The following is a 479,801-nucleotide window of genomic DNA, read 5'->3' on the forward strand; positions in this document are numbered from 1 at the left end:
TGATAGTACGCATGGAGGAGTGGTGTGGGAAATGGGGCTTTTCGGTGTCTGTGGAAAAAAGTGTGAGTATGGTGTTTTCGAGGAGAAGAGTGCAGCAGGAGTTGAACTTAGTTTTGAAAGGCGTGAGGGTGAAGAGTGTGAAGGAGTTCCGGTACTTGGGGGTGATTCTGGATAGAAAGTTGAATTGGAACATGCAAGTGAATGGAGTGATGGACAAGTGTAAACGCAGGTTGAATTTGTTGCGGGCGGTGACTGGGAAAGAATGGGGTGCGCAGCAGAAGTGTTTACGAATGTTATATAAGGGATTGATTTTGAGTGTGCTAGATTACGGATGTCAGGTGGCAGTGGGTTTCACAAAGAGTCAGAAGTTGCGGTTGGATAGGATGCAGGCGAGAGCGTTGAGAGTGTGTTCGGGTGTGATGAGATCCTCTCCAATGAATGCGGTTCAGGTACTTGTGGGGGAGATGCCATTGGGATTGAGAAGGGATGTGTTGAATATGAGGTGGTGGATGAAGTGTAGTGCGAAGAGTGTGGCTCATCCGGTACGTGAATGTTTGCGGTATAATTGGAGGTTTGACTATTATGGGGATCGGTGGAGGAAGAAAGGGGGCACTTTGGGGTTTCACATGTGGGAGAAGAGGGTGCAGTGGGGTGTGGGCGAGTTGATGGTTGTGACAGATATGGATCTAGTGAGGTGTCCGATGTGGATGATGAGGTCTCCTAAGGTGTGCTTGAAGTTGACGAGTGTGGTGTCAAAGAAGCGGGGATTGCGGGGTGAGATCAAAGATTTGGGTCAGGCATATGTGGCAGAGAAAGAAGGGTGCAGGGTGTTCACGGATGGTTCAAAGGATCCGGTATCTGGAAGAGTGGGAATGGCGTATTATCTAGAAAGCACGGGGGAGTATAAAGTGGGGCGTCTGACTGATGATGTGTCAATTTGTACGGCTGAGTTGGTGGCGATAGCAATGGCGATTGAAAGGGTATGCGAGTTGAGGTTTGAGAAAGTAGTGGTATTTTCATATTCATTGAGTGGGTTGCAGGCGATTGTGGCAGGGGATGGTGATAGGAAGGATGTGATTTTGGATATCAGGAGAAAGATTGATCGGTGTGTGCGTGGAGGGATGGATCTGGAGTTGGCGTGGGTCCCCAGTCATAGCGGCATTCTGGGAAATGAGTTAGTGGATCTGGCGGCGGGTGAGGGTATGAGAAGGGAAGCGGTTGATGTAAGATTACCTTTGAGTGTGGATGAGACGAAGGCAGTGATGGTGAGGCGGGTCATGGATGAGTGGCAGGAGAAGTGGGTGAGTGGGGTGAAAGGTAGGTGGATGTTTGGTATTCGTGAGAAAGTGTCAGTAAAGGTGAATTCGGGAAGTCTAGAATGGAGGAGGGGGGAGGAGGTGATGCTGAATCGATTGAGAATAGGGCATGTGGGACTGAATGAATATCTGTTTAGAGTAGGGAAGCGAGAATCGAGGGATTGTGCGGTGTGTGGAGTGCCTGAGACTGTGGAACATTTTCTGTTTAGGTGTGAGAGACATGCTGTAGAGAGAGAATTGATGAGGGTTCGATTGACTGCGCAGGGTGTGGCTGAGTTGAGTGGGAAGGCTTTGTTGGGAGGTGATGGGGTGAGTGGCAGAAGGAGGAGTAGTGTGATGTTGGATTTTGTGAGGCAGACAGGACGGTGGGAGGAATTGTGAGTTTTACGTGGGTTGAATGCTGAATGGTGGATAGGTGCACATCATCCAATTGGATGGGGAAGCGCCTGCGTGGGTCCGTCCACGCCTACTCTAATTTAAAGAAAGAAGAAAGAAAGATACCTCGGCCATCCCCAGTCACCCCGGGAGGCTCTGCTCCTCGGACGGGAACTAGACGCTGCCGTGTGAGAGGGGGCGCTGCAGGTCACGTCCTCAGGCAGGGGAGAGAGTAGGCGGGCCTCCAGTCCCTCTGGGAGCCGAGGAGGCCCGAGTCTGCAGAGGAGGGAGCACTTCCTGGAAGAAGGGTGAGGTGCATGTTGGCAAAAGTGTCGTGCTTTGTTGCTAGAGGGTCTGTGTGTGCCTGGTGTTGGGGAGGGTGAGAATGAAACGGTAGTTGGTGGTTGGTACGTGCGTGGTGGTGGTGGTTGGTACGTGCGTGGTGGTGGTGGTTGGTACGTGCGTGGTGGTGGTGGTTGGTACGTGCGTGGTGGTGGTTGGTGCGTGCGTGGTGGTGGTTGGTGCGTGGTGGTGGTTGGTGCGTGCGTGGTGGTGGTTGGTGCGTGCGTGGTGGTGGTTGGTGCGTGGTGGTGGTTGGTACGTGCGTGGTGGTGGTGGTTGGTACGTGCGTGGTGGTGGTTGGTACGTGCGTGGTGGTGGTTGATACGTGCGTGGTGGTGGTGGTTGGTACGTGCGTGGTGGTGGTGGTTGGTACGTGCGTGGTGGTGGTGGTTGGTACGTGCGTGGTGGTTGGTGCGTGCGTGGTGGTGGTTGGTGCGTGCGTGGTGGTGGTTGGTGCGTGCGTGGTGGTGGTTGGTACGTGCGTGGTGGTGGTTGGTACGTGCGTGGTGGTCGGTGGTTGGTACGTGCGTGGTGGTGGTGGTTGGTGCGTGCGTGGTGGTGGTTGGTACGTGCGTGGTGCTGGTGGTCGGTACGTGCGTGGTGCTGGTGGTCGGTACGTGCGTGGTGGTGGTGGTCGGTACGTGCGTGGTGGTTGGTGCGTCGTGGTGGTCGGTGCGTCGTGGTGGTCGGTGCGTCGTGGTGGTCGGTGCGTCGTGGTGGTTGGTACGTGCATGCGTCGTGGTGGTTGGTACGTGCATGCGTTGTGGTGGTTGGTACATGCGTCGTGGTGGTTGGTACGTGCATGCGTCGTGGTGGTTGGTACGTGCATGCGTCGTGGTGGTTGGTACATGCATGCGTCGTGGTGGTTGGTACATGCGTCGTGGTGGTTGGTACGTGCGTCGTGGTGGTTGGTACGTGCGTCGTGGTGGTTGGTATGTGCGTCGTGGTGGTGGTCGGAACGTGCGTCGTGGTGGTGGTCGGAACGTGCGTCGTGGTGGTGGTCGGTACGTGCGTCGTGGTGGTGGTCGGTACGTGCGTGGTGGTGGTAAGTACGTGCATGGTGGTGGTTGGTATGTGCGTGGTGGTTGGTGTGTGCGTGCTGGGTGACCCTGCCCGCCGTTATGAGTGGGCAGGGAATACTCTGGAGACAGCGGCTGCGGGCGGTGGTATGGGGGGACAATATGGCAGGGCAATATGGCGTATGTCCTGCTTCCTGCGCCTAGGAAGAGTGATACATTGAGCAGTAACGGGACCCATGGGTCTACAGGGATTGGTGGTGGTGCAACTGATAAGGGCTCCCTTATGAATGCTGGATGGGAAGGTGGGAAGAAGAATGGAAAGGGTGGTTAGTGGGAAAGGAAGTTGGGTACAGGTGGTGGTCACCAGTCTCTGGCGTAGGGTTTGGAAGTTGTTGATGTTGGGAGGAGGAAGTTGGGGTCTCTTGGGGATGATGGTGGGGAACTGCCCACTGCTGTCCCCTGTGGATCGGAGGGTGCAGGGCAGTGGGGGTCTGGTGGTGGACAGCAGTATTTGAGAAGGAATGAAGCTGCAGTTGAATCCATGGAGGCAAAGTCAGGTTGGCAGGTGGTCATAAAGTTGGCAAAGCCTGATCTAGATCTTAGTGGTGTTAACCCTTTTGTGGTTTCTGAGTGAGTCCGGAAAGGAATTGGTGCTGTGCAGTCTTTTCAGGTAATTAGTGGGGGGAATTTGTTGGTTAAGGGTGTGGGTGAGGTGCCCAGGAACAAGTGTTGGATATGGGATGTCTTAGTAGACATCGGGCTTCATTATGACTTTGGAGGTAGCCATGCCCTTATTAAGGGCATGGCTGCCTCCAAAATCGTGTCCGGGTTCCCTGAATGGGGAAATACTGGGCCATTCCGAGTATGGAGGGCCCGGTATTTCCTCCTTCAGGGAACCCGGGCCCAGGCCTTCCCCATTCCCATTCGACCACCTCATAGGGCTCAATGGGAATGGGGAGGGAGCTAACAACGGGCCCATTTTGAATGGGCTCGTTGTTAGCTCCCTGGTCCCCTCGCGGGTTCCGCTATGGTCATCTGGATAAACGGGACGTCCATAGCGGGTCCCGCGAGGGGACCTCGTAATAGTGCGGAGTGGGTTTAACGGTGCTGGCACCATTACCAGCGCCATTAAACCCATTCCGCACAAGTTGTAATGAGGCCCATCCTGTTACTGTGTCAGGGTGGTGTGGTATGTACGGGAGTGATTTATGGACTATGGACTACCTCTTTGTGTGCATGATAGGGATATGGTGAGTTCCTTGCAGAAGATGGGGGTTTTGGAGGTATGGAGGTTGGGGAGGAAAGATCCTGATGGCTGTGTAATTTCTACGACTGTGACTATTCGATTTAGGGGGAGTGAGGTGCCGGAGCATGTGTTTTTGGGGTTTCAGTGTTTTCGGGTGAAGCCATATGTCCCAGCCCCCCTTAGGTGCTATAAGTGTCAGGAGTATGGTCACATAGCACAGTCTTGTAGGAGGGAGAGGAGGTGGGGGAAGTGTGGTGGGCCCCATGATATTAAGGAGTGTGTGTCAGATTGTACACCGAAGTGTTGCAATTGTGGTGGGGATCATGTTGCTTTTTTTAGAGGGTGTGTTGCTCAGGTGGAGGCCTGTAAGGTTGTGAGCACTAAGGTGAGTCAAAACATCAGTTATGCAACACCAGTTCAGAAGGTATGGGAGGAGCAGGTGGTGGTGGGTATTCCTGCTGCAGTGGTGAAACAGGTGGAGGTAGGGGAGGTTCAGTCTTTGGGGGTTGAGGGAGTGATTGGAGGGGGTGTTACTATAAGAATGGCAGATTTGTTGTGTTTTATTATTGCAACTATTAATATGACAGCTGGTTGTCAGTCGAAATTGGACAGGTTACAGGCGGTGGTGAAGGCAGCAAAGATGTATTTAAGGATTGGAAATCTCACAGATAAGGATGTACATAAGATGAGTGGTGGTGATGTTCCCCATTAGGGTTCAGGGGTCTGAGGTTGTGGCAATGGAATGCGAGGAGTTTGTTGGCGAATGGGCAGGAGTTGAAGAAAGAGTTGGTGAAAGTGGGTGATGTTGATGTCGTATGTGTTCAGGAGACATGGTTAAGAGAGGGTATTCATTTTCGTTTTCCGGGATATGTGTTGTTTAGGAAAGATAGAGTGGCGGGTTGTGGGGGAGGAGTATGCATTTTGGTGAAGATTGGTATTCAATGTTCTGTCCTTGAGTTTGGAGGGGAATTGGAGTTGATTAGAGTGAGGTTATTTATGGGTTCTGATGTGTTGGTGATTTCAAATTTCTATAATCTGTGTAGACCTCTTGACTTGGGGGCTTTACAGCAGCCCTTGAGGCAGCATGACAAATATATTCTTTGTGGGGATTTTAACTGTCATAATACGTTGTGGAATAGTGCTGTGACAGATGTTAATCGGGCTAATTTGGAGGTGCTGGCTGATGAGTGTGGACTTGTTTTATTGAACTCGCCAGGGCATACTAGGACTGACATTCATACCGGAATGAGATCTTGTTTGGATTTGACATGGGTATCGGCATCTATGGTTTCTAAGTGTGTTTGGAAACTGAGGATGGATGGGGAGATGGGGAGTGATCACGGGTCTATATCGGTAGAGGTAGGAGTCAGGGTGGTGAAGTCGGCAGGTCCTGCCCCGAGGGGGGGGAACTTCCGTAATTTGGATTGGGCGATGTTTGGAGAGGGGTGTAGCAGGTTGATGGGTATGATGGGTTTCAGTGATGCTCAGGGGGTGGGGGTGCATACCACTGTGGATGCAATGGATTTGGCTCTGCAAGATATCTTTCGGAGTGTTGTGGCAGAATTGGCCCCGGCTCGAGGTAAGATCTTCCGGAAACCTGAGGTCCCGTGGTGGTTGTCAGAATGTACAGCGGTAGTTCAGGATGGAAAAGGAAGCGGCGGAAGGCCATGTATACTAAAGCGGTGGCGGACATTGTTGCATATAAAAAGGCTAGGGCACTGGTGCAGAGGGTGATTCGATGTCATAAGCGCATGTACTGGAGGAATTTTTGTAGTACTCTCTCTAGTGATACATGTTTATCAAAGGTGTGGGCAAGGTTTCGGCATATGTCCAGGCAGGCGAGAGGCGGCACTCGGATTTCAGTGATTACAGATGCGGGGTGTGACATGGTGGATGATGGTGGTAAAGCAAAGGCATTTGGAAAGTATTTTGCGGGTGTGCACAGCACGGAAAATTATTCCCTGGTGTCCAGACGGAAAATGGCAGAGTGAGTTGCGGGCTGTGGTAAGGGCTGATGGGATTCAAGTCCGGGGGAGGATGGGGTACAGTATATTTATTTGCAGCATTTGCCGGATGTTTGCTTGCTGGAGGTGTTGCGGCTGTTTAATGTTGTGTGGGATCATGGTACATTGCCTAGTGGGTGGAAGAGGGGTGTCATCCTTCCAATTCTGAAATTGGGGAAGCCAGCTGGTTTGTGCGGGTCCTATCGTCCCATTGCTCTGACATCTGTGTTGTGCAAGGTGATGGAAAAAAATGGTGTGTGGCCGTCTGGTGCACTTTCTGGAGTCGGAGCAGTGTGTATCAGCATGGGTTTTGTAAATCTAGATCTGTGATGGATGTGGTTGTGGGATTGGCAACAGATGTGGAGGAGGCATTGTCCTGTCGGGAAATGGTGGGGCAATCTTTGTTGATATGGAGAAGGCGTATGATATGGTGTGGAGGGATGGGTTGCTATTTGTGTTGCGAAAGAATGGTGTTGAGGGGAAGATGTTTTCCTGGATTAAGGATTTTCTGATGAATAGGGCGTTTCGAGTGCGTGTTGGGGACGCATTGTCCCGAGAGTTTTTGATGGAAAATGGGACGCCTCAGGGTAGTGTTATCAGCTCTATTTTGTTTCTTGTAGCGGTGGATGACCTTATAGAGAGAGTTCGGGAATGTGGTTGTCAGGTGGGATTCTATGCAGATGATGGAGTGATTTGGGTTAGGGATAAGGTGGGAGGAGTGATTAAAGGAAAGTTGCAAGAGGCTTTGGAGGTAATGGAAAGGTGGTGTCAGGATTGGGGATTTAAGGTGTCCTCCTCTAAAACGGTGTGTATGTTGTTCAACAGACAGCGTAGTGGTGTCAGTTTGGAACTCAAGTACAGCGGGGATGAGTTGGTTCGGGTGACGGAATTTCGGTATCTTGGTGTGCTCTTGGATCCGTGCCTGTCATGGAAGTTGCAAGTGGAAAAGACGGTGGCAAAGTGTAAATAGCGTCTTAATTTGTACAAGGCGGTGTCGGGTCAGGAGTGGGGTGGATGGCAGAGAAGTATGAGGAATGTTGTATGTGGGGTTGGTCAGGAGTGTGCTGAAGTTCGGAGTTCAGCTGTAGTGCAGTTATAGTAGGACTCAGCTTAATGTGTTGGATGGTGTCCAGGCAAGGGCAATGATAATTGTGACTGGGACTGTTCGGTCATCCCCCGCAGAGGCCGTGCAAGTGTTGGCAGGGATGTTGCCAATGGATTTGAGACGGGAGAAGCTGAGTGCTAGGTATTGGCTGCGTTGTAAATCCCTCAGTGTGTGGCATCCTGTGAAGAAGTGTCTGCAGGTTAATTGGATGCATGCTTATAAGAGTGGGAGTTGGGAGAGGAAAGGGGGACTTTTGGATTCCATGCAGACAGGCTGGTGAAACGATTGGGGGTGGAGGGGTTGTGTATGGTTGAAGATGTGGATAGGGTTGTTGGACCGATTTGGATGCAGTATGATCCAATTGTCTGTTTGGATCTGGGCAAGGTGGTGATAGAGGCATGATTAAGAGATTGGCGGTGCAGTATGTGGAGGGGAAAGTTGGCGCTCAAGTAAATACGGATGGTTCCAGGGATCCGGAGAGGAACAGGGTTGGTATGGCTTGCTAGTTTCATGCGGATGAGGAGCTTTGGGTGGCTAGGTTGTCGGATGATGTATCGGCTGAGTTAATGGCTATTAATATGGCGGTGCTTCGGATTATAGGGAAACAGTTGTCTAGGGTGGTGGTGTTTGTGGATTCGAGTGCGTTGTTGGCTATCAAGGAGGGGAATTGTGATAGGAGGGACATAGTTGTGCTCATTAGACAGCGATTAGAGGAGTGTGTTGCAGGGGGTACCGTGGTGGAGTTGGCTTAGGTTCCCAGTCGTCGTGGGGTCTTGGGTAATGAGATGGTGGATCGGGCTGCGGATGGGGATGTGGATGTGAAAGTTCCATTGAATGTTGCTGAGATACAGGGGATGGTGCGTGGAAAAATTAAGGATATGTGGTAGGATCAATGGGATATGAGTTCAAAGGGACGGCAGTTCTATGCAGTATGCAGGGAAGTGCGGGTTCGGGCGTTTGAGGGGGGGGTAGAGTTGACACGAAGAGAGGAAACTATTTTGAATCGCCTTACTGTGGGTCATGCGGGGTTGGCGGGATGGAAGTGTTTGCTGGGTAGAGTTACTTCAGCAGCACGTGAGGCTTGAGGGTGCCCAGAGACGGTGCCTCATTATATGTTGGACTGTGTGAGGTTTGATGTGCAGCGGGAATTACTCAGAGTCCGGATGAGTGGCAGTGGGGTGGTTGTACAGGGGTTATCTGATCTGTTCAGTTGGAAAAGAGGGGTGGTGAATGAACAGTGTAGGTTCCTGCTTCAGTTTGTGTGGGAGACTGGGAAGTGGGATGAGATCTAGTGGAGGTTGATGGCTGATTGGTGCTCTTTTTGGTGAACATCATCTTAATAGATGGAAATCGCGAGCTTCAGATTTCTGGAGTCATCCTAACAAGAAGAAGAAGAAGAAGTCACTCTGCGAGGCTCTGAGAGGTGGGTGTGTTCATGGCCCCCCAGTCCTCCCCTCTTCCTCAGCTCAGGATCTAGGGTGAAAACGCTGCACCAATGAGGAAGCAGTGATTATGCAGATACATGGCGGGAGGCCAGTCTTCACCCCTGGGGTGAGAAGAGTCCATAGGAGGCATCTTGCCTTGCCTCTGCTTTCCCTTCTCAAGCCTTTCGCCTGTCTGTGCTATGGGGGGGAGGAGTAGTCTACACCCCTGGGGTGAGAAGAGTCTATAGGAGGCATCTAGCCTTGCCTCTGCTTTCCCTTCTCAAGCCTTTCGCTGTCTGTGCGATGGGGGGGAGGAGTAGTCTACACCCCTGGGGTGAGAAGAGTCTACAGGAGGCATCTTGCCTTGTCTCTGTTTTCCCTTCTCAGGGCTTTCTCCTCTCTGTGCTATACGGTGGGTTTGGGGAGAGGGGGTGATGAGTCTGTGGTGAGAAGAGTCTATAGGAGGCATCTTGCCTTGTCTGTTTTCCCTTCTGAAGCCTTTCTTCTGTATGTGCTATGGGGGGTAGTCTACACCCCTGGGGTGAGAAGAGTCTATAGGAGGCATATCGCCTTGTCTCTGCTTTCCCTTCTCAGGCCTTTCTCCTGTCTGTGCTATGGGGGGGGTAGTCTACGCCCCTGGTGTGAGAAGTGTCTATAGGAGGCATCCTGCCTTGCCTCTGCTTTCCCTTCTCAAGCCGTTCTCCTGTCTGTGCTCTGGGGGCGGGGGGTAGTCTACACCCCTGTGGTGAGAAGGGTCTATAGGAGGCCTCTTGCCTTGCCTCTGCTTTCCCTTCTCAAGCCTTTCTCCTGTCTGTGCTATGGGGGAGGGGAGTGGGGGGAGTCTACCCTCCTGTGGTGAGAAGAGTCTATAGGAGGCATCTTGCCTTGCCTCTGCTTTCTAAAGGGGGAGGCCGGAGGGGGCTGGGGGTGCTATACTGGGAGGAATGGGGGTGATATACTGAGAGGAAGGGGTGATATAGGCAGCATTTGGATATATGGAAATGCTTGTAGTATTTACTTGAGATCATTCTTATTGTAGATGAATTAATCATATGATAATGTTTGCTTTCTCCAGACCTGAAAACTCTCTTTGTGTGACCTTGTATTCATCAATAAGTAAGAAGCACAGACTACAAAAGGTAAATAACTACTGTCTCTCTGCACACATTGTGCTTTGCTTATGAAGCAGATGCCCCCCCCCTTCCATATTCCATTTCTCTATTCTTTTTCCTCCCCTCGGACCAAGTGCTGAACCAGAAGTGGCCCTGGAGAATGTTTTCAAAGTGGCCCCATGTTGCACTGAGGAGAGAAGCATAACAAGCAACCCCAGCCCTCAACAGAGAGTTTGAATGGGGCAAAAGTGTGCATTTCAATGCACATTATCTCGAAAAGCTTTTTATTTTAGAGCTGATGCAGACAAAGTGCCTTTCCACCCAAACCAAAAACCTATAGATATCCAATAATCTCTGTTCCCCGCCACCTTTGCCCCTTTCATAGCATTGGCAGCGATCAAAACCAGCTCTGTTGAAGTCCGCCTCCCCCATCCATGCTGGACACAATAATGAATAGATGTCTTTTCAAGGGCAACATCGGCATTCCACAGTGATGGCATTTGTGTTCCAGCATAGACTCAAGGCCTGATCTGATAATAGCAGGCACAAGGCTGGTTTACTATCTTTATTATAGATGCAGGACACGGGGCAGGTACATCTACCCCATAATAGGCTCAAGGCCTGATCTAATAATAGCAGGCACGAGGCTGGCTTACTACCTTTATTATAGGTGCAGGACACAGAGCAGGTACATCTACCCCAGCATAGGCTCAAGGCCTGATCTAATAATAACAGGCACGAGGCTGGCTTACTACCTTTAGTATAGATGCAGGACACAGGGCAGGTACATCTACCAGAGCATAGGCTCAAGGCCTGATCTAATAATAGCAGGCATGAGGCTAGTTTACTACCTGCAGTATAGATGCATGACTCGGAGCAGGTACATCTACCCCAGCATAGGCTCAAGGCCTGATCTAATAATAGCAGGCATGTGGCTGGTTTTCTACCTTTTAGTACAGATGTAGGACACAGAGCAGGTACATCTAGCCCAGCATAGGCTCAAGGCCTGATCTAATAATAGCAGGCACGAGGCTGGTTTACTACCTTTATTATAGATGCAGGGCACAGAGCAGGTACATCTACCCCATGATAGGCTCAAGGCCTGATCTAATAATAGCAGGCACGAGGCTGGTTTACTACCTGTAGCATAGATGCAGGACTCAGAGCAGGTACATCTGCCCCAGCATAGGCTCAAGGCCTGATCTAATAATAGCAGGCACGAGGCTGGCTTACTACCTTATTATAGATGCAGGACTCAGAGCAGGTACATCTACCCCAGCATAGGCTCAAGGCCTGATCTAATAATACCAGGCACGAGGCTGGTTTACTACCTTATTATAGATGCAGGACACAGAGCAGGTACGTCTACCCCAGCATAAGCTCAAGGCCTGATCTAATAATAGCAGGCACGAGGCTGGTTTACTACCTTTAGTATAGATACAGGACACCGAGCAGGTACATCTAGCCCAGCATAGGCTCAAGGCCTGATCTAATAATAGCAGGCGCAAGGCTGGTTTACTACCTTTATTATAGATGCAGGACACAGAGCAGGTTAATCTACCCTAGCATAGGCTCAAGGCCTGATCTAATAATAGCAGGCATGAGGCTGGCTTACTACCTTTAGTATAGATGCATGACACAGAGCAGGTACATCTACCCCAGCATAGGCTCAAGGTCTGATCTAATAATAGCAGGCACGAGGCTGGTTTACTTCCTTTTATTATAGATGCAGGACACAGAGCAGGTTAATCTACCCCAGCATAAGCTCAAGGCCTGATCTAATAATAGCAGGCACGAGGCTGGTTTACTACCTTTAGTATAGATACAGGACACCGAGCAGGTACATCTAGCCCAGCATAGGCTCAAGGCCTGATCTAATAATAGCAGGCGCAAGGCTGGTTTACTACCTTTATTATAGATGCAGGACACAGAGCAGGTTAATCTACCCTAGCATAGGCTCAAGGCCTGATCTAATAATAGCAGGCATGAGGCTGGCTTACTACCTTTAGTATAGATGCATGACACAGAGCAGGTACATCTACCCCAGCATAGGCTCAAGGTCTGATCTAATAATAGCAGGCACGAGGCTGGTTTACTTCCTTTTATTATAGATGCAGGACACAGAGCAGGTTAATCTACCCCAGCATAGGCTCAGGGACTGATCTAATAATAGCAGGCACGAGGCTGGCTTACTACCTTATTATAGATGCAGGTCTCAGAGAAGGTACATCTACCCCAGCATAGGCTCAAGGCCTGATCTAATAATAGCAGGCACGAGGCTGGTTTACTGCCTTTAGTCAAGATGTAGGACACAGGGCAGGTACATCTACCCCAGCATAGGCTCAAGGCCTGATCTAAAAATAGCAGGCACGAGGCTGGTTTACTACCTTTTTTATAGATGCAGGACACAGGGCAGGTACATCTACCCCAGCAAAGGCTCAATGCCTGATCTAATTGTAGCAGGCACAAGGATGGCTTACTACCTTTAGTATAGATGTAGGACACAGAGCAGGTACATCTACCCCAGCATAGGCTCAAGGCCTGATCTAATAATAGCAGGCACGAGGATGGCTTACTACCTTTAGTATAGATGCAGGACACAGGGCAGGTACATCTACCCCAGCATAGGCTCAAGGCCTGATATAATAATAGCAGGCACAAGGCTGGTTTACTACCTTTAGTATAGATGCAGGACACAGGGCAGGTACATCTACCCCAGCATAGGCTCAAGGCCTGATCTAATAATAGCAGGCACAAGACTGGCTTACTACCTTTAGTATAGATGCAGTACACAGGGCAGGTACATCTACCCCAGCATATGCTCAAGGCCTGATCTAATAATAGCAGACACGAGGCTGGTTTACTACCTTTATTATAGATGCAGTACACAGGGCAGGTACATCTACCCCAGCATATGCTCAAGGCCTGATCTAATAATAGCAGACACGAGGCTGGTTTACTACCTTTATTATAGATGCAGGACACAGGGCAGGTACATCTGCCCCAGCATAGGCTCAAGGCGTGATCTAATAATAGCAGGCACGAGGCTGGCTTACCACCTTTAGTATAGATGCATGACACAGAGCAGGTACATCTACCCCAGCATAGGCTCAAGGCCTGATCTAATAATAGCAGGCACAAGCCTGGTTTACCTCCTTTAGTATGGATGCAGGACACAGGGCAGGTACATCTACCCCATCATAGGCTCAAGGCCTGATCTAATAATAGCAGGCACAAGGCTGGTTTACCTCCTTTAGTATAGATGCAGGACACAGGGCAGGTACATCTACCCCATCATAGGCTCAAGGCCTGATCTAATAATAGCAAGCACAAGGCTGGTTTACTACCTTTATTATAGATGCAGGACACAGAGCAGGTACATCTACCCCAGCATAGGCTCAAAGCCTGATCTAATAAAAGCAGGCACGAGGCTGGCTTACTACCTTTATTATAGATGCAGGACACAGAGCAGGTACATCTACCCCAGCATAGGCTCAAGGCCTGATCTAATAATAGCAGGCACGAGGCTGGTTTTCTACCTTTTAGTACAGATGTAGAACACAGAGCAGATACATCTAGCCCAGCATCGGCTCAGGGCCTGATCTAGTAATAGCAGGCACGAGGCTGGCTTACTACCTTTAGCATAGATGCAGGACACAGAGTAGGTACATGTACCCCAGCATAGGCTCAATGCCTGATCTAATAGTAGCAGGCACGAGGATGGCTTACTACCTTTAGTATAGATGTTGGACACAGAGCATGTACATCTACCCTGCATAGGCTCAAGGCCTGATCTAATAATAGCAGACACGAGGCTGGTTTACTACCTTTATTATAGATGCAGGACACAGGGCAGGTACATCTGCCCCAGCATAGGCTCAAGGCCTGATCTAATAATAGCAGGCACGAGGCTGGCTTACCACCTTTAGTATAGATGCATGACACAGAGCAGGTACATCTACCCCAGCATAGGCTCAAGGCCTGATCTAATAATAGCAGGCACAAGGCTGGTTTACCTCCTTTAGTATAGATGCAGGACACAGGGCAGGTACATCTACCCCATCATAGGCTCAAGGCCTGATCTAATCATAGCAGGCACAAGGCTGGTTTACCTCCTTTAGTATAGATGCAGGACACAGGGCAGGTACATCTACCCCAGCATAGGCTCAAGGCCTGATCTAATAATAGCAGGCACGAGGCTGGCTTACTACCTTTAGTATAGATGCAGGACACAGAGCAGGTACATCTACCAGAGCATAGGCTCAAGGCCTGATCTAATAATAGCAGGCATGAGGCTAGTTTACTACCTGCAGTATAGATGCATGACTCAGAGCAGGTACATCTACCCCAGCATAGGCTCAAGGCCTGATCTAATAATAGCAGGCACGTGGCTGGTTTTCTACCTTTTAGTACAGATGTAGGACACAGAGCAGGTACATCTAGCCCAGCATAGGCTCAAGGACTGATCTAATAATAGCAGGCACAAGGCTGGTTTACTACCTTTATTATAGATGCAGGACTCAGAGCAGGTACATCTACCCCATGATAGGCTCAAGGCCTGATCTAATAATAGCAGGCACGAGGCTGGTTTACTACCTGTAGTATAGATGCAGGACTCAGAGCAGGTACATCTGCCCCAGCATAGGCTCAAGGCCTGATCTAATAATAGCAGGCACGAGGCTGGTTTTCTACCTTTTAGTACAGATGTAGGACACAGAGCAGGTACATCTAGCCCAGCATAGGCTCAAGGCCTGATCTAATAATAGCAGGCACGAGGCTGGCTTACTACCTTATTATAGATGCAGGACACAGAGCAGGTACGTCTACCCCAGCATAAGCTCAAGGCCTGATCTAATAATAGCAGGCACGAGGCTGGTTTACTACATTTAGTATAGATACAGGACACCGAGCAGGTACATCTAGCCCAGCATAGGCTCAAGACCTGATCTAATAATAGCAGGCACAAGGCTGGTTTACTACCTTTAGTATAGATGCAGGACACCGAGCAGGTACATCTACCCCAGCATAGGCTCAAGGCCTGATCTAATAATAGCAGGCACAAGGCTGGTTTACTACCTTTAGTATAGATGCATGACACAGAGCAGGTACATCTACCCTAGCATAGGCTCAAGGCCTGATCTAATAATAGCAGGCACGAGGCTGGCTTACTACCTTTAGTATAGATGCATGACACAGAGCAGGTACATCTACCCCAGCATAGGCTCAATGCCTGATCTAATAGCAGGCACAAGGCTGGTTTACTACCTTATTATAGATGCATGACACAGAGCAGGTACATCTACCCCAGCATAGGCTTATAGCCTGATCTAATAATAGCAGGCACGAGGCTGGTTTACTGCCTTTAGTCAAGATGTAGGACACAGGGCAGGTACATCTACCCCAGCATAGGCTCAAGGCCTGATCTAAAAATAGCAGGCACGAGACTGGTTTACTACCTTTTTTATAGATGCAGGACACAGGGCAGGTACATCTACCCCAGCAAAGGCTCAATGCCTGATCTAATAGTAGCAGGCACGAGGATGGCTTACTACCTTTATTATAGATGCAGGACACAGGGCAGGTGCATCTGCCCCAGCATAGGCTCAAGGCGTGATCTAATAATAGCAGGCACGAGGCTGGCTTACCACCTTTAGTATAGATGCATGACACAGAGCAGGTACATCTACCCCATCATAGGCTCAAGGCCTGATCTAATAATAGCAAGCACAAGGCTGGTTTACTACCTTTATTATAGATGCAGGACACAGAGCAGGTACATCTACCCCAGCATAGGCTCAAAGCCTGATCTAATAAAAGCAGGCACGAGGCTGGCTTACTACCTTTATTATAGATGCAGGACACAGAGCAGGTACATCTACCCCAGCATAGGCTCAAGGCCTGATCTAATAATAGCAGGCACGAGGCTGGTTTTCTACCTTTTAGTACAGATGTAGAACACAGAGCAGATACATCTAGCCCAGCATCGGCTCAGGGCCTGATCTAGTAATAGCAGGCACGAGGCTGGCTTACTACCTTTAGCATAGATGCAGGACACAGAGTAGGTACATGTACCCCAGCATAGGCTCAATGCCTGATCTAATAGTAGCAGGCACGAGGATGGCTTACTACCTTTAGTATAGATGTTGGACACAGAGCATGTACATCTACCCTGCATAGGCTCAAGGCCTGATCTAATAATAGCAGGCACGAGGCTGGCTTACTACCTTTATTATAGATGCAGGACACAGAGCAGGTACATCTACCCCAGCATAGGCTCAAGGCCTGATCTAATAATAGCAGGCACAAGGCTGGCTTACTGCCTTTAGTATAGATGTAGTACGCAGAGCAGGTACATCTACCCCAGCATAGGCTCAAGGCCTGATCTAATAATAGCAGGCACGAGGCTGGCTTACTGCCTTTTAGTATAGATGCAGGACACAGGGCAGGTACATCTACCCCAGCATATGCTCAAGGCCTGATCTAATAACAGCAGACACGAGGCTGGTTTACTACCTTTATTATAGATGCAGGACACAGGGCAGGTACATCTGCCCCAGCATAGGCTCAAGGCCTGATCTAATAATAGCAGGCACGAGGCTGGCTTACCACCTTTAGTATAGATGCATGACACAGAGCAGGTACATCTACCCCAGCATAGGCTCAAGGCCTGATCTAATAATAGCAGGCACAAGGCTGGTTTACCTCCTTTAGTATAGATGCAGGACACAGGGCAGGTACATCTACCCCAGCATAGGCTCAAGGCCTGATCTAATAATAGCAGGCACGAGGCTGGCTTACCACCTTTAGTATAGATGCATGACACAGGGCAGGTACATCTACCAGAGCATAGGCTCAAGGCCTGATCTAATAATAGCAGGCACAAGGCTGGTTTACTACCTTTAGTATAGATGCAGGACACCGAGCAGGTACATCTACCCCAGCATAAGCTCAAGGCCTGATCTAATAATAGCAGGCACGAGGCTGGCTTACTACCTTTAGTATAGATGCAGTACTCAGAGCAGGTACATCTACCCCAGCATAGGCTCAAGGCCTGATCTAATAATAGCAGGCACGAGGCTGGTTTACTGCCTTTAGTCAAGATGTAGGACACAGGGCAGGTACATCTACCCCAGCAAAGGCTCAAGGCCTGATCTAAAAATAGCAGGCACGAGGCTGGTTTACTACCTTTTTTTATAGATGCAGGACACAGGGCAGGTACATCTACCCCAGCAAAGGCTCAATGCCTGATCTAATAGTAGCAGGCACGAGGATGGCTTACTACCTTTAGTATAGATGCATGACACAGAGCAGGTACATCTACCCTAGCATAGGCTCAAGGCCTGATCTAATAATAGCAGGCACAAGGCTGGTTTACTACCTTATTATAGATGCAGGTCTCAGAGAAGGTACATCTACCCCAGCATAAGCTCAAGGCCTGATCTAATAATAGCAGGCACGAGGCTGGTTTACTACTTTTAGTATAGATGCAGGACACAGAGCAGGAACATCTACCCCAGCATAGGCTCAAGGCCTGATCTAATAATAGCAGGCACGAGGCTGGTTTACTTCCTTTTATTATAGATGCAGGACACAGGGCAGGTACATCTACCCCAGCATAAGCTCAAGGCCTGATCTAATAATAGCGGGCACAAGGCTGGTTTACTACCTTTAGTATAGATGCATGACACAGAGCAGGTACATCTACCCCAGCATAGGCTCAAGGCCTGATCTAATAATAGCAGGCACAAGGCTGGCTTACTACCTTATTATAGATGCAGGTCTCAGAGAAGGTACATCTACCCCAGCATAGGCTCAAGGCCTGATCTAATAATAGCAGGCACGAGGCTGGTTTACTGCCTTTAGTCAAGATGTAGGACACAGGGCAGGTACATCTACCCCAGCATAGGCTCAAGGCCTGATCTAAAAATAGCAGGCACGAGACTGGTTTACTACCTTTTTTATAGATGCAGGACACAGGGCAGGTACATCTACCCCAGCAAAGGCTCAATGCCTGATCTAATAGTAGCAGGCACGAGGATGGCTTACTACCTTTAGTATAGATGTAGGACACAGAGCAGGTGCATCTACCCTGCATAGGCTCAAGGCCTGATCTAATAATAGCAGGCACGAGGATGGCTTACTACCTTTAGTATAGATGTAGGACACAGAGCAGGTGCATCTACCCTGCATAGGCTCAAGGCCTGATCTAATAATAGCAGGCACAAGGCTGGCTTACTGCCTTTTAGTATAGATGCAGGACACAGGGCAGGTACATCTACCCCAGCATATGCTCAAGGCCTGATCTAATAATAGCAGACACAAGGCTGGTTTACTACCTTTATTATAGATGCAGGACACAGGGCAGGTGCATCTGCCCCAGCATAGGCTCAAGGCGTGATCTAATAATAGCAGGCACGAGGCTGGCTTACCACCTTTAGTATAGATGCATGACACAGAGCAGGTACATCTACCCCAGCATAGGCTCAAGGCCTGATCTAATAATAGCAGGCACGAGGCTGGCTTACTACCTTTAGTATAGATGCATGACACAGAGCAGGTACATCTACCCCAGCATAGGCTCAAGGCCTGATCTAATAATAGCAGGCACAAGGCTGGTTTACTACCTTATTATAGATGCAGGTCTCAGAGAAGGTACATCTACCCCAGCATAGGCTCAAGGCCTGATCTAATAGCAGGCACGAGACTGGTTTACTGCCTTTAGTCAAGATGTAGGACACAGGGCAGGTATATCTACCCCAGCATAGGCTCAAGGCCTGATCTAAAAATAGCAGGCACGAGGCTGGTTTACTACCTTTTTTATAGATGCAGGACACAGGGCAGGTACATCTACCCCAGCAAAGGCTCAATGCCTGATCTAATAGTAGCAGGCACGAGGATGGCTTACTGCCTTTAGTATAGATGCAGGACACAGGGCAGGTGCATCTGCCCCAGCATAGGCTGAAGGCGTGTTCTAATAATAGCAGGCACGAGGCTGGCTTACCACCTTTAGTATAGATGCATGACACAGAGCAGGTACATCTACCCCAGCATAGGCTCAAAGCCTCATCTAATAATAGCAGGCACGAGGCTGGCTTACTGCCTTTTAGTATAGATGCAGGACACAGGGCAGGTACATCTACCCCAGCATATGCTCAAGGCCTGATCTAATAACAGCAGACACGAGGCTGGTTTACTACCTTTATTATAGATGCAGGACACAGGGCAGGTACATCTGCCCCAGCATAGGCTCAAGGCCTGATCTAATAATAGCAGGCACGAGGCTGGCTTACCACCTTTAGTATAGATGCATGACACAGAGCAGGTACATCTACCCCAGCATAGGCTCAAGGCCTGATCTAATAATAGCAGGCACAAGGCTGGTTTACCTCCTTTAGTATAGATGCAGGACACAGGGCAGGTACATCTACCCCAGCATAGGCTCAAGGCCTGATCTAATAATAGCAGGCACGAGGCTGGCTTACCACCTTTAGTATAGATGCATGACACAGGGCAGGTACATCTACCAGAGCATAGGCTCAAGGCCTGATCTAATAATAGCAGGCACAAGGCTGGTTTACTACCTTTAGTATAGATGCAGGACACCGAGCAGGTACATCTACCCCAGCATAAGCTCAAGGCCTGATCTAATAATAGCAGGCACAAGGCTGGTTTACTACCTTTATTATAGATGCAGGTCTCAGAGAAGGTACATCTACCCCAGCATAGGCTCAAGGCCTGATCTAATAATAGCAGGCACGAGGCTGGTTTACTGCCTTTAGTCAAGATGTAGGACACAGGGCAGGTACATCTACCCCAGCAAAGGCTCAAGGCCTGATCTAAAAATAGCAGGCACGAGGCTGGTTTACTACCTTTTTTATAGATGCAGGACACAGGGCAGGTACATCTACCCCAGCAAAGGCTCAATGCCTGATCTAATAGTAGCAGGCACGAGGATGGCTTACTACCTTTAGTATAGATGCATGACACAGAGCAGGTACATCTACCCTAGCATAGGCTCAAGGCCTGATCTAATAATAGCAGGCACAAGGCTGGCTTACTACCTTTAGTATAGATGCATGACACAGAGCAGGTACATCTACCCCAGCATAGGCTCAAGGCCTGATCTAATAATAGCAGGCACGAGGCTGGTTTACTACCTTTTTTATAGATGCAGGACACAGGGCAGGTACATCTACCCCAGCAAAGGCTCAATGCCTGATCTAATAGTAGCAGGCACGAGGATGGCTTACTACCTTTAGTATAGATGCATGACACAGAGCAGGTACATCTACCCTAGCATAGGCTCAAGGCCTGATCTAATAATAGCAGGCACAAGGCTGGCTTACTACCTTTAGTATAGATGCATGACACAGAGCAGGTACATCTACCCCAGCATAGGCTCAAGGCCTGATCTAATAATAGCAGGCACGAGGCTGGCTTACTACCTTTATTATAGATGCAGGACACAGGGCATGTACATCTGCCCCAGCATAGGCTCAAGGCCTGATCTAATAATGGCAGGCACGAGGCTGGCTTACTACCTTTAGTATAGATGCAGGACACAGAGCAGGTACATCTACCCCAGCATAGGCTCAAGGCCTGATCTAATAATAGCAGGCACGAGGCTGGTTTACTACCTTATTATAGATGCAGGACACAGAGCAGGTACATCTACCCCAGCATAAGCTCAAGGCCTGATCTAATAATAGCAGGCACGAGGCTGGTTTACTGCCTTTAGTCAAGATGTAGGACACAGGGCAGGTACATCTACCCCAGCATAGGCTCAAGGCCTGATCTAAAAATAGCAGGCACGAGACTGGTTTACTACATTTTTTATAGATGCAGGACACAGGGCAGGTACATCTACCCCAGCAAAGGCTCAATGCCTGATCTAATAGTAGCAGGCACGAGGATGGCTTACTACCTTTAGTATAGATGTAGGACACAGAGCAGGTGCATCTACCCTGCATAGGCTCAAGGCCTGATCTAATAATAGCAGGCACGAGGATGGCTTACTACCTTTAGTATAGATGTAGGACACAGAGCAGGTGCATCTACCCTGCATAGGCTCAAGGCCTGATCTAATAATAGCAGGAACAAAGCTGGCTTACTGCCTTTTAGTATAGATGCAGGACACAGGGCAGGTACATCTACCCCAGCATATGCTCAAGGCCTGATCTAATAATAGCAGACACAAGGCTGGTTTACTACCTTTATTATAGATGCAGGACACAGGGCAGGTGCATCTGCCCCAGCATAGGCTCAAGGCGTGATCTAATAATAGCAGGCACGAGGCTGGCTTACCACCTTTAGTATAGATGCATGACACAGAGCAGGTACATCTACCCCAGCATAGGCTCAAGGCCTGATCTAATAATAGCAGGCACGAGGCTGGCTTACTACCTTTAGTATAGATGCATGACACAGAGCAGGTACATCTACCCCAGCATAGGCTCAAGGTTTGATCTAATAATAGCAGGCACGAGGCTGGTTTACTACCTTATTATAGATGCAGGTCTCAGAGAAGGTACATCTACCCCAGCATAGGCTCAAGGCCTGATCTAATAGCAGGCACGAGACTGGTTTACTGCCTTTAGTCAAGATGTAGGACACAGGGCAGGTATATCTACCCCAGCATAGGCTCAAGGCCTGATCTAAAAATAGCAGGCACGAGGCTGGTTTACTACCTTTTTTATAGATGCAGGACACAGGGCAGGTACATCTACCCCAGCAAAGGCTCAATGCCTGATCTAATAGTAGCAGGCACGAGGATGGCTTACTGCCTTTAGTATAGATGCAGGACACAGGGCAGGTGCATCTGCCCCAGCATAGGCTGAAGGCGTGTTCTAATAATAGCAGGCACGAGGCTGGCTTACCACCTTTAGTATAGATGCATGACACAGAGCAGGTACATCTACCCCAGCATAGGCTCAAAGCCTCATCTAATAATAGCAGGCACGAGGCTGGTTTTCTACCTTTTAGTACAGATGTAGAACACAGAGCAGATACATCTAGCCCAGCATCGGCTCAGGGCCTGATCTAGTAATAGCAGGCACGAGGCTGGCTTACTACCTTTAGCATAGATGCAGGACACAGAGTAGGTACATGTACCCCAGCATAGGCTCAAGGCCTGATATAATAATAGCAGGCACAAGGCTGGTTTACTACCTTTAGTATAGATGCAGGTACATCTACCCCAGCATAGGCTCAAGGCCTGATCTAATAATAGCAGGCACAAGACTGGCTTACTGCCTTTTAGTATAGATGCAGGACACACGGCAGGTACATCTACCCCAGCATATGCTCAAGGCCTGATCTAATAATAGCACGCACGAGGCTGGTTTACTACCTTTATTATAGATGCAGGACACAGGGCAGGTGCATCTGCCCCAGCATAGGCTCAAGGCGTGATCTAATAATAGCAGGCACGAGGCTGGCTTACCACCTTTAGTATAGATGCATGACACAGAGCAGGTACATCTACCCCAGCATAGGCTCAAGGCCTGATCTAATAATAGCAGGCACAAGGCTGGTTTACCTCCTTTAGTATAGATGCAGGACACAGGGCAGGTACATCTACCCCATCATAGGCTCAAGGCCTGATCTAATAATAGCAGGCACAAGGCTGGTTTACTACCTTTATTACAGATGCAGGACACAGAGCAGGTACATCTACCCCAGCATAGGCTCAAAGCCTGATCTAATAAAAGCAGGCACGAGGCTGGCTTACTACCTTTATTATAGATGCAGGACACAGAGCAGGTACATCTACCCCAGCATAGGCTCAAGGCCTGATCTAATAATAGCAGGCACAAGGCTGGCTTACTGCCTTTTAGTATAGATGCAGGACACAGGGCAGGTACATCTGCCCCAGCATAGGCTCAAGGCCTGATCTAATAATAGCAGGCACGAGGCTGGCTTACCACCTTTAGTATAGATGCATGACACAGAGCAGGTACATCTACCCCAGCATAGGCTCAAGGCCTGATCTAATACTAGCAGGCACAAGGCTGGTTTACCTCCTTTAGTATAGATGCAGGACACAGGGCAGGTACATCTACCCCGTCATAGGCTCAAGGCCTGATCTAATAATAGCAGGCACAAGGCTGGTTTACCTCCTTTAGTATAGATGCAGGACACAGGGCAGGTACATCTACCCCATCATAGGCTCAAGGCCTGATCTAATAATAGCAGGCACGAGGCTGGCTTACTACCTTTATTATAGATGCAGGACACAGAGCAGGTACATCTACCCCAGCATAGGCTCAAGGCCTGATCTAATAATAGCAGGCACGAGGCTGGTTTTCTACCTTTTAGTACAGATGTAGAACACAGAGCAGATACATCTAGCCCAGCATAGGCTCAGGGCCTGATCTAGTAATAGCAGGCATAAGGCTGGCTGACTACCTTTATCATAGATGCAGGACACAGAGTAGGTACATGTACCCCAGCATAGGCTCAATGCCTTATCTAATAGTAGCAGGCACGAGGATGGCTTACTACCTTTAGTATAGATGTAGGACACAGAGCATGTACATCTACCCTGCATAGGCTCAAGGCCTGATCTAATAATAGCAGGCACGAGGCTGGCTTACTACCTTTATTATAGATGCAGGACACAGAGCAGGTACATCTACCAGAGCATAGGCTCAAGGCCTGATCTAATAATAGCAGGCACGAGGCTGGTTTACTATCTTATTATAGATGCAGGACACAGAGCAGGTACATCTACTCCAGCATAGGCTCAAGGCCTGATCTGATAATAGCAGGCACGAGGCTGGTTTACTACCTTTAGTATAGATACAGGACACAGGGCAGGTACATCTACCCCAGCATAGGCTCAAGGCTTGATCTAATAATGGCAGGCATCAAGGCTGGTTTACTTTCTTTATTAGAGATGTAGGACACAGAGCAGGTACATCTACCCCAGGATAGGCACAGGGCCTGTTCTCAGCACTGAGTATGTCTGTTTACCAGCCCTGTAGTCCGGCTTTGCTGGTGAAGATGCAGCTCGGGTATCCTCAGTCACTCTGCGAAGTTCTGAGCAGTGGTTTTATTCCTGAGGCTTCTTGCCCTCTCTCTTGCTCATTTACATCTCAAATGCTGTATGGTGAAAACGAAGCAGTATGGCTATTCCACACCCTTGTAGTGCAAAGGGAGTTTTTTTTAGGAGAAATGTTGACTTGTCTCTGCTTTTCCTACGCAAACCTTCTATTAAGCATTTCTCCTGTGTATGTGGTAGAGGGTGGGTTATGAGGGTGGAGGATGAGATACGCAGCTCTTTCTTTGGACATTTTGATTATATATTTTCTCCATCATATAAATGCTTGCAGTATGAAGATGAATTAATTGTATAATGTTTGCTTTCCACAGGGTTGAATACATTATTGGTGTGTCATCGTGTTTAGCAAAAGTAAGAAGCACAGACCATAAAAGGTAAACAGGTGCTGTGATATATGTATGTCCCTCTAAATAACTGCTGCAATATATGTATGTCTCTCTGTACACACTGCTATTTGTTTATTAGGCATCATGTCTCCTGCCCTGCCTGCCCGTGCCCTCCCTGTTGCCTCTTCCATTTCTCTACTCTTCTTCCTCCCCTCGTGCCATGCGCTCGACTACGAACCATAAGTAGCCCTGGAAAAGGTTCTCAAAGTGGCCCCATGTCACAACGAATATAGAAGCATAAGAAGCAATCCCAGCCCCTTAACAAGACTTTAAATGTGGGTAAAAATGTGTATTTCAAAGCACATTATCCATATACATTGATTAAAATGTAATTTTGAAAAAAATCATTTTTTAGGGGTTGGTACAGACAAATGTGCCTTACCATCCAGGCCAAATATAGCTATCCCAGAATCTCTGCCCCCCCCCCTTCGCCTCTGACACAACCCATAGCTTGACAAACTGATCTGGTTGCAATAAAAAAAACAGCTTTCTCTGTGTCCCCCTCATCTATGCTGGACACAGAATAATGAACAGATGGCTTTTCAAGCGCAACATAAGCATTCCACAATGAGAGTATTTGTGTTCTAGCATAGGTACAGGATCTGTGCTACTGATAGGTACGCAGCAGGTGTACGGGTTGTAGTATAGATGTAGGACTCAGAGCAGATACATCTACCCCAGCATAGATACATAACTCAGATTAGTAGCCTCATGGTGTAGCATGGCTTGTTCGCCGACTTGAGGCACTGGCGCAAATCAAAAACTGCATCTAATCACTCTTCCTATTTCTCCTACCACACTCTCTACGACAATTGTCCAATCTCTGCAAAGCGTGCCTACTTTTATGATCTTCTTCACACCCAATCTACCCACCCCAGGCATCTTTTTCAAACTCTTACACGGTTGCACTCCCCTCACTCTCCTGATCACTCTCTTAACTCGACCCTGTCTGCCTTTGATTTTGCTAACTTTTCTTCAAAAGTTCTTTCTCTTCGTCAAGACATTGAAGCCTCTCTTCCCCCAACCACTTTACCTCCTTCTCCCCCACCCCTTCTGTTTTCATTTCTAGCTTTGCCCCTGTTTCCAACAGAGATGTACTTCTCTTGTTAGCCAAAGCCCATCCCACTGCCACTCCTATCGATCCAATTCCATCTGCTCTTATACCTAAGGTTTACCCTCTTCTTATACCTTACCTTGTTTCTTCTCTTTCTACCTCTGTTTTTCCTATGTTCTTTAAGCACGCAACTATTATTCCTATCTTGAAAAACCCCACAGCTAATCCTCTCATTGTTTCTAAAATCCGTCCTAACCCCTTCTACCCTATCTCTCTACTAGAGCATCATGTGTACTCTCAGATTTCATCCTTGGTCACTGATCCTTTTCTTCCTCGTTTTCAGTCTGGCTTCCGTCCCCTTCATTCTACCGTTAGGCAAGATTGTATGCAGTACCCTTTGGGTGCACTACCATAACCTTGACCTCCTGGCAATAGCGGCCCAACCTTTGGTATAAGTCTGAACTACACAGGTTGGTAGTGTGGCCGAACCGCCAGGCTTATCTCAAGAGGGGTCAATTTGAACAGTAAGTTTGTAATAGAGTTTCACAGTAGCAGGTATTCAAATAAACACTTACACTTAAGGTTTCTTGATTAAATAATTATTAATTTAACAGATGGGCCTCATTATGAGTCCGGCGGTAGCCATGACGGTAAAAATGGCACGGCTGCCGCCGGAGTCATTTCTGTTCTGGCGCCCGGCAATGGGGACTCACTGAGGCATAACAGCCCCGACAGTCCCGGTAATTCCCCATTGCAGGGTGCCAGAATAAATTATTCCCCATTCCCATTCCAGTCCCATTGGACTCAATGGGAATGTGGAGGACGGATGCACCGTTACCATTCGGGATTGGTGCCGATGCAACCGTCAAGTTCTGCGAGCGGGTGCCGTTCTGCCCGCCAGGTCAGACCTGGCAGGCTGAACGGCACCCGCTCGCAGTAGCTTACCAGCACCGTTGTTACCGGACCAGCAGACTCATAATGAGGCCCGGTTATATAAGCCTTCTCCAGAAGGAAGCAAATCACATGTAACTTTTAAGTATACTTCAAAACACACTTTCAGTTGATTTAAATCAGTTGATAACCATTGGGGATAGCACACAGACACTTCCTACACCCTGAGGTGACTTAAATAGCTAGGACACTGTGGAGATTGATTTATCACTGGTACATTTAGAGCAATACTGTTTTGTGCAAAGGTTAGATATAGGAAGAAAACATAGGTTAACACAACATTCCATAAACTGGTAAGTACTTTTAAAACCCTCCAATGCAAAGTGAATTAACCCTTTCCTGGGGAAAGGTAAATGCAGCTAGTTGGAGGTAGAAGAGTCTTTCAGGGAATCAGGCAATCTACTGTTAATTGTGCAAAGTCTAGAGAAGTTGAAGATCTTCGGATAGGTGAGTAAATGTCTTGCACACATTTTCAAAAGAGTTTGTGGAAATAAAGAGCACTTGAAAGGCCACAAGCTGTTTAGACTTGTTTAAGGCACAGATGCAAGCAACTCTGCAAGGCAACCAAGACAATTCCCAACTGAGAACAAGCAAGGCTGCACAACAAGAGGTACGTCCTCTTAGGTTTACAGTACCTTTAGAATGGAGAAAACCCACTCCTGGGTTTGAGTCTTAGGGGTGGCCCAGTCTTGTAAAGCTTGTACCTTGCTAGACAATGGCCTTATTTCACCTCCTCCTCCCTCATGTCGAAGGTAGACCACTTTACTCTGACCAATCTGATATTTGCTAGCCTTTATGGTCAGTTGGGCCTGTTCAAGAGCCTGCAAAACATATGGTCAAGATGTTCTTCCCAAGTAGGGCTGAACACTGCAATGTCATCCAAGTATGCCATGCAGAAGTCCTCCATCCCATTCAGAACACGATTCACCATCCTTTGGAATGTAGCAGGTGCATTTTATAGTCCAAAAGGCATAACCTCCTCCTGGGGTTGAAAACGCAATTTTCTCGTTGGCATGGTCTGTCCAAGCTATTTGCCAATAGCCTGATGTTGGGTCAAATGTGCTGAGGTACTTGGCTGAACCAAGTTTGTCCACCAGCACATCTGTCCTTGGTAAAGGATGGGTATCAGTCGTGGTGACTGCATTAAGAGCTCTATAATCCATGATCCTACCTTTGGCACTAGTGCAACTGCACTAGCCCATGGACTTGTAGCTGGCTCTATTACCCCGAGATCCAGCATCTTCTTGACCTCTTCCTTTATCTGAGTTCTTACATGGTCTGATACTCTGTAACCCCTGCTTTTCTTTTTAAATTGTTTTTATTGCATTGTTTAAAACAGAAACAGTGGGACTACAACATTGTCCCTTCCCCTTCCATCCCTTATCCCCCCCACCCACTCTCACTTCACCGGTGGTAATTGTATATCTTTTAGAGGGTATGTCCTTCGGGTCTTGTCTCCTCATGTAAACATGTCTAAAATTCTAATTTTGTGTGGGCACCATTCTAGCATGTAATCACTTTGTAGATATTCTAGGACCAGCCCCCAGTGTGATAGTTTTGCCGGGCCCCTTAAATGTTATAGGTTATGTGCTCCATTACTATGAATAGCCAAACTCTATGTAGCCAATCTATCGTGGATGGCGGTGATTTCTGTTTCCTTCTTTGGGCTATTGTTAGCCAGGCGGCGGTAAGGAGACCCATGAAGTTTCTCTTCTGAGTCTTTGTCATCGACTTATCTCGGGGATCCCACATGCCGCACATCCATACCTCTTCTTTTAGGTTTTCCGCTCCTTTAAACATCCCTTGCATTTGGGTTTTTATTTCCGTCCAGAAATTTTGTAGTTTCGGGCAGTCCCACCAGATGTGCCTCCATGCGCCCTCTGCGTCGCCATCCCGCCAGCATTTATTTTGTTTAGTGTTGTACATTCTGTGTAATCTTTCTGGTGTATAATGCCTTTGGATCATTATCTTTGTCCATGCTTCTCTGGTCTGGATCGCCCAAGTCCATTTGGGGATTATTTGCCAGACATAAACCCACTGTTCTCTCGAGATCTCTCTCCTCGGTGTTGTTTCCCACCTCTTCATTTAAAGCCATTTTGTGTCTTCTGCCTGGGCGTTTATTAATTTGTACACTGTTGAGACACATTTATTGTCTCCTGGGTGTGACATAATATATGTCTCGAATGGAGTGAGATGTCTTGTTGCCGCCTGACTTATCCTTGGGGTAGAAAGCCAGTGGTGTAGTTGTTCATATTTGTATCTATCTTTTTCCGTGGGATCGAGAAGTGCACAGCATTCCGTGAATGTTCTAATCTGTTTATCTTCGTACATGTTCCCCACTTTTGTGCATTCCGATTCTATCCATTTCTGGAATGTCCCTTTCTCTGTGCCCGGTTGAAATTCCGGGTTTTCAAACATTGGCATGAAGGGGGCTGGATTTATGATCAGTGTTTCTTTGTCGCCCTGTTCCATATTTCCAGCGAAGCACTCATGATCTCACTTATGCTATCCATAACAGATGCTGTAGGGTTTTCCTTGCCACCGCCCTGTCTTGTGCTACCCATGTCTTCTCGGATTTGTTGGGGATCCATTCTTTTAAGACCCACATCTGTGCTGCCTCATAGTATTTTCGAAAATGTGGAAGTGCCATGCCCCCCATGTACTTTGTGGTTGTTAGTGCTATGTTGGAGAGTCTCTGGGTTTTGTTCTGCCATATGTATTTGTTTATCATTTTGGTTAGCGTTTTAAAGAACGTGGGAGGGATTTTCATGGGGATTGCCTGGAAATGGTATAATAGCCTGGGCAGGATTGTCATTTTTATAACTGTAATTCTGCCCCCCATGTGATAGAGAGTGGATTCCATCTTTCCAGATCTTTTCTCAGCTTGTCTATAAGGGTCGGGTAATTCCTTGCATATAGGCCTTTGATTGTATTGGTGAGCGTGACCCCAAGGTATCTTACCCCTTCTTCTGCCACCCCCAGTTGCATCTCCCCTGCTCTCTTATGGATTTCCTGTTCGTCTCCCGCCAGTACCATTAGCTCTGACTTTTGCTTGTTTATCGTTAGGCCCGAAACAAATCCGTAGTCATCGATCGCTTGTATGAGAGGGGTTAGTGTAACTGCCGGTTCCGCCAGGACTATTGTCATGTCGTCCGCATTGGCTGCTGTTTTGTGGATTATTCTTCCCATTGTAATGCCTTTGTTTTCGGGTTTATTTCTTATTTTCATCAGCATCGGCTCCAGGAATATAGCGTATAGGAGTGGGGTTAGGGGACATCCCTGCTTTTGTGCCTCTTTCTATTCTTATTGTGTCTGAAAGCTCCCCGTTCACCGCGATTCTGGCTTTGGGTGAGTTATAGTTGGCTCATATCATTTTGATGAATGTTTCGCCGAAGCCGAGTTTCCCCAAGATATGCAAGAGTATGGACCACACCACTCGGTCAAACGCTTTTTCCGCGTCTATCGCCACTAAGGCAGCAGGGGTGTTTGTGATCCCCACCTTCATGGTCAGATGGGCCATTCTTCTTATATTGTCGTGAGTTGTTCTGTTGGAGATGAACCCTGACTGATCCTGGTGTATCAGTTTGGGAAGCAGCAGTATAAGTCTGTTAGCTAATATTTTGGTATATAGTTTGGCATCTAGGTTTATTAGAGGTATGGGTCGATATGAGCCTGGTGTCTCTGGGTTTTTCCCTTTCTTGTGGAAGACCAGGATTTTTGACTCATTCATTGAGCTTGTGATGTTGGACGTGTCCTTAAATGTGTTGAAGAGCTCTGTGAGGACTCGGATAAGGGAGCCCGCATAGGTTTTATAGAAGATGGCTGTGTAGCCGTCCGGTCCCGGGGCTTTGTTTTTAAGGTAGGTCTCTTATCATCTTTGTTACTTCCTCTGCCGTAATTGTTTCGTTGAGTCGTGAATTCTCCTCTGGTGTAATGATTGGGAGATTCATGTCATTTAGGTAGTTTATCTGGTCTATCGCCTTAGCTTTGTCTGATGTATATAGTTTTTGGTAGTAGTCTCTAAAGATTTCTGTTATGGCCTTCGTTTGTGTTCTCAATTGGTCGTCGTTATCTCTCAGAGCCTTCACTGTTTGCCTTTGTTGCTTTCCTTTCAGTTGTCTCGCCAGGGGTTTATCCGCTCTATTTGCTTTCATTGCATACCAGTGCTTCAAGTGCAGCAATTGGTTCTCTGCTCTTTTGGTTCGGATGGCTTCCAACTGACCCTGTATATGTCTGTAGGCTCTCGTTAGTTTCAAGGTGTGATTATTTGTCATTTCCTCTCTTATCTTCGCTAGGTTGTTTTCTAGTTCTTATTCCCATTTGCAGGATTGTCTGTCCCTCTGTGCTTTGAGTGCAATCAAATGTCCCCTCATTACCGCTTTGAAAGCTTCTCATATCGTGACTTTCGCCACTTCTGGGGTGTTGTTTTGTTTGAAATAATCTACTATGTGTCCTCTGATTGTCTCCTGCATAACGGGATCTTGTATGACTTCTCTTGGTAGAGTCCATCGCCATAGGCCCGATTGTGTGCGGAGGGCTGGGAGTGAAATCCATATGGGGCATGGTCTGATATCGATATGGGGCCCGTCTCAACTTCTTGTATCTTTCCTAGAAGACTCACGGATGCCCAGATATAGTTGATTCTGGAGCTTGTGCCGTGCACGTGGGAATGATATGTGAACCCCGGTGACGAGCCTCTGATTTTTTGCCAGGCGTCTTCAAGTGCTTTTTTTTGCATTGTGTTCTTTAGCGATTGTGATGGAGATCCCTGGTGTGAGAGATTGGGGTTCGATCGATCTTCTCTGGCGTTCCAGGCCAAATTGAAATCCCCGGCCAAAATCATCTCTTCTTGTGAGAAATGTTCTAGTTTATTCAACGTGTCTTTCATGTAGCCGTCCTGGCCCATGTTTGGGGCGTATACTGTTGCGAGAGTCAGAGGTCGGTTCTCGATTTGAATTTTCGCTGCTAAGAATCTTCCTTGCTTGTCTTCTAGGGTTTCTCGAATTTGGACATTGAGAGAGTCGGTGAATGCTATCAGCAATCCTTTTTTTCTTTTCCCCATCGTTTGCTTGAATTGTTCTGCTGTATCTTTTCAGGCTGTTTTTCCCTTTATTCTTTTTCTGTATATGCGTCTCTTGTAGCATATGTCGTATTTTCCCTTCTGTAGCTGGTGTTCTACTTTTTTTCTTTTGACTGGGGAGTTTAGTCCTCTGATGTTATGTGTCAGGATTTTCAGCCCCATCCTGTTGTTTTTCTTTTTATGATTCTATGGGCCTCATTACACGGACGGCGGTAAGGGTTAACGGTCACCGTTAATGGTACCGGTGACCGTTAACCCTTACTGCCTTACTACGAGGTCCCTTTGCGGGTTGGAGAATTTAACGCCTGCTTTTTGCAGGCGTTAAAAACCAACCCGCAAAGGGACCAGGGAGCTAATTACGGTACCGCAATTTGCGGTGCCGTAATTAGCACCTTCCCCATTCCCATTATGCCCTATGGGGCAAAAATGGGAATGGGGAAGGGCAATGGGGGAAGGGGGAATTACTGCCCCACCAACCTTGGAATAGGGCGATAATTCCCCTTTCCACCAAGGCGGTGCCGGTATTTTACCGGCATGGACCAAGGTGCTAAAAGCACCTTGGTCCACCGCCGTCCGTGTAATGAGGCCCTATGTCTCCTTTAGTTTGGTCTATCGTGGAGTCTTTGATGTGTGCCGGTGGGTTCCCTTACCCCCCTCTGGGATTGCTCCTTGTCCTCCTCCTTTGTTCTTCCACTCCCCCCTTTGTGTTCCCCAACTCCCCCCCCCTCATCCCTTCCCCTTGTAACTTCCCTGAGGAGGGCTCTGGGCCCTATGATCGCTTGGGCGTGGAGCCCTTTGCGCCATGCCCTCTCGAACTCGGGAGTAACAGTGGCGTGAGGAGTCCTAAACCTCATTAAAAGTCTCTTGGGATTCCTGTATGGTCCCAGCTCGCCGCTGCTGTGTGTCTGCCAGTGGTCGCCTCTTAGATTCTGGGCCTCATTACGACCAAGGCGGTAAGTTACCGCCTGGGCCGTGACTTTACCACCATGGCGTAAACTACGTTTACGCCATGGTGGTTGGCGGACTTACCGCCCCATTCCGACCTTGGCGGGGCGGTAAGTCCCCAATCCCCATTTACCCTTCCCCATTCCCATTTTTGCCCCATAGGGCATAATGGGAGTGGGGAAGGCGTTAATTACGCCACCGTAAATTACGGTGGCGTAATTAACTCCATGGTCCCTTAGCGCCATGGATTTTAACACCTGCTAAAAGCAGGTGTTAAAAGCGCCATGGCGCTAAGGGACCTCGTACTCAGGCGGTAAGGGTCGGCGCTGTTAACGCTGCCGTAAACCCCTTACCGCCTGGGTCGTAATGAGGCCCTCTGTGTTTCCTGTTGGAGTTCTGGTGGTCATTTTGTTCTTGTTTTGTGCTTGAGGTTTCCGTCCGTTATTTGTGTCTTGGTGTCTCTGTGGGGCGTCTAGATTTTGTGCTCATAGAGGTCCAACCTCTTGGAGCTCTTTTTCCTTGCATATGTTCCCTGCCGTTGTTTTGGGACCCCTCCTGCTCATGTAGATTCATGATCCGTTCTCCTTCCTCACACGTGGTGATCCTATGTTGTTTCCCCTCCCATGTGATTAGAAGGCCGAAGGGGAACGTCCATTTATATCGATTTGTCTCGCTGTCAGTTCTTTTGTTATTTGGGACATCTCCCTGCATTTTTGGACAGTGGTCTGTGCCAGATCTTGGAAGAGTTGTATTTCTGTCCCATTCATCCTTATGTGATCCAACGTCCGAGCTTTCCGCAGGATCTGTTCTTTTTGTGGGTACGACACCATTGTGATCAGGACATCTCTGGGGTGAGCACCGGGTTCTCCCAAGCGGCGTGGGGCCACTCTATGTATCCTATCAATTTGGATTACTGCTTCTTCCTGCTCCTCTAAAATGTCTCTGAAGACCTGTTGCACTGCCTGTTTGAGGGCTTTGGGCCTCATTACACGGAAGGCGGTAAGGTTTAACGGTCACCGGTAATGGTACCGGTGACCGTTAACCCTTACCGCCTGATTTCGAGGTCCCTTTGCGGGTTGGTACTTTAATGCCTGCTTTTTAGCAGGCGTTAAAAACCGACCTGCAAAGGGACCAGGGTGCTAAATACGGTACCGCAATTTGCGGTACCGTAATTAGCACCTTCCCCATTCCCATTATGCCCTATTGGGCAAAAATGGGAATGGGAAGGGCAATGGAGGAAGGGGGAATTACCGCCCCGCCAACCTTGGAATAGGGCGGTAATTCCCCTTTCCTCCAAGGCAGTGCCGGTATTTTACCGGCATGGACCAAGGCGCTAATAGCACCTTGGTCCACCGCCTACCGTGTAATGAGGCCCTTTGTCTTAGATAATCTATGCCATATTTTTTATTCGTATGTTGGATCTGCAGGATCGATTTTTCTAGTTCCTCGCATTGGATTTCCAGATAGTGGAAAGTCTTGCCAGCCTCTCCTGTACTTCTGCGTGCTGTTGTGTTTCTTCATCCAAATTCTGCACCGTTTTCTCCATGATGTCTGTACGTTCCTCCAGATTACCTATGTCTATTTTCAGCTCCTGCACCGCCTGCTTCATTTCTCCCTTCATCGTCTCAAATTGGGTGTGCATGGAGGCCATGAATTGTTCTTGAAATTCTTTAAACCATTCCTTCATGTCTTATTTGGTGGTCATGTCGGTGTTCTCGTCCTCCACCTGGTTTCTTTCGCCTTTTTCTATTTGAGCAGTGTTCTTCTGGCTTATCGACACGTTTGTTCCCCAGAGACGCTCCAAATTCTGGTCTTGTTTCTGCTTGGTGACCGAGGGTTGTGCTTGCCTGCCCCTGGATTTGGACATGTGTGCTAATCTGGTATGTTCGTGGTCCGTTGGCTTTGGTTTTTTCTCTGAGTTTCTATTGTGGGCTTCTCCCTATTTTGTGGTAGCTATGACATCCCCCCTGCTCCTAGAGTCCCCTCAGGGGGGTATGGTTGTAGTTTCGCCTTTCCAGGGAAGTTTGGTTCTGAGTGGGGTTTGCTGCGGCTGGCTTTGTGATTCTTGATTTATGGGGGGCGGGGGTCTGCTGCTTGCCCCCGCTCCTTTTCCCCCAGCGCAGGCTTTTTGTGTGTTAGCTAGTGGTAGCCTCTTGTCCCTGGCGGCGGCCTCTCTTGGTTATCCTTGACTTCCGGTCCAGGGGCTCCGCTTGTCTTGTTTTGTCCTGGAGGGGGGGGCGTTAGTCGATGGGGATGTCTGCTGTTTGTCCCTGCTCCTTTGCCCCCGACTAGGGCATCTGGGCATAGATTAATGGTGCCCTCTTGTCCCCAGCAAGGGCTTTTCTTATTTGTCCCTGCTTCCCGCTGCGGGTTTCCCGCTTGCCTTGTTTAGTGTTGGGAGGGGGGGTACCTCCTTTTCTTATTTGGGACTCTCTGTGGGTTATGCTGTGTGTATTATTCGTCCTCCTTGTAGGGCCTCCCGTGCCTCCTCCTCACCTCACCGGTGGTTTTTGTCGGAGTCGTGTGGAGGCCTCTGGCAGGCCCTGCCTTTCCGATTACGGCGTGGTGCTTCCTTCTCCCTGCTGGACTCTCTACTGGGCCCTCGAGTGCGATTGTCACTTTGCGCCTTAGACCGCTTTGTTGGCGAGGGGGCTGCCTTCTTACTGTTACGTGGTCTGATCCCACCGGACTCGGGAATCGCGCGGTGGATTCCTCTCTATTACTTCGGTCACTGGATGGGTGGCTTTTGCGGTTATGCTGCTGCTCCCTTGCCCCCGACAAGTGCCTCTGGGTGTGGGTTTGTGGTGCCCTCTTGTCCCCGGCGTAGGCCTCTCTTGTTTGTCCCTGCTTCCCGCTCCAGGGGTCTTGTTTTGTGCTGGGAGGGGGGAGCCTCCTTCCTTATTAGGAACCCACCGCGGGTAATGCCGGGGCTGTTGTATGTATAATTCATCCCCTTTGTGTGCCCCTCCCGTGCCTCCTTCTCACCTCACCGGCTTCTTTATGTGGTTTCTCGTAGGAGTCATGTACAGGCCTCTGGCTGGTGCTTCCTCTCTCTGAATCTGGCTTGATTGTTCCTTCTCCCCGGTGGATTCTCTGCTGGGGCCTCAGGTGCAATTGCCGCCTTGTGCCTTATACCGCTTTGTTATCTGCAGCTGAAGTTGTATGGGCGTGGAGCCTGGTCTCTGGTTTGCCACCTTCTCTTTTTGGGCTCTCTCCGGGTGACCCTGCTTTCATGGGCTGGGCCGTCTCTCTCCCGGGACCTCTGTATGCCGCTGGGCATGGTGCGCGACCTGGATGGCGTCCCCTCCTCTCTCCGACTGCGTTTCTCCCCGGGTATTCTTGCTTCATCCTGGGGGTCCTGTCTCTGCACAGAGCTAGTCTGCCCGTTGGGCTCCTCGGCGGCTCTGCTGGGCTCCGCTTTCGTTCCGGCCTCAGTCCATCCTGACGGGTGGCGCTGATGGGACGCTGGATCTCCTGACAAGTGGCGGTTCTGGATAGCTCTCGTTGCTGGTGAGGGGGCCGCCTTCTTACTGTTGCACGGTCTGATCCCGCCGGACTCGGGAAGCGTGCGGTGGATTCCTCTCAATTACTTTGGTCGCTGGATAGGCGGGAATCGCTAATATGATGCTGCTTCTTTCCTGGGACAGTTCACTGCATGTGTTGATTCCTCCAGCTGTTGTTCACCAGGTTCCGAGCTCCCCTGGGACCATGGCTCTGCTTTTTGTCGTTCTTTTTTGTTGCGGCCTCGAGCAGGCAGATGGAGCTCCGGTCAAGCACGTCTGCTCAGGTCGGCCGCCATTTTGGAATCTCATAACCCCTACTTTTAACAGGGAGACGGTCACCAGTGAGTATATCAGGCTGACCTAAGGGGTCAAGCCTTGTGTTAGTGAAAACAGGAAGGCAAACTGCTTCAACAGAATTTAGCACTCTTCCTGTTCGTGCAGAGTCAGATCCGAAGAGAGATTAACTCCATCTATTTTTCCATCTAAAGGTTGTCCCCTGAGAAGGGCAAGCAGAGGTTCACTCGCCTCCTGATCAGATTCTAAATGCAAAGCTCCTAGTTCTGGTCTGGAAACATAGGCCTTTAGTCGGTTAGTGTGATAGACTCTAGGGTCCACTAAATAAATGACCTCTCCAAGTTTGCCCACAACCTTGAAGGGTCCAATCCATTTGTCCTGTAAGGCCATATGCCTTGTAGGTACCATAACTAGAACTAGCTGGTCTGGAGTAAGCTCCACCATGTTGGCCTTCTGGTCATGCCAATGCTTCACCAGAGCCTGACCTGCTTTCAAGTTATCTGAATCTTCTGTCATCATTTGTGCCATTCTGCTTCGGAGACCTAACACAAAGTCAGTGATTCTCGCTGGCTTGAGGGAGGGAGCACTCTCCAACCCTTCCTTGATAAGGGCCAATGGACCGCAAACCAAATGATTATAATCAATAGGGCTCCTGGTTACGGCCCTGTTCTACCCAGGTAGGTAAACATTATAGCACACAAATGAACAGGGTCAAGGAATCAAACAACACACACACCCCTTTAGTGAATGCACACCTTTTTAGCAATGGTTACTACCAGCAAACAATTTCATTGTCATCACAATATGATGAATTTTCAAATCAAATACAATCACAGGGAAACTTGATTTACAACAGAGAGAAAGGTCATGAAATGATGGAGGTGACGCTCAACCAAGGACAATCCCGTGGGCAAGTATTTAGACAATAAGTGCAAGCGCTGACACCATAGAAGGAACACATGGGCACTATAACAAACAGTACATAGTGCTATCGAGCACGACAATTGCAAAGTGGATAGGTTCAAACACCGACGATAAAAAGTCAACACAACTGTGTTTCGGCTATAAACGGCTGCAGTAATATCCAATCTTTACAGGCCTTCATCAGGATGGAGTAGTGGAGAGAGGGGGGTTTCCTGTGATTTCTGTCACAGAAATGGGACAGCGACACAAGTCAGGGAAAGTGTGTGGGGGTTCCAAAAAGAGATTCACTTATTTTAAATCACAATTAATGCGTAATTACAAAAGGGATATCACCCAGGGGAGAACCAAAGCAACACTTACCGTGTCCAAATGGAACCACAGACAGGAGTTGCAGGACCGTCCGGTGTTAAATCAGCAGATCACGTGGAATTACTGGGCCATTCCGAGTTCGGAGGGCCCGGTAATTCCTCCCTCCAGGAACCTGGGCCCGGACCTTCCCCATTTTAGCCCCCATAGAGCTGAATGGGAATTGGAGAGGGAGCAAACAACGGGCCGATTACGAGTGACCCGTTATTTGCTCCCTCTTCCCATCGCAGGACCCGGTAACAACGCCTGGTTTTGTTTGTTTTATTTGTATTTATATAACAGCCCGATGACATTGTGGCACTTGTTACAGTACAAAGCTTAGTTACTTAGTTACATGGTCATTAGCTATATATATATATATATATATATATATATATATATATATACACACACACACACACACACACGCGCCCTCCCCGGGTGTCCTTACGGGATCCCGCGAGGAGACCTCGGAATGTGGCGGAACGGGTTTAACGGGTCCGCCTCCTTTAGCGGGTCCCGTTAACCCGTTCCGCCAGGGTTGTAATGAGGCCCCTTGTCAGTTTTTCCCACTTAGCAAGATCGGCATGAACCCGTAGGAGAAAAGGGGGAAAATTGGCCTTGTAGAGTTTGTTGATATCCCTTGTGACCTGTATGCCCAGATATTTAAGCTTAACATTTTCCACCATGAGGCCTAACTGGGGAAGTCTATCCACATCTGCCTGTGTAGTTTCATGCACGGGAAACAAAATTGACTTGGCCTATAGAGGATGTGGGATTCAGGATGTGTAGAAGTAGGTCATCTGCATACAGAGCTACCTTGTATTCAATTTCTCCTAGTCACAGTCCCTCCACCCAATGATCGTTCCTTAATTTCTGGGCTAAGGGTTCTAAAGAGAGCACAGATAGTATGGCTGAGAGAGGGCATCCGTGTCGTGTTCCCCTACCTAGCTCAAACCAGCTGGAGTATTCCCCATTCACAAAGACAGAGGCTTTAGGGGATGTATACACTGCCTGAATCCCTCCCCTGAATTTCGAGCCTATCCCTTCTTTGCAGAGGACCGCCATCAAAAAGCCCCATTCAACCCTGTCTAATGCCTTCTCCGCGTCAACCGACAGAAGGGCAGGGTCGCTGATCATATTTTGGGATGCGTTAATCAAGTGTAGGGTCTTCCTCATAGTGTCGGCTCCCTGTCTACCCAGTATAAAACCAACCTGATCCACATGTATTGGGCGTGGCATACATTTCTTCAGTCGGGCCGCAAGGAGTCTAGTGTATATCTTGGCGTCCACGTTTAACAGTGATATGTGACGGTATGATCCACATTGCTTAGGGTCCCTTCCCTCTTTGGGGATTACTGAGACAGGAGCTCAAACCAAGGAGTCCGGGGCTCTCCCAGTATCAAGGATCTGTAGCCATCCTTCCCTGGAGCCTTGCCCAGTGACAGCTTCTTAATCGCGTTTTTAACTTCGTCCTCAGTTATCAGGCTTTCAAAGCTGAGGGATTCGTCATATGAGAGTTTTGGCATTTCAACAGAGTATGAGTAATCATCAGTCCCGGTTAAGCCAGGTTGAACCTCCGATCTATATAACGCCTCATAGAATGTGGCGAAGGCTTCGCGAATCTCTACATTTGTTGCAGCGTGAGAGTCCCCTCTGTTCTCTATTTCCAAAACCCTCCGCTCAGCTCGTTGGTCACGCAATCTGGCTGCCAACAGTGCTTCAGCCTTATCTCCTTTCTCATAGAAACTCTGTCTCAGAAGCTGTAGCTTATGGACTGTCTGTCTGTGTAATTCTATCAGTCTGATACACACTTGATCATTCTGTGAATTATGGGGGAGATTGATTTGTTTGGAGTTTATTTGGGTTTAAAGTCAATGGGGGTCATTCCGAGTTTGTAGGTAGCCATGGTGCTACCAGCACCATGGCTGCCTTCAAACCTGGGTCCGGGTCACGTATCTCTGAATGGGGATTTACCGAGTCATTCGAACCTTGGAGGACCCGTTAAGTCCCCATTCAGAAAACCATTCCCATTCCCATTTGACCCCCGATAGGGGTCAATGGAAATGGGGAAGGAGCTAATAACGGGCCCGCAAATTGCGGGCCCGTTATTAGCTTCATGGTCCCTTAATGGGTCGCGCTAAGGACGGCTGGTCAGACCTTGGAATGTGGCAGTAGTGGGTCAAAGGCAGCAGCATCCTTACCTGTGCCGTTAACCCCCTACTGACAGGGTCGGAATGACCCCCAATGTTTAAATGTGCTGCTATCTCACTGTTGGAAGAGACTGGTGTTTGTTCTTTAAATCTCAATTCAGCCCTTTTATTCTTCAATAGTGCTGTTGGTTATACATTTGTGTTCGGTGCAATATACATTTGCCACAAAGGTTACGAGGAGGTCATCACTAATGACATAATAGACTGGTCAAGCGAGGTGCCTGATTGGTGGTAAAACTGCTCACCTAGTGTCTGCTCACCCAGTGTCAGCTCACCTGCCCTTATTGTTTGTATCGGGAAATTGCGAGATTTCATGTACATTACTGACAACATAAAATGGTAGAAAAATATATGCATTGTCCTGATGATTAAAATATCCACATGAAATGTATTCTTCACCCAGGCTGTATGATTTGTTTTTCTACATGTTTTTGGCTACTGAACGGTCCTGTATGAAAATGAATCACATATCACCTCTATTACATTTTATCATTCGAGAGCCACTACTCCGACAGCTATGAGGGGGGCCTATATCCATTAGATGGCACTTCACAGTCTTAATAGTTACTATGTGAGTAATTAAGTAATGCACATCACTAATACTGAGGGGCAGGCATTGATAAGTGTGGGTGTACCCCCCCTTTTACAAGCTGACATAAGAATGTCCTTTCCATTTGTAACATACATGGCCTTCTTTGAAGCCAAAATTGTGGCGACACACATGTCAAGGATTATTGAGGATAAGAACTTTTGAAAAACAAACTTAAAGAGGATGAGGATTATTAAAGACTAGACCAAAAAGAAAGACACATTTTTCTTATGAAAAAAAGATGTAAGAAGGACCAATTGTGGATTGAGCAATAAGCAAAGTTGACGCATTTGAAAGCAAGAGGATGACTGTGAACATTGAATTTGATGTAAGCACTGCAATATTTGGAAATTGAAACCATTGAATAAACAGTGGCAATGACAACTGAACAGCTGAAATCTACTGTTATTAAAACAAAAAGCAATATTTACACTAGAATACCCACGCTTATCAATGCCTAAATCACTAATTGGAAATAAGAGCAGCTTATTAATAGTGGATTGCTAAGCAGAAAAAGGCTAAAACAGGAAGCTAATAATGTTATATTTGAGACCCAGTTGGCCTGTTAGTGATGCCTGCGACTGTGAACATGCTGAAACTAATAATGTGTTTCTCCTTTTACTTCAATAGGTGATTGATGTCCCAAAAACATAACAAGATTGATTGTTAAATTGTCTGGACTAATGCAGTGCCAACCTTCATTGATACAATGTGCAATTTCCTAACATCTTAGGAGCAGACACGTTTGTGGTCCAAATTTCTTTTTAGATTATTCATGAGTTGAGATTGAGAAGCCTATAGAATACTTGCTGGGTTTCATTCATTCAACACACGTGTGGTAGCATCCAGCAACACAGCTACAATACATATCCAGCATTTCAGAGCAATAATAGCAACATTGCTTGATGTGCAGTAAGACAAGACTGTTTCTTGTGCCTATTCCTGAGAGAACACAAACGAGTGCTATTTTATAGACGTTCTGAATTTGAGATTAGTTTGAGATTTTGCGAAACACCTGTAAATGGTCAAACAGTATCCATGCACCGAGTATTTTAAAATCTTCGGCCAGAAGAAACATCTCTCTGTCACCAGAAAAGTCCTACACATGGGAAAGCTCATCTGCCCGTTGAATCTGGGAAAAGGTTCAGTGGAATTAATCAACCTGACAAAATAATCTGGCAAAATATGGGTGAAAAACCTTACCAGCGCACTGAATTTGGGAATAAAGATATGCTTATTTCCCCCCAGAGGACACATTCAGGTGAGAAACCTCATGAGTGCACTGAATGTGAGGAAGGGTGTTCTGAGAAGGGGCAATTTACCTGCCACCAGAGAACACATACAGGTGACAAATATCTTGAGTGCACTGAACGTGGGAAAGGATTTGCTCAGAAGGGACAGCTTGCTCTGCACCACAGGACACATACAGGTGAGTGCACTGAATGTGGGAAAGGATTTGCTAGGAAAGGGCAGCTTGCTCTGCACCAGCGAAAACATACAGGTGAGAAACCACATGACTGCACCATATGTGGGAAAGGATTTGCTACCAAGCAACAGCTTACCTGCCCCCAGAGAACGCATACAGGTGGGCAACCTTATAAGTGCACTGAATGTGGGAAAGGATTTGCTAGCAAGGGAAAGCTTACTATCCACCAGAGAACACATACAGGTGAGAAACCTCACAAGTGCACTGAATGCGAAAAGAGATTAATTACGAAGACAGATCTTATTCGACACCAGAGAACACATACAGGCGAGAAACCTCATAAGTGCACTGAATGTGGTAAGAATTTTATTATGAAGGGGGATCTTATTCGTCACCAAAGAACTCATACAGGTGAGAAACCTCATGAGTGCACTGAATGTGGGAAAAGGTTTGCTCGGAAGGGGTATCTTACTCTGCACCAGAGAACGCATACAGGTGAGAAACCTTATCATTGCACTGAATGTGGGAAAAGGTTTGCTCAGAAGCCACTGCTTACTCGACACCAGAGAGCACATACAGGTGAGAAACCTCATGAGTGCACTGAATGTGGGAAAGCTTTCAGTCACAAGGGAGATCTTATTTATCATCAGTTCTCACATACAGGAGAAAAACCTCATCAGTGTATGGAATGCGGGAAATGCTTTATTCAGAAGGGAAGTCTTATTTTTCACCAGAGAACACATACAGGAGAGAAACCTCATCAGTGTACTGAATGTGGGAAATGCTTTATTCAGAAGGGAGATCTTATTTGCCACCAGAGAACTCATACAGGTGAGAAACCTCATGAGTGCACAGAATGTGGGGAAATGTTCTGTCGACAGGAAGGTCTCATTTACCACCAGTTCTCACATACAGGCGAGAAACCTCATAAGTGCACTGAATGTGGTAAGAGTTTCATTTTGAACAGGGATCTTATTCGTCACCAGAGAACACATACAGGGGAGAAACCTCATGAGTGTACTGAATGTGGGAAAAGGTTCAGTCGGCAGGAAGGTCTCATTTACCATCAGTTCTCACATACAGGCGAGAAACCTCATAAGTGCACTGAATGTGGTAAGAGTTTCATTCTGAACAGGGATCTTATTCGTCACCTAAGAACACATACAGGTGGGAAACCTCATCAGTAAGATAAATAACCTAAATGGGCACCAGACAAAACATGCATGCGAGGGTCCATTTCAGGATAGGGAATGTGGGAAATACTAAACTACGCAGCATGTCCTTATCTGCCATGAGAGAGCACATGCTTGCGAGGGTCCATTTCAGGGTAGGGAATGTGGGAAATACTACACTACGCAGCATGTCCTTATCTGCCATGAGAGAGCACATGCTTGCGAGGGTCCATTTCAGGGTAGGGAATGTGGGAAATACTACACTACGCAGCATGTCCTTATCTGCCATGAGAGAGCACATGCTTGCGAGGGTCCATTTCAGGGTAGGGAATGTGGGAAATACTACACTACGCAGCATGTCCTTATCTGCCATGAGAGAGCACATGCTTGCGAGGGTCCATTTCAGGGTAGGGAATGTGGGAAATACTACACTACGCAGCATGTCCTTATCTGCCATGAGAGAGCACATGCTTGCGAGGGTCCATTTCAGGGTAGGGAATGTGGGAAATACTACACTACGCAGCATGTCCTTATCTGCCATGAGAGAGCACATGCTTGCGAGGGTCCATTTCAGGGTAGGGAATGTGGGAAATACTACACTACGCAGCATGTCCTTATCTGCCATGAGAGAGCACATGCTTGAGAGGGTCCATTTCAGGGTAGGGAATGTGGGAAATACTACACTACGCAGCATGTCCTTATCTGCCATGAGAGAGCACATGCTTGCGAGGGTCCATTTCAGGGTAGGGAATGTGGGAAATACTACACTACGCAGCATGTCCTTATCTGCCATGAGAGAGCACATGCTTGCGAGGGTCCATTTCAGGGTAGGGAATGTGGGAAATACTACACTACGCAGCATGTCCTTATCTGCCATGAGAGAGCACATGCTTGCGAGGGTCCATTTCGGGGTAGGGAATTTGGGAAATACTTGCTACGCAGGATGTTCTTATCTGCCATGAGAGTGGACATGCCTGTGGCGAAATCTCTGTTGCATTTGAAGCTTCAGAGTGGAGAGAACACTTCAATGATGCTGAGGTTAGCATGTCTGTTGATTAAAACTGTGGAGATCTTGTCACCAAAGCTGTTCAGTTTCCTTTGGCACACAAATAGTGGCTGATTATGATTGGTTGAATCATTTGTTTCAAACGCATCCCTTCTGGAATATTCTGAAGGGAGACTGCACCCTCTGTGTTGAGATACGCATTCGATGGAACACTTTGCCTGAGAACCTGAGGCAACTATAGGCCCTCATTGGATATACGAGGGAACTGTTCTGCAAATTCATTACCAGAGGCTGCCTAGCACTAGATTATTATTGTATACTCGGTGCTACAGAACATATACACATGAGAAACCGCATCAGTGAATGTGGCAATTTTTTAGTATTCGCTTGGAATTATCAGGTGCCCTGGACACCATTACCCATCAGATCAGGGATGCCTGCATCAGAGACTCCACCTACTCCTTTTACAATCACACCAGGCTAATGGACCATAAGCATCTATGACACCTCATTTGATATCACAGTCTCTGCTTAAAAGATGTGGCATTACCAGGGTTCTGCTGGTTATGGCTAGGGGTTCTTAACCCCTAGTCTTAACATTATGGGCCTCATTACAACCCTGGCGGAACGGGTTAAACGGCGCCGTAAAAGGTGACGGCGCCGTTCAACCCGTTCCGCCACAGTACCAGGAACTTCCGCCGGCAGGCGGAATAGCCGGTGGCCACCCCAAGGCCACTATAAGGCCAAGCTGTCCTGTTAGCCCACATTAGAATCCATCCGGCGAGCGGGCAGGAGCCCCCATCTTTACTCCCTCGGAGCGGGCAGGAGCCCCCACCTCTACTCCCTCGGAGCGGGCAGGAGCCCCCACCTCTACTCCCTCGGAGCGGGCAGGAGCCCCCACCTCTACTCCCTCGGAGCGGGTAGGAGTTCATACCCCTCCTGGGTCCTTCCTGCCACCATTGCAGGGCCCCATTTTGCAGGCCCACCACCTTCTTTGTCTCACAACCCGCTCGCGCCAACATTACGAAAAACAAAATGTCGGGCGCGATGCGGGATGAAAGCGAGGCTCGGCCTCGTCCTCGTTGCTAGGCAACGCGTCCCTGCTCCACAGTACCAGGAACTTCCGCCGGCAGGCGGAATAGCCGGCGGCCACCCCAAGGCCACTATAAGGCCAAGCTGCCCTGTTAGCCCCTGTTCGCCGCTGGCAGGCGCAAGGCGCTCGCCCCTACCGAACCCTGCCACTGAACTTGCTTCCATCATAGACATCCAACTGCTGCACCTGTTGCCACCCTTCTCCACAAAAGTACCATTGGTCCAGGTCTCATAAAGTGCTGAGTGCCAGGTCCCATGCTCCTTCTGAAACCTACCTACAACATCCTGATTATGCCGGCACCTATTCAGGGTAAGAAGCTCACTACCAGCATACATCCCCAACCATCATTGCAACCGTGTTGCACTATTAGTGTATGGCTGTGTGGCCTGAGTATACTCGCCATTTCTAAACTGTGTTGTGCCTTATGGTCGCTTTCTGACCACTCTTAAATTGTGCCTTATGGTCGCTTTCAGGCTACCTTTAAATTGTGTTGTGCCCTATGGTCGCTTTCAGACCACTCTTAAACTGTGTTGTGCCCTATGGTCGCTTTCAGATCACTCTTAAATTGTGCCTTATGGTCGCTTTCAGACCACTTTTAAATTGTGTTGTGCCCTATGGTCGCTTTCAGACCACTTTTAAATTGTGTTGTACCCTATGGTCGCTTTCAGATCACTCTTAAATTGTGCCTTATGGTCGCTTTCAGACCACTTTTAAATTGTGTTGTGCCCTATGGTCGCTTTCAGACCACTCTTAAATTGTGTTGTACCTTAGGGTCGCTTTCAGATCACTCTTAAATTGTGCCTTATGGTCGCTTTCAGACCACTTTTAAATTGTGTTGTGCCCTATGGTCGCTTTCAGACCACTCTTAAACTGTGTTGTGCCCTATGGTCGCTTTCAGATCACTCCTAAATTGTGCCTTATGGTCGCTTTCAGACCACTTTTAAATTGTGTTGTGCCCTATGGTCGCTTTCAGACCACTCTTAAATTGTGTTGTACCTTAGGGTCGCTTTCAGATCACTCTTAAATTGTGCCTTATGGTCGCTTTCAGACCACTTTTAAATTGTGTTGTGCCCTATGGTCGCTTTCAGACCACTTTAAACTGTGTTGTGCCCTATGGTCGCTTTCAGACCACTTTAAACTGTGTTGTGCCCTATGGTCGCTTTCAGACCACCCTTAAATTGTGCTGTGTCACATGGTCAATTTTAGCCCACTTTAAACTGTGTTGTGCCTCATGCCTTTGTCAATTTCTAAGTGCCATGGCCCACTATACTGGCATTACTAGCCACGATTAGGACTTCCCAAGCCTGAACCCTTGCTGTAGCATATCCGCCTTACAGATACTAACAGGATCTTCCAACCTAGACTGATAGTACATTTGCACCCCTATCCCCTCCGAACTCACCAAATACAAGCATTATCTTGTCGCTCTCACAATATGTACACTACTACCTGCCTCTCACACTCACGTGGGACCATAGCCTGGACTCTCCTAACCATCACCATCATAATGGCCCTTACCAACTCTACACCTTGCAACTTGCAAGAGAGAAACCTGCGACTTAGAGCTAGGCTCCCACGACTTTATGACATCAAAAATAAGATAACCAACCCACCAGTACCCACGCGCACCTCCACCACCATCAATCATAACCTCCTAGACCCTGCGACGATAAATCGTCCTCAACCACTTGATTACCCATACTACAAACAGAGGAGACCCAACCACCCCAATCCCAGAACTACCAAAGATAACAAGATAAATCCAACACTATCAGGAGCCCTCATCAATGCTAGGTCCATTATAGCACACAACACCGAAATAGCAGATATACTGTCTTCGGACAATTTAGATATCCTTGCTGTCACTGAAACCTGGCTCCATGATGCAGCTGGCCCTGCCCTCTCGACGGCCATACCAGATAACTTCAATATCCTTAGAGTCGACCGACCCAACACTAGAGGAGGTGGCCTAGCCATCATAACCAAAACACATCTAGCTGCCAGACTCCCCTCACACCCAGCTCTCACATCGTGCGAACTTCTCTCAGCCAAAATACCTATCTCAAACAACAGCACACTAACTATACTTCTTGTGTACAGACCACCAGGCCCACTAGGCAATTTTGAGGAAGACCTATCTAGCCTCCTCATTGACAGCATTAAAGACTCCACTCAGCTCCTTCTACTAGGCGACTTTAACCTAGGCTTTAATGACGCCGAAGACAAACAAGCACAAGCAATCCAATCTATTCTAGCCAATCACGACATTACCCAAAATGTCCTAGCTCCTACACATACAAAAGGCCGCACGCTAGACTGAATAGCCAACCACAACTGCAACATCACCATCTCCAGTATCCTACCTCAAATATGGACTGACCATCATCTTATATACTTCACAGCCAACATCGAACCTCCCAAACCCAATAAGAATAAAATAACACCCCCCCATGTTATCAAGAAGTAAAAAAGAAATCACAGCTGAAAAACTACTCCCACTTCTCCTACCAACTCTCATAGCTAGTCCTAACGATTCCAACCCTAGTGAGTTAGTTGAATCCTTTAACAACGCCATGACCAAAGCGTTAGACTTGATTGCCCCTACCAAACTTCACAAAAGTAAACGTGAAACTCACCTTAACTCTTGGTTCACCCCCCATCTCAAAGAAATGTGTATCCAAAAACGTAAACTCCAAGCTATTTGGAGGCATACTCCCTCTGCCGACAATAAAACCACACTTGCTAACTTTGCCAAAAAATACAAAAAGGAAATTATTCAAACGAAAAAAGACTCATTCAATCATAGAATTAGTAAAGCCAATTCTAATTCCAAAGAGCTCTTCACTATTCTTCGTGAATTGGAAAACCCTATTGCCCCCACAGACAATGTCCCTAAGGACGAATCCTGGTGCACTAGCATCCAAAATGCTCTTGCAAATAAAATCACAACCCTTCAATCTAAAATTGCTGAGAAAAAAGCCTCCTTGCACCCTCACGGTACTCACACCACCCCATTGAAGGAGTTACCCAGCACACCCCCACAAAACAACGATAAACCCTTCAGGTTCACCAATATCTCTATATTGGAAACTGAAAAGGTCATTCTGTCCCTTAAACCATCAAACTGCCAAGGCGAAAGTTGCCCTGCGCAAATCATCAAGGATGCAGCCAGAGATCTAGCACCTTTCATCTCGAAACTTATCAATGCCTCCTTTAACACGAGCACTGTACCTACCAACCTTAAATGATCCTGGGTTCTCCCCCTTCTCAAAAAACAGACACTTGACCCAGCTATCCCCACTAACTACAGGCCTATTACTACGGTCCCATTCCTCCTTAAAATCATTGATAGAGTAGCCTACCTCCAAATCCAAAACCATTTGGAGACGCACCAACTGTTAGGTACACGGCAATCTGGCTTCAGACCACTGCACGGTACCGAAACAGCCCTCATTGACCTCAAGACACAAATTGACGAGCTGAAGGACAAAGGTAATACAGCTATGCTCCTCCTCCTTGACCTGTCAGCGACCTTTGACCTTGTGGATCACGCAGTATTATGCAACCATCTAGCGTCTGCCGCTGTAGCAGCAGCGGACCCAATCCAGATCACTTGTGGTGTCCCACAAGGCTCATGTGTCTCCCCGACTATGTACAATATCTTTTCTAAGCCTCTCTTCGACAAACTTGACAAATTAGGGGTAACCTACACGAATTATGCGGACGATACTCAGATTCTCATACCTCTATCAGGCAACTTTGTCGAAGATACAGCTCTAGTAAACAAAATCTACCTCCTCATTCAGGCATGGATGGCCTCCCACGGCCTCTGCCTAAATGACGACAAAACTGAGATACTAATACTGGGTTCCGACTCCAACCTAAAAAAACTGAGCCCCAACTATCGTAATTTTAACATAGATGGCAACACAATCAAGGTGGCTACCGAAGTAAAAACCCTGGGCTTTTACCTCGATTCCACTCTATCCCTCAAAAAAACAAGTCAACACCCTGGCATCCTCTACAGCGTACACCTGCAAACTAATCAGGACCAGTAGACCTTACCTCTCTAAAACCAACTGCATCATGCTTGCCAATGCGTTAGTCATGTCCAAACTGGACTATTGCAATGCCCTCTATGCAGGTGCCAGCAAATCCATCATAAATAAAATGCAAATCCTTCAAAACAACGCTCTTAGAGCAGCCCTTGATATACCCCGCAAAGCACATATCTCAAACGTTAGGAAAGACCACCACTGGCTCAAAATCAGCGACAGAGTCCTGCTCAAGACACTATCGCTTACCCATAAAGGGCTCAACAACACTGCTCCCCCCTACATCTCAGCCAGACTGACTAGAAAATCATCCAGGCACCATACCAGGGCTACTAACCACTACCTGCTCAAAACCCCTAGATTCAGACGCTCCAAAGCGGGCGGAGCAAGCTTCCCTGTCAAAGCTGCCCAGGCCTGGAACGCACTGCCCACTGCACTAAGAGCCAACTTACCCTACTCCAATTTTAGATGCAAGGTAAAAAACTGGCTCTGGACAAACGACAACTAACTCTTGAGGCACCCAATGACCATGATACCGTTGTCCAAAATGATTCTGTTCTCATACCTATACCTGTACACTCCCTCATATGCTAGTTTTTTTCTTCTTCCACACGGCGTGTATTGATATGTCTTACTGTACTGTTATGTTGTTTCTCGCCTATACTCTGTATGTAACCCAAGCTTAAGTAACCTTGTACCTGCTGCGCCCGGTTACCCCTGGGTTTTGTGCGCATTATCAAATAAACAATACAATACAATTAAGAGGTCCCCTCGCGGGACACGGTAAGTACGCCTGGGAAAACCAGGCGTGCTTACCGGGTCCCGCGAGGGGAAGAGGGAGCAAACAACGGGCCATTTCGTTATGGCCCGTTGTTTGCTCCCTCTCCCATTCCCATTCAGCCCTATGGGGGCTGAAATGGGAATGGGGAAGGACTGTGTCCGGGTCCTTGAGGGAGGAATTACCGGGCCATCCGAACTCGGAATGGCCCGGTAAGTCCTCATTCCGAGGACCCGGACACGGATGCGATTTCGGCGGCAGCCATGCCGCCAATAGCGGCATGGCTACCGGCCGAACTCGTAATGAGGGCCTATATGTTTTACCCCATGGCACCAGACTAATTTACTCCTTCAGATTCTACTGTCACAACGCTATTATCCTCTGAGGGATAATCTGGAGATCAGCAAATGCTTCACTAAATGTTCAGAGCTGTCATTCAGCCATGAACACGTGAATATGATCTCACTGGCTAATCTCAACCCAGAAAACACTGGGATATTAGTTGTTTGGGTTGCACTTGAAATTCTTCCCTGAACCCCTTCTGGGTTAGGTGCTCTAGCCAGCTACCTGGGTGTCAATATTGACTGAGCACTCGCGTGTCCTCAAAAAGAGTGAATGACAGTTTATTTTAAGTTCTGCATCTCTTGTTTCAGCAGGTAGCCAAGTGGAATTGCCTTTTTGATTTTCACTCCATATATCTGGAATGCCCTTGGTGCAAAATTGTAAGCTACCACAGATCCTGTGACCGTTAGATGCTTGCTGAAGGCCCACCCATTTTTGATAGCCGTTGCTTCATTTTTGCTCTATTCTCTTTATGTTTTAATGTTCGCTTGCTGTCCAAACCCATAAACCTCAGGGTGAACAAGTGCCATAGGAAATGATTATTGATTTTATACAAAAGAAGGCAGCTGATAATACCTTCTTTCCAGGCAAGTGGTGTAATGGGACATTTATTCTCCAAGAATGTGCAAATACTCCCAACAAATAGGTAGCAATACTCTCAACTATAAACGTGGAAACAATGGGCATACAGGTGCCAGTCTTCCTGCTTTCACCCACTCTGCACCATTGATATGTTCAGCCCAGTGATACCAGCCATGCAGTACCTCTGGAAGGGTTATACAGGTATTACTGCCTGATCTGTAGAGAAACTGTAAAGTAAAAATTCATATTTAACTTTACATGAATTGCAATGTGCAAAGAAGTGTGAATTACAAATAGGACTGTTTTAGTTGCAGTCCATTTCTATTTAAGTAAGAAAATGGGAGTGGGATACATTTTTGCATGCTCGCAAAGTAGTTTTAATGTCAACTTCAAAACATATGGGGTAACATTTTCCAAATTCAAATTATGTGGACCCTCTTTAATTCAATTGGAGAAAGATGTATTCTCACGTGGCTGATTGTCTGTTTGTTTATTCATTTGTTAGGCGCACCAGACTCGTAAGTAAAAGGGCGCAGCAGTATGGAAATGCAAAGCTTACAAAGTTGCAACATAAGCATAGAATACAATAATTACATACTTACAAGATAAACACAGTGTACAAAAATAGTGGCAACGAATAAAATATCCTACAATTACAGAAATAAGCACTCAGCAATGTACAGAACATTTATATTACAAAATAAGGCTCTTCATATTCCACTTCAGTTCACTTGTAGTCTAGGAAGCGCACAGGAGGACTAGAGAGCACGTTATCTTTGGAGGGTGGCGCTGAGTACACAGTTAGTGCAAGGTATAAGGTCTCTACAGAGAACGGTCAGTTCGCAAAAGGTACAGGGAGCTAAGGATCTGTGCGATGATGTATTTTATAACATTTTTTCTGAAGTGCGTGTAGGGTTGGTCAGCTCTCAACTCTTGAGGCAAGGAATTCCAGAATTTGGCAGCCTTTACAGTAAAGCTGTTACCACCGATGGTAGTGAGCTTATATTTGGGAATGGTCAGACAGTTAGCATTCCCCGTTCTGGTAGGTCTGAGGGAGGTTCTTCTTTGAAGTTTATCGATAAGGTAGCTGGGGGCTGCGTTATTGAGGGCTTTGTGGGTCAAGGAGAGGGTTTTTAACTGTATTTCATTGGATGTGGATAACCATTTATGCTGACGTCTCACAGAGGAGATGTGAGTTTTTTTATTTATGCCTAGGGCTGCTCTTAGGGCATTGTTCTGTAGTGTTTGGAGCTTTAGGATAGTGGATTTATTAGCACCACTATAAAGGGCATTACAGTAGTCAATTCTAGAAAGTATTAAGGCTCTGGCTAAAATCAAACAGCTATTGTCAGAGAGGAAGGGCTTACCAGCTCTGAGTAGCTTGCAAGTGTAAGCAGTGGAGGAAGTAAGGGATTTGACCTGTTTATCAAAGGATAATGTGGAATCCAGGTAGAAACCAAGGGTGTTTACATCCTTCGAGACTTGAATGGAGTTCCCATCAATATTAAAAGAGGAAAAATCTTGGCCTAGTTTTTTTATGTTGGCCTGTGAGCCCAGAATTATTAGCTCAGTCTTATCATCGTTCAAGCACAGGCCAAGAGTAGCCATCCATGCTTGGATGATAATGTAAACTTTGTTCACTAATCCAGTGTCTGTAGTGTAATCCCCAGAAAGTGGTAGGAGAATCTGAGTGTCATCTGCGTAATTAGTGTAGATGACACCCAGATGGTCCAGATCGTCAAACAGTGGCTTAGTGAAGATATTGTAAAGGGTTGGCGAGACGCAAGGGCCTTGAGGGACACCGCATAGGATGGGTGTTGGATCAGCGGCTGCCGACGGGGAGAAAACTCTCATAGTTCTCTCGCTCAGGAAGGACTCAATCCATTTGATGGCTCCTGGGGAGAAGTGGGCCGCAGAGTCAAGGTGTCGACAAAGGACCTTATGATTGACCAAATCGAATGCAGCAGAAAGATCAAGTAGGAGCAAGAGTACTGTCCTTCCTTTGTCTCTCTGCTCATCTATCTGTGACTTTAGGTCAATTAGTGCTGTCTCTGCACTGTGTAATGGCCGGAATGATTGAACTAAGCTTGGCACAATACATGTGGAAAGGCAATGCTCATCAAGGGAAAAAGCTGGAATCTCCAACATTACTCCGGACGTCAGAATCTGCAAGACATGCATGCCCCACCTGGAATGCCCTTCTAGCGGAACACTGCCTGGAATCTCCAACATTACTCCGGAATTCAGAATGCACAAGAAATGCATGCCCCAATTGGATGCCCTTCTAACTGAACAGTGCCTGGAATCTACAACATTATTCCAGAAGTCAGAATGTGCAAGACATGCCTGCTCCACCTGGATGCCCTTCTAGCAGAACACTGCCTGGAATCTCCAACATTACCCCGGAAGTCAGAATGTACAAGGCATGCAAGCTCCACCTGGATGCCCTTCTAGCGGAACACTGCCTGGAATCTCCAACATTACCCCGGAAGTCAGAATGTACAAGGCATGCAAGCTCCACCTGGATGGCCTTCTAGTGGAACACTGCCTGGAATCTCCAACATTACTCCAGAAGTCAGAATGTGCAAGGCATGCATGCCCACCTGGCATGCCCTTCTAGCTGAACACTGCCTGGAATCTCCAACATAACTCCAGAAGTCAGAATGTGCAAGACATGCATGCCCCACCTGGAGCGCCCTTCTAGCGGAACACTGCCTGGAATCTACAACATTATTCCAGAAGTCAGAATGTGCAAGACATGCCTGCTCCACCTGGATGCCCTTCTAGCGGAACACTGCCTGGATTCTCCAACATTACCCCGGAAGTCAGAATGTGCAAGACATGCATGCTCCACCTGGATGCCCTTCTAGCGGAACACTGCCTGGAATCTCCAACATTACCCCGGAAGTCAGAATGTACAAGGCATGCAAGCCCCACCTGGATGCCCGTCTAGCGGAACACTGCCTGGAATCTCCAACATTACTCCAGAAGTCAGAATGTGCAAGACATGCAAGCCCCACCTGGATGCCCGTCTAGCGGAACACTGCCTGGAATCTCCAACATTACTCCAGAAGTCAGAATGTGCAAGACATGCATGCCCACCTGGAATGCTCTTCTAGCCGAACACGGCAGTGTTTCTCCTTTTGCAGCAAATTGCAGGGTCCCCACTAGTGTCCAAAACTATTGCCTGTCTTCATTGCAGCGCTTATGATATTATACGTCCATGTGCTGACCCGAGGTCATGGAACTATTTCATAAGGGAGGATATATGTCCACTTTTAAAGCACTATTTTTTATTAAATTGTTTTGGTGTGAAGGGCGTGGAGAAGATGTCAAGTGTTGCATTAAATGATATGGAAAATAATTTTAATCTTCACTGAGCCGTGAGGCAATGTAACGTTAGTACATTTGAAAATGAAATGGTACATTTCTGCCTTAATTGAAAGGGTTTTAGACGTAATGATATCCTAGCCGTTCTCTCTAAATTCCAAGAAGGAATAATGTACATAGATGTTTACCAAATTAAATTGATCCAAGATAAACTGGCACGTCGAAATTAAACTCTACCAACCTAATTTCATAAACTGAATGAAAAGCTGATTATAAGAATATTGAACTTCAGATAAAATGTATTAAAGTTATAAATAAATGGCTAGTCCCTCCATTTGTATGTTCAATCACTTTCTTTTTCCTGGCTTCACATTTGTGTAGACTGCTTCCTGGATCAGAGGTGATTCATTTATTTGAATTAGTGGGAAGACTGTCTCCATTTCCTTTTTTATATTTATTTTATATATTATTTATAAAAACTTTATACAAACATACACACACTAATATATTATGTTCCCAGTTCTTGACATTTACGTCACATAAAATCACATTGGAACAAGAAAAAACCTTATATACATTAAAAAAGCAATGCTAAAATCTCCTCACTATCACATTAGAACCCTTAAGCGGGCTCCATCTCCCCAACAGCTTCAAAATTCACAAATAAAACTTACCCAAAAGGCCATTCTCCCCATTCCTCATACATTTGTTTAATCAAGTCCACTAGTCTAGTGCAATAACCAATTTTTGGTAATTGCTCATTACCAACCATTTCCAAAATTCTTTTGACATCAAAGATTCTACCACCATCGCTAGGACATATTCTATAACAAAATCTGAGAAAAATGTATAAACCAAATGCGCTCAAATAATTGTTTTTACAAGAAACCGGGCTAAGGAAAAAGCCCCTATTTGATGGTTGTATGATCAATGCCAAAAATGAAAAAAACACGGTCTCCAAGGGCGTCCGGTCGGAGGCCTGATAATGCCTGTAAGATCTCGGAACTCATAAACAATCCAATATGTAAAAACCTGCTACAATGGTTTACTGGTAACCAGCATGATGGATAAGATTGATGGTTAAGTATCTACTACCCTTATAGTAAATATCTATTTTAATTCCCTTGGAGGAGATTTTGTGAATATAAGGAAAGTGACTGAAAACATCTTAATAAATTAGCAAAAGCTGCTGGTCCGAATCTCCAAACTTCGACGACAGGGAAGATCTGCAAGGAATCTTCTCCCCTTGAGTTGGTGGGACCAACCAGTTCACCAAAATGCAAGCCAGGCCTCCCTCCTCTGGTCAAATTTGCTGTGCACAGCTACAGTGAACCGGATAGCCAGAAGGACCGGACCCTGCTTAGGTTTTAAGGAGCGCACCTTTTATTTGTTGCTTTGCTCTGCTGCTGGTTTCTTCCCTGGGCAGTGCAGGACCCTCCAGTCTTCCTCCTTTGTGTCAGTCCGACAGTCGCTTCAGGAACCGTGAGCCTGCAGGACCTGCCAGGAACGTCTGCCTCAGCTACAGCCTTCTTCTTCATTTAAGGTACTGGTCTAACCCGGTTGTTCGTTCCGTCTGACCGCAGTGAAAGTGTTTGAAATCTTTCGCCAATTCGAGGGCTTGTTCTTATCTATTCTTTAAAGTAACTTTTCTTCTGACCAACTTGTTCCGAACTCTTGGCAAAGACTTAACCGCAACCTACTCTGAACTGTGTGATCCTCTGCAAAGACTCTGAACCACTAACATTGGCCCAGGCCTATTGATTTGAATCCTCATTGTAGGAAGCCTTTTCTAGATTGCCCTGCTTACTTACTTGTTGGTGCTGCTTGATTTTGAATAACCTTGTCTTCTTTCCCTCCCTTTTAAATTGCTGGTGTGCCATTTTGCTCACACTTCATTTTGAGCTTAACTCAAGAATCTATTGGGTGGTGTGTAGTATATTAAGAGTGTGATTTTTCTACTGCTTTACTTTAGTGAATTGTTTTACAACTGATGTGCAAATAAATGTATATTCTTTTACTCAGAAACCTTGAGTCAGTGTTTGTTTGAACCACAGTAATTGCTGTCCTTTGTGTAACTATTGATACTCCTCACTTTGCTCTTGAGATAAGTCTGGCTGCGCAGCCATCGCTACTACTTTACTGTGTAGTACAGGCTTGTACCAAAGGTGAATTTATACTGTCACTTGTAGTCTTAATTGTGTGTGGTGTTCCCAAAGGGCACTGCATATGATTCTGCCTAACACCCTGTCTCTCTAGCTTTCCCAAAGGCAAGGTAGGTCAACGTTGTCGAATGCTGCAGATAGATCGATGGTTGCAACATACACATTTTTCAGTTCTTTGCCATCAATTTCGGAGAGGCAGGCATGGAGTATCATGCCACTCTGAATTGTACCTACACCCCTCCTAAAACCAGTTTGAAGTGGATGCAACCCGTTTGACACTCCTGCCCAGTTTCTTAGTTCTCACAGTGGGCCTCATTACAAATGAGGCGGTCCAGAAATAATGGTGGCGGTAAACCCGCCGCCACCGTTGTTTCCGGACTGCCTGATCCCGACTCCTGTAGGCGGGAGGTGATGTTCCCGCCAGGTTTGACCTGGCGGGTTTAACACCGACCGCCTGCAGGCGGACGAGGAAACACCGGCAGCATTACGAGATTCTGCTGGTGTTTCCATGATCCCCATTCCCATTGAGTCCCATAGGACTCAATGGGAATGGCGATTAACACCATTCCACCTCCATGATTCCCGGGAAACCGGTGTTGTAATGCCCCGGTAATTCCGGGAATCACGGAGGCGGAATGGTAATACGAGTCCAGTGGTAACCAGGCGGTTTTACTGCCTCGGTTACCGCTGGACTTGTAATGAGGCCCAGTATCAAGGTGACAAACACCTTTGATGTAGTGTCGACTAATGAGATTGGGCGGTAGTTCTTTGGTAGTCCTCTATCTCCCATTTTTTATATTGGGATTATGATTGCATTATGGCATGACTCAGGACAAATACCGGTTTTAGCAATTTGATCGAAAAGGTTACGCAGTATCTCAGTCCATCTGGTCCACGAGCTCGAGAATTGTTAAGATTCCTAATCAATGACTCTACATCCTAAATGTCAAAGCGGTAGTCCCACAATTCCTGTTTTCCCTCTCGTCTTTGACATCCCTTCACCTCTGCTAAATTTAGCCTGACAACAGTTAACTCAGTCCTGTTCCGATACCCCAAATACTTGTGCAGGGTTTATAGTCATTGCATCGAAACGATGCATGGAAATGCCAATGCATCCAAAATAAAAGCATCGACATTCTATAGTTTACATTATAAGTAAATATCTATCGAAACTTTTCCAACGAATGGATATGTACTTTTTAATGTAAAAGATAGCATTTTGATGCTTTTATTTTCTACATTAAGAAAGGAAATTCAATTAATAATTTTCGAAGGTATGGTATTAATGTTATGGCTTTCGATAGAAAGACCAGATACCTTTGTGCAGGTATCTGTCCTCTACTCTTATTTATAGTCCACCAGGTGGCCCTCGAATACTTTTCAATTATGTTAGACATCAGATCTTGATTTAATTTGTTTATATTTCTGTACCTTACGATGTCTCATCCATGATCTGTACTTTTGCATTAGGGATTTTAAATCTGCCCCCTTCAGGTCTTCACTTTTTTTATTATTCTTCTTCACCTACCTAATTTCTGCTCTCGACAATCCTCTTCTAACAACCTCTCTCTCATAAATAGGGTGTTTACCATCCAGCCATGATTTTGAAAGTGATTGACAAACTTCCTTTCTTTCATTACCCAATTTTTCTAGTAAGACCGGAAATGAGTCTGGGGCAGCAACCCCTCTTCTTTCTCCCATGGATAAGGCATACCACCACTTTGCCAGTCTGATTTATTTTTTTCAACATTGCGACTAAGCTGTACCAATCTTCCTTTTTCTTCTAACCTTACCAAATCTCTACTGCCCATGGAATCCGATCTTACCCATGAGGTTCCTGTGACAAGGGCCGACAGAAGGATTGAGTGGTCACTTAGATTATTTTTCACAATTTTTAGCTCTTTTACCCTTCCAGTTTCAATATTTTTTGTGAAAATATAAACAACGGTTGAAGACGTCATGGCATTGGCCCAGGTTAGCACATCGTTTAAACCATGATCGCCCAGCAAATTAGTCTGTAGAAACCCCCATCTAGACAAGAATTGCGACCACTCTCACCCACTGTTTGCCCTTCTCGAGGTAAACATCCTCACCACATCCAATACATACCCTTCCAGATCTTGGTAACGGACTTGCGACTAGCAAGCCCGTTATTAGCGCCCTGGTCCCGTAAGGGATGTGTGGTCAGACCACACATTCCTTGCGGTTCCTGCTAAGGGACCTCGGAATTGGGCGGTAAGGGATTACCAGCACAGGTCTCCTTACCGGTCCCCGGTATCCCTTACCGCCCAACTCGGAATGAGGCCCACAGTTCTGTGTGGAGACCACCCCCCACCTGGGCAACCTGTAAAATAAAGATATCTACAAGCCCACTCCATACATTGTTCACAAGAGCCTTCCCAATAGTTCAGCAAACCCAAAGTAACTGGTGTTGTAGAGTTCCTCGTCAGGAAATCAACAGCCCTTCTTGAGTGCAGTCCCTTTAAGGCAGGTGCCACGGGTCGTCGAACGTCCGGCAATGAAAAGGGTGAATTACGGCCGTGAAGTGGCAGCTTCGTTCCTAGCGGTGCTCGATGACGATGGAGCATAGACGTCTTGCAAGGAAGAGGCGTGCGAGGTACCTCGGCGACGATAGTTCTGGACCGCAAAGAGTTTGAAGAACTTTGGCCCAGAAAGGGCGTTGGGTCGCTGGCATCTCTGTGGTCTTCAGGTGGCGGGAAACCCACTGGTGGATGCTCCTCAGTGCAAATTGTGGTACCGTACTTAGCACCAATGTCCCTTTGTGGGTCCCTACTTTAACAGTTGGTGTAGACCAGCCGTTAAGGTCAGGTCCCGCAAAGGGACCTCGTAATCAGGCGCTAATGGGTTAACGGCTCCACAGCCTTTTACGGCGCCTTTAACCCATTAGCGCCAGGGTCGTAATGAGGCCCACAGTGACTGGGAAAGCTCCAGCCAGTCTGGCCTGGACTTCACTACAATACCATATATGGAACTTCCACCCAACAGCCAGTCAGGGGGAAGGGGCAGAGTCAGGGCTTCCCAGGACTTTGGGAAAACCAAGGTAACAGGTGATGGAAGGCAAGTGGCCACGGGGGCCATTTTGTCTCCATCAGGAATCCACGTACTCCAATGACAGGGCCTGGGCATCCCAAAATGGAGGATGCTCTGGGCACATGTCAATTCAGCAGAGAGCTGCCACCAGCCCGTACCCTACTCTGTGGGCCACACACAGGTGCCCAAAAACATACACTAGGGGCACAGGGTTGTACCCCCACCCATGGGTGCCATAAGGGTATCCCATGGATCTGTACACAAAACCAAAAGAGAAAGCTGCACCACCAGGAGTCCCACATTGACTCCTGTGCAGAAAACACGACAGAACACACGATAAAAGCAGTAAAGGACAACGATACGGAGGCCCTGTCCCTCTGATGCATTTCAGCATCACAGTCCCCCCCCCCCAGACTGAGGTTAGGGTGTCTAATCTCCCAAGAGATAGACACCCTCATCCAAACGGTCAACATACCTTCTGGAAAGGCCATCTGCATTATCATGACTCTTCCCTGGTCTATGCTCTATGGTGAAGTCTAGCCCTTGCAGGATAATGGACCACCTGAGTAGTTTCTTGTTCTCACCCTTCATCTGCATAAGCCACTTCAGGGGCTTATGATCTGTTTGGACCTTGAAGGTAGACCCGGTAAGGTAGGGCCTAAAACGCCTAAGGCTCCAAACTATATTAAAACATTCCTTTTCAACAGTAGCCCACCTAAGTTCTCTACCCTTGAGTTGTCTACTGACGAATATGATCTGATGTTCTCTTCCTTTGTCATCTAACTGGGACAAGACAGCTCTCATTCCGGTGTCGCCGGCGGCGGTTTGAACGATAAAGGGCTTGCTGTAATCAGGTGCTCTACACAGACTTTCTTTCAAGCCATCAAAGGCCCTCTGACAGTCTTCAGTCCATTTAACCTTTCTAGGTTGTTTGGGTGAAGTCAGAGCTGTCAGAGGGGCAGCTATGGTCCCATAGTCTGCCATAAAATTATGATAATACCCAGTGAGGTCCAAAATGGCTCTCACCTGAGTTTGAGTAGTGGGAGTCTCCCTGTCATGTACATCCTGTAATTTACTGGGGAGAGGTTGGATTTGACCCCCCCTCCTACCTCATGACCAAGATACGTGACTTTCCCCTGAGCTATTTGGCACTTGGTGGCCTTGATAGTGAGTTTATCCATTTTCAAGGCCTGCAACACCTTATCCAGATGTGTCAAATGCTCTTCCCAGGTGGAACTGTAGACGGCAATGTCATCTATGTAAGCCACACAAAAGGCCTCCAGCCCACTGAGCGCATGATTGACCAATCTCTGGAAGGTGGCAGGGGCATTCTTCGACCCAAAGGGCATGACCCTAAACTGGTAGAGTCCCTCAGGTGTTGAGAACACCGTCTTTTCCTTGGCATGGTTTGTCATAGCTATTTGCCAATAGCCTGAGGTAAGGTCAAAAGTGCTCACAAATTTGGCAGCACCTATGGTGTCCACGAACTCATCAGCCCTGGGAAATGGGTGCGCGTCAGTTTTGGTGACGGCATTGACTCCTCGGTAGTCCACACAGAACCTCCAATCCTTGGTACCTGCCTGGGAACTTGCCTTGTGGACAAGGACCACAGGACTGGACCAGGGACTGGTTCAGGGTTCAATAACACCCAGATCCAACATCTTGACCTCAGCCTGGATGTGGTTCTTAACTGTATCTGACATACGGTAGCACCTGCTTTTGACTGGCATAATGTTACCAGTGTCACTCTCGTGCCTACACCACAGTGTAAGGCCTGGTGTCAATGAAAACAGAGAGGCATACTGCTCGGGCAAGCCCTGCAGACCCTCTGCTGCTCTGTCATCAGATCTGGAGAGAGATGTACTCCCTTCACTGAGCCATCCTGAGGGCTACTATGCAGCAAATCAGGAAGGGGCTCACTCTCGTCCTCTTCCTGCTCGGAAGCAAGGAGGAGACACAAGACTTCTACTCGCCTGTGGAAAGGCTTGAGCCTGTTGACATGGAATACCTGAGGGACTACCCCAGCGACTCCCAAGTCAACCAGATAATTTACCTTGCCCATCTTGGAGATTATCCTGAAGGGTCCAGTCCATTTGTCTGCCAAAGCTCGAGGCTTGGCAGGCTCCATCACAAGGACCTCCTGTCCTGGAGTTCAATCCACTTGCGATGCTTTAAGGTCATGCCAGTACTTGTTCAATTCCTGGCTGGCCTTGAGATTTGCTGTTGCCTGACCCATCATCTGTGTCATCCTCCGTCTGAGGCCTAACACATAGTCCCCCACTTGCTTGGCAGGACCTGGAGGGGTGGGTTCCAAACCTTATCTGATCAAGGCAAGGGGCCCCCACACGGGATGTCCAAAGAGTAACTCAAAGGGGCTGAAACCAACACCCTCTTGAGGTACCTCTCTGTAAACGAACAGCAGTCATAGCAGGAGGAGATCCCATTTCCTCCTTAGGGGCTCTTCCAAAGCACCTAGAATGCCCTTGAGAGTTTTGTTAAATCTCTCGAATAGACCATTGGTCTAGAGGTGGTAAGAAGTGGAGAACTTGTAGGTTATGTTATGTTATTTTGCATTTATGTAGCGCCTTATATACCCTTGGTATGGTCTGAAGGCGCTGGTAGGTTGAACGCCCTCGGGAACTGAAGTTCAGATCAGTAGAGGGAGTAGGGAGAGTCAAAGGTGCGTGTGGGCACCAGGTATGTGTGCAGCTTGTGCGTGTAATAGCTGCTTCTTAGCGATAGGTGTGGTGATTGAGGGGTCAGGAATATGTGTTAGTTCTGGCAGGATTTATCCAGACCGGATGTGACTGCGTTAGGCCTGAGGAATACGTCTGGCTGGGGGTGTGAAACCAGCAGTGTTTACATAGAGTGATGTGGAGTATGTGGCGGTTGTTGGTATGAGAACAGTTATACCGAATGGTGTCATAAGATCTCTGTGTTCTAGTTGAGTGATGGTGAAGGAGAGAGTATGCATATGGTGGTTTATGTGGTCATTCAAACGTTTCTGCATACCAAACTATACTATGTACTTTACAACATCCGTTCTATGCACTCCTATCCACTCCATGCACCCAGTCTGTTCCCTACATTCCGGTCCGCTCCACGCACTCATGGTTTCCAGTTCCAGTCCGTCCCGCGCGCTCCAGTCTGTCCCACGTGCACGAGTCTGAACCACGCATGCTCTACGTCATCATCCGTTCTACACAACTCGTCTGCTCTACGCAGCACGTCTGTTTGTTCCAGGCACTCCTTTGCTCCTGGCACGGCACTCCTTCGCTCCAGGCACTCCTTTGCTCCAGGCACTCCTTCGCAATATGCCCTTATACGCACTACGCACTCATCCCTTCTACGCACTCATCCCTTCTACGCACTCATCGCCTCTGCGCACCCATCCCCTCTGCGCGCTCATCCCCTCTGCGCGCCCATCCCCTCTGCGCGCCCATCCCCTCTGCGCGCCCATCCCCTCTGCGCGCCCATCCCCTTTGCGCGCCCATCCCCTTTGCGCACCCATCCCCTCTGCGCACCCATCCCCTCTGCGCACCCATCCCGTCTGCGCACCCATCCCCTCTACGCACCCATCCCCTCTACGCACCCATCCCCTCTACGCACCCATCCCCTCTACGCACCAATCACCTCTGCGTACTCATCCCCTCTGCGCACCCATACCCTCTACCCACCCATCCCCCACTTTCTTTCCACATGGTTTTCATGTAACTAGAAATGAAGTTGGATCCTCTGTCAGAGACAACCGCCTTAGGGAATCCAACCCGGGTGAAAATGCCCAGGAGAGCCCTGGCAACCACCTGCCAGTAATTACCGAAGGGGTATAGCCTCAGGGTACCTGGTGGTATGATCAACCAAGACCAGGATGAACCGATGTCCACCTGAAGTGGGAGGGTCAAGGAGTGGGAGGGTCAAGGGGACCGACAATGTCGATGCCCACTCTCTCAAACTGAGTGCCAACCACTGGCAATGGCTGAAGTGGGGCAATGACACTGCCTCCAATCTTGCCAGACAACTGACAAGTTGGGCAGGTCCTGCAGTGGAACTCCCCTTCTACTCCCATCCGAGGCCAGTAGAAATGGGCAGAGAGTGTCTGCTTAGTTTTCTTGGTACCAAGATGACCAGCTGGTGTACCACCAAACTCTTGAGGGCACCAGGTTCATGCTCTGTGGGCTCACTAACAAGCAGCTCACCCTCCCAATAAATCTGGAATGTCCTATGCACTCCTCCTTGTGCCTGGGACTGGGCCTGTTTTCTCAGAACCTCGAGAGTGGCACTCTCTCTGGCCCTTACAGAAGGCCGCCCGGGAAGGTCCCCCTTCACCTAACAAGCATTGAAGGTCGGGGTGGTCCTCCGGGTTGAGAACCTCTCCCACAGTAAAGTCTTCTGGCTCTTCTCTCCCAGGAGTTACGACTGAGTTCACCACTGGACTCAGCCCATCCGGAGCATGAGTCCCAGCGGATGCTGCAGCAGCAGCAGAAAGAGGAGTCCCCTCCACAGAGGTGGCCTTCTTACCTTTCCGTTTCCTTTGTGCCTTGGGTTTCCCCATCAGTGAGTGTTCCGGGCTCGCAGCCGGACCCTGTGTGACCTGCGATCGGGTGACTGCCACAGCAGCCATTGGTAGACCATCCGCGATCATCCCCAACTTGACCAAATCATTGCCTAACATCTGAACCAGGACAGGAAGCTTTGCTGTCTTGTCTCCAATCGTGAGGGTGACCAAGGTTACAGGTGATAATTTGGGAGGCCCACCAGCTAACCTGGTGGTTCTCAGAGGAGCACCTACATAGTCCTCTGGCTGGAGCAGGGTCCTGTCCACCACTGTCATGCTTTCCCCAGTGTCTCTCAAGCCAGTAGAAGGCTGGTCATTCAAGAGGACACTTCTCAAAAACCTACGGGTGTTCTATGGGATAGTTGCCAGTACTTCTGCGTACTGGTCCCAGGCCCCAAGGGACGCTAGGGAAATCTCTACAGGGGCACCAAATGTGACCCCGATAGAGATGGGGAGGACAGTGGCCTCCACCTTAGGTACGGAGTAGCGGTAGGTCAGGCTGACAGCCTGGACTCCAAGTGCCTTACCCTTACACTTGGACCACCCCTTTTGTGATCCAGAGCCCCACAATCCCAACAGTGTTGGGGGTGCGGGGTACGCGACTGGAACCAATGTGACCCTGCTTGGCAGCAGGTGGAGCACTACTCTTACTCCCACCCACAACAGACTTATCCCCACTAGGTTTTTGAGTCTTAATAGAAGAAGGTTTGGGTTTACCCGACTGTGATTGGTTTTGGGACTCCTCAGCTTTCTGAGAGGGCCCTTTTATTTGTCCTTGTCCTTCCCACTGGTGTGCTTAGGGGACACCCAGTGGGAGACCCACTTGTCAGCCAGCCTGGCCAGCTTGAAGGAATATGAAATATTCTGGTCAGCAACATACTGACCCAGCTCTGGTGAACAGGCTCCCGAAAAATGCTCAAAAAACAAGAGGTGGGATAATTCAACAAACGTCTTCACTTTGTATCCCTCAATCCACCCCATCATGTTCACGTGCGCAGCACTCATCCAAGACACATTCTCTCTTTTCTTAAAATCCATGAACCTTCTAAGGTATTTTGGTAGGTGTCTTGCCAAACTTGGCAATCAAAGCAGACTTCATACACTCAGTTTCAGAATACATTCATATCCAGTCTGAGGCACTCTGCTTAACAAACACTTAGCCCAATCTCTCTTATCAACATCATGAATTGTACAAGCCATTTCAAACGCTTCAATCCATTGGAGGATATCAGAACCCTCTGCATACACACCCACCAAATCTTTCATAACCTTGTTGGCTGGGGACCTGACACTCTCAGCTGGTTTCGCTGAAGTCTCCACTCTAGCTCTCTCCGGCTGAATTTTCTGGTGCTCAGTGTCCCTATCCTTGAGTACCACCTGCTGTGCCAACTCCTCTTTCTTTAACTCAACTTCTGTTTCCCACTTTTTGAATTGAAAGTCTAACTGTTCCTGTTGTAGCTCCAATTTTAAAAGTTCAATCTTCAGGGCTTTCCCCTGAAGAGCAGTGCTGGGGATCGGAACAGCGGCAGCAGAAATAGCGGCATTCCCAGAATCAGATTAAGTAACAACCCCAGGGGCAGAGTCCTCATTGGTTGCATTCCCTCCTTCAAGAGCTTCACAGTCCGTCTGCTAGTCCACCAGGACAGCTATCAGCTCAGCCCTAGACTTATCCTCAGAGTCTAACTCCCTGGCTTCACAAGCACTCTGGAGAGCCTCTAAGCTCACCCAAGTCAACTTACCATTTGCAATAGATTCCATTGCTTGTAATACAGTTATCTTGTACACAACTAAACCTCAATTTAACAAAGTGCAGATATTTTGTAACTAAGTGGCATGGTTATACACTGATTCTTAAAACCATAAGCATCCCACCGCTGCCACCAGTGTAAAGCAACCAGACGGGGTGCCTGTACTCCTGCTCTCTATACGGCAGAGGAGAGGCACAGAGGACCCCAGCCAAGATTCTCTATTGTGGTAGCAATGGATGAGCAATCAGCGCCTAGCTTCTCAGAAGGTGATGCGGGCTGGTTCTTAAGTACAGTGTAGTCGCCAAGCACCCAGAAAGGAATATCCACACACTGTATTAGTTAAAGCACAGACTTTATATAATTAAGGTTCACGATTATATACACTATCACGATAACTCACTTTGTACTCGGTTAATCTACAATAGCAAATATTTACAGTTCTACGTGGTACCACAATTACTATTAGATCTCATTAAAGTGCATCAACTGTACTGTTAAATGTCACACAAATCAGTTCATAAAGGTAACCAACAATAGATGTAGGAGGAAAGCAGTTGGTTAAAACAATAGGCAGAATACTGACCCTGTATACCTAGACACAGTTCTGTGTGGAGATCCCCTCACCTGGGCAACCTGTAAGATAAAGATATTCTACAAGCGCAGTCCATACATTGTTTAAAAGAGCCTTCCCAATAGGTCAGCAACACCAAAGTACCTGCTGTTAAAGAGTTCCTCATCAGGAAATTGACGGCTCTTCTTGAGTGCTCTCCCTTTAAGGCAGGAGCCACAGGTCATCGAACGTCCGGCGATGAAAAGGGTGAACTACGGCGGTGAAGTGGCAGCTTCGTTCCTAGTGGTGCTCATCGACGATGAAGCGTAGACGTCCTGCAAGGAAGAGGCGTGCGGGGTACCTCGCAATGATAGTTCCGGACCACAAAGAGTTTGAAGAACTTTGGCCCAGCAAGGGCGTTGGGTCGTCGGCGTCTCTGTAGTCTTCAGGTGGCGGGAAAACCCACCGGTGGATACTGCTCGGTGCGTCGACGGCCTCGACTTTCTCCTGCGGGACAAAGTGGTCGACGAGGTGGACGAGAGCGTCCTTGGATCAAATGTTCTTAGGCAACGGTATCGCTGCGGCTCCCTCGACGGGGATGGAAAACAGTCCGGCCGCTTCTCCTTGGGATTCCGCGGCAGTCCATGTCTCCGGTCGGCAGCCTTTCGTAGGTCTGTCTACCAGGGAGCTTTGGCAAAGATCAGCTGGTACACGATGGTCCCTCGTAGCTCTGGGAGAGGTCTCCTTATCAGGTCCTCCCTTGGATCAGTTCTTGGAGATGAAACAGCTTTTAGATCGGTGAAGTAGAGCAACAGCAATTCTTCTCTTCAAGCAGGGCTTCAAGGTCAAGCTCCAGTTTCAACTCCAGTTTCTCTTCAGCTTCTGAACGAATTCTAGCCCCCAGATATACTGTTGATCTCCCATTCATTCTGCTGGGTCACACTCAGGCAACCAATCACTCAGAAGGGCATTCAGGCAGTCAGTCAGACAATCAGGCACACAGTGCATTCAGGCCATACTCCTCCCTCTCAGACACACACAACAAGGAATGTGTATTGGGACAAGTACCGAGCCATTCAACACTCCAGACTGCATTCATACCAGTTTCGGGCAGGGTTGTCTCAGTCATTGTGTCAAACACCAGATACTAGACATCCACAACACAGAATACGTTTTCGTCACACACTCCATTCACCCAGGTCCCACCCACAGGGTGTACCCACAACATACAGTCACTGGGAAGGCTCCAGCCAGTCTGGCCTGGACTTCACTACAATACCATGGGCCTCATTACGACCCTGGCGCTAAGTGTTTAACGGTGCCGTAAAAGGCTGCGGCGCCGTTAAATACTTAGCGCCTTACTACGAGGTCCCTTTGCGGGACCCGACCTTAACGGCTGGTCTACACCAGCCGTTAAAGTAGGGACCCGCAAAGAGACTTAGGAGCTAAGCACGATACCGCAATTTGCGGTACCGTACTTAGCGCCTTCCCCATTCCCATAGAGCCCTATGGGCGAAAATGGGAATGGGGAAGGGCCATGGTTCAATGGGGAATTACTGCCCCGCCAACCTTGGAATGGGGTGGTAATTCCCCATTGAACCATGGCGGACCCGTTACAACACCAGCACCAACCATGGTGCTAATAGCGCCATGGTTTAGCGCCGGTGTTGTAATGAGGGCCCATATATGGCACTTCCACCCAACAGCCAGTCAACATGCATGCCCCACCTGGATGTCCTTCTAGCCGAACACTGCCTGGAATCTCCAACATTACTCCTGAAGTCAGAACGTGCAAAACATGCATGCCCCACCTGGATGTCCTTCTAGCCGAACACTGCCTGGAATCTCCAACATTACTCCAGAAATCAGAATTTGCAAGACATGCACGCTCAATCTGGAATGCCCTTCTAGCCGAACACTGCCTGTAATCTCCACCATTACTCCGGAAGTCAGAATGTGCAAGACATGCACGCTCCACCTGGAATGCCCTTCTAGCCGAACACTGCCTGTAATCTCCACCATTACTCCGGAAGTCAGAATGTGCAAGACATGCACACTCCACCTGGAATGCCCTTCTAGCCGAACACTGCCTGTAATCTCCACCATTACTCCGGAAGTCAGAATGTGCAAGACATGCATGCCCCACCTGGATGCCCTTCTAGTGGAACACTGCCTGGAATCTCCAACATTATTCCGGAAGTCAGAATGTGCAAGACATGCATGCCCCACCTGGATGCCCCTCCTGGAATGCTCTTCTAGCCGAACACTGCAGTGTTTCTCCTTTTGCAGAAAATTGCAGGGTCCTCACTAGAGTCCAAAACTATTGCCTGTCTTTATTGCAGCGCTTACGATATTGTACCTCCATGTGCTGACCCGAGGCAAGAGGACTATTTCATAAAGGAAGATGTATGTCCACTTTCAAGGCACTACTTTTTAAGAAATTGGCTTGGTGTGAAGGGTGCATGGAGAGGATGTGAAGTTTTGCATTAAATGACATGGAAATCATTTTTAAAAGTGACCTTTGTGTATAGAGTAGTAAGGGCAAATGAAATAGAAATCTTCACTGGGCTGTGAGGCAATATAACATGTGTACATTTGAAAATGAAGTGGCCCATTTCTGCCTTAAATGAAAGGGTTTTAGACATAATCGGCCTCATTACGGGTTGCCGCCGGACTAACAATGGTTCCGGCTTCTGATATCCCAGTACCACCGGGCCATTACAAGTCCTGGTGGGCCGGGGGTCAGGTGGCGAAATATGACTCTTTCCACTAAAGATAAGTTCGCCTCAGCAGCCTCCACCTACAAATCCGCCATCTTAAATGCTAAAAAAGAGATCTATAACATGAGAATACAAAATGCCAAATCTGGCACCAAAGAACTATTCTCTATACTAAGGGAACTCGAATCACCCCTGCCTCCTTCAGAGGACTGCATTAAAGACAAGGCCTGGTGCAATAATATCCAGCTGCCCCTCGCTAATAAAATTGCCCTCCTACAAACTAAGATAGAAGTATTTTATTCTGCAGTGTCACTTGCCTAGTACATACGAGTGATAATGACTGCAGCCCCAACTCCAAGTGAATGACCCCCATTGGGGTACACTCGGTGAGGCCCAGTAAACCCTTCCAAAAGAGACCTTCCAAAATATTGAGATCCTTATTATTTGGTGTATCTACTCTCTCTGTCCCACAGAGTAAGGAGGGTTACACTTTTTGTTTGCCTATAAAATTATACCAATGGAATCAGGGTGAATTTGCAAAACTTATACTTGACTTTTTTCACTTCAGCCAATAATGGGATAAGCTTTGTAAGAAGACATTTTGCAACCTCACTTTTATTGCCCTACGTATGTCATATAGTGTCAAGTCGCAAATGTAATATTGTCAATATGCCAATTATACCCCACACTTATCTTCCCCTTTTTAAGAGACAAGATGGCTGTTTTGCCCATATTTCTGTAGTATCCAAAAGGATTGTTATTTGTGAAAACGGGGAAGCTGAAATGTGTGTGCCCAATTTTAAGGGGAATACTCTAATTTCCTCCACCCCTTCAACCAAATATAAATTAAATGGACAGGGGGCTAAAACACAGCCCTGCCTTAACCCACATTTAGTGTTGATTTTTTTTGTTATCAATTCCCTTCCATGTTCAATCATATCTGCATTCCTGTGTCAGAATGAAGAAGAATTATCGTTTTCAAGAGACCCTCTGGGATTCCCCACCTAAATAATTTATTCCACAGCAAACATCTATTGGTGTTATCAGAAGTAGCATGAATATCTATGAAAAGATGCATGAAGAGGAATCCCCTGCTGATAGACTGTTTTCGTAATAATTTCAGTAAAAATCAATTCAAATCTGTGCCCTTTCCTTTTTTTGAACCCTATTGGGTGCAGCGAGACTCAGCCTGAACTGAAAACCCATGACTGCATATGCTTTCAAACCAATCAAGCAAAAATCTTGCTTGTGGAATCTAATAATGACATGGGTCTGTAATTCTTGGGTGAGTCTCTGTCCTATTTGTTCTTATAAATAAGAACCATATAGCTCTGATACCCTGAGTCAGTGAGTCTATTTTATATACCTTAATCTGCTTCAAAAGTGATTTCAGTAGTATAGACCAGAGGGAGGGGTTTCCCTTCGACATAAAATCGGTCAACCCATCCAGACCACTAGCTCTAGAATGCTTGCATAACCTCATACTCCTTTGAACCTCTTCAATAGAGACACAACTGTCCCAATTTGAAAGGTCCCCTAGTTTAAAAGTAGGTTTTGGACCTGGCATAAGTCCTAATTTCACCTTTTAAAAATGCGATCCTAACCCAGTTTTCAAAATCCATTTCAATCATGCACAGTCATCGTTTCTAGATTGGAACAACTCTAACGACTCTACCCCCCTCACAAATACATGCGAGATGCAGGTAGAATCTATAAAAGATCTATGAATTCCCACTCTCCAAGTTGGGCAAGCTTTAATGCCCCCCTTTACCTGGCCATTTAAGATAGGAATGCCCCAGTATTGCATCTGTCTGCCCCATCTAAGACCCCTGCCTCTGTATCTCTTCCCATAGCTTCTTTGGTTCCAAAATTCCTGTGTGCATTCACACTATGTAGGGTGGTTTCCCAAAACCCGAACAAATAAAAACAACTCAATTACATAACAATGCTCGGGGCACCAGATACAAGGAAAACAAAGCTTTATTACATGCAAAAAGACTCACATGTTTCCCGCAGAACCGACTGGCACGGAGCTCCTCGAGATCAAAGTGTTTTACATCTGTTATGGAGAGAAAAGCTCTGAACATAATAAAGGTTACACCGTCGTCCCACCACGCTCATTGGCTATCACCTATATACAATGCTAATGTTCCCCTATATTCCATGGCCCTATTGTTCAGGCATTATCTAAACACATCCCCTTACACATGTGACTTGTTATAGCATGAGTAGCTCATGCTGTGATTGGTTATTGCATAACTTATTAAATAGGATATACATTAAATTCTCTATGTTGTCATGTGATAAGAACCTGCCCGATTCAGCATGATCAAAGTGAGGATAATGAGGCCAACCCTGCTTGATCTTGATATAATGAACCTTCTCTTCATACCGCACACTCTGGCACCCACAGATGGCCTCCTAGACCTTCGTATTAAAGTATTGGCATCACCCTTTAGCTCGTCCCGTCCCAATTCACGGCACCATCCTGGTGAACTCCCCGTCCATTTCTGTCTGAGAACCCAGGTGCCTATGCAGGATGCGATTGGGGCACCATTCGTGCATCTGAATTTCTTATATTTATTTTTTCTCAGGGCAGCAGCCTGCAGTTCAAATGAGATGGCCACACCACGGGGAGGGCAGCAGTGCTCCTAAATCCCTGTATGGCCATTGACCCAACAGAACCTTGTACCCCTTGTCGTCTTAATTACAATCTTCAAAGGGCACATCCCTACTCCTATCTTCCAAACTCACATTCCGTTCCCAGCTTGGCTAGGCCTTGCATCTGGGACTAATTGAAGTTATCTCACCCGGCTGCTACCTTTGTCCTTGGCTGCATAACTTCGCTCTGGGCTCCTCAGAGGGATGGGGGATTTGCTCTGGGACTAAATAAACACTTCTGGGCTTTTCCAGCTCGGTCCTGTTTTTCACACTTGCAGAAACCCTTTGATTACCATGACTTCAGCTTCCAACATGGTAGAACTCCTGCTCATTGGGCCTATAGTCCACCTTTTTACCTCATCACATTCTCTTCCCTTCAATGAATTTCAGCCCACCTATGTCCAATGTGTCACTATCGTCAGGCACTTATGCATCCTACTTCATGTTATCCTATTTTGGACCTCTGCATCTGCAACATATATACATTGTTGGCCTTTTGGTATAGCTATATTTATGCTCTAATATGTGTCAAATGGAACTACATCAAATGCATGTGCTTTCTACTGCTTGAATCTAAAGTAAGCATTGCTCCTCTCATTCTAACAGGTTTTTTGCACCCTAAGTCTGTTCACTTGCGCGGGACGTGGAACCTGCATCCTGGCCTCCTCCCCAACACTACCCCCTTTTATTTTTATTTTTTAGATTGATATTTTATTTCTATCGTGCTCGTACACAAGTGTTTCAGAGCGCAGCAAGGCAAGGGAGGGGAACAGGGGAGAACAAAACAGCGATCTTACTAGGCCCAGTGACATTGAGAACGCGCAAGTGCATGGAAGAGGGGGAGCGGAAAAGTGGAAAGTGCGAAGCAGAGGCGACCCAGATAAATAACCATAAATAAACAGTGGTAATGCAGCCAGCAATTTTCAAGTGCTAGGTTTAAGGCAGAAGACAGGGTAGGTCTGATAAGTGCAGGAAGAATGTATGGGCACATATACAGACCCCAGTGCAAGGGGTAGCCCGCAGGCAGTGCGGGAGGGTGGCAGGGTGAGTAGGTACCTGGGCCCAAAAGACAGAGGGTGGCCAGGTGCACGGTGCCAAGAGAGAACAGAACAGCAGGGGAGGGGGAGAGCGAAGGCAGAAGAAAAGAGGAAGGTCTTGAGGTGCTTCCTGAACCGGAGATGGTTCTCCTCAAGTTATAGAGTGGCAGGGAAGATGTTCCAGAGGGAGGCCCCAGCCGAAGACAGAGCTTCTCCAGTAGCTCACCCTGCAGCTTTTATTCTCCTGCAATCATAAGTCTTGGGCACCCATACCTTACACACGTGGTGCAAGCTTTGTCTCATCTGTGCATATTCGTTGGGTGTGCAGTTCATAAAGCATCATTCCCCTTCCGGAAGATCCACACAGTGCTCCAAAGTAGTTGTCAAGATGCAGTGGAGGATATGACAGTGTTCCCGGTGGAACCACAGGCCTTTCTATCCTTACCATTCTTGGTACCTGTAACGCTCACCTGACTCCCACGGAGGTGCTGGCCTGGTTTGGATTGCTGTGGCCTTTTCTAGGGTGATGCGCAGGACTCGGAAGATGGAATGGACCGGACCCCCAAATCTGGCTTGTCTGGCTCGTAGAAATATCCTTCTGTGTGTGAAAAGGGAGTATTAACAATCTGCGGGATAATGCGTAGGCCTCCCACTCCCCTTCTCACCCTCCACGAACCCCTTCTGCGATTCCCCGTGACGTCTCACCTTAGGGTCTGAAAGGACGAGCTCTCCATCCTGCTTCTGATGCAGGGGCGCGTTGTTATCCAGTTACTTCACTGGATCTCGGATTGGTGAGAGTTCAGGTTCGCTTGACTTTTCCGGCAAGGTATCGTAAGAATTCTGTTGCAAGTTCAAGCTTTAAATAACCATTGTCTGTTTTCTCTATTTCAGGTGCTGAATGAAGATTCCGAGTTAGGGAATGGAACCGTCGAAGGAAAATTCTCATGAGTTTTTGATGAGTGGTTCCTCTAGTGTTCTGGCATTAATGCACTAATGCTTGTGTCTTTTTCCCCTTAGGGGACGGGGTTCGGAAATGCCGAAGATGCGGTGCCGACCCGAAGTGAGAAGAGATGTCCCAATAAATATCAGGTAAGTCTTTGATGAGCGTTCCGCTAATGTCCTTGCATTCGCTCACTAATGCTAATGTCTTTTTCCCCTTAGGGGCTGGGGTTCGGAAATGCTGAAGAAACGGCGCCGACCCGAAGTGAAGAGGGATTGACCCAACAGGTAAGTCTTATGGTGGAAATTAAGCCTTTCTTATTCTCTTCCCTAGCTCACCTTTGTTCTTGTCTTTTTCTCCTTTAGGCGCTGAAATGTGGCGGAAGATCCAGATGGTCGCTGATGGGCAAGAAGGCGCCTAGTAAAGGTGAGTGGAATGCTGCGCTGCAGCGAGCTATGCGATGTGCTTTTAAAAATGAATGTCTTCCCTTTAGGATCGTCGGCGAGATGACTCTGGAATGCGGATTAAGCAGGTAATGTCTCTTCTTTCTCCTGTTCTCCTCTCGTCTCCCTTTACAGGTGTTCCAGGATGCTGTCAGGCGTGGTTGGAGTCCGGATGCAGGAGCAGAAACGGTGAGCGTCCAGCTGCTAGGTGCAGAACAATGCGAAGCGTGAGTTGCTGCTTGGGCGTGGCTTAAATAGCCTTCAAAGTAGTTCCAGGTATGTATTCTTCCTCTAAGGTATGTATTCTTCCTCCGGCCACACCTGTGTGGTAAAGTAGTCCCATAGGTAAAATAGTCCCATTTAGGCCTCTAGGTGGCCTGGATGTTGCAGCACGGTCTGCATCAGGTAAGTTCACACCAAGCACTTCTTAACACAGTCATCCTTTTTGAGCCTGGCGCCTATGGCGCCTGGACTGTTGTCCAACATGAGCTGAGTCCAAAGGGCCCCTACCTGGGGCCGCTGGGACTTCCCTCGGGAACATGATGTCTGCCTCTGGGGTTGCTGGGCCCGGTCTGGCTCCTTGGGGGTAGGCATCATGACAGTACCTCCTTCCTATCTCACTTCTCTGTCTGTGTGCATTCTTTGCGAGTGCAGGAGCCTTACTGGTTGTGATAGAGACCATCATTTTTGCCCCTTTAGGTATAGACTTGGATCAACCCTGCAAAATCATCTGGCACAAACAAAATATCACCAGAAGAAAAACAATGATGGGAATCAGCAGCTTTACAGCTATTTCTAACCACGTAAGGGCCCAGGAAAACATCAAATCGAACCAGTTGTCTACCTTTACACCTGCTTCTTTCTCCATCATGATGCATATGTTGTGGAGGGCCCCAACAGCATGCGACAAGGATCCATGTCCAAGCCATTTGGAGGGGTGTATGTGCAACAGGACAGTCCAATGTTCGTGTACACTGCCCCGTCCATAGCCATTAGCAAATCCAGAACATATCTGTTCTGGATAGTCATAAGACGCATTGCTCGTAATTCAGTCTTGCTGGAATTTAACCCGTCCTCTGTCTGGTTCACTATCTGAATCATCTCTCACCTGGTTATTTGCAGCCATCTTGCATTGGATGCAGTCTGGATGCCAGATACAAGAAAGGGAGGTAAAACATGTTTTTGTGAAAAGTTGATATTGATCTGGCACCGCTTTGAGCCTGTCAGAGGAATCTTGGGATAGGAAGTTGCATCTTCTGTGGCAGAAAACTACTAGCAAATGACAGGACCACTTAAGAAGTGGGAGTTTGGTAGTTACTGAGGGTGACAGGTTGACCACAGACAGGTGAGCATTGGGCACAATCAAAATGGCTATGAGCGGGGTCACGAGTTAGCATAGGACTCTCCATGATGGTGGCTATACGCGTATTGCCCACAGAACCAATATAAGTCTATCGAGGCAGCAGTGCCCCAAGTAAAATCTCAGATTAAAACAGTCTTGGTTCAATGCAAGTAAGTTTTCCCCTAGGGATATAGTGCCATTTATTCTGAAACAAAACTAGAACTGGGTCTGTAACTAAACCGTACCTGGTTTTTCATTTGTTTTAATCCAGGGGATTTTTGAAACATGCATTGCCCAAATGTTTGACAACCCTTGCCACTATGTCTTCCAGGAACCCCAGTAAACTCCCTGCTGTACAGCTGACTACCCATGGCAATCCTATCTGGTTGGTGTACAGTGCACCTTCCATCATCAGCAGCGGCCTTATTTGACATTGAGCCTGTTCTTTATTTTCGGCACACTTACTTTCATCGCTGCTGATTATGGTCACCTGGACAGTGTCCTTGAAACAAGCACTTTTCTCTTCACAAGGCTAGGTATACTAGACTTTGGGCAATAAAGGATGACATTTCTTGTGGAATAAAGAACTTGGGCGCCCCAGAGGCATGGGGTATCAGAGTAAACAAGGCAGCTCTCATTTGACTTTGCTTTCCCCACCTCACGCCGGTGAATGTACCAAATATTTTCCAACACTGGGTGGTGCATGTCCGCTACAGTTTCTAAAATGACCCCCTTTTATGTATCATGTGCTAGGTCTGCTTCAGTTTCCCTCCTACTCTCTATCACTCCCTTATGTGTTCACTATCTTCATTGATGTATGATGTATGTGTACACCCCCTTTATATACACAAAATATATTACATGTCCTACATAAGGAGATAAAAACACACAATAACAAACCACACAAAATATACTACACTACATTTGCATCTTGACACCTGTGGGAAAAGAGAAAACAATATGTCCTTATGGCCTAGTGCCTGCCAGATGCTTTATTCCAGTGTATCCAACGCACAGTCTTTATTCACTCTACTCTAAGGAATCAGGGGGAGACGAAGCAGAATCGTCGTTATTGGGTGCTTTGTGAACATCAGACAAGTGCACCCAGTAGTTCAGCTCCTTCACCTGCACCGCAAATGCCATAAAATATACTACAGTAATCAGGCCTTGATATTCTCTTTCGTACAAAATCCTCACAAAGGATCTAACATAGATCTTATCTCCTGGGGAAAGTTGCAGAGTCGGCAGAGAAGGTGGTTCGATTGTGGGCATGGTAGCTGTCCCTTCTCTTCTAGAAGAAAGCTGTTTAAAGATTCGGGAAATGCATTTTGTCAACCTATTCAAATATTCTTGAAATCCCCCTCCAAAATGTCTGATGCTCTATGAGTGTCTAATTAAGTGTGTGCAGTATGTGCAACCATCTCCCCCTCGCGCTTTTGTGCGGGGAGAGGTGTTGGTCCCTGCTCGGCTGATTCCTCAAGCTAAACAAAGCCAACGGAAGGCAGTGGAGCCAACTCTTCCCCAAAGTATGTCACAATTTAAGTCGTTTCTACTTTTAGAGTCAGTTTAGGTGCTCAGCTATGCCTTTGGCTTGAGGATGGTATATCAAGCATAACATATGCTTGATCCCTAGGAAGGATCCAATTTCCTTAACTAACTTGTTGAAAAAATGGGGCCTGTTATCTGATTTCAAAACCTCACACACACCCATCGAGGAAATATCTCACACACTAAGAATTTAGCTGCTGACTTAGCATCTGGTTGTGTGCATGGTCCAGCCTCAACCAACAGAAAAAGGACACACAACAATGAGATAATGATAATTACTGCACCTGTTAACAAAATCCACACAGTCGTGTGAAGCTTCTTGTTAGGGAGAATTCTCAAAAATGTGCTAATACCCTCCACCCTAGAGACCCCCAGCAACTTTGCAGGATATTGAGGACTTGATTTTTTTTAACCTGGAGAGAGTGTGACCCTTTTGCCCACTCATGTATTTTTGTGTGAATGTTACCTCTGTTTTTCTTTTGGTTATGGATTCTGACAAACTCCATAGGCATCATCTTTTACATTTGTGTCACACAGCACCTTTAGAGCAGTGAGACAGGTAAGTCTTTTAGATTTCCCAAGGTTTAAACACCTTCTCTGGGATAAACTGTTTCCCAGAGCAGTAAAGTGAAATTGACTTTACTTGGCATTGTACTTGCTAGACCCAGCCCACCCTATCTTACAATAGAGTGCTGGAGGGGCTACTTATTATCCCCTGTGTCTAAATGCTCATGTAACATTTTTATGTTACCCTTTCCTCACTGAATGGCTGGTGGCAGTGGTTTCGTTCTGAACTGCCATGGTTTGCATTTACCGCGGCTGTTCGCAGCTCCGGTAACGCTAACCGCGGGAACCATCTTTTCCAAAATGGCGCATAGCCATCTTTGACAAAATGGTCCCCGGTCTTCTTTTTTTGCCATATGTTTGTGGAAAGGTCCTTCTAGAGCGTTTCTCTGTGTGCCAAACCAGGTTTCGTCTCTTTGTTCATTTCGCCTTTGGCGTGCTTCAGGAGGGAAACCCGCCTCTGGCTCCAGAGTGTCTGGGGTAGGCAGGAAGTAAGGGAGGTGCCCGGAACTCCCTGTGCTTAGTCTCCCAGGAGACCCAAATGCACTCTGTGGGGATTGGCTGGCTAATTGTCCGGCAAGGACAGCCACCCTGCTGGGTGAGTGACAACTAGGCTGGAATGAATGGGAGAGAACAGAATAAAAGGCAAGTCTTTTGGCTTGGAAGGCAGAGTCGACCACTGGAGGAAGGAACCGAAGAAGAGCTTGAAGAGTACGCCTGCTGCAACTCCTCGACCGTTGGTTTGCCCAGCGAAGCCCTGCTGCAGTGCCAAAACGCCAAGTTCGTATCAACAGAGAAGCCCCTGCAAGGACGACTTCTCCCTTTGAGTTGGTGGGACCAATCAACTCCAAAGTAAGCCACCTGAACACCCATTTTGGAGCTGGTTGAATTTCCTCAGAGTTGATGCAGGAAACCATGTAGCCAGGGTGAGGGACACCAGATTGTGTGTGTTACTTTTAAGCTGGCCTAAAGCTTTAGGAAGATCCTCCGGACTCCCACGAAGCAGGACTGACCAAGCCTGAGCTGAGTGCAGGACCCCAGAAGCAAGGACAGTCCACCTTGACAGCCAGGAACTGCGTTGTTGTTATTTGCGATAGCTGAAATGCGCCCTTGGGCTCCCTGGGTGTCTGAATGTTTGAAAAACTTAGATGGTTGGGTTAAGGTTTACATAGTGAACTCTTTTGAAGGAATGAGAAATCTGTTTTGTTGGAATCTATTTTTGATGCCTGCTCTCCTGAGCTGAGACAGCACTTGGCTGACTCTAAAGAGATTGATCCCAAGAAGCTAGCAAAAGCTGCTGACTTGTGGGTTGCCAACAGGGCTACTCACAAGGATTCTGGGGCTACTCATAAAAAGGATGAGGGGAAGCAGCACAAGAAAAATGACAGAGAATTCTAAAATCCCCAATCCAAAAGAGGGCCTCAAACATAAGAAGGGTAAGCCACATGAGAAACCAGGTTAGTCTAGTGAAACCTCTAGTGCCAGCAAACGCCCCCCATTTGTCAAAACATTTGAAAATGTTATGCTTGTGGGTCTACTGACCATGTGAAAGGAGATCACAGATGCAAGGGTAAACCTTCATGGGTCCACACTGCCTCCTTAGCCTTCATCCCGGATGGAGAAGTACATATGGCAAGTGGAAACTTTCAACTATTGGCTGAAGACCCCATTGGAGTCTCTGCCAGTGTTTCAATAGTGTTCCTGGGTCTGTGGGAACAGCAGAATGTAGATATGTATAACTCTATACCAGATAACACAAAAGAATACTACAAGGACAGTGTACATGTAAATGGTCAGGAGACCCCTACCATTAGAGACACTGCGGCACACATCACAGTGGTGGATGAAACCTTTTTCAAACCTGAGGATGTTACTAAGGCACCCAAAGGTCCCACTAAGCTTGCTGGAGGCCCTATCCAGATGGTTCCAATACTACCAGCACTCATCCAGTGCAACAACATGACTGTAAGAATACCTGTTAGTGTACAAAGTGAGGTGCCTGGGAGAGTCCTGTTGGGGAATGACTTAAAAACCCTTGGAGTTGTCTCAAGCACCCCCAGGCCTCCCAGTAAACGGAAGCAGGAGCAGACAAGGAGGGCCAGAGAGCTCACTTTAAATGACTCTCAGTGGGTTGTTACAGAAGAACCTAGAAATCCCAGTCCACTGGAAGAGCCAACTTCTATTTCCAGGAGGAAAGCGACAAAGGGGAAACCCAAGGTCTCAGGAAACAAGAAAGATAGCACTCCTGTGCATCAAACCAGGACATCCCCGAGAGGACAGTCCAAAGTCACACCTGAGGCTACTCCACCAGCTGAGGCTGAGGCTGAGTGTGAGATCCAACTAGGAGAGTTTGAGTCAGCTACTGAGGACTCAGAGCTGGAAGAAGACCTTCCGCCTGTTGGAGATCTGGATCCTAAAGACCATCCTGAGCTGCAGTCTTTACTGGCAGAAGGTGGCCCCTGTAGGGCAGACCTCAGCAGAGGTCAAAGAGAGTGTCCTACTCTTGAAGGACTTTGCCAACAGGCAGCTTCCCAGCTGGAAAGGCAAGAGCCAGGGAAGCACAGGTTATACTGGGAGGATGGCCTCTTCTACAGTGAACCTACTGAGTCTACCCCAGGAGACTACAGGAGACTTGTAGTGCCCCAGGAGGTGAGACATCAGTTTATACAGTTAGCCCATGAGATTCCTTTAGCTGGTAACTGTTAGGAAGAATTCTCATAAATGGCTGATTTCCCTTACCTAATGAGTCCCTCAGCAGCTTTGCTGGAATTCTAGGATTTATTTTTTTTCACCTGGTAAGTGTGAGAGCCTTTTTCCCACTCTTACATATGTTTTGCTGTGTGTGTTTTCACTTTTTGTGTGATCTTGAGCACTGGAGCCTTACCTACTACAGGGCCTCATATTTTTCAAGTGTGTCACACAGCACCTTCAGTGCAGTAACACAGGGTTGTCTTTGAGACTTCCCACTGACTCCATTTTCTGGGGCTGACTACTGTCCCCCCAGAAAAGGTAAGGTTGCCATTAACTTTATTTTAGTCACTTTAAACCACAGACCCAGTACACCCCATCTTACATGGAGTATTGGAAAGGGTTCATTCTTATCCCTTTTTGTCTGTGGGCCTCATTACGAGTTTGGAGGTAGCCATGGTGCTATTAGCGCCATGGCTGCCTCCAAACTCGTATCAGAGTCTGGGTTCTCTGAATGGGGACTTACCGGCTCATTCTAACCTTGGAGGACCAGGTAAGTCCCCATTCACAAAACCCTTCCCCATTTCCATTTGAGCCCTCATAGGGCTCAATCGGAATGGGGAGGGAGCTAATAATGGGCCCACAAATAGCGGGCCCGTTATTAGCTCTCTGGTCCCTTAGCGGCTCCTGCTAAGAACGGCTGGTTTTACCAGTCGGCCTTAGTGGGACCCGCTAAGGGACCTCAGAATGCAGCAGTAAGGAGTTAACGGCACCGGCATCCTTACCGGTGCCGTTAACCCCTTACCGCTGCACTCGTAATGAGTCCCTGTGTCTCTTGGAGCCTTGTTTCGCTCCCTTTACATCAAGACTTGGCTGGTGGCAGTGGTAACTACCCTAACCTTTCTACTGCGGTTATCTTATATAAACTTGGTAATGTTTTAGGCTATTATATTAGCCTCAAACATAAACCCGCTTGACCAAATACATTTTATTTTGGCTCCAGCTGGGTTTATTCGCCAAATACTGGCACCGCCTTGGTGGAAAGGTGAATTACCGCCCTATTCCAAGGTTGGTGGGGCTGTAATTCCCCCTTCCCCCATTGCCCTTCCCCATTCCCATTTTTGCCCCATAGGGCATAATGGGAATGGGGAAGGTGCCAATTACGGCTCTGCAAATTGCGGTACCGTAATTAGCTCCCTGGTCCCTTTGTGGGTTGGTTTTTAACGCCTGCAAAAAGCAGGCGTTAAATTCCCCAACCCGCAAAGGGAACTCGTAGTAAGGCGGTAAGGTTTTACCGGAACCGGTAAAATACCGGTACCGGTAAACCCTTACCGCCGTCCGTGTAATGAGGCCCATTGTCTAGCAAAGTGCAGGCTGTACAAGACTGGGCCACCCATACTACTCAACCCCAAGTGAGAGCCTTTCTATGTCTCACAGGTTACTATAGGAACTTCATTGTGAATTATGGAACCATAGCTTCTCCCTTGAATGTGATCTCCTCACACAAAATCCCCAAGAAGGTCAGGTGGAATGAGGAATGCACTAAGGCATTTGAAGGACTTAAGCAAGCCCTTTGTCAAGCTCCAGTCTTGATAGCTCATGACTACAGATGGATGCTTCCAATACAGGTATAGGTGCAGTTCTGAGTCAATTGGATGAGAAAGCCAGGGAACACCCCATCTGCTTCATCAGTAGAAAACTGAAGGAACCTGTGACAAGGTGGGCAACCATAGAATGTGAATGTTTTGCCATTGATCTCTGAAGAAGTTTAGACCATACATGTATGGTTCTACTTTTGTCATTCAAACAGACCACCAACCCTTCAGATGGTTAATGCAGATGAAGGGGGAACATCCTAAATTGTTAAGAAGGTCAATCAGCCTACAGGGGTTTGATTTTACCATTGAACAAAGGTCAGCGTGTAATCACCAAAATGCTGATGGTCTCTCCAGAAAGTATGACTGACTGGAATAAGGAGATTCATCCAGGGGTGCATTAAATCCACCTGTCCCTTGGTCTGGGGGGACGAGTGTTAGGGAGAATTCTCAAAAATGTGCTAATTCCCCCACCTTAGAGACCCCCAGCAACTTTGCTGGATTTTGAGGACTTAATTTTTTAACCTGGAGAGAGTGCAACCCTTTTTCTCACTCTCTCGTATTTTTGTGTGAATTTTACCTCTGTGTTTCTTTTGGTTATGGAGTCTGACAAACTCCATAGGCATCATCTTTTACAATTGTGTCACACAGCACCTTTAGTGCAGTGACACAGGGAAGTATTTTAGATTTCCCAAGGTTTAAACACCTTCTCTGGGATAAACTACTGTTTCCCAGAGCAGTAAAGTGAAATTGACTTTGCTTAGCATTGTACTTGCTAGACCCAGCACACCCTGGCCCTCATTACAACCCTGGCGTTAAGGGGTTAACAGCGCCGTAAAAGGTGGTGGCGCCGTTAACCTCTTAATGCATGAGTACGAGGTCCCTTTGCGGGTTGGAGATTTTAACGCCTTCTTTTTGCAGGCGTTAAAAACCAACCCGCAAAGGGACCTTGGTGCTAAGTACGGTGCCGCAATTTGCGGCACCGTACTTAGCACCTTCCCCATTCCCATTGAGCCCTATGGGGCAAAAATGGGAATGGGGAAGGGCCATGGCGGCATGGGGAATTACCGCATCGCCAACCTCGGAATGGGGCGGTAATTCCCCATTCCGCCATGGCGGAGTCGGTAAGTTACCGGCAAGGAACGCCAGGGTCGTAATGAGGGCCCCTATCTTACAATAGAGTGCTGGAGGGGTTACTTAGTATCCCCTGTGTCTAAATGCTGGTGTTAATTCAATTTTGGAACCCTTGTCCAAATTTGCAGACTTTTATCTAAGACCATCTGTTTTGAAAATGAAAAGTTATTTGAGAGACACCACTGATGCTATTAACAAAATAGAAAGCATAGAGTTTATTCCGGGCCATTCTCTACTGATAGGCTTAGATATTCAATCTTTGTACACTGTGATACCCCAAAGAGCCACACTAGAGGTGGTTGAAGAAGTGTTGATGAATAGAGAGGATGGTCATCCTGTGAGCAATGCATTTATTTTGTGGTGTACGGAGTTTGCCTTGACCCAAAACTTTTTTCAATTTCAAGGTACTTTTTTTCAACAGATTGAGGGTACTGCTATGGGTGCTGCCATGGCTCCTAATTTAGCTAATCTCTACGTCGAGTATTTTGAAAAAACAGTGATATACCCAGCCACCAACCCCTTTATCCATCATTTGAGGAAGTGGCTGAGGTATATAGATGATATACTGATTGTATGGGATGGCTCAAGAGAAGAGGCTGATAGTTTTGTGACATGGCTCAACCAACAAAACCGGTTTTTGAAATTTACTGGGTCTATATGTGATTTGGAGACCCATTTTTTAGACATTACCATTTTTCATCACAATGGTTTTTTGAAAGTGAAGCCCTACAATAAGACCACTGATAGGAACTCTTTATTACACTTCAACAGCCATCATGCCAAACATTTAAAGAATAATTTGCCATTCGGACAATTTTTGAGGCTGAAGCGTAACAGTAGTCTAAAAGATGATTTTGCTCAAAGTGCGGATGTATTGACCAACAAACTGTTGGCCAAGGGTTATCCGTCTAGAGTAATAAGAAATGCTTCAAAAAGAGCCTACAATAACAATCGCGAGGCATTGCTGGAGAAAAGTAACAAGACTACTAAAAAGATTGGCACTGTTTTTGTTAACACTTTTTCGAATTTGTCCTGTAAAATCAAAACCATTGTGATGAAAACTTGGAAGAAAGTCTATTGTGGTAAAGAAGTGTTGCCTCCTTTAGTGGCGTTTAGAAAAAGTCAGAATCTACGGAATATTCTAATCAGAAATGATGTGACAGAAATGCGAACTCCACAGGTTAGACAAACTAGACTGTGGGGTATGCCTGAAGTGAAAGGACATTTTCCATGTGGGAATTGCAGCATGTGTGGACAAACAAAAGAAACTAGAGTATTGCAAATTCTACCTGATGTAAAGTGGGTCTTCAGTGAAATGACAAATTGTAACACAGCCAATGTTGTATATTTAATCACTTGCCCGTGTGGCCTACATTATGTGGGAAAAACGAATAGGCAATGTAAAGTTCGAATGGTGGAACATCGCAGCTGTCTCAAAAACCAGGTGATTACTGCTCCCCTTGTCAAACACTTTATTGAAAAGAAACATGGTTTTAATGATTTCACATGGCTGATTTTGAAAAAGGTGCATGGACATACCAAAATTGAAACGGATCGAAAATTATTGAATGTAGAGCAAAAAATTATTTTTAAATTACAGAGTAATGTGCTAGGTCTCAACGAAAGCATTGATTGGCATTTGGTCAGCCAAGTATGATTTATGACAGTGTGAGATGCATATACCATATTGTGTTGGTGCCAGCATATCATTGTTTTAAAAAACTCCTGTTTAGTGCTCGTGGTGTCCACTAATCTGTTCTACACCAGTAGGCTTCAGGTCCGTTCCAATATGGCCCTTCCCTTTGATGGACTTTTTTTCCAACACTGAGTAGTGTAGTCCTTTTTCTATGTTGCCGGGTCCGTTCCAACATGGCCCTTCCTTTTGATGGACTTTCCTTCCTACACTGAGTAGTGTAGTCCTTTCTTTGTGTTGCCGCACGACCATAGACGTACTGTTAGTGTGCAGCAGTTTTTGGTTTCACTGAATTCAGTGTTGGCTGTGTGCGTTTGGAAGCTGCCATTAGAGTGATTTAATCCCTCTGAGTGTACAGGTGAGTCATTAGCATTGTGGTTCTGTGTGTGATAATTTTCCCACTGCCGTTACATTCCCTTCCTGTACGCGTGGGGTAGTTTGGTTATCTTTTGCCATGGGTTCCCCACGTTGTGTAGGATGGACAGCATGGAAGTTTTTTCTGCATTCTATATATTGTACGGGCACTTAGTCTTAATCACGAGGGTGAAATAAAAGCACTCCCATCGGTACATGTTGAAGGGTGATGCCAGACATATGGTGTTCATTGCCATGCATCCATTGTTTTCCAGATTGATACTTTACGGCTTGACTGTGTGGATTTCTCCTTTGCAAACACGTTGATTGCTGCTTTGCTTGTTACAGTCTTGATCCCTACATCTGTGAAGGTAATTTATTTTATGATATTTGGAGCCCTGTTTTCATGTGTAATTGCATTTTGAAGCCCCTTTCTGGATATAACAGAGCATGTGGTCTCTGTGTATTGGTTCTGTCTCATTTAGGTGTGGCGATACTTTAGCGGACTATGACGCTTTTGTGAAGTAGTGGTCTCTCATTTGGCGAGAAACCAGCGAATTTGTCATCCTGTGACGCCCTTTGAAGTTTCACCATTTAAAGGTAAATTTGTGGGTGCCCTGTTGGGACCCGTGTGAGTGTGGCATAACCTCTATGCCATGTTCTTTTTCTACATTTTGTAGTACTTCCTTTCCCTCTTTTTGGAACTCATTAGTTTTTCCTTTTACTCTTACAGGCTCGGAGGTTCTTTCCTTCCTTTGCCTGTATAGAAGTTTGAATTTACCCTTTCAGCACGGTGTTGAAGAGATTAGTGGATGCTTTTTAAAAAAAAATTTCCCCTGAAGAATGTTCGCCCGAACTGGGCAGTGAAGAACAGAAACATGTTGGGATGGTTGTTGTTTTAGAGACACATTGAGATTTTTTTGTGTTATGTTATGTGCTATCTTTTGTGTCATGCAAATAAGTGAACTTTGTATTTCATGTTTTAGTAACTGTTTTTTAGTGTTTAGTACACTGTGTTAGGTGAGGGTAGTGTTTTATGTTTAAATTCAGTTCGAATTATTTGAATAAAAATTTGTTATACACATTTTTTAATCAATCATAGCAGACGGTCCATTTTGTCAGGACTAGTGATGCCGGAAAACCTTATAGAGTTCCTGTGTAAAGGGGGTTGGATGTAAGTAAAACAAGACGTGTTATCTTACTCTTTATTGTATTATACATATTGATATCCCTGTCAGTAGAGTAGGATGTTATTATAGGGACTGTTTATACCTATTTGAACATACTACATATAGAGGCTCCTGGTGGTCTCGTAGGTTGTTAATATAAAAGTATTGTACGACACTGAGACAATTCAGTACAGTATCCAGAACCACATTATGGCGACGGCCGCAGACAAGTGTTTGGCGTACAGTGAGGATCACATTAAGAAACTGCTAGACTCACTTTCTGTTCTAGCAGGGACAGGTGAAAATGAGATTAATGTTAATAACAACGACCAATGGGACGAATCAGTCCAATTAAGGAAACGCCTTATACGTACTCAATTACATGGAGCTATTATGCTTGAGTACTTGAAGAACCAGGCCCTTCCTCAAGGCCTCATAGTAAGAAATGAGCCACGTCTATTTTTAGACAACAAGGAGTTTAAATTGAAATGGAGTTATATATCTAATAAGTGTGGGAGAGATTGGCTAGTTCTTATTATTGATACTGCGACAGAGGTTTCTAAACAAATAGAAATAGACATTACTAAACTTGAAGAAGAAATTAAAAAAGAGCTTGATTTAGACTCTTTCAAAGTAAAACTTGAACAACATTTAAAAGGACTAGTTGACTTTAAAAATGATACCACTTTAGAAAGGGTAAAAAGATTGAAGAAAGATCTTACCAATTTCTCTCACGAGAAATCTTTTCCATTTGTTACAGAGGGTTACAAATTTGGCAATACATCTCAAACTCCGAGAAATAATAGACGGGTACACTTTCGAGATACTTCCTACAGTTCGAGTGAAGAAAGCATGACAGGAGATAATGATCCTGGAGCACAGGCAAGTGTGAGTAGAGGAAGAGGAAAGGGTCCCAGAGGGGGCAATAGACAAAGACAAAGGATGCCTTTTTTAGGACAAGGCCCGAATCGGGGAGACTGGGACAACCAGGTCAGGACAAGGGCCCTCATTACGACCCAGGCGGAATCCGCGGTGCTAAATGCACCGCGGAGCATGGCGGAAAGCCGCCGATAGCGCCATGGGGGTTGGCGGATTTACCACCCCATGCCGACCTTGGCGGAGCGGTAAATCCCCAATCCCCATTTTACCCTTCCCCATTCCCATTCTTGCCCCATAGGGTATAATGGGAGTGGGGAAGGAGTTAATTACGCCGCCGAAAAGTACGGCGGCGTAATTAACAACGAGGTCCCTTAGCGCCATGGTTTTCTCCGCCCGGTAAAACCAGGCGGAGAAAACCTCCATGGCGCTAAGGGAACTCGTAGTACGGCGGACGGGTCCGCCGCGATTAGCGCTGGCGGAAACCCACTCCGCCAGGGTCCTAATGAGGGCCAAGGAGTCGTGCAAGGAATCAATGGTGATACATTTGTCTTCTCATGTCCTCTCCTCGGAAGAGGAAAGTACCCTTAATAAGGGTCTGAGCTTTGTCATTACTAAATCACATGATCCTTTTGAATTTAGAACGGAGTTTTTTGCGTTTATGCGCAAAGTACGTCTGAACGAATACTTCAGTGAACATGAAGGATATGTCAGCAACAATTTCAGTGGGTTGCGTAATGCATCTACGTTCTGTGCTCCTAGTCATTCCCATACCGCCGAATCCATTGTCTTTGAAAGACAGGTTTTGGCAGAGGTTCTCAAGTTAGAATCCAGTGAAAAGTCTCGCAACTCTAACTTTAGTAGGCTACAAAAAGCATCGGCACTAAAGTTAGCAAAAGATAATAACTTGATTATCAGACAAGCGGATAAGGGAGGAGCTATTGTGTTGATGAATCGTAGTGATTATGTAAGAGAATGTGAAAGACTACTATCAGATAATGTGAGCTATTTGAGACTTGCTAATGACCCCTCTGCTAAACTTATGAATATTATCAAAGAAAAGGTGACTTCAGCGTTTGACGCTGAAATGATCAGTAAGCAGGAATGTGAATTTCTAATTAGGGATCACGGAAGGGTACCTGTTTTTTACATCTTGCCCAAAGTACATAAGAGACTTGTTGATCCCCCTGGCAGACCCATAGTATCTGGTGTTAATTCAATTTTGGAACCCTTGTCCAAATTTGCAGACTTTTATCTAAGACCATCTGTTTTGAAAATGAAAAGTTATTTGAGAGACACCACTGATGCTATTAACAAAATAGAAAGCATAGAGTTTATTCCGGGCCATTCTCTACTGATAGGCTTAGATATTCAATCTTTGTACACTGTGATACCCCAAAGAGCCACACTAGAGGTGGTTGAAGAAGTGTTGATGAATAGAGAGGATGGTCATCCTGTGAGCAATGCATCTATTTTGTGGTGTACGGAGTTTGCCTTGACCCAAAACTTTTTTCAATTTCAAGGTACTTTTTTTCAACAGATTGAGGGTACTGCTATGGGTGCTGCCATGGCTCCTAATTTAGCTAATCTCTACGTCGAGTATTTTGAAAAAACAGTGATATACCCAGCCACCAACCCCTTTATCCATCATTTGAGGAAGTGGCTGAGGTATATAGATGATATACTGATTGTATGGGATGGCTCAAGAGAAGAGGCTGATAGTTTTGTGACATGGCTCAACCAACAAAACCGGTTTTTGAAATTTACTGGGTCTATATGTGATTTGGAGACCCATTTTTTAGACATTACCATTTTTCATCACAATGGTTTTTTGAAAGTGAAGCCCTACAATAAGACCACTGATAGGAACTCTTTATTACACTTCAACAGCCATCATGCCAAACATTTAAAGAATAATTTGCCATTCGGACAATTTTTGAGGCTGAAGCGTAACAGTAGTCTAAAAGATGATTTTGCTCAAAGTGCGGATGTATTGACCAACAAACTGTTGGCCAAGGGTTATCCGTCTAGAGTAATAAGAAATGCTTCAAAAAGAGCCTACAATAACAATCGCGAGGCATTGCTGGAGAAAAGTAACAAGACTACTAAAAAGATTGGCACTGTTTTTGTTAACACTTTTTCGAATTTGTCCTGTAAAATCAAAACCATTGTGATGAAAACTTGGAAGAAAGTCTATTGTGGTAAAGAAGTGTTGCCTCCTTTAGTGGCGTTTAGAAAAAGTCAGAATCTACGGAATATTCTAATCAGAAATTATGTGACAGAAATGCGAACTCCACAGGTTAGACAAACTAGACTGTGGGGTATGCCTGAAGTGAAAGGACATTTTCCATGTGGGAATTGCAGCATGTGTGGACAAACAAAAGAAACTAGAGTATTGCAAATTCTACCTGATGTAAAGTGGGTCTTCAGTGAAATGACAAATTGTAACACAGCCAATGTTGTATATTTAATCACTTGCCCGTGTGGCCTACATTATGTGGGAAAAACGAATAGGCAATGTAAAGTTCGAATGGTGGCACATCGCAGCTGTCTCAAAAACCAGGTGATTACTGCTCCCCTTGTCAAACACTTTATTGAAAAGAAACATGGTTTTAATGATTTCACATGGCTGATTTTGAAAAAGGTGCATGGACATACCAAAATTGAAACGGATCGAAAATTATTGAATGTAGAGCAAAAAATTATTTTTAAATTACAGAGTAATGTGCTAGGTCTCAACGAAAGCATTGATTGGCATTTGGTCAGCCAAGTATGATTTTTGACAGTGTGAGATGCATATACCATATTGTGTTGGTGCCAGCATATCACTGTTTTAAAAAACTCCTGTTTAGTGCTCGTGGTGTCCACTAATCTGTTCTACACCAGTAGGCTTCAGGTCCGTTCCAATATGGCCCTTCCCTTTGATGGACTTTTTTTCCAACACTGAGTAGTGTAGTCCTTTTTCTATGTTGCCGGGTCCGTTCCAACATGGCCCTTCCTTTTGATGGACTTTCCTTCCTACACTGAGTAGTGTAGTCCTTTCTTTGTGTTGCCGCACGACCATAGACGTACTGTTAGTGTGCAGCAGTTTTTGGTTTCACTGAATTCAGTGTTGGCTGTGTGCGTTTGGAAGCTGCCATTAGAGTGATTTAATCCCTCTGAGTGTACAGGTGAGTCATTAGCATTGTGGTTCTGTGTGTGATAATTTTCCCACTGCCGTTACATTCCCTTCCTGTACGCGTGGGGTAGTTTGGTTATCTTTTGCCATGGGTTCCCCACGTTGTGTAGGATGGACAGCATGGAAGTTTTTTCTGCATTCTATATATTGTACGGGCACTTAGTCTTAATCACGAGGGTGAAATAAAAGCACTCCCATCGGTACATGTTGAAGGGTGATGCCAGACATATGGTGTTCATTGCCATGCATCCATTGTTTTCCAGATTGATACTTTACGGCTTGACTGTGTGGATTTCTCCTTTGCAAACACGTTGATTGCTGCTTTGCTTGTTACAGTCTTGATCCCTACATCTGTGAAGGTAATTTATTTTATGATATTTGGAGCCCTGTTTTCATGTGAAATTGCATTTTGAAGCCCCTTTCTGGATATAACAGAGCATGTGGTCTCTGTGTATTGGTTCTGTCTCATTTAGGTGTGGCGATACTTTAGCGGACTATGACGCTTTTGTGAAGTAGTGGTCTCTCATTTGGCGAGAAACCAGCGAATTTGTCATCCTGTGACGCGCTTTGAAGTTTCACCATTTAAAGGTAAATTTGTGGGTGCCCTGTTGGGACCCGTGTGAGTGTGGCATAACCTCTATGCCATGTTCTTTTTCTACATTTTGTAGTACTTCCTTTCCCTCTTTTTGGAACTCATTAGTTTTTCCTTTTACTCTTACAGGCTCGGAGGTTCTTTCCTTCCTTTGCCTGTATAGAAGTTTGAATCTACCCTTTCAGCACGGTGTTGAAGAGATTAGTGGATGCTTTTTAAAAAAAAATTTCCCCTGAAGAATGTTCGCCCGAACTGGGCAGTGAAGAACAGAAACATGTTGGGATGGTTGTTGTTTTAGAGACACATTGAGATTTTTTTGTGTTATGTTATGTGCTATCTTTTGTGTCATGCAAATAAGTGAACTTTGTATTTCATGTTTTAGTAACTGTTTTTTAGTGTTTAGTACACTGTGTTAGGTGAGGGTAGTGTTTTATGTTTAAATTCAGTTCGAATTATTTGAATAAAAATTTGTTATACACATTTTTTAATCAATCATAGCAGACGGTCCATTTTGTCAGGACTAGTGATGCCGGAAAACCTTATAGAGTTCCTGTGTAAAGGGGGTTGGATGTAAGTAAAACAAGACGTGTTATCTTACTCTTTATTGTATTATACATATTGATATCCCTGTCAGTAGAGTAGGATGTTATTATAGGGACTGTTTATACCTATTTGAACATACTACATATAGAGGCTCCTGGTGGTCTCGTAGGTTGTTAATATAAAAGTATTGTACGACACTGAGACAATTCAGTACAGTATCCAGAACCACATTATGGCGACGGCCGCAGACAAGTGTTTGGCGTACAGTGAGGATCACATTAAGAAACTGCTAGACTCACTTTCTGTTCTAGCAGGGACAGGTGAAAATGAGATTAATGTTAATAACAACGACCAATGGGACGAATCAGTCCAATTAAGGAAACGCCTTATACGTACTCAATTACATGGAGCTATTATGCTTGAGTACTTGAAGAACCAGGCCCTTCCTCAAGGCCTCATAGTAAGAAATGAGCCACGTCTATTTTTAGACAACAAGGAGTTTAAATTGAAATGGAGTTATATATCTAATAAGTGTGGGAGAGATTGGCTAGTTCTTATTATTGATACTGCGACAGAGGTTTCTAAACAAATAGAAATAGACATTACTAAACTTGAAGAAGAAATTAAAAAAGAGCTTGATTTAGACTCTTTCAAAGTAAAACTTGAACAACATTTAAAAGGACTAGTTGACTTTAAAAATGATACCACTTTAGAAAGGGTAAAAAGATTGAAGAAAGATCTTACCAATTTCTCTCACGAGAAATCTTTTCCATTTGTTACAGAGGGTTACAAATTTGGCAATACATCTCAAACTCCGAGAAATAATAGACGGGTACACTTTCGAGATACTTCCTACAGTTCGAGTGAAGAAAGCATGACAGGAGATAATGATCCTGGAGCACAGGCAAGTGTGAGTAGAGGAAGAGGAAAGGGTCCCAGAGGGGGCAATAGACAAAGACAAAGGATGCCTTTTTTAGGACAAGGCCCGAATCGGGGAGACTGGGACAACCAGGTCAGGACAAGGAGTCGTGCAAGGAATCAATGGTGATAAATTTGTCTTCTCATGTCCTCTCCTCGGAAGAGGAAAGTACCCTTAATAAGGGTCTGAGCTTTGTCATTACTAAATCACATGATCCTTTTGAATTTAGAACGGAGTTTTTTGCGTTTATGCGCAAAGTACGTCTGAACGAATACTTCAGTGAACATGAAGGATATGTCAGCAACAATTTCAGTGGGTTGCGTAATGCATCTACGTTCTGTGCTCCTAGTCATTCCCATACCGCCGAATCCATTGTCTTTGAAAGACAGGTTTTGGCAGAGGTTCTCAAGTTAGAATCCAGTGAAAAGTCTCGCAACTCTAACTTTAGTAGGCTACAAAAAGCATCGGCACTAAAGTTAGCAAAAGATAATAACTTGATTATCAGACAAGCGGATAAGGGAGGAGCTATTGTGTTGATGAATCGTAGTGATTATGTAAGAGAATGTGAAAGACTACTATCAGATAATGTGAGCTATTTGAGACTTGCTAATGACCCCTCTGCTAAACTTATGAATATTATCAAAGAAAAGGTGACTTCAGCGTTTGACGCTGAAATGATCAGTAAGCAGGAATGTGAATTTCTAATTAGGGATCACGGAAGGGTACCTGTTTTTTACATCTTGCCCAAAGTACATAAGAGACTTGTTGATCCCCCTGGCAGACCCATAGTATCTGGTGTTAATTCAATTTTGGAACCCTTGTCCAAATTTGCAGACTTTTATCTAAGACCATCTGTTTTGAAAATGAAAAGTTATTTGAGAGACACCACTGATGCTATTAACAAAATAGAAAGCATAGAGTTTATTCCGGGCCATTCTCTACTGATAGGCTTAGATATTCAATCTTTGTACACTGTGATACCCCAAAGAGCCACACTAGAGGTGGTTGAAGAAGTGTTGATGAATAGAGAGGATGGTCATCCTGTGAGCAATGCATCTATTTTGTGGTGTACGGAGTTTGCCTTGACCCAAAACTTTTTTCAATTTCAAGGTACTTTTTTTCAACAGATTGAGGGTACTGCTATGGGTGCTGCCATGGCTCCTAATTTAGCTAATCTCTACGTCGAGTATTTTGAAAAAACAGTGATATACCCAGCCACCAACCCCTTTATCCATCATTTGAGGAAGTGGCTGAGGTATATAGATGATATACTGATTGTATGGGATGGCTCAAGAGAAGAGGCTGATAGTTTTGTGACATGGCTCAACCAACAAAACCGGTTTTTGAAATTTACTGGGTCTATATGTGATTTGGAGACCCATTTTTTAGACATTACCATTTTTCATCACAATGGTTTTTTGAAAGTGAAGCCCTACAATAAGACCACTGATAGGAACTCTTTATTACACTTCAACAGCCATCATGCCAAACATTTAAAGAATAATTTGCCATTCGGACAATTTTTGAGGCTGAAGCGTAACAGTAGTCTAAAAGATGATTTTGCTCAAAGTGCGGATGTATTGACCAACAAACTGTTGGCCAAGGGTTATCCGTCTAGAGTAATAAGAAATGCTTCAAAAAGAGCCTACAATAACAATCGCGAGGCGTTGCTGGAGAAAAGTAACAAGACTACTAAAAAGATTGGCACTGTTTTTGTTAACACTTTTTCGAATTTGTCCTGTAAAATCAAAACCATTGTGATGAAAACTTGGAAGAAAGTCTATTGTGGTAAAGAAGTGTTGCCTCCTTTAGTGGCGTTTAGAAAAAGTCAGAATCTACGGAATATTCTAATCAGAAATGATGTGACAGAAATGCGAACTCCACAGGTTAGACAAACTAGACTGTGGGGTATGCCTGAATTGAAAGGACATTTTCCATGTGGGAATTGCAGCATGTGTGGACAAACAAAAGAAACTAGAGTATTGCAAATTCTACCTGATGTAAAGTGGGTCTTCAGTGAAATGACAAATTGTAACACAGCCAATGTTGTATATTTAATCACTTGCCCGTGTGGCCTACATTATGTGGGAAAAACAAATAGGCAATGTAAAGTTCGAATGGTGGAACATCGCAGCTGTCTCAAAAACCAGGTGATTACTGCTCCCCTTGTCAAACACTTTATTGAAAAGAAACATGGTTTTAATGATTTCACATGGCTGATTTTGAAAAAGGTGCATGGACATACCAAAATTGAAACGGATCGAAAATTATTGAATGTAGAGCAAAAAATTATTTTTAAATTACAGAGTAATGTGCTAGGTCTCAACGAAAGCATTGATTGGCATTTGGTCAGCCAAGTATGATTTTTGACAGTGTGAGATGCATATACCATATTGTGTTGGTGCCAGCATATCATTGTTTTAAAAAACTCCTGTTTAGTGCTCGTGGTGTCCACTAATCTGTTCTACACCAGTAGGCTTCAGGTCTGTTCCAATATGGCCCTTCCCTTTGATGGACTTTTTTTCCAACACTGAGTAGTGTAGTCCTTTTTCTATGTTGCCGGGTCCGTTCCAACATGGCCCTTCCTTTTGATGGACTTTCCTTCCTACACTGAGTAGTGTAGTCCTTTCTTTGTGTTGCCGCACGACCATAGACGTACTGTTAGTGTGCAGCAGTTTTTGGTTTCACTGAATTCAGTGTTGGCTGTGTGCGTTTGGAAGCTGCCATTAGAGTGATTTAATCCCTCTGAGTGTACAGGTGAGTCATTAGCATTGTGGTTCTGTGTGTGATAATTTTCCCACTGCCGTTACATTCCCTTCCTGTACGCGTGGGGTAGTTTGGTTATCTTTTGCCATGGGTTCCCCACGTTGTGTAGGATGGACAGCATGGAAGTTTTTTCTGCATTCTATATATTGTACGGGCACTTAGTCTTAATCACGAGGGTGAAATAAAAGCACTCCCATCGGTACATGTTGAAGGGTGATGCCAGACATATGGTGTTCATTGCCATGCATCCATTGTTTTCCAGATTGATACTTTACGGCTTGACTGTGTGGATTTCTCCTTTGCAAACACGTTGATTGCTGCTTTGCTTGTTACAGTCTTGATCCCTACAACTGTGAAGGTAATTTATTTTATGATATTTGGAGCCCTGTTTTCATGTGTAATTGCATTTTGAAGCCCCTTTCTGGATATAACAGAGCATGTGGTCTCTGTGTATTGGTTCTGTCTCATTTAGGTGTGGCGATACTTTAGCGGACTATGACGCTTTTGTGAAGTAGTGGTCTCTCATTTGGCGAGAAACCAGCGAATTTGTCATCCTGTGACGCGCTTTGAAGTTTCACCATTTAAAGGTAAATTTGTGGGTGCCCTGTTGGGACCCGTGTGAGTGTGGCATAACCTCTATGCCATGTTCTTTTTCTACATTTTGTAGTACTTCCTTTCCCTCTTTTTGGAACTCATTAGTTTTTCCTTTTACTCTTACAGGCTCGGAGGTTCTTTCCTTCCTTTGCCTGTATAGAAGTTTGAATCTACCCTTTCAGCACGGTGTTGAAGAGATTAGTGGATGCTTTTTTAAAAAAAAATTTCCCCTGAAGAATGTTCGCCCGAACTGGGCAGTGAAGAACAGAAACATGTTGGGATGGTTGTTGTTTTAGAGACACATTGAGATTTTTTTGTGTTATGTTATGTGCTATCTTTTGTGTCATGCAAATAAGTGAACTTTGTATTTCATGTTTTAGTAACTGTTTTTTAGTGTTTAGTACACTGTGTTAGGTGAGGGTAGTGTTTTATGTTTAAATTCAGTTCGAATTATTTGAATAAAAATTTGTTATACACATTTTTTAATCAATCATAGCAGACGGTCCATTTTGTCAGGACTAGTGATGCCGGAAAACCTTATAGAGTTCCTGTGTAAAGGGGGTTGGATGTAAGTAAAACAAGACGTGTTATCTTACTCTTTATTGTATTATACATATTGATATCCCTGTCAGTAGAGTAGGATGTTATTATAGGGACTGTTTATACCTATTTGAACATACTCTAAATGCTCATTAACATTTTTATGTTACCCTTTCCTCACAGAATGGCTGGTGGCAGTGGTTTTGTTCCAAACTACCATGGTTTGCATTTACTGCAGCTGTTCGCAGCACCGGTAATGCTAACCAGGGGAGCCGTCTTTTTCAAAATGGCGCAGAGGCATCTGTGCCAAAATGGTCCCCTGTCTTCTTTTTTGCCATGTCTTTGTGGAAAGGTCCTTCTAGAGAGTTTCTCTGCGCACCAAACCAGGTTTGGTCTCTTTGTTCATTTTGCCTTTGGCGGGCTTCAGGAGTGAAACCTGCCTCTGGCTCCAGAGTGTCTGGGGTAGACAGGAAGTGAGGGAGGTGCCCGAAACTCACTGCGCTTAGTCTCCTAGGAGACCCAAATGCACTCTGTGGGGTTTGGCTGGCTGACTGTCCGGCAAGGACAGCCACCCTGCTGGGTGAGTGACAGCTAGTCTGAAACGAATGGGAGAGAACTGAATAAAAGGCGAGTCTTTTGGCTTGGAAGGCAGAGTTAACCACTGGATGGAGGAACCGAAGAAGTGCTTGAAGAGGATGCCTGCTGCAACTCCTGGACCTTTGGTTTGCCCAGTGAAGCCCTGCTGCAGTGCCCAAACGGCATGTTCGCATCGACAGAGAAGCCCCTGCAAGGACGACTTCTCCCTTTGAGTTGGTGTGACCAATCAACTCCAAAGTAAGCCACCTGGGCACCCATCTCGGAGCTGGTTGAATTTCCTCAGATTTGATGCAGGAAACCGTAAAGCCAGGGAGAGGGACACGGTTACGTTTAAGCTGGCCTAAAGCTTTTGAAAGATCCTCTGGACTCCCACGAAGCAGGACTGACCAAGCCTGAGTCCCCTGAGCAGAGTGCAGGACCCCAGAAGCAAGGACAGTCCACCTTGACAGCCAGGAACCTCGTTGTTGCTATTTGCGGTCGATGAAACGCGAAACAGCCACTGAAAGTGATGTTTGCTGGTTGCAGTTTTGGCAGTCCCAGTGCATTGCAGGAGTCCCCTAACGTCCTCCCTCTTTTCCCCACGACTGAGGCCCAGGAACAGTGAGATCTGCAGAGCTGCACAGGAACCGAAGTCATCAGCTGCATCTTTTCTTCTTTACCAAGGTACTGTAAAACAAGTCTAAGAGAACTTACCTCTTACTGTAGACGTGCTTGTAACTTCCAAAACTCACAAGTCTAATCAGCTTGTGGCCCTACATTTGATTCTGCTTTTCATCAAAGACTCCTAGGAACTTGTGCAAACACTTTTCCATTGACTTACCAGAAGTGCTTTATCCTATCCAAGACTTTTGGCCATTGACTTTGGCTTAGCCTATTGAATTGAATGACTCTTCTAGTGAACTCTAAAAGTATCTGCACTGCTTAAGAATATTTGTGGTCTCTTGTGTTCTAATAACCTTTGCCTTTTACAAACTTTTTAGAGTATTCTGAATGCCAACAGTAAGATATTAATGTCCCCAGCACCCTTGTTACTGAAGTAACCTGTGGGTGTAGGTTGTGTCTGTGGGCCATCCCAAAAGGGTCTTTTCTGATTCAGAAACTCAAAGTGTACCGTACTGAAGTATATTTGTGTGTTACTTTTCTATTGCTCCTTTCTGAAGAAAGCTTTATAACTGACTGATAAATAAATTAATAATTGTTATCACGCTACCAAAACTGCGTAGTACAAGCTTATACCAAAGGTTGTGTTGCCTATACCTGTAGTCATAGTTGTTATTAGTGTTTCCAGAGGCTACTGTATTCAAACTTTGCCTAACACTCCTGCAACGTTCCGATCGTACCGGGCAATGTGCCACGCAACATCCTGAATGTGTGTCCTGTGCTGTAAAGATGACACATTGTCCAATTTGCTACAAACTTCTTGACACATTGTAAATTGGGGACAAACCAGTTCTCCTGAATATCAGCACCACATACTGTTTAGATGTCTGTCGCAGAGCAGGAACATCCCCATTTTACCCACAAGTCCTTGTCCTCCTGAGGTGCTTGGCCTTGTAAATCAATTATTTGTGTGAGAGTCACTGCTGTGTAAGGGACTGCTAACTGAAAATGTTGGGCTGCTACTTCGGGATAGGCACTTACCTCTGGATGTCCTAAATATGATGCTTATTTGCCGGCCTGGTCCACTACTGTATTAAATCTGTGTTACCACATTTGAACACTGTCACCACTGATGGGCGGGACAAGCCATGTATTAATCTTTCCAACAAGGCCGCATGCTATACTGCGATTCCATCAGATCTCCTGAACCCTCTCCTACTCCATCTGGACGACCCTAAGTGTACCGTCGATGTGATGTATGAGAAGTCTGAATAGATAGTTACTAAATCATTTAGTCATTTCCAGGCTTGCAAAAACAGCATTCTCTATATACAAAGTTAATGAGGCCCCCCATGGTAATTGTGAACGACTTCTCAATTTCAAAGGCAGCTGCAGCCAATGCCTGCTCACATGGGAACTGGTCTTGCATCACTGAATCAAGAATCCCACTGTAATATGCCAAAGGCTTAGGGCCAACCATGTCTTTTGAGTTAGCACTGCTGTCATTACCTCACCATTAGAGTGGGAAAACAGGAAAATGTGCGTTACTGATGGCATTCTTAAGTTTTTGAAAACAGGTGATTATTTCTCCAGTCCATGTAAGAGACCCTTTTGCCCTCTGTGCTTCTCTGAAGTCTTATAACAAGGGATTAGTGTAACTAGAGTACTCACAAATCCATGACCAACAGTAGTTAAATATGCCCAAAAACTGCTGCATCTCCTCCACCGTAGTCAGCTGAGGGGTCTTTTGTACTGCTGCTACCCTTTCTTAGGTGACCTTTTTACCTGTAACTGATATAACATGTCCTAAATACACCACTTTTATTTGACAATACTGCATGTTTTCCTTGGCTACCTTGTTCTCCTTCTCTGCTAACAAGGTCAAAAGAGTAATATAATCTTTTCTACACTGTTGTTCCATGATGCTACAGACCAGGAGCTCATCCACATATTGAATGATGGTGCACTGAACGTTTTTTTTTACCTGGATCCATGGGTAATACTAAGTTAAAATAAAGTAGGGAACCCACAGTACCTTTGAGGAAGTCTAGTGTGTTGAAATCCCTTCCCCAGATAGGTAAACACAGTAAAATACTGCGAAACAGGATGTAACCAAATTGAAAAGAAGCATTATTTTAGGTTGATCACAGTGAAGTGGGTAGTTTGTATGGCTATATTACACAGAATTGTAGCTGGGTTTGTACATCCAGAAATTCCACCTGCACTATGCTATTCAAAGGGCAGAGATCCTGGATCATACTCCAACTTGAATCCTTGGCCTTTTTAATAGTGTATATAGCACGTTGCAAGGGAATTGAGAGGGTACAATTACGCCTTGTTGCCACAGCGCTGCTATGGTATCAGAAATCCCCTCATCTACTTATTTAGTCAGTGGGTACTGCCTCACTCTGGGTAACACTGTCCCTAGCTTTAGTGTTATCTGGACTGCCCCTATACTCTTCAGGTGGCCTACATCATGGAGGTGGCTTGTCCATTGAGCTTTGGGTACTTTGGCCATGACTTGGAACTGGCCTGGTGACTGGTGAGATGCACAGCACTTCTCTGTGCTGAATCATTACCTGGCAGGGGATACAGATCTTGAAGATAATCTCACCCTCACTGTCCATGTCCTCAAACAATTGCTCATCGGCCCCCCTCCCTCAGGGGTAAGGTGGGGTCAATACATAACACTGTCTGACATTCTCCCCCTTCCTCATCAGTTTCCAACAATATCACTTTATCCTTTAACAATCACTGCTTCCAAATCCAAGATGAGAATAATACCTGGCCCATGTTCCTGTAAACTGGCAGACCTGGACATAAATTCTGCTGTTACTCTTCATGCCTTTGCTGCTATCCCCGGTACCCATCCTATCAACATCATTGCTCCATACAAAAACAAATCAGGATGCACTGGTATTCTCTGGACTGTGCTGTCACTGTACAGCGCGTGCCCTATAGCTACAGCTCTAGCATGATAGATTCCTGGTGTTGGACACACTACAGCATCTTCGGTAAAGGCAATAGTCATATTCAATTTACTGAGAAGATCTCTTCCTAACAGATGTACTGGTGAGTCTTTTGAGAATAACAATTGGGCCACTATTTATTTTGTACCTCCAAACAAAATGTCATAGTCAGTCTTCAAAACTTCTTGCATTTGTAAGTGAATGAAAGTTAGCATCAAGTTAGACACCATGCTTACTTCATCTACAACCGGTATACAGTGTCAATAACGAAAAATTCATAACGACAAACATTTTCAGTGAAACCCAAAATAATGCACAAAAAGAAAATGTTTTAGTTTTTTGTTTCAGAGATTTGTATTAATAATAATTTGGCACTTATATAGCGCTACGAACACAGTGTGTGGTGCTCATTTATCGACCTCGGAAGGATGAAAGGCTGAGTTTGGCCCTGCCGGGATTCGAACCTGCGTTAGCAGGCTCTGCACGGATGTCAAAGCGAGCGCTCTACTCGCTGTGCCACTTAATAAGTATTGTTACCAATAACCATATAATGCATAAACAGAATTACAATAGAGTGCGGCAACTGATTGGAACACATGAGTTAACAATGAAAAATCTAAAATGATCAGTTGAGATAAGTAAGAGATTTGCATGGATATAGGACTGAAAGGGGTAATATGCCCAAAGTATTTTGATTTGTGGGTGGTAGGGGATAGAAACATAGATCACAAACAAGACAGGACAAAACCAAACGTATACAAAAGGATGGGTGGTATCAACAAAGAAGGAAAGGGTGGATGCAGATCATGTGCAAAGATTGGACTAAATGGATGTATGTTAATCAGAGGTGGCACTAGTCAAAAATTCTATAAATGTTTTCCATTTTACTTTGTGCTTTAGTAGTATTGAGGGGGCATAAGCATTACATTTTTCTAACCTATGTATATTACATATTGAATTCCACCATATCTTGAGATGAAGTTTGTCCACTTTTTCCAGGCGGATGTTATCGTTTTGATGGCGATCAACATGAAAAGATTAAACAAGTTCACATTACTCTTGTGCAAGGTGGGTGTGAGTGCAGAAAAAGCATTAAAGAGTACTTGGGGACACAAATCACATTGCAGATTAAATATTTTCTAGAGCACCCCCACACACTGAGCCAGAAAGGTTTAAAATATTTGCATTCAAATATCATATGTTTAAAGGTTCCAGAAGGTTGAAGGCAACTCCAACAGTATGTCATCTAGTGAGACACCACACTTGAAGAGTAACGATGGAGTGATGAAAGATCTACCATGAAGGAAAGATAAGGTTTGTAAGAGGCTTGCTGATGTAGTAACTCTCGATATGTGCTTCCATACTGGAGGCCATTGTAGTTGATCATCTTGTAGAGCACAATCTTGCTGCCAAGCCTGAAAACAGTTTTGCATGGTGACTATTGAAGGGGTTCCTAAAAGAGTTTTATAAAATAGTGAAGCAGTCATGATAGAGCTATGAACTGATTGTAGTCTCTCGACATCCGCAGCTATATTATCACATATGAGCAAATCATAATTTTATGATGAGGTATGATGAGATATATTTGGAAGAGTTTGTAGTATGTGGGAACAGATATATTCTAAGGTAACACAATGACAAAATAGTACTTGTGCAGTTAATACATCGGTTTTTTGTTAATAAGATAGCAGTGTTCCAGATTAAGAGGGGATGCCGTAGCTGTCATGATCTCTGCTTCCAAAAGATCAGGACTTGCCCGACTCCCTTGGAAGCAGACCCATAACCCCGGTTCCGAGTGCCAGCCAGTCCCAATTGGGACCTTTTGGACCCTGTCCTGGCGCCAGTGGCACCAGGCTCATAAAGATGCCCAGTCCCAGCGCTGGAAGCGCCGGGCTCATAATGCTTGGGTGGACTTACCTGCAGCAGACCATGCTGCTTACTTACCTGCCAGTTGAACCCCTGATCCTCTTCTGTTTGGGACTACTTTTCCTGTTGGGTGGGGCAGGAGCCACTCCCTAGGTTCAGAACACTGGAACTCTTCTGGAAAGCAGGAACTCTTTTCTTACCTAGGCGTGGCTGTGGAAGGAGACACCTAAGCACTACAGGAGGCTATTTAAACCACACCCGATGGATGAATCTTGCTTTGCGTTATTCTGCATTCTCTGCAGCAGAACGCTCATCGTGTCTTCTGCTTCTGATCCTGGGCCTAAGGGAACAAAGGCTTACCATCCTGGAATCCAGTCTTCAGCAGCACCTGTAAAGACAAAGAAAGAACAGGTTAGCACTACGGTCTTCAGTGGCAGCGCATCTCTTACCTGGTCCATCGGCTGTCACCAACGCCTCGCGCTGCATTCCGGCATCTGAAAGACAAAGGCTTACCTACTCTTCGCATGCTCCGGAGGTCTTCGCACTGCATTCCGGCATCTGAAAGACAAAAGCTTACCAGCTCTTCGCACGCTCCGGAGGCCTTCGGCGCTGCATCCCGCATCTGAAAGACAAAAGAAGGTGCGTTTAAAGACATTGGGCAACTTTATTACTCACGTGCCATTACTCCTTCCCACGCCGAATCCAGTGGGTATTCCAGCACCCTTCAGCTTCTCTAAAGCTCCGAACTTGTACCTGCAAGATAAAAGGGACAGTTAGTGCGCATCGTGAAGCAGGCTACAAGCGCTTACTTACGTGCTTCCAGGCGCTTCTATTCCTCACGCGGGTTCGATCCTCAACTCTCATCAGCCCGCCATCCGCCATCGCCGGAACCCTGCAAAACAAGAGATATCATTACAAAAGACTTTTAAGACATTTGAAGTGCCCAGAACTTACCGTTCGTGCAGTTAACGACGGACAGCAGTCCTCTGAGGTCAAGAGGCCTGCACCCTTATCCAGTGAAGAAACTGGTTACGGCACCCTGCCCCGAGGCAGATGGAGAGCTCGGCGTTCACTTACCTAAGGTGAGGGCGTTAACCTTTGGGGTTCTACAAGAGAAGAGAAAGGGAAGAGGAGAGAGGCACCCAATAACCCCAGTTCATTAATCCCATATTTTCTATCTGCAGACATCTTACTCTTCGAGTCAGACATACAGTGCACAGAGGTCCAGCCCAAAGAGCCAACCGTGTGTTACACATCACCTTTGAAGATACGGCATTCACCCAGTCAAGACCGGCGCCTCTGCGGGAATCAGGTGAGCATTACAGAACGCAAAGCCTACCGCAAAACTCCCACCCAGGCGCTATGGAAACCTCGGATACCGACCAGCTAGCCCAGTTACTTGGGGAACTAAGAGCAGAAGTGCATGCAGCCCGTCAGGAAACGAATGCTCTAAGAAGGGAACTGATTATTTCCAAGGAGCGAACAGACGATCTCGCTAGACAATTGCTACAGTCACAAGCCGGACAAACTCCGTTACCCGCATCAGGGGCAAATCTTCCTTCAACATCCTCTACGAACCCAGTGCAGATCAACCTACCTGGGAATGTACCTCTGGCTCCGCCCGAATGATTTTCTGGTGACCCAAAGAGGTTTGCAGTATTTATTAATCAGTGCCGGTTGCACTTCTTATGCCGGCCAACAGCCTTTCCAACTGATCAAGCTAAGGTAGCTTTCGTGCTTTCGTACCTTAGTGGCAATGCGGCAGACTGGTCGATCCCTCTAGTTAATCAAGATGATCCGGTTCTCCATGATTTTCAAGCTTTTCAGCTCAGTATGGAAAAACTGTTTGCAAGACATTCACAGGGGCAGGCCTTGGACAATGAGCTCCTTTCATTGCGACAGGGTAATCAAGACCTTTTGGCTTATATTGCGTCTTTCAACAGACTGATAGTGGAAACTCGATGGCCTGAGGACAAAAGGATTACGCTGTTTTATAGAGGTCTACGTGGAGAGCTCAAAGATGTGTTAGCCCAAGTAGTGAATCCCCCGCAAGACTGTTCGGACTATATTGACTTAGTCGTTCAAACTGACCACAGACTGCAGAACAGGAAGGCCGATCGTTCCAAGTTTGATGCTCGAGTATTTTCCAAACCACCAACTCCTACCAAAGGAGTAGACTCCGGGGAACCCATGCAAATAGGGGGCCTGAAAGGACCACTAACACAAAAGGAGCGGGAAAGGAGAAAACAGCTGCAATTGTGCCTCTATTGCGGAAACTCGGGGCACTTTCTTCGAGACTGTCCGGTGAAACCAGCCAAGAAGGCAGTAGGAGCTGCAGTTACCAGGGTCACAAACTCTGAGCAGGGAAACGACCTCGCCCGACAAGAATAGAGGTCCTCTTGCCGAGCGTTAAAACCAGTTCCGTGACCTCGCATTTCGTGATACCTATGGTCCTCATTAGCCCTGAACATCCGGATCGATTACATGCGATTGAAGCTTACGTCGACAGCGGTGCCATCGGCAATTATGTGGATCATGAAATGGTTTGGAGGATGAATCTGACTCTTTGTCCAAAGGCTGTAAAGGACGTCATTACTACGGTGGATGGTACGGAGATAGCCTCCGGACCAGTAACGCATACCACCCAAGAAGTGACGCTAGTAAGTCAAGATGGACACCATGAGAAGATCGTGTTCGATGTGATCAAGGCCCCTCAGTTCCAGATTATTCTAGGAATTCCTTGGTTAGAGAAGCACAATCCTCAGATCGATTGGCGAGCAAGAACGGTTCAGTTTACAGAATGTGTCTCTACTTGTCACCCTCGACCTGGTGTTGCACTGGCAGCAATTTCCTCGGAGGCTCCCCAGTTACCTCCTGAATACCTAGAATTCCAAGATGTTTTCCGGAAGGATCAGGCTAACTCTCTACCTCCTCATAGGTCTTATGACTGCCAGATAGACCTGATACCTGGATCTACTCCTCCTTGTAGTAGAATTTATGCCCTCACCGAGCCTGAGAATCTTCACCTCCGACAATACCTGGATCAATACCTAGCGAATGGGTTTATTCGTCCTTCCAAGTCCCCTGCTTCCTCAGCTTTGTTCTTCGTTCCAAAAAAAGAAGGGGACCTTAGAACTTGTATAGATTATCGCGCCCTGAACCAGATCACCGTTAAGAATAGATATCCGTTACCTTTGATCCCTGAACTCCTGGACCAAGTCAGAAAAGCATGCATATATACAAAGCTGGATCTTAGAGGAGCCTACCACTTGGTACGAGTAAAAGAGGGCGATGAATGGAAGACGGCCTTCCGCACCAAGTATGGGCTATTTGAATATCAGGTCATGCCCTTCGGACTTTGCAATGCCCCGGCCGCCTTTCAATATTTTATGAACGATGTCCTCAGAGAGCTCATAGATGTGTGTGTTGTTGTTTACATTGACGACATCCTTGTTTATTCTTCATCGGAAACTGAACATCGGAAACACGTGAAAATGGTCCTCGAGAGATTGCGTCAACACAAACTTTTCGCTAAGTTGGAAAAATGTGTTTTCAACGTGACTGAAGTTGAATTCTTGGGATTCATATTATCACCTAGCGGAGTGCGTATGGATTCAAAGAAGGTCGATGCAATTCTCAAATGGCCATCGCCATCCTCCGTAAAAGGTGTTCAAAGCATGTTAGGCTTCGCTAACTTTTACCGCAGGTTTATCCCCGAATTCTCTCGAATAGTCCAGCCCATCACCGCCTTGTTAAAGAAAAACAAACGTTTTGAATGGTCTACCGAGGCGGAACAAGCTTTCCAGAATTTGAAGACTAGATTTATCTCTGCACCGATCTTAAAACATCCTCGCCCGGAACTCCCCTACATCGTTGAAACTGATGCTTCGAGCCTTGCCATGGGGGCAGTTCTATCACAAAAGGACCCAGTAACCAATCAGTTGCATCCCGTGGCATTTTGGTCCCGCAAATTCTCGCCTCCTGAAATCAATTACACTATTACTGATAAGGAACTTCTAGCTATCAAGTCCACCTTTAAGGCTTGGTGGCATTATCTTCTGGGGGCCCGACACACCGTTACTGTGATTACAGATCACCGAAACCTGCAATATTTGAAAACCGCAAAAGCTCAATCCTCTAGGCAACTCCGTTGGGCACTATTCTTTGCCGAGTTTGACTTCATAATTACCTATCGACCTGGTACAAAAAACGGTAAAGCTGATGCCCTTTCTCGGATGGGAGTGGAAGAACATTTGATCAATCCTAAACCTGTACCTATCATTCCCGAACAAAGAATTCTAAGTGTAATCGCCACACAATCCATAGAGGAAGTTAAGGATAAAGCCAGGCTACTGGTAACTCCAGCAGACATACAGAATTGGCATCTGCAGGCAAAGGACTTTACGGTGAAGGACAACCTATTATATTTCCAAGAACGGTTATACCTGCCCAGCACAGATTTACAGAAAAAGGTAATCTCTTGTTATCACGATTCTTTAATGGAAGGACATCCCGGTATGACCAAGACCTCGGAAAAGATCAAGCGCTACTTCTGGTGGCCGTCTTGGAAAAAAGATATCAGAGACTTTATAATGTCCTGTGGAGTATGCGCCCAAAACAAGAGTCAAAAGGAAAAACCAGCCGGCCTCTTACGCCCTATTGACATCCCGCCTCGCCCTTGGCATACGCTTTCTATGGACTTCATCACCGATCTACCTCCATGCTCCGGATACAATACGATCCTAGTAATCGTGGACCTATTCTCCAAGATGGCGCATTTCATTCCACTCAAAGGCTTACCAACAGCAGCAACTCTGGCCCGAGAATTTCTCGAAAACATCGTCCGACTGCACGGTTTTCCTTCAGTTCTAATTTCGGATCGAGGTAGTCAATTTATTTCTCATTTTTGGCGAAGTTGCTCTCGGTCGGCTCAAATTGATGTGAGGCTTTCGACCAGCCACCACCCTCAAACCGACGGACAAACCAAGAGGACCAATCAAACTCTGGAACAGTATTTGCGCTGCATGCTACAACAAACTGAAAAAACTTGGAAAGATATCCTTTGGATAGCCGAATATGCCTACAATAACTCTGTCCACTCGGGAACTGGGAAGACCCCGTTTTTTCTTTTATACGGTAGTCACCCTCGAACCTCGGAGTTGGATCCACTCCAAGATCTTGGAACACCAGCAGTAGACCACCTGCATTCTACAATCACCCAAGCCTTTAAGGAAGCCGTTTCTCACCTTCAAAGGGCTAAAGAACAATACAAGAAAGGAGCAGACCAACATCGGAAGGAAGCCCCCCAATATCAAGTAGGAGATCAAGCCTGGTTATCCACCAAATGTCTACCTCTAAAAGGACCACGCACATTCAACCCAAGATACCTTGGTCCCTATTCCATCACTACCATAGTAAATCCAGTAGCGGTCAAGTTGGACTTGCCCCCTCACATGAAGATACATCCGGTCTTCCACGTCTCTCTATTAAAACCCGTGCAACCTCAAACCTGACTAACTACATCTCCAAAACCTATTCTAGTTGATGGAGAACTCGAGTTTGAAGTCAAAAGCATCCTGGATTCCAAGATCTCCAAATCTAAACTATTTTACCTGATTGACTGGAAAGGCTACGGTCCCCAAGAAAGATCCTGGGAACCTGCAGAATATGTCCACGCGCCTCGTCTAATCAAAAGATTTCATCGAACATTTCCTAACAAGCCCAAACCCCCGGAGAAGCCCGGTTTGGGAGGGGCCTTGAGGGGGGGTGCTGTCATGATCTCTGCTTCCAAAAGATCAGGACTTGCCCGACTCCCTTGGAAGCAGACCCATAACCCCGGTTCCGAGTGCCAGCCAGTCCCAATTGGGACCTTTTGGACCCTGTCCTGGCGCCAGTGGCACCAGGCTCATAAAGATGCCCAGTCCCAGTGCTGGAAGCGCCGGGCTCATAATGCTTGGGTGGACTTACCTGCAGCAGACCATGCTGCTTACTTACCTGCCAGTTGAACCCCTGATCCTCTTCTGTTTGGGACTACTTTTCCTGTTGGGTGGGGCAGGAGCCACTCCCTAGGTTCAGAACACTGGAACTCTTCTGGAAAGCAGGAACTCTTTTCTTACCTAGGCGTGGCTGTGGAAGGAGACACCTAAGCACTACAGGAGGCTATTTAAACCACACCCGATGGATGAATCTTGCTTTGCGTTATTCTGCATTCTCTGCAGCAGAACGCTCATCGTGTCTTCTGCTTCTGATCCTGGGCCTAAGGGAACAAAGACTTACCATCCTGGAATCCAGTCTTCAGCAGCACCTGTAAAGACAAAGAAAGAACAGGTTAGCACTACCGTCTTCAGTGGCAGCGCATCTCTTACCTGGTCCATCGGCTGTCACCAACGCCTCGCGCTGCATTCCGGCATCTGAAAGACAAAGGCTTACCTACTCTTCGCATGCTCCGGAGGTCTTCGCACTGCATTCCGGCATCTGAAAGACAAAAGCTTACCAGCTCTTCGCACGCTCCGGAGGCCTTTGCGCTGCATCCCGCATCTGAAAGACAAAAGAAGGTGCGTTTAAAGACATTGGGCAACTTTATTACTCACGTGCCATTACTCCTTCCCACGCCGAATCCAGTGGGTATTCCAGCACCCTTCAGCTTCTCTAAAGCTCCGAACTTGTACCTGCAAGATAAAAGGGACAGTTAGTGCGCATCGTGAAGCAGGCTACAAGCGCTTACTTACGTGCTTCCAGGCGCTTCTATTCTTCACGCGGGTTCGATCCTCAACTCTCATCAGCCCGCCATCTGCCATCGCCGGAACCCTGCAAAACAAGAGATATCATTACAAAAGACTTTTAAGACATTTGAAGTGCCCAGAACTTACCGTTCGTGCAGTTAACGACGGACAGCAGTCCTCTGAGGTCAAGAGGCCCGCACCCTTATCCAGTGAAGAAACTGGTTACGGCACCCTGCCCCGAGGCAGATGGAGAGCTCGGCGTTCACTTACCTAAGGTGAGGGCGTTAACCTTTGGGGTTCTACAGGAGAAGAGAAAGGGAAGAGGAGAGAGGCACCCAATAACCCCAGTTCATTAATCCCATATTTTCTATCTGCAGACATCTTACTCTTCGAGTCAGACATACAGTGCACAGAGGTCCAGCCCAAAGAGCCAACCGTGTGTTACACATCACCTTTGAAGATACGGCATTCACCCAGTCAAGACCGGCGCCTCTGCGGGAATCAGGTGAGCTTTACAGTAGCTCTCTCCAGGCATAGCCACCGAGGTACATCAATAGATTGGTCATGTGCTTCAAGACAAAGGCCATGTGGTATTTTCCACTCCCCCAGATGCTCATGGATATTTAATCTTACACACAGATATTCTATGTTTCTTAGTTCCCCAGAGAAATGTTGTCAGACATGAGTCTAAGGATTGGAAAAATGAGGATGGACGAGATAATGGTAGCATGTATAACAAGAACATAATAATAGGAGATGACATCATTTTGATAGACTCCAATCTACCCCACCAGGGCAAAAATGGGGGAGACGAGGAATTAGTGAGTTCTTTGTTTCTTGACATTATAGATGTGGTATTAAGTTTGATGATCTCCTTAATAGAGTTGGAAATGTGAATACCTAGATATTTCAAACCATTTGGGGACCATCTCGTGCCCGATGTGAGGGTATGATGTTTAGTACAAAGTACGTTTAGGGGTAGAATTTCTGATTTGGCTGCATTCAATTTGTATCCTGAAGCTAAGGAGAATAGTGAAATCTTATCAAAAGATGTGGTATAGAGAGATATGGGTTTCTTAATAGTAGCAAGATAGCATCAGCATAGGCTGCTGTTTTAATCTGTAGGTTGTCACACAGTCTTCCTGTTATGTTTTCATTTTGTCTAATACTTGCCAGCAATGATTTTAAAGCTAAAATAAATAGGAGTGGGGAAAGTGGACCACCTTGACGTGTGTGCCTCTAAATAGAGGAAAGTCCCGGGACATTTGCCCATTGATGAAAATGGTGGTTCTGGGATTGGAATAGAGTATTCCTATAAGGGAGATAAAGTTGGAATCAAAACCATGCCACTTGAGGGCTTCACATATATAATTTCACTCTACCTGATCAAATGCTTTCTCTGGATCAAAGGAAACCGCAGCAAATGAGTCTTTGTATCTCTGCATATGGTCTAGTGTATTCAAGAAAAGTCTAATGTTTCAGGAAGAATGCCTGCCGTAAATATAGGCCACTTGGTCATGTTTAACTAGCTTAGGAGATAGGGGGAGACGTCTGTTCACTAAAATTATTGCAGAAATCTGTATTGATGAAGGATATTGGTCTGTACCTCTGAGGTAATTCCGGGTCTTTATTAGGTTTTGGAAAGACTATTAGCATAGCTTCCAAAAAGGAGCATTGTGCTTTATTATTTAGAATGAAATGAGAGAAAAGCTCATCAAGTTTGTGCACTAAGAGTTGGTTAAAGTGCGCAAAGAATTCAGTAGGGAAGCCATCTGGCCCTGGTGTTTTTCCTTTCTTGAGATCTTTTATAGCTTTACCAATTTCATCAAGGGATATTCTTTGGGTAAGTGGTGCGAGGTATGCGCTGAAGAAATCCCTAAATGTGAGTGTCATTGGGAGGCGCTTCTGATTTTTACAACTTCTGACAGAATTCAGTGAAGACTTTGATGATTTCTTTGTCCGAAAAGGCCCTATTACTGGCTTATTCTTTAATTACAGTGATTCTGGCTTTCTCTTTTATAAGTTTAAGGTATGATGCTAGAGACTTACTAGACCTTTTCGAAAATTGATATATTTTCGCTTTGTATTTTAGTAGATTTGCACAAGAATACTGTGTGGCGATTTTGTTGTATTGTACTCGAAGTTTAATAATATTGTTTAGAATAGATCTGAGTTGGTACATGCAAATAAAGATACCTGATTTTTAGTTCTTTAAGGATATTATCTGATTCTTGTTTAAGTAACCTTTTCTTATTTGCAGCAAATGTAGCAATCCCAATTGTTAGTTACGGAAGTATCTTGGCTTCTGTTCTCAGCAAAGAATTGATTGTGTGGTTGGGTTATATAGGGTGTGAATGAGTCGTCCATCAAAAGGGACATGTTGAACTTCCATCTATTAGATTTACATGGAGTTTGCGGTGAGGTGAGTTGAATATTTACAGGTGCATGATCGGAGAGCATAATGCACTCAATAAAATGTAATAGGGAGCTAGTCATAGATTTCAATATAAATATATTATCTAGTCTAGAGAAAGTTTAATGAGGGTTAGAGAAAAAAGTGCACTCTAAATCCGAGGGATGAGTGATTTGCCAGGTGTCAATAATGCCCAATTCAGATATAAAGTTAGTAAATTGTGAGTGGGATTTGGTACTTTTGATGCACACATTAGATTTCCTATCAAGAAATGGATCAACAATTTCGTTACAGTCTCCACCACAAATAATTAAGTTGTATGGGTTAGAGCAGAGAACATGATTTCTAAGGTGTGTCCAACATTGGGGATCTAGCGATGTAGGACTGTATACATTCAGAATTGTATATTCAACAGATTCAATAAGCAATTCGACAAACACCCATCTTCCATGATCATCCAATTCATTAGCTATAACCTTGCACTTAAACCTCTTATTTACAAGAGTTATTACTCCATTCTTCTTACCATCGGCTGCTCTAGAAAAAACGTGCCCAACCCAATACCGTTTAAGTTTGGCAGCTTCAGGCTTGTGATAAATGGGTTTCTTGAATACAGGCTATTGACGGATTAGTTCTAATAAGATGTGACAATTTTTCTGTCTCTTAATAGGAGTGTGACATCCTTTGACATTCCAAGATCTTATATTAAGAGTCATAACTTAGAACAGAGTAATATAAATATAACAGTATTATATCATAGTACGAATTATTATTGTAGTAACAACAGTCAAAGCAGCAACAAATGGAATAATTATTAGTAGACCATCCATAAATAGAGATTGATAGAACTGCGCGTAGGGTAAGATACATGAGGGGTATGGGGAGACAAACAAAGTCAACATGGATAAAAATTAAATATACCAAGGAAACCTTGAAAAAATGTGTGGCAAACCAAAAACAGCCACACCAAACCATGTTGAAAAATGGCAAAAAAATGGGGGGTTAGAGGGCCACAGACGTGACATCCTCCCGCGCACCCCACTCCGATGGAGTAATAATGTGATAACTTATAATCATTGTGGTCTTATCAGTTGAAAAAAGGTTCTGTTGAGGTGTCCGTCTCATCCTTTTTATAATTTTGTACAAAGTGCCTCAAGTCAATTGGATGTCATGGTCATGAAGTCAGGGGCACAGGCATGCTGGGGTCGCATGCACAGGAGACCTGGGTGGACACAGTCCTGGTGCCTTTGGCGCCAGGCTCATGAACAAAAGTAAAGAAGAACATCCATTTAACACCAAAAGACTTTTATTATAGACGTAGCACTTCAGATGCATTCACTTTGAACATTCCATCCATTAAGCAGGATGCATTAACCTTGAACAAGTGTATTCTTGGGTGTGGCTGCTAATGGATTGCCTTCGAACGTGCTCACTCACTAGTACTGGCAGGGTGTGGCTGGTAAGTCGGCCCTAATGGGCGTGCCCATGATCTCAGCTATATAAGCTGCCCCGATCCTCAAGACAGTTGCTTCGCGTTATTCTGCACTTGCAAGCAGCGTAACGCTCACTGTCACCTGAGGTCAGACTTACCTTTGACGATCCTGCTTCCTGGACATTATGCTTCCTGCCAGCATACTTACCAACTGGGGGAAGCTGTTCTTACCTGTACATCTCTTCGGCGAACCAAGTATTTATCTTTACACTTTCCGGAACGCTGAAATCTTCACTTGGCGCCGCAGCACGACAAACTCCATCGTCGACAGCAGAGCCTGCAAGGAAAAACCGAAGACAAGGTTAGACATCGAAAAGACAGTCAGTTTAAAGTTGCGCTTCGCCATACTTCATGCTTTCTCTTAAACCATCACTTAACTGCTGTCGAGCATTGGGGTAGCATCCATCTTCCATCCGGCCGCGTCTCATGTCTCACAGCTGCATTGAGGCCGCATTTCCATCTAAGGGAAGAAATCATAAGAGAGACATTATTGCGGGCATATATAGGAGCAATATATACAGACATTAAAGAGAATGAACAACATCACAAGAGCTCAAGAAAGACTTACCAATCATAAGGAGAAGCATAGTCGCCTCTGGACTGGACTAATCCTTATCAGGGATCAGTGAAGGAACTAGATTCCATTCGACGCGCCCCTGACAGGAGTAGCAGGACAGAGAGCTTATCTTCCATAATTCACAGGTGAGCTTTATGTGCCGGCATATGCTCAAAGAAACCATACTTTGGGGTGAAGGGTTCGAGAGGTACAACAATCACAGATTGGTGCACTCACACACTCTTATCTCCACGCAGGAGCAGTATTACCACATACCACCGCTCACAGCTTTTCTACTGGGGCAGAGGCCTGAAGGGGGTCATTCAAGTTCAGGGAGGGCTGCAACCATGCCCCAACGCCTCCGCAGAGACCAGGTGAGTATAACATTGGATTTTGAAAATTGGATGTACGGCCATTTAGGGTAACTTTAAGAGTAGTTGGATGTAGGATGACATATCTGGCATTTAGTTGTTTTAATGCTGGTCTAAAGGCAAGTAGTTATTTCCTCTTAGCATCTGTAGCATTTGAAACATCCTGGGAGATGAATATCTTTCTGACATTCCAAAAACCTTGCTTTAATAGCTTAACTTTCTCCATTATGAGTGTTACATGTGTGTAATCCTGTAGTACAAAAATAAGAGTTCTTGGGGGATTGTTGGAGGGCTGTATGCTGTTGACAGGGTCAATCCGATGAGCTCTTTGCATATTCAGTTCTGTCGATGTTGGTAGATCCAGGAGTTTGATGAGCATTGTATTTAGAAATACACTTGTATTATCTCCTTCAGGGCCTTCCAAAAGGCCGACAATTCGAAGATTGTTCCTGCTATTGTGGTTTTCAAGATTTTGGGGGTCATTACGAGTATGGCGGTAGGGGCTTAACGGCCCCGTTAAGGATGGCGGTGCCGTTAAGCCCCTACCGCCATATTCCGAAGTCCCTTAGCGGGCCCGCTATTAGCGGGCCCGTTATTTGCTCCTTCCCCATTCCCATAGAGCCCTATGCGGGCTCAAATGGGAATGGGGAATAGTTTACTGAATGGGGACTTACCGGGTCCTCCAAGGTTGGAATGACCCGGCAAGTCCCCATTCAGTGAGACCGGACCCGGGTTTGGAGGCAGCCATGGCACTAATAGCGCCATGGCTACCTCCAAACTCGTAATGACCCCCTTTCTGTCTGTTTTTGCAAAAGCTTGACAGAGATTTCCAACATATGAGGTATACAGGCCACAACAAGAATTTGTGGTAGTGAAGTTAGGCCTGCCCTATCTGCCCCCAATACAGGGTGTGTAACACTATATCCAACAATTAATAATGAATTTTGGATAATTATTTTAAGGTTAATCTATGTAAAAGTTCCTCAGTTTCTGTGAAAGTTGTATAAATAAAAGTCTTCTGGTGTAAGAGGAGCAGAAGTTGAATTTATTTTGAGTTCCAGCGCTGAAAACCTCAAAAAAATAAGCTTCCAGGATAGCATATGGTATAATAATTCCATAAGTGTGTGTTTAAAAGTACATTTTCAATGAAAAACATGTGTTGTGACAGAAACGTGTTACCGGCGAGTCAGCGCCTCCCTCGCAGTACCTCTTCCGACCAGCTGACCGGAGACGTCAGGTAAACCCATCATGGGATTCCGCCATTACAGGCCTCGCCCACGGAAGTCTACGCTGGAGAGAGACGAACCAGCTCCGCATTTCACAAAGACGCCACGGACTACCAGGACATGTACAATGGTGACACAACCTTATTAAAGGTTAGTCATGTAAACTTTAAGTATTTAAATATTACAAAAAAGTCACCGGAGTGGGAGCGCACGGGTCAGGCTGCCATTTGCATGGGCACTCAATGCCCCAAAAGTAGACATTTTTTATAAAAGTATGTGTAGGGGGGTGGGTTAAGGGATAATAAAGGGTGGGCAATATGGGGGGGTAGTAAAGCGGGATGAAACAGGGGAAACGGGGGGGGGTTTAGAAAGGGGACCCCAAATAAAAATAAAAAAATGTGATATTTATTCCTCATTTAAGTGTCACTAAAAATGTTTGTCATCATGGATCCCTACAATCAAGGGATTTCATGTTCTTAGAACTTTTCCTACTTCTTGTGCTGCACTTGATACAAGTATTCAATACTCTAGTGTATTGTCATGCTCCACTGGTAGCATCAACAATCGATGTAAAGTAACATCTGCTATGTTGAATGCTGCTAAGCCTGTTGGAGCGGTTACAATACATGACAGAGAGCAATTGATGATGTTTTGTATCATTGCTCTCAATGCATGAATTAAAAAGGATTTCCCTGTTCTCACTTGTCCACTAACATACATCAATAAAGGTTTGTATTGGACACAAGAACATTCATGCTTGTCATGTTCTAAACCCTTTAAGAACCTATCTTTTGATTTTAGAATGTCTTCCTTCTGCTCTACATTAAGTTTACTTACTAATGAATCATACTTTGCATCTGCAACGTTAGTTTGCTGCATTGCACTTTCTACTTCTTCCATGGCGAGCTCAACATCATTTAGAATAATTGGCTTGCCTAAGACAATTTTACTTCGACTGCACAATCTTGACTGCTCTCTGGCATCTCTTTTGCCAATTCAGCTACCAAAAGTCCCTTTTCAGTAACTATAAGTACTTGTCAAATTTTGGATATTTAGTTAAATCTTTTTTTGCAAAACTTGATTGTTCCAAAGTTTCAAAACCTCCAAGCAAATCATTTTTTTCATGCCACGGGGAGAATAACTGCAAAAGGCAAAAATAAAATGATTCATTTTTCTCTGCAGTTTGGTAAAACAGTTTCATGTGGTTGATGAGACTCGACTTTTCATGTCTCAGTAGACAACCAGTACATCCATGTACTTTACAATGTCCTCTGTCATTGTTTGCATTAATATTTCAATATCCGTAATGTGCTGCTACCTCATATAAACAAAGTTGCACCAACTCTTCAGATCTATTTGGATAATAGGTATCAATCATGTTGGTTTTGAGAATCTCTGTACTATCTGGTACCCTTTCAGCTAACTACTGAATTTGACTCAAACGCTTCAGTACCCGATTTCTAGTAGTAGCTGAGTCAAGACTTAACCATAGTACATTAATGCTACGTCCATACAGAGGCAAACTAGCAGCTGATCTGCAGCTTCATAGCTTCCACACTCTCTATGAGAGAGCATCATGAGTCCAAAGCTCAGAAGTTTCTGACTAAGGGCCTCATCACGAGTCTGGCGGTAACCCTTAAATGCGGCGGTAGCACTATTACCACTGCATTTAAGGGTCCACCAGATCATGGCTTTGGCAGATTTGCCCCCAGCTCTGAGCTGGGGGCAAATCTGCTGAAAATCCGATTATATTTTGCGCTATTAACGCCGGCGGGAAATCCGCCGGCGGTAATAGCGTAGAAATTCACCATTGGGCCTAAAATGGGCCCAATTGGGAATGGGAAATAACCGCTCTGCCAAACCAGTGATCTGGCGCTAATAGCGCCGGGGAGTTTGGTGGTAGCGCTAATAGCCCCGGCGTTAATAGTGCCGGGACTACCACCCAACGCGTGATGAGGCACTTAGACTTTTGCCTGCTGATAAGTCTGCCAATACTTCAGCTGCATTGTTCTTTTCAGCTTTTGTCATGTATGCTGTAAAATAATAAGTATCAGCTGTTGTATCATGAGCAATGTACTATACATGAGTATTTGCATTACAAAGCTGAGCAATGACAGGATTGTAATCATAATGAATTGGCATTCCTTATCTCTTTTTAAATAAGTCTTCCTCAGTGACTTAACAGTAACATGGTGTCGAACAGATGACAGACTATTTGCTCAACCAACTGGTGTCACAGGCTTTGGAAAGCCAAATCTGCACTGAGTGTAATACTTGTCTTTACTTTTATATTTTCTCTGACAGTACTTCCCACATGAGTGTCTTTGACACCTTTGCACCTTGTTCTGTAGATCAGTATTCACATGCTGAGCAGGGATGGAGCAAGCAACATCTTTTTCTATAGGCTCAATTTTTATGTATTTATTGGGTATTTATAATGCACAACAAGTCAAGAAGGTGGAGGAACAAGGAGGACAAAACAAAAACGATCCTATTAGGTCTTGTGACATTCGGCTCACGTAATTACAGTAAGAGAAGTGCAGAGGATGGGGGTGGGTGGGAGTGATGGTCAGGGCGCAAGGACCATTGAGAAAAAGCCTGGGGAGGTCAGGTGGACAGAGCCAGGTGAAACAGAGAGCGCAGGGGTAGTAAGGTCCACAGACTGGACTAGAGGGACTTAATGCCCTGTAGAACTCGGAAGGAACCAGGCAGACAATCAAGACTGGGACATTAGCAGGGGAGGGGGAGAGGGAAGGAAGAAGAGAAAAGGAAGGTCTTGAGAAGCTTCCAGAACTTAAGGAAATCCGGCTCAAATCTGAGAGGAGCAGGTAGGCCATTCCAGATGGAGGCACATGCGGAGGAGAGAGATCGAACCACTACTCTCTTCTTGGAAAAGCGTCTGATCTGCAGAGAGTTAGATCTAGATGCCTGAATGGCTCCAGCAGGGAGGTATTTTGGGGAGACAGAGTTGGATGTAGCAGGGTTCCAGGCCCCAGAAAGCCTTGTGGATTATGCAGAGGGTATTGAACTTGATCCTCACAGGAACCAGGAGCCAGTGGAGAGATTTTAAGGCTGGAGAGATGCTGTCCCTGTACTTGAGGCCAAGGATACATCTTGCAGTCCTGTTATGGATTAGTTGAACGGGGCAAAGGGCGGAGTTAGGCATATTTAGGAATATGTCTATCGTTATATTGGGTTCCTGTGGAATGTCTTCCTTCTCCAGGTGTCTTGTTTCTACACAACCAAGGGGAACTACTCCCTTCCCCTGGTTTGGGTATCCCAGGAGAATGTCGCCCTTCTCCTGGTACCCCAGCTCCACAGTTCATGCAGCCAGGAGGAATGACTCCCTTACCCTTGCTTCTTTCTTAATGGCTTGCCCAGCTTCACAACAGGGGAAATGACTCCCTTCCCCTGGCCTGGCTTCTAATTTGGGTCCCCAGTTCAGATTGGTTTACACAGTTCAACACTACCAGTGGGAAAGACTCCCTTCCCCTAGCCTAGCTTTCCTCTTGGCTTCTCAGTTCAAATTTCTTTACACAGATCAACACTGCCAGAGGGAATGACTCCCTTCTCCTGGCCTGGTTCGTACTTTGGTTTTCCAGTTCTGTGGGTGTGGGTTCCAGATCCGGATAATTCTCTTCTCTCCACTAGGCAGACCTGGTTCTCTATTCTGCCAGCTAATGCTACTAAGAAGAAGGCTTAGGTTCCTCTTCTTAAATGGGTGCAGGTCGATGAACTGAGTCTCTTTCCTGTTTAGTTTAGGTAGACCTGGTTCACTTACCTACCAGGTACTGCTACAAAGAAGATGACTTACACAGGCCTGTGTTTCTTTACTTCTTAAATCTCTAGTAGCCCATTCAACCGTCCCGCCAAACCCTGGTACTGTTGGGGGGCGGGGGCTTGCCAACACTCTCCAGTTGGTTTTGGGCTGTTCTGCCCATGTTCCTCGCAGATTCTCCTGCTTCTCCGGTTACTGCGGCGGCTCAGCAGTGTTTGTTTGTCATTGGGTTGCACGTTTTCGTTAAGCCGTGTGTTCCAGCTTCCTTGCACACGTGGATACCAGCAGCTCCTTTTTTCTGGTTGGTCCATCCTCGGCGGACCGGATGGGACATCTCTGCTAGCAGGTCTACGGCCCATGGATATTCTTTTAAATTTTTACCAGCTGGATGTACGGAGCAAAGCAAAACCATTGTTCTAAAAGAAAACTCTTCGACCTACGAGTCGCGACCAAAAGGCCCGCCATTGGGCGGCCTGCAGAAGGGATTCTAGAGGGTATCGAAATAACATCAACTCCATCCCAGACTAGAGAGGTAGTTAACCAGGTTTCTTGTATAGCCAGTATATCAAATTCGTGTAAATTACTAGTCTGGGAATTTAGGGCCTCATTACACGGACAGCGGTGGACCAAGGGGCTATTAGCACCTTGGTCCATGCCAGTAAAATACTGGCACCGCCTTGGTGGAAAGGGGAATTACCGCCCTATTCCAAGGTTGGTTGGGCGGTAATTCCCCCTTTCCCCATTGCCCTTCCCTTTCCCATTTTTGCCCCATAGGGCATAATGGGAATGGGGAAGGTGCTAATTACGGCACCGCAAATTGCGGTACCGTAATTAGCTCCCTGGTCCCTTTGCGGGTTGGTTTTTAACGCCTGCAAAAAGCAGGCGTTAAATTCTCCAACCCACAAAGGGACCTCGTAGTAAGGCGGTAAGGGTTAACGGTCACCGGTACCATTAACGGTGACCGTTAACCCTTACTGCCGTCCATGTAATGAGGCCTTAGTAAATTCCAAAACCCTCTAGAATTCCAAGATAGTAGCCGGATTGATTCTTTCTCTTGAGTTGGTTATATTTGCAGATAGCATCTATTATCAGTTTGATTAAGTTCTAATGATCTTTATTTTCTTTGTTCTTGACCATAGTATCTTAATTTGTTAGTAGAGAGTTCTAAGTTTGAAACTTCCTTCAACAAATCTTGTATTAAGAGAAAACCCATTTGGTAGAACTCAAGTCTTGTTTTCCATGAGTTACAGGCAACCGTTAACTCATATTCATGAACAAACTATACAACCTCAATGTGACTTGATGTTATGTCTTCCAGACAAACAATCTCTGAGAAGACATTAAGTATACTCGTTCGGTTCATGACATACTGTTCAAGTGGTGGTTCCATGCAACAAATTATTAAGTGATGATGTTTTTTGTCCTGGCAAGAATTATCTTTTTTTATAGCTGTCCCATTGGGCTGTATGGTCTTCATCTGAGATTCCTGTTTGCAGTTATATTGCACCTTATAAGAGTAGTTGCACTCTTCTAAGAAGTAGTTGTAATCTGCGGGCCCTGTAAATCTGGTTGATACGAGGGTATCAGCGGAGGCTTTTGATTTCAATAATACCCTTATTGTGAATAATGTAGGCCTCCATCGATCTTTGTATTTCAGATCTTATGTCTTCCATTATAGGGATAGAGGATTGGACCTGTGTATTTATAAGTCTGTCTTTATTGACCGAATGACATATCATTAGCTTGTTTCCTCTGACGTGCTCTTCGTGAATTTTCACATTCGTTAGAATTAGAGATTCCTGTGGAGCTGCCTTCTGGATTATCAAAGTCGTCTCATCTATTTCTGATTGTTGAATCATAGGTTTAATGATAAAAGGTGGCTCATTCCGTCGTTCTTCACTATTCATTGAGGTGGCAACAAGATAATCCAAGGGTTGGTATTTTTATCTATCTGTACCAATCCTTGATTGATTGTGCATTTTACGCAACTGTTAAGGAATTTTTCTGCACTGCTAATTTAGAATTAACAACTTGCCTTATTGGCGTTGTTCAGTTGTTAATAAATCGCTTAGATCGAATCTGATGTCGATTCGCTGTTTGATTTTTCATTGTTTTTACCATTGGTGCTTTTGCAAGCTTCTTCTTTCTTTTCTGCACACCTGAAAAAATAGTATAGGAAGAAACTTCATCAGAAGTCTTGAGCGGAGCTTGACATATATCATCACTTACATTGCTCCCCATAGTAGTTTTTAGCTGAGCCTGCGTTTGTGTTGATAAATCAATCGTCTTGGGAGGATAGCTCAGTGGCAACATGCTCGCCTTGAAAGCAAGACGAGACAGAGCAACACAGGTTCGATCCCCAGGTCCGTGCTTAGAAACCTCTGGGTATTAAACACGTTTATAAATAACCTATCATATCAATTATTTGCATTAAGTGCCTATCGTAAACATCTTGCATGACTGGTGATGATATCATGCTTTGTTCTTCATTCTGTATTACACGTGTTTGGGCATGAATCGTTGCTGTCGATTTCTCTCTTGCTTTATATGAGGAAATCCTGTTTGTTATTTATATCTAAATCTGACAGCATAGCAGATTTCCCAATCAACTGCATGATTAAATCAGACTGGTACATTATTTTTTGGTCTAAGGTTTCATACAGCTTTGCAATTGTTAATAAAGTGATGTTCATCGCTGTAAGGGTGTTTACCACTGTGGCGCTGCCTTATGACTGGGCACGCACGCGGCGGCGAGTCGTTGCATGCCGCCGCATGCAACATAAATAAACGTGGCGTTCCCGGCCGCAACCGGGAAGCCCGAACCGAGAGGACATCTCCGGCTGAGTCCTTCGGGGGTTGGGGACTTACGGAAGGCGCTGGGGGGTCCCGACCAACCCCCAACTTTGGCGACGAGTGGGGGGAACAATGCCTGGGCCCGGCGGTCACTTGACCGGCAATTTTTGTGTATTTGCAGCGAGGTCGCCTTGAGACTTTGCTCCGGCCCGCAGGCCGTGCATTACCCACGCGGCTGGCGGGCATTTTGTGAAACAGGCCGTGAAACTTCTCCGAGCTCCGGTTTGAGCTGAGAAGTGCATCCAGGCCTAATTTTTGGAAATCCTGCTAGCAGGCAGTGATACCTGCATGTGACTTTGCCCAGTTGGTGATTTTACATTTTCCTGGGTCTCCTACGTCGAGTGCAAGCAAGAAGGAGGGCTACAATGGCTGGGCCCGCATAGCCCATATTTCTTTCTTGTCCTAATTTGTGGAACAGCTGGAAGCTGAGGCTTTTCTTCATCTTCTTCATCATCAGACTGGTGGCCCCACTGATCTTCATCCTCTTCATCATCACAGAGGTGTGGTGCAGCAGCTGTTCTTCTCCAATGGTGCTGGATGGAGGCATTTGGACTTGGTGTTTGAGTTGCGGCCCCTGTCCTTCACGCTGGGGGTGCCTGTGCGCTCGAACGAATGAGTGATACTGAGGACCAGGACGGAGCAGCTGCATCCACGTGCGCCGGCAGCACCTCAAGGTTTGCTGCCTCCAGTGCAGCCGGCACAGCAGCCTCCAGGTGGTCGGGCAGGCCCTCAAGGTCCTCTACTTCCAGCGCAGCCTGTGGCAGCACCCGTTGTTCAGCAGATTCTCCCCGTTATGGCTCAGGTACGTGCACAGGCGGCTCTGCAGCCCATCCCGGAGTTTGATGTATCGGGCCCACCTTCCAGCTGGGGGCCCAGATGGAGGAGGTGGGTGGGCCGCCTGGACATGTACTTTCGGGCTGCCCAGGTGGTAGATGATACCCGGCTGGCAACCATGCTGTACTCGGCAGGTCCATCTGTCCAAGAGACTTTTGAATCGCTCCCGCCAGGGGGTGGATCCTATGATCAGGCGAAGGCCGCTCTGCAGGCCTACTTCCTGCCTCTCGCCAATTTTCTATGGGCGCCTAAGGCGTCTCTCGCTGGCGTGTGCTTGGGGTGATGCGGAGGACATGATCAGGACGATGCTGATCCAGGCTTGCTCATCAGGCAAATTAAGGTGCCAGGTGCTAAGGGAGCCTGGAATTACACTTCAGCGCATCCTTGAACTGGGGAGGTGCCATGAGGTGTCGGAGGCGAGGGCTGCTAGAATGGAGGCCGGGTCGCGCCCCATCAAGACCGAAGAGGTATGTGCGATGTGGCAAGGTGGCAGGGGCACCCGAAGACCTGCGGCAGTCCCTTGGATCGAGCCGGTAGGGCAGGAGAAATCTGCCAAAAATGTGGGTATGACATGCCCCACCCTGCTGAGTGCCCTGCGGCTGGATGCCGGATCATTTCTCGAGGGTGTGCAAAGCCGCAATGCCAGTATTGGTACCGAGGGGGCCCGGGACGGTCCAGTCTCAATCGCCAGGGTCGAACATCCAACGTCGCTCAGGTGGATCAGACTGAGGGGGATGCCCAGGTGGAGGAGGCTGAAGAAGCGGAGGAATAGAATATCTTCTTTGTCTCGAGTGTGGGGATCCTGAGAAGTAAGAACAGGAGACAGCCAAGGTGCATGGTTGAGGTGAACCGATCTCCAGTCCCCGTCCTTGTGGACACTGGGGGGTCAGTGAATGTAATGGCCCGTGGACACTATGATACCATGAACCAGCCCCCCAAACTGGCTGCTCCCAGGGCCCGCATTTTTGCCTTTGGTGGTGTTGACCCCATCCCTCTGGACGGTGTGTTTGTGGCAAAAGTAGAACATGAGGGCTCCCAAATCACAGCACAATTCTACGTGACACCGGTGAGCACCAACACGCTGCTCAGTTGTGCTGCAGCAGAAGCCCTTGGCATCGTCAGCTTCGCATACTCTGTCTATTTGGAGGACATTAATGACTTGCTCGAAAAGTATACCGCGCTGTTCAAGGGGATCGGGCAGATGGCCGGTGACCCAGTGAGGTTACACATTGATGAGTCGGTGCAGCCCACTGCCCTGAAACATCGAAGGGTACCGTTCCACCTCCGTGAACTTGTCGACAAGGAACTGGACAATTTGGTCAATCTTGACATTATAGAAAAGGTGGAAGGCCCGACACCCTGGGTGTCCCCGATAGTGGTGGCACGGAAGCCTAAACAACCCGATGCTGTTAGAATCTGCGTCAACATAAGGCTCCCGAACAAGGCCATTAAGAGAGAGAGGCACCTCACCTCGACGATTGACGACATCATTGCGAGGTACAGGGCGCTCGTTTCTTCTCGAAACAGGACCTTCGAGCGGGCTATCACCAGGTTGTCCTCCACCCCGAGTCGAGGGACATTACCACCTTCACGACACACCGAGGGCTAAACCGCTACAAGAAACTAAGCTTTGGTGTGTCCTCGGCGGCGGAGGTGTTCCAGAACATTATTCGGGGCGCCCTGGCTGATCTACAGGGCATTTTGAACATAAGCGACGACATCCTGGTGTTTGCCAGAACGGAGGTAGACCATCTGAGGCGGTTGGCGAAGACGTTCGGAAGACTGCAGTTCTTGGGACTCACCCTCCACAAAGAGAAGTGTGAATTTCTCCAACCATCAATAGAATTCTTTGGTTTTGTATTCAAAGAAGGGGGGTGTCTCCTGATCCCCGGAAGGTGCAGGACATAAAGAAGGCGCACCCTCCGGAGTCCGTATCCGAGGTGCAAAGCTTCCTAGGCATGGTCACATACTGTCGACGATTCATTAGAAATCTGGCCTCCAGATCGGAACCGCTCAGGACACTGACCAGGAAGGATGTCATCTGGAACTGGGGCCCGCTAGAACAGGCGGCTTTTGATGACATAAAGGGTGCGCTGGTGGCTGAAGACACCATGTCCTTCTTCGATCCCGCGCTGCCTTCAGAGATCATCGTCGACGCCAGCCTATTCGGCCTGGGCGCTCTGCTAACACAAATTGACAGTGGTGGGGGTGTCCGCCCGCTGGCATATGCCAGCAAGGCCCTGTCCGATGCGGAGCAGCGATACTGACAGATCGAGCGTGAGGCGCTGGCAGTACTGTGGGGATGCCGGCACTTCCGGCTCTACGTCCTTGGATGCCCGGTGACGGTGGTGACAGACCACAAGCCGCTGCTTCCCATCCTAGCAGGGTCGTCATCCAAGCCACCAGCACGCATTGAGCGGTGGATGCTCACCCTTTTGGAGTATGGAGTCACCTTGGTATACCGGCCAGGGGCGAACAACGCTGCAGACTATCTCTCCAGACACCCTGGGGCGTACGCAGGCGAAGTCCAGGACGCCTGTGCAGAAGAAGCAGAAGAGCACGTCCGGGTGGTGGTAGAGGCAGCCACGCCAAACGCTATGCCTCTCCAGGAGCTGGAGGCAGCTGCAGCGCAAGATGAGTGCTTCCAGATCCTAAGACACTCGATGCAACAGGGCTCCTGGAAGTCGGTGCTGGAGGCTCTGGCGGGGTGCACCCAGGACGCCAGGACCGGACTTGAGCAACTATGGAAAGTCTGGGAGGAGTTATCGTTCTCGACACCTGGCCTTCTGCTCCGCAGAGATCGGATTGTGGTGCCCCAGTCGAAGGTGGACGAGGTGATCGCTTTGGCTCACCGGGGTCTTCGGGGTGCCGCCAAGACCAAGGCACGCCTACGGCTGAAGGTGTGGTTCCCCGAGCTAGAACGCAAGGTGGATGACTTCGTGGCGGCCTGTGTTTGGTGCCAGGCGGCATCACCCCTGCAGCGGGAACCTGCAATAGAGACAATGCCGAGGGGGACGCGCCCTTGGGAAATCGTTCATGCGGACTTTGGATCCACCACCATGGACACCCATTTCCTAGTTCTGGTTGACGAGTACTCTAGATACCCCGAGGTGGAGTTTGTGGACTTTGTGGCGTTTGAGCACGTCGTGGTGGCCGTGGAAAAGGTGTTCGCGGCCCATGGTTTCCCACGCACGCTTTGCTCAGACAACGGGGCGCCATTCCAGAGCGAACGCTTCTCAGAGCTGATGGAGAGCTATGGGGTGGTGCACAGGAAAATCATGCCTCTCTGGCCCCGGGCCAATGGCGAAGAGGAACGGCTCATGAGGAATCTAAATAAGACCTTTAGAATTGCTCAGGGGCAGGGGCAGTCACTCCAGAGAGCCCTGTACCAGTTTCTGAGGGTGTACCGCACCACGCCACATGCATCCACTGGAGTGGCCCCGGCTGAGGCATTTTTCAAGCGGTGTACTCGGGGTTTGCTACCGGAGGTAGGAGAGAAAGAACCTGGGGTGATCAATGACCAACAGGTCGAGATGGACCGGCAGCTGAGGATCGAGCAAGAGAACGCTCGGAGAGGGCTTCGCCCGCAGCGGCTGGAGCCTGGCGATGAGGTCCTCATTCGGAATAGGCATCCCCATGGGAAGCTCTCCCTATCGTATGAACCGGAACTGCTGGATGTCGTCGCGGTCCGGGGATCCATGGTGACTGCATCGGACAGACGGTCAGCGGTAACTCGCAATGTGAGTTTCTTCAAGAAACTGCGGGATCCAAGAACTGATCCACCTCCTGATCCAGACCCAGGAGAGATCCCTGAGGACGAAAGGGAAACACCCTGTCTGCCTGAGTCCCTGGCCCGGGGCATGCTCCTGGACAGATCACCCATGCCGGAGGTGAGCAGGAGGTACCCCCAGAGGGCTGGACGAGGGAAGCCTGCTCACCTCAGCGATTACGTGTTGGGTCACCTGGCTGTTTGTCCTGAGGATGAGGACTGTTAAGTAAGGGGACCCGGGTGGATGTCAATAAAGGGGTGCTTTGAACATGGGGTTTTCGTAAAGTGTTAAGGATTCATTTTGGTTTGTTTTGCAGTGTTTAGTATTAGTATTGTTATTGTTCTCCTGGAAAAAGGAGGAGTGTGGCGCTGCCTGATGACTGGGTGCGCATGCGGCGGTGTGACGTTGCATGCCGCCGCATGCAACATAAATAAACGTGGCGTTCCCGGCCGCAACAGAGCGACCGGGAAGCCCAAACCGAGAGGACATCTCCTGCTGAGTCCTTCGGGGTTGGGGGCTTACAGAAGGCGCTGGGGGGTCCCGACCAACCCCCAACAACCACTGTGTCATTAGGCCTCATTACACGGACGGCAGTAAGGGTTACCGGTGACCGTTAACCCTTACCGCCTTACTACGAGGTCCCTTTGCGGGTTGGAGAATTTAACGCCTGCTTTTTGCAGGCGTTAAAAACCAACCCGCAAAGGGACCAGGGAGCTAATTACAGTACCGCAGTGCCGTAATTAGCACCGTTCCCATTCCCATTATGCCCTATGGGGCAAAAATGGGAATGGGGAAGGGCAATGGGGGAAGGGGGAATTACCGCCCCACCAACCTTGGAATAGGGCGGTAATTCCCCTTTCCACCAAGGCGGTGCCGGTATTTTACCAGCATGGACCAAGGTGCTAATAGCACCTTGGTCCACCGCCGTCCGTGTAATGAGGCCCTCTGACTGTGTAATAACTCCTATACAAATAAACACCCAGCAAGAGATTTGTCACAGTCACCTGCTATGTTTGTTCCCTCGACTAATCACTCTTATGTTCTATCCTTATCGTATGTAAACCCAACCCCTAGACGGGCTAAACCATGTACGGATGCATTATTGCAATTGCCTCCGATATATAAAACACAATGGTCCTCATTACACGGACGGCGGTGGACCAAGGTGCTCTTGGCACCTTGGTCCATGCCGGTAAAATACCGGCACCGCCTTGGTGGAAAGGGGAATTACCGCCCTATTCCAAGGTTGGTGGGGCGATAATTGCCCCTTCCCCCATTGCTCTTCCCCATTCCCATTTTTGCCCCAAAGGGCATAATGGGAATGGGGAAGGTGCTAATTACGGCACCTCGGTACCGTAATTAGCTCCCTGGTCCCTTTGCGGGTTGGTTTTTAACGCCTGCAAAAAGCAGGCGTTAAATTCTCCAAACCGCAAAGGGACCTCGTAGTAAGGTGGTAAGGGTTAACGGTCACTGGTACCATTAACGGTGACCGTTAACCCTTACCGCCTAACGTGTAATGAGGCCCAGAGTCTCTCTCCACCTCCCCCATCGTACTAGAATATTTTTTTCATCGTCCATATCGGAATGTACAAGAGTCACATTCAAGTTCCGCTTAATAAAGTATCAAGACAGACACCTGTATGTCAATCATCGTGCACAGTTACTATGCCTGTTGTTTCAGAGGGGCCTATATTTGAAGTCTTCATTATGGCTTGTTTCGCTGTTTCTTCTTCAGATTGTAAGAGCACTTTATGACTCATTTCTTTCTAGGAAATCATGACTTTCATCAAGAGATACGACCTCTGGAACCAAATCCACTACTTGCATCGTCGAATCACTGATGGAATCTGTCGTGAAATCAATCAGCGATGTTTGGGCAGCCTGAGCTGATTTCAAAGGCAGCTGTACTTCATTAATTAGTACAGATGGCACGGAAACAACCGTGTTCGATCGACAAAAAGATCTTATGTCAATCCCCATAGCAGAGAATCCCACTGGGGGCTTTAGACAACGCTGCTCAGCTGTGCCAATCACAGCGGTCTTTCTCAGAGGTGCTTTAATCACAGCCGGTGCCTCATGCTCTAGAGGGGCAGGTGGCGGCATTCCAGATTTTAAATTATGAACCCCAACAGACATAGATCTGCCTCTGGCAAATGTAAGCAGATATACGTAACACTTACAATATAACTATTAAGACGTTAAGCCGACAAGAGGAAGGTCTGTTGTTTTTCTTTTTACACGTGCAGCGGTTCGTAATGATCATGTCTTGCCTACCTGGAGACTAAAGTTGAACCACACTAAGCAGATGCAAATTGCAGCATTCAGTGGAGAAGGGTTGTTAAAGTACTATTTGATAGAATAAAAATATGCAGTGAAAAAACACCACTAGCAGTGCCCGAATCCTGGGTATTCCAGGCGGGGCTTGGGGTCTTTTAAATAATTCCACCCAGGAAACAACGCCTACGATGAAGAGAAAGTTCCTATTAGTCACTATTAGTTACTGGTACATGAGTCTATTCCAGTGGAGATTTCCACGTCAGTAGCAAGTTCATACCATTGGGTTCTCAGGAGATTCGCTCGGCAGACCTCTCGTGCTGCAGTAACTGCTCTTCCAAAAATGCGCGCCAGCGTCCATCACTGCTCCGGCCACACACCATTTTTCAATCACCTTACACAAAACAGAAGTCAAAGGACCTCATTACACGGATGGCGGTAAGGGTTTACCGGTACCGGTAAATCCTTACCGCCTTACTACGAGGTCCCTTTGCGGGTTGGGGAATTTAACGCCTGCTTTTTGCAGGCGTTAAAAACCAACCCGCAAAGGGACCCACGGAGTTAATTACGGTACCGCAATTTGCGGTACCTTAATTAGCGCCTTCCCCATTCCCATTATGCCCTATGGGGCAAAAATGGGAATGGGGAAGGGCAATGGTGGAAGGGGGAATTACCACCCCGCCAACATTAGAATGGGGCGGTAATTCCCCTTTCCGCCAAGGCGGTGCCGGTATTTTACTGGCATGAACCATGGCGCTAATAGCACCATGGTTCTCCGCCATCCGTGTAATGAGGCCCAAAGTAATGGGGCGATAGGACCCACACAAGCCAGCCGGCTACCCCAGTTTCAGAATCGGCAGGATGACTGTCCTCTCCCACCCACTAGGCAATGTGCCGCTACCCCACACTACATTAAACAGCCGCAACACCTCCAGCAAATAAACATATGGCAAATGCTGCAAATAAACATAACGCACCCCATCCTCACCTGGACTAGAATCCCGTCGCCCCCTCAGCGCAGGCCGCAACTCACTCAATGTGAAGGACATATCCATACAGGGCATCTGTCCATGGCATTCTGCACACCCTGATTAACAGCCACAAACTCGGACATCATCCGTCTGGACACCAGAGAATAATTTTCTGTGCTGTGCACACCCGCAAAATACTCACCCAGTGCCTCTGCTTTACCACCATCATCCACCGTATCACACCCCATAACAGTAATCACTGTAATCCGAGATCCACCACTTGCCTGTCCGGACATATGCCGAAACCTCACCCACACCCGCGTCAAACAAGTGTCACCAGAGAGAGTACCACAGACATTCCCCAATACACCAGCTTATGATACCGAATCACCCCCTGCACCAGTGCCTTAGCCTTTTTACACGCTATAATGTCAGCTGCCCCTTTAGAATGCATGGCCTTGTGCAGATTCCTCTTCCTATCCTGAACAGCCACTGTACAGTCCGATGACCACCACGGGACCCCAGGCTTCCGGAAGAGCTTACATTCTTAAGCGAATCTGGCCGCGGCTTAAGAAAGTAAGTGCAACCTCCCGTGGGAGCCTAAGTAAGTGCAGTAATGGAGACAGTGGCTGGGATGAGAGATGTGGGGGGTCAGGGCACCGAGAATACATAAGGGCCCAGCACATCAGTCACGCTGCTGTATGATTAGCAGAGAAGAGAGGAGAAGAAGGAAGAGGTAAAGAGAAAGGTCTTGAGGCTTTTTCGGAATTTAAGGAGGTCCTGCTCAAGTTGCAGAGGGAGAGGGAGGGTTCCACAGCTGAGGAAAGTGATTGACCACCAGCTCTCTGTTCACACATTGGGAGTTGGTGCCAGAGGAACGCAGTAGTCTAGAAGGTAAGTATTTGGTCAGGAAGCGTTGAAGAGAGAGTGGTCCCCGGCCCCAGATAGCCTTGTGGATGATACAGAGGGATTTGAATTTAATCCGTGCTGAGACCGGGAGCCAGTGAAGGCTTTGTAGGGCAGGAGAGATGCGGTCCCTGGACTTGAGGCCAAATAAGTCTCAAGACCTTTCTCTTTACCTCTTCCTTCTACTCCTCTCTTCCCTGCTTATCATACTGTAGCGTGACTGATGTGCAGGGCCCTTATGTATCCTCAGGGCCCTGACCCCCCCACACATCTCTCATCCCAGCCGCTGTCTCTTTTACTGCACTTACTTAGGCTCCCACGTTAGGTTGCACTTACGTTCTTTTCTTCTTAAGCACTTCACCCTGAGCAGCACTATTCCATGAGCACCACAGCTCCTATCCCTTACCCATCCCTTCCCTATGCACTTGCACGTTCTGAACACTCACAAGGCATAACCGGTTTGTCTCTCCTCCCTGTTATTCTGATTCTTTGTACTATTAATTCAATTATTTATCTTTGTTGCAATTCATGTCTACCTTCCCCTTTCCCCACCCTGTTGCTCATAACTGCCTAACCTCCGGTTTTAACCCAGAGACTCGGGGTTTTCACGCTCTTCTCTGGGCCTCCGTGGAAGAGCTTGGAGTCTCCGGGTCCCAGAGTTGCTGCTTCTGAGGCTAGGAAGATCTGGAGCAGTCAGCATTGAAGCAGCTATGGCGGCACTTGCTGCACCTGCATCCCCGAAAAGGGTGTTTTTTAAATTATGCATGATTTTCTAATTCAGGGTTACTTTTATTTGTTCCTGCCAGAGAAGCACCGATTAAGGTCTTGCTAAAATGTTAAAGAGGTGTCTCAGAAGGATTATACAGGCTGCAGGCATTTTCCCCTCATTCTTTTTGTTTCTTTTAAGTAACCCGCTTTGCACGTCTTACTGCAGGCATTAGCAAACAAGTGTGTGGGAATGGCCCATTTCTTTATCAAGCCACAGCTCACTGGGATGTGCTGTTTAGCATTTAAAAGCCCCATAATCTGCGTCTATGCTAAAGTACATACCAGACTAACAATGCACACTAATCTGTGCCATGTCTGTTTGGTTGATATGAAAACAATGCATTTACCCTTCATGAGGTATTGCACATTTTATTTACGTCCTGCATAACAAGATGCATGCCAGTGTGAAATGACTGAACTGCATTCTGGGACTCATAGTCGTGTAGTTATAACGGGGAAACCTGGAGTATATTCCTAGAATCAACTTAAAGATGCTGGAAGGCCGTCTCCTAATGGAATGATGTGTGGGTGCGCATTTCATATCAAAATGATGTTTGGAGGCCCCCTTGCCTGCGGCTGAGAAGGCCTGCCTGCACATGTTGGCAAAAATGCCTTTATCTGGATTAGTGTAATGCTTCCAAATGCAAATGGGCCCTGTAAAAATTGTAAAGGTGTTTTTTGAGGGCACAGTTAAATTTGATGCAGTTTTGTGCACTTAGCCGATCACACATTTAATATGGTTTACCTTTTTGACATATGGGCGGAGCCTTGTGCCACTGGGCGAAGTCTTGTATGGCTATGGGCGGGCTTAATTCTCAGGTTTTTTTTTATTTAGAAATGAAGGAAGGTATGCTATTGCCCCATGTTTGCTATGAAACAGTTTTTGCTAATTATATAAGCGCCTAACAAATGACCAATAAATAAATAAATATCTAGTATGGTATCACAATACAAAACATCAAGACTGTAACCCATACAGAAAACTATAGCTAAAAATATGCACAAAATGTTAAACTACCTAAATAATATTGAAGAAATTGCTCTCTTTAGTTTGGCAGTGTGATGTCTACTGCCGCCGGTGATGCAGGCGGCAGCTGGAAGGTGAGGTGGGCCTCGGCGGAGGCCTACTCGGGCGCGCAGTACGCAGGCGCGGCGCTGCAATTAGACACGCGACTACACGTTGGGTTGCATAAACCCGGACTGGCGTGGGACCGCCAGTTCCGGTGATTCCTTTATTTTCTCCTCCCCTTCCTGTGTCACGTGACCTTCTACGTCAGGGCACGTGACACCACATTCCTCCCCAACTTGGAAGTAATTTCACAGATGTCAATAGAACACATATTAACTTGGATTACCGTCTTCTTGCGCCAGCTCTTGGACGGTATACTCCGTCTACGACATATCCCTGGAGTCGAGATGACGGCTTGGGCTTCTCCCTCAGGCTGTAGCGGGTGTTTCTTTCTCTGGGCGGGCCTTCCATGGTAGTCTCTGCACCTGTCTCCGCCTCTTTGGGTGCGGATTGTCCGGTTCTTCCGGCACATCTCCGCTGATCGGTGGCACACGTCTTTGGGGCGCGTTGGTTGGCTTTTCTCTCGGAGATGGTGGGTGTTCTTCCCACATTTCCGGGGGTACCTTCCTGAAATGGGATACGTTCCTGGTCACAGTCTCTCCTCCTCGGGTGGCAGTGGCCATGCTATGGTTTGCGGTCTGGACTGTCCACGGGCGAACTTCGAAGTTGAGGGCCATCTTCTTCGGCGGTGCTCGGTTCCTGACGAGGACTGTGTCTCCCGGGTTTAGTTCTTGATGGCACGCTCGTCTGGCGATGCTTTCTTGCTCGTTGTGCTTCCTCCGCCTTGCATCCATTTCTTGGACGTCTGGCTCTGGTGCAACCCAGTGGGGATGTAGAGGGAGCTCTGCCTGTATTGGTACTCCGAACATAAGAGCGGCTAGGCTGATCCCCGTGGCTGAGTGTGGGGTTTGCCGGTGCGTTCTTAGAAACCGATATACTGCCTTCAGCCAGGGGTGTCCTTGCTCCTTGGCAATTCTGATTATTTTGTTTAGCGACCCCATGAAGCGTTCTGCGTCCCCATTTGCTTGAGGCCATCTTGGGGTAATGCGCTGATGCTTTACGTTTACTTCTTTGAAGAATTCCCGCAGCTCCTGACTGGTGAATGATGGTCCATTGTCACTTTTCACTTTCCTCGGGATGCCATGTGTGGCAAACATCTTCTCTAGAGTGAGGATGGTGGTTTCGGCGTTGGTGGATGCCACGTGCTCTACTTCTGGGTATCTGCTAAATTCGTCTATCACTACGAGCAGGTATCCTTTGCCCGCAATGGTGCAGTGGTCCATGCTGACTGCGTCCCATCGTTTGCAGCTTCGTGGGACACTGCTGATCGGTTCAGGGTTCTCTGGTCTCCTGGACGCCTGGCAGGCTGCGCACGACTCTACTATCTCCGTTATTCTTTGGTGCATGTTTGGCATCCACATTCGGGATTTGAGGTATGCCGTGGACTTGACAATCCCTTGATGTCCACTGTGGGCTAATTTGAGTGCCCTTTCCTCGAGGGACTCTGGCAGTATAATACGGTGGCCTTTCAGAAGTACTCCTTCTGGTGCTATCGAGAGTTCGTGTCTGATCCCAAACAGGGCTCTGAGTTTGGTTTGAGCAGACGCTGTGCGGTGGGTCATTGACATGAGATAGTTTTTCCAGCTTCCTGACTGAATAGCAGAGACTGTGTATTGCAGGATGATGTCCTCTTTCGTCTCTTGCACTATTTCCTCCAGTGTCAGGGCTTGCGGCCGGGTGCAGGCCACCACGTGACAGACATGCTCGTCCGTTTCTCTCGCGTGGTGTTGTTCGCTGTCGGTAGCCGGCCGCCAATGGCGGGACAGGTAGTCTGCTGGGTTGTCCGATCCTGGCCGATACTCCACCTCAATGTTGTACGGCTGCAGCTGCAGCATCCACTTTTCTATGCGGGCCGGAGGGTGCGGGGCGGAACCCCGGAATATCGGGATCAGGGGCTTGTGGTCGGAGAAGACTTTTGCCTGCTTACCTAATAGGTATACTTTGACGTGGCGGCACCCCCACAGTATGGCCAGGGCTTCCTTTTCTATGTGGGCGTAGTTCTGTTCGGGTTTCGTGAGGGCCCTGCTGGCGAACGCGATGGGGAATACTCTGCCTTCTCTGTCGGTTTGGGTCAGCACTGCACCTAGGCCCACTGGGCTGGCATCAACGAGGAGTTCCGTCTGCTGCTCCACGTCGAAGAATGCCATGGTCGTGGTGGCAGACAGGGCGTCTTTGATCTGTTGGAATGCCCGTTGGTGTGCTTCGGTCCACTCCCATCTTTGGTCCTTCTTGGTTAGCTCCCTGAGAGGGCTCGCAATGCTGGCGAGATCGGGGATGAAGCGTGCGCAGTAGGTTGCCATCCCCATGAAGCTTCTCACTTCCGAGGCAGACTGGGGTGGTTTAAAGTCCTTTATGTCACGTACTTTGGATGGGTCTGGGGATACTCCTGCTGCGCTGAAGATGTAGCTGAAGAAACATAGTTCATCTTTGTTGAACTCGCATTTTTCCGCATTGAGTGTCAAACCTGCTTCTTCAAGTCTTTTCAGGACTGCTGTTAGACGTCGGTGGTGTTCGCAAGGATGTCATCACTGATATTGGTGGTACCCGCCAGCCCCGTGATTACTTTGCGGATCTCATGCTGGAAAACCTCCGCGGCCGACGATATCCCAAAGTTTAGTCGCTTATACCTCATGAGGCCGAGGTGGGATGAAAATGTGGTGATGTATCGTGATTCTTTGGACAGTCTTAGCTGGTGATACCCAGAGCGGAGGTCGAGTTTGCTGAATACCTTCGCTCCCGTGAGATCTACAATGAGCTCGTCAATGGTGGGGGTTACATGGCGTTCTCGGCCGATGGCTACGTTGGGAAGCCTCATGTCAATGCATATTCTTACAGCATTCGGCTGTTTCGGTTTCTGGGCTACCACCATTGGCGAGACCCACGGGGTCGGGCCTGATGTCCTCTCTATGATCCCTGCCTCTTCAAGTTTTGCCAGTTCATCCTCCACTGCGCCTCTCAGGTGAAATGGGATTTGTCTGTGACGTACTGCCTTGGGTTCAACGGTGGGGTCTATGTGGAGTTTGATGGTTCTCCCTTTTAGGCACCCGATGCCTTGAAACAGCTTTTTGTGTCGACCTAGGAGGTTGTTTAATTCGTCTTGTTGAACGCTGAATGCGAAGTGTATCAGCTTCAGTTTCTCTGCTGTTCTGCAGCTTAATAAAGTCTCGCAGCCGGCATCTACGACGTAGATCCGTGCACGGCAGTTGGTATTATTGTGCGCGAAGTATGACTTGAACGACCCCCTCACTGGGAGGGGTTCCTTGGACCCATAGGCATACAGCCTGACCTTCTTCTTGTGGAGTTCTGGTTTTGGGTGAAGTCTGTTGAATGCCGTCACTGGCATGACGTTAACTGTTGCGCCGGTGTCAATTACTACTTTGAGCGGGTCTCCGTTGGAAAGAACTGTGCACGATGGTCTCTTCTTCTGGCGTGATCGGCCTGATTTGACTGCTGATATTAGGTGAACTCGGTGCACTTGTCCTTTCCCCTTTTTCTTCCTTCCTTTGTTCCGCCTTTCCGGGGATGAGCTGCTGTCGCTGTCGTCGCTGTCACTCGTGCTCGGGGATCTCTGGGACTCATTGACTGCTCTAGCTTTACCTTTCCTCGCTTGTTGGCAGGAAGATTCTCTGGGCGCGAACTTTCTCTGTTGTTCCTGTGCTGGGCGTGGGCCTGAGTCTTTGTCATTCCTGTTCGGCGGATTCAGGCAGACGGCTGCATAATGGTTAAGGCGATTGCATTTTCTGCATGTGGATCCCCAGGCGGGGCAGGATTCACCTTTATGCCAGGGGCCTCCGCACCACTTGCAAGCTTGATCTCGGCCTTGTGACGGGTGAGGCCTCTGGTTCTGTTTTGGGCGCGTGCTTTGTTGCTTGGAGATGGCTGCTATGTCTTCTGCGGGTCCGGGGCTGTCTACCGGCAGTCTCTGGATAGCCGCTTCCATTACTGCCACTTGATCTTCTGTCTGTTCGCAGAGACGCGCTGTCTCGAGAATGCGTGATAACCGCATGTTTCTCTCTGATAGAATCGCCCTTCTCAGCTTTTCCGAGGAAATCCCATTGATGATTTGGAGACGAATGGCAAATTCTTCGTCTGGGAATTCGCAGCCTACGGCCATTTCGCGAAGGCGAGCGTGAAATTTGTCTACTGTCTCTCTCTCGCGTTGCCTAGCCATGCAGAAATGGAACCGCTCATAGTCTGGATTGAGGTCCGGCTTAAACATGTTGGTGAGCGCGGTTCTCGCTGCTGCGTAGTCGATGTCGCCCCCACGGTTTGGTAGAGTGTTGAATAATTAGTGTCTCTTTTCTTCGTACTTTTCTGAGTCTGGCGAGTGGATGAGCAATGCGCATGCGCTTTTTAATATCCCCCGCTGCTGCGCATGCGCCAATGATAAGTTTCCGCAGTGCGCATGCTCGGTCTAGTAGTGCTTGACTTTCTCTGCAATGTGCGTTCCTTGTTCTGTATCTCCACAGTGCGCAGGCTCTCCTCATTAGTGTTTTTATGCTGCGTCTGCTCTCTTCTGTCCCTCCTTTCCACGTCTCCTCAAGTAATTTTGTGCTGCCGTGTATTATCTCCGCTCTACGTACGCTCTAGACATCTGTATGTAATGCGCATGCTAATTTGATCAGTATCTGTGCACGGCGTACGCTCGAGTGATCAGTTTATTCGCACTGCGCACGCTCATTCGATGGAATCTCCGCACTGCGCATGTCCAAATGACCGTATCTCTGCACTGCGCATGTTGTATCTCTGCACTAGGCATGTCCGATTGATCAGTATCTCGGCAACGCGCATGCTCGTATGATCAGTATTTCCGCAATGCGCATGCCCATTTGATCAGTATCTCTGCAACGCGCATGCCCGTATGATCGCATCTCTGCACTGCGCATGTTAGTGGCTTTGCTGCTGAAGGCGATACCTCGGCCATCCCCAGTCACCCCGGGAGGCTCTGCTCCTCGGACGGGAACTAGACGCTGCCGTGTGAGAGGGGGCGCTGCAGGTCACGTCCTCATGCAGGGGAGAGAATAGGCGGGCCTCCAGTCCCTCTGGGAGCCGAGGAGGCTCGAGTCTGCAGAGGAGGGAGCACTTCCTGGAAGAAGGGTGAGGTGCATGTTGGCAAAAGTGTCGTGCTTTGTTGCTAGAGGGTCTGTGTGTGCCTGGTGTTGGGGAGGGTGAGAATGAAACGATAGTTGGTGGTTGGTACGTGCGTGGTGGTGGTGGTTGGTACGTGCGTGGTGGTGGTGGTTGGTACGTGCGTGGTGGTGGTGGTTGGTACGTGCGTGGTGGTGGTGGTTGCTACGTGCGTGGTGGTGGTGGTTGGTGCGTGCGTGGTGGTGGTTGGTGCGTGCGTGGTGGTGGTTGGTGCATGTGTGGTGGTTGGTGCGTGCGTGGTGGTTGGTGCGTGCGTGGTGGTGGTCGGTACGTGCGTGGTGGTGGTCGGTACGTGCGTGGTGGTTGGTGCGTGCGTCGTGGTGGTCGGTGCGTCGTGGTGGTTGGTACGTGCGTGCGTTGTGGTGGTTGGTACGTGCGTTGTGGTGGTTGGTACGTGCGTCGTGGTGGTTGGTACGTGCATCGTGGTGGTTGGTACGTGCGTCGTGGTGGTCGTTACGTGCGTCGTGGTGGTGGTCGTTACGTGCGTCGTGGTGGTGGTCGTTACGTGCGTCGTGGTGGTTGGTACGTGCGTCGTGGTGGTTGGTACGTGCATCGTGGTGGTCGGTACGTGCGTCGTGGTGGTCGGTACGTGCGTCGTGGTGGTGGTCGTTACGTGCGTCGTGGTGGTGGTCGTTACGTGCGTCGTGGTGGTGGTTGGTACGTGCGTCGTGGTGGTGGTTGGTACGTGCGTCGTGGTGGTGGTTGGTACATGCGTCGTGGTGGTGGTTGGTACGTGCGTGGTGGTTGGTATGTGCGTGCTGGGTGACCCTGCCCGCCGTTATGAGTGGGCAGGGAATACTCTGGAGACAGTGGTATGGGGGGGCAATATGGCAGGGCAATATGGCGTATGTCCTGCTTCCTGCGCTTGGGAAGAGTGATACATTGAACAGTAACGGGACCCATGGGTCTACAGGGATTGGTGGTGGTGCAACTGATAAGGGCTCCCTTATGAATGCTGGATGGGAAGGTGGGAAGAAGAATGGAAAGGGTGGTTGGTGGGAAAAGGAAGTTGGGTACAGGTGGTGGTCACCAGTCTCTGGCGTAGGGTTTGGCAGTTGTTGATGTTGGGAGGAGGAAGTTGGGGTCTCTTGGGGATGATGGTGGAGCACTGCTTCGGAGTAGCTCCCCTGTGGATCGGAGGGTGCAGGGCAGTGGGGGTCTGGTGGTGGACAGCAGTATTTGAGAAGGAATGAAGCTGCAGTTGAATCCATGGAGGCAAAGTCAGGTTGGCAGGTGGTCATAAAGTTGGCAAAGCCTGATCTAGATCTTAGTGGTGTTAACACTTTTGTGGTTTCTGAGTGAGTCCGGAAAGGAATTGGTGCTGTGCAGTCTTTTCAGGTAATTAGTGGGGGGAATTTGTTGGTTAAGGGTGTGGGTGAGGTGACCAGGAACAAGGCGTTGGATATGGGATGTCTTAGTAGACATCGGGCTTCATTATGACTTTGGAGGTAGCCATGCCCTTAATAAAGGCATGGTTGCCTCCAAAATCGTGTCCGGGTTCCCTGAATGGGGAAATACTGGGCCATTCCGAGTATGGAGGGCCCGGTATTTTCTCCTTCAGGGAACCCGGCCCCGGGCCTTCCCCATTCCCATTCGACCACCTCATAGGGCTCAATGGGAATGGGGAGGGAGCTAACAATGGGCCCATTTTGAATGGGCTCGTTGTTAGCTCCCTGGTCCCCTCGCGGGACCCGCTATGGTCATCTGGATAAACCAGACGTCCATAGCGGGTCCCGCGAGGGGACCTCGTAATAGTGCGCAGTGGGTTTAACGGTGCCGGCACCATTACCAGCGCCATTAAACCCATTCCGCACAAGTTGTAATGAGGCCCATCCTGTTACTGTGTCAGGGTGGTGTGGTATGTACGGGAGTGATTTATGGACTATGGACTACCTCTTTGTGTGCATGATAGGGATATGGTGAGTTCCTTGCAGAAGATGGGGGTTTTGGAGGTATGGAGGTTGGGGAGGAAAGATCCTGATGGCTGTGTAATTTCTACGACTGTGACTATTCGGTTTAGGGGGAGTGAGGTGCCGGAGCATGTGTTTTTGGGGTTTCAGTGTTTTCGGGTGAAGCCATATGTCCCAGCCCCCCTTAGGTGCTATAAGTGTCAGGAGTATGGTCACATAGCACGGTCTTGTAGGAGGGAGAGGAGGTGGGGGAAGTGTGGTGGGCCCCATGATATTAAGGAGTGTGTGTCAGATTGTACACCGAAGTGTTGCAATTGTGGTGGGGATCATGTTGCTTTTTTTAGAGGGTGTGTTGCTCAGGTGGAGGCCTGTAAGGTTGTGAGCACTAAGGTGAGTCAAAACATCAGTTATGCAACACCAGTTCAGAAGGTATGGGAGGAGCAGGTGGTGGTGGGTATTCCTGCTGCAGTGGTGAAACAGGTGGAGGTAGGGGAGGTTCAGTCTTTGGGGGTTGAGGGAGTGATTGGAGGGGGTGTTACTATAAGAATGGCGGATTTGTTGTGTTTTATTATTGCAACTATTAATATGACAGCTGGTTGTCAGTCGAAATTGGACAGGTTACAGGCGGTGGTGAAGGCAGCAAAGATGTATTTAAGGATTAGAAATCTCACAGATAAGGATGTACATAAGATGAGTGGTGGTGATGTTCCCCATTAGGGTTCAGGGGTCTGAGGTTGTGGCAATGGAATGCGAGGAGTTTGTTGGCGAATGGGCAGGAGTTGAAGAAAGAGTTGGTGAAAGTGGGTGATGTTGATGTCGTATGGGTTCAGGAGACATGGTTAAGAGAGGGTATTCATTTTCGTTTTCCGGGATATGTGTTGTTTAAGAAAGATAGAGTGGCGGGTTGTGGGGGAGGAGTATGCATTTTGGTGAAGATTGGTATTCAATGTTCTGTCCTTGAGTTTGGAGGGGAATTGGAGTTGATTAGAGTGAGGTTATTTACGGGTTTTGACGTGTTGGTGATTTCAAATTTCTATAATCTGTGTAGACCTCTTGACTTGGTGGCTTTACAGCAGCCCTTGTGGCAGCATGACAAATATATTCTTTGTGGGGATTTTAACTGTCATAATACGTTGTGGAATAGTGCTGTGACAGATGTTAATGGGGCTAATTTGGAGGTGCTGGCTGATGAGTGTGGACTTGTTTTATTGAACTCGCCAGGGCATACTAGGACTGACATTCATACCGGAATGAGATCTTGTTTGGATTTGACATGGGTATCGGCATCTATGGTTTCTAAGTGTGTTTTGAAACTGAGGATGGATGGGGAGATGGGGAGTGATCACGGGTCTATATCCGTAGAGGTAGGTGTCAGGGTGGTGAAGTCGGCAGGTCCTGCCCCGAGGGGGGGGAACTTCCGTAATTTGGATTGGGCGATGTTTGGAGAGGGGTGTAGCAGGTTGATGGGTATGATGGGTTTCAGTGATGCTCAGGGGGTGGGGGTGCATACCACTGTGGATGCAATGGATTTGGCTCTGCAAGATATCTTTCGGAGTGTTGTGGCAGAATTGGCCCCGGCTCGAGGTAAGATCTTCCGGAAACCTGAGGTCCCGTGGTGGTTGTCAGAATGTACAGCGGTAGTTCAGGATGGAAAAGGAAGCGGCGGAAGGCCATGTATACTAAAGCGGTGGCGGACATTGTTGCATATAAAAAGGCTAGGGCACTGGTGCAGAGGGTGATTCGATGTCATAAGCGCATGTATTGGAGGAATTTTTGTAGTACTCTCTCTAGTGATACATGTTTATCAAAGGTGTGGGCAAGGTTTCGGCATATGTCCAGGCAGGCGAGAGGCGGCACTCGGATTTCAGTGATTACAGATGCGGGGTGTGACATGGTGGATGATGGTGGTAAAGCAAAGGCATTTGGAAAGTATTTTGCGGGTGTGCACAGCACGGAAAATTATTCCCTGGTGTCCAGACGGAAAATGGCAGAGTGAGTTGCGGGCTGTGGTAAGGGCTGATGGGATTCAAGTCCGGGGGAGGATGGGGTACAGTATATTTATTTGCAGCATTTGCCGGATGTTTGCTTGCTGGAGGTGTTGCGGCTGTTTAATGTTGTGTGGGATCATGGTACATTGCCTAGTGGGTGGAAGAGGGGTGTCATCCTTCCAATTCTGAAATTGGGGAAGCCAGCTGGTTTGTGCGGGTCCTATCGTCCCATTGCTCTGACATCTGTGTTGTGCAAGGTGATGGAAAAAAATGGTGTGTGGCCGTCTGGTGCACTTTCTGGAGTCGGAGCAGTGTGTATCAGCATGGGTTTTGTAAATCTAGATCTGTGATGGATGCAGTTGTGGCATTGGCAACAGATGTGGAGAAGGCATTGTCCTGTCGGGAAATGGTGGGGCAATCTTTGTTGATATGGAGAAGGCGTATGATATGGTGTGGAGGGATGGGTTGCTATTTGTGTTGCGAAAGAATGGTGTTGAGGGGAAGATGTTTTCCTGGATTAAGGATTTTCTGATGAATAGGGCGTTTCGAGTGCGTGTTGGGGACGCATTGTCCCGAGAGTTTTTGATGGAAAATGGGACGCCTCAGGGTAGTGTTATCAGCTCTATTTTGTTTCTTGTAGCGGTGGATGACCTTATAGAGAGAGTTCGGGAATGTGGTTGTCAGGTGGGATTCTATGCAGATGATGGAGTGATTTGGGTTAGGGATAAGGTGGGAGGAGTGATTAAAGGAAAGTTGCAAGAGGCTTTGGAGGTAATGGAAAGGTGGTGTCAGGATTGGGGATTTAAGGTGTCCTCCTCTAAAACGGTGTGTATGTTGTTCAACAGACAGCGTAGTGGTGTCAGTTTGGAACTCAAGTACAGCGGGGATGAGTTGGTTCGGGTGACGGAATTTCGGTATCTTGGTGTGCTCTTGGATCCGTGCCTGTCATGGAAGTTGCAAGTGGAAAAGACGGTGGCAAAGTGTAAATAGCGTCTTAATTTGTACAAGGCGGTGTCGGGTCAGGAGTGGGGTGGATGGCAGAGAAGTATGAGGAATGTTGTATGTGGGGTTGGTCAGGAGTGTGCTGAAGTTCGGAGTTCAGCTGTAGTGCAGTTATAGTAGGACTCAGCTTAATGTGTTGGATGGTGTCCAGGCAAGGGCAATGATAATTGTGACTGGGACTGTTCGGTCATCCCCCGCAGAGGCCGTGCAAGTGTTGGCAGGGATGTTGCCAATGGATTTGAGACGGGAGAAGCTGAGTGCTAGGTATTGGCTGCGTTGTAAATCCCTCAGTGTGTGGCATCCTGTGAAGAAGTGTCTGCAGGTTAATTGGATGCATGCTTATAAGAGTGGGAGTTGGGAGAGGAAAGGGGGACTTTTGGATTCCATGCAGACAGGCTGGTGAAACGATTGGGGGTGGAGGGGTTGTGTATGGTTGAAGATGTGGATAGGGTTGTTGGACCGATTTGGATGCAGTATGATCCAATTGTCTGTTTGGATCTGGGCAAGGTGGTGATAGAGGCATGATTAAGAGATTGGCGGTGCAGTATGTGGAGGGGAAAGTTGGCGCTCAAGTAAATACGGATGGTTCCAGGGATCCGGAGAGGAACAGGGTTGGTATGGCTTGCTAGTTTCATGCGGATGAGGAGCTTTGGGTGGCTAGGTTGTCGGATGATGTATCGGCTGAGTTAATGGCTATTAATATGGCGGTGCTTCGGATTATAGGGAAACAGTTGTCTAGGGTGGTGGTGTTTGTGGATTCGAGTGCGTTGTTGGCTATCAAGGAGGGGAATTGTGATAGGAGGGACATAGTTGTGCTCATTAGACAGCGATTAGAGGAGTGTGTTGCAGGGGGTACCGTGGTGGAGTTGGCTTAGGTTCCCAGTCGTCGTGGGGTCTTGGGTAATGAGATGGTGGATCGGGCTGCGTATGGGGATGTGGATGTGAAAGTTCCATTGAGTGTGGCTGAGATACAGGTGATGGTGCGTGGAAAAATTAAGGATATGTGGTAGGATCAATGGGATATGAGTTCAAAGGGACGGCAGTTCTATGCAGTATGCAGGGAAGTGCGGGTTCGGGCGTTTGAGGGGGGGTAGAGTTGACACGAAGAGAGGAAACTATTTTGAATCGCCTTACTCTGGGTCATGCGGGGTTGGCGGGATGGAAGTGTTTGCTGGGTAGAGTTACTTCAGCAGCACGTGAGGCTTGAGGGGGCCCAGAGACTGTGTCTCATTATATGTTGGACTGTGTGAGGTTTGATGTGCAGCGGGAATTACTCAGAGTCCTGATGAGTGGCAGTGGGGTGGTTGTACAGGGGTTATCTGATCTGTTCAGTTGGAAAAGAGGGGTGGTGGATGAGCAGTGTAGGTTCCTGCTTCAGTTTGTGTGGGAGACTGGGAAGTGGGATGAGATCTAGTGGAGGTCGATGGCTGATTGGTGCTCTTTTTGGTGAACATCATCTTAATAGATGGAAATCGCGAGCTTCAGATTTCTGGAGTCATCCTAACAAGAAGAAGAAGAAGTCACTCTGCGAGGCTCTGAGAGGAGGGTGTGTTCATGGCCCCCCAGTCCTCCCCTCTTCCTCAGCTCAGGATCTAGGGTGAAAACGCTGCACCAATGAGGAAGCAGTGATTATGCAGATACGTGGCGGGAGGCCAGTGTTCACCCCTGGGGTGAGAAGAGTCCATAGGAGGCATCTTGCCTTGCCTCTGCTTTCCCTTCTCAAGCCTTTCGCTGTCTGTGCTATGGGGGGGAGGAGTAGTCTACACCCCTGGGGTGAGAAGAGTCTATAGGAGGCATCTAGCCTTGCCTCTGCTTTCCCTTCTCAAGCCTTTCGCTGTCTGTGCTATGGGGGGAGGAGTAGTCTACACCCCTGGGGTGAGAAGAGTCTACAGGAGGCATCTTGCCTTGTCTCTGTTTTCCCTTCTCAGGGCTTTCTCCTCTCTGTGCTATGCGGTGGGTTTGGGGAGAGGGGGTGATGAGTCTGTGGTGAGAAGAGTCTATAGGAGGCATCTTGCCTTGCCTCTGCTGTCCCTTCTCAAGCCTTTGTCCTGTCTGTGCCATGGGGGGGTAGTCAACACCCCTGGGGTGAGAAGAGTCTTTATAGGAAACGTCTTGCCTTGTCTCCCCTTGCCTTGCTTTCCCTTCTCAAGCCTTTCTACTGTATGTGCTATGGGGAGGTAGTCTACACCCCTGGGATGAGAAGAGTCTATAGGAGGCATCTTGCCTTGTCTGTTTTCCCTTCTCAAGCCTTTCTTCTGTATGTGCTATGGGGGTAGTCTACACCCCTGGGGTGAGAAGAGTCTATAGGAGGCATATCGCCTTGTCTCTGCTTTCCCTTCTCAGGCCTTTCTCCTGTCTGTGCTATGGGGGGGGGGGGGGTAGTCTACGCCCCTGGTGTGAGAAGTGTCTATAGGAGGCATCCTGCCTTGCCTCTGCTTTCCCTTCTCAAGCCGTTCTCCTGTCTGTGCTATGGGGGGGGGGGTAGGCTACAACCCTGTGGTGAGAAGGGTCTATAGGAGGCCTCTTGCCTTGCCTCTGCTTTCCCTTCTCAAGCCTTTCTCCTGTCTGTGCTATGGGGGAGGGGAGTGGGGGGAGTCTACCCTCCTGTGGTGAGAAGTGTCTATAGGAGGCATCTTGCCTTGCCTCTGCTTTCTAATGGGGGAGGACGGAGGGGGCTGGGGGTGCTATACTGGGAGGAAGGGGTGATATAGTCAGCATTTGGATATATGGAAATGCTTGTAGTATTTACTTGAGATCATTCTTATTGTAGATGAATTAATCATATGATAATGTTTGCTTTCTCCAGACCTGAAAACTCTCTTGGTATGACCTTGTATTCATCAATAAGTAAGAAGCACAGACTACAAAAGGTAAATAAATAGTGTCTCTCTACACAAATTGTGCTTTGCTTATGAGGCAGCTTGCCTCCTGCCCTGCCTACCTGTGCCCCCGCCCTCTTACTTCTTCAATTTTTCCTACTCTTCTTCCTCCCCTCGGACCAAGTGCTGAACCAGAAGTGGCCCTGGAGAATGTTTTCAAAGTGGCCCCATGTTGCACTGAGGAGAGAAGCATAACAAGCAACCCCAGCCCTCAACAGAGAGTTTGAATGGGGGCAAAAGTGTGCATTTCAATGCACATTATCTCGAAAAGCTTTTTATTTTAGAGCTGATGCAGACAAAGTGCCTTTCCACCCAAACCAAAAACCTATAGATATCCAATAATCTCTGTTCCCCGCCACCTTTGCCCCTTTCATAGCATTGGCAGCGATCAAAACCAGCTCTGTTGAAGTCCGCCTCCCCCATCCATGCTGGACACAATAATGAATAGATGTCTTTTCAAGGGCAACATCGGCATTCCACAGTGATGGCATTTGTGTTCCAGCAAAGGCTCAAGGCCTGATCTAATAATATCAGGCACCAGGCTGGTTTACTACCTTTATTATAGATGCAGGACACTGAGCAGGTACATCTACCCCAGCATAGACTCAAGGCCTGATCTGATAATAGCAGGCACGAGGCTGGCTTACTGCCTTTATTATAGATGCAGGACACAGAGCAGGTACATCTACCCCAGCATAGGCTCAAGGCCTGATCTAATAATAGCAGGCACGAGGCTGGCTTACTACCTTTAGTATAGATGCAGGACACAGAGCAGGTACATCTACCCCAGCATAGGCACAAGGCCTGATCTAATAATAGCAGGCACGTGGCTGGTTTTCTACCTTTTAGTACAGATGTAGGACACAGAGCAGGTACATCTAGCCCAGCATAGGCTCAAGGCCTGATCTAATAAAGTAGGCACGAGGCTGGCTTACTACCTTTATTATAGATGCAGGACACAGGGCAGGTACATCTAGCCCAGCATACGCTCAATGCCTGATCTAATAATAGCAGGCACGAGGCTGGTTTACTACCTTTATTATAGATGCAGGACACAGAGCAGGTACATCTACCCAAGCATACGCTCAATGCCTGATCTAATAATAGCAGGCACGAGGCTGGTTTACTACCTTTAGTATAGATGTAGGATACAGGGCAGGTACATCTACCCCAGCATAGGCTCAAGGCCTGATCTAATAATAGCAGGCACGTGGCTGGTTTTCTACCTTTTAGTACAGATGTAGGACACAGAGCAGGTACATCTAGCCCAGCATAGGCTCAAGGCCTGATCTAATAATAGCAGGCACGAGGCTGGCTTACTACCTTATTATAGATGCAGGACTCAGAGCAGGTACATCTACCCCAGCATAGGCTCAAGGCCTGATCTAATAATACCAGGCACGAGGCTGGTTTACTACCTTATTATAGATGCAGGACACAGAGCAGGTACGTCTACCCCAGCATAAGCTCAAGGCCTGATCTAATAATAGCAGGCACGAGGCTGGTTTACTACCTTTAGTATAGATACAGGACACTGAGAAATTACATCTACCCCAGCATAGGCTCAAGGCCTGATCTAATAATAGCAGGCACGAGGCTGGCTTACTACCTTTAGTATAGATGCAGTACTCAGAGCAGGTACATCTACCCCAGCATAGGCTCAAGGCCTGATCTAATAATATCAGGCACGAGGCTGGTTTTCTACCTTTTAGTACAGATGTAGGACACAGAGCAGGTACATCTACCCCAGCATAAGCTCAAGGCCTGATCTAATAATAGCAGGCACGAGGCTGGTTTACTGCCTTTAGTCAAGATGTAGGACACAGGGCAGGTACATCTACCCCAGCATAGGCTCAAGGCCTGATCTAAAAATAGCAGGCACGAGGCTGGTTTACTACCTTTTTTATAGATGCAGGACACAGGGCAGGTACATCTACCCTAGCAAAGGCTCAATGCCTGATCTAATAGTAGCAGGCACGAGGATGGCTTACTACCTTTAGTATAGATGTAGGACACAGAGCAGGTACATCTACCCCAGCATAGGCTCAAGGCCTGATCTAATAATAGCAGGCACAAGGCTGGTTTACTACCTTTATTATAGATGCAGGACACAGAGCAGGTACATCTACCCCAGCATAGGCTTATAGCCTGATCTAATAATAGCAGGCACGAGGCTGGTTTTCTACCTTTTAGTACAGATGTAGAACACAGAGCAGATACATCTAGCCCAGCATAGGCTCAGGGCCTGATCTAGTAATAGCAGGCACGAGGCTGGCTTACTACCTTTAGCATAGATGCAGGACACAGAGTAGGTACATGTACCCCAGCATAGGCTCAATGCCTGATCTAATAGTAGCAGGCACGAGGATGGCTTACTACCTTTAGTATAGATGTAGGACACAGAGCATGTACATCTACCCTGCATAGGCTCAAGGCCTGATCTAATAATAGCAGGCACGAGGCTGGCTTACTACCTTTATTATAGATGCAGGACACAGAGTAGGTACATGTACCCCAGCATAGGCTCAATGCCTGATCTAATAGTAGCAGGCACGAGGATGGCTTACTACCTTTAGTATAGATGTAGGACACAGAGCAGGTACATCTACCAGAGCATAGGCTCAAGGCCTGATCTAATAATAGCAGGCACGAGGCTGGTTTACTACCTTTAGTATAGATGTAGGATACAGGGCAGGTGCAGATACCCTAGCATAGGCTCAAGGCCTGATCTAATAATAGCAGGCACGAGGCTGGTTTACTATCTTATTATAGATGCAGGACACAGAGCAGGTACATCTACCAGAGCATAGGCTCAAGGCCTGATCTAATAATAGCAGGCACGAGGCTGGTTTACTACCTTTATTATAGATGTAGGACACAGAGCAGGTACATCTACTCCAGCATAGGCTCAAGGCCTGATCTAATAGTAGCAGGCACGAGGCTGGTTTACTACCTTTATTATAGATGTAGGACACAGAGCAGGTACATCTACCCCAGGATAGGCACAGGGCCTGTTCTCAGCACTGAGTATGTCTGTTTACCAGCTCTGTAGTCCGGCTTTGCTGGTGAAGATGCAGCTCGGGTATCCTCAGTCACTCTGCGAAGTTCTGAGGAGTGGTTTTATTCCTGAGGCTTCTTACCCTCTCTCTGGCTCATTTACTTCTCAAATGCTGTATGGTGAAAACGAAGCAGTATGGCTATTCCACACCCTTGTAGTGCAAAGGGAGTTTTTTTTAGGAGAAATGTTGACTTGTCTCTGCTTTTCCTACGCAAACCTTCTATTAAGCATTTCTCCTGTGTATGTGGTAGAGGGTGGGTTATGAGGGTGGAGGATGACATACGCAGCTCTTTCTTTGGACATTTTGATTATATATTTTCTCCATCATATAAATGCTTGCAGTATGTAGATGAATTAATCATATGATAATGTTTGCTCTCCACAGGGTTGAATACATTATTGGTGTGTCGTCGTGTTTAGCAAAAGTAAGAATCACAGACCATAAAAGGTAAACAGGTGCTGTGATATATGTATGTCCCTCTAAATAACTGCTGCAATACATGTATGTCTCTCTGTACACACTGCTCTTTGTTTATTAGGCATCAGCTAAGATAGTGGACCTCCACGCCTCTGCTGATCTGGTGGGCCCCACTGTTTCTGCTAAATTGCTTGTCTGGGGTAACCACCCATCAGCCTCCCTTGTCTTACCTCTCCCATGGATGGCCCTTCTCTGCTCCTGTGCAGAGGCTTGCCTCCCCTCTTTGTGAGCGCCTTCACATTCTGCATGAGTCCATGCATCCATTCCTTTAAGCTCTGCATCTGTAAAGTCATCAGTTGATTCTCAAACATTTCTTTCTTCTATTCCCGACACTGCAATGATTTGCAACTGCCACTAACTCTGCTAAAGGTTTAGTCTTCCACCCAATGCACACATTTTTAGGTAACAAAACAATTAGCTACATCTTTCTGTGCCGTCTCATATGGTTTGGCGATACTCGAATGCTGGGTGAATACCACTTCCAACCTATCCAAATAGTTGGCCATGGATACTTCTTATATTGTCTACAATTTTCTATTTAAGCCTAATCTATTTACTGTGGACATATCTCTGGGATCGCAGTAATTCTCTAGCCTGAGCCAATGGGCCCCCTGTCTCCAGATCCTGAGTAGGCCACGTGGTGCATTCTTCAAGCCTCTGCCCATCTTCAGGTGGCATAATTATCCTCATGAGCTGATGTATATTTGCTAAGAGTGGTTCTGTTCGAGTAGATTTCTTGCTTGTGTAAAATATCCACTCTCTGTGAGTCCCCCAGCCCTTTTTCATGGACACCTGGATTTCTTATGCTAATTCTCCTAATTGGGTGGGTATCTTTTTCTCCACTTTTGCTCTGGTGTGGGGATCCTTTTGGACCTCTTTTTGGGATTTCTACTTGGAGTTATGCTTTCCTCCAAGTTTATAGCATCTACCTTTCCCTAAATCAACACACATCACCTTCTGTGCAGTGTTCACAGAAGCTCCTAGAGCTTCTCCATCACATGTTTTTTCTTTCCCTGACTATCTCTTGCAGTTACCAGGGCAGAGGGATAAATGTTATCCCTATGTGTTTTATAATGAATAAAAACCATTCAACTGAGGCAGTACAAGACTCCACTCTTAGTATAAGGCTGTACCACCTGAGTTCATGGTAGTGTAGACTGAACAACCAGGCCTAACTTAGGAGGGAGAGAATGCTGTAGAATCAGTACAAATGAAATTGTAACACAAATGGTCCAAACAAACACTGAAACACTATGAATTGTCAAAAATAAATGGTTTATTTCAATACGAGTAGGCCCAGAAAAATCTTGGGGGAAATAAGTACTATCACATTATATGAAATCACAATTATAAAAACACAAAACTGTGCTTGACGGTTCACAGACCAAAGGTTATACCTTATTTGAAACACCTAACAATAGTTTGTGGGATGTCAAACCTTTTCATACACAGTCAGTATAGGTCACACCTATTCTTGGGGAGTAAAAACCAATGGTTACATTCAGATTACATTAAGTAATTCAAGAGTAATAGACCCTACCAGTTGTACCGTCACGCTCAGTAATAAATCACAATCAGTCAACTGGACAATATATGTTCTGTGAATAGTGCAACACTTATTCTAGGTACAGTAAAAACCTACAACTACTTTTGTGATAACACACAGTTATACTAGGTGAGTAAAACCTAAGGATGTGATATTCAAGTACAGGTGATTTTGAGATCAGTGAAACACAGATTGAGATAAGCAGTAACTCTAACTTATTTTTGGATGGCACACAGATAACTCAAGGTAAGTAAACCCCATGTACCCTTTCAAGAATAACCCTTTCAGTTATTCTAGGTAGGTAAACTTAATGCAGACTTATTCTGGACAGGCTAACAGCAATTCAAGGCAAGCAAGACCCAGTTGGGTAACTCTCATACAATTATCCTAACAGGAATAAGGAAGTGAAACCAACAGCATTACTTTTTGAAAGAGGCACAACCAAATCACAGGTGAGTAATATACCCTTACATCTACTTTCTGTTAGAATGGCAAAACGGTTTCTAAGGACAGAAAAGATGTTACATATACTTTTGAGAATAGTGCAACACACATTCAAGGTAAGAAAGAACTTTTGTAACTGTTCACTCTCAGCTACCTACCATCTCTTTTACAAGTAAGTAACTTTTAAACACTTGTTCTCTTTTCTAGGCAAAAGGCCCAATCCCTTAAAAGTCTTTTCCTTATTCTTGGAGCATGAGTTGTTCTCAGTAGCAGAAGGGGGTGGGTGGGTCACTAGGGTCTAGTTTCCAACAGGCAGTGTCAGGATAGGTTCTTAAGTAGCAAAAGTCAGAGTTCCCCAGGAAGACTGTTCAAACAGGTGAGTATTTTACTTGAGTTAGTTGCGGGTTCCAGTAGTGGGACTGGGTGAACTGGACGAGAGGCCTCCCAATCAGAGAAAACACCTTACAACTACACAGGAATCACAAGAGACTTAAAATAAGTACATACGCAAGCCAACACAGTACCTCAGCATTGAAAAAGATTTTGCAGCAGGAGGACTTCAGAATCTGCAGCCAAAAACCCAGTCGGTGGATTCCTTGTCGTGGTGACTGAAAACAGGACCCTGGAAGGGACTTTGCACCAGGGATCAATAGGGAAGGCTCTAGGTAAGATTTTTCTCACAGCTGGATGCAGCTCTGTGGATTTGGCCCCTTTTACAAGAGCACAGAAGAAGACAGAATATCGCTGGTCGGATGCTCGTCGTTACAAAGGTCCAGCATTCGTGTTTCTGGAGATCTAGCAGGATGCCCATGAAGTTTCAGCGAGATTCAGAATTCGGAAGACCTTGCACCGCACAATGGCTCGGGGGTCCCAGAGTATTGGTGTATTGCAGCCCTGCAAGGTTTCAGCGCGGCATTGGATGGCCCAAAATACAGGTCTTCTTGAGTATAGTGAGTCTCACCAGGTTCTGGGTTGGGATCGTCATTTTCGGAGTCCCCAGGTCGATTGGAAGGAAGGGCTACAGCAGGCTCAGGTTACACAGCAGGCTCCCCGGTCGCTGAAAATTGTCTCAGCCGCTTTTCCGTCATCATCCTCTTTGGTTTTGGTTCCAGTGGTTGACTTTTCTTCAGCTTCCAGGTTCGGAGTATTTAACAGACATGACAGCATAACCTCTGCATTCTCTCCCTGCATTGGACAACCAGACCGCCCCTTGTTGTCAAATCGGGACAGCCAGCCCCCCACTGCGATATGTCCCCATTCAGGCAAGGAGGAAGACAAAGGGATGTGGAGTTTTGGATGCCTCCCTCGCTTCCTACCTTCACAGACAGACTGGAGCCTGGGCGGTGAGTCCAGGGGACTCCTGCCAACAAGATAAAAATCAAACACAGGAATTTTTCACCCTGGATGTCAGGAATGGAAGAAGGAAGGACAAGGACCACTTCCGTGGCGGAGTTGGGATAAATTGCTCTGTGCTGTCTGCAGCTGTCCGCGGTGGGAACGAGGCCTATGGCCCAGCAGCTATGCCATCGTGCACCCTTATTCCTTTCCCAGTGCACCTGGGTAAATCGCCTTCCGGCATCAGGATTTCCATCAAGGTACTGCTTTCAATACTCATGACTTTAACAATATCCAATTTCTTATCTCCTGAAAGCCTCATTCAGACACCAGGTTTACTAACACCAGTGTCAAATCCAAACTCATCTATTCCTTGACTACTAATATAACTCCTGGTATTGACCCGTGTCTTGGGAACGCCAGGTCATTATGCAATAAAACCACTGCAGTCCTGGACTTTTTCTAAGATTAAACTTCCCTTTCTTATGTATCACTGACACTTGTATTTTACCACACAACACAACTGCTGCTGCCTCCTTAACTTCTTCCCTGTCTTCTTTTGCTCATGTCCCCCGAGCCAGCAGTCGCGGAGGGGGCACTGGCATACTCTATCGTTCCTGTTATTCCTCTGTTGCCCCCATCTGTTGCTACACCATCCTATTCTTCTTTTGAATTCATGTATAAAATCTTTACTGCACCTCATGCCATTTCATTTATTATTGTTTATCGTCCTCCATGGTCTCTCGGCTCTTTCTGTGACGATATCGACCACCTTTTGTCCCATATCCTGCCTAGTCCAACTCCTCTTGTATTACTAGGGGACGTCAATCTTCTCCTTTCTTCAGTACATTCTACCACTCCTTTTCTTTCCATTCTCGACTCCCACTTTCTTTCACCCCTTCTGACTCCTCCCACACACATTTTCGGGTTCCTCACTTGATTTAATCTTTCTCTCCACTTTTAGTGCCTCTTCAGTACTAGCCCAACCTGTTTACTTATCAGATCTCTCCAGGACTGAAATCTCTGCACTGGCTCCCAGTGGCTGCGAGGATTAAGTTCAAACCCCTCTGCATTGATCTTCCTACTCAAGCTCTTCGCTCATCCGCCTCCAACTCTCTCAGGGTCAGCCACTTCTCCAAGCAACAAGTTGGTGGTAGATCTTTCTTCTGCTGGGGCCTCCCTCTGGAACAGCCTCCCTGCCTCCCTGAAACTTGAGGAGAACCATCTCCGGTTCCGGAAGCACCTCAAAACCTTCCTCGGCTTTTTCTCCTCCTCTCCCCTGCTGAACTCCTGGCTGAAACTGAAACTGCACTGGTCACCTGGCCACCCTCTGATCTAGGGTCCAGGTCCCTTCCCCCGCCAGTTGCAAACCTGCACTGCCTTCCTGGCAACCCCCGCACTTGGGGACTCTTTTCTGTATCCCTACAGTCCCCTACCAGCCTTTGACACCTGATGTCTGCACTTATCCTTGCACTTTCCACCAGCTGGCCGCACTTTTTACTTATTGCTTTTATTTATTCTATTTTCTTTTACTGTGATTCCATGCACTGCACTGCTCCCTCCCCTCCCCCATACATCTTTCCCCTTCCCCCTTCCCCTGAACTTGCGTGATCTCAATGTCACCTGGCCTAGTAAGATCGTTGTCTCTGTCTTCCCTCGGTTCTCCCTACCTTGCCTGGTCACACCTTGAAACACAGTTTTTTAACTTTTTCACAACACTTGTACTGCTATCCTTCCCTCTTCTTTAAGTTTCTGTGCTCTTAATGCTGATGAGGCAGCATCTGCTCTTTCCTCATCTCTTTCTCTTAGTCTTGATCAACTCTATCTTTTGTCTGCTTTTCACCCCACTCGCAAACCTTCTCAACCCTGGCTTTCCCCTCATCTCTGCTCTATGCTGTGGCTTCTTCGCCGACTTGAGGCACTGGCGCAGATCAAAATCTGCATCTAATCACTCTTCCTATTTCTTCTACCACACTCTCTACGACAATTGTCTAATCTCTGCAAAGATTGCCTACTTTTCTGATCTTCACACCCAATCTACCCACCCCAGGCGTCTTTTTCAAACTCTTACACGGTTGCACTCCGCGCCCTCTCCTGATCACTCTCTTAACTCTACCCTGTCTGCCTTTGCTAACTTTTCTTCAAAAGTTCTTTCTCTTCATCAAGACATTGAAGCCTCTCTTCCCCCAACCACTTTACCTCCTTCTCCCCCACCCCTTCTGTTTTCATTTCTAGCTTTGCCCCTGTTTCCAACAGAGATGTACTTCTCTTGTTAGCCAAAGCCCATCCCACTGCCACTCCTATCGATCCAATTCCATCTGCTCTTATACCTAAGGTTTACCCTCTTCTTATACCTTACCTTGTTTCTTCTCTTTCTACCTCTGTTTTTCCTATGTTCTTTAAACACGCAACTATTATTCCTATCTTGAAAAACCCCACAGCTAATCCTCTCATTGTTTCTAAAATCCGTCCTAACCCCTTCTACCCTATCTCTCTACTAGAGCATCATGTGTACTCTCAGATTTCATCCTTGGTCACTGATCCTTTTCTTCCTCGTTTTCAGTCTGGCTTCCGTCCCCTTCATTCTACCGTTAGGCAAGATTGTATGCAGTACCCTTTGGGTGCACTACCATAACCTTGACCTCCTGGCAATAGCGGCCCAACCTTTGGTATAAGTCTGAACTACACAGGTTGGTAGTGTGGCCGAACCGCCAGGCTTATCTCAAGAGGGGTCAATGTGAACTGTAAATTTGTAACAGATTTTCACAGTAGCAGGTATTCAAATAAACAGTTACACTCAAGGTTTCTTGATTAAATAATTATTAATTTAACCGATGGGCCTCAATATGAGTCTGGCGTTAGCTGTGCCGGTAAAAATGGCACGGCTGCCGCTGGAGTCATTTCTTTTCTGGCGCCCGGCAATGGGGCCTCACTGGGGCATTACAGCCCCGGCGGTCCCGGTAATTCCCCATTGCAGGGCGCCGGAAAAACTTACTCCCCATTCCCATTCCAGTCCCATTGGACTCAATGGGAATGTGGAGGATGGATGCACCGTTACCATTCGGGATTGGTGCCGATGCAACCGTCAAGTTCTGCGAGCGGGTGCCGTTCTGCCCGCCAGGTCAGACCTGGCAGGCTGAACGGCACCCGCTCGCAGTAGCTTACCAGCACCGTTGTTACCGGACCAGCAGACTCATAATGAGGCCCGGTTATATAAGCCTTCTCCAGAAGGAAGCAAATCACATGTAACTTTTAAGTATACTTCAAAACACACTTTCAGTTGATTTAAATCAGTTGATAACCATTGGGGATAGCACACAGACACTTCCTACACCCTGAGGTGACTTAAATAGCTAGGACACTGTGGAGATTGATTTATCACTGGTACATTTAGAGCAATACTGTTTTGTGCAAAGGTTAGATATAGGAAGAAAACATAGGTTAACACAACATTCCATAAACTTGTAAGTACTTTTAAAACCCTCCAATGCAAAGTGAATTAACCCTTTCCTGGGGAAAGGTAAATGCAGCTAGTTGGAGGTAGAAGAGTCTTTCAGGGAATCAGGCAATCTACTGTTAATTGTGCAAAGTCTAGAGAAGTTGAAGATCTTCGGATAGGTGAGTAAATGTCTTGCACACATTTTCAAAAGAGTTTGTGGAAATAAAGAGCACTTGAAAGGCCACAAGCTGTTTAGACTTGTTTAAGGCACAGATGCAAGCAACTCTGCAAGGCAACCAAGACAATTCCCAACTGAGAACAAGCAAGGCTGCACAACAAGAGGTACGTCCTCTTAGGTTTACAGTACCTTTAGAATGGAGAAAACCCACTCCTGGGTTTGAGTCTTAGGGGTGGCCCAGTCTTGTAAAGCTTGTACCTTGCTAGACAATGGCCTTATTTCACCTCCTCCTCCCTCATGTCGAAGGTAGGCCACTTTACTCTGACCAATCTGATATTTGCTAGCCTTTATGGTCAGTTGGGCCTGTTCAAGAGCCTGCAAAACATATGGTCAAGATGTTCTTCCCAAGTAGGGTTGAACACTGCAATGTCATCCAAGTATGCCATGCAGAAGTCCTCCATCCCATTCAGAACACGATTCACCATCTTTTGGAATGTAGCAGGTGCATTTTATAGTCCAAAAGGCATAACCTCCTCCTGGGGTTGAAAACGCAATTTTCTCGTTGGCATGGTCTGTCCAAGCTATTTGCCAATAGCCTGATGTTGGGTCAAATGTGCTGAGGTACTTGGCTGAACCAAGTTTGTCCACCAGCACATCTGTCCTTGGTAAAGGATGGGTATCAGTCGTGGTGACTGCATTAAGAGCTCTATAATCCATGATCCTACCTTTGGCACTAGTGCAACTGCACTAGCCCATGGACTTGTAGCTGGCTCTATTACCCCGAGATCCAGCATCTTTTTGACCTCTTCCTTTATCTGAGTTCTTACATGGTCTGATACTCTGTAACCCCTGCTTTTCTTTTTAAATTGTTTTTATTGCATTGTTTAAAACAGAAACAGTGGGACTACAACATTGTCCCTTCCCCTTCCATCCCTTATCCCCCCCACCCACTCTCACTTCACCGGTGGTAATTGTATATCTTTTAGAGGGTATGTCCTTCGGGTCTTGTCTCCTCATGTAAACATGTCTAAAATTCTAATTTTGTGTGGGCACCATTCTAGCATGTAATCACTTTGTAGATATTCTAGGACCAGCCCCCAGTGTGATAGTTTTGCCGGGCCCCTTAAATGTTATAGGTTATGTGCTCCATTACTATGAATAGCCAAACTCTATGTAGCCAATCTATCGTGGATGGCGGTGATTTCTGTTTCCTTCTTTGGGCTATTGTTAGCCAGGCGGCGGTAAGGAGACCCATGAAGTTTCTCTTCTGAGTCTTTGTCATCGACTTATCTCGGGGATCCCACATGCCGCACATCCATACCTCTTCTTTTAGGTTTTCCGCTCCTTTAAACATCCCTTGCATTTGGGTTTTTATTTCCGTCCAGAAATTTTGTAGTTTCGGGCAGTCCCACCAGATGTGCCTCCATGCGCCCTCTGCGTCGCCATCCCGCCAGCATTTATTTTGTTTAGTGTTGTACATTCTGTGTAATCTTTCTGGTGTATAATGCCTTTGGATCATTATCTTTGTCCATGCTTCTCTGGTCTGGATCGCCCAAGTCCATTTGGGGATTATTTGCCAGACATAAACCCACTGTTCTCTCGAGATCTCTCTCCTCGGTGTTGTTTCCCACCTCTTCATTTAAAGCCATTTTGTGTCTTCTGCCTGGGCGTTTATTAATTTGTACACTGTTGAGACACATTTATTGTCTCCTGGGTGTGACATAATATATGTCTCGAATGGAGTGAGATGTCTTGTTGCCGCCTGACTTATCCTTGGGGTAGAAAGCCAGTGGTGTAGTTGTTCATATTTGTATCTATCTTTTTCCGTGGGATCGAGAAGTGCACAGCATTCCGTGAATGTTCTAATCTGTTTATCTTCGTACATGTTCCCCACTTTTGTGCATTCCGATTCTATCCATTTCTGGAATGTCCCTTTCTCTGTGCCCGGTTGAAATTCCGGGTTTTCAAACATTGGCATGAAGGGGGCTGGATTTATGATCAGTGTTTCTTTGTCGCCCTGTTCCATATTTCCAGCGAAGCACTCATGATCTCACTTATGCTATCCATAACAGATGCTGTAGGGTTTTCCTTGCCACCGCCCTGTCTTGTGCTACCCATGTCTTCTCGGATTTGTTGGGGATCCATTCTTTTAAGACCCACATCTGTGCTGCCTCATAGTATTTTCGAAAATGGGGAAGTGCCATGCCCCCCATGTACTTTGTGGTTGTTAGTGCTATGTTGGAGAGTCTCTGGGTTTTGTTCTGCCATATGTATTTGTTTATCATTTTGGTTAGCGTTTTAAAGAACGTGGGAGGGATTTTCATGGGGATTGCCTGGAAATGGTATAATAGCCTGGGCAGGATTGTCATTTTTATAACTGTAATTCTGCCCCCCATGTGATAGAGAGTGGATTCCATCTTTCCAGATCTTTTCTCAGCTTGTCTATAAGGGTCGGGTAATTCCTTGCATATAGGCCTTTGGTTGTATTGGTGAGCGTGACCCCAAGGTATCTTACCCCTTCTTCTGCCACCCCCAGTTGCATCTCCCCTGCTCTCTTATGGATTTCCTGTTCGTCTCCCGCCAGTACCATTAGCTCTGACTTTTGCTTGTTTATCGTTAGGCCCGAAACAAATCCGTAGTCATCGATCGCTTGTATGAGAGGGGTTAGTGTAACTGCCGGTTCCGCCAGGACTATTGTCATGTCGTCCGCATTGGCTGCTGTTTTGTGGATTATTCTTCCCATTGTAATGCCTTTGTTTTCGGGTTTATTTCTTATTTTCATCAGCATCGGCTCCAGGAATATAGCGTATAGGAGTGGGGTTAGGGGACATCCCTGCTTTTGTGCCTCTTTCTATTCTTATTGTGTCTGAAAGCTCCCCGTTCACCGCGATTCTGGCTTTGGGTGAGTTATAGTTGGCTCATATCATTTTGATGAATGTTTCGCCGAAGCCGAGTTTCCCCAAGATATGCAAGAGTATGGACCACACCACTCGGTCAAACGCTTTTTCCGCGTCTATCGCCACTAAGGCAGCAGGGGTGTTTGTGATCCCCACCTTCATGGTCAGATGGGCCATTCTTCTTATATTGTCGTGAGTTGTTCTGTTGGAGATGAACCCTGACTGATCCTGGTGTATCAGTTTGGGAAGCAGCAGTATAAGTCTGTTAGCTAATATTTTGGTATATAGTTTGGCATCTAGGTTTATTAGAGGTATGGGTCGATATGAGCCTGGTGTCTCTGGGTTTTTCCCTTTCTTGTGGAAGACCAGGATTTTTGACTCATTCATTGAGCTTGTGATGTTGGACGTGTCCTTAAATGTGTTGAAGAGCTCTGTGAGGACTCGGATAAGGGAGCCCGCATAGGTTTTATAGAAGATGGCTGTATAGCCGTCCGGTCCCGGGGCTTTGTTTTTAAGGTAGGTCTCTTATCATCTTTGTTACTTCCTCTGCCGTAATTGTTTCGTTGAGTCGTGAATTCTCCTCTGGTGTAATGATTGGGAGATTCATGTCATTTAGGTAGTTTATCTGGTCTATCGCCTTAGCTTTGTCTGATGTATATAGTTTTTGGTAGTAGTCTCTAAAGATTTCTGTTATGGCCTTCGTTTGTGTTCTCAATTGGTCGTCGTTATCTCTCAGAGCCTTCACTGTTTGCCTTTGTTGCTTTCCTTTCAGTTGTCTCGCCAGGGGTTTATCCGCTCTATTTGCTTTCATTGCATACCAGTGCTTCAAGTGCAGCAATTGGTTCTCTGCTCTTTTGGTTCGGATGGCTTCCAACTGACCCTGTATATGTCTGTAGGCTCTCGTTAGTTTCAAGGTGTGATTATTTGTCATTTCCTCTCTTATCTTCGCTAGGTTGTTTTCTAGTTCTTATTCCCATTTGCAGGATTGTCTGTCCCTCTGTGCTTTGAGTGCAATCAAATGTCCCCTCATTACCGCTTTGAAAGCTTCTCATATCGTGACTTTCGCCACTTCTGGGGTGTTGTTTTGTTTGAAATAATCTACTATGTGTCCTCTGATTGTCTCCTGCATAACGGGATCTTGTATGACTTCTCTTGGTAGAGTCCATCGCCATAGGCCCGATTGTGTGCGGAGGGCTGGGAGTGAAATCCATATGGGGCATGGTCTGATATCGATATGGGGCCCGTCTCAACTTCTTGTATCTTTCCTAGAAGACTCACGGATGCCCAGATATAGTTGATTCTGGAGCTTGTGCCGTGCACGTGGGAATGATATGTGAACCCCGGTGACGAGCCTCTGATTTTTTGCCAGGCGTCTTCAAGTGCTTTTTTTTGCATTGTGTTCTTTAGCGATTGTGATGGAGATCCCTGGTGTGAGAGATTGGGGTTCGATCGATCTTCTCTGGCGTTCCAGGCCAAATTGAAATCCCCGGCCAAAATCATCTCTTCTTGTGAGAAATGTTCTAGTTTATTCAACGTGTCTTTCATGTAGCCGTCCTGGCCCATGTTTGGGGCGTATACTGTTGCGAGAGTCAGAGGTCGGTTCTCGATTTGAATTTTCGCTGCTAAGAATCTTCCTTGCTTGTCTTCTAGGGTTTCTCGAATTTGGACATTGAGAGAGTCGGTGAATGCTATCAGCAATCCTTTTTTTCTTTTCCCCATCGTTTGCTTGAATTGTTCTGCTGTATCTTTTCAGGCTGTTTTTCCCTTTATTCTTTTTCTGTATATGCGTCTCTTGTAGCATATGTCGTATTTTCCCTTCTGTAGCTGGTGTTCTACTTTTTTTCTTTTGACTGGGGAGTTTAGTCCTCTGATGTTATGTGTCAGGATTTTCAGCCCCATCCTGTTGTTTTTCTTTTATGATTCTATGGGCCTCATTACACGGACGGCGGTAAGGGTTAACGGTCACCGTTAATGGTACCGGTGACCGTTAACCCTTACTGCCTTACTACGAGGTCCCTTTGCGGGTTGGAGAATTTAACGCCTGCTTTTTGCAGGCGTTAAAAACCAACCCGCAAAGGGACCAGGGAGCTAATTACGGTACCGCAATTTGCGGTGCCGTAATTAGCACCTTCCCCATTCCCATTATGCCCTATGGGGCAAAAATGGGAATGGGGAAGGGCAATGGGGGAAGGGGGAATTACTGCCCCACCAACCTTGGAATAGGGCGATAATTCCCCTTTCCACCAAGGCGGTGCCGGTATTTTACCGGCATGGACCAAGGTGCTAAAAGCACCTTGGTCCACCGCCGTCCGTGTAATGAGGCCCTATGTCTCCTTTAGTTTGGTCTATCGTGGAGTCTTTGATGTGTGCCGGTGGGTTCCCTTACCCCCCTCTGGGATTGCTCCTTGTCCTCCTCCTTTGTTCTTCCACTCCCCCCTTTGTGTTCCCCAACTCCCCCCCCCTCATCCCTTCCCCTTGTAACTTCCCTGAGGAGGGCTCTGGGCCCTATGATCGCTTGGGCGTGGAGCCCTTTGCGCCATGCCCTCTCGAACTCGGGAGTAACAGTGGCGTGAGGAGTCCTAAACCTCATTAAAAGTCTCTTGGGATTCCTGTATGGTCCCAGCTCGCCGCTGCTGTGTGTCTGCCAGTGGTCGCCTCTTAGATTCTGGGCCTCATTACGACCAAGGCGGTAAGTTACCGCCTGGGCCGTGACTTTACCACCATGGCGTAAACTACGTTTACGCCATGGTGGTTGGCGGACTTACCGCCCCATTCCGACCTTGGCGGGGCGGTAAGTCCCCAATCCCCATTTACCCTTCCCCATTCCCATTTTTGCCCCATAGGGCATAATGGGAGTGGGGAAGGCGTTAATTACGCCACCGTAAATTACAGTGGCGTAATTAACTCCATGGTCCCTTAGCGCCATGGATTTTAACACCTGCTAAAAGCAGGTGTTAAAAGCGCCATGGCGCTAAGGGACCTCGTACTCAGGCGGTAAGGGTCGGCGCTGTTAACGCTGCCGTAAACCCCTTACCGCCTGGGTCGTAATGAGGCCCTCTGTGTTTCCTGTTGGAGTTCTGGTGGTCATTTTGTTCTTGTTTTGTGCTTGAGGTTTCCGTCCGTTATTTGTGTCTTTGTGTCTCTGTGGGGCGTCTAGATTTTGTGCTCATAGAGGTCCAACCTCTTGGAGCTCTTTTTCCTTGCATATGTTCCCTGCCGTTGTTTTGGGACCCCTCCTGCTCATGTAGATTCATGATCCGTTCTCCTTCCTCACACGTGGTGATCCTATGTTGTTTCCCCTCCCATGTGATTAGAAGGCCGAAGGGGAACGTCCATTTATATCGATTTGTCTCGCTGTCAGTTCTTTTGTCATTTGGGACATCTCCCTGCATTTTTGGACAGTGGTCTGTGCCAGATCTTGGAAGAGTTGTATTTCTGTCCCATTCATCCTTATGTGATCCAACGTCCGAGCTTTCCGCAGGATCTGTTCTTTTTGTGGGTACGACACCATTGTGATCAGGACATCTCTGGGGTGAGCACCGGGTTCTCCCAAGCGGCGTGGGGCCACTCTATGTATCCTATCAATTTGGATTACTGCTTCTTCCTGCTCCTCTAAAATGTCTCTGAAGACCTGTTGCACTGCCTGTTTGAGGGCTTTGGGCCTCATTACACGGAAGGCGGTAAGGTTTAACGGTCACCGGTAATGGTACCGGTGACCGTTAACCCTTACCGCCTGATTTCGAGGTCCCTTTGCGGGTTGGTACTTTAATGCCTGCTTTTTAGCAGGCGTTAAAAACCGACCTGCAAAGGGACCAGGGTGCTAAATACGGTACCGCAATTTGCACCTTCCCCATTCCCACTATTGGGCAAAAATGGGAATGGGAAGGGCAATGGAGGAAGGGGGAATTACCGCCCCGCCAACCTTGGAATAGGGCGGTAATTCCCCTTTCCTCCATAGCACCTTGGTCCACCGCCTACCGTGTAATGAGGCCCTTTGTCTTAGATAATCTATGCCATATTTTTTATTCGTATGTTGGATCTGCAGGATCGATTTTTCTAGTTCCTCGCATTGGATTTCCAGATAGTGGAAAGTCTTGCCAGCCTCTCCTGTACTTCTGCGTGCTGTTGTGTTTCTTCATCCAAATTCTGCACCGTTTTCTCCATGATGTCTGTACGTTCCTCCAGATTACCTATGTCTATTTTCAGCTCCTGCACCGCCTGCTTCATTTCTCCCTTCATCGTCTCAAATTGGGTGTGCATGGAGGCCATGAATTGTTCTTGAAATTCTTTAAACCATTCCTTCATGTCTTATTTGGTGGTCATGTCGGTGTTCTCGTCCTCCACCTGGTTTCTTTCGCCTTTTTCTATTTGAGCAGTGTTCTTCTGGCTTATCGACACGTTTGTTCCCCAGAGACGCTCCAAATTCTGGTCTTGTTTCTGCTTGGTGACCGAGGGTTGTGCTTGCCTGCCCCTGGATTTGGACATGTGTGCTAATCTGGTATGTTCGTGGTCCGTTGGCTTTGGTTTTTTCTCTGAGTTTCTATTGTGGGCTTCTCCCTATTTTGTGGTAGCTATGACATCCCCCCTGCTCCTAGAGTCCCCTCAGGGGGGTATGGTTGTAGTTTCGCCTTTCCAGGGAAGTTTGGTTCTGAGTGGGGTTTGCTGCGGCTGGCTTTGTGATTCTTGATTTATGGGGGGCGGGGGTCTGCTGCTTGCCCCCGCTCCTTTTCCCCCAGCGCAGGCTTTTTGTGTGTTAGCTAGTGGTAGCCTCTTGTCCCTGGCGGCGGCCTCTCTTGGTTATCCTTGACTTCCGGTCCAGGGGCTCCGCTTGTCTTGTTTTGTCCTGGAGGGGGGGGCGTTAGTCGATGGGGATGTCTGCTGTTTGTCCCTGCTCCTTTGCCCCCGACTAGGGCATCTGGGCATAGATTAATGGTGCCCTCTTGTCCCCAGCGAGGGCTTTTCTTATTTGTCCCTGCTTCCCGCTGCGGGTTTCCCGCTTGCCTTGTTTAGTGTTGGGAGGGGGGGGGTACCTCCTTTTCTTATTTGGGACTCTCTGTGGGTTATGCTGTGTGTATTATTCGTCCTCCTTGTAGGGCCTCCCGTGCCTCCTCCTCACCTCACCGGTGGTTTTTGTCGGAGTCGTGTGGAGGCCTCTGGCAGGCCCTGCCTTTCCGATTCCGGCGTGGTGCTTCCTTCTCCCTGCTGGACTCTCTACTGGGCCCTCGAGTGCGATTGTCACTTTGCGCCTTAGACCGCTTTGTTGGCGAGGGGGCTGCCTTCTTACTGTTACGTGGTCTGATCCCACCGGACTCGGGAATCGCGCGGTGGATTCCTCTCTATTACTTCGGTCACTGGATGGGTGGGTTTTGCGGTTATGCTGCTGCTCCCTTGCCCCCGACAAGTGCCTCTGGGTGTGGGTTTGTGGTGCCCTCTTGTCCCCGGCGTAGGCCTCTCTTGTTTGTCCCTGCTTCCCGCTCCAGGGGTCTTGTTTTGTGCTGGGAGGGGGGAGCCTCCTTCCTTATTAGGAACCCACCGCGGGTAATGCCGGGGCTGTTGTATGTATAATTCATCCCCTTTGTGTGCCCCTCCCGTGCCTCCTTCTCACCTCACCGGCTTCTTTATGTGGTTTCTCGTAGGAGTCATGTACAGGCCTCTGGCTGGTGCTTCCTCTCTCTGAATCTGGCTTGATTGTTCCTTCTCCCCGGTGGATTCTCTGCTGGGGCCTCAGGTGCAATTGCCGCCTTGTGCCTTATACCGCTTTGTTATCTGCAGCTGAAGTTGTATGGGCGTGGAGCCTGGTCTCTGGTTTGCCACCTTCTCTTTTTGGGCTCTCTCCGGGTGACCCTGCTTTCATGGGCTGGGCCGTCTCTCTCCCGGGACCTCTGTATGCCGCTGGGCATGGTGCGCGACCTGGATGGCGTCCCCTCCTCTCTCCGACTGCGTTTCTCCCCGGGTATTCTTGCTTCATCCTGGGGGTCCTGTCTCTGCACAGAGCTAGTCTGCCCGTTGGGCTCCTCGGCGGCTCTGCTGGGCTCCGCTTTCGTTCCGGCCGCAGTCCATCCTGACGGGTGGCGCTGATGGGACGCTGGATCTCCTGACAAGTGGCGGTTCTGGATAGCTCTCGTTGCTGGTGAGGGGGCCGCCTTCTTACTGTTGCACGGTCTGATCCCGCCGGACTCGGGAAGCGTGCGGTGGATTCCTCTCAATTACTTTGGTCGCTGGATAGGCGGGAATCGCTAATATGATGCTGCTTCTTTCCTGGGACAGTTCACTGCATGTGTTGATTCCTCCAGCTGTTGTTCACCAGGTTCCGAGCTCCCCTGGGACCATGGCTCTGCTTTTTGTCGTTCTTTTTTGTTGCAGCCTCGAGCAGGCAGATGGAGCTCCGGTCAAGCACGTCTGCTCAGGTCGGCCGCCATTTTGGAATCTCATAACCCCTACTTTTAACAGGGAGACGGTCACCAGTGAGTATATCAGGCTGACCTAAGGGGTCAAGCCTTGTGTTAGTGAAAACAGGAAGGCAAACTGCTTCAACAGAATTTAGCACTCTTCCTGTTCGTGCAGAGTCAGATCCGAAGAGAGATTAACTCCATCTATTTTTCCATCTAAAGGTTGTCCCCTGAGAAGGGCAAGCAGAGGTTCACTCGCCTCCTGATCAGATTCTAAATGCAAAGCTCCTAGTTCTGGTCTGGAAACATAGGCCTTTAGTCGGTTAGTGTGATAGACTCTAGGGTCCACTAAATAAATGACCTCTCCAAGTTTGCCCACAACCTTGAAGGGTCCAATCCATTTGTCCTGTAAGGCCATATGCCTTGTAGGTACCATAACTAGAACTAGCTGGTCTGGAGTAAGCTCCACCATGTTGGCCTTCTGGTCATGCCAATGCTTCACCAGAGCCTGACCTGCTTTCAAGTTATCTGAATCTTCTGTCATCATTTGTGCCATTCTGCTTCGGAGACCTAACACAAAGTCAGTGATTCTCGCTGGCTTGAGGGAGGGAGCACTCTCCAACCCTTCCTTGATAAGGGCCAATGGACCGCAAACCAAATGATTATAATCAATAGGGCTCCTGGTTACGGCCCTGTTCTACCCAGGTAGGTAAACATTATAGCACACAAATGAACAGGGTCAAGGAATCAAACAACACACACACCCCTTTAGTGAATGCACACCTTTTTAGCAATGGTTACTACCAGCAAACAATTTCATTGTCATCACAATATGATGAATTTTCAAATCAAATACAATCACAGGGAAACTTGATTTACAACAGAGAGAAAGGTCATGAAATGATGGAGGTGACGCTCAACCAAGGACAATCCCATGGGCAAGTATTTAGACAATACGACCCTGGCGGTAAGTTACCGCCAGGGCCGTGACTTTACCGCCATGGTGCTAACTACGTTAACGCCATGGCGGTAAGGGGATTTACCGCCCCATTCCGACCTTGGCGGGGCGGTAAATCCCCAATCCCCATTTACCCTTCCCCATTCCCATTTTTGCCCCATAGGGCATAATGGGAGTGGGGAAGGCGTTAATTACGCCACCGTAAATTACGGTGGCGTAATTAACACCAAGTTCCCTTACCGCCATGGTTTTTTACACCCGCTAAAAGCAGGTGTAAAAACCGCCATGGCGGAAAGGGAACTCGTAATTGGCGGTAAGGGGTCGGCGCAGCTAACGCTGGCGCTAACCCCTTACCGCCAGGGTCGTAATGAGGCCCAATAAGTGCAAGCGCTGACACCATAGAAGGAACACATGGGCACTATAACAAACAGTACATAGTGCTATCGAGCACGACAATTGCAAAGTGGATAGGTTCAAACACCGACGATAAAAAGTCAACACAACTGTGTTTCGGCTATAAACGGCTGCAGTAATATCCAATCTTTACAGGCCTTCATCAGGATGGAGTAGTGGAGAGAGGGGGGTTTCCTGTGATTTCTGTCACAGAAATGGGACAGCGACACAAGTCAGGGAAAGTGTGTGGGGTTCCAAAAAGAGATTCACTTATTTTAAATCACAATTAATGCGTAATTACAAAAGGGATATCACCCAGGGGAGAACCAAAGCAACACTTACCGTGTCCAAATGGAACCACAGACAGGAGTTGCAGGACCGTCCGGTGTTAAATCAGCAGATCACGTGGAATTACTGGGCCATTCCGAGTTCGGAGGGCCCGGTAATTCCTCCCTCCAGGAACCTGGGCCCGGACCTTCCCCATAGAGCTGAATGGGAATTGGAGAGGGAGCAAACAACGGGCCGATTACGAGTGACCCGTTATTTGCTCCCTCTTCCCATCGCAGGACCCGGTAACAACGCCTGGTTTTGTTTGTTTTATTTGTATTTATATAACAGCCCGATGACATTGTGGCACTTGTTACAGTACAAAGCTTAGTTACTTAGTTACATGGTCATTAGCTATATATATATATATATATATATATATATATATATATACACACACACACACACACCCCCCCCCCTCCCCCCCCCCCCCCCCCCCCGCTCCCCCCCGGGTGTCCTTACGGGATCCCGCGAGGAGACCTCGGAATGTGGCGGAACGGGTTTAACGGGTCCGCCTCCTTTAGCGGGTCCCGTTAACCCGTTCCGCCAGGGTTGTAATGAGGCCCCTTGTCAGTTTTTCCCACTTAGCAAGATCGGCATGAACCCGTAGGAGAAAAGGGGGAAAATTGGCCTTGTAGAGTTTGTTGATATCCCTTGTGACCTGTATGCCCAGATATTTAAGCTTAACATTTTCCACCATGAGGCCTAACTGGGGAAGTCTATCCACATCTGCCTGTGTAGTTTCATGCACGGGAAACAAAATTGACTTGGCCTATAGAGGATGTGGGATTCAGGATGTGTAGAAGTAGGTCATCTGCATACAGAGCTACCTTGTATTCAATTTCTCCTAGTCACAGTCCCTCCACCCAATGATCGTTCCTTAATTTCTGGGCTAAGGGTTCTAAAGAGAGCACAGATAGTATGGCTGAGAGAGGGCATCCGTGTCGTGTTCCCCTACCTAGCTCAAACCAGCTGGAGTATTCCCCATTCACAAAGACAGAGGCTTTAGGGGATGTATACACTGCCTGAATCCCTCCCCTGAATTTCGAGCCTATCCCTTCTTTGCAGAGGACCACCATCAAAAAGCCCCATTCAACCCTGTCTAATGCCTTCTCCGCGTCAACCGACAGAAGGGCAGGGTCGCTGATCATATTTTGGGATGCGTTAATCAAGTGTAGGGTCTTCCTCATAGTGTCGGCTCCCTGTCTACCCAGTATAAAACCAACCTGATCCACATGTATTGGGCGTGGCATACATTTCTTCAGTCGGGCCGCAAGGAGTCTAGTGTATATCTTGGCGTCCACGTTTAACAGTGATATGTGACGGTATGATCCACATTGCTTAGGGTCCCTTCCCTCTTTGGGGATTACTGAGACAGGAGCTCAAACCAAGGAGTCCGGGGCTCTCCCAGTATCAAGGATCTGTAGCCATCCTTCCCTGGAGCCTTGCCCAGTGACAGCTTCTTAATCGCGTTTTTAACTTCGTCCTCAGTTATCAGGCTTTCAAAGCTGAGGGATTCGTCATATGAGAGTTTTGGCATTTCAACAGAGTATGAGTAATCATCAGTCCCGGTTAAGCCAGGTTGAACCTCCGATCTATATAACGCCTCATAGAATGTGGCGAAGGCTTCGCGAATCTCTACATTTGTTGCAGCGTGAGAGTCCCCTCTGTTCTCTATTTCCAAAACCCTCCGCTCAGCTCGTTGGTCACGCAATCTGGCTGCCAACAGTGCTTCAGCCTTATCTCCTTTCTCATAGAAACTCTGTCTCAGAAGCTGTAGCTTATGGACTGTCTGTCTGTGTAATTCTATCAGTCTGATACACACTTGATCATTCTGTGAATTATGGGGGAGATTGATTTGTTTGGAGTTTATTTGGGTTTAAAGTCAATGGGGGTCATTCCGAGTTTGTAGGTAGCCATGGTGCTACCAGCACCATGGCTGCCTTCAAACCTGGGTCCGGGTCACGTATCTCTGAATGGGGATTTACCGAGTCATTCGAACCTTGGAGGACCCGTTAAGTCCCCATTCAGAAAACCATTCCCATTCCCATTTGACCCCCGATAGGGGTCAATGGAAATGGGGAAGGAGCTAATAACGGGCCCGCAAATTGCGGGCCCGTTATTAGCTTCATGGTCCCTTAATGGGTCGCGCTAAGGACGGCTGGTCAGACCTTGGAATGTGGCAGTAGTGGGTCAAAGGCAGCAGCATCCTTACCTGTGCCGTTAACCCCCTACTGACAGGGTCGGAATGACCCCCAATGTTTAAATGTGCTGCTATCTCACTGTTGGAAGAGACTGGTGTTTGTTCTTTAAATCTCAATTCAGCCCTTTTATTCTTCAATAGTGCTGTTGGTTATACATTTGTGTTCGGTGCAATATACATTTGCCACAAAGGTTACGAGGAGGTCATCACTAATGACATAATAGACTGGTCAAGCGAGGTGCCTGATTGGTGGTAAAACTGCTCACCTAGTGTCTGCTCACCCAGTGTCAGCTCACCTGCCCTTATTGTTTGTATCGGGAAATTGCGAGATTTCATGTACATTACTGACGACATAAAATGGTAGAAAAATATATGCATTGTCCTGATGATTAAAATATCCACATGAAATGTATTCTTCACCCAGGCTGTATGATTTGTTTTTCTACATGTTTTTGGCTACTGAACGGTCCTGTATGAAAATGAATCACATATCACCTCTATTACATTTTATCATTCGAGAGCCACTACTCCGACAGCTATGAGGGGGGCCTATATCCATTAGATGGCACTTCACAGTCTTAATAGTTACTATGTGAGTAATTAAGTAATGCACATCACTAATACTGAGGGGCAGGCATTGATAAGTGTGGGTGTACTCCCCCTTTTACAAGCTGACATAAGAATGTCCTTTCCATTTGTAACATACATGGCCTTCTTTGAAGCCAAAATTGTGGCGACACACATGTCAAGGATTATTGAGGATAAGAACTTTTGAAAAACAAACTTAAAGAGGATGAGGATTATTAAAGACTAGACCAAAAAGAAAGACACATTTTTCTTATGAAAAAAAGATGTAAGAAGGACCAATTGTGGATTGAGCAATAAGCAAAGTTGACGCATTTGAAAGCAAGAGGATGACTGTGAACATTGAATTTGATGTAAGCACTGCAATATTTGGAAATTGAAACCATTGAATAAACAGTGGCAATGACAACTGAACAGCTGAAATCTACTGTTATTAAAACAAAAAGCAATATTTACACTAGAATACCCACGCTTATCAATGCCTAAATCACTAATTGGAAATAAGAGCAGCTTATTAATAGTGGATTGCTAAGCAGAAAAAGGCTAAAACAGGAAGCTAATAATGTTATATTTGAGACCCAGTTGGCCTGTTAGTGATGCCTGCGACTGTGAACATGCTGAAACTAATAATGTGTTTCTCCTTTTACTTCAATAGGTGATTGATGTCCCAAAAACATAACAAGATTGATTGTTAAATTGTCTGGACTAATGCAGTGCCAACCTTCATTGATACAATGTGCAATTTCCTAACATCTTAGGAGCAGACACGTTTGTGGTCCAAATTTCTTTTTAGATTATTCATGAATTGAGATTGAGAAGCCTATAGAATACTTGCTGGGTTTCATTCATTCAACACACGTGTGGTAGCATCCAGCAACACAGCTACAATACATATCCAGCATTTCAGAGCAATAATAGCAACATTGCTTGATGTGCAGTAAGACAAGACTGTTTCTTGTGCCTATTCCTGAGAGAACACAAACGAGTGCTATTTTATAGACGTTCTGAAATTGAGATTAGTTTGAGATTTTGCGAAACACCTGTAAATGGTCAAACAGTATCCATGCACCGAGTATTTTAAAATTTTCGGCCAGAAGAAACATCTCTCTGTCACCAGAAAAGTCCTACACATGGGAAAGCTCATCTGCCCGTTGAATCTGGGAAAAGGTTCAGTGGAATTAATCAACCTGACAAAATAATCTGGCAAAATATGGGTGAAAAACCTTACCAGCGCACTGAATTTGGGAATAAAGATATGCTTATTTCCCCCCAGAGGACACATTCAGGTGAGAAACCTCATGAGTGCACTGAATGTGAGGAAGGGTGTTCTGAGAAGGGGCAATTTACCTGCCACCAGAGAACACATACAGGTGACAAATATCTTGAGTGCACTGAACGTGGGAAAGGATTTGCTCAGAAGGGACAGCTTGCTCTGCACCACAGGACACATACAGGTGAGTGCACTGAATGTGGGAAAGGATTTGCTAGGAAAGGGCAGCTTGCTCTGCACCAGCGAAAACATACAGGTGAGAAACCACATGACTGCACCATATGTGGGAAAGGATTTGCTACCAAGCAACAGCTTACCTGCCCCCAGAGAACGCATACAGGTGGGCAACCTTATAAGTGCACTGAATGTGGGAAAGGATTTGCTAGCAAGGGAAAGCTTACTATCCACCAGAGAACACATACAGGTGAGAAACCTCACAAATGCACTGAATGCGAAAAGAGATTAATTACGAAGACAGATCTTATTCGACACCAGAGAACACATACAGGCGAGAAACCTCATAAGTGCACTGAATGTGGTAAGAATTTTATTATGAAGGGGGATCTTATTCGTCACCAAAGAACTCATACAGGTGAGAAACCTCATGAGTGCACTGAATGTGGGAAAAGGTTTGCTCGGAAGGGGTATCTTACTCTGCACCAGAGAACGCATACAGGTGAGAAACCTTATCATTGCACTGAATGTGGGAAAAGGTTTGCTCAGAAGCCACTGCTTACTCGACACCAGAGAGCACATACAGGTGAGAAACCTCATGAGTGCACTGAATGTGGGAAAGCTTTCAGTCACAAGGGAGATCTTATTTATCATCAGTTCTCACATACAGGAGAAAAACCTCATCAGTGTATGGAATGCGGGAAATGCTTTATTCAGAAGGGAAGTCTTATTTTTCACCAGAGAACACATACAGGAGAGAAACCTCATCAGTGTACTGAATGTGGGAAATGCTTTATTCAGAAGGGAGATCTTATTTGTCACCAGAGAACTTATACAGGTGAGAAACCTCATGAGTGCACAGAATGTGGGGAAATGTTCTGTCGACAGGAAGGTCTCATTTACCACCAGTTCTCACATACAGGCGAGAAACCTCATAAGTGCACTGAATGTGGTAAGAGTTTCATTTTGAACAGGGATCTTATTCGTCACCAGAGAACACATACAGGGGAGAAACCTCATGAGTGTACTGAATGTGGGAAAAGGTTCAGTCGGCAGGAAGGTCTCATTTACCATCAGTTCTCACATACAGGCGAGAAACCTCATAAGTGCACTGAATGTGGTAAGAGTTTCATTCTGAACAGGGATCTTATTCGTCACCTAAGAACACATACAGGTGGGAAACCTCATCAGTAAGATAAATAACCTAAATGGGCACCAGACAAAACATGCATGCGAGGGTCCATTTCAGGATAGGGAATGTGGGAAATACTAAACTACGCAGCATGTCCTTATCTGCCATGAGAGAGCACATGCTTGCGAGGGTCCATTTCAGGGTAGGGAATGTGGGAAATACTACACTACGCAGCATGTCCTTATCTGCCATGAGAGAGCACATGCTTGCGAGGGTCCATTTCAGGGTAGGGAATGTGGGAAATACTACACTACGCAGCATGTCCTTATCTGCCATGAGAGAGCACATGCTTGCGAGGGTCCATTTCAGGGTAGGGAATGTGGGAAATACTACACTACGCAGCATGTCCTTATCTGCCATGAGAGAGCACATGCTTGCGAGGGTCCATTTCAGGGTAGGGAATGTGGGAAATACTACACTACGCAGCATGTCCTTATCTGCCATGAGAGAGCACATGCTTGCGAGGGTCCATTTCAGGGTAGGGAATGTGGGAAATACTACACTACGCAGCATGTCCTTATCTGCCATGAGAGAGCACATGCTTGCGAGGGTCCATTTCAGGGTAGGGAATGTGGGAAATACTACACTACGCAGCATGTCCTTATCTGCCATGAGAGAGCACATGCTTGAGAGGGTCCATTTCAGGGTAGGGAATGTGGGAAATACTACACTACGCAGCATGTCCTTATCTGCCATGAGAGAGCACATGCTTGCGAGGGTCCATTTCGGGGTAGGGAATTTGGGAAATACTTGCTACGCAGGATGTTCTTATCTGCCATGAGAGTGGACATGCCTGTGGCGAAATCTCTGTTGCATTTGAAGCTTCAGAGTGGAGAGAACACTTCAATGATGCTGAGGTTAGCATGTCTGTTGATTAAAACTGTGGAGATCTTGTCACCAAAGCTCTTAACAGTTTCCTTTGGCACACAAATAGTGGCTGATTATGATTGGTTGAATCATTTGTTTCAAACGCATCCCTTCTGGAATATTCTGAAGGGAGACTGCACCCTCTGTGTTGAGATACGCATTCGATGGAACACTTTGCCTGAGAACCTGAGGCAACTATAGGCCCTCATTGGATATACGAGGGAACTGTTCTGCAAATTCATTACCAGAGGCTGCCTAGCACTAGATTATTATTGTATACTCGGTGCTACAGAACATATACACATGAGAAACCGCATCAGTGAATGTGGCAATTTTTTAGTATTCGCTTGGAATTATCAGGTGCCCTGGACACCATTACCCATCAGATCAGGGATGCCTGCATCAGAGACTCCACCTACTCCTTTTACAATCACACCAGGCTAATGGACCATAAGCATCTATGACACCTCATTTGATATCACAGTCTCTGCTTAAAAGATGTGGCATTACCAGGGTTCTGCTGGTTATGGCTAGGGGTTCTTAACCCCTAGTCTTAACATTATGGGCCTCATTACAACCCTGGCGGAACGGGTTAAACGGCGCCGTAAAAGGTGACGGCGCCGTTCAACCCGTTCCGCCACAGTACCAGGAACTTCCGCCGGCAGGCGGAATAGCCGGTGGCCACCCCAAGGCCACTATAAGGCCAAGCTGTCCTGTTAGCCCACATTAGAATCCATCCGGCGAGCGGGCAGGAGCCCCCATCTCTACTCCCTCGGAGCGGGCAGGAGCCCCCACCTCTACTCCCTCGGAGCGGGCAGGAGCCCCCACCTCTACTCCCTCGGAGCGGGCAGGAGCCCCCACCTCTACTCCCTCGGAGCGGGTAGGAGTTCGTACCCCTCCTGGGTCCTTCCTGCCACCATTGCAGGGCCCCATTTTGCAGGCCCACCACCTTCTTTGTCTCACAACCCGCTCGCGCCAACATTACGAAAAACAAAATGTCGGGCGCGATGCGGGATGAAAGCGAGGCTCGGCCTCGTCCTCGTTGCTAGGCAACGCGTCCCTGCTCCACAGTACCAGGAACTTCCGCCGGCAGGCGGAATAGCCGGCGGCCACCCCAAGGCCACTATAAGGCCAAGCTGCCCTGTTAGCCCCTGTTCGCCGCTGGCAGGCGCAAGGCGCTCGCCCCTACCGAACCCTGCCACTGAACTTGCTTCCATCATAGACATCCAACTGCTGCACCTGTTGCCACCCTTCTCCACAAAAGTACCATTGGTCCAGGTCTCATAAAGTGCTGAGTGCCAGGTCCCATGCTCCTTCTGAAACCTACCTACAACATCCTGATTATGCCGGCACCTATTCAGGGTAAGAAGCTCACTACCAGCATACATCCCCAACCATCATTGCAACCGTGTTGCACTATTAGTGTATGGCTGTGTGGCCTGAGTATACTCGCCATTTCTAAACTGTGTTGTGCCTTATGGTCGCTTTCTGACCACTCTTAAATTGTGCCTTATGGTCGCTTTCAGGCTACCTTTAAATTGTGTTGTGCCCTATGGTCGCTTTCAGACCACTCTTAAACTGTGTTGTGCCCTATGGTCGCTTTCAGATCACTCTTAAATTGTGCCTTATGGTCGCTTTCAGACCACTTTTAAATTGTGTTGTGCCCTATGGTCGCTTTCAGACCACTTTTAAATTGTGTTGTACCCTATGGTCGCTTTCAGATCACTCTTAAATTGTGCCTTATGGTCGCTTTCAGACCACTTTTAAATTGTGTTGTGCCCTATGGTCGCTTTCAGACCACTCTTAAATTGTGTTGTACCTTAGGGTCGCTTTCAGATCACTCTTAAATTGTACCTTATGGTCGCTTTCAGACCACTTTTAAATTGTGTTGTGCCCTATGGTCGCTTTCAGACCACTCTTAAACTGTGTTGTGCCCTATGGTCGCTTTCAGATCACTCCTAAATTGTGCCTTATGGTCGCTTTCAGACCACTTTTAAATTGTGTTGTGCCCTATGGTCGCTTTCAGACCACTCTTAAATTGTGTTGTACCTTAGGGTCGCTTTCAGATCACTCTTAAATTGTGCCTTATGGTCGCTTTCAGACCACTTTTAAATTGTGTTGTGCCCTATGGTCGCTTTCAGACCACTTTAAACTGTGTTGTGCCCTATGGTCGCTTTCAGACCACTTTAAACTGTGTTGTGCCCTATGGTCGCTTTCAGACCACCCTTAAATTGTGCTGTGTCACATGGTCAATTTTAGCCCACTTTAAACTGTGTTGTGCCTCATGCCTTTGTCAATTTCTAAGTGCCATGGCCCACTATACTGGCATTACTAGCCACGATTAGGACTTCCCAAGCCTGAACCCTTGCTGTAGCATATCCGCCTTACAGATACTAACAGGATCTTCCAACCTAGACTGATAGTACATTTGCACCCCTATCCCCTCCGAACTCACCAAATACAAGCATTATCTTGTCGCTCTCACAATATGTACACTACTACCTGCCTCTCACACTCACGTGGGACCATAGCCTGGACTCTCCTAACCATCACCATCATAATGGCCCTTACCAACTCTACACCTTGCAACTTGCAAGAGAGAAACCTGCGACTTAGAGCTAGGCTCCCACGACTTTATGACATCAAAAATAAGATAACCAACCCACCAGTACCCACGCGCACCTCCACCACCATCAATCATAACCTCCTAGACCCTGCGACGATAAATCGTCCTCAACCACTTGATTACCCATACTACAAACAGAGGAGACCCAACCACCCCAATCCCAGAACTACCAAAGATAACAAGATAAATCCAACACTATCAGGAGCCCTCATCAATGCTAGGTCCATTATAGCACACAACACCGAAATAGCAGATATACTGTCTTCGGACAATTTAGATATCCTTGCTGTCACTGAAACCTGGCTCCATGATGCAGCTGGCCCTGCCCTCTCGACGGCCATACCAGATAACTTCAATATCCTTAGAGTCGACCGACCCAACACTAGAGGAGGTGGCCTAGCCATCATAACCAAAACACAGCTAGCTGCCAGACTCCCCTCACACCCAGCTCTCACATCGTGCGAACTTCTCTCAGCCAAAATACCTATCTCAAACAACAGCACACTAACTATACTTCTTGTGTACAGACCACCAGGCCCACTAGGCAATTTTGAGGAAGACCTATCTAGTCTCCTCATTGACAGCATTAAAGACTCCACTCAGCTCCTTCTACTAGGCGACTTTAACCTAGGCTTTAATGACGCCGAAGACAAACAAGCACAAGCAATCCAATCTATTCTAGCCAATCACGACATTACCCAAAATGTCCTAGCTCCTACACATACAAAAGGCCGCACGCTAGACTGAATAGCCAACCACAACTGCAACATCACCATCTCCAGTATCCTACCTCAAATATGGACTGACCATCATCTTATATACTTCACAGCCAACATCGAACCTCCCAAACCCAATAAGAATAAAATAACACCCCCCCCATGTTATCAAGAAGTAAAAAAGAAATCACAGCTGAAAAACTACTCCCACTTCTCCTACCAACTCTCATAGCTAGTCCTAACGATTCCAACCCTAGTGAGTTAGTTGAATCCTTTAACAACGCCATGACCAAAGCGTTAGACTTGATTGCCCCTACCAAACTTCACAAAAGTAAACGTGAAACTCACCTTAACTCTTGGTTCACCCCCCATCTCAAAGAAATGTGTATCCAAAAACGTAAACTCCAAGCTATTTGGAGGCATACTCCCTCTGCCGACAATAAAACCACACTTGCTAACTTTGCCAAAAAATACAAAAAGGAAATTATTCAAACGAAAAAAGACTCATTCAATCATAGAATTAGTAAAGCCAATTCTAATTCCAAAGAGCTCTTCACTATTCTTCGTGAATTGGAAAACCCTATTGCCCCCACAGACAATGTCCCTAAGGACGAATCCTGGTGCACTAGCATCCAAAATGCTCTTGCAAATAAAATCACAACCCTTCAATCTAAAATTGCTGAGAAAAAAGCCTCCTTGCACCCTCACGGTACTCACACCACCCCATTGAAGGAGTTACCCAGCACACCCCCACAAAACAACGATAAACCCTTCAGGTTCACCAATATCTCTATATTGGAAACTGAAAAGGTCATTCTGTCCCTTAAACCATCAAACTGCCAAGGCGACAGTTGCCCTGCGCAAATCATCAAGGATGCAGCCAGAGATCTAGCACCTTTCATCTCGAAACTTATCAATGCCTCCTTTAACACGAGCACTGTACCTACCAACCTTAAATGATCCTGGGTTCTCCCCCTTCTCAAAAAACAGACACTTGACCCAGCTATCCCCACTAACTACAGGCCTATTACTACGGTCCCATTCCTCCTTAAAATCATTGATAGAGTAGCCTACCTCCAAATCCAAAACCATTTGGAGACGCACCAACTGTTAGGTACACGGCAATCTGGCTTCAGACCACTGCACGGTACCGAAACAGCCCTCATTGACCTCAAGACACAAATTGACGAGCTGAAGGACAAAGGTAATACAGCTATGCTCCTCCTCCTTGACCTGTCAGCGACCTTTGACCTTGTGGATCACGCAGTATTATGCAACCATCTAGCGTCTGCCGCTGTAGCAGCAGCGGACCCAATCCAGATCACTTGTGGTGTCCCACAAGGCTCATGTGTCTCCCCGACTATGTACAATATCTTTTCTAAGCCTCTCTTCGACAAACTTGACAAATTAGGGGTAACCTACACGAATTATGCGGACGATACTCAGATTCTCATACCTCTATCAGGCAACTTTGTCGAAGATACAGCTCTAGTAAACAAAATCTACCTCCTCATTCAGGCATGGATGGCCTCCCACGGCCTCTGCCTAAATGACGACAAAACTGAGATACTAATACTGGGTTCCGACTCCAACCTAAAAAAACTGAGCCCCAACTATCGTAATTTTAACATAGATGGCAACACAATCAAGGTGGCTACCGAAGTAAAAACCCTGGGCTTTTACCTCGATTCCACTCTATCCCTCAAAAAACAAGTCAACACCCTGGCATCCTCTACAGCGTACACCTGCAAACTAATCAGGACCAGTAGACCTTACCTCTCTAAAACCAACTGCATCATGCTTGCCAATGCGTTAGTCATGTCCAAACTGGACTATTGCAATGCCCTCTATGCAGGTGCCAGCAAATCCATCATAAATAAAATGCAAATCCTTCAAAACAACGCTCTTAGAGCAGCCCTTGATATACCCCGCAAAGCACATATCTCAAACGTTAGGAAAGACCACCACTGGCTCAAAATCAGCGACAGAGTCCTGCTCAAGACACTATTGCTTACCCATAAAGGGCTCAACAACACTGCTCCCCCCTACATCTCAGCCAGACTGACTAGAAAATCATCCAGGCACCATACCAGGGCTACTAACCACTACCTGCTCAAAACCCCTAGATTCAGACGCTCCAAAGCGGGCGGAGCAAGCTTCCCTGTCAAAGCTGCCCAGGCCTGGAACGCACTGCCCACTGCACTAAGAGCCAACTTACCCTACTCCAATTTTAGATGCAAGGTAAAAAACTGGCTCTGGACAAACGACAACTAACTCTTGAGGCACCCAATGACCATGATACCGTTGTCCAAAATGATTCTGTTCTCATACCTATACCTGTACACTCCCTCATATGCTAGTTTTTTTCTTCTTCCACACGGCGTGTATTGATATGTCTTACTGTACTGTTATGTTGTTTCTCGCCTATACTCTGTATGTAACCCAAGCTTAAGTAACCTTGTACCTGCTGCGCCCGGTTACCCCTGGGTTTTGTGCGCATTATCAAATAAACAATACAATACAATTAAGAGGTCCCCTCGCGGGACACGGTAAGTACGCCTGGGAAAACCAGGCGTGCTTACCGGGTCCCGCGAGGGGAAGAGGGAGCAAACAACGGGCCATTTCGTTATGGCCCGTTGTTTGCTCCCTCTCCCATTCCCATTCAGCCCTATGGGGGCTGAAATGGGAATGGGGAAGGACTGTGTCCGGGTCCTTGAGGGAGGAATTACCGGGCCATCCGAACTCGGAATGGCCCGGTAAGTCCTCATTCCGAGGACCCGGACACGGATGCGATTTCGGCGGCAGCCATGCCGCCAATAGCGGCATGGCTACCGGCCGAACTCGTAATGAGGGCCTATATGTTTTACCCCATGGCACCAGACTAATTTACTCCTTCAGATTCTACTGTCACAACGCTATTATCCTCTGAGGCATAATCTGGAGATCAGCAAATGCTTCACTAAATGTTCAGAGCTGTCATTCAGCCATGAACACGTGAATATGATCTCACTGGCTAATCTCAACCCAGAAAACACTGGGATATTAGTTGTTTGGGTTGCACTTGAAATTCTTCCCTGAACCCCTTCTGGGTTAGGTGCTCTAGCCAGCTACCTGGGTGTCAATATTGACTGAGCACTCGCGTGTCCTCAAAAAGAGTGAATGACAGTTTATGCTAAGTTCTGCATCTCTTGTTTCAGCAGGTAGCCAAGTGGAATTGCCTTTTTGATTTTCACTCCATATATCTGGAATGCCCTTGGTGCAAAATTGTAAGCTACCACAGATCCTGTGACCGTTAGATGCTTGCTGAAGGCCCACCCATTTTTGATAGCCGTTGCTTCATTTTTGCTCTATTCTCTTTATGTTTTAATGTTCGCTTGCTGTCCAAACCCATAAACCTCAGGGTGAACAAGTGCCATAGGAAATGATTATTGATTTTATACAAAAGAAGGCAGCTGATAATACCTTCTTTCCAGGCAAGTGGTGTAATGGGACATTTATTCTCCAAGAATGTGCAAATACTCCCAACAAATAGGTAGCAATACTCTCAACTATAAACGTGGAAACAATGGGCATACAGGTGCCAGTCTTCCTGCTTTCACCCACTCTGCACCATTGATATGTTCAGCCCAGTGATACCAGCCATGCAGTACCTCTGGAAGGGTTATACAGGTATTACTGCCTGATCTGTAGAGAAACTGTAAAGTAAAAATTCATATTTAACTTTACATGAATTGCAATGTGCAAAGAAGTGTGAATTACAAATAGGACTGTTTTAGTTGCAGTCCATTTCTATTTAAGTAAGAAAATGGGAGTGGGATACATTTTTGCATGCTCGCAAAGTAGTTTTAATGTCAACTTCAAAACATATGGGGTAACATTTTCCAAATTCAAATTATGTGGACCCTCTTTAATTCAATTGGAGAAAGATGTATTCTCACGTGGCTGATTGTCTGTTTGTTTATTCATTTGTTAGGCGCACCAGACTCGTAAGTAAAAGGGCGCAGCAGTATGGAAATGCAAAGCTTACAAAGTTGCAACATAAGCATAGAATACAATAATTACATACTTACAAGATAAACACAGTGTACAAAAATAGTGGCAACGAATAAAATATCCTACAATTACAGAAATAAGCACTCAGCAATGTACAGAACATTTATATTACAAAATAAGGCTCTTCATATTCCACTTCAGTTCACTTGTAGTCTAGGAAGCGCACAGGAGGACTAGAGAGCACGTTATCTTTGGAGGGTGGCGCTGAGTACACAGTTAGTGCAAGGTATAAGGTCTCTACAGTGAACGGTCAGTTCGCAAAAGGTACAGGGAGCTAAGGATCTGTGCGATGATGTATTTTATAACATTTTTTCTGAAGTGCGTGTAGGGTTGGTCAGCTCTCAACTCTTGAGGCAAGGAATTCCAGAATTTGGCAGCCTTTACAGTAAAGCTGTTACCACCGATGGTAGTGAGCTTATATTTGGGAATGGTCAGACAGTTAGCATTCCCCGTTCTGGTAGGTCTGAGGGAGGTTCTTCTTTGAAGTTTATCGATAAGGTAGCTGGGGGCTGCGTTATTGAGGGCTTTGTGGGTCAAGGAGAGGGTTTTTAACTGTATTTCATTGGATGTGGATAACCATTTATGCTGACGTCTCACAGAGGAGATGTGAGTTTTTTTATTTATGCCTAGGGCTGCTCTTAGGGCATTGTTCTGTAGTGTTTGGAGCTTTAGGATAGTGGATTTATTAGCACCACTATAAAGGGCATTACAGTAGTCAATTCTAGAAAGTATTAAGGCTCTGGCTAAAATCAAACAGCTATTGTCAGAGAGGAAGGGCTTACCAGCTCTGAGTAGCTTGCAAGTGTAAGCAGTGGAGGAAGTAAGGGATTTGACCTGTTTATCAAAGGATAATGTGGAATCCAGGTAGAAACCAAGGGTGTTTACATCCTTCGAGACTTGAATGGAGTTCCCATCAATATTAAAAGAGGAAAAATCTTGGCCTAGTTTTTTTATGTTGGCCTGTGAGCCCAGAATTATTAGCTCAGTCTTATCATCGTTCAAGCACAGGCCAAGAGTAGCCATCCATGCTTGGATGATAATGTAAACTTTGTTCACTAATCCAGTGTCTGTAGTGTAATCCCCAGAAAGTGGTAGGAGAATCTGAGTGTCATCTGCGTAATTAGTGTAGATGACACCCAGATGGTCCAGATCGTCAAACAGTGGCTTAGTGAAGATATTGTAAAGGGTTGGCGAGACGCAAGGGCCTTGAGGGACACCGCATAGGATGGGTGTTGGATCAGCGGCTGCCGACGGGGAGAAAACTCTCATAGTTCTCTCGCTCAGGAAGGACTCAATCCATTTGATGGCTCCTGGGGAGAAGTGGGCCGCAGAGTCAAGGTGTCGACAAAGGACCTTATGATTGACCAAATCGAATGCAGCAGAAAGATCAAGTAGGAGCAAGAGTACTGTCCTTCCTTTGTCTCTCTGCTCATCTATCTGTGACTTTAGGTCAATTAGTGCTGTCTCTGCACTGTGTAATGGCCGGAATGATTGAACTAAGCTTGGCACAATACATGTGGAAAGGCAATGCTCATCAAGGGAAAAAGCTGGAATCTCCAACATTACTCCGGACGTCAGAATCTGCAAGACATGCATGCCCCACCTGGAATGCCCTTCTAGCGGAACACTGCCTGGAATCTCCAACATTACTCCGGAATTCAGAATGCACAAGAAATGCATGCCCCAATTGGATGCCCTTCTAACTGAACAGTGCCTGGAATCTACAACATTATTCCAGAAGTCAGAATGTGCAAGACATGCCTGCTCCACCTGGATGCCCTTCTAGCAGAACACTGCCTGGAATCTCCAACATTACCCCGGAAGTCAGAATGTACAAGGCATGCAAGCTCCACCTGGATGCCCTTCTAGCGGAACACTGCCTGGAATCTCCAACATTACCCCGGAAGTCAGAATGTACAAGGCATGCAAGCTCCACCTGGATGGTCTTCTAGTGGAACACTGCCTGGAATCTCCAACATTACTCCAGAAGTCAGAATGTGCAAGGCATGCATGCCCACCTGGCATGCCCTTCTAGCTGAACACTGCCTGGAATCTCCAACATAACTCCAGAAGTCAGAATGTGCAAGGCATGCATGCCCCACCTGGAGCGCCCTTCTAGCGGAACACTGCCTGGAATCTACAACATTATTCCAGAAGTCAGAATGTGCAAGACATGCCTGCTCCACCTGGATGCCCTTCTAGCGGAACACTGCCTGGATTCTCCAACATTACCCCGGAAGTCAGAATGTGCAAGACATGCATGCTCCACCTGGATGCCCTTCTAGCGGAACACTGCCTGGAATCTGCAACATTACCCCGGAAGTCAGAATGTGCAAGACATGCATGCTCCACCTGGATGCCCTTCTAGCGGAACACTGCCTGGAATCTCCAACATTACCCCGGAAGTCAGAATGTACAAGGCATGCATGCCCCACCTGGATGCCCGTCTAGCGGAACACTGCCTGGAATCTCCAACATTACTCCAGAAGTCAGAATGTGCAAGACATGCATGCCCACCTGGAATGCTCTTCTAGCCGAACACGGCAGTGTTTCTCCTTTTGCAGCAAATTGCAGGGTCCCCACTAGTGTCCAAAACTATTGCCTGTCTTCATTGCAGCGCTTATGATATTATACGTCCATGTGCTGACCCGAGGTCATGGAACTATTTCATAAGGGAGGATATATGTCCACTTTTAAAGCACTATTTTTTATTAAATTGTTTTGGTGTGAAGGGCGTGGAGAAGATGTCAAGTGTTGCATTAAATGATATGGAAAATAATTTTAATCTTCACTGAGCCGTGAGGCAATGTAACGTTAGTACATTTGAAAATGAAATGGTACATTTCTGCCTTAATTGAAAGGGTTTTAGACGTAATGATATCCTAGCCGTTCTCTCTAAATTCCAAGAAGGAATAATGTACATAGATATTTACCAAATTAAATTGATCCAAGATAAACTGGCATGTCGAAATTAAACTCTACCAACCTAATTTCATAAACTGAATGAAAAGCTGATTATAAGAATATTGAACTTCAGATAAAATGTATTAAAGTTATAAATAAATGGCTAGTCCCTCCATTTGTATGTTAAATCATTTTCTTTTCCCTGGCTTCACTTTTGTGTAGACTGCTTCCTGGATCAGAGGTGATTCATTTATTTTAATTAGTGGGAAGACTGTCTCCATTTCCTTTTTTATATTTATTTTATATGTTATTTATAAAAACTTGCAAACATACACACACTATATATTATGTTCCAGTCCTTGACATTTACGTCACATAAAATCACATTGGAACAAGAAAAAACCTTATATACATTAAAATAGCAATGCTAAAATCTCTTCACTATCACATTAGAACCCTTAAGCGGGCTCCATCTCCCCAACAGCTTCAAAATTCACAAATAAAACTTACCCAAAAGGCCATTCTCCCCATTCCTCATACATTTGTTTAATCAGGTCCACTAGTCTAGTGCAATAACCAATTTTTGGTAATTGCTCATTACCAACCATTTCCAAAATTCTTTTGACATCAAAGATTCTACCACCATCGCTAGGACATATTCTATAACAAAATCTGAGAAAAATGTATAAACCAAATGCGCTCAAATAATTGTTTTTACAAGAAACCGGGCTAAGGAAAAAGCCCCTATTTGATGGTTGTATGATCAATGCCAAAAATGAAAAAAACACGGTCTCCAAGGGCGTCCGGTCGGAGGCCTGATAATGCCTGTAAGATCTCGGAACTCATAAACAATCCAATATGTAAAAACCTGCTACAATGGTTTACTGGTAACCAGCATGATGGATAAGATTGATGGTTAAGTATCTACTACCCTTATAGTAAATATCTATTTTAATTCCCTTGGAGGAGATTTTGTGAATATAAGGAAAGTGACAGAAAACATCTTAATAAATTAGCAAAAGCTGCTGGTCCGAATCTCCAAACTTCGACGACAGGGAAGATCTGCAAGGAATCTTCTCCCCTTGAGTTGGTGGGACCAACCAGTTCACCAAAATGCAAGCCAGGCCTCCCTCCTCTGGTCAAATTTGCTGTGCACAGCTACAGTGAACCGGATAGCCAGAAGGACCGGACCCTGCTTAGGTTTTAAGGAGCGCACCTTTTATTTGTTGCTTTGCTCTGCTGCTGGTTTCTTCCCTGGGCAGTGCAGGACCCTCCAGTCTTCCTCCTTTGTGTCAGTCCGACAGTCGCTTCAGGAACCGTGAGCCTGCAGGACCTGCCAGGAACGTCTGCCTCAGCTACAGCCTTCTTCTTCATTTAAGGTACTGGTCTAACCCGGTTGTTCGTTCCGTCTGACCGCAGTGAAAGTGTTTGAAATCTTTCGCCAATTCGAGGGCTTGTTCGTATCTATTCTTTAAAGTAACTTTTCTTCTGACCAACTTGTTCCGAACTCTTGGCAAAGACTTAACCGCAACCTACTCTGAACTGTGTGATCCTCTGCAAAGACTCTGAACCACTAACATTGGCCCAGGCCTATTGATTTGAATCCTCATTGTAGGAAGCCTTTTCTAGATTGCCCTGCTTACTTACTTGTTGGTGCTGCTTGATTTTGAATAACCTTGTCTTCTTTCCCTCCCTTTTAAATTGCTGGTGTGCCATTTTGCTCACACTTCATTTTGAGCTTAACTCAAGAATCTATTGGGTGATGTGTAGTATATTAAGAGTGTGATTTTTCTACTGCTTTACTTTAGTGAATTGTTTTACAACTGATGTGCAAATAAATGTATATTCTTTTACTCAGAAACCTTGAGTCAGTGTTTGTTTGAACCACAGTAATTGCTGTCCTTTGTGTAACTATTGATACTCCTCACTTTGCTCTTGAGATAAGTCTGGCTGCGCAGCCATCGCTACTACTTTACTGTGTAGTACAGGCTTGTACCAAAGGTGAATTTATACTGTCACTTGTAGTCTTAATTGTGTGTGGTGTTCCCAAAGGGCACTGCATATGATTCTGCCTAACACCCTGTCTCTCTAGCTTTCCCAAAGGCAAGGTAGGTCAACGTTGTCGAATGCTGCAGATAGATCGATGGTTGCAACATACACATTTTTCAGTTCTTTGCCATCAATTTCGGAGAGGCAGGCATGGAGTATCATGCCACTCTGAATTGTACCTACACCCCTCCTAAAACCAGTTTGAAGTGGATGCAACCCGTTTGACACTCCTGCCCAGTTTCTTAGTTCTCACAGTGGGCCTCATTACAAATGAGGCGATCCAGAAATAATGGTGGCGGTAAACCCGCCGCCACCGTTGTTTCCGGACTGCCTGATCCCGACTCCTGTAGGCGGGAGGTGATGTTCCCGCCAGGTTTGACCTGGCGGGTTTAACACCGACCGCCTGCAGGCGGACGAGGAAACACCGGCAGCATTACGAGATTCTGCTGGTGTTTCCATGATCCCCATTCCCATTGAGTCCCATAGGACTCAATGGGAATGGCGATTAACACCATTCCACCTCCATGATTCCCGGGAAACCGGTGTTGTAATGCCCCGGTAATTCCGGGAATCACGGAGGCGGAATGGTAATACGAGTCCAGTGGTAACCAGGCGGTTTTACTGCCTCGGTTACCGCTGGACTTGTAATGAGGCCCAGTATCAAGGTGACAAACACCTTTGATGTAGTGTCGACTAATGAGATTGGGCGGTAGTTCTTTGGTAGTCCTCTATCTCCCATTTTTTATATTGGGATTATGATTGCATTATGGCATGACTCAGGACAAATACCGGTTTTAGCAATTTGATCGAAAAGGTTACGCAGTATCTCAGTCCATCTGGTCCACGAGCTCGAGAATTGTTAAGATTCCTAATCAATGACTCTACATCCTAAATGTCAAAGCGGTAGTCCCACAATTCCTGTTTTCCCTCTCGTCTTTGACATCCCTTCACCTCTGCTAAATTTAGCCTGACAACAGTTAACTCAGTCCTGTTCCGATACCCCAAATACTTGTGCAGGGTTTATAGTCATTGCATCGAAACGATGCATGGAAATGCCAATGCATCCAAAATAAAAGCATCGACATTCTATAGTTTACATTATAAGTAAATATCTATCGAAACTTTTCCAACAAATGGATATGTACTTTTTAATGTAAAAGATAGCATTTTGATGCTTTTATTTTCTACATTAAGAAAGGAAATTCAATTAATAATTTTCGAAGGTATGGTATTAATGTTATGGCTTTCGATGGAAAGACCAGATACCTTTGTGCAGGTATCTGTCCTCTACTCTTATTTATAGTCCACCAGATGGCCCTCGAATACTTTTCAATTATGTTAGACATCAGATCTTGATTTAATTTGTTTATATTTCTGTACCTTACGATGTCTCATCCATGATCTGTACTTTTGCATTAGGGATTTTAAATCTGCCCCCTTCAGGTCTTCACTTTTTTTATTATTCTTCTTCACCTACCTAATTTCTGCTCTCGACAATCCTCTTCTAACAACCTCTCTCTCATAAATAGGGTGTTTACCATCCAGCCATGATTTTGAAAGTGATTGACAAACTTCCTTTCTTTCATTACCCAATTTTTCTAGTAAGACCGGAAATGAGTCTGGGGCAGCAACCCCTCTTCTTTCTCCCATGGATAAGGCATACCACCACTTTGCCAGTCTGATTTATTTTTTTCAACATTGCGACTAAGCTGTACCAATCTTCCTTTTTCTTCTAACCTTACCAAATCTCTACTGCCCATGGAATCCGATCTTACCCATGAGGTTCCTGTGACAAGGGCCGACAGAAGGATTGAGTGGTCACTTAGATTATTTTTCACAATTTTTAGCTCTTTTACCCTTCCAGTTTCAATATTTTTTGTGAAAATATAAACAACGGTTGAAGACGTCATGGCATTGGCCCAGGTTAGCACATCGTTTAAACCATGATCGCCCAGCAAATTAGTCTGTAGAAACCCCCATCTAGACAAGAATTGCGACCACTCTCACCCACTGTTTGCCCTTCTCGAGGTAAACATCCTCACCACATCCAATACATACCCTTCCAGATCTTGGTAACGGACTTGCGACTAGCAAGCCCGTTATTAGCGCCCTGGTCCCGTAAGGGATGTGTGGTCAGACCACACATTCCTTGCGGTTCCTGCTAAGGGACCTCGGAATTGGGCGGTAAGGGATTACCAGCACAGGTCTCCTTACCGGTCCCCGGTATCCCTTACCGCCCAACTCGGAATGAGGCCCACAGTTCTGTGTGGAGACCACCCCCCACCTGGGCAACCTGTAAAATAAAGATATCTACAAGCCCACTCCATACATTGTTCACAAGAGCCTTCCCAATAGTTCAGCAAACCCAAAGTAACTGGTGTTGTAGAGTTCCTCGTCAGGAAATCAACAGCCCTTCTTGAGTGCAGTCCCTTTAAGGCAGGTGCCACGGGTCGTCGAACGTCCGGCAATGAAAAGGGTGAATTACGGCCGTGAAGTGGCAGCTTCGTTCCTAGCGGTGCTCGATGACGATGGAGCATAGACGTCTTGCAAGGAAGAGGCGTGCGAGGTACCTCGGCGACGATAGTTCTGGACCGCAAAGAGTTTGAAGAACTTTGGCCCAGAAAGGGCGTTGGGTCGCTGGCATCTCTGTGGTCTTCAGGTGGCGGGAAACCCACTGGTGGATGCTCCTCAGTGCAAATTGTGGTACCGTACTTAGCACCAATGTCCCTTTGTGGGTCCCTACTTTAACAGTTGGTGTAGACCAGCCGTTAAGGTCAGGTCCCGCAAAGGGACCTCGTAATCAGGCGCTAATGGGTTAACGGCTCCACAGCCTTTTACGCGCCTTTAACCCATTAGCGCCAGGGTCGTAATGAGGCCCACAGTCACTGGGAACGCTCCAGCCAGTCTGGCCTGGACTTCACTACAATACCATATATGGAACTTCCACCCAACAGCCAGTCAGGGGGAAGGGGCAGAGTCAGGGCTTCCCAGGACTTTGGGAAAACCAAGGTAACAGGTGATGGAAGGCAAGTGGCCACGGGGGCCATTTTGTCTCCATCAGGAATCCACGTACTCCAATGACAGGGCCTGGGCATCCCAAAATGGAGGATGCTCTGGGCACATGTCAATTCAGCAGAGAGCTGCCACCAGCCCGTACCCTACTCTGTGGGCCACACACAGGTGCCCAAAAACATACACTAGGGGCACAGGGTTGTACCCCCACCCATGGGTGCCATAAGGGTATCCCATGGATCTGTACACAAAACCAAAAGAGAAAGCTGCACCACCAGGAGTCCCACATTGACTCCTGTGCAGAAAACACGACAGAACACACGATAAAAGCAGTAAAGGACAACGATACGGAGGCCCTGTCCCTCTGATGCATTTCAGCATCACAGTCGCCCCCCCCCAGACTGAGGTTAGGGTGTCTAATCTCCCAAGAGATAGACACCCTCATCCAAACGGTCAACATACCTTCTGGAAAGGCCATCTGCATTATCATGACTCTTCCCTGGTCTATGCTCTATGGTGAAGTCTAGCCCTTGCAGGATAATGGACCACCTGAGTAGTTTCTTGTTCTCACCCTTCATCTGCATAAGCCACTTCAGGGGCTTATGATCTGTTTGGACCTTGAAGGTAGACCCGGTAAGGTAGGGCCTAAAACGCCTAAGGCTCCAAACTATATTAAAACATTCCTTTTCAACAGTAGCCCACCTAAGTTCTCTACCCTTGAGTTGTCTACTGACGAATATGATCTGATGTTCTCTTCCTTTGTCATCTAACTGGGACAAGACAGCTCTCATTCCGGTGTCGCCGGCGGCGGTTTGAACGATAAAGGGCTTGCTGTAATCAGGTGCTCTACACAGACTTTCTTTCAAGCCATCAAAGGCCCTCTGACAGTCTTCAGTCCATTTAACCTTTCTAGGTTGTTTGGGTGAAGTCAGAGCTGTCAGAGGGGCAGCTATGGTCCCATAGTCTGCCATAAAATTATGATAATACCCAGTGAGGTCCAAAATGGCTCTCACCTGAGTTTGAGTAGTGGGAGTCTCCCTGTCATGTACATCCTGTAATTTACTGGGGAGAGGTTGGATTTGACCCCCCCTCCTACCTCATGACCAAGATACGTGACTTTCCCCTGAGCTATTTGGCACTTGGTGGCCTTGATAGTGAGTTTATCCATTTTCAAGGCCTGCAACACCTTATCCAGATGTGTCAAATGCTCTTCCCAGGTGGAACTGTAGACGGCAATGTCATCTATGTAAGCCACACAAAAGGCCTCCAGCCCACTGAGCGCATGATTGACCAATCTCTGGAAGGTGGCAGGGGCATTCTTCGACCCAAAGGGCATGACCCTAAACTGGTAGAGTCCCTCAGGTGTTGAGAACACCGTCTTTTCCTTGGCATGGTTTGTCATAGCTATTTGCCAATAGCCTGAGGTAAGGTCAAAAGTGCTCACAAATTTGGCAGCACCTATGGTGTCCACGAACTCATCAGCCCTGGGAAATGGGTGCGCGTCAGTTTTGGTGACGGCATTGACTCCTCGGTAGTCCACACAGAACCTCCAATCCTTGGTACCTGCCTGGGAACTTGCCTTGTGGACAAGGACCACAGGACTGGACCAGGGACTGGTTCAGGGTTCAATAACACCCAGATCCAACATCTTGACCTCAGCCTGGATGTGGTTCTTAACTGTATCTGACATACGGTAGCACCTGCTTTTGACTGGCATAATGTTACCAGTGTCACTCTCGTGCCTACACCACAGTGTAAGGCCTGGTGTCAATGAAAACAGAGAGGCATACTGCTCGGGCAAGCCCTGCAGACCCTCTGCTGCTCTGTCATCAGATCTGGAGAGAGATGTACTCCCTTCACTGAGCCATCCTGAGGGCTGCTATGCAGCAAATCAGGAAGGGGCTCACTCTCGTCCTCTTCCTGCTCGGAAGCAAGGAGGAGACACAAGACTTCTACTCGCCTGTGGAAAGTCTTGAGCCTGTTGACATGGAATACCTGAGGGACTACCCCAGCGACTCCCAAGTCAACCAGATAATTTACCTTGCCCATCTTGGAGATTATCCTGAAGGGTCCAGTCCATTTGTCTGCCAAAGCTCGAGGCTTGGCAGGCTCCATCACAAGGACCTCCTGTCCTGGAGTTCAATCCACTTGCGATGCTTTAAGGTCATGCCAGTACTTGTTCAATTCCTGGCTGGCCTTGAGATTTGCTGTTGCCTGACCCATCATCTGTGTCATCCTCCGTCTGAGGCCTAACACATAGTCCCCCACTTGCTTGGCAGGACCTGGAGGGGTGGGTTCCAAACCTTATCTGATCAAGGCAAGGGGCCCCCACACGGGATGTCCAAAGAGTAACTCAAAGGGGCTGAAATCAACACCCTCTTGAGGTACCTCTCTGTAAACGAACAGCAGTCATAGCAGGAGGAGATCCCATTTCCTCCTTAGGGGCTCTTCCAAAGCACCTAGAATGCCCTTGAGAGTTTTGTTAAATCTCTCGAATAGACCATTGGTCTAGGGTGGTAAGAAGTGGAGAACTTGTAGGTTATGTTATGTTATTTTGCATTTATGTAGCGCCTTATATACCCTTGGTATGGTCTGAAGGCGCTGGTAGGTTGAACGCCCTCGGGAACTGAAGTTCAGATCAGTAGAGGGAGTAGGGAGAGTCAAAGGTGCGTGTGGGCACCAGGTATGTGTGCAGCTTGTGCGTGTAATAGCTGCTTCTTAGCGATAGGTGTGGTGATTGAGGGGTCAGGAATATGTGTTAGTTCTGGCAGGATTTATCCAGACCGGATGTGACTGCGTTAGGCCTGAGGAATACGTCTGGCTGGGGGTGTGAAACCAGCAGTGTTTACATAGAGTGATGTGGAGTATGTGGCGGTTGTTGGTATGAGAACAGTTATACCGAATGGTGTCATAAGATCTCTGTGTTCTAGTTGAGTGATGGTGAAGGAGAGAGTATGCATATGGTGGTTTATGTGGTCATTCAAACGTTTCTGCATACCAAACTATACTATGTACTTTACAACATCCGTTCTATGCACTCCTATCCACTCCATGCACCCAGTCTGTTCCCTACATTCCGGTCCGCTCCACGCACTCATGGTTTCCAGTTCCAGTCCGTCCCGCGCGCTCCAGTCTGTCCCACGTGCACGAGTCTGAACCACGCATGCTCTACGTCATCATCCGTTCTACACAACTCGTCTGCTCTACGCAGCACGTCTGTTTGTTCCAGGCACTCCTTTGCTCCTGGCACGGCACTCCTTCGCTCCAGGCACTCCTTTGCTCCAGGCACTCCTTCGCAATATGCCCTTATACGCACTACGCACTCATCCCTTCTACGCACTCATCCCTTCTACGCACTCATCGCCTCTGCGCACCCATCCCCTCTGCGCGCCCATCCCCTCTGCGCGCCCATCCCCTCTGCGCGCCCATCCCCTCTGCGCGCCCATCCCCTCTGCGCGCCCATCCCCTCTGCGCGCCCATCCCCTCTGCGCGCCCATCCCCTCTGCGCGCCCATCCCCTCTGCGCACCCATCCTGTCTGCGCACCCATCCCCTCTGCGCACCCATCCCCTCTGCGCACCCATCCCCTCTACGCACCCATCTCCTCTACGCACCCATCTCCTCTACGCACCAATCACCTCTGCGTACTCATCCCCTCTGCGCACCCATACCCTCTACCCACCCATCCCCCACTTTCTTTCCACATGGTTTTCATGTAACTAGAAATGAAGTTGGATCCTCTGTCAGAGACAACCGCCTTAGGGAATCCAACCCGGGTGAAAATGCCCAGGAGAGCCCTGGCAACCACCTGCCAGTAATTACCGAAGGGGTATAGCCTATGGGTACCTGGTGGTATGATCAACCAAGACCAGGATGAACCGATGTCCACCTGAAGTGGGAGGGTCAAGGAGTGGGAGGGTCAAGGGGACCGACAATGTCGATGCCCACTCTCTCAAACTGAGTGCCAACCACTGGCAATGGCTGAAGTGGGGCAATGACACTGCCTCCAATCTTGCCAGACAACTGACAAGTTGGGCAGGTCCTGCAGTGGAACTCCCCTTCTACTCCCATCCGAGGCCAGTAGAAATGGGCAGAGAGTGTCTGCTTAGTTTTCTTGGTACCAAGATGACCAGCTGGTGTACCACCAAACTCTTGAGGGCACCAGGTTCATGCTCTGTGGGCTCACTAACAAGCAGCTCACCCTCCCAATAAATCTGGAATGTCCTATGCACTCCTCCTTGTGCCTGGGACTGGGCCTGTTTTCTCAGAACCTCGAGAGTGGCACTCTCTCTGGCCCTTACAGAAGGCCGCCCGGGAAGGTCCCCCTTCACCTAACAAGCATTGAAGGTCGGGGTGGTCCTCCGGGTTGAGAACCTCTCCCACAGTAAAGTCTTCTGGCTCTTCTCTCCCAGGAGTTACGACTGAGTTCACCACTGGACTCAGCCCATCCGGAGCATGAGTCCCAGCGGATGCTGCAGCAGCAGCAGAAAGAGGAGTCCCCTCCACAGAGGTGGCCTTCTTACCTTTCCGTTTCCTTTGTGCCTTGGGTTTCCCCATCAGTGAGTGTTCCGGGCTCGCAGCCGGACCCTGTGTGACCTGCGATCGGGTGACTGCCACAGCAGCCATTGGTAGACCATCCGCGATCATCCCCAACTTGACCAAATCATTGCCTAACATCTGAACCAGGACAGGAAGCTTTGCTGTCTTGTCTCCAATCGTGAGGGTGACCAAGGTTACAGGTGATAATTTGGGAGGCCCACCAGCTAACCTGGTGGTTCTCAGAGGAGCACCTACATAGTCCTCTGGCTGGAGCAGGGTCCTGTCCACCACTGTCATGCTTTCCCCAGTGTCTCTCAAGCCAGTAGAAGGCTGGTCATTCAAGAGGACACTTCTCAAAAACCTACGGGTGTTCTATGGGATAGTTGCCAGTACTTCTGCGTACTGGTCCCAGGCCCCAAGGGACGCTAGGGAAATCTCTACAGGGGCACCAAATGTGACCCCGATAGAGATGGGGAGGACAGTGGCCTCCACCTCAGGTACGGAGTAGCGGTAGGTCAGGCTGACAGCCTGGACTCCAAGTGCCTTACCCTTACACTTGGACCACCCCTTTTGTGATCCAGAGCCCCACAATCCCAACAGTGTTGGGGGTGCGGGGTACGCGACTGGAACCAATGTGACCCTGCTTGGCAGCAGGTGGAGCACTACTCTTACTCCCACCCACAACAGACTTATCCCCACTAGGTTTTTGAGTCTTAATAGAAGAAGGTTTGGGTTTACCCGACTGTGATTGGTTTTGGGACTCCTCAGCTTTCTGAGAGGTCCCTTTTATTTGTCCTTGTCCTTCCCACTGGTGTGCTTAGGGGACACCCAGTGGGAGACCCACTTGTCAGCCAGCCTGGCCAGCTTGAAGGGATATGAAATATTCTGGTCAGCAACATACTGACCCAGCTCTGGTGAACAGGCTCCCGAAAAATGCTCAAAAAACAAGAGGTGGGATAATTCAACAAACGTCTTCACTTTGTATCCCTCAATCCACCCCATCATGTTCACGTGCGCAGCACTCACCCAGTCAATCCAAGACACATTCTCTCTTTTCTTAAAATCCATGAACCTTCTAAGGTATTTTGGTAGGTGTCTTGCCAAACTTGGCAATCAAAGCAGACTTCATACACTCAGTTTCAGAATACATTCATATCCAGTCTGAGGCACTCTGCTTAACAAACACTTAGCCCAATCTCTCTTATCAACATCATGAATTGTACAAGCCATTTCAAACGCTTCAATCCATTGGAGGATATCAGAACCCTCTGCATACACACCCACCAAATCTTTCATAACCTTGTTAGCTGGGGACCTGACACTCTCAGCTGGTTTCGCTGAAGTCTCCACTCTAGCTCTCTCCGGCTGAATTTTCTGGTGCTCAGTGTCCCTATCCTTGAGTACCACCTGCTGTGCCAACTCCTCTTTCTTTAACTCAACTTCTGTTTCCCACTTTTTGAATTGAAAGTCTAACTGTTCCTGTTGTAGCTCCAATTTTAAAAGTTCAATCTTCAGGGCTTTCCCCTGAAGAGCAGTGCTGGGGATCGGAACAGCGGCAGCAGAAATAGCGGCATTCCCAGAATCAGATTAAGTAACAACCCCAGGGGCAGAGTCCTCATTGGTTGCATTCCCTCCTTCAAGAGCTTCACAGTCCGTCTGCTAGTCCGCCAGGACAGCTATCAGCTCAGCCCTAGACTTATCCTCAGAGTCTAACTCCCTGGCTTCACAAGCACTCTGGAGAGCCTCTAAGCTCACCCAAGTCAACTTACCATTTGCAATAGATTCCATTGCTTGTAATACAGTTATCTTGTACACAACTAAACCTCAATTTAACAAAGTGCAGATATTTTGTAACTAAGTGGCATGGTTATACACTGATTCTTAAAACCATAAGCATCCCACCGCTGCCACCAGTGTAAAGCAACCAGATGGGGTGCCTGTACTCCTGCTCTCTATACGGCAGAGGAGAGGCACAGAGGACCCCAGCCAAGATTCTCTATTGTGGTAGCAATGGATGAGCAATCAGCGCCTAGCTTCTCAGAAGGTGATGCGGGCTGGTTCTTAAGTACAGTGTAGTCGCCAAGCACCCAGAAAGGAATATCCACACACTGTATTAGTTAAAGCACAGACTTTATATAATTAAGGTTCACGATTATATACACTATCACGATAACTCACTTTGTACTCGGTTAATCTACAATAGCAAATATTTACAGTTCTACGTGGTACCACAATTACTATTAGATCTCATTAAAGTGCATCAACTGTACTGTTAAATGTCACACAAATCAGTTCATAAAGGTAACCAACAATAGATGTAGGAGGAAAGCAGTTGGTTAAAACAATAGGCAGAATACTGACCCTGTATACCTAGACACAGTTCTGTGTGGAGATCCCCTCACCTGGGCAACCTGTAAAATAAAGATATTCTACAAGCGCAGTCCATACATTGTTTAAAAGAGCCTTCCCAATAGGTCAGCAACACCAAAGTACCTGCTGTTAAAGAGTTCCTCATCAGGAAATTGACGGCTCTTCTTGAGTGCTCTCCCTTTAAGGCAGGAGCCACAGGTCATCGAACGTCCGGCGATGAAAAGGGTGAACTACGGCGGTGAAGTGGCAGCTTCGTTCCTAGTGGTGCTCATCGACGATGAAGCGTAGACGTCCTGCAAGGAAGAGGCGTGCGGGGTACCTCGCAATGATAGTTCCGGACCACAAAGAGTTTGAAGAACTTTGGCCCAGCAAGGGCGTTGGGTCGTCGGCGTCTCTGTAGTCTTCAGGTGGCGGGAAAACCCACCGGTGGATACTGCTCGGTGCGTCGACGGCCTCGACTTTCTCCTGCGGGACAAAGTGGTCGACGAGGTGGACGAGAGCGTCCTTGGATCAAATGTTCTTAGGCAACGGGATCGCTGCGGCTCCCTCGACGGGGATGGAAAACAGTCCGGCCGCTTCTCCTTGGGATTCCGCGGCAGTCCATGTCTCCGGTCGGCAGCCTTTCGTAGGTCTGTCTACCAGGGAGCTTTGGCAAAGATCAGCTGGTACACGATGGTCCCTCGTAGCTCTGGGAGAGGTCTCCTTATCAGGTCCTCCCTTGGATCAGTTCTTGGAGATGAAACAGCTTTTAGATCGGTGAAGTAGAGCAACAGCAATTCTTCTCTTCAAGCAGGGCTTCAAGGTCAAGCTCCAGTTTCAACTCCAGTTTCTCTTCAGCTTCTGAACGAATTCTAGCCCCCAGATATACTGTTGATCTCCCATTCATTCTGCTGGGTCACACTCAGGCAACCAATCACTCAGAAGGGCATTCAGGCAGTCAGTCAGACAATCAGGCACACAGTGCATTCAGGCCATACTCCTCCCTCTCAGACACACACAACAAGGAATGTGTATTGGGACAAGTACCGAGCCATTCAACACTCCAGACTGCATTCATACCAGTTTCGGGCAGGGTTGTCTCAGTCATTGTGTCAAACACCAGATACTAGACATCCACAACACAGAATACGTTTTCGTCACACACTCCATTCACCCAGGTCCCACCCACAGGGTGTACCCACAACATACAGTCACTGGGAAGGCTCCAGCCAGTCTGGCCTGGACTTCACTACAATACCATGGGCCTCATTACGACCCTGGCGCTAAGTGTTTAACGGTGCCGTAAAAGGCTGCAGCGCCGTTAAATACTTAGCGCCTTACTACGAGGTCCCTTTGCGGGACCCGACCTTAACGGCTGGTCTACACCAGCCGTTAAAGTAGGGACCCGCAAAGAGACTTAGGAGCTAAGCACGATACCGCAATTTGCGGTACCGTACTTAGCGCCTTCCCCATTCCCATAGAGCCCTATGGGCGAAAATGGGAATGGGGAAGGGCCATGGTTCAATGGGGAATTACTGCCCCGCCAACCTTGGAATGGGGTGGTAATTCCCCATTGAACCATGGCGGACCCGTTACAACACCAGCACCAACCATGGTGCTAATAGCGCCATGGTTTAGCGCTGGTGTTGTAATGAGGGCCCATATATGGCACTTCCACCCAACAGCCAGTCAACATGCATGCCCCACCTGGATGTCCTTCTAGCCGAACACTGCCTGGAATCTCCAACATTACTCCTGAAGTCAGAACGTGCAAAACATGCATGCCCCACCTGGATGTCCTTCTAGCCGAACACTGCCTGGAATCTCCAACATTACTCCAGAAATCAGAATTTGCAAGACATGCACGCTCAATCTGGAATGCCCTTCTAGCCGAACACTGCCTGTAATCTCCACCATTACTCCGGAAGTCAGAATGTGCAAGACATGCACGCTCCACCTGGAATGCCCTTCTAGCCGAACACTGCCTGTAATCTCCACCATTACTCCGGAAGTCAGAATGTGCAAGACATGCACACTCCACCTGGAATGCCCTTCTAGCCGAACACTGCCTGTAATCTCCACCATTACTCCGGAAGTCAGAATGTGCAAGACATGCATGCCCCACCTGGATGCCATTCTAGTGGAACACTGCCTGGAATCTCCAACATTATTCCGGAAGTCAGAATGTGCAAGACATGCATGCCCCACCTGGATGCCCCTCCTGGAATGCTCTTCTAGCCGAACACTGCAGTGTTTCTCCTTTTGCAGAAAATTGCAGGGTCCTCACTAGAGTCCAAAACTATTGCCTGTCTTTATTGCAGCGCTTACGATATTGTACCTCCATGTGCTGACCCGAGGCAAGAGGACTATTTCATAAAGGAAGATGTATGTCCACTATCAAGGCACTACTTTTTAAGAAATTGGCTTGGTGTGAAGGGTGCATGGAGAGGATGTGAAATTTTGCATTAAATGACATGGAAATCATTTTTAAAAGTGACCTTTGTGTATAGAGTAGTAAGGGCAAATGAAATAGAAATCTTCACTGGGCTGTGAGGCAATATAACATGTGTACATTTGAAAATGAAGTGGCCCATTTCTGCCTTAAATGAAAGGGTTTTAGACATAATCGGCCTCATTACGGGTTGCCGCCGGACTAACAATGGTTCCGGCTTCTGATATCCCAGTACCACCGGGCCATTACAAGTCCTGGTGGGCCGGGGGTCAGGTGGCGAAATATGACTCTTTCCACTAAAGATAAGTTCGCCTCAGCAGCCTCCACCTACAAATCCGCCATCTTAAATGCTAAAAAAGAGATCTATAACATGAGAATACAAAATGCCAAATCTGGCACCAAAGAACTATTCTCTATACTAAGGGAACTCGAATCACCCCTGCCTCCTTCAGAGGACTGCATTAAAGACAAGGCCTGGTGCAATAATATCCAGCTGCCCCTCGCTAATAAAATTGCCCTCCTACAAACTAAGATAGAAGTATTTTATTCTGCAGTGTCACTTGCCTAGTACATACGAGTGATAATGACTGCAGCCCCAACTCCAAGTGAATGACCCCCATTGGGGTACACTCGGTGAGGCCCAGTAAACCCTTCCAAAAGAGACCTTCCAAAATATTGAGATCCTTATTATTTGGTGTATCTACTCTCTCTGTCCCACAGAGTAAGGAGGGTAACACTTTTTGTTTGCCTATAAAATTATACCAATGGAATCAGGGTGAATTTGCAAAACTTATACTTGACTTTTTTCACTTCAGCCAATAATGGGATAAGCTTTGTAAGAAGACATTTTGCAACCTCACTTTTATTGCCCTACGTATGTCATATAGTGTCAAGTCGCAAATGTAATATTGTCAATATGCCAATTATACCCCACACTTATCTTCCCCTTTTTAAGAGACAAGATGGCTGTTTTGCCCATATTTCTGTAGTATCCAAAAGGATTGTTATTTGTGAAAACGGGGAAGCTGAAATGTGTGTGCCCAATTTTAAGGGGAATACTCTAATTTCCTCCACCCCTTCAACCAAATATAAATTAAATGGACAGGGGGCTAAAACACAGCCCTGCCTTAACCCACATTTAGTGTTGATTTTTTTTGTTATCAATTCCCTTCCATGTTCAATCATATCTGCATTCCTGTGTCAGAATGAAGAAGAATTATCGTTTTCAAGAGACCCTCTGGGATTCCCCACCTAAATAATTTATTCCACAGCAAACATCTATTGGTGTTATCAGAAGTAGCATGAATATCTATGAAAAGATGCATGAAGAGGAATCCCCTGCTGATAGACTGTTTTCGTAATAATTTCAGTAAAAATCAATTCAAATCTGTGCCCTTTCCTTTTTTTGAACCCTATTGGGTGCAGCGAGACTCAGCCTGAACAGAAAACCCATGACTGCATATGCTTTCAAACCAATCAAGCAAAAATCTTGCTTGTGGAATCTAATAATGACATGGACAAACAAATGTTACCCTTATGTTAAACTCATGCGCCCACGTTGTTTTTGCTCCATACAGATGGAGAAAGAAATAGGGTTCCACACAAGATTTATATTATGATTCACAATTTATATTTATGTAGAAATCTGTTGCCCTCTGGTGATGACACGTGTTTCAACGTAACCAACGTCTTTTTCAAATCAGGGCTTAATCAAAAATGACAAATAATATCAAAAACAATACATGATAAAGATACATTAGATTTAAATAAACACCAATGCAATTCACAAAAATTGTTAAAACATACATAAATTGGATACAGAACAAATGAAAAAATAATAATAAAATGGCCATGTTTGGGGGGGGGGGAAAGGAAGGAGGTTTATGGGAAAGCGAAAAAAGAAAGAAAAATAAATAAAAAACATAATTGTTAAACATTTTGTAAATAATATTATTCCTGTTTCTTAATGAATACACTATTACGTTTGGAATGATTCGATGTATACTAATGTTTGTTGTATTTCTTACCCAATATAACAATCCTCTCAATATTCTCAACAGCTCAAATCTTCCAGTCATGGGTTTAATCCCGTGTCTCTGTAGGGAAATCATTTACATATGCTCATTTAAATACCTTTTAATATCGACACAGATTGTGTCTCTATAAAAAAGTTTGTCTTGATGATGTGTTCATGCTTTAAATACGTGCACACAGAATTGCATTAATGATTGAGGTCTGTGAATTTCATTGGGAGTTAAGACAGTATTCGTCTCGTTGTACACACCGGAAAGTAAGATGGTATTGACTTTTTTCTATTTAGAGCGTGATTACTGTGCTGCTTTAAACATGTTGGGTTGCATCAAAATACTATGGGAGGGAGGTTACTTGTTAAATGTTGAACCTGCGGTGATAATAGCACGCAGGTCCACATGTCCGTGAACCATGTTCCTTTCCCACCTAGCATGCTCTCCTGCTTACCTTTGTATCCTCCAAGTCGTCCCTTTCAGTCCTTATGTGATTGTGTCTCCCGATCCCGTCTTTTGTTTGATCACGTTACTGGGTTGCCTATGTCCTACTTCTATTTCTATAATGGCCGCCATATTTTGGGCTGAAACCCTGTATCGGCATTGTGTTTATGTGTTTGTTTAGGTGCACGTTCACGTGAACCAGAATAATTGCGTTAATTTAAAGAAAAAAATAAATAAATAAATGTTGTTGCGTGATGTGACGGGGTACGTCTTAATTAACCTTGTAATTTTATATAACACAATGTATCATGCCTTCAGATGCCATTTTGTTCATCTGGTCAATATTGACTCTTCTGCCTAAGTGCATCTAAGTATAGGTATTAAGGGAAATGTGTACCTTTTCATTTGTTAATACCTCTAAAGGTGGTAATTTTTACCCGAACCCCACAAAACAGGATACAACATCCGTAATATTTTCAGAGGAAAGAGTACATCTCATTGTCAGAGTTTAAACCTTTTTCAACAGTTCTAAATTTACAAATCATTCTGGCTTCTTCTTGTCGTAATTTCAGCTCCAAATTCCCTCCTCTTGGTCCTAAGGTTATTCTTTTTAGGCCCAAAAATTTTAAAAGTCTTTTTTCCCCGCACTGATGCTCTTTTTGCCAATGCTGTGCCAATGGTGAGTTAGAATTTGGATTCCCTATTCCTGAAAAATGTTCTCTTATTCTAATCCTTAATTCTCTTGTCGTGCTTCCTATGTACAATCTATGACATAAACAAATGATGGCATATATAACATATTTAGTTCTGCAATTAATATGTTCCAATATGTTCTGCTTGATGCCATGTTTATCCTCAAAACTTGTGATATTGTCACTAGTGTGTTTGCACATTGTGCAGGTTCCACACCTTCTGAAACCTTGCGTTTGTTTAGGTAGCCATGTATTCGGTCTCCCTGTTTCTAGTATTGGGAGCAAGGATGGACTTAATATGTTCTTTATGGTTTTGGCTCGTTTGAAAATTATTGTCGGGCTGTCCTTGATGTGGTTCCTGACGTGTGGGTCCAATTGTAGCAAATGCGAATTCCTTTTTAGGATCTTCCTCAAAATCCCATTATTTTTGCAATAAGTCGTAATGAAAGTAACTTCCTCTACTTGATTGTTGATTCTAGTTTTCGTAGTTAAGGTGTCTGCTCTGTTAAGAGCTTTGGCTTTCCTTTGTGCTTTAGAAATAATCTCAGTTCCATATCCTCTGGCCTTAAATCTTCTTGAAAGCAGTTGACATTCTTGCTCAAAAATATCTTGTTCCGAACAGTTACGCCGAGCTCTGATGTATTCTCCACTAGGGATGTTCCTTACGACTGAAGAGTGATGGCAACTGGTTGCGAATAGGGTTGAATTCGCCTCTGTAGGCTTCCTGAAAGTCCTAGTCATCAGTTGATTATTTTTCACATAAATACTTAGATCCAGAAAATCTATTTTCTCTTTACTGAAATTCCCAGTAAATTCAATCCCCATGAGGTTATTGTTGGCTCTGGTCTTAAATTGTTCTAACTCTTCTTCTTCTCCTTTCCAGATGAGTAACACATCGTCAATATAACGGGTCCAAAAAATCACATGATCCTGATATATTTCATCTCCATAGATATGTTTGTCCTCATACATTGCCATTGTGAGGTTCGCAAGTGCGGGGGCAAATTTCACTCCCATCGCCACCCCTCTTGTTTGCTGATAGAATTCTCCATTGAAAGTGAACACGTTATTTTGCAAAGTTAAAAGTATCATTTCCTTAAGCATGTTGACTGATTGAAATTTTGATGCAGTTCGTTTTGAAAATATATAATCTATTGTCTCAATTGCCGTGTCATATCTAATGGATGTGTATAATGCGTTTACATCCCATGTGGCTAATATGTAATCAGATTCCCATTTAATGGATGCCAGTTTGTTAATTACAGAAGTTGTGTCCTTCAGAAATGCTTTGGTCTCAGTAACCAGGGGGCTAAGTATGTGGTCAATATACTGCGCCATGTTCTTTGTTGCCCAATCAATCCCACTTAGGATAGGTCTTCCTTCTGGTACTTTTTCAAAGGCCTTGTGAATTTTTGGCAAAAAATATATCGTGGGTAATGTTGGCTGTTGCATATCTAAAAATGATCTTTCCTCATCTGTGATTAGGCCCTTTCTATGCCAATTTGTTATGGATTCCCGCAACTCATTTAGAATATTCTGTTTTGGATTCCTTTCAAGTTTCTTGTAACAAAAAGGAGTGTTAAGATGATTCTCAGCCATTGTTATATAGTCTTCCCTGTTCATGACCACAATTTTTCCTCCTTTGTCAGCAGCTTTTATGGTCAAATTGTGATTCTGTTTCAATTCCAACAGGGCCATTCTTTCTCCTTTGGTCAAATTATCATATTCTTGTTTGGTGTGTTTTTTCTGTTTCTTTTGGTCTATGTTGTCGTTCAGTTCTTTGGTTACTGCTTTGTAGAAGGTGTCGACCAGGTTGTCCGTAGTTAGTGGTGGAGTAAACTTAGATTTCAATTTTAGATCCCTCGTTTGGAGACTTGTTTGTTGTATCTTAAGATTCTGTATAGTTTCATGGATGGGTCGATCTAGAGTATCTTGTAGTGAACTCAAAAGGTGAATATTCCTTATGTCTTTGATGGTATAGTCACTATCCTCAATGTCGGGCTCTTTGGCATGAAACATCGAAACTTGTGTTGCGAAAAATTTCTTGAGTTTCAATTTTCTAACAAATTTGTACAAGTCTATGTGCACATTTATTTCGTCAAAGTTAGTGGATGGAGCAAAAGAGAAACCTTTGTTTAGAAGTGCAATGTCTTCTGTTTTTAAATGATACTCAGACAAGTTCAAAATTAAGGTGTCTGTTTGTTCTTCTTTGCTGCTTCTCTTGCTCCTGCTCTTGTTAAACGCCTGAAATCTTCTAGAGCGTCTGGGTGGTCTGTGTCCACTACCGCCCCTCTTGCCCCTCCTCCTGTGTTCTGTATTTTTGCATTGGTCTGCTGGGGTAATAAAAAACGGACCTGTTTTTGTAAGTTGATTTTGTTACTTTCTTGTATCTTCTTATCTGATTGAGAAATCCTTGTCCTTCAAGTGTTTTATCTTCTGATGTTTCTGTTGTTTCTGTTTCCTTGGTATTTTCTCCTTCTGATTCTGCATCTGAACTGCCCGGGGATGTATTTGGAGTGCTTAATCAAAGCTCCAACACTATGTTGGAAATCTTAATAGAACATGCATCAAGGGAACATAAGAGAATCACCGAGCAAATAGATATAATTAAGAAAGATATTTCAGAAGCTAAAGCCTTGGAAGCAACAAAAGAAAAAAACTACCAGAAAATGTTTGAAATTTTGAAAGACTACCAAGACGAAATCAAACTAAGAAAAATGCGGAAATTCTATCGTGATAATAGGGACTATCAGGATGATAAAGTATATACTTTTCAAGAGAAATATAGACAAATTAATAAACCAACATCAAGAGAGAGCACTCCAAATACATCCCCGGGCAGTTCAGATGCAGAATCAGAAGGATTTCAGGCGTTTAACAAGAGCAGGAGCAAGAGAAGCAGCAAAGAAGAACAAACAGACACCTTAATTTTGAACTTGTCTGAGTATCATTTAAAAACAGAAGACATTGCACTTCTAAACAAAGGTTTCTCTTTTGCTCCATCCACTAACTTTGACGAAATAAATGTGCACATAGACTTGTACAAATTTGTTAGAAAATTGAAACTCAAGAAATTTTTCGCAACACAAGTTTCGATGTTTCATACCAAAGAGCCCGACATTGAGGATAGTGACTATACCATCAAAGACATAAGGAATATTCACCTTTTGAGTTCACTACAAGATACTCTAGATCGACCCATCCATGAAACTATACAGAATCTTAAGATACAACAAACAAGTCTCCAAACGAGGGATCTAAAATTGAAATCTAAGTTTACTCCACCACTAACTACGGACAACCTGGTCGACACCTTCTACAAAGCAGTAACCAAAGAACTGAACGACAACATAGACCAAAAGAAACAGAAAAAAAACACCAAACAAGAATATGATAATTTGACCAAAGGAGAAAGAATGGCCCTGTTGGAATTGAAACAGAATCACAATTTGACCATAAAAGCTGCTGACAAAGGAGGAAAAATTGTGGTCATGAACAGGGAAGACTATATAACAATGGCTGAGAATCATCTTAACACTCCTTTTTGTTACAAGAAACTTGAAAGGAATCCAAAACAGAATATTCTAAATGAGTTGCGGGAATCCATAACAAATTGGCATAGAAAGGGCCTAATCACAGATGAGGAAAGATCATTTTTAGATATGCAACAGCCAACATTACCCACGATATATTTTTTGCCAAAAATTCACAAGGCCTTTGAAAAAGTACCAGAAGGAAGACCTATCCTAAGTGGGATTGATTGGGCAACAATGAACATGGCGCAGTATATTGACCACATACTTAGCCCCCTGGTTACTGAGACCAAAGCATTTCTGAAGGACACAACTTCTGTAATTAACAAACTGGCATCCATTAAATGGGAATCTGATTACATATTAGCCACATGGGATGTAAAAGCATTATACACATCCATTAGATATGACACGGCAATTGAGACAATAGATTATATATTTTCAAAACGAACTGCATCAAAATTTCAATCAGTCAACATGCTTAAGGAAATGATACTTTTAACTTTGCAAAATAACGTGTTCACTTTCAATGGAGAATTCTATCAGCAAACAAGAGGGGTGGCGATGGGAGTGAAATTTGCCCCCGCACTTGCGAACCTCACAATGGCAATGTATGAGGACAAACATATCTATGGAGATGAAATATATCAGGATCATGTGATTTTTTGTACCCGTTATATTGACGATGTGTTACTCATCTGGAAAGGAGAAGAAGAAGAGTTAGAACAATTTAAGACCAGAGCCAACAATAACCTCATGGGGATTGAATTTACTGGGAATTTCAGTAAAGAGAAAATAGATTTTCTGGATCTAAGTATTTATGTGAAAAATAATCAACTGATGACTAGGACTTTCAGGAAGCCTACAGAGGCGAATTCAACCCTATTCGCAACCAGTTGCCATCACTCTTCAGTCGTAAGGAACATCCCTAGTGGAGAATACATCAGAGCTCGGCGTAACTGTTCGCAACAAGATATTTTTGAGCAAGAATGTCAACTGCTTTCAAGAAGATTTAAGGCCAGAGGATATGGAACTGAGATTATTTCTAAAGCACAAAGGAAAGCCAAAGCCCTTAACAGAGCAGACACCTTAACTACGAAAACTAGAATCAACAATCAAGTAGAGGAAGTTACTTTCATTACGACTTATTGCAAAAATAATGGGATTTTGAGGAAGATCCTAAAAAGGAATTCGCATTTGCTACAATTGGACCCACACGTCAGGAACCACATCAAGGACAGCCCGACAATAATTTTCAAACGAGCCAAAACCATAAAGAACATATTAAGTCCATCCTTGCTCCCAATACTAGAAACAGGGAGACCGAATACATGGCTACCTAAACAAACGCAAGGTTTCAGAAGGTGTGGAACCTGCACAATGTGCAAACACACTAGTGACAATATCACAAGTTTTGAGGATAAACATGGCATCAAGCAGAACATATTGGAACATATTAATTGCAGAACTAAATATGTTATATATGCCATCATTTGTTTATGTCATAGATTGTACATAGGAAGCACGACAAGAGAATTAAGGATTAGAATAAGAGAACATTTTTCAGGAATAGGGAATCCAAATTCTAACTCACCATTGGCACAGCATTGGCAAAAAGAGCATCAGTGCGGGGAAAAAAGACTTTTAAAATTTTTGGGCCTAAAAAGAATAACCTTAGGACCAAGAGGAGGGAATTTGGAGCTGAAATTACGACAAGAAGAAGCCAGAATGATTTGTAAATTTAGAACTGTTGAAAAAGGTTTAAACTCTGACAATGAGATGTACTCTTTTCTCTGAAAATATTACGGATGTTGTATCCTGTTTTGTGGGGGTTCGGGTAAAAATTACCACCTTTAGAGGTATTAACAAATGAAAAGGTACACATTTCCCTTAATACCTATACTTAGATGCACTTAGGCAGAAGAGTCAATATTGACCAGATGAACAAAATGGCATCTGAAGGCATGATACATTGTGTTATATAAAATTACAAGGTTAATTAAGACGTACCCCGTCACATCACGCAACAACATTTATTTATTTATTTTTTTCTTTAAATTAACGCAATTATTCTGGTTCACGTGAACGTGCACCTAAACAAACACATAAACACAATGCCGATACAGGGTTTCAGCCCAAAATATGGCGGCCATTATAGAAATAGAAGTAGGACATAGGCAACCCAGTAACGTGATCAAACAAAAGACGGGATCGGGAGACACAATCACATAAGGACTGAAAGGGACGACTTGGAGGATACAAAGGTAAGCAGGAGAGCACGCTAGGTGGGAAAGGAACATGGTTCACGGACATGTGGACCTGCGTGCTATTATCACCGCAGGTTCAACATTTAACAAGTAACCTCCCTCCCATAGTATTTTGATGCAACCCAACATGTTTAAAGCAGCACAGTATTCACGCTCTAAATAGAAAAAAGTCAATACCATCTTACTTTCCGGTGTGTACAACGAGACGAATACTGTCTTAACTCCCAATGAAATTCACAGACCTCAATCATTAATGCAATTCTGTGTGCACGTATTTAAAGCATGAACACATCATCAAGACAAACTTTTTTATAGAGACACAATCTGTGTCGATATTAAAAGGTATTTAAATGAGCATATGTAAATGATTTCCCTACAGAGACACGGGATTAAACCCATGACTGGAAGATTTGAGCTGTTGAGAATATTGAGAGGATTGTTATATTGGGTAAGAAATACAACAAACATTAGTATACATCGAATCATTCCAAACGTAATAGTGTATTCATTAAGAAACAGGAATAATATTATTTACAAAATGTTTAACAATTATGTTTTTTATTTATTTTTCTTTCTTTTTTCGCTTTCCCATAAACCTCCTTCCTTTCCCCCCCCCCCAAACATGGCCATTTTATTATTATTTTTTCATTTGTTCTGTATCCAATTTATGTATGTTTTAACAATTTTTGTGAATTGCATTGGTGTTTATTTAAATCTAATGTATCTTTATCATGTATTGTTTTTGATATTATTTGTCATTTTTGATTAAGCCCTGATTTGAAAAAGACGTTGGTTACGTTGAAACACGTGTCATCACCAGAGGGCAACAGATTTCTACATAAATATAAATTGTGAATCATAATATAAATCTTGTGTGGAACCCTATTTCTTTCTCCATCTGTATGGAGCAAAAACAACGTGGGCGCATGAGTTTAACATAAGGGTAACATTTGTTTGTTACTGTCTCTTCCTAGTGGAGTAGAGGAATCACAGGACTCCACGGTTACCCCTTTTACACATGCGACCTCAACTGTATGAACATAAAAATAATAAAAAAAAGGGCGCAGAGTTCTACGATATTAGTACCAAAAATTAGATTCCTCACCATTTTGCTGTAATAATGACATGGGTCTGTAATTCTTGGGTGAGTCTCTGTCCTATTTGTTCTTATAAATAAGAACCATATAGCTCTGATACCCTGAGTCAGTGAGTCTATTTTATATACCTTAATCTGCTTCAAAAGTGATTTCAGTAGTATAGTTCAGAGGGAGGGGTTTCCCTTCGACATAAAATCGGTCAACCCATCCAGACCACTAGCTCTAGAATGCTTGCATAACCTCATACTCCTTTGAACCTCTTCAATAGAGACACAACTGTCCCAATTTGAAAGGTCCCCTAGTTTAAAAGTAGGTTTTGGACCTGGCATAAGTCCTAATTTCACCTTTTAAAAATGCGATCCTAACCCAGTTTTCAAAATCCATTTCAATCATGCACAGTCATCGTTTCTAGATTGGAACAACTCTAACGACTCTACCCCCCTCACAAATACATGCGAGGTGCAGGTAGAATCTATAAAAGATCTATGAATTCCCACTCTCCAAGTTGGGCAAGCTTTAATGCCCCCCTTTACCTGGCCATTTAAGATAGGAATGCCCCAGTATTGCATCTGTCTGCCCCATCTAAGACCCCTGCCTCTGTATCTCTTCCCATAGCTTCTTTGGTTCCAAAATTCCTGTGTGCATTCACACTATGTAGGGTGGTTTCCCAAAACCCGAACAAATAAAAACAACTCAATTACATAACAATGCTCGGGGCACCAGATACAAGGAAAACAAAGCTTTATTACATGCAAAAAGACTCACATGTTTCCCGCAGAACCGACTGGCACGGAGCTCCTCGAGATCAAAGTGTTTTACATCTGTTATGGAGAGAAAAGCTCTGAACATAATAAAGGTTACACCGTCGTCCCACCACGCTCATTGGCTATCACCTATATACAATGCTAATGTTCCCCTATATTCCATGGCCCTATTGTTCAGGCATTATCTAAACACATCCCCTTACACATGTGACTTGTTATAGCATGAGTAGCTCATGCTGTGATTGGTTATTGCATAACTTATTAAATAGGATATACATTAAATTCTCTATGTTGTCATGTGATAAGAACCTGCCCGATTCAGCATGATCAAAGTGAGGATAATGAGGCCAACCCTGCTTGATCTTGATATAATGAACCTTCTCTTCATACCGCACACTCTGGCACCCACAGATGGCCTCCTAGACCTTCGTATTAAAGTATTGGCATCACCCTTTAGCTCGTCCCGTCCCAATTCACGGCACCATCCTGGTGAACTCCCCGTCCATTTCTGTCTGAGAACCCAGGTGCCTATGCAGGATGCGATTGGGGCACCATTCGTGCATCTGAATTTCTTATATTTATTTTTTCTCAGGGCAGCAGCCTGCAGTTCAAATGAGATGGCCACACCACGGGGAGGGCAGCAGTGCTCCTAAATCCCTGTATGGCCATTGACCCAACAGAACCTTGTACCCCTTGTCGTCTTAATTACAATCTTCAAAGGGCACATCCCTACTCCTATCTTCCAAACTCACATTCCGTTCCCAGCTTGGCTAGGCCTTGCATCTGGGACTAATTGAAGTTATCTCACCCGGCTGCTACCTTTGTCCTTGGCTGCATAACTTCGCTCTGGGCTTCTCAGAGGGATGGGGGATTTGCTCTGGGACTAAATAAACACTTCTGGGCTTTTCCAGCTCGGTCCTGTTTTTCACACTTGCAGAAACCCTTTGATTACCATGACTTCAGCTTCCAACATGGTAGAACTCCTGCTCATTGGGCCTATAGTCCACCTTTTTACCTCATCACATTCTCTTCCCTTCAATGAATTTCAGCCCACCTATGTCCAATGTGTCACTATCGTCAGGCACTTATGCATCCTACTTCATGTTATCCTATTTTGGACCTCTGCATCTGCAACATATATACATTGTTGGCCTTTTGGTATAGCTATATTTATGCTCTAATATGTGTCAAATGGAACTACATCAAATGCATGTGCTTTCTACTGCTTGAATCTAAAGTAAGCATTGCTCCTCTCATTCTAACAGGTTTTTTGCACCCTAAGTCTGTTCACTTGCGCGGGACGTGGAACCTGCATCCTGGCCTCCTCCCCAACACTACCCCCTTTTATTTTTATTTTTTAGATTGATATTTTATTTCTATCGTGCTCGTACACAAGTGTTTCAGAGCGCAGCAAGGCAAGGGAGGGGAACAGGGGAGAACAAAACAGCGATCTTACTAGGCCCAGTGACATTGAGAACGCGCAAGTGCATGGAAGAGGGGGAGCGGAAAAGTGGAAAGTGCGAAGCAGAGGCGACCCAGATAAATAACCATAAATAAACAGTGGTAATGCAGCCAGCAATTTTCAAGTGCTAGGTTTAAGGCAGAAGACAGGGTAGGTCTGATAAGTGCAGGAAGAATGTATGGGCACATATACAGACCCCAGTGCAAGGGGTAGCCCGCAGGCAGTGCGGGAGGGTGGCAGGGTGAGTAGGTACCTGGGCCCAAAAGACAGAGGGTGGCCAGGTGCACGGTGCCAAGAGAGAACAGAACAGCAGGGGAGGGGGAGAGCGAAGGCAGAAGAAAAGAGGAAGGTCTTGAGGTGCTTCCTGAACCGGAGATGGTTCTCCTCAAGTTATAGAGTGGCAGGGAAGATGTTCCAGAGGGAGGCCCCAGCCGAAGACAGAGCTTCTCCAGTAGCTCACCCTGCAGCTTTTATTCTCCTGCAATCATAAGTCTTGGGCACCCATACCTTACACACGTGGTGCAAGCTTTGTCTCATCTGTGCATATTCGTTGGGTGTGCAGTTCATAAAGCATCATTCCCCTTCCGGAAGATCCACACAGTGCTCCAAAGTAGTTGTCAAGATGCAGTGGAGGATATGACAGTGTTCCCGGTGGAACCACAGGCCTTTCTATCCTTACCATTCTTGGTACCTGTAACGCTCACCTGACTCCCACGGAGGTGCTGGCCTGGTTTGGATTGCTGTGGCCTCTTCTAGGGTGATGCGCAGGACTCGGAAGATGGAATGGACCGGACCCCCAAATCTGGCTTGTCTGGCTCGTAGAAATATCCTTCTGTGTGTGAAAAGGGAGTATTAACAATCTGCGGGATAATGCGTAGGCCTCCCACTCCCCTTCTCACCCTCCACGAACCCCTTCTGCGATTCCCCGTGACGTCTCACCTTAGGGTCTGAAAGGACGAGCTCTCCATCCTGCTTCTGATGCAGGGGCGCGTTGTTATCCAGTTACTTCACTGGATCTCGGATTGGTGAGAGTTCAGGTTCGCTTGACTTTTCCGGCAAGGTATCGTAAGAATTCTGTTGCAAGTTCAAGCTTTAAATAACCATTGTCTGTTTTCTCTATTTCAGGTGCTGAATGAAGATTCCGAGTTAGGGAATGGAACCGTCGAAGGAAAATTCTCATGAGTTTTTGATGAGTGGTTCCTCTAGTGTTCTGGCATTAATGCACTAATGCTTGTGTCTTTTTCCCCTTAGGGGACGGGGTTCGGAAATGCCGAAGATGCGGTGCCGACCCGAAGTGAGAAGAGATGTCCCAATAAATATCAGGTAAGTCTTTGATGAGCGTTCCGCTAATGTCCTTGCATTTGCTCACTAATGCTAATGTCTTTTTCCCCTTAGGGGCTGGGGTTCGGAAATGCTGAAGAAACGGCGCCGACCCGAAGTGAAGAGGGATTGACCCAACAGGTAAGTCTTATGGTGGAAATTAAGCCTTTCTTATTCTCTTCCCTAGCTCACCTTTGTTCTTGTCTTTTTCTCCTTTAGGCGCTGAAATGTGGCGGAAGATCCAGATGGTCGCTGATGGGCAAGAAGGCGCCTAGTAAAGGTGAGTGGAATGCTGCGCTGCAGCGAGCTATGCGATGTGCTTTTAAAAATGAATGTCTTCCCTTTAGGATCGTCGGCGAGATGACTCTGGAATGCGGATTAAGCAGGTAATGTCTCTTCTTTCTCCTGTTCTCCTCTCGTCTCCCTTTACAGGTGTTCCAGGATGCTGTCAGGCGTGGCTGGAGTCCGGATGCAGGAGCAGAAACGGTGAGCGTCCAGCTGCTAGGTGCAGAACAATGCGAAGCGTGAGTTGCTGCTTGGGCGTGGCTTAAATAGCCTTCAAAGTAGTTCCAGGTATGTATTCTTCCTCTAAGGTATGTATTCTTCCTCCGGCCACACCTGTGTGGTAAAGTAGTCCCATAGGTAAAATAGTCCCATTTAGGCCTCTAGGTGGCCTGGATGTTGCAGCACGGTCTGCATCAGGTAAGTTCACACCAAGCACTTCTTAACACAGTCATCCTTTTTGAGCCTGGCGCCTATGGCGCCTGGACTGTTGTCCAACATGAGCTGAGTCCAAAGGGCCCCTACCTGGGGCCGCTGGGACTTCCCTCTGGAACATGATGTCTGCCTCTGGGGTTGCTGGGCCCGGTCTGGCTCCTTGGGGGTAGGCATCATGACAGTACCTCCTTCCTATCTCACTTCTCTGTCTGTGTGCATTCTTTGCGAGTGCAGGAGCCTTACTGGTTGTGATAGAGACCATCATTTTTGCCCCTTTAGGTATAGACTTGGATCAACCCTGCAAAATCATCTGGCACAAACAAAATATCACCAGAAGAAAAACAATGATGGGAATCAGCAGCTTTACAGCTATTTCTAACCACGTAAGGGCCCAGGAAAACATCAAATCGAACCAGTTGTCTACCTTTACACCTGCTTCTTTCTCCATCATGATGCATATGTTGTGGAGGGCCCCAACAGCATGCGACAAGGATCCATGTCCAAGCCATTTGGAGGGGTGTATGTGCAACAGGACAGTCCAATGTTCGTGTACACTGCCCCGTCCATAGCCATTAGCAAATCCAGAACATATCTGTTCTGGATAGTCATAAGACGCATTGCTCGTAATTCAGTCTTGCTGGAATTTAACCCGTCCTCTGTCTGGTTCACTATCTGAATCATCTCTCACCTGGTTATTTGCAGCCATCTTGCATTGGATGCAGTCTGGATGCCAGATACAAGAAAGGGAGGTAAAACATGTTTTTGTGAAAAGTTGATATTGATCTGGCACCGCTTTGAGCCTGTCAGAGGAATCTTGGGATAGGAAGTTGCATCTTCTGTGGCAGAAAACTACTAGCAAATGACAGGACCACTTAAGAAGTGGGAGTTTGGTAGTTACTGAGGGTGACAGGTTGACCACATACAGGTGAGCATTGGGCACAATCAAAATGGCTATGAGCGGGGTCACGAGTTAGCATAGGACTCTCCATGATGGTGGCTATACGCGTATTGCCCACAGAACCAATATAAGTCTATCGAGGCAGCAGTGCCCCAAGTAAAATCTCAGATTAAAACAGTCTTGGTTCAATGCAAGTAAGTTTTCCCCTAGGGATATAGTGCCATTTATTCTGAAACAAAACTAGAACTGGGTCTGTAACTAAACCGTACCTGGTTTTTCATTTGTTTTAATCCAGGGGATTTTTGAAACATGCATTGCCCAAATGTTTGACAACCCTTGCCACTATGTCTTCCAGGAACCCCAGTAAACTCCCTGCTGTACAGCTGACTACCCATGGCAATCTTATCTGGTTGGTGTACAGTGCACCTTCCATCATCAGCAGCGGCCTTATTTGACATTGAGCCTGTTCTTTATTTTCGGCACACTTACTTTCATCGCTGCTGATTATGGTCACCTGGACAGTGTCCTTGAAACAAGCACTTTTCTCTTCACAAGGCTAGGTATACTAGACTTTGGGCAATAAAGGATGACATTTCTTGTGGAATAAAGAACTTGGGCGCCCCAGAGGCATGGGGTATCAGAGTAAACAAGGCAGCTCTCATTTGACTTTGCTTTCCCCACCTCACGCCGGTGAATGTACCAAATATTTTCCAACACTGGGTGGTGCATGTCCGCTACAGTTTCTAAAATGACCCCCTTTTATGTATCATGTGCTAGGTCTGCTTCAGTTTCCCTCCTACTCTCTATCACTCCCTTATGTGTTCACTATCTTCATTGATGTATGATGTATGTGTACACCCCCTTTATATACACAAAATATATTACATGTCCTACATAAGGAGATAAAAACACACAATAACAAACCACACAAAATATACTACACTACATTTGCATCTTGACACCTGTGGGAAAAGAGAAAACAATATGTCCTTATGGCCTAGTGCCTGCCAGATGCTTTATTCCAGTGTATCCAACGCACAGTCTTTATTCACTCTACTCTAAGGAATCAGGGGGAGACGAAGCAGAATCGTCGTTATTGGGTGCTTTGTGAACATCAGACAAGTGCACCCAGTAGTTCAGCTCCTTCACCTGCACCGCAAATGCCATAAAATATACTACAGTAATCAGGCCTTGATATTCTCTTTCGTACAAAATCCTCACAAAGGATCTAACATAGATCTTATCTCCTGGGGAAAGTTGCAGAGTCGGCAGAGAAGGTGGTTCGATTGTGGGCATGGTAGCTGTCCCTTCTCTTCTAGAAGAAAGCTGTTTAAAGATTCGGGAAATGCATTTTGTCAATCTATTCAAATATTCTTGAAATCCCCCTCCAAAATGTCTGATGCTCTATGAGTGTCTAATTAAGTGTGTGCAGTATGTGCAACCATCTCCCCCTCGCGCTTTTGTGCGGGGAGAGGTGTTGGTCCCTGCTCGGCTGATTCCTCAAGCTAAACAAAGCCAACGGAAGGCAGTGGAGCCAACTCTTCCCCAAAGTATGTCACAATTTAAGTCGTTTCTACTTTTAGAGTCAGTTTAGGTGCTCAGCTATGCCTTTGGCTTGAGGATGGTATATCAAGCATAACATATGCTTGATCCCTAGGAAGGATCCAATTTCCTTAACTAACTTGTTGAAAAAATGGGGCCTGTTATCTGATTTCAAAACCTCACACACACCCATCGAGGAAATATCTCACACACTAAGAATTTAGCTGCTGACTTAGCATCTGGTTGTGTGCATGGTCCAGCCTCAACCAACAGAAAAAGGACACACAACAATGAGATAATGATAATTACTGCACCTGTTAACAAAATCCACACAGTCGTGTGAAGCTTCTTGTTAGGGAGAATTCTCAAAAATGTGCTAATACCCTCCACCCTAGAGACCCCCAGCAACTTTGCAGGATATTGAGGACTTGATTCTTTTTAACCTGGAGAGAGTGTGACCCTTTTGCCCACTCATGTATTTTTGTGTGAATGTTACCTCTGTTTTTCTTTTGGTTATGGATTCTGACAAACTCCATAGGCATCATCTTTTACATTTGTGTCACACAGCACCTTTAGAGCAGTGAGACAGGTAAGTCTTTTAGATTTCCCAAGGTTTAAACACCTTCTCTGGGATAAACTGTTTCCCAGAGCAGTAAAGTGAAATTGACTTTACTTGGCATTGTACTTGCTAGACCCAGCCCACCCTATCTTACAATAGAGTGCTGGAGGGGCTACTTATTATCCCCTGTGTCTAAATGCTCATGTAACATTTTTATGTTACCCTTTCCTCACTGAATGGCTGGTGGCAGTGGTTTCGTTCTGAACTGCCATGGTTTGCATTTACCGCGGCTGTTCGCAGCTCCGGTAACGCTAACCGCGGGAACCATCTTTTCCAAAATGGCGCATAGCCATCTTTGACAAAATGGTCCCCGGTCTTCTTTTTTTGCCATATGTTTGTGGAAAGGTCCTTCTAGAGCGTTTCTCTGTGTGCCAAACCAGGTTTCGTCTCTTTGTTCATTTCGCCTTTGGCGTGCTTCAGGAGGGAAACCCGCCTCTGGCTCCAGAGTGTCTGGGGTAGGCAGGAAGTAAGGGAGGTGCCCGGAACTCCCTGTGCTTAGTCTCCCAGGAGACCCAAATGCACTCTGTGGGGATTGGCTGGCTAATTGTCCGGCAAGGACAGCCACCCTGCTGGGTGAGTGACAACTAGGCTGGAATGAATGGGAGAGAACAGAATAAAAGGCAAGTCTTTTGGCTTGGAAGGCAGAGTCGACCACTGGAGGAAGGAACCGAAGAAGAGCTTGAAGAGTACGCCTGCTGCAACTCCTCGACCGTTGGTTTGCCCAGCGAAGCCCTGCTGCAGTGCCAAAACGCCAAGTTCGTATCAACAGAGAAGCCCCTGCAAGGACGACTTCTCCCTTTGAGTTGGTGGGACCAATCAACTCCAAAGTAAGCCACCTGAACACCCATTTTGCAGCTGGTTGAATTTCCTCAGAGTTGATGCAGGAAACCATATAGCCAGGGTGAGGGACACCAGATTGTGTGTGTTACTTTTAAGCTGGCCTAAAGCTTTAGGAAGATCCTCCGGACTCCCACGAAGCAGGACTGACCAAGCCTGAGCTGAGTGCAGGACCCCAGAAGCAAGGACAGTCCACCTTGACAGCCAGGAACTGCGTTGTTGTTATTTGCGATAGCTGAAATGCGCCCTTGGGCTCCCTGGGTGTCTGAATGTTTGAAAAACTTAGATGGTTGGGTTAAGGTTTACATAGTGAACTCTTTTGAAGGAATGAGAAATCTGTTTTGTTGGAATCTATTTTTGATGCCTGCTCTCCTGAGCTGAGACAGCACTTGGCTGACTCTAAAGAGATTGATCCCAAGAAGCTAGCAAAAGCTGCTGACTTGTGGGTTGCCAACAGGGCTACTCACAAGGATTCTGGGGCTACTCATAAAAAGGATGAGGGGAAGCAGCACAAGAAAAATGACAGAGAATTCTAAAATCCCCAATCCAAAAGAGGGCCTCAAACATAAGAAGGGTAAGCCACATGAGAAACCAGGTTAGTCTAGTGAAACCTCTAGTGCCAGCAAACACCCCCCATTTGTCAAAACATTTGAAAATGTTATGCTTGTGGGTCTACTGACCATGTGAAAGGAGATCACAGATGCAAGGGTAAACCTTCATGGGTCCACACTGCCTCCTTAGCCTTCATCCCGGATGGAGAAGTACATATGGCAAGTGGAAACTTTCAACTATTGGCTGAAGACCCCATTGGAGTCTCTGCCAGTGTTTCAATAGTGTTCCTGGGTCTGTGGGAACAGCAGAATGTAGATATGTATAACTCTATACCAGATAACACAAAAGAATACTACAAGGACAGTGTACATGTAAATGGTCAGGAGACCCCTACCATTAGAGACACTGCGGCACACATCACAGTGGTGGATGAAACCTTTTTCAAACCTGAGGATGTTACTAAGGCACCCAAAGGTCCCACTAAGCTTGCTGGAGGCCCTATCCAGATGGTTCCAATACTACCAGCACTCATCCAGTGCAACAACATGACTGTAAGAATACCTGTTAGTGTACAAAGTGAGGTGCCTGGGAGAGTCCTGTTGGGGAATGACTTAAAAACCCTTGGAGTTGTCTCAAGCACCCCCAGGCCTCCCAGTAAACGGAAGCAGGAGCAGACAAGGAGGGCCAGAGAGCTCACTTTAAATGACTCTCAGTGGGTTGTTACAGAAGAACCTAGAAATCCCAGTCCACTGGAAGAGCCAACTTCTATTTCCAGGAGGAAAGCGACAAAGGGGAAACCCAAGGTCTCAGGAAACAAGAAAGATAGCACTCCTGTGCATCAAACCAGGACATCCCCAAGAGGACAGTCCAAAGTCACACCTGAGGCTACTCCACCAGCTGAGGCTGAGGCTGAGTGTGAGATCCAAGTAGGAGAGTTTGAGTCAGCTACTGAGGACTCAGAGCTGGAAGAAGACCTTCCCCCTGTTGGAGATCTGGATCCTAAAGACCATCCTGAGCTGCAGTCTTTACTGGCAGAAGGTGGCCCCTGTAGGGCAGACCTCAGCAGAGGTCAAAGAGAGTGTCCTACTCTTGAAGGACTTTGCCAACAGGCAGCTTCCCAGCTGGAAAGGCAAGAGCCAGGGAAGCACAGGTTATACTGGGAGGATGGCCTCTTCTACAGTGAACCTACTGAGTCTACCCCAGGAGACTACAGGAGACTTGTAGTGCCCCAGGAGGTGAGACATCAGTTTATACAGTTAGCCCATGAGATTCCTTTAGCTGGTAACTGTTAGGAAGAATTCTCTTAAATGGCTGATTTCCCTTACCTAATGAGTCCCTCAGCAGCTTTGCTGGAATTCTAGGATTTATTTTTTTTCACCTGGTAAGTGTGAGAGCCTTTTTCCCACTCTTACATATGTTTTGCTGTGTGTGTTTTCACTTTTTGTGTGATCTTGAGCACTGGAGCCTTACCTACTACAGGGCCTCATATTTTTCAAGTGTGTCACACAGCACCTTCAGTGCAGTAACACAGGGTTGTCTTTGAGACTTCCCACTGACTCAATTTTCTGGGGCTGACTACTGTCCCCCCAGAAAAGGTAAGGTTGCCATTAACTTTATTTTAGTCACTTTAAACCACAGACCCAGTACACCCCATCTTACATGGAGTATTGGAAAGGGTTCATTCTTATCCCTTTTTGTCTGTGGGCCTCATTACGAGTTTGGAGGTAGCCATGGTGCTATTAGCGCCATGGCTGCCTCCAAACTCGTATCAGAGTCTGGGTTCTCTGAATGGGGACTTACCGGCTCATTCTAACCTTGGAGGACCAGGTAAGTCCCCATTCACAAAACCCTTCCCCATTTCCATTTGAGCCCTCATAGGGCTCAATCGGAATGGGGAGGGAGCTAATAATGGGCCCACAAATAGCGGGCCCGTTATTAGCTCTCTGGTCCCTTAGCGGCTCCTGCTAAGAACGGCTGGTTTTACCAGTCGGCCTTAGTGGGACCCGCTAAGGGACCTCAGAATGCAGCAGTAAGGAGTTAACGGCACCGGCATCCTTACCGGTGCCGTTAACCCCTTACCGCTGCACTCGTAATGAGTCCCTGTGTCTCTTGGAGCCTTGTTTCGCTCCCTTTACATCAAGACTTGGCTGGTGGCAGTGGTAACTACCCTAACCTTTCTACTGCGGTTATCTTATATAAACTTGGTAATGTTTTAGGCTATTATATTAGCCTCAAACATAAACCCGCTTGACCAAATACATTTTATTTTGGCTCCAGCTGGGTTTATTCGCCAAATACTGGCACCGCCTTGGTGGAAAGGTGAATTACCGCCCTATTCCAAGGTTGGTGGGGCTGTAATTCCCCCTTCCCCCATTGCCCTTCCCCATTCCCATTTTTGCCCCATAGGGCATAATGGGAATGGGGAAGGTGCCAATTACGGCTCTGCAAATTGCGGTACCGTAATTAGCTCCCTGGTCCCTTTGTGGGTTGGTTTTTAACGCCTGCAAAAAGCAGGCGTTAAATTCCCCAACCCGCAAAGGGAACTCGTAGTAAGGCGGTAAGGTTTTACCGGAACCGGTAAAATACCGGTACCGGTAAACCCTTACCGCCGTCCGTGTAATGAGGCCCATTGTCTAGCAAAGTGCAGGCTGTACAAGACTGGGCCACCCATACTACTCAACCCCAAGTGAGAGCCTTTCTATGTCTCACAGGTTACTATAGGAACTTCATTGTGAATTATGGAACCATAGCTTCTCCCTTGAATGTGATCTCCTCACACAAAATCCCCAAGAAGGTCAGGTGGAATGAGGAATGCACTAAGGCATTTGAAGGACTTAAGCAAGCCCTTTGTCAAGCTCCAGTCTTGATAGCTCATGACTACAGATGGATGCTTCCAATACAGGTATAGGTGCAGTTCTGAGTCAATTGGATGAGAAAGCCAGGGAACACCCCATCTGCTTCATCAGTAGAAAACTGAAGGAACCTGTGACAAGGTGGGCAACCATAGAATGTGAATGTTTTGCCATTGATCTCTGAAGAAGTTTAGACCATACATGTATGGTTCTACTTTTGTCATTCAAACAGACCACCAACCCTTCAGATGGTTAATGCAGATGAAGGGGGAATATCCTAAATTGTTAAGAAGGTCAATCAGCCTACAGGGGTTTGATTTTACCATTGAACAAAGGTCAGCGTGTAATCACCAAAATGCTGATGGTCTCTCCAGAAAGTATGACTGACTGGAGTAAGGAGATTCATCCAGGGGTGCATTAAATCCACCTGTCCCTTGGTCTGGGGGGACGAGTGTTAGGGAGAATTCCCAAAAATGTGCTAATTCCCTCACCTTAGAGACCCCCAGCAACTTTGCTGGATTTTGAGGACTTAATTTTTTAACCTGGAGAGAGTGCAACCCTTTTTCTCACTCTCTCGTATTTTTGTGTGAATTTTACCTCTGTGTTTCTTTTGGTTATGGAGTCTGACAAACTCCATAGGCATCATCTTTTACAATTGTGTCACACAGCACCTTTAGTGCAGTGACACAGGGAAGTATTTTAGATTTCCCAAGGTTTAAACACCTTCTCTGGGATAAACTACTGTTTCCCAGAGCAGTAAAGTGAAATTGACTTTGCTTAGCATTGTACTTGCTAGACCCAGCACACCCTGGCCCTCATTACAACCCTGGCGTTAAGGGGTTAACAGCGCCGTAAAAGGTGGTGGCGCCGTTAACCTCTTAATGCATGAGTACGAGGTCCCTTTGCGGGTTGGAGATTTTAACGCCTTCTTTTTGCAGGCGTTAAAAACCAACCCGCAAAGGGACCTTGGTGCTAAGTACGGTGCCGCAATTTGCGGCACCGTACTTAGCACCTTCCCCATTCCCATTGAGCCCTATGGGGCAAAAATGGGAATGGGGAAGGGCCATGGCGGCATGGGGAATTACCGTATCGCCAACCTCGGAATGGGGCGGTAATTCCCCATTCCGCCATGGCGGAGTCGGTAAGTTACCGGCAAGGAACGCCAGGGTCGTAATGAGGGCCCCTATCTTACAATAGAGTGCTGGAGGGGTTACTTAGTATCCCCTGTGTCTAAATGCTGGTGTTAATTCAATTTTGGAACCCTTGTCCAAATTTGCAGACTTTTATCTAAGACCATCTGTTTTGAAAATGAAAAGTTATTTGAGAGACACCACTGATGCTATTAACAAAATAGAAAGCATAGAGTTTATTCCGGGCCATTCTCTACTGATAGGCTTAGATATTCAATCTTTGTACACTGTGATACCCCAAAGAGCCACACTAGAGGTGGTTGAAGAAGTGTTGATGAATAGAGAGGATGGTCATCCTGTGAGCAATGCATCTATTTTGTGGTGTACGGAGTTTGCCTTGACCCAAAACTTTTTTCAATTTCAAGGTACTTTTTTTCAACAGATTGAGGGTACTGCTATGGGTGCTGCCATGGCTCCTAATTTAGCTAATCTCTACATCGAGTATTTTGAAAAAACAGTGATATACCCAGCCACCAACCCCTTTATCCATCATTTGAGGAAGTGGCTGAGGTATATAGATGATATACTGATTGTATGGGATGGCTCAAGAGAAGAGGCTGATAGTTTTGTGACATGGCTCAACCAACAAAACCGGTTTTTGAAATTTACTGGGTCTATATGTGATTTGGAGACCCATTTTTTAGACATTACCATTTTTCATCACAATGGTTTTTTGAAAGTGAAGCCCTACAATAAGACCACTGATAGGAACTCTTTATTACACTTCAACAGCCATCATGCCAAACATTTAAAGAATAATTTGCCATTCGGACAATTTTTGAGGCTGAAGCGTAACAGTAGTCTAAAAGATGATTTTGCTCAAAGTGCGGATGTATTGACCAACAAACTGTTGGCCAAGGGTTATCCGTCTAGAGTAATAAGAAATGCTTCAAAAAGAGCCTACAATAACAATCGCGAGGCATTGCTGGAGAAAAGTAACAAGACTACTAAAAAGATTGGCACTGTTTTTGTTAACACTTTTTCGAATTTGTCCTGTAAAATCAAAACCATTGTGATGAAAACTTGGAAGAAAGTCTATTGTGGTAAAGAAGTGTTGCCTCCTTTAGTGGCGTTTAGAAAAAGTCAGAATCTACGGAATATTCTAATCAGAAATGATGTGACAGAAATGCGAACTCCACAGGTTAGACAAACTAGACTGTGGGGTATGCCTGAAGTGAAAGGACATTTTCCATGTGGGAATTGCAGCATGTGTGGACAAACAAAAGAAACTAGAGTATTGCAAATTCTACCTGATGTAAAGTGGGTCTTCAGTGAAATGACAAATTGTAACACAGCCAATGTTGTATATTTAATCACTTGCCCGTGTGGCCTACATTATGTGGGAAAAACGAATAGGCAATGTAAAGTTCGAATGGTGGAACATCGCAGCTGTCTCAAAAACCAGGTGATTACTGCTCCCCTTGTCAAACACTTTATTGAAAAGAAACATGGTTTTAATGATTTCACATGGCTGATTTTGAAAAAGGTGCATGGACATACCAAAATTGAAACGGATCGAAAATTATTGAATGTAGAGCAAAAAATTATTTTTAAATTACAGAGTAATGTGCTAGGTCTCAACAAAAGCATTGATTGGCATTTGGTCAGCCAAGTATGATTTTTGACAGTGTGAGATGCATATACCATATTGTGTTGGTGCCAGCATATCATTGTTTTAAAAAACTCCTGTTTAGTGCTCGTGGTGTCCACTAATCCGTTCTACACCAGTAGGCTTCAGGTCCGTTCCAATATGGCCCTTCCCTTTGATGGACTTTTTTTCCAACACTGAGTAGTGTAGTCCTTTTTCTATGTTGCCGGGTCCGTTCCAACATGGCCCTTCCTTTTGATGGACTTTCCTTCCTACACTGAGTAGTGTAGTCCTTTCTTTGTGTTGCCGCACGACCATAGACGTACTGTTAGTGTGCAGCAGTTTTTGGTTTCACTGAATTCAGTGTTGGCTGTGTGCGTTTGGAAGCTGCCATTAGAGTGATTTAATCCCTCTGAGTGTACAGGTGAGTCATTAGCATTGTGGTTCTGTGTGTGATAATTTTCCCACTGCCGTTACATTCCCTTCCTGTACGCGTGGGGTAGTTTGGTTATCTTTTGCCATGGGTTCCCCACGTTGTGTAGGATGGACAGCATGGAAGTTTTTTCTGCATTCTATATATTGTACGGGCACTTAGTCTTAATCATGAGGGTGAAATAAAAGCACTCCCATCGGTACATGTTGAAGGGTGATGCCAGACATATGGTGTTCATTGCCATGCATCCATTGTTTTCCAGATTGATACTTTACGGCTTGACTGTGTGGATTTCTCCTTTGCAAACACGTTGATTGCTGCTTTGCTTGTTACAGTCTTGATCCCTACATCTGTGAAGGTAATTTATTTTATGATATTTGGAGCCCTGTTTTCATGTGTAATTGCATTTTGAAGCCCCTTTCTGGATATAACAGAGCATGTGGTCTCTGTGTATTGGTTCTGTCTCATTTAGGTGTGGCGATACTTTAGCGGACTATGACGCTTTTGTGAAGTAGTGGTCTCTCATTTGGCGAGAAACCAGCGAATTTGTCATCCTGTGACGCGCTTTGAAGTTTCACCATTTAAAGGTAAATTTGTGGGTGCCCTGTTGGGACCCGTGTGAGTGTGGCATAACCTCTATGCCATGTTCTTTTTCTACATTTTGTAGTACTTCCTTTCCCTCTTTTTGGAACTCATTAGTTTTTCCTTTTACTCTTACAGGCTCGGAGGTTCTTTCCTTCCTTTGCCTGTATAGAAGTTTGAATCTACCCTTTCAGCACGGTGTTGAAGAGATTAGTGGATGCTTTTTTAAAAAAAATTTCCCCTGAAGAATGTTCGCCCGAACTGGGCAGTGAAGAACAGAAACATGTTGGGATGGTTGTTGTTTTAGAGACACATTGAGATTTTTTTGTGTTATGTTATGTGCTATCTTTTGTGTCATGCAAATAAGTGAACTTTGTATTTCATGTTTTAGTAACTGTTTTTTAGTGTTTAGTACACTGTGTTAGGTGAGGGTAGTGTTTTATGTTTAAATTCAGTTCGAATTATTTGATTAAAAATTTGTTATACACATTTTTTAATCAATCATAGCAGACGGTCCATTTTGTCAGGACTAGTGATGCCGGAAAACCTTATAGAGTTCCTGTGTAAAGGGGGTTGGATGTAAGTAAAACAAGACGTGTTATCTTACTCTTTATTGTATTATACATATTGATATCCCTGTCAGTAGAGTAGGATGTTATTATAGGGACTGTTTATACCTATTTGAACATACTACATATAGAGGCTCCTGGTGGTCTCGTAGGTTGTTAATATAAAAGTATTGTACGACACTGAGACAATTCAGTACAGTATCCAGAACCACATTATGGCGACGGCCGCAGACAAGTGTTTGGCGTACAGTGAGGATCACATTAAGAAACTGCTAGACTCACTTTCTGTTCTAGCAGGGACAGGTGAAAATGAGATTAATGTTAATAACAACGACCAATGGGACGAATCAGTCCAATTAAGGAAACGCCTTATACGTACTCAATTACATGGAGCTATTATGCTTGAGTACTTGAAGAACCAGGCCCTTCCTCAAGGCCTCATAGTAAGAAATGAGCCACGTCTATTTTTAGACAACAAGGAGTTTAAATTGAAATGGAGTTATATATCTAATAAGTGTGGGAGAGATTGGCTAGTTCTTATTATTGATACTGCGACAGAGGTTTCTAAACAAATAGAAATAGACATTACTAAACTTGAAGAAGAAATTAAAAAAGAGCTTGATTTAGACTCTTTCAAAGTAAAACTTGAACAACATTTAAAAGGACTAGTTGACTTTAAAAATGATACCACTTTAGAAAGGGTAAAAAGATTGAAGAAAGATCTTACCAATTTCTCTCACGAGAAATCTTTTCCATTTGTTACAGAGGGTTACAAATTTGGCAATACATCTCAAACTCCGAGAAATAATAGACGGGTACACTTTCGAGATACTTCCTACAGTTCGAGTGAAGAAAGCATGACAGGAGATAATGATCCTGGAGCACAGGCAAGTGTGAGTAGAGGAAGAGGAAAGGGTCCCAGAGGGGGCAATAGACAAAGACAAAGGATGCCTTTTTTAGGACAAGGCCCGAATCGGGGAGACTGGGACAACCAGGTCAGGACAAGGAGTCGTGCAAGGAATCAATGGTGATAAATTTGTCTTCTCATGTCCTCTCCTCGGAAGAGGAAAGTACCCTTAATAAGGGTCTGAGCTTTGTCATTACTAAATCACATGATCCTTTTGAATTTAGAACGGAGTTTTTTGCGTTTATGCGCAAAGTACGTCTGAACGAATACTTCAGTGAACATGAAGGATATGTCAGCAACAATTTCAGTGGGTTGCGTAATGCATCTACGTTCTGTGCTCCTAGTCATTCCCATACCGCCGAATCCATTGTCTTTGAAAGACAGGTTTTGGCAGAGGTTCTCAAGTTAGAATCCAGTGAAAAGTCTCGCAACTCTAACTTTAGTAGGCTACAAAAAGCATCGGCACTAAAGTTAGCAAAAGATAATAACTTGATTATCAGACAAGCGGATAAGGGAGGAGCTATTGTGTTGATGAATCGTAGTGATTATGTAAGAGAATGTGAAAGACTACTATCAGATAATGTGAGCTATTTGAGACTTGCTAATGACCCCTCTGCTAAACTTATGAATATTATCAAAGAAAAGGTGACTTCAGCGTTTGACGCTGAAATGATCAGTAAGCAGGAATGTGAATTTCTAATTAGGGATCACGGAAGGGTACCTGTTTTTTACATCTTGCCCAAAGTACATAAGAGACTTGTTGATCCCCCAGGCAGACCCATAGTATCTGGTGTTAATTCAATTTTGGAACCCTTGTCCAAATTTGCAGACTTTTATCTAAGACCATCTGTTTTGAAAATGAAAAGTTATTTGAGAGACACCACTGATGCTATTAACAAAATAGAAAGCATAGAGTTTATTCCGGGCCATTCTCTACTGATAGGCTTAGATATTCAATCTTTGTACACTGTGATACCCCAAAGAGCCACACTAGAGGTGGTTGAAGAAGTGTTGATGAATAGAGAGGATGGTCATCCTGTGAGCAATGCATCTATTTTGTGGTGTACGGAGTTTGCCTTGACCCAAAACTTTTTTCAATTTCAAGGTACTTTTTTTCAACAGATTGAGGGTACTGCTATGGGTGCTGCCATGGCTCCTAATTTAGCTAATCTCTACGTCGAGTATTTTGAAAAAACAGTGATATACCCAGCCACCAACCCCTTTATCCATCATTTGAGGAAGTGGCTGAGGTATATAGATGATATACTGATTGTATGGGATGGCTCAAGAGAAGAGGCTGATAGTTTTGTGACATGGCTCAACCAACAAAACCGGTTTTTGAAATTTACTGGGTCTATATGTGATTTGGAGACCCATTTTTTAGACATTACCATTTTTCATCACAATAGTTTTTTGAAAGTGAAGCCCTACAATAAGACCACTGATAGGAACTCTTTATTACACTTCAACAGCCATCATGCCAAACATTTAAAGAATAATTTGCCATTCGGACAATTTTTGAGGCTGAAGCGTAACAGTAGTCTAAAAGATGATTTTGCTCAAAGTGCGGATGTATTGACCAACAAACTGTTGGCCAAGGGTTATCCGTCTAGAGTAATAAGAAATGCTTCAAAAAGAGCCTACAATAACAATCGCGAGGCATTGCTGGAGAAAAGTAACAAGACTACTAAAAAGATTGGCACTGTTTTTGTTAACACTTTTTCGAATTTGTCCTGTAAAATCAAAACCATTGTGATGAAAACTTGGAAGAAAGTCTATTGTGGTAAAGAAGTGTTGCCTCCTTTAGTGGCATTTAGAAAAAGTCAGAATCTACGGAATATTCTAATCAGAAATTATGTGACAGAAATGCGAACTCCACAGGTTAGACAAACTAGACTGTGGGGTATGCCTGAAGTGAAAGGACATTTTCCATGTGGGAATTGCAGCATGTGTGGACAAACAAAAGAAACTAGAGTATTGCAAATTCTACCTGATGTAAAGTGGGTCTTCAGTGAAATGACAAATTGTAACACAGCCAATGTTGTATATTTAATCACTTGCCCGTGTGGCCTACATTATGTGGGAAAAACGAATAGGCAATGTAAAGTTCGAATGGTGGCACATCGCAGCTGTCTCAAAAACCAGGTGATTACTGCTCCCCTTGTCAAACACTTTATTGAAAAGAAACATGGTTTTAATGATTTCACATGGCTGATTTTGAAAAAGGTGCATGGACATACCAAAATTGAAACGGATCGAAAATTATTGAATGTAGAGCAAAAAATTATTTTTAAATTACAGAGTAATGTGCTAGGTCTCAACGAAAGCATTGATTGGCATTTGGTCAGCCAAGTATGATTTTTGACAGTGTGAGATGCATATACCATATTGTGTTGGTGCCAGCATATCATTGTTTTAAAAAACTCCTGTTTAGTGCTCGTGGTGTCCACTAATCTGTTCTACACCAGTAGGCTTCAGGTCCGTTCCAATATGGCCCTTCCCTTTGATGGACTTTTTTTCCAACACTGAGTAGTGTAGTCCTTTTTCTATGTTGCCGGGTCCGTTCCAACATGGCCCTTCCTTTTGATGGACTTTCCTTCCTACACTGAGTAGTGTAGTCCTTTCTTTGTGTTGCCGCACGACCATAGACGTACTGTTAGTGTGCAGCAGTTTTTGGTTTCACTGAATTCAGTGTTGGCTGTGTGCGTTTGGAAGCTGCCATTAGAGTGATTTAATCCCTCTGAGTGTACAGGTGAGTCATTAGCATTGTGGTTCTGTGTGTGATAATTTTCCCACTGCCGTTACATTCCCTTCCTGTACGCGTGGGGTAGTTTGGTTATCTTTTGCCATGGGTTCCCCACGTTGTGTAGGATGGACAGCATGGAAGTTTTTTCTGCATTCTATATATTGTACGGGCACTTAGTCTTAATCACGAGGGTGAAATAAAAGCACTCCCATCGGTACATGTTGAAGGGTGATGCCAGACATATGGTGTTCATTGCCATGCATCCATTGTTTTCCAGATTGATACTTTACGGATTTCTCCTTTGCAAACACGTTGATTGCTGCTTTGCTTGTTACAGTCTTGATCCCTACATCTGTGAAGGTAATTTATTTTATGATATTTGGAGCCCTGTTTTCATGTGTAATTGCATTTTGAAGCCCCTTTCTGGATATAACAGAGCATGTGGTCTCTGTGTATTGGTTCTGTCTCATTTAGGTGTGGCGATACTTTAGCGGACTATGACGCTTTTGTGAAGTAGTGGTCTCTCATTTGGCGAGAAACCAGCGAATTTGTCATCCTGTGACGCGCTTTGAAGTTTCACCATTTAAAGGTAAATTTGTGGGTGCCCTGTTGGGACCCGTGTGAGTGTGGCATAACCTCTATGCCATGTTCTTTTTCTACATTTTGTAGTACTTCCTTTCCCTCTTTTTGGAACTCATTAGTTTTTCCTTTTACTCTTACAGGCTCGGAGGTTCTTTCCTTCCTTTGCCTGTATAGAAGTTTGAATCTACCCTTTCAGCACGGTGTTGAAGAGATTAGTGGATGCTTTTTAAAAAAAAATTTCCCCTGAAGAATGTTCGCCCGAACTGGGCAGTGAAGAACAGAAACATGTTGGGATGGTTGTTGTTTTAGAGACACATTGAGATTTTTTTGTGTTATGTTAAGTGCTATCTTTTGTGTCATGCAAATAAGTGAACTTTGTATTTCATGTTTTAGTAACTGTTTTTTAGTGTTTAGTACACTGTGTTAGGTGAGGGTAGTGTTTTATGTTTAAATTCAGTTCGAATTATTTGAATAAAAATTTGTTATACACATTTTTTAATCAATCATAGCAGACGGTCCATTTTGTCAGGACTAGTGATGCCGGAAAACCTTATAGAGTTCCTGTGTAAAGGGGGTTGGATGTAAGTAAAACAAGACGTGTTATCTTACTCTTTATTGTATTATACATATTGATATCCCTGTCAGTAGAGTAGGATGTTATTATAGGGACTGTTTATACCTATTTGAACATACTACATATAGAGGCTCCTGGTGGTCTCGTAGGTTGTTAATATAAAAGTATTGTACGACACTGAGACAATTCAGTACAGTATCCAGAACCACATTATGGCGACGGCCGCAGACAAGTGTTTGGCGTACAGTGAGGATCACATTAAGAAACTGCTAGACTCACTTTCTGTTCTAGCAGGGACAGGTGAAAATGAGATTAATGTTAATAACAACGACCAATGGGACGAATCAGTCCAATTAAGGAAACGCCTTATACGTACTCAATTACATGGAGCTATTATGCTTGAGTACTTGAAGAACCAGGCCCTTCCTCAAGGCCTCATAGTAAGAAATGAGCCACGTCTATTTTTAGACAACAAGGAGTTTAAATTGAAATGGAGTTATATATCTAATAAGTGTGGGAGAGATTGGCTAGTTCTTATTATTGATACTGCGACAGAGGTTTCTAAACAAATAGAAATAGACATTACTAAACTTGAAGAAGAAATTAAAAAAGAGCTTGATTTAGACTCTTTCAAAGTAAAACTTGAACAACATTTAAAAGGACTAGTTGACTTTAAAAATGATACCACTTTAGAAAGGGTAAAAAGATTGAAGAAAGATCTTACCAATTTCTCTCACGAGAAATCTTTTCCATTTGTTACAGAGGGTTACAAATTTGGCAATACATCTCAAACTCCGAGAAATAATAGACGGGTACACTTTCGAGATACTTCCTACAGTTCGAGTGTAGAAAGCATGACAGGAGATAATGATCCTGGAGCACAGGCAAGTGTGAGTAGAGGAAGAGGAAAGGGTCCCAGAGGGGGCAATAGACAAAGACAAAGGATGCCTTTTTTAGGACAAGGCCCGAATCGGGGAGACTGGGACAACCAGGTCAGGACAAGGAGTCGTGCAAGGAATCAATGGTGATAAATTTGTCTTCTCATGTCCTCTCCTCGGAAGAGGAAAGTACCCTTAATAAGGGTCTGAGCTTTGTCATTACTAAATCACATGATCCTTTTGAATTTAGAACGGAGTTTTTTGCGTTTATGCGCAAAGTACGTCTGAACGAATACTTCAGTGAACATGAAGGATATGTCAGCAACAATTTCAGTGGGTTGCGTAATGCATCTACGTTCTGTGCTCCTAGTCATTCCCATACCGCCGAATCCATTGTCTTTGAAAGACAGGTTTTGGCAGAGGTTCTCAAGTTAGAATCCAGTGAAAAGTCTCGCAACTCTAACTTTAGTAGGCTACAAAAAGCATCGGCACTAAAGTTAGCAAAAGATAATAACTTGATTATCAGACAAGCGGATAAGGGAGGAGCTATTGTGTTGATGAATCGTAGTGATTATGTAAGAGAATGTGAAAGACTACTATCAGATAATGTGAGCTATTTGAGACTTGCTAATGACCCCTCTGCTAAACTTATGAATATTATCAAAGAAAAGGTGACTTCAGCGTTTGACGCTGAAATGATCAGTAAGCAGGAATGTGAATTTCTAATTAGGGATCACGGAAGGGTACCTGTTTTTTACATCTTGCCCAAAGTACATAAGAGACTTGTTGATCCCCCTGGCAGACCCATAGTATCTGGTGTTAATTCAATTTTGGAACCCTTGTCCAAATTTGCAGACTTTTATCTAAGACCATCTGTTTTGAAAATGAAAAGTTATTTGAGAGACACCACTGATGCTATTAACAAAATAGAAAGCATAGAGTTTATTCCGGGCCATTCTCTACTGATAGGCTTAGATATTCAATCTTTGTACACTGTGATACCCCAAAGAGCCACACTAGAGGTGGTTGAAGAAGTGTTGATGAATAGAGAGGATGGTCATCCTGTGAGCAATGCATCTATTTTGTGGTGTACGGAGTTTGCCTTGACCCAAAACTTTTTTCAATTTCAAGGTACTTTTTTTCAACAGATTGAGGGTACTGCTATGGGTGCTGCCATGGCTCCTAATTTAGCTAATCTCTACGTCGAGTATTTTGAAAAAACAGTGATATACCCAGCCACCAACCCCTTTATCCATCATTTGAGGAAGTCGCTGAGGTATATAGATGATATACTGATTGTATGGGATGGCTCAAGAGAAGAGGCTGATAGTTTTGTGACATGGCTCAACCAACAAAACCGGTTTTTGAAATTTACTGGGTCTATATGTGATTTGGAGACCCATTTTTTAGACATTACCATTTTTCATCACAATGGTTTTTTGAAAGTGAAGCCCTACAATAAGACCACTGATAGGAACTCTTTATTACACTTCAACAGCCATCATGCCAAACATTTAAAGAATAATTTGCCATTCGGACAATTTTTGAGGCTGAAGCGTAACAGTAGTCTAAAAGATGATTTTGCTCAAAGTGCGGATGTATTGACCAACAAACTGTTGGCCAAGGGTTATCCGTCTAGAGTAATAAGAAATGCTTCAAAAAGAGCCTACAATAACAATCGCGAGGCATTGCTGGAGAAAAGTAACAAGACTACTAAAAAGATTGGCACTGTTTTTGTTAACACTTTTTCGAATTTGTCCTGTAAACTCAAAACCATTGTGATGAAAACTTGGAAGAAAGTCTATTGTGGTAAAGAAGTGTTGCCTCCTTTAGTGGCGTTTAGAAAAAGTCAGAATCTACGGAATATTCTAATCAGAAATGATGTGACAGAAATGCGAACTCCACAGGTTAGACAAACTAGACTGTGGGGTATGCCTGAAGTGAAAGGACATTTTCCATGTGGGAATTGCAGCATGTGTGGACAAACAAAAGAAACTAGAGTATTGCAAATTCTACCTGATGTAAAGTGGGTCTTCAGTGAAATGACAAATTGTAACACAGCCAATGTTGTATATTTAATCACTTGCCCGTGTGGCCTACATTATGTGGGAAAAACGAATAGGCAATGTAAAGTTCGAATGGTGGAACATCGCAGCTGTCTCAAAAACCAGGTGATTACTGCTCCCCTTGTCAAACACTTTATTGAAAAGAAACATGGTTTTAATGATTTCACATGGCTGATTTTGAAAAAGGTGCATGGACATACCAAAATTGAAACGGATCGAAAATTATTGAATGTAGAGCAAAAAATTATTTTTAAATTACAGAGTAATGTGCTAGGTCTCAACGAAAGCATTGATTGGCATTTGGTCAGCCAAGTATGATTTTTGACAGTGTGAGATGCATATACCATATTGTGTTGGTGCCAGCATATCATTGTTTTAAAAAACTCCTGTTTAGTGCTCGTGGTGTCCACTAATCTGTTCTACACCAGTAGGCTTCAGGTCTGTTCCAATATGGCCCTTCCCTTTGATGGACTTTTTTTCCAACACTGAGTAGTGTAGTCCTTTTTCTATGTTGCCGGGTCCGTTCCAACATGGCCCTTCCTTTTGATGGACTTACCTTCCTACACTGAGTAGTGTAGTCCTTTCTTTGTGTTGCCGCACGACCATAGACGTACTGTTAGTGTGCAGCAGTTTTTGGTTTCACTGAATTCAGTGTTGGCTGTGTGCGTTTGGAAGCTGCCATTAGAGTGATTTAATCCCTCTGAGTGTACAGGTGAGTCATTAGCATTGTGGTTCTGTGTGTGATAATTTTCCCACTGCCGTTACATTCCCTTCCTGTTCGCGTGGGGTAGTTTGGTTATCTTTTGCCATGGGTTCCCCACGTTGTGTAGGATGGACAGCATGGAAGTTTTTTCTGCATTCTATATATTGTACGGGCACTTAGTCTTAATCACGAGGGTGAAATAAAAGCACTCCCATCGGTACATGTTGAAGGGTGATGCCAGACATATGGTGTTCATTGCCATGCATCCATTGTTTTCCAGATTGATACTTTACGGCTTGACTGTGTGGATTTCTCCTTTGCAAACACGTTGATTGCTGCTTTGCTTGTTACAGTCTTGATCCCTACATCTGTGAAGGTAATTTATTTTATGATATTTGGAGCCCTGTTTTCATGTGTAATTGCATTTTGAAGCCCCTTTCTGGATATAACAGAGCATGTGGTCTCTGTGTATTGGTTCTGTCTCATTTAGGTGTGGCGATACTTTAGCGGACTATGACGCTTTTGTGAAGTAGTGGTCTCTCATTTGGCGAGAAACCAGCGAATTTGTCATCCTGTGACGCGCTTTGAAGTTTCACCATTGAAAGGTAAATTTGTGGGTGCCCTGTTGGGACCCGTGTGAGTGTGGCATAACCTCTATGCCATGTTCTTTTTCTACATTTTGTAGTACTTCCTTTCCCTCTTTTTGGAACTCATTAGTTTTTCCTTTTACTCTTACAGGCTCGGAGGTTCTTTCCTTCCTTTGCCTGTATAGAAGTTTGAATCTACCCTTTCAGCACGGTGTTGAAGAGATTAGTGGATGCTTTTTTAAAAAAAAATTTCCCCTGAAGAATGTTCGCCCGAACTGGGCAGTGAAGAACAGAAACATGTTGGGATGGTTGTTGTTTTAGAGACACATTGAGATTTTTTTGTGTTATGTTATGTGCTATCTTTTGTGTCATGCAAATAAGTGAACTTTGTATTTCATGTTTTAGAAACTGTTTTTTAGTGTTTAGTACACTGTGTTAGGTGAGGGTAGTGTTTTATGTTTAAATTCAGTTCGAATTATTTGAATAAAAATTTGTTATACACATTTTTTAATCAATCATAGCAGACGGTCCATTTTGTCAGGACTAGTGATGCCGGAAAACCTTATAGAGTTCCTGTGTAAAGGGGGTTGGATGTAAGTAAAACAAGACGTGTTATCTTACTCTTTATTGTATTATACATATTGATATCCCTGTCAGTAGAGTAGGATGTTATTATAGGGACTGTTTATACCTATTTGAACATACTCTAAATGCTCATTAACATTTTTATGTTACCCTTTCCTCACAGAATGGCTGGTGGCAGTGGTTTTGTTCCAAACTACCATGGTTTGCATTTACTGCAGCTGTTCGCAGCACCGGTAATGCTAACCAGGGGAGCCGTCTTTTTCAAAATGGCGCAGAGGCATCTGTGCCAAAATGGTCCCCTGTCTTCTTTTTTGCCATGTCTTTGTGGAAAGGTCCTTCTAGAGAGTTTCTCTGCGCACCAAACCAGGTTTGGTCTCTTTGTTCATTTTGCCTTTGGCGGGCTTCAGGAGTGAAACCTGCCTCTGGCTCCAGAGTGTCTGGGGTAGACAGGAAGTGAGGGAGGTGCCCGAAACTCACTGCGCTTAGTCTCCTAGGAGACCCAAATGCACTCTGTGGGGTTTGGCTGGCTGACTGTCCGGCAAGGACAGCCACCCTGCTGGGTGAGTGACAGCTAGTCTGAAACGAATGGGAGAGAACTGAATAAAAGGCGAGTCTTTTGGCTTGGAAGGCAGAGTTAACCACTGGATGGAGGAACCGAAGAAGTGCTTGAAGAGGATGCCTGCTGCAACTCCTGGACCTTTGGTTTGCCCAGTGAAGCCCTGCTGCAGTGCCCAAACGGCATGTTCGCATCGACAGAGAAGCCCCTGCAAGGACGACTTCTCCCTTTGAGTTGGTGTGACCAATCAACTCCAAAGTAAGCCACCTGGGCACCCATCTCGGAGCTGGTTGAATTTCCTCAGATTTGATGCAGGAAACCGTAAAGCCAGGGAGAGGGACATGGTTACGTTTAAGCTGGCCTAAAGCTTTTGAAAGATCCTCTGGACTCCCACGAAGCAGGACTGACCAAGCCTGAGTCCCCTGAGCAGAGTGCAGGACCCCAGAAGCAAGGACAGTCCACCTTGACAGCCAGGAACCTCGTTGTTGCTATTTGCGGTCGATGAAACGCGAAACAGCCACTGAAAGTGATGTTTGCTGGTTGCAGTTTTGGCAGTCCCAGTGCATTGCAGGAGTCCCCTAACGTCCTCCCTCTTTTCCCCACGACTGAGGCCCAGGAACAGTGAGATCTGCAGAGCTGCACAGGAACCGAAGTCATCAGCTGCATCTTTTCTTCTTTACCAAGGTACTGTAAAACAAGTCTAAGAGAACTTACCTCTTACTGTAGACGTGCTTGTAACTTCCAAAACTCACAAGTCTAATCAGCTTGTGGCCCTACATTTGATTCTTCTTTTCATCAAAGACTCCTAGGAACTTGTGCAAACACTTTTCCATTGACTTACCAGAAGTGCTTTATCCTATCCAAGACTTTTGGCCATTGACTTTGGCTTAGCCTATTGAATTGAATGACTCTTCTAGTGAACTGTAAAAGTATCTGCACTGCTTAAGAATATTTGTGGTCTCTTGTGTTCTAATAACCTTTGCCTTTTACAAACTTTTTAGAGTATTCTGAATGCCAACAGTAAGATATTAATGTCCCCAGCACCCTTGTTACTGAAGTAACCTGTGGGTGTAGGTTGTGTCTGTGGGCCATCCCAAAAGGGTCTTTTCTGATTCAGAAACTCAAAGTGTACCGTACTGAAGTATATTTGTGTGTTACTTTTCTATTGCTCCTTTCTGAAGAAAGCTTTATAACTGACTGATAAATAAATTAATAATTGTTATCACACTACCAAAACTGCGTAGTACAAGCTTATACCAAAGGTTGTGTTGCCTATACCTGTAGTCATAGTTGTTATTAGTGTTTCCAGAGGCTACTGTATTCAAACTTTGCCTAACACTCCTGCAACGTTCCGATCGTACCGGGCAATGTGCCACGCAACATCCTGAATGTGTGTCCTGTGCTGTAAAGATGACACATTGTCCAATTTGCTACAAACTTCTTGACACATTGTAAATTGGGGACAAACCAGTTCTCCTGAATATCAGCACCACATACTGTTTAGATGTCTGTCGCAGAGCAGGAACATCCCCATTTTACCCACAAGTCCTTGTCCTCCTGAGGTGCTTGGCCTTGTAAATCAATTATTTGTGTGAGAGTCACTGCTGTGTAAGGGACTGCTAACTGAAAATGTTGGGCTGCTACTTCGGGATAGGCACTTACCTCTGGATGTCCTAAATATGATGCTTATTTGCCGGCCTGGTCCACTACTGTATTAAATCTGTGCTACCACATTTAAACACTGTCACCACTGATGGGCGGGACAAGCCATGTATTAATCTTTCCAACAAGGCCGCATGCTATACTGCGATTCCATCAGATCTCCTGAACCCTCTCCTACTCCATCTGGACGACCCTAAGTGTACCGTCGGTGTGATGTATGAGAAGTCTGAATAGATAGTTACTAAATCCTCCTTTGCTGCTTTCAGCCCCTCAATCAATGCCACTAGTTCTGCAGCATGCGCCGAATAGTGTATCAGCAGCCTCTTTTTTATGAGTACATCATGCTCCATCCATGAGGCATTCCACTACTGCTCCAGTGTATCTGTCCTGTCTCCTGATCTATGATTGATGACCCATGAACAAATAACACTTCTCCCTCACCTGGTGCATCCTCTCTTACACGGATCTGGGCCTCCTCATGTCCCTCATAAGTCACACAATCATGCACCTAACCCCCCTTCTGCACTGTGATTGCAATACAAGTAGCTGGATTGACTGTGTAGCATCACACAATGTGGATCGAGGGGGTGGATAATATGACCTTGTATCCTGATGCCCTCTGGGTCTTAAGAGTAGATTTAGTCATTTCCAGGCTTGCAAAAACAGCATTCTCTATATACAAAGTTAATGAGGCCCCCCATGGTAATTGTGGACGACTTCTCAATTTCAAAGGCAGCTGCAGCCAATGCCTGCTCACATGGGAACTGGTCTTGCATCACTGAATCAAGAATCCCACTGTAATATGCCAAAGGCTTAGGGCCAACCATGTCTTTTGAGTTAGCACTGCTGTCATTACCTCACCATTAGAGTGGGAAAACAGGAAAATGTGCGTTACTGATGGCATTCTTAAGTTTTTGAAAAGAGGTGATTATTTCTCCAGTCCATGTAAGAGACCCTTTTGCCCTCTGTGCTTCTCTGAAGCCTTATAACAAGGGATTAGTGTAACTAGAGTACTCACAAATCCATGACCAACAGTAGTTAAATATGCCCAAAAACTGCTGCATCTCCTCCACCGTAGTCAGCTGAGGGGTCTTTTGTACTGCTGCTACCCTTTCTTAGGTGACCTTTTTACCTGTAACTGATATAACATGTCCTAAATACACCACTTTTATTTGACAATACTGCATGTTTTCCTTGGCTACCTTGTTCCCCTTCTCTGCTAACAAGGTCAAAAGAGTAATATAATCTTTTCTACACTGTTGTTCCATGATGCTACAGACCAGGAGCTCATCCACATATTGAATGATGGTGCACTGAACGTTTTTCTTTTACCTGGATCCATGGGTAATACTCAGTTAAAAAAAAGTAGGGAACCCACAGTACCTTTGAGGAAGTCAAGTGTGTTGAAATCCCTTCCCAAGATAGGTAAACACAGTAAAATACTGCGAAACAGGATGTAACCAAATTGAAAAGAAGCATTATTTTAGGTTGATCACAGTGAAGTAGGTAGTTTGTATGGCTATATTACACAGAATTGTAGCTGGGTTTGTACATCCAGAAATTCCACCTGCACTATGCTATTCAAAGGGCAGAGATCCTGGATCATACTCCAACTTGAATCCTTGGCCTTTTTAATAGTGTATATAGCACGTTGCAAGGGAATTGAGAGGGTACAATTACGCCTTGTTGCCACAGCGCTGCTATGGTATCAGAAATCCCCTCATCTACTTATTTAGTCAGTGGGTACTGCCTCACTCTGGGTAACACTGTCCCTAGCTTTAGTGTTATCTGGACTGCCCCTTGCATCTGTAAGTGAATGAAAGTTAGCATCAAGTTAGACACCATGCTTACTTCATCTACAACCGGTATACAGTGTCAATAACGAAAAATTCATAACGACAAACATTTTCAGTGAAACCCAAAATAATGCACAAAAAGAAAATGTTTTAGTTTTTTGTTTCAGAGATTTGTATTAATAATAATTTGGCACTTATATAGCGCTACGAACACAGTGTGTGGTGCTCATTTATCGACCTCGGAAGGATGAAAGGCTGAGTTTGGCCCTGCCGGGATTCGAACCTGCGTTAGTAGGCTCTGCACGGATGTCAAAGCGAGAGCTCTACTCGCTGTGCCACTTAATAAGTATTGTTACCAATAACCATATAATGCATAAACAGAATTACAATAGAGTGCGGAAACTGATTGGAACATATGAGTTAACAATGAAAAATCTAAAATGATCAGTTGAGATAAGTAAGAGATTTGCATGGATATAGGACTGAAAGGGGTAATATGCCCAAAGTATTTTGATTTGTGGGTATTAGGGGATAGAAACATAGATCACAAACAAGACAGGACAAAACCAAACGTATACAAAAGGATGGGTGGTATCAACAAAGAAGGAAAGGGTGGATGCAGATCATGTGCAAAGATTGGACTAAATGGATGTATGTTAATCAGAGGTGGCACTAGTCAAAAATTCTATAAATGTTTTCCATTTTACTTTGTGCTTTAGTAGTATTGAGGGGGCATAAGCATTACATTTTTCTAACCTATGTATATTACATATTGAATTCCACCATATTTTGAGATGAAGTTTGTCCAATTTTTCCAGGCAGATGTTATCGTTTTGATGGCGATCAACATGAAAAGATTAAACAAGTTCACATTACTCTTGTGCAAGGTGGGTGTGAGTGCAGAAAAAGCATTAAAGAGTACTTGGGGACACAAATCACATTGCAGATTAAATATTTTCTAGAGCACCCCCACACACTGAGCCAGAAAGGTTTAAAATATTTGCATTCAAATATCATATGTTTAAAGGTTCCAGAAGGTTGAAGGCAATTCCACCAGTATGGGCCTCATTACGACCCAGGCGGTAAGGGGTTTACGGCAGCGTTAACAGCGCCGACCCTTACCGCCTGAGTACGAGGTCCCTTAGCGCCATGGCGCTTTTAACACCTGCTTTTAGCAGGTGTTAAAATCCATTTCGCTAAGGGACCATGGAGTTAATTACGCCACCGTAATTTACGGTGGCGTAATTAACGCCTTCCCCACTCCCATTATGCCCTATGGGGCAAGAATGGGAATGGGGAAGGGTAAATGGGGATTGGGGACTTACCGCCCCGCCAAGGTCGGAATGGGGCGGTAAGTCCGCCAACCACCATGGCGGAAACGTGGTTGGCGGACTTACCGGCATTGTAGTTGATCATCTTGTAGAGCACAATCTTGCTGCCAAGCCTGAAAACAGTTTTGCATGGTGACTATTGAAGGGGTTCCTAAAAGAGTTTTATAAAATAGTGAAGCAGTCATGATAGAGCTATGAACTGATTGTAGTCTCTCGACATCCGCAGCTATATTATCACATATGAGCAAATCATAATTTTATGATGAAGTATGATGAGATATATTTGGAAGAGTTTGTAGTATGTGGGAACCGATATATTCTAAGGTAACACAATGACAAAATAGTACTTGTGCAGTTAATACATCGGTTTTTTGTTAATAAGATAACAGTCTTCCAGATTAAGAGGGGATGCCGTAGCTCTCTCCAGGCATAGCCACCGAGGTACATCAATAGATTGGTCATGTGCTTCAAGACAAAGGCCATGTGGTATTTTCCACTCCCCCAGATGCTCATGGATATTTAATCTTACACACAGATATTCTATGTTTCTTAGTTCCCCAGAGAAATGTTGTCAGACATGAGTCTAAGGATTGGAAAAATGAGGATGGACGAGATAATGGTAGCATGTATAACAGGAACATAATAATAGGAGATGACATCATTTTGATAGACTCCAATCTACCCCACCAGGGCAAAAATCAGGGAGACCAGGAATTAGTGAGTTCTTTGTTTCTTGACATTATAGATGTGGTATTAAGTTTGATGATCTCCTTAATAGAGTTGGAAATGTGAATACCTAGATATTACAAACCATTTGGGGACCATCTCGTGCCCGATGTGAGGGTATGATGTTTAGTACAACGTACGTTTAGGGGTAGAATTTCTGATTTGGCTGCATTCAATTTGTATCCTGAAGCTAAGGAGAATAGTGAAATGTTATCAAAAGATGTGGTATATAGAGATATGGGTTTCTTAATAGTAGCAAGATAGCATCAGCATAGGCTGCTGTTTTAATCTGTAGGTTGTCACACAGTCTTCCTGTTATGTTTTCATTTTGTCTAATACTTTCCAGCAATGGTTTTAAAGCTAAAATAAATAGGAGTGGGGAAAGTGGACCACCTTGACGTGTGTGCCTCTAAATAGAGGAAAGTCCCGGGACATTTGCCCATTGATGAAAATGGTGGTTCTGGGATTGGAATAGAGTATTCCTATAAGGGAGATAAAGTTGGAATTAAAACCATGCCACTTGAGGGCTTCACATATATAATTTCACTCTACCTGATCAAATGCTTTCTCTGGATCAAGGGAAACCGCAGCAAATGAGTCTTTGTATCTCTGCATATGGTCTAGTGTATTCAAGAAAAGTCTAATGTTTCAGAAAGAATGCCTGCCGTAAATATAGGCCACTTGGTCATGTTTAACTAGCTTAGGTGATAGGGGGAGAAGTCTGTTCACTAAAATTATTGCAGAAATCTGTATTGATGAAGGATATTGGTCTGTAGCTCTGAGGTAATTCCGGGTCTTTATTAGGTTTTGGAAAGACTATTAGCATAGCTTCCAAAAAGGAGCATTGTGCTTTATTATTGAGAATGAAATGAGAGAAAAGCTCATCAAGCTTGTGCACTAAGAGTTGGTTAAAGTGCGCAAAGAATTCAGTAGGGAAGCCATCTGGCCCTGGTGTTTTTCCTTTCTTGAGATCTTTTATAGCTTTACCAATTTCATCAAGGGATATTCTTTGGGTAAGTGGTGCGATGTATGCGCTGAAGAAATCCCTCAAGGTGAGTGTCATTGGGAGGCGCTTCTGATGTGTACAACTTCTGACAGAATTCAGTGAAGACTTTGATGATTTCTTTGTCCGAAAAGGCCCTATTACTGGCTTATTCTTTAATTACAGTGATTCTGGCTTTCTCTTTTATAAGTTTAAGGTATGATGCAAGAGACTTACTAGACCTTTTCGAAAATTGATATATTTTCGCTTTGTATTTTAGTAGATTAGCACAAGAATACTGTGTGGTGATTTTGTTGTATTGTACTTGAAGTTTAATAATATTGTTTAGAATAGATCTGAGTTGGTACATGCAAATAAAGATACCTGATTTTTAGTTGTTTAAGGATATTATCTGATTCTTGTTTAAGTAACCTTTTCTTATTTGCAGAAAATGTAGCAATCCCAATTGTTAGTTACGGATGTATCTTGGCTTCTGTTCTCAGCAAAGAATTGATTGTGTGGTTGGGTTATATAGGGTGTGAATGATTCGTCCATCAAAAGGGACATGTTGAACTTCCATCTATTAGATTTACATGGAGTTTGCGGTGAGGTGAGTTGAATATTTACAGGTGCATGATCGGAGAGCATAATGCACTCAATAAAATGTAATAGGGAGCTAGTCATAGATTTCGATATAAATATATAATCTAGTCTAGAGAAAGTTTACTGAGGGTTAGAGAAAAAAGTGCACTCTAAATCCGAGGGATGAGTGATTTGCCAGGTGTCAATAATGCCCAACTCAGATATAAAGTTAGTAAATTGTGAGTGGGATTTGGTATTTTTGATACACACATTGGATTTCCTATCAAGAAATGGATCAACAATTTCGTTACAGTCTCCACCACAAATAATTAAGTTGTACGGGTTAGAGCAGACAACATGATTTCTAAAGTGTGTCCAACATTGGGGATCTAGCGATGTAGGACTGTATACATTCAGAATTGTATATTCAACAGATTCAATAAGCAATTCGACAAACACCCATCTTCCATGATCATCCAATTCATTAGCTATAACCTTGCACTTAAACCTCTTATTTACAAGAGTTATTACTCCATTCTTCTTACCATCGGCTGCTCTAGAAAGAAAGTGCCCGACCCAATACCGTTTAAGTTTGGCAGCTTCAGGCTTGTGATAAATGGGTTTCTTGAATACAGGCTATTGACGGATTAGTTCTAATAATTCTTCTGTCTCTTAATAGGAGTGTGACATCCTTTGACATTCCAAGATGTTATATTAAGAGTCATAACTTAGAACAGAGTAATATAAATATAACAGTATTATATCATAGTACGAATTATTATTGTAGTAACAACAGTCAAAGCAGCAACAACTGGAATAATTATTAGTAGACCATCCATAAACAGAGATTGATAGAACTGCGCGTAGGGTAAGATACATGAGGGGTATGGGGAGACAAACAAAGTCAACATGGATAAAAATTAAGTATACCAAGGAAACCTTGAAAAAATGTGTGGCAAACCAAAAACAGCCACACCAAACCATGTTGAAAATGGGGGGTTAGAGGGCCACAGACGTGACATCCTCCCGCACACCCCACTCCGATGGAGTAATAATGTGATAAGTTATAATCATTGTGGTCTTATCAGTTGAAGAAAGGTGCTGTTGAGGTGTCCGTCTCATCCTTTTTATAATTTTGTACAAAGTGCCTCAAGTCAATTGGATGTCATGGTCATGAAGTCAGGGGCACAGGCATGCAGGGGTCGCATGCACAGGAGACCTCGGTGGACACAGTCCTGGTGCCTTCGGTGCCAGGCTCATGAACAAAAGTAAAGAAGAACATCCATTTAATACCAAAAGACTTTTATTATAGACACAGCCCTATGCGGGCTCAAATGGGAATGGGGAATAGTTTACTGAATGGGGACTTACCGGGTCCTCCAAGGTTGGAATGACCCGGCAAGTCCCCATTCAGTGAGACCGGACCCGGACCCGGGTTTGGAGGCAGCCATGGCACTAATAGCGCCATGGCTACCTCCAAACTCGTAATGACCCCCTTTCTGTCTGTTTTTGCAAAAGCTTGACAGAGATTTCCAACATATGAACTTTTCTGGCAACATCCTGTGCGTCACCAACACGTATCTCAACCTCTGTGATTCTAGAATCAAAGGCAGACCATTTATCATTGAGTTGCTGTAATTTAATATTTGTGTCTTCCATGAAAGGTTTCAACACCCTGATTTCACTGAGAATAGCTTGCATTCCTGGGTCTGGGTTTCTTCTTTAGGTGGTGGTGAGTCACTCTTCTGCCTCTTAAGAGTGCTAGAGGGGGGTGCTGGTATGTCTTTCTGCTGGCCCTTTTTAGATGCCCTTATAAGTTGGGTGCACAGTGATGATTAGCATTAACTGAATGAGGTATACAGGCCACAACAAGAATTTGTGGTAGTGAAGTTAGGCCAAACCTATCTGCCCCCAATACAGGGTGTGTAACACTATGGGCCTCATTACGACCCAGGCGGTAAGTTACCGACCTTGGCGGGGCGGTAAGTCCCCAATCCCCATTTACCCTTCCCCATTCCCATTTTTGCCCCATAGGGCATAACGGGAGTGGGGAAGGCGTTAATTACGCCACCGTAAATTACGGTGGCGTAATTAACTCCATGGTCCCTTAGCGCCATGGATTTTAACACCTGCTAAAAGCAGGTGTTAAATCCGCCATGGCGCTAAGGGACCTCGTACTCAGGCGGTAAGGGTCGGCGCTGTTAACGCCGTCATAAAACCCTTACCGCCTGAGTCGTAATGAGGCCCTATATCCAACAATTATAATGAATTTTGGATAATTATTTTAAGGTTAATCTATGTAAAAGTTCCTCAGTTTCTGTGAAAGTTTTATAAATAAAAGTCTTCTGGTGTAAGAGGAGCAGAAGTTGAATTTATTTTGAGTTCCAGCGCTGAAAACCTCAAAAAAATAAGCTTCCAGGATAGCATATGGTATAATAATTCCATAAGTGTGTGTTTAAAATTACATTTTCAATGAAAAACATGTGTTGTGACAGAAACATGTTACCGGCGAGTCAGCGCCTCCCTCGCAGTACCTCTTCCGACCAGCTGACCGGAGACGTCAGGTAAACCCATCATGGGATTCCGCCATTACAGGCCTCGCCCACGGAAGTCTACGCTGGAGAGAGACGAACCAGCTCCGCATTTCACAAAGACGCCACGGACTACCAGGACATGTACAATGGTGACACAACCTTATTAAAGGTTAGTCATGTAAACTTTAAGTATTTAAGTATTACAAAAAAGTCACCGGAGTGGGAGCACACGGGTCAGGCTGCCATTTGCATGGGCACTCAATGCCCCAAAAGTAGACATTTTTTATAAAAGTATGTGTAGGGGGGTGGGTTAAGGGATAATAAAGGGTAGGCAATATGGGGGGGTAGTAAAGCGGGATGAAACAGGGGAAACGGGAGGGTTTGGAAAGGGGACCCCCAAATAAAAATAAAAAATGTGATATTTATTCCTCATTTAAGTGTCACTAAAAATGTTTGTCATCATGGATCCCTACAATCAAGGGATTTCATGTTCTTAGAACTTTTCCTACTTCTTGTGCTGCACTTGATACAAGTATTCAATACTCTAGTGTATTGTCATGCTCCACTGGTAGCATCAACAATCGATGTAAAGTAACATCTGCTATGTTGAATGCTGCTAAGCCTGTTGGAGTGGTTACAATACATGACAGAGAGCAATCAATGATGTTTTGTTTCATTGCTCTCAATGCATGAATTAAAAAGGATTTCCCTGTTCTCACTTGTCCACTAACATACATCAATAAAGGTTTGTATTGGACACAAGAACATTCATGCTTGTCATGTTCTAAACCCTTTAAGAACCTATCTTTTGATTTTAGAATGTCTTCCTTCTGCTCTACATTAAGTTTACTTATTAATGAATCATACTTTGCATCTGCAACGTTAGTTTGCTGCATTGCACTTTCTACTTCTTCCATGGCGAGCTCAACATTTAGAATAATTGGCTTGCCTAAGACAATTTTACTTCGACTGCACAATCTTGACTGCTCTCTGGCATCTCTTTTGCCAATTCAGCTCCCAAAAGTCCCTGTTCAGTAACTATAAGTACTTGTCAAATTTTGGATATTTAGTTAAATCTTTTTTTCCAAAACTTGATTGTTCCAAAGTTTCAAAACCTCCAAGCAAATCATTCTCTTCACGCCACGGGGAGAATAACTGCAAAAGGCAAAAATAAAATGATTCATTTTTCTCTGCAGTTTGGTAAAACAGTTTCATGTGGTTGATGAGACTCGACTTTTCATGTCTCAGTAGACAACCAGTACATCCATGTACTTTACACCGTCCTCTGTCATTGTTTGCATTAATATTTCAATATCCGTAATGTGCTGCTACCTCATATAAACAAAGTTCCACCAACTCTTCAGATCTATTTGGATAATAGGTATCAATCATGTTGGTTTTGAGAATCTCTGTACTACCTGGTACCCGTTCAGCTAACTGCTGAATTTGACTCAAACGCTTCAGTACCCGATGTCTAGTAGTAGCTGAGTCAAGACTTAACCATAGTACATTAATGCTACGTCCATACAGAGGCAAACTAGCAGCTGATCTGCAGCTTCAGTGATTCCACACTCTCTATGAGAGAGCATCATGAGTCCAAAGCTCAGAGGTTTCTGACTAAGGGCCTCATCACGAGTCTGGCGGTAACCCTTAAATGCGGCGGTAGCACTATTACTACCACATTTAAGGGTCCACCAGATCATGGCTTTGGCAGATTTCCCCCAGCTCTGAGCTGGGGGCAAATCTGCTGAAAACCCGATTATATTTTGCGCTATTAACGCCGGCGGGAAATCCGCCGGCGGTAATAGCGTAAAAATTCACCATTGGGCCTAAAAAGGGCCCAATTGGGAATGGGAAATAACCACTCTGCCAAACCAGTGATCTGGCGCTAATAGCGCCGGGGAGTTTGGTGGTAGCGCTAATAGCCCCGGCATTAATAGTGCCGGGACTACCACCCAACGCGTGATGAGGCACTTAGACTTTTGCCTGCTGATAAGTCTGCCAATACTTCAGCTGCATTGTTCTTTTCAGCTTTTGTCATGTATGCTGTAGGATAATGAGCAACAGATGTTGTATCATGAGCAATGTACTATACATGAGTATTTGCATTACAAAGCTGAGCAATGACAGGATTGTAATCATAATGAATTGGCATTCCTTATCTCTTTTTAAATAAGTCTTCCTCAGTGACTTACCAGTAACATGGTGTCGAACAGATGACAGACTATTTGCTCAACCAACTGGTGTCACAGGCTTTGGAAAGCCAAATCTGCACTGAGTGTAATACTTGTCTTTACTTTTATATTTTCACTGACAGTACTTCCCACATGAGTGTCTTTGACACCTTTGCACCTTGTTCTGTAGATCAGTATTCACATGCTGAGCAGGGATGGAGCAAGCAACATCTTTTTCTATAGGCTCAATTTATATGTATTTATTGGGTTTTTATAATGCACAACAAGTCAAGAACGTGGAGGAACAAGGAGGACAAAACAAAAACGATCCTATTAGGTCTTGTGACATTCGGCTCACGTAATTACAGTAAGAGAAGTGCAGAGGATGGGGGTGGGTGGGAGTGATGGTCAGGGCGCAAGGACCATTGAGAAAAAGCCTGGGGAGGTCAGGTGGACAGAGCCAGGTGAAGCAGAGAGCGCAGGGGTAGTAAGGTCCACAGACTGGACTAGAGGGACTTAATGCCCTGTAGAACTCGGAAGGAACCAGGCAGACAATCAAGACTGGGACATTAGCAGGGGAGGGGGAGAGGGAAGGAAGAAGAGAAAAGGAAGGTCTTGAGAAGCTTCCGGAACTTAAGGAAATCCGGCTCAAATCTGAGAGGAGCAGGTAGGCCATTCCAGATGGAGGCACATGCGGAGGAGAGAGATCGAACCACTGCTCTCTTCTTGGAAAAGCGTCTGATCTGCAGAGAGTTAGATCTAGATGACTAAATGGCTCCAGCAGGGAGGTATTTTGGGGAGACAGAGTTGGATGTAGCAGGGCTCCAGGCCCCAGAAAGCCTTGTGGATTATGCAGAGGATATTGAACTTGATCCTCACAGGAACCAGGAGCCAGTGGAGAGGTTTTAAGGCTGGAGAGATGCTGTCCCTGGACTTGAGGCCAAGGATACGTCTTGCAGTCCTGTTATGGATTAGTTGAACGGGGCGAAGGGCGGAGCTAGGCATATTTAGGAATATGCCTATTGTTATATTGGGTTCCTGTGGAATGTCTTCCTTCTCCAGGTGTCTTGTTTCTACACAACCAAGGAGAATTACTCCCTTCCCCTGGTTTGGGTATCCCAGGAGAATGTCGCCCTTCTCCTGGTACCCCAGCTCCACAGTTCATGCAGCCAGGCGGAATGACTCCCTTACCCTTGCTTCTTTCTTAATGGCTTGCCCAGCTTCACAACAGGGAAAATGACTCCCTTCCCCTGGCCTGGCTTCTAATTTGGGTCCCCAGTTCAACACTACCAGTGGGAAAGACTCCCTTCCCCTAGCCTGGCTTTCCTCTTGGCTTCTCAGTTCAAATTCCTTTACACAGATCAACACTGCCAGAGGGAATGACTCCCTTCTCCTGGCCTGGTTCGTACTTTGATTTTCCAGTTCTGTGGGTGTGGGTTCCAGATCCGGATAATTCTCTTCTCTCCACTAGGCAGGCCTGGTTCTCTATTCTGCCAGCTAATGCTACTAAGAAGAAGGCTTAGGTTCCTCTTCTTAAATGGGTGCAGGTCGATGACCTGAGTCTCTTTCCTGTTTAGTTTAGGTAGACCTGGTTCACTTACCTGCCAGGTACTGCTACAAAGAAGAATACTTACAATGATCTATGTTAGTGGGTGGAGGTCACAGGCTTGTGTTTCTTTACTTCTTAAATCTCTAGTAGCCCATTCAACCGTCCCGCCAAACCCTGGTACTGTTGGGGGGCGGGGGCTTGCCAACACTCTCCAGTTGGTTTTGGGCTGTTCTGCCCATGTTCCTCGCAGATTCTCCTGTTTCTCTGGTTACTGCGGCGGCTCAGCAGTGTTTGTTTGTCATTGGGTTGCACGTTTTCGTTAAGCCGTGTGTTCCAGCTTCCTTGCACACGTGGATACCAGCAGCTCCTTTTTTCTGGTTGGTCCATCCTCGGCGGACCGGATGGTACATCTCTGCTAGCAGGTCTACGGCCCATGGATATTCTTTTTAATATTTACCAGCCGGATGTACGAAGCAAAGCAAAACCATTGTTCTAAAAGAAAACTCTTCGACCTACGAGTCGCGACCAAAAGGCCCGCCATTGGACGGCCTGCAGAAGGGATTGTAGAAGGTATCGAAATAACATCAACTACATCCCAGACTAGAGAGGTAGTTAACCAGGTTTCTTGTATAGCCAGTATATCAAATTCGTATGAATTACTAGTCTGGGAATTTAGGGCCTCATTACACGGACGGCGGTGGACCAAGGTGCTATTAGCACCTTGGTCCATGCCAGTAAAATACCGGCACCGCCTTGGTGGAAAGGGGAATTACCGCCCTATTCCAAGGTTGGTTGGCCGGTAATTCCCCCTTTCCCCATTGCCCTTCCCATTCCCATTTTTGCCCCATAGGGCATAATGGGAATGGGGAGGGTGCTAATTACGGCACCGCAAATTGAAGTACCGTAATTAGCTCCATGGTCCCTTTGCGGGTTGGTTTTTAACACCTGCAAAAAGCAGGCGTTAAATTCTCCAACCCACAAAGGGACCTCCTAGTAAGGCGGTAAGGGTTAACGGTCACCGGTACCATTAACGGTAACCGTTAACCCTTACCGCCGTCCGTGTAATGAGGCCCTAGTAAGTTCCAAAAGCCTCTAGAATTCCAAGATAGTAGCCGGATTGATTCTTTCTCTTTAGTTGGTTATATTTGCGGATATCATCTATTATCAGTTTGATTCAGTTCTAATGATCTTTATTTTCTTTGTTCTTGACCATAGTATCTTAATTTGTTAGTAGAGAGTTCTAAGTTTGAAACTTCCTTCAACAAATCTTGTATTAAGAGAAAACCCATTTGGTAGAACTCAAGTCTTGTTTTCCATGAGTTACAGGCAACCGTTAACTCATATTCATGAACAAACTATACAACCTCAATGTGACTTGATGTTATGTCTTCCAGACAAACAATCTCTGAGAAGACATTAAGTATACTCGTTCGGTTCATGACATACTGTTCAAGTGGTGGTTCCATGCAACAAATTATTAAGTGATGATGTTTTTTGTCCTGGCGGGAATTATCTTTTTTTATAGCTGTCCCATTGGGCTGTATGGTCTTCATCTGAGATTCCTGTTTGCAGTTATATTGCACCTTATAAGAGTAGTTGCACTCTTCTAAGAAGTAGTTGTAATCTGTGGGCCCCGTAAATCTGGTTGATACGAGGGTATCAGCGGAGGCTTTTGATTTCAATAATACCCTTATTGTGAATAATGTAGGCCTCCATCTATCTTTGTATTTCAGATCTTATGTCTTCCATTATAGGGATAGAGGATTGGACCTGTGTATTTATAAGTCTGTCTTTATTGACCGAATGACATATCATTAGCTTGTTTCCTCTGACGTGCTCTTCATGAATTTTCACATTCGTTAGAATTAGAGATTCCTGTGGAGTTGCCTTCTGGATTATGAAAGTCGTCTCATCTATTTCTGATTGTTGAATCATAGGTTTAATGATAAAAGGTGGCTCATTCCCTCGTTCTTCACTATTCATTGAGGTGGCAACAAGATAATCCAAGGGTTGGTATTTTTATCTATCTGTACCAATCCTTGATTGATTGTGCATTTTACGCAACTGTTAAGGAATTTTTCTGCACTGCTAATTTAGAATTTACAACTTGCCTTATTGGCGTTGTTCAGTTGTTAATAAATCGCTTAGATCGAATCTGATGTCGATTCGCTGTTTGATTTTTCATTGTTTTTACCATTGGTGCTTTTGCAAGCTTCTTCTTTCTTTTCTGCACACCTGAAAAAATAGTATAGGAAGAAACTTCATCAGAAGTCTTGAGCAGAGCTTGACATATATCATCACTTACATTGCTCCCCATAGTAGTTTTTAGCTGAGCCTGTGTTTGTGTTGATAAATCAATCATCTTGGGAGGATAGCTCAGTGGCAACATGCTCGCCTTGGAAGCAAGACGACACAGAGCAACACAGGTTCAATCCCCCAGGTCCGTGCATAGAAACCTCTGGGTATTAAACACGTTTATAAATAACCTATCATATCAATTATTTGCATTAAGTGCCTATCGTAAACATCTTGCATGACTGGTGGTGATATCATGCTTTGTTCTTCATTCTGTATTACACCTGTTTGAGCATGAATTGTTGCTGTCAATTTCTCTTTTGCTTTATATGAGGAAATCCTCAGTTTGTTATTTATGTCTAAATCTGACAGCATAGCAGATTTCCCAATCAACTGCATGATTAAATCAGACTGGTACATTATTTTTTGGTTTAAGGTTTCATACAGCTTTGCAATTGTTAATAAAGTGATGTTCATCGCTGTAAGGGTGTTTACCACTGTGGCGCTGCCTGATGACTGGGCAAGCACGCGGCGGCGAGTCGTTGCATGCCGCTGCATGCAACATAAATAAACGGGGCGTTCCCGTTCGCGACCGGGAAGCCCGAACCGAGAGGACATCTCCGGCTGAGTCCTTCGGGGGTTGGGGGCTTACGGAAGGCGCTGGGGGGGTTTCAACCAACTCCCAACATTGGCGACGAGTGGGGGAACAATGCCTGGCCCCGGCGGTGACTTGACCGGCAATTTTTGTGTATTTGCAGCGAGGTCGCCTTGAGACTTCGCTCCGGCTCGCAGGCCGTGCATTACCCACGCGGCTGGCGGACATTTTGTGAAACAGGCCATGAAACTTCTCCGAGCTCCGGTTTGAGCTGAGAAGTGCATCCAGGCCTAATTTTTGGAAATCCTGCTAGCAGGCAGTGATACCTGCATGTGAATTTGCCCAGTTGGTGATTTTACATTTTCCTGGGTCTCCTACGTCGAGTGCAAGCAAGAAGGAGGGCTACAATGGCTGGGCCCGCATAGCCCATATTTCTTTCTGGTCCTAATTTGTGGAACAGCTGGAAGCTGAGGCTTTTCTTCATCTTCTTCATCATCAGACTGGTGGCCCCACTGATCTTCATCCTCTTCATCATCACAGAGGTGTGGTGCAGCAGCTGTTCTTCTCCAATGGTGCTGGCTGGAGGCATTTGGACTTGGTGTTTGAGTTGCGGCCCCTGTCCTTCACGCTGGGGGTGCCTGTGTACTCGAACGAATGAGTGATACTGAGGACCAGGACGGAGCAGCTGCATCCACGTGCGCCAGCAGCACCTCAAGGTTTGCTGCCTCCAGTGCAGCCGGCACAGCAGCCTACAGGTGGTTGGGCAGGCCCTCAAGGTCCTCTACTTCCAGCGCAGCCTGTGCCAGCACCCGTTGTTCAGCAGATTCTCCCCGTTATGGCTCAGGTACGTGCACAGGCGGCTCTGCAGCCCATCCCGGAGTTTGATGTATCGGGCCCACCTTCCAGCTGGGGGCCCAGATGGAGGAGGTGGGTGGACCGTCTGGACATGTACTTTCGGGCTGCCCAGGTGGTAGATGATACCCGGCTGGCAACCATGCTGTACTCGGCAGGTCCATCTGTTCAAGAGACTTTTGAATCACTCCCGCCAGGGGGTGGATCCTATGATCAGGCGAAGGCCGCTCTGCAGGCCTACTTCCTGCCTCTCGCCAATTTTCTATGGGCGCCTAAGGCGTCTCTCGCTGGCCTGTGCTTGGGGTGATGCGGAGGACATGATCAGGACGATGCTGATCCAGGCTTGCTCATCAGGCAAATTAAGGTGCCAGGTGCTAAGGGAGCCTGGAATTACACTTCAGCGCCTCCTTGAACTGGGGAGGTGCCATGAGGTGTCGGAGGCGAGGGCTGCTAGAATGGAGGCCGGGTTGCGCCCCATCCAGACCGAAGAGGTATGTGCGATGTGGTGAGGTGGCAGGGGCACCCGAAGACCTGGCGGCAGTCCCTGGGATCGAGCCGGTAGGGCAGGAGAAATCTGCCAAAAATGTGGGTATGATCTGCCCACCCTGCTGAGTGTCCTGCGTCTGGAAAGACCTGTGGACGGTGTGGGATGCCGGATCATTTCTCGAGGGTGTGCAAAGCCGCAATGCCATTATTAGTACCGAGGGGGCCCGGGACGGTCCAGTCTCAATCGCCAGGGTCGAACATCCAACGTCGCTCAGGTGGATCAGACTGAGGGGGATGCCCAGGTGGAGGAGGCTGAAGAAGCGGAGGAATAGAATATCTTCTTTGTCTCGAGTGTGGGGATCCTGAGAAGTAAGAACAGGAGACAGCCAAGGTGCATGGTTGAGGTGAACCGATCTCCAGTCCCCGTCGTTGTGGACACTGGGGCGTCAGTGAATGTAATGGCCCGTGGACACTATGATACCATGAACCAGCCCCCCAAACTGGCTGCTCCCAGGGCCCGCATTTTTGCCTTTGGTGGTATTGACCCAATCCCTCTGGACGGTGTGTTTGTGGCAAAAGTAGAACATGAGGGCTCCCACATCACAGCACAATTCTACGTGACACCGGTGAGCACCAACACGCTGCTCAGTTGTGCTGCAGCAGAGGCCATCGGCATCGTCAGCTTCGCATACTCTGTCTATTTGGAGGACATTAATGACTTGCTCGAAAAGTATGCCGCGCTGTTCAAGGGGATCAGGCAGATGGCCAGTGACCCAGTGAGGTTACACATTGATGAGTCGGTGCAGCCCACTGCCCTGAAACATCAAAGGGTGCCGTTCCCCCTCCGTGAACTTGTCGACAAGGAACTGGACAATTTTGTCAATCTTGACATTATAGAAAAGGTGGAAGGCCCGACACCCTGGGTGTCCCCGATAGTGGTGGCACGGAAGCCTAAACAACCCGATGCTGTTAGAATCTGTGTCGACATAAGGCTCCCGAACAAGGCCATTAAGAGAGAGAGGCACCTCACCTCGACGATTGACGACATCATTGCGGAGGTACAGGGCGCTCGTTTCTTTTCGAAACTGGACCTTCGAGCGGGCTATCACCAGGTTGTCCTCCACCCCGAGTCGAGGGACATTACCACCTTCACGACACACTGAGTGCTATACCGCTACAAGAGACTAAGCTTTGGTGTGTCCTCGGCGGCGGAGGTGTTCCAGAACATTATTCGGGGCGCCCTGGCTGATCTACAGGGCATTTTGAACATAAGCGACGACATCCTGGTGTTTGCCAGAACGGAGGTAGACCATCTGAGGTGGTTGGCGAATACGTTCGGAAGACTGCAGTCCTTGGGACTCACCCTCCACAAAGAGAAGTGTGAATTTCTCTGACCATCGATAGAATTCTTTGGTTTTGTATTCAAAGAAGGGGGGTGTCTCCTGATCCCCGGAAGGTGTAGGACATAAAGAAGACGCAGCCTCCGGAGTCCGTATCCGAGGTGCGAAGCTTCCTAGGCATGGTCACATACTGTCGACGATTCATTAGAAATCTGGCCTCCAGATCGGAACCGCTCAGGGCACTGACCAGGAAGGTTGTCATCTGGAACTGGGGCCCGCTAGAACAGGCGGCTTTTGATGACATAAAGGGTGCGCTGGTGGCTGAAGACACCATGTCCTTCTTCGATCCCGCGCTGCCTTCAGAGATCATCGTCGACGCCAGCCCATTCGGCCTGGGAGCTGTGCTAACACAAATTGACAGTGGTGGGGGTGTCCGCCCGGTGGCATATGCCAGCAAGGCCCTGTCCGATGCGGAGCAGCGATACTCACAGATCGAGCGTGAGGCACTGGCAGTACTGTGGGGATGCCGGCATTTCCGGCTCTACGTCCTTGGACGCCCGGTGACGGTGGTGACAGACCACAAGCCGCTGCTTCCCATCCTAGCAGGGTCGTCATCCAAGCCACCAGCACGTGTTGAGCGGTGGATGCTCGCCCTTTTGGAGTATGGAGTCACCTTGGTATACCGGCCAGGGGCGAACAACGCTGCAGACTATCTCTCCAGACACCCTGGGGCGTACGCAGGCGAAGTCAAGGACGCCTGTGCAGAAGAAGCAGAAGAGCACGTCCGGGTGGTGCTGTAGGCAGCCACGCCAAACGCTATGCCTCTCCAGGAGCTGGAGGCAGCTGCAGCGCAAAATGAGTGCTTCCAGATCCTAAGACACTCGATGCAACAGGGCTCCTGGAAGTCGGTGCTGGAGGCTCTGGCGGGGTGCACCCAGGACGCTAGGACCGGACTTGAGCAACTATGGAAAGTCCGGGAGGAGTTATCGTTCTCGACACCTGGCCTTCTGCTCCGCGGAGATCGGATTGTGGTGCCCCAGTCGAAGGTGGACGAGGTGATCGCTTTGGCTCACCGGGGTCATCGCGGTGCCGCCAAGACCAAGGCACGCCTACGGCTGAAGGTGTGGTTCCCCGAGCTAGAACGCAAGGTGGATGACTTCGTGGCGGCCTGTGTTTGGTGCCAGGCGGCATCTCCCCTGCAGTGGGAACCTGCAATAGAGACAATGCCGAGGGGGACGCGCCCTTGGGAAATCATTCATGCGGACTTTGGATCCACCACCATGGGCACCCATTTCCTAGTTCTGGTTGACGAGTACTCTAGATACCCCGAGGTGGAGTTTGTGGACTCTGTGGAGTTTGAGCACGTCGTGGTGGCCTTGGAAAAGGTGTTCGCGGCCCATGGTTTCCCACGCACGCTTTGCTCAGACAACGGGGCGCCATTCCAGAGCGAACGCTTCTCAGAGCTGACTGAGAGCTATGGGGTGGTGCACAGGAAAATCATGCCTCTCTGGCCCCGGGCCAATGCATCCACTGGAGTGGCCCCGGCTGAGGCATTTTTCAAGCAGTGTACTCGGCGTTTGCTACCGGAGGTAGGAGAGAAAGAACCTGGTGTGATCAATGACCAACAGGTCGAGATGGATCGGCAGCTGAGGATCGAGCAAGAGAACGCTCGGAGAGGGCTTCGCCCGCAGCGGCTGGAGCCTGGCGATGAGGTCCTCATTCGGAATAGGCATCCCCATGGGAAGCTCTCCCTATCGTATGAACCGGAACTGCTGGATGTCGTCGCGGTCCGGGGATCCATGGTGACTGCATCGGACAGACGGTCAGCGGTAACTCGCAATGTGAGTTTCTTCAAGAAACTGCAGGATCCAAGAACTGATCCACCTCCTGATCCAGACCCAGGAGAGATCCCTGAGAACGAAAGGGAAACACCCTGTCTGCCTGAGTCCCTGGCCCGGGGCATGCTCCTGGACAGATCACCCGTGCCGGAGGTGAGCAGGAGGTACCCCCAGAGGGCTGGGCGAGGGAAGCCTGCTCACCTCAGCGATTACGTGTTGGGTCATCTGGCTGTTTGTCCTGAGGATGAGGACTGTTAAGTAAGGGGACCCGGGTGGATGTCAATAAAGGGGTGCTTTGAACATGGTAAAATACCGGCACGGCCTTGGTGGAAAGGGGAATTACCGCCCTATTCCAAGGTTGGTGGGGCGGTAATTCCCCCTTCCCCCATTGCTCTTCCCCATTCCCATTTTTGCCCCAAAGGGCATAATGGGAATGGGGAAGGTGCTAATTACGGCACCGCAGCACTGTAATTAGCTCCCTGGTCCCTTTGCGGGTTGGTTTTTAACGCCTGCAAAAAGCAGGCGTTAAATTCTCCAACCCGCAAAGGGACCGCGTATTAAGGCGGTAAGGGTTAACGGTCACCGGTACCATTAACGGTGACCGTTAACCCTTACCGCCTAACGTGTAATGAGGCCCAGAGTCTCTCTCCACCTCCCCCATCGTACTAGAATATTTTTTTCATCGTCCATATCGGAATGTACAAGAGTCACATTCAAGTTCTGCTTAATAAAGTATCAAGACAGACATCTGTATGTCAATCATCGTGCACAGTTACTATGCCTGTTGTTTCAGAGGGGCCTATATTTGAAGTCTTCATTATGGCTTGTTTCGCTGTTTCTTCTTCAGATTGTAAGAGCACTTTATGACTCATTTCTTTCTAGAAAATCATGACTTTCATGAAGAGATACGACCTCTGGAACCAAATCCACTACTTGCATCGTCGAATCACTGATGGAATCTGTCGTGAAATCAATCAGCGATGTTTGGGCAGCCTGAGCTGATTTCAAAGGCAGCTGTACTTCATTAATTAGTACAGATGGCACGGAAACAACCGTGTTCGATCGACAAAAAGATCTTATGTCAATCCCCATAGCAGAGAATCCCCCTGGGGGCTTTAGACAACCCTGCTCAGCTGTGCCAATCACAGCGGTCTTTCTCAGGGGTGCTTTAATCACAGCCGGTGCCTCATGCTCTATAGGGGCAGGTGGCAGCATTCCCGATTTTAAATTATAAACCCCAACAGACATAGATCTGCCTCTGGCAAATGTAAGCAGGTATAGGTAACACTTACAATATAACTATTAAGACGTTAAGCCGACAAGAGGAAGGTCTGTTGTTTTTCTTTTTACACGTACAGCGGTTCGTAATGATCAGGTCTTGCCTACCTCGAGACGAAAGTTGAACCACACTAAGCAGATGCAAATTGCAGCATTCAGTGGAGAAGGGTTGTTAAAGTACTATTTGATAGAATAAAAATATGCAGTGAAAAAACACCACTAGCAGTGCCCGAATCCTGGGTATTCCAGGCGGGGTTTAGGGTCTTTTAAATAATTCCACCCAGGAAACAACGCCTACGATGAAGAGAAAGTCCCTATTAGTCACTATTAGTTACTGGTACATGAGTCTATTCCAGTGGAGATTTCCACGTCAGTAGCAAGTTCATACCATTGGGTTCTCAGGAGATTCGCTCGGCAGACCTCTCGTGCTGCAGTAACTGCTCTTCCAAAAATGCGCGCCAGCGTCCATCACTGCTCCGGCCACACACCATTTTTCAATCACCTTACACAAAACAGAAGTCAAAGGACCTCATTACACGGATGGCGGTAAGGGTTTACCGGTACCGGTAAATCCTTACCGCCTTACTACGAGGTCCCTTTGCGGGTTGGGGAATTTAACGCCTGCTTTTTGCAGGCGTTAAAAACCAACCCGCAAAGGGACCCACGGAGCTAATTACGGTACCGCAATTTGCGCCTTCCCCATTCCCATTATGCCCTATGGGGCAAAAATGGGAATGGGGAAGGGCAATGGTGGAAGGGGCAATTACCGCCCCGCCAACATTAGAATGGGGCGGTAATTCCCCTTTCCGCCAAGGCGGTGCCGGTATTTTACCGGCATGAACCATGGCGCTAATAGCGCCATGGTTCTCCGCCATCCGTGTAATGAGGCCCAAAGTAATGGGGCGATAGGACCCACACAAGCCAGCCGGCTACCCCAGTTTCAGAATCGGCAGGATGACTGTCCTCTCCCACACACTAGGCAATGTACCGCTACCCCACACTACATTAAACAGCCGCAACACTTCCAGCAAATGAACATATGGCAAATGCTGCAAATAAACATAACGCACCCCATCCTCACCTGGACTAGAATCCCGTCGCCCCCTCAGCGCAGGCCGCAACTCACTCAATGTGAACGACATATCCATACAGGGCGTCTGTCAATGGCATTCTGCACACCCTGATTAACAGCCACAAACTCGGACATCATCCGTCTGGACATCAGAGAATAATTTTCTGTGCTGTGCACACCCGCAAAATACTCACCCAGTGCCTCTCCTTTACCACCATCATCCACCGTATCACACCACATAACAGTAATCGCTGTAATCCGAGATCCACCGCTTGCCTGTCCGGACATATGCCGAAACCTCACCCACACCCGCGTCAAACAAGTGTCACCAGAGAGAGTACCATAGACATTCCCCAATACACCAGCTTATGATACCGAATCACCCCCTGCACCAGTGCCTTAGCCTTTTTACACGCTATAATGTCAGCTGCCCCTTTAGAATGCATGGCCTTGTGTCGATTCCTCTTCCTATCCTGAACAGCCACTGTACAGTCCGATGACCACCACGGGACCCCAGGCTTCCGGAAGAGCTTACATTCTTAAGCGGATCTGGCCGCGGCTTAAGAAAGTAAGTGAAACCTCCCGTGGGAGCCTAAGTAAGTGCAGTAATGGAGACAGTGGCTGGGATGAGAGATCTGGGGGGTCAGGGCACCGAGAATACATAAGGGCCCGGCACATCAGTCACGCTGCTGTATGATTAGTAGAGAAGAGAGGAGAAGAAGGAAGAGGTAAAGAGAAAGGTCTTGAGGCTTTTTCGGAAATTAAGGAGGTCCTGCTCAAGTTGAAGAGGGAGAGGGAGGCTGTTCCACAGCTGAGGAAAGTGATTGTCCACCAGCTCTCTGTTCACACACAGGGAGTTGGTGCCAGAGGAACGCAGTAGTCTAGAAGGGGAGTAATTGGTCAGGAAGCGTTTAAGAGAGAGTGGTCCCCGGCCCCAGATAGCCTTGTGGATGATACAAAGGTATTTGAATTTAATCTGTGCTGAGACTAGTAGCCAGTGAAGGCTTTGTAGGGCAGGAGGGATGCGGTCCTTGGGCTTGAGGCCAAAGATAAGTCTTGCTGCCATATTCTGTGTTAGCTGTAGGGGTTGCAGGGTGGACGGAGAAAGATGAAGGAAGAATCTATTGCAATAGTCTAGGCTAGAGAGGACCAGCGCATGGGTAACAATGAGTCTCTGGGGGGAGGTGAGGTGAGGAAGGGTAGAGTTCCTTGCAGAAATAAAAGCTGAAAGTGGGACTTCTTGATGACGTCCTTAATATGAGGGATGAAGGAAAGGGAGGAATCGAAGATGACTTTGAGATTCCTGGTTTCAGAGGAGGGGATAGGGAGAGCCCATGGAGGAAGGTCAGAGTGAAGGGAAGAAGTTGGGTGCAGGGGACCCAATAGGGAGAATCTCTGTTATGCTGGCATTCAGGCAGAGGCCATCAGCAGTGCACCAGGCCTGGATGGCAGAGAGGCAGTCAGGGATGAAGGCATGTGCATGGGCGTTAGTAGGAAGTTTGAAGAAGAGTTGGGTGTTGTAAGCATAGCACTGAAATCTGGGGGAGAAGGAGGAAATGAGGCGTGCCATCAGAAAAATGTATATGTTAAAGAGCTGGGGCAAAAGAATGGAGCCCTAGGGGACGCCACAGGTGGAGGTGGAAGTAGCGGACGAAAAAGAGCCCAGAATGATTTTGGAGGAACGGTCAGTTAGGAAGGAGTTAAGCCAGTCCAGTGCCCGCTCCGAGATACCAAGATTATCATGGAGCCCTTTTATGAGGATGGAATAGTTCACTGTGTCAAATGCAGAACAGAGATCAAGGAGGATGAGGACAGCACGGGAGTTGGAATCCAGGGATGTGAGCAGTTCTTCATGGGTGTTCAGACGCGCAGTTTCTGCGCCTCTGGATGATCGAAATCCAGACTGGTGGTCGTGTAGACCTCCAACAAGTTTGGTATGAGAGTTGAGTTGAGTGGAGTGGAGGGCCAACTTCTCGACCAGTTTCCCCAGGAAGGGGATGATGAAAATGGGGTGGTAGTTGGCTGGGCAGGAGGGGTTTTTGAGGAGGGGGAACACAAGGGAGTGCTTGAGGGAGGATGTTAAAGAACCAGTAGCAAAGGAGTGGTTGCAGAGATCAGCAAGAGCAGGGGGAAAAGAGGAGATGACTTTCGATGGTTCTGCAAGAGCATGGGGCAACCTGTTTGGCAGAGACCTTCATGGAGTTGACAACTCTGGTGGCTTCTTCAGGGGAGACAGGAGCTAAGGAGGAGAAGGAGGAAAGAGCAGGGGGCAGAAGCGGAAGGTTGAGTTGGAGGAGTGCGTGACCAGGCTGTTCAGTATGTCCTGTTGTTTTTTAATGAAGTGAGAGGCGATTGCATTGCAAAGGTCCTGGGAAGGAGTATGGTCAGAAGATACTGCAGAGGTTTGGCAAGTTCCCTGCATATTTCTAAGAGGTCAGCCGCATTGTTAGACGCATTGGACACTCGTGCCTGAATGTGGGGTCTTTTTCTGGCATGGCTGGAGAGTCTGTAGTGTCTCTGGATCAGGCGTCAGGCCAGTTTGTCAGAGGGTGAGCCTGAAGTGTGCCACTTTCTTTCAGCAGCCCTGCACTTATGCTTTTGGTCTGCATGTTCCGAGTCGTACCAGGTGTTACGCTTGGAGGAAGGTTTCAGGAGGATCCTCATGAATGGGGCAAGGATGTCAAGGGTGTTGGTAATGGACAGGTAGAGGTTGCTGAGTGCAGAATCAGTGGTAGAGTTGGGGTTGGGTGGGCAAGGGGGAATGAAGGTGGAAGAGTAGGTAGCAGCTGACACTCGTTTCATCGGACAGGTGTTCATGAACGAGGTTGGCAGAGCTTTATTAGGAGTTGTCACAGGTCCATAGGGACCCAGATGAGACGTGAGGAGGGAGTGGTCAGACCAGTGGTGGTGACAAGGGGAGAAGAGAGAATGAGGGTGGAGTGGATGATGGCATCTAGTGTTTGTCAATTCAGTCACTGCTGCCTGACAGATTTGATCTAGTAGAATTTACCGTTTCTGTTCATTGTCCAGCTTTGGCCAGCTTTTGAACTTCTTTTTAAGGTTTCCAAGAGAGGGCTGTGTCTTGTGTTGATGCCTTGTGTATTGGAAGCACACCGCTCAACTCACCAATCTCGGTGGTAGTCGCACGCCCAGCCCTTGCACACCCATATAAGTCAATGGGCTTTTACAAAAAATCGGGTGTTAACTTTTCACACATGTAGAGGAAAATATAAAGGGATGATTAAAAAAAATGAAGCGTGTCAAATGCAGTTAAAGGAACAGCTTTATTAACGCCGGGAGAAACAGGTCGCTCAGGGAAATTAAGCTCTCAAAATATGCCCACCTTTGCATGATTTTGGAAAGGAAACATTCATTAAAATCTTTGGTTACTGGTTCGCTAGTCATTATCAGTGGAATCCGTACAAATATTTGAGAAAAATGAAACGAAAGTGAGAACACGCCAAAAACAGCATGAAAAAAAAATGAATGGAAAAAATGTCAATCAAGCGAGTGGGAGGTTGCGGGGGTGTCCCCTGCTCCCCTTTTACCAATATTCTGGGCCTTGGGGATTGCAGGGCATGTACCCCACTTCCATAAAAAGGAAAGTGAGGGACAAGCAAAAAAAGGTGACATTTTCAACTAGGACGTCTATGTACATTGAGGCCTGGAGAGGTCCCGGTTTGCGGACATAGGCTTGTTGGAGTTGAGCCTGAAGAGACACTATCGATAGAGTGGGAAGTTGTCTTTTACTGTAGTGACAGCGTTGACTAACTTGATGCTGGTGGGGGCTGTATGGGTTCGGAGCTGGGGGTTGAAAGTGACACAGCAGTTGGTTGTCGGTACGTGCGTGGTGGTTGTCCTTGCCCGCCGCTATGAGTGGGAAGGGGAATGCTCTGGAGAAGGCAGCTGTGGACTGTGGTATGGGGGTGAGGCTGCCAGACGGTGTTAGGCCAGCTCCTGGGCGGGGTGATGCTTTGAGCAGCAAGGGTACCCTTGGGGATGCAGTGGTTGGTGGTGGTGTGCCTAACAAAGGGGCCCTTAGGACTGGAGGGGGGAGAAGTGGGAAGAAAGGTCATAAGGGTGATGGTGGGAGAGGGAAATTGGGTGCGGGTGGTTGTTACCAGTCTCTGGCAGAGGGTTTGGTAGGCGATGGTGTTGATGGTGCGGGGAGGAAGGGGCTTGCATGGTGATGACATTGTGTGGGTGGGTGTGAGTCTGGGGTTGAGCCCCTGGAGGCAGAGTTGAGTTGGCAGGTGGTTATAAAGTCAGCAAAGCCGGATCAAGATCTTGGTGGAGTTAGCCCTTTTGTGGTGTCAGAGTGGGTCCGGAAAGGGATTTTAGCTGTGCAGTCTCCCCAGGTGATCAGTGGGGGGCGATTGTTGGTTAAAGTTGTGGATGATGTGACCAGGAACGAGGCACGGGATTTGGTTAGTCTTTGGGAGACACCCTGTTTCTGTGTCAGAACAGGGTGGTGCTGTGTTTAAGAAGGTGATTGATGGGGTATCTCTCTGTGCCTAACAAGGATATTGTCAGTTCCTTGCAGGAGTTGTGGGTTTTGGTGGTGTGGCGGTTGCTTAGGAAAGGCCCTGTTATGCTCACCTGGTCTCTGCAGAGGCGTTGGGGCACGGTTGCAGCCCTCCCTGGACTTGAATCACCCCCCCCTTCAGGCCTCTCCCTCAGTAGAAAAGCTGTGAGCGGTGGTACACGGTGATACTGCTCCTGTGTGGAGATAAGAGTGTGTGAGTGTGCCAATCTGTGATTGTTGTACCTCTCGAACCCTTCGGTTTCTGTGAGCATAACCCGGCCCATAAAGCTCACCTGTGAATTATGGAAGGTAAGGTATCCGTCCAGCTACTTTTGGCAGGGGCATGTTGAATAGGATCCAGTTACTACACTGATCCCTGATAAGGATTAGTGCAGTCCAGCTGCGACTATGCTTCTCCCTATGATTGGTAAGTGTCTCTTGAGCTCTTGTGATTCTGTTCGTTCTGTTTAATGTCTTTATATGTTGCTCCTTATGCCTGCAATAATGTCTCTCTTCTGTTTTCTTCCCTTAAATGGAAATGCGGCCTCAATGCAGCTGTGAGACTCGAAACGCGGCCGGATGGAAGATTGATGCTACCGCAACGTTCGACAGCAGGTAAGTGATGGTTTAAGGAAAAGCGCGAAGTATGGCGAAGCACGACCTTAAACTGACTGTTTTTTCAATGTCTAACCTTGTCTTCTGTTTTTCCTTGCAGGCGCTGCTGTCGACGATGGAGCATGTCATGCTGCGGTGCCAAGAATAAGATTTTGGCATTACGGAAAGTGTAAAGATGAATGCTCGGTTCGCCGAAGAGATGTACAGGCAAGAACAGCTTCCCCCAGTTGGTAAGTATGCTGGCAGGAAGCAGGCTGTCCAGGAAGGGTCCTCAAAGGTAATCAGGTCTGACCTCAGATGACGGTGAGCCTTACGCTGCTGGTAAGTGCAGAAAAACAGGAAGCGTCTGTCTTGAGGATCAGGGCAGCTTATATAGCTGTGAATCCATTAGCAGCCACCCCCAAGAATACACTTAGGGCTGCTTAATGGATGGAATGTTCAAAGTTAATGCATCTGAACTGCTTAATGGATGGAATGTTCAAGGTTAATGCATCTGCGTGCTTAATGGATGGAATGTTCAAGGTTAATGCATCTTAAGTGCTATGTCCATAATAAAAGCTTTTTGGTGTTATATGGATGTTCTTTTTTACTTTTGTTCATGAGCTTGGCGCCGACAGTGTCCAGCCAGGTCTCCTGTGCATGCAAGCTCTGCATGCCCATGCTCCTGACTTCATGACCATGACAGCACTCCCCCCAAGGCCCCTCTCAAGGGTGGTTCTCCTCCCGGTCCTGGTTTGGTGGGATTATTGCGATGGAACTGTCTGATTAAAGACGGAGCATGGACATCTTCACTGGGTTCCCATGTTCGGTCTAGAGGTCCGTAACCTTTCCAGTCAATTAGGTAATACAATTTTGAGTCCAGGATGGATTTAACTTCATATTCTGGTTCGCCATCTATTACTTCGGCCTCTGGCAGAGAACTAAGCCATGTATTGGATATCATTGGTTTGAGGAGAGAGACATGAAATACAGGGTGAATTTTCATGTGAGATGGTAACTCCAATTCTATGGCGACAGGATTGATTATGGACTTTATTGTATAGGGGCCCATGTATCTTGGGCGGAAAGCTCTTGGCCCCTTCAGGGGAATCTATTTGGATGTTAACCACACCTTTTCTCCAAACTGGTAAGCGGGAGCTTCCTTCCGATGCCGATCAGCAAACAGTTTTTGTCTTTCCTTAGCCTTAGTCAGATGCTCTGTCACCGCCTTAAGTGATGGTTTTATGCAAGTTTTTTATGGCTGGCATTTCCAGGGTATCGGGTGGATCAAATAGTGATGTCCTCGATGTCTTCCGTGCACAGTATAGAATGGAGTTTGCCTGTGCTTGTGTGAACTGAGTTGTTGTATGCATACTCAGCTATCGAGAGAATATTTTTCCAAGAATCCTCAGACTGTTGCAACATACACCTGGGATATTGCTCTAAAGTTTGGTTGGTTCGTTCAGTTTGCCCATCAGTTTGAGGGTGATGGCTTGTGGACAACCAGAGGTCGATTTTGGCAATCGTACAACACTTTCTCCAAAAGGCAGAAACAAATTGAGTTCTGCGATCAGATACTAATATTGATGGAAATACGGTAGATTGTCTTTGATGGTATACTGGTCACCTTTTAACAGCCATTCCTGTTGTGTTGCTTGATCCATCAGGGATTGCAAACTGGTTCTTTGGTCATCTACACACGTGGTGGCAGCTATTCTGGTTTGAATCCTTTCCTCAGGAATTATGGCCATGGGGTTGGATGCTGTAAAAGCCTCTTTTTCTTCACTCATGCATGATAGAGCGTCTGCCTTCCCATTGCGTACTCCAGGTCTATAAGTGATAATGAAATCGTATTCAGCGAAAAAGAGGGCCCAAAGAAGTTGACACGAGGATTGTGCTTTGGCGGTTTTCAAGTATTGCAAGTTACGGTGGTCCGTGATGACAGTGACCGTATGTCTCGCCCCAAGAAGGTAATGGGCCTCATTACACGGATGGAGGTGGACCAAGGTGCTATTAGCACCTTGGTCCATGCCGGTAAAATACCAGCACCGCCTTGGTGGAAAGGGGAATTACCGCCCTATTCCAAGGTTGGCGGGGCGGTAATTCCCCTTTCCCCCATTGCCCTTCCCCATTCCCATTTTTGCCCCATAGGGCTCTATGGGAATGGGAATGGCGCTAATTACGGTGCCGCAAATTGCGGTACCGTAATTAGCTCCCTGGTCCCTTTGCGGGTTGGTTTTTAACGCCTGTAAAAAGCAGGCGTTAAATTCTCCAATCCGCAAAGGGATCTCGTAGTAAGGCGGTAAGGGTTTACCGGTACCGGTAGAATTCCGGTACCGGTAAACCCTTACCGCCTACCGTGTAATGAGGCCCAATGTCTCCAGGCCTTGAATACTGCTTTAATCGCCATTAATTCCTTATCTGTGATTGCTTAATTCAACTCAGGGGCTGAAAATTTGCAGGACCAGAATGCGACGGGGTGTAATTGTCCTGTTTCAGGGTCTCGTTGTGACAATACTTCTCCTATGGCTATTTTTGAAGCATCTGTTCCAACTATGGGGGGTCATTCTGAGTATGGTGGTAGCCATGGAGCAATTAGCTCCATGGCTGCCTCCCATACCGGTACAGAATCTGGTTTGGTACAATGGGGACTTACCGGTCCATTCCGACCCCGGAGGAACCGGTAAGTCCCCATTGACCAAACCATTCCCCATTCCCATTTGAGCCCCCATAGGGCTCAATGTGAATGGGGAGGGCGCAAATAACGGGCTCGCTAATAGCAAGCCCGTTATTTGCACCCTGGTCCTCTAACGGGACCGGTAAGGTACGTTTGGTCCGGCCAAACGTCCCTTACGGTTCATGTTAGGGGACCTCGGTATCGGGCGGTAGGGGATTACCGGCACCGGTCTCCTTACCGGTGCCCAGTATCCTCTACCGCCCGACTCGGAATGACCCTCTATGTAAGGTAGGTCTGGTCGTGGGTGTCGAAAGACTGGTGCTGTAGTGAATGCTAGTTTCTACTTCTGGAAGGCTTCTTCAGCTTTTGTTGACCGATGGAACTTTTGATTTTTCTTTAACAAGGAGGTAATTGGATGTACAATTTGTGAAAACCCAGGTATAAACCGACGGTAAAAGTTGGCAAATCCAAGTATGCTTTGAACTCCTTTCGTGGAGGTTGGTGAGTGCCATTGGAGGATTGTAACCACCTTTCGTGTGTCCATATGTACGCCTTGTGGTGCGAGCATGAAACCGAGAAACTCGACCTCGGTTACATGGAAAAACATTTTTTCCAAGTTGGCATATAATTGGGGCTATCGAAGCTTCTCTAAGACTGCCCGGATATGGCCTACATGTTCTTCCATGGAATTTGAGTAGAAAAGAATGTCGTCAATCTAAACAAGAGCGCAAACGTCCAATAGTTCACGGAGTACATCATTCATAAAAATTGGAATGCTGCAGGGGCATTACATAGCCCGAAGGGCATGACCTGGTATTCAAAGAGGCCGTACTTCGTGTGGAAGGCAGTTTTCCACTCGTCTCCTTCTTTTACTCTTACAAGATGGTACACTCCTCTTAAATCCAGTTTGTGTATATTTGAGCATGTTTCACTTGATCTAGGAGCTCTGGTATAAGTGGTAAGTTCTTAAGTATCCCTTCTTTTTAGGCACGAATAATAAGGGCGAGGAGACAGGTGACTTGGACGGGCAAATGAAACCGTTCGCCAGGAACTGATCCAGATAAGTTCTAAGATGCCGGTTTCCCTGTTCTTTTAGAGCGTAAATTCGGCTGCAAGGGACCGGGCTCCGGGTATAAGATCTATTTGACAATCGTAGGATCTGTGCGGGGGCAGAACGTTGGCTTGCTCTTTTTTCAAGACATCCTGGTAATCTTGGTATTCAAGCGGTAAGGAGCTGATGAGGCCCAACACGATTCCTTTCTTTGGTTTCAGATTGGTGTTATCTTTCTTGTAACGTGTCGGCACAATCATGAGGAAATGTCAGAACTCGTTTCCGCCAGTCGATCCTAGGATTGTGGGTCTCCAGCCAGGGCATTCCCAATATCATCTGGAACTGGGAAGCACCGATGAAATCAGAAGTAATGTCCTCTTGATGCCCATCCTGACACAGAGGGCCTCATTACACGGAAGGCGGTAATGGTTAACGGCCACCGTTAATGGTAACGGTGGCCGTTAACCATTACCGCCTTACTACGAGGTCCCTTAGCGGGTTGGTGTTTTAACGCCTGCTTTTTGCAGGCGTTAAAAACCAACCCGCTAAGGGACCTCGGAGCTAATTACGGCACCGCCAAATTGCGGTGCCGTAATTAGCGCCTTCCCCATTCCCATAGAGCCCTATGGGGCAGAAATGGGAATGGGGAAGGGCAATGGCGGAAGGGGGATTTACCGCCCCACCAACCTTGGAATGGGGCGATAAATCCCCTTTCCGCCAAGGCGGTGCCGGTATTTTACCGGCATGAGCCATGGCGCTAATAGCGCCATGGCTCACCGCCTTCCGTGTAATGAGGCCCAGAAGCTTTACTTTCTCAGTGTATTGTGTCACTGGGCGGGATGATAGCCGAGAACCATCAACGGCAGGGACATTTTCCGATTTCTGCTTCTGTCGGAGAACAAGGCCTATTCGGAGAGCCAAATCTTGGTCAATGTAGTTACCCACAGCTCCACAATCAATATATGCCTCCAAGGCATGTATTTTTGATGGTTGCTTGTAATTCACCAAAAGCACTTGAAGGACTAGATGTGAGGTCTGCACGGATTCCTTTTTCATGCTCGACAAGCAGAACCCTACACTTGCCGGGCATTGGCGTTTCTCGAGTTCTGTTCTTCTTCATCAGTTTTGTTTATTGCCCCATCCGTTTTCTTGAGTGGTTTTACCGGGCAGTCACAGAGCAAGTGACCTGCTTGTCCATAATATAAGCAAAGCTGTTGTTATCTTCTTTTTTCGCTTTCTGCTTTGGTAATGGGATTTCGAAATCCACCAATTTGCATTGGCTCAGACTGTTCATGTGGTTTAGTCTGATTCTCACGAGGTCGTACGTAAACTGACCGTCCCTCTGATCTAGCTCAATCCATTTTCCGATTCTGCAACCTATGATCGAGTTGCACCATCAGGTCTATGTAGTCCGTACACCCCTCAGGGTGATTCACCACTTGCGCCAGCACATCCTTAAGTTCTCCACGTAACCCTTGGTAAAAGAGTGTAGTCCTCTTCTCCTCTGGCCAGTTGGTCTGGGCTACAAGATGATTGAAGGTTGTTATATAGGTTAATAGATCTTGAATCCCTTGTCTGAGTGACAACAACTCGTTATCCAGAGCTTGTACTTGAGTATGACGGGCAAACAATTTCTCCATCTCATGTTGGAAATTCCCAAAGTTCCTGAGTAAAGGGTCATCTTGGTTTACCAAAGTTATAGACCAGTCCACCGCACTACCTCCTAAATACGAAAGTACAAACGCCACTTTGGCTTGGTCATTAGGAAAGGCTCCTGGTCTGCACAAGAAATGAAGGCGACATTGGTTCATAAATATAGCAAACTTGTTTGGGTCACCGATGAAGCGTTTCGGGAGGGGCTAGAGGCACTGCTCCAGGAAGAACCACCGGAACCGGTGTTGATTAGTGTGGTGTGGAAGAATGAGAAGAATGGGTTACTCCAGGAAGTGGAACCTGTCCTGCTTGTTCTTGTAGCATTTGTCTTGCCAATTTGTCAGTTGTTTCTCGGGTTACAATAAGATCTCTCCTTAATGCATTGGTTTTCTGTCTTGAAGCATGTACTTCAGCCCGTAATTCCCCTAGTAAGAGAGCTAACTGATCTGTTTCTAAAGATTCCAGCACGTCCAGGCAGAGAGTTTTTGAGGCTTCGCATTCTGTTACGCTCACCTGGTCTCTGCGAAGGCGTTGGGGCACGGTTGCAGCCCTCCCTGGATTTGAATAACCCCCCCCTTCAGGCCTCTCCCTCAGTAGAAAAGCTGTCAGCGGTGGTACATGGTGATGCTGCTCCTGCGTGGAGATAAGAGTGTGTGAGTGTGCCAATCTGTGATTGTTGTACCTCTCAAACACTTCTCCCCAAAGTACGGTTTCTGTGAGCATACGCTGGCCCATAAAGCTTATCTGTGAATTATGGAAGGTAAGCCCTCCATCCTGCTACTTCTGGCAGGGGCGCGTTGAATGGGATCTAGTTCCATCACTGATCCCTGATAAGGATTAGTCCAGTCTAGCTGCGACTATGCTTCTCCTTATGATTGGTAAGTGTCTCTTGAGCTCTTGTGATTCTGTTTGTTCTGTTTAATGTCTTTATATGTTGCTCCTTATGCCCGCGATAATCTCTCTCTTCTGTTTTCTTCCCTTAAATGGAAATGCGGCCTCAATGCAGCTGTGAGACTCTAGACGCGGCCGGATGGAAGATTGATGCTACCGCAACGTTCGACAGCAGGTAAGTGATGGTTTAAGGAAAAGCGCGAAGTATGGCGAAGGGCAACCTTAAACTGATTGTTTTTTCGATGTCTAACCTTGTCTTCTGTTGGAGCGTGTTGTGCTGCGGTGCCAAGATGAAGATTTCGGCGTACCGGAAAGTGTAAAGATGAATGCTCGGTACGCCGGAGAGATGTACAGGTAAGAACAGCTTCCCCCAGTTGGTAAGTATGCTGGCAGGAAGCAGGATGTCCAGGAAGCAGGGTCTTCAAAGGTAAGCAGGTCTGACCTCAGGCGACGGTGAGCGTTACGCTGCTGGTAATTGCAGAATAACGCGTAGCGTCTGTCTTGATTATCAGGGCAGCTTATATAGCTGTGAATCCATTAGCAGCCACACCCAAGAATACACTTGGGGCTGCTTAATGGATGGAATATTCAAGGTTAAGGCATCTGAAGTGCTTAATGGATGGAATGTTCAAGGTTAATTCATCTGAAGTGCTTAATGGATGGAATGTTGAAGGTTAATGCATCTGAAGTGCTATGTCCATAATAAAAGCTTTTTGTGTGTTATATGGATGTTCTTATTTACTTTTGTTCATGAGCCTGGCGCAAAAGGCGCCAGGACAGTGTCCACCCAGGTCTCCTGTGCATGCAACCCCTGCATACCTGTGCCCCTGACTTCATGAGCCTCATTAGGACCCTGGCGCTAAGTGTTTAACAGCGCCGTAAAAGGCTGCGGCGCTGTTTAACACTTGTCCCCTTACTACGAGGTCCCTTTGCGGGACCCGACTAAACGGCTGTTCTAGACCAGCCGTTAAAGTAGGGACCCGCAAAGGGACCTTGGTGCTAAGTACGGTACCGCAATTAGCGGTATCGTACTTAGCGCCTTCCCCATTCCCATAGAGCCCTATGGGGTGGAAATGGGAATGTGGAAGGGCCATGGTTCACAAGGGAATTACTGCCCCGCCAACCTTGGAATGGGGTGGTAATTCCCCATTGAACCATGGCGGACCCGTTACACCACTGGCACCAACCATGGTGCTAATAGCGCCATGGTTTAGCGCCAGTGTTGTAATGAGGGCCCATGACCATGACAGCCCCTGATGGGGGCATTACTTCTATGACTGTGGCTATTGGGTTTAGGGGGTGTGAGGTGCCGGAGCTCGTGTATTAGGGGTTCAGGGGTCTCAAGTTGTGGCAATGGCATGCAAAGAGTCTGTTGGCGAATGGGCAGGAGTTGAAGGAGTTGTTGAGGGTGGGTGATGTTGATGTTGCATGTGTTCAGGATACGTGGTTGAGATAGCGTACTAATTTCCACTTTCCGGGGTATGTGTTGTTTAGGAAGGATAGAGTGGTGGGTCGTGGGGGAGGGGTCTGTATTTTAGTGAAGACTAGTATTCAATGTTCTGTCCTTGAGTTTGGTGGGGATTTGGAAATGATTGGTGTGAGGTTGTTTGTGGGTGATAGTGTGTTGGTTGTTTTGAATTTTTGTAATCCGTGTAGGCCTCTTGATGCGGGGGCATTGCAGCGTGCCTTGGTGCAGAGTGGCAGATATATTTTTTGTGATGACTTTAATTGTCACAATACACTGTGGAATAGTCCTGTGACAGATGTCAATGGGACTAGTCTCGAGGTGCTGGTTGATGATTGCGGACTTGTTTTATTTAACTCACCAGGGCATACTAGGACTGATGTTCATACGGGTATGGGTCTTGCCTGGATTTGACCTGGGTATCGGCTTCTTTGTTCTCTAAGTGTTTGTGGAAATTGAGGACGGATGGGGAGATGGGGAGTGATCATGGGTCTATATCTGTGGAAGTAGATGTCAGGGTGTTGAAGTCGACGAGTCCTGCCCCGAGGGGTTGTAACTTCCCTAATTTGGATTGGGTGAAGTTTGAGGAGGGGTGTAGCAGGTTGCTGGGTGTGATGGGGTGGGTGGTGCCCTGTGGATGAGTTGGATTTGGCTTTGGTAGGCATCTATCAGAGTGTTGTGGCGGATCTGGCCCCGGCTTAAGAATGTAAGAGGGAGAGGGAGGCTATTCCACAGAAAGGAGCCCGCCGAGGAAAGTGTTTGACCACCAGCTCTCTGTTTAGCAAACAGTTTCACACGCAGGGAGTTGGTGCCAGAGGAACGCAGTGGTCTAGAAGGGAAGTATTTGGTAAGGAAGCTTTGAAAATAGAGTGGTCCCCGGCCCCAGATAGCCTTGTGGATGATACAGAGGGATTTGAATGTAATCCGTGCTGAGACCGGGAGCCAGTGAAGGCTTTGTAGGGCAGGAGAGATGCGGTCTCTGGACTTGAGGCCAAATAAGTCTCAAGTCCTTTCTCTTTACCTCTTCCTTCTCCTCCTCTCTTCCCTGCTTATCATACTGTAGCGTGACTGATGTGCAGGGCCCTTATGTATCCTCAGGGCCCTGACCCCCCACACATCTCTCATCCCAGCCGCTGTCTCTTTTACTGCACTTACTTAGGCTCCCACGTTAGGTTGCACTTACGTTCTTTTCTTCTTAAGCACTTCACCCTGAGCACTATTCCATGAGCACCACAGCTCCTATCCCTTACCCATCCCTTCCCTATGCACTTGCACGTTCTGAACACTCACAAGGCATAACCGGTTTGTCTCTCCTCCCTGTTATTCTGATTCTTTGTACTATTAATTCAATTATTTATCTTTGTTGCAATTCATGTCTACCTTCCCCTTTCCCCACCCTGTTGCTCATAACTGCCTAACCTCCGGTTTTAACCCAGAGACTCGGGGTTTTCACGCTCTTCTCTGGGCCTCCGTGGAAGAGCTTGGAGTCTCCGGGTCCCAGAGTTGCTGCTTCTGAGGCTAGGAAGATCTGGAGCAGTCAGCATTGAAGCAGCTATGGCGGCACTTGCTGCACCTGCATCTCCGAAAAGGGTGTTTTTTAAATTATGCATGATTTTCTAATTCAGGGTTACTTTTATTTGTTCCTGCCAGAGAAGCACCGATTAAGGTCTTGCTAAAATGTTAAAGAGGTGTCTCAGCAGGATTATACAGGCTGCAGGCATTTTCCCCTCATTCTTTTTGTTTCTTTTAAGTAACCCGCTTTGCACGTCTTACTGCAGGCATTAGCAAACAAGTGTGTGGGAATGGCCCATTTCTTTATCAAGCCACAGCTCACTGGGATGTGCTGTTTAGCATTTAAAAGCCCCATAATCTGCGTCTATGCTAAAGTACATACCAGACTAACAATGCACACTAATCTGTGCCATGTCTGTTTGGTTGATATGAAAACAATGCATTTACCCTTCATGAGGTATTGCACATTTTATTTACGTCCTGCATAACAAGATGCATGCCAGTGTGAAATGACTGAACTGCATTCTGGGACTCATAGTCGTGTAGTTATAACGGGGAAACCTGGAGTATATTCCTAGAATCAACTTAAAGATGCTGGAAGGCCGTCTCCTAATGGAATGATGTGTGGGTGCGCATTTCATATCAAAATGATGTTTGGAGGCCCCCTTGCCTGCGGCTGAGAAGATCTGCCTGCACATGTTGGCAAAAATGCCTTTATCTGGATTAGAGTAATGCTTCCAAATGCAAAAGGGCCCTGTAAAAATTGTAAAGGTGTTTTTTGAGGGCACAGTTAAATTTGATGCAGTTTTGTGCACATAGCCGATCACACATTTAATATGGTTTACCTTTTTGACATATGGGCGGAGCCTTGTGCCACTGGGCGAAGTCTTGTATGGCTATGGGAGGGCTTAATTCTCAGGGTTTTTTTTATTTAGAAATGAAGGAAGGTGTGCTATTGCCCCATGTTTGCTATGAAACAGTTTTTGCTAATTATATAAGCGCCTAACAAATGACATAGCTCTCAACCATTTGAGTTGCAAAAGCGGGTGAAAACACCCGATTTTGTTTTTGGCGGGTGAGAGGCCCATTGAAATGAATGGGCCTGCAGGAGGCTTGGCGGGTGAGTCCACTCTTTACAAGGCGGGTGACACCCGCCAAAAGCGTGTGAGTTGAGAGCTATGCAAATGACCAATAAATAAATAAATATCTAGTATGGTATCACAATACAAAACATTAAGACTGTAACCCATACAGAAAACTATAGCTAAAAATATGCACAACATGTTAAACTACCTAAATAATATTGAAGTATTATGAGGAAGAAATTGCTCTCTTGAGCTGAGCAGCACTTGTTTTCTTTTTAGTCGTGCAAATAACGCATGACTGTATTAGTGTCTCTTTTCTTCGTACTTTTCTGAGTCTGGCGAGTGGATGAGCAATGCGCATGCTCTTTTTAATATCCCCCGCTGCGCATGCGCCAATGATAAGTCTCCGTGCAGTGCGCATGCTCGGTCTAGTATTGCTTGACTTTCCCTGCAATGTGCGTTCCTTGTTCTGTATCTCCACAGTGCGCAGGCTCTCCTCAATAGTGTTTTTATGCTGCGTCTGCTCTCTTCTGTCCCTCCTTTCCACGCCTCCTCAAGTAATTTGTGCTGCCCTGTATTATCTCCGCTCTACGTACGCTCTAGACATCTGTATGTAATGCGCATGCTAATTTGATCAGTATCTGTGCACTGCGTACGCTCGAGTGATCAGTATATTAGCACTGCGCACGCTCATTCGATGGAATCTCCGCACTGCGCATGTCCAAATGACCGTAAATCCGCACTGCGCATGTTGTATCTCTGCACTAGGCATGCCCGATTGATCAGTATCTCCGCAACACGTATGCTCGTATGATCAGTATTTCCGCAATGCGCATGCCCAATTGATCAGTATCTCTGCACTGCGCATGCCCGTATGATCGCATCTCTGCACTGCGCATGTTAGTGGCTTTGCTGCTGAAGGCGATACCTCGGCCATCCCCAGTCACCCCGGGAGGCTCTGCTCCTCGGACGGGAACTAGACGCTGCCGTGTGAGAGGGGGCGCTGCAGGTCACGTCCTCAGGCAGGGGAGAGAGTAGGCGGGCCTACAGTCCCTCTGGGAGCCGAGGAGGCCCGAGTCTGCAGAGGAGGGAGCACTTCCTGGAAGAAGGGTGAGGTGCATGTTGGCAAAAGTGTCGTGCTTTGTTGCTAGAGGGTCTGTGTGTGCCTGGTGTTGGGGAGGGTGAGAATGAAACGATAGTTGGTGGTTGGTACGTCCGTGGTGGTGGTGGTTGGTACGTGCGTGGTGGTGGTGGTTGGTGCGTGCGTGGTGGTGGTTGGTGCGTGGTGGTGGTTGGTACGTGCGTGGTGGTGGTTGATACGTGCGTGGTGGTGGTTGGTACGTGCGTGGTGGTGGTTGGTACGTGCGTGGTGGTGGTGGTTGGTACGTGCGTGGTGGTGATGGTTGGTACGTGCGTGGTGGTGGTGGTTGGTGCGTGCGTGGTGGTGGTTCGTGCGTGGTGGTGGGTGGTTCGTGCGTGGTGGTGGTTGGTACGTGCGTGGTGGTGGTTGGTACGTGCGTGGTGGTCGGTGGTTGGTACGTGCGTGGTGGTGGTGGTTGGTGCGTGCGTGGTGGTGGTTGGTACGTGCGTGGTGCTGGTGGTCGGTACGTGCGTGGTGCTGGTGGTCGGTACGTGCGTGGTGGTCGGTACGTGCGTGGTGGTCGGTACGTGCGTGGTGGTCGGTGCGTCGTGGTGGTCGGTGCGTCGTGGTGGTTGGTACGTGCATGCGTTGTGGTGGTTGGTACATGCGTCGTGGTGGTTAGTACGTGCATGCGTCGTGGTGGTTGGTACGTGCATGCGTCGTGGTGGTTGGTACATGCATGCGTCGTGGTGGTTGGTACATGCGTCGTGGTGGTTGGTACGTGCGTCGTGGTGGTTGGTACGTGCGTCGTGGTGGTGGTCGGAACGTGCGTCGTGGTGGTGGTCGGAACGTGCGTCGTGGTGGTGGTTGGTACGTGCGTGGTGGTGGTAAGTACGTGCATGGTGGTGGTTGGTATGTGCGTGGTGGTTGGTATGTGCGTGCTGGGTGACCCTGCCCGCCGTTATGAGTGGGCAGGGAATACTCTGGAGACAGCGGCTGCGGGCGGTGGTATGGGGGGACAATATGGCAGGGCAATATGGCGTATGTCCTGCTTCCTGCGCCTAGGAAGAGTGATACATTGAGCAGTAACGGGACCCATGGGTCTACAGGGATTGGTGGTGGTGCAACTGATAAGGGCTCCCTTATGAATGCTGGATGGGAAGGTGGGAAGAAGAATGGAAAGGGTGGTTAGTGGGAAAGGAAGTTGGGTACAGGTGGTGGTCACCAGTCTCTGGCGTAGGGTTTGGCAGTTGTTGATGTTGGGAGGAGGACGTTGGGGTCTCTTGGGGATGATGGTGGGGAACTGCTTCGGAGTAGGTCCCCTGTGGATCGGAGGGTGCAGGGCAGTGGGGGTCTGGTGGTGGACAGCAGTATTTGAGAAGGAATGAAGCTGCAGTTGAATCCATGGAGGCAAAGTCAGGTTGGCAGGTGGTCATAAAGTTGGCAAAGCCTGATCTAGATCTTAGTGGTGTTAACCCTTTTGTGGTTTCTGAGTGAGTCCGGAAAGGAATTGGTGCTGTGCAGTCTTTTCAGGTAATTAGTGGGGGGAATTTGTTGGTTAAGGGTGTGGGTGAGGTGCCCAGGAACAAGTGTTGGATATGGGATGTCTTAGTAGACATCGGGCTTCATTATGACTTTGGAGGTAGCCATGCCCTTAATAAGGGCATGGCTGCCTCCAAAATCGTGTCCGGGTTCCCTGAATGGGGAAATACTGGGCCATTCCGAGTTTGGAGGGCCCGGTATATCCTCCTTCAGGGAACCCGGGCCCAGGCCTTCCCCATTCCCATTCGACCACCTCATAGGGCTCAATGGGAATGGGGAGGGAGCTAACAACGGGCCCATTTTGAATGGGCTCGTTGTTAGCTCCCTGGTCCCCTCGCGGGACCCGCTATGGTCATCTGGATAAACAGGACGTCCATAGCGGGTCCCGCGAGGGGACCTCGTAATAGTGCGGAGTGGGTTTAACGGTGCTGGCACCATTACCAGCGCCATTAAACCCATTCCGCACAAGTTGTAATGAGGCCCATCCTGTTACTGTGTCAGGGTGGTGTGGTATGTACGGGAGTGATTTATGGACTATGGACTACCTCTTTGTGTGCATGATAGGGATATGGTGAGTTCCTTGCAGAAGATGGGGGTTTTGGAGGTATGGAGGTTGGGGAGGAAAGATCCTGATGGCTGTGTAATTTCTACGACTGTGACTATTCGATTTAGGGGGAGTGAGGTGCCGGAGCATGTGTTTTTGGGGTTTCAGTGTTTTCGGGTGAAGCCATATGTCCCAGCCCCCCTTAGGTGCTATAAGTGTCAGGAGTATGGTCACATAGCACAGTCTTGTAGGAGGGAGAGGAGGTGGGGGAAGTGTGGTGGGCCCCATGATATTAAGGAGTGTGTGTCAGATTGTACACCGAAGTGTTGCAATTGTGGTGGGGATCATGTTGCTTTTTTTAGAGGGTGTGTTGCTCAGGTGGAGGCCTGTAAGGTTGTGAGCACTAAGGTGAGTCAAAACATCAGTTATGCAACACCAGTTCAGAAGGTATGGGAGGAGCAGGTGGTGGTGGGTATTCCTGCTGCAGTGGTGAAACAGGTGGAGGTAGGGGAGGTTCAGTCTTTGGGGGTTGAGGGAGTGATTGGAGGGGGTGTTACTATAAGAATGGCAGATTTGTTGTGTTTTATTATTGCAACTATTAATATGACAGCTGGTTGTCAGTCGAAATTGGACAGGTTACAGGCGGTGGTGAAGGCAGCAAAGATGTATTTAAGGATTGGAAATCTCACAGATAAGGATGTACATAAGATGAGTGGTGGTGATGTTCCCCATTAGGGTTCAGGGGTCTGAGGTTGTGGCAATGGAATGCGAGGAGTTTGTTGGCGAATGGGCAGGAGTTGAAGAAAGAGTTGGTGAAAGTGGGTGATGTTGATGTCGTATGTGTTCAGGAGACATGGTTAAGAGAGGGTATTCATTTTCGTTTTCCGGGATATGTGTTGTTTAGGAAAGATAGAGTGGCGGGTTGTGGGGGAGGAGTATGCATTTTGGTGAAGATTGGTATTCAATGTTCTGTCCTTGAGTTTGGAGGGGAATTGGAGTTGATTAGAGTGAGGTTATTTACGGGTTTTGACGTGTTGGTGATTTCAAATTTCTATAATCTGTGTAGACCTCTTGACTTGGGGGCTTTACAGCAGCCCTTGTGGCAGCATGACAAATATATTCTTTGTGGGGATTTTAACTGTCATAATACGTTGTGGAATAGTGCTGTGACAGATGTTAATCGGGCTAATTTGGAGGTGCTGGCTGATGAGTGTGGACTTGTTTTATTGAACTCGCCAGGGCATACTAGGACTGACATTCATACCGGAATGAGATCTTGTTTGGATTTGACATGGGTATCGGCATCTATGGTTTCTAAGTGTGTTTGGAAACTGAGGATGGATGGGGAGATGGGGAGTGATCACGGGTCTATATCGGTAGAGGTAGGAGTCAGGGTGGTGAAGTCGGCAGGTCCTGCCCCGAGGGGGGGGAACTTCCGTAATTTGGATTGGGCGATGTTTGGAGAGGGGTGTAGCAGGTTGATGGGTATGATGGGTTTCAGTGATGCTCAGGGGGTGGGGGTGCATACCACTGTGGATGCAATGGATTTGGCTCTGCAAGATATCTTTCGGAGTGTTGTGGCAGAATTGGCCCCGGCTCGAGGTAAGATCTTCCGGAGACCTGAGGTCCCGTGGTGGTTGTCAGAATGTACAGCGGTAGTTCAGGATGGAAAAGGAAGCGGCGGAAGGCCATGTATACTAAAGCGGTGGCGGACATTGTTGCATATAAAAAGGCTAGGGCACTGGTGCAGAGGGTGATTCGATGTCATAAGCGCATGTACTGGAGGAATTTTTGTAGTACTCTCTCTAGTGATACATTTTTATCAAAGGTGTGGGCAAGGTTTCGGCATATGTCCAGGCAGGCGAGAGGCGGCACTCGGATTTCAGTGATTACAGATGCGGGGTGTGACATGGTGGATGATGGTGGTAAAGCAAAGGCATTTGGAAAGTATTTTGCGGGTGTGCACAGCACGGAAAATTATTCCCTGGTGTCCAGACGGAAAATGGCAGAGTGAGTTGCGGGCTGTGGTAAGGGCTGATGGGATTCAAGTCCGGGGGAGGATGGGGTACAGTATATTTATTTGCAGCATTTGCCGGATGTTTGCTTGCTGGAGGTGTTGCGGCTGCTGGAGGTGTTGCGGCTGTTGCGTGGGATCATGGTACATTGCCTAGTGGGTGGAAGAGGGGTGTCATCCTTCCAATTCTGAAATTGGGGAAGCCAGCTGGTTTGTGCGGGTCCTATCGTCCCATTGCTCTGACATCTGTGTTGTGCAAGGTGATGGAAAAAAATGGTGTGTGGCCGTCTGGTGCACTTTCTGGAGTCGGAGCAGTGTGTATCAGCATGGGTTTTGTAAATCTAGATCTGTGATGGATGCAGTTGTGGCATTGGCAACAGATGTGGAGAAGGCATTGTCCTGTCGGGAAATGGTGGGGCAATCTTTGTTGATATGGAGAAGGCGTATGATATGGTGTGGAGGGATGGGTTGCTATTTGTGTTGCGAAAGAATGGTGTTGAGGGGAAGATGTTTTCCTGGATTAAGGATTTTCTGATGAATAGGGCGTTTCGAGTGCGTGTTGGGGACGCATTGTCCCGAGAGTTTTTGATGGAAAATGGGACGCCTCAGGGTAGTGTTATCAGCTCTATTTTGTTTCTTGTAGCGGTGGATGACCTTATAGAGAGAGTTCGGGAATGTGGTTGTCAGGTGGGATTCTATGCAGATGATGGAGTGATTTGGGTTAGGGATAAGGTGGGAGGAGTGATTAAAGGAAAGTTGCAAGAGGCTTTGGAGGTAATGGAAAGGTGGTGTCAGGATTGGGGATTTAAGGTGTCCTCCTCTAAAACGGTGTGTATGTTGTTCAACAGACAGCGTAGTGGTGTCAGTTTGGAACTCAAGTACAGCGGGGATGAGTTGGTTCGGGTGACGGAATTTCGGTATCTTGGTGTGCTCTTGGATCCGTGCCTGTCATGGAAGTTGCAAGTGGAAAAGACGGTGGCAAAGTGTAAATAGCGTCTTAATTTGTACAAGGCGGTGTCGGGTCAGGAGTGGGGTGGATGGCAGAGAAGTATGAGGAATGTTGTATGTGGGGTTGGTCAGGAGTGTGCTGAAGTTCGGAGTTCAGCTGTAGTGCAGTTATAGTAGGACTCAGCTTAATGTGTTGGATGGTGTCCAGGCAAGGGCAATGATAATTGTGACTGGGACTGTTCGGTCATCCCCCGCAGAGGCCGTGCAAGTGTTGGCAGGGATGTTGCCAATGGATTTGAGACGGGAGAAGCTGAGTGCTAGGTATTGGCTGCGTTGTAAATCCCTCAGTGTGTGGCATCCTGTGAAGAAGTGTCTGCAGGTTAATTGGATGCATGCTTATAAGAGTGGGAGTTGGGAGAGGAAAGGGGGACTTTTGGATTCCATGCAGACAGGCTGGTGAAACGATTGGGGGTGGAGGGGTTGTGTATGGTTGAAGATGTGGATAGGGTTGTTGGACCGATTTGGATGCAGTATGATCCAATTGTCTGTTTGGATCTGGGCAAGGTGGTGATAGAGGCATGATTAAGAGATTGGCGGTGCAGTATGTGGAGGGGAAAGTTGGCGCTCAAGTAAATACGGATGGTTCCAGGGATCCGGAGAGGAACAGGGTTGGTATGGCTTGCTAGTTTCATGCGGATGAGGAGCTTTGGGTGGCTAGGTTGTCGGATGATGTATCGGCTGAGTTAATGGCTATTAATATGGCGGTGCTTCGGATTATAGGGAAACAGTTGTCTAGGGTGGTGGTGTTTGTGGATTCGAGTGCGTTGTTGGCTATCAAGGAGGGGAATTGTGATAGGAGGGACATAGTTGTGCTCATTAGACAGCGATTAGAGGAGTGTGTTGCAGGGGGTACCGTGGTGGAGTTGGCTTGGGTTCCCAGTCATTGTGGGGTCTTGGGTAATGAGATGGTGGATCGGGCTGCGTATGGGGATGGGGATGTGGATGTGAAAGTTCCATTGAATGTTGCTGAGATACAGGGGATGGTGCGTGGAAAAATTAAGGATATGTGGTAGGATCAATGGGATATGAGTTCAAAGGGACGGCAGTTCTATGCAGTATGCAGGGAAGTGCGGGTTCGGGCGTTTGAGGGGGGAGTAGAGTTGACACGAAGAGAGGAAACTATTTTGAATCGCCTTACTGTGGGTCATGCAGGGTTGGCGGGATGGAAGTGTTTGCTGGGTAGAGTTACTTCAGCAGCACGTGAGGCTTGAGGGTGCCCAGAGACGGTGCCTCATTATATGTTGGACTGTGTGAGGTTTGATGTGCAGCGGGAATTACTCAGAGTCCGGATGAGTGGCAGTGGGGTGGTTGTACAGGGGTTATCTGATCTGTTCAGTTGGAAAAGAGGGGTGGTGAATGAACAGTGTAGGTTCCTGGGAGACTGGGAAGTGGGATGAGATCTAGTGGAGGTTGATGGCTGATTGGTGCTCTTTTTGGTGAACATCATCTTAATAGATGGAAATCGCGAGCTTCAGATTTCTGGAGTCATCCTAACAAGAAGAAGAAGAAGAAGTCACTCTGCGAGGCTCTGAGAGGTGGGTGTGTTCATGGCCCCCCAGTCCTCCCCTCTTCCTCAGCTCAGGATCTAGGGTGAAAACGCTGCACCAATGAGGAAGCAGTGATTATGCAGATACATGGCGGGAGGCCAGTCTTCACCCCTGGGGTGAGAAGAGTCCATAGGAGGCATCTTTCCTTGCCTCTGCTTTCCCTTCTCAAGCCTTTCGCCTGTCTGTGCTATGGGGGGGAGGAGTAGTCTACACCCCTGGGGTGAGAAGAGTCTATAGGAGGCATCTAGCCTTGCCTCTGCTTTCCCTTCTCAAGCCTTTCGCTGTCTGTGCGATGGGGGGGAGGAGTAGTCTACACCCCTGGGGTGAGAAGAGTCTACAGGAGGCATCTTGCCTTGTCTCTGTTTTCCCTTCTCAGGGCTTTCTCCTCTCTGTGCTATACGGTGGGTTTGGGGAGAGGGGGTGATGAGTCTGTGGTGAGAAGAGTCTATAGGAGGCATCTTGCCTTGTCTGTTTTCCCTTCTGAAGCCTTTCTTCTGTATGTGCTATGGGGGGTAGTCTACACCCCTGGGGTGAGAAGAGTCTATAGGAGGCATATCGCCTTGTCTCTGCTTTCCCTTCTCAGGCCTTTCTCCTGTCTGTGCTATGGGGGGGGTAGTCTACGCCCCTGGTGTGAGAAGGGTCTATAGGAGGCATCCTGCCTTGCCTCTGCTTTCCCTTCTCAAGCCGTTCTCCTGTCTGTGCTCTGGGGGCGGGGGGTAGTCTACACCCCTGTGGTGAGAAGGGTCTATAGGAGGCCTCTTGCCTTGCCTCTGCTTTCCCTTCTCAAGCCTTTCTCCTGTCTGTGCTATGGGGGAGGGGAGTGGGGGGAGTCTACCCTCCTGTGGTGAGAAGAGTCTATACGAGGCATCTTGCCTTGCCTCTGCTTTCTAAAGGGGGAGGCCGGAGCGGGCTGGGGGTGCTATACTGGGAGGAATGGGGGTGATATACTGAGAGGAAGGGGTGATATAGGCATCTAATAATAGCAGGCACACGGCTGGTTTTCTACCTTTTAGTACAGATGTAGGACACAGAGCAGGTACATCTACCCCATCATAGGCTCAAGGCCTGATCTAATAATAGCAGGCACAAGGCTGGTTTACCTCCTTTAGTATAGATGCAGGACACAGGGCAGGTACATCTACCCCATCATAGGCTCAAGGCCTGATCTAATAATAGCATGCACAAGGCTGGTTTACCTCCTTTAGTATAGATGCAGGACACAGGGCAGGTACATCTACCCCAGCATAGGCTCAAGGCCTGATCTAATAATAGCAGGCACGAGGCTGGCTTACTACCTTTAGTATAGATGCAGGACACAGAGCAGGTACATCTACCAGAGCATAGGCTCAAGGCCTGATCTAATAATAGCAGGCATGAGGCTAGTTTACTACCTGCAGTATAGATGCCTGATCTAATAATAGCAGGCACGTGGCTGGTTTTCTACCTTTTAGTACAGATGTAGGACACAGAGCAGGTACATCTACCCCAGCATAGGCTCAAGGCCTGATCTAATAATAGTAGGCACGAGGCTGGTTTACTACCTTATTATAGATGCAGGACACAGAGCAGGTACGTCTACCCCAGCATAAGCTCAAGGCCTGATCTAATAATAGCAGGCACGAGGCTGGTTTACGACCTTTAGTATAGATACAGGACACCGAGCAGGTACATCTAGCCCAGCATAGGCTCAAGGCCTGATCTAATAATAGCAGGCACAAGGCTGGTTTACTACCTTTAGTATAGATGCAGGACACCGAGCAGGTACATCTACCCCAGCATAAGCTCAAGGCCTGATCTAATAATAGCAGGCACAAGGCTGGTTTACTACCTTTAGTATAGATGCAGGACACCGAGCAGGTACATCTACCCCAGCATAAGCTCAAGGCCTGATCTAATAATAGCAGGCACAAGGCTGGTTTACTACCTTATTATAGATGCAGGTCTCAGAGAAGGTACATCTACCCCAGCATAGGCTCAAGGCCTGATCTAATAGCAGGCACGAGACTGGTTTACTGCCTTTAGTCAAGATGTAGGACACAGGGCAGGTACATCTACCCCAGCAAAGGCTCAAGGCCTGATCTAAAAATAGCAGGCACGAGGCTGGTTTACTACCTTTTTTATAGATGCAGGACACAGGGCAGGTACATCTACCCCAGCAAAGGCTCAATGCCTGATCTAATAGTAGCAGGCACGAGGATGGCTTACTACCTTTAGTATAGATGCATGACACAGAGCAGGTACATCTACCCTAGCATAGGCTCAAGGCCTGATCTAATAATAGCAGGCACAAGGCTGGCTTACTACCTTTAGTATAGATGCATGACACAGAGCAGGTACATCTACCCCAGCATAGGCTCAAGGCCTGATCTAATAATAGCAGGCACGAGGCTGGTTTACTACCTTATTATAGATGCAGGTCTCAGAGAAGGTACATCTACCCCAGCATAGGCTCAAGGCCTGATCTAATAATAGCAGGCACGAGGCTGGTTTACTGCCTTTAGCCAAGATGTAGGACACAGGGCAGGTACATCTACCCCAGCATAGGCTCAAGGCCTGATCTAAAAATAGCAGGCACGAGACTGGTTTACTGCCTTTAGTCAAGATGTAGGACACAGGGCAGGTACATCTACCCCAGCAAAGGCTCAAGGCCTGATCTAAAAATAGCAGGCACGAGGCTGGTTTACTACCTTTTTTATAGATGCAGGACACAGGGCAGGTACATCTACCCCAGCAAAGGCTCAATGCCTGATCTAATAGTAGCAGGCACGAGGATGGCTTACTACCTTTAGTATAGATGTAGGACACAGAGCAGGTGCATCTACCCTGCATAGGCTCAAGGCCTGATCTAATAATAGCAGGCACGAGGATGGCTTACTACCTTTAGTATAGATGTAGGACACAGAGCAGGTGCATCTACCCTGCATAGGCTCAAGGCCTGATCTAATAATAGCAGACACAAGGCTGGTTTACTACCTTTATTATAGATGCAGGACACAGGGCAGGTGCATCTGCCCCAGCATAGGCTCAAGGCGTGATCTAATAATAGCAGGCACGAGGCTGGCTTACCACCTTTAGTATAGATGCATGACACAGAGCAGGTACATCTACCCCAGCATAGGCTCAAGGCCTGATCTAATAATAGCAGGCACGAGGCTGGCTTACTACCTTTAGTATAGATGCATGACACAGAGCAGGTACATCTACCCCAGCATAGGCTCAAGGCCTGATCTAATAAAAGCAGGCACGAGGCTGGCTTACTACCTTTATTATAGATGCAGGACACAGAGCAGGTACATCTACCCCAGCATAGGCTCAAGGCCTTATCTAATAATAGCAGGCACGAGGCTGGTTTTCTACCTTTTAGTACAGATGCAGGACACAGAGTAGGTACATGTACCCCAGCATCGGCTCAGGGCCTGATCTAGTAATAGCAGGCACGAGGCTGGCTTACTACCTTTAGCATAGATGCAGGACACAGAGTAGGTACATGTACCCCAGCATAGGCTCAATGCCTGATCTAATAGTAGCAGGCACGAGGATGGCTTACTACCTTTAGTATAGATGTTGGACACAGAGCAGGTACATCTACCCCAGCATAGGCTCAAGGCCTGATCTAATAATAGCAGGCACAAGGCTGGCTTACTGCCTTTTAGTATAGATGCAGGACACAGGGCAGGTACATCTGCCCCAGCATAGGCTCAAGGCCTGATCTAATAATAGCAGGCACGAGGCTGGCTTACCACCTTTAGTATAGATGCATGACACAGAGCAGGTACATCTACCCCAGCATAGGCTCAAGGCCTGATCTAATACTAGCAGGCACAAGGCTGGTTTACCTCCTTTAGTATAGATGCAGGACACAGGGCAGGTACATCTACCCCATCATAGGCTCAAGGCCTGATCTAATAATAGCAGGCACAAGGCTGGTTTACCTCCTTTAGTATAGATGCAGGACACATGGCAGGTACATCTACCCCATCATAGGCTCAAGGCCTGATCTAATAATAGCAGGCACGAGGCTGGCTTACTACCTTTATTATAGATGCAGGACACAGAGCAGGTACATCTACCCCAGCATAGGCTCAAGGCTTGATCTAATAATGGCAGGCATCAAGGCTGGTTTACTTTCTTTATTAGAGATGTAGGACACAGAGCAGGTACATCTACCCCAGGATAGGCAAAGGGCCTGTTCTCAGCACTGAGTATGTCTGTTTACCAGCCCTGTAGTCCGGCTTTGCTGGTGAAGATGCAGCTCGGGTATCCTCAGTCACTCTGCAAAGTTCTGAGCAGTGGTTTTATTCCTGAGGCTTCTTGCCCTCTCTCTTGCTCATTTACATCTCAAATGCTGTATGGTGAAAACGAAGCAGTATGGCTATTCCACACCCTTGTAGTGCAAAGGGAGTTTTTTTTAGGAGAAATGTTGACTTGTCTCTGCTTTTCCTACGCAAACCTTCTATTAAGCATTTCTCCTGTGTATGTGGTAGAGGGTGGGTTATGAGGGTGGAGGATGAGATACGCAGCTCTTTCTTTGGACATTTTGATTATATATTTTCTCCATCATATAAATGCTTGCAGTATGAAGATGAATTAATTGTATAATGTTTGCTTTCCACAGGGTTGAATACATTATTGGTGTGTCATCGTGTTTAGCAAAAGTAAGAAGCACAGACCATAAAAGGTAAACAGGTGCTGTGATATATGTATGTCCCTCTAAATAACTGCTGCAATATATGTATGTCTCTCTGTACACACTGCTATTTGTTTATTAGGCATCGTGTCTCCTGCCCTGCCTACCCGTGCCCTCCCTGTTACCTCTTCCATTCATCTACTCTTCTTCCTCCCCTCGTGCCATGCGCTCGACTACGAACCATAAGTAGCCCTGGAAAAGGTTCTCAAAGTGGCCCCCATGTCACAACGAATATAGAAGCATAAGAAGCAATCCCAGCCCCTTAACAAGACTTTAAATGGGGGTAAACATGTGCACTTCAAAGCACATTATCCATATACAGTGACTAAAATGTAATTTTGAAAAAAAACATTTTTTAGGGGTTGGTACAGACAAATGTGCCTTACCATCCAGGCCAAATATAGCTATCCCAGAATCTCTGCCCCCCCCCCCTTCGCCTCTGACACAACCCATAGCTTGACAAACTGATCTGGTTGCAATAAAAAAAACAGCTTTCTCTGTGTCCCCCTCATCTATGCTGGACACAGAATAATGAACAGATGGCTTTTCAAGCGCAACATAAGCATTCCACAATGAGAGTATTTGTGTTCTAGCATAGGTACAGGATCGGTGCTACTGATAGGTACGCAGCAGGTGTACGGGTTGTAGTATAGATGTAGGACTCAGAGCAGATACATCTACCCCAGCATAGATACATAACTCAGATTAGTAGCCTCATGGTGTAGAATGGCTTGTTCGCCGACTTGAGGCACTGGCGCAAATCAAAAACTGCATCTAATCACTCTTCCTATTTCTCCTACCACACTCTCTACGACAATTGTCCAATCTCTGCAAAGCGTGCCTACTTTTATGATCTTCTTCACACCCAATCTACCCACCCCAGGCATCTTTTTCAAACTCTTACACGGTTGCACTCCCCTCCCTCTCCTGATCACTCTCTTAACTCGACCCTGTCTGCCTTTGATTTTGCTAACTTTTCTTCAAAAGTTCTTTCTCTTCGTCAAGACATTGAAGCCTCTCTTCCCCCAACCACTTTACCTCCTTCTCCCCCACCCCTTCTGTTTTCATTTCTAGCTTTGCCCCTGTTTCCAACAGAGATGTACTTCTCTTGTTAGCCAAAGCCCATCCCACTGCCACTCCTATCGATCCAATTCCATCTGCTCTTATACCTAAGGTTTACCCTCTTCTTATACCTTACCTTGTTTCTTCTCTTTCTACCTCTGTTTTTCCTATGTTCTTTAAACACGCAACTATTATTCCTATCTTGAAAAACCCCACAGCTAATCCTCTCATTGTTTCTAAAATCCGTCCTAACCCCTTCTACCCTATCTCTCTACTAGAGCATCATGTGTACTCTCAGATTTCATCCTTGGTCACTGATCCTTTTCTTCCTCGTTTTCAGTCTGGCTTCCGTCCCCTTCATTCTACCGTTAGGCAAGATTACATGCAGTACCCTTTGGGTGCACTACCATAACCTTGACCTCCTGGCAATAGCGGCCCAACCTTTGGTATAAGTCTGAACTACACAGGTTGGTAGTGTGGCCGAACCGCCAGGCTTATCTCAAGAGGGGTCAATTTGAACAGTAAGTTTGTAATAGAGTTTCACAGTAGCAGGTATTCAAATAAACAGTTACACTTAAGGTTTCTTGATTAAATAATTATTAATTTAACAGATGGGCCTCATTATGAGTCCGGCGGTAGCCGTGACGGTAAAAATGGCACGGCTGCCGCCGGAGTCATTTCTGTTCTGGCGCCCGGCAATGGGGACTCACTGAGGCATAACAGCCCCGACAGTCCCGGTAATTCCCCATTGCAGGGTGCCAGAATAAATTATTCCCCATTCCCATTCCAGTCCCATTGGACTCAATGGGAATGTGGGGGACGGATGCACCGTTACCATTCGGGATTGAGGCCGATGCAACCGTCAAGTTCTGCGAGCGGGTGCCGTTCTGCCTGCCAGGTCAGACCTGGCAGGCTGAACGGCACCCGCTCGCAGTAGCTTACCAGCACCGTTGTTACCGGACCAGCAGACTCATAATGAGGCCCGGTTATATAAGCCTTCTCCAGAAGGAAGCAAATCACATGTAACTTTTAAGTATACTTCAAAACACACTTTCAGTTGATTTAAATCAGTTGATAACCATTGGGGATGGCACACAGACACTTCCTACACCCTGAGGTGACTTAAATAGCTAGGACACTGTGGAGATTGATTTATCACTGGTACATTTAGAGCAATACTGTTTTGTGCAAAGGTTAGATATAGGACGAAAACATAGGTTAACACAACATTCCATAAACTGGTAAGTACTTTTAAAACCCTCCAATGCAAAGTGAATTAACCCTTTCCTGGGGAAAGGTAAATGCAGCTAGTTGGAGGTAGAAGAGTCTTTCAGGGAATCAGGCAATCTACTGTTAATTTTGCAAAGTCTAGAGAAGCTGAAGATCTTCGGATAGGTGAATAAATGTCTTGCACACATTTTCAAAAGAGTTTGTGGAAATAAAGAGCACTTGAAAGGCCACAAGCTGTTTAGACTTGTTTAAGGCAAAGATGCAAGCAACTCTGCAAGGCAACCAAGACAAGTCTCAACTGAGAACAAGCAAGGCTACACAACAAGAGGTACGTCCTCTTAGGTTTACAGTACCTTTAGAATGGAGAAAACCCACTCCTGGGTTTGAGTCTTAGGGGTGGCCCAGTCTTGTAAAGCTTGTACCTTGCTAGACAATGGCCTTATTTCACCTCCTCCTCCCTCATGTCGAAGGTAGACCACTTTACTCTGACCAATCTGATATTTGCTAGCCTTTATGGTCAGTTGGGCCTGTTCAAGAGCCTGCAAAACATATGGTCAAGATGGTCTTCCCAAGTAGGGCTGAACACTGCAATGTCATCCAAGTATGCCATGCAGAAGTCCTCCATCCCATTCAGAACACGATTCACCATCCTTTGGAATGTAGCAGGTGCATTTTATAGTCCAAAAGGCATAACCTCCTCCTGGGGTTGAAAACACAATTTTCTCGTTGGCATGGTCTGTCCGAGCTATTTGCCAATAGCCTGATGTTGGGTCAAATGTGTTGAGGTACTTGGCTGAACCAAGTTTGTCCACCAGCACCTCTGTCCTTGGTAAAGGATGGGCATCAGTCGTGGTGACTGCATTAAGAGCTCTATAATCCATGATCCTACCTTTGGCACTAGTACAACTGCACTAGCCCATGGACTTGTAGCTGGCTCTATTACCCCGAGATCCAGCATCTTCTTGACCTCTTCCTTTATCTGAGTTCTTACATGGTCTGATATTCTGTAACCCCTGCTTTTCCTTTTAAATTGTTTTTATTGCATTGTTTAAAACAGAAACAGTGGGACTACAACATTGTCCCTTCCCCTTCCATCCCTTATCCCCCCCCCCACTCTCACTTCACCGGTGGTAATTGTATATCTTTTAGAGGGTATGTCCTTCGGGTCTTGTCTCCTCATGTAAACATGTCTAAAATTCTAATTTTGTGTGGGCACCATTCTAGCATGTAATCACTTTGTAGATATTCTAGGACCAGCCCCCAGTGTGATAGTTTTGCCGGGCCCCTTAAATGTTATAGGTTATGTGCTCCATTACTATGAATAGCCAAACTCTATGTAGCCAATCTATCGTGGATGGCGGTGATTTCTGTTTCCTTCTTTGGGCTATTGTTAGCCAGGCGCGGTAAGGAGACCCATGAAGTTTCTCTTCTGAGTCTTTGTCATCGACTTATCTCGGGGATCCCACATGCCGCACATCCATACCTCTTCTTTTAGGTTTTCCGCTCCTTTAAACATCCCTTGCATTTGGGTTTTTATTTCCGTCCAGAAATTTTGTAGTTTCGGGCAGTCCCACCAGATGTGCCTCCATGCGCCCTCTGCGTCGCCATCCCGCCAGCATTTATTTTGTTTAGTGTTGTACATTCTGTGTAATCTTTCTGGTGTATAATGCCTTTGGATCATTATCTTTGTCCATGCTTCTCTGGTCTGGATCGCCCAAGTCCATTTGGGGATTATTTGCCAGACATAAACCCACTGTTCTCTCGAGATCTCTCTCCTCGGTGTTGTTTCCCACCTCTTCATATAAAGCCATTTTGTGTCTTCTGCCTGGGCGTTTATTAATTTGTACACTGTTGAGACACATTTATTGTCTCCTGGGTGTGACATAATATATGTCTCGAATGGAGTGAGATGTCTTGTTGCCGCCTGACTTATCCTTGGGGTAGAAAGCCAGTGGTGTAGTTGTTCATATTTGTATCTATCTTTTTCCGTGGGACCGAGAAGTGCACAGCATTCCGTGAATGTTCTAATCTGTTTATCTTCGTACATGTTCCCCACTTTTGTGCATTCCGATTCTATCCATTTCTGGAATGTCCCTTTCTCTGTGCCCGGTTGAAATTCCGGGTTTTCAAACATTGGCATGAAGGGGGCTGGATTTATGGTCAGTGTTTCTTTGTCGCCCTGTTCCATATTTCCAGCGAAGCACTCATGATCTCACTTATGCTATCCATAACAGATGCTGTAGGGTTTTCCTTGCCACCGCCCTGTCTTGTGCTACCCATGTCTTCTCGAATTTGTTGGGGATCCATTCTTTTAAGACCCACATCTGTGCTGCCTCATAGTATTTTCGAAAATGTGGAAGTGCCATGCCCCCCATGTACTTTGTGGTTGTTAGTGCTATGTTGAAGAGTCTCTGGGTTTTGTTCTGCCATATGTATTTGTTTATCATTTTGGTTAGCGTTTTAAAGAACGTGGGAGGGATTTTCATGGGGATTGCCTGGAAATAGTATAATAGCCTGGGCAGGGTTGTCATTTTTATAACTGTAATTCTGCCCCCCATGTGATAGAGAGTGGATTCCATCTTTCCAGATCTTTTCTCAGCTTGTCTATAAGGGTCGGGTAATTCCTTGCATATAGGCCTTTGATTGTATTGGTGAGCGTGACCCCAAGGTATCTTACCCCTTCTTCTGCCACCCCCAGTTGCATCTCCCCTGCTCTCTTATGGATTTCCTGTTCGTCTCCCGCCAGTACCATTAGCTCTGACTTTTGCTTGTTTATCGTTAGGCCCGAAACAAATCCGTAGTCATCGATCGCTTGTATGAGAGGGGTTAGTGTAACTGCCGGTTCCGCCAGGACTATTGTCATGTCGTCCGCATTGGCTGCTGTTTTGTGGATTATTCTTCCCATTGTAATGCCTTTGTTTTCGGGTTTATTTCTTATTTTCATCAGCATCGGCTCCAGGAATATAGCGTATAGGAGTGGGGAGAGGGGACATCCCTGCTTTGTGCCTCTTTCTATTCTTATTGTGTCTGAAAGCTCCCCGTTCACCGCGATTCTGGCTTTGGGCGAGTTATATTTGGCTCATATCATTTTGATGAATGTTTCGCCGAAGCCGAGTTTCCCCAAGATATGGAAGAGTATGGACCACACCACTCGGTCAAACGCTTTTTCCGCGTCTATCGCCAGTAAGGCAGCAGGGGTGTTTGTGATCCCCACCTTCATGGTCAGATGGGCCATTCTTCTTATATTGTCGTGAGTTGTTCTGTTGGAGATGAACCCTGACTGATCCTGGTGTATCAGTTTGGGAAGCAGCAGTATAAGTCTGTTAGCTAATATTTTGGTATATAGTTTGGCATCTAGGTTTATTAGAGGTATGGGTCGATATGAGCCTGGTGTCTCCGGGTTTTTCCCTTTCTTGTGGAAGACCAGGATTTTTGACTCATTCATTGAGCTTGTGATGTTGGACGTGTCCTTAAATGTGTTGAAGAGCTCTGTGAGGACTCGGATAAGGGAGCCCGCATAGGTTTTATAGAAGATGGCTGTGTAGCCGTCCGGTCCCGGGGCTTTGTTTTTAAGGTAGGTCTCTTATCATCTTTGTTACTTCCTCTGCCGTAATTGTTTCGTTGAGTCGTGAATTCTCCTCTGGTGTAATGATTGGGAGATTCATGTCATTTAGGTAGTTTATCTGGTCTATGGCCTTAGCTTTGTCTGATGTATATAGTTTTTGGTAGTAGTCTCTAAAGATTTCTGTTATGGCCTTCGTTTGTGTTCTCAATTGGTCGTCGTTATCTCTCCGAGCCTTCACTGTTTGCCTTTCTTGCTTGCCTTTCAGTTGTCTCACCAGGGGTTTATCCGCTCTATTTGCTTTCATTGCATACCAGTGCTTCAAGTGCAGCAATTGGTTCTCTGCTCTTTTGGTTCGGATGGCTTCCAACTGACCCTGTATATGTCTGTAGGCTCTCTTTAGTTTCAAGGTGTGATTATTTGTCATTTCCTCTCTTATCTTCGCTAGGTTGTTTTCTAGTTCTTATTCCCATTTGCAGGATTGTCTGTCCCTCTGTGCTTTGAGTGCGATCAAATGTCCCCTCATTACCGCTTTGAAAGCTTCTCATATCGTGACTTTCGCCACTTCTGGGGTGTTGTTTTGTTTGAAATAATGTACTATGTGTCCTCTGATTGTCTCCCGCATAACGGGATCTTGTATGACTTCTCTTGGTAGAGTCCATCGCCATAGGCCCGATTGTGTGCGGAGGGCTGGGAGTGAAATCCATATGGGGCATGGTCTGATATCGATATGGGGCCCGTCTCAACTTCTTGTATCTTTCCTAGAAGACTCACGGATGCCCTGATATAGTTGATTCTGGAGCTTGTGCCGTGCACGTGGGAATGATATGTGAACCCCGGTGACGAGCCTCTGATTTTTCGCCAGGCGTCTTCTAGTGCTATTTTTTGCATTGTGTTCTTTAGCGATTGTGATGGAGATCCCTGGTGTGAGAGATTGGGGTTCGATCGATCTTCTCTGGCGTTCCAGGCCAAATTGAAATCCCCGGCCAAAATCATCTCTTCTTGTGAGAAATGTTCTAGTTTATTCAAAGTGTCTTTCATGTAGCCGTCCTGGCCCATGTTTGGGGCGTATACTGTTGCGAGAGTCAGAGGTCGGTTCTCGATTTGAATTTTCGCTGCTAAGAATCTTCCTTGCTTGTCTTCTAGGGTTTCTCGAATTTGGACATTGAGAGAGTCGATGAATGCTATCAGCAATCCTTTTTTTCTTTTCCCCATCGTTTGCTTGAATTGTTCTGCTGTATCTTTTCAGGCTGTTTTTCCCTTTATTCTTTTTCTGTATATGCGTCTCTTGTAGCATATGTCGTATTTTCCCTTCTGTAGCTGGTGTTCTACTTTTTTTCTTTTGACTGGGGAGTTTAGATGTTATGTGTCAGTATTTTCAGCCCCATCCTGTTGTTTTTCTTTTTATGATTCTATGGGCCTCATTACACGGACGGCGGTAAGGGTTAACGGTCACCGTTAATGGTACCGGTGACCGTTAACCCTTACCGCCTTACTACGAGGTCCCTTTGCGGGTTGGAGAATTTAACGCCTGCTTTTTGCAGGCGTTAAAAACCAACCCGCAAAGGGACCAGGGAGCTAATTACGGTACCGCAATTTGCGGTGCCGTAATTAGCACCTTCCCCATTCCCATTATGCCCTATGGGGCAAAAATGGGAATGGGGAAGGGCAATGGGGGAAGGGGGAATTACTGCCCCACCAACCTTGGAATAGGGCGGTAATTCCCCTTTCCACCAAGGCGGTGCCGGTATTTTACCGGCATGGACCAAGGTGCTAATAGCACCTTGGTCCACCGCCGTCCGTGTAATGAGGCCCTATGTCTCCTTTAGTTTGGTCTATCGTGGAGTCTTTGATGTGTGCCGGTGGGTTCCCTTACCCCCCTCTGGGATTGCTCCTTGTCCTCCTCCTTTGTTCTTCCACTCCCCCCTTTGTGTTCCCCAACTCCCCCCCCCCATCCCCTCCCCTTGTGACTTCCCTGAGGAGGGCTCTGGGCCCTATGATCGCTTGGGCGTGGAGCCCTTTGCGCCATGCCCTCTCGAACTCGGGAGTAACAGTGGCGTGAGGAGTCCTAAACCTCATTAAAAGTCTCTTGGGATTCCTGTATGGTCCCAGCTCGCCGCTGCTGTGTGTCTGCCAGTGGTCGCCAGTGGTCGCCTCTTAGATTCTGTGTTTCCTGTCGGAGTTCTGGTGGTCATTTTGTTCTTGTTTTGTGCTTGAGGTTTCCGTCCGTTATTTGTGTCTTGGTGTCTCTGTGGGGCGTCTAGATTTTGTGCTTATAGAGGTCCAACCTCTTGGGGCTCTTTTTCCTTGCATATGTTCCCTGCCGTTGTTTTGGGACCCCTCCTGCTCCTGTAGATTCATGATCCGTTCTCCTTCCTCACACGTGGTGATCCTCTGTTGTTTCCCCTCCCATGTGATTAGAAGGCCGAAGGGGAACGTCCATTTATATCGAATTTGTCTCGCTGTCAGTTCTTTTGTTATTTGGGACATCTCCCTGCATTTTTGGAGAGTGGTCTGTGCCAGATCTTGGAAGAGTTGTATTTCTGTCCCATTCATCCTTATGTGATCCAACGTCCGAGCTTTCCGCAGGATCTGTTCTTTTTGTGGGTACGACACCATTGTGATCAGGACATCTCTGGGGTGAGCACCGGGTTCTCCCAAGCGGCGTGGGGCCACTCTATGTATCCTATCAATTTGGATTACTGCTTCTTCCTCCTCCTCTAAAATGTCTCTGAAGACCTGTTGCACTGCCTGTTTGAGGTCTTTGGGCCTCATTACACGGAAGGCGGTAAGGTTTAACGGTCACCGGTAATGGTACCGGTGACCGTTAACCCTTACCGCCTGATCTCGAGGTCCCTTTGCGGGTTGGTACTTTAACGCCTGCTTTTTAGCAGGCGTTAAAAACCGACCTGCAAAGGGACCAGGGTGCTAAATACGGTACCGCAATTTGCGGTACCGTAATTAGCACCTTCCCCATTCCCATTATACCCTATTGGGCAAAAATGGGAATGGGAAGGGCAATGGGGGAAGGGGGAAGGGGGAATTACCGCCCCGCCAACCTTGGAATAGGGCTATAATTCCCCTTTCCTCCAAGGCGGTGCCGGTATTTTACCGGCATGGACCAAGGCGCTAATAGCACCTTGGTCCACCGCCTACCGTGTAATGAGGCCCTTTGTCTTAGACAATCTCTGCCATATTTTTTATTCGTATGTTGGATCTGCAGGATCGATTTTTCTAGTTCCTCGCATTGGATTTCCAGATAGTGGGAAAGTCTTGCCAGCCTCTCCTGTACTTCTGCGTGCTGTTGTGTTTCTTCATCCAAATTCTGCACCGTTTTCTCCATAATGTCTGTACGTTCCTCCAGATTCCCTATGTCTATTTTCAGCTCCTGCACCGCCTGCTTCATTTCTCCCTTCATCGTCTCAAATTGGGTGTGCATGGAGGCCATGAATTGTTCTTGAAATTCTTTAAACCATTCCTTCATGTCTTATTTGGTGGTCATGTCGGTGTTCTCGTCCTCCACCTGGTTTCTTTCGCCTTTTTCTATTTGAGCAGTGTTCTTCTGGCTTATCGACGCATTTGTTCCCCAGAGTCGCTCCAAATTCTGGTCTTGTTTCTGCTTGGTGACCGAGGGTTGTGCTTGCCTGCCCCTGGATTTGGACATGTGTGCTAATCTGGTATGTTCGTGGTCCGTTGGCTTTGGTTTTTTCTCTGAGTTTCGATTGTGGGCTTCTCCCTATTTTGTGGTAGGTATGACATCCCCCCTGCTCCTAGAGTCCCCTCAGGGGGGTATGGTTGTAGTTTCGCCTTTCCAGGGGAGTTTGGTTCTGAGTGGGGTTTGCTGCGGCTGGCTTTGTGATTCTTGATTTATGGGGGGCGGGGGTCTGCTGCTTGCCCCCGCTCCTTTTCCCCCAGCGCGGGCTTTTTGTGTGTTAGCTAGTGGTAGCCTCTTGTCCCTGGCGGCGGCCTCTCTTGGTTATCCTTGACTTCCGGTCCAGGGGCTCCGCTTGTCTTGTTTTGTCCTGGAGGGGGGGGCGTTAGTCGATGGGGATGTCTGCTGTTTGTCCCTGCTCCTTTGCCCCCGACTAGGGCATCTGGGCATAGATTAATGGTGCCCTCTTGTCCCCAGCGAGGGCTTTTCTTATTTGTCCCTGCCTCCCGCTGCGGGGTTCCCGCTTGCCTTGTTTAGTGTTGGGAGGGGGGGTACCTTCTTTTCTTATTTGGGACTCTCTGTGGGTTATGTTGTGTGTATTATTCGTCCCCCTTGTAGGGCCTCCCGTGCCTCCTCCTCACCTCACCGGTGGTTTTTGTCGGAGTCGTGTGGAGGCCTCTGGCGGGCCCTGCCTCTCCGATTCCGGCGTGGTGCTTCCTTCTCCCTGCTGGACTCTCTACTGGGCCCTCGAGTGCGATTGTCACTTTGCGCCTTAGACCGCTTTGTTGGCGAGGGGGCTGCCTTCTTACTGTTACGTGGTCTGATCCCACCGGACTCGGGAATCGCGCGGTGGATTCCTCTCTATTACTTCGGTCACTGGATGGGTGGGTTTTGCGGTTATGCTGCTGCTCCCTTGCCCCCGACAAGTGCCTCTGGGTGTGGGTTTGTGGTGCCCTCTTGTCCCCGGCGTAGGCCTCTCTTGTTTGTCCCTGCTTCCCGCTCCGGGGGTCTTGTTTTGTGCTGGGAGGGGGGAGCCTCCTCCCTTATTAGGAACCCACCGCGGGTAATGCCGGGGCTGTTGTATGTATAATTCATCCCCTTTGTGTGCCCCTCCCGTGCCTCCTTCTCACCTCACCGGCTTCTTTATGTGGCTTCTCGTAGGAGTCATGTACAGGCCTCTGGCTGGTGCTTCCTCTCTCTGAATCTGGCGTGATTCTTCCTTCTCCCCGGTGGATTCTCTGCTGGGGCCTCAGGTGCAATTGCCGCCTTGTGCCTTATACCGCTTTGTTATCTGCAGCTGAAGTTGTATGGGCGTGGAGCCTGGTCTCTGGTTTGCCACCTTCTCTTTTTGGGCTCTCTCCGGGTGACCCTGCTTTCATGGGCTGGGCCGTCTCTCTCCCGGGATCTCTGTATGCCGCTGGGCATGGTGCGCGACCTGGATGGCGTCCCCTCCTCTCTCCGACTGCGTTTCTCCCCGGGTATTCTTGCTTCATCCTGGGGGTCCCGTCTCTGCACAGAGCTAGTCTGCCCGTTGGGCTCCTCGGCGGCTCTGCTGGGCTCCGCTTTCGTTCCGGCCGCAGTCCATCCTGATGGGTGGCGCTGATGGGACGCTGGATCTCCTGACGAGTGGCGGTTCTGGATAGCTCTCGTTGCTGGTGAGGGGGCCGCCTTCTTACTGTTGCACGGTCTGATCCCGCCGGACTCAGGAAGCGCGCGGTGGATTCCTCTCAATTACTTTGGTCGCTGGATAGGCGGGAATCGCTAATATGATGCTGCTTCTTTCCTGGGACAGTTCACTGCAGGTGTTGATTCCTCCAGCTGTTGTTCACCAGGTTCCGAGCTCCCCTGGGACCATGGCTCTGCTTTTTGTCGTTCTTTTTTGTTGCGGCCTCGAGCAGGCAGATGGAGCTCTGGTCAAGCACGTCTGCTCAGGTCGGCCGCCATTTTGGAATCTCATAACCCCTACTTTTAACAGGGAGACGGTCACCAGTGAGTATATCAGGCTGACCTAAGGGGTCAAGCCTTGTGTTAGTGAAAACAGGGATGCAAACTGCTTCAACAGAATTTAGCACTCTTCCTGTTCGTGCAGAGTCAGATCCGAAGAGAGATTAACTCCATCTATTTTTCCATCTAAAGGTTGTCCCCTGAGAAGGGCAAGCAGAGGTTCACTCTCCTCCTGATCAGATTCTAAATGCAAAGCTCCTAGTTCTGGTCTGGAAACATAGGCCTTTAGTCGGTTAGTGTGATAGACTCTAGGGCCCACTAAATAAATGACCTCTCCAAGTTTGCCCACAACCTTGAAGGGTCCAATCCATTTGTCCTGTAAGGCCATATGCCTTGTAGGTACCATAACTAGAACTAGCTGGTCTGGAGTAAGCTCCACCATGTTGGCCTTCTGGTCATGCCAATGCTTCACCAGATCCTGACCTGCTTTCAAGTTATCTGAATCTTCTGTCATCATTTGTGCCATTCTGCTTCGGAGACCTAACACAAAGTCAGTGACTCTCACTGGCTTGAGGGAGGGAGCACTCTCCAACCCTTCCTTGATAAGGGCCAATGGACCGCAAACCAGATGATTATAATCAATAGGGCTCCTGGTTACGGCCCTGTTCTACCCAGGTAGGTAAACATTATAGCACACAAATGAACAGGGTCAAGGAATCAAACAACACACACACCCCTTTAGTGAATGCACACCTTTTTAGCAATGGTTACTACCAGCAAACAATTTCATTGTCATCACAATATGATGAATTTTCAAATCAAATACAATCACAGGGAAACTCGATTTACAACAGAGAGAAAGGTCATGAAATGATGGAGGTGATGCTCAACCAAGGATAATCCCGTGGGCAAGTATTTAGACAATAAGTGACACCATAGAAGGAACACATGGGCACTATAACAAACAGTACATAGTGCTATCGAGCACGACAATTGCAAAGTGGATAGGTTCAAACACCGACGATAAAAAGTCAACACAACTGTGTTTCGGCCATAAACGGCTGCAGTAATATCCAATCTTTACAGGCCTTCATCAGGATGGAGTAGTGGAGAGAGGGGGGTTTCCCGTGATTTCTGTCACAGAAATGGGACAGCGACACAAGTCAGGGAAAGTGTGTGGGGTTCCAAAAAGAGATTCACTTATTTTAAATCACAATTAATGCGTAATTACAAAAGGGATATCACCCAGGGGAGAACCAAAGCAACACTTACCGTGTCCAAATGGAACCACAGATAGGAGTTGCAGGACCGTCTGGTGTTAAATCAGCAGATCACGTGGAATTACTGGGCCATTCCGAGTTCGGAAGGCCCGGTAATTCCTCCCTCCAGGAACCTGGGCCCAGACCTTCCCCATTCCCATTTCAGCCCCCATAGAGCTGAATGGGAATTGGAGAGGGAGCAAACAACGGGCCGATTACGAGTGACCCGTTATTTTCTCCCTCTTCCCATCGCAGGACCCGGCAACGACGCCTGGTTTTATTTGTATTTATATAGCGCACAACAACCCGATGACATTGTGGAACTTGTTACAGTACAAGGCTTAGTTACTTAGTTACATGGTCATTAGCTATATATATATATATATATATATATATATATATATATATATATACATACATATACATACATATACATATATATACACACACACACACACACACACACACACACACACACACACACACACACACACACACACACACACACACACACACACACACACACACACACACACACACACACACACACACCAGGTGTCCTTACCGGATCCCGCGAGGAGACCTCGTAATGTGGCGGAACGGGTTTAACGGGTCCGCCTCCTTTAGCGGGTCCCGTTAACCCGTTCCGCCAGGGTTGTAATGAGGCCCCTTGTCAGTTTTTCCCACTTAGCGAGATCAGCATGAACCCGTAGGAGAAAGGGGGGAAAATTGGCCTTGTAGAGTTTGTTCATTTCCCTTGTGACCTGTATGCCCAGATATTTAAGCTTAACATTTTCCACCATGAGGCCTAACTGGGGAAGTCAATCCACATCTGCCTGTGTAGTTTCATGCAGGGGAAACAAAATTGACTTGGCCTCATTAATTTTGAAACCTAAGAGGTTTCCATATTCTTTGATTAGTCTAATTGCTCTAGGTATAGAGGATGTGGGATTCAAGATGTGTAGAAGTAGGTCATCTGCATACAGAGCTACCTTGTATTCAATTGCTCCTAGTCACAGTCCCTCCACCCAATGATCGTTCCTTAATTTCTGGGCTAAGGGTTCTAAAGAGAGCACAGATAGTATGGCTGAGAGAGGGCATCCGTGTCGTGTTCCCCTACCTAGCTCAAACCAGCTGGAGTATTCCCCATTCACAAAGACAGAGGCTTTAGGGGATGTATACACTGCCTGAATCCCTCCCCTGAATTTCGAGCCTATCCTTTCTTTGCAGAGGACCGCCATCAAAAAGCCCCATTCAACCCTGTCTAATGCCTTCTCCGCGTCAACCGACAGAAGGGCAGGGTCGCTGATCATATTTTGGGATGCGTTAATCAAGTGTAGGGTCTTCCTCATAGTGTCGGCTCCCTGTCTACCCAGTATAAAACCAACCTGATCCACATGTATTGGGCGTGGCATACATTTCTTCAGTCGGGCCGCAAGGAGTCTAGTGTATATCTTGGCATCCACGTTTAACAGTGATATGTGACGGTATGATCCACATTGCTTAGGGTCCCTTCCCTCTTTGGGGATTACTGAGACAGGAGCTCAAACCAAGGAGTCCGGGGCTCTCCCAGTATCAAGGATCTGTAGCCATCCTTTCCTGGAGCCTTGCCCAGTGACAGCTTCTTAATCGCGTTTTTAACTTCGTCCTCAGTTATCAGGCTTTCAAAGCTGAGGGATTTGTCATATGAGAGTTTTGGCATTTCAACAGAGGATGAGTAATCATCAGTCCCCGTTAAGCCAGGTTGAACCTCCGATCTATATAACGCCTCATAGAATGTGGCGAAGGCTTCGCGAATCTCTACATTTGTTGCAGCGTGAGAGTCCCCTCTGTTCTCTATTTCCAAAACCCTCCGCTCAGCTCGTTGGTCACGCAATCTGGCTGCCAACAGTGCTTCAGCCTTATCTCCTTTCTCATAGAAACTCTGTCTCAGAAGCTGTAGCTTATGGACTGTCTGTCTGTGTAATTCTATCAGTCTGATACACACTTGATCATTCTGTGAATTATGGGGGAGATTGATTTGTTTGGAGTTTATTTGGGTTTAAAGTCAATGGGGGTCATTCCGAGTTTGTAGGTAGCCATGGTGCTATCAGCACCATGGCTGCCTTCAAACCTGGGTCCGGGTCACGTATCTCTGAATGGGGATTTACCGAGTCATTCGAACCTTGGAGGACCTGTTAAGTCCCTATTCAGAAAACCATTCCCCATTCCCATTTGACCCCCGATAGGGCTCAATGGAAATGGGGAAGGAGCTAATAACGGGCCCGCAAATTGCGGGCCCGTTCTTAGCTCCATGGTCCCTTAACGAGTCGCGCTAAGGACGGCTGGTCAGACCTTGGAATGTGGCAGTAGTGGGTCAAAGGCAGCAGCATCCTTACTTGTGCCGTTAACCCCCTACTGACAGGGTCGGAATGACCCCCAATTTTTAAATGTGCTGCTATCTCACTGTTGGAAGAGACTGGTGTTTGTTCTTTAAATCTCAATTCAGCCCTTTTATTCTTCAATAGTGCTGTTGGTTATACATTTGTGTTCGGTGCAATATACATTTGCCACAAAGGTTACGAGGAGGTCATCACTAATGACATAATAGACTGGTCAAGCGAGGTGCCTGATTGGTGGTAAAACTGCTCACCTAGTGTCTGCTCACCCAGTGTCAGCTCACCTGCCCTTATTGTTTGTATCGGGAAATTGCGAGATTTCATGTACATTACTGACGACATAAAATGGTAGAAAAATATATGCATTGTCCTGATGATTAAAATATCCACATGAAATGTATTCTTCACCCAGGCTGTATGGTTTGTTTTTCTACATGTTTTTGGCTACTGAACGGTCCTGTATGAAAATGAATCACATATCACCTCTATTACATTTTATCATTCGAGAGCCACTACTCCGACAGCTATGAGGGGGGCCTATATCCATTAGATGGCACTTCACAGTCTTAATAGTTACTATGTGAGTAATTAAGTAATGCACATCACTAATACTGAGGGGCAGGCATTGATAAGTGTGGGTGTACTCCCCCTTTTACAAGCTGACATAAAAATGTCCTTTCCATTTGTAACATACATGGCCTTCTTTGAAGCCAAAATTGTGGCGACACACATGCCAAGGATTATTGAGGATAAGAACTTTTGAAAAACAAACTTAAAGAGGATGAGGATTATTAAAGACTAGACCAAAAAGAAAGACACATTTTTCTTATGAAAAAAAGATGTAAGAAGGACCAATTGTGGATTGAGCAATAAGCAAAGTTGACGCATTTGAAAGCAAGAGGATGACTGTGAACATTGAATTTGATGTAAGCACTGCAATATTTGGAAATTGAAACCATTGAATAAACAGTGGCAATGACAACTGAACAGCTGAAATCTACTGTTATTAAAACAAAAAGCAATATTTACACTAGAATACCCACGCTTATCAATGCCTAAATGACTAATTGGAAATAAGAGCAGCTTATTAATAGTGGATTGCTAAGCAGAAAAAGGCTAAAACAGGAAGCTAATAATGTTATATTTGAGACCCAGTTGGCCTGTTAGTGATGCCTGCGACTGTGAACATGCTGAAACTAATAATGTGTTTCTCCTTTTACTTCAATAGGTGATTGATGTCCCAAAAACATAACAAGATTGATTGTTAAATTGTGTGGACTAATGCAGTGCCAACCTTCATTGATACAATGTGCAATTTCCTAACATCTTAGAAGCAGACACGTTTGTGGTCCAAATTTCTTTTTAGATTATTCATGAATTGAGATTGAGAAGCCTATAGAATACTTGCTGGGTTTCATTCATTCAACACACGTGTGGTAGCATCCAGCAACACAGCTACAATACATATCCAGCATTTCAGAGCAATAATAGCAACATTGCTTGATGTGCAGTAAGACAAGACTGTTTCTTGTGCCTATTCCTGAGAGAACACAAACGAGTGCTATTTTATAGATGTTCTGAATTTGAGATTAGTTTGAGATTTTGCAAAACACCTGTAAATGGTCAAACAGTATCCATGCACCGAGTATTTTAAAATCTTCGGCCAGAAGAAACATCTCTCTGTCACCAGAAAAGTCCTACACATGGGAAAGCTCATCTGCCCGTTGAATCTGGGAAAAGGTTCAGTGGAATTAATCAACCTGACAAAATAATCTGGCAAAATATGGGTGAAAAACCTTACCAGCGCACTGAATTTGGGAATAAAGATATGCTTATTTCCCCCCAGAGGACACATTCAGGTGAGAAACCTCATGAGTGCACTGAATGTGAGGAAGGGTATTCTGAGAAGGGGCAATTTACCTGCCACCAGAGAACACATACAGGTGACAAACCTCTTGAGTGCACTGAACGTGGGAAAGGATTTGCTCAGAAGGGACAGCTTGCTCTGCAATACAGGACACATACAGGTGAGTGCACTGAATGTGGGAAAGGATTTGCTAGGAAAGGGCAGTTTGCTCTGCACCAGCGAAAACATACAGGTGAGAAACCACATGACTGCACCAAATGTGGGAAAGGATTTGCTACCAAGCAACAGCTTACCTGCCACCAGAGAACGCATACAAGTGGGCAACCTTATAAGTGCACTGAATGTGGGAAAGGATTTGCTAGCAAGGGAAAGCTTACTATCCACCAGAGAACACATACAGGTGAGAAACCTCACAAGTGCACTGAATGCGAAAAGAAATTAATCACGAAGACAGATCTTATTCGACACCAGAGAACACATACAGGCGAGAAACCTCATAAGTGCACTGAATGTGGTAAGAATTTTATTATGAAGGGGGATCTTATTCGTCACCAAAGAACTCATACAGGTGAGAAACCTCATGAGTGCACTGAATGTGGGAAAAGGTTTGCTCGGAAGGGGTATCTTACTCTGCACCAGAGAACGCATACAGGTGAGAAACCTTATCATTGCACTGAATGTGGGAAAAGGTTTGCTCAGAAGCCACTGCTTACTCGACACCAGAGAGCACATACAGGTGAGAAACCTCATGAGTGCACTGAATGTGGGAAAGCTTTCAGTCACAAGGGAGATCTTATTTATCATCAGTTCTCACATACAGGAGAGAAACCTCATCAGTGTATGGAATGCGGGAAATGCTTTATTCAGAAGGGAAGTCTTATTTTTCACCAGAGAACACATACAGGAGAGAAACCTCATCAGTGTACTGAATGTGGGAAATGCTTTATTCAGAAGGGAGATCTTATTTGTCACCAGAGAACTCATACAGGTGAGAAACCTCATGAGTGCACTGAATGTGGGGAAATGTTCTGTCGACAGGAAGGTCTCATTTACCACCAGTTCTCACATACAGGTGAGAAACCTCATAAGTGCACTGAATGTGGTAAGAGTTTCATTCTGAACAGGGATCTTATTCGTCACCAGAGAACACATACAGGGGAGAAACCTCATGAGTGTACTGAATGTGGGAAAAGGTTCAGTCGGCAGGAAGGTCTCATTTACCATCAGTTCTCACATACAGGCGAGAAACCTCATAAGTGCACTGAATGTGGTAAGAGTTTCATTCTGAACAGGGATCTTATTCGTCACCTAAGAACACATACAGGTGGGAAACCTCATCAGTAAGATAAATAACCTAAATGGGCACCAGACAAAACATGCATGCGAGGGTCCATTTCAGGATAGGGAATGTGGGAAATACTACACTACGCAGCATGTCCTTATCTGCCATGAGAGAGCACATGCTTGTGAGGGTCAATTTCGGGGTAGGGAATTTGGGAAATACTTGCTACGCAGGATGTTCTTATCTGCCATGAGAGTGGACATGCTTGTGAGGGTCAATTTCGGGGTAGGGAATTTGGGAAATACTTGCTACGCAGGATGTTCTTATCTGCCATGAGAGTGGACATGCTTGTGGAGAAATCTCTGTTGCATTTGAAGCTTCAGAGTGGAGAGAACACTTCAATGATGCTGAGGTTAGCATGTCTGTTGATTAAAACTGTGGAGATCTTGTCACCAAAGCTAACAGTTTCCTTTGGCACACAAATAGTGGCTGATTATGATTGGTTGAATCATTTGTTTAAAACGCATCCCTTCTGGAATATTCTGAAGGGAGACTGCACCCTCTGTGTTGAGATACCCATTCGATGGAACACTTTGCCTGAGAACCTGAGGCAACTATAGGCCCTCATTGGATATACGGGGGAACTGTTCTGCAAATTCATTACCAGAGGCTGCCTAGCACTAGATTATTATTGTATACTCGGTGCTACAGAACATATACACATGAGAAACCGCATCAGTGAATGTGGCAATTTTTTAGTATTCTCTTGGAATTATCAGGTGCCCTGGACACCATTACCCATCAGTTCAGGGATGCCTGCATCAGAGACTCCACCTACTCCTTTTACAATCACACCAGGCTAATGGACCATAAGCATCTATGACACATCATTTGATATCACAGTCTCTGCTTAAAAGATGTGGCATTACCAGGGTTCTGCTGGTTATGGCTAGGGGTTCTTAACCCCTAGTCTTAACATTATGGGCCTCATTACAACCCTGGCGGAACGGGTTAAACGGTGCCGTAAAAGGTGACGGCGCCGTTCAACCCGTTCCGCCACATTAAGAGGTCCCCTCGCGGGACACGGTAAGTACGCCTGGGAAAACCAGGCGTGCTTACCGGGTCCCGCGAGGGGAAGAGGGAGCAAACAACGGGCCATTTCGTTATGGCCCGTTGTTTGCTCCCTCTCCCATTCCCATTCAGCCCTATCGGGGCTGAAATGGGAATGGGGAAGGACTGTGTCCGGGTCCTTGAGGGAGGAATTACCGGGCCATCCGAACTCGGAATGGCCCGGTAAGTCCTCATTCCGAGGACCCGGACACGGATGCGATTTCGGCGGCAGCCATGCCGCCAATAGCGGCAGGGCTACCGGCCGAACTCGTAATGAGGGCCTATATGATATGTTTTACCCCATGGCACCAGACTAATTTACTCCTTCAGATTCTACTGTCACAACGCTATTATCCTCTGAGGCATAATTTGGAGATCAGCAAATGCTTCACTAAATGTTCAGAGCTGTCATTCAGCCATGAACACGTGAATATGATCTCACTGGCTAATCTCAACCCAGACAACACTGGGATATTAGTTGTTTGGGTTGCACTTGGAATTCTTCCCTGAACCCCTTCTGGGTTAGGTGCTCTAGCCAGCTACCTGGGTGTCCATATTGACTGAGCACTCGCGTGTCCTCAAAAAGAGTGAATGACAGTTTATTTTAAGTTCTGCATCTCTTGTTTCAGCAGGTAGCCAAGTGGAATTGCCTTTTTGATTTTCACTCCATATATCTGGAATGCCCTTGGTGCAAAATTGTAAGCTACCACAGATCCTGTGACCGTTAGATGCTTGCTGAAGGCCCACCCATTTCTGATAGCCGTTGCTTCATTTTTGCTCTATTCTCTTTATGTTTTAATGATCGCTTGCTGTCCAAACCCATAAACCTCAGGGTGAACAAGTGCCATAGGAAATGATTATTTATTTTATACAAAAGAAGGCAGCTGATAATACCTTCTTTCCAGGCAAGTGGTGTAATGGGACATTTATACTCCCAACAAATAGGTATCAATACTCTCAACTATAAACGTGGAAACAATGGGCATACAGGTGCCAGTCTTCCTGCTTTCACCCACTCTGCACCATTGATATGTTCAGCCTAGTGATACCAGCCATGCAGTACCTCTGGAAGGGTTATACAGGTATTACTGCCTGATCTGTAGAGAAACTGTAAAGTAAAAATTCATATTTAACTTTACATGAATTGCAATGTGCAAAGAAGTGTGAATTACAAATAGGACTGTTTTAGTTGCAGTCCATTTCTATTTAAGTAAGAAAATGGGAGTGGGATACATTTTTGCATGCTCGCAAAGTAGTTTTAATGTCAACTTCAAAACATATGGGGTAACATTTTCCAAATTCAAATTATGTGGACCCTCTTTAATTCAATTGGAGAAAGATGTATTCTCACGTGGCTGATTGTTTGTTTGTTTGTTTGTTTGTTTATTCATTTGTTAAGCGCACCAGACTCGTAAGTAAAAGGGCGCAGCAGTATGGAAATGCAAAGCTTACAAAGTTGCAACATAAGCATAGAATACAATAATTACATACTTACAAGATAAACACAGTGTACAAAAATAGTGGCAACGAATAAAATATCCTACAATTACAGAAATAAGCACTCAGCAATGTACAGAACATTTATATTACAAAATAAGGCTCTTCATATTACACTTCAGTTCACTTGTAGTCTAGGAAGCGCACAGGAGGACTAGAGAGCACGTTATCTTTGGAGGGTGGCGCTGAGTACACAGTTAGTGCAAGGTATAAGGTCTCTACAAGAACGGTCAGTTCGCAAAAGGTATAGGGAGCTAAGGATCTGTGCGATGATGTATTTTATAACATTTTTTCTGAAGTGCGTGTAGGGTTGGTCAGCTCTCAACTCTTGAGGCAAGGAATTCCAGAATTTGGCAGCCTTTACAGTAAAGCTGTTACCACCGATGGTAGTGAGCTTATATTTGGGAATGGTCAGACAGTTAGCATTCCCCGTTCTGGTAGGTCTGAGGGAGGTTCTTCTTTGAAGTTTATCGATAAGGTAGCTGGGGGCTGCGTTATTGAGGGCTTTGTGGGTCAAGGAGAGGGTTTTTAACTGTATTTCATTGGATGTGGATAACCATTTATGCTGACGTCTCACAGACGAGATGTGAGTTTTTTTATTTATGCCTAAGGCTGCTCTTAGGGCATTGTTCTGTAGTGTTTGGAGCTTTAGGATAGTGGATTTATTAGCACCACTATAAAGGGCATTACAGTAGTCAATTCTAGAAAGTATTAAGGCTCTGGCTAAAATCAAACAGCTATTGTCAGAGAGGAAGGGCTTACCAGCTCTGAGTAGCTTGCAAGTGTAAGCAGTGGAGGAAGTAAGGGATTTGACCTGTTTATCAAAGGATAATGTGGAATCCAGGTAGAAACCAAGGGTGTTTACATCCTTCGAGACTTGAATGGAGTTCCCATCAATATTAAAAGAGGAAAAATCTTGGCCTAGTTTTTTTATGTTGGCCTGTGAGCCCAGAATTATTAGCTCAGTCTTATCATCGTTCAAGCACAGGCCATGAGTAGCCATCCATGCTTGGATGATAAGGTAAACTTTGTTCACTAATCCAGTGTTTGTAGTGTAATCCCCAGAAAGCGGTAGGAGAATCTGAGTGTCATCTGCGTAATTAGTGTAGATGACACCCAGATGGTCCAGATCGTCAAACAGTGGCTTAGTGAAGATATTGTAAAGGGTTGGCGAGACGCAAGGGCCTTGAGGGACACCGAATAGGATGGGTGTTGGATCAGCGGCTGCCGACGGGTAGAAAACTCATATTTCTCTCGCTCAGGAAGGACTCAATCCATTTGATGGCTCCTGGGGAGAAGTGGGCCGCAGAGTCAAGGTGTCGACAAAGGACATTATGATTGACCAAATCGAATGCAGCAGAAAGATCAAGAGTACTGTCCTTCCTTTGTCTCTCTGCGCATCTATCTGTGACTTTAGGTCAATTAGTGCTGTCTCTGCACTGTGTAATGGCCGGAATGATTGAACTAAGCTTGGCACAATATATGTGGAAAGGCCATGCTCATCAAGGGGGAAAGCTGGAATCTCCAACATTACTCCGGACGTCAGAATCTGCAAGACATGCATGCCCCACCTGGAATGCCCTTCTAGCGGAACATTGCCTGGAATCTCCAACATTACTCCGGAATTCAGAATGCACAAGAAATGCATGCCCTACTTGGATGCCCTTCTAACTGAACAGTGCCTGGAATCTCCAACATTACTCCGGAAGTCAGAATGTGCAAGACATGCATGCCCCACCTGGATGCACTTCTAGCATAACACTGCCTGGAATCTACAACATTATTCCAGAAGTCAGAATGTGCAAGACATGCCTGCTCCACCTGGATGCCCTTCTAGCGGAACACTTCCTGGATTCTCCAACATTACCCCGGAAGTCAGAATGTGCAAGACATGAATGCTCCACCTGGATGCCCTTCTAGCGGAACACTGCCTGGAATCTCCAACATTACCCCGGAAGTCAGAATGTACAAGGCATGCAAGCCCCACCTGGATGCCCGTCTAGCGGAACACTGCCTGGAATCTCCAACATTACCCCGGAAGTCAGAATGTACAAGGCATGCAAGCCCCACCTGGATGCCCGTCTAGCGGAACACTGCCTGGAATCTCCAACATTACTCCGGAAGTCAGAATGTGCAAGACATGCAAGCCCCACCTGGATGCCCGTCTAGCGGAACACTGCCTGGAATCTCCAACATTACCCCGGAAGTCAGAATGTGCAAGACATTCATGCCCCACCTGGATGGCCTTCTAGTGGAACACTGCCTGGAATCTCCAACATTACCCCGGAAGTCAGAATGTACAAGGCATGCAAGCCCCACCTGGATGCCCGTCTAGCGGAACACTGCCTGGAATCTCCAACATTACTCCGGAAGTCAGAATGTGCAAGACATGCAAGCCCCACCTGGATGCCCGTCTAGCGGAACACTGCCTGGAATCTCCAACATTACCCCGGAAGTCAGAATGTGCAAGACATTCATGCCCCACCTGGATGGCCTTCTAGTGGAACACTGCCTGGAATCTCCAACATTACTCCAGAAGTCAGAATGTACAAGGCATGCAAGCCCCACCTGGATGCCCGTCTAGCGGAACACTGCCTGGAATCTCCAACATTACCCCGGAAGTCAGAATGTGCAAGACATGCATGCCCCGCCTGGATGCCCTTCTAGCGGAACACTGCCTGGAATCTCCAACATTACCCCGGAAGTCAGAATGTACAAGGCATGCAAGCCCCACCTGGATGCCCGTCTAGCGGAACACTGCCTGGAATCTCCAACATTACTCCGGAAGTCAGAATGTGCAAGACATGCAAGCCCCACCTGGATGCCCGTCTAGCGGAACACTGCCTGGAATCTCCAACATTACCCCGGAAGTCAGAATGTGCAAGACATTCATGCCCCACCTGGATGGCCTTCTAGTGGAACACTGCCTGGAATCTCCAACATTACTCCAGAAGTCAGAATGTGCAAGACATGCATGCCCACCTGGAATGCTCTTCTAGCCGAACACGGCAGTGTTTCTCCTTTTGCAGCAAATTGCAGGGTCCCCACTAGTGTCCAAAACTATTGCCTGTCTTTATTGCAGCGCTTATGATATTATACGTCCATGTGCTGACCCGAGGTCATGGAACTATTTCATAAGGGAGGATATATGTCCACTTTTAAAGCACTATTTTTTATTAAATTGTTTTGGTGTGAAGAGCGTGGAGAAGATGTCAAGTGTTGCATTAAATGATATGGAAAATAATTTTAATCTTCACTGAGCCGTGAGGCAATGTAACGTTAGTACATTTGAAAATGAAATGGTACATTTCTGCCTTAATTGAAAGGGTTTTAGACGTAATGATATCCTAGCCGTTCTCTCTAAATTCCAAGAAGGAATAATGTACATAGATGTTTACCAAATTAAATTGATCCAAGATAAACTGGCACGTCGAAATTAAACTCTACCAACCTAATTTCATAAACTGAATGAAAAGCTGATTATAAGAATATTGAACTTCAGATAAAATGTATTAAAGTTATAAATAAATGGCTAGTCCCTCCATTTGTATGTTAAATCATTTTCTTTTTCCTGGCTTCACTTTTGTGTAGACTGCTTCCTGGATCAGAGGTGATTCATTTATTTTAATTAGTGGGAAGACTGTCTCCATTTCCTTTTTTATATTTATTTTATATGTTATTTATAAAAACTTTATACAAACATACACACACTAATATATTATGTTCCCAGTCCTTGACATTTACGTCACATAAAATCACATTGGAACAAGAAAAAACCTTATATACATTAAAATAGCAATGCTAAAATCTCCTCACTATCACATTAGAACCCTTAAGCGGGCTCCATCTCCCCAACAGCTTCAAAATTCACAAATAAAACTTACCCAAAAGGCCATTCTCCCCATTCCTCATACATTTGTTTAATCAAGTCCACTAGTCTAGTGCAATAACCAATTTTTGGTAATTGCTCATTACCAACCATTTCCAAAATTCTTTTGACATCAAAGATTCTACCACCATCGCTAGGACATATTCTATAACAAAATCTGAGAAACATGTATAAACCAAATGCGCTCAAATAATTGTTTTTACAAGAAACCGGGCTAAGGAAAAAGCCCCTATTTGATGGTTGTATGATCAATGCCAAAAATGAAAAAAACACAGTCTCCAAGGGCGTCCGGTCGGAGGCCTGATAATGCTTGTAAGATCTCGGAACTCATAAACAATCCAATATGTAAAAACCTGCTACAATGGTTTACTGGTAACCAGCATGATGGATAAGATTGATGGTCAAGTATCTACTACCCTTATAGTAAATATCTATTTTAATTCCCTTGGAGGAGATTTTGTGAATATAAGGAAAGTGACTGAAAACATCTTAATAAATTAGCAAAAGCTGCTGGTCCGAATCTCCAAACTTCGACGACAGGGAAGATCTGCAAGGAATCTTCTCCCCTTGAGTTGGTGGGACCAACCAGTTCACCAAACTGCAAGCCAGGCCTCCCTCCTCTGGTCGAATTTGCTGTGCACAGCTACAGTGAACCGGATAGCCAGAAGGACCGGACCCTGCTTAGGTTTTAAGGAGCGCACCTTTTATTTGTTGCTTTGCTCTGCTGCTGGTTTCTTCCCTGGGCAGTGCAGGACCCTCCAGTCTTCCTCCTTTGGTCAGTCCGACAGTCGCTTCAGGAACCGTGAGCCTGCAGGACCTGCCAGGAACGTCTGCCTCAGCTACAGCCTTCTTCTTCATCTAAGGTACTGGTCTAACCCGGTTGTTCGTTCCGTCCGACCGCAGTGAAAGTGTTTGAAATCTTTCGCCAATTCGAGGGCTTGTTCTTATCTATTCTTTAAAGTAACTTTTCTTCCGACCAACTTGTTCCGAACTCTTGGCAAAGACTTAACCGCAAACTACTCTGAACTGTGTGATCCTCTGCAAAGACTCTGAACCACTAACATTGGCCCAGGCCTATTGATTTGAATCCTCATTGTAGAAAGCCTTTTCTAGATTGCCCTGCTTACTTACTTGTTGGTGCTGCTTGATTTTGAATAACCTTGTCTTTCCCTCCCTTTTAAATTGCTGGAGTGCCATTTTGCTCACACTTCATTTTGAGCTTAACTCCAGAATCTATTGGGTGGTGTGTAGTATATTAAGAGTGTGATTTTTCTACTGCTTTACTTTAGTGAATTGTTTTACAACTGATGTGTAAATAAATGTATATTCTTTTACTCAGAAACCTTGAGTCAGTGTTTGTTTGAACCACAGTAATTGCTGTCCTTTGTGTAACTATTGATACTGCTCACTTTGCTCTTGAGATAAGTCTGGCTGCGCAGCCATCGCTACTACTTTACTGTGTAGTACAGGCTTGTACCAAAGGTGAATTTATACTGTCACTTGTAGTCTTAATTGTGTGTGGTGTTCCCAAAGGGCACTGCATATGATTCTGCCTAACACCCTGTCTCTCTAGCTTTCCCAAAGGCAAGGTAGGTCAACGTTGTTGAATGCTGCAGATAGATCGATGGTTGCAACATACACATTTTTCAGTTCTTTGCCATCAATTTCGGAGAGGCAGCCATGGAGTATCATGCCACTCTGAATTGTACCTACACCCCTCCTAAAACCAGTTTGAAGTGGATGCAACCCGTTTGACACTCCTGCCCAGTTTCTTAATTCTCACAGTGGGCCTCATTACAAATGAGGCGGTCCGGAAATAATGGTGGCGGTAAACCCGCTGCCACCGTTGTTTCCGGACTGCCTGATCCCGACTCCTGTAGGCGGGAGGTGATGTTCCCGCCAGGTTTGACCTGGCGGGTTTAACACCGACCGCCTGCAGGCGGACGAGGAAACACTGGCAGCATTACGAGATTCTGCCGGTGTTTCCATGATCCCCATTCCCATTGAGTCCCATAGGACTCAATGGGAATAGCGATTAACACCATTCCGCCTCCATGATTCCCAGGAAACCGGTGTTGTAATGCCCCGGTAATTCCGGGAATCACGGAGGCGGAATAGTAATACAAGTCCAGTTGTAACCAGGCGGTTTTACTGCCTCGGTTACCGCCGGACTTGTAATGAGGCCCAGTATCAAGGTGACAAACACCTTTGATGTAGTGTCGACTAATGAGATTGGGCGGTAGTTCTTTGGTAGTCCTCTATCTCCCATTTTTTATATGGGGTTATGATTGCATTATGGCATGACTCAGGACAAATACCGGTTTTAGCAATTTGATCGAAAAGGTTATGCAGTATCTCAGTCCATCTGGTCCACGAGCTCGAGAATTGTTAAGATTCCTAATCAATGACTCTACATCCTAAATGTCAAAGCGGTAGTCCCACAATTCCCGTTTTCCCTCTCGTCTTTGACATCCCTTCACCTCTGCTAAATTTAGCCTGACAAAAGTTAACTCAGTCCTGTTCCGATACCCCAAATACTTGTGCAGGGTTTATAGTCATTGCATCGAAACGATGCATGGAAATGCCAATGCATCCAAAATAAAAGCATCGACATTCTATAGTTTACATTATAAGTAATCGAAACTTTTCCAACGAATGGATATGTACTTTTTAATGTAAAAGATAGCATTTTGATGCTTTTATTTTCTACATTAAGAAAGGAAATTCAATGAATAATTTTCGATGGTATGGTATTAATGTTATGGCTTTCGATGGAAAGACCATATACCTTTGTGCAGGTATCTGTCCTCTACTCTTATTTATAGTCCACCAGATGGCCCTCGAATACTTTTCAATTATGTTAGACATCAGATCTTGATTTAATTTGTTTATATTTCTGTACCTTACGATGTCTCATCCGTGATCTATACTTTTGCATTAGGGATTTTAAATCTGCCCCCTTCAGGTCTTCACTTTTTTGATTATTCTTCTTCACCTACCTAATTTCTGCTCTCGACAATCCTCTTCTAAAAACCTCTCTATCATAAATAGGGTGTTTACCATCCAGCCATGATTTTGAAAGTGATTGACAAACTTCCTTTCTTTCATTACCCAATTTTTCTAGTAAGACCGGAAATGAGTCTGGGGCAGCAACCCCTCTTCTTTCTCCCATGGATAAGGCATACCACCACTTTGCCAGTCTGATTTATTTTTTTCAACATTGCGACTAAGCTGTACCAATCTTCCTTTTTCTTCTAACCTTACCAAATCTCTACTGCCCATAGAATCTGATCTTACCCATGAGGTTCCTGTGACAAGGGCCGACAGAAGGATCGAGTGGTCACTTAGATTATTTTTCACTTTGTATAGCTCTTTTACCCTTCCAGTTTCAATATTTTTTGTGAAAATATAAACAACGGTTGAAGACGTCATGGCATTGGCCCAGGTTAGCACATCATTTAAACCATGATCGCCCAGCAAATTAGTCTGTAGAAACCCCCATCTAGACAAGAATTGCGACCACTCTCACCCACTGTTTGCCCTTCTCGAGGTAAACATCCTCACCACATCCAATACATACCCTTCCAGATCTTGGTAACGGACTTGCGACTAGCAAGCCCGTTATTAGCGCCCTGGTCCCGTAAGGGATGTGTGGTCAGACCACACGTTCCTTGCGGTTCCTGCTAAGGGACCTCGGAATTGGGCGGTAAGGGATTACCAGCACAGGTCTCCTTACCGGTCCCCAGTATCCCTTACCGCCCAACTCGGAATGAGGCCCACAGTTCTGTGTGGAGACCACCCCCCACCTGGGCAACCTGTAAAATAAAGATATCTACAAGCCCACTCCATACATTGTTCACAAGAGCCTTCCCAATAGTTCAGCAAACCCAAAGTACCTGGTGTTGTAGAGTTCCTCGTCAGGAAATCAACAGCCCTTCTTGAGTGCAGTCCCTTTAAGGCAGGTGCCACGGGTCCTCGAACGTCCGGCAATGAAAAGGGTGAATTACGGCCGTGAAGTGGCAGCTTCGTTCCTAGCGGTGCTCGTCGACGATGGAGCGTAGACGTCTTGCAAGGAAGAGGCGTGCGAGGTACCTCGGCGACGATAGTTCTGGACCGCAAAGAGTTTGAAGAACTTTGGCCCAGAAAGGGCGTTGGGTCGCTGGCATCTCTGTGGTCTTCAGGTGGCGGGAAACCCACTGGTGGATGCTCCTCAGTGCAAATTGCGGTACCGTACTTAGCACCAATGTCCCTTTGCGGGTCCCTACTTTAACAGTTGGTGTAGACCAGCCGTTAAGGTCAGGTCCCGCAAAGGGACCTCGCAATCAGGCGCTAATGGGCTAACGGCTCCACAGCCTTTTACGGCGCCGTTAACCCATTAGCGCCAGGGTCGTAATGAGGCCCACAGTCACTGGGAAAGCTCCAGCCAGTCTGGCCTGGACTTCACTACAATACCATATATGGAACTTCCACCCAACAGCCAGTCAGGGGGAAGGGGCAGAGTCAGGGCTTCCCAGGACTTTGGGAAAACCAAGGTAACAGGTGATGGAAGGCAAGTGGCCACGGGGGCCATTTTGTCTCCATCAGGAATCCACGGACTCCAATGACAGGGCCTGGGCATCCCAAAATGGAGGATGCTCTGGGCACATGTCAATTCAGCAGAGAGCTGCCACCAGCCCGTACCCTACTCTGTGGGCCACACACAGGAGCCCAAAAACATACACTAGGGGCACAGGGTTGTACCCCCACCCATGGGTGCCATAAGGGTATCCCATGGATCTGTACACAAAACCAAAAGAGAAAGCTGCACCACCAGGAGTCCCACATTGACTCCTGTGCAGAAAACACGACAGAACACACGATAAAAAGCAGTAAAGGACAACGATACGGAGGCCCTGTCCCTCTGATGCATTTCAGCATCACAGTCGCCCCCCCCCCCCAGACTGAGGTTAGGGTGTCTAATCTCCCAAGAGATAGACACCCTCATCCAAACTGTCAACATACCTTCTGGAAAGGCCATCTGCATTATCATGACTCTTCCCTGGTCTATGCTCTATGGTGAAGTCTAGCCCTTGCAGGATAATGGACCACCTGAGTAGTTTCGGGTTCTCACCCTTCATCTGCATAAGCCACTTCAGGGGCTTATGATCTGTTTGGACCTTGAAGGTAGACCCGGTAAGGTAGGGCCTAAAACGCCTAAGGCTACAAACTATATTAAAACATTCCTTTTCAACAGTAGCCCACCTAAGTTCTCTACCCTTGAGTTGTCTACTGACGAATATGATCTGATGTGCTCTTCATTTGTCATCTAACTGGGACAAGACAGCTCCCATTCCGGTGTCGCCGGCGGCAGTTTGAATGATAAAGGGCTTGCTGTAATCAGGTGCTCTACACAGACTTTCTTTCAAGCCATCAAAGGCCCTCTGACAGTCTTCAGTCCATTTAACCTTTCTAGGTTGTTTGGGTGAAGTCAGAGCTGTCAGAGGGGCAGCTATGGTCCCATAGTCTGCCATGAAATTATGATAATACCCAGTGAGGTCCAAAAAGGCTCTCACCTGAGTTTGAGTAGTGGGAGTCTCCCTGTCATGTACATCCTGTAATTTACTGGGGAGAGGTTGGATTTGACCCCCCCCCCCCCTCCTACCTCATGACCAAGATACGTGACTTTCCCCTGAGCTATCTGGCACTTGGTGGCCTTGATAGTGAGTTTAGCCATTTTCAAGGCCTGCAACACCTTATCCAGATGTGTCAAATGCTCTTCCCAGGTGGAACTGTAGACGGCAATGTCGTCTATGTAAGCCACACAAAAGGCCTCCAGCCCACTGAGCGCATGATTGACCAATCTCTGGAAGGTGTCAGGGGCATTCTTCGACCCAAAGGGCATGACCCTAAACTGGTAGAGTCCCTCAGGTGTTGAGAACACCATCTTTTCCTTGGCATGGTTTGTCATAGCTATTTGCCAATAGCCTGAGGTAAGGTCAAAAGTGCTCACAAATTTGGCAGCACCTATGGTGTCCACGAACTCATCAGCCCTGGGAAATGGGTGCGCGTCAGTTTTGGTGACGGCATTGACTCCTCGGTAGTCCACACAGAACCTCCAATCCTTGGTACCTGCCTGGGAACTTGCCTTGTGGACAAGAACCATAGGACTGGACCAGGGACTGGTTCAGGGTTCAATAACACCCAGATCCAACATCTTGACCTCAGCCTGGATGTGGTTCTTAACTGTATCTGACATACGGTAGCACCTGCTTTTGACTGGCATAATGTTACCAGTGTCACTCTCGTGCCTACGCCACAGTGTAAGGCCTGGTGTCAATGAAAACAGAGAGGCATACTGCTCGGGCAAGCCCTGCAGACCCTCTGCTGCTCTGTCATCAGATCTGGAGAGAGATGTACTCCCTTCACTGAGCCATCCTGAGGGCTGCTATGCAGCAAATCAGGAAGGGGCTCACTCTCGTCCTCTTCCTGCTCGGAAGCAAGGAGGAGACACACGACTTCTACTCACCTGTGGAAAGGCTTGAGCCTGTTGACATGGAATACCTGAGGGACTACCCCAGGGACTCCCAAGTCAACCAGATAATTTACCTTGCCCATCTTGGAGATTATCCTGAAGGGTCCAGTCCATTTGTCTGCCAAAGCTCGAGGCTTGGCAGGCTCCATCACAAGGACCTCTTGTCCTGGAGTTCAATCCACTTGCGATGCTTTAAGGTCATGCCAGTACTTGTTCAATTCCTGGCTGGCCTTGAGATTTGCTGTTGCCTGACCCATCATCTGTGTCATCCTCCGTCTGAGGCCTAACACATAGTCCCCCACTTGCTTGGCAGGACCTGGAGGGGTGGGTTCCAAACCTTATCTGATCAAGGCAAGGGGCCCCCACACGGGATGTCCAAAGAGTAACTCAAAGGGGCTGAAACCAACACCCTCTTGAGGTACCTCTCTGTAAACGAACAGCAGTCATAGCAGGAGGAGATCCCATTTCCTCCTTAGGGGCTCTTCCAAAGCACCTAGAATGCCCTTGAGAGTTTTGTTAAATCTCTCGAACAGACCATTGGTCTAGTGGTGGTAAGAAGTGGAGAACTTGTAGGTTATGTTATGTTATTTTGCATTTATATAGCGCCTTATATACCATTGGTATGGTCTGAAGGCGCTGGTAGGTTGAACGCCCTTGGGAACCGAAGTTCAGAGCAGTAGAGGGAGTAGGGAGAGTCAAAGGTGCGTGTGGGCACCAGGTATGTGTGCAGCTTGTGCGTGTAATAGCTGCTTCTTAGCGATAGGTGTGGTGATTGAGGGGTCAGGAATATGTGTTAGTTCTGGCAGGATTTATCCAGACCGGATGTGACTGCGTTAGGCCTGAGGAGTACGTCTGGCTGGGGGTGTGAAACCAGCAGTGTTTACATAGAGTGATGTGGAGTATGTGGCGGTTGTTGGTATGAGAACAGTTATACCGAATGGTGTCATAGTATCTCTGTGTTCTAGTTGAGTGATGGTGAAGGAGAGAGTATGCATATGGTGGTTTATGTGGTCATTCGAACGTTTCTGCATTCCAAACTATACTATGGGCCTCATTACGACCCAGGCGGTAAGTTACCGCCTGGGCCGTGGCTTTACCACCATGGTGTAAACTACGTTTACGCCATGGTGGTTGGCGGACTTACCGCCCCATTCCGAGTTTGGCGGGGCGGTAAGTCCCCAATCCCCATTTACCCTTCCCCATTCCCATTTTTGCCCCATAGGGCATAATGGGAGTGGGGAAGGCGTTAATTACGCCACCGTAAATTACGGTGGCGTAATTAACTCCATGGTCCCTTAGCGCCATGTATTTTAACACCTGCTAAAAGCAGGTGTTAAATCCGCCATGGCGCTAAGGGACCTCGTACTCAGGCGGTAAGGGTCGGCGCTGTTTACGGTGCCGTAAACCCCTTACCGCCTGAGTTGTAATGAGGCCCTATGTACTTTACAACATCCGTTCTATGCACTCCTATCCACTCCATGCACCCAGTCTGTTCCCTACATTCCGGTCCGCTCCACGCACTCATGGTTTCCAGTTCCAGTCCGTCCCGCGCGCTCCAGTCTGTCCCACGTGCACGAGTCTGAACCATGCATGCTCTACGTCATCATCCGTTCTACACAACTCGTCTGCTCTACGCAGCACGTCCGTTTGTTCCAGGCACTCCTTTGCTCCTGGCACGGCACTCCTTCGCTCCAGGCACTCCTTTGCTCCAGGCACTCCTTCGCAATATGCCCTTATACGCACTACGCACTCATCGCCTCTACGCACTCATCGCCTCTACACACTCATCCCCTCTGAGCGCCCATCCCCTCTGAGCGCCCATCCCCTCTGAGCACCCATCCCCTCTGAGCGCCCATCCCCTCTGCGCACCCATCCCCTCTGCGCACCCATCCCCTCTGCGCACCCATCCCCTCTGCGCACCCATCCCCTCTACGCACCCATCCCCTCTACGCACCAATCACCTCTGCGTACTCATCCCCTCTGCGCACCCATACCCTCTACCTACCCATCCCCCACATTCTTTCCACATGGTTTTCATGTAACTAGAAATGAAGTTGGATCCTCTGTCAGAGACAACCGCCTTAGGGAATCCAAACCGGGTGAAAATGCCCAGGAGAGCCCTGGCAACCACCTGCCAGTAATAGACCGAAGGGGTATAGCCTCAGGGTACCTGGTGGTATGATCAACCAAGACCAGGATGAACCGATGTCCACCTGAAGTGGGAGGGTCAAGGGGACCGACAATGTCGATGCCCACTCTCTCAAACTGTGTGCCAACCACTGGCAATGGCTGAAGTGGGGCAATGACACTGCCTCCAGTCTTGCCAGACAACTGACAAGTTGGGCAGGTCCTGCAGTGGAACTCCCCTTCTACTCCCATCCGAGGCCAGTAGAAATGGGCAGAGAGTGTCTGCTTAGTTTTCTTGGTACCAAGATGACCAGCTGGTGTACCACCAAACTCTTGAGGGCACCAGGTTCATGCTCTGTGGGCTCACTAACAAGCAGCTCACCCTCCCAATAAATCTGGAATGTCCTAGGCACTCCCCCTTGTGCCTGGGACTGGGCCTGTTTTCTCAGAACCTCGAGAGTGGCACTCTCTCTGGCCCTTACAGAAGGCCGCCCGGGAAGGTCCCCCTTCACCTAAGAAGCATTGAAGGTCGGGGTGGTCCTCCGGGTTGAGAACCCCTCCCACAGTAATGTCTTCTGGCTCTTCTCTCCCAGGAGTTACGACTGAGTTCACCACTGGACTCAGCCCATCCGGAGCATGAGTCCCAGCGGATGCTGCAGCAGCAGCAGAAAGAGAAGGAGTCCCCTCCACAGAGGTGGCCTTCTTACCTTTCCGTTTCCTTTGTGCCTTGGGTTTCCCCATCAGTGAGTGTTCCAGGCTCGCAGCCGGACCCTGTGTGACCTGCGATCGGGTGACTGCCACAGCAGCCATTGGTAGACCATCCGCGATCATCCCCAACTTGACCAAATCATTGCCTAACATCTGAACCAGGACAGGAAGCTTTGCTGTCTTGTCTCCAATCGTGAGTGTGACCAAGGTTACAGGTGATAATTTGGGAGGCCCACCAGCTAACCTGGTGGTTCTCAGAGGAGCACCTACATAGTCCTCTGGCTGGAGCAGGGTCCTGTCCACCACTGTCATGCTTTCCCCAGTGTCTCTCAAGCCAGTAGAAGGCTGGTCATTCAAGAGGACACTTCTCAAAAACCTACGGGTGTTCTATGGGATAGTTGCCAGTACTTCTGCTTACTGGTCCCAGGCCCCAAGGGACGCTAGGGAAATCTCTACAGGGGCACCAAATGTGACCCTGATAGAGATGGGGAGGACAGTGGCCTCCACCTCAGGTACGGAGTAGGGGTAGGTCAGGCTGACAGCCTGGACTCCAAGTGCCTTACCCTTACACTTGGGGTCACCCCTTTTGTGATCCAGAGACCCACAATCCCAACAGTGTTGGGGGTGCGGGGTACGCGACTGGAACCACTGTGACCCTGCTTGGCAGCAGGTGGAGCATTACTCTTACTCCCACCCACAACAGACTTATCCCCACTAGGTTTTTGAGTCTTAATAGAAGAAGGTTTGGGTTTACCCGACTGTGATTGGTTTTGGGACTCCTCAGCTTTCTGAGAGGTCCCCTTTTATTTGTCGTTGTCCTTCCCACTGGTGTGCTTAGGGGACACCCAGTGGGAGACCCACTTGTAAGCCAGCCTGGCCAGCTTGAAGGGATATGAAATATTCTGGTCAGCGACATACTGACCCAGCTCTGGTGAACAGGCTCCCGAAAAATGCTCAAAAAACAAGAGGTGGGATAATTCAACAAACGTCTTCACTTTGTATCCCTCAATCCACCCCATCATGTTCATGTGCGCAGCACTCACCCAGTCAATCCAAGACACATTCTCTCTTTTCTTAAAATCCATGAACCTTCAAAGGTATTTTGGTAGGTGTCTTGCCAAACTTGGCAATCAAAGCAGACTTCATACACTCATACTGACCCCTTTCTTCCACACTCAGTTTCAGAATACATTCATATCCAGTCTGAGGCACTCGGCTTTACAAACACTTAGCCCAATCTCTCTTATCAACATCATGAATTGTACAAGCCATTTCAAACGCTTCAATCCATTGGAGGATATCAGAACCCTCTGCATACACACCCACCAAATCTTTCATAACCTTGTTGGCTGGGGACCTGACACTCTCAGCTGGTTTCGCTGAAGTCTCCACTCTAGCTCTCTCCGGCTGAATTTTCTGGTGCTCAGTGTCCCTATCCTGGAGTACCACCTGCTGTGCCAACTCCTCTTTCTTTAACTCAACTTCTGTTTCCCACTTTTTGAACTGAAAGGCTAACTGTTCCTGTTGTAGCTCCAATTTTAAAAGTTCAATCTTCAGGGCTTTCCCCTGAAGAGCAGTGCTGGGGATTGGAACAGCGGCAGCAGAAATAGCGGCATTCCCAGAATCAGATTAAGTAACAACCCCAGGGGCAGAGTCCTCATTGGTTGCATTCCCTCCTTCAAGAGCTTCACAGTCCGTCTGCTAGTCCGCCAGGACAGCTATCAGCTCAGCCCTAGACTTATCCTCAAAGTCTAACTCCCTGGCTTCACAAGCACTCTGGAGAGCCTCTAAGCTCACCCAAGTCAATTTACCATTTGCAATAGATTCCATTGCTTGTAATACAGTTATCTTGTACACAACTAAACCTCAATTTAACAAAGTGCAGATATTTTGTAACTAAGTGGCATGGTTATACACTGATTCTTAAAACCATAAGCATCCCACCGCTGCCACCAGTGAAAAGCAACCAGACGGGGTGCCTGTACTCCTGCTCTCTATACGACAGAGGACCCCAGCCAAGATTCTCTATTGTGGTAGCAATGGATGAGCAATCAGCGCCTAGCTTCTCAGAAGGTGATGCGGGCTGGTTCTTAAGTACAGTGTAGTCGCCAAGCACCCAGAAAGGAATATCCACACACTGTATTAGTTAAAGCACAGACTTTATATAATTAAGGTTCACGATTATATACACTATCACGATAACTCACTTTGTACTCGGTTAATCTACAATAGCAAATATTTACAGTTCTACGTGGTACCACAATTACTATTAGATCTCATTAAAGTGCATCAACTGTACTGTTAAATGTCACACAAATCAGTGCATAAAGGTAACCAACAATAGATGTAGGAGGAAAGCAGTTGGTTAAAACAATAGGCAGAATACTGGCCCTGTATACCTAGACACAGTTCTGTGTGGAGATCCCCTCACCTGGGCAACCTGTAAGATAAAGATATTCTACAAGCGCAGTCCATACATTGGCCCTCATTACAAGTCAGGCGTTAAGGGTTAACGGCGCCGTCGGCGCCGTTAACCCTTAACGCCTGATTCACACTTTAACGCCTGCTTTTTGGTCGCCTGGTGCCACGGGGATAAAAGAACTTTAAAGGTTCGTGCACACGTTTGTAACTACTGAGTCCAACTCTTACCATGAGTTTAGAGGTACTGGGGGAACTTGCACTGACTCATCTGTATTGTCCAAAACGGCAAATTCTTCTGTGATCTTTCTTTGCGCATGCGTGCTGTTGCATATAACTAGTCTGAAGCGCCATCTTGTGATGGGCACGAGTACCGTTGACAAGTGACACTCATGAACTTGTGCTTGATTGAAATATTTGATGAACTTCTAGCTGGCTCATGGCAGTTCTAAGGAGTGGCGATCTTACGGTGGGCATGAACAACCTCTCCGCAAGGCGTGCTATGAGGCTGCACCAACCAGTGTGAAAATCTGTGTTATCAACAATTTGTTTAATCATAAGTTTGGTGTTTGATATAAGAGGCCGAATTGTGGTATTTTATTCGCAGCACTGTTTTTTTTCTCCCTTTTTTCTTTGCAAGACCATTTGTCCTACTGGTGAAAAAAGTTATTGGGGTGTTAATGAAAGAACAGGCCCCATTCGATGGAAGTGTTAAGGCCTTTGTTGACCGAGTTGAAACTGTAAATTCATTGCTGTTCAAGTTTTTTCAGGGCGAGATCACGAACACTGCCTCGAGGGTGGCATTTGGTTATTTTTAATAACAAACCATAAAAGATCAGTATGCTTGATTTGGGTTTAAAATGTGCCACCATGGGTTTATCAGTGACTTGATTTTTAATACAGGTCCGTTGCCTGATCTCTCGTTTACATTTTCCCGATGTAAATTAGCCCAAATGGGCATTTTATGCCATAAATCACCCATTTGGTGCAACAGTTGGAAAAGGTGTTTAATTTCCACTTATGTCCATAGGGATTGATTACTTTAATATCTTTTGTCAGCCTACACACAGAGCATTTCCCACATCTGAAATGGCCAGTGGCTGTGTGGCTGGCAGTAGTGAACATAAAGTTGTCTAATGTTCATCTTTTTTGCGTGGTACCTCATACGTGTGCACCAGTCTATCTTTTAGGTTTTTACTTTTTTTTTATGCAAACCTTGGTTGTGCAGTTTGGAATTTATCAGTTTTTAGGCTGTACCAATTCTTTAAAATGATGTGTCTTGGCAAATGACTAATGGCAGTAAATGTTGTGACACAGGTGTTTTTCTGACATCCTTTTTTCTCTTTTATTGAGATAAAAAATCTGTCTATCTGTATTGCATGCTCTTTTTTCAAGCTCTTGCTATTAATGTCGAAATCCGGCATCGTGCTACAGTTGTGTCGTATTCGCAAAAACTGTCCAAATGGCAGATTTTCTTTTAGGACTTGTGGTTGGAAACTGTATGTCAGTAACGTGTTTTTATCTGCAGGTTTTTTAAAGAGTGGCACCAACTTTGTACTCCACGTTCCTGTAAATTTCAAGATCTAAAAAAGGCTTCCTCTGCATATCACTAAGCATATTGACGTTTATAAATTCATCTTGGTGGTTCAGCCAGGTCATAAAGGCATTCAAACCGTCCGAGGAACCTTTCCACACCAAGAATACATCATTCATGTATCTATACTAACAAGTTAGATGTATCGGAAAAGGGTTACTTTCATGATATATTGATTTGGGCGTAAACAGCGCCGACCCTTACCGCCTGAGTACGAGGTCCCTTAGCGCCATGGTGGATTTAACACCTGCTTTTAGCAGGTGTTAAAATACATGGCGCTAAGGGACCATGGAGTTAATTACGCCACCGTAATTTACGGTGGCGTAATTAACGCCTTCCCCACTCCCATTATGCCCTATGGGGCAAAAATGGGAATGGGGAAGGGTAAAATGGGGAATGGGGATTTACCGCCCCGCCAAGGTCGGCATGGGGCGGAAAATCCGCCAACCTCCATGGCGCTATCGGCAGCTTTCCGCCGTGCTCCGCGGTGCATTTAGCACCGCGATTTCCGCCAGGGTCGTAATGAGGGCCAATGACATTCTTACAGGTCATGAACGGTAAGTATGTGAAATTAACTATCGTACTTGGACTGACGACATTTCAGATACTTTGAAAGATAGACCCTTTGTTGCCAAAGGGTAAAGGTTGTCTGCACTCCAATGGGGTCTATGCCCTCATATGTCATTCTACGGTCAATATTTGACCAGTTCTAACAGTCAATTGGTGTTGCATCAAGTGTAATTTAAATTATTTCAATGGTTTCAAAATATATTCGTCAAACTTAAAGTATGTCTATTACTGCCTAAATTGTAATACATTTCAATATTGACAGGCATGAATTTAATAAATTGGGTAGTGCACAAATTTAATTAAAACAATTAGATTGAACATTAATTGCATGTCCTTATTAGTTCATTCAATCAATATTTACATCACCACACAATCTGAAGTATGGACACTAGCAGGTGCGCTGGTCATGTGGGTGGGGGTGAGGAGCATGCAAAGTTATTGAGGGAGTGGACGGAGGGGACAGCTAGATGCTCAAGGGGCCTTGAATGCAAAACGGGCACGTACCTTCTGAGGCACAGGGTGCGCAAGCACCCCGTCGTGTACGATTACACAAGCCCAAGTTGTCAATCCAGGGTAGAGATACCAACTAACCAATACCACTAACAATTTCCTTCTCTGCATACACCTCTCAAACTCCAAACCAAACACAACCACAAACCTCCAGCACAACAAACCGCATGAACTTCACTACACTGCAACAACAAAACAAAAACACACATAGACTCGCACATCAGCACACGACGACTACCGGCCGCATACACCACAGGCTCAGCCGACGGAACCACCGGGCTGAGGCTGCCAACAGCACATCACTGCAATCTTGCCCTTTTCCAGCCTTCACCCACTAACCTACCCCTTCCTCCCTCTTTCAGAGCCGCCAGAGCGCCAGGGGACCACTCCGGTGGTGATAGTGCGCGGTACAAATGTCCTTTAACATTAACATTAACATTAAATGATATAGTAAATCAATAGTTCAAATTAATAATAGTGATAAGATAATACATAAACATAAGATTCAAGTTCAACTTGTCTTATACGTGTGTGATATTCAATTCAAGGACTAACGTTATATATAAATAATAGGGTTGTAACTAACAATTCACAATCTATAGGTGCCCCTTTAATACCATGGGGTTCTTGGTAGAATTGTGCCTAATTTATGTATTCTACATAGTTGTCCTTAAATTTGATTTTGTCAAAATCCAGAAAATACTTGGGACGATGTCCTGTAGCTAATGCCAATGCGTTTCATCTTCAGGGCCTTCAAGTTATCTGTTTCAAAACGTGATGTCCATTCTGTGGGAAAGACAGAAATGGGCTTTATTATATTAGTTTGGCATCATATCATCTATTGCATTTACATTAGTCTTAGTAGATTGTTTTTTTTAAAAGAACGATGGGTGTCAAATTGCATCCTATGTTGTTTTAACTCCTCAAGTTTCATCCGTAGGTTACAATTCTTTTATTTCACTAAGTATAGTTAATGGGTTAAGAGACAAATACTCACCACAAGGGCGAGCTTTATTTCTCCAAGGTAAGTATTGAACTGGAGGATATCCTGTCAATCGCCCACAATAAGCGTTCGAGGTTCTGTAAATATAAAATAAATTTCAGCTAATCTGTGGAAGCAGTACGCAAAATTCAAGTTAAAATGAGTTATGTGTATACTCTAGTGGAAGTCAGAGTAAAGCTATGATATTGGGTGCGTTGTACGCGGTTACTCCTATAGTTGTGTGTACTCTGGGAATTGTCAGAGTAATACCACTAACCAAGGGGTTATACTGCAACAAGATATTGCTATTGTTTCATTTACCTTTGCTATTCGAATTCTGCTCATCTCACGGGGAGTCTGTAGCAGCCGACATCGAGAATGTGTCCTTGTAACTATGGCGACCTCGCGCATGCGTGTGTTTTATTATGGCGCCCGCCATCTTGGTGTGGGCACGTTGAGACTGTATATGTAACCAAGGTAACTCCATGAAGTTCTCTATCAGTATTATCTATTGTGTAGACTGCACCATGATTAGTTTGTCTAATAGTTAGGCAACGAGAGGTCGCACCATGATTCTAAGTGATTGTCTCGCTGTGAGTGGACTAAAAATAAGGAGTAAGGATTACGCGACCTCAAGTGCAGTATGGTCGGAACGCATAGAAGTGTCCCTGTGTTCCTCCGGTGCACCCGGGTCGTGTATTACAAAATAGCATATCTCTTGCATTATTCAATTTCAATTCACTCATGGTAGTGAGATAAGAGGTACCCATAATATAGTGTATTTTTTCACAGTGATAATGTCATGTGAGACATGACAAATGGTAGCAGGAAGCATATCGCATATTAAAATCAATATCTACAAATCTGTAGTTGGTAAAAGTCACCTGTTGGTGGTTCCACTCACAATCTATTTTCTCTGAAGCATTAGGTAATGGCAATCAAGTCAAACAAAACACATTAAATCAAAGTCAGAGTTCATTCCGCTAGGGTTCAAAGCATCTAACTTATCAACCCAGAATATCTCTCGTTGTAACAATCTCTTCCGTAAATTGCCCCCTCTCGCGGCTACTTTGACTTGTTCTAAGATCACACACTTTAATTGTGCAATGGTGTGTTTGTGTTCTAGTGTGCTGCCTCAGGGGATTTGATGTTCTGGGTTCTAATATTGGACTTGTGTTCAGTCCATCTGGTTTTGACTTTACGGGTGGTAATGCCCACGTAATAAAGTCCACACTGGAATTTTAAGGCGTATACCACATTTGTGGCATCACATGTGCATGAATGTTGGAGTTCAATGCTCTTCCCTGAGTATGGGTGAGAAATCTTTGTGCCGTAATCACATTGCCACAATGCTGAAAGTTGTGGCATGGTTGGGTGCCCCGGGGTTGTTTCTTTATTCTTTGGACGTCTGTCATCTCACCTTTTATCAAACTGTTTCGTAAAGATTTGCTGTTTCTGTAAGCAAAAATTGGGTTTTGCGGAAAGAGATGTTGTAACTGTGGGTCTAGTTGAAGCATGGACCAGTTCTTCTTAATGATGCTTTTAGTTTTTCTACTTTGTAGAGAGTACGTAGTCACATTGACTAGCTGTTCTTCAATTTCTTTGGATTTTGATTCGAACAGAGTCTCTCTTTGTATCGTCTCACCTTTGGTGGCTAATTTGCTGATAGTACTTTGTTTGTACCCTCTCTCTGTGAATTTTGCTTCTAGAGTTTTTGATTGTTGTTTAAACTCCTCTGTGTCTGAGATATTCCTCCTGTACCTAAGGAATTGACTGTAAGGTACACTGTCCAATGTCCTTTCGGGGTGAAAACCTGTTGCCAGCAACAGGCTGTTTCTGTCAGTTATTTTGGTGTAAATTCTTGTGTTCAGGTGGTCCATTTCCCAATTGATCTGTACGTCCAAAAAATTGATCGTTGTTTCACTGGTTTGGGTGTTATTCATCAAAGAGAAAAATTCTTCTAATTCATCCAAAGGACCTGTCCAGATTCCATATGCGTCGTCGATGTAACGAACATACATTGACAAATGTCTAAGCCAGTGAGGGGAATTAAGGACATGTTCTGTCTCGAGATATAGCATAAACGCGTTTGCATAGCACAGGGCCATTGCTGCTCCCATGCTTGATCCTGATATTTGTAGGTAGTGTTTGTCCTTAAATTTGAAAAAATTATAGGTCAATACCAGTTTTAATAATGTGAGTATAAACAATCTGTCTCCGAAGCATGTTTCTGAATGTAACAGTAGCCATTCCACTGCTTCCAAGCCATCCTCATGTATGATGTTGGTATACAATGAGGTGACATCCATTGTGAATAATGTGTCTCAGCCCTTTATGAACCGGATATCTTTCAGTAGTGTGAGGAAGTGAGTTGTGTCCTTCACATAGGTGGGACTATTCTGCATCAAGGGTTGTAGAACTTTGTCAAGGTATTTTGCTAACGGTTCCAAGATGCTTTCTGTAGCTGCAATAATGAGTCTTCCTGGGGGTTTCACCAAATTTTTGTGTACTTTTGGCAATATATAGAAGACAGGCATAATCGGGTGATCCTTTGTAAGAAATCTGTATGTTTTTTCACTGATGACTTCTCTCTCAATTGCTTCATCCAGTGTCCCTGTGATTAGGATCCGTACTTGTTCTGTTGGGTCAAAGTTGATTTCTCTATAGGTCTCTTTGTCATTCAATTGTCTATTGACCTCATCTATGTAGTCACTCTTGTCCATGAGGGCAAGAGCTCCCCCTTTGTCTGCAGGTTTAAAAATAATCTCTTGGTTATCCAACAGTCTTTTAAGGACCAGGAGTTCAGCTTTAGAAAAGTTACTGTGTTTTCTCTGGATATAAGACAATCTTTTCAAGTCTTCCAAGACCTTCTCAAAAGTTGTGAGTGGACACGCATTTTGTATATAATGTCCCATCAGTGCAACTTGGATAATCCAACCCAAAACATACATTTCACAATTAATATTGGGCAGTCACAATATTTGGACATCCAACTTGCTGACAACACATCTCAAATTAAGCAAACTAACTTAGGACTCACCACAGGTTGACCAAGACTGCAATTTCTCCAATCCAGTACTTTCTCATGTAACGTTTTGTGTTACCCTCACTACTTTAAATGGATGATGGCAGTGGGTTAATTTTTACTACCATTGTCCTTTTTACCGCAGGCTGAACCCTCAGATGCAGTACTGCACCCATGACTGTCCATTTTGTCAAAATGGCCCCCGTCTTCTTTTTACGCCCTTTTCTGTTTGTGAGGTCTTTTCTTGGCTTTTGCTCTGTGCGTGGAGACAGAGACAGATTTGTGTGTTTTTGCCTTTGGCGGGCTTCAGCCCTGTAGCCTGCCCTTGGTTCCAATGTATCTGGAAGGGCAGGAAGTGAGGAAGGTTCCTGAAACTCCCCTGTCCTTTGTCTGAATGAAACCAGTCCTGATTGTACGACTGACACCCTGCTGTGTGATTGACAGCCTAGGTTGTGCATGAATCTGAAAACCTGCGAGGATTTTGGGACTAGAGGCAGTTGACCACTGGAATTAACATCCGTGAAGAGAAGCCTGCTGCAACTGCCCGGACCTTCAAGTACCGGTGAAGCCCTGCTGCTCTGCTGACCTCCTTTTTCGAATCGACAGAAACTCCGGAAAGGATAACTCCCTCCCTTGGGTTAGTAGGACCAACTAACCCTGAGACAAACGCCACTTTGGCACAATCCCCGACTTGCTGTGCCTCTCCGTTGTTGCGGAAGCCCAATGCCCGGGGTCGAGTTTCCATAGTTGAGTGCAACGTCTGCCGCGGAACGAATCCGGCCAAAATCTCTAGGGGCCTCGTAAGGACACTCCAGAAGCAGGAAATCCCAATCCAGATTCCCCTCTCCAGAGTCCACGACCGAGGGAGCATGGAAAGTACAACCAGAGAATTGTTCTGCATCAGTGTTGTTTGCGAAGTGCTGAAACCGCTAAGTGCTGCTGAATCGAAGAGCGCCCGTAGTTGCTGACAACTTTCCAGAGTACTGGCGCAGGAGCCCTCCAGACGTCCTCCCTCTTGTTCCCATGACTGAGGCTCAGGAAGCAGGGTCTGCATAGCCGTAGGAATCTAGCTGGACCACTTTTCTTCTAACCAAAGGTACTGTTTGGGCTTGCGGGTACTGACGTTCTTGCTTTAAGTCGTACTGTGTCACTCGAGATTTGCCCTTACTTACCCTTCTGAGTTCATTTCAACTCCCTTTGCACAGACTTACATCAGAACCGTAAACGTGGTCGAAATGACTTTGGCTGTCCAGGCTCCCTAAAGGCACTCTTCTAAATCCATTGACTTTGGCATTGCTTGCCCCTCCATAGGTTGTAGCTTGTTGAATGCGGTTACTGCTGGGAAAGGGTTAACTAGACTTCATCGCAGGATTCAGTTGTCCTCACCTTTTTAAGAAACTGTTCTAACCTTTTTATTTTCCCTAATCCTTTCTTTCTGCAACCAAGAGTCTACAAAGTTTATTGGTGTGATATGCAAATGCAAAAACTATTCTTGTAGTTGAAGTCACTTTAGGGTGTAGGAGAAGTGCATTGAGCATAGTCAAAGTATATTCACCTGCTTTATTGATTCTGTAAAGTATTTCCAAAGCTTACTTGAATCATTACTAAGAATTGCCTTTTTAAGCGATGCTTATTTAAAACTGATGTTAAATAAATAATTATTTGTAACTAAAACCTTAAGTGTAAGTGTTACTTGGCTACTTGTTTTGACGGATTTCCTCTGTGCAGCTCTACAGCTCACATGTTACCCCTCTTGGCCTGGCTGCTCAGTCACACTACCGACTTGTGTAGTACGGACCTATACCAAAAGGTAGGTTACCTAATACCATGCAGATAAGTATTGCGTAGTCTCACACACTGTGACTGCACCAATTCTTACCTAACAAGGGTACAGGGGCTCGTTGAGGTTGTGGCTTTTTTACAGTAGGAAATATCTAGCGATAGATCTAAAAATGCATTACACATGTAGCCCAATAATTAGATCACAAAACATTGTTCAGTAAAAAAAGCAGATTTTCTTATATAGCACAAATGATTTTTTCCAAACGATTTCTTTGTGCAGCTTACTAATCATTGCAAGTCATAACTTGGTTCACTTTAACATCCTCTGTATTGTAAAGCCAGGATTCTAACCCAAAATATGGCGGCTGGAATAGAAACTGGGGTAGGACTACTATCCATCCCCATAGCAACACACAGCAAACAAATCCTTTTAATTGAAACCTGTGTCCGATCGCGAGCACGAACGCATGGGCGTCTAACTTTATAGGACTTTTCAGGTAAGCCCTTGTATGTTCTGAGGCACTGGTGGATGGATAGAAGGTGAACACATTGACAGTAGAAACAGTGAACTATTGAACAATAAGCCCCAATGGGGAGATGTAAATACCAAACATTTGAATTGCCTTTTTAGCTAACTTTGAAAACCACGCGCCCATTCTACAAGCGAGTGGTTCAGTGCAAAAACTGTTAATGATGTATTTCAAATACCAAACACTTGGACGACCCTTTAGAGCATTTTGGTAAACACGCGTGCCTTCTAAAAGCAAGCGGTCAAATGTATAAACTGGTAATGTGTTAAGCACTGTTACATGACCAGCATGAGCACATTATACGTGCACATTTACACTTTTAGTACATACATGATTTCTAACTTGAGCTGGACAGGCAGGACACATTTATATGTACTTTTTGAACAAGCAGGCGACACCGACACCATAATAAAATGGTGTATTATGTTGAAAAATGATGTATTAGGAAGCTTCTATAACTGATTTAAGTTCCTTTAATCCACTAGGAGGGATTTTACCTATGACTAATCTTCATTCAAGCATTTTGAAATCGGATACGGAATATAGGTGAGGTGGTTCTCCAAAAAAGAACGGCCGTACCTGAATGTGTTGTATCTGATTCAAGCATACTTTACTTATTTATTTTTCTCGTCCCATTTCTCCCTCATTTCTTTGTGTACATTTTTTCCATATTTATTCCCTAAACATCCCTCCCACTCCCCATCCTTTGTGTCTGTGTTTGAATACTTTGTATTATATCAAACCATTTTGACCTCTATGATTCATCAATGCGATTTATGAACACATTTGAATATGCATGGTATATACAACATTTGTGCAATGTCAAAGTTTATGTAATAGTGATTGTATGATGATGCTAAATGACTACAATCAATTGCGTATCCTTTATGTTTGATGTTTTGATCCATATCTCTACTTTCAATGCACTACACTTTGTTGGTCACGCTCACCTTTATTGTGTTGCTCTATTTCTTTTTGTAAAACAAGTGACATTGAATCATTCATTGTTGGAAATAGCCCTGATTTGAGAAAGGCGCTGTGTTCGCTGAAACACATGTTATCACAAAGGGCCACTTTTTGAAATACTAATCACTACACAATAAAAATCACATGAAACCTTTACTTTTTGTGGCACTTGAGAAATATATATCAACCATATACTGCATTTGTATAAACAATTAGGAAGGGAAATGGGATGATAGTTGGGATTTGGAGGGAGGCGTCTACGAAACACTTTGCCTCATTGCCAAACATGTCATTCTATCAGTCTGATACAAGCTTGATCTTTCTGTCAATTCTGGGGGAGAATTATTTGTTTGGAGTTTATTTGGGTTTAAAGTCAATGGTTGTAGTGCTATTCTCACTATGGGAAGAGACTGGTGTTTTTTTCTTTAAATCTCAATACTGCCCTCTTATTCGTCAGTAGTGCTATTGGTTATACATTTGTGTTCAGTGCAATATACATTTGCCCACATGTAACTAGGAGGTCATCACTAATGACATAATAGACTGGTCAAACAAGGTGTCTGATTGGTGATAAAATTGCTGACCTAGTGTCTGTGGACCTAGTGTCAAACACCTGCCCTTATCATTTGTATCGGGAAATTGGGAGCTTTCATGTACATTAGTGAAGACATAAAATGATAGAACAATATATGCATTGTCCTGATGATTAAAATATCCACATGAAATGTTTTCTTCTCCCTGGCTGTATGATTGATCTTTTACATTCTTTTGGCTACTGAACGGTTCTATATAAAATTAATCACATATCACCTCTATTATATTTTATCATTCGAGATCCACTACTCTGACAGCTATTAGGGTGCCTTTCCCAATAGATGGCACTTCTCAGTCTTAATACGTACTGTGTGAGTAACTAAGTAATGCACATCACTACTACTGAGAGTCAGGCATTGGTAAGTGTGGGTTTACTCCCACTTTTACATCACTGGCACAAAAATGTCCCTTTCTTACGTAACATACATGGCCTTCTTAGAAGCCAAAATAGTGGCGAAACTCATGTCAAGGATTATTGAGGATAAGAATTTTGAAAAACAAACTAAAAGAGGATGAGGATTATTAATGACTAGACTAAAATGAAAGTAACAATTTTATTATGAATAGAAGATGTAAGAAGGACCAATTGTGGACTTAGAAATAAGCAGAATTGACGCATTTGAAAACCAGAGGATGACTGTGAACATTGAATTTGAAGTAAGCACTGCAATATTTGGAAATTGAAACCATTTAAGAAGCAGTGGAAGTGATAACTGAACAGCTGAAATCTACTGTTATTAAACAAAAGACAAAATTTACACTAGAATACCCACACTTATCAATGCCTAAATCACTATTTAGAAATAAGAGCAGTTTATTTCTGGTGGATTACTAAGCAGCAAAAGGCCAAACAGGAAGCTACTAATGTTATATGTATGTACTTGAAGAAATATATAACTGCTCCTTAATATTTTGCAACTACTGAGAACCAGTCGGCCTGTTAGTGATGCCTGCAACTGTGAACATGCTGAAACTAATAATGTGTTTCTCCTTTTTCTTCGATAGGTGATTTATGTCCCAAAAACATAACAAGATTGATTGTTAAATTATCTGGACTAATGCAGTGCGACAATTCATTGCTACAATATGAAATTTCCTATCATCGTGGAAGCGGACAAGTTTGTGGTCCAAATTTGTTTTTAGATTATTCAGGAATTGAGATTGAGAAGCCTATAGATTACATGATGGGTTTCATCCATTCCGCACACGTGTAGTATCCAGCAACACTGAGCTACAATACATATCTAGCATTACAGAGCAATTATAACAACATTGCTTGGTGTGCAGGAAGACCAGACTTTTTCTTGTGCCTATTCCTGAGGGAACACAAGCGAGTGCTATTTTATATATGTTCTGAATATGAGACTAGTTTACGAGATTTTGCAAAACACCTGTAAATGGTCGAACAGTACCCATGCACTGAATATTCTTTCAGCCAGAAGAAACATCTTTCTGTCGCTATAAAAGACCTACACATGGGAAAGCTCATCTGCACTGTGAATCTGGGAAAAGGTTAAGTAGACCAAGTCAGCCTGACAAATTAAACTGGCGATAAACCTTACTAATGTACAGAATGTGTGACAAGGGGCCACCTAATGAATATACTCATTACCCACGTGAGAACATCAGTGAAAAACCGTATCAGTGCACTGAATTTGGGAATAAAGATATGCTTATTTCCCCCCAGAGGACACATTCAGGTGAGAAACCTCATGAGTGCACAGAATGTGGGAAATGGTTTGCTAAGAAGGGGCATCTTACTGAGCACCATAGAACACATACAGGTGAGAAACCACATGAGTGCACTGAATGTGGGAAATGGTTTGCTCAGAAGGGACAGCTTACTCGGCACCAGAGAACACATACAGGTGAAAACCTCATGTGTGCACTGAATGTGGGAAAGGATTTACTGAGAATAGAGAGCTTACGATCCACCAGCGAACACATACAGGTGAGAAACCTCATGAGTGCGCAGAATGTGGGAAATGGTTTGCTCGGAAGTGGCATCTTACTCAGCACCAAAGAACGCATACAGGTGAGAAACCTCATGAGTGCACTGAATGTGGGAAAGCTTTCAGTCACAAGGGAGGTCTTATTTACCATCAGTTCTCACATACAGGTGAGAAACCGCATGAGTGTACTGAATGTGGGTAGAGCTTCTTTTTGAAGAGACCTCTTACTCTCCACCAGAGAACACATACAGGCGAGAAACCGTTTCAATGCACTGAATGTGGGAAAGCTTTCAGTCACAAGGGAGGTCTTATTTACCATCAGTTCTCGCATACAGGCGAGAAACCTCATGAGTGTACTGAATGTGGGAAGAGCTTCTTTCTGAAGGGACATCTTACGCTCCACCAGAGAACACATACAGGTGAGAAACCTTTTCAATGCACTGAATGTGGTGAAAGGTTCTGTCGGCAGGAAGGTCTTATCCACCATCAGTTCTCACATACAGGTGAGAAACCACATCAGTGTACTGAATGCGGGAAGAGCTTTATTCGGAAGGGAAATCTTATTTCCCACCTGCGAATACACACAGGCGAGAAACCTCATAAATGTACTGAGTGTGGTAAGAGTTTCATTAATAAGGGACGTCTTGAAAGGTCACAAGAGAACACATACAGGCGAGAAACCTTATCAATGCACTGAATATGCGAAAGCTTTCAGTCAAAAGGGAGGTCTTATTTCCCATCAGTTCTCACATAGAGGCCAGAAACCTCATGAATGCACTGAATGTGGTAAGAATTTCATTCTGAACAGGGATCTTATTCGTCACCAGAGAACACATACAGGTGGGAATCCTCATCAGTGAGATCAATAACCTAAATGGGCACCAGACAAAACATGCATGGAACGGTTTATTTCATGGTAGTGAATGTGGGTAATATTTCACTACGCAGAATGTTCTTATCTGCCATGAGAGAGGACATGCATGCAAGGGTCCATTTAAGGGTAGTGAATGTGGGAAATACTACACAGGATGTTCTCATCTTCCATGAGAGAGGACATGCATGCAAGGGTCCATTTCAGTGTAGTGAATGAGAGAAATACTAGGCAGGATGTTCTCATCTTCAATGAGAGGACATGCCTGCAAGGGTCATTTTCAGGGTAGTGAATGTGAGAAATACTACGCAGGATGTTCTCATCTTTCATGAAAGAGGACATGCCTGCTAGGGTCTGTTTCAGGGTAGTGGATGTGGGAAATACTTACTATGCAGGATGATCTTATCTGCCATGAGAGAGGACATGTCTGCGAGGGTCCATTTCAGGGTAGTGAATGTGGGGACTACGGTAGTATGCAGGATGATCTTATCTGCCATGTGAGAGGACATGCCTGCAATGTCCATTTCAGGGTAGTGAATGTGGGAAGTACTTCACTTTGCAGGATATTCTTCTCTGCCATGAGAGAGGACATGCATGCAAGGGTCTAGTTCAGGGTAGTGAATGTGGGAAATACTACGCAGTATGTTCTCACATTCCATGAGAGAGGACATGCCTGCGAGGCTCCATTTCAGGGTAGTGAATGTGGGAAATACTACACAGGATGTTCTCAACTTCCATGAGAGAGGACATGCATACAAGGGTCCATTTCAGGATAGTGAATGTGACAAATACTAGGCAGGATGTTCTCATCTTCCATGAGAGGACATGCATACAAGGGTCCATTTCAGGATGGTGAATGTGAGAAATACTAGGCAGGATGTTCTCATCTTCCATGAGAGGACATGCATGTGAGGGTCCATTTCAGGGTAGTGAATGTGGGAATTACTTCACTATGCAAGATGTTCTTATCTGCCATTAGAGAGCGCATACCTGCGAGGGTCCATTTCAGGGTAGGGAATGTGGGAAATACTTGCTACGCAGGATGTTCTTATCTGCCATGAGAGAGGACATGCATGTGGAGACATCTCTGTTACAATTGAAGCTTCAGAGTGGAGGGAACACTTCAGTGATGCTGAGGGTAGCATGTCTGTTGATTAATACTGTGGATACCTTGTCACCACAGCTGTTCAGTTTTCTTTGGCACATAAATAGTGGCTGGTTATGATTAGTTGAATCATTTATTTCAAATGCATCCCCTCTGGAATATTCTGAAGGGAGACTGTACCCTCTGTGTTGAGATACCCATTCAATGGAACACTTTGCCTGAGACCCTAAGGAAACTATAGACCCTCAATGGATATCCTGGGGAACTGTTCTGCAAATTCTTTACCAAGAGGCTGCTTAGCACTAAATAATCATTGTATACTCGGTGCTACAGAACATATACACATGAGAAACCGCATCAGTGAATGTGGCAATCTTTTAGTATTCTCTTGGAATTATCGGGTGCCCTTGATACCATTGCCCATTAGATCCTACTTAGTCTAAGGGACTCCACCTACTCCTTTATTACAATAATTCCAGGCTAATGGACCATAAGCATCCATGACACCTCATTTGATATCACAGTCTCTGCTTAAAATATGTGGCATTACCAGGGTTCTGCCTGTTGTGGCTGGGGGGTTTTAACCCCTGCTCTTAACATTTTAAGCTTTGTCCCATGGCCAGACTAATCTACTCCTCCAGCTTCAGATTCTACTGGCACAACACTATTATCCTCTGAGGCTTAGTTTGGAGATCAGCAAAACCTTCATTAATGTTCAGAGCTGTCTGTCAACCATGAGCAGGTGAATATATTCTCACTGGCTAAAGCTCAACCCTGGCAACACTGGGATATTAGTTGTTTGGGTTGCACTTGGACTTCTTCCCAGAACCCCTTCTGTGTTAGGTGCTCTAGCCAGCTACCTGGGTGTTAATATTGACTGTTGGCACTCACTTGTCCTCAGACACAGTAAATGGCAGTATATTGTAAGTTCTAAATCTCTTGTTTCAGAAGTAGCCAGGTGGAATAGCCTTTTTGATTTTTCACTCCATATATCTGGAATGCCCTTGGTCTAAGATTGCACGCCACCCAGATCATGTGACCATCAGATGCTTGCTGAAGGCCTCATCCCCCATTTTTGATAGCAGTTGCTTCATTTTTTCTTTATTGTCTGTTTTAATGGCTGCTTGCTATCCAAACCCATAAACCTCTGGGTGAACAAGTGCCATAGAAAATTATTTTGTATTTTATATAAAAGAAGGCAGCTGATAATACCTGCTTTTCTATAAACTTGCAAACAATGGGCACACAAGTGCCAGCCGTCCTGCTTTCACCCACTCAGCTCTATGGATATGTTCAGCCCAGTGATGCCAGCCATGCAGTACCTCAAGAACGTGTTATACAGGCAGAAGTGCCTGACCTGTAGAGAAACTGTAAAGTAACATGCAATGCACGCCCAGGTGCCAGCCGTCCTGCTTTCACCCACTCGACTCCATGGATGTGTTCAGCCCAGTGATACCAGCCATGCAGTACCTCTGGAAGGTGTTATACAGGTATAACATTCTGACCCGTAGAGAAACTGTAAAGTAAAAATTCATATTTAACTTTACACTAATTTCAATTTTCAAAGAAGTGTGAACTACTAATAGAACTGGTTTAGCTGCAGTATGTTTCTATTTAAGTTTTAAAATGGGAATGACTTACATTTATACACGCTCACAAAGTAGTTTTAATTTCAACTTCAAAACATATGGAGTAACATTTTCCAAATTCAAATTATGTGGAGCCCTCTTTAATTCAATTGGATAAATATGTATTCTCACGTGGCTGATTGAACTAAGCTTGGCACAATACACGTGGAAAGGCAATGTTCATCAAGGGAGAAAGCTGGAATCTCCAACATTACTGCGGAAGTCAGAATGTGCACGACATCCATGCCCCACCTTGATGCCCTTCTAGTGGAACACTGCCGGGAATCTCCAACATTACTCCGGAAGTCAGAACGTGCAAGACATGCATGCCCGCCTGGAATGCCCTTCTAGTGGAACACTGCCTGGAATCTCCAACATTACTCCGGAAGTCAGAATGTGCAAGACATGCATGCCCACCTGGAATGCTCTTCTAGCCGAACACTGCAGTTTTTCTCCTTTTGCAGCAAATTGCAGGGTCCTCACTAGTGTCCAAAACTATTGCCTGTCTTTATTGCAGCGCTTACGATATTGTACCTCCATGTGCTGACCCGAGGCAAGAGGACTATTTCATAAAGGAAGATGTATGTCCACTTTCAAAGCACTTCTTTTTAAGAAATTGGCTTGGTGTGAAGGGTGCATGGAGAGGATGTGAAGTTTTGCATTAAATGACATGGAAATCATTTTTAAAAGTGACCTTTGTGTATAGAGTAGTAAGGGCAAATGAAATAGAAATCTTCACTGAGCTGTGAGGCAATACAACATGTGTACATTTGAAAATGAAGTGGCACATTTCTGCCTTAAATGAAAGGGTTTTAGACATAATGGGCCTCATTACGGGTTGCCGCCGGACTAACAATGGTTCTGGCTTCTGATATCCCAGTACCACCGGGCCATTACAAGTCCTGGTGGGCCGGGGGTCAGGTGGCGAAATATGACTCTTTCCACTAAAGATAAGTTCGCCTTAGCAGCCTCCACCTACAAATCCGCCATCTTAAATGCTAAAAAAGAGATCTATAACATGAGAATACAAAACGCCAAATCTGGCACCAAAGAACTATTCTCTATACTAAGGGAACTCGAATCACCCCTGCCCCCTTCAGAGGACTGCATTAAAGACAAGGCCTGGTGCAATAATATCCAGCTGCCCCTCGCTAATAAAATTGCCCTCCTACAAACTAAGATGGAAGCAAAAAAAGCCAACCTTGCCTCCAAACAGAATCCCATCAGCATGATAAGCCACACCACCCCTAATTGCCCTTCCTTCCACTTCTCACCAGTCACAGAAGAGGAAGTAATCAAGATAATCGCCAGTCTCAAACCATCCAACAGCAAAGGTGACATTTGTCCCGCCTCCGTCATCAAAGACGCGGCTAATGAGTTAGCCCCTCTCATCACCTACTTGATCAATGCTTCCTTCAAAAACTCAGTGGTCCCCAATAACCTTAAAGAAGCGTGGGTCCTACCCCTGCTCAAAAAACTCAACCTAGACCCCAACGTCCCCACAAATTACAGGCCCATCACCACAGTCCCATTTCTCCTCAAAATCTTAGACAGGGTTGCCTACCTCCAACTACAACAACATTTGGAAGACAACAACCTCCTAGGCCTGCGACAATCCGGCTTTAGACCAAGGCACGGGACTGAAACTGCCCTCTTGGATCTAAAAATCCAAATGGATGATGCCAAAGACAAGGGCAAACTGGCCATCTTGCTCTTGTTGGATCTATCTGCTGCCTTCGATCTGGTTGACTCAACACCTCTCCTCGGCTGCTGCATTCTCTCAGAATGCCACTAAGTGGATCCGGTCATTTTTGTCTGACAGGTCGACTAGGGTCTTCGCCCCCACCCCGGCTGCGGACCCTATACCAATCACATATGGAGTGCCCCAAGGCTCCTGCATTTCCCCCAGACTTTACAATATCTTCACAAAGCTCCTATTTGACCGTCTTGACGATCTGGGTGTCAGCTACACTAATTATGCAGATGACACCCAGGTCCTCATCACTCTCACTGGCAGCTATGAAGAGGATGTCGCAAAGCTTAATGAATTCTACTTAGAAATCCAAGCCTGGATGGCCACACACAGTCTTTGCCTCAACAACGATAAAACAGAACTGTTTATCGTAGGCTCCCAGGCTCGCCTCAACAAACTAGACCAAAGGTACCAATCCTTTACCATTGACGGCAACATCATAAAAGTCTCCAAAGAGGTCAAAACACTAGGTGTGTACCTCGACTTCACCCTGTCACTAAAAAAAACAAATAAACTCTACCATCTCAGCCACCACCTACACCAATAAATTGATCAATGCCTGTAGGCCTTTTCTCTCCACCTTCCACCTCTAGTTGCCTCACCTTATCAAGAGCGTTGATATTGTCTAAATTAGACTATTGCAACACACTCTACCTAGGCACTACCACAAAAAACTTGAACAGGCTCCAGTTCCTGTAAAATAATGCACTAAGATGTGCCCTTAAACTCCCGCGCAAGGCTCACATATCCACGGCCAGCAAAGAAGTCCACTGGCTCCCGATCCGCGACAGAATCAAGCTAAGAACCCTGGTCATCACCCATAAGTGCCTGTTACGCACCGCCCCTCGCTACCTCTCAGACAAATTCCCTAGACATTGCTCCACTAGACCCACCAGAACCCCTTACCAGCACCAACTAAAGATCCCCAACTATAACCTAAAAACAGCAGGAGGTTCAAGCTTCCCAGTGCTCGCAGCACAATGCTGGAATACCCTCCCTCTTGCAATTAGATCGGAAGCCGCATTCTGGCCATTCAGAGCCATGGTGAAATCATGGTTACTAGCCTAAACATCCAATCTCTCAATGACACGTTCGGCCAGCCGCCGTTCTCCACTATGTAGTAATGTTCACCCTGGCTTTATCCGATTCAGGACCACCCTGTAACCCAGTCCTCACTCTCCACTGTAACTATCTTATACCCTGTTCTCTGTATACTTTATTCTTGTATGTAACTACTCAGAGCCTGGACTAATGTATGCTCTGACTGGTGTATTAAGGTGTTTGTGTAACGATATGTAACTCTGCTGTGCACATGATTATGCGCCCAGCTACCTGAGGGTTCGGACGCGCTTTATAAATAAACAAACTTAACTAAACTATGTTAATCCCCATTGGAAGCACCTGCACCGTTAGTAACGGTGCCGGTGCTTCGTGACAACTGTGCCTACCGAAGCCAATGCGCCCGGCAGGTCAGAACTGCTGCACGCAGCGCCAGGCGCAGTTGTAGTCTGCCGGTCCGGAAAGTGTGCTGGTACGTTGCTACCGGGACCCTTATTTCCTTACCGGCAGACATGTAATGAGGCCCAACGATGATATAGCTGCTCTCTCTAAATTCCAAGAAGGAATAGTGAACAAAAATGTTTACCAAATGAAATTGATCCTGGATAAACTGACATGTCGAAATTAAACTCTACCGACCTAAGTTCATAAACTGAATGAGAAGCTGGTTATAAGAATATTGAGCTGTAGACAAAATGTCATTATGCATTAAAATTCAAAATAAATATCTAGTACCTCCATTTGTATGTTAAATTGATTCCTTTTTTCTGGCTTCACTTTTGTGTAAACAGGTTCCTGGAGCAGAGGCCATCTGTTAAGCATCCTCGATCGCACCAACAGCTTCAATATTCACAAATACAACTTACCCAAAAGTCCGGTTCTCCCCATTCCTCATAAATTCCTTTAATAAAGGGCACTAGGACAGTAATCCATTTTTGGTAATTACCCATTACCAACCATTTCCAAAATTCATTTGACATCACAAATGCATTCACCATCACCAGGACATATCCTAATACAAAACCTCAGAAAAATGTATAAAGCAAATTCCTTGCATAGTTACACACTGTTATTGCATGTTTCCAAGATGCCTTGTATATTACAGAAGCGACACAATTCTCTTAACAAACCTTTTCTCGGGCTCCAAAATGACATTGTATGCAATTGATTGATTCTGATTCTCATAAATACAAACCGATACTTCTGATTCGGGAAACGTTTTAAATATTCCAGCAAAGTGTTTTATTTCCTTACTGTACCTAATGTATTCAAGGAAGTATGTTTCATTTTCTTGCAATGTTGAACCAGGTCAGACTAACGTACATTTTGCTTAAATCTGGGATTTTCATTCAGTTCTAAAACTATTTAGCACCCCAGAGGCTTCTCTTTGGAGAATATCTTTCAGGGAGACATAAAGGGACCCCTTTGGTGGGTCTAGTATTTATTCTGCAGTGTCACTTGCCTAGTACATACAAGTGATAATGACTGCAGCCCCTATTCCAAGAGAATGACCCCCATTGGGGTACACTTGGTGAGGCCCAGTAAACCCTTCCAAAATATTGAGATCCTTATCATTTAGTGTATCTACGCTCGCTATCCCATAGAGTAAGGAGGGTACCCCTTTTTGTTTGCGTGTCTGGAAAACAAGGAAAAAGCCATGTGTTGAAGAATGGCTAGTAGATGTGCAGCTCCTTTCGTGTTTTGAGAAGATCAAATTTGGCAAATTGCATAGAGATGAAACTTATAATGAACAATGGAGTCTTTTTAATGAATTTTATGTTTAATATTTGGCTGGAGTTTAGTTGTTTATGTTTTATTTCCTTAAGAGTGTGTGAAGGGGGGAGGGCTGAGAGGGGGGGTAGTGCTGTGTTATGTTGTGTGTCTTGTGTTGGTATGTGTGTTATTGGTATCTTTGACAATATTGTATCAAAGTTTTGTTTAACATTTTAAAAATCCTGTGGATATTCTCCTTATTGTTTATGCAATCTGTTTTTGATTTTATTATAAGTTTCATGCTGATTGCCTATCCATTATTTTGTTGCATTGAAATGTTTGTTATCCTGAAATATAACTTTGTTGTTATTTAATTGTTCCTTAAAAGTTAAATAAAGAAAAAAAAAGAATAAATATTCCAGCAAAGTATTGTATTTCCTTACTGTACCTACGTATTCAAGGAAGTATATGTTTAATGTTCATGCACTGTTTAACCAAATCGGACTAACATACACTTTGCTTAACTCTGGGATTTTCATTAATTTCTAAAACTGTTTAGCACCCCAGAGGCTTCTCTTTGGAGAATATCTTTCAGGGAGACATAAAGGGACCCTTTTGGTGGGTCTAGTATTTTATTCTGCAGTGTCACTTGCCTAGTACATACGAGTGATAATGACTGCAGCCCCAATTCCAAGTGAATGACCCCCATTGGGGTACACTTGGTGAGGCCCAGTAAACCCTTCCAAAAGAGACCTTCCAAAATATTGAGATCCTTATTATTTGGTGTATCTACTCTCTCTGTCCCATAGAGTAAGGAGGGTAACACTTTTTGTTTGCCTATAAAATTATACCAATGGAATCAGGGTGAATTTGCAAAACTTATACTTGACTTTTTTCACTTCAGCCAATAATGGGATAAGCTTTGTAAGAAGAAATTTTGCAAACTCACTTTTATTGCCCTACGTATGTCATATAGTGTCAAGTCGCAAATGTAATATTGTCAATATGCCAATTATACCCCACACTTATCTTCCCCTTTTTAAGAGACAAGATGGCTGTTTTGCCCATATTTCTGTAGTATCCAAAAGGATTGTTATTTGTGAAAACGGGGAAGCTGAAATGTGTGTGCCCAATTTTAAGGGGAATACTCTAATTTCCTCCACCCCTTCAACCAAATATAAATTAAATGGACAGGGGGCTAAAACACAGCCCTGCCTTAACCCACATTTAGTGTTGATTTTTTTTGTTATCAATTCCCTTCCATGTGCAATCATTTCTGCATTCCTGTGTCAGAATGAAGAAGAATTGTCGTTTTCAAGAGACCCTCTGGGATTCCCCACCTAAATAATTTATTCCACAGCAAACATCTATTGGTGTTATCCGAAGTAGCATGAATATCTACGAAAAGATGCATGAAGAGGAATCCCCTGCTGATAGACTGTTTTCGTAATAATTTCAGTAAAAATCAATTCAAATCTGTGCCCTTTCCTTTTTTTGAACCCTATTGGGTGCAGCGAGACTCAGCCTGAACTGAAAACCCATGACTTCATATGCTTTCAAACCAATCGAGCAAAAATCTTGCTTGTGGAATCTAATAATGACATGGGTCTGTAATTCTTGGGTGAGTCTCTGTCTTATTTGTTCTTATAAATAAGAACCATATAGCTCCGATACCCTGAGTCAGTGAGTCTATTTTATATACCTTAATCTGTTTTCAGTAGTATAGACCAGAGGGAGGGGTTTCCCTTCGACATAAAATCGGGCAACCCATCCGGACCACTAGCTCTAGAATGCTTGCATAACCTCATACTCCTTTGAACCTCTTCAATAGAGACACAACTGTCCCAATTTGAAAGGTCCCCTAGTTTAAAAGTAGGTTTAGGACCTCGCATAAATCCTAATTTCATCTTTGAAAAATTCGATCCTAACCAGTTTTCAAAATCCATTTCAATCATGCACAGTCATCCTTTCTAGATTGGAACAACTCTAACGACTCTACCCCCCTCACAAATACATGCGAGGTGCAGGTAGAATCTATATGAGATCTATGAATTCCCACTCTCCAAGTTGGGCAAGTGGAATGCCCCCCTTTACCTGGCCATTTAAGATAGGAATGCCCCAGTATTGCATCTGTCTGCCCCATCTAAGACCCCTGCCTCTGTATCTCTTCCCATAGCTTCTTTGGTTCCAAAATTCCTGTGGGCATTCACACTATGTAGGGTGGTTTCCCAAAACCCGAACAAATAAAAACAACTCAATTCCATAACAATGCTTGGGGCACCAGATACGAGGATAACAAAGCTTTATTATATGCAAAAAGACTCACATGTTTCCCGCAGAACCGACTGGCACGGAGCTCCTCGAGATCAAAGTGTTTTACATCTGTTATGGAGAGAAAAGCTCTGAACATAATAAAGGTTACACCGTCATCCCACCGCTCTCATTGGCTATCACCTATATACAATGCTAATGTTCCCCTATATTCCATGGCCCTATTGTTTGTGCATTATCTAAATACATCCCCGTACACATGTGACATGTTATAGCATGAGTAGCTCATGCTGTGATTGGTTATTGCATAACTTATTAAATAGGATATACATTCAATTCTCTATGTTGTCATGTGATAAGAACCTGCCCGATTCAGCAAGATCAAAGTGAGGATAATGAGGCCAACCCTGCTTGATCTTGATATAATGAACCTTCTCTTCATACCACACACTGTGGCACCCACAGATGGCCTCCTAGACCTTCGTCTTAAAGTATTGGCATCACCCTTTAGCTCGTCCCGTCCCAATTCACGGCACCATCCTAGTAAACTCCCCGTCCATTTCTGTCTGAGAACCCAGGTGCCTATGCAGGATGCAATTGGGGCACCATTCGTGCATCTGAATTTCTTATATTTATTTTTTCTCAGGGCAGCTGCCTGCAGTTCAAATGAGATGGCCACACCACGGGGAGGGCAGCAGTGCTCCTAAATCCCTGTATGGCCATTGACCCAACAGAACCTTGTACCCCTTGTCGTCTTAATTACAATCTTCAAAGGGCACATCCCTACTCCTATCTTCCAAACTCACATTCCGTTCCCAGCTTGGCTAGGCCTTGCATCTGGGACTAATTGAAGTTATCTCACCCGGCTGCTACCTTTGTCCTTGGCTGCATAACTTCGCTCTGGGCTCCTCAGAGGGATGGGGGATTTGGTCTGGGACTAAATAAACACTTCTGGGCTTTTCCAGCTCGGTCCTGTTTTTCACACTTGCAGAAACCCTTTGTTTACCATGACTTCAGCTTCCAACATGTAGAACTCCTGCTCATTGGGCCTATAGTCCACCTTTTTACCTCATCACATTCTCTTCCCTTCAACGAATTTCAGCCCACTTATGTCCAATGTGTCACTATCGTCAGGCACTTATGCATCCTACTTCATGTTATCCTATTTTGGACCTCTGCATCTGCAACATATATACATTGTTGGCCTTTTGGTATAGCTATATTTATGCTCTAATATGTGTCAAATGGAACTACATCAAATGCATGTGCATTCTACTGCTTGAATCTAAAGTAAGCATTGCTCCTCTCATTCTAACAGGTTTTTTGCACCCTAAGTCTGTTCACTTGCGCGGGACGTGGAACCTGCATCCTGGCCTCCTCCCCCACACAACCCCCTTTTATTTTTATTTTTTTGATTGATATTTTATTTCTATCGTGCTCGTACACAAGTGTTTCAGAGCGCAACAAGGCAAGGGAGGGGAACAGGGGAGAACAAAACAGCGATCTTACTAGGCCCAGTGACATTGAGAACGCGCAAGTGCATGGAAGAGGGGGAGCGGAAAAATGGAAAGTGCGAAGCAGAGGCGACCCAGATAAATAACCATAAATAAACAGTGGTAATGCAGCCAGCAATTTTCAAGTGCTAGGTTTAAGGCAGAAGACAGGGTAGGTCTGATAAGTGCAGGAAGAATGTATGGGTACATATACAGACCCCAGTGCAAGGGGTAGCCCACAGGCAGTGCGGGAGGGTGGCAGGGTGAGTAGGTACCTGGGCCCAAAAGACAGAGGGTGGCCAGGTGCACGGTGCCAAGAGAGAACAGAACAGCAGGGGAGGGGGAGAGCGAAGGCAGAAGAAAAGAGGAAGGTCTTGAGGTGCTTCCTGAACCGGAGATGGTTCTCCTCAAGTTATAGAGTGGCAGGGAAGATGTTCCTGAGGGAGGCCCCAGCCGAAGACAGAGCTTCTCCAGTAGCTCACCCTGCAGCTTTTATTCTCCTGCAATCATAAGTCTTGGGCACCCATACCTTACACACGTGGTGCAAGCTTTGTCTCATCTGTGCATATTCGTTGGGTGTGCAGTTCATAAAGCATCATTCCCCTTCCGGAAGATCCACACAGTGCTCCAAAGTAGTTGTCAAGATGCAGTGGAGGATATGACAATGTTCCCGGTGGAACCACAGGCCTTTCTATCCTTACCATTCTTGGTACCTGTAACGCTCACCTGACTCCCACGGAGGTGCTGGCCTGGTTTGGATTGCTGTGGCCTCTTCTAGGGTGATGCGCAGGACTCGGAAGATGGAATGGACCGGACCCCCAAATCTGGCTTGTCTGGCTCGTAGAAATATCCTTCTGTGTGTGAAAAGGGAGTATTAACAATCTGCGGGATAATGCGTAGGCCTCCCACTCCCCTTCTCACCCTCCACGAAACCCTTCTGCGATTCCCCGTGACGTCTCACCTTAGGGTCTGAAAGGACGAGCTCTCCATCCTACTTCTGATGCAGGGGCGCGTTGTTATCCAGTTACTTCACTGGATCTCGGATTGGTGAGAGTTCAGGTTCGCTTGACTTTTCCGGTAAGGTATCGTAAGAATTCTGTTGCAAGTTCAAGCTTTAAATAACCATTGTCTGTTTTCTCTATTTCAGGTGCTGAATGAAGATTCCGAGTTAGGGAATGGAACCGTCGAAGGAAAATTCTGGTGAGTTTTTGATGAGTGGTTCCTCTAGTGTTCTGGCATTAATGCACTAATGCTTGTGTCTTTTTCCCCTTAGGGGACGGGGTTCGGAAATGCCGAAGATGCGGTGCCGACCCGAAGTGCGAAGAGATGTCCCAATAAATATCAGGTAAGTCTTTGATGAGCGTTCCGCTAATGTCCTTGCATTCGCTCACTAATGCTAATGTCTTTTTCCCCTTAGGGGCTGGGGTTCGGAAATGCTGAAGAAACGGCGCCGACCCGAAGTGAAGAGGGATTGACCCAACAGGTAAGTCTTATGGTGGAAATTAAGCCTTTCTTATTCTCTTCCCTAGCTCACCTTTGTTCTTGTCTTTTTCTCCTTTAGGCGCTGAAATGTGGTGGAAGATCCAGATGATCGCTGATGGGCAAGAAGGCGCCTAATAAAGGTGAGTGGAATGCTGCGCTGCAGCGAGCTATGCGATGTGTTTTTAAAAATGAATGTCTTCCCTTTAGGATCGTCGGCGAGATGACTCTGGAATGCGGATTAAGCAGGTAATGTCTCTTCTTTCTCCTGTTCTCCTCTCGTCTCCCTTTACAGGTGTTCCAGGATGCTGTCAGGCGTGGCTGGAGTCTGGATGCAGGAGCAGACACGGTGAGCGTCCAGCTGCTAGGTGCAGAACAATGCGAAGCGTGAGTTGCTGCTTGGGCGTGGCTTAAATAGCCTTCAAAGTAGTTCCAGGTATGTATTCTTCCTCTAAGGTATGTATTCTTCCTCCGGCCACACCTGTGTGGTAAAGTAGTCCCATAGGTAAAATAGTCCCATTTAGGCCTCTAGGTGGCCTGGATGTTGCAGCACGGTCTGCATCAGGTAAGTTCACACCAAGCACTTCTTAACACAAAGTCATCCTTTATGAGCCTGGCGCCTATGGCGCCTGGACTGTTGTCCAACATGAGCTGAGTCCAAAGGGCCCCTACCTGGGGCCGCTGGGACTTCCCTCGGGAACATGATGTCTGCCTCTGGGGTTGCTGGGCCCGGTCTGGCTCCTTGGGGGTAGGCATCATGACAGTACCTCCTTCCTATCTCACTTCTCTGTCTGTGTGCATTCTTTGCGAGTGCAGGAGCCTTACTGGTTGTGATAGAGACCATCATTTTTGCCCCTTTAGGTATAGACTTGGATCAACCCTGCAAAATCATCTGGCACAAACAAAATATCACCAGAAGAAAAACAATGATGGGAATCAGCAGCTTTACAGCTATTTCTAACCACGGAAGGGCCCAGGAAAACATCAAATCGAACCAGTTGTCTACCTTTACACCTGCTTCTTTCTCCATCATGATGCATATGTTGTGGAGGGCCCCAACAGCATGCCACAAGGATCCATGTCCAAGCCATTTGGAGGGGTGTATGTGCAACAGGACAGTCCAATGTTCGTGTACACTGCCCCGTCCATAGCCATTAGCAAATCCAGAACATATCTGTTCTGAATAGTCATAAGACACATTGCTCGTAATTCAGTCTTGCTGGAATTTAACCCGTCCTCTTTCTGGTTCACTATCTGAATCATCTCTCACCTGGTTATTTGCAGCCATCTTGCATTGGATGCAGTCTGGATGCCAGGTACAAGAAAGGGAGGTAAAACATGTTTTTGTGAAAAGTTGATATTGATCTGGCACCGCTTTGAGCCTGTCAGAGGAATCTTGGGATAGGAAGTTGCATCTTCTGTGGCAGAAAACTACTAGCAAATTACAGGACCACTTAAGAAGTGGGAGTTTGGTAGTTACTGAGGGTGACAGGTTGACCACAGACAGGTGAGCATTGGGCACAATCAAAATGGCTATGAGCAGGCTCACGAGTTAGCATAGGACTCTCCATGATGGTGGCTATACGCGTATTGCCCACAGAACCAATATAAGTCTATCGAGGCAGCAGTGCCCCAAGTAAAATCTCAGATTAAAACAGTCTTGGTTCAATGCAAGTAAGTTTTCCCCTAGGGATATAGTGCCATTTATTCTGAAACAAAACTAGAACTGGGTCTGTAACTAAACCGTACCTGGTTTTTCATTTGTTTTAATCCAGGGGATTTTTGAAACATGCATTGCCCAAATGTTTGACAACCCTTGCCACTATGTCTTCCAGGAACCCCAGTAAACTCCCTGCTGTACAGCTGACTACCCCTGGCAATCCTATCTGGTTGGTGTACAGTGCACCTTCCATCATCATCAGCGGCCTTATTTGACATTGAGCCTGTTCTTTATTTTCGGCACACTTACTTTCATCGCTGCTGATTATGGTCGCCTAGACAGTGTCCTTGAAACAAGCACTTTTCTCTTCACAAGGCTAGGTATACTAGACTTTGGGCAATAAAGGATGACATTTCTTGTGGAATAAAGAGCTTGGGCGCCCCAGAGGCATGGGGTATCAGAGTAAACAAGGCAGCTCTCATTTGACTTTGCTTTCCCCACCTCACGCCGGTGAATGTACCAAATATTTTCCAACACTGGGTGGTGCATGTCCGCTACAGTTTCTAAAATGACCCCCTTTTATGTATCATGTGCTAGGTCTGCTTCAGTTTCCCTCCTACTCTCTATCACTACCTTATGTGTTCACTATCTTCATTGATGTATGATGTATGTGTACACCCCCTTTATATACACAAAATATATTACATGTCCTACATAAGGAGACAAAAACACACAATAACAAACCACACAAAATATCCTACACTACATTTGCATCTTGACACCTGTGGGAAAAGAGAAAACAATATGTCCTTATGGCCTAGTGCCTGCCAGATGCTTTATACCAGTGTATCTAACGCACAGTCTTTATTCACTCTACTCTAAGGAATCAGGGGGAGACGAAGCAGAATCGTCATTATTGGGTGCTTTGTGAACATCAGACAAGTGCACCCAGTAGTTCAGCTCCTTCCCCCGCACCGCGGAAGCCTTACAATATACTACAGTAATCAGGCCTTGATATTGTCTTTCGTACAAAATCCTCACAAAGGATCTAACATAGATCTTCTCTCCTTGGGAAGTTGCTGAGTGATCTATTGTGGGCATGGTAGCCGTCTCTTCTTTTCTAGGAGAAAGCTGTTTAAAGATTCGGGCAATACATTTTGTCAAACATTTCAAATATTCTTGAGTGTCTAAGTGTGTGCAGTATGTGCAACTATCTCCCCCTCGCGATTTTGTGCGGGGAGAGCTGTTGGTCCCTGCTCGGCTGATTCCTCAAGCTAAACAAAGCCAACGGAAGGCAGTGGAGCCAAGTCTTCCCCAAAGTATGTCACAATTTAAGTCGTTTCTACTTTTAGAGTCAGTTTAGGTGCTCAGCTATGCCTTTGGTTTGAGGATGGTATATCAAGCATAACATATGCTTGATCCCTAGGAAGGATCCAATTTCCTTAACTAACTTGTTGAAAAAATGGGGCCTGTTATCTGATTTCAAAACCTCACACACACCCATCGAGGAAATATCTCACACACTAAGAATTTAGCTGCTGATTTAGCATCTGGTTGTGTGCATGGTCCAGCCTCAACCAACAGAAAAAGGACACACAACAATGAGATAATGATAATTACTGCACCTGTTAACAAATTCCACACAGTCGTGTGAAGCTCCTTGTTAGGGAGAATTCTCAAAAATGTGCTAATACCCTCCACCCTAGAGACCCCCAGCAACTTTGCAGGATATTGAGGACTTGATTTTTTTTAACCTGGAGAGAGTGTGACCCTTTTGCCCACTCATGTATTTTTGTGTGAATGTTACCTCTGTTTTTCTTTTGGTTATGGATTCTGACAAACTCCATAGGCATCATCTTTTACAATTGTGTCACACAGCACCTTTAGTGCAGTGAGACAGGTAAGTCTTTTAGATTTCCCAAGGTTTAAACACCTTCTCTGGGATAAACTGTTTCCCAGAGCAGTAAAGTGAAATTGACTTTACTTGGCATTGTACTTGCTAGACCCAGCCCACCGTATCTTACAATATAGTGCTGGAGGGGCTACTTATTATCCCCTGTGTCTAAATGCTCATGTAACATTTTTATGTTACCCTTTCCTCACTGAATGGCTGGTGGCAGTGGTTTCGTTCTGAACTGCCATGGTTTGCATTTACCGCGGCTGTTCGCAGCTCCGGTAATGCTAACCGCGGGAACCATCTTTTCCAAAATGGCGCATAGCCATCTTTGACAAAATGGTCCCCGGTCTTCTTTTTTTGCCATATGTTTGTGGAAAGGTCCTTCTAGAGCGTTTCTCTGTGTGCCAAACCAGGTTTGGTCTCTTTGTTCATTTCGCCTTTGGCGTGCTTCAGGAGGGAAACCCGCCTCTGGCTCCAGAGTGTCTGGGGTAGGCAGGAAGTAAGGGAGGTGCCCGGAACTCCCTGTGCTTAGTCTCCCAGGAGACCCTAATGCACTCTGTGGGGATTGGCTGGCTAACTGTCCGGCAAGGACAGCCACCCTGCTGGGTGAGTGACAACTAGGCTGGAATGAATGGGAGAGAACAGAATAAAAGGCAAGTCTTTTGGCTTGGAAGGCAGAGTCGACCACTGGAGGAAGGAACCGAAGAAGAGCTTGAAGAGTACGCCTGCTGCAACTCCTGGACCTTTGGTTTGCCCAGTGAAGCCCTGCTGCAGTGCCCAAACGGCATGTTCGCATCGACAGAGAAGCCCCTGCAAGGACGACTTCTCCCTTTGAGTTGGTGTGACCAAACAACTCCAAAGTAAGCCACCTGGGCACCCATCTCGGAGCTGGTTGAATTTCCTCAGATTTGATGCAGGAAACCGTAAAGCCAGGGAGAGGGACACGGTTACGTTTAAGCTGGTCTAAAGCTTTTGAAAGATCCGCTGGACTCCCACGAAGCAGGACTGACCAAGCCTGAGTCCCCTGAGCAGAGTGCAGGACCCCAGAAGCAAGGACAGTCCACCTTGACAGCCAGGAACCTCGTTGTTGCTATTTGCGGTCGATGAAACACGAAACAGCCACTGAAAGTGATGTTTGCTGGTTGCAGTTTTGGCAGTCCAGTGCATTGCAGGAGTCCCCTGACGTCCTCCCTCTTATCCCCACGACTGAGGCCCAGGAACAGTGAGATCTGCAGAGCTGCACAGGAACCAAAGTCATCAGCTGCATCTTTTCTTCTTTACCAAGGTACTGTAAAACAAGTCTAAGAGAACTTACCTCTTACTGTAGACGTGCTTGTAACTTCCATAACTCACAAGTCTAATCAGCTTGTGGCCCTACATTTGATTCTTCTTTTCATCAAAGACTCCTAAGAACTTGTGCAAACACTTTTCCATTGACTTACCAGAAGTGCTTTATCCTATCCAAGACTTTTGGCCATTGACTTTGGCTTAGCCTATTGAATTGAATGACTCTTCTAGTGAACTCTAAAAGTATCTGCACTGCTTAAGAATATTTGTGGTCTCTTGTGTTCTAATAACCTTTGCCTTTTACAAACTTTTTAGAGTATTCTGAATGCCAACAGTAAGATATTAATGTCCCCAGCACCCTTGTTACTGAAGTAACCTGTGGGTGTAGGTTGTGTCTGTGGGCCATCCCAAAAGGGTCTTTTCTGATTCAGAAACTCAAAGTGTACCGTACTGAAGTATATTTGTGTGTTACTTTTCTATTGCTCCTTTCTGAAGAAAGCTTTATAACTGACTGATAAATAAATTAATAATTGTTATCACGCTACCAAAACTGTGTAGTACAAGCTTATACCAAAGGTTGTGTTGCCTATACCTGTAGTCATAGTTGTTATTAGTGTTCCCAGAGGCTACTGTATTCAAACTTTGCCTAACACTCCTGCAACGTTCCGATCGTACCGGGCAATGTGCCACGCAACATCCTGAATGTGTGTCCTGTGCTGTAAAGATGACACATTGTCCAATTCGCTACAAACTTCTTGACACATTGTAAATTGGGGACAAACCAGTTCTCCTGAATATCAGCACCACATACTGTTTAGATGTCTGTCGCAGAGCAGGAACATCCCCGTTTTACCCACAAGTCCTTGTCCTCCTGAGGTGCTTGGCCTTGTAAATCAATTATTTGTGTGAGAGTCACTGCTGTGTAAGGGACTGCTAACTGAAAATGTTGGGCTGCTACTTCGGGATAGGCACTTACCTCTGGATGTCCTAAATATGATGCTTATTTGCCGGCCTGGTCCACTACTGTATTAAATCTGTGTTACCACATTTAAACACTGTCACCACTGATGGGCGGGACAAGCCATGTATTAATCTTTCCAACAAGGCCGCATGCTATACTGCGATTCCATCAGATCTCCTGAACCCTCTCCTACTCCATCTGGACGACCCTAAGTGTACCGTCGATGTGATGTATGAGAAGTCTGAATAGATAGTTACTAAATCCTCCTTTGCTGCTTTCAGCCCCTCAATCAATGCCACTAGTTCTGCAGCATGCGCCGAATAGTGTATCAGCAGCCTCTTTTTTATGAGTACATCATGCTCCATCCATGAGGCATTCCACTACTGCTCCAGTGTATCTGTCCTGTCTCCTGATCTATGATTGATGACCCATGAGCAAATAACACTTCTCCCTCACCTGGTGCATCCTCTCTTACACGGATCTGGGCCTCCTCATGTCCCTCATAAGTCACACAATCATGCACCTAACCCCCCTTCTGCACTGTGATTGCAATACAAGTAGCTGGATTGACTGTGTAGCATCACACAATGTGGATCGAGGGGGTGGATAATATGACCTTGTATCCTGATGCCCTCTGGGTCTTAAGAGTAGATTTAGTCATTTCCAGGCTTGCAAAAACAGCATTCTCTATATACAAAGTTAATGAGGCCCCCCATGGTAATTGTGGACGACTTCTCAATTTCAAAGGCAGCTGCAGCCAATGCCTGCTCACATGGGAACTGGTCTTGCATCACTGAATCAAGAATCCCACTGTAATATGCCAAAGGCTTAGGGCCAACCATGTCTTTTGAGTTAGCACTGCTGTCATTACCTCACCATTAGAGTGGAAAAACAGGAAAATGTGCGTTACTGATGGCATTCTTAAGTTTTTGAAAACAGGTGATTATTTCTCCAGTCCATGTAAGAGACCCTTTTGCCCTCTGTGCTTCTCTGAAGCCTTATAACAAGGGATTAGTGTAACTAGAGTACTCACAAATCCATGACCAACAGTAGTTAAATATGCCCAAAAACTGCTGCATCTCCTCCACCGTAGTCAGCTGAGGGGTCTTTTGTACTGCTGCTACCCTTTCTTAGGTGACCTTTTTACCTGTAACTGATATAACATGTCCTAAATACACCACTTTTATTTGACAATACTGCATGTTTTCCTTGGCTACCTTGTTCCCCTTCTCTGCTAACAAGGTCAAAAGAGTAATATAATCTTTTCTACACTGTTGTTCCATGATGCTACAGACCAGGAGCTCATCCACATATTGAATGATGGTGCACTGAACGTTTTTCTTTTACCTGGATCCATGGGTAATACTCAGTTAAAAAAAATAGGGAACCCACAGTACCTTTGAGGAAGTCAAGTGTGTTGAAATCCCTTCCCAAGATAGGTAAACACAGTAAAATACTGCGAAACAGGATGTAACCAAATTGAAAAGAAGCATTATTTTAGGTTGATCACAGTGAAGTGGGTAGTTTGTATGGCTATATTACACAGAATTGTAGCTGGGTTTGTACATCCAGAAATTCCACCTGCACTATGCTATTCAAAGGGCAGAGATCCTGGATCATACTCCAACTTGAATCCTTGGCCTTTTTAATAGTGTATATATCACGTTGCAAGGGAATTGAGAGGGTACAATTACGCCTTGTTGCCACAGCGCTGCTATGGTATCAGAAATCCCCTCATCTACTTATTTAGTCAGTGGGTACTGCCTCACTCTGGGTAACACTGTCCCTAGCTTTAGTGTTATCTGGACTGCCCCTTGCATTTGTAAGTGAATGAAAGTTAGCATCAAGTTAGACACCATGCTTACTTCATCCACAACCGGTATACAGTGTCAATAACGAAAAATTCATAACGACAAACATTTTCAGTGAAACCCAAAATAATGCACAAAAAGAAAATGTTTTAGTTTTTTGTTTCAGAGATTTTTATTAATAATAATTTGGCACTTATATAGCGCTACGAACACAGTGTGTGGTGCTCATTTATCGACCTCGGAAGGATGAAAGGCTGAGTTTGGCCCTGCCGGGATTCGAACCTGCGTTAGCAGGCTCTGCACGGATGTCAAAGCGAGCGCTCTACTCGCTGTGCCACTTAATAAGTATTGTTACCAATAACCATATGATGCATAAACAGAATTACAATAGAGTGCGGCAACTGATTGGAACATATGAGTTAACAATGAAAAATGTAAAATGATCAGTTGAGATAAGTAAGAGATTTGCATGGATATAGGACTGAAAGGGGTAATATGCCCAAAGTATTTTGATTTGTGGGTTTTAGGGGATAGAAACATAGATCACAAACAAGTCAGGACAAAACCAAACGTATACAAAAGGATGGGTGGTATCAACAAAGAAGGAAAGGGTGGATGCAGATCATGTGCAAAGATTGGACTAAATGGATGTATGTTAAACAGAGGTGGCACTAGTCAAAAATTCTATAAATGTTTTCCATTTTACTTTGTGCTTTAGTAGTATTGAGGGGGTATAAGCATTACATTTTTCTAACCTATGTATATTACATATTGAATTCCACCATATCTTGAGATGAAGTTTGTCCAATTTTTCCAGGCAGATGTTATCGTTTTGATGGCGATCAACATGAAAAGATTAAACAAGTTCACATTACTCTTGTGCAAGGTGGGTGTGAGTGCAGAAAAAGCATTAAAGAGTACTTGGGGACACAAATCACATTGCAGATTAAATATTTTCTAGAGCACCCCCACACACTGAGCCAGAAAGGTTTAAAATATTTGCATTCAAATATCATATGTTTAAAGGTTCCAGAAGGTTGAAGGCAACTCCAACAGTATGTCATCTAGTGAGACACCACATTTGAAGAGTAACGATGGAGTGATGAAAGATCTACGATGAAGGAAAGATAAGGTTTGTAAGAGGCTTGCTGATGTAGTAACTCTCGATATTTGCTTCCATACTGGAGGCCATTGTAGTTGATCATCTTGTAGAGCACAATCTTGCTGCCAAGCCTGAAAACAGTTTTGCATGGTGACTATTGAAGGGGTTCCTAAAAGAGTTTTATAAAATAGTGAAGCAGTCATGATATAGCTATGAACTGATTGTAGTCTCTCGACATCCGCAGCTATATTATCACATATGAGCAAATCATAATTTTATGATGAGGTATGATGAGATATATTTGGAAGAGTTTGTAGTATGTGGGAACAGATATATTCTAAGGTAACACAATGACAAAATAGTACTTGTGCAGTTAATACACCGTTTTTTTGTTAATAAGATAACAGTGTTCCAGATTAAGAGGGGATGCCGTAGCTCTCTCCAGGCATAGCCACCGAGGTACATCAATAGATTGGTCATGTGCTTCAAGACAAAGGCCATGTGGTATTTTCCACTCCCCCAGATGCTCATGGATATTTAATCTTACACACAGATATTCTATGTTTCTTAGTTCCCCAGAGAAATGTTGTCAGACATGAGTCTAAGGATTGGAAAAATGAGGATGGACGAGATAATGGTAGCATGTATAACAAGAACATAATAATAGGAGATGACATCATTTTGATAGACTCCAATCTACCCCACCAGGGCTAAAATGGGGGAGACGAGGAATTAGTGAGTTCTTTGTTTCTTGACATTATAGATGTGGTATTAAGTTTGATGATCTCCTTAATAGAGTTGGAAATGTGAATACCTAGATATTTCAAACCATTTGGGGACCATCTCGTGCCCGATGTGAGGGTATGATGTTTAGTACAAAGTACGTTTAGGGGTAGAATTTCTGATTTGGCTGCATTCAATTTGTATCCTGAAGCTAAGGAGAATAGTGAAATGTTATCAAAAGATGTGGTATAGAGAGATATGGGTTTCTTAATAGTAGCAAGATAGCATCAGCATAGGCTGCTGTTTTAATCTGTAGGTTGTCACACAGTCTTCCTGTTATGTTTTCATTTTGTCTAATACTTCCCAGCAATGATTTTAAAGCTAAAATAAATAGGAGTGGGGAAAGTGGACCACCTTGACGTGTGTGCCTCTAAATAGAGGAAAGTCCCGGGACATTTGCCCATTGATGAAAATGGTGGTTCTGGGATTGGAATAGAGTATTCCTATAAGGGAGATAAAGTTGGAATCAAAACCATGCCACTTGAGGGCTTCACATATATAATTTCACTCTACCTGATCAAATGCTTTCTCTGGATCAAGGGAAACCGCAGCAAATGAGTCTTTGTATCTCTGCATATGGTCTAGTGTATTCAAGAAAAGTCTAATGTTTCAGGAAGAATGCCTGCCCTAAATATAGGCCACTTGGTCATGTTTAACTAGCTTAGGAGATAGGGGGAGAAGTCTGTTCACTAAAATTATTGCAGAAATCTGTATTGATGAAGGATATTGGTCTGTAGCTCTGAGGTAATTCCGGGTCTTTATTAGGTTTTGGAAAGACTATTAGCATAGCTTCCAAAAAGGAGCATTGTGCTTTATTATTTAGAATGAAAGGAGAGAAAAGCTCATCAAGTTTGTGCACTAAGAGTTGATTAAAGTGCGCAAAGAATTCAGTAGGGAAGCCATCTGGCCCTGGTGTTTTTCCTTTCTTGAGATCTTTTATAGCTTTACCAATTTCATCAAGGGATATTCTTTGGGTAAGTGGTGCGAGGTATGCGCTGAAGAAATCCCTCAAGGTGAGTGTCATTGGGAGGTGCTTCTGATGTGTACAACTTCTGACAGAATTCAGTGAAGACTTTGATGATTTCTTTGTCCGAAAAGGCCCTATTACTGGCTTATTCTTTAATTACAGTGATTCTGGCTTTCTCTTTTATAAGTTTAAGGTATGATGCAAGAGACTTACTAGACCTTTTCGAAAATTGATATATTTTCGCTTTGTATTTTAGTAGATTAGCACAAGAATACTGTGTGGCGATTTTGTTGTATTGTACTCGAAGTTTAATAATATTGTTTAGAATAGATCTGAGTTGGTACATGCAAATAAAGATACCTGATTTTTAGTTGTTTAAGGATATTATCTGATTCTTGTTTAAGTAACCTTTTCTTATTTGCAGCAAATGTAGCAATCCCAATTGTTAGTTACGGATGTATCTTGGCTTCTGTTCTCAGCAAAGAATTGATTGTGTGGTTGGGTTATATAGGGTGTGAATGATTCGTCCATCAAAAGGGACATGTTGAACTTCCATCTATTAGATTTACATGGAGTTTGCGGTGAGGTGAGTTGAATATTTACAGGTGCATGATCGGAGAGCATAATGCACTCAATAAAATGTAATAGGGAGCTAGTCATAGATTTCGATATAAATATATTATCTAGTCTAGAGAAAGTTTAATGAGGGTTAGAGAAAAAAGTGCACTCTAAATCCGAGGGATGAGTGATTTGCCAGGTGTCAATAATGCCCAATTCAGATATAAAGTTAGTAAATTGTGAGTGGGATTTGGTACTTTTGATACACACATTAGATTTCCTATCAAGAAATGGATCAACAATTTCGTTACAGTCTCCACCACAAATAATTAAGTTGTATGGGTTAGAGCAGACAACATGATTTCTAAAGTGTGTCCAACCTTGGGGATCTAGCGATGTAGGACTGTATACATTCAGAATTGTATATTCAACAGATTCAATAAGCAATTCGACAAACACCCATCTTCCATGATCATCCGATTCATTAGCTATAACCTTGCACTTAAACCTCTTATTTACAAGAGTTATTACTCCATTCTTCTTACCATCGGCTGCTCTAGAAAGAACGTGCCCGACCCAATACCGTTTAATTTTGGCAGCTTCAGGCTTGTGATAAATGGGTTTCTTGAATACAGGCTATTGACGGATTAGTTCTAATAAGATGTGACAATTCTTCTGTCTCTTAATAGGAGTGTGACATCCTTTGACATTCCAAGATGTTATATTAAGAGTCATAACTTAGAACAGAGTAATATAAATATAACAGTATTATATCATAGTACGAATTATTATTGTAGTACCAACAGTCAAAGCAGCAACAACTGGAATAATTATTAGTAGACCATCCATAAATAGAGATTGATAGAACTGCGCGTAGGGTAAGATACATGAGGGGTATGCGGAGACAAACAAAGTCAACATGGATAAAAATTAAATATACCAAGGAAACCTTGAAAAAATGTGTGGCAAACCAAAAACAGCCACACCAAACCATGTTGAAAATGGGGGGTTAGAGGGCCACAGACGTGACATCCTCCCGCACACCCCACTCCGATGGAGTAATAATGTGATAGGTTATAATCATTGTGGTCTTATCAGTTGAAGAAAGGTGCTGTTGAGGTGTCCGTCTCATCCTTTTTATAATTTTGTACAAAGTGCCTCAAGTCAATTGGATGTCATGGTCATGAAGTCAGGGGCACAGGCATGCAGGGGTCGCATGCACAGGAGACCTGGGTGGACACAGTCCTGGTGCCTTTGGTGCCAGGCACATGAACAAAAGTAAAGAAGAACATCCATTTAATACCAAAAGACTTTTATTATAGACATAGCACTTCAGATGCATTAACTTTGAACATTCCATCCATTAAGCAGGATGCATTAACCTTGAACATTCCATCCATTAAGCAGCCCCAAGTGCATTCTTGGGTGTGGCTGCTAATGGATTGCCTTCGAACGTGCTCACTCTCTAGGACTGGCAGGGTGTGACTGGTAAGTCGGCCCTAATGAGTGTGCCCATGATCTCAGCTATATAAGCTGCCCCGATCCTCAAGACAGATGCTTCGCGTTATTCTGCACTTGCAAGCAGCGTAACGCTCACTGTCACCTGAGGTCAGACTTACCTTTGACGATACTGCTTCCTGGACATTATGCTTCCTGCCAGCATACTTACCAACTGGGGGAAGCTGTTCTTACCTGTACATCTCTTCGGCGAACCAAGTATTCATCTTTACACTTTCCGGAACGCCGAAATCTTCACTTGGTGCCGCAGCACGACAAACTCCATCGTCGACAGCAGAGCCTGCAAGGAAAAACCGAAGACAAGGTTAGACATCGAAAAGACAGTCAGTTTGAAGTTGCGCTTCGCCATACTTCATGCTTTCCCTTTAACCATCACTTAACTGCTGTCGAGCATTGGGGTAGCATGTATCTTCCATTGGGCGCCTCTCGTGTCTCACAGCTGCATTGAGGCCTCATTTCCATCTAAGGGAAGAAATCATAAGAGAGACATTATTGTGGGCATATATAGGAGCAATATATACAGACATTAAAGAGAATGAACAACATCACAAGAGCTCAAGAAAGATTTACCAATCATAAGGAGAAGCATAGTCGCAGCTGGACTGGACTAATCCTTATCAGGGATCAGTGAAGGAACTAGATTCCATTCGACGCGCCCCTGACAGAAGTAGCAGGACAGAGAGCTTATCTTCCATAATTCACAGGTGAGCTTTATGGCCCGGCATATGCTCAAAGAAACCGTACTTTGGGGTGAAGGGTTTGAGAGGTACAACAATCACAGATTGGTGCACTCACACACTCTTATCTCCACGCAGGAGCAGTATTACCACGTACCACCGCTCACAGCTTTTCTACTGGGGCAGAGGCCTGAAGGGGGTGATTCAAGTTCAGGGAGGGCTGCAACCATGCCCCAACGCCTCCGCAGAGACCAGGTGAGTATAACATTGGATTTTGAAAATTGGATGTACAGCCATTTAGGGTAACTTTAAGAGTAGTTGGATGTAGGATGACATATCTGGCATTTAGTTGTTTTAATGCTGGTCTAAAGGCAAGTTTTTATTTCCTCTTAGCATCTGTAGCATTTGAAACATCCTGGGAGATGAATATCTTTCAGACATTCCAAAAACCTTGCTTTAATAGCTTAACTTTCTCCATTATGAGTGTTACATGTGTGTAATTCTGTAGTACAAAAATAAGAGTTCTTGGGGGATTGTTGGAGGGCTGTATGCTGTTGACAGGGTCAATCCGATGAGCTCTTTGCATATTCAGTTCTGTCGATGTTGGTAGATCCAGGAGTTTGATGAGCATTGTATTTAGAAATACACTTGTATTATCTCCTTCAGGGCCTTCCAAAAGGCCGACAATTCCAAGATTGTTCCTGCTATTGTGGTTTTCAAGATTTTGGGGGTCATTACGAGTATGGCGGTAGGGGCTTAACGGCCCCGTTAAGGATGGCGGTGCCGTTAAGCCCCTACCGCCATATTCCGAGGTCCCTTAGCGGTTATTTGCTCCTTCCCCATTCCCATAGAGCCCTATGCGGGCTCAAATGGGAATGGGGAATAGTTTACTGAATGGGGACTTACCGGGTCCTCCAAGGTTGGAATGACCCGGCAAGTCCCCATTCAGTGAGACCGGACCCGGACCCGGGTTTGGAGGCAGCCATGGCACTAATAGCGCCATGGCTACCTCCAAACTCGTAATGACCCCCTTTCTGTCTGTTTTTGCAAAAGCTTGACAGAGATTTCCAACATATGAAATTTTCTGGCAACATCCTGTGCGTCACCAACACGTATCTCAACCTCTGTGATTCTAGAATCAAAGGCAGACCATTTATCATTGAGTTGCTGTAATTTAATATTTGTGTCTTCCATGAAAGGTTTCAACACCCTGATTTCACTGAGAATAGCTTGCATTCCTGGGTCTGGGTTTCTTCTTTAGGTGGTGGTGAGTCACTCTTCTGCCTCCTAAGAGTGCTAGAGGGGGGTGCTGGTATGTCTTTCTGCTGGCCCTTTTTAGATGCCCTTATAAGTTGGGTGCACAGTGATGATTAGCATTAACTGAATGAGGTATACAGGCCACAACAAGAATTTGTGGTAGTGAAGTTAGGCCAAACCTATCTGCCCCCAATACAGGGTGTGTAACACTATGGGCCTCATTACGACCCAGGCGGTAAGTTACCGCCTGGGCCGTGACTTTACCACCATGGCGTAAACTACGTTTACGCCATGGTGGTTGGCGGACTTACCGCCCCATTCCGACCTTGGCGGGGCGGTAAGTCCCCAATCCCCATTTACCCTTCCCCATTCCCATTTTTGCCCCATAGGGCATAATGGGAGTGGGGAAGGCGTTAATTACGCCACCGTAAATTACGGTGGCGTAATTAACTCCATGGTCCCTTAGCGCCATGGATTTTAACACCTGCTAAAAGCAGGTGTTAAATCCGCCATGGCGCTAAGGGACCTCGTACTCAGGCGGTAAGGGACGGCGCTGTTAACGCTGTCATAAAACCCTTACCGCCTGAGTCGTAATGAGGCCCTATATCCAACAATTATAATGAATTTTGGATAATTATTTTAAGGTTAATCTATGTAAAAGTTCCTCAGTTGTATAAATAAAAGTCTTCTGGTGTAAGAGGAGCAGAAGTTGAATTTATTTTGAGTTCCAGCGCTGAAAACCTCAAAATAATAAGCTTCCAGGATAGCATATGGTATAATAATTCCATAAGTGTGTGTTTAAAAGTACATTTTCAATGAAAAACATGTGTTGTCACAGAAACGTGTTACCGGCGAGTCAGCGCCTCCCTCGCAGTACCTCTTCCGACCAGCTGACCGGAGACGTCAGGTAAACCCATCATGGGATTCCGCCATTACAGGCCTCGCCCACGGAAGTCTACGCTGGAGAGAGACGAACCAGTTCCGCATTTCACAAAGACGCCACGGACTACCAGGACATATACAATGGTGACACAACCTTATTAAAGGTTAGTCATGTAAACTTTAAGTATTTAAGTATTACAAAAAAGTCACCGGAGTGGGAGCGCACGGGTCAGGCTGCCATTTGCATGGGCACTCAATGCCCCAAAAGTAGACATTTTTTATAAAAGTATGTGTAGGGGGGTGGGTTAAGGGATAATAAAGGGTGGGCAATTTGGGGGGGTAGTAAAGCGGGATGAAACAGGGGAAACGGGGGGGTTTGGAAAGGGGACCCCCAAATAAAAAAAAAAAAAGGTGATATTTATTCCTCATTTAAGTGTCACTAAAAATGTTTGTCATCATGGATCCCTACAATCAAGGGATTTCATGTTCTTAGAACTTTTCCTACTTCTTGTGCTGCACTTGATACAAGTATTCAATACTCTAGTGTATTGTCATGCTCCACTGGTAGCATCAAAAATCGATGTAAAGTAACATCTGCTATGTTGAATGCTGCTAAGCCTGTTGGAGTGGTTACAATACATGACAGAGAGCAATTGATGATGTTTTGTATCATTGCTCTCAATGCATGAATTAAAAAGGATTTCCCTGTTCTCACTTGTCCACTAACATACATCAATAAAGGTTTGTATTGGACACAAGAACATTTATGCTTGTCATGTTCTAAACCCTTTAAGAACCTATCTTTTGATTTTAGAATGTCTTCCTTCTGCTCTACATTAAGTTTACTTACTAATGAATCATACTTTGCATCTGCAACGTTAGTTTGCTGCATTGCACTTTCTACTTCTTCCATGGCGAGCTCAACATCATTTAGAATAATTGGCTTGCCTAAGACAATTTTACTTCGACTGCACAATCTTGACTGCTCTCTGGCATCTCTTTTGCCAATTCAGCTCCCAAAAGTCCCTGTTCAGTAACTATAAGTACTTGTCAAATTTTGGATATTTAGTTAAATCTTTTTTTGCAAAACTTGATTGTTCCAAAGTTTCAAAACCTCCAAGCAAATCATTCTCTTCACGCCACGGGGAGAATAACTGCAAAAGGCAAAAATAAAATGATTCATTTTTCTCTGCAGTTTGGTAAAACAGTTTCATGTGGTTGATGAGACTCGACTTTTCATGTCTCAGTAGACAACCAGTACATCCATGTACTTTACACCGTCCTCTGTCATTGTTTGCATTAATATTTCAATATCCGTAATGTGCTGCTACCTCATATAAACAAAGTTCCACCAACTCTTCAGATCTATTTGGATAATAGGTATCAATCATGTTGGTTTTGAGAATCTCTGTACTATCTGGTACCCTTTCAGCTAACTGCTGAATTGACTCAAAGGCTTCAGTACCCGATGTCTAGTAGTAGCTGAGTCAAGACTTAACCATAGTACATTAATGCTACGTCCATACAGAGGCAAACTAGCAGCTGATCTGCAGCTTCATTGATTCCACACTCTCTATGAGAGAGCATCATGAGTCCAAAGCTCAGAGGTTTCTGACTAAGGGCCTCATCACGAGTCTGGCGGTAACCCTTAAATGCGGCGGTAGCACTATTACTACCACATTTAAGGGTCCACCAGATCATGGCTTTGGCGGATTTCCCCCAGCTCTGAGCTGGTGGCAAATCTGCTGAAAATCCGATTATATTTTGCGCTATTAACGCCGGCGGGAAATCCGCCGGCGGTAATAGCGTAAAAATTCACTATTGGGCCTAAAATGGGCCCAATTGGGAATGGGAAATAACCACTCTGCCAAACCAGTGATCTGGCGCTAATAGCGCCGGGGAGTTTGGTGGTAGCGCTAATAGCCCCGGCGTTAATAGTGCCGGGACTACCACCCAACGCGTGATGAGGCACTTAGACTTTTGCCTGCTGATAAGTCTGCTAATACTTCAGCTGCATTGTTCTTTTCAGCTTTTGTCATGTATGCTGTAGGATAATGAGCAACAGATGTTGTATCATGAGCAATGTACTGTACATGAGTATTTGCATTACAAAGCTGAGCAATGACAGGATTGTAATCATAATGAATTGCCATTCCTTATCTCTTTTTAAATAAGTCTTCCTCAGTGACTTACCAGTAACATGGTGTCGAACAGATGACAGACTATTTGCTCAACCAACTGGTGTCACAGGCTTTGGAAAGCCAAATCTGCACTGAGTGTAATACTTGTCTTTACTTTTATATTTTCTCTGACAGTACTTCCCACATGAGTGTCTTTGACACCTTTGCACCTTGTTCTGTAGATCAGTATTCACATGCTGAGCAGGGATGGAGCATGCAACATCTTTTTCTATAGGCTCAATTTTTATGTATTTATTGGGTATTTATAATGCACAACAAGTCAAGAAGGTGGAGGAACAAGGAGGACAAAACAAAAACGATCCTATTAGGTCTTGTGACATTCGGCTCACGTAATTACAGTAAGAGAAGTGCAGAGGATGGGGGTGGGTGGGAGTGATGGTCAGGGCGCAAGGACCATTGAGAAAAAGCCTGGGGAGGTCAGGTGGACAGAGCCAGGTGAAGCAGAGAGCGCAGGGGTAGTAAGGTCCACAGACTGGACTAGAGGGACTTAATGCCCTGTAGAACTCGGAAGGAACCAGGCAGACAATCAAGACTGGGACATTAGCAGGGGAGGGGGAGAGGGAAGGAAGAAGAGAAAAGGAAGGTCTTGAGAAGCTTCCGGAACTTAAGGAAATCCGGCTCAAATCTGAGAGGAGCAGGTAGGCCATTCCAGATGGAGGCACATGCGGAGGAGAGAGATCGAACCACTACTCTCTTCTTGGAAAAGCGTCTGATCTGCAGAGAGTTAGATCTAGATGACTAAATGGCTCCAGCAGGGAGGTATTTTGGGGAGACAGAGTTGGATGTAGCAGGGCTCCAGGCCCCAGAAAGCCTTGTGGATTATGCAGAGGATATTGAACTTGATCCTCACAGGAACCAGGAGCCAGTGGAGAGGTTTTAAGGCTGGAGAGATGCTGTCCCTGGACTTGAGGCCAAGGATACGTCTTGCAGTCCTGTTATGGATTAGTTGAACGGGGCGAAGGGCGGAGCTAGGCATATTTAGGAATATGCCTATTGTTATATTGGGTTCCTGTGGAATGTCTTCCTTCTCCAGGTGTCTTGTTTCTACACAACCAAGGAGAATTACTCCCTTCCCCTGGTTTGGGTATCCCAGGAGAATGTCGCCCTTCTCCTGGTACCCCAGCTCCACAGTTCATGCAGCCAGGCGGAATGACTCCCTTACCCTTGCTTCTTTCTTAATGGCTTGCCCAGCTTCACAACAGGGAAAATGACTCCCTTCCCCTGGCCTGGCTTCTAATTTGGGTCCCCAGTTCAACACTACCAGTGGGAAAGACTCCCTTCCCCTAGCCTGGCTTTCCTCTTGGCTTCTCAGTTCAAATTTCTTTACACAGATCAACACTGCCAGAGGGAATGACTCCCTTCTCCTGGCCTGGTTCGTACTTTGGTTTTCCAGTTCTGTGGGTGTGGGTTCCAGATCCGGATAATTCTCTTCTCTCCACTAGGCAGACCTGGTTCTCTATTCTGCCAGCTAATGCTACTAAGAAGAAGGCTTAGGTTCCTCTTCTTAAATGGGTGCAGGTCGATGACCTGAGTCTCTTTCCTGTTTAGGTAGACCTGGTTCACTTACCTGCCAGGTACTGCTACAAAGAAGATTACTTACAATGATCTAGGTTAGTGGGTGGAGGTCACAGGCCTGTGTTTCTTTACTTCTTAAATCTCTAGTAGCCCATTCAACCGTCCCGCCAAACCCTGGTACTGTTGGGGGGCGGGGGCTTGCCAACACTCTCCAGTTGGTTTTGGGCTGTTCTGCCCATGTTCCTCGCAGATTCTCCTGTTTCTCCGGTTACTGCGGCGGCTCAGCAGTGTTTGTTTGTCATTGGGTTGCACGTTTTCGTTAAGCCGTGTGTTCCAGCTTCCTTGCACACGTGGATACCAGCAGCTCCTTTTTTCTGGTTGGTCCATCCTCGGCGGACCGGATGGTACATCTCTGCTAGCAGGTCTACGGCCCATGGATATTCTTTTTAATATTTACCAGCCGGATGTACGAAGCAAAGCAAAACCATTGTTCTAAAAGAAAACTCTTCGACCTACGAGTCGCGACCAAAAGGCCCGCCATTGGACGGCCTGCAGAAGTGATTGTAGAGGGTATCGAAATAACATCAACTCCATCCCAGACTAGAGAGGTAGTTAACCAGGTTTCTTGTATAGCCAGTATATCAAATTCGTATAAATTACTAGTCTGGGAATTTAGGGCCTCATTACACGGACGGCGGTGGACCAAGGTGCTATTAGCACCTTGGTCCATGCCAGTAAAATACCGGCACCGCCTTGGTGGAAAGGGGAATTACCGCCCTATTCCAAGGTTGGTTGGACGGTAATTCCCCCTTTCCCTATTGCCCTTCCCATTCCCATTTTTGCCCCATAGGGAATAATGGGAATGGGGAGGGTGCTAATTACGGCACCGCAAATTGAAGTACCGTAATTAGCTCCATGGTCCCTTTGCGGGTTGGTTTTTAACACCTGCAAAAAGCAGGCGTTAAATTCTCCAACCCACAAAGGGACCTCGTAGTAAGGCGGTAAGGGTTAACGGTCACCGGTACCATTAACGGTAACCGTTAACCCTTACCGCCGTCCGTGTAATGAGGCCCTAGTAAGTTCCAAAAGCCTCTAGAATTCCAAGATAGTAGCCGGATTGATTCTTTCTCTTTAGTTGGTTATATTTGCGGATATCATCTATTATCAGTTTGATTCAGTTCTAATGATCTTTATTTTCTTTGTTCTTGACCATAGTATCTTAATTTGTTAGTAGAGAGTTCTAAGTTTGAAACTTCCTTCAACAAATCTTGTATTAAGAGAAAACCCATTTGGTAGAACTCAAGTCTTGTTTTCCATGAGTTACAGGCAACCGTTAACTCATATTCATGAACAAACTATACAACCTCAATGTGACTTGATGTTATGTCTTCCAGACAAACAATCTCTGAGAAGACATTAAGTATACTCGTTCGGTTCATGACATACTGTTCAAGTGGTGGTTCCATGCAACAAATTATTAAGTGATGATGTTTTTTGTCCTGGCGGGAATTATCTTTTTTTATAGCTGTCCCATTGGGCTGTATGGTCTTCATCTGAGATTCCTGTTTGCAGTTATATTGCACCTTATAAGAGTAGTTGCACTCTTCTAAGAAGTAGTTGTAATCTGCGGGCCCCGTAAATCTGGTTGATACGAGGGTATCAGCGGAGGCTTTTGATTTCAATAATACCCTTATTGTTAATAATGTAGGCCTCCATCGATCTTTGTATTTCAGATCTTATGTCTTCCATTATAGGGATAGAGGATTGGACCTGTGTATTTATAAGTCTGTCTTTATTGACCGAATGACATATCATTAGCTTGTTTCCTCTGACGTGCTCTTCGTGAATTTTCACATTCGTTAGAATTAGAGATTCCTGTGGAGTTGCCTCCTGGATTATCAAAGTCGTCTCATCTATTTCTGATTGTTGAATCATAGGTTTAATGATAAAAGGTGGCTCATTCCCTCGTTCTTCACTATTCATTGAGGTGGCAACAAGATAATCCAAGGGTTGGTATTTTTATCTATCTGTACCAATCCTTGATTGATTGTGCATTTTACGCAACTGTTAAGGAATTTTTCTGCACTGCTAATTTAGAATTAACAACTTGCCTTATTGGAGTTGTTCAGTTGTTAATAAATCGCTTAGATCGAATCTGATGTCGATTCGCTGTTTGATTTTTCATTGTTTTTACCATTGGTGCTTTTGCAAGCTTCTTCTTTCTTTTCTGCACACCTGAAAAAATAGTATAGGAAGAAACTTCATCAGAAGTCTTGAGCGGAGCTTGACATATATCATCACTTACATTGCTCCCCATAGTAGTTTTTAGCTGAGCCTGTGTTTGTGTTGATAAATCAATCGTCTTGGGAGGATAGCTCAGTGGCAACATGCTCGCCTTGGAAGCAAGACGACACAGAGCAACACAGGTTCGATCCCCCAGGTCCGTGCTTAGAAACCTCTGGGTATTAAACACGTTTATAAATAACCTATCATATCAATTATTTGCATTAAGTGCCTATCGTAAACATCTTGCATGACTGGTGGTGATATCATGCTTTGTTCTTCATTCTGTATTACACCTGTTTGAGCATGAATTGTTGCTGTCAATTTCTCTTTTGCTTTATATGAGGAAATCCTGAGTTTGTTATTTATGTCTAAATCTGACAGCATAGCAGATTTCCCAATCAACTGCATGATTAAATCAGACTGGTACATTATTTTTTGGTCTAAGGTTTCATACAGCTTTGCAATTGTTAATAAAGTGATGTTCATCGCTGTAAGGGTGTTTACCACTGTGGCGCTGCCTGATGACTGGGCAAGCACGCGGCGGCGAGTCGTTGCATGCCGCCGCATGCAACATAAATAAACGGGGCGTTCCCGGTCGCGACCGGGAAGCCTGAACCGAGAGGACATCTACGGCTGAGTCCTTCGGGGTTTGGGGGCTTACGGAAGGCGCTGGGGGGGTCCCAACCAACCCCCAACATTGGCGACGAGTGGGGGAACAATGCCTGGCCCCGGCGGTGACTTGACCGGCAATTTTTGTGTATTTGCAGCGAGGTCGCCTTGAGACTTCGCTCCGGCTCGCAGGCCGTGCATTACCCACGCGGCTGGCGGACATTTTGTGAAACAGGCCATGAAACTTCTCCGAGCTCCGGTTTGAGCTGAGAAGTGCATCCAGGCCTAATTTTTGGAAATCCTGCTAGCAGGCAGTGATACCTGCATGTGAATTTGCCCAGTTGGTGATTTTACATTTTCCTGGGACTCCTACGTCGAGTGCAAGCAAGAAGGAGGGCTACAATGGCTGGGCCCGCATAGCCCATATTTCTTTCTTGTCCTAATTTGTGGAACAGCTGGAAGCTGAGGCTTTTCTTCATCTTCTTCATCTTCTTCATCATCAGACTGGTGGCCCCACTGATCTTCATCCTCTTCATCATCACAGAGGTGTGGTGCAGCAGCTGTTCTTTTCCAATGGTGCTGGCTGGAGGCATTTGGACTTGGTGTTTGAGTTGCGGCCCCTGTCCTTCACGCTGGTGGTGCCTGTGTGCTCGAACGAATGAGTGATACTGAGGACCAGGACGGAGCAGCTGCATCCACGTGCGCCAGCAGCACCTCAAGGTTTGCTGCCTCCAGTGCAGCCGGCACAGCAGCCTACAGGTGGTTGGGCAGGCCCTCAAGGTCCTCTACTTCCAGCGCAGCCTGTGGCAGCACCCTTTGTTCAGCAGATTCTCCCCGTTATGGCTCAGGTACGTGCACAGGCGGCTCTGCAGCCCATCCCGGAGTTTGATGTATCGGGCCCACCTTCCAGCTGGGGGCCCAGATGGAGGAGGTGGGTGGACCGCCTGGACATGTACTTTCGGGCTGCCCAGGTGGTAGATGATACCCGGCTGGCAACCATGCTGTACTCGGCAGGTCCATCTGTCCAAGAGACTTTTGAATCGCTCCCGCCAGGGGGTGGATCCTATGATCAGGCGGAGGCCGCTCTGCAGGCCTACTTCCTGCCTCTCGCCAATTTTCTATGGGCGCCTAAGGCGTCTCTCGCTGGCCTGTGCTTGGGGTGATGCGGAGGATATTGATCAGGACGATGCTGATCCAGGCTTGCTCATCAGGCAAATTAAGGTGCCAGGTGCTAAGGGAGCCTGGAATTACACTTCATTGCATCCTTGAACTGGGGAGGTGCCATGAGGTGTCGGAGGCGAGGGCTGCTAGAATGGAGGCCGGGTTGCGCCCCATCCAGACCGAAGAGGTATGTGCGATGTGGCGAGGTGGCAGGGGCACCCGAAGAACTGGCGGCAGTCCCTGGGATCGAGCCGGTAGGGCAGGAGAAATCTGCCAAAAATGTGGGTATGATCTGCCCCACCCTGCTGAGTGTTCTGCGTCTGGAAAGACCTGTGGACGGTGTGGGATGCCGGATCATTTCTCAAGGGTGTGCAAAGCCGCAATGCCAGTATTGGTACCGAGGGGGCCCTTGATGGTCCAGTCTCAATCGCCAGGGTCGAACATCCAACGTCGCTCAGGTGGATCAGACTGAGGGGGATGCCCAGGTGGAGGAGGCTGAAGAAGCGGAGGAATAGAATATCTTCTTTGTCTCGAGTGTGGGGATCCTGAGAAGTAAGAACAGGAGACAGCCAAGGTGCATGGTTGAGGTGAACCGATCTCCAGTCCCCGTCCTTGTGGACACTGGGGCGTCAGTGAATGTAATGGCCCGTGGACACTATGATACCATGAACCAGCCCCCCAAACTGGCTGCTCCCAGGGCCCGCATTTTTGCCTTTGGTGGTGTTGACCCCATCCCTCTGGACGGTGGGTTTTTGGCAAAAGTAGAACATGAGGGCTCCCACATCACAGCACAATTCTACGTGACACCGGTGAGCACCAACACGCTGCTCAGTTGTGCTGCAGCAGAGGCCATCGGCATCGTCAGCTTCGCATACTCTGTCTATTTGGAGGACATTAATGACTTGCTCGAAAAGTATGCCGCGCTGTTCAAGGGGATCAGGCAGATGGCCAGTGACCCAGTGAGGTTACACATTGATGAGTCGGTGCAGCCCACTGCCCTGAAACATCAAAGGGTGCCGTTCCCCCTCCGTGAACTTGTCGACAAGGAACTGGACAATTTTGTCAATCTTGACATTATAGAAAAGGTGGAAGGCCCGACACCCTGGGTGTCCCCGATAGTGGTGGCACGGAAGCCTAAACAACCCGATGCTGTTAGAATCTGCGTCGACATAAGGCTCCCGAGCAAGGCCATTAAGAGGGAGAGGCACCTCACCTCGACGATTGACGACATCATTGCGGAGGTACAGGGCGCTCGTTTCTTTTCGAAACTGGACCTTTGAGCGGGCTATCACCAGGTTGTCCTCCACCCCGAGTCGAGGGACATTACCACCTTCACAACACACTGAGTGCTATACCGCTACAAGAGACTAAGCTTTGGTGTGTCCTCGGCGGCGGAGGTGTTCCAGAACATTATTCGGGGCGCCCTGGCTGATCTACAGGGCATTTTGAACATAAGCGACGACATCCTAGTGTTTGCCAGAACGGAGGTAGACCATCTGAGGCGGTTGGCAAATACGTTCGGAAGACTGCAGTCCTTGGGACTCACCCTCCACAAAGAGAAGTGTGAATTTCTCCGACCATCGATAGAATTCTTTGGTTTTGTATTCAAAGAAGGGGGGTGTCTCCTGATCCCCGGAAGGTGCAGGACATAAAGAAGGCGCAGCCTCCGGAGTCCGTATCCGAGGTGCGAAGCTTCCTAGGCATGGTCACATACTGTCGACGATTCATTAGAAATCTGGCCTCCAGATCGGAACCGCTCAGGGCACTGACCAGGAAGTATGTCATCTGGAACTGGGGCCCGCTAGAACAGGCGGCTTTTGATGACATAAAGGGTGCGCTGGTGGCTGAAGACACCATGTCCTTCTTCGATCCCGCGCTGCCTTCAGAGATCATCGTCGACGCCAGCCCATTCGGCCTGGGCGCTGTGCTAACACAAATTGACAGTGGTGGGGGTGTCCGCCCGGTGGCATATGCCAGCAAGGCCCTGTCCGATGCGGAGCAGCGATACTCACAGATCGAGCGTGAGGCACTGGCAGTACTGTGGGGACGCCGGCACTTCCGGCTCTACGTCCTTGGACGCCCGGTGACGGTGCTGACAGACCACAAGCCGCTGCTTCCCATCCTAGCAGGGTCGTCATCCAAGCCACCAGCACGCATTGAGCGGTGGATGCGCGCCCTTTTGGAGTATGGAGTCACCTTGGTATACCGGCCAGGGGCGAACAACGCTGCAGACTATCTCTCCAGACACCCTGGGGCGTACACAGGCGAAGTCCAGGACGCCTGTGCAGAAGAAGCAGAAGAGTACGTCCGGGTGGTGCTGTAGGCAGCCACGCCAAACGCTATGCCTCTCCAGGAGCTGGAGGCAGCTGCAGTGCAAAATGAGTGCTTCCAGATCCTAAGACACTCGATGCAACAGTGCTCCTGGAAGTCGGTGCTGGAGGCTCTGGCGGGGTGCACCCAGGACACCAGGACCGGACTTGAGCAACTATGGAAAGTCCGGGAGGAGTTATCGTTCTCGACACCTGGCCTTCTGCTCCGCGGAGATCGGATTGTGGTGCCCCAGTCGAAGGTGGACGAGGTGATCGCTTTGGCTCACCGGGGTCATCGGGGTGCCGCCAAGACCAAGGCACGCCTACGGCTGAAGGTGTGGTTCCCCGAGCTAGAACGCAAGGTGGATGACTTCGTGGCGGCCTGTGTTTGGTGCCAGGCGGCATCTCCCCTGCAGTGGGAACCTGCAATAGAGACAATGCCGAGGGGGACGCGCCCTTGGGAAATCATTCATGCGGACTTTGGATCCACCACCATGGGCACCCATTTCCTAGTTCTGGTTGACGAGTACTCTAGATACCCCGAGGTGGAGTTTGTGGACTCTGTGGCGTTTGAGCACGTCGTGGTGGCCGTGGAAAAGGTGTTCGCGGCCCATGGTTTCCCACGCACGCTTTGCTCAGACAACGGGGCGCCATTCCAGAGCGAACGCTTCTCAGAGCTGATGGAGAGCTATGGGGTGGTGCACAGGAAAATCATGCCTCTCCGGCCCCGGGCCAATGGCGAAGCGGAACGGCTCATGAGGACTCTAAATAAGACCTTTAGAATTGCTCAGGGGCAGGGGCAGTCACTCCAGAGAGCCCTGTACCAGTTTCTGAGGGTGTACCGCACCACGCCACATGCATCCACTGGAGTGGCCCCGGCTGAGGCATTTTTCAAGCGGTGTACTCGGGGTTTGCTACCGGAGGTAGGAGAGAAAGAACCTGGTGTGATCAATGACCAACAGGTCGAGATGGATCGGCAGCTGAGGATCGAGCAAGAGAACGCTCGGAGAGGGCTTCGCCCGCAGCGGCTGGAGCCTGGCGATGAGGTCCTCATTCGGAATAGGCATCCCCATGGGAAGCTCTCCCTATCGTATGAACCGGAACTGCTGGATGTCGTCGCGGTCCGGGGATCCATGGTGACTGCATCGGACAGACGGTCAGCGGTAACTCGCAATGTGAGTTTCTTCAAGAAACTGCAGGATCCAAGAACTGATCCACCTCCTGATCCAGACCCAGGAGAGATCCCTGAGGACGAAAGGGAAACACCCTGTCTGCCTGAGTCCCTGGCCCGGGGCATGCTCCTGGACAGATCACCCGTGCCCGAGGTGAGCAGGAGGTACCCCCAGAGGGCTGGGCGAGTGAAGCCTGCTCACCTCAGCGATTACGTGTTGGGTCACCTGGCTGTTTATCCTGAGGATGAGGACTGTTAAGTAAGGGGACCCGGGTGGATGTCAATAAAGGGGTGCTTTGAACATGGGGTTTTCGTAAAGTGTTAAGGATTCATTTTGGTTTGTTTAGCAGTGTTTAGTATTAGTATTGTTATTGTTCTCCTGGAAAAAGGAGGAGTGTGGCGCTGCCTGATGACTGGGCGTGCATGCGGCGGTGTGACGTTGCACGCTGCCGCATGCAACATAAATAAACGGGGCGTTCCCGGCCGCGACAGAGCGACCGGGAAGCCCGAACCGAGAGGACATCTCCTGCTGAGTCCTTCGGGGTTGGGGGCTTACGGAAGGCGCTGGGGAGTCCCGACCAACCCCCAACAACCACTGTGTCATTAGGCCTCATCACACGGACGGCGGTAAGGGTTACCGGTGACCGTTAATGGTACCGGTGACCGTTAACCCTTACCGCCTTACTACGAGGTCCCTTTGCGGGTTGGAGAATTTAACGCCTGCTTTTTGCAGACGTTAAAAACCAACCCGCAAAGGGACCAGGGAGCTAATTACAGTGCTGCGGTGCCGTAATTAGCACCGTCCCCATTCCCATTATGCCCTATGGGGCAAAAATGGGAATGGGGAAGAGCAATGGGGGAAGGGGGAATTACCGCCCCACCAACCTTGGAATAGGGCGGTAATTCCCCTTTCCACCAAGGCGGTGCCGGTATTTTACCGGCATGGACCAAGGTGCTAATAGCACCTTGGTCCACCGCCGTCCGTGTAATGAGGCCCTCTGACTGTGTAATAACTCCTATACAAATAAACACCAAGCAAGAGATTTGTCACAGTCACCTGTTATGTTTGTTCCCTCGACTAATCACTCTCATGTTCTATCCTTATCGTATGTAAACCCAACCCTAGACGGGCTAAACCATGTACGGATGCATTATTGCAATTGCCTCCGATATATAAAACACAATGGCCCTCATTAGGACCCTGGCGGTAAGGGGTTTACGCCAGCGTTAGCTGCGCCGACCCCTTACCGCCAACTACGAGTTCCCAAAGCGCCATGGTCACTTTTCCGCCCGCTTTTTGCGGGCGTAGAAATCCATGGCGCTATGGGACCTTGGTGTTAATTACGCCACCGTAATGTACGGTGGCGTAATTAACGCCTTCCCCACTCCCATTGAGCCCTATGGGGCCGAAATGGGAATGGGGAAGGGTAAATGGGTCAATGGGGACTTACCGCCCCGCCAACCTCGGAATGGGGCGGTAAGTCCGCCATCCGCCATGGCGTAAACGGACTTTACGCCATGGCAGAAAAGTCCGTCGATGGCGGAAAAAATCCGCCAGGGTCGTAATGAGGGCCAATGGGCCTTATTACACGGACGGCGGTGGACCAAGGTGCTCTTAGCACCTTGGTCCATGCTGGTAAAATACCGGCACGGCCTTGGTGGAAAGGGGAATTACCGCCCTATTCCAAGGTTGGTGGGGCGGTAATTCCCCCTTCCCCCATTGCTCTTCCCCATTCCCATTTTTGCCCCAAAGGGCATAATGGGAATGGGGAAGGTGCTAATTACGGCACCTCGGTACTGTAATTAGCTCCCTGGTCCCTTTGCGGGTTGGTTTTTAACGCCTGCAAAAAGCAGGCGTTAAATTCTCCAACCCGCAAAGGGACCGCGTAGTAAGGCGGTAAGGGTTAACGGTCACCGGTACCATTAACGGTGACCGTTAACCCTTACCGCCTAACGTGTAATGAGGCCCAGAGTCTCTCTCCACCTCCCCCATCGTACTAGAATATTTTTTTCATCGTCCATATCGGAATGTACAAGAGTCACATTCAAGTTCCGCTTAATAAAGTATCAAGACAGACACCTGTATGTCAATCATCGTGCACAGTTACTATGCCTGTTGTTTCAGAGGGGCCTATATTTGAAGTCTTCATTATGGCTTGTTTCGCTGTTTCTTCTTCAGATTGTAAGAGCACTTTATGACTCATTTCTTTCTAGGAAATCATGACTTTCATGAAGAGATACGACCTCTGGAACCAAATCCACTACTTGCATCGTCGAATCACTGATGGAATCTGTCGTGAAATCAATCAGCGATGTTTGGGCAGCCTGAGCTGATTTCAAAGGCAGCTGTACTTCATTAATTAGTACAGATGGCACGGAAACAACCGTGTTCGATCGACAAAAAGATCTTATGTCAATCCCCATAGCAGAGAATCCCCCTGGGGGCTTTAGACAACGCTGCTCAGCTGTGCCAATCACAGCGGTCTTTCTCAGGGGTGCTTTAATCACAGCCGGTGCCTCATGCTCTATAGGGGCAGGTGGCAGCATTCCCGATTTTAAATTATAAACCCCAACAGACATAGATCTGCCTCTGGCAAATGTAAGCAGGTATAGGTAACACTTGCAATATAACTGTTAAGACGTTAAGCCGACAAGAGGAAGGTCTGTTTTTTTTCTTTTTACACGTGCAGCGGTTCGTAATGATCACGTCTTGCCTACCTCGAGACGAAAGTTGAACCACACTAAGCAGATGCAAATTGCAGCATTCAGTGGAGAAGGGTTGTTAAAGTACTATTTGATAGAATAAAAATATGCAGTGAAAAAACACCACTAGCAGTGCCCGAATCCTGGGTATTCCAGGCGGGGTTTGGGGTCTTTTAAATAATTCCACCCAGGAAACAACGCCTACGATGAAGAGAAAGTCCCTATTAGTCACTATTAGTTACTGGTACATGAGTCTATTCCAGTGGAGATTTCCACGTCAGTAGCAAGTTCATACCATTGGGTTCTCAGGAGATTCGCTCGGCAGACCTCTCGTGCTGCAGTAACTGCTCTTCCAAAAATGCGCGCCAGCGTCCATCACTGCTCCGGCCACACACCATTTTTCAATCACCTTACACAAAACAGAAGTCAAAGGACCTCATTACACGGATGGCGGTAAGGGTTTACCGGTACCGGTAAATCCTTAACGCCTTACTACGAGGTCCCTTTGCGGGTTGGGGAATTTAACGCCTGCTTTTTGCAGGCGTTAAAAACCAACCCGCAAAGGGACCCACGGAGCTAATTACGGTACCGCAATTTGCGCCTTCCCCATTCCCATTATACCCTATGGGGCAAAAATGGGAATGGGGAAGGGCAATGGTGGAAGGGGGAATTACCGCCCCGCCAACATTAGAATGGGGCGGTAATTCCCCTTTCCGCCAAGGCGGTGCCAGTATTTTACCGGCATGAACCATGGCGCTAATAGCGCCATGGTTCTCCGCCATCCGTGTAATGAGGCCCAAAGTAATGGGGCGATAGGACCCACACAAGCCAGCCGGCTACCCCAGTTTCAGAATCGGCAGGATGACTGTCCTCTCCCACACACTAGGCAATGTACCGCTACCCCACACTACATTAAACAGCCGCAACACCTCCAGCAAATGAACATATGGCAAATGCTGCAAATAAACATAACGCACCCCATCCTCACCTGGACTAGAATCCCGTCGCCCCCTCAGCGCAGGCCGCAACTCACTCAATGTGAAGGACATATCCATACAGGGCGTCTGTCCATGGCATTCTGCACACCCTGATTAACAGCCACAAACTCGGACATCATCCGTCTGGACATCAGAGAATAATTTTCTGTGCTGTGCACACCCGCAAAATACTCACCAAGTGCCTCTCCTTTACCACCATCATCCACCGTATCACACCACATAACAGTAATCACTGTAATCCGAGATCCACCACTTGCCTGTCCGGACATATGCCGAAACCTCACCCACACCCGCGTCAAACAAGTGTCACCAGAGAGAGTACCACAGACATTCCCCAATACACCAGCTTATGATACCGAATCACCCCCTGCACCAGTGCCCTAGCCTTTTTACACGCTATAATGTCAGCTGCCCCTTTAGAATGCATGGCCTTGTGTCGATTCCTCTTCCTATCCTGAACAGCCACTGTACAGTCCGATGACCAGCACGGGACCCCAGGCTTCCGGAAGAGCTTACATTCTTAAGCGGATCTGGCCGCGGCTTAAGAAAGTAAGTGCAACCTCCCGTGGGAGCCTAAGTAAGTGCAGTAATGGAGACAGTGGCTGGGATGAGAGATCTGGGGGGTCAGGGCACTGAGAATACATAAGGGCCCGGCACATCAGTCACGCTGCTGTATGATTAGCAGAGAAGAGAGGAGAAGAAGGAAGAGGTAAAGAGAAAGGTCTTGAGGCTTTTTCGGAACTTAAGGAGGTCCTGCTCAAGTTGCAGAGGGAGAGGGAGGCTGTTCCACAGCTGAGGAAAGTGATTGACCACCAGCTCTCTGTTCACACACAGGGAGTTGGTGCCAGAGGAACGCAGTAGTCTAGAAGGGGAGTAATTGGTCAGGAAGCGTTGAAGAGAGAGTGGTCCCCGGCCCCAGATAGCCTTGTGGATGATACAAAGGGATTTGAATTTAATCTGTGCTGAGACTAGTAGCCAGTGAAGGCTTTGTAGGGCAGGTGGGATGCGGTCCCTGGGCTTGAGGCCAAAGATAAGTCTTGCTGCCATATTCTGTGTTAGCTGGAGGGGTTGCAGGGTGGACGGAGAAAGATGAAGGAAGAATCTATTGCAATAGTCTAGGCTAGAGAGGACCAGCGCATGGGTAACAATGAGTCTCTGGGGGGAGGTGAGGTGAGGAAGGGTAGAGTTCCTTGCAGAAAGAAAAGCTGAAAGTGGGACTTCTTGATGATGTCCTTAATATGAGGGATGAAGGAAAGGGAGGAATCGAAGATGACTTTGAGATTCCTGGTTTCAGAGGAGGGGATAGGGAGAGCCCATGGAGGAAGGTCAGAGTGAAGGGAAGAAGTTGGGTGCAGGGGACCCAATAGGGAGAATCTCTGTTATGCTGGAATTCAGGCAGAGGCCATCAGCAGTGCACCAGGCCTGGATGGCAGAGAGGCAGTCAGGGATGAAGGCATGTGCATGGGCGTTAGTAGGAAGTTTGAAGAAGAGTTGGGTGTTGTCAGCATAGCACTGAAATCTGGGGGAGAAGGAGGAAATGAGGCGTGCCATCAGAAAAATGTATATGTTAAAGAGCTGGGGCAAAAGAATGGAGCCCTAGGGGACGCCACAGGTGGAGGTGGAAGTAGCGGACGAAAAAGAGCCCAGAATGATTTTGGAGGAACGGTCAGTTAGGAAGGAGTTAAGCCAGTCCAGTGCCCGCTCCGAGATACCAAGAGTATCATGGAGCCCTTTTATGAGGATGGAATAGTTCACTGTGTCAAATGCAGAACAGAGATCAAGGAGGATGAGGACAGCATGGGAGTTGGAATCCAGGGATGTGAGCAGTTCTTCATGGGTGTTCAGACGCGCAGTTTCTGCGCCTCTGGATGCTCGAAATCCAGACTGGTGGTCGTGTAGACCTCCAACAAGTTTGGTATGAGAGTTGAGTTGAGTGGAGTGGAGGGCCAACTTCTCGACCAGTTTCCCCAGGAAGGGGATGATGAAAATGGGGTGGTAGTTGGCTGGGCAGGAGGGGTTTTTGAGGAGGGGGAACACAAGGGAGTGCTTGAGGGAGGATTTTAAAGAACCAGTAGCAAAGGAGTGGTTGCAGAGATCAGCAAGAGCAGGGGGAAAAGAGGAGATGACTTTCGATGGTTCTGCAAGAGCATGGGGCAACCTGTTTGGCAGAGACCTTCATGGAGTTGACAACTCTGGTGGCTTCTTCAGGGGAGACAGGAGCTAAGGAGGAGAAGGAGGAAAGAGCAGGGGGCAGAAGCGGAAGGTTGAGTTGGAGGAGTGCGTGACCAGGCTGTTCAGTATGTCCTGTTGTTTTTTAATGAAGTGAGAGGCGATTGCATTGCAAAGGTCCTGGGAAGGAGTATGGTCAGAAGATACTGCAGAGGTTTGGCAAGTTCCCTGCATATTTTTAAGAGGTCAGCCGCATTGTTAGACGCATTGGTCACTTGTGCCTGAATGTGGGCTCTTTTTTCTGGCATGGCTGGATAGTCTGTAGTGTCTCTGGATCAGGCGTCAGGCCAGTTTGTCAGAGGGTGAGCCTGAAGTGTGCCACTTTCTTTCAGTAGCCCTGCACTTATGCTTTTGGTCTGCATGTTCCGAGTCGTACCAGGTGTTACGCTTGGAGGAAGGTTTCAGGAGGATCCTCATGAATGGGGCAAGGATGTCAAGGGTGTTGGTAATGGACAGGTAGAGGTTGCTGAGGGCAGAATCAGTGGTAGAGTTGGGGTTGGGTGGCCAAGGGGGAATGAAGGTGGAAGAGTAGGTAGCAGCTAACACTCGTTTCATCGGACAGATGTTCATGAACGAGGTTGGCAGAGCTTTATTAGGAGTTGTCACAGGTCCATAGGGACCCAGATGAGACGTGAGGAGGGAGTGGTCAGACCAGTGGTGGTGACAAGGGGAGAAGAGAGAATGAGGGTGGAGTGGATGATGGCGTCTAGTGTTTGTCAATTCAGTCACTGCTGTCTGACAGATTTGATCTAGTAGAATTTACCATTTCTGTTCATTGTCCAGCTTTAGCCAGCTTTTGAACTTCTTTTTAAGGTTTCCAAGAGAGGGCTGTGTCTTGTGTTGATGCCTTGTGTATTGGAAGCACACCGCTCAACTCACCAATCTCGGTGGTAGTCGCACGCCCAGCCCTTGCACACCCATATAAGTCAATGGGCTTTTACAAAAAATCGGGTGTTAACTTTTCACACATGTAGAGGAAAATATAAAGGGATGATTAAAAAAAATGAAGCGTGTCAAATGCAGTTAAAGGAACAGCTTTATTAACGCTGGGAGAAACAGGTCGCTCAGGGAAATTAAGCTCTCAAAATAGGCCCACCTTTGCATGATTTTGGAAAGGAAACATTCATTAAAATCTTTGGTTACTGATTCGCTAGTCATTATCAGTGGATTCCGTACAAATATTTGAGAAAAATGAAACGAAAGTGAGAACACGCCAAAAACAGCATGAAAAAAAAAATGAATGGAAAAAATGTCAATCAAGGCGAGTGGGAGGTTGCGGGGGTGTCCCCTGCTCCCCTTTACCAATATTCTGGGCCTTGGGGATTGCAGGGCGTGTACCCCACTTCCATAAAAAGGAAAGTGAGGGACAAGCAAAAAAAGGTGACATTTTCAACTAGGACGTTTATGTACATTGAGGCCTGGAGAGGTCCCGTTTTGCGGACATAGGCTTGCTGGAGTTGAGCCTGAAGAGACACTATCGATAGAGTGGGAAGTTGTCTTTTACTGTAGTGACAGCGTTGACTAACTTGATGCTGGTGGGGGCTGTATGGGTTCGGAGCTGGGGGTTGAAAGTGACACAGCATTTGGTTGTCGGTACGTGCGTGGTGGTTGTCCTTGCCCGCCGCTATGAGTGGGAAGGGGAATGCTCTGGAGAAGGCAGCTGTGGGCTGTGGTATGGGGGTGAGGCTGCCAGACGATGTTAGGACTGCTCCTGGGCGGGGTGATGCTTTGAGCAGCAAGGGTACCCTTGGGGATGCATTGGTTGGTGGTGGTGTGCCTAACAAAGGGGCCCTTAGGACTGGAGGGGGGAGAAGTGGGAAGAAAGGTTATAAGGGTGATGGTGGGAGAGGGAAATAGGGTGCGGGTGGTGGTTACCAGTCTCTGGCAGAGGGTTTGGTAGGAGATGGTGTTGATGGTGGGGGGAGGAAGGGGTTCGCATGGTGATGACAGTGTGTGGGTGGGTGTGAGTCTGGGGTTGAGCCCATGGAGGCAGAGTTGAGTTGGCAGGTGGTTATAAAGTCAGCAAAGCCGGATCAAGATCTTGGTGGAGTTAACCCTTTTGTGGTGTCAGAGTGGGTCCGGAAAGGGATTTTAGCTGTGCAGTCTCCCCAGGTGATCAGTGGGGGGCGATTGTTGGTTAAAGTTGTGGATGATGTGACCAGGAACGAGGCACGGGATTTGGGTAGTCTTTGGGAGACACCCTGTTTCTGTGTCAGAACAGGGTGGTGCTGTGTTTAAGAAGGTGATTTATAGGGTATCTCTCTGTGCCTAACAAGGATATTGTGAGTTCCTTGCAGGAGTTGTTTGTTTTGGTGGTGTGGCGGTTAGTTTGGAAAGGCCCTGTTATGCTCACCTGGTCTCTGCAGAGGCGTTGGGGCACGGTTGCAGCCCTCCCTGGACTTGAATCACCCCCCCCCCCTTCAGGCCTCTCCCTCAGTAGAAAAGCTGTGAGCGGTGGTACACGGTGATACTGCTCCTGTGTGGAGATAAGAGTGTGTGAGTGTGCCAATCTGTGATTGTTGTACCTCTCGAACCCTTCTCCCCAAAGTACGGTTTCTGTGAGCATAACCCGGCCCATAAAGCTCACCTGTGAATTATGGAAGGTAAGGTATCCGTCCAGCTACTTTTGGCAGGGGCATGTTGAATAGGATCCAGTTACTACACTGATCCCTGATAAGGATTAGTGCAGTCCAGCTGCGACTATGCTTCTCCCTATGATTGGTAAGTGTCTCTTGAGCTCTTGTGATTCTGTTCGTTCTGTTTAATGTCTTTATATGTTGCTCCTTATGCCTGCAATAATGTCTCTCTTCTGTTTTCTTCCCTTAGATGGAAATACGGCCTCAATGCAGCTGTGAGACGCGAGACGCGGCCGGATGGGAGATTGATGATACCGCAACGTTCAACAGCAGGTAAGTGATGGTTTAAGGAAAAGCGTGAACTATGGCGAAGCGCGACCTTAAACTGACTTTTTTTTCAATGTCTAACCTTGTCTTCTGTTTTTCCTTGCAGGCGCTGCTGTCGACGATGGAGCATGTCATGCTGCGGTGCCAAGATGAAGATTTTGGCATTACGGAAAGTGTAAAGATGAATGCTCGGTTCGCCGAAGAGATGTACAGGCAAGAACAGCTTCCCCCAGTTGGTAAGTATGCTGGCAGGAAGCAGGATGTCCAGGAAGGGTCTTCAAAGGTAATCAGGTCTGACCTCAGATGACGGTGAGCCTTACGCTGCTTGTAAGTGCAGAAAAACACGAAGCGTCTGTCTTGAGGATCAGGGCAGCTTATATAGCTGTGAATCCATTAGCAGCCACCCCCAAGAATACACTTAGGGCTGCTTAATGGATGGAATGTTCAAAGTTAATGCATCTGAACTGCTTAATGGATGAAATGTTCAAGGTTAATGCATCTGCGTGCTTAATGGATGGAATGTTCAAGGTTAATGCATCTTAAGTGCTATGTCCATAATAAAAGCTTTTTGGTGTTATATGGATGTTCTTTTTTACTTTTGTTCATGAGCTTGGCGCCGACAGTGTCCAGCCAGGTCTCCTGTGCATGCAAGCTCTGCATGCCCATGCTCCTGACTTCATGACCATGACAGCACTCCCCTCAAGGCCCCTCTCAAGGGTGGTTCTCCTCCCCGTCCTGGTTTGGTGGGATTATTGCGATGGAACTGTCTGATTAAAGGCGGAGCATGGACATCTTCACTGGGTTCCCATGTTCGGTCTTGAGGTCCGTAACCTTTCCAGTCAATTAGGTAATACAATTTTGATCAAACCACCTTGGAGTCCAGGATGGATTTAACTTCATATTCTGGTTCGCCATCTATTACTTCGGCCTCTGGCAGAGAACTAAGCCGTGTATTGGATATCATTGGTTTGAGGAGAGAGACATGAAATACAGGGTGAATTTTCATGTGAGATGGTAACTCCAATTCTATGGCGACAGGATTGATTATGGACTTTATAGTATAGGGGCCCATGTATCTTGGGCGGAAAGCTCTTGGCCCCTTCAGGGGAATGTATTTGGATGTTAACCACACCTTTTCTCCAAACTGGTAAGCGGGAGCTTCCTTCCAATGCCGATCAGCAAACAGTTTTTGTCTTTCCTTAGCCTTAGTCAGATGCTCTGTCACCGCCTTAAGTGATGGTTTTATGCAAGTTTTTTATGGCTGGCATTTCCAGGGTATCGGGTGGATCAAATAGTGATGTCCTCGATGTCTTCCGTGCACAGTATAGAATGGAGTTTGCCTGTGCTTGTGTGAACTGAGTTGTTGTATGCATACTCAGCTATCGAGAGAATATTTTTCCAAGAATCCTCAGACTGTTGCAACATACACCTGGGATATTGCTCTACAGTTTGGTTGGTTCGTTCAGTTTGCCCATCAGTTTGAGGGTGATGGCTTGTGGACAACCAGAGGTCGATTTTGGCAATCGTACAACACTTTCTCCAAAAGGCAGAAACAAATTGAGTTCTGCGATCAGATACTAATATTGATGGAAATACGGTAGATTGTCTTCGATGGTATACTGGTCACCTTTTAACAGCCATTCCTGTTGTGTTGCTTGATCCATCAGGGATTGCAAACTGGTTCTTTGGTCATCTACACACGTGGTGGCAGCTATTCTGGTTTGAATCCTTTCCTCAGGAATTATGGCCATGGGGTTGGATGCTGTAAAAGCCTCTTTTTCTTCACTCATGCATGATAGAGCGTCTGCCTTCCCATTGCGTACTCCAGGTCTATAAGTGATAATGAAATCGTATTCAGCGAAAAAGAGGGCCCAAAGAAGTTGACACGAGGATTGTGCTTTGGCGGTTTTCAAGTATTGCAAGTTACGGTGGTCCGTGATGACAGTGACCGTATGTCTCACCCCAAGAAGGTAATGGGCCTCATTACACGGATGGCGGTGGACCAAGGTGCTATTAGCACCTTGGTCCATGCCGGTAAAATACCGGCACCGCCTTGGTGGAAAGGGGAATTACCGCCCTATTCCAAGGTTGGCGGGGCGGTAATTCCCCTTTCCCCCATTGTCCTTCCCCATTCCCATTTTTGCCCCATAGAGCATAATGGGAATGGGAAAGGCGCTAATTACGGTGCCGCAAATTGCGGTACCGTAATTAGCTCCCTGGTCCCTTTGCGGGTTGGTTTTTAACGCCTGTAAAAAGCAGGCGTTAAATTCTCCAATCCGCAAAGGGATCTCGTAGTAAGGCGGTAAGGGTTTACCGGTACCGGTAAAATTCCGGTACCGGTAAACCCTTACCGCCTACCGTGTAATGAGGCCCAATGTCTCCAGGCCTTGAATACTGCTTTAATCGCCATTAATTCCTTATCTGTGATTGCTTAGTTCAACTCAGGGGCTGAAAAATTTGCAGGACCAGAATGCAACGGGGTGTAATTGTCCTGTTTCAGGGTCTCGTTGTGACAATACTTCTCCTATGGCTATTTTTGAAGCATCTGTTCCAACTATGGGGGGTCATTCTGAGTATGGTGGTAGCCATGGAGCAATTCGCTCCATGGCTGCCTCCCATACCGGTACCGACTCCGGTTTGGTACAATGGAGACTTACCGGTCCATTCCGACCCCGAAGGAACCGGTAAATCCCCATTGACCAAACCATTCCCCATTCCCATTTGAGCCCCCTTAGGGCTCAATGTGAATGGGGAGGGCGCAAATAACGGGATCGCTAATAGCAAGCCCGTTATTTGCGCCCTGGTCCCCTAACGGGACCGGTAAGGTACGTTTGGTCCGACCAAACGTCCCTTACGGTTCATGTTAGGGGACCTCGGAATCGGGCGGTAGGGGATTACCGGCACCGGTCTCCTTACCGGTGCCCAGTATCCTCTACCGCCCGACTCGGAATGACCCTCTATGTAAGGTAGGTCTGGTCGTGGGTGTCGAAAGACTGGTGCTGTAGTGAATGCTAGTTTCTACTTCTGGAAGGCTTCTTCAGCTTTTGTCGACCGATGGAACTTTTGATTTTTCTTTAACAAGGAGGTCATTGGATGTACAATTTGTGAAAACCCAGGTATAAACCGACGGTAAAAGTTGGCAAATCCAAGTATGCTTTGAACTCCTTTCGTGGAGGTTGGTGAGGGCCATTGGAGGATTGTAACCACCTTTCGTGTGTCCATATGTACGCCTTGTGGTGTGAGCATGAAACCGAGAAACTCGACCTCGGTTACATGGAAAAACATTTTTTCCAACTTGGCATATAATTGGGGTTATCGAAGCTTTTCTAAGACTGCCCGGATATGGCCTACATGTTCTTCCATGGAATTTGAGTAGAAAAGAATGTCGTCAATCTAAACAAGAGCGCAAACGTCCAATAGTTCACGGAGTACATCATTCATAAAAATTGGAATGCTGCAGGGCCATTACATAGTCCGAAGGGCATGACCTGGTATTCAAAGAGGCCGTACTTCGTGTGGAAGGCAGTTTTCCACTCGCCTCCTTCTTTTACTCTTACAAGATGGTACACTCCTCTTAAATCCAGTTTGTGTATATTTGAGCATGTTTCACTTGATCTAGGAGCTCTAGTATAAGTGGTAAGTTCTTAAGTATCCCTTCTTTTTAGGCACGAATAATAAGGGCGAGGAGACAGGTGACTTGGACGGGCAAATGAAACCGTTCGCCAGGAACTGATCCAGATAAGTTCTAAGATGCCGGTTTTCCTGTTCTTTTAGAGCGTAAATTCGGCTGCAAGGGACCGGGCTCCGGGTATAAGATCTATTTGACAATCGTAGGATCTGTGCGGGGGCAAAACGTTGGCTTGCTCTTTTTTCAAGACATCCTGGTAATCTTGGTATTCAAGCGGTAAGGAGCTGATGAGGCCCAACACGATTCCTTTCTTTGGTTTCAGATTGGTGTTATCTTTCTTGTAACATGTGTCGGCACAATCATGAGGAAATGTCAGAACTTGTTTCCGCCAGTCGATCCTAGGATTGTGGGTCTCCAGCCAGGGCATTCCCAATATCATCTGGAAATGGGAAGCACCGATGAAATCAGAAGTAATGTCCTCTTGATGCCCGTCCTGACACAGAGGCTTTACTTTCTCAGTGTATTGTGTCACTGGGCCGGATGATAGCCGAGAACCATCAACGGCAGTGACATTTTCCGATTTCTGCTTCTGTCGGAGAACAAGGCCTATTCGGAGAGCCAAATCTTGGTCAATGTAGATACCCACAGCTCCACAATCAATATATGCCTCCAAGGCATGTATTTTTGATGGTTGCTTGTAATTCACCAAAAGCACTTGAATGACTAGATGTGAGGTCTGCACGGATTCCTTTTTCATGCTCGACAAGCAGACCCCTACACTTGCCGGGCATTGGCGTTTCTCGAGTTCTGTTCTTCATCAGTTTTGTCTGTTGCCCCATCCGTTTTCTTGGGTGGTTTTACCGGGCAGTCACAGAGCAAGTGACCTGCTTGTCCATAATATAAGCAAAGCTGTTGTTATCTTCTTTTTTCGCTTTCTGCTTTGGTAATGGGACTTCGAAATCCACCAATTTGCATTGGCTCAGACTGTTCATGTGGTTTAGTCTGATTCTCACGAGGTTGTACGTAAACTGACCGTCCCTCTGATCTAGCTCAATCCATTTTCCGATTCTGCAACCTATGATCGAGTTGTACCGTCAGGTCTATGTAGTCCGTACACCCCTCAGGGTGATTCACCACTTGCGCCAGCACATCCTTAAGTTCTTCACATAACCCTCGGTAAAAGAGTGTAGTCCTCTTCTCCTCTGGCCAGTTGGTCTGGGCTACAAGATGATTGAAGGTTGTTATATAGGTTAATAGATCTTGAATCCCTTGTCTGAGTGACAACTCGTTATCCAGAGCTTGTACTTGAGTATGACGGGCAAACAATTTCTCCATCTCATGTTGGAAATTCCCAAAGTTCCTGAGTAAAGGGTCATCTTGGTTTACCAAAGTTATAGACCAGTCCACCGCACTACCTCCTAAATACGAAAGTACAAACGCCACTTTGGCTTGGTCATTAGGAAAGGCTCCTGGTCTGCACAAAAAATGAAGGCGACATTGGTTCATAAATATAGCAAACTTGTTTGGGTCACCGATGAAGTGTTTCGGGAGGGGCTAGAGGCACTGCTCCAGGAAGAACCACCGGAACCGGTGTTGATTAGTGTGGTGTGGAAGAATGAGAAGAATGGGTTACTCCAGGAAGTGGAACCTGTCCTGCTTGTTCCTGTAGCATTTGTCTTGCCAATTTGTCAGTTGTTTCTCGGGTTACAATAAGATCTCTCCGTAATGCATTGGTTTTCTGTCTTGAAGCATGTACTTCAGCCCGTAATTCCCCTAGTAAGAGAGCTAACTGATCTGTTTCTGAAGATTCCAGCACGTCCAGGCAGAGAGTTTTTGAGGCTTCGCATTCTGTTACGCTCACCTGGTCTCTGCGAAGGCGTTGGGGCACGGTTGCAGCCCTCCCTGGATTTGAATAACCCCCCCTACAGGCCTCTCCCTCAGTAGAAAAGCTGTCAGCGGTGGTACATGGTGATGCTGCTCCTGCGTGGAGATAAGAGTGTGTGAGTGTGCCAATCTGTGATTGTTGTACCTCTCAAACACTTCTCCCCAAAGTACGGTTTCTGTGAGCATACGCTGGCCCATAAAGCTTATCTGTGAATTATGGAAGGTAAGCCCTCCATCCTGCTACTTCTGGCAGGGGCGCGTTGAATGGGTTCTAGTTCCTTCACTGATCCCTGATAAGGATTAGTCCATTTCAGCTGCGACTAGGCTTCTCCTTATGATTGGTAAGTCTTTATTGAGCTCTTGTGATTCTGTTTGTTCTGTTTAATGTCTTTATATGTTGCTCCTTATGCCCGCGATAATCTCTCTCTTCTGTTTTCTTCCCTTAAATGGAAATGCGGCCTCAATGCAGCTGTGAGACTCTAGACGCGGCCGGATGGAAGATTGATGCTACCGCAACGTTCGACAGCAGGTAAGTGATGGGTTAAGGAAAAGCGCGAAGTATGGCGAAGGGCAACCTTAAACTGATTGTTTTTTCGATGTCTAACCTTGTCTTCTGTTGGAGCGTGTTGTGCTGCGGTGCCAAGATGAATATTTCGGCGTACCGGAAAGTGTAAAGATGAATGCTCGGTACGCCGGAGAGATGTACAGGTAAGAACAGCTTCCCCCAGTTGGTAAGTATGCTGGCAGGAAGCAGGATGTCCAGGAAGCAGGGTCTTCAAAGGTAAGCAGGTCTGACCTCAGGCGACGGTGAGCGTTACGCTGCTGGTAAGTGCAGAATAACGCGTAGCGTCTGTCTTGATTATCAGGGCAGCTTATATAGCTGTGAATCCATTAGCAGCCACACCCAAGAATACACTTGGGGCTGCTTAATGGATGGAATATTCAAGGTTAAGGCATCTGAAGTGCTTAATGGATGGAATGTTCAAGGTTAATTCATCTGAAGTGCTTAATGGATGGAATGTTGAAGGTTAATGCATCTGAAGTGCTATGTCCATAATAAAAGCTTTTTTTGTGTTATATGGATGTTCTTATTTACTTTTGTTCATGAGCCTGGCGCAAAAGGCGCCAGGACAGCGTCCACCCAGGTCTCCTGTGCATGCGACCCCTGCATGCCTGTGCCCCTGACTTCATGGGCCTCATTAGGACCCTGGCGCTAAGTGTTTAACGGCGCCGTAAAAGGCTGCGGCTCTGTTTAACACTTGTCCCCTTACTACGAGGTCCCTTTGCGGGACCCGACCTGAACGGCTGGTCTAGACCAGCCGTTAAAGTAGGGACCCGCAAAGGGACCTTGGTGCTAAGTACGGTACCGCAATTAGCGGTACCGTACTTAGCACCTTCCCCATTCCCATAGAGCCCTATGGGGTGGAAATGGGAATGGGGAAGGGCCATGGTTCAATGGGGAATTACTTCCCCCCCCCAACCTTGGAATGGGGTGGTAATTCCCCATTGAACCATGGCGAACCCGTTACACCACTGGCACCAACCATGGTGCTAATAGCGCCATGGTTTAGCGCCAGTGTTGTAATGAGGGCCCATGACCATGACAGCCCCTGATGGGGGCATTACTTCTATGACTGTGGCTATTGGGTTTAGGGGGTGTGAGGTGCCGGAGCTTGTGTATTAGGCGTTCAGGGGTCTCAAGTTGTGGCAATGGCATGCAAAGAGTCTGTTGGCGAATGGGCAGGAGTTGAAGGAGTTGTTGAGGGTGGGTGATGTTGATGTTGCATGTGTTCAGGATACGTGGTTGAGATAGCGTACTAATTTCCACTTTCCGGGGTATGTGTTGTTTAGGAAGGATAGAGTGGCGGGTCGTGGGGGAGGGGTCTGTATTTTAGTGAAGACTAGTATTCAATGTTCTGTCCTTGAGTTTGGTGGGGAGTTGGAAATGATTGGTGTGAGGTTGTTTGTGGGTGTTAGTGTGTTGGTTGTTTTGAATTTTTGTAATCCGTGTAGGCCTCTTGATGCGGGGGCATTGCAGCGTGCCATGGTGCAGAGTGGCAGATATATTTTTTGTGGTGACTTTAATTGTCACAATACACTGTGGAATAGTCCTGTGACAGATGTCAATGGGACTAGTCTCGAGGTGCTGGCTGATGATTGCGGACTTGTTTTATTTAACTCACCAGGGCATACTAGGACTGATGTTCATACGGGTATGGGTCTTGCCTGGATTTGACCTGGGTATCGGGTTCTTTGTTCTCTAAGTGTTTGTGGAAATTGAGGACGGATGGGGAGATGGGGAGTGATCATGGGTCTATATCTGTGGAAGTAGATGTCAGGGTGTTGAAGTCGACGAGTCCTGCCCCGAGGGGTTGTAACTTCCCTAATTTGGATTGGGTGAAGTTTGAGGAGGGGTGTAGCAGGTTGCTGGGTGTGATGGGGTGGGTGGTGCCCTGTGGATGAGTTGGATTTGGCTTTGGTAGGCATCTTTCAGAGTGTTGTGGCGGATCTGGCCCCGGCTTAAGAATATAAGAGGGAGAGGGAGGCTATTCCACAGAAAGGAGCCCGCCGAGGAAAGTGTTTGACCACCAGCTCTCTGTTTAGCAAACAGTTTCACATGCAGGGAGTTGGTGCCAGAGGAACCGCAGTGGTCTAGAAGGGAAGTATTTGGTCAGGAAGCTTTGAAAATAGAGTGGTCCCCGGCCCCAGATAGCCTTGTGGATGATACAGAGGGATTTGAATGTAATCCGTGCTGAGACCGGGAGCCAGTGAAGGCTTTGTAGGGCAGGAGAGATGCGGTCCCTGGACTTGAGGCCAAATAAGTCTCAAGACCTTTCTCTTTACCTCTTCCTTCTCCTCCTCTCTTCCCTGCTTATCATACTGTAGCGTGACTGATGTGCAGGGCCCTTATGTATCCTCAGGGCCCTGACCCCCCCACACATCTCTCATCCCAGCCGCTGTCTCTTTTACTGCACTTACTTAGGCTCCCACGTTAGGTTGCACTTACGTTCTTTTCTTCTTAAGCACTTCACCCTGAGCACTATTCCATGAGCACCACAGCTCCTATCCCTTACCCATCCCTTCCCTATGCACTTGCACGTTCTGAACACTCACAAGGCATAACCGGTTTGTCTCTCCTCCCTGTTATTCTGATTCTTTGTACTATTAATTCAATTATTTATCTTTGTTGCAATTCATGTCTACCTTCCCCTTTCCCCACCCTGTTGCTCATAACTGCCTAACCTCCGGTTTTAACCCAGAGACTCGGGGTTTTCACGCTCTTCTCTGGGCCTCCGTGGAAGAGCTTGGAGTCTCCGGGTCCCAGAGTTGCTGCTTCTGAGGCTAGGAAGGTCTGGAGCAGTCAGCATTGAAGGAGCTATGGCGGCACTTGCAGCACATGCATCCCCGAAAAGGGTGTTTTTTAAATTATGCATGATTTTCTAAGTCAGGGTTACTTTTATTTGTTCCTGCCATAGAAGCACCGATTAAGGTCTTGCTAAAATGTTAAAGCGGTGTCTCAGCAGGATTATACAGGCTGCAGGCATTTTTCCCTCATTCTCGTGCGTGGTGGTGGTTGGTGCGTGCGTGGTGGTGGTTGGTGCGTGGTGGTGGTTGGTGCGTGGTGGTGGTGGTGGTTGGTACGTGCGTGGTGGTGGTGGTTGGTACGTGCGTGGTGGTGGTGGTTGGTGCGTGCGTGGTGGTTGGTGCGTGCGTGGTGGTGGTTGGTGCGTGGTGGTGGTTGGTACGTGCGTGGTGGTTGGTGCGTGGTGGTGGTCGGTATGTGCGTGGTGGTGGTGGTTGGTGCGTGCGTCGTGGTGGTTGGTGCGTGCGTCGTGGTGGTTGGTACGTGCGTCGTGGTGGTTGGTACGTGCGTCGTGGTGGTCGGTACGTGCGTCGTGGTGGTGGTCGGTACGTGCGTCGTGGTGGTGGTCGGTACGTGCGTCGTGGTGGTGGTTGGTACGTGCGTCGTGGTGGTGGTTGGTACGTGCATGGTGGTGGTTGGTATGTGCGTGGTGGTTGGTATGTGCGTGCTGGGTGACCCTGCCCGCCGTTATGAGTGGGCAGGGAATACTCTGGAGACAGCGGCTGCGGGTGGTGGTATGGGGGGGGCAATATGGCAGGGCAATATGGCGTATGTCCTGCTTCCTGCGCCTGGGAAGAGTGATACATTGAGCAGTAACGGGACCCATGGGTCTACAGGGATTGGTGGTGGTGCAACTGATAAGGGCTCCCTTATGAACGCTGGATGGGAAGGTGGGAAGAAGAATGGAAAGGGTGGTTGGTGGGAAAAGGAAGTTGGGTACAGGTGGTGGTCACCAGTCTCTGGCGTAGGGTTTGGCAGTTGTTGATGTTGGGGTCTCTTGGGGATGATGGTGGGGCACTGCTTCGGAGTAGGTCCCCTGTGGATCGGAGGGTGCAGGGCAGTGGGGGTCTGGTGGTGGACAGCAGTATTTGAGAAGGAATGAAGCTGCAGTTGAATCCATGGAGACAAAGTCAGGTTGGCAGGTGGTCATAAAGTTGGCAAAGCCTGATCTAGATCTTAGTGGTGTTAACCCTTTTGTGGTTTCTGAGTGAGTCCGGAAAGGAATTGGTGCTGTGCAGTCTTTTCAGGTAATTAGTGGGGGAATTTGTTGGTTAAGGGTGTGGGTGAGGTGACCAGGAACAAGGCGTTGGATATGGGATGTCTTAGTAGACATCGGGCTTCATTACGACTTCGGAGGTAGCCATGCCCTTAATAAGGGCATGGCTGCCTCCAAAATCGTGTCCGGGTTCCCTGAATGGGGAAATACTGGGCCATTCCGAGTATGGAGGGCCCGGTATTTCCTCCTTCAGGGAACCCGGGCCCGGGCCTTCCCCATTCCCATTCGACCACCTCATAGGGCTCAATGGGAATGGGGAGGGAGCTAACAACGGGCCCATTTTGAATGGGCTCGTTGTTAGCTCCCTGGCCCCTCGCGGGACCCGCTATGGTCATCTGAATAAACCAGACGTCCATAGCGGGTCCTGCGAGGGGACCTCGTAATAGTGCGGAGTGGGTTTAACGGTGCCGGCACCATTACCAGCGCCATTAAACCCATTCCGCACAAGTTGTAATGAGGCCCATCCTGTTACTGTGTCAGGGTGGTGTGGTATGTACGGGAGTGATTTATGGACTATGGACTACCTCTTTGTGTGCATGATAGGGATATGGTGAGTTCCTTGCAGAAGATGGGGGTTTTGGAGGTATGGAGGTTGGGGAGGAAAGATCCTGATGGCTGTGTAATTTCTACGACTGTGACTATTCGGTTTAGGGGGAGTGAGGTGCCGGAGCATGTGTTTTTGGGGTTTCAGTGTTTTCGGGTGAAGCCATATGTCCCAGCCCTCCTTAGGTGCTATAAGTGTCAGGAGTATGGTCACATAGCACGGTCTTGTAGGAGGGAGAGGAGGTGGGGGAAGTGTGGTGGGCCCCATGATATTAAGGAGTGTGTGTCAGATTGTACACCGAAGTGTTGCAATTGTGGTGGGGATCATGTTGCTTTTTTTAGAGGGTGTGTTGCTCAGGTGGAGGCCTGTAAGGTTGTGAGCACTAAGGTGAGTCAAAACATCAGTTATGCAACACCAGTTCAGAAGGTATGGGAGGAGCAGGTGGTGGTGGGTATTCCTGCTGCAGTGGTGAAACAGGTGGAGGTAGGGGAGGTTCAGTCTTTGGGGGTTGAGGGAGTGATTGGAGGGGGTGTTACTATAAGAATGGCGGATTTGTTGTGTTTTATTATTGCAACTATTAATATGACAGCTGGTTGTCAGTCGAAATTGGACAGGTTACAGGCGGTGGTGAAGGCAGCAAATATGTATTTAAGGATTGGAAATCTCACAGATAAGGATGTACATAAGATGAGTGGTGGTGATGTTCCCCATTAGGGTTCAGGGGTCTGAGGTTGTGGCAATGGAATGCGAGGAGTTTGTTGGCGAATGGGCAGGAGTTGAAGAAAGAGTTGGTGAAAGTGGGTGATGTTGATGTCGTATGTGTTCAGGAGACATGGTTAAGAGAGGGTATTCATTTTCGTTTTCCGGGATATGTGTTGTTTAGGAAAGATAGAGTGGCGGGTTGTGGGGGAGGAGTATGCATTTTGGTGAAGATTGGTATTCAATGTTCTGTCCTTGAGTTTGGAGGGGAATTGGAGTTGATTAGAGTGAGGTTATTTACGGGTTTTGATGTGTTGGTGATTTCAAATTTCTATAATCTGTGTAGACCTCTTGACTTGGGGGCTTTACAGCAGCCCTTGAGGCAGCATGACAAATATATTCTTTGTGGGGATTTTAACTGTCATAATACGTTGTGGAATAGTGCTGTGACAGATGTTAATGGGGCTAATTTGGAGGTGCTGGCTGATGAGTGTGGACTTGTTTTATTGAACTCGCCAGGGCATACTAGGACTGACATTCATACCGGAATGAGATCTTGTTTGGATTTGACATGGGTATCGGCATCTATGGTTTCTAAGTGTGTTTGGAAACTGAGGATGGATGGGGAGATGGGGAGTGATCACGGGTCTATATCGGTAGAGGTAGGAGTCAGGGTGGTGAAGTCGGCAGGTCCTGCCCCGAGGGGGGGGGGGAACTTCCGTAATTTGGATTGGGCGATGTTTGGAGAGGGGTGTAGCAGGTTGATGGGTATGATGGGTTTCAGTGATGCTCAGGGGGTGGGGGTGCATACCACTGTGGATGCAATGGATTTGGCTCTGCAAGATATCTTTCGGAGTGTTGTGGCAGAATTGGCCCCGGCTCGAGGTAAGATCTTCCGGAGACCTGAGGTCCCGTGGTGGTTGTCAGAATGTACAGCGGTAGTTCAGGATGGAAAAGGAAGCGGCGGAAGGCCATGTATACTAAAGCGGTGGCGGACATTGTTGCATATAAAAAGGCTAGGGCACTGGTGCAGAGGGTGATTCGATGTCATAAGCGCATGTACTGGAGGAATTTTTGTAGTACTCTCTCTAGTGATACATTTTTATCAAAGGTGTGGGCAAGGTTTCGGCATATGTCCAGGCAGGCGAGAGGCGGCACTCGGATTTCAGTGATTACAGATGCGGGGTGTGACATGGTGGATGATGGTGGTAAAGCAAAGGCATTTGGAAAGTATTTTGCGGGTGTGCACAGCACGGAAAATTATTCCCTGGTGTCCAGACGGAAAATGGCAGAGTGAGTTGCGGGCTGTGGTAAGGGCTGATGGGATTCAAGTCCGGGGGAGGATGGGGTACAGTATATTTATTTGCAGCATTTGCCGGATGTTTGCTTGCTGGAGGTGTTGCGGCTGTTTAATGTTGTGTGGGATCATGGTACATTGCCTAGTGGGTGGAAGAGGGGTGTCATCCTTCCAATTCTGAAATTGGGGAAGCCAGCTGGTTTGTGCGGGTCCTATCGTCCCATTGCTCTGACATCTGTGTTGTGCAAGGTGATGGAAAAAAATGGTGTGTGGCCGTCTGGTGCACTTTCTGGAGTCGGAGCAGTGTGTATCAGCATGGGTTTTGTAAATCTAGATCTGTGATGGATGTGGTTGTGGGATTGGCAACAGATGTGGAGGAGGCATTGTCCTGTCGGGAAATGGTGGGGCAATCTTTGTTGATATGGAGAAGGCGTATGATATGGTGTGGAGGGATGGGTTGCTATTTGTGTTGCGAAAGAATGGTGTTGAGGGGAAGATGTTTTCCTGGATTAAGGATTTTCTGATGAATAGGGCGTTTCGAGTGCGTGTTGGGGACGCATTGTCCCGAGAGTTTTTGATGGAAAATGGGACGCCTCAGGGTAGTGTTATCAGCTCTATTTTGTTTCTTGTAGCGGTGGATGACCTTATAGAGAGAGTTCGGGAATGTGGTTGTCAGGTGGGATTCTATGCAGATGATGGAGTGATTTGGGTTAGGGATAAGGTGGGAGGAGTGATTAAAGGAAAGTTGCAAGAGGCTTTGGAGGTAATGGAAAGGTGGTGTCAGGATTGGGGATTTAAGGTGTCCTCCTCTAAAACGGTGTGTATGTTGTTCAACAGACAGCGTAGTGGTGTCAGTTTGGAACTCAAGTACAGCGGGGATGAGTTGGTTCGGGTGACGGAATTTCGGTATCTTGGTGTGCTCTTGGATCCGTGCCTGTCATGGAAGTTGCAAGTGGAAAAGACGGTGGCAAAGTGTAAATAGCGTCTTAATTTGTACAAGGCGGTGTCGGGTCAGGAGTGGGGTGGATGGCAGAGAAGTATGAGGAATGTTGTATGTGGGGTTGGTCAGGAGTGTGCTGAAGTTCGGAGTTCAGCTGTAGTGCAGTTATAGTAGGACTCAGCTTAATGTGTTGGATGGTGTCCAGGCAAGGGCAATGATAATTGTGACTGGGACTGTTCGGTCATCCCCCGCAGAGGCCGTGCAAGTGTTGGCAGGGATGTTGCCAATGGATTTGAGACGGGAGAAGCTGAGTGCTAGGTATTGGCTGCGTTGTAAATCCCTCAGTGTGTGGCATCCTGTGAAGAAGTGTCTGCAGGTTAATTGGATGCATGCTTATAAGAGTGGGAGTTGGGAGAGGAAAGGGGGACTTTTGGATTCCATGCAGACAGGCTGGTGAAACGATTGGGGGTGGAGGGGTTGTGTATGGTTGAAGATGTGGATAGGGTTGTTGGACCGATTTGGATGCAGTATGATCCAATTGTCTGTTTGGATCTGGGCAAGGTGGTGATAGAGGCATGATTAAGAGATTGGCGGTGCAGTATGTGGAGGGGAAAGTTGGCGCTCAAGTAAATACGGATGGTTCCAGGGATCCGGAGAGGAACAGGGTTGGTATGGCTTGCTAGTTTCATGCGGATGAGGAGCTTTGGGTGGCTAGGTTGTCGGATGATGTATCGGCTGAGTTAATGGCTATTAATATGGCGGTGCTTCGGATTATAGGGAAACAGTTGTCTAGGGTGGTGGTGTTTGTGGATTCGAGTGCGTTGTTGGCTATCAAGGAGGGGAATTGTGATAGGAGGGACATAGTTGTGCTCATTAGACAGCGATTAGAGGAGTGTGTTGCAGGGGGTACCGTGGTGGAGTTGGCTTAGGTTCCCAGTCGTCGTGGGGTCTTGGGTAATGAGATGGTGGATCGGGCTGCGTATGGGGATGTGGATGTGAAAGTTCCATTGAGTGTGGCTGAGATACAGGTGATGGTGCGTGGAAAAATTAAGGATATGTGGTAGGATCAATGGGATATGAGTTCAAAGGGACGGCAGTTCTATGCAGTATGCAGGGAAGTGCGGGTTCGGGCGTTTGAGGGGGGGTAGAGTTGACACGAAGAGAGGAAACTATTTTGAATCGCCTTACTCTGGGTCATGCGGGGTTGGCGGGATGGAAGTGTTTGCTGGGTAGAGTTACTTCAGCAGCACGCGAGGCTTGAGGGGGCCCAGAGACTGTGTCTCATTATATGTTGGACTGTGTGAGGTTTGATGTGCAGCGGGAATTACTCAGAGTCCTGATGAGTGGCAGTGGGGTGGTTGTACAGGGGTTATATGATCTGTTCAGTTGGAAAAGAAGGGTGGTGGATGAGCAGTGTAGGTTCCTGCTTCAGTTTGTGTGGGAGACTGGGAAGTGGGATGAGATCTAGTGGAGGTCGATGGCTGATTGGTGCTCTTTTTGGTGAACATCATCTTAATAGATGGAAATCGCGAGCTTCAGATTTCTGGAGTCATCCTAACACGAAGAAGAAGAAGAAGTCACTCTGCGAGGCTCTGAGAGGAGGGTGTGTTCATGGCCCCCCAGTCCTCCCCTCTTCCTCAGCTCAGGATCTAGGGTGAAAACGCTGCACCAATGAGGAAGCAGTGATTATGCAGATACATGGCGGGAGGCCAGTCTTCACCCCTGGGGTGAGAAGAGTCCATAGGAGGCATCTTGCCTTGCCTCTGCTTTCCCTTCTCAAGCCTTTCGCTGTCTGTGCTATGGGGGGAGGAGTAGTCTACACCCCTGGGGTGAGAAGAGTCTATAGGAGGCATCTAGCCTTGCCTCTGCTTTCCCTTCTCAAGCCTTTCGCTGTCTGTGCTATGGGGGGGAGGAGTAGTCTACACCCCTGGGGTGAGAAGAGTCTACACCCCTGGGGTGAGAAAAGTCTACAGGAGGCATCTTGCCTTGTCTCTGTTTTCCCTTCTCAGGGCTTTCTCCTCTCTGTGCTATACGGTGGGTTTGGGGAGAGGGGGTGATGAGTCTGTGGTGAGAAGAGTCTATAGGAGGCATCTTGCCTTGCCTCTGCTGTCCTTTCTCAAGCCTTTGTCCTGTCTGTGCCATGGGGGGTAGTCTACACCCCTGGGATGAGAAGAGTCTTTATAGGAAACGTCTTGCCTTGTCTCCCCTTGCCTTGCTTTCCCTTCTCAAGCCTTTCTACTGTATGTGCTATGGGGAGGTAGTCTACACCCCTGGGATGAGAAGAGTCTATAGGAGGCATCTTGCCTTGTCTGTTTTCCCTTCTCAAGCCTTTCTTCTGTATGTGCTATGGGGGGTAGTCTACACCCCTGGGGTGAGAAGAGTCTATAGGAGGCATATCGCCTTGTCTCTGCTTTCCCTTCTCAGGCCTTTCTCCTGTCTGTGCTATGGGGGGGGGTAGTCTACGCCCCTGGTGTGAGAAGTGTCTATAGGAGGCATCCTGCCTTGCCTCTGCTTTCCCTTCTCAAGCCGTTCACCTGTCTGTGCTATGGGGGGGGGGTAGTCTACACCCCTGTGGTGAGAAGGGTCTATAGCAGGCCTCTTGCCTTGCCTCTGCTTTCTAATGGGGGAGGCCGGACGGGGGTTGGGGGTGCTATACTGGGAGGAATGGGGGTGATATACTGAGAGGAAGGGGTGATATAGGCAGCATCTGGATATATGGAAATGCTTGTAGTATTTACTTGAGATCATTCTTATTGTAGATGAATTAATCATATGATAATGTTTGCTTTCTCCAGACCTGAAAACTCTCTTGGTGTGACCTTGTATTCATCAATAAGTAAGAAGCACAGACTACAAAAGGTAAATAACTACTGTCTCTCTGCACACATTGTGCTTTGCTTATGAAGCAGATGCCCCCCCCCTTCCATATTCCATTTCTCTATTATTTTTCCTCCCCTCGGACCAAGTGCTGAACCAGAAGTGGCCCTGGAGAATGTTTTCAAAGTGGCCCCATGTTGCACTGAGGAGAGAAGCATAACAAGCAACCCCAGCCCTCAACAGAGAGTTTGAATGGGGGCAAAAGTGTGCATTTCAATGCACATTATCTCGAAAAGCTTTTTATTTTAGAGCTGATGCAGACAAAGTGCCTTTCCACCCAAACCAAAAACCTATAGATATCCAATAATCTCTGTTCCCCGCCACCTTTGCCCCTTTCATAGCATTGGCAGCGATCAAAACCAGCTCTGTTGAAGTCCGCCTCCCCCATCCATGCTGGACACAATAATGAATAGATGTCTTTTCAAGGGCAACATCGGCATTCCACAGTGATGGCATTTGTGTTCCAGCATAGACTCAAGGCCTGATCTGATAATAGCAGGCACGAGGCTGGTTTACTACCTTTATTATAGATGCAGGACACGGGGCAGGTACATCTACCCCATAATAGGCTCAAGGCCTGATCTAATAATAGCAGGCACGAGGCTGGTTTACTACCTTTATTATAGGTGCAGGACACAGAGCAGGTACATCTACCCCAGCATAGGCTCAAGGCCTGATCTAATAATAGCAGGCATGAGGCTGGCTTACTACCTTTAGTATAGATGCAGGACACAGGGCAGGTACATCGACCCCTTCATAGGCTCAAGGCCTGATCTAATAATAGCAGGCACAAGGCTGGTTTATTACCTTTAGTATAGATGCAGGAAACAGGGCAGGTGCATCTACCCCAGCATAGGCTCAAGGCCTGATCTAATAATAGCAGGCACGAGGCTGGCTTACTACCTTTAGTATAGATGCAGGACACAGAGCAGGTACCAGAGCATAGGCTCAAGGCCTGATCTAATAATAGCAGGCATGAGGCTAGTTTACTACCTGCAGTATAGATGCATGACTCAGAGCAGGTACATCTACCCCAGCATAGGCTCAATGCCTGATCTAATAATAGCAGGCACGAGGCTGGCTTACTACCTTTAGTATAGATGCAGGATACGGAGCAGGTACATCTACCCCAGCATAGGCTCAAGGCCGGATCTAATAATAGCAGGCACAAGGCTGGTTTACTACCTTTAGTATAGATGCAGGACACTGAGCTGGTACATCTACCCCAGCATAGGCTCAAGGCCCGATCTAATAATAGCAGGCACAAGGCTGGTTTACTACCTTTATTATAGATGCAGGACACAGAGCAGGTTAATCTACCCTAGCATAGGCTCAAGGCCTGATCTAATAATAGCAGGCACGAGGTTGGCTTACTACCTTTAGTATAGATGCATGACACAGAGCAGGTACATCTACCCCATGATAGGCTCAAGGCCTGATCTAATAATAGCAGGCACAAGGCTGGTTTACTACCTTTATTATAGGTGCAGGACACAGAGCAGGTGCAGATACCCTAGCATAGGCTCAAGGCCTGATCTAATGATAGCAGGCATGAGGCTAGTTTACTACCTGTAGTATAGATGCAGGACTCAGAGCAGGTACATCTACCCCAGCATAGGCTCAAGGCCTGATCTAATAATAGCAGGCATCAAGGCTGGTTTACTTTCTTTATTATAGATGTAGGACACAGAGCAGGTACATCTACCCCAGCATAGGCTCAAGGCCTGATCTAATAATAGCAGGCACGAGGCTGGTTTACTGCCTTTAGTCAAGATGTAGGACACAGGGCAGGTACATCTACCCCAGCATAGGCTCAAGGCCTGATCTAAAAATAGCAGGCACGAGGCTGGTTTACTACCTTTTTTATAGATGCAGGACACAGGGCAGGTACATCTACCCCAGCAAAGGCTCAATGCCTGATCTAATAGTAGCAGGCACGAGGATGGCTTACTACCTTTAGTATAGATGTAGGACACAGAGCAGGTACATCTACCCCAGCATAGGCTCAAGGCCTGATCTAATAATAGCAGGCACCAGGATGGCTTACTACCTTTAGTATAGATGTAGGACACAGAGCAGGTACATCTACCCTGCATAGGCTCAAGGCCTGATCTAATAATAGCAGGCACGAGGCTGGTTAACTACCTTTAGTATAGATGCAGGACACAGAGCAGGTGCATCTACCCCAGCATAGGCTCAAGGCCTGATCTAATAATAGCAGGCACAAGGCTGGCTTACTACCTTTAGTATAGATGCAGGACACAGGGCAGGTACATCTACCCAGCATAGGCTCAAGGCCTGATCTAATAATAGCAGGCACGAGGCTGGCTTACTACCTTTAGTATAGATGCAGGACACAGGGCAGGTACATCTACCCCAGCATAGGCTCAAGGCCTGATCTAATAATAGCAGGCACAAGGCTGGCTTACTGCCTTTTAGTATAGATGCAGGACACAGAGCAGGTACATCTACCGCAGCATAGGCTCAAGGCCTGATCTAGTAATAGCAGGCACGAGGCTGGTTTACCTCCTTTAGTATAGATGCAGGACACAGGGCAGGTACATCTACCCCATGATAGGCTCAAGGCCTGATCTAATAATAGCAGGCACGAGGCTGGCTTACTACCTTTATTATAGATGCAGGACACAGAGCAGGTACATCTACCCTGCATAGGCTCAAGGCCTGATCTAATAATAGCAGGCACGAGGCTGGCTTACTACCTTTATTATAGATGCAGGACACAGAGCAGGTACATCTACCCCATAATAGGCTCAAGGCCTGATCTAATAATAGCAGGCACGAGGCTGGTTTACTACCTTTATTATAGGTGCAGGACACAGAGCAGGTACATCTACCCCAGCATAGGCTCAAGGCCTGATCTAATAATAGCAGGCATGAGGCTGGCTTACTACCTTTAGTATAGATGCAGGACACAGGGCAGGTACATCGACCCCTTCATAGGCTCAAGGCCTGATCTAATAATAGCAGGCACAAGGCTGGTTTATTACCTTTAGTATAGATGCAGGAAACAGGGCAGGTGCATCTACCCCAGCATAGGCTCAAGGCCTGATCTAATAATAGCAGGCACGAGGCTGGCTTACTACCTTTAGTATAGATGCAGGACACAGAGCAGGTACCAGAGCATAGGCTCAAGGCCTGATCTAATAATAGCAGGCATGAGGCTAGTTTACTACCTGCAGTATAGATGCATGACTCAGAGCAGGTACATCTACCCCAGCATAGGCTCAATGCCTGATCTAATAATAGCAGGCACGAGGCTGGCTTACTACCTTTAGTATAGATGCAGGATACGGAGCAGGTACATCTACCCCAGCATAGGCTCAAGGCCGGATCTAATAATAGCAGGCACAAGGCTGGTTTACTACCTTTAGTATAGATGCAGGACACTGAGCTGGTACATCTACCCCAGCATAGGCTCAAGGCCCGATCTAATAATAGCAGGCACAAGGCTGGTTTACTACCTTTATTATAGATGCAGGACACAGAGCAGGTTAATCTACCCTAGCATAGGCTCAAGGCCTGATCTAATAATAGCAGGCACGAGGTTGGCTTACTACCTTTAGTATAGATGCATGACACAGAGCAGGTACATCTACCCCATGATAGGCTCAAGGCCTGATCTAATAATAGCAGGCACAAGGCTGGTTTACTACCTTTATTATAGGTGCAGGACACAGAGCAGGTGCAGATACCCTAGCATAGGCTCAAGGCCTGATCTAATGATAGCAGGCATGAGGCTAGTTTACTACCTGTAGTATAGATGCAGGACTCAGAGCAGGTACATTTACCCCAGCAAAGGCTCAATGCCTGATCTAAAAATAGCAGGCACGAGGCTGGTTTACTACCTTTTTTATAGATGCAGGACACAGGGCAGGTACATCTACCCCAGCAAAGGCTCAATGCCTGATCTAATAGTAGCAGGCACGAGGATGGCTTACTACCTTTAGTATAGATGTAGGACACAGAGCAGGTACATCTACCCCAGCATAGGCTCAAGGCCTGATCTAATAATAGCAGGCACCAGGATGGCTTACTACCTTTAGTATAGATGTAGGACACAGAGCAGGTACATCTACCCTGCATAGGCTCAAGGCCTGATCTAATAATAGCAGGCACGAGGCTGGTTAACTACCTTTAGTATAGATGCAGGACACAGAGCAGGTGCATCTACCCCAGCATAGGCTCAAGGCCTGATCTAATAATAGCAGGCACAAGGCTGGCTTACTACCTTTAGTATAGATGCAGGACACAGGGCAGGTACATCTACCCAGCATAGGCTCAAGGCCTGATCTAATAATAGCAGGCACGAGGCTGGCTTACTACCTTTAGTATAGATGCAGGACACAGGGCAGGTACATCTACCCCAGCATAGGCTCAAGGCCTGATCTAATAATAGCAGGCACAAGGCTGGCTTACTGCCTTTTAGTATAGATGCAGGACACAGGGCAGGTACATCTACCCCAGCATAGGCTCAAGGCCTGATCTAATAATAGCAGGCACGAGGCTGGCTTACCACCTTTAGTATAGATGCATGACACAGAGCAGGTACATCTACCGCAGCATAGGCTCAAGGCCTGATCTAGTAATAGCAGGCACGAGGCTGGTTTACCTCCTTTAGTATAGATGCAGGACACAGGGCAGGTACATCTACCCCATGATAGGCTCAAGGCCTGATCTAATAATAGCAGGCACGAGGCTGGCTTACTACCTTTATTATAGATGCAGGACACAGAGCAGGTACATCTACCCTGCATAGGCTCAAGGCCTGATCTAATAATAGCAGGCACGAGGCTGGCTTACTACCTTTATTATAGATGCAGGACACAGAGCAGGTACATCTACCCCAGCATAGGCTCAAGGCCTGATCTAATAATAGCAGGCACAAGGCTGGCTTACTGCCTTTTAGTATAGATGCAGGACACAGGGCAGGTACATCTACCCCAGCATATGCTCAAGGCCTGATCTAATAATAGCAGACACGAGGCTGGTTTACTACCTTTTATTATAGATGCAGGACACAGGGCATGTACATCTGCCCCAGCATAGGCTCAAGGCCTGATCTAATAATAGCAGGCACGAGGCTGGCTTACCACCTTTAGTATAGATGCATGACACAGAGCAGGTACATCTACCCCAGCATAGGCTCAAGGCCTGATCTAATAATAGCAGGCACAAGGCTGGTTTACCTCCTTTAGTATAGATGCAGGACACAGGGCAGGTACATCTACCCCATCATAGGCTCAAGGCCTGATCTAATAATAGCAGGCACAAGGCTGGTTTACCTCCTTTAGTATAGATGCAGGATACAGGACAGGTACATCTACCCCAGCATAGGCTCAGGGCCTGATCTAGTAATAGCAGGCACGAGGCTGTCTTACTACCTTTAGCATAGATGCAGGACACAGAGTAGGTACATGTACCCCAGCATAGGCTCAATGCCTGATCTAATAGTAGCAGGCACGAGGATGGCTTACTACCTTTAGTATAGATGTTGGACACAGAGCATGTACATCTACCCTGCATAGGCTCAAGGCCTGATCTAATAATAGCAGGCACGAGGCTGGCTTACTACCTTTATTATAGATGCAGGACACAGAGCAGGTACATCTACCCCAGCATAGGCTCAAGGCCTGATCTAATAATAGCAGGCACAAGGCTGGCTTACTGCCTTTTAGTATAGATGCAGGACACAGGGCAGGTACATCTGCCCCAGCATAGGCTCAAGGCCTGATCTAATAATAGCAGGCACGAGGCTGGCTTACCACCTTTAGTATAGATGCATGACACAGAGCAGGTACATCTACCCCAGCATAGGCTCAAGGCCTGATCTAATACTAGCAGGCACAAGGCTGGTTTACCTCCTTTAGTATAGATGCAGGACACAGGGCAGGTACATCTACCCCATCATAGGCTCAAGGCCTGATCTAATAATAGCAGGCACGAGGCTAGCTTACTACCTTTATTATAGATGCAGGACACAGAGCAGGTACATCTACCCCAGCATAGGCTCAAGGCTTGATCTAATAATGGCAGGCATCAAGGCTGGTTTACTTTCTTTATTATAGATGTAGGACACAGAGCAGGTACATCTACCCCAGGATAGGCACAGGGCCTGTTCTCAGCACTGAGTATGTCTGTTTACCAGCTCTGTAGTCCGGCTTTGCTGGTGAAGATGCAGCTCGGGTATCCTCAGTCACTCTGCGAAGTTCTGAGCAGTGGTTTTATTCCTGAGGCTTCTTGCCCTCTCTCTTGCTCATTTACATCTCAAATGCTGTATGGTGAAAACGAAGCAGTATGGCTATTCCACACCCTTGTAGTGCAAAGGGAGTTTTTTTTAGGAGAAATGTTGACTTGTCTCTGCTTTTCCTACGCAAACCTTCTATTAAGCATTTCTCCTGTGTATGTGATGGAGAGCGGGTTATGAGGGTGGAGGATGAGATACGCAGCTCTTTCTTTGGACATTTTGATTATATATTTTCTCCATCATATAAATGCTTGCAGTATGAAGATGAATTAATTGTATAATGTTTGCTTTCCACAGGGTTGAATACATTATTGGTGTGTCGTCGTGTTTAGCAAAAGTAAGAATCACAGACCATAAAAGGTAAACAGGTGCTGTGATATATGTATGTCCCTCTAAATAACTGCTGCAATATATGTATGTCTCTCTGTACACACTGCTATTTGTTTATTAGGCATCATGTCTCCTGCCCTGCCTGCCTGTGCCCTGCCTGTTGCCTCTTCCATTTCTCTAGTCTTCTTCCTCCCCTCGTGCCATGCGCTGGACCAGGTACCATAAGTAGCCCTGGAAAAGGTTCTCAAAGTGGCCCCATGTCACAACGAATATAGAAGCATAAGAAGCAATCCCAGCCCCTTAACAAGACTTTAAATGTGGGTAAAAATGTGTATTTCAAAGCACATTATCCATATACATTGATTAAAATGTAATTTTGAAAAAAAACATTTTTTAGGGGTTGGTACAGACAAATGTGCCTTACCATCCAGGCCAAATATAGCTATCCCAGAATCTCTGCCCCCCCCCCTTCGCCTCTGACACAACCCATAGCTTGACAAACTGATCTGGTTGCAATAAAAAAAACAGCTTTCTCTGTGTCCCCCTCATCTATGCTGGACACAGAATAATGAACAGATGGCTTTTCAAGCGCAACATAAGCATTCCACAATGAGAGTATTTGTGTTCTAGCATAGGTACAGGATCGGTGCTACTGATAGGTACGCAGCAGGTGTACGGGTTGTAGTATAGATGTAGGACTCAGAGCAGATACATCTACCCCAGCATAGATACATAACTCAGATTAGTAGCCTCATGGTGTAGCATGGCTTGTTCGCCGACTTGAGGCACTGGCGCAAATCAAAAACTGCATCTAATCACTCTTCCTATTTCTCCTACCACACTCTCTACGACAATTGTCCAATCTCTGCAAAGCGTGCCTACTTTTATGATCTTCTTCACACCCAATCTACCCACCCCAGGCATCTTTTTCAAACTCTTACACGGTTGCACTCCCCTCACTCTCCTGATCACTCTCTTAACTCGACCCTGTCTGCCTTTGATTTTGCTAACTTTTCTTCAAAAGTTCTTTCTCTTCGTCAAGACATTGAAGCCTCTCTTCCCCCAACCACTTTACCTCCTTCTCCCCCACCCCTTCTGTTTTCATTTCTAGCTTTGCCCCTGTTTCCAACAGAGATGTACTTCTCTTGTTAGCCAAAGCCCATCCCACTGCCACTCCTATCGATCCAATTCCATCTGCTCTTATACCTAAGGTTTACCCTCTTCTTATACCTTACCTTGTTTCTTTCTCTACTACTTCTCTTTCTACCTCTGTTTTTCCTATGTTCTTTAAGCACGCAACTATTATTCCTATCTTGAAAAACCCCACAGCTAATCCTCTCATTGTTTCTAAAATCCGTCCTAACCCCTTCTACCCTATCTCTCTACTAGAGCATCATGTGTACTCTCAGATTTCATCCTTGGTCACTGATCCTTTTCTTCCTCGTTTTCAGTCTGGCTTCCGTCCCCTTCATTCTACCGTTAGGCAAGATTACATGCAGTACCCTTTGGGTGCACTACCATAACCTTGACCTCCTGGCAATAGCGGCCCAACCTTTGGTATAAGTCTGAACTACACAGGTTGGTAGTGTGGCCGAACCGCCAGGCTTATCTCAAGAGGGGTCAATTTGAACAGTAAGTTTGTAATAGAGTTTCACAGTAGCAGGTATTCAAATAAACAGTTACACTTAAGGTTTCTTGATTAAATAATTATTAATTTAACAGATGGGCCTCATTATGAGTCCGGCGGTAGCCGTGACGGTAAAAATGGCACGGCTGCCGCCGGAGTCATTTCTGTTCTGGCGCCCGGCAATGGGGACTCACTGAGGCATAACAGCCCCGACAGTCCCGGTAATTCCCCATTGCAGGGTGCCAGAATAAATTATTCCCCATTCCCATTCCAGTCCCATTGGACTCAATGGGAATGTGGGGGACGGATGCACCGTTACCATTCGGGATTGAGGCCGATGCAACCGTCAAGTTCTGCGAGCGGGTGCCGTTCTGCCTGCCAGGTCAGACCTGGCAGGCTGAACGGCACCCGCTCGCAGTAGCTTACCAGCACCGTTGTTACCGGACCAGCAGACTCATAATGAGGCCCGGTTATATAAGCCTTCTCCAGAAGGAAGCAAATCACATGTAACTTTTAAGTATACTTCAAAACACACTTTCAGTTGATTTAAATCAGTTGATAACCATTGGGGATGGCACACAGACACTTCCTACACCCTGAGGTGACTTAAATAGCTAGGACACTGTGGAGATTGATTTATCACTGGTACATTTAGAGCAATACTGTTTTGTGCAAAGGTTAGATATAGGACGAAAACATAGGTTAACACAACATTCCATAAACTGGTAAGTACTTTTAAAACCCTCCAATGCAAAGTGAATTAACCCTTTCCTGGGGAAAGGTAAATGCAGCTAGTTGGAGGTAGAAGAGTCTTTCAGGGAATCAGGCAATCTACTGTTAATTTTGCAAAGTCTAGAGAAGCTGAAGATCTTCGGATAGGTGAATAAATGTCTTGCACACATTTTCAAAAGAGTTTGTGGAAATAAAGAGCACTTGAAAGGCCACAAGCTGTTTAGACTTGTTTAAGGCAAAGATGCAAGCAACTCTGCAAGGCAACCAAGACAAGTCTCAACTGAGAACAAGCAAGGCTACACAACAAGAGGTACGTCCTCTTAGGTTTACAGTACCTTTAGAATGGAGAAAACCCACTCCTGGGTTTGAGTCTTAGGGGTGGCCCAGTCTTGTAAAGCTTGTACCTTGCTAGACAATGGCCTTATTTCACCTCCTCCTCCCTCATGTCGAAGGTAGACCACTTTACTCTGACCAATCTGATATTTGCTAGCCTTTATGGTCAGTTGGGCCTGTTCAAGAGCCTGCAAAACATATGGTCAAGATGGTCTTCCCAAGTAGGGCTGAACACTGCAATGTCATCCAAGTATGCCATGCAGAAGTCCTCCATCCCATTCAGAACACGATTCACCATCCTTTGGAATGTAGCAGGTGCATTTTATAGTCCAAAAGGCATAACCTCCTCCTGGGGTTGAAAACACAATTTTCTCGTTGGCATGGTCTGTCCGAGCTATTTGCCAATAGCCTGATGTTGGGTCAAATGTGTTGAGGTACTTGGCTGAACCAAGTTTGTCCACCAGCACCTCTGTCCTTGGTAAAGGATGGGCATCAGTCGTGGTGACTGCATTAAGAGCTCTATAATCCATGATCCTACCTTTGGCACTAGTACAACTGCACTAGCCCATGGACTTGTAGCTGGCTCTATTACCCCGAGATCCAGCATCTTCTTGACCTCTTCCTTTATCTGAGTTCTTACATGGTCTGATATTCTGTAACCCCTGCTTTTCCTTTTAAATTGTTTTTATTGCATTGTTTAAAACAGAAACAGTGGGACTACAACATTGTCCCTTCCCCTTCCATCCCTTATCCCCCCCCCCACTCTCACTTCACCGGTGGTAATTGTATATCTTTTAGAGGGTATGTCCTTCGGGTCTTGTCTCCTCATGTAAACATGTCTAAAATTCTAATTTTGTGTGGGCACCATTCTAGCATGTAATCACTTTGTAGATATTCTAGGACCAGCCCCCAGTGTGATAGTTTTGCCGGGCCCCTTAAATGTTATAGGTTATGTGCTCCATTACTATGAATAGCCAAACTCTATGTAGCCAATCTATCGTGGATGGCGGTGATTTCTGTTTCCTTCTTTGGGCTATTGTTAGCCAGGCGCGGTAAGGAGACCCATGAAGTTTCTCTTCTGAGTCTTTGTCATCGACTTATCTCGGGGATCCCACATGCCGCACATCCATACCTCTTCTTTTAGGTTTTCCGCTCCTTTAAACATCCCTTGCATTTGGGTTTTTATTTCCGTCCAGAAATTTTGTAGTTTCGGGCAGTCCCACCAGATGTGCCTCCATGCGCCCTCTGCGTCGCCATCCCGCCAGCATTTATTTTGTTTAGTGTTGTACATTCTGTGTAATCTTTCTGGTGTATAATGCCTTTGGATCATTATCTTTGTCCATGCTTCTCTGGTCTGGATCGCCCAAGTCCATTTGGGGATTATTTGCCAGACATAAACCCACTGTTCTCTCGAGATCTCTCTCCTCGGTGTTGTTTCCCACCTCTTCATATAAAGCCATTTTGTGTCTTCTGCCTGGGCGTTTGTTTAATTTGTACACTGTTGAGACACATTTATTGTCTCCTGGGTGTGACATAATATATGTCTCGAATGGAGTGAGATGTCTTGTTGCCGCCTGACTTATCCTTGGGGTATAAAGCCAGTGGTGTAGTTGTTCATATTTGTATCTATCTTTTTCGTGGGACCGAGAAGTGCACAGCATTCCGTGAATGTTCTAATCTGTTTATCTTCGTACATGTTCCCCACTTTTGTGCATTCCGATTCTATCCATTTCTGGAATGTCCCTTTCTCTGTGCCCGGTTGAAATTCCGGGTTTTCAAACATTGGCATGAAGGGGGCTGGATTTATGGTCAGTGTTTCTTTGTCGCCCTGTTCCATATTTCCAGCGAAGCACTCATGATCTCACTTATGCTATCCATAACAGATGCTGTAGGGTTTTCCTTGCCACCGCCCTGTCTTGTGCTACCCACGTCTTCTCGGATTTGTTGGGGATCCATTCTTTTAAGACCCACATCTGTGCTGCCTCATAGTATTTTCGAAAATGTGGAAGTGCCATGCCCCCCATGTACTTTGTAGTTGTTAGTGCTATGTTGGAGAGTCTCTGGGTTTTGTTCTGCCATATGTATTTGTTTATCATTTTGGTTAGCGTTTTAAAGAACGTGGGAGGGATTTTCATGGGGATTGCCTGGAAATAGTATAATAGCCTGGGCAGGGTTGTCATTTTTATAACTGCAATTCTGCCCCCCATGTGATAGCGAGTGGATTCCATCTTTCCAGATCTTTTCTCAGCTTGTCTATAAGGGTCGGGTAATTCCTTGCATATAGGCCTTTGATTGTATTGGTGAGCGTGACCCCAAGTTATCTTACCCCTTCTTCTGCCACCCCCAGTTGCATCTCCCCTGCTCTCTTATGGATTTCCTGTTCGTCTCCCGCCAGTACCATTAGCTCTGACTTTTGCTTGTTTATCGTTAGGCCCAAAACAAATCCGTAGTCATCGATCGCTTGTATGAGAGGGGTTAGTGTAACTGCCGGTTCCGCCAGGACTATTGTCATGTCGTCCGCATTGGCTGCTGTTTTGTGGATTATTCTTCCCATTGTAATGCCTTTGTTTTCGGGTTTATTTCTTATTTTCATCAGCATCGGCTCCAGGAATATAGCGTATAGGAGTGGGGAGAGGGGACATCCCTGCTTTGTGCCTCTTTCTATTCTTATTGTGTCTGAAAGCTCCCCGTTCACCGCGATTCTGGCTTTGGGTGAGTTATAGTTGGCTCATATCATTTTGATGAATGTTTCGCCGAAGCCGAGTTTCCCCAAGATATGGAAGAGTATGGACCACACCACTCGGTCAAACGCTTTTTCCGCGTCTATCGCCACTAAGGCAGCAGGGGTGTTTGTGATCCCCACCTTCATGGTCAGATGGGCCATTCTTCTTATATTGTCGTGAGTTGTTCTGTTGGAGATGAACCCTGACTGATCCTGGTGTATCAGTTTGGGAAGCAGCAGCATAAGTCTGTTAGCTAATATTTTGGTATATAGTTTGGCATCTAGGTTTATTAGAGGTATGGGTCGATATGAGCCTGGTGTCTCCGGGTTTTTCCCTTTCTTGTGGAAGACCAGGATTTTTGACTCATTCATTGAGATTGTGATGTTGGACGTGTCCTTAAATGTGTTGAAGAGCTCTGTGAGGACTCGGATAAGGGAGCCCGCATAGGTTTTATAGAAGATGGCTGTGTAGCCGTCCGGTCCCGGGGCTTTGTTTTTAAGGTAGGTCTCTTATCATCTTTGTTACTTCCTCTGCCGTAATTGTTTTGTTGAGTCGTGAATTCTCCTCTGGTGTAATGATTGGGAGATTCATGTCATTTAGGTAGTTTATCTGGTCTATCGCCTTAGCTTTGTCTGATGTATATAGTTTTTGGTAGTAGTCTCTAAAGATTTCTGTTATGGCCTTCGTTTGTGTTCTCAATTGGTCGTCGTTATCTCTCAGAGCTTTCACTGTTTGCCTTTGTTGCTTGCCTTTCAGTTGTCTCGCCAGGGGTTTATCCGCTCTATTTGCTTTCATTGCATACCAGTGCTTCAAGTGCAGCAATTGGTTCTCTGCTCTTTTGGTTCGGATGGCTTCCAACTGACCCTGTATATGTCCGTAGGCTCTCTTTAGTTTCAAGGTGTGATTATTTGTCATTTCCTCTCTTATCTTCGCTAGGTTGTTTTCTAGTTCTTATTCCCATTTGCAGGATTGTCTGTCCCTCTGTGCTTTGAGTGCAATCAAATGTCCCCTCATTACCGCTTTGAAAGCTTCTCATATCGTGACTTTCGCCACTTCTGGGGTGTTGTTTTGTTTGAAATAATCTACTATGTGTCCTCTGATTGTCTCCCGCATAACGGGATCTTGTATGACTTCTCTTGGTAGAGTCCATCGCCATAGGCCCGATTGTGTGCGGAAGGCTGGGAGTGAAATCCATATGGGGCATGGTCTGATATCGATATGGGGCCCGTCTCAACTTCTTGTATCTTTCCTAGAAGACTCACGGATGCCCAGATATAGTTGATTCTGGAGCTTGTGCCGTGCACGTGGGAATGATATGTGAACCCCGGTGACGAGCCTCTGATTTTTCGCCAGGCGTCTTCTAGTGCTATTTTTTGCATTGTGTTCTTTAGCGATTGTGATGGAGATCCCTGGTGTGAGAGATTGGGGTTCGATCGATCTTCTCTGGCGTTCCAGGCCAAATTGAAATCCCCAGCCAAAATCATCTCTTCTTGTGAGAAATGTTCTAGTTTATTCAAAGTGTCTTTCATGTAGCCGTCCTGGCCCATGTTTGGGGCGTATACTGTTGCGAGAGTCAGAGGTCGGTTCTCGATTTGAATTTTCGCTGCTAAGAATCTTCCTTGCTTGTCTTCTAGGGTTTCTCGAATTTTGACATTGAGAGAGTCGGTGAATGCTATCAGCAATCCTTTTTTTCTTTTCCCCATCGTTTGCTTGAATTGTTCTGCTGTATCTTTTCAGGCTGTTTTTCCCTTTATTCTTTTTCTGTATATGCGTCTCTTGTAGCATATGTCGTATTTTCCCTTCTGTAGCTGGTGTTCTACTTTTTTTCTTTTGACTGGGGAGTTTAGTCCTCTGATGTTATGTGTCAGGATTTTCAGCCCCATCCTGTTGTTTTTCTTTTTATGATTCTATGGGCCTCATTACACGGACGGCGGTAAGGGTTTAACGGTCACCGTTAATGGTACCGGTGACCGTTAACCCTTACCGCCTTACTACGAGGTCCCTTTGCGGGTTGGAGAATTTAACGCCTGCTTTTGCAGGCGTTAAAAACCAACCCGCAAAGGGACCAGGGAGCTAATTAAGGTACCGCAATTTGCGGTGCCGTAATTAGCACCTTCCCCATTCCCATTATGCCCTATGGGGCAAAAATGGGGAAGGGCAATGGGGGAAGGGGGAATTACTGCCCCACCAACCTTGGAATAGGGCGGTAATTCCCCTTTCCACCAAGGCGGTGCCGGTATTTTACCGGCATGGACCAAGGTGCTAATAGCACCTTGGTCCACCGCCGTCCGTGTAATGAGGCCCTATGTCTCCTTTAGTTTGGTCTATCGTGGAGTCTTTGATGTGTGCCGGTGGGTTCCCTTACCCCCCTCTGGGATTGCTCCTTGTCCTCCTCCTTTGTTCTTCCACTCCCCCCTTTGTGTTCCCCAACTCCCCCCCCATCCCCTCCCCTTGTATCTTCCCTGAGGAGGGCTCTGGACCCTATGATAGCTTGGGCGTGGAGCCCTTTGCGCCATGCCCTCTCGAACTCGGGAGTAACAGTGGCGTGAGGAGTCCTAAACCTCATTAAAAGTCTCTTGGGATTTCTGTATGGTCCCAGCTCGCCGCTGCTGTGTGTCTGCCAGTGGTCGCCTCTTAGATTCTGTGTTTCCTGTCAGAGTCCTGGTGGTCATTTTGTTCTTGTTTTGTGCTTGAGGTTTCCGTCCGTTATTTGTGTCTTGGTGTCTCTGTGGGGCGTCTAGATTTTGTGCTTATAGAGGTCCAACCTCTTGGGGCTCTTTTTCCTTGCATATTTTCCCTGCCGTTGTTTTGGGACCCATCCTGCTCCTGTAGATTCATGATCCGTTCTCCTTCCTCACACGTGGTGATCCTCTGTTGTTTCCCCTCCCATGTGATTAGAAGGCCGAAGGGGAACGTCCATTTATATCGAATTTGTCTCGCTGTCAGTTCTTTTGTTATTTGGGACATCTCCCTGCATTTTTGGAGAGTGGTCTGTGCCAGATCTTGGAAGAGTTGTATTTCTGTCCCATTCATCCTTATGTGATCCAACGTCCGAGCTTTCCGCAGGATCTGTTCTTTTTGTGGGTACGACACCATTGTGATCAGGACATATCTGGGGTGAGCACCGGGTTCTCCCAAGCGGCGCGGGGCCACTCTATGTATCCTATCAATTTGGATTACTGCTTCTTCCTCCTCCTCTAAAATGTCTCTGAAGACCTGTTGCACTGCCTGTTTGAGGTCTTTGGGCCTCATTACACGGAAGGAGGTAAGGTTTAACGGTCACCGGTAATGGTACCGGTGACCGTTAACCCTTACCGACTGATTTCGAGGTCCCTTTGCGGCTTGGTACTTTAACGCCTGCTTTTTAGCAGGCGGTAAAAACCGACCTGCAAAGGGACCAGGGTGCTAAATACGGTACCGCAATTTGCGGTACCGTAATTAGCACCTTCCCCATTCCCATTATGCCCTATTGGGCAAAAATGGGAATGGGAAGGGCAATGGGGGAAGGGGGAATTACCGCCCCGCCAACCTTGGAATAGGGCGGTAATTCCCCTTTCCTCCAAGGCGGTGCCGGTATTTTACCGGCATGGACCAAGGCGCTAATAGCACCTTGGTCCACCGCCTACCGTGTAATGAGGCCCTTTGTCTTAGACAATCTCTGCCATATTTTTTATTCGTATGTTGGATCTGCAGGATCGATTTTTCTAGTTCCTCGCATTGGATTTCCAGATAGTGGGAAAGTCTTGACAGCCTCTCCTGTACTTCTGCGTGCTGTTGTGTTTCTTCATCCAAATTCTGCACCGTTTTCTCCATAATGTCTGTATGTTCCTCCAGATTCCCTATGTCTATTTTCAGCTCCTGCACCGCCTGCTTCATTTCTCCCTTCATCGTCTCAAATTGGGTGTGCATGGAGGCCATGAATTGTTCTTGAAATTCTTTAAACCATTCCTTCATGTCTTATTTGGTGGTCATGTCAGTGTTCTCGTCCTCCACCTGGTTTCTTTCGCCTTTTTCTATTTGAGCAGTGTTCTTCTGGCTTATCGACACGTTTGTTCCCCAGAGTCGCTCCAAATTCTGGTCTTGTTTCTGCTTGGTGACCGAGGGTTGTGCTTGCCTGCCCCTGGATTTGGACATGTGTGCTAATCTGGTATGTTCGTGGTCCGTTGGATTTGGTTTTTTCTCTGAGTTTCTATTGTGGGCTTCTCCCTATTTTGTGGTAGGTATGACATCCCCACTGCTCCTAGAGTCCCCTCAGGGGGGTATGGTTGTAGTTTCGCCTTTCCAGGGGAGTTTGGTTCTGAGTGGGGTTTGCTGCGGCTGGCTTTGTGATTCTTGATTTATGGGGGGCGGGGGTCTGCTGCTTGCCCCCGCTCCTTTTCCCCCAGCGCGGGCTTTTTGTGTGTTAGCTAGTGGTAGCCTCTTGTCCCTGGCGGCGGCCTCTCTTGGTTATCCTTGACTTCCGGTCCAGGGGCTCCGCTTGTCTTGTTTTGCCCTGGAGGGGGGGGGCGTTAGTCGATGGGGATGTCTGCTGTTTGTCCCTGCTCCTTTGCCCCCGACTAGGGCATCTGGGCATAGATTAATGGTGCCCTCTTGTCCCCAGCGAGGGCTTTTCTTATTTGTCCCTGCTTCCCGCTGCGGGGTTCCCGCTTGCCTTGTTTAGTGTTGGGAGGGGGGGGGTACCTCCTTTTCTTATTTGGGACTCTCTGTGGGTTATGTTGTGTGTATTATTCGTCCCCCTTGTAGGGCCTCCCGTGCCTCCTCCTCACCTCACCGGTGGTTTTTGTCGGAGTCGTGTGGAGGCCTCTGGCGGGCCCTGCCTCTCCGATTCCGGCGTGGTGCTTCCTTCTCCCTGCTGGACTCTCTACTGGGCCCTCGAGTGCGATTGTCACTTTGCGCCTTAGACCGCTTTGTTGGCGAGGGGGCTGCCTTCTTACTGTTACGTGGTCTGATCCCACCGGACTCGGGAATCGCGCGGTGGATTCCTCTCTATTACTTCGGTCACTGGATGGGTGGGTTTTGCGGTTATGCTGCTGCTCCCTTGCCCCCGACAAGTGCCTCTGGGTGTGGGTTTGTGGTGCCCTCTTGTCCCCGGCGTAGGCCTCTCTTGTTTGTCCCTGCTTCCCGCTCCGGGGGTCTTGTTTTGTGCTGGGAGGGGGGAGCCTCCTTCCTTATTAGGAACCCACCGCGGGTAATGCCGGGGCTGTTGTATGTATAATTCATCCCCTTTGTGTGCCCCTCCCGTGCCTCCTTCTCACCTCACCGGCTTCTTTATGTGGTTTCTCGTAGGAGTCATGTACAGGCCTCTGGCTGGTGCTTCCTCTCTCTGAATCTGGCGTGATTCTTCCTTCTCCCCGGTGGATTCTCTGCTGGGGCCTCAGGTGCAATTGCCGCCTTGTGCCTTATACCGCTTTGTTATCTGCAGCTGAAGTTGTATGGGCGTGGAGCCTGGTCTCTGGTTTGCCACCTTCTCTTTTTGGGCTCTCTCCGGGTGACCCTGCTTTCATGGGCTGGGCCGTCTCTCTCCCGGGATCTCTGTAAGCCGCTGGGCATGGTGCGCGACCTGGATGGCGTCCCCTCCTCTCTCCGACTGCGTTTCTCCCCGGGTATTCTTGCTTCATCCTGGGGGCCCCGTCTCTGCACAGAGCTAGTCTGCCCGTTGGGCTCCTCGGCGGCTCTGCTGGGCTCCGCTTTCGTTATGGCCGCAGTCCATCCTGACGGGTGGCGCTGATGGGACGCTGGATCTCCTGACGAGTGGCGGTTCTGGATAGCTCTCGTTGCTGGTGAGGGGGCCGCCTTCTTACTGTTGCACGGTCTGATCCCGCCGGACTCGGGAAGCGCGCGGTGGATTCCTCTCAATTACTTTGGTCGCTGGATAGGCGGGAATCGCTAATATGATGCCGCTTCTTTCCTGGGACAGTTCACTGCAGGTGTTGATTCCTCCAGCTGTTGTTCACCAGGTTCCGAGCTCCCCTGGGACCATGGCTCTGCTTTTTGTCGTTCTTTTTTGTTGCGGCCTCGAGCAGGCAGATGGAGCTCCGGTCAAGCACGTCTGCTCAGGTCGGCCGCCATTTTGGAATCTCATAACCCCTACTTTTAACAGGGAGACGGTCACCAGTGAGTATATCAGGCTGACCTAAGGGGTCAAGCCTTGTGTTAGTGAAAACAGGGATGCAAACTGCTTCAACAGAATTTAGCACTCTTCCTGTTCGTGCAGAGTCAGATCCGAAGAGAGATTAACTCCATCTATTTTTCCATCTAAAGGTTGTCCCCTGAGAAGGGCAAGCAGAGGTTCACTCTCCTCCTGATCAGATTCTAAATGCAAAGCTCCTAGTTCTGGTCTGGAAACATAGGCCTTTAGTCGGTTAGTGTGATAGACTCTAGGGTCCACTAAATAAATGACCTCTCCAAGTTTGCCCACAACCTTGAAGGGTCCAATCCATTTGTCCTGTAAGGCCATATGCCTTGTAGGTACCATAACTAGAACTAGCTGGTCTGGAGTAAGCTCCACCATGTTGGCCTTCTGGTCATGCCAATGCTTCACCAGAGCCTGACCTGCTTTCAAGTTATCTGAATCTTCTGTCATCATTTGTGCCATTCTGCTTCGGAGACCTAACACAAAGTCAGTGACTCTCACTGGCTTGAGGGAGGGAGCACTCTCCAACCCTTCCTTGATAAGGGTCAATGGACCGCAAACCAGATGATTATAATCAATAGGGCTCCTGGTTACGGCCCTGTTCTACCCAGGTAGGTAAACATTATAGCACACAAATGAACAGGGTCAAGGAATCAAACAACACACACACCCCTTTAGTGAATGCACACCTTTTTAGCAATGGTTACTACCAGCAAACAATTTCATTGTCATCACAATATGATGAATTTTCAAATCAAATACAATCACAGGGAAACTCGTTTTACAACAGAGAGAAAGGTCATGAAATGATGGAGGTGATGCTCAACCAAGGACAATCCCGTGGGCAAGTATTTAGACAATAAGTGCAAGCGCTGACACCATAGAAGGAACACATGGGCACTATAACAAACAGTACATAGTGCTATCGAGCACGACAATTGCAAAGTGGATAGGTTCAAACACTGACGATAAAAAGTCAACACAACTGTGTTTCGGCCATAAACGGCTACAGTAATATCCAATCTTTACAGGCCTTCATCAGGATGGAGTAGTGGAGAGAGGGGGGTTTCCCGTGATTTCTGTCACAGAAATGGGACAGCGACACAAGTCAGGGAAAGTGTGTGGGGTTCCAAAAAGAGATTCACTTATTTTAAATCACAATTAATGCGTAATTACAAAAGGGATATCACCCAGGGGAGAACCAAAGCAACACTTACCGTGTCCAAATGGAACCACAAATAGGAGTTGCAGGACCGTCTGGTGTTAAATCAGCAGATCACGTGGAATTACTGGGCCATTCCGAGTTCGGAGGGCCCGGTAATTCCTCCCTCCAGGAACCTGGGCCCGGACCTTCCCCATTCCCATTTCAGCCCACATAGAGCTGAATGGGAATTGGAGAGGGAGCAAACAACGGGCCGATTACGAGTGACCCGTTATTTGCTCCCTCTTCCCATCGCAAGACCCGGTAGAGTTTGTTCATATCCCTTGTGACCTGTATGCCCAGATATTTAAGCTTAACATTTTCCACCATGAGGCCTAACTGGGGAAGTCTATCCACATCTGCCTGTGTAGTTTCATGCAGGGGAAACAAAATTAACTTGGCCTCATTAATTTTGAAACCTAAGAGGTTTCCATATTCTTTGATTAGTCTAATTGCTCTAGGTATAGAGGATGTGGGATTCAAGATGTGTAGAAGTAGGTCATCTGCATACAGAGCTACCTTGTATTCAATTGCTCCTAGTCACAGTCCCTCCACCCAATGATCGTTCCTTAATTTCTGGGCTAAGGGTTCTAAAGAGAGCACAGATAGTATGGCTGAGAGAGGGCATCCTTGTCGTGTTCCCCTACCTAGCTCAAACCAGCTGGAGTATTCCCCATTCACAAAGACAGAGGCTTTAGGGGATGTATACACTGCCTGAATCCCTCCCCTGAATTTCGAGCCTATCCCTTCTTTGCAGAGGACCGCCATCAAAAAGCCCCATTCAACCCTGTCTAATGCCTTCTCCGCGTCAACCGACAGAAGGGCAGGGTCGCTGATCATATTTTGGGATGCGTTAATCAAGTGTAGGGTCTTCCTCATAGTGTCGGCTCCCTGTCTACCCAGTATAAAACCAACCTGATCCACATGTATTGGGCGTGGCATACATTTCTTCAGTCGGGCCGCAAGGAGTCTAGTGTATATCTTGGCGTCCACGTTTAACAGTGATATGTGACGGTATGATCCACATTGCTTAGGGTCCCTTCCCTCTTTGGGGATTACTGAGACAGGAGCTCAAACCAAGGAGTCCGGGGCTCTCCCAGTATCAAGGATCTGTAGCCATCCTTTCCTGGAGCCTTGCCCAGTGACAGCTTCTTAATCGCGTTTTTAACTTCGTCCTCAGTTATCAGGCTTTCAAAGCTGAGGGATTCGTCATATGAGAGTTTTGGCATTTCAACAGAGGATGAGTAATCATCAGTCCCCGTTAAGCCAGGTTGAACCTCCGATCTATATAACGCCTCATAGAATGTGGCGAAGGCTTCGCAAATCTCTACATTTGTTGCAGCGTGAGAGTCCCCTCTGTTCTCTATTTCCAAAACCCTCCGCTCAGCTCGTTGGTCACGCAATCTGGCTGCCAACAGTGCTTCAGCCTTATCTCCTTTCTCATAGAAACTCTGTCTCAGAAGCTGTAGCTTATGGACTGTCTGTCTGTGTAATTCTATCAGTCTGATACACACTTGATCATTCTGTGAATTATGGGGGAGATTGATTTGTTTGGAGTTTATTTGGGTTTAAAGTCAATGGGGGTCATTCCGAGTTTGTAGGTAGCCATGGTGCTATCAGCACCATGGCTGCCTTCAAACCTGGGTCCGGGTCACGTATCTCTGAATGGGGATTTACCGAGTCATTCGAACCTTGGAGGACCCGTTAAGTCCACATTCAGAAAACCATTCCCCATTCCCATTTGACCCCCGATAGGGCTCAATGGAAATGGGGAAGGACCTAATAACGGCCCGTTCTTAGCTCCATGGTGCCTTAACGGGTCGCGCTAAGGACGGCTGGTCAGACCTTGGAATGTGGCAGTAGTGGGTCAAAGGCAGCAGCATCCTTACCTGTGCCGTTAACCCCCTACTGACAGGGTCGGAATGACCCCCAATGTTTAAATGTGCTGCTATCTCACTGTTGGAAGAGACTGGTGTTTGTTCTTTAAATCTCAATTCAGCCCTTTTATTCTTCAATAGTGCTGTTGGTTATACATTTGTGTTCGGTGCAATATACATTTGCCACAAAGGTTACGAGGAGGTCATCACTAATGACATAATAGACTGGTCAAGCGAGGTGCCTGATTGGTGGTAAAACTGCTCACCTAGTGTCTGCTCACCCAGTGTCAGCTCACCTGCCCTTATTGTTTGTATTGGGAAATTGCGAGATTTCATGTACATTACTGACGACATAAAATGGTAGAAAAATATATGCATTGTCCTGATGATTAAAATATCCACATGAAATGTATTCTTCACCCAGGCTGTATGATTTGTTTTTCTACATGTTTTTGGCTACTGAACGGTCCTGTATGAAAATGAATCACATATCACCTCTATTACATTTTATCATTCGAGAGCCACTACTCCGACAGCTATGAGGGGGGCCTATATCCATTATATGGCACTTCACAGTCTTAATAGTTACTATGTGAGTAATTAAGTAATGCACATCACTAATACTGAGGGGCAGGCATTGATAAGTGTGGGTGTACTCCCCCTTTTACAAGCTGACATAAAAATGTCCTTTCCATTTGTAACATACATGGCCTTCTTTGAAGCCAAAATTGTGGCGACACACATGTCAAGGATTATCGAGGATAAGAACTTTTGAAAAACAAACTTAAAGAGGATGAGGATTATTAAAGACTAGACCAAAAAGAAAGACACATTTTTCTTATGAAAAAAAGAGGTAAGAAGGACCAATTGTGGATTGAGCAATAAGCAAAGTTGACGCATTTGAAAGCAAGAGGATGACTGTGAACATTGAATTTGATGTAAGCACTGCAATATTTGGAAATTGAAACCATTGAATAAACAGTGGCAATGACAACTGAACAGCTGAAATCTAGTGTTATTAAAACAAAAAGCAATATTTACACTAGAATACCCACGCTTATCAATGCCTAAATCACTAATTGGAAATAAGAGCAGTTTATTAATAGTGGATTGCTAAGCAGAAAAAGGCTAAAACAGGAAGCTAATAATGTTATATTTGAGACCCAGTTGGCCTGTTAGTGATGCCTGCGACTGTGAACATGCTGAAACTAATAATGTGTTTCTCCTTTTACTTCAATAGGTGATTGATGTCCCAAAAACATAACAAGATTGATTGTTAAATTGTCTGGACTAATACAGTGGCAACCTTCATTGATACAATGTGCAATTTCCTAACATCTTAGAAGCAGACACGTTTGTGGTCCAAATTTCTTTTTAGATTATTCATGAATTGAGATTGAGAAGCCTATAGAATACTTGCTGGGTTTCATCCATTCAACACACGTGTGGTAGCATCCAGAAACACAGAGCTACACTACATATCCAGCATTTCAGAGCAATAATAGCAACATTGCTTGATGTGCAGTAAGACAAGACTGTTTCTTGTGCCTATTCCTGAGAGAACACAAACGAGTGCTATTTTATAGACGTTCTGAATTTGAGATTAGTTTGAGATTTTGCGAAACACCTGTAAATGGTCAAACAGTATCCATGCACCGAGTATTTTAAAATCTTCGGCCAGAAGAAACATCTCTCTGTCACCAGAAAAGTCCTACACATGGGAAAGCTCATCTGCCTGTTGAATCTGGGAAAAGGTTCAGTGGAATTAATCAACCTGACAAAATAATCTGGCAAAATATGGGTGAAAAACCTTACCAGCGCACTGAATTTGGGAATAAAGATATGCTTATTTCCCCCCAGAGGACACATTCAGGTGAGAAACCTCATGAGTGCACTGAATGTGAGGAAGGGTGTTCTGAGAAGGGGCAATTTACCTGCCACCAGAGAACACATACAGGTGACAAACCTCTTGAGTGCACTGAACGTGGGAAAGGATTTGCTCAGAAGGGACAGCTTGCTCTGCACCACAGGACACATACAGGTGAGTGCACTGAATGTGGGAAAGGATTTGCTAGGAAAGGGCAGTTTGCTCTGCACCAGCGAAAACATACAGGTGAGAAACCACATGACTGCACCAAATGTGGGAAAGGATTTGCTACCAAGCAACAGCTTACCTGCCACCAGAGAACGCATACAAGTGGGCAACCTTATAAGTGCACTGAATGTGGGAAAGGATTTGCTAGCAAGGGAAAGCTTACTATCCACCAGAGAACACATACAGGTGAGAAACCTCACAAGTGCACTGAATGCGAAAAGAGATTAATTACGAAGACAGATCTTATTCGACACCAGAGAACACATACAGGCGAGAAACCTCATAAGTGCACTGAATGTGGTAAGAATTTTATTATGAAGGGGGATCTTATTCGTCACCAAAGAACTCATACAGGTGAGAAACCTCATGAGTGCACTGAATGTGGGAAAAGGTTTGCTCGGAAGGGGTATCTTACTCTGCACCAGAGAACGCATACAGGTGAGAAACCTTATCATTGCACTGAATGTGGGAAAAGGTTTGCTCAGAAGCCACTGCTTACTCGACACCAGAGAGCACATACAGGTGAGAAACCTCATGAGTGCACTGAATGTGGGAAAGCTTTCAGTCACAAGGGAGATCTTATTTATCATCAGTTCTCACATACAGGAGAGAAACCTCATCAGTGTATGGAATGCGGGAAATGCTTTATTCAGAAGGGAAGTCTTATTTTTCACCAGAGAACACATACAGGAGAGAAACCTCATCAGTGTACTGAATGTGGGAAATGCTTTATTCAGAAGGGAGATCTTATTTGTCACCAGAGAACTCATACAGGTGAGAAACCTCATGAGTGCACTGAATGTGGGGAAATGTTCTGTCGACAGGAAGGTCTCATTTACCACCAGTTCTCACATACAGGCGAGAAACCTCATAAGTGCACTGAATGTGGTAAGAGTTTCATTCTGAACAGGGATCTTATTCGTCACCAGAGAACACACACAGGGGTGAAACCTCATGAGTGTACTGAATGTGGGAAAAGGTTCAGTCGGCAGGAAGGTCTCATTTACCATCAGTTCTCACATACAGGCGAGAAACCTCATAAGTGCACTGAATGTGGTAAGAGTTTCATTCTGAACAGGGATCTTATTCGTCACCTAAGAACACATACAGGTGGGAAACCTCATCAGTAAGATAAATAACCTAAATGGGCACCAGACAAAACATGCATGCGAGGGTCCATTTCAGGATAGGGAATGTGGGAAATACTACACTACGCAGCATGTCCTTATCTGCCATGAAAGAGCACATGCTTGTGAGGGTCCATTTCAGGGTAGGGAATGTGGGAAATACTACACTATGCAGCATGTCCTTATCTGCCATGAGAGAGCACATGCTTGCGAGGGTCCATTTCAGGGTAGGGAATGTGGGAAATACTACACTACGCAGCATGTCCTTATCTGCCATGAGAGAGCACATGCTTGCGAGGGTCCATTTCAGGGTAGGGAATGTGGGAAATACTACACTACGCAGCATGTCCTTACCTGCCATGAGAGAGCACATGCTTGCGAGGGTCCATTTCAGGGTAGGGAATGTGGGAAATACTACACTACGCAGCATGTCCTTATCTGCCATGAGAGAGCACATGCTTGCGAGGGTCCATTTCAGGGTAGGGAATGTGGGAAATACTACACTACGCAGCATGTCCTTATCTGCCATGAGAGAGCACATGCTTGTGAGGGTCCATTTCGGGGTAGGGAATTTGGGAAATACTTGCTACGCAGGATGTTCTTATCTGCCATGAGAGTGGACATGCCTGTGGAGAAATCTCTGTTGCATTTGAAGCTTCAGAGTGGAGAGAACACTTCAATGATGCTGAGGTTAGCATGTCTGTTGATTAAAACTGTGGAGATCTTGTCACCAAAGCTCTTAACAGTTTCCTTTGGCACACAAATAGTGGCTGATTATGATTGGTTGAATCATTTGTTTAAAACGCATCCCTTCTGGAATATTCTGAAGGGAGACTGCACCCTCTGTGTTGAGATACCCATTCGATGGAACACTTTGCCTGAGAACCTGAGGCAACTATAGGCCCTCATTGGATATACGGGGGAACTGTTCTGCAAATTCATTACCAGAGGCTGCCTAGCACTAGATTATTATTGTATACTCGGTGCTACAGAACATATACACATGAGAAACCGCATCAGTGAATGTGGCAATTTTTTAGTATTCTCTTGGAATTATCAGGTGCCCTGGACACCATTACCCATCAGATCAGGGATGCCTGCATCAGAGACTCCACCTACTCCTTTTACAATCACACCAGGCTAATGGACCATAAGCATCTATGACACCTCATTTGATACCACAGTCTCTGCTTAAAAGATGTGGCATTACCAGGGTTCTGCTGGTTATGGCTAGGGGTTCTTAACCCCTAGTCTTAACGTTATGGGCCTCATTACAACCCTGGCGGAACGGGTTAAACGGCGCCGTAAAAGGTGACGGCGCCGTTCAACCCGTTCCGCCACAGTACCAGGAACTTCCGCCGGCAGGCGGAATAGCCGGCGGCCACCCCAAGGCCACTATAAGGCCAAGCTGGCCTGTTAGCCCACATTAGAATCCATCCGGCGAGCGGGCAGGAGCCCCCATCTCTACTCCCTCGGAGCGGGCAGGAGCCCCCACCTCTACTCCCTCGGAGTGGGCAGGAGCCCCCACCTCTACTCCCTCGGAGCGGGTAGGAGTTCATACCTCTACTCCCTCGGAGCGGGCAGGAGACCCCACCTCTACTCCCTCGGAGCGGGCAGGAGCCCCCACCTCTACTCCCTCGGAGCGGGTAGGAGATCATACCCCTCCTGGGTCCTTCCTGCCACCATTGCAGGGCCCCATTTTGCAGGCCCACCACCTTCTTTGTCTCACAACCCGCTCGCGCCGACATTACGAAAAACAAAATGTCGGGCGCGATGCGGGATGAAAGCGAGGCTCGGCCTCGTCCTCGTTGCTAGGCAACACGTCCCTGCTCCACAGTACCAGGAACTTCCGCCGGCAGGCGGAATAGCCGGCGGCCACCCCAAGGCCACTATAAGGCGAAGCTGCCCTGTTAGCCCCTGTTCGCCGCTGGCAGGCGCAAGGCGCTCGCCCCTACCGAACCCTGCCACTGAACTTGCTTCCATCATAGACATCCAACTGCTGCACCTGTTGCCACCCTTCTCCACAAAAGTACCATTGGTCCAGGTCTCATAAAGTGCTGAGTGCCAGGTCCCATGCTCCTTCTGAAACCTACCTACAACATCCTGATTATGCCGGCACCTATTCAGGGTAAGAAGCTCACTACCAGCATACAACCCCAACCATCATTGCAACCGTGTTGCACTATTAGTGTATGGCTGTGTGGCCTGGGTATACTCGCCATTTCTAAACTGTGTTGTGCCTTATGGTCGCTTTCTGACCACTCTTAAATTGTGCCTTATGGTCGCTTTCAGACTACCTTTAAATTGTGTTGTGCCCTATGGTCGCTTTCGGACCACTCTTAAACTGTGTTGTGCCCTATGGTCGCTTTCAGATCACTCTTAAATTGTGCCTTATGGTCGCTTTCAGACCACTTTTAAATTGTGTTGTGCCCTATGGTCGCTTTCAGACCACTTTTAAATTGTGTTGTACCCTATGGTCGCTTTCAGATCACTCTTAAATTGTGCCTTATGGTCGCTTTCAGACCACTTTTAAATTGTGTTGTGCCCTATGGTCGCTTTCAGACCACTCTTAAATTGTGTTGTACCTTAGGGTCGCTTTCAGATAACTCTTAAATTGTGCCTTATGGTCGCTTTCAGACCACTTTTAAATTGTGTTGTGCCCTATAGTCGCTTTCAGACCACTCTTAAACTGTGTTGTGCCCTATGGTCGCTTTCAGATCACTCCTAAATTGTGCCTTATGGTCGCTTTCAGACCACTTTTAAATTGTGTTGTGCCCTATGGTCGCTTTCAGACCACTCTTAAATTGTGTTGTACCTTAGGGTCGCTTTCAGATCACTCTTAAATTGTGCCTTATGGTCGCTTTCAGACCACTTTTAAATTGTGTTGTGCCCTATGGTCGCTTTCAGACCACTTTAAACTGTGTTGTGCCCTATGGTCGCTTTCAGACCACCCTTAAATTGTGCTGTGTCACATGGTCAATTTTAGCCCACTTTAAACTGTGTTGTGCCTCATGCCTTTGTCAATTTCTAAGTGCCATGCCCCACTATACTGGCATTACTAGCCACGATTAGGACTTCCCAAGCCTGAACCCTTGCTGTAGCATATCCGCCTTACAGATACTAACAGGATCTTCCAACCTAGACTGATAGTACATTTGCACCCCTATCCCCTCCGAACTCACCAAATACAAGCATTATCTTGTCGCTCTCACAATATGTACACTACTACCTGCCTCTCACACTCACGTGGGACCATAGCCTGGACTCTCCTAACCATCACCATCATAATGGCCCTTACCAACTCTACACCTTGCAACTTGCAAGAGAGAAACCTGCGACTTAGAGCTAGGCTCCCACGACTTTATGACATCAAAAATAAGAGAACCAACCCACCAGTACCCACGCGCACCTCCACCACCATCAATCTTAACCTCCTAGACCCTGCGACGATAAATCGTCCTCAACCACTTGATTACCCATACTACAAACAGAGGAGACCCAACCACCCCAATCACAGAACTACCAAAGATAACAAGATAAATCCAACACTATCAGGAGCCCTCATCAATGCTAGGTCCATTATAGCACACAACACCGAAATAGCAGATATACTGTCTTCGGACAATTTAGATATCCTTGCTGTCACTGAAACCTGGCTCCATGATGCAGCTGGCCCTGCCCTCTCGACGGCCATACCAGATAACTTCAATATCCTTAGAGTCGACCGACCCAACACTAGAGGAGGTGGCCTAGCCATCATAACCAAAACACATCTAGCTGCCAGACTCACCTCACACCCAGCTCTCACATCGTGCGAACTTCTCTCAGCCAAAATACCTATCTCAAACAACAGCACACTAACTATACTTCTTGTGTACAGACCACCAGGCCCACTAGGCAACTTTGAGGAAGACCTATCTAGCCTCCTCATTGACAGCATTAAAGACTCCACTCAGCTCCTTCTACTAGGCGACTTTAACCTAGGCTTTAATGACGCTGAAGACAAACAAGCACAAGCAATCCAATCTATTCTAGCCAATCACGACATTACCCAAAATCTCCTAGCTCCTACACATACAAAAGGCCGCACGCTAGACTGGATAGCCAACCACAACTGCAACATCACCATCTCCAGTATCCTACCTCAAATATGGACTGACCATCATCTTATATACTTCACAGCCAACATCGAACCTCCCAAACCCAATAAGAATAAAATAACACCCCCCATGCCATCAAGAAGTAAAAAAGAAATCACAGCTGAAAAACTACTCCCACTTCTACCAACTCTCATAGCTAGTCCTAACGATTCCAACCCTAGTGAGTTAGTTGAATCCTTTAACAACGCCATGACCAAAGCGTTAGACTTGATTGCCCCTACCAAACTTCACAAAAGTAAACGTGAAACTCACCTTAACTCTTGGTTCACCCCCCATCTCAAAGAAATGCGTATCCAAAAACGTAAACTCCAAGCTATTTGGAGGCATACTCCCTCTGCCGACAATAAAACCACACTTGCTAACTTTGCCAAAAAATACAAAAAGGAAATTATTCAAACGAAAAAAGACTCATTCAATCATAGAATTAGTAAAGCCAATTCTAATTCCAAAGAGCTCTTCACTATTCTTCGTGAATTGGAAAACCCTATTGCCCCCACAGACAATGTCCCTAAGGACGAATCCTGGTGCACTAGCATCCAAAATGCTCTTGCAAATAAAATCACAACCCTTCAATCTAAAATTGCTGAGAAAAAAGCCTCCTTGCACCCTCACGGTACTCACACCACCCCATTGAAGGAGTTACCCAGCACACCCCCACAAAACAACGATAAACCCTTCAGGTTCACCAATATCTCTATATTGGAAACTGAAAAGGTCATTCTGTCCCTTAAACCATCAAACTGCCAAGGCGACAGTTGCCCTGCGCAAATCATCAAGGATGCAGCCAGGGATCTAGCACCTTTCATCTCGAAACTTATCAATGCCTCCTTTAACACGAGCACTGTACCTACCAACCTTAAAGGATCCTGGGTTCTCCCCCTTCTCAAAAAACAGACGCTTGACCCAGCTATCCCCACTAACTACAGGCCTATTAGTACGGTCCCATTCCTCCTTAAAATCATTGATAGAGTAGCCTACCTCCAAATCCAAAACCATTTGGAGATGCACCAACTGTTAGGTACACGGCAATCTGGCTTCAGACCACTGCATGGTACCGAAACAGCCCTCATTGACCTCAAGACACAAATTGACGAGCTGAAGGACAAAGGTAATACAGCTATGCTCCTCCTCCTTGACCTGTCAGCGGCCTTTGACCTTGTGGATCACGCAGTATTATGCAACCATCTAGCGTCTGCCGCTCACTTCTCAAGTGAAGCTATAGCATGGGTACAATCCTTCCTAGCCAACCGTTCGGTGAGAGTGTTCTCCCCTGTAGCAGCAGCGGACCCAATCCAGATCACTTGTGGTGTCCCACAAGGCTCATGTGTCTCCCAGACTATGTACAATATCTTTACTAAGCCTCTCTTCGACAAACTTGACAAATTAGGGGTAACCTACACGAATTATGCGGACGATACGGAGATTCTCATACCTCTATCAGGCAACTTTGTCGAAGATACAGCTCTAGTAAACAAAATCTACCTCCTCATTCAGGCATGGATGGCCTCCCACGGCCTCTGCCTAAATGACGACAAAACTGAGATACTAATACTGGGTTCCGACTCCAACCTAAAAAAACTGAGCCCCAACTATCGTAATTTTAACATAGATGGCAACACAATCAAGGTGGCTACCGAAGTAAAAACCCTGGGCTTTTACCTCGATTCCACTCTATCCCTCAAAAAACAAGTCAACACCCTGGCATCCTCTACAGCGTACACCTGCAAACTAATCAGGACCAGTAGACCTTACCTCTCTAAAACCAACTGCATCATGCTTGCCAATGCGTTAGTCATGTCCAAACTGGACTATTGCAATGCCCTCTATGCAGGTGCCAGCAAATCCATCATAAATAAAATGCAAATCCTTCAAAACAACGCTCTTAGAGCAGCCCTTGACATACCCCGCAAAGCACATATCTCAAACGTTAGGAAAGACCACCACTGGCTCAAAATCAGCGACAGAGTCCTGCTCAAGACACTATCGCTTACCCATAAAGGGCTCAACAACACTGTTCCCCCCTACATCTCAGCCAGACTGACTGACTAGAAAATCATCCAGGCACCATACCAGGGCTACTAACCACTACCTGCTCAAAACCCCTAGATTCAGACGCTCCAAAGCGGGCGGAGCAAGCTTCCCTGTCAAAGCTGCCCAGGCCTGGAACGCACTGCCCACTGCACTAATAGCCAACTTACCCTACTCCAATTTTAGATGCAAGGTAAAAAACTGGCTCTGGACAAACGACAACTAACTCTTGAGGCACCCAATGACCATGATACCGTTGTCCAAAATGATTCTGTTCTCATACCTATACCTGTACACTCCCTCAATCTACAATATGCTAGTTTTTTTTCTTCTTCCACACGGCGTGTATTGATATGTCTTACTGTACTGTTATGCTGTTTCTCGCCTATACTCTGTATGTAACCCAAGCTTAAGTAACCTTGTACCTGCTGCGCCCGGTTACCCCTGGGTTTTGTGCGCATTATCAAATAAACAATACAATACAATTAAGAGGTCCCCTCGCGGGACACGGTAGTACGCCTGGGAAAACCAGGCGTGCTTACCGGGTCCCGCGAGGGGAAGAGGGAGCAAACAACGGGCCATTTCGTTATGGCCCGTTGTTTGCTCCCTCTCCCATTCCCATTCAGCCCTAACGGGGCTGAAATGGGAATGGGGAAGGACTGTGTCCGGGTCCTTGAGGGAGGAATTACCGGGCCATCCGAACTCGGAATGGCCCGGTAAGTCCTCATTCCGAGGACCCGGACACGGATGCGATTTCGGCGGCAGCCATGCCGCCAATAGCGGCATGGCTACCGGCCGAACTCGTAATGAGGGCCTATATGTTTTACCCCATGGCACCAGACTAATTTACTCCTTCAGATTCTACTGTCACAACGCTATTATCCTCTGAGGCATAATTTGGAGATCAGCAAATGCTTCACTAAATGTTCAGAGCTGTCATTCAGCCATGAACACGTGAATATGATCTCACTGGCTAATCTCAACCCAGACAACACTGGGATATTAGTTGTTTGGGTTGCACTTGGAATTCTTCCCTGAACCCCTTCTGGGTTAGGTGCTCTAGCCAGCTACCTGGGTGTCAATATTGACTGAGCCCTCGCGTGTCCTCAAAAAGAGTTCTGCATCTCTTGTTTCAGCAGGTAGCCAAGTGGAATTGCCTTTTTGATTTTCACTCCATATATCTGGAATGCCCTTGGTGCAAAATTGTAAGCTACCACAGATCCTGTGACCGTTAGATGCTTGCTGAAGGCCCACCCATTTTTGATAGCCGTTGCTTCATTTTTGCTCTATTCTCTTTATGTTTTAATGTTCGCTTGCTGTCCAAACCCATAAACCTCAGGGTGAACAAGTGCCATAGGAAATGATTATTTATTTTATACAAAAGAAGGCAGCTGATAATACCTTCTTTCCAGGCAAGTGGTGTAATGGGACATTTATTCTCCAAGAATGTGCAAATACTCCCAACAAATAGGTAGCAATACTCTCAACTATAAACGTGGAAACAATGGGCATACAGGTGCCAGTCTTCCTGCTTTCACCCACTCTGCACCATTGATATGTTCAGCCCAGTGATACCAGCCATGCAGTACCTCTGGAAGGGTTATACAGGTATTACTGCCTGATCTGTAGAGAAACTGTAAAGTAAAAATTCATATTTAACTTTACATGAATTGCAATGTGCAAAGAAGTGTGAATTACAAATAGGACTGTTTTAGTTGCAGTCCATTTCTATTTAAGTAAGAAAATGGGAGTGGGATACATTTTTGCATGCTCGCAAAGTAGTTTTAATGTCAACTTCAAAACATATGGGGTAACATTTTCCAAATTCAAATTATGTGGACCCTCTTTAATTCAATTGGAGAAAGATGTATTCTCACGTGGCTGATTGTTTGTTTGTTTATTCATTTGTTAAGCGCACCAGACTCATAAGTAAAAGGGCGCAGCAGTATGGAAATGCAAAGCTTACAAAGTTGCAACATAAGCATAGAATACAATAATTACATACTTACAAGATAAACACAGTGTACAAAAATAGTGGCAACGAATAAAATATCCTACAATTACATAAATAAGCACTCAGCAATGTACAGAACATTTATATTACAAAATAAGGCTCTTCATATTCCACTTCAGTTCACTTGTAGTCTAGGAAGCGCACAGGAGGACTAGAGAGCACGTTATCTTTGGAGGGTGGCGCTGAGTACACAGTTAGTACAAGGTATAAGGTCTCTACAGAGAACGGTCAGTTCGCAAAAGGTAAAGGGAGCTAAGGATCTGTGCGATGATGTATTTTATAACATTTTTTCTGAAGTGCGTGTAGGGTTGGTCAGCTCTCAACTCTTGAGGCAAGGAATTCCAGAATTTGGCAGCCTTTACAGTAAAGCTGTTACCACCGATGGTAGTGAGCTTATATTTGGGAATGGTCAGACAGTTAGCATTCCCCGTTCTGGTAGGTCTGAGGGAGGTTCTTCTTTGAAGTTTATCGATAAGGTAGCTGGGGGCTGCGTTATTGAGGGCTTTGTGGGTCAAGGAGAGGGATTTTAACTGTATTTCATTGGATGTGAATAACCATTTATGCTGACGTCTCACAGACGAGATGTGAGTTTTTTTATTTATGCCTAGGGCTGCTCTTAGGGCATTGTTCTGTAGTGTTTGGAGCTTTAGGATAGTGGATTTATTAGCACCACTATAAAGGGCATTACAGTAGTCAATTCTAGAAAGTATTAAGGCTCTGGCTAAAATCAAACAGCTATTGTCAGAGAGGAAGGGCTTACCAGCTCTGAGTAGCTTGCAAGTGTAAGCAGTGGAGGAAGTAAGGGATTTGACCTGTTTATCAAAGGATAATGTGGAATCCAGGTAGAAACCAAGGGTGTTTACATCCTTCGAGACTTGAATGGAGTTCCCATCAATATTAAAAGAGGAAAAATCTTGGCCTAGTTTTTTTATGTTGGCCTGTGAGCCCAGAATTATTAGCTCAGTCTTATCATCGTTCAAGCACAGGCCATGAGTAGCCATCCATGCTTGGATGATAAGGTAAACTTTGTTCACTAATCCAGTGTCTGTAGTGTAATCCCCAGAAAGCGGTAGGAGAATCTGAGTGTTATCTGCGTAATTAGTGTAGATGACACCCAGATGGTCCAGATCGTCAAACAGTAGCTTAGTGAAGATATTGTAAAGGGTTGGCGAGACGCAAGGGCCTTGAGGGACACCGCATAGGATGGGTGTTGGATCAGCGGCTGCCGACGGGTAGAAAACTCTCATATTTCTCTCGCTCAGGAAGGACTCAATCCATTTGATGGCTCCTGGGGAGAAGTGGGCCGCAGAGTCAAGGTGTCGACAAAGGACCTTATGATTGACCAAATCGAATGCAGCAGAAAGATCAAGTAGGAGCAAGAGTACTGTCCTTCCTTTGTCTCTCTGCTCATCTATCTGTGACTTTAGGTCAATTAGTGCTGTCTCTGCACTGTGTAATGGCCGGAATGATTGAACTAAGCTTGGCACAATACATGTGGAAAGGCAATGCTCATCAAGGGGGAAAGCTGGAATCTCCAACATTACTCCGGACGTCAGAATCTGCAAGACATGCATGCCCCACCTGGAATGCCCTTCTAGCGGAACACTGCCTGGAATCTCCAACATTACTCCGGAATTCAGAATGCACAAGAAATGCATGCCCCACTTGGATGCCCTTCTAACTGAACAGTGCCTGGAATCTACAACATTATTCCAGAAATCAGAATGTGCAAGACATGCCTGCTCCACCTGGATGCCCTTCTAGCGGAACACTGCCTGGATTCTCCAACATTACCCCGGAAGTCAGAATGTGCAAGACATGCATGCTCCACCTGGATGCCCTTCTAGCGGAACACTGCCTGGAATCTCCAACATTACCCCGGAAGTCAGAATGTACAAGGCATGCAAGCCCCACCTGGATGCCCGTCTAGCGGAACACTGCCTGGAATCTCCAACATTACCCCGGAAGTCAGAATGTGCAAGACATTCATGCCCCACCTGGATGGCCTTCTAGTGGAACACTGCCTGGAATCTCCAACATTACTCCAGAAGTCAGAATGTGCAAGACATGCATGCCCACCTGGAATGCTCTTCTAGCCGAACACGGCAGTGTTTCTCCTTTTGCAGCAAATTGCAGGGTCCCCACTAGTGTCCAAAACTATTGCCTGTCTTTATTGCAGCGCTTACGATATTATACCTCCATGTGCTGACCCGAGGCCATGGAACTATTTCATAAAGGAGGATATATGTCCACTTTTAAAGCACTATTTTTTATTAAATTGTTTTGGTGTGAAGGGCGTGGAGAAGATGTCAAGTGTTGCATTAAATGATATGGAAAATAATTTTAATCTTCACTGAGCCGTGAGGCAATGTAATGTTAGTACATTTGAAAATGAAATGGTACATTTCTGCCTTAATTGAAAGGGTTTTAGACGTAATGATATCCTAGCCGTTCTCTCTAAATTCCAAGAAGGAATAATGTACATAGATGTTTACCAAATTAAATTGATCCAAGATAAACTGGCACGTCGAAATTAAACTCTACCAACCTAATTTCATAAACTGAATGAAAAGCTGATTATAAGAATATTGAACTTCAGATAAAATGTATTAAAGTTATAAATAAATGGCTAGTCCCTCCATTTGTATGTTAAATCATTTTCTTTTTCCTGGCTTCACTTTTGTGTAGACTGCTTCCTGGATCAGAGGTGATTCATTTATTTTAATTAGTGGGAAGACTGTCTCCATTTCCTTTTTTATATTTATTTTATATGTTATTTATAAAAACTTTATACAAACATACACACACTAAAATATTATGTTCCCAGTCCTTGACATTTACGTCACATAAAATCACATTGGAACAAGAAAAAACCTTATATACATTAAAATAGCAATGCTAAAATCTCCTCACTATCACATTAGAACCCTTAAGCGGGCTCCATCTCCCCAACAGCTTCAAAATTCACAAATAAAACTTACCCAAAAGGCCATTCTCCCCATTCCTCATACATTTGTTTAATCAAGTCCACTAGTCTAGTGCAATAACCAATTTTTGGTAATTGCTCATTACCAACCATTTCCAAAATTCTTTTGACATCAAAGATTCTACCACCATCGCTAGGACATATTCTATAACAAAATCTGAGAAAAATGTATAAACCAAATGCGCTCAAATAATTGTTTTTACAAGAAACCGGGCTAAGGAAAAAGCCCCTATTTGATGGTTGTATGATCAATGCCAAAAATGAAAAAAACACGGTCTCCAAGGGCGTCCAGTCGGAGGCCTGATAATGCTTGTAAGATCTCGGAACTCATAAACAATCCAATATGTAAAAACCTGCTACAATGGTTTACTGGTAACCAGCATGATGGATAAGATTGATGGTCAAGTATCTACTACCCTTATAGTAAATATCTATTTTAATTCCCTTGGAGGAGATTTTGTGAATATAAGGAAAGTGACTGAAAACATCTTAATAAATTAGCAAAAGCTGCTGGTCCGAATCTCCAAACTTCGACGACAGGGAAGATCTGCAAGGAATCTTATCCCCTTGAGCTGGTGGGACCAACCAGTTCTCCAAACACCAAGCCAGGCCTCCCTCCTCTGGTCGAATTTGCTGTGCACAGCTACAGTGAACCGGATAGCCAGAAGGACCGGACCCTGCTTAGGTTTTAAGGAGCGCACCTTTCATTTGTTGCTTTGCTCTGCTGCTGGTTTCTTCCCTGGGCAGTGCAGGACCCTCCAGTCTTCCTCCTTTGTGTCAGTCCGACAGTTGCTTCAGGAACCGTGAGCCAGCAGGACCTGCCAGGAACGTCTGCCTCAGCTACAGCCTTCTTCTTCATTTAAGGTACTGGTCTAACCCGGTTGTTCGTTCCGTCCGACCGCAGTGAAAGTGTTTGAAATCTTTCGCCAATTCGAGGGCTTGTTCTTATCTATTCTTTAAAGTAACTTTTCTTCCGACCAACTTGTTCCGAACTCTTGGCAAAGACTTAACCGCAAACTACTCTGAACTGTGTGATCCTCTGCAAAGACTCTGAACCACTAACATTCGCCCAGGCCTATTGATTTGAATCCTCATTGTAGAAAGCCTTTTCTAGATTGCCCTGCTTACTTACTTGTTGGTGCTGCTTGATTTTGAATAACCTTGTCTTTCCCTCCCTTTTAAATTGCTGGAGTGCCATTTTGCTCACACTTCATTTTGAGCTTAACTTGTCAAGAATCTATTGGGTGGTGTGTAGTATATTAAGAGTGTGATTTTTCTACTGCTTTACTTTAGTGAATTGTTTTACAACTGATGTGTAAATAAATGTATATTCTTTTACTCAGAAACCTTGAGTCAGTGTTTGTTTGAACCACAGTAATTGCTGTCCTTTGTGTAACTATTGATACTGCTCACTTTGCTCTTGAGATAAGTCTGGCTGCGCAGCCATCGCTACTACTTTACTGTGTAGTACAGGCTTGTACCAAAGGTGAATTTATACTGTCACTTGTAGTCTTAATTGTGTGTGGTGTTCCCAAAGGGCACTGCATATGATTCTGCCTAACACCCTGTCTCTCTAGCTTTCCCAAAGGCAAGGTAGGTCAACGTTGTCGAACGCTGCAGATAGATCGATGGTTGCAACATACACATTTTTCAGTTCTTTGCCATCAATTTCGGAGAGGCAGCCATGGAGTATCATGCCACTCTGAATTGTACCTACACCCCTCCTAAAACCAATTTGAAGTGGATGCAACCGGTTTGACACTCCTGTCCAGTTTCTTAATTCCCACAGTGGGCCTCATTACAAATCAGGCGGTCCGGAAATAATGGTGGCGGTAAACCTGCCGCCACCGTTGTTTCCGGACTGCCTGATCCCGAATTCTGTAGGCGGGAGGTGATGTTCCCGCCAGGTTTGACCTGGCGGGTTTAACACCGACCGCCTGCAGGCGGACGAGGAAACACCGGCAGCATTACGAGATTCTGCCGGTGTTTCCATGATCCCCATTCCCATTGAGTCCCATAGGACTCAATGGGAATGGCGATTAACACCATTCCGCCTCCATGATTCCCAGGAAACCAGTGTTGTAATGCCCCGGTAATTCCGGGAATCACGGAGGCGGAATGGTAATACGAGTCCAGTTGTAACCAGGCGGTTTTACTGCCTCGGTTACCGCCGGACTTGTAATGAGGCCCAGTATCAAGGTGACCTTTGATGTAGTGTCGACTAATGAGATTGGGCGGTAGTTCTTTGGTAGTCCTCTATCTCCCATTTTTTATATTGGGATTATGATTGCATTATGGCATGACTCAGGACAAATACCGGTTTTAGCAATTTGATCGAAAAGGTTACGCAGTATGATATGATATGATATGATATGATATGGTATTTGTAACGCGCCTATACACAAGTGTTTCAAGGCGCGACGAGGCAGGGAGGGAGGGAAACAAGGGGAAGACAGACAAACGATCCTACTAGGCCAGGTGTCATTCAGATCGCGCAAGTGCAGAGGTAAGGGGAAAAGGAGGAAGTGCAGGGGGAGGAGGTGGGGGGGAAAGTGCAGTACAAGGTAAGTAGCGTAAAAAATAATAAATAATAAATAATAAATAAAAAGGGCCAGCTGGTGGCAAGTGCGAGGTAAGTGCAGAGCAAGTGCTGGGAAGGGGGCTGTAGGGATACAGTGACAGTCCCACAGTGCAGGGGGAGCCAGGGAGGCAGTGCAAGTGGAGAGTGGCTGGGCCCTGGACCGAGGTTGCTGAGAGTGGCCCAGATGCAGGTTTAGTGCTGAATTCAGTGGGGAGTTAAGCAGGTTTAGCAGGGGAGAGGGAGAGAGAAGGCAGAAGCGAAGAGGAAGGTTTTGAGGTGCTTCCGGAACCGGAGATGGTTCTCCTCAAGTTTCAGGGAGGCAGGAAGGCTGTTCCAGAGGGAGGCCCCTGCTGCGGAGAGAGATCTACCCCCAGCTCGTTGCTTCGAGAAGCGGCTGACCATGAGGGAGTTGGAGACGGATGAGCGAAGGGCTCGCGAAGGAAGATATTTAGGAAGAGAGAGTTGAAGGTATTTAGGTCCCAGGCCCCAGAAGGCCTTGTAGACAATGCAGAGGGTTTTGAACTTAATCCTCGCAGCCACTGGGAGCCAGTGAAGAGATTTCAGTCCTGGAGAGATACGGTCCCTGGGCTTGAGGCCAAGGACAAGTCTCGCAGTTCTGTTCTGGATAAGTTGCAGAGGGCGGAGAGTGGGGGCAGGCAGATTAAGATAGAGGCTGTTGCAGTAGTCCAGCCTTGAGAGAACCAGGGCTCGGGAGACAGTGAGCTTCTGGGGGAAGGAGAGGAAGGGAAGAATACCTCTGAGGAGGTGCAGCTGGTAGTGTGACTTCTTAGAGACGTCAGATATATGAGGAGAGAAGGAGAGTGTGGAGTCGAAGATGACCCCGAGGTTTTTAGCCTTGCAGGTAGGGGCAGGAAGGGGGCCAAGGGAGGCCGGCCAGAGAGCTGCAGGGAAGGAGGGAGTGGGTGTGCCGATGAGTAGAATCTCAGTCTTACTGGCGTTGAGGCAGAGGTCATTGGCGGCACACCATTCTTGGATAGCAGACAGACAGTCGGAGATGAGGGAAGGAGAGGAGGAGGCCGAGGGTAGCCTGAAAATGAGCTGGGTATCGTCTGCATAGCACTGGAAGTAGGGGCAGAGAGCGGCGATGCGGTGGGCAAGGAGTTCCAGATACTGGTTGAAAAGCCAGGGAGAGAGGTTGGAACCCTGGGGGACACCACAGGTGGAGAAAAAGATGTCAGAGAGGAAGGAGCCCATTTGGACCTGGGAGGGTCGACCGGAAAGGAAAGAAGTCAGCCATGCCAGAGCCTGACCAGTGATACCCAGGTTATCACAGAGACAGTTGAGCAGGATGGCATGGTTGACAGTGTCAAAGGCAGAGGAGAGATCGAGCAGAATGAGAACACAGGGAGTGTTGGAATCGAGGTTCAGGAGCAGGTCCTCACGGATGTTCAGGAGAGCAGTTTCCGTGCTTCTGGCCGCTCTGAAGCCGGATTGATGGTCATGAAGATTACCAACAGATTCAGCATGGAGGTTAAGCTGGGAGATGGCCAGTTTCTCCAGGAGCTTACCCAGGAAGGGAGTAATGGAGATTGGGCGATAATTGGCCGGGCAGGAGGGGTCGGAAGAGGGTTTCTTGAGGAGGGGGTGCACAAGGGAGTGCTTGAGGGGGGATGGGAAGACTCCAGAGGCGAATGAGTGGTTGCAAAAGTCAGCCAGGGCAGGAGCCAGGGAGTCGATGTGGTCCTTGATGGTTTTGGAGGAACAGGGGTGAACCTGTTTAGACGAGGCTTTCATAGATCGGACTTGTCTGGAAACCTCATCAGCAGAAAAAGGTGGAAAAGCATAGAAGGAGGGCGGAGGGGCGGCTGCAAGAGAGCAAGAGGAAGAGCCGGGAAGAGAGGGAGGGGGGAGAGAGGAGGAGAGCGAGGACAGGATGTCCTGAGTTTTTGAGATGAAGTGCGAGGCCAGTGCAGTGCAGAGGGCCTGGGAGGGGACAGGAGAGGTAGAGACTGCAGCAGGGTTGGCCAGCTCCTTGCAGATTTTAAAGAGTTCGGCCGAGTTGTTAGATGCCTCAGAGATGCGGGCTTGGATAAGGGCTCTCTTCTTGGTGAGAACGGAGAGCCGGTATTGCCTTTGGAGCAGGCGACAGGCCAGTTTGTCAGAGGATGAACATGAAGCACGCCATTTCCTCTCTGCCACCCTGCACTTGCGTTTTAGGGTGACGAGATCCGAGTCATACCAGGAGTTACATTTGGCTTTGGGCTTCAGGCGGATTCTCATGACGGGGGCAAGGATATCGAGAGTATCAGATATAGAGGAATAGAGCATGGAGAGGGCTGTGTCAGGGTGGGAGTCAGCCGAGGGGGGAGGAGGGGGCGAGAAGGTAGCAGCGAAAGCCTCAACTGACACGCGCTTCATGGGTCGGATGACCGAGAAGGTGGGTGGCAGTGAAGAGGGTGGCTTTGCCTGTGGGGTAGGGAGGGAGAGGTGGGAGGATAGGAGAAAGTGATCGCTCCAGGAGAGAGGAGTGGAGAGAGGGAGGGAGAGGGGAAGGTCAGAAGAGATCAGAGCATCAAGAGTGTGCCCTGCAGAGTGAGTAGGCTCAGACGGGAGAATAGAGAGTGAGAGAGAGTTGCAGAGTTCGCGAAAGAGACCAGTGGGGGGACAGGAGGCATCGAGGTGGATGTTGAAGTCACCGAGAAAGAGGAGTTGGGTGGTTGAGGACAGGAGTGAGGAGGAGAGGTCAGCCCATTCAGAGAGGAAGGAGGAAATTTGACCAGGTGGCCGATAGATAGTAGCCACGGTAAGGGAATGGCTAGGAGAGAGAGAGAGTCGGCAGACAAGGCATTCAAAAGAGGAGTAGGTCTGCGTAGGAGTGACAGAGGCAGGAATCCACTCAGGGAAGATAAGGGCAACACCACCCCCTGAACGGTTAGGCCTGGGCACGGAGAGGATCTTGTAGCCGTCAGGTAGGAGTGTGTCGAAGCTGGTGGCAGAGCTGGCTGTGAACCATGTCTCAGTGAGACCGAGGACGTCGAGGTCCAGTTCCTCAAGAAGGCGACAGATATCAGAGGAGTGCTTGATGGCAGAGCGAGCATTTAGAGTGGCAATGTGGAGAAGGTTGCCATCTTTGAAATACTTCCGGGGAGGGGTACAGATCAGAGGTATGCCCTGCGGAGGTGTTAGAGAAGGAGTTGAAGAGGGAGCAAGAGAAGGGGCAGGGAGGGAGGGGAGAGGCAAGGTAGCCGAGGACAGAGGAAGGGGGACAGCGGGAGCGGAGAGGAAGTTGATGAGGCGTGGGTGGCGCCTATCAAAGAGGTGAAGGTTGGCCTGAGGGCCTTGGACCAAGACGGTCCCGTTAGCATAGACATTAATGATGGCCTTAGAGGAGTGGAAAGGGGCCAAGAGGACATCCCAACGGGTGCCACCATTAATGGGAGAGGAGGAGAAAGGAGAGAGCACAGCGACCATGTAAAGGGTCCATAGGTCAGGTGAAGGCACGAAAAAGAGAATGTCAGTGAGAGTTTCCTTGGAGCAGGCGCTCGTGTAGGTGTCAGCGATAGGGAGGCCTGGGTTGGAGACCAGGATGTCCTTTTTAAACTTTTTCCTACCGGATTTAGTGAGGAGAGCAGGATAGTCAATAGAGAAGCAGTTAGAGTAGATAGGTGAGATAGAGAGCACCATGGAGTAGGAGGGGAGGCGGACGACACGAGTATGCAGACAGGAATTGAGTGGAGGGCACTAGTTTAACACAATACAGAGCAAACAGTAATGCGTAGTAGGTCAGGGCCACCTAAGTTTGAGAATCCTGCGAGGGGAGTAAAAGCACCCTAGTTTAACACAATGCAGAGCAAACAGTAATGCGTAGTAGGTCAGGGCCACCTAAGTTTGAGAATCCTGCGAGGGGAGAAAAGCACCCTAGTTTAACACAATGCAGTAATGCGTAGTAGGTCAGGGCCACCTAAGTTTGAGAATCCTGCGAGGGGAGAAAAACACCCTAGTTTAACACAATGCAGAGCAAACAGTAATGTGTAGTAGGTCAGGGCCACCTAAGTTTGAGAATCCTGCGAGGGGAGAAAAGCACCCTAGTTTAACACAATGCAGTAATGCGTAGTAGGTCAGGGCCAACCTAAGTTTGAGAATCCTGCGAGGGGAGAAAAGCACCCTAGTTTAACACAATGCAGAGCAAACAGTAATGCGTAGTAGGTCAGGGCCACCTAAGTTTGAGAATCCTGCGGGGGGAGAAAAACACCCTAGTTTAACACAATGCAGAGCAAACAGTAATGCGTAGTAGGTCAGGGCCACCTAAGTTTGAGAATCCTGCGGGGGGAGAAAAACACCCTAGTTTAACACAATGCAGAGCAAACAGTAATGCGTAGTAGGTCAGGGCCACCTAAGTTTGAGAATCCTGCGAGGGGAGAAAAGAACCCTAGTTTACCAATAAATTGGAAAAGGGGGGGCGAGGCATCATGCGGAAGAGGTGGGCAAGGTGAGGAGGGGTGGGCCGGAGAGCAGAGGAGCTGGCGCCTGGCGTCCCCTGCGGACACCTGCAGACACACAGGGAGCCGCAGTCGTAGGAGCCGCCCTTTGCCTAAGGGGCCCTTGGCCTAGGGGGCTGCCGGGCAGGGGGGCTGCCCAGAGGGAGTGGGATATAAAGCAGGGGGAGAGGAAGGGGAGGGGGGTGTGGGCGGGAAGGGAGGCGGGAAGGGAGAGGGGAAGGAGGACCAGGAAGTGAGGGGGAGGGAGGGGGCAGGGGGCACCACACAGACGCGCACGGAGCGCTAACAACAAAAGTTACAAAAATAAACAGGAGGCTTAACTGGAGCCCAACGGGGCTAGGGAGGCAGCCTCAGCAACAAGCCACACGGGGCTACGGCGACCGCTCGAACCCGCTCTGGCTCAACAAAGAAGCGAGCGTGGTGAGCGGTCGAGCCGTAGTCCCAGAGCGGCTGCAAGGACAGCCAATCAGAGGGGGGGGTGGGCGGGAAGGGAGAGGGGAAGGAGGACCAGGAAGTGAGGGGGAGGGAGGGGGCAGGGGGCACCACACAGACGCGCACGGAGCGCTAACAACAAAAGTTACAAAAATAAACAGGAGGCTTAACTGGAGCCCAACGGGGCTAGGGAGGCAGCCTCAGCAACAAGCCACACGGGGCTACGGCGACCGCTCGAACCCGCTCTGGCTCAACAAAGAAGCGAAAGTGGTGAGCGGTCGAGCCGTAGTCCCAGAGCGGCTGCAAGGACAGCCAATCAGAGGGGGGGTGGGCGGGAAGGGAGGCGGGAAGGGAGAGGGGAAGGAGGACCAGGAAGTGAGGGGGAGGGAGGGGGCAGGGGGCACCACACAGACGCGCACGGAGCGCTAACAACAAAAGTTACAAAAATAAACAGGAGGCTTAACTGGAGCCCAACAGGGCTAGGGAGGCAGCCTCAGCAACAAGCCACACGGGGCTACGGCGACCGCTCGAACCCGCTCTGGCTCAACAAAGAAGCGAGCGTGGTGAGCGGTCGAGCCGTAGTCCCAGAGCGGCTGCAAGGACAGCCAATCAGAGGGGGGGTGGGCGGGAAGGGAGGCGGGAAGGGAGAGGGGAAGGAGGACCAGGAAGTGAGGGGGAGGGAGGGGGCAGGGGGCACCACACAGACGCGCACGGAGCGCTAACAACAAAAGTTACAAAAATAAACAGGAGGCTTAACTGGAGCCCATGGGGCTAGGGAGGCAGCCTCAGCAACAAGCCACACGGGGCTACGGCGACCGCTCGAACCCGCTCTGGCTCAACAAAAAAAAATCTCAGTCCATCTGGTCCACGAGCTCGAGAATTGTTAAGATTCCTAATCAATTACTCTACATCCTCAATGTCACAGCGGTAGTCCCACAATTCCTGTTTTCCCTCTCGTCTTTGTCATCCCTTCACCTCTGCTAAATTTAGCCTGACAAAAGTTAACTCAGTCCTGTTCCGATACCCCAAATACTTGTGCAGGGTTTATAGTCATTGCATCGAAACGATGCATGGAAATGCCAATGCATCCAAAATAAAAGCATTCACATTCTATAGTTTACATTATAAGTAATCGAAACTTTTCCATCAAATGGATATGTACTTTTTAATGTAAAAGATAGCATTTTGATGCTTTTATTTTCTACATTAAGAAAGGAAATTCAATGAATAATTTTCGATGGTATGGTATTAATGTTATGGCTTTCGATGGAAAGACCATATACCTTTGTGCAGGTATCTGTCCTCTACTCTTATTTATAGTCCACCAGATGGCCCTCGAATACTTTTCAATTGTGTTAGACGTCAGATCTTGATTTAATTTGTTTATATTTCTGTACCTTACGATGTCTCATCCATGATCTATACTTTTGCATTAGGGATTTTAAATCTGCCCCCTTCAGGTCTTCACTTTTTTGATTATTCTTCTTCACCTACCTAATTTCTGCTCTCGACAATCCTCTTCTAACAACCTCTCTATCATAAATTGGGTGTTTACCATCCAGCCATGATTTTGAAAGTGATTGACAAACTTCCTTTCTTTCATTACCCAATTTTTCTAGTAAGACCGGAAATGAGTCTGGGGCAGCAACCCCTCTTCTTTCTCCCATGGATAAGGCATACCACCACTTTGCCAGTCTGATTTATTTTTTTCAACATTGCGACTAAGCTGTACCAATCTTCCTTTTTCTTCTAACCTTACCAAATCTCTACTGCCCATAGAATATGATCTTACCCATGAGGTTCCTGTGACAAGGGCCGACAGAAGGATCGAGTGGTCACTTAGATTATTTTTCACTTTGTATAGCTCTTTTACCCTTCCAGTTTCAATATTTTTTGTGAAAATATAAACAACGGTTGAAGACGTCATGGCATTGGCCCAGGTTAGCACATCGTTTAAACCATGATCGCCCAGCAAATTAGTCTGTAGAAACCCCCATCTAGACAAGAATTGCGACCACTCTCACCCACTGTTTGCCCTTCTCGAGGTAAACATCCTCACCACATCCAATACATACCCTTCCAGATCTTGGTAAAAGACTTGCGACTAGCAAGCCCGTTATTAGCGCCCTGGTCCCGTAAGGGATGTGTGGTCAGAACACACGTTCCTTGCGGTTCCTGCTAAGGGACCTCGGAATTGGGCGGTAAGGGATTACCAGCACAGGTCTCCTTACCGGTCCCCGGTATCCCTTACCGCCCAACTCGGAATGAGGCCCACAGTTCTGTGTGGAGACCACCCCCCACCTGGGCAACCTGTAAAATAAAGATATCTACAAGCCCACTCCATACATTGTTCACAAGAGCCTTCCCAATAGTTCAGCAAACCCAAAGTACCTGTGTTGTAGAGTTCCTCGTCAGGAAATCAACAGCCCTTCTTGAGTGCAGTCCCTTTAAGGCAGGTGCCACGGGTCGTCGAACGTCCGGCAATGAAAAGGGTGAATTACGGCCGTGAAGTGGCAGCTTCGTTCCTAGCGGTGCTCGTCGACGATGGAGCGTAGACATCTTGCAAGGAAGAGGCGTGCGAGGTACCTCGGCGACGATAGTTCTGGACCGCAAAGAGTTTGAAGAACTTTGGCCCAGAAAGGGCGTTGGGTCGCTGGCATCTCTGTGGTCTTCAGGTGGCGGGAAACCCACTGGTGGATGCTCCTCAGTGCAAATTGCGGTACCGTACTTAGCACCAATGTCCCTTTGCGGGTCCCTACTTTAACAGTTGGTGTAGACCAGCCGTTAAGGTCAGGTCCCGCAAAGGGGCCTCGCAATCAGGCGCTAATGGGTTAACGGCTCCACAGCCTTTTACCGCGCCGTTAACCCATTAGCGCCAGGGTCGTAATGAGGCCCACAGTCACTGGGAAAGCTCCAGCCAGTCTGGCCTGGACTTCACTACAATACCATATATGGAACTTCCACCCAACAGCCAGTCAGGGGGAAGGGGCAGAGTCAGGGCTTCCCAGGACTTTGGTAAAACCAAGGTAACAGGTGATGGAAGGCAAGTGGCCACGGGGGCCATTTTGTCTCCATCAGGAATCCACGGACTCCAATGACAGGGCCTGGGCATCCCAAAATGGAGGATGCTCTGGGCACATGTCAATTCAGCAGAGAGCTGCCACCAGCCCGTACCCTACTCTGTGGGCCACACACAGGTGCCCAAAAACATACACTAGGGGCACAGGGTTGTACCCCCACCCATGGGTGCCATAAGGGTATCCCATGGATCTGTACACAAAACCAAAAGAGAAAGCTGCACCACCAGGAGTCCCACATTGACTCCTGTGCAGAAAACACGACAGAACACACGATAAAAAGCAGTAAAGGACAACGATACGGAGGCCCTGTCCCTCTGATGCATTTCAGCATCACAGTCGCCCCCCCCAGACTGAGGTTAGGGTGTCTAATCTCCCAAGAGATAGACACCCTCATCCAAACGGTCAACATACCTTCTGGAAAGGCCATCTGCATTATCATGACTCTTCCCTGGTCTATGCTCTATGGTGAAGTCTAGCCCTTGCAGGATGATGGACCACCTGAGTAGTTTCGGGTTCTCACCCTTCATCTGCATAAGCCACTTCAGGGGCTTATGATCTGTTTGGACCTTGAAGGTAGACCCGGTAAGGTAGGGCCTAAAACGCCTAAGGCTCCAAACTATATTAAAACATTCCTTTTCAACAGTAGCCCACCTAAGTTCTCTACCCTTGAGTTGTCTACTGACGAATATGATCTGATGTTCTCTTCCTTTGTCATCTAACTGGGACAACACAGCTCCCATTCCGGTGTCGCCGGCGGCAGTTTGAACGATAAAGGGCTTGCTGTAATCAGGTGCTCTACACAGACTTTCTTTCAAGCCATCAAAGGCCCTCTGACAGTCTTCAGTCCATTTAACCTTTCTAGGTTGTTTGGGTGAAGTCAGAGCTGTCAGAGGGGCAGCTATGGCCCCATAGTCTGCCATGAAATTATGATAATACCCAGTGAGGTCCAAAAAGGCTCTCACCTGAGTTTGAGTAGTGGGAGTCTCCCTGTCATGTACATCCTGTAATTTACTGGGGAGAGGTTGGATTTGACCCCCCCTCCTACCTCATGACCAAGATACGTGACTTTCCCCTGAGCTATTTGGCACTTGGTGGCCTTGATAGTGAGTTTAGCCATTTTCAAGGCCTGCAACACCTTATCCAGATGTGTCAAATGCTCTTCCCAGGTGGAACTGTAGACGGCAATGTCGTCTATGTAAGCCACACAAAAGGCCTCCAGCCCACTGAGCGCATGATTGACCAATCTCTGGAAGGTGGCAGGGGCATTCTTCGACCCAAAGGGCATGACCCTAAACTGGTAGAGTCCCTCAGGTGTTGAGAACACCGTCTTTTCCTTGGCATGGTTTGTCATAGCTATTTGCCAATAGCCTGAGGTAAGGTCAAAAGTGCTCACAAATTTGGCAGCACCTATGGTGTCCACGAACTCATCAGCCCTGGGAAATGGGTGCGCGTCAGTTTTAGTGACGGCATTGACTCCTCGGTAGTCCACACAGAACCTCCAATCCTTGGTACCTGCCTGTCATCAGATCTGGAGAGAGATGTACTCCCTTCACTGAGCCATCCTGAGGGTTGCTATGCAGCAAATCAGGAAGGGGCTCACTCTCGTCCTCTTCCTGCTCGGAAGCAAGGAGGAGACACAAGACTTCTACTCGCCTGTGGAAAGGCTTGAGCCTGTTGACATGGAATACCTGAGGGATTACCTCAGGGACTCCCAAGTCAACCAGATAATTTACCTTGCCCATCTTGGAGATTATCCTGAAGGGTCCAGTCCATTTGTCTGCCAAAGCTCGAGGCTTGGCAGGCTCCATCACAAGGACCTCCTGTCCTGGAGTTCAATCCACTTGCAATGCTTTAAGGTCATGCCAGTACTTGTTCAATTCCTGGCTGGCCTTGAGATTTGCTGTTGCCTGACCCATCATCTGTGTCATCCTCCATCGGAGGCCTAACACATAGTCCCCCACTTGCTTGGCAGGACCTGGAGGGGTGGGTTCCAAACCTTATCTGATCAAGGCAAGGGGCCCCCACACGGGATGTCCAAAGAGTAACTCAAAGGGGCTGAAACCAACACCCTCTTGAGGTACCTCTCTGTAAACGAACAGCAGTCATAGCAGGAGGAGATCCCATTTCCTCCTTAGGGGCTCTTCCAAAGCACCTAGAATGCCCTTGAGAGTTTTGTTAAATCTCTCGAACAGACCATTGGTCTAGTGGTGGTAAGAAGTGGAGAACTTGTAGGTTATGTTATGTTATTTTGCATTTATATAGCGCCTTATATACCATTGGTATGGTCTGAAGGCGCTGGTAGGTTGAACGCCCTTGGGAACCGAAGTTCAGAGCAGTAGAGGGAGTAGGGAGAGTCAAAGGTGCGTGTGGGCACCAGGTATGTGTGCAGCTTGTGCGTGTAATAGCTGCTTCTTAGCGATAGGTGTGGTGATTGAGGGGTCAGGAATATGTGTTAGTTCTGGCAGGATTTATCCAGACCGGATGTGACTGCGTTAGGCCTGAGGAGTACGTCTGGCTGGGGGTGTGAAACCAGCAGTGTTTACATAGAGTGATGTGGAGTATGTGGCGGTTGTTGGCATTAGAACAGTTATACCGAATGGTGTCATAGTATCTCTGTGTTCTAGTTGAGTGATGGTGAAGGAGAGAGTATGCATATGGTGGTTTATGTGGTCATTCAAACGTTTCTGCATTCCAAACTATACTATGGGCCTCATTACGACCCAGGCGGTAAGTTACCGCCTGGGCCGTGACTTTACCACCATGGCGTAAACTACGTTTACGCCATGGTGGTTGGCAGACTTACCGCCCCATTCCGAGTTTGGCGGGGCGGTAAGTCCCCAATCCCCATTTACCCTTCCCCATTCCCATTTTTGCCCCATAGGGCATAATGGGAGTGGGGAAGGTGTTAATTACGCCACCGTAAATTACGGTGGCGTAATTAACTCCATGGTCCCTTAGCGCCATGGATTTTAACACTTGCTAAAAGCAGGTGTTAAATCCGCCATGGCGCTAAGGGACCTCGTACTCAGGCGGTAAGGGTCGGCGCTGTTTACGGCGCCGTAAACCCCTTACCGCCTGAGTTGTAATGAGGCCCTATGTACTTTACAACATCCGTTCTATGCACTCCTATCCACTCCATACACCCAGTCTGTTCCCTACATTCCGGTCCGCTCCACGCACTCATGGTTTCCAGTTCCAGTCCGTCCCGCGCGCTCCAGTCTGTCCCACATGCACGAGTCTGAACCATGCATGCTCTACGTCATCATCCGTTCTACACAACTCGTCTGCTCTACGCAGCACGTCCGTTTGTTCCAGGCACTCCTTTGCTCCTGGCACGGCACTCCTTCGCTCCAGGCACTCCTTTGCTCCAGGCACTCCTTCGCAATATGCCCTTATACGCACTACACACTCATCCCCTCTGCGCACCCATCCCCTCTGAGCGCCCATCCCCTCTGAGCGCCCATCCCCTCTGAGCGCCCATCCCCTCTGCGCACCCATCCCCTCTGCGCACCCATCCCCTCTGCGCACCCATCCCCTCTGTGCACCCATCCCCTCTGTGCACCCATCCCCTCTGCGCAGCCATCCCCTCTGCGCACCCATCCCCTCTACGCACCCATCCCCTCTACGCACCCATCCCCTCTACGCACCAATCACCTCTGCGTACTCATCCCCTCTGCGCACCCATACCTTCTACCCACCCATCCCCCACATTCTTTCCACATGGTTTTCATGTAACTAGAAATGAAGTTGGATCCTCTGTCAGAGACAACCGCCTTAGGGAATCCAACCCGGGTGAAAATGCCCAGGAGAGCCCTGGCAACCACCTGCCAGTAATAGACCGAAGGGGTATAGCCTCAGGGTACCTGGTGGTATGATCAACCAAGACCAGGATGAACCGATGTCCACCTGAAGTGGGAGGGTCAAGGGGACCGACAATGTCGATGCCCACTCTCTCAAACTGTGTGCCAACCACTGGCAATGGCTGAAGTGGGGCAATGACACTGCCTCCAGTCTTGCCAGACAACTGACAAGTTGGGCAGGTCCTGCAGTGGAACTCCCCTTCTACTCCCATCCGAGGCCAGTAGAAATGGGCAGAGAGTGTCTGCTTAGTTTTCTTGGTACCAAGATGACCAGCTGGTGTACCACCAAACTCTTGAGGGCACCAGGTTCATGCTCTGTGGGCTCACTAACAAGCAGCTCACCCTCCCAATAAATCTGGAATGTCCTAGGCACTCCCCCTTGTGCCTGGGACTGGGCCTGTTTTCTCAGAACCTCGAGAGTGGCACTCTCTCTGGCCCTTACAGAAGGCCGCCCGGGAAGGTCCCCCTTCACCTAAGAAGCATTGAAGGTCGGGGTGGTCCTCCGGGTTGAGAACCCCTCCCACAGTAAAGTCTTCTGGCTCTTCTCTCCCAGGAGTTACGACTGAGTTCACCACTGGACTCAGCCCATCCGGAGCATGAGTCCCAGCGGATGCTGCAGCAGCAGCAGAAAGAGAAGGAGTCCCCTCCACAGAGGTGGCCTTCTTACCTTTCTGTTTCCTTTGTGCCTTGGGTTTCCCCATCAGTGAGTGTTCCAGGCTCGCAGCCGGACCCTGTGTGACCTGCGATCGGGTGACTGCCACAGCAGCCATTGGTAGACCATCCGCGATCATCCCCAACTTGACCAAATCATTGCCTAACATCTGAACCAGGACAGGAAGCTTTGCTGTCTTGTCTTCAATCGTGAGTGTGACCAAGGTTACAGGTGATAATTTGGGAGGCCCACCAGCTAACTTGGTTAGGTTAGGAGCACCTACATAGTCCTCTGGCTGGAGCAGGGTCCTGTCCACCACTGTCATGCTTTCCCCAGTGTCTCTCAAGCCACTAGAAGGCTGGTCATTCAAGAGGACACTTCTCAAAAACCTACGGGTGTTCTATGGGATAGTTGCCAGTACTTCTGCGTACTGGTCCCAGGCCCCAAGGGACGCTAGGGAAATCTCTACAGGGGCACCAAATGTGACCCCGATAGAGATGGGGAGGACAGTGGCCTCCACCTCAGGTACGGAGTAGGGGTAGGTCAGGCCTTACCCTTACACTTGGGGTCACCCCTTTTGTGATCCAGAGCCCCACAATCCCAACAGTGTTGGGGGTGCGGGGTACGCGACTGGAACCACTGTGACCCTGCTTGGCAGCAGGTGGAGCATTACTCTTACTCCCACCCACAACAGACTTATCCCCACTAGGTTTTTGAGTCTTAATAGAAGAAGGTTTGAGTTTACCCGACTGTGATTGGTTTTGGGACTCCTCAGCTTTCTGAGAGGTCCCCTTTTATTTGTCGTTGTCCTTCCCACTGGTGTGCTTAGGGGACACCCAGTGGGAGACCCACTTGTCAGCCAGCCTGGCCAGCTTGAAGGGATATGAAATATTCTGGTCAGCAACATACTGACCCAGCTCTGGTGAACAGGCTCCCGAAAAATGCTCAAAAAACAAGAGGTGGGATAATTCAACAAACGTCTTCACTTTGTATCCCTCAATCCACCCCATCATGTTCATGTGCGCAGCACTCACCCAGTCAATCCAAGACACATTCTCTCTTTTCTTAAAATCCATGAACCTTCAAAGGTATTTTGGTAGGTGTCTTGCCAAACCTGGCAATCAAAGCAGACTTCATACACTCATACTGACCCCTTTCTTCCACACTCAGTTTCAGAATACATTCATATCCAGTCTGAGGCACTCTGCTTAACAAACACTTAGCCCAATCTCTCTTATCAACATCATGAATTGTACAAGCCATTTCAAACGCTTCAATCCATTGGAGGATATCAGAACCCTCTGCATACACACCCACCAAATCTTTCATAACCTTGTTGGCTGGGGACCTGACACTCTCAGCTGGTTTCGCTGAAGTCTCCACTCTAGCTCTCTCCGGCTGAATTTTCTGGTGCTCAGTGTCCCTATCCTTGAGTACCACCTGCTGTGCCAACTCCTCTTTCTTTAACTCAACTTCTGTTTCCCACTTTTTGAACTGAAAGGCTAACTGTTCCTGTTGTAGCTCCAATTTTAAAAGTTCAATCTTCAGGGCTTTCCCCTGAAGAGCAGTGCTGGGGTTTGGAACAGCGGCAGCAGAAATAGCGGCATTCCCAGAATCAGATTAAGTAACAACCCCAGGGGCAGAGTCCTCATTGGTTGCATTCCCTCCTTCAAGAGCTTCACAGTCCGTCTGCTAGTCCACCAGGACAGCTATCAGCTCAGCCCTAGACTTATCCTCAAAGTCTAACTCCCTGGCTTCACAAGCACGCTGGAGAGCCTCTAAGCTCACCCAAGTCAATTTACCATTTGCAATAGATTCCATTGCTTGTAATACAGTTATCTTGTACACAACTAAACCTCAATTTAACAAAGTGCAGATATTTTGTAACTAAGTGGCATGGTTATACACTGATTCTTAAAACCATAAGCATCCCACCGCTGCCACCAGTGAAAAGCAACCAGACGGGGTGCCTGTACTCCTGCTCTCTATACGGCAGAGGAGAGGCACAGAGGACCCCAGCCAAGATTCTCTATTGTGGTAGCAATGGATGAGCAATCAGCGCCTAGAAGGTGATGCGGGCTGGTTCTTAAGTACAGTGTAGTCGCCAAGCACCCAGAAAGGAATATCCACACACTGTATTAGTTAAAGCACAGACTTTATATAATTAAGGTTCACGATTATATACACTATCACGATAACTCACTTTGTACTCGGTTAATCTACAATAGCAAATATTTACAGTTCTACGTGGTACCACAATTACTATTAGATCTCATTAAAGTGCATCAACTGTACTGTTAAATGTCACACAAATCAGTGCATAAAGGTAACCAACAATAGATGTAGGAGGAAAGCAATTGGTTAAAACAATAGGCAGAATACTGGCCCTGTATACCTAGACACAGTTCTGTGTGGAGATCCCCTCACCTGGGCAACCTGTAAGATAAAGATATTCTACACGCGCAGTCCATACATTGGCCCTCATTACAAGTCAGGCGCTGTTAACCCTTAACGCCTGATTCACACTTTAACGCCTGCTTTTTGCAGGCGTTAAAGTCCAAGGCGCTAAGCGACCTTGGTCCTAATTACGGCACCGTAATTTACAGTGCCGTAATTAGCGCCTTCCCCATCCCCATTATGCCCTATGGGGCAAAAATGGGAATGGGGAAGGGCAAATGGTGAATGGGGAATTACCGCCCCACTCACCTTGGAATGGGGCGGTAATTCCGCCATCCACCATGGCGGAATCCGACATGGACCATGGTGCTAATAGCACCATGGTCCACCGCCTGACTTGTAATGAGGGCCATTGTTTACAAGAGCCTTCCCAATAGTTCAGCAACACCAAAGTACCTGGTGTTAAAGAGTTCCTCATCAGAAAATTGACGGCTCTTCTTGAGTGCTCTCCCTTTAAGGCAGGAGCCACGGGTCATCGAACGTCCGGCGATGAAAAGGGTGAACTACGGCGGTGAAGTGGCAGCTTCGTTCCTAGTGGTGCTCATCGACGATGGAGCGTAGACGTCCTGCAAGGAAGAGGCGTGCGGGGTACCTCGCAATGATAGTTCCGGACCACAAAGAGTTTGAAGAACTTTGGCCCAGCAAGGGCGTTGGGTCGCTGGCGTCTCTGTAGTCTTCAGGTGGCGGGAAACCCACCGGTGGATACTGCTCGGTGCGTCGACGGCCTCGACTTTCTCCTGCGGGACAAAGTGGTCGACGAGGTGGACGAGAGCGTCCTTGGATCAAATGTTTTTAGGCAACGGGATCGCTGCGGCTCCCTCGACGGGGATGGAAAACAGTCCGGCCGCTTCTCCTTGGGATTTCGCGGCAGTCCATGTCTCCGGTCGGCAGCCTTTCGTAGGTCTGTCTACCAGGGAGCTTTGGCAACGATCAGCTGGTACACGATGGTCCCTCGTAGCTCTGGGAGAGGCCTGCTTATCAAGTCCTCCCTTGGATCAGTTCTTGGAGATGAAACAGCTTTTAGATCGGTGAAGTAGAGCAACAGCAATTCTTCTCTTCAAGCAGGGCTTCAAGGTCAAGCTCCAGTTTCAACTCCAGTTTCTCTTCAGCTTCTGAACAAATTCTAGTCCCCAGATATACTGTTGATCTTCCATTCATTCTGCTGGGTCACACTCAGGCAACCAATCACTCAGAAGGGCATTCAGGCAGTCAGTCAGCCAATCAGGCACACAGTGCATTCAGGCCATACTCCTCCCTCTCAGACACACACAACAAGGTATGTGTATTGGGACAAGTACCGAGCCATTCAACACTCCAGACTGCATTCATACCAGTTTCGGGCAGGGTTGTCTCAGTCATTGTGTCAAACACCCGATACTAGACATCCACAACACAGAATGCGTATTCGTCACACACTCCATTCACCCAGGTCCCACCCACAGGGTGTACCCACAACATACAGTCACTGGGAAGGCTCCAGCCAGTCTGGCCTGGACTTCACTACAATACCATGGTCCTCATTACGACCATGGCGCTAAGTGTTTAACGGCGCTGTAAAAGGTTGCGGCGCCGTTAAATACTTAGCGCCTTACTACGAGGTCCCTTTGTGGGACCCGACCTTAACGGCTGGTCTACACCAGCCGTTAAAGTAGGGACCCGCAAAGGGACCTAGGAGCTAAGCACGGTACCGCAATTTGCGGTACCGTACTTAGCGCCTTCCCCATTCCCATAGAGCCCTATGGGCGAAAATGGGAATGGGGAAGGGCCATGGTTCAATGGGGAATTACTGCCCCGCCAACCTTGGAATGGGGTGGTAATTCCCCATTGAACCATGGCGGACCCGTTACAACACCAGCACCAACCATGGTGCTAATAGCGCCATGGTTTAGCGCCGGTGTTGTAATGAGGGCCCATATATGGCACTTCCACCCAACAGCCAGTCAGGGGGAAAGGACAGAGTCAGGGCTTCCCAGGTAACAGGTGATGGAAGGTAAGTGGCCACGGGGGCCATTTTGTCTCCATCAGAAATCCACAGACTCCAATGACAGGGCCTGGGCTTCCCAAAATGGAGGATGCTCTGGGCACATGTCAATTCAGCACAAAGCTGCCACCAGCCCGTACCCTGCTCTGTGCCCAAAAACATACACTAGGGACACAGGGTTGTACCCCCACCCATGGGTGCCATAAGAGTATCCCATGGGTCTGTACACCAAAACCAATAGAGAGCTGCACCACCAGGAGTCCCACATGAACACCTGCACGGAAAAAACAACAGAACACATGATATAAAGCAGTAAAAGACAAGGATACAGAGGCCCTGTCCCTGTCCCTCCGATGCATTTCCAGCATCACAGACTCCCAGGACCCTTTGTTGTTTGGATAATTTAAATAAGTTTGGGTCTCATCCTAAGTTACATGGGGAATCTAGATGTGGACCCCTTGCTCACTATTCTTAGAGAATTAAAGCTCCACCCCACTGACGAGGTCCAACCAGACTGAAACACATGTCTGTGGTTGCTGTTGGTACTCTTGTTCCGAGGAGAATTGCCTAGCATTTCGATGAACTTCCCCAGGGCAGTAAATATTAGAAGTTTGAGCCCAGGCTTCCCTGCCCATCCACTCTCTACTAGGGTGGGTGGAAACTACATTGCAGTTGTGTAATTGAAACATAACATATAGTCAAGGAAAATATATGATGATAGCATAACATTTATTCAAATAGTAACACAAAAAACATATTTAAAAATTCTACCACATATCAAATAGGTTTGCAGAACATAACACAATTGTACTATGACAGACATGATATCCCAAGCATAAATGGGACTGTAATCCATTAACAGTGTGAGTTGTTAATGTGACTGTGGAGTTAGTAACAGTGACAGCGCAATCACACTTTATCCAGATATGTCAAAACATTTCCCTAAAAATTATGATTCTGGTAAATGTTGAATCTTTTCTCTATAATAGGTCGGCACAGTATTGTTTCCAGCTCAGAAGGCTAGCTGTATCTAGTATCAGTCCTCACTCAAAGTTGTCCTAATGAGCTTTCTTCAGGACAATCGGTACAGCATAGTGTGTGACAATCGGATACCCCTGGCGGGGGACACCGACTTTGAAAAGCACTAAAAACAAAATACAAAAAATGTGTTTTAAAAGGTTTGACCAAAGGATAGTCCCAAGTACTATCTCAATCCTGCAGTATTTCACCCACCTTCTTAATCCTTGTTTGGAAGTGTTGGGCTGCTTATTATTCACACCTAAATATTTGGTGTGTGTCAAAGTAATCTAGACTGCAAGAAGCAGAGGAAAAAGGCTCTGAGGGACCTCCTGTTATTTTAATCTTCTGCAGATGTACATTACAAATGTTAAATTGCCCCATTCCAGGGCTAGGAGAGAAGACTGCCCATTACCTGTGACTATGTAGTGGCAAAGCCAGCATGGCCTTGTTTTTTGCTGGATCTTTTAGCAGTTTTTTATCACAGCAGAAGCGGTATCAGATGTGTGGTCCAAACGCTTTTATAAATGGCGATCCTTGGTCTGTAGAAAAACAACAGAGGAAGAAATCATCTTTTTGTTTTAGCCGCAGTGTGCAAAGCTATAAGTGTTTGTCACATAGTGATCAAGACTGGTATGCGAGGTATCCCACCACTGGGTTTGCACCGTTCATGGTGGATGCCTGAGCACTCACCTCCTAGTTGTCCTTGTACCTGTATTTCCAAATCCCTGTGCAATAAAATGTTTCCCCTATGGTCGCCTGGTATCACTGGGATAAAAGAAGTTTAAAGGTTTGGGCACACGTATGTAACTACTAATGAGTCCAACTCTTACCATGAGTTTAGAGGTGCTGGGGGAGCTTGCACTGACTCATCTGTATTGTCAAAAACGGCAAATTCTTCTGTGATCTTTCTTTGCGCATGCGTGCTGTTGCATATAACTAGTCTGAAGCGCCATCTTGTGATGGGCACGAGTACCGTTGACAAGTGACACTCATGAACTTGTGCTTGATTGAAATATTTGATGAACTTCTAGCTGGCTCATGGCAGTTCTAAGGAGTGGCGATCTTACGGTGGGCATGAACAACCTCTCCGCAAGGCGTGCTATGAGGCTGCACCAACCAGTGTGAAAATCTGTGTTATCAACAATTTGTTTAATCATAAGTTTGGTGTTTGATATAAGAGGCCGAATTGTGGTATTTTATTCGCAGCACTGTTTTTTTTCTCCCTTTTTTCTTTGCAAGACCATTTGTCCTACTGGTGAAAAAAGTTTTTGGGGTGTTAATGAAAGAACAGGCCCCATTCGATGGAAGTGTTAAGGCCTTTGTTGACCGAGTTGAAACTGTAAATTCATTGCTGTTCAAGTTTTTTCAGGGCGAGATCACGAACACTGACTCGAGGGTGGCATTTGGTTATTTTTAATAACAAACCATAAAAGATCAGTATGCTTGATTTGGGTTTAAAATGTGCCACCATGGGTTTATCAGTGACTTGATTTTTAATACAGGTCCGTTGCCTGATCTCTCGTTTACATTTTCCCGATGTAAATTAGCCCAAATGGGCATTTTATGCCATAAATCACCCATTTGGTGCAACAGTTGGAAAAGGTGTTTAATTTCCACTTATGTCCATAGGGATTGATTACTTTAATATCTTTTGTCAGCCTACACACAGAGCATTTCCCACATCTGAAATGGCCAGTGGCTGTGTGGCTGGCAGTAGTGAACATAAAGTTGTCTAATGTTCATCTTTTTTGCGTGGTACCTCATACGTGTGCACCAGTCTATCTTTTAGGTTTTTACTTTTTTTAATGCAAACCTTAGTTGTGCAGTTTGGAATTTATCAGTTTTTAGGCTGTACCAATACTTTAAAATGATGTGTCTTGGCAAATGACTAATGGCAGTAAATGTTGTGACACAGGTGTTTTTCTGACATCCTTTTTTCTCTTTTATTGAGATAAAAAATCTGTCTATCTGTATTGCATGCTCTTTTTTCAAGCTCTTGCTATTAATGTCGAAATCCGGCATCGTGCTACAGTTGTGTCGTATTCGCAAAAACTGTCCAAATGGCAGATTTTCTTTTAGGACTTGTGGTTGAAAACTGTATGTCAGTAACGTGTTTTTATCTGCAGGTTTTTTAAAGAGTGGCACCAACTTTGTACTCCACGTTCCTGTAAATTTCAAGATCTAAAAAAGGCTTCCTCTGCATATCACTAAGCATATTGACGTTTATAAATTCATCTTGGTGGTTCAGCCAGGTCATAAAGGCATTCAAACCATACGAGGAACCTTTCCACACCAAGAATACATCATTGATGTATCTATACTAACAAGTTAGATGTATCGGAAAAGGGTTACTTTCATGATATATTGATTTGGACTTTAACTGGTCCATGTTAGCGATATCGGGAGCAAATGTTGCTCCCATGGTGGTGCCATGATATGATATGATATGATAATTTATTTATATAGCGCCTATACACAATGTGTTTCAAAGTGCTTCAAGGCAAGGGAGGGAACAAGGGAAAACACAATGACATTCTTACAGGTCATGAACGGTAAGTATGTGAAATTAACTATCGTACTTGGACTGATGACATTTCAGATACTTTGAAAGATAGACCCTTTGTTGCCAAAGGGTAAAGGTTGTCTGCACTCCAATGGGGTCTATGCCCTCATATGTCATTCTACGGTCAATATTTGACCAGTTCTAACAGTCAATTGGTGTTGCATCAAGTGTAATTTAAATTATTTCAAAGGTAATGCATTCTTTCAAAATATATTCGTCATACTTAAAGTATGTCTATTACTGCCTAAATTGTAATACATTTCAATATTGACAGGCATGAATTTAATAAATTGGGTAGTGCACAAATTTAATTAAAACAATTAGATTGAACATTAATTGCATGTCCTTATTAGTTCATTCAATCAATATTTACATCACCACACAATCTGAAGTATGGACACTAGCAGGTGCGCTGGTCATGTGGGTGGGGGTGAGGAGCATGCAAAGTTATTGAGGGAGTGGACGGAGGGGACAGCTAGATGCTCAAGGGGCCTTGAATGCAAAACGGGCACGTACCTTCTGAGGCACAGGGTGCGCAAGCACCCCGTCGTGTACGATTACACAAGCCCAAGTGGTCAATCCAGGGTAGAGATACCAACTAACCAATACCACTAACAATTTCCTTCTCTGCATACACCTCTCAAACTCCAAACCAAACACAACCACAAACCTCCAGCACAACAAACCGCATGAACTTCACTACACTGCAACAACAAAACAAAAACACACATAGACTCGCACATCAGCACACGACGACTACCGGCCGCATACACCACAGGCTCAGCCGACGGAACCACCGGGCTGAGGCTGCCAACAGCACATCACTGCAATCTTGCACTTTTCCAGCCTTCACCCACTAACCTACCCCTCCCTCCCTCTTTCAGAGCCGCCAGAGCGCCAGGGGACCACTCCGGTGGTGATAGTGCGCGGTACAAATGTCCATTAACATTAACATTAAATGATATAGTAAATCAATAGTTCAAATTAATAATAATGATAAGATAATACATAAACATAAGATTCAAGTTCAACTTGTCTTATACGTGTGTGATATTCAATTCAAGGACTAACGTTATATATAAATAATAGGGTTGTAACTAACAATTCACAATCTGTAGGTGCCCCTTTAATACCATGGGGTTCTTGGTAGAATTGTGCCTAATTTATGTATTCTACATAGTTGTCCTTAAATTTGATTTTGTCAAAATCCAGAAAATACTTGGGACGATGTCCTGTAGCTAATGCCAATGCGTTTCATCTTCAGGGCCTTCAAGTTATCTGTTTCAAAACGTGATGTCCATTCTGTGGGAAAGACAGAAATGGGCTTTATTATATTAGTTTGGCATCATATCATCTATTGCATTTACATTAGTCTTAGTAGATTGTTTTTTTTAAAAGAACGATGGGTGTCAAATTGCATCCTATGTTGTTTTAACTCCTCAAGTTTCATCCATAGGTTACAATTCTTTTATTTCACTAAGTATAGTTAATGGGTTAAGAGACAAATACTCACCACAAGGGCGAGCTTTATTTCTCCAAGGTAAGTATTGAACTGGAGGATATCCTGTCAATCGCCCACAATATGCGTTCGAGGTTCTGTAAATATAAAATAAATTTCAGCTAATCTGTGGAAGCAGTACGCAAAATTCAAGTTAAAATGAGTTATGTGTATACTCTAGTGGAAGTCAGAGTAAAGCTATGATATTGGGTGCGTTGTACGCGGTTACTCCTATAGTTGTGTGTGCTCTGGGAATTGTCAGAGTAATACCACTAACCAAGGGGTTATACTGCAACAAGATATTGCTATTGTTTCATTTACCTTTGCTATTCGAATTCTGCTCATCTCACGGGGAGTCTGTAGCAGCCGACATCGAGAATGTGTCCTTGTAACTATGGCGACCTCGCGCATGCGTGTGTTTTATTATGGCACCCGCCATCTTGGTGTGGGCACGTTGAGACTGTATATGTAACCAAGGTAACTCCAGGAAGTTCTCTATCAGTATTATGTATTGTGTAGACTGCACCATGATTAGTTTGTCTAATAGTTAGGCAACGAGAGGTCGCACCATGATTCTAAGTGATTGTCTCGCTGTGAGTGGACTACAAATAAGGAGTAAGGATTACACGACCTCAAGTGCAGTATGGTCGGAACGCATAGAAGTGTCCCTGTGTTCCTCCGGTGCACCCGGGTCGTGTATTACAAAATAGCATATCTCTTGCATTATTCAATTTCAATTCACTCATGGTAGTGAGATAAGAGGTACCCATAATATAGTGTATTTTTTCACAGTGATAATGTCATGTGAGACATGACAAATGGTAGCAGGAAGCATATCGCATATTAAAATCAATATCTACAAATCTGTAGTTGGTAAAAGTCACCTGTTGGTGGTTCCACTCACAATCTATTTTCTCTGAAGCATTAGGTAATGGCAATCAAGTCAAACAAAACACATTAAATCAAAGTCAGAGTTCATTCCGCTAGGGTTCAAAGCATCTAACTTATCAACCCAGAATATCTCTCGTTGTAACAATCTCTTCCGTAAATTGCCCCCTTTCGCGGCTACTTTGACTTGTTCTAAGATCACACACTTTAATTGTGCAATGGTGTGTTTGTGTTCTAGTGTGCAGCCTCAGGGGATTTGATGTTCTGGGTTCTAATATTGGACTTGTGTTCAGTCCATCTGGTTTTGACTTTACGGGTGGTAATGCCCACGTAATAAAGTCCACACTGGAATTTTAAGGCGTATACCACATTTGTGGCATCACATGTGCATGAATGTTGGAGTTCAATGCTCTTCCCTGAGTATGGGTGAGAAATCTTTGTGCCGTAATCACATTGCCACAATGCTGAAAGTTGTGGCATGGTTGGGTGCCCCGGGGTTGTTTCTTTATTCTTTGGACGTCTGTCATCTCACCTTTTATCAAACTGTTTCGTAAAGATTTGCTGTTTCTGTAAGCAAAAATTGGGTTTTGCGGAAAGAGATGTTGTAACTGTGGGTCTAGTTGAAGCATGGACCAGTTCTTCTTAATGATGCTTTTAGTTTTTCTACTTTGTAGAGAGTACGTAGTCACATTGACTAGCTGTTCTTCAATTTCTTTTTTGATTCGAACAGAGTCTCTCTTTGTATCGTCTCACCTTTGGTGGCTAATTTGCTGATAGTACTTTGTTTGTACCCTCTCTCTGTGAATTTTGCTTTTAGAGTTTTTGATTGTTGTTTAAACTCCTCTGTGTCTGAGATATTCCTCCTGTACCTAAGGAATTGACTGTAAGGTACACTGTCCAATGTCCTTTCGGGGTGAAAACCTGTTGCCAGCAACAGGCTGTTTCTGTCAGTTATTTTGGTGTAAATTCTTGTGTTCAGGTGGTCCATTTCCCAATTGATCTGTACGTCCAAAAAATTGATTGTTGTTTCACTGGTTTGGGTGGTAAATTTAATCCGTCTGTTCATGTTATTCATCATAGAGAAAAATTCTTCTAATTCATCCAAAGGACCTGTCCAGATTCCAAATGCGTCGTCGATGTAACGAACATACATTGACAAATGTCTAAGCCAGTGAGGGGAATTAAGGACATGTTCTGTCTCGAGATATAGCATAAACGCGTTTGCATAGCACAGGGCCATTGCTGCTCCCATGCTTGATCCTGATATTTGTAGGTAGTGTTTGTCCTTAAATTTGAAAAAATTATAGGTCAATACCAGTTTTAATAATGTGAGTATAAACAATCTGTCTCCGAAGCATGTTTCTGAATGTAACAGTAGCCATTCCACTGCTTCCAAGCCATCCTCATGTATGATGTTGGTATACAATGAGGTGACATCCATTGTGAATAATGTGTCTCGGCCCTTTATGAACCAGATATCTTTCAGTAGTGTGAGGAAGTGAGTTGTATCCTTCACATAGGTGGGACTATTCTGCATCAAGGGTTGTAGAACTTTGTCAAGGTATTTTGCTAACGGTTCCAAGATGCTTTCTGTAGCTGCAATAATGAGTCTTCCTGGGGGTTTCACCAAACTTTTGTGTACTTTTGGCAATATATAGAAGACAGGCATAATCGGGTGATCCTTTGTAAGAAATCTGTATGTTTTTTCACTGATGACTTCTCTCTCAATTGCTTCATCCAGTGTCCCTGTGATTAGGATCCGTACTTGTTCTGTTGGGTCAAAGTTGATTTCTCTATAGGTCTCTTTGTCATTCAATTGTCTATTGACCTCATCTATGTAGTCACTCTTGTCCATGAGGGCAAGAGCTCCCCCTTTGTCTGCAGGTTTAAAAATAATCTCTTGGTTATCCAACAGTCTTTTAAGGACCAGGAGTTCAGCTTTAGAAAAGTTACTGTGTTTTCTCTGGATATAAGACAATCTTTTCAAGTCTTCCAAGACCTTCTCAAAAGTTGTGAGTAGACACGCATTTTGTATATAATGTCCCATCAGCGCAACTTGGATAATCCAACCCAAAACATACATTTCACAATTAATATTGGGCAGTCACAATATTTGGACATCCAACTTGCTGACAACACATCTCAAATTAAGCAAACTAACTTAGGACTCACCACAGGTTGACCAAGACTGCAATTTCTCCAATCCAGTACTTTCTCATGTAACGTTTTGTGTTACCCTCACTACTTTAAATGGATGATGGCAGTGGGTTAATTTTTACTACCATTGTCCTTTTTACCGCAGGCTGAACCCTCAGATGCAGTACTGCACCCATGACTGTCCATTTTGTCAAAATGGCCCCCGTCTTCTTTTTACGCCCTTTTCTGTTTGTGAGGTCTTTTCTTGGCTTTTGCTCTGTGCGTGGAGACAGAGACAGATTTGTGTGTTTTTGCCTTTGGCGGGCTTCAGCCCTGTAGCCTGCCCTTGGTTCCAATGTATCTGGAAGGGCAGGAAGTGAGGAAGGTTCCTGAAACTCCCCTGTCCTTTGTCTCTAGGAATGCCTGAATGAAACCAGTCCTGATTGTACGACTGACACCCTGCTGTGTGATTGACAGCCTAGGTTGTGCATGAATCTGAAAACTTGCGAGGATTTTGGGACTAGAGGCAGTTGACCACTGGAATTAACATCCGTGAAGAGAAGCCTGTTGCAACTGCCTGGACCTTCAAGTACCGGTGAAGCCCTGCTGCTCTGCTGACTTCCTTTTTCGAATCGACAGAAACTCCGGAAAGGATAACTCCCTCCCTTGGGTTAGTAGGACCAACTAACCCTGAGACAAACTCCACTTTGGCACAATCCCCGACTTGCTGTGCCTCTCCGTTGTTGCGGAAGCCCAATGCCCGGGGTCGAGTTTCCATAGTTGAGTGCAACGTCTGCCGCGGAACGAATCTGGCCAAAATCTCCAGGAGCCTCGTAAGGACACTCCAGAAGCAGGAAATCCCAATCCAGATTCCCCTCTCCAGAGTCTAGGACCGAGGAAGCATGGAAAGTCCAACCAGAGAATTGTTCTGCATCAGTGTTGTTTGCGAAGTGCTGAAACCGCTAAGTGCTGCTGAATCGAAGAGCGCCCGTAGTTGCTGACATCTTTCCAGAGTACTGGCGCAGGAGCCCTCCAGACGTCCTCCCTCTTGTTCCCATGACTGAGGCTCAGGAAGCAGGGTCTGCATAGCCGTAGGAATCTAGCTGGACCACTTTTCTTCTAACCAAAGGTACTGTTTGGGCTTGCGGGTACTGACGTTCTTGCTTTAAGTCGTACTGTGTCACTCGAGATTTGCCCTTACTTACCCTTCTGAGTTCATTTCAACTCCCTTTGCACAGACTTACATCAGAACCGTAAACGTGGTCGAAATGACTTTGGCTGTCCAGGCTCCCTAAAGGCATTTTTCTAAATCCATTGACTTTGGCATTGCTTGCCCCTCCATAGGTTGTAGCTTGTTGAATGCGGTTACTGCTGGGAAAGGGTTACCTAGACTTCATCGCAGGATTCAGTTGTCCTCACCTTTTTAAGAAACTGTTCTAACTTTTTTATTTTCCCTAATCCTTTATTTCTGCAACCCAGAGTCTACAAAGTTTATTGGTGTGATATGCAAATGCAAAAACTATTCTTGTAGTTGAAGTCACTTTAGGGTGTAGGAGAAGTGCATTGAGCATAGTCAAAGTATATTCACCTGCTTTATTGATTCTGTAAAGTATTTCCAAAGCTTACTTGAATCATTACTAAGAATTGCCTTTTTAAGCGATGCTTATTTAAAACTGATGTTAAATAAATAATTATTTGTAACTAAAACCTTAAGTGTAAGTGTTACTTGGCTACTTGTTTTGACGGATTTCCTCTGTGCAGCTCACATGTTACCCCTCTTGGCCTGGCTGCTCAGTCACACTACCGACTTGTGTAGTACGGACCTATACCAAAAGGTAGGTTACCTAATACCATGCAGATAAGTATTGCGTAGTCTCACACACTGTGACTGCACCAATTCTTACCTAACAAGGGTACAGGGGCTCGTTGAGGTTGTGGCTTTTTTACAGTAGGCAATATCTAGCGATAGATCTAAAAATGCATTACACATGTAGCCCAATAATTAGATCACAAAACATTGTTCAGTAAAAAAAGCAGATTTTCTTATATAGCACAAATGATTGTTTCCAAACGATTTCTTTGTGCAGCTTACTAATCATTGCAAGTCATAACTTGGTTCACTTTAACATCCTCTGTATTGTAAAGCCAGGATTCTAACCCAAAATATGGCGGCTGGAATAGAAACTGGGGTAGGACTACTATCCGTCCCCATAGCAACACACAGCAAACAAATCCTTTTAATTGAAACCTGTGTCCGATCGCGAGCACGAACGCATGGGCGTCTAACTTTATAGGACTTTTCAGGTAAGCCCTTGTATGTTCTGAGGCACTGGTGGATGGATAGAAGATGAACACATTGACAGTAGAAACAGTGAACTATTGAACAATAAGCCCCAATGGGGAGATGTAAATACCAAACATTTGAATTGCCTTTTTAGCTAACTTTGAAAACCACGCGCCCATTCTACAAGCGAGTGGTTCAGTGCAAAAACTGTTAATGGTGTATTTCAAATACCAAACACTTGGACGACCCTTTAGAGCATTTTGGTAAACACGCGTGCCTTCTAAAAGCAAGCGGTCAAATGTATAAACTGGTAATGTGTTAAGCACTGTTACATGACCAGCATGAGCACATTATACGTGCACATTTACACTTTTAGTACAGACATGATTTCTAACTTGAGCTGGACAGGCAGGACACATTTATATGTACTTTTTGAACAAGCAGGCGACACGGACACCATAATAAAATGGTGTATTATGTTGAAAAATGATGTATTAGGGAGCTTCTATAACTGATTTAAGTTCCTTTTAATCTACTAGGAGGGATTTTACCTATGACTAATCTTCATTCAAGCATTTTGAAATCGGATACGGAATATAGGTAAGGTGGTTCTCCAAAAAAGAACGGCCGTACCTGAATGTGTTGTATCTGATTACTTTACATATTTATTTTTCTCTTCCCATTTCTCCCTCATTTCTTTGTGTACATTTTTTCAATATTTATTCCCTAAACATCCCTCCCACTCCCTGTGGCGTTGCCCCGTAAGGGAGACGCGCACGCGGCGACGTGACGTTGCACGTCGCCGCGTGCGCCTTAAATAAACGGGGCGTTCCTGGCCGCGTCAGAGCGACCGGGGAGCCCGAAGCACACAGACGTGTCCAGTCTGAGTCTGTAGGTGGAGGGGCTCACGGGCACGCGTGGGGGCACCCAGAGACCCCCAACAGTGGCGACGAGTGTTGGATGCCCGGGCCCGGCGGTGAGAGCGATCCCGGATAATTTTTTCTTCGATGACGAAACATCCGCGGATGTCTTCGTCTCAAGCTGTGGCCGCGGACCATACACGCGGCTGGCGGCCATCTTGCGCACGTGGCTGAGAAACTTCCGAAAGCTCCGGTTTGGAGTAGGAAGGCCATCCAAGCCCAATTTTTGGATTTGCTGACTGCGGGCAGCATAACCCGCAGGCCCATGCCTGAATTTTGATGTTTTAGCCAATTTTCAGTCTGTAACGTCGTGTGGTAGCTGGAAGATGGACTGAGGTGGCTGGGCCTTCTCAGCCCACTCCATTTTTGAAGCTCAATTTTTGGAACATTTGGTTCAAGGACCTTCTTCAACCCCTTCATCATCACGAGGGAGGTGGCAGTGTGGGGAATGGTGCAAGTTGCGGCCCTCAGGAATAGTACGAGGGTGCCTGTGCGCTTGGGCCCATGAGTGATTTCGGCGCCCTGGAGAGTGCGACTGCCACAGCATCGGAGGATTCGCAGGACGAAAGCCTGGCAGATTTGTTTCAACAGAATCCCCCACAGCCAACCCCACATCCTGCGACGTCTGGGCTGCCTACACCCACGGTTGGTGCCGCTATTCCCCCAAACCAACCACCACCACCCCTGGCCATGGCCCAAGCCAGGGCGCAAGCGGCCTTGCAGCCCATTCCGGAGTTTGACGCTACGGGTCCTCCGTCCAGCCTGGGCCCCCGATGGAGAAGATGGATTGGACGGCTGGACATGTACTTTCGGGCCGCCCAGGTCACGGACAATGACAGCAAGGTGGCTACGATGCTGTATTCGGCCGGAGCAGCTGTACAGGAGACATTTGAGTCGTTAACTCCGGTGGACAACTCGTATGACCAAGCCAAAGCCGCCCTCCTCGCGCATTTCATTCCCCTTGCCAACGTGGACTATGAGAGGTTCGTCATGCTCTCGGCCAGACAAAAGGAGGATGAAACGCTCGACACCTTCTATGGCCGCCTGCGCCGCCTATCCCAAGGGTGTGCGTGGGGGGATGCGGAGGATATGATGAGGACAATGCTAATTCAGGCATGTTCGTCTGGCAAGCTGAGGCGACAGGTCCTGAGAGAGCCCGGACTCACCCTGCCCAGAATCCTGGAGCTCGGGCGGTGCCATGAGGTGGCGGAGGCCCGTGCCAACAAGATGGAGGCCGGATCCCGCGCAGCGAAGGCCGGAAGAGGTGTGCGCTGTCTGGCGAGGCGGCAGAGGGGTGCGAAGGCCCGGTGGGGCTCCCAGAGACAGAACTGGTAAGCCAGTGGAGTCATGCCAGAAGTGCGGCTATGACCTCCCCCACTCGTCTGAGTGCATGGCAATAGGAAAGATCTGCGGACGCTGTGGGGTGCCCGACCACTTCTCGAGGGTGTGCAGGGTGACCCTGCCTGTACTGATTCCGAGTGGACAACCCCGTCTGTGGACCCCGCGCCAATACCGCCCGCCCAATGTAGCTCAGGTGGAACAGGCGGGAGAGGAGACGCCGGCGGAAGAAGCGGAGGAAGAGGATGAGGAGAATATCTTCTTCGTCTCCAGCATGGAAGCCCTCAAGGGGAGGAGCAGGAGACAGCCGAGATGCGTCGTGGAGGTGAACTGCTCGCCGGTCCCGGTGCTGGTCGACACGGGGGCCTCAGTCAACGTAATGGCGAGGGAACATTATGCCGCGCTCAACCCACCCCCGAGGCTGGCGACGCCGAGAGCCCGCATTTTTGCATTTGGCGGGCGGGAGCCCCTGCCGCTGGACGGTGCGTTTGTCGCCAAGGTGGAGCACGACGGGTCGGAGATCAAGGCCCGCTTCTACGTGACTCCGGTGAGCAGCAACACCCTGCTGAGTTGTGCGGCAGCGGAGGCTCTTGGCATAGTGAGCTTCGCGTACTCAGTCTACTTAGAGGACATCAACGATCTGCTGGACAAATATGCTGACATCTTTAAAGGGATTGGGAGAATGAAGGGTGACCCCGTGAGGCTCCACATTGATGAGTCGGTGCAGCCCGTGGCTCTGAAACACAGGCGGATCCCGTTTCATCTAAGGGACCAGGTGGACAGGGAACTAGACAACCTGGTGAACTTAGATATAATCGAAAAGGTGGAGGGCCCCACTCCATGGGTATCCCCTATCGTAGTGGCGAGGAAACCAAAACAGCCGGACTCCGTCCGGATCTGTGTGGACATGAGGCTGCCCAACAAGGCCATCAGGAGAGAACGACACCTGACCCAGACAATCGATGACATCATTGCTGAAGTGCAGGGGGCCCGGTTCTTCTCTAAGTTGGACTTACGAGCGGGATACCACCAAGTTGTCCTCCACCCAGAGTCCCGATACATTACAACCTTCACTACCCACAGGGGGCTCTACCGATATAAGCGGCTGAGTTTCGGAGTGTCGTCAGCAGCCGAGGTATTTCAGAACTTGATCCGAGGCGCTCTCGCAGATCTGGAGGGCGTCCTAAACATTAGTGACGACATTCTGGTCTTTGCCAGGACGGAACTTGAACATCTGAAACGTCTGGCCAAGACCCTCGAGAGGCTGCAGTCGCTGGGGCTCACTCTCCACAGGGACAAGTGCGAGTTCCTCCGCCCGACCATTGAGTTTTTTGGTTTCATCTTCAAGGAGGGCGGTGTATCTCCGGATCCCAGGAAGGTCCAGGACATCAGGACCGCGCGCCCCCCTGAGTCGGCGTCAGATGTGCGGAGCTTCCTGGGTATGGTAACATACTGTGGGCGTTTCATCAGGAATCTCGCCTCGAGGTCGGAGCCTCTGAGGGCCCTGACGAAAAAGGATACCACCTGGCAGTGGGGCCCGTTGGAACAGTCGGCGTTCGAGGACATCAAAGGCGCCCTGACAGCAGATGATACCGTGGCTTTTTTTGACCCCTCCCTGGAGTCCGAGATTGTGGTGGACGCCAGCCCGTTTGGCCTCGGTGCTGTGCTCACCCAAGTGGGCAGAGATGGGGGGTAAGGCCAGTGGCATATGCCAGCAAAGCCCTCTCCGAGACCGAACAGAGATACTCGCAGATCGAACGCGAGGCCCTGGCCGTCTTGTGGGGATGTCGGCATTTTCGGCTTTATGTGCTGGGGAGACCCGTGACAGTGGTGACGGACCACAAGCCACTGCTTCCGATCATGGCCGGATCATCCTCAAAACCACCAGCCAGAATCGAGAGGTGGATGTTGGCCCTTCTGGAGTATAGCGTCACCCTGATCTACCGGCCGGGTACCAACAATGCGGCTGACTACCTGTCCAGGCACCCGGTGGGCGGTGGAGGACCCGCACAAGACTCGTGTGCTGAGGAAGCCGATGACCATGTCAGGATGGTGGTAGAGGGTGCCACCCCCAACGCAATGCCGCTACCCGAACTGGAGAGTGCTGCGGCCAACGACGAGTGTTTCCGCATCTTGAGGAGCTCGATGCGGTCGGGGTCCTGGAAGTCCGTGCTGGAATTGGTGGCAGGGCGCACTCAAGAAGCGAAAGTGACCCTCGAGCAACTCTGGAAGGTGAAGGACGAACTGTCCTTCACGGAGTCGGGCCTGCTGCTGCGGGGCGATCGCCTGGTGGTGTCGGGCTCCAAGATCCATGAAGTCATCAACCTGGCACACCAGGGGCACCAAGGGGCCGCCAAGACGAAGGCGAGACTGAGACTGAAGGTGTGGTTTCCCGAGCTAGAAAAAAAAGTGGACGACTTCGTAGCGGCCTGTGTGTGGTGCCAGGCGGCCTCCCCAGTCCAGCGGGAGCCTGAAATCGAAGTAATGCCACGTGGGACCCGGCCGTGGGAGGTCGTACATGCGGACTTCGGATCCACGGCCGTAGGCACTCACTTCCTAGCCATTGTGGATGAATACTCCCGATACCCTGAGGTGGAATTCGTCGAGTCGGTGGCATTTGAGCACGTGGTGGGCGCTGTGGAGAAAATCTTTGCCACCCATGGGTTTCCAGTGACTCTGTGCTCAGACAATGGGTCCCCATTCCAGAGCGCTAGGTTCTCGGAATTTCTGGAGAGCTGTGGAGTGGCGCACCGGAACGTGTCCCCGCTGTGGCCCCGTGCGAACGGGGACGCGGAGAGGCTGATGAGGACATTGAACAAAACATTCCGGATTGCCCAGGGACAGGGCCAGCCCCTCCAGCGGGCGCTTTACCAGTTCTTGAGAGTGTACCGCACCACCCCACACGCCTCAACGGGGGTGGCTCCGGCTGAAGTCCTGTTCCGAAGGTGCCCCCGAGGTCTCCTCCCGGAGGTACATGAAAAGGAACCCGGCGTAATAGATGACCAACGGGTGGAAGCGGAGCGACAGGCAAGGACACATCAAGAGAACATACGGCGGGGTCTTCGTCCGCAGCGGCTGGAACCGGGCGACGAAGTGCTGATCAGGAATCGGCATCCCCACGGAAAACTCTCGCTCCCATATGAACCGGAGCCGCTGGACGTGGTGGCAGTAAAGGGATCGATGGTAACGGCCTCGGACGGGAAGTCGGCTGTCACTCGGAATGTGAGCTTCTTTAAGAAACTGGGGGACTCTCGAGCTGAGTTCCCGCCTGACCCGGATGAGACTGTCCTCCCGGATGAAGATACCCCCCGGGGGGAACTCGTGGGGTCGCCAGAACGAGGCACTGGAGCAGCTGGGACTCCTGCGGATGAGGTAGGCGGGAGGTACCCCCAGAGGGCTGGGGGAGGGAGACCTGCCTATCTCGGAGACTATGTCCTGGGGCCGATTGACTGTGTGCCGGAGTAAGGGGAACCGGGAGGCTGACATTAAAGGGGCATGGGCTCTGAGTTTGTAATTGTTATGTTGTGTGCAGTGCAATTTTTGGAAGTGTCTGTTGTTGTTGTTCCTCCCGGAAAAAGGAGGAGTGTGGCGTTGCCCCGTAAGGGTGACGCGCACGCGGCGACGTGACGTTGCACGTCGCCGCGTGCGCCTTAAATAAACGGGGCGTTCCCGGCCGCGTCAGAGCGACCGGGGAGCCCGAAGCACACAGACGTGTCCAGTCTGAGTCTGTGGGTGGAGGGGCTCACGGGCACGCGTGGGGGCACCCAGAGACCCCCAACACTCCCCATCCTTTGTGTCTGTGTTTGAATACTTTGTATTATATCAAACCATTTTGACCTCTATGATTCATCAATGCGATTTATGAACACATTTGAATATGCATGGTATATTCAACATTTGTGCAATGTCAAATTTTATGTAATAGTGATTGTATGATGATGCTAAATGACTACAATCAATTGCGTATCCTTTATGTTTGATGTTTTGATCCATATCTCTACTCTCAATGCACTACACTTTGTTGGTCACGCTCACCTTTATTGTGTTGCTCTATTTCTTTTTGTAAAACAAGTGACATTGAATCATTCATTGTTGGAAATAGCCCTGATTTGAGAAAGGCGCTGTGTTCGCTGAAACACATGTTATCACAAAGGGCCACTTTTTGAAATACTAATCACTACACAATAAAAATCATATGAAACCTTTACTTTTTGTGGCACTTGAGAAATATATAACAACCATATACTGCATTTGTATAAACAATTAGGAAGGGAAATGGGATGATAGTTGGGATTTGGAGGGAGGCGTCTACGAAACACTTTGCCTCATTGCCAAACATGTCATTCCATCAGTCTGATACAAGCTTGATCTTTCTGTCAATTCTGGGGGAGAATTATTTGTTTGGAGTTTATTTGGGTTTAAAGTCAATGGGCCTCATTACGACTCAGGCGGTAAGGGGTTTACGGCGGCGTAAACAGCGCCGACCCTTACCGCCTGATTCCGAGGTCCCTTAGCGCCATCGCGGATTTTAGCAGGTGTTAAAATCCATGGCGCTAAGGGACCTATGGGGCAAAAATGGGAATGGGGAAGGGTAAATGGGGATTGGGGATTTACCGCCCCGCCGACCTCGGATTGGGGCGGTAAGTCCGCCAACCACCATGGCGTAAACGTAGTTTACGCCATGGTGGTAAAGGTACGACCCAGGCGGTAACTTACCGCCTGGGTCGTAATGAGGCCCAATGGTTGTAGTGCTATTCTCACTATGGGAAGAGACTGGTGTTTTTTTCTTTAAATCTCAATACAGCCCTCTTGTTCGTCAATAGTGCTATTGGTTATACATTTGTGTTCAGTGCAATATACATTTGCCCAAAGGTAACTAGGAGGTCATCACTAATGACATAATAGACTGGTCAAACAAGGTGTCTGATTGGTGATAAAATTGCTGACCTAGTGTCTGTGGACCTAGTGTCAAACACCTGCCCTTATCATTTGTATCGGGAAATTGGGAGCTTTCATGTACATTACTGAAGTAATAAAATGATAGAACAATATATGCATTGTCCTGATGATTAAAATATCCACATGAAATGTTTTCTTCTCCCTGGCTGTATGATTGATCTTTTACATTCTTTTGGCTACTGAACGGTTCTATATAAAATTAATCACATATCACCTCTATTATATTTTATCATTCGAGAGCCACTACTCTGACGGCTATTAGGGTGCCTTTCCCAATAGATGGCACTTCACAGTCTTAATACGTACAATGTGAGTAACTAAGTAATGCACATCACTACTACTGAGAGCCAGGCATTGGTAAGTGTTAAGACGGATTTCTGAACTCTGTCCTGGTGGCGCAGAAGTTCAGAAGGCCAACCTAATTACTTGGAACAGTGTAACCTCTGGACAAGCCAGACCAATCAAGGTAGCGATCGCGGCGGTCAAGACTAGGTCTCAAGAGGGGTGAGGGTGACTGAAAGCCTGCAGTGAGCACACAAAGCAAGAGCGCTGACAAACTACTCCAAACAGTTGTTATATCAAAAATAGATACACATTTATTTTAAGGCCTTTAAAATAATGACCGTAGCGAGAAAATCACAATATCACAATATTAAACCAACACATACCATATCAACACAATATATATACAAATACACAGTCGCAAGCGTTTAAAGCACGAAATATGTAGTCCACCTGCCAGGGAAGGAAAACAGGCAGTGCGATAACGCTTTAGACTCAGTTCGCCTTCAGAGGCACCTAACTAGATGGAAGTCTGAGCCCTGCGAAGAGTGGAGCCTTGTGCTCAAAGTACCTGCCACGCCGGTGCCAACGGGCAAAAGGGGGAGCTCTTCGGAGGAAGTCAGGCAGTTCGGGTTAGTGCACAGCAGAAGAAGAACATGTTCCGCAACTCAAGCGCAGCCTCCACAGCGGGCAGAAGCAGAGCGCGAGCGCGGCAAAAGGGTGCTGTTTTTACACAGCAGGGAAAAGCAATGGGATACTGCAGGAGTGCGACCAGATCCTAGATATACTACTCACCGGTCCCCGAAGCAAGCAGACCCAGGCTTCTCCACGATAGTTTCAGCAGCTGACAGGTTCAGAAGAGCAGGGAACGCTTTGTAGTCATGTAGAGCAAAAAGACGTCCCAATCGACGAAACCGGCACAGTTTTGTTGCCGCACAGGACAACGGAGCGGCCGTGTGTATTCGAGCCAAATGAACCCTCCTCCCTTCAGACCTGGGAACGCCAAGCGTACGAAGCGTGGGAGAGGGACAAGGACTCGTAATACAACACAACCTGGCGGCGGTTGCAGAGCCAAACTCCTTGGTAAGATGGTCAGTCAACTGGATGGCCCAGAGACGCTTCCGAAGGCTTACTTGGCAGGAGATGGTTGAAGATGCCGGGAATAGCTGTTCCTGCTATTCCAAAGGTCGAAGCACCAGTACAGGCCTTCTGGTTCGATCAAAGGAGGACAGGGGCTCTCCGGACGACAGCAGTGCAAAGGAGGATTCCTTCAGCGGGTCACCAGCGATTCCTCGGTCCAGCCTCGTAGTTGCACGATACTTGGCTCCTGTATTCCTTCGTTCGTGAGAACTCAGGAGATCGACATGGTAGTGGTGTTTCCAGCCCCCTCTTATCCACGGTTCCCTTCGCGCCAAAACGGAGGGGAGCCAATGGGAGATCCGCTCATCAAAACACATACCATACGTGGACCAATCACGGACCACGGTGGTCCCAGGCATTCACACCACCCTAGACTCTCTGGCACCCAGGATGTGTATTGGGACCAGACATCCCAGCCCACACCCTGGAGGCACACAAACGACATGTAGAAGCCCGCGAAAGCAACCACGTTTCGCGGGAAAGTACATGCCCAAATAAGGAAGGCCCCGGGTCGCCGGACCTGGGGAAGGTGAAGGGAGCAAGACGGACAGTGGACAGGACAAAGGAGCCTCGCGGCCTGGCCATTTTGGGAGCCAGGCCACCATTTTGGGTTCAGTGCAAAAACGTGCTCAGAACGCCAAAAGGAGCTCAAAATAAACAAAACGATCGCTGCCACCATTCCAGTCCCTGAATGACTTGCACCGATCAAATACCATCCTAAAAGAGTATCTAGGGCCTGTAGAAGGCTAGAGACCCAAGAGAGCTGTAACTTAGCTTACAGTGCCCTCTTGTGTCGTGTTGCACTAAAGCTGCGACACGATAAAAGAAACTACGGGAAACCACGTTCCCCGGTACTGACTGTCTTAAGGGCATGTCAGTTTCCCCGTAAGAAAGGAGCGAAAGCCCAGAGAAGTGCGGCAGAAGGCTGTACTTCTCTGGCAAAGTCAAGAACAAGGTTAAAAACAATAGCAAAAAGTTTAGGGGTTGCCACATGGAAGGAAAATTCCCTACAATTACGAAATCTTTCCTAACACTCGCCCCTCCCAGACTATGGACAGGGGGAACTAATCCACCCCTGGATGAGTCTCTTGTTCAGGTCGGTTAAACATTCTGGACAACCCATCAGCATTGCTATGTTGGACACCTGGCCTATGCTCAATAGTGAAGTCGAAGCCTTGAAGACTTATGGACCACCTAAGCAACTTTGGATTCTCCCCCTTCATGTTCATTAGCCACTTTAACGGCTTATGGTCAGTCTGCACAGTGAAGTGGGTCCCATAGAGGTAGGGCCTCAGCTTCCTTAGGGCCCACACAACAGAGAAACATTCTTTCTCTACCGTGGACCATCTGAGCTCTCTGTCCTTAAGCTGGCGACTAATAAAACCGATAGGGTGTTCCTTACCCTTCTCATCTACTTGTGATAGTACAGCTCCTATCCCAGTGTCAGAGGCATCCGTCTGCACGATAAAAGGTCTTTGATAATCAGGGGCCCTGAGCACAGGGGCCTGGCACAAGGAGTCTTTTAAGCCATTGAAGGCCTTCTCACACTCGTCGGTCCAAGTTACCTTCTTGGGTTTCTTCGGAGTTGTGAGGGCAGTCAGAGGAGCAGCTATGGTGCCATAGTCTGCCACAAAATTGCGATAATACCCCGTGAGTCCTAAGAAGGCTCTCACTTGGGTTTGCGTAGTGGGGGTAGGCCAGTCTTGTACTGCTTGTACTTTACTGGGTAGAGGCTGTATCCTCCCTCCACCTACTTCATGTCCAAGGTAAACCACTGAGCCTTGTCCAATCTGGCACTTACTAGCCTTTATGGTCAAGTGGGCTTTCTGAAGAGCCTGGAGCACAATCCCGAGGTGTTTCACATGGTCTTCCCAGGTGGCACTGAAAACTGCTATATCGTCCAGATATGCAAGGCAGAATTCGTCCAACCCATTCAACACATGATTCACAAGCCTCTGAAAAGTGGCAGGTGCATTCTTCAACCCGAACGGCATTACCCGGAATTGGTAAAGGCCGTCTGGCGTCGAAAATGCCGTCTTCTCCCTGGCATGTTCTGCTAACGCTATTTGCCAATAGCCAGCAGTGAGGTCAAACGTGCTGAGGTACTTGGAGGCACCCAAAGTATCCACCAGCTCATCTGTTTGAGGCAAGGGGTGGGCATCTGTCTTGGTGACAGCATTCAGAGCCCTGTAATCCACGCAGAACCTCAATTCAGAAGTGCCTGCCTTTGGAACCAGAACCACAGGACTGGACCAAGGACTACTAGAGGGTTCAATCACCCCAAGTTCTAACATTTTGTTGACCTCGGTCTTAATATAAGACCGTACTTTATCTGACATCCTGTATCCCCTACTTTTGGTAGGTACACTGTCTCCTGTGTCAATGTTATGTTTGCACCAAGGTGTCAAACCAGGGGACTGTGAAAACAGGGGGGAAAACTGCCTAAGCAAACTTTTCACCTCAGCCTGCTGATCAGAAGTCAGGTGAGGGGCCACTCGGACACCCTCAACGGAGCTATCTGAAGGACTGCTCTGGAACAGGTCGGGGAGAGGTTCAGACTCCTCTTCCTCAACGTCTGATGCCAGTAGCAGTGCTGCGATTTCGACTCTTGGGACGAAAGCCTTCAGCCTATTTACGTGGAACACTTTTGGAGCCTGTCCAGGCCTTCCAAGGTCCACTAAATAGTTTACCTCACCCAGGGGCTCCACCACTGTGTAAGGGCCTGACCATTTGTCCTGTAAAGCGCGAGGCCTTATTGGATTCATGATCAGGACTTGCTGACCAGGTGTAAAGTTGATGAGGGAAGCTTTCTGGTCGTACCAATGTTTCACCAGCGCTTGCCCTGCCTTCAATTTATCACTAGCCAAGCCCATCAGAAGTACCATCCGTTTTCTGAGCCCTAGCACATAGTCAACTACATTGGTAGTAACAGGGGGAGTGGGCATCTCCCATCCCTCCTTGACAATGGCTAAGGGTCCCCGTACGGGATGACCGAACAGAAGTTCGAAGGGGCTGAAGCCAACACCCTCCTGTGGTACCTCTCGGTAGGCAAACAGTAAGCATGGTAAAAGAAGATCCCATTTTCTTCTCTGAGGCTCCTCCAGAGCCCCAATCATGCTCGTTAACGTCCTGTTGAAACGCCCCCCCAGACCATCGGTCTGGGGGCGGTATGCAGAAGAGAACCTGTAGGTGACCCCACATTCTTTCCACATAGCCTGCCTATACTTCGACATAAAGTTGCTGCCATGATCCGGCACAACTTCTTTAGGGAAGCCAACCCTAGTAAACATGCCGAGTAAAGCTTCTGCAACTGGCTTGGCAGTTACAGTTGTAAATGGGACGGCCTCAGGATACCGGGTTGCATGGTCGACCAGCACCAGGATAAACCTATTGCCTGAGGATGTTTGCGGGTCAAGGGGACCAACCATGTCGATCCCTACCCTTTCAAATGGTACCCCCAGAACTGGGAGCGGTACCAACGGAGCTTGGATTGTCGCGCCAACCTGACCAGACAACTGGCAGGCGGCACAACTCCTGCAGTGACTTTCTACTTGCTCCCCCATCTTGGGCCAGTAGAAGTGCATGGATAACCTTTGCTTGGTCCTCCTCATACCAAGGTGATCAGCAAGGGGGACGACATGCGCCAACTGCAGGAGGAAGGGCCTAACAGCAAGGGGAACCACCAACCTCCTATGGTCTCCTTCTGTAGACTCTGTGGGCTCACTATACAGGAGTCCACCTTCCCAATAAATCCTATGCTTCCCAGGAGGTTCACCCTCAAGCTGGGAGCAGGCCTGTCTCCTTAGGCCTTCCAGAGATGGGCACTCACGTTGGCCTTTACTGAATTCGTCCCTATCAGGACCTCCTTCAACTAACACGTCTTTTAGTTCCGGATGTTCGTTGGGGTCGAATACTTCAGGCATCGCCACCTCCTCGTCAGGCTCGGGCGATTGACCAACTTCCTCCACCGCAGTGGTAGGCGAGCTCGGGGGAATATTCTCTTTCCCCCGTCTTGACTTGTAGACTCCTTTCGCCTTGGGTTTCCCCTTTGGCTGGGGCGGCGTATTGGACTTGGCCAATGCTGCCCGTGCTTGAGACCGTGTGTAGGGTCTTTCGGCAGTGTCTCCTACGAGCCCTAAAGCTCTGAGATCATTACCCAACAAGACCTTTCCCGGGACGTTTCTCTGAATGCTCACTGGAATCCTGACTGCTGTACCATTTAAAGTAAGATTTACAGGGATCACGGGAAACATACGGAGGGGGCCGTCAGCCAACTTAGTGGGCATCAGAGTAGCTCTGGCAACTTCCTCTGAGTCTACCAAGGTAGAATCCACTACAGTTCGACTGCACGCACTATCCCTAAGAGCTGGAGTATCCACTCCATTGATCAGCACACTGTCTTTAAAGTAGTGCTTGGTATTATCCGGAATCCTAGCATACGCCTCTGCGACTTTAGGCTCCCAGGAACCCAGGGACACTAAAACTACCTCGGCCTCTATTCCGCTGGGAAATGAGTCCGAGGAGAAGGATGCTCCTGTAATCTCTTCTTCCTCGTAGGAGGAGAAGGCCAGATTAGCGGAGTGGACCCCCAAAGGTCTAACCTTACAACGGGGATCCCCCTTCACATGGTCAGTTGCTCCACAAGAAAAACAAGCCCCAGTGGGTCTGTTTACGTAGCGAGGCTTATTGTAACCAGAGTTCTGTTTCGGAGGCGCACCTCCACTACCCTGTGAGTTCTCTTGTGTCTTACCCTTGTTTTTCTTTTTGTGGCCCTTTTGGGAAGAAGATTTAGCAGATTCCCCACCCTCCATATCTTTGGACTTTTTCCCCTCCTCCTGCTTACCAGGATGAGTTTTGTCCTTATGGGACACTCAATGTGACACCCATAAGTCTGCTGCAATGGCCAGCTTCTTAGGATCTATCTCCTTCGAATCGGCCAAATGCTGCTTAAGCTCCGGGGAAGAAGAAGCAAAAATGTGTTCCAGCATGACCAGATTGATCATGCCTTCGAAGGTAGAAACCTTATAACCTTCGACCCAGCCAGTTAAGTTTTTCAAAGATTCAGCGACATAAGATACCCAAGTACCACCTTCCTTTTTCTTATACTCTCGAAAACGCTTTAAATATTGGGCCGGAGTCTTCCCAAACTTTAAAATGAGAGTCTGCTTTAACATTGCGAAATCAGCCCGCTCAGCCTTCGACATTTCCATAATGGCACTACAGCCAGAATGGGGCAGTCTACTGAGCAACCACGCAATCTTATCAGCATTGTCAACTTCCTGGACCTCGCATGCATACTCAAACGCATTCAGCCAGTCCATAATGTCATTCCTCTCTTCATACACACTGAGCAGATCTTTTGGAAACCGTGGATGAGAGGCGGCCCCAGACCCATGTCCAGGACCCTTGGATCCATTTGCAACCTGAAGCTTGGCCAGTTCCAACTGGTGATCCCTGTCTTTTTGTTTTTCTGCCTGTTCGATTTTTAGTTTGGCTATGCTGAATTCAAGCTCCTGCTGCCTAAACCGCAGCTCTTGCTTCTTGAATTCAAGCATAGCCTCCCCATCAGCACTGGCAGAGGAAACATTAGACAGCTCGTCCTCCCTGTCCTCGTGGTCGCGGTGGAACAGTGCGGCGGCAGAACCGTCGGTTCTACCAGTGAGAGCAGCCTCACCACCTTCCGCACTGTCCTCAGAAGTAATAGCGTCAAGCTGCGCTTCTTGCCACGCCATGATTCTTTGGATCATTTCCAATTTCGTGCCTTGAGAGGAAACACCTCTCTCCGCACACATCTTTTTCAGCGTTTCTGATTTGGAAGCATTTAAAGTTAACAACGTACTTGTTTCCATACTGTTTGATAGGACTATGGCCTTTTTAAAGTTATACTATAACAATTCACTACGTGTACTGTTTGGAATAACCTGAAATGCCTTAGTTCGAGCGCAACACTGGATACCTTCAGTCGTATCCCACCGCTGTACACCAATTTGTTAAGACGGATTTCTGAACTCTGTCCTGGTGGCGCAGAAGTTCAGAAGGCCAACCTAATTACTTGGAACAGGGTAACCTCTGGACAAGCCAGACCAATCAAGGTAGCGATCGCGGCGGTCAAGACTAGGTCTCAAGAGGGGTGAGGGTGACTGAAAGCCCGCAGTGAGCACACAAAGCAAGAGCACTGACAAACTACTCCAAACAGTTGTTATATCAAAAATAGATACACATTTATTTTAAGGCCTTTAAAATAATGACCGTAGTGAGAAAATCACAATATCACAATATTAAATCAACACATACCATATCAACACAATGGGCCTCATTACGACCCAGGCGGATTTCGCGGTGCTAAATGCACCGCGAAGCATGGCGGAAAGCCGCCGATAGCGCCATGGGGGTTGGCGGATTTACCGCCCCATTCCGACCTCGGCGGAGCGGTAAATCCCCAATCCCCATTCTGCCCTTCCCCATTCCCATTTTTGCCCCATAGGGTATAATGGGAGTGGGGAAGGAGTTAATTACGCCACCGTAAAATACGGTGGCGTAATTAACAACGAGGTCCCGTAGCGCCATGGTTTTCTCCGGCTGGTAAAACCAGGCGGAGAAAACCTCCATGGCGCTACGGGAACTCGTAGTATGGCGGAGAGGTACGCCATGCACTACGCTGGCGTAATACCCTCTCCGCCAGGGTCCTAAT

At 46.6% G+C, this 479,801-nt stretch overlaps 3 protein-coding genes, 1 long non-coding RNA gene and 1 pseudogene across 5 annotated transcripts; all 5 read left to right on the forward strand.

The window, feature by feature from the left end:
• Positions 1-1,830: 1,830 nt before the first annotated feature.
• On the forward strand, positions 1,831-43,070 carry LOC138551451 (zinc finger protein 84-like). Of its 2 annotated transcripts, none has more exons than XM_069642487.1 (4): positions 1,831-1,999; positions 9,906-9,969; positions 24,316-24,378; positions 40,919-43,070. In XM_069642487.1, the coding sequence occupies exon 4, from the start codon at positions 41,474-41,476 to the stop codon at positions 42,899-42,901; it is 1,428 nt and encodes a 475-aa protein (XP_069498588.1). In that variant the 5' UTR covers positions 1,831-1,999; positions 9,906-9,969; positions 24,316-24,378; positions 40,919-41,473; the 3' UTR covers positions 42,902-43,070. The 2 variants fall into 2 exon arrangements, with proteins under 2 accessions (XP_069498588.1, XP_069498589.1); XM_069642488.1 differs by lacking the exon at positions 1,831-1,999 and adding an exon at positions 8,838-8,957.
• Positions 43,071-137,142: 94,072 nt separating this feature from the next.
• LOC138523115 (zinc finger protein 850-like) lies at positions 137,143-334,319 on the forward strand (annotated as a pseudogene).
• On the forward strand, positions 170,344-172,093 carry LOC138551509 (zinc finger protein 84-like). Its single transcript, XM_069642491.1, has one exon. It carries the CDS (start codon positions 170,497-170,499, stop codon positions 171,922-171,924), a length of 1,428 nt encoding a protein of 475 aa, XP_069498592.1. The 5' UTR covers positions 170,344-170,496; the 3' UTR covers positions 171,925-172,093.
• Positions 273,104-405,557, forward strand: LOC138551525 (uncharacterized). The gene is made up of 3 exons (XR_011295247.1): positions 273,104-273,308; positions 398,867-398,930; positions 405,511-405,557. It is a non-coding gene; the product is annotated as an uncharacterized lncRNA (long non-coding RNA).
• A 15,669-nt stretch (positions 405,558-421,226) lies between these two features.
• On the forward strand, positions 421,227-423,599 carry LOC138551493 (zinc finger protein 84-like). The gene has a single exon (XM_069642490.1). It carries the CDS (start codon positions 421,967-421,969, stop codon positions 423,392-423,394), a length of 1,428 nt encoding a protein of 475 aa, XP_069498591.1. The 5' UTR covers positions 421,227-421,966; the 3' UTR covers positions 423,395-423,599.
• The last annotated feature ends 56,202 nt before the right edge of the window (positions 423,600-479,801 follow it).

Source organism: Ambystoma mexicanum, chromosome 1q, assembly GCF_040938575.1.
Source record: "Ambystoma mexicanum isolate Mex_15411 chromosome 1q, UKY_AmexF1_1, whole genome shotgun sequence".
Classification (NCBI taxonomy): Eukaryota; Metazoa; Chordata; class Amphibia; order Caudata; family Ambystomatidae; genus Ambystoma; species Ambystoma mexicanum.

Bases quoted from the DNA above. Each gene is read 5' to 3' on its own strand.
- LOC138551509 (XM_069642491.1), top strand. From the start codon at position 170,497: ATGGGTGAAAAACCTTACCAGCGCACTGAATTTGGGAATAAAGATATG.
- LOC138551493 (XM_069642490.1), top strand. From the start codon at position 421,967: ATGGGTGAAAAACCTTACCAGCGCACTGAATTTGGGAATAAAGATATG.
- LOC138551451 (XM_069642487.1), top strand. From the start codon at position 41,474: ATGGGTGAAAAACCTTACCAGCGCACTGAATTTGGGAATAAAGATATG.